Genomic DNA, 461087 nt, shown 5'->3' on the forward strand with positions numbered 1-461087 from the left:
TCGTGAAAATAGATTCAATTTATATTTCTATGTGTAATAAGTAACTGTGCGCTATATGGCACTGTCGATAAAGTGTTAAGAAAGTTGCATTCGAACATCACGAAAAAGGAAATCGTTTTCGAAGAACGAAAAAAGTGAGAACGGCACGTGTCGGTTTGGTACGTCGACGTTCCTAGTAATTTATTATTGTAACGAGATGCGAACGATACAACGCTCTATATATAGATCTATATATATATATATATATAATTATTCAATTTGTTTTTTTTTTTTTTTTTTTAAATAGTTATATCGCGATTTTTTTCACGGTAAAATAAAACAGCACGAACCGTGAACTTGCAGATAAAAACGAAAATTGTATTAGGGGTGTGCAAACATTTTCATTGCTTCTAATTAAATTTGCTTATTTCATTATTTTTTACCCCTATTTCTAATCATTGTATCGTATCATTAAAAGCTCGGATGTATTTTTATAAATTTTGGTTTTGCACACTCCTAATATTATATTATTATATTACTTTATATTACGAAAGAAAGAAAATATCTCTCGCCTCACATTTTCTTATTTTCCTTCTTTTCACAGGAGAGATTTTTCTTTTGACGTCCATGTTCGAATCTTGATCCAACACTGCATCAGTCACGGATAAATAAATCTTGTAAAATATTTAACGATGCGCGCGTTCCTCTTTTAATTTATTTTTCGTCGTTCCAGCGAAAACGAACGAAAGAATAGAGATACTATTGATGTTGATAATATTTTTTGTTTATTTAGTATCTTCTACTATGTAAGGATCATTCGCAGAGTGACTTAGGAAAAACTTTAGTTACTATTTCTCTCGTTTGAACCTTTTAGCCCCCCCTCATCCCTCGTTGTGTATTCGCTGCTTTATTTTGTAATAGCGCGTTTTGTAAAAAAGCAAAAAAGAAAAGAAAAGAAACTACATAAGTTCGGTTTGTATAAGCGCGAATTAAAGAGATACAAAGAGTTTAGGTTTTTTACTACAGTTTTATATTCTTTGGACAATGGAAGAAAAAGAAAATAGTACTTCGTTTTCTTCTCTTGACGATTTGTAACGTAGATAAGAGACACCTGTATGTTGATGTTCATGGATATTTAACCGAATACATTGTTACATTATTATTAAAAAAAAAAAGAAAAGAAAAAAAGGAAACAAAAAAATATGAAGTTTTAAAAATACATTCCATTTTTATTTGTTCTCTCAGCTCAGGTTTAACGTAACAACACAATATACCGTACATATATGTATATACGTACGTGTGTACTCGAAGAAAAGAAAAAAGACCAATATCCTTCTTAAGAGATATTTCTTAATTGCATAGTTGTTTATATAAACACGAAGAGCCACTAAAGGAAAAAATGAATTTATTTTTATCTTATCTACCGGGCAGGAACAGAGAGCAATCTTGTTATCTGTGCGTGTACATCGAATATCCGCTTTGATTCTCTGTCATTACGCGTGTAATCCCTTAATAAAGTGTTTCAATTTATAACTTATGAAAGAACTAAAGTTTTTCTGTTAACTCTGTTTAACGTATTCGTTGAAAATTGCTTGTTTCTCTTTACACGACGGTCTCTTTCCAGCTTCTTTGCTCTTCTATTTAACTTCGATCTGTTACACAGATTTTGTACATACGATACTTTGTTGACAAAATTCAAGGATATAATAGGAAAATTATAGCGTTTCGATGCACTGTGTATCCTTGTCTCGACCTGTCGAAAAAAAATGTATAAATTAAAAATCGAGAAAGAGCTATTTTATTTGATTCCACTGTTCTTCGTTGAATATTTTAGTTCTTTCTGGTGCGACAAGAGCGACAAGGGAGAGTCGACATGGAAATTAACGCGTTGACTGTCTTCAGGAGTCATCGGTGGTCATTCCAACGAACAACTTGATAATATGATTTATTACTTTCAATTTTTATTTACTGTTAAATTGTATAGCGATAAGATGTTAATAATTCATATTATCCTGATTCCATAATAGTAGCCAACGTGTTGAATCTTCGCGAACACTTGAAAATTAACCCCTTGATTCTTGCTGCTTCGATGACAATAAGATTCTCGTCGAAACAGCAATTAAAAACGAAACAAAGATTAAAATGTTCAACGAACATAACTTAAGTTTCATTCGATCTCTCTTTCTCTGTGTTTCATTCTATTTATTCCTATTGTTACGTTTGATTCGTTTCCTTTTCTTAGACGTAAGAACCTAATCCTCTTAACCAATTGCAGCATACTATACGAAATGAAAACTAAAGTTACGTATACACTTTCGCTCAAAAGTATTAGGACACTTGCTGAATTTCGTATGGATTTGAAGAAGAAAAATAATGAATGCTTAGAAATTTACATTCGTTTGAACGTAAAGTGTACAGATGATGAAAAGATAGTGAGGAAGGCAAATAAATTGACGTCAAACACCAGACTGTAGAACGCGAAAGAAAAGACTTTTCGTAATATCTTCAAGATCCCTACATTAACTGAAATTCGAAGAAAAGAAATGGCCGCCACTTCTTCCGCTTTATCTTTCACTACCGACAAATCCTTGTTGGAAACGATATCGTTGGACGGATAACAAAAGAAGGAAGTTCAGAGTCCCTCGTTGATCTATACGTGTGTTTATACGATATATTATATATATTTATACATGCGTACATATATATATATATTCTATATACATTATAATTGTACATACCATAAACTAACACACATGCAAGTACCAGCGTAAATGATAATAACCAAGGTCGAGGATCGGGAAGCCTTCGACGAGGAAAGCTCAATGTATAGACGTGTGTTGTACAGAGTATCATAGTTAAATGGTGATGCTGTGAGAATGTTTTCTAAGTACATGACATATAATATATACACAAGAGAGAAGATATGTACGTTTCTTAAAAAAAAGTTGGAATCTGCGCTTGTAGTATTCTCGAGTGTACGTTAAGCAGAGCAATATTCGTCCAATGGAATAGGTTTATCGATACTGAAACTGTAATTAAGATCCACGAGATCTTTCGTTTTCTACCCCCATCTATGTATATACATATGCATGTAAATATATATGTGTGTGTATATATACGAATCGGGATTACAGGTACTTGTCATCTGTAAAAGCGTATCATGGCTCCTTTTTGTACTGTACCGGCTTTCAACAGCGTCTAGACATTTCGCTCGAATGTCTTCTAGCGTCTGTGTGAAATGGATTTTGGATTTACATTATTCATTTTCTACTTTATATCTTCCCTCGTTCACACATTTTCGTTTTGACAGCTGGTTTGCGACACCGGTATTGCCCCTTCGTGACGGAATTGTATAGAAAAATAAACGAAATATTTAATAAACAATTTATGGATCATTCACGAGATTAATCGTTTTAACATGATTTGGCCGGAATGTACAGTTTTCTTAATTTCATAGCAACTTATGTCTTTCACACGAGATAGGAAGAATTAGAACAATTCCATATCCCATACCATCATTTTGTGTACTTCAATTAATATTGTTCGACGTAGGACGAACATATTTTATTTTATATTACATTTACTCACTTTTTATTTTAATACCAGAATTGCATTTTCGAATAAATTTGTGCTTCCAAGTATTATTCGGCCATTGCGCTTTAAAAAAATAAACATATCGTATATCAGTTTTTATTTTCATTAACTATGAGTTATTTTTCAATTCGTTCCTGTAATGTTTTTTCTTATTTTAATTCATAATTATTAACCTGTATTGTAAAGCCCAAGAATTTCTTTTCAGACATTTATACTGTACCTAACCTCGACCTAACCTATACTTGAGAACATTTTAATTGTTCAATACTTCCGTTATTTTATAAATCATATTAAATTTGCTATTATAACATTCGAAATATATGTGACATTTCTGTGTTTTCCATAGAAAGTCAACCCTTGACGAAACGAATATTATTGGTCATAAGAGAAAGCTACATAGGTTTAAATATCGATCGGTGTCTACCGCGTTAAGCATTGAATTGCAAATTGCTTGTCTGTCCTTCACTTATCTGCACCCATTAAGCCTCGTAATTGCCTGGGTTGTTGAGTTTCGAGTTTGAACAGCAATCGATAATTGTAACATAGATATCATCGATTCTTGAAATTACAACCAAAATTAATAAATTGTTCACTTAAGTATGTTTATATACATACTTCGTCCGTTTTTATTTAGCATACAAGTATGATTCAGTCACTGGCTAATCGAAATTTCTGGATCGTCGAGCGAGTCATAACCTGGATAACGTGAATAGTGATTTGCAGGAAAGCAATCGCTCGTAATTCGCTTTCAAACAGTATCGTACGAGGTTCAAAAGTCATTCGACAATACACAAATTTTCACAATTTACTTTTAATACTAACATCTAATTGTATATATGTACACGGTTAACTGATTTATCATAGACTCGTGCAGGAAATAGGGAATACATTAATATCGATGTTAAATCTTGCAGAATGTCATTGTTCACTCAGTTAGATTACAGAATTTCAATTGGAATACGCTGCTACCACTATTCATTCGGATCATATGATTTGATGCGTCATTACGATTCTTATGTTTAAAAGAAGTTTAAACAAATTTTCGTGTTACACACAACTTGGCTCTCAGAATGATTCAGAATTCGATGTAAAGAATGGTGCAACAGTAATCTGGACTTGTCAACAGATACAAGCAAAGAGAGAAGCATGTGTCAGCTACAACTACAACATGGCTTGGCACGCGTGGCCAAGATGGTGGTGGTAATGGAGGCACAACGACGATAGTTGGACGTCTCTGCGTGTCATCGTCTCGCTTCAGTATTCCTGTTTAATTCGTCGGTAGCTCCTCAGAGGGTGTTTGCGTTAATGATGGACGGTCGTAGTGGGAAGTTGCTAATGTATTAGTTGTGCATCATCAAGAGAAGAGATCGCTAGACGGTCGGTATATCTGTGAGATCGCTGCTGCGCCGTCCAAAAATAGATAAATGAACGACGAGCATGCTATCCTTATTGTCGGTGGTTCCACGCACTCTGTAACAATGCATGATTATTAAAAGGTTCGTGGCCAACGCCAGTGAGGAATGGAGGTGTTCAAAACCAGTCAGGAGATAGTGCATGAAGGGTGGCTCATTAAATCACCACCTACAAAACTCTGGCGAGCGGTTAGTAGTTTACAGAATGATGGCAAGATTTAAAGTTCTATTCCATCATTAACTTTTCATTGTTTACGTTTTCAAAGGCTTGTCAAAGTTACTGTATCTGTGTTTTTTTTCCAACTCTAATGAATTCTAACCTAAGACGATCATAATTGTTTCCCGAATAAGAAATATTTTGATATTTTTGTTCAAGAACAGTAGTATTTTAATAAGCATTTTATTACATTTTCAAGTTCAATGTTTGATATGTCATATTTGAATTTAATCAACAGCATGAATATATAAAGCATTTTCGCTAGAGTAGAACAATAATATAATTGATGTATTTTATTACTTAAATAATAATAGTTTTTTTTTTCAGCGATGGAGAAAACGTTGGTTTGCTCTTCGACATAGTGGAGAATTACCTGGACAATATTTTTTAGAATATTATACAGATAGACGTTGTAGGAAATTGAAAGGTCGTATTGATCTTGATCAATGTGAACAGGTAACTTTTCAGCATAATTTATTTTTTAATTTTATACTTCATCTGATATACATACATGAATTTACTCATTACCATTAATAGGTAGATGCAGGCCTAAGATTTGAAAATAGAAAGCAGAAATATCAATACATGTTCAATGTTAAAACACCGAAAAGGACATATTATCTAGTAGCAGAAAGCGAAGCTGATATGAACAAGTGGGTAGACGCAGTTTGTCAAGTTTGTGGTTTAAAGGCATACACTCAAGATGAGGATCAGCAATGTCAAAGTATAAATTATTACTATATAAATTTATCAAGGATTACCATATCCAATATTTTAAAATACTGACATTATTTTGCAGTGTTCCAATTTGAAACACAGGAATCCCCTCCAATTTCACCTAGTAGCACCATCTCTGGTCCTTACATTCCTATTAGCGAATGCATTTCTGGACGACGCTTAAACGATACTAGTTCTCTGAATTCAGCTTTGGGACAAGGACCAGAGCATTATGATGCTCCACGACGACTAGCTCCTTCTCCTCCTAGGTCTCCTACGACGACTGACGCAGAAAGTGTTTTTACCGACGATGAATGGACTGCTCCTGTGCCTAGCGTTAATTGGGAAACGTTTCCTTCTTCGGGTAAATATTTCCCAATGCTTGGTTTTATTTTACATGTGCTCTTAACTTAATTTAATATCTTATAATAGGTGAATCTAAACAACCGCCTAGCGATGCAGAAATTGGTTCTTGGAGCGTCAGAAAACGATTTGGAAAGTTGAGGATCGTTGATTCAGCTGTGCCGCCATCCGTAGACAAGTTACCAGCACCTCCTAGGCCACCAAAACCTCCTCACATGTTACCTGAAAATCCTGGACATAATTACCTAAATTTAGATGGTGCTACCGAAAGCTCAAAACCAACCACTCCAGCCACTCCTGCACCGTCTACACCGGCGACTGCAATTGTAACAGATGAATCATACGATTTTCCAAGATCTCATCAACCAGGTCAAGCGCCTGACATAAATCCAGCTGATCAGTCGTCTAAACATTTTTATTCGAATGCTGCTCCTAGTACTGTGGAAGATACGCGCGTATTCCGTTACGATTTTCAAGAAGAAGAACCATCGAGTCCTCGTTCCGAAAGCTCGGCAACCGCTACGTATTCAAATTTACCGAGTCCTCTTGTTCGAGATAATTCAACTACGATACCAACAACAGTGGCACCACCACCTCCGGTTGTTTATCGAGAATTAAAACCAGGAAGAAAAACTAGCGATTCTATGTCGATCATAAGCAACGAAGCTTCTCCGGGACCGATAGCTTCGGCTTTGGAAATGAGTTCTGCCGAACACTCTCCAGCTGAACCACCAAGTATTAATAGAAAACTGAAGCCTCCGTTAAATAAATCTCCTGTAGAAGGTACAGATATTTTTGGTACTTTTTGACAACAACCAGTGAATTTTAGTGGAAAATTTGAGGTAAAATTAAACCGTTTTACAGGGCCGTTACAATTAGCATCTCCACCTGGAAGAGGAAGAATTAGAGCAGCCCCCAGTCCTACGCCTCCAGTTCATGTTCATTTAAATCGGCATCAATCAACGTCGGATGAAGATAACAATATTTTTGACGATAAAGAAGAGGTATTTAAAAATACATTACTTTGCTTTATAGTACAACACGATGTTGATATTACGTTTAAATTTTGTAATGTATTCTTTTTCCAGATATACTATTATCAGGATCAAAATACATTTATTCCTGCTTCAAAGCGTCTTGTCGTTTTGCAATATTTAGATCTTGATTTGGAAGCAACAGAAAATTTCTCATCTTCCAGTTTACCACCAGCTCAGTCTCCGCCTAGTACAACAGTATATAAAACAGTAGATTTTTTGAAAACTGAGGCGTTTAATCGTACTCGCCAACGAGTTGAAGAGGAGAGAAAACAATGCACGGATGAACTGGCCTAGCTTTAAAACGTATATTTTAAACTGTTAAAATACAACGAAAAGGGGACAAGAAAAGTGAATTACAATTCTTAGGTAGAGTATAGTAATATTATTTACTAGCACTTCACGATATTATAAAACTGCGATACTTACGCAGTACTTAGCGATTTTTCAAGTGATTTAAAAACTTTTATGCTTATTATTAAATCGAAGATGTCTAAATATCTTCGTGATCAATGGCATATGATAGTTGAAGCCCGAAAAAGAGCAATATTCAATGGACCAAAAATGTAATGTTATAGTTAGAGAAAACGATAAAGAGACGAAAAGAGCAAAATTTTGCGAGACTTGTTAGATCAGAATCTGTTATAGAATTTTTAATTAGAAGGGTAAGTATTATTATATTTAGGTACGGTTACCGTTTTTACGTAGGTTTTACGCGCGTTCGATGCGGGAAAGGCATTTTTTTTATTATTAACCGTACAACGAATTAGGAATGTATGGTACCGCTGAATTTTTTAGATATTCTAATTTTAAGTATTAAACAAATAACATGTAATATATTTTCGAAGTGCCTGAATTTATTGTTTTTTTTTTTACTAAGATGATAAGTTATTTGTTATTGCATATCGAATTGCATGGACAGTGGAATATTGTATTTATGGTTGCAGATACGATGAGCGTACGAACATTGCAACTGCTTTTCCGAAAGTAGTATTTTACAAACTTGTTTTGTTTATCTGATGGATTCTAATGGTTTTTTTTTTTAACAAAAGCTGTTAAAGTAATTGTTTATATTTCACATTTTTAAAATTGAATTATATTTTTATTGTTTCCTATAAATTCTTTTCGTTTTTGTAAACATATTTATATTTAAATTATCGACAGTGTACTCGTTGTACCTGCTGACATGGATTATTAACATATTTGTATATAGTAATAAAAATTCTGCCCATAAAAATCACAATAAACGATGACGATATACACACATTCTTAACAGCTATTAAAGCACAGAACTGCATGCCATAATTAGATGTGTATACATATATACGCACGAAAAGTACGTGAAAAAAATATATTTTATGTATGTGTATAATAGATGCTAATATGGTATACCATTTTATTTTTATAATAATTGTATTATAATTTTTATACCAATGAAATTTTTTATGCTATCGAAAGTTGCCTTGTCATTTTTGTAATTAGACGAATTTTTTATTTCCGGAGGTACATTTCGGAGAAATTGAGAAATGAATAAGGTACAGATAAATACATGCGATGGTATCCCATAAAATGGAAAATTAATTTTTTAAGCTACACGAGCATAAATACATGTCATTTATATTTATGTATAGCAGGCATGATACATATCACAGAGAATGAAAAGAAGGGTAAACGAACGGATTATCAACATATCTAGGTGTATTGTTTGAAAACAAATTTATGTAATCAAAATAAGAATTAGCTATCAAATCGCATTATGTTTAAAGAACTTCTTTAATGTTAACCATTAGCACAAATTACCTAATTATAACAATGATTGGAAATGAAATCGTGTGTTTAGTGATGCGATTTAATAAAAACTTAATTTTTACTTCATTATTGAAACGTAACAAATGTTATTTAATTTGCGTTCGCTCAAATTCCGATGTCTTAAACAAAACCTTACAAATATAAAATAAGAAATTTAAAAACTATAACAAAATTTGCTGTCATTTAATGCTACCATATTTATACAATTCCACAGGATATTCATCAGTAATATTAACGGATAATAGGGATTTGAATACACAGCTGAAATTCGCTAATGCTAGCAATTATTATTAAATTAATAATAAATAATGATTATTTATGGTACATTTCGTATCGTTCGTCGATAAAGTACGCTACAGTATCGACTTTAGAGGAAAGGTCGTTCAAACCTTCACGCATATGCTGGCAGGTTATTGGCCTGCATGGTGGTTGGTGGGACCAGTAGAAAACAGAGCCTCATTCGCTCGCCAACTGTCGAGCGTGCGTTACTCGTTTCGTTTCGGAAGTTGCGTCCGTCGTCGTCTTCGTCCTTCGTCGTGGAACAAGATTGTTCGTGTATATGAATCATTTACGCGTCGCGATAAAGAATATTTAAAGTGTTCTTCCTTCTGTGTTAGATTTGTGAAACGTTCAATTTTTGTGTTTGATTACTTTAACCGATTTATCAAGAAGTGTGTTTAACTTTGTGTACACGGCTTATTTTGCATCCAGAACGAGACCGAAATTCAACGAACTGGAAGGCATCGAAAACAATTGTCGCGGCTATCCGAGTTTTGTTTCCAAGGTAAGTTTGCATGACTTTTGTACACGTTGTCAATAGTGTGTATTGGAATTTACGTTCCACGTGATGATCGATCCGTAGCCACTTGTTGGCTACACAGAAGCATGCATCGACTGACGTTGTAGGATTTTAACGTTGACGTAATTACGTGCCGTTTCTTTGTCTCCGTGTTAATATAATTTCGCGTTTTGTAATTCGTTAGCAATACAAGAATCCTTTTTCTCTTTTCGGATGCAACGTATGCGGATAACATATCTAACCGTATGACATATATATATGTATATTTATTGTACTGTATCGTGACGTCACGTAAAATTTCGAACATGCTACTACGACATCAGGGAGCACTTTCTCAGCTTTCGGAACCATTAAAGTCGAAAATTGATCCTAGGATTCTTTTACCACTTGTGACTTACGTATTAATTTATTTGATCATTTCTGATCTTTTCTTATTGTAACATAACGCGACGACGAATAGTATTCATTTGACATTTAAATCGGAGCGTCCTCGAAGTTCATTTACTCGACCAATGATTTCGACATTTTCGGAAAGAACGTTAAACCTCGTTAAGAAGGAATTGTCTCGAGAGCTTATTTTAAACCGAACCGTCTTATTCGACGTTACAAACGTTTCCTTCTTTACCGTGAATCGTCAACAAAAAATTTGTCTATAGACGACAGAGTTCCTTTCTCAAGCGCGTTTCGTCAGTCTAACAATGTTTACGGTTTCCCTTGTACATGCAACGCCAGCTCGTTATGTATCCACATTGTTGTTGCGTTATTGGCGGTTATTGCGAAGCTCGCCGGAGTAAGTGAGAAATTCTCATGCACAATAACGATCATTATCGGTAACGCTGTTTGGGCGAGCGTAATACGACGCGTGCATTCCTTTCATCGACTTTCGTAACACCGCCATCATGAAAAAAAAATCGAACATCGAGACATCATTTTCTGACGTATCAATTCGACTAGATTACTTTTTTTTTTAACTATTTCGATTCGTAAACCGCAGTTATGTTTAGGATATGTTATACAACGATTATTTCAATTTTCGCGTTTTATATTGCAAGATGATCCTTTTTTCGAAAGCTTCTGGCGGAATGTGAAGCGTTTCAAATCAATCGTAGTATACTATTTTTTACCCATCAAAGTTCGAAGCGAGGAGCAAATGGAGTGACTGTCAGGTATTTCTTAGACAAATAGTTGTGCTTGTACAGTACCGACCAAAGCATCGGGATACTTGCCACTTTTAACTAACCTCTGATATTTTATAAAAAGTTTCAGTCAACTTTATCATAAAATCACGTATTCTTAAACTATTGTTTACATGTGCATAAAATGTAGTAAATACTTGAAATCTTTTTGAACGGTAGTGTACAATTGGATCTTGGGGTTCGTTCAGTTCCTTTTTCTGTGAATTCTTCAACGACTAACTCGATTCTAACGATTGAAAGCTTTTCCGGTGCATTCCAACCGTTGTATCGCATTTTCTTAGGACCGGTTCGAGCGTGCCTTATAAGACTGCAGGTACATCATCTTGTAAAAATCACCACCCACGTTAAAAACAGGATTTATCTATGGCATTTACTCGCAGCATCCACGAAAGAGGGATTCCACGGCCATTTCGATCTGTCGCTTTAGCGGTAATTTCAATTTAAAGTTACTTGTTCAAATATTGACGCGAACGGAGTAAATAATTGTTGAGTCGACTTAGAGCGATTATCTTCGAAATTATTTTTCTTTCGATCGGTACTATCGAAATATCGAACGTGGCCATGAACGAAATGTTGAACAGAAATTAGATTTTCATCTTGTTTGGTGTTGCGTTCGGACAATGAGTTGCACAATTCCTCGCGTCGGAACGCATTAACGCCTCCTCTCTCTTGTTCCTTCGCGGCTCAACACGGCCACGTTCAAGCCAATGTGTTACGCATTACACGCGGTTAGACTAGTGTAACAACAGACAGGAAGCACGCCAACAAAATCTCGAGATCGCCCATTCTTAGTTATGGCGCGATTATAAAACGAAATTTCTTTTTAACTTACAAATATCGTAAATGGCGAAAGAGTGAAACAGGTTAAGCAACAGGAATCGGGCGCGGATTCGGTCTGTTCTCGGAGGGAAAAGCGACATTTTCATGAATTTCTGCCGCTTTATTACGCACATACGGTGACACGCGTGTGCAATTTACATCGCGCTAGGCAGCAGGAAACCAAGAGGGAAGAGTTACATATATCGCGTCGACCTGGTTTAGGCGCGCCCTACAGGCGCCTGCCTCGTATCCGAGAGAAAGAGAACCGACTGGCTTTGAAATGTCAGGGACCGAAAAGCTCTGGAGAACGGATACACGTTCGACGTCATAATGAAACTATCGATTACTTGGTTCGTCCGGACTTTACGAACATTTTCCTCGCAAAATTATCTTATGCATGATAGCACGGTGACTTGGACAACATCGTATAGACACGTAGCGGGAGAGTTAAATTTCCATTATCCACCGAAGGTGTTCAGAAAGAATTCGTAGTCGACCGACTAAGACTAAAATAGAAGATTCAGATAGAAAGAGTTATCGGTCGTAGTCGCGCGGATTGGACGATCCGCGAGCCTTCTCTCGGTATCCGCGCGTGCAATAACCGGTGCACGCGGACGTGTTCGTCTCCACGGCGAGTTTTCTCCGATCGAAACTGGTTCGCGGATAAGGTCTTTAACCTTCCCGGTCTTCGTAGTTGGATCGGTCTAGGAATGGGGCAAAAAGAAGGTCCGGTAACGAAGCCAGTCCTTCCTCGGAGAAAAGGGGCGCGAGGCTTTTGTCAGCTTCTTCGTCCTCGTCCTCGAACGCGAGCTTCCGTTTCTCTCGCTTTTGCATCGTGGGCGATGCTGAACTTCGATCAAACGACCTTGTTAAGCGTCTCTCCTGTATGGGATACTCTTCCGAATGGCCTCGATGGTCGACCGAGATGGTACTTGGCGGAAATGAAATGTTCATTTTAGAAAAGATATTCGATTTTCGAGCCTGTTCAGCGTTGCTTCGAGTTAACCGAACCTCGCTCATATTTCATCTCGAAATCTCGACGAATCTAATCTCTTATTTTCATTGCCTTATTTGGTTCTTTCTACTAGTCGTATCTTCTGCGGACGCTTAATACAGCGAATAATGTCAACTCGTAGGTGACAAGCTTCTGCAGAAATTCGTGCGTCATCGAGATACGAATGACGTGGCAGTCAGAGTGTTAATAGCAGACTCGCTGAAACTTTCTTCGATTATGCAGCATATTCTGGCGAAGCGTTTCGATAGAGACACCGATCGAGGACAGAGTAATCTTTCTCCTCGAAAACGTCCGACGATCGAACAATTTTGCGTCTATCGGCTGTTCTATTAACATCTTGCTTTCTATCGGTCTATCGAGAAATTACGAGTTATCTGGTCGTCGTTGTCGATTTAGAACGCGCGCACCTATACGTAAGTACATAGGCCTGAAAGGTGTGTTGCGTTCACGTGCAGGTCACTAGCCTAGAACGATTCCTCCGGTGGCTTCTGGAGTGACTCGACGCGTTTACTGCCGCAATCGGAGAAAGTTTCGAAACGTAGGATAGTCGGCAATGCCGGAAACGATAGTCTGGTACTCGGTTTCGAGAGATCAGTCTCCCCGTTTTCACTGGCACTGCTGGTTGGTAGACGCTCTCTGGTTCGAGTTAAGCGATAAACTGGTCCCGTTGTTGGTGAAAACGCGTTCGCTAGTTTGATATTTTGATCGTTTTACTTGCCGCGAGGGAAAACATCGTTTAGAGCAAGACCAGCAGAAAAAATTTCTTACTACAGTCACGTAAATGTTTTACAGGAGATGCGGAGTAGTCTGCATTTGAACTAGGCATTGCGGTAAATATTATTTCAGGCTTTTCGGAATAATCTTGTTAAAATGCTAAATTTGGTCTTAGGTCGTTTAAGTACTTCCTCAGGAAAATATCCTCGTCGGTTTGTTTGACATTGCAACTATTTTTATCGGGAGCCTTAGCTGGGATGTCTTCGTCGGTATTGCATCTGGCTTTGTCTCAGTTTGTTAGCATTACAACTAGCTTCGTACCCGATATATCGCTTTTGTGTCTTTCAATGCGCTGCCTCGGTACTTTCGTGCTATCGGTAGTTTACTGTTATTCGTTGCTAAAAATGTTCAGCCTAGTTTCATTTCGCATTGAATTCTGACTGTCAAACTCTTGCATACCAGCATTCCATAGAACAGTTTCCATAATTCAAGCTGGTGGTTACTTTCACGTTTGTTTCGATCGGTTTTTCTATTAATAGCAACTGCTACATTGTGCAGTAGAATTATCTGATACTTTGGTTTACGTTTCGGGCTTCTGTGACGGACGAGAACAATAGTTTTCTTTAACAACTGTTTGCTAAGACATCACGTGGAGAGGATGAAATTCAATGGAACGGGACGTTGCTCGAAATCGTTGCGTTTAACGAGAATATTTCAGTACACTGGCTAGTGATCATGATTCCGTGACGAGTTACCGATCGGCCTAAATGATAATACAACGGGTGTTCCGTTTTTATTTTTCCCGAACGTTTGTGGTGATCTATCATTGTAACGTAAGAGAGAAGCAGGTAAATACGCGATGGATAAGATCGTTGATGCTCGTTCAATGTGATTTATTATCGTATTCGTGTTCCAATTTCAATCGGTTGCCTGATGGAACCGAACGTAACGAGTACGGAAATTCGATTCAAGTATTCGATAGCGTTTAATAGAATATAAGACCTACTTAAGCATTAATTAATTTTTCGAACAGATAATTCTTCGAACCAGTATTATACGACACGATACTCTTTTAGCCTCGTTCAAATTAGTCGGTAGCTACGTTTGCGATGTCCGACGTTGTCGAACGAGAAATATGGGCTAATTAACTCTTTTCGGTGCAGTGACAGTGACGAGCTGTACAGGTGAAAGAGATTTCTTTAGACACGTAGATGCGTCGTGCGACAAAGTATCCTCGAATTTTTCATTGAAGCTCTCGGTATCACGATCGATTCGATAAGTTCGATCGTAGTTCGGTCGTCAGTAAACCGCGGCTCGAGTGTATTTCATTAGCGGATTTCATTAGGCTAATTAGGGCCTCTCGTTACCGGCTTGTCCGTAATTACGGTCGCGGAAACGCTTCACGGAATCCGTGCAAGCTAGAAAATCTATGTACACATACTGATCTCGTGCCACGTCGTTCGATGCTCGATGTTCCAATTCTTTTTCATTTCTTTTCGGTGGTGTTTCTTTCTCTAGTTCCCTTGGGGCCGTACTTTGTCGTTAGTCTTACGAGTTTTCTCGAAAATTTACATCGAGGACAGTACAGGCTACATAATTACCCCGTATTCTTTATCCTCTATGCATTTCTGGGATAAACAGTATATACGTAAATTTATTTAAACAAATGTACAAATTGAAACGTTGGAAAGTAAATTCTATTCGTTATACTCGTTACGCGTAATTTTATTGCTGGAAAATTTGCATCGCACGTTCGATTCGGGAAAAGCAATAAATCGTATCCCTTTTAATCTTCGTTTTACCATCAGGTCGGATTCGGTTAATTGGTTTCGAAGCGAAATGTTGGAAAGATCAGCGGTACTTCGTACAGATATTCGGGTGTTAAAAAGAACACAAAATGTCGCTATCTTTGGAATTATTCGATTATACTGTTATCGATTATCGAGCACGTTGAAGGCCGACTTAGCGCACACGGGTGCGCGCGAATAGTTGGATTACCGTAGCCATGGTATTTTCACCATGACTCGAGATTTCCCTCTCGCGGGCAAATAGGCTGAAAAGATAAGCGAGATAGATGAAGCCACGTTCCTAGCGTTCCTACGTGTCGGAGAACCTCTTAATTCCCGTGATTAACGGTGCAAGCTGGTCGAACTGTTTAATTAACACGTTGGTTGCGGTAAATGGGGGTCACTGGTGGCTGGCGTTACAAATTTCATTCAGTGAAAGATAATTACGAGGGAAGAAAAAGACTATTACAATTGTTAATTCATTTTACGAACGAGTCACAATGTTGGACTAATAATTAAATTGGTGGATAATTATTATTTTTAATCTTTAACGACGATGTAATAGTCCTAGGATATTAAACGCTCATCGACTCGTAAGATGATAGTCAAAGTGCTATGATAAACCAGATTATGGGAGATTATGCGAATTCGATCGTAGGACGGATTCGTTCAAGTTGTTTGATTTCGATTCGAACGATACGATCTCGTTGGCCAGTGTTTAGAAAGCGATTCGCGTATTCCCCTTCATTTTCTCCGTGATTGTAATTCGCTCCGGAGAGCCCTCCTCGCTCTCTATTCGACGAACATCCGATCGTGTTTCTCGGCCCGCGAAAATGCTACAGCAAACGCGCAATTTCTATTTAAATATCACTCGAAGCTCGTAGATAGAGAAGAGAATGGTAAATTCTGCTCATCGACCCTTTACTGGATTACGGAGACCGTAGCAATTCTCCAAATCTCTTAACTTATCGCTAGTATTGTCGAGACCTTCGATGTGCTTTGGATTAGATGCCTTAACTTTCGATGACTAACCAATTTCCTGTATTTAAGTTTACTATCGCGTTAACGCGATTTTCGAAACTACAAAGAATAATTTGGGTACGAACTCGACGAAACCAGCTTGTAAAACAAATCATATATCATCGGGAACGATACGAGCCAGTTAGAGGAGCGCTCTTCTCGTCTAGAAGAACCTGTTTATTTAAGTATATTCGTCGCTTCGGTAATAATTTGCGGGAACGAAAAGAAAACCCGGCACAATAAGATTACCAGTCGACAACGTCGCTTATTTTCATCGTGTTCGCGATCTGGAAAAGGACGAACCACCGAGGGAGAAAAAAAGTACGAGAGCGCGGGGAAAGACGAGGGCAAAGCGAGAGAAAGAGAAAAAGAGAGAAGAGAAGGTAGATGCATCGTAATGAGTCGTGTTTGCAAGGACAAGCAGAGCGTGGCCGAGCGGGCCAGTGCACATTGCATTCGTGTCCGCGATCTCCTCGATGTTTCTTCTTTACCACGAACGAATGTTAGAAAATATCCTACGAAAGCATGGTTTGTCACGTTAGAAAACAAAAAGTCTGGTATATTATCGAATAATCTTTCCTCGGATTTCTACACGTGGTTGCATAACGCCATTATATCGTTCAAGCACTATTTTATCGAATTTGCATCGCAGCGTCGAAAATTTTGAAAATACAACTGCACGAGTCGACGAATTCGGAGGCCACTGCGGTCTCCGTAACTCGATAGAAGAGTTTTTCAACTTTTTACGATACGGTAAAAGATACGTAAGAGATACGCGTTCTATAGAATCCATGCGTGTACCCGTAGAGTTGAAAGGGCCAAGGATCGCAAGAAAAGTGGCACAAGATATAAATATAAGCTGGAGGTGTCGAGGATTCCTGCAACCTGAAACCGCCCACATCCCTTCGGCGTTGCGTACTACCGGTTCCCACGTGCGTGCCAGCAGAAACGGTTCTAAAGGGTTACATCTTGCCGCCTAGTTTTGCTCAACTGGCTATTCGACGATGGTGTACAATAAATTTGTATCGACGATACGATTGAATTCATGGAAACAGATCCAGCAAGCGTCGTGTTCAGTTTGTCAACGATCGTTGCATCCGTGAACTGGAACACCGGTCTCGTCGATCGCGATTCGCGGTTTCGAGGTTCACCGCAAATTCGATCCAGGACAGATATCGTTTTTCATAAAAAAAAAACAAGCTGGTTACGAAAGAGTCTGGATGCATTCGACAAGACGAGTTAATATTCTGCACGGGACGGTGGGAAATGTTCAGTTTCTTTGGAATTTGATTGGAAAGTTAATTCGCGTAACGAGTGTGATCGTTGAATGCAACGAGACGGTCCAATAAATCGAACGTCCTTTTCTTCATCGATCCAGTCAATTTTCTTCCCTCTCGTTCGGCTGTATATTGCGCCGTTTCTTTTCTCAAAAGATCACGAACAACTCTCGGTCAAATTTCCCTGGAGAATCGACTGTGTTCGATCTAGAAGCTAGAAACGGTACCATAAAAAGCGCTGTCTATCTAATACATCCAAACGAGATACTGTCGCTCCTTTTTCATTCGAACGGGCTCTCTCTTCTTCGTCCCTTATAAATTGTGACGCGCATACGATCGTTAAACTGTAAGAAGAAACGGGTTTTGTCGGTCCGTAGGAGGAAGCCTGGTAGAGGCTTCCATTACCGTTGTAAGACTACGGTTCAGGGCCGTATTACGCAACGGAGGGTCCGACAAACTCCACGAAAAACCGTGTTCGTTGTGCCCCCATCGAATCCCGACGCGCGACCCCTTCTCTCCGCTCGACCGAGCTTCTCGGTTAACTACGAGAGAACGATACTCGAGCTAGAGTTTCGATATCCGATCGTTCGAACGACGACTATTCGAATCCCTGCTCGTCCAACTATAGTAATTATTATAAGTACATGTAATTATGATAATGAAGATCTCTCTGTGTCCTGTGTTGCAAAACTCTTCTCGAACACATAGAGATTGCTATGTTTATTCTACACGTTTTTTCAGTGGCATACAAGCTTGCAAAAAATGATTCGGTTACACCCCTTTTTCAAGAACGCAGTGAAAGTGTACGCAGCATCGAAATCGAGCAGACCACGAAGCGGCGATTACCGATTCGCTAATTCGAGGCTACTTTTCGTTGGCAATTTAGCATTAATGTTCTTTACACAAATTATCATAACGTAACGGGGTCACGATTAACGATACCATACGTCGTAACAGCGAACGGAAGACTCGCGATACACAGCAGGAACGAAGAAGAGACAGGCTCGAACAATCGTGTTGAAGAGAAAAAGGAAAACTAAGATAGTCGAAATCGAAGGAAAGAAAAAAAGTGAAGAGCTCGTGTATATCAGTTGGCAGTGTTCGTTTCCCGGACAGTGCAGTTTACATTTCCCTTTGCATATCCGGACGCCCACGGTCCATCCTGTCTCTGCGCGCATAGTTTTCCCCTACTTTTCGCCCTCGCCTTTTTCTCTTTTGTATACCGTTAATGTTTGCCAAGTACTCGACGTGTGCTTTTCGTAGCCACGTGTGCAAAGTTTCATCCCTTAGCGGGCATAAAGAATCGCAGGAACAATGCGCGAAAGATGTTAAACGCATCGCACTGTTCAGAACCTGGTTGCCGTTCTTCAACCCTCGTGTTTTTCAGGGTCGAAACTATCTAACTCGAAGGATTTATCTATCTATCGTGAACATACAAAGAGATATTTTTAACGATCGATATGCACATCCATAACAGATACGTGAATAGATAATAGATGGCCGGTTGTCAAGATATCATCGTACGATATAGTCCGATACGTGCGAGGTACGCATAGATCGGCTGTACGATTTCGAATAATTGGACAGAATTCATGGTAGCGCCTAGAAGAGTTCCCGCGTTATCGACTCGCGTGTACCTGGAAAGGACGACGACCTCGAAACACCGGCACGTTGGTGTTCACAAACGATCGATAGTTGTCTCGACGTCTACCGTTTTCCAAGCACCTGTGTCCACGTGCATATTTCCGGTATGAATGCAGAAATCGTTCGAGGGCATTGTTTTTCACCAGGACATCAACCCGAACTCTCCGGTATTCGCAGTATTCGATATCGTTTCTAGTTCTACCACTACCTCCTGTTGGAATTTTCGATCCGCGATGTTGGCGTGTAGAATCGCGTCGAGTTAAACACTACGGAATAGAAGTAAACTTTACTTCGGGTGAAGCGATCGAATTGTTTCGAACCGCTATCGGATATATTATTTTGTTTGTTTGAAAGGTTTCGAAGCACGTAGGATGTATCGTAAAGCCCTAAAATACAGCATCGGAGAAGCAAGATGAACGACTAGACCGGTCGGGTCTAGGCAATCGGTTATCGTTACCGACCGAAGTTGTATCGGTCTCTATTCGCAAGATAAAGGAGCTACGTAAACGTGGATTTGCGCTCGGGTTACAGAAGATGGAGAGGATCGGAGGTTACCGTTTTACACGGAGAACCGTAATGATCGTGGTCATGTAGGATGGATAGAGGACGATAGCGAAACTCGGTATTATCCAATCGTCGGGAGTGTTCGCGGATGGCGTTTACGGCGACCCCTAAGTCGTGACCGATCCTTCGGTGGGAATCCGCCCTGAGATCGACTCTCATACGCCTCGTAAAGGAGTTTCCACGTCTTTCTCGCTCGAATCTCCGTCCTTTCTCTTCGTGCTCTTCCTCTCTAGCTTTCTATCTCTTGGTCCACCGACCCTCGATTCCTGTCCCTTTCTCTTCCTCCACTCGATATCCCATCGCTCGATCCTCTATCGCTTAGGTCCCTGTTTCTCGCGATCTTCCTAGCCCACTAATGGCCAATCAGTGCTAAAGACGTCGCGGCGATCGTCGAGGCGCGCGCCACGGAATTCGTATTTGGAACACTTGTTCCGGCAAATGTTTGCTTAGTCGCTTCGATGTAGCTTTAACCTTTGAATCGATGCGTAGTAAGTGTCATTTCGAGATACTTCTGTGTCATGAAATCCAGTCAGACTCTCGTGTTTCGAAATCGATCGAAAACTGTACTTTCTGCAGTCGCGTATCTTCGATCGAAACGACGCATCGGTAGTTACCCTTTGCGCGGAAATGGAATTTTCTATTCGCGTCGCTTCACCCTAATGGCCTGTTTTCGCGTCGAGGCGTTGGCACGTTGCACCAATTCCCCGCGGAATTTCGACGAACAGACCCGTACGGAACGTTCCATTCCTTGTCTCTTGCTTCCTCGAAGTCCAGACGGATTCTCTGGGCCGTCTTTTCGACGGTCGGAACTTTCTTAAAATAACCGGCGGGTCACGACAAGCGGAAAAAGGAGGTGGAAACCGCGAGACTTTGATATCCTTTGCTCTGATCTTCTCGTGGCGCCAACAACTTGGCCTTAAATATTTAACAGCTCGACGCTCGACGCGCTTTAAAGGCCTTTCTCGTCGATACAACGCCGGAAAGCGACGAGACGCCGGCTAAACTCCGCGACACCGTTATCAACCGAGCCTCTTCATAACTCTTTTCACGTTTCGCGAGTGTACGCGCGGTTTCCTCTAAAAGAACGATATAGCTCGTTGAAAACCCACTTTCTCCTTCCTTTTCTGTTTTTTCTTTTCTTTTTCGTCATAGCTGGTCGATAAAGTTCATTGACCATTTGACAAATATCGTGGAGAAACTTTCGGGGAATTCATCGGCTATATTTAACGCGTTGATTATCGTAACCGAGTAATGTAGGAAATAAATACATAGGAGACAGAGGTGCATGAGTGTCGAGTGGAAGCTCGCAGCTGTTTCTATGGACGAGTTAGAGGGCTTTCGTTCCGGTAATCCCAGTCGTGTTACCTGCAGCATTAGTCGTTGACAGGTGAAGGAGGAATGGTCTATAGGGATAGGGGGTTGGGACGCTACATCGACGAGAGCAATTAACGTGCCAATTAGCCGACCGAAGGACCGAGGCGTTTGTGGCAATTAATTGGAAATTGAACGCGCTAGCGGTACCGGAAGTCTTGTCGATAGCCACCGAATGTTGATTCAGCCGAATTAAACGTATCGAAAACTATCGCAGATTTATTTTTATCAAAGTTTGCGCACCGGCGACTAATATAACATTCGATATCGAGAACTAACGAAGTAACCTTGACGCGACTATTCACGGCGAGAAGAATAAACTCAATAGCAATTATCTCGTGTCCCAAGTATTCGAGACCTTCCTTGTCGCGATCGACCTCCGGATGCTTACTCACTGGTAAACCTTCTAAATCGATTCGATCTTATATATCGGCCTTCGTAGAAATTTCTGTCTCTTCGACACCTACGAATGGAATTTTATCGAGAAATTAACGCGTTCACTGTTACGGGGATCAACGTTGAGCCTTAGAGGGTCAAGTGTCGTGTGGCTAAGCGTTAAAATCGATTATTTTAAACCGAACCGTGTATAAAGATATCATAAATCTTTATAACGCGAACCCAATGAATTCCAATCGCGACGAAACGATTGATTCGAGTGCCTGGTGGGTGGTGTAAAAGGCGTACCTGTCGATAATACCGGTCGTCGATTATCGTTCTACCGGTTTTCTGGATGACCATAGCTACGTAACGGTTCAGGCCGACGAAGAAGGTTTACAAGGTTCGGTCAGCAGGACCGGTTCGCCGTTTCTCGGTAACCCGTTCTCTAGTCGCTTTGTGGAACGAGGAGCAGGTGCAATAGACGATTTTCACACCGAATTTTCCTCGCCTGGTTATTCACCTTAGTCACCTTGTTAACTCAGAGTTTGATCAACGATGGAAAAAACATGACTCTTAGTTAGGTCGAGCATGCTTTCAGCTACGTCGTTCCGTAAACGGCGTATCCTTGAAACAACAGCGAACGACTTCTGTTACCTTGTCGTCGATTTTACAAGGTGTTTCATTTACAGCGATTTTATTTGTGATAATGAGTTTTTCAATCGTTTGCTACGAGGAATTTGCGATTCCAGTCTTAACGGTATGCCTCTTGGTGTGACTATTTTGAAATAATTCATATGGGCTGATCGCTCGAGAAACTTGGAAGTTGGCGAAGAACGATATGTTGAACTTGGAAGCACCAGTCCGTGGAAGAACTTTCGAGGTCGGCGAGCATTTCGTTCGGAAGATATTGCTCGCTCAACCCACATTTTATACGATTAACTTTGCTTCGTGTGTTCATGGTGCTCGGCTTGGACCGGAAAGTATCTTGAAAATTGATTTTGAACGAACGACGTTTACGAGCTTTGGTGTCTTTAGTTGAACCAACGATAAAACACGAATTACGTTCGCGAGTTAAGACGCGCGTAGATGTTTTGCGGAAGCTGAAAAATGTGGGAAATTGTCAAACTCACGAGCTGCGTAGTTAGAAGGTTTTGCCGACTTGAACTGTCAGCATTCCTCGTTAAAGATGGCAGACGGACGATCGTTTGTAGCAAACGAGCATAGAAAAGCCATTCGCGGAGCACGTATCGCGGACTAACCGACGACAGAATAATTTCATGTATTATTTATCGCGCATTCCGTGTACTTGTTCGGGCCTCTATTATATCGGGTGTGCATTCATTTATCTCTCAATAAATCTCTATAAATTGGGAGAACCGATTAGAACATCGAACAATTCCATGCTTCCGCAAATTTTCGATACTAGGTTTTAACAATTTTACAACTTTCCAAAGCATAGCTTTAGAAATTCGTAGAGGTTCGAACATTCGAAGCGGCTAGCGGTCCATAGTAGCGACTCGATTTTCTTCGAAGCGTCGTATTAGCTGTGATTGATTTGCAACAAAGTGGTCGTGGAATGATCGATGGACGAAATTACGGATCACCCGGTAGATGGTACGCACCAGCGAACAACTCGTTTCCATCGCGTGGGAATACAAACTTCCCAGTAGTCGTCGTCTACTCGAGGCCTCTCGTTCCGATGCACTTTGTTGACGGGCGAGAGTTGCAGCGGCAGTCAGAGAGACAGAAAAATCCGCTGACAGCCGAGATCCCTCGCAATAAAATATTTTAACGGTACTTTCTGGGCCGCCGACCGCGTTGTTTGAAGACTCGCTTGTACCCACGATCGATCTTGCTATGCCGTAAAAATGCTTTTCACAGTCATTTCCCTCTGTCGATGAACGTTCTTTTTGATTCGCTCGCTGCTCCGTTTTATCGCAGAATTGACGGTAAATGGAGCACCAACTTTCCCGTGTAACATCCTGTACGCGAGATTTCGTGTCTCGATTAAAAAGAACGTCGATAAACTTCGCTCAGACACCCATTTTTCACGAGATATTAAAGCGAAGAAAAATCCTCCGTAATATTTCAATGCGGAAAAGCGTCGAACGTCGTATATCGATTTTCGAGCTAACTTTTCGGTGAAAATTTTCATACGTCTAACGAGCGAAGTAAACGCGTCTCGATGTCGCTTTAACGAGTGTCATCGACCCGATGGAAAGGTCAGGAAGCAGAAGAGCCAGCTTTTTCGCGCAACACGTTACGCGACTCGTCGCTCAAGAAAAACTTGCAACTTCAGCAGTCTGTTTCTCGTCGTAATTTTCCGGGTTACACGTGACTTATCGTATGTCAAACATACCTTTGTCCGTGTATAATTTCACGATTCCCTTAAATACCACGAGTGTCCTGGCACGTTTCAGCTCTAGCGTATACCTGCTTTTGTTTAGCACGTTGCCGTGCGGAAGGGCTATCGATGGCCTTCTTAAATGCTACCGGCTATTGACCGACAAAGCAGTTAGTAGGCTTTTGATTAATGATTCGTTTATAACAGTGGTATACAGCTTGGAACTCTATTGGATCACTTGGTTTCTTTTGTTTTATTCGGAAACGAAAGTGAGTCACTCGTAGCATGCAGTCGACGCGTTCGATGCGTGCAGGGCTGCTCCGTAAGAGTCATTTTTGGAAATTAACCGTCGGTCCGTCCAGTAATACGACCCCTTAGGAGTTACCGAGGGAACGAAGGGCGTGTCACGATAACAGCAAATTAAATTAGACCCGTTATCGTCTTCGGACGAAGGAAAGCACTCGAAGGCGCTTTTGCCTTTATAGTGGAGTACGTTGACCCTTGATCGAACGACGCACCGCAAAGTATTATCTTCAGATTATTCTCGGCAAATGGAACGAGATCGAACACAGATCCTATTGGATTGAAATAAATTTAACCCGTTAAAACTTGATTCGGCCATATGGCTCCATGCTACCGATTACTTATCGCAAAGAACTAGGACAAATCGGCTGTCTAAAATTTCGCTTGGAAACCTAATTTCTATGCGTTGGTATCGAATCAATTAGATCTAATAACGTGTAGCGAAATCAATCGCATCAAAGCGCTCGATAAATAAGTAAGTTTATCGCTTGATTGTTTCTGTAACATCGACATCTGGACAGACACTCGTAACGTCGTCGAAAATCATGGAATTGAAAGTCAACCAAGACATTCTCTTTTCCATCAAGCAGCAAATGGATCGCCCACGTATCAAACGCACTTCTCAAGGATCCTGATTTTATGTAAATCGCCGTTACCGCCCACGTTTCGACGGATCATTTCAGTTTACCGAGAGTCCATTTCGAAAAGTCTAAATAATTGCTCGCGATGCCTTCTTTATAATCTGGTAAAAGAGTCGTAAAATACCGACTTCTTACCAGTAGCGGACTTCTACCGTAACGGAAAAATTCCGCTTCGTACGCGTTGAATCTGGGGTCAAACTAATTAACAGTCACCGTCTGAGTTTAGCGAGTAACTCGAGAGATCGCTTCTGAAACGGTTCAGCCGCGAATAAAGGAAACGACTGGTCGAGTTCGTGAGTCACGTTTATTGTTCATCGTTTAAGCAACCTACTGCGCGACGCCTTTCTCCGTCTGAATTAACGACACAGCTTTTCTCGTCGACCGCGAAACGTATAACGCACGGCGGTGTAACGCGCAACGATAAGAACGGAGCATATCTTCGCAACGATTCAATTTTATTAGTTTGCATGGTTGGTTTAGCTCGTTAAATCGTTTTCTCGAGAAGGTTCGCGTTCAAACCTCGGAATTTTCGTTGACTCGAACGGAATGACTCAGTGACATGTCACTTTGACCCCCGTATGGGCAGCGCTCGACAGTCGGGAGTGTCTCGAGTCCCGAGTTCCGAGTTATCGTCGCCGGCTACTCTACTTACGTCCTTTGTATCAATCAACGAAAATTAGATTCTCTTTCGCGCTACGCGTCGCCGATGCATCAATCCGGCTCAACTTTTCACGACTTAACGACAAAATCGTCTCGGAAATTGGATCGCTGTCTCGGGAAGCAGGCTAACGCGAAATTGCTTCCTCGCGACGTGCACGTAGCGTTTCAGCAATTTATTGACAAACGCGTATTTTCAGTTCGATATTTACGCGAAGAGCGGTCTCGAGGAATATCGTATCGTCGTCGTGGTACCACGCCCTACGCAAACAAAACGTTTCTCGTGTCGATAAGGCGAGCAGCGGCTATGCGTCTTTGCTTTTAACGAAAAGGAAAAACCGGAGGAAAACCGCATCTTCCGTTCCGTCCATTTATCAAAGACCATTAAAAGGAAACTGTTGTAGGTCACTTAACGAGGACGTCAATTATCTGTTCCATTTAGAAATCCATAACAGGCGAGAAATTTTTGTCCGTTCGGTTTCTCGGAATTTGTCTCGCATTCCAAAGAGGAGACCGACAATTCGCAAGTCAGCTCTTGGCCTGAGACGAGATGAAAATGGAAAACGAGGACTGAACGCGAAATTCTACGACGGTAGAGGAAAGTACGAGCTGGAATCGGCGCGATTTATATGCGAGTTGGTAAAAAACCGTGCAAGGTGTTAGGCGAAAGTGTTATAACGGTTGAACGAGCCAGACGAAACGAATAGAATGTAACTCTAGTACGGGGTGGTAGTACGTACTCGAGGAATATGGAAATTCCTAACTCACGATGTCTAACTGAGCCCTTAACTGACAGGACCGACAGGTATTGGCTACATAGTATTTAGCTGTAGCAAATATCTAGGGCCAACATACTTCAAAATAAATACGATAAAATTTCATTAATTCGCGAAAAGAAACTGTGTAAGTTACACGTGTATTTCGGATCTCAAAGGTGGCTTAACTCCTTTGGAGCTACGCTTCGAGTTTGTACAGTGTACGGTATTAAGATTTACGGTGATCCTTATCATTGAAAACGTACATCTTCGTTTAAAGCAATTATCGCACGTATTCGTTTCAACGAACAACGTAGGTCGTAAAAGTTAACTGTTGGTTACTGCTAGGTCAGATACGTAGAGGACGAATGAATAATCGTTTCGTGGCTTTTCATACCGTTAAAAGTAGCGTGTCGATCGCTTTGACGAAACAAGAGGAGGATGTAGGGAAGCGTATATACGCGAGGAGACTGGTATTATATGTACACCGTCTGCCAGTGGGTATTGCCTGTTCTTTTGTTTTCTTCCAGCGAATAATCACGAATACCGTGGAACAACCGGTCGCAATTGCTTCCTTCTTTCGATTCTTCTCATTTCCCGATGCGTTCTTTCCCGTTGGAACGGGATTAACTCTCGAGATTTGAATTCTCTCTTCTTTCTTCCTGATTCTTGTCTTCCTTTTTGATAATTACTCCGCTACGTATTGTTTCATCCGTTCTCTCGTCCAATTCGATACGTTCATTTCATTCGCTTTCCTCGAGAATGTTTAACGAGTCTGAAACGTGGTTTATTGAAAGCCAGAAGATTACTTTGGACCTGGATGCTCTTGTATTACTCGTTATCACGGTTTTACCGATAACGAGCAGGGCGTGGGTGGTGCACGGCAGAGGAGAATGAACTCGATAGACCGCGTAAAGATTTATAAGTGTCTTCTTCGTCCGCGCGAAGACCGTTACGAGCGCTGTCTTTACGATTTTATGAATTTCCGTGTTACGATCGATCTTTTTATACACCTGGTACCGCGTATCGAGGCAGTACGTATATCGACGGAACAGAGATACTGTTTGTTCGTCGCTTTAAAGCGGAAACTTGTCTTTAGAAAACGAAAGAACACGGAACAAGAAGAAACAAACTATTCTTCCTTGTTCGAATCGCGAGAGACGAGGAGAAAATAGAGACGAGATACGTCGATTCAAGTGTATCTCTCGCTTCGATCGAGAGGCACTCCGTCGAGAGAAGAGAAGCCGCAACTATTTTCTACGTTGCTTTCATACCGTCGAGACGAAAATACACCCGATGGTACTCGTTTCAGCGCAGACGTTTCTTAAATAAGCAGCTAGAGCCGGTCGGGAAAGTCACTTCGAAAAAGAGAAATGCACGGAACGAGTCACGCTTCTCTCTTCCGCTACTTCCGGGCCACTCATCGCTTATTGTCGTCCGTTTCCGTAGAGAAACAACGCTTTGAAAGCTCCGTTTCTGTACGCGTTAGATCGACTCTTTCGCTTAATTCCAAAACGATCTATTACGTCCGCAAAGAAATTGTACCTTAACATTATGTTCGAGGAGGAGAGCTTTCGCGATTTATATGCCTACCTATATTTTTCGTTTGATTAAGAGCAACGCGCAACTGAGACATTTATTGTCAGTCGCTAACACGAGAGTTATGCCGATGATCCTTCTTTTTTTTCGTTTAATGGCATCCATCCCAGAATTAACCGAATCAGCTTGATATACGCTCACGCACAAACGTTTTGACCCGATGCGTTTCGTGTCGGCTGCTTCCATGCCGTTCGTTCACTCTTTATAAATAGACGCTTGAAATTCTGTCGCGTCTGGGCGTGGCAGGCCAAAGATCTACAAGGATCCTAGATACGGAATAGATCATTCGTCGCGATCCATTCATTAACTAGGAAATATACTCGTTTCGTTTCGGCTGTTTTTACTTGTTCGTTTTTATCGATCGCTCTTTTCCTAACGAACGTTTCCACCACTTTTTTTAATCCTCTGTACAGCTCTTTTACAACATTGATTCAACGTACCGACTTGAAAATTTGTCGACGACCGCATACATCCTTTTTCAAACACCCTATATCGATCGTGTTCGATATTTAAATAATATTTATAGGTTTTTTGTGTTTTGTTTGCAGATATTCGGGGCACGGCAACACGAACCGTATCTATCATGTCGGTTCCTATTTAAAGTGAGTACTGTTCAGTTTCGTTTGTTCGTATTTTATCAACGTAGAACGATAATTCCGAAAACAGTCATGTTATTTTATCAAACACTGTCTTCATCGTCAAGGTTTTCCTGTTTTATTTAAACGTTTGTACAATTTTATTTTCGCCCAGAGAACTTGTCGATCGAAAAGGAAAAAGAAAAATGCAACGTGGTTAGTATTTCATCGTTGCTTAAAGCTATAAAAAGCATGGAAACTGGTGTTTTGAATCGAGTCGTCGTAGCTAGATATTTGAACGTCAAGAGAATAATCGATGCCTCGATATAGTCGGTTGCGCGGCTGTAATTGTTCGGTAGAACCGGAAGCGTGCAATTACGCCTCGATTTTCCAGCTCTCAGCCTCCATCGTGGTCGAACGATTCGCGAATCGTGAAAAATTATCTGTTGCGATTCGCCGATTTTGATTATAACCATTTTCGAAGAGACACGAGCGTTCGTTAAAAGCGAGAAGCAGTTCGAGGACTTCGATCTCAACAGCATCGATAAATAGAGTCGCGTTTCACTTTTCGATGTTTGACACAATAATTAAAGCTGCATCCTACGGTGAATCATACGTGCGCACTTTCTCTCTTATTCTCTGGAGGACGTTTCCAAAGTACTCATTTGTTAATCATGAAATGCGCGTTAACTTGTCATTACGCGCGCAACTTAATAACGCGTCCGCCGAAAGATCTTTCATAACATGCGAGAGTAAATTAATCTTAAATTGCAAACAGTTTATCGCGAAAGTGTCCCTTTCAAGCCAGAAGAAAATGTGAAGAGGACGATTATAAATATCTGGAAACCTTCGCGTTCTTAGGAAAGGGTTAAAGGTTAACGCAAAATAACAGCTGCGGTAATTCGAGGTCATGATAACATCCGCATAAATTGATTAGAGCATTCGTAAAATAAATTAGATAACGGATAGAAGAGATATTTTATACGATGGTCAGCCAACACGTGGCCGCAGAACACGCGAGGATCGAACGCGCAGCGACCGATAACGCTTGATCGTGGAACGCGCGCTGCTGCGAAATAAAGATGGCAATATAACGAGGGTTTATTGCATAACACGAGGCAATTGATCGGACGACTTTAGACGATGGCGATAGAGGAAGAGCAACTGGGGGATATTCGAAAGGTCATCCAGAGTGTAAAAGGTGTAACGCGATCTGTGAGGATACCTTAACGAGAACCGGCAGCGTTAATTTCGCTCGACAACCTTGCGCGTCCCGCGGTGCTGAACACGGACCAGACGTGCTCGTCAGCTGTGCGAAGGTCAGGGTCATCCGGCAGCAGCAGCAGCAGCAGAGGGTGCAATCGATGCATGGATACCGTCTCGTTTCAGCACCCCTCGCTCTCTCGCTGCAGTTACCATGGAGACCATCTCCTGACCCATTGCTACAGAGAGAACCCGTCGACACGGAGAGGTCGGAACGGCTGGTTCGTCTCTCGGTGAGCGTGTCGCAGACAAGGAACCTTCGCTCTACACGGACACGTACCCTCACGAGGGACACGCTCGCGTCCGAGCGTCTTTCTACTTCCGCGTGTAATACTTTCCTTCTTGGAAAAATTGTTCGCTCGAGTAAACGAACTTCTTTCGAATTATCCGACAGGTCGATTCGAATTACCGAGCGATTAGTTCGTGGAAGTAAGATCCAGTGACCTTGTAACTTGGAACCGACCGATGGAAACACGAAGAAGGAGGCACCGAGCGACGTTGAGCGTAATACTCTCGGCCTGTTTTTCTTTCGGCCTGAAGCGGTTCATTGCCGAAGAACATTCACGCGATACTATCGGATTCTCGTCGATACGCTTTTCGACGTATCTGTTCTAATTAACGAGTGATCAGTGAAAAGTGGCAGTCTCCGAGAAGAATTTCGAGATCAACGGTCAACGTTGCAAAGACCTAGCTGACCAGTTTTTATCGCGACAACGAAATTATATTTTGCTTATGCAAACGTTCTTTTCGAGTCTTCTTTCGCTCGCCACGCTTTTGTAACCCATTGTGTCGGTTTAAAGAGATACCAACGAGAAAGCGTACGTTTAATTCGAGCAACGAATTCAGCACCTAGTGTTCCCAGCGGAACCGGTCGTTGGGTACAAGGTCGGTGTGAACGGAGACTAAGGTCAGCTGGTACAGATCGATATCCTCGAATTGTCTGAGTATAGTTGGCGTGTTTCGTGCAACTATAGAAGGGGAATTGGTGGTCGTGATCGCGAAATCGCGACGCGAAAGAGATGGACGGTTGGAAGAGTTGGAAAAGAGCGGAGAATTCCTTTCTCACGGCATGGTATCAACGCGTCAGAGAGTCTTACGTCGCGGTCTGGTTCTTCGGGGTGTTTCAGAACAGCAGGATGTCGACGAGCACCGCCACCGGGGGCGGCGGTGGAGGTGGGGGTGGAGGTGGAGGAGGAGGTGGTGGAGTCGGTGGTGCCCTGACATTGATGGGCTGTGTCAGAGAGGCATCGCCTCCTCCTCAGAATCATCATCAGCAACATCATCGAAGTCTCGGTGTCGGAGAGTTCTCCGCGCAGAACAGCATCGATCCTCTTCCAAAAGGTTTGTACTTTGATACTGTTCGATGCTTTAATACTCGAATGCTCGATTATTCGAACGAACTTTGATTAAAATGTTTCGATGCTCGAAAACTTGAGTATTTCTCGATACTTGCACGCGATAATTTCCGCCTGTCTCCTGCTAATTTCCATAACAACTTTCGATAACAAATATCTCTAGGCTCGCTGAATTTCAAGCATTCGGTAAAGTATCTTTCGTGCATCTAATCGAAGTTTTACCGTGTCGATCGAAATATTCGAGCAGATTCGAAGACATCGCGACAGATGTTGGGAAGTAGCGAGAATAGATTAAAGTAATATCGCATGCCCACGGCAGCGGTCTAGACGTAGCCATTGGAAAACGACGTTTCGCTCGAGGATCGTATTTTCAAGGTCTCAGACGTGGATTACGTCGCTAGCAAACCAGGCGTGCTATGAAAAACGGATTTATGTAAACTGCACATTCTCCCTGGTTCGTGTCCGATCGATTCCGCAATTTTCAAACTAAGTATTCAAACGCGCGTTCCATCGAGCGAGGAAATATTTTATTTCGTTTCATTATTTTCCTTCTATTTTTTAACTCGTTCACCGGTTGTTCTGTCGATTACCTGTCGCGAAAGTTTGCGAGAACGAAAAAAAATGTCCAGTTTAATTATTATCGATCATAATCGTATAATCGTCGATCGCGTGTTAGGCATCTCCTGTTTTTCTCGTTTAGAAAACGCGTCAAAAGCTTTCTTCGAGAGTTCAGGAATTAAGGTGAAAGTTTCCGGTGTGATTGCCGATTTCGTTCTTCTCGTTGCTACATAGAATTTATTTGAAATTAATACAATAACCATGTGTTGGTTAAATTCCAAGATTCGTATCAGATTTATGAGTTAATAGTTCATTTTCAGATATACGTTTCTACGTTATTACTCGATAAATGTAACACGTATCCACAGCATTAATTGTTAAAAGTATTCGTTCAATATTCGAGATCGTTGCATCAAGCGCCTTATCGTTTTGTCACGGAGTGTAGACTCGCGGTTGCAACGAGTTATTAAAGGGTAATTCAGCAGAGTGCCCTTTATTTATTGTCGTCAGAGGAACGTGACTCTTCGTTACCCGTTACACGGGACGTTGCATTTCCGAGAGAGGGTCAACGACCTCTTTATTTTCATTAGCTTCTGGTAGTCTACAGCTAGATTAACTTGTTAACTAATATCTCAATCAGTTCTGACGATTAACTTGGAGTAAATCTTCGAGATATACTGCAGACTGTCTACGAAACTATAAGTGGTTCGTCCGTTTTGCGAAATTCTTCTTTAGCGTTTTAGAGGATCTGTCGTTGTTCCACGAACACGCGGTATTCAGCTTCTAAGCGTTTGAATTGCAAAACAGTCTCTGCAGCGCCGATTAAAATAGAACACGACGAATCTTTAGAACTCCAAGAGTGCGCCTTTCGAGAATCGAATGGATTTTCCGGTCGATTCTCGTTTGTACCGCATGTGGACTAACAAATGGTACGTCGGGGAAACAGGACGCGGCGTTAACCGTATAGTTTCCGATTATCCGGTCGATCTCGATGAAAATTAGGCAACCGGTGATTACGTAAATGTCTGTGCGATACAACGGGAGCTGGAGGTGGTTAAGTGTCGTCGTGAGCGTAGAGACAGATGTTTTTGTTACCTTTGGACGGATCTGCGTCGAACGATTGGCGCGTGACGATATTTTTCACGCTTCAGCGAGGTCGCCATTGCCGATGCGTGAAAAGCACACTCGTCGAGAGTGTCAAGTACACGGGAAACGATCTTTTCTTGTATTTTTTAGTTTCCTTTTTTTTCTGCGAACATTCTTTTTAAAACGTATTCTCTATTGTACAGCTGCGTTACCGAGCACCGCAAGTTTTCTGGCTTTAAAAAAGATCCGAAACCGAATTCGGAGAGAACGGTTTCTCCTTTACCGGCGCGAACCTTCGAGCTAAATAATCTACGAGTTTCTCTTCGATTACGCGACACTTCAATTTCGAGTTGTCCTTTTGTCACGCTTTCACGGATCGTTTTAATTTATTCCATCACGGAGCGAAGCACGAAACGCGTACAGAGATAGCATCTAAGCGGTAATTGGAAATCCTGTAATTCCTCGTAAGCTTTAGCGTGGAGTAAATACGAGTACGTTCGACTGGCCATTCATTTCACGATTGGCCATGGCCTAGTTTCGCGATTTCTGTAAATAACCGTGTGTTATTGCTCGGTAACGCGTGGGTAGCACCTTTCTTTACCGAATTTCGACTCGATCACGTCTTTCGTCAGAAATAATCTGTGAAGTGGTTGAGCGTCGACTTTTAAATCTTCCGAGATAGCATTTCGTTACTTCAGATCTCTGAAGTAAGAGATAAGTCGGACGATAAGGACGAAACGAAAATATCAGTAACGAGATTCACAGTTGCTATACGTTAACTTAAATTGGAACTGATCGGATCTTCTTTTTTTCGATATAGCTATCTTCGCCTCGAATTAGTTTGGCAAGGTAAATTCTTTGATCGTATTTACCTTCGTAAAATAGCATTCGCAGCATTCGATTAATCCTCCTCGATGAAAGGATTCGATCAATCGGATTAGAGAAAGAATAAAACAGTTGAAATCGGAAAACTACAAAGTTCAGCCTTAGTAAATAGTAACAATAGAATATATCTTATCGATGATAAATAATCTTCAATTTTATTGTTAATTTATCGATGTAAGATTAAATTCTTCGAACGAATATATACAGTATTAAACATATATCGAGATAATGCTCATTTGTTAAGCTTCCTTGCGTGTATAAATTACCAAAGATATAAATTACATTCGAAGCCGTGTTGTTAGCATTCGCGAAAAGAGAGAGAAAGGAAGAATTATATGCGATAGATTTCTTCCATATATGGTATGTGAATCGATACAGTTATCTCGTGTCAAACACGTAATCTTATCGACATCGTTTTCAGTGCGGTATCAAACACGGTAAAGTCAGTCGATTGCAAGGTGCTACACACGATTTCCCAGGATAATTGATTGGGATGCATCAATTATACGCGGAATTTGAGGATTTTTTTGGTAATTTAAATCTTACTTGCGCGTATCCTTCCTTTTTGCTTGCTCTTGTTTCTAATCGTCTATCGGTAGTGCAATTTTACAGAATTGCAATATTTTTCCCCAAGCGAGAAGAAACGAAGAAAAGTGTTAGCGCTTTTACGCGGTGCTTGTTGGCAGGGTGGAAAGTGTTAATCGTGACTAAGGAGGAAGGCGAAGGGTAGCATTCTACCCTCTGAGTTCCGCGCTCTTCACTTTCATTCTTCGTGCCTTTTCGACGATTGAAAAGGCGACGCTTTGCACCGTGGCACCCCTCGTTCCTTTGGCTCCTTTCTCCTTCGACCTCTTTGCTGCCACCCTTTTTCCATCGATACCCCGCAATTAAAAGGCAGTCGTGCGTTAACGAGAGCCACGTCGCTCTCTCGACCACTCGTATTATTTTTTGCTTAGCCCGCACACCCTTGTGTCGCGGTTGTTCCTTCGATAAGGTGCTATTGTTCTTTGGACGTGCTCGAACCGGGGACAAGTTGGAGTTCATGGTGTTTCGCGTAACGAGCGAACTTTCGCGATATACGCGAGGATAAATTGCTCTCGGAACCAAATAGTAATATTAAACTAGTTAATTGCTACGCCAATCATTATCGTATCGCGTGTTTTAAGCGTAAATAGTGCTCCATGAATCATGTTATTTCGCAATATTTCAAGTTGCGTTTGGCACGTTAATCACTCGTTAGAACAAGGGCGATATCTCTTTGAATTACTTGTATTCGAGTCGCGTTACAAGTTTGGACAATTCACCGAGAACAAGTTGGTGATTCGAGCTGCTGATATTCCTTGGATCAGTTACTAGAGCGATGTTAAAACGACAGGTCGAAACATTCGCTCGCTTCCCATCGCTAGTCGGTCGCGGTGACTCGGATATCTGCTCGAGCCTCGGCGCAAATATCGCGCTCGCGGCACGCGAGTTGCGCAATATCGAGAGAAAGTCGACGCGAGATCAAGCCAATCGACTAATTGGCCGTTTCTTTACGATCGCACGATCAGCGGAAAGCGATTGCACGTTTGACGGACGGGCCTGATTTCTGGCATTCGCAGAGCCGAAAAAGAGACGTTTCCACCCTCTTCGTGGCTTGAGGAAGATCTTCCGGCGTAAGAGCCGGGGCGCAGCCGATGTCCGATTGGTCGCCAGCCACGTCGACAGGGATGCGGAGCTCGCGCGACTCCCGAGGGAAGACATCACCGACAGACATCCTGCGGGACGTCCCGAGGAGGCTCGCAGCAGGAGTGCCAGCGAACTGCTCACGGACTCGTGCGATCGAGAAAGGTCAGTCGCCTTTTTCTTTCTTTTCTTCTCTTATCGCCTCCATTTCTTCTCTCTTCTTTCCCGACACACTTGCCTGTTGGATCACGCGAAACAACGTTTAACACTCGAACCTTTAACCTCTACCTTGTCGAACGCGAATTAACTCGTTACTCGAGATTACCCGTGAAACATAATTTAAATCCAGGCAGCTGAAATCTCGACTTTCGAATGATAAGCCATTACGGAGCGTAAATTAATAAAATGCAGTTATCAAATGTACAGTCGAACCTCGATAATTTTAAACCCGAGGATAGGACCAAAATCGGTCTCCCGAGTTATCGAGGTTCGATAACCATATGCTCTTGTAGAGAGATCGAAAATACGGTAGAAAAGATATACATGTATTATATTATGGTTTCAGCAGACAAAATACGCGCACGTCGAAAAGATACAAGCTGACGACGACTTCCAAGTCACGTCGTTCCTTCAAACAGTAAATATCTACGAGAAAGTACATGTTCCTTGCTAAATTGTATTTCCTCGAACTATTTTATCGGCGTTCCATGCCTTTATCGCTTGAACCTTATAACATAATTTTATAGAAGATATGCAAGCGTTCAACGACTAAAGTAATTTCCAAAAGTGGCAGGAATTTACTTGAATTCAATCGATACTTTTGCACGCATCTTGTATTTGACTCTTTACGATTTAAGTTAAACTCCAAAACGCGCAATGTGAATTACGAAACTATTTCTGAGTTGCGATCTCCATTCACGAGTTAAGCGTAAAGAAGGAAAAAATGTAATGCGAGACGCGATGCAATGTCAGTATCCTTGACCCAGTTTGATCGCTTGTTCAGCTTAACAGCTTTGTCGCGCGAAAAATCGCGAGTAGGCGCGCGTAAAGCGCACACGCACCAAGCTCGATACTTACCTGACCTACTGTCCTTTATCGCCGTAACTCGATTGCGACCGTTCGTTGATAAGTCGGTCATTTCACGCCGGATTAATTCGATGTCTATCGTGCGTGCACGATCGAGCCTTCGGTTCTCGGTCTGGTAAACGATTGCCATTCGCTGCTTTGCGTTAGCTAGATTATCTTGTATAAATTAAGTAAATAAAAAGAGAAATTGTATGGCTAGGACTCGAAGGAGAGTGTCGCTGTTCGAATGACGAATTTGTTCGCGTTTATTTTTCAGCGTATTCCTTAGGAGGACAGGCATAGAGGAGTCGTTCGCGAAACTACGGGGAGGAGCTGGAAAATTGTCCGTGTCGCACGACAGCGTTTTCCCCGGAGAGGTTCCTCATACTAGACCTCTCTCGTCTCTGGCTAGTCTGGCTACCCTCGAGGTTGGTACCTTCTTTTATTTACCGGTCGTTGTATCTATAAAACGCTGCTTAAAAATCTATGTGTTGGGCCGTCAATTTCCCGTCAACTTAAAAAATAAGTCGAATTTTTGACACGTTCGGTGTCGTTATCGGTGAACCGCTGCATTTGATTCGCGATGATCGATGTAATTCGCATGCTTCGGTGGAGAATGATAAATAGAAGCGCAGAGGAGACTATTCTCGTTATCCAATGAACGTAATGCCGAACGAAGTATGCTAAGCACGCGCGAATCGAGTTAAGGCGGTTACACATGTCCAGGATCGGTCGTGACTCGTCTTCCAATTTCTTTATCGCGCGATCTCACGTTCTGACTAATACTTTGTTCCCTTATGTTGCTAACTATTCGTTCTTTGAATTCTCTATGGCTCGTTACGTGACAATTTTCTAACTTAATTTACTGAATTTTGGTGCCAAAGTGGGTGACATAGTATTTCTAAAGTTGTTACTTCTTCTCGAATCCTATGACAGAACTAGAACCTTCGTCCATCGACTTTATGACCCAACGTATCATCAAGATACACGACGCTTGTCTTAGCAGCCGCGAAATATCGCTTGAAATTAGCGAACTAGCACTTTTTCTACGCGAGAACAAAGAATCGTAGCACCGTCGTAAATCCTCTCACATCGTTCATACTTTTCAGCAAATCGTTTTTAAATATAGACTCGCGAGATCGCGCGACTCGAAGAACAAATGATCCATTGTCACGGTGCACCGTTGATCGACCAAGATTCCACGGGCCGATATACAAAGCCCGGTGTGCTTTGTCCGTTAATTGTCGTCGCGTGCTCGCCTTTTCACGAATCGTGGAACTCGTTCAAGGAGAGTTTCTAGAGACGTTGATTCTTTCCGAGTCGTTTCTATTTCGTTGTCACGAACAGGGACGTTCGTGAGCTCGCGAAACAATTTTCATTCGACAGTAAGGAAACCTATCACCTGCGGATCCAGGTGTAAATCTACATATAACGAGTAGATTCGTATCTCCGTTCGAAAGCGAGGAGAGGATGTTTTACCGGCTAAATCGAAGCTTTGTAAAAACGTAGAAATTGTTCCAGTCGATCCTTTCTATTCGTCGGGAGAAAAAGCACACCGGATCGTTCCGTTCTGATACGCGAGGAAAGTCACGGATTGTTTTCACGTTCGCGGAAAACCGCGGGTCACAGGCAGACGGCACGGTGTTTCGTGACCATATCGTTCCATTTTCTTTTCTCTTTATTTTTCAGCGAAGGCAATCGAGAAAGAGCAACGAGATCGAGCACAAAGAATACAATCAGCACGTCGCGCAGAGGCACAGGATATCTCTCCGGGTAATTTTACCAGTGCTTTTTCGTTGCCCGATAACGTCCGTCTTACCATCCTGGAATTTAAGGTCTACGTACGAAGTTTCGAAACTGGATTCAAAAATTATATCATAGCATTTAAGTGTAGAAAGCTACGATTACGTGCTGCATTCGTTATGCTTTCGTTTCACTTTTACCCCATTTTATCTTAGATTAAATCGAAAAGTTTCTCGTTTAATTAAAGTTGTGTTTGTTGATCTACGATGGCACAGGTGGCACGAAACGTATTAGTCGGGAATTAATCTACTTCTCGTTTTTAACTCTTAATCGTTCAGATTAAAAGACTCGAGGGTCTAAATGCGTCCAAATTTGATAAGAGTTCGATCAAAATCTGAGGCAGCTGATAAAACGTTAATAGCATAATGTAGAGTCGACAATCGCACAGAATCAGTTCCCGACGAGGAACGCGTTAATAGGTACACTGTTGTATAATTTTGCCGGTAGAACGAACAACGAGACCGAAACAACGCGAGGAAAGAGAAAAGTCTGTAAATAGTTGTTTTAAAACGGAAGCGGTCGGCTTAGAAAAGGCTTTTTTTTCTTCGTTCTTACTATTACCGTTTTAATAAAGTCGTTACCGGTTGTAAAGCCCGTGAAATGTAGGACACGCGTGCTTTTCAGAAGCTATAATTAATGGTAACATTACGTGAATAATTGACAATAGTACATGCAATTCGTTTGCAGGTGCTGGAACAAATAAAGACGGTCATAGAAAATCGGAACCAGCTAGCTACGGCGACTTCCTCGGATACCACGAGTACCGTTCACGTGAGTACCGAGACGTCGAATTAAATCTTTATCGAGAGAAGAAAAATGTCGAGAGTTTTGCTCGTTCGTTGACCTGTCTCGAGGACAGTAATTTTTCTCCGAGCTTTTATCTCGATACGAAAGTAACACCGAAAAGAAAGTCGTCACGGTAAGAGGCTCTAGAACGAAAACGGAAAAGAAGAAAACTTTTCGGTCGCGTTTTTGAGCCGTGCCTCGTCGATGATACACGTTTCGCGTTACAAGACACGTAATATTTAGCTATTATTATTAAAGAATTTCTAAATAAAGATATTGGAGAAAAATGACGGATTAGATTCCACGCGTTAGCTTGCACATATTGTCAGATCTGATGTCATGTTTGGTTTTTGCGTTTCAGGCTGTCAGTGAACGTTATCAGCAGGAAACCGCCGAGGTAAGATAGCAACAATGAACTCTTTGCCATTCCTAATAATTGTTGTAGTCGCGTTCGTGCTGTCAGCTTGTCAGCATGCGTCGAATCTTTCGGTTTTCTTAGCGCGCGTTCACGGTGATTCATATTTAGCGTGGCATTGAAAGCACTAGAATTTCATTTACGATATTAATAAAATTGTGCGCGATATTTTATGTAATAAGATACCAGCTTATCGCTGCGTTAATATTCACGAATTGCGTAGTCCATATGCTCAAGGTTCCTGTCAGGAAAACGTTACGTATTTCGTACGTTCAACGGTACAATCGTTCGTCGAACAGTACAATCCGATCGTTATAAAATGTCTGACAGAAAAGGAAACGCGTTTCGAAAATTATGGTCTAAAGTTTTGGTGTTCACATCCATCAGCGCGAAATTTCGGAACGAGAGAGCAGGGGTAAGAAGGAAGTGTTCTTTCCGACCGTAAGAACTTTCTCCCTGCCATGAGATCCATTCTCTCACATCCGACGACTCGTTATCAACTACTTTCATTCGTTACGTCATTTATATTTACGATCTTGCCAATAGTACATGTAACTAACGTTCACGGTACGATCGATATCTATTATCCAGCCATTGCTGTCGAAGTTGCACTCATCTTTTCGAATTAACGTTCATAAGCATGCCCTGGCAATTTTCCATTCCTGTTTTAGACTCTACGATCATTTTGTTATTTGTTCTTTTCATTCGTAATATCGTCGAAGCGTTAATTTTGTTCGTTTTCGATTTTCAGAACCGTTTCGCCAGCTACGAGAAGCAGGAAATAAACGAAGAGGAGAATCAAGCGAAGGTAAGAGTACTATTAATCCGAAAAATCTCTATCGGTCCAGCCAGTCGTTTGAACGCGTTTCGGGTCGGGTAGTGAAAAACGACCCCGTAGACGTACCCCGGTAATAGCTAGTTCATAAATCAGTATCAAACGACGAGTTTCTGCAGGCAACAGGTGGCGAATAGTGACCGATAGAGACTCGTTAATTTTCTTCGTTTTACGTTATCCTGCGTCAACGACTCGGAAAAATGTTTCTGTCGATCGCATTCGATGCTCGTGGATATCTGCCGAACAAGAAAAATAAAACAATTTGTCACGCGAAACTTGTTTTTAGCGACGAAGACTCATACACGCGTTATCACCGTAACCCCATCTACGGTAGTCTCGTCTCGTTTTCTAATTGATCGGTTGATCAATTAAAATCTAATTGGCCAATCACCGAACAATTAATCATAGTGATCGTTTGATTAAAGAGTACATCATGCTGATTATAGTAATGACGAAATCACGCGTTAAACATCCACGCGTTGGATTACCGCACGTTGTTAAGAAGACAAGACAGCGATGCCTTCTCCCGCATACTTCATTCATGAATCCTCGATGTTCCGTCGTTGAAATTTTACCGGTTAAAATTTCTTCATCGTTTCTAACAATATTTATCGTCGCTTCTGCCCGCTCGTTTCGAACGGAACAAAATCGTTCCGGTGAAAGAAACTTCACCGCTGACAGCGCGTGTTTCACGCCCCTTTTACGGCGTTCTCGTTGTTCTGTTTCCCTCCGCGTAGCAAACCGCTATTATTTCCGCAATGTTCCATTACGAATCTACCTGTGTTTTTTTTATTGTTCGTCTCGCGACACAACAACCATTCGAACAATGCTCGTCGTCCCGTGTAAATCAAGAGCCGTCCGTCGTGCCCATTGGAAAACGCTTCCATGAAGGCGTGTTTCGCGTTCAACGAGTAAAAGAAAAAAACTGGGTTAAGCTTTATCTGATTCAGCCGTTTACTTTTACGCGTATTCGTGTTTGCTCGTAAAAGGTAGCCTATATCCGAAGAACCATTTAAACTGCGAACACGCGTTACGTTTGATGTACGCTGAAAAGGTTTCGTTTCGAAACACGAATGACAATTCGTTAACCAGTCAAAATCTAATTCTCGAATTCATCGTTCCTCCTTCGAATACTGTTACGTCGTTTCTCAATTTAATAACGCCATTTAAATTTTTCTTTCGATCATCCGGTCGCGTTAAATTAGTGGTACCGGTTCCCGATGACCCCCATACCGATAAACGCGTTAAACGTTAAATGCTCCGTTTCGTGTCAGTTTCATCCTAACGAAGCACGAGGTAAATTGTATGACACTCCGAGTAACTACGCTCGCAACGAAACGGTTAAACGGATTAGAGTTATGTTTAAAATGACTAGAATCATACTACTGCGAAATGATAAACAGTCAGCCGTTTAAAGCGGTAAAAAATGTTGGAGAGTGAGCGCACAATGAATAGGACAGTATATGTATAAGTGCGACACGAGATATGGCGTTTACCGTTACTTGGCCCGAACACTCGTTATAGCGAGGATCGCGTGGTCGAATACTTGGAGGCGGCTGTGAGTTAGCTCGCTTTCGATCCGATAGAAAAACAGAAAACACCAAGTTACTACTCTATCGCGGCTGATAAAACAGTGATTTCCTTCGAAGAAAACCTGTTCTTTCGTTATTTGCCGGTAAAACACGAGTTTCTTATTCTATCGGACACCCTGTATACAATGATGTAATAATCGAACTTAACGTAACCACCTGAAATTAGTACATCGTCATTAGCGAGTCAGTCGCCTTTTCTCCGCAAAGCAGGATTTCAAATGCTCGCCAACAATAGAATAATTATCGTGAACTCGTTTGGATGATTCATCGTTTAGAACATCGCGTGTCTTGTTAAGCATGACCGTTTCTACTGCGGCAGTGAAGGTGTCCTGTATTTCCGACGCCGGCTAAGTAGATACGGCTGGCAGTTGTCGGACAACCGCATCACCGATAGAGGGCTTTACCTCTACCTCGGGAGAGAATCTACTCACGGTACAACGTTTTCTTTAATACCGCGACTTTCTCGATAACAATGCTTTCTCGACATCGATTAATTAACTTACGATGCACTATTCCACTAATAAATTACAATTAATAATTAGCGGAATAGTCGATAAAGTAGAAACCTTCGTTCAGATAAATTCATGTAGAGTTTTGTAAACTAAAGTGGAGAGTGCCTTGTCGATAAAACAGGCCAGTAGTTTACAATTAGTTAGTATCTGTAACGTGACTCTATCATAAGCACGTGGCACTGTTCGTTAATACAATCGACACAGTTGACACAGCATTTAGTTGTAAACATTTTATACCATTGTAATGTAATGTTTGCAATACATAGTTCGATTCGAACGATCAGAAACATTAAAGTCCACGCAGACTCTCGATTATTAAATAGAATTTCGAGATAACGGGGTAAAAGAATCGCAGAGCTCATATCGGCATAAGACTTTTGACATTTGCACGCGATCGCCTAACGAACCGTTCGTAAGCCAGTTTGGTATTTGCGTGGCATTTATCGCGCTGCGTTGCTTTCGTCACGGAATGCCAGCAAGGCCAGAAGAATCCTTACAAATCCTTGCCGAGGACCGTGTGTCGATACCGTTAAGCTTTACCGCGAATCGAATCACCGCCTCTGTTTGTCGAATAAATTGGTACGCCTGGTCGCGTACACGTCGTAGCAAAGGTCGACGAGCACGTTTCTACCGGCCCTCTCGAATTTCTTCCGTTCGTTTTGCCCTCGGAAATTCTATCAGTCTACGTTTTACGAACGCTCGTCACGATCACCACCGTTGCGACAGGATATTCCGAAATTCGCCGCAATTTCACCGACTTGCTCTCCGAGATTACCACATTCGAAATCAGACTCTTTCTGTAAGAACGCCTTCAGAAATTGAAATTCCTTTCCACTTACATCGCATTCTTCTTCGCTCTCGTCTAGCCGGTTCGGTTGTTCATTGCGACTGGTAAAATTTCTGTCGCGTATAATAACGTACGGAATTCAGAAGTGTAATTAGGTAGAAGAGAATGATGGTATAGAGGTTCGGAGAAAGATCTGCTGGAGCACGCGTTTAGCGCTAGTCGGCGTTTTCCAGTCTGGCGTCGCGCGACGTACCGTTTCGATTACGAAAGGACGAAGGCGACGAGAAAGGAGCGGTTACGATAGGTCAGTGACGGATCGAAGCAACTCTCGTGAAACGTAAACGACGTATCCTGATCGAGCGCGAACGCGTTCCCGGAGACGAAAGGAGCGGTATTTAGAAAGCAACCGGTAAGGCGCGTTCCGAGCGAAAAAGGCCGTTGTTCTGCTACGTTTTCGCGGTGTCGAAACGTTTTGTCGGTAGCGAAGTGAATGTCTAGGTAAGAGGACAACGCGAACCGAAGAGCGAGGGAAAAGGGAAGACGGAGGTTCGGTGTCGGTGCTCGAGGCGAACAGCTGGCAAGCAGCAAGATTGGTAGCACCGTTAGCGCTGCTTGTCCGATTCCTCGTAGATCGGTCTTCCCGATCCGTACGTCGTCTCCCTTTTTCTCTTGCCAGGGGTCATTAGTCGCCACTGGCGTATTCTAACAGGATTCCTCTGCAGCATCCGTGTATCCTTCGAGCCCACGTTGCGATAGCTGTTATCGAATATACACGAAACATGAGAATTTAGCTCCGATCTTTGAACAACCAGATACAGCCGGTGATCCGAAAGATATTTGATACTTGGAAGCGTTTCGAAACTTTCGACGTCTTTAATACTTTCCACGGCCTCGAAGTTTTCGAGGATTTTACAGGTTGCAACATTCGCAACTTTTTACCAACTAACGTTTCAAACGATGTTTCGAATAATATCGGTGCGATTACTAGTTCGTTACTATTTGTGGCACTCGATCGTACGATTACGTCCCTGTCACCTGTGCTACCACCACGAGCGACAGTGCCACTTCTACCCGCCGAAACCCACCGAGCCGAGTAGGAAGACTCGCTCGCTCGCGACCAGTACTACGACGCGTTTTCCGCGCGCGACACGCGTTACACGCTTGCTCTCTTTCTTTCCACTATCAACCGCCGTTTCCTTTTCTCCTTTTGGCTTCACACGAAGGGCTTCGTTCGGTCGACCTACACTTTTCGATCGATCGCGTTCCACGAAGGTCGAAACCGTTCAGTCGAAGCCAGCGTTTCCACCGGACAACACGCGATTCCCTGTTTCTTTCTTCTTCGATCGATCGATCGATCCTTCCCGCGGACGACAAACATTATAAATATCACGAAATATCCCATAGTTCGATTACAGTGTTCTTCGATCGAAGAGTTTGACCTATGGGAAAATAGTGAAGCCGAAGTTTCGTGAAAAGTATTCTGATTGTGGTGTATCGCAACGAGTGAATAATATTTGAGGAAACGTGTATCGAATCTTGGGATACATCGCTTTCAATCGGTTATTGCGAATAGTGAGGTTCGCCGATTTCGTTTGCTTCGCTTCGTGAGTACTGCACGTGATAACGATAACGATAATTTTGTAATTTCAATTTTAACAAATATTTCTATCGTTTTATATAATCTAACATCTTGATCGTTTTAATCTAAAATGTTACGTAAATAGTTACTTTCGTTACATTGTCTAAAGGTTGTCGTTTAATATCTTTATCTAAAAATCGTCGAACGATAGTAAAAATTAATCTCCCAATGATATCGAAGTCATAATCCAAGAAAGATACGAGGGACTGCTACGGCAAAAGGCAAACTTTCTTTCTATTACGTCGTCACTGCTTCTACGTTTTAATAGTTCCAGCTAAAATATTTTTAATCAGGATCAGTCGACACGGTGAATGCTGCCACGTTCGAATAAAAAGAATGAAAAGGTGTTCGATACGTCTTACCATTTGTGTCTATTTCCACTGCAGTAGTGAACGCGTTGACCGCCACAGTAGAATAAGTCGTGTCTGGTATGTCGCGTATTAATACGGATCAGTAACACCTGGACTGGTCCGGTGGATAACCGCTATTATTTGACTAATAATGCGATGCATAATCACGCGGGTTGTAATTAGAGCGGTAGTAACGACTTGATTGTATTACAAATTCGGCGTAGATTTGTTAGATATCGTAGCTCTGGTTTCCACTCTTTTCAGCGTGGTCAGTCAACGTTAAAATAGAGTCGAGATCGATGAAATGTAAGAAACTTCGGTTCGGTGGGACAGAAAAGTTGGAGCGTTCGAGGGAGATTGCGTAGCAGGGTGTTAAAGGAAAAGATTGAACCCATCGAATAATCAGACCGTGTCGGTCGGTCAATTCCGAGACAGATAAACGACTCTCGATGTCGGTACGAGCCGACGATGGAAATTAGCATGCTTCCTCCATTCGTTGTACTTCCTCTTCCTTCGCTTCAGTAAACGTACGCACTCGACGGAACGGTTCTCGTATCGCTCTTCCTCCCTTTTTTTTCTTTCTTCTAACATCCGAGTACCCTCTGTTTCGCTCGAATACCATTCCAAGCCAATACGTTAACTCTTTGCTATCTCTTTTCGTTGATTTATATTTATGATCTCGTGACACAATGTCCAGTTAGTTTTTTGTTGTTTCGTTCGTTGCCTCGTTGCTCGACTGGCCGCGAGACGTAACCCTTCCGGGTCGAAGAGGAGGCCAAGAAATCGAACACGCCTCTCTTCGAATTAGCAATTGTTATTTGTTTAGCGGGTCTGGGACAATGCGTTACGTGGCTCCCGAAGGGGATCAACGACGTGCAAAATCGACGAAACGATCGTGTCGTTGACTCTCCGACGCGTTTTATCGGCTCTACGTGCCTCGAGCAGCCGCGATTTAAATATTTATAAGGCCAGAGGGAATACCGTGTTTGCTCGAGCTTGCGCGAAACCTTTGGAATAATAAAAAATCGCAAGAACCGTTGCAGAAATTTTCGGTGCAGTTTCTTGGAAGCTTGCCAACCAAAAGTTGAGCAAGTAGTAGTCAATCGCGGACGTCTCGTTTGACTTAACGACCCCTCGTACGATATAAAAGTCTTTGTAAAAGCGCCTTTTGTATTCGTTTCACTTGATTTCTCGCAATGAAATCGTCGACGCGAGTCTGAAAAACGAGACGACCGCTTGCTGAGGCCAGAAGTTGAAACATAAAACTGGTTGTACGATATATTTTTCTTATCCAGAAGAACCGTGACGAATCTCACGTTACCCCGTCTTTGTATCGCGCATACATCTTCGATCGATCGTTTCACTTTCTCGAAATGAAATTTAACTATAGTATAGCGATCGAATCGAAAAGATTCCTTCGTCGAGACGCGACACTCCAGATAAAGAGTATTTTTTTAAACGATTTCGATCGTCATCGGATGATCGATCGATACCGCAAATCTCTTCGTTACACTTTTCTATCGCGAAAAGATTATTTTATCGATATGGTAGACCGTTACGAAAGCAGGAAATCCTTTGTGAGTCTTCGAATTAATATTAAACAATGGGTCGTGTGAGAAATCGATGGTTGAATGGAGGATACGATTGGATTCGCTAAATCGTTAACCTCAATACGTCTGAAGGTGTATGAAATTTTGATTACGGTAAGCTTTTATTGCGTGAGTACCAATCGTAGGTTCGGAAAATTCTTTGTTAGATTAGATTGGCAAAAAGGTTCTTCCTTCGATCTTCCTACAAATACGATAGAATGCACGGCGATCTAATAGACGGTTATTTCTTCTTCCAATCAACGCGATAATTCGTTTTCCAGCTTTGAAATCGAATTAACCGACCGTGAAAGTGTTAATTGATGGTTGGCCGTATTCGCGATTCTTTGCAGGATACTCGGAAGCTCGCAGGTCGATTTCACGAGCGCTGAAAAGGGAAACGCAACGGGAAAAGTGGAAAATTTCGATCGGTGGCAGGCCGATGAAATCCGGTCGCGAGCCGCGTGCAATTAGCTGTCTCGAAATGACGAAACCCTCGCCGTGAGAACTAGGCAAAGCTTAAGTCGTATTTCACACTCGTACGTGCGCGTTCGTGTCACTTTGTCGGGGCGAGTTCTCTTTCGCTCGGAACGAGTTCTCGAGGATGCACTCGCGGCGTGACCGAGCTCTCGTAAGACGAAACAAAAGTATACGTACCGCGTAATCGTCCTCCTGGCGATAATGACTAACTTGTTCGCGAATTAGCTGCCGACTGCGTCTTCGCTACGAATTAGGATACGAAGGCGCGAGATCAACTTTCGAACCAGCGCCAGTGGATTCGATCTTTTGAAATCTGTTGCAAAGAGAAACGAAGCGAATTTAACTACGCTCCACCGAGCGCACGAACAAGAATTTAATTTCATTTCTCAACCGGTCTACGAACGAAAGCGAAAAACATCCTACTACGCGAACAAAGGCCTCGAAATAAAAAAAGAGTTTAAGATATGCATGAATCACTGGTATAATTAACGATCCAAGTTCCTTGTAATTTATTTGAGGAAAGATGCAAAGATGTAAAAAAAATATTCGTTCAGCGTATAGAGAGGTTAAAAGGTTCACAGCGCAATGCGTAACGTTTCTCATTCTCGATTCGTTGCGGTAGATGCATTTTCGCGCGAACCGCGTATCATTTTTGTCCCTCCCCCTTCTCGCCTCTCTTTCCGCGTATTTTTTTTTCTATTTTCCTCTCTCCATGTTTAACGACAATGCCACGGAAACGCGAGCACGCTGTTTGGCATGGCGTGCCAGATTTCTAGCATCCTGTTAACAGTCGAGTTCCACTACGTACTAACTTTAAATTCTTTGTATTTGGTTTAGAATTTTTTTACTACCCATAACTGGCTCTACTGTGCCGGTCAGTGTATTTAGCAGCGAAATCTGAACAGGATCATGTATTTCCGTAACAACTTATTAATTCTCCGACTCTACTCGTTAACTGTAAATTGACAGTCGTTCGATATATTAGGAAAGCAGAGTAAATAGTTGTCCCAGAAATGGAAAGTGAAACAGATCAACGAAAATAAAATTGTAACTGATATCTTTGCAATGATTCTGCAACAGAGTTTCATTAAACTCGAACACGCCGGTGATAAATTTCGCTTTCTATATGATTCAACTTTATTCTTTTTGCTTATTTTTAGAGAAAGAGTTTCGTGCTCGTTCTTTTCAAACTTGTTTATCAAACGTAACATGCTTTTAAATCATGCGTTCTCCTTACAAGAAGTTGTAAAATCATCTCTCGTTTAATCTTCCAGAGGCGGCTCGTATTCATCGTACCTGCGAAACGTTAATGAAATAAAAATTGTAGGTCATCTACGATAACTTTCCTTTCTTTTTCTTCGAATTAACAATAAACCTGATATATTGCCTTATGACAATGTCGTACGGAGAAAGAAGGAACTCCGAGAAAAAGCGAAACGCGCGTCGGTTATCGCGCGAACTCGCCTCGCGTGAGCAAAAGTAACGGTGCGCGGCAAGAACTCGGCCGAGCAATAAAACAAATTGGAGAATGATGGCACAATAAGATACACGCCGAACCGACTGGCCAACTGCCACGAGGAAAGACGGCAACGCGATGCAACGTTAACGTCGATCTCGATCAGATGTGGAGCACCGATGCGTCCACGAATCTTCCGATCTAATCTCTGCAACTTGTTCGCCGTTACCCCTTCGCGTTAAACGTTCGAACTGAACCTGGTTGTAAACCATCTTTTCGACGTAATCTGTGATCAGGAAACGCGAGAAATTACCCGAGAAACATTAGCAACGATTTCCATCGCGCCGGCGCTCCGAAAGTTTTGAGAATCGCGACAAAAATAGCGTGTTGAATCGAGAAAACTCATCGAGGTTTAAAGTTTGATCGATATCCTGATGCTTGCCTGCTATCGATCGACCCATTTAAAGGGGTTCCATGGCTAGAGGCAAAACCGGACGGTTGATTCATCGAGTTTACGGAAAAGGGTAACGCGCGGACTCGTTCGTTTTATCGGCTGATTCACCGACGGATTTTCATCCGATCGTCGATAATGTTCTTCGCTCGAACAAATCTTGTTCGCTGTTCGCCGATTGCTTTCAACCCTTGAGACGATTCCGGTTGAAACTCGTTACGGATGGCTGCCTTTTATCAACTGTTACGCAAGTAGTTCGAGTTTTCCTCGACACGGTGTCGACGTCACTTTCTCTTCTCTCGTGGAAAATTATTAGGTTCCGCAATTTCCGCCGGCAGTATACCTACGTGCATCCGGTTGGAATGCAAGCGGACAGATCGTGCAGGTGGTAGCATAGGTGTGACCGACTACAGAAACACTGTACGGTGATTTTGCAATAAACCGATCGAAGGTGTGTTATGAAGTCGTTAGGAACCGGCAACCTTACAAACATGTTCTGCCGTTGAAAAACTACGCTTATTCCTACGGCTTGTCCACTTGTCGCGATATTTATAAACCGATATTGGACAGGTTGATCCGGACCAGACTTCTGACCCATGCCCAACGACATTTTCGCTAAAATTGCATTAGTAATTTTTCATGACCAAACTAGTTTTAATCCATACCGGTTCAAATTTAACCGATATATTTCCCGGTCTCGTTTAATTTGCTATCTCGCGAGTAAGCTCGCCGCAACGGGAACGTCTGAGAATCGTTACCCGTGCACGATTCGATGAACAAGAGATTGTCGAGTAAATATCATGGGCGCCCGACGTGGGCTTTGGCCTATTTTTTACCGAACAAACAATCGCCACTAGAGCTTACGCAAAAATTATCGCGAAGACTAGTGAACGTTCAAAGTGCAAGCAGATTTCTCGTAAACTTGAAATTTTAAGTCAGGTCGTCTAAAGTCCGCACGGTATTCGGATCTTACTCAATTATTTCCACGAAGCTACGCGAAAGAACGCGTTTCTCGTACACCGGCACAATTGCGTGCGTGACTTTTCCAGCTGCTCGCTTATCTATTTCGTGTTCGCGTGATCGAAAATGGTCTGGGCAATGTCGTGGAGGATCTTGTTCTGGGGTAGAGGGACAGGATAGAAGGTCGCGTGGGAAGCGATCAGAATCTCGAGGATCTCCTAGCGGTCGAGGAAAGGAGGACAAGCTAGAAGCACGCGTGAAACTCTGAGAAAAACGATACATTAACCGCGAAAACGGTAGGTTGGTTAGCCATGATTTATTCGCGCGAATGGAAGCGTACGCGATTGTTCTTCGTGTCAGCTTCGTGAGCGTGTCCGATTAATAGACGGGTCGGTTCATCGATTTTTAATGGTCGAAATCTCTGGAACAAGAAACCTCGATCAATTTCGAAAGTTTGCCTACAAAAGTTTCTTCGATATCATTGCAAGATTGAATCTTTCGTTTGTAAGATGACTACCGCGCTACATACGCGCTTCTTTTGATTACGTTGCGTAAATCAAATGACCGATTTCAGAATGCATGTAGAAACTTCGACACCGTTCGACGACACAAGTACCGCGAAGTAAAACGTCGTCGTAAAACATCGATTGGAAGCTTAACTCGAATTTCCCTGTGAAACCTTTTAGAGTCTTCGCTACCGGTATCTTCCAGATACCGCCATCCTTATGACGTTTCATCCGCGAGTACCTCCAACTTCCCCTAGAAGCTGGAACTCGTTCGATCCTGGTCGCGCCTCGTAAAGATCGACCGATACTCGAGAATCGAGTTACGAATCACCAGCATGATGGTGGTGTCCCATCGAGAGGGCAGCATTTCGTCGAACATTCGGGCGATAATCGAACAGCTGAATTTAAACCCGGTGGAAAGAAGACGATTAATCGATCGAACGAAACAGGACAAGCCTACGGTGCTTAGTCTTCAACCTACGGCGAAGATTAGCATCGGGGTATACGGATGCAAGGAGAAGACGGTCGAATACGAGATACCAGGACCGATCAAACGCGTGTGCAAACTGGAGGATTCGTTCAGAGGGAAGTCGGAAACTGGACAAAGAAAGATCGTCGCGATTAAGAAAGAGGTTGCTACGACAGTCGAGGATCATGCGGTCGAGGTAAATCGATCAGGGTGAAATTAAATCGACTTTCGCCGACCAGTCTCCGTTCTCGTTGCGAACGGTTCGTTCGATTAGGTTTGCGAATCCGTGGGTGTACCTAAAGGCGAACTATTAATCATTTCATTTAAACGTACATACTAAGGAGAGCCTAATTAGGATGCGAACTTTGCCTAGGCTGTTCTTGGAATGTCTCTAAATACTCGCTATAAAGTACGCACGGATTAGCTAAACGTTATGAGCGTTAATTTAATAAAACGTTATGTGACTCTGAATACAAGGACAAGATCGAGACCAAGGGGGTTGCATCGATAAGATCGACGTACAAACTTGAAAATCGGCCAAGATCGAAACCGGAGAATAGACGAACGATCCTTCAAGCTAAAACAGAGCAATTCGTTCGAGCTGAAGACAGGATCGAGGTAATCGATCGAACCCCATATTCCGTTCTGAGACGAATTTTTAACCCTTTCGATACTTGATACCTCTCTGCTATTTATACATATACATATATATTTTTTAAACGATAGGGACAAAAAATATATGCGATCAACTGTTCATTGTGGTGTTTATCTGGTGCCCCAGTGGCAAAACAATCAATTTTTCCGAAAGATACAAAATTTCCTAAAGTACTTCCATTGCCCCACTTGTTGCAACTTACTGTTTACACGTACTATACGATTCAATGTTCGTCGACGAATGTAGGACAAAGCGGAGGACGAGTCGACGGGATCCGGAAAACCTTCGTGCAGGATCGAGGATCGACCACGCTCGAAGCCGGAAACGAGACAACGGATCCCGCCAATTATTAAAGACGCGAGCCCACGAATCGAGGAAACCTGTGAGGTAATTGATCGTGCGATCGAACTTCGCGATGCCGATAACCTAGTTACGATTACATAATTTCAGTGATTAGTTGTATCGGTGAGTCGAAAAGCGACTGATCAGCTGTTACGAATAATAATGAGTTCCGGTTGCGCGGGAGGAAAAAGGGTAACGCAAACGAAACCTTTTCACAACTTGCAAACGTGTTTCGACGAGACACTTGTAACCGGTTTCGAACGATCACGGTTAACTGGCCGTATTTGTTCGCCCCGACGATGGTTAATACCGTTATAGTCGGCGCGGTTGGTGCACCGAGCTGGAAGATCAGGAACAATGTAACGAATAATTCGTCTAGGCCAGGGGTGAGGGACCTGCGACCTTTCGAAGTCTTCCGCGTCACCTTTTTTCTTTAACATTTTACCTTATTTTCAAATTTATTTTCAACTCAAAATTAGAGAATAATCGATACCGGTTATTTCTGTTTCTGACAATGAGAGAAAATGGGACGAATTTGTATAATTTACCTCTATACATCGAGTTCGTATCAAGGTTACCTACCACTGCTTTAAATTAATCGATCCTTTTCCTTGAACCGAACGAGTCGTTGACGCGATATCATTACAACTTGACCTCAGGTGAAATTCCCTTTATACATTAGTAACTTTGTTTCCGTTGCTGTTCCAGAGTTCAAGATCGTCAAAGGACGCGATCGATCGAGTTATCCCTGTGGCCAAAGAAGACTTACGTAAGTATCGGATTTAGAATCGCAATCCAATTATTATCGAATCTAGCGAACAGACATTTGTGAAATGTCTTTTAAGTACTGTCATATGTTTTCTCTTATATAATTTTATCCTTTATAATGGATCTCGTTTCAATAGTTTCCTAATCTATTCCAAACTCTGTTTGTCTAACAGCGCAACTAGAAAGCGCGAGTCTGAACCATACAGCGGCTCATCATCGAATTTCTGTACGACCTAAAAACCGACGACCTCCGAGACGCACCGGTTCGCAAGCGACCAACACCTCCACGTCCACCATTACTACCATCGCGGAAGATTCGCTGGACAGTCTGGACCAACAGACGATAAACGCGAACAGCAATACGTCTTCGCCAACCGAACCCAAAACGGTATCTGTAACGAGGAAATCATCGAGCAGGTTATCTCGTACGTCGGACATTTTCGAAGAACTAGAAACCAAATTGCCGAGGAAACCATCGAGCGCAGCCTCGTTGTCTCCTGACAGTTTGGACGCCATTAGTCCAACGAGAACGAACGCGGAGACAAACGAAGAGCAGCCGGAAATCCGTTCGGTCGTCAGGAAGTCGTCGAGTCGAATAGCGAAGAACTCGGAAATCTTTGAAGAACTGGAATCCAAATTACCTCGAAGAAGATCCTCCAACAGACTGTCCAAATCTCCGGATAGTTTAGAGGTGGCCTCCTGTTGGTTCTCCAAATCGAGCGAAGGTTTCGACAAGCTAACAGAGTACGAGGAAGCGAAACCTGTCGTTAGAAGATCGTTGAATCCGATTTCGAAGTCGATCGACCGCGTGTCCAAGTCGTCGGACAGCCTGGAGGCCATCGAGGCACTCACCAGCGACGAGTCCATCGAACGTAGAAGGAGTAGCTTCGAGTTCCGTGCTCGTAGATCCTCCAAGAACATATCAAAGTCTTCGGAAAGCTTCGAGGTGTTGGAACAAACTCAGACTGGTTCGGACACTATGCAGGAGCTACAGAAGAGAAGCAGCATTTCGGACGTCAATCTAGCCAGAGGAAGGAGGTTGTCGAAAAGCATCTCAAAGTCTTCGGAGAGCTTTGAGAGGATCGAGATAAACGAGAGCAAGGACGAAGAAGAGAATGCCGGAGAAGATAGCTTTGGAAAATGTTGTAGAAGATCCTCGAAAAGGATGTCGTCCGAGAGTTCGGATAATTTGGAAATGGACGACAGATTGGAGAACAGGAGGATCAGGAGGACACCGAAGAGAATAGCCAGCTCTAGTTTCGTAGATATCGTTCCGACGGATGATCAAGAAGAGGAGAAGAGACCGATACCCGTCAGAAAGCCATCCAGGCTTCAGAAATCTTCGGAAAGCTCGGAACTTGGTAGCACGGATACCTTAGACTCTGAGAGGAGAAATAAATCCTCCGAGAGCACGGAGACTCTGGACAGTTTAGAGAGAGATTTGGATCAGAACAAAAAACAAGAGGATCTCGTCGATGCTATGGTGGATAATAAGCGCGAGAAAAACGTGAGTTATCTAATCCTTATATTTTCTATTCGCCTAGCTATAGTTAGTAAACAAGATCGTTTCTCTTTTCAGGACTGTTGGACCAACAAGAACGTAACGACGGATGAAATCTCGCCAGTTGCCGACGGTACAGAGGACTCAAAGTCCTTAATCTCGCCGGATAAGTTCTATTGGCGTCAGTCGTCGGAATCGAAGGAAAACATCGATATCCATCAGCTGTTAGCAATCACTATAGTTACCAGAATGGCCGACAATGGCAATAATCAACGAAGCTCTGTGATTTATCCTAAGAAAAAGCAACAAATCACCACTTCTCAGCCCACCTCTCCAGTCGCCAAACAAGAAGATAACAAGATGTTGTTCGACAATCTCCTTGTCAGTAAAAACGACGAGGACTTGCAAAACATGTTGAACGGAAATATATCAGAAGTGTCCACGGATACGAAAACCTTTAAGGAAAAGCTCATCATGTTCGAGAAACTTGGAAAATGAACTGCATATCGTGTATACAATGAATTAAGATTGATTTGATTGATTTTCGTCTGTCGATATGCTTTTACATCCGTTTAAGTGGAACATAAGAGGCTGTAACAAAGCTATTCAAAAGATTCGAGCTTCCGTTAAAGGACACGATGCCTGTTTTCTTACAAACGTCAATTTTATTTGTAGACTGAATAGACTGGAGAAGATAAGGATATATGTAAGAAAGAGAATTAAGAGGGACAATAACGTAACATTATTTCTTTAAATTTTGTATGTTTTCATAAAAGAATTTCTTTAATTCGAAAAGAGAAATTAACGCGTTGATTGCCTGATCATCGCTTCAGCGTAAAATTTCCATTGAAGTTATATGAAAGTCAATGCGTTAACCGCCGTGTTATTTAAATTCTTCCGTTGCTATCATTGTTTTTAATTCGTAATAAGAATCACGTATTGCATTAGGATTACCAGTCCTATCTGAACCCAGTATTAGCTGGTGCACGATATCGTAAACCGACCGCAATATTATCGTGCTTGCAAATTCTTTTCGTGTTAGGCACCCAGCGTTTCGTGAAACTTGTTGTATAGTAGTTTAGAGGAGGCGCAAATAGACGTCGCGTTTCGTTCCGTTGTGCAAGTACAAAAGAGAAGAAACAGAAAACCCCGTTACAGAGTTAGGCACGATCGTGAACGACAACATACGAATAAAGAAAAAAGGAGAAAAAAAGAACGGGTCGCGTTCTCAAAAAGAACAAGTTCAGTTAGAATGCGTTTAAACACAGGGTATCGTTAATAAACGAAAACATCGTGTGAAATAATTCATATCTACAAACGTTATGGTAATCTATTGGAAAATGCTGCCTTTCCATTACCAATTTAATATTTTCTATGTATATCGATGTTATTAAAACGCGCGACTGTAAATGATATTCTGTATATCCGTTCAATGTTCAATCTACTTTTCAAAGTTCGAAGAAACGTTAATACTTTTCGTTTGTTTTTTGTTTTCTTCGGATATTGTACGATACCTCGAAATACCTGTTTTTGATTTTCAATACAAATATATGTTCGAAATGATACATACTTTCACATTCAAGAGATCAAAACGAATCGTGATTTTTCGTTATGTACGTTTAAGGGGAGAAACTAGGATCATCGTGGGGTGAAAAAAGACCTTAAAGCAGATCTTTCCACGAGAGGAGCCACTGATCCTCTTTCGATTTCAATATTGACGCGACACGTTATCGATAGTAAACGTTAATAAGAAAGATAGAGTAAAGTATGTTGTTCGGCTCTGGAGATCATTCTTGGAAAGGTCTGTATTAAAGCGTATCGTTTCTATCGCGTGAATCACGTGAAAGATAGGATACTTCTTTTCAGTCTTTTTTTAAGTGCCTTAACGAAATAACGAGGAATCGACTGGACGAGTAAAACAACGCGTTGGATAAATTGCGGGGTAAACTTTTTGTCACCCCTCACCCCTACGCTCTCCTTTTAGTGTTCTAGTTGACTGTAAACGTCTCAGAGCCCAAAAGATACGTGTAGATTAAATAGATTAACGAGATAAATAGAAGATTAACCATCACTATAAACGTATAAAAACTTGCATAATTGAAAACATCTGAATATATATACACACACACACACACACACATGCGATGTATGTATGTATATGTATATTGTCTATATACATACGTATATAATTATCGAAAGTCGCCCGTTGTAATGTAAATAAAGCTGCCATCGTAATTACAGTTTGACAACAGAATCATTTCTTTTCTCTTTCTTTATTGAACCCGCATTTCTGATGCGTCGACACATGTGCGCACCTTTAAAAAATTACAAAATACTTTACTTAGTAATAATCGACACGCTAAATACGATATCTACGTTACGCGTGGCAGTTGAAAATTTCGAAAATGGTTCTCCTCTAAATTGTGATATTTCTTTTCCAGTTCATTTTGTTCGGTGAAAGTAGTTGTAGTTACGTAGATACTGACCGGCGAGGTATCCTAACGAAGCGTGAATGGAAAGTGTTTTCTATTATGTCGTTCTTGTAAGTCGCTTCGTAGAAATTTGTTTCGTAGAAAAAAGAGGAATGTACAATAGTCACACAATATTGATAATGACCGCGCAACAACGAGTTCCATTCGCGTATCGCGGATGTTAAGTGTCTCCCGACGAACTTTTCTACTGTTCAAAGCAAACCAAGTTCGGCTGATAATTCGTGGTCGTTGTTATCAGTCACGGAATCCGAGTGTTTAGTATCGACGCGAAACAACAAGGAATTTCTAATGCAAGGATCAATAACCAATCGCAAAGACGATGTTTCATGGAATTATCGTCAGGTGTCGCGCAAAGGTGTTGATTAGGCTGTTTACGAAGACTTATCAGTTACATTTATCTTTAAAAAAAAAAAAAAAAAAAAAAAAATGCAAATCATGGCCGATGTAAATTTTGTTTGATTTACGCTAATACATTAAACGCTCGTCAGAGGCTTGATATATTAAAGACCAACGCAGTCGTTATTTATCCTTGCAAATTTAAAACTTTAGATTTAAAAATTACACAAGTCGCGTGTATCGTGGTTTGACTTGTGCCGGTTTACACGCAACGAAATTTACAATTCGTCGTGCGTATCAGCAGGTTCCATGTTAGGGTTGCATAGTGCCGGTGTGACAAATTCCATGGAATACTCGCATCGGTTAGGTTCTGTTACCGATATCAGTTTATTCTCTTTACCACAGCTTAGATTAACTATAGTCGAACGCGCAGGTCCATTCCAACAGGTAAGGCCACGATCGTACTTCATCTTCGAATATTTATGGCCTTCTGGTCCAATCCAATCGTACCAATTACCTAAGTTGATATCGCTACCTCCGGACTTTAATCTTTGCGTCGCTTTTCCGAACATACACAACGTATAAACGTATTCTAAGTCCGTATATTCGAAACATTCTCCATGCAGTGGCGCAAATACTTGTTCGGTACCGTAATCACGATCTAGTTTCTCTTCAAGATCTCTAATTTCCGTCAGCAACTCGTTCACGGATTTTTCTATCGCCTGGAAATTTTCGCGAGCAACTGTTGCTTCGTCGATAAGAGCTTGAGTTTCCTCATCATACTGTACAGTATGTTCTTCAGTTTTTTCTTTTTCTTCACCCTGTGCATCTTCTGCCTCGTTGCCATCATCCTCCTCTTTATCCTGCTCTATTCCTTCTTCCATGGATTCTTGTGCTTCTTCTTCCTTATGGTCAGCTGCTTTAAATACACCTGAAATAAAGTATAGATTATGATATATGTAATTTAAATTGAAAACAAAAAACTAAATTTATTAACAATACCAACCCTGTTCTAACATTACAAAAGGTTTAATATTTGTCCAAGCTGAATCCATGAATTCTTGAAGATTTATTTCTTTCTGATTATTCAAGAAATATAATGCTTCTTCTTCGGTTATAACTCCGTCTCTGTCTTTGTCAAATGTTACTCTAGTTTGCAGCTCCGCAATTGTGACAGTACCGCTATTATCAGAATCTAATAGCTTAAAATAGTCCTCGGCATCCGATTCATGCAACTCTTCTTCCTCCTCTCCTTCCTCTGCTGCAGGCTGTTCTGATTCGGATGGTTTGTACTTCTCTAAAGCAGCACTTTCTCGTTCTTCTGCCTGTGTTTTTAATAGCTCTTTCTCTTTCTTCGTGAGCTCAGCTTCCCCATAATCTGCCCGCAATTTAACTAACCGTGCTTCGTAATCTGTCTTCAATTGTTTGCCCTTAGCAATCATCTCAATTCTTATTTTGTTACCCTCTCTGATTAATTCTTCTGCCTTTTGCTGTTCCAATCTAGCTTCTCTGCCCAATTCATTACAATTATTTGGGCATTGCTTACCTGAGTTATATTCATCGCTAGCATCGCAACAATCGCAAATACCATCGTTTACCCAAGTGGAAGGTATGTAGCGAGGCTTATGACCAGCATTCTCGCAATAAAATAAACCGTTAGCGCAGGCAGGCGTACCGGGTTCGTCACTGCCATCGGCACAATCGCAGTAATTATCGTTAACGTGCGAAAATGGTATTAACAGACTTCCGTCGAAACACTGAAAATCGCGATCCGGCGGGTAAAGTGAATTTTTCGCGATAGGTATACCACGAATTTGTAGCACCTTAGAACCGGCTACGTGGCCCAATAGAATCGACAAGTTGACTGATAGAAAAAGTAACAGGTAAGTTTCGCGATTGTTCATCGTTATTCCTTTCAGTTCTTTTGTCTATTATGCGAGAATGTTTTCACTTGCGATTAATGAGCAAAAGTTTCCGGCAAAAACGGCTAATTTTTGAGGTTCGAAACGAACACAAGCACATGCACAGCATGAAACGCACACTGGTGCACGTCTACTACGTCGACATGGTGCGCGTCTAGCAAGGTAGACAGACTACCAATGTCGGGAGTGATAACCTGTGGCGCTATATTTGTGCGCAAGTTAGCAAATCAACTTAACGCGGTTTATTCAGTTGTTTAGTCTTTTTTGATTGTTTCAGTAAACGTTCGACGAACATTGTTTGTTTATTGTTAGAAAGATGCACGTGGAAAATACGATAAAATTTCATTGGAAAGCTTAACTCATTATACATGTTAACATATTACATATAAGTTATTAAGAAACTAGCAGTGCTTATCTTTAATAATCAAACAATTCAAATAAATTAAAGCGTGTAACATATCAATCACAAATATATTGTACAAGGAAAAGGCGAGCAATTTGTTAAAAATTAATAAGTGTTTCGAATACTTTTTTTATTCATATATACTGTGAACGAACATATTTTTGCGTGGGTGATATATGCGATGCGCAATGCATACTTTCAAGGTTAAATGCATTTCGAAGTAACAGTAAGGTATTATGAGATAAGCTGTAGCACAGAGAGTTTTCTTGAATTTCAAAAGTTATCGCGCTACTGCGATCACATCGACCTGTTCGCCAATGAACAAGAATACTACTGCGTAAATAAACAGCAATACCTATACTCCTCGTCGATTTGACATGTGACCGGTTTAAAGTTTCACAGTGACTGTTGCGCATAATAATAATAATTCGTTTTCTGCCACTCTATCCGACAGTTTCGAGGCTACGCGCTTTAGGTTATGTTGTGTTTATATTACCGTTCGTACAGACAGATTCTTAGTTTTCATACGCTGTGGACAGCCATCCCAAAGTAAATTTCGGTACGAAAATTGTAGTACTAAGTATAAAAAAATATATATACAACTTATACATTGCATACTAATTAAAATACCATTTAACAATAACCCGTAGTTACACGCAATTGCACTAATTTAATAAACAAGGCAAGCTTTGTACATTTTAAATCATCGTACCCAACCCAATCACATATATACACAAACATTATATATATGTAATCATACACCTGCTTTGTATTTTCTCATTGTTGAAATTTCGTAATCTTGATAATTGAAATATTTTCTCAATGATTCCGCGTCCGTTATTCTTTTTGTATTCATTATTTTTTTTATATTGCATTTAATTGTCTTAAGGACAGGATTATTAAGCAGTTATTTTTTAGTAAATCTTTGATGTTGTTGTAGTTGTAGAACCTTGTACTATTTTTATGACCTCTCATATATATGTACATATATACATGTATCCTTATATAAAGTTGTATGGTCACTATATTTACATACATCTTATTCGTAAGTTATGCGATAACTCATATAATATGTACAATACATCATTGTTACTTTTATATGATAAAAGTCTGATAAAGTATTACTTTATAGGTGTGGTAAGGCAGGGTAATGAACGTGGAGCTATCCACATACGATGGTTCAGAGAAAGAGTCAACCTCTAACAATGGATTGGATAATGGAGGGGGTGCTACAAAGAAATTGGCTAGGGGTATATCTCGAGCAACAGAGAATGCAGCTATTGTCTCTCATGCTCGTTCCCAATTAGCCACTTTAGGTCCTTTGGACACCCCGGAATTCACATTCTCGCTTCCTGATTTAAGCGTATATCCAGGTATTTTATCTATACGATGGTTTCTTTAGTTGGTTGTTAATTAAATAACGCATTGTACACAGATTCATTTCGTCAATTTCTGGAAAAAGATCTGATTGAAAGAGGATGTTTAACTTCTTTGGAAGCTGCTGGTCGTTTAAACTGGTGGTGTGGAGGTAAAAATGGAAGCAATAGAGTTCTGTGGCCTTTGGCAACATCCGGAGATGGCAATTGTCTCTTACATGCTGCTTCTCTTGGCATGTGGGGCTTTCATGATAGACTTCTCACATTAAGGGAAGCATTGCATGATACTCTGGCTAAAGGAGAGTATAGACATGCTTTGTTTAGAAGGTGGAAATGGCGACAAATGGGCTTAAATGCAGCTGCAGGGTTGTCTTATACAGAAGCAGAATGGTTAACAGAATGGCAAACAATTGTTGATATGGCTTCTCCTATTTTTAGAAATCAAACTGCTACATCTTATCAGAGTCTTGAAGAAGTGTGTATTAAATTCTTATACGTGTTTATTTTAGAATTAAGTTTACTAAATGTTTCTAATGATAAAATATTACAGGTACACGTATTAGCATTGGCTCATGCTTTAAAAAGATCTATAATAGTTATAGCAGAAACAATGTTAAAAGATGCAGAAGGTGTAGCTTTAGCACCCATCCCATTTGGTGGAGTGTACTTACCATTGGAAGTACCTTCATCTCGATGTCATAGAACTCCATTGCTTTTGGCATATCATTCAGCTCACTTTTCCCCTCTTGTTACCGTGGATGGGGCAAATGATTTCAGGGAGGGTTGTAACGAAGGTGTTAGTATACCTCTTGTTGATCCAGATACAGGCCAGTTATTGCCTGTTTTATTTGCGGTCGATCCTGGTCCAGACTGGGATTGGGAAGAAGGTTCACGGGACTTGTTAACTTGCCAGCAAGATACGGTAATTGATTTTATAATATATTTATGTACATTGGACTAGCTTATTAAAGGACAATTGTATCGTATTTATGTTTAGTTGGAAATTTTATTGCGCGTATATTTGGATTGTGAATATCAAAATTTTATATCGGAAGAAATCGATAGATTATCCGATACGGACGGTTCACTTTCTAAAACAGCAAAACAGTTACTGGGTGTTGCAAAACAATTTGGATCGATTGGAAGATCCGTTAGTAAAAGACTATGGTCTATGGCAAAAAGACCAAAAAGCCCACCGACGACGACAGGAGGACTTTCTACCGAAGGTTTATTGTGCGTAAGAATCAGAAGTAGACGTCACCAATATGTAGATCAGATGCTTCAAAATTATCTGGAATGTGCTCATGCAAGGTGTTATATTCTTTTTCTTTTATTAGTATATTTGCTTTACTTCATTTATATCGTGCGTTATATCATCATCTTTATAACGTATAGATACCTGCAAGATCATAAAGTTGATGAAACACGTAGCGAAATGAATTATGGTGCTGGCAAATCTAAATTTTATGCTGCCAGCGATCAAGACAGCCATGCGAGTGTTAGCAAGTTATTACCCACAAATCCAAATAAAGATCGCACACTTTATCTTTCTAGGTACTTTATATTCCTGTATTTTTACTAACTATTATTAATGAAAAATGATTGTGAATCATTTTTTTATAGATCCACCTTTTACAATGACCAAACATCATCCGATAGACCGGGACCAGCGTTATGGAATAATAGCAACAGCTTAGGTGTACGTATTAAAATCTTTATTATAATATTAAAACTTTAATAATTTATGATTTTTTTTTTAGGCCGTAGTTAAAGAATGTCGTAGCGAACAATGTCAATTTTTTGGATCAGCAGAGAATGATTATTACTGCTCACAGTGTTGGGCAAATCGACGTTATCGCTGAGAAATTAATCTCGGTAGCATATGACAATAATAACTCCTCGATATTGTTCAAATTAAATCAAGTATAATCGAATTTAGAAGTATCACTAGGCACAGTTTAAAATATCGCTTGAAAGAAATAATGAATTTGCTAATTTTCTTCCTGCTATATTAATTTATTACGAATCACTGCATTTCATCATTTTTCTTTTAACTATTTATTGGTATTCATATCTTTCAAAAGCATATCAAATGTACAGGGTTCGACTCTCTCTTTAGCATATTATACATTAAAATGCCTTTTGCGTGTAGCTTATAAATTAGAATCGTCTTAAAGAAGAAATTTATATTTTCAATTAATAATAAATTTCTATTTTCACGAGATACAATCAATCCATAACTTTTTTGCACGTGCCTTCTGTCGCACACGATAAAAAAAGTGAAATATAAATATGATGATAATACTCGGTTTTCAGTGCTGCGGTGGAAAACCCATTTATTCTTGCAACTACCTCTACCGCTTTTAATACAATGCTTTGTACGAATGAATCGCGCTTTGCTCGCTTACATCTTAAGTGAGATTTCTTACAAAAGCGTGAATTTGATATGGTAAAGTGATATCAAATCGTTCATTATATTTAACCTTGCCTGTTGGCAACTGTTCATGTAAAGTTGTGTGAGGAATAAAACATATTTTTATACTTCTGCGTTTACGATTACCTTTTATATTTAATGAACACGATGGGTCAATAACTTTTAGTAAATGAATCATTGTTAAACTAAAAAGATACATAAAAAAAACTACAAAATATGTTAAACAATCTTTCAAAAAAGCCGCCACAAAAATTGTTAACAGCGCCATCTAACAACAAACTGCTCAACTATGATGAACACGTGCAAAGTACCGACCGGGTTCTGTCGGTAATTGATTGATTACAGTTCAACGGTAATATACCATCAGCGAAGTTTCTATTAGCAGTGATAGTTCCGCTTATCATTGCTAGATGGCGCTGCGGTGAACCTGCATAAGGGAGCGTTCAAATTAGGCAAGTGACTGTCAAAATAGTCTAATGTGAAAGACATTTAATTGAAGTTTCCCGTATCACTGTTAGATGGCGCTGCGTCGAACCTACATAAGGGGGCATTCCGATTAGGCCAATACCTGTTAAAATAGCCTAATGTGAACGACATTAAATACAGCCCAACACTTTCTACAACATCCTGTACTACAGCGTACACTATTATGTACATATTATTAAGATAATTCCGCTCTAGAATTAAGTGTTAATAATGTATCTATCTATTAATATATTAAGTCATTTGATGTACAAAAGTGTTTGAAAATAAATATGAATAAAAACAAATATTTGCATATTTACTTATTTATAAATCCCGTCATTCCGATCCTCAGAAATTGTCCCAAATTTTAAAAAATAAAAAATAAAAAACAAAATATTGAGAATTTATACCAGAAGAACATGCATTATGAGGAGGAATCCTTCGTATCACTTCCTGGAATTTTCATAACGTCAAATTCTAAAAATTCCCAGGCGTCATTTTTGAGAATTTGTATCAGGAGAACATAACGTATGAGGAGGTATTCTTCGTGCCACTTCTTGGAATTTTCATGACGTCAAATTCCAAGAATTCCCGGGGCGGAATTTTTAAAATTTCAGGGACCGATTTTGAAAATTTGTATCAGGAGAACATAAGTTGTGAGGAGGTATCCTTCGTGCCACTTCTTGGAATTTTGATGACGTCATTTCCAAGAATTCCCGAGGCGAAATTTTTAAAATTCCAGGGACCGATTTTGAGAATTTGTATCAGGAGAACATAAGTTGTGAGGAGGTATCCTTCGTGCCACTTCTTGGAATTTTCATGACGTCATTTCCAAGAATTCCCGAGGCGGAATTTTTAAAATTCCAGGGACCGATTTTGAAAATTTGTATCAGGAGAACATAAGCTGTGAGGAGGTATCCGTGCCACTTCTTGGAATTTTTGTGACGTCAAATTCCAGGAATTCCCGGGGCGGGATTTTTAAAATTCCAGGGACCGATTTTGAGAATTTGTATCAGGAGAACATAAATTGTGAGGAGGTATCCTTCGTGCCACTTCTTGGAATTTTGATGACGTCATTTCCAAGAATTCCCGGGGCGGGATTTTTAAAATTCCAGGGACCGATTTTGAGAATTTGTATCAGGAGAACATAAGTTGTGAGGAGGTATCCTTCGTGCCACTTCTTGGAATTTTGATGACGTCATTTCCAAGAATTCCCGGGGCGGGATTTTTAAAATTCCAGGGACCGATTTTGAGAATTTGTATCAGGAGAACATAAGTTGTGAGGAGGTATCCTTCGTGCCACTTCTTGGAATTTTCATGACGTCATTTCCAAGAATTCCCGAGGCGGAATTTTTAAAATTCCAGGGACCGATTTTGAAAATTTGTATCAGGAGAACATAAGCTGTGAGGAGGTATCCGTGCCACTTCTTGGAATTTTTGTGACGTCAAATTCCAGGAATTCCCGGGGCGGGATTTTTAAAATTCCAGGGACCGATTTTGAGAATTTGTATCAGGAGAACATAAGTTGTGAGGAGGTATCCGTGCCACTTCTTGGAATTTTTGTGACGTCAAATTCCAGGAATTCCCGGGGCGGGATTTTTAAAATTCCAGGGACCGATTTTGAGAATTTGTATCAGGAGAACATAAATTGTGAGGAGGTATCCTTCGTGCCACTTCTTGGAATTTTGATGACGTCATTTCCAAGAATTCCCGGGGCGGGATTTTTAAAATTCCAGGGACCGATTTTGAGAATTTGTATCAGGAGAACATAAGTTGTGAGGAGGTATCCTTCGTGCCACTTCTTGGAATTTTGATGACGTCATTTCCAAGAATTCCCGGGGCGGGATTTTTAAAATTCCAGGGACCGATTTTGAGAATTTGTATCAGGAGAACATAAGTTGTGAGGAGGTATCCTTCGTGCCACTTCTTGGAATTTTCATGACGTCATTTCCAAGAATTCCCGAGGCGGAATTTTTAAAATTCCAGGGACCGATTTTGAAAATTTGTATCAGGAGAACATAAGCTGTGAGGAGGTATCCGTGCCACTTCTTGGAATTTTTGTGACGTCAAATTCCAGGAATTCCCGGGGCGGGATTTTTAAAATTCCAGGGACCGATTTTGAGAATTTGTATCAGGAGAACATAAGCTGTGAGGAGGTATCCTTCGTGCCACTTCTTGGAATTTTCATGACGTCATTTCCAAGAATTCCCGAGGCGGAATTTTTAAAATTCCAGGGACCGATTTTGAAAATTTGTATCAGGAGAACATAAGCTGTGAGGAGGTATCCGTGCCACTTCTTGGAATTTTTGTGACGTCAAATTCCAGGAATTCCCGGGGCGGGATTTTTAAAATTCCAGGGACCGATTTTGAGAATTTGTATCAGGAGAACATAAGCTGTGAGGAGGTATCCTTCGTGCCACTTCTTGGAATTTTCATGACGTCATTTCCAAGAATTCCCGAGGCGGAATTTTTAAAATTCCAGGGACCGATTTTGAAAATTTGTATCAGGAGAACATAAGCTGTGAGGAGGTATCCGTGCCACTTCTTGGAATTTTTGTGACGTCAAATTCCAGGAATTCCCGGGGCGGGATTTTTAAAATTCCAGGGACTGATTTTGAGAATTTGTATCAGGAGAACATAAGTTGTGAGGAGGTATCCGTGCCACTTCTTGGAATTTTTGTGACGTCAAATTCCAGGAACTCTCGTGTTCTCGTGATACAAATTTTCTTTTTCAAATTCGTAAATTTTTATTCGTTTGGGTTTGTTAGGTAACAATAAATACACAATGATTGTTGTAAATTTTTCTTTATTTTCGCCACTTTTCATACAGTGCATAACTTAATTAAACTTATTGTTTAATCATTTAATTACTAACTTGCGGAACGCCCGCGCTATGCACCGGGAATTAATCGGTTAGCCTTGCCCTCCTGCGCAGTCCTAAACCGTAAAATATAGACATGCGCAGTAAATTTTTACAAAGAAAGTAATCAAAGAAAAAGTAGTCGGTGCACCCACAATGATGGCGACATGTTCCTGCGTTATATGATTTACAAATATTATAATAAATGGGACGCGTACTCTTGTATAATATATAATAAACGATTATGTACAGTACACTATTTACAATATGTTAACAAATTCTATTTTGTACATATTTCTGCATACTTGTTATGACTTGAATGTGACAGTCTTACAATATATGTACAAATTTAGGAACTAACAAATATAACCGAATGTAAAACGTATGATTAAAGATAAGATATAAATACTATATTAATACGAGAAATAAATAATAAATAAATATTAAAACTAATAAATGCTTGCAAAATAGGGTAAACATAATGGACTAAATTATTTTTGCGTAGAAACATTAGTAATCTACTATAAATTTCTTTCCTTCAGTAATTGGGTAATATTTGGAACAACAGATTGACACGAATTTAGTATTAATGAGCACTTAAAAATGTGATCATAACCAAGTTGTCCTGTTTTGTGAGTTGATTTCATCATATCCATATTTGAAATTAATCGTTCACAAATATACGTCGATCCAAACATGGATAATGTTCTAGCTACAAGATTATGTAAATGTGGAAATCGTATATACGAAAAAGCTTCGTAAAAATCTATCAAAGTACCTGCGTTAGCTTTTAACCTTCGGTCGCATCGTAAATCAATTAATTCTAATAGTACTTCTGCTGGGACAGTATTCACGTTGACTGAAAAAGGCATTGCAAATATGTTAAAATCTGTATCTAAATTTTGTATATCTCTAAATCTGGTTTCAAACTCCTCTAGAAGTATTTGTAAAATTGAACAATATTTTTTAATGCAATCCTCATTTACCGCTGCTAATTTCAGTTTTGGAAAGTGATAAGCATTTCCCATTTGTAACTGCCTTATCCATAGTTGTATTTTCATTTGAAATGCACGAACAGTATCGTATAATTCCACTATAATCTTTCCTTCTTCTTGCAATAATAGATTTAGCCTATTCATATGTTGTACTAAATCTGTTAAAAATGCTAAGTCGATTAGCCATTGGGTGTCTTTTAATTCTGGTACAGGATGCCCTGTTAGTTCCATAAAATCTCTTATTATTTCATGAATATTATAAAACTTTTCCAATATAGTTCCACGATTTAACCATTCTGTTTCGATATAATTAGGCAGCTCTGTTACTTTACTAGATTCATAATCCGAATCAAGTTCTTCCACAAGTGTATGAAATTCTTGTAATTTTATTTCATGGTTTCTAATATAATACACAATGCTCACAATGGTGGACATAACATTTAATATTACACTACTTTTTGCACATAAGTTTTGCGTGATCATTAGACTATGCACAGCAATTATCTTATTAGAACTACCTAATGTATTTAATTGCGAGTTCAAAAGACTCGTAAGGCCAATTTTATCATCGATTATCATAGAGGATCCATTAGTTGTTATAGACACAAGTTTCTCCCATTCTAAATTGTTACTTTCTATTGTTGCCTTCACATGAGAAAAAATGTTCTCTGCAGACATATTATCACCTAATGACACTAAATCTAATAGCTCCTCTGTAACATGTAAATTACTATTTACTCCACGAATAAAAATTGCCATGTACAGAGTACCTGATAAACATATATTCTGATTAATTGCTAATGAGTATGTTACAAATGTGGCACATATGTCACGCATCTGGTTCATAACATTGTCTACCATTAAATCAATGCAACGCATTATTGTCAGTTTAGATAAATTTATCGTATCGAGAACTTCGATTCGTGATGGACATATCTGTCCAGCTGTAATTATTAGGCACCTTTTGATGAATTCTCCGTCTGCACAATTGCATGTCGTTTTTGCAATTTCCAATGCAATTTCAAAACTTAATCGCGCTGCAAAATCGCTACACAAATTGTCCTGTAAAAATAACTATATACGTAAACATTTAGTACACTGTTTCAGAAAGAGATATTTCACATTTTTCACGATACTAACATCAAAATGGTTTACCTCATCTACTTCTTCTTTTATTAATTTTTCTTTTATCTGTGTCATTTAAATAGTCTTTACAGACAAAATTAAAATGAGTACTGCAATTTTTTAAGTCAATTTTTTGCCAACAGATAAACAGGTTGGAACACATCCGTAATTCATAAGAAAACAATCTATCTCCTATGACTATGGAGTTCATACAGAGACGACCAATGAAAACCAGATTTGCAGCTGAATGTACAAATACATACTTTGTGTATGTCACTATAGTTAAAAGTTATTAAATAAGTCGTGGTTGTTCATGGTAGATGGAGTTGATTCCTTATTAAACACGTGTTATCTGTGTGCGCAAGATAGGTTGTATCCAGTTGTGCATTAGTAACGTCAGTGTAAATGTTTTGTTAGGTGCTTTATAACTCTGTAAAGATTGTTAGAAAGTTTTTAATCATTTTTCATATGGATCACATAACTTAACAGGAAAAAAGTGTACATCGAAATGATTGAGTCTTGTACCAAAAAACGAATGTTAATTGGCATTACTTTGTTAGGAGGGTTAGTTTTGTTCTATATTTTAATATATGTAGTTTACACGATAATGTAATAATATATTCCTTCTCATTGCAGATTAACAGTCTTAGTATTAATTGTTGAAAGTCACTGGACAGATAGTCCTAATAAACTTTATCTGGAAAATTTTGAAAATAATACAACATGTATATCTGGAGAGGAATATGAAATAATTTCAGAATGCCATCCGTGTACTGCATTTGAAATAGCTAGTAAAAGCATTGATATATGTGTCCATGCAAGATACAAAGAAGTATTGAAATGTAAAAGTGGTGAAACTATAACAAGAAGGTAATTAACTTTATCTCCATGTTTATAGTATGTTCATAATAAATAATGATGAACGTATGATTTGAATAACATATTTTTCAGTTGTGATAGGGTAGCTTGGCTAGAAGAAAGGGCATTTTGGAAGTTTGAAATACTTATGTTTCTTCTGGCATTTATGTCCTGCATCAGTGTCTATTGGAGAGAAAACATTTTAAGACAAAGAATAATAAGAAAAGTAGCTAGGCAATTAAAGGCTGGTGTATAGTTTGCCTAGATGAATTAGTGTTTTTACTCCTTCCATTGAAACTTGTACGATTTCTTAGGCAGCTGAAAGAAATGGATGAAGCTTATTTGGAAGTATATTCTTTGGAAGAGTTGTGTTTAGCACCGATAGAAACAATAATAACATTGTTCACTGTAAAGTATTGCGAATCTAAAATCAATATTAAACTTATACTGAACAAAAAGAAGCCTCTTGAACGAGCATATATGATAAATATTTCCAATTTTGTATACGAAGTTATGGATACAAATAGAATCCCATATCATGCAAGTTCTTGCGAATTACCAATTATTATTGTAAATAAAACTAGCTGTGTTGCAGGGCTCTGCGCAATTTTACGGCAAATCGTTAAAGAAGTTACGGTAAAATACCCGGAGCATTACTGTAAGAAATTATTGGGATTCAAAGATTCGTGTTTAACAGCTTGTTCGGAAACGAGTGTATGGACGAAATTTTGCGAGGTAGATTTGATTCTAACGACAAAATTTGTACACGCAAACGACGAAATAAAGAATGAATTGCCTACCAGCATGGCAAGATTTGAATGTCACATGTCGCAACCCGTTAGACTACATAATTTGTATAAATATACCATGTCCAAGAAATTTTCCGACGACAGTTTGATTTCACCAGAAGGATTACGTTTATTAGAACATACGTACGCCGAGGGCTCGTATATAACACTAGCAGATATAATTATATTCGTTTGTATACATATTTTATTAACTGTATTTTCGAGTGAAACAACAATGAAGTTGCTTCCACTTACAGCCAAATGGTACAAAAAAATGATCGAGGATCAAACGATACTCGACTGTCTCGAATTCTTGCCGCTGTTGAAGAATCAAGACATAACGGAATTCCATTATACGCTTCCTCAAGTGGCGAATCAGAGTTTGTATAAAAGTGATTCAAAGAGATACAAACCAAGAAATCGCATTTACACGAGACAAGAAGATGTTGAAGATTCGTTACAATTGTTCAAAACGTTGAACATACAAACCAATCTTGACCTACAACCATTCGGTGCAGAATTAAATCTGGACTGGTCGTCGATACCGTATGACGCTACGCCGGAAGGCGGCTCTTTACCATCAACACGTTTGAAAAAGAAACACGAACAATTAGAAAACATGTGTAAGCCTGTAATAAAATTGGCAAAAGCGGGAGACGTCATCGTAGATTTTTGTTCCGGTAGTGGTCATTTGGGTATCCTGATTGCATATCTATTACCATATTGCACCGTTATACTGTTAGAAAATAAAGAAGAATCACTGAACAGAGCCAAAGAAAGAGTAAAAAAACTCGGATTAACGAACGTTAGATTTTACCAGTGCAACTTAGATTATTTTAAAGGGCACTTCGACATTGGTGTATCGTTACACGCGTGCGGAGTAGCAACTGATTTAGTTATACAACAATGCATCAGATTAAATTCTATTTTCGTCTGTTGCCCTTGTTGTTATGGATCGTTGCACGACTGTCACCATTTAACTTATCCAAGGAGCAATGTTTTCAAGAAACAAATGGAGCAAGATAAATACATAGTTCTTAGTCATGCTGCAGATCAAACTCATGACGAACAGAATGTTAAGACGAAGCAAGGTTACGAATGTATGGCGATTATCGATACCGACAGAAAGTTGCAAGCTGAACAATTTGGCTACAAAGTATATCTTTCTAAATTCATACCGAACACGTGCACGCCTAAAAATCATGTATTAATAGGGATTCCTAGAAAAGAAAATGCGTGTTCAGAATATATAAGTTGATCGCGTTTGTATTTTCACTGTTTTTATATATAATATATATATATATTCGCGAATACGAATGAACTTGAAAACTATTCTTGCTATTGAATCAACGAACTTCGAATAAAGCTATGTTCACTCACTTAATAGGCAAAGCGTTTCTACTTCAACTGTACATCTGTCTTAAACTATGAACGAAGTACGTGATCTTGTTGCGTTAATTTTATTAATAATTGTACGAAGAGATGTTTTTATTGGTATGTACAAAAGAAGGAGAAAAAGAATTATGTAGTATACAAATTATTAGCATCACCTTAGTGTCTTACACAGATTTTCGTCTATTATTTAAATAACTAGGGAGAACAAGAAACGAAACAAAAAGAACAGTTGTACAGAGTATGTCGAGGAACTAGGGAATATTTACTTTCTGTTATACCACTACAAGCGCTAAGTATGTTTTCCTTTAGACAATATTGAAATTTAAATATTCTTTTGCTTTTATTTTTACCATTTAACATTCTGTTGTTTCTTTTTTTTTTGTTTGTTTCAACACTTAATTTTGGTCTTTTAATAAAATGGCTAATGAAGAACGAATACAGAAGATACCATTTATACATTTTTATGTCTTTAAGAATTGGATTTCGTGTACTATTTACAATTTCAGTCATACGAGCACAGACACACTACCACAGAGTAGGTTAGCTGTATCTGGTATTTCTTTCACTTAAGTAATAAGTTTATTTCTTAATCGATTCCATCTATCAAGCTTTTTGTCCCCGTGTGAAAGATAATACTTAACACCAAGAGATCTTAATAATTGTATTAAGCTAAACTAACTTCGTGGGATGTAGCGCAATGCACGTAAGAGAAGTTCGTAAACGTATTTCAGTATTTTTTTTTAAAAAAGATTTAGTAATGCTATAATGACAAAAAATCGAAACTTACAGATAGTATCGTTCATAGTAAAAACTATATTTCTATACGTTTAAAAACCACGAACAAAAACAAACTGTCCAAAGACCTGCTATAAAATATCCCACCACAAAACAAAACGTTTTGTAAAGAAAAATTATAATATAAGATTCTATGGTAGTACTTAAACCTATGTAAATTCATGTGCATACAAAAAAGATGTGTTCCATCATCGAGTAGTAGAGTTCTGAACAGAAATAGAAACAAAAAAAACCCATTAAGATGTATATAAATTCTTCGAAACAGAATGGTACATCGAAGAATGTTCAACAGGTCTTTCATGGCAGTTTGTTTTACTTCTCGCTTACACGAATTGAATTCTTTTTCTCAACGTTTGGCTTTACAGCATAAATAATCACACGAAACGTCGAAATTTTTCATTTTATTCCATGTAAGTTTCATCGAAGATTCGAAAATGCAAGGATCAATTGATGTACCTACTAGATATAAATTTTAAGTATGACGCATGGATAAAAGGAGATTTGAGCCAGCCCAATCATTGTACTTTCCTTAGAAATTTATTTAATCGAACGCTGAATCACCGCTTTAGGTAAATCAATTGGTCCTTTTATCCTTTTTTTTTGCCTAGTTAAAAAGACCGACGTGCCAACCACAACACAACAAGCACAGTGCTCCTAACAGAGTACTTATGTTCATACCGTATATTGCTTAAGTTAAAGAGCTTATAAACGCGGCATTCTCGACAATTTTAGTATCCTCTAGAAAAAAATTGCTTTGCGTACAGAATTCCGATTTCTTTTACACTCTTTTTTTCTTTCGATCATTATGGTTTTAAGAGATTTCGTTCAACGATAGCGTACAAAACATTTGATTAGAACCGATTCAAGGATTTTCGTAATATTTATTATAGAACTTTTAATTAATATTGTCTAGAGGCACCTGCAACAGTAAAACGGCATTCATGATACAGATGTCGTCATCTTTAAAACATGTGTTTGCGAATCTACTTACAAAAACGAAAAGTACTCTAACAATGATTAAATGTTCTTCGAACGTGTACTTGAATTTAGGTGGCACGTCTGAAAGGAGAGAGCGTCCGGTTTAGAAGCCCGTTAATTTATTAATCTATACAGAACTGATAATAATTAGCGTTTTTTTTCCTTCTTCGAGTTTATTTTTGTCGTCCCTTAGGAAATGGATCACGACTCTCCGTTGCCACTATCGTCACCGTCTTCGTAATCGCTGGCACTCATTTGCTCGTCATCATCGTCGTCGTCCAGCTCGTACTCGTCATCGTAGAAATCCGTCATGTCTAATTGTTGCTCGGCTGGCCTCGCATGAGTCTTGATACAATAATCTTCCAGCGTTACCGGCACTACGATACCTTCTTTTTCAGCTTCCATTTTAGCCGCTTGCGCTTGTTTCCTGCAACGTGGGCAACATCTTGTATATTCTGGTACAATATAAACTTCTCTTGGTTAAAAGCAATCGTGAAAATAAACAAGTATCGATACAACTAAGATTTCTAACAGAAGTTGCATGCAGCCATACATAGACATTACTATTATTGATTAAGATTGAAAAAAAGAACAATTATAGAATTTGGGAATAAGTCAATATTATTATACCTTATGATATTTTCATATTCTTTGTCTTTACCCTTGGAGTCGCGCCAGCGCCTGTACATCACAGAAGCATCCACGTTGGCGGGGCTATACGTGTTGGGCTCGTTTAAGAGCGAAATCACCGAGAGGAGGATCGTCCTGTTCCAAAACCAGAATTCGTTTATCGTTTTTGCACCATATATAGCTCAAAGAATCTAATGATAATATGGTTAGACCCGAATAGTATAAATATTATTTAATACGTTCAACGATGTCCGTGTAATTTTCTTCATCAATCGCGCTCTCACCTGACATTCTGTGTTGGATTCCACCTCTCGCATGGTAGTTCGCCACTCTGTGGATCGTCTACGGGTGGATGCAAAATCGATATGCATAGGTCTCCATTCTATAAACAACGATAAAACAAATTTTATATATCAATCCTTTGCTATCCAAGTGTCCTTCTTTGTAAAGTTAAAAGCCAACAACGGATCTACTTCAAGACAAAAGAAACACAAAACTGTTGGAATCATAAATCTGAGAAAACGCGCGACCATCGGCGCGTTTAAACCCACAGTCAAGGGCAACGACCAACTTTGGCAAAGAAATAAGACTCGTTTGACCCGAGAAGATGGAAGGGAGTGGAGTTCCGCGTTAATCGTCCCTGAAGGCGCACTGCCCATCGTGGAAACGAGCTACGAAGGACAAAAGTCTCGCGGTATCTTTCGCGAAGCTTAAAACTCTTCTGTATATATAATGCACCATATTTGGAGATTGGGACATGTATCGGTGTATAAAGTATTTGCGTTGAAGAATACACGCGACACTATTCCGTTGAAATCACACCATGGTTCTTGTCTCTGCCCATGAAGAGAGGTCGAACGAGTCAGAATAAAACCGACTATAGGTTGTTTCAAAGATACGGCTAAGTCGCTTCAAGCTCGTTGAATATTATTATTTCGGTATATATTTTTCGATGAACAATTTCGAATATAATTGCGTGGGCACATTAAAACTGGACATCCTGTATAATCGTATGGTAAGGTTCGTTGTGGACAGAAAGCCGTAGCGTACCGCAATGCTGCTGGCTAATGGCCAGCATAGATGAGAACACGTTCTCTTGGTACCTTTAGCTTACTGTGATTCCCGAAAATTTGCGGCAGTTGCCGCTACGCCATCGCAGGATACAAACACGAACGGCATTAATAAATACCTTACAGTGGTATTTAATGTTTTATCTGCCGGAAGTTTATTATTAATAAAACTTGCGTTACGAGACCTAGTTTCGAATACTAATAACTTATCGTCTTTAGTTACTATTAACAAGGGCTCGTTGATTTCAGCTACGAAAAATAGGCAATGCGTTAACACGAGGAATTCGAAGAAAGTAATTTTAGAACGAAATACATATTACATTAAATGCGCTTGATTTTACACGATGAGCAACAGGTTTTACAATTTCTTGGTAAGTTCATGACATGGCCTGTCTTCTCGCGTGTTTCTTTACTACGCTACTCTCTATGCGTGGTTGTACGATGCAGGAAATAAAAATAAATCTCGACTTTGATGCCCAAAAATACTTGCTTTAATTATACGACGCAAATTTAAATATAATAAACAGCGCTCTTCTTTTCCTGCATCGATCATGCTCAAAATTAAATCGAAGAACTTACACCGCAGAGCTCAGGTTGACATCGCTCTGTGGTTCTTTTAAATAACATGCGATTAAACTATTTTCACGGTATCAAAGAGACGATAAATCATGTGGCGGGTACACGGTTTCATGTCGAAGAGTAACTCTGCTCCGATCGGGAAGCTTTACAAACGAACAACGTTTCTAAATATCTTCGCAGAATGTGTAGGCGTACTTGTCGTTTTCGAAATCCCCAACAAGCGCTTCGAGAAATTAAAAAGCTCGCGTACCGAAAAGGAAAGTGATCTCGAATTAAGCGGCTTCTACGAATTCTTCGGAAGACGTAACTATTACTGTGAATCATCTTTGGAGAAACGTTGAACTAGATATATTCGATGTTGTCTTGGTCGGTTCTCGCGCGACTACCGGTGATCTTGTCCCGTTAATCCGTTCGAGACGAGGTTCTTATTATAACGCGATCCGCAGGAGGCAGAATTATTTTTGTGTCAAGTCTCTCGTTATTTACCACGGTCTCGTGCGCGTATCTATATACTCAAACTTGAAACCAGTGTCATTTCTAATCTCTGAATATATTTTTTTTATCATTTTCACTTTTATGTGACCTTAACGGTTAGATATCGTTGGACAAATATGATGCGTCGTCGCTTATCGAAATCTTCTTTGGTAGTTTTTACACGTAGACTAAAAATATAATATACAGGGTCAGCTCCGACACCGTCAAGATAGTCGGGGGTTAATCGAGGTTCCGAGAGCGAGCTTACGCGAGATCATTTCCACCTTACACAGTCGAGTCGGTCGTAAACTCGTGGCAATACACGAGCCACCACACCTGAGACGCACCTTTGCACACAACCGAAGAGTATCGAGCACAAACGCGGACTCGAGAGCACACGAGTTGCACTGGGATCGAATGTACGTGTGTGTAAAGCGTAGACACACGCGTACTACCGCGCCGGTCAAACGTTTCACGGTTCGTCGAATCCTGAGGCGACGACCTCCTCGCGAGGGCAACGAAGCCTACAGATTTTCTAACGATTTTGCTCTTGCCACGACTGAACATCGGACGTACGATCATCCGTATACAGAGCGTTTAGTACGAGGATCATTTATCGAACGTCCTAGGCAAATATCGCTCGAATCGAACTCTGTCTCTTTTCGTTTCGCTCCTTAACGAAGAATCCATTATTCGGATTCCGACAAAGACGACTTTTAGCTCGTCATTCGACGAACGGTTCCGAAGAAACAATAGCGTTTTGCTCTTGTAGCGAGGAGGTAAGAAATTCGAGCAGAAAGAGATAGCTATTATTATCTGGTCGTGTCTCGTGTTTACAGCACGTCGTAAGATCCCCTGTGGAGCAAGAAATCTCTCATGCACGTGACTCACGTGGCCAGACGATTCCGGACAAAAGACTTTTCGCATGAAGTCATTCGGTTGTCATTGAACACGCTACGGTTAAGTAGAATTTGCTAGATTAGAATCGAATTACGCAAAATACCCTCAATATGTATAACCAGAACTTGTTTTCCAGCAATAATTTTCCTGCATGCACAACGCTAGGTATTAAATTAACTCGATGTTTGCTTAATGCAGGACCTCTAAGGAGCAACTTATTCGACGAAAGTTGTAACTACGAATTGTTTCCGACCCGACTTCGTTTACGAGATATCAACTGTCCTACGAGCTTTTTAAACTTTAGACGGAAAAGCCTCTGACTGACACGAAGGTCATCGATTACTTAGGCGTAGTAATTAATGAACGAAGAAGGCGATAAATAATTCGTAATATTTTTATGCGTAAAACAATTTCACCGATTGCTGGACTTTAAACGAATATCTCGCATACTTTGTTAGCGTCGAGCTCTAGCGGAGAATTAATCTTTTCAAGGAAAAAAGAAAAAATACACGCAGCTCGAGACGACGGCAGTAGGCGGAAGTGCATTGGCCTCTGTGCGAGTACGAGAAGTGTTCGCGTATGAAAAGTGATTCGTTGCACGGAAAATAGCATAGCGAATACAACGGTCGAGCATCGATATATTCGCACGATATAACGAAACGGAACCGCTGCTAGGAAACGTTGGATGAATTCGTGTTAACCACAGGTTACCATTTTTACCTCGTTTAATCGAGGATTTATCGGAGTAGGAACGAAAACAGTTGCTTTCCACGAATGTTGAAAACGAAATTGATCTTTCTCGGACAACTCATACCGCGAACACTCGTAAACGATCATGTTCGCTGCACCCATCAGGGATGTATAATTAATGCAGCAACCCGACGCATGAAATTTACGCGAGTTTATTCCCGTTAGCCATAACGTGTTCGCCTGTCTGATCCCTTCCAACGAGTGACTGGACACGGATGTCCAAGGAGCTTTGGACGGTCATTGACTCTTTGCTAGTTGCTGAAGGGTCACAGGAAGAGCACGCGAGAGACGCTTTAGGAAGGAGTAGCGTGTAATAAGATGCTTAAAAGATGGGGTCGTATGCGATCCATAATGAACTTTTCTTCTTTTCGATTCTTGGTTTATTACATGGTTCTTTGCCTCGTGAAATCGAATCATTCCGCTACGACAGTCATCGGATAAGTTTAAAATAATATTTTTCTCCTTTAAACTCGAGATTTTTCGATAGCAACGTTGCGTGCCAAAATGCGAGATCGTCGCGACGGTTTCGCGAGTCCTGCGGATAACGACGACGCAAATGCTGGTAGCAGAGGGTCGAAAGACAAAGAGAAAATCGTAGAAAGCGAAAGGGGACACGGAGGAAAGAGAGAGTGACGAGGAAGAACGAAGGGGTGGAGGATTCAGCGACAGCCATGAAGAGGCTGAAAAGGAACGATGGGGGCAGAGGAGGAAAGCAGAGAGGAAGGGGACAGAGAGACGTAACGAAGAGGGATGAAAAGCGGTATATACACGGAGGATCGATAATTCTCGTATTTACCCACCTCGTACACGTTCGGATGCCAAACTTTCGTCATAAACCGAATGCTTGGTGGACTGTATGGATAATCTGGCGGGAACTTCATGTGTGCCTGTAACAGAAAACAAAAGGAAGAAAGAATGAATGGACACGCGTTAAAAACGGTTGACTGGCAACGCGTCTCGATCGATAATCAGTTATGCAAATTATCAAAGGGTGACCACCGCACGTTTGTTCCGGGAATTATGTTCGAGTCATTTACGAATTGCTCAACGCGCTTTCAGGGAAACCGATCTGTTGTCCAGGGTTGAGAGAAGTAGTCGCGCATGCAGGCAAGCGAATTCGCCTGGAAAAACATCGAAGAAAAACACAGGGGTCTATGAAAAATTCGAACCGTTTTGCGTATCGAAGGGGTCGATGTACAGCCTGTTAATGAAACAAAAAGATGTTGAACGTTCCAACGGATAGTCTGCTCGTTGCCAATTTTCTCTACGCGTTTCCGATTTTCACGAAACTTTCTGGACCAACGAAACGACCAAAAATAACAGGTTCCGCAAAGTTTCGTTCGAACCGGAGCCAAACAATTTACGACCCTTGTCGATCCATTTCTTTCTCTTTTAACCGAGCTTGTCTAAGGGAATTGCTGAAATTTGATCGTGTAAATGCTTGCCTTAAAAAGTTTATCTTTAAGAATTAATTGCAGCGCGCGCAATCCACCACCAGTTTAGAAGTAATTCTGTCGGAGAAACGTAAACAGAGGCACGGATGGAAAGTAAGTTAATTCTAGGACGCGCTATCCCGGAGGACGGGCTTGGATATTTGGGCCATGACCAGGTTGCGATCAATATAGCGTCCCGTCGGCGAAGCATCGACGGAAGTCTACCAGCAACGTCGGGACGATCCTTGTTATACACTCTTCTGAAATTAACGCGACATGCAGCAGGTCTCGTTTCCGAAAAAAAAAAAAAAAATCGATCGCAATTAAATTAATTATTTAAACGTCGATACTATTCCAAGATCAACTAATACGAATACCGATCGTAGCAATAATTTCCATGGACGGGACGATTTCGTTTTGATTATAAAACGAAAAGAATAGAAGAGAAGCCTTAATAGAAGAGTAAGCGCGCCAACAGCGTGATCCAAGTTTCATAGCGATCGTTGCAAGAGAGGTGAAAGGATTGAACGGGCCAAAATCAAGGAGAAGGATGAGGGGATAGGTGCCTCGATAGTAGAAAAATGACACGAACGAACAACAGCGAAGACCCATTTTACCGTTGAAGCGAGTTCACCGTGTCTGACCTCTTTCGCGATAGACGCTTTTCCCCCGTGAAGAAAAATACGTCCCGTTCGTCCGAAGCGGAATGGGATTGGGTGAAAGTCGTTCAGGTGATTCAAGGGATGCCGTCCAAAGATAGATTCGAGACAATGCTCGGAAATGTTTCGTGTAACTTGCCAAATGTTTGATCGTTTCTTCAACTTCATCTGGGTCGATCGTGAATCCCGAAGGGACGAGAAGCGCCTAATTAATCATTTAGGACTCGAAGACCTAGTTTTGAGCAACACGTGCTCGCTTTCTAAGGGTGCTTAGTATACTTAGAAAATTCCTGCCGTTTCCCGCTAACAGTCGAATCCATTTTATATAGATAATAGATTTGTTTATGCTCATGATTTTCTATAATTTAAACCAAATCTCAAGTCGTAATCTCCGCTTGTAAATGACTAATCTCCTAAGAATAAAATTTAAAAGACCTACGTACATGCGACTCACGTGTACAGAACGATACTGATTCGCAAATAACGGTGTTGTTCCCGATGTATGATTGTGTGAGCGACCAGTTACACTGTGGGAAGATAGGTACGTACACTAGCGTTACGTGAATAAGCATTCGCAAATTTATAACAAACTTGTTTGAGTGGTTCAGAAAGCGGGCGCAAGCCTGCACGAAAAAAAGTTTGTATAACAGCTGTAAAGAAAGAATTCGTTTTTTGTTAGTACATAAATGCTAATTGTAGCAACTGTCGAAACAAACTAGATTTGTCTTCGAGAAGACGCGGACGCCGCGTGCCAGAATTCGCGGTAAAAATTTCGATACTATGGAGAAAGAGATCGAAATGACAACGCATCGATATATTCGAATAATGGATTATCGGTACGAGCAAAGAAATTCGATGGGAATGTTGAGTCGATCGTAGAACGCAATCGATTCGCCTACGCTGAGTAATCTTTAGTTTGCAGGATTACTCAATGCTGCTTGGTAGTCGTCGATTGTTTTGTATAACGTGTAAACAAAACTCGTTGAATCGTAACGGTTTGCAAAGCAGAACAAATAAACTTTCCTGTAATAAAATATTACAACGCCTATTATCGGCGAAATTCACCGATCGACGGGGTAAAAATGAACATTTGTGTCGCAATGTTTTTGGTTAGGGTAATCGGTAACGCTTTGGCGTGTCATCGCCGTATTTGTTTTTAAACAGAAACGCTAACGAATGCGTATTTCCTCGGGAGTATTTAAAGACACAAACGAACGGAAAGTTGCAGGTTTTAGAAATATGACCGCTGCACATTGGCAACTTGTCATTTCGCGATTCGAATTATCGCATAACGATTCTATGCGACGTAATTGTTATTCTGGAAAAGAGAAGTAAATGTCAACACGCGATTCGCGAAAAGAATACGCTATCGATATATAATATTTACAACCACGTTCGATAATGTAGCGTTCGAAGTGACATTATTAATTATTCGACGAAGAATATTTATATATTCGATAAACGCTGCATTCGTTGAAAGAGAAAGTTAGAAACATAACCAACAAAATGAAAAGTGCTAACGCGATAAAGCGATACCGAAATAAAGTAAATTTTATTTTTTGATCGACGGATTTTGCGGAACGATTAAACGTTCAAAATAATTGTGGTAAGTACCTTGAAATATCCTCCTTGGTAAAGCGTATCCGGAGGCCCGAAGATAGCCACTTCCCACTCAAACATGTTGTCCTCGTTAACGAGTTTCACGCGAAATCCTTCCACGGGTTCTTCTTGAAGACTTTTATATTCCAAGGCAAGGGCTCTAAGAGCGCTACTCGTTGTTTGTGCCATAATTATCTTCTGGAATTGGAGTTAAAGTCCGTTCCAGAAAACAGAACGTCCCAAACCTCCTGAAGTGGTAGCACAGAACACTACAGTCGGACGGACGCCTTTGTGAACACTGCTTCTCAAAAGGATCAATTTCCAACGGGTTTCCGTATAATTTCAGGCTTCTATTACGATTTCCTTAGCTATACTCGAACGCTTCGTGATCTTTCACTGCCGATAGGGCCTTTTTCACGGTGATTCTTCGATTCTGCACACCAAATAAACAAAGAAAATATGATCGGGCCTACAAACTGCGAAGTGCTCTGCAGTCAACAATACACCATTCCCAATGCACGCATCTCTAGCAAAACAGCTGACGTACTTCTGCGTCAGCGCTGCTTTCTACGCATGCGTAAAGTAATATTCCCTAGCTCTGTGCTGACCGTTGACCATTTTTGAGGTTAAAATAAAGTTAGAACAAAAGAATTGTTACGGTTGGATGGATAAAGCAGTTTGTTTTTTAAACTGTTTCAGTCGAACGTACAAAATTTCGAAGAATTTAACATTAAATTTAATACACTTTTACACTTCCTGTTTCTTGATTGGCAAGTATGTTTTCAATCACGTGACAAACGAAGAATTGTTATATCTTAGTTACTAGGATATCACTTACTAAACACGAACGTTCATTGGATACGTTTTCATTCAGCGACAAGAGCAATGACCAATAAATGTAAATTATCAAAACTGCGATGTAACCTTATTGGATTGCATTGGACAAGCATAAATAAGAAAACTTGGCTTCGATTAATAATTTACACAAATTTCATATGACGTCAAGAAATAAATGAAAATATATTTATGTTTCTATGTTTCATTAATTTGTAATTTATGTTTTTATATTGCTTTGTTTTAAATCTCATTATTATACCGATTTCGCGACTCATGATGACATTCAGTTTTTTACATTTCCGTGAAATAATTTTTTTTTATTATATTTTCAACGTGCGCTTATATATAAGAGTCGCGTGAGCCGGGTTCCTTCATCGAGTTTCAACGAATCGTGTGATTCTGCTAACATCGGTGAAATAAGTGATCGTCTGATTTATAAAATCGAAGATATACGATGTCTACTTCAACAATGCCACTTATAGATCCTGAGCTTTTCAAAATCTACTGTTTTTGGGGCAGTATACTTGCTTTAAAGCTCATAGTAATGGTACCGCTAACAGCACGTTATAGATTTACAAATATGGTATGTCTTAAAATAAGTAATTCTCCATTTTATGTTCTGTACATAAACGTGAAAAATATTGATTTCTATGTGTTTATTACAGGTATTTTCAAGTCCAGAAGATGCAGCTTTTAAGAAAGGTTCCAAAGTTGTTTACAATGACCCAGATGTTGAACGTGTACGCAGAGCACACTTAAATGATTTAGAAAATATTCCTTTGTGGTACATAATAACGTTTATTTGGCTCACTACTGGTCCATCCACATGGTTAGCCACAATTTTAATTAGAAGTTTCGTGATTGCTAGAATTATTCATACAGTATCGTATCTTGCTAAAAAGCAACCTCACAGAGCAATCGCATTTTTTGTAGGCCTCTTTGCTACCTTATACCAAACGATTAGTATTTTACTATATTATTTGTAATCTAAAAAATATTCTAAAACTATATTTTTGTTACTTAGTATATAAATAAGCTACTCGTTGTATAACAATGCTTTTGTTGATTTTAAATTTTATACCAATTTGTGCATTTCAAAGAGATATATATTACATATTGCGTGAATGTTGAAGGGACAATAAATACAACTATAAAAACTTATATAAGTCAAAAACAATTTGAATTCTTATATTAAGAAAGATAGGTCATACAATCAACAATAAAAAACCAATGTATTTCCTTTATCATACAAATTACTATACGATTATGTATTTTCTACTTTCTGTATTTACTTTAGTACTTCATAAGCATTTACTTTTGTATCAGTTTAATTATACATATATTTGATGTCACATGTTTGGTATGTACGAAACTTACATTCCAATTTTGCTTGTTCGAGATTCTAACATAATAAAGGTTACACTAATAGCAAGTTTTGTTTTTAATTTATTCATATAATACACAAATGAATGCGAATTCCTAAACGATGATTCATTTCAGGCACTTGAGCTATTTTTATTTCTAATTAGTATACATTATGCAATCTACGACTGAATATTTATAATTACAGTACCGAAACTTGTTATTTCTGGTAATTTGGAATATTAGTTCAATCTCAAAACACACGATTCGTTCATTATTTCGGAATGTAATATACGATTAAAGCTATTTTTATTATTCCGTAAATTACCGCGTTAAGGATGGTAGCACGTACAGGAAAGAAGCACGCGCAAACGTTGTTGTGCGCGGTCGTCGTGGCAACGCGACGACGCCAATGGGCGCGGGAACGTCAGACGTCGCGATGCATCTGTGAGGTGCAAACCGTCGTCGGTGTAACGGCGTCTCGCCGTTACCGAACATGCATCAGAAAATCGTTCGGTTATGTTAATAAAAAAAGTCATGTGTCGTATTGTTACGTCCTCCCGAACGACGAGCGTGGCATTGATCGAAAAATCGTTGCTGTTTCGCTCGAAACCAATGATCGATACGTCACGTAGAAACGGTGATAGAAAAACATAAGAGGTAAGTAATACTTTTGCTTACCGAAACTTTTTTATCTTTCTTATATGTTATATTTTATTTTTTATAACTTTGAGTTGATCGTTTCATTGTGCGTAATCTATCAAAATTATACGGTATCGCGTTTGTTTTTGCATGTCCCCATTCTTTCTTTTTCCACTGATATTTTAGTCACAGTTAAGTATTACAACAGATATTTATTTGTGGAAATTATAGATTAAAACTTTTTCTCGAGAAATCGAGTAATTATCGTCGCGCCTACTATGCACTACGCGCCTGATACCGCTGCTAGAACGGTTGCCGTCCTTTCAGGGGCTCTAGTTACGATATAATCTCTCGTAAGGCGTATCAGTTTCTTTTGAAGGTCGTTGCATTCGACGGAACATCGATCAGTTGTAATTACAAGCAATGAATTATATTATCGGTGGAAAGGCGATAAAAGAAGTAAAACTAATATTAATGCGCCAACGTCTGTACAGCAACCTCGTGTACTTGATTCTATTCTTGAATCGGATTACGTGGTGGCTTGAATGCAACGGCGTACATTCATACGACAATTGTGATCGATTTTCATCACAGTTTACTCCTACCATTCATTGTATTCTGAACGTACGCGATTCACTATCGGAGGAGTGGAAATTGTATCTGAATGATCAAGGAATTTAGATACAGTTGATTAAGCTGTTTGCAACGTAAATTAATTGAAAATTTACGATAGTCTTTTCGTATAATGATTCGACCACCTAATTTCAGCGTACGTATCATTTTACACGCTTCGTATCGCTGAATCATAATTGATTCTTCACAAAGTTATTACGTAAAGCAATACAACTTGAGATATGTACCGAAATAATTACACGATTTACATACCGCGATCATTTTAATTCTAATGAAATTCTGTTCAGAAATTGTAAATAACGCTGGCAGATAATTAGAAAATTAATCATTTTCTCGGTATCATTGCACTTTCTGTTGTTTCATCGATACTCTCTCTTTGGTAACCACATCCGCAGTGCCAGAGACATATACATCGTGCACTGGCACGACTTTGCTACGTTCCGTTGCTTCTTCATGAAATTCAGTACAAATAAGATAGGCCTCGCGTGCGTTCACGTTTACTCGATATATAGGCCAACAGGTCGATATCCTAGTTTCCCGAAAAACGTTAATATTAGCAGTTCGTCGATGCGATCATCCGTTAGCTGTACAGGATACACAGTTAATTACAATGCAATGGCCCCGTACGATAGATCCGTTTGAAATTTAAAGAACCGAACGAATAGCAGGTACGCGCGAACAAAAACGATGGTTAAATATTCGTTTAATTCGATCGTGTTTGAGAATGCGAATTGACAACCACTGTATATAAGTCGGTAATTTAGTGTCACGGTCGTATATGCGAAGAAACGCAGACTCTCGTCTACTTATGCACGTTGAGCTACATAAGTACTTATCTCGATGGACTTTGCAAACGCTCTCGGATATTTATCGCCGTATCGCGGATTATTCGTCGTTCTTATACGTAAGATGGTCAAACGAAACGATCCATGACATCACGGACTGCAAATGCATTCGTATCGTCCGTTTCTATTCCGTCGAGACCGATGGGTAAATTCGTATGTCCGTTTATGGGTCGTTTGCCTTCTCCCACTTCGAAATTCGAAGATGGTATTTTAATTGCTCGTTATTTCCTAAGAGCCCGATTCGCGTCGAGATCTCGTTTGAACGATGGAGCGTTGAACCAGGAACGAAAGGTCGACGCAACGTCTTTAAAAAACAGAATTACAAAAGTTCTCTCTTTAACGTTAATTAATAATATAAGGACAATGAAGTCGAAACGGTGCCTCGTTATCGCAGGATTCATTATTAAAAGTCTTTTGAAATTAGGCAAGAAGAGAAACTCGCAAGAGGATAGCCCGATTTACGCAAGGCGATTGATTTTAATTTTTCCTTCGAATACTTGCTTAACCCTGTTGACCATAAAGATCGAGCGTGCGCAGACCGTGAGAAACGATCGATCTCGATCGGTTGCAGGACAACTCGCGATGCATCGTGGTCTCGAAAACAGGCTGATTAAAGCGTCGCGACGTATCGCGAGCGATGGAATTCGATCACGACCTTCTTTGCGCGTAAACGCAAACGAATCATGCGAATTAATCGAACAAAGGTCGTTCGTTCTTTTTTTCCTTTTTCGCGTGGAATTCGATACAATTCTTTTGTCGCGATATTTTATTTCGCAACGGTTCTGTATTTTAAATCGCGACATAGTTCTGAAATTGGATCGGAAGCGACGTGGAAAGCGCTGCGACGCGAATCCAGGAAACGAAGGATACGCAACGACCGATCTTTCTCGTCGATGAACACGGTCAAGTAAAACAATTAAGCATAGGTGAATGTGCAACCTTTGAAAAGAGTGACTCATTCGATGGAGGTTCCACGTACGTGTGCTTCGTCGATAGAAGAAGAAGAAGAATCGTTGGAAGACGTTTGTACGCGAACGTAATGGTCGTCTCTATATCGGTTGGACCACGGATGACGCGGACGACCGGTTCGCCTACGGATTTCAACGCGTTCGCCAAATACGGAGCATCGAAGTTGCTCTCGGCTGGCAATACTTGCACGGTTCCTACCCACGCCATGACCCGACAACACTTTTTACGGGAAACGTGTGCACACGGGTGTGGTACTTTCGCTCCTTAATCGAGATCGTCTGGAATCGAGATCAATCGTATGCACTCTGCGTGTCCCCGATTTTTTTTTCTTTTCGGTGGTGGGCCTGCAACGGTGGATGATGAATTCGTGAAACGCGAACTTGTCCCGTCTCCTTATCCGGTCCTGTGTGTTTTTATTCATAACGCAAATATAGTCACAGTTCTTTTAAGGAACGAATAAAAATAGCCCGATTGTTCTTTATTTTTACCTACTGTCTCATTGATTCTTGGAAGACCGAGACCTTTATTTTTTAACGAAATCTACATATTACCGAACATGGTCTTTTGCCATAGTCTTAACGCGTACTTTCTTTACGTATAGATCATTGATGTCGATAATTTAGCGATCTCGTCGCGTCGATAAATCGTACGTTTCGCTTCGAAGGACACGCGTACGCGATAAACGCGGAATCAGAGTTACGTGGATCCTTCGAAGCTTCCTCGTGACCGTACGTCGCATTTCCTGTTATATCATCGACTCATTTTTCTACACCAAGCCCGTAAAAATTCTTACTCAATTCATGGAGTCTTCGACGATTACGAATCGACGATTTAAACGACGTGACAGGTGAAAATGATCGTCGTCGTTAAACAGGGTACTTTGTTTTCACCGACAGGTGTTTAATTACTTACCTAATATATGGCGGTGACAGACCATCCTACCTCCTATCTTTGAAAGTCAAATTATTTCCTTAGGTTTAATAGAATTACACCGCTAAACATTAATTACTTACTTCGTTGTCACCCTGTACATCCCATCGATGGCATGAGGGTTACGGCTGGCCAGCACGATTTTAGGAACCGCTGCAACGATGTTGGCAATAAGTCTTTCTTGGTGAGTCGCGATTTCTCGCGATAAATTTCATCGGTACGAGAGCCAAACTAACGATAATTCCTTCGAGTTTGCTGGCTCGTTAGCAGGATTGCCACTGGTGCAATCAGTCACCGTATCCATTCGAAAATACCAACTACCGGTTTAACTCTTTCGAGGTCGAATTAATATTTTCCAAAGACGATATAGCCAATCTGTTGGCAACTACATCTTCGTCAAACAGTGGCACGCGTCGAAATCGAATGTTTCGTCGTTCTTTTCACCGCGACAGTAAGTGCAGCAAAGCGAAACACAATCCTGTGTCCTGTCTGATTACGAAAGAACGCATCTACTCAACCTCGAAGCTCGAAAATTAAAACATAATTTCACATAATCTTAAGAACCGTTAAAATTGGAAAACTAAACGCATTTCGCACGGTTCTTCTCACTGTAGCATTCAACATCATAATACATTCGCTGTTTCGGCGAAAACAATCGCGTATAATGAAGTGCATGCTATAATCGTAATTATTCAGAATAACATTGTTTTCTATGTAAGCGTTTCGCTTCTCACTTTACGTAACTGCTATCATGCTAACTCGAACTTTACTTTTCATCGTTTCTCTTTCAATTATTCGATTACACTAAATTCATCGCGATGACTCTCGCGGCAGTTAACGCGTCAGTTAATTAGGATGATAAGGATGAATGTACTGTTTAATACATACGTGTATTATATGTATAGAAGATAAATTACGATACTTTAGGAGAGAACGATGTTGGTTGTCGCAGTTCTGTAGCCTACGTCATCGCTCGGTTTACATCGAGACATCACGAGAGACCGGTTCCTCGAAGGTATCCCCTCTTTGGTGCCCACTGTTCATTTTGTATTCGTCTTCTGTTGCGAGATCTTTTTCAAGAAAAGACGAAAAAAATGACTGTATTGCCATTGAACGAACAAGGGGAAAAGTATTTGTAGGAAAAAGACTTTCGGCCTAAAATGTGCGCATCGGCTAAAATTCCTCGTTTGAGTCATTGCAGATGAAAGGCTTTTAATTAACCAACACAAAATCTGATTCGTTAAAATTGACAAAATTTGTAAACGAGAAGAAACCCAACGAAGAACAATATTTGTTTTTCTGATATATTAGTACGTCATCGCATTTTTACGACGGAAAGCGAAAAGAGTAAATACGTAGCTCACGATGTTTCGTACATCTACGATTTTCTTTATAATATCGTTACAAGTAGCATCTTCTTCTCGTACGAGTTCCGCATAAACGCGTATCGCGATGTTCAAGCGAAAATGAAAAACTGTGCGTACATTACATTCGTTTGACTAAGAATGAGCGTTTATCTTCGCTTTGAGGAGGATCTTAACGCGATATATTATTCGCGACAAATAATATGGTAATTTTGGATGTAACGGGTAACCAATTTCTTTACAACCATGACCTATGAAATTAGCCATGGTATCAGATATTGGCGCGTTCGATTCAGAGGTTGGCCGATCGGATGGTTCTCCTCGTAGACAGGGGGAGGAGAAAAAAGTGAGAAATCGCATCTCCACCCACACGATCGGTGGTACATACGGCAAGAATCCACGTTGCGCGAACATTGAAACGAGTAATACGCGAGTCTCGGAAGAAAAAAGAAGGTAGGGAGATCCGATCGGTTCGTATGCCTATTTAATGGTAGCGAGCGAGAGCAAGCGAGTTCCCGTGTGGTCAACTAGGGCCAGCGAGTCGCCGTCGATGCCACATCGACACACGGTGCCGGACCGAGAGCATCGTTTCAATAAACCTTCTTTTGCTTGTTCGCGACGTGGACGTTCTGCACCGGGAGACGACGTTACTTAAACTCCCGCCGTAAACAGAAAGAGTGGGGAAGAGCGAATCGCGAGTATACATACGCGAGTCTTCAGGGACGAGGAGAAACGAGTTTGTAAACGGGGCCAGTCGCCGCGAAGCTTTAGTTCGGTCCGAGAGATCGACGTATAAACGTTGTGTGTTTCTTGTTTACCGCTTACCGATCGCAAACACCTTCCAGCAGATTTCTTGCTGTTCGCTTTTCGTTATATTTGTGCGCGAGTTACGTATTCGTATGAAAGAACGCGAGACCGTGAACGATCGAGTTTTCGAAAATGACTATACGCAAGAAAGCAACGAGTGGTACGAACGAGAAGATGAAAACGTCGAAAAAGGAAGTGGCAACCAGCTCGTCTAGCGACACGACCACTGTCGAAACGGTGGAAGTGGTGTCGTCGACGAGTTTCGTAGAGGAGGCGCGACAGGTGACTGAAAGCGAATCGAAGAGCAAGACGTTCGAGGTGACCAGTGCGAGTCGCGAAGTGATCATGGATTCTAAAGGGAACATCGTTAAGATAATCGAAACGGCGCCGCAGACAGTGGCTCAGAAGATGTCCACGCACAAAACGGGTAAAACATCGCAGGATTTTATCTCCCAAGAACAAGTACAGTCCGTTAAACAAGGTAAATCGATGCTGCCCGAAAAAGATTCGCGAGGCAAGGATTCGGAGGTTGGTTCCATATCGGAGCGGGTCACTAGTTCGTCGGAGATTCAAAGTCGCAGCGAATCGCGCGCCGAGAGCGTTCAGAAATCCATGTCTTCGAGCACGATCGTGGAGGATCGGGGTGAATCGTCCACGAGGATCGTCTGCGGCGGAAGCGCGAAAGAAGAGCAACGTGTACCAAGGGTACAGACGTCATCCAGATCGACGGAAAGCAGACAGTCGAGCAAGGAAACGTACGAGGATACGACGATCGACGGCCAAACAGTTTCGAGTACGACGAGAATCCACGAAACCGGCGAGAAAGTGGACGACAATGGACGAGTGACGGCTTCGCAGAGTCGCTTGGTGGACAACGAGACCACGGTCGTTCCTTCGAACACTGGTCGAGTTCAATTCTCCACCGACGTCAGGAGCATCGGCGACAAGGTCGTTCTTGACTCTTCTTCCGGCGAAAGCACCGTGAAGAGCGTCGCGAAGACCGACGTCTCGCGTTTCAACAAACCTGGTCAGTCTGCGTGGGACGGCACGTTTATCAGCGAAAGCACATCACCGGTTAAGGAGAAACAAACTACCAGAGTGGACAAAGGGAAAGTAGATAGTCTGGTTTCAAAAGCCGAGGTCACTGAACGTGTCTCCTCGTCGTCGACGGTGTTCGATTCGAAGATCGTCGTCGACGAAGCTCGCACGGACGTTTCTTCGACGTTTCGCGAACGAGTCTCCTCGAACACGATCGATATCGACGATAAAATTGGACAGAAACAGATAACGACCAGCGAGGTGCACTCGAAAGATTCGAACAGATACAACAGACTCAGCGATTCGACGTGGGACGGTACTTTCGTGCCGGAAAAAACTGCAGAACCTAGGAAAAGAAACGTTTCCGACGACTCAGTGTTTCGTCACCCTGGAGGAGATAACGTCACGGAGTCGACTCAGAGAACGGACTACAGGGAACGGAGTACAGATGGTTCTTACGAGAAGAAATCGTCGAACGTCGTTCACGCGGTACAAGGAGCTACGGAATCGTCGAGGTTCCTGTCCGAGGAACGCAGAGACGTTACCGAGGAGATTTACGTCGACGGTAAACCGACTCGGAGGATCACGAAACCCGGAGAGTCCACCTGGAATGGTCAGTTTGTACAGGAGAAACCGCAAAGACCGTTGACGGACAACACGGTGGTCAGGAGAAGCGAGAAACGACACGATTCCGTGGACGTTCAAGATGTCACGGAGGAACAACACATTTCCAGTACGTCGGAGTCCGTTTCGGCATCGTACGTAGTCGAGTACGCCTCCTCCAGCGACGAGAAAAAGAAAAGCGAAAAGGTGACTTCGGTCTCCGAGACGATCCTCGAGGAAGATTCCGGACAGTGCGGCGTTCCTCGTCGATCGACTCCCGAGAAGCTTACGCGCGGTAGTTCACCAGGTGGTTACAAACTTGGTCAGTCCACGTGGGATGGAAGCTTCGTACGCGAGAAGCAAGTTCCCGAACGTCGTCGAACACCCGACGCCAGGAGACCCACCGATACCGTGATCATCCGTGACGTATCGGAGGACAATTTCATCAACGAGGCAGAAATATCGACGAGTTCTTACGTCGTCGAGCACTCGTCCAGTCAGCAGAGCTTCACCGACGTAAGAGATTCCAGTCTATCTTCCGTCCACGAAGTGTACGACACGAAAGTGGACGGCACGTCCAGTAGGCCGGAAACGCCGAAAGGACGGCTGACTAAACCCGGTGCCTCGACCTGGGACGGGACGTTCGTGATCGAGAAATCGCCGGAAACCAGGAGACCACCTAGCAGGGAGTCCGTGCAAAGTCCTGTACCGACCTCGAGGAGACACGTTACGGACATCGCGTTGGATACTCGAGATAAGCGAGTGTCTGATTCCGAAATTTTCGACGACAACGTTGTCGTCGTGGAACAGTCGAGCACTCGCGAAAGTTACTCGGACTCCACGAACGTGAACTTTTCTTCTAGCTCCGTGGAAACGGTCATCGTTCGCGATCAACTGCCTACGACTACGTGGAAATCCACGACGATCGAGGGCCCTAAGGGTCACGAGAAACCCGCGGAACATCAGCCACGACCGGAACAGAAGCGTCCTAAAAGTTCCGATAAGGATGACAGATCCGTTAGACCTACGAAGCCAGGAGCCTCCACGTGGGATGGCTCGTTCGTGTACGAAAAGCCGACAAACCTTACGGATCATCCCGTAGAGAAATTAAGCGAAACGTCGCCCAGAAAACCGAACGAACCGTCGACCTATTTCACCGAAAAGACCATCTCTCTAACGGATACATCGAAGGATGTTAAGACGTCCGAGTTCGTCGCTTCTACCACCGTTGAACGCACGATCAAAGATTCCGATGTTACCACGACGCATTTTCTCGCAGTCGACGAACAGAAGGGCCCGGTTGAATCTAGACGCGAAGTTCCAAAGTCACCGACCGATCGACGACCCGAAGATGGCAAGAAAGAACCCTTCAAAGTTTCTACGACGCTTGTACCCGAGATCGATCGACAGAAGGGTCCGCTTGAACCCGGAGACGGGAAAAAGCCTCCCGAAAAACGTGCCAAGAGCCCCGAAAAATGGGACAGACCTATGAGACCAACGAAACCCGGTGAATCTACTTGGGACGGTTCGTTCGTGTACGAGAAACCGGAAGATCAAAGAAAGAGACCCACGGATGATGGAAAAAGACCGAAAGACGACAAACCAAGCAGTTTGGTTCCAAAGAAAGACGATGTTAGCAACGTTACGATCGTCAAACACGAGGTGACGGATGCGAGAGACGTTAAGGACGATAAGATCGACATAGAAGTGGTACAAAGCTCTTCTTACGTAATCGATCAATCGTCCAGTTTCACCTCGGTGCAGGACGTCCGCGACGTGATCGAGGAACGTGTCATCAGCGAATTTACAACGGACACGCGGGAGGACTTGGTAAGTAACGAGACAACCTATTAGTCAATCTTTTCATTCGCCGTGCTCAACGATGGAAACACGGTGCTTTAATGTTTCTTCTTCCTTGGACAACGCCTTGCCGTTCTCTCGTCGCGTCGTTTCTGTTCTCCGCTATCGCGCGTTTAAGATAATTTCGACGAATCACGCAGCATCGAATCATCGCGGCCCTGTTCGCGTTTCAACGAAAAGAACTTGTTCACGGTTCGATATAGCAGTACTATCGAACTTAAAGATAGTTGAAAATAGGTTATAAGAATAGTAATTTTTAAATAAATAAAATGTAAAGAGCAAATCTTAAGGGACAGTCTTTTAGGATAAACGATAGAGTCGTTTAAACAGCCTTTTTACTCGGCTGACAAATTAATCGACGCACCTTGCCGATGTAAAGGAAATAAAGCGATACACGTCGAGTTGCACACCTCGCGGAAGAGGCACGGTCTCGTTACTTTCACCGTAAAAGCAGGCTAAGGTCGTAAGGTTCTTTCGTGTTATTTACTTAGAAATAAAGTTGACGTAACGTTACAACGATCTTCGACAGGACGGCGAGAGAGAGAAGTATTCCATTTTCGTTTATCGCGAGCCATTATGACACGCGTTTCATAAGCCGGCTACAGCATTACCGTCAAAACAAAACAAAAAAGAAGAAAAAAAGTCGACTCTACGTTTCATTTACAATTACTGCGTGACTAATTATAGCGTCGCGTCACGAAGCGTTCTGGTCGATCGTGAAACACGTCGATTACGTTTACGTTTTTGACGATAAGCCCTGTTTACGTTCCAATTATCGTCGAGCGTGCGTGACACATATGTAATTTACGAGAATCAAGCAATTTCCATGCCGAGAGCGAAAAATAATAATGTAAAAAATCCGTTATACCTTCGGTGAAAATTCTGTATACAGAAGTCACCCTTGTAAACGATTTTCTTTCTCGAAAAGCGAATCTGGCGATCGAATGATCGAACGATGTGTACAAACAGATTTTAAGCTTTGCGATATAAATAGTTATTAACTTGAATCGGAATCAGTCGTGTACGGGAATAATAATAACGAGGTGCGATAAAATGGGTGCGATCGTCTGTTCGAGCCGACGGCTAATAAGAGTCAGAGGAATCCACGGTGGCTCGTGTCGTGTGCACGCAACTGCAATCACCTGCAATCGACTTCAATCGACCGTACGTAAAACGATAATAATTGCGTTCAACGTGACCATAGTTCGGTACCGATCTCGTCACGAATCACGAATTCTATTTGTTGTTTAACACGTTCGTTGCCGTTCGATCACGATTTTATGGCATGCCATAAAATAGGATTTACGATAGTTCCGATCAATTCGACTCTTAATACAAAATGGTTGATTCGGTTAATAACATTGACAAGAGCCGTTCCGTAGCGGATCACTCGCAATTGATTTTAATCGAATGCCCTCGACACCATGCGAACAATTACCGTAAAACATCGTAACAAAGTTTGAAAGTGATATCATGGGCCGCCTGTTCGATACGGAACCAATTGAATTTCATGCCACGATCGGCATGGTCTATCTTACTTGACCTCTGCATTATTGGTTCATCACGATTATTATCCCTGTTTCGCCTTATGCATGCTTTCGTAGTAATTCGTTCATATTCGAAACAGCTCGATCTCTCTGTCAAGGTGAACTATTAATGACCAAACTAGTGAATGATGTCATCGTTTGCAACGTTGCTATTATACTATACGATGGAAGTCGAATATCCATTCTTACGTCGGTATTCGAACTTTGTAATATTTTCATAACGTACGATTCTGCGAGTATCTGTACCATCTGCTTATATTAACTTTTATAATAATTTAATTATAACGTTTTTATTTATTTTTTTATTTATTTTTGCGGGAAGACTATAGGGATCTAAATCGTTCGACACCTTGGGCGGTTCTCAAAGACGAAACAGAATCTCCGTACGGTGGATGCAGAATGCGAAAGAGTCTCCGGTTATGCGATACGATGCAGGCGTGTGCATAAATGGCACCCGCGTCGATCTCGTATTACCTGCATTCCGTTCAGCTAAGCGTCGTCGTCGTTTTTAATCTAAGATACCTGCGATATTCATTATGCGTCGTATTTAGTGCCGATAATTGACGAAACGATGGTACAGGAAACGAGCTCGCGTTTGCGTCGTCGATTTTCCTCCGACGCGTTTAACCGATTAATCCTGTCGATACCATACGATGGTCGATACACTATTAACAGCGAAAACATTGCAGATACCGTTACAGTTGTTGACTAATTATTTTAGCGTTCGCCGAAGCAAAATTGTAAATTTCGAAATAACAGAATTTGCATCTCATTTTGTTAACGCTGGTTCAAACAGTGACTGGTCGATTTAAATGGAGAATCGCCGATGCGGGACGGAAGTCCGGACAAAAGATTACGTTTCCAGCGGATTCCAGTGATCTCTGCATTCGTGGTACGAGTCGAGTGTCGCGTTTCGAACGAGGAAGCTGCTATTGGCGTCGTGATTAATCGCGGTCGAAGAACGTGATTTTCTAAATACCAGCGAATTAATTGCATACTCTCGCGAACCGAGTCCATTCGACGAATTTTTATCTTGCCGCTAAAAGTGGCAGTGACGCGAAAGCATTCTTTTCTTTATTCCCCGTCATATATCCATTATTCTACTTACACATTCGTTCGTTTATTACAATTTATATAATCGTTTTATCGTGTTCGCAGAGAGATGTCACTAAATCAACGACCGAATTCATCGACAAACTCCAGGTGACTAGTATGGTAGCGCAGGATGTCGTTGACGACGTTCGGCACGAGAGATTCACCACCAGTACACCAGTCGATACCCCGCGAAAAAGCTCGCCAGAACGACCCGGATATCCTCGTGGGATCCCTGGACTCCGGGAAGACGATCGACCAAAACCGATACCGGCCGCTGGAAAACCAAGTCGACCTCCGCAACGCGAACCGAGTCCTGGAGATACGAAAAGGTATGCGTACCGAAGTAGATCGCGATAGAATTGGATCGTGAACGTTGCGTTTCGATTGTGCAGACCGTCTGGGACCAGGCCAAGATCACCGGAAAAGCCACGAGATTATGTTTCTCCTCCAAGGAAACCGGTGCCTGCTGCAGGTAAACCGAGTCGTCAGGAACCGAGCCCGATCGTTGAAAAACCGAGACGACCGGAGGACAAATCGGGAAGAGGAGACGATAAACCGAAGAGGGGAGATCAGACGCCTGATTCCTTGGACGAGGATAACGTCCAGCCTGGAAAGATACCCGACATACTGTCCAAGATTCCTTTGAAGGAGCAATGCATCTGCGAACTGTGTACTTGCGGGTACGAATTCTTTTTGAAATTTTTTAACGCTTTACATACTCTGCAGAAATTCGACTTTGGGTAAATTTAATCGGGGCGACGTTTCTTCTTGGATTTCTCATATGTTAAAGTGCTTCTCCCAAAGTAACAAGTTTTACAAGGAGCATGTAAAAGTTTCCGATTGCTCCCTAAACGACGGCTTAAGCACAAATCAATTTACCTTATCCGAGATACGTTCGTTTCGAGCGAATATCGCGACGCGACCCACTTTCGAACAGAGTTAACGAAGTTGGAATACAAAACGCGACTCGGTTAAAGATGTAAATTAACTGAATTACTATTCGACTTATCGTTCTTCTTTTTTTCACCAGTTCTTCTTCGCATCGTACCTTTAATCGTCCACGAATCCTCATACTAATTACTTTTTGTACTTTCTTTTCGTAGTTAATAGTGCGCTAAAATATCTTTCCTCTTACGATTCGCGTATATGAAAAGCTTACGTAATAATGATTCATGCCGTCGTTCTCTAAAGTCGATCTTTCCTCGTGAAACGTTCTGGAAAGGGAGTACGAAGGTATGCCTACGATCGAAAAAAGTGGGACACCAGACAAATCCTTTTAAGGGATGTTGTTCCTGTCCAATCACGATCGATCGTTCGTTCTTCTTCCTTATTCGAACTCGATGATACAGCTTCTCTCGGGGCAAGGTGATCACGATTTCGAATTTAAGGCGATCGCGGTTCGCCACGAAGGATAACCATTGTTCGGCCGAAAAATCAAGGATATCGAGATGGCACCGATAAGCAGTGCCCATCTCACCTTGTACGAAATCGCTCGAAGGTCGCTTCAACCCGATGACAATGAAAGCGATTCTTCGTCGATACGATCGATGTCTGATCAGGTCAAGGACGACGATTGATCAAAGAGGATAAAGATTTGCAAATTAGGTCGAGATTAACTCGTCGACACTCGGTGCCTGGTTCCTTGAAGAAAATAATATAATCGAATAGAGGGAAGACGTTTGCTCGGTACGTATTTCAATTACAGTTATCCAACAGCGTACGGTGTGCACGAAATGTAGCGAAGCGATCGTGAAAGGGGTAACACGCAACTTGTGTCGCTGGCAGAATGATCACGCGCGTGACTGCGGTGACGTTCACGACCGTAATCACCAGTACCAGTTTATCAATGGTTTAACGGTGGTAATCCACTATGGACGACGGCCATGAATATTCGCGAACGATCGTGGATGTAGACTTGACGTCCAATTAGGATTTTCGCGTGACATCGAATCCGTTGTTAAATTCGGATTGAAAAACCTGAACTAGATGGACGATTCTTGAAATTTTTTATCATTTTGTCGATTAAAGTGTTCATTCGCGAATAACTTTGAACGAAATTTTCAGGCGACATCGTTGCCCACACAATTTGCCCCAGGATCATTTGGACCTTCCACGGGACGAACCGATTCAAGCGGTAACATCTTATCGGGAAGAATTCGACGAGAAACGGGTCGACAGACAGACGCTATACCACCATGAGGATCACCTTCGCATGGAAGGTGATTTTATCGGGCAAAGACGAACCGATTACGTGGCAACGAGAGGAGAATCGGCTCCGGTGAAAAGACCGCAGGATAACTTGAAGCCGGAAGGTGAATTCGTTGGAAGACCCAGAGAAGAAGCTCCGAAATATGGAGATCGCGCACCGGTTAAGCGACCTCAGGACAATCTCCGACCCGAAGGAGAATTCGACAGTGAGTAGCGAAGAAACTGTTTCGTCGATCAATTTTTATAGCCTTTAGTACATACGATAGATACGTTACTGCAGCCATAAGCAATCTATAGCTACACGAAAACTATAGCGCAATTATAGTTAATCTATAAGAACAGCGCACTTTAGGAATTTAAATATCTTATAGAAACCTGTTACCATTTACGTAGGTACCACCACCACGGAGCTGGTGTTTACCGGAACACCCGGCGAACGACCAACTCCGATACGTCGCAACACTTACACGAAGGTCGAGGGTGAGTTTATCGACGAAACCACCGCGAGATCCGAGTATATCGATCATCGAACAGTACAGCGTGCCGAGATCATCAAACGAACGGATAACCTCACGGTGGGAGAGGGTGAATTCACGGTACTACACGTATTCATATCTTTTCAATTTAGTCGATCGCATTTAGTTACAATCTAATACGAATAAAAATTCTGAATTGCACAGGGGACCTCTCATGTTAAAGAGGATTTCCATAGCTACGATAACGTCGAGTGGCAGCCTCGGCAGCGACTCACCTACTCGGAAGAAGATGACAGGTTTTACAGCAAAACCGATACGATGGAGAACATTACGACCACGCAGGAAGAATATCGAAGTTTCGATCAAGTCGATTACAGAAGCACGGCCGTAATCAGAAGAGACGACAATTTGAAACCCGAAGGACCGTTCGAGGGTGTACCTCATACCAAGGATGACTACACGGTACCAGCTATCACAAGACGACCAGAACCACAGAGGCCCAAGGATAATCTACGACCAGAAGGACCTTTCGAGGGAAGACCTAAGGACGATTACGTGCCAACCAGAGGTGAAAGGGCAGACGTGAAACGACCGCAAGACAATCTGAAACCAGAAGGGCCTTTCGAAGGACGTCCTAAAGACGATTACTCGCCGAAACGTGGAGAACGGCCGGAGGTGAAACGACCAGAGGACAATTTGAGACCGGAAGGACCCTTCGAAGGTAGACCCAAGGACGATTACAAACCAACCAGAGGAGAGAGAGCTGACGTTAAACGACCACAAGACAATTTGAGACCAGAAGGACCTTTTGAAGGTAGGCCCAAGGACGATTACAAACCAACGAGGGGAGAAAGAGCTGACGTTAAACGACCAGAAGACAATTTGAGACCAGAAGGACCTTTCGAAGGACGACCAAAGGACGACTTTTCGCCTAAAAAAGCCGAACGCCCCGAAGTAAGGAAACCGCAAGATAATTTGAGACCCGAAGGACCTTTCGAAGGACGGCCAAAGGATGACTTCTCGCCGAAACGAGCAGAGAGACCGGAAGTTAAAAAACCGGAGGACAACTTGAAACCTGAAGGACCTTTCGAGGGTCGACCTAAGGACGATTACAAACCTACCAGAGGTGAACGTGCCGATGTCAAGCGTCCTGAAGATAACTTAAAACCAGAAGGACCATTCGAAGGTCGACCAAAGGATGACTATTCACCAAAACGCGGGGAACGTCCCGAGGTGAAGAAGCCGCAGGATAACTTAAGGCCGGAAGGACCTTTCGAAGGTCGGCCGAAAGACGACTACAAACCGACCAGAGGCGAAAGAGCCGATGTGAAACGGCCGGAAGACAACTTAAGACCCGAGGGTCCATTCGAAGGAAGACCAAAGGACGACTTCTCGCCTAAAAGGGCTGAACGACCCGAGGTGAAGAAGCCACAGGATAACTTGAAACCGGAAGGACCTTTTGAAGGTCGCCCGAAAGATGATTTTACGCCGAAAACTGCAGAACGTCCGGAGGTTAAGAGACCGAAAGACAATCTTCGACCAGAAGGAGAATTTGAAGATCATCCTAGGGATGTATACACTCCCGGTGAGAGACGTACTCCCATCAGACACCCGGATCATTTGTTTCCGGAAGGAGACTTCGAAAGGCCTATGCCTGCGCCGTATGGACCCGGTGAAAGAGCGTCGATCGTACGTCATCCGGATAACTTGTTCCCCGAAGGGGAGTTTCCAGATAGAGAACGCGTTCCATTCACACCGGCAGAAAGGAGAACGCCTATCAAACATTACGATAACCTTCGACCTGAAGGTCCTTTCGAGGGACGTCCAAAGGATGATTACAAACCAACGAAGGGTGAACGAGCTGACGTGAGACGTCCAGAGGATAACCTGAAGCCAGAGGGTCCTTTCGAAGGAAGACCGAAAGACGACTTTTCGCCTAAGCGGGCTGAACGTCCAGAGGTGAAGAGACCTCAAGACAATTTGAAACCCGAGGGCCCCTTCGAAGGTCGTCCAAAGGACGATTACAGACCAACGAGAGGCGAACGGGCCGACGTGAGACGTCCAGAGGACAACCTAAAACCGGAAGGTCCATTCGAAGGAAGGCCAAAGGATGATTTTTCTCCAAAGAGAGCAGAACGTCCAGAAGTTAAGAAGCCTCAAGACAATTTAAAACCGGAGGGCCCCTTCGAAGGACGTCCAAAGGACGATTACAAACCAACGAAGGGCGAACGGGCTGACGTGAGACGTCCAGAGGATAACTTGAAACCGGAAGGTCCATTCGAAGGCAGGCCAAAGGATGACTTTTCTCCTAAAAGGGCTGAACGTCCAGAGGTTAAGAGGCCTCAAGACAATTTGTATCCTGAAGGTCCTTTCGAAGGACGTCCAAAGGACGATTACAAACCAACGAAGGGCGAAAGGGCTGACGTGAGACGTCCAGAGGACAATCTGAAGCCGGAAGGTCCATTCGAAGGAAGGCCGAAGGATGACTTTTCTCCTAAGAGAGCTGAACGTCCAGAGGTTAAGAGGCCTCAAGACAATTTGTATCCTGAAGGTGAATTTGATAGACCGGAAAAGCCCTCGGTAGGTCCCGCAGAAAGACGGGTCCCTATTAGACATCCGGATAACCTTCGACCCGAAGGTGACTTCGAGCGTCCTGATCACGATGAGTATCGACCGGCCGAGAGGCCGGAGGTGAAGAAACCGAAGGATAACCTGAAACCGGAAGGGGAATTCGAGCGTCCTCGTCCCGAGAAGTTCGGACCAGCTGAAAAAAGAACGCCCATCAAACATCCGGATAATCTGAAACCAGAGGGCGAGTTCGTTGGCAAACCCAAAGACGATTTCACTCCTACCAAAGGGGAAAGAGCACCGGTTAAAAGACCCGAGGACAACTTGAAGCCCGAAGGTCCGTTCGAAGGACGACCCAAGGACGATTATCAACCTGTTCGCGGTGAGCGAGTCGAAATAGTGAAGCATACCGATAACCTGAGAATGGAAGGAGACATCGAAACCTACCGGTCCAGAGACGAGTACACGGACTTCTTGATTCGAGAAAGAACCGAAGTTACAAAGTATCAAGACAATCTGCGAATGGAGGGTGAATTTATCGATACAAGAACCAGGGACGACTTCAAGGTTGTGAGAGGAGAACGCGTCGATATCGTGAGACATCCCGATAATTTGAAGCCAGAAGGTCCGTTCGAAGGTCGTCCAAAGGACGATTACTCTCCCAAGAGAGCAGAAAGGCCAGAAATCAAGAAACCAGAAGACAATTTGAAACCGGAAGGAGATTTCGTTCGCAGGCCGAAGGAAGAAGCTCCGAAACAAGGCGAAAGGGCTCCGATCAAAAAGCCTCAGGACAATTTAAAACCTGAAGGCGAGTTCGAGATACCTGAAAAGAAACCGGTTGGACCGGCGGAGAGGAGGAGTCCTATCAAACACGCCGATCACTTAAAACCCGAAGGAGAATTCGAGAGGCCTAAGCCGGAAGAATTTAGACCCGCCGAGAGACCAATTGTCAAGAAGCCGCAAGACAATTTGAAGCCCGAAGGTAAATTTATTGGGCGTCCAAAAGAGGAGACGCCGACCAGAGGCGAACGAGCGGATGTCAGGAGGCCCGAAGACAACTTGAAACCGGAAGGCACCTTCGAGAGACCAGAGAGGCAACCTGTTGGCCCGGCGGAAAGGCGTTCACCGATCAAGCATCCAGATAACCTGAAACCAGAAGGCGAGTTCGAAAGACCGGAACACGAAGAATACAAACCAGCCGAGAGGCCCGAGATGAAAAAACCGAAAGATAATTTGAAGCCAGAAGGTGAATTTGTCGGAAGACCGAAGGAGGAAGCTCCGCGAAAGGGCGACAGAGCCGACGTGAAGAAACCGAAGGATAATCTTTATCCTGAAGGAGAGTTCGAGAAACCTCAGCCGAAGAAAATCGGTCCGGCAGAGAAGAGAACGCCTATCAAACATCCGGATAATCTGAAGCCGGAAGGCGAGTTTTTAGGACGACCGAAGGAAGAAGCTCCAAAACGTGGCGAACGGGCAGACGTGAAGAGACCTCAAGATAATCTACGTCCAGAGGGTGAGTTCGAGCGTCCAGAGAAGTCTCCCGTGAAACCTGCCGAGAAACGCACACCCATTAAGCGTCCCGATAACCTGAAACCGGAAGGAGAGTTTGTTGGTCGACCGAAAGACGATTATAAACCGACTAGAGGAGAACGCGCGGACGTAAAGAGACCAGAGGACAATCTGAAACCTGAAGGGCCGTTCGAAGGTAGACCCAAGGATGACTTTGTTCCCGTGCGCGGAGAACGAGTCGATGTTATAAAGCGAACCGATAATCTTCGCATGGAAGGCAACATCGAGACGTACAGATCAAGGGACGAGTACACCGACTTCTTGATTCGCGAGAGGGCAGAGGTGACCAAATATCAGGATAACTTACGAATGGAAGGCGAATTCACGGACATGAGAAGTAGAGACGATTTCAAGGTGGTGAAAGGCGAACGCGTGGAAGTGGTGAAACATCAGGACAATCTGAGACCCGAGGGTCCGTTCGAGGGTCGTCCGAAAGACGATTATTCGCCAAAGAGAGCCGAAAGGCCGGAAATCAAGAAGCCGAAAGATAATTTGAAACCAGAGGGAGATTTCGAGAAACCGGTAAAGAAACCCGTTGGACCAGCCGAGCGACGATCACCCATCAAGCACGAAGACAATCTGAAACCCGAGGGTGAATTTATCGGAAGACCCAAGGAACAGGCGCCAAAACGGGGCGAAAGAGCAGACGTGAAGAAACCGAAGGATAACTTGAAACCGGAAGGCACTTTCGAGAGGCCGGAGAAGACTCCGGTTGGTCCAGCGGAGAGAAGAACGCCGATACGTCACGAGGATCATCTTCACCCCGAAGGAGAGTTCGTGGGACGACCCAAGGATGATTTTACACCGAAGCGAGCCGAGAGACCGATTCAGAAGAAGCCTAAGGACAATCTGAAGCCCGAAGGTGAATTCATTGGCAAGCCTAAGGACGACTATAAACCGACCAAGGGTGAAAGAACCGAGATCGTTATTCACAGAGATAATTTGAAGATGGAAGGTGACATCGACGTTCGCCGGTCCAGCGACGACTATAAACGTATCACCAAGGTGGAGCGCGTCGACGTTGTCCGCCGAGAAGATAATTTGAAGATCGAGGGTGAATTCGTGGACATTCGAAGACGAGACGACTACAGAGTTACCCGCGGAGAACGCAGCGAAATCGTCAGACACGAGGATCACCTTCGTCCGGAGGGAGAGTTCGAGAAACCAGAAAAGTCTCCGGTTGGTCCCGCTGAGAGAAGGACACCGATTAAACATCCGGACAACCTGAAGCCGGAAGGACAGTTTGCTCAACGTCCCAAAGCGTCTACACCTACGAAGGGCGAGAGAGCACCGATTAAGAAACCAAAGGACAATTTGAAACCCGAAGGAGAGTTCGAGAGGCCGGCGAAGTCCCCGGTTGGTCCGGCAGAAAGGCGATCGCCCATCAAGCACCCTGATAATTTGCATCCAGAAGGAGAATTCGTTGGAAGACCTCGACAGGAGACCCCGACGAGAGGAGAACGCGCCGACGTTAAGAGGCCTAAGGATAATCTGCATCCGGAGGGCGAGTTTGCCAAACGAACGCCTCAAAAAGTTGGACCAGCTGAAAGGCGTACTCCGATTCGTCACGAGGATAACCTTCATCCAGAGGGCGACTTCTACATCGTGCCCAAGGATGACTACTCTCCCAAACGAGGCGAACGGGCGCCGGTGAAGAAACCTCAAGATAATCTGCGACCGGAAGGCGACATGGACGTCAGCCCCTCGTCCAAGGACGATTATAGACACGTCAACGGTGAACGTATGGAGATACGTCGTCACGAAGATCATCTGAAAATGGAAGGAGAGATCGACGTCCGTCGATCGAGGGACGACTATAAGAAGGTTAGCAGGATCGAGAGAGTGGATGTGCGGAAACGCGAGGACAATCTGAAAATCGAGGGCGAATTCATCGACGTGAGACGCAAGGACGATTACACGCATGCCGTGGTCGTTGAACGCACGCCAGGTAAGAAGCATCCTGATAATCTGCGTCCCGAAGGAGAGTTCGATCGGCCTCAGAAATCTCCGCAAGGGCCGGCGGAGAGAAGATCGCCCATCAAACACGCGGACAATCTGAAGCCGGAAGGAGATTTCGTAGGAAGACCTCGAGACGACTTCGTGCCAAGAAGGGCCGAAAAGGCAGAAGTGATCCGTCGCGAGGATAATCTGAAGATGACCGGTGATTTCCAAGACACCACCTCGCAGAGGTCCACTTACACGGTGATGCGTGGAGAACGCGCCGAAATTAAACGCCACGAAGATAACCTGAAGATCAGCACCGGCTCCATGGAAACAAAAACGACAAACAGAGACACCTTTACACCCACCAAGAAAGACGACTCTCCGACCGGCAGAACCGTCAGTCGCAGACATCACATGGAGTCCTCGATCAGCCTGGGCGACGATGTTTCCGCCGTGTCTACTAGCCATCAAAGAAACTTCAACACCTTCACGAAACGCACCGCTAAGGAAGTCGCGGCCAAGATCAGTAGCATGGAATCGGACAGCGATAGGCACGTGTCCACGGAGTCCAAGACTCTCGAAAACGGAACCACGGTCGTAACGGGCAGGAAGACCACTTCCGCGCAACTTGCCGAAAGAATATCCTCTCAAAACGTTCAACATCATACTCAGATTGATTCCAGAAACAGCCATCAGTACACGAACGAGCATCACCAGAGGGTACATTCGAGCGAATACCTGAGGTCGCAGAACGTGGCTCAAACTCGACGACAATTGGAGGACAAGACGATCACCGATGTCCAGAGTCATCGTGGTCACGCGGTGGATACTAGACACAGCGAACAACATCAAAAGCAGTTGGAACGACATCAGCAAGAAAGCAGTAAACGCGACTACGTGAACACTCAACACGTGGAGTCGCGACAAATGGCGACAAGGCACAAGCAGCAACACGACCAGCACACGATCTCCAGTCAAGCTCGCTACAACTCGAATCAAACGAGTAGCGCCGAGTTTAGACAAGCTATTAGCGGTCAATCGATGGAAAGATCGCAGCTGGACAGCACGTTCACGAAGACCAGCCACCACAGAAAGAACGTGATCTCGTCGTCGGCCGCGGACGTGACCAACGCGGTGCTTCACAGACGCGGAGTAACTTCGTCGACGGAGGCACTCCACACGATCTCCTCGACGGCCGCCGATCAGAAGAAGAGTATCTCGAACTTGGCCGAAAGCGGACAATACATCAGTAACTCGAGTCAGAGCAACGACAGACGAAGTTTCACCTCCCTTCATCGCAGCAATAAAGATGGTAACCCTTGGGCCTCGTCCACTTACGAGCGTCCACAGAGAATCGTGCGCCAGGATAATTTGACCGTCGGCGGGAAATTTTATTCGCACAGCGAGGCTAAAAGTTATGGAAACTTCAGCAACCAGAAGGTCGAACGAGTTCAGAGGCAGTCGAACGTGTCGCATATTAGTCTGGGTGACGGCAGTACGGTAACTTCGAGCATGTACAAAAAAGAGTTTGTGCCGAGACACAAGGGACCCTGTCCGGCGGCGCTCATAGAGGCAAAACAAGCTCCTTTCAAACATACCAGAGATACTCCGAAGCATAAGTTCTATATGCCGGTCGTTTCGAATTAGTTTGCCGACCGGGATTGTACGTGTTTGTAAGGGTAACGGATGAAGAATACTGATCGTCAAACGAATACTTTTATTTATTATAAAATACACTCGGCAGTGAAAACGGCTACGCTTTCGTTGCTGCGTGATAATCGCAAAAAAAAAGCATTTTAGTTATTAGTTTACACTGTTACGAATATAATAGCGATGCTATGCAAAAATATTGTACTCTTTTACTGTTATTTTTTATATTATTTCAGCATCTTGAATTCGTGGTGCTCGCATGGCAATCGATGCATGAAAAATTTTCGAGAGATTATATTTTTTGTTTATTATCAACAAAAATTGTTCGTTTGTTTAAAGTTATTCGCGTTCTACGAGTAAAGTGAATCGTGGGCTGTGACAAACCCGCATCGTTCGAACGATATCTGTCCATCTACGGTCATATTTGGAGACAGCTGGTATTTATAAGTAGAAACTGTATTGTATCGATCTTACAATCGGTTTAAAGACATCCTTCGTATACGGTTTTATCCTTGTACAGGATAAACAAAGATACGATATTAACACGTTGACTGCCACAATAAAAATTGACAATTTGTCACCGAAAGTATTTTCTTTTCTTCTATTTTATAAAACGTTCTACCGAATTATGTTCGAGGCACCGGTCACCGATGATTTCCACGGCAGTTAACGTATTAATCATACGCCATTTATCGTGAAAGAGTTCATTGAGATTTCTTTTCACTTTAAGCCACGTGTATTACAAAGCAATAACTAGAGCTTAAATCCGTGATACGTGGGCGAACTTGATCTTTGTATCAGATTCGATCGACACTTAGGCTATATATAGGCGTCGTCACGCGTAGCGTCTGCTTCGTTTTTTATATTTAATCGTTTCTTTTGTAGGCTACAGCCATGTTTCAGTCTTATCACCCTCTCCTATTTTTCCACTTAACGTTCTGTCAGTTACGATTAACCTCCGTGCTTTAATAAGTTTATTGTAACCGTTGCGACGTTGATTCCAGGTCTGCTCGAAAAGATCTGGTAATTTCATTGATCCTGTCGATGCTGCAACGCGTGTTCCATTCATCAAATGGATTATTATCTTTTGTTTCTTCGTTTTATTTTGGTTTATATATATTTTCGAACGAATAAAGACGTTTACAATTATTTTCTGATTTTTCTATTTGTTTTTATCTTTTCATTCCCTCGAGTATTAGGTAGAGACGAGAAGCTACGAGTTAAATTCTTTTTGGTTACTACCTAATTAAATAAAGTATCTAACTCCTTATTTTACGCGTGAATCATTCGACGAATTTAACAGTTCGCGCGAGGTCAAGGGCTGTTCGCAAATCGTGCGAACAAACTAGCTCCATAGACAGTGCAAAGTTTCGTGCATTAAATTTATCAAAACTCGAGTATGTATGCTGGGTTTACATAACATCGAGTGAAAGCGAAAGATTGAATTATATACACACTTGTTTATAAAATAGGAGACAGTCACAAAATTACTGTAAATATACATACATACATACATATATACATGTGTACGTACACATCGCGCGAAAACGAATCGTTTCTACATAGTCGAGTAACGTACCGGTTGTTGGTACGAAAATAGAAAATAATACTGAAATGTTTGTGTAACATTGCATTTTTAGAAAAACGTATCATCGCGACTCGAATCGTTGATAACAGCAAAGTTCAGTCTGTCTGTACATATCGCATTATATTAACGTGTGTAGCTGAACGAGGGTTATGAACAATAAAAAGAATTATTTTGTACACGCTGTAACTTATTCCTCGACGTACCCGATTCTATCGAGCACAACATCACGGTAAAAGATTTCAAATTGCCATGACTACATCGAGTCGATCGCAACAACACTAGTCTCGATCAAAATCGACTGGTAGTTGCTTCATTCATAGAGCACCGATATCGTCCGACATACGATTTATCTCTTCGAAAATAATCCAAATATGAAAGTATATCACCTGTTCGATAAAAAATAGTTTACGTCAAGATGTCTCCTGTGTAACAACATGAACGGACGATTCCGTTTAAACTGCATGTACATTCTTGTCCTGTCGATGTTGCTTCATTCGATTGTGTCTTATTGCCGTTCGGAATTCGTTAAGGACATCATCAGGTACGAAATGCATAAAAATTAGGTATTACGCTTGAAAGTATTCGGTACGATTCAAAATCTAAACGCTTCGATTATTCGAATTATATGATCGGTTCAACTAACCTTTAACTTACTTTCCAAATTCATTCTTCTAATTAGTAACACGGAAATTAGTAACTGTGCGACCGAGGAGCCACGCAACAAGATAGATCCCTCGATCGAGCAAATTTTCCGAGGACCGATTGAAAAGAAAAACGATGCGATCGATATCGAAAGCAAAAGCGTTCGAGTGAAACGAGAGAACAAGAAGGCTAACGAAAAGTCTCTAAACGAAGAGAAACGGTCGTTAAAATTTAAAAAAGCGGCATCAAAGTCACGATCTTCTCGAGATCTCCCGAAGCTTCCGAACAAACGATTCACCGATTACGACACTTCCGCTGATCAGGACGCGTCCGAATACGCCGACGAAGTCGAGGACGAGTCTGCGGCAACTTCGAAGAACAAAGAATCTGGGTACAGAAGCCGTCAGTTCCTCGTTGGCGAAAATTCGGACAGATTCATCGATCAGGAAGAACGATCCAGCCTTTACGATGATTTTGAAACGAAAGACGTGGCGAAAAGAGGCATCTCCGGAGCCGAAGACTACGAGGAACTCGACGAAGATTTCATCGAGTCCGAGGAAGACGCGGCAGTGGACGAACAAGAATCCGTTGACGACGAAATCGACAAGAAGAAGGTTCGCGGTGACTCCAGAGTAAAGAGAGAGCACGATGACTCGAAGGAATCGGAAGCACAACAGGTTTCTGCGAAAACCGAAGACGTCGCGAGTCCAAGCGACTTTGTCAATGACGCGAAAGTCGAGGATGTTTCTATGAACAGAGACATCGTCTCGGAAGGAAGAGGCAAGTCGTCGGATAGTCAGATTAACAAAGTCGACTCGAACGATCAGGAACATTTGAAGAGGGACGCTACTGAAAAGCAAGAAATCGATTCGAAGGTGAGTGCCGATCGGGAGGGTGATGCATCTAAGCAAACGTCGGCGCTAAACGAGCAGGCAGTAGCGAAGATCGACGAAAATCCGAAAACTTTGAGTCAAGAGACCCAGGAGGATTCTGCGGACCAAAAAGCACGAGAGGAAATCGGTTTGTCGAATGACAACAAAGCCGCTAACCAATTGGTCAGCGATTCGTCGGGTCTGAAAAGTTCCTCCAAAGTGGACGAATCGAAGGTTGCAGAAATTTCGAGGCCAGAAGCGACGAATGTCAACGGAGCTGCAGACACCTCTGCATCCAAGGACGTTGCTAAATTAGATTCTTCGAAGAATGTCGAGACGGTTCCGCAAGATCAAGACAGCGATTACGAGAAACGGGTCGAAGAGCGGATCCAGAGGAAGATCGACTCGATCAAAGAGGAGATCAAGAGAGAGATCGAGGAGAAACAACGTATCAGGGAGATCGAGGAGAATAACGCGAAATTCGACGAGTTACACGAGTTAGAGGACGAGGACGAAGAGCAAGCTTCTGAATCCGAGTCTCAGAAACGCGAGAATCTAGTTAAGAGGTCTACGCAGAACTCTAGGAAGTCCGGAGAGCACGAGAACGCCGACAAAAGGTCGACGAGACGGAAGAAGAGACAGAACGATGGTCAGGATAAAGTGCAAAGCAAAGAATCGGATCCGACTAAAAAATTAATCCGAGAAACGCCTAAGAAGCGTACTATTTTGAGGGAAACATCTCTACAGAAACGAGACAATCCAAGACAAGTGTTCCTGGTCAGGAACGCGGGTAAGAAGAGAAGAAGAAGGTCCAAGAGCTCGACGCTGGTTCATGCACAACGCAGCGCAGATTCCAGTTTGCACGGAGACGTTGACGACGAAAAGGTAATACGACTATGCAGTAATATCGATGCATCGTAAGAACGCGTAACCTACGCTTTTCAGAAGATGCTAGCGGAACAGGATTCTCTAGCGGAGAAAAAGTCTGGCTCCGTGGCCTCGTTGACGGGAAACGGCGAAGAACTCGGTCCATTGGCAACGGAATACGGAGAAGCGTTTGGTGGATTGCACGGTGAACCGGGCGTGGCTTTGGCTCGGTTTAAAAGGATCAAACGAGTACTTCGACCTTCGTCCTCGAAAACCTGAGCATACAGAACAATCATTTTCTTTTCGTACATACGCAATTGGCTCTAGATTCAAGTTGGAAGATTAATCGCGATCAACAGTAGATATAGTCTGTCACAAAAGCGTCCTCGCTTTTCTCCCTTTAAATCTTACTTTTAACGTTGTATAATTCCGATACAGAATACGGAAATAAGAATATAGATAATGATAGTACAGATGCACCGTTGATCCTTTCAGTCCGATTCTTCGTGGTCCTGGCGATATATTTCTGCAAGAAGCGTCGAATTAATAAACATGAGAATGAAAGGAGTAAACCTATGTAAGGCAAATAGAAAGACGCATTCGTAGACGTTCAAGATTTAATAACAAAGATACGATTAAACACGAAGAAGACACATAAGATCGTTAAACCCTCTTATTTTTTGTGCGCATACATTACGGGTGGAGACTTTCTTTTTTATTCTCGGCAATCGAGACCCGCCGTCTCCTACTGTCTCGTCGTCATCCATCTCTCCTCAATCATCGTTCTACTTTACAACAATATGAAACAATTATTTACACATCGACGGGCAGGAGGACCACGGTGTCGTGTGAAAAATGTCGAAGGTGACGTTCTTTTAGTCTTTTTTTATACGCGTGCGTCGTATCGCATCCACGATTCGCAGTGTAACCTTTTTTAAAATTGCCTTTTTGTCTTTTCCTTTTTTTTTTTAAATCGTTCTATCGTATAAAATTTACGAAGTCATCGTTCGCGTCCAAGGCAGCCTACGCGTTAACCTCCACAGGGATGGTAGGAACACCTGGTAATTGTGAAATGATCCAAGGTTTCCTAATTTGGACTTCAGGGATTGTTTATTCTGAATTTCCACGGTATATATCCGACTTCAATGTACGTTTTCTAAGGGTGAAATTAAAGGAAGGAATATACTGTTGTTTGCTACGCGTCGGTATCCCTGTGGTGTTAAACGCGTATGTTGAAATGTTTGCGGTAAGAAATGACTGGTACGCCTGAACATTAACGCGACACGTCGAACGCACGCGTTTCACGAAGCTCCTTCGTCGCGTCTCTGATCGTGGACACTGACTTAACGGGCGAATTGCTCGTGCTAATTGATCCTTAATTGGATAAACTAACGATAAGAGTGAACATCAGTCTGACGAAAAGGCTGGTCAACGAGACGTTTGGGCAGCGATCGTTAAATAAAAAAAAATTCACCACTTCTCGTTTCCGCTAAGAACGTTTTTCTTTTTCCGAAACGTTCGTTCTTATTCGATAACGAATTACACGATCTACTGCGACTAAGCGACGAACCTGTAAGTTCCAGTTAAAGAATTGACTTTTGTATAATCAAAGATTCTGAACCGATCGTTTCGTTATTTGTTCGCCTTGAAAGTCATTAAAGTGTCTTTTGTTTCGTTATATGATGGATCAATGGATTAGTAAAAAAAAAAAATGGCAACGTAAAGAGCGAGACGAGGCGAAAAAGCCACGGTTAAATGATAAAATCGAATCGACTCGAATTTTGGCGATGTACGGTGGATTTGCGACGGACACTCTGCTTGGTACTTAGTGCATATCGATAGAGACTTTGTTTTTATTTAAAAAAATCGATGTCTGAGAAATGGTGTTCACAATAATATGGTACAACAACGTAACGGTATTACAGACTTAATATATATATATATTATATATATATACATATACGTACACGTATATATGTATATATATGCGTAATATTTATAATAATATAAGGTAATTTCTTTACCACAATAACATGGCTATATACAAATATTACAATGTTTCCTTCCTTCCTTTCTTCTTTCCATTGTATGTTCTTTAAACTCATTCGATACGAGACCAACTGCTTTTCTATGTCCTTTGCCATTTGTTTCCTCTCTCTTTTCGTGACTTTGTCGAATTTACTCTTGAATCGGGGGCTGATTTCTTGTCGAACACAACAACGAACCGACGCGTTAATCGTTTACGAGACGCTTGCTTGACCGAGAAAGAGCGTGTGTGTGTATGTACGTGTGCGAGAGAGACGGAGACATATCAGAGAAAGAGGACAATATTACTTTTTCGAGCGACGCAAATTTTGGATCCATCTCTATTTATCACAACGATTACAAGACCAAGATGCACTCGCGTGCATGGTTTTTTTTCGGTGAAGGATGTAGGCACGTCCCACTACCGTGTTTCACTGTTGTTCCTTTAAGTACAGTCGCGTGCATAGATGCCTTCCTTAGGTTAAAAAGGTCTCCCACTACTCGTCTAAGCCATACGTGCTCTCGTTTAAGTACAACTGCGAGCATAGATGGCCTCTATCGCTCGTGTAACTTCTTCGAAGCTATCTATACACGCGAATGTACAGTGTACGAGTAACGAGGATCTCCTTTACCGAAGGAAGTCATCGTTGCTCGCGGCCGTATTCGTTTTAACACGTAACGCTACTTGTTCCCTACTTAGTTTCCACGAAAGTTCTTGGAGTTTACTATAGTTGAGGAATGCCGAGGAAGCAGTGAGAACGATACAATGCTACGAAGGGGCAATATTGTATTCGATAACTATTTAACCGTTTCGATTATTCTTTGATCCCTTCCAGATAGGAAATGTTTTGTAGAAACGAAATTAAGATCAACTTATAAAGTTCGCGATATAATCGAAATCGCGATCGCTCGATTTAAGTACCATTACAAAGCTACAGATTTACGAAAAGGGGACGATACACGCGTTCGATCGAAACTCTTATCGTTTGTAAACGAGTCAATCTGAAAGTTTTGAGAATCACAGCCGCAGAGTCGAAACTTTCGTTAGGTGGCACCACGCGATACGATAATTTCATACGAATTCTCAAAATTTCCAGCGTGAACCACGGCATTTATATCGTACATTCATTACGAATCGGTAGAATGATCTTATAATCTAGAACGACGATATCTACGCGTTTTGGCACCGTCTCGCGAGCAGATCAAACGAATCGGAGGGAAGAAAGTTCCATCTTAACACGTTAACTTTCTTACAGAGTTCCTTCTTTTCCTTCCGCGCGAGACACAGTTATCGAAGTCAACGTTAACGTTAGGGTATAAATACAACTGTATCTACTCGATTGATCGATGTTTCAAAATTGCCGTCGATCTCGCGCGCTTCTAATTAACTCTTGAAAATCGATTGAACATTGTGCTCAGGCACAATAGGCAGTACACTCGGTTATGTATAGCAGACTCGTCAGAACGTTAACAACAAACGCGGCGAGGCATAAACTTTCTTCATATTCTCAACAAACGTTTAGGTAACTCTGTGAAATGTCAATTCAATAAAACTCTATTAAAAACTTTTCGACGAAAAGCGACTAACCGTTTCGTGGCTGCGGATCCAGCACGGACACCAGGATTTATGCCTTTGATTTTTAAATTCATAACATAAATATTTTTATAATATCGCAAACGAAGTTACTCTAGACCGAGAGTAACTCGAGACTCTTTGAAACGTTCATTTCTAGAACCGGATGATACCGAGCTAGCAGACTTTGAACTAATATACATTACTTCGATGAAACAGTTTTTCGCTTCTCGTTCGATACAATAAAATCTCTGCGTACCAATAAAATTCTACGGGTATAAAAGATTTCTGTAATTCGTTATTCTTCTTAGCACCTTCGAATATACTGCGGCAATCTTTTAGATTATATTAATTTCCAATATATCGAAGTCTTTACTTCAAAAATTTAAGTGCCCAACTTTGGTCGAACTGCCGTTGTCTACACTTCTTAGACGTGCACCACGATCTACCCGGTAGACGTGACCACGTGATTTCCGTGCCTTTTTTTCTCGATTTTAGTCGAATTTAATTCTAACGTGCACGCGCCTAATTAATTCTTAATTATTCAACGTGTATACAAAGTATAGAATTTTACGTTACTTTCAAAAAACAATTGACGACCGCGTACACTCGTCTTCGCGGTTTTACACATCTTATTCTCTTACATATGTATATAATATATATATATGCGTGTGTGTATGTGTGTACATATATATATATATAGTTGTCTTTAACATTCTATCGTGCGGAACGACGCTGCAAACTGAACGGAGATCGCGTGCGTACAATCTTTGAAGAAATCAATCTTGTTACTTTTCCGATAGAACATGTAGAAGGGAAGCGTCGAATGACTTTTTCGAGTCTCGATCGAGCCAAAGATGCGCGACGAACGAAGGCGAGAATAATGTAAAATAAAAGCTTGAACACATTCTTTTTTTTCTCTTTTCGGAAAAATACCATCGAAAAAGAAGAAACGTGTCTCCATTTTCTCTCTCTCTCTCTCTCTCTCTCTCCCTCTCTCTCTCTCTCACACTCTCTCTTTCTCTCACTCTCTCACTCTTTCTCTCGTGTACGTGTCTTTACTGGTATCCCACGCTCTAGTTTCTTCCCTGTTTCGATGAACACGGAGCATGATCGACCCACGTCTGTGTATGTGTGTGTATGTTTTTATCTTTTTCCCTCTTTCTCTACACGTATAATTTCATCTAAATAGTAGTAGATTGTTATCTCACTAGGAATCGTATATGACAAAAGCATGTATAAATCAGTAGACATTTCGTTTTGTGCTTCTTAGAGATCATACATGATACAATGTACAAAGTAGTATAAAATAAAAAAAGGGTTAATAAAGATTTGTATTTACTTAATCTTCAATTAACGGTTTATCACGAACGAGACCGATTCGATCCGTTGGTCGATCTAACGCGTTTCCAACGACGATCGATTTCTCGCGTTTAATATCGTTCCTCCCATTCTTAAGACGAAACGAGAACGTCGATCGCGATCGTGAACGATCGATAAAAGGTATTTACTAGAAAACGACATCTCGTAGGAAAGGCGTCGGCGACCGCAGGAGCAAAACCTTTTTGTCTCATTTGTCAAAGTGTCCCAAGAATAAATCGCGACACCAGGACAGATAAGAAATTTGTATTCCTACGTAATATAGTCAGCGCGTAATCGAAAATGAGTAAAATGTCTCGCCTTAAAGTCGATCTAGCCTAAAATGGGCTTCTGCGCTGGGATCAGATATGACCATCGTCGGGTCGGTGAGCATTTGTAGACCATCCATGTCGATGGGATCGAGGCCTTGCCTCAAAGCGTCGTCCGATGGGAACAGATCGGGATCAAAGTCACCCATCATCGCCGTACCCAGATCTTTCACGAACTCTGGATTCGTCAGGTCGTCCGCGCCGGAGAAATCTGTGAATCAAAGAAAAAGAATCGGTCAATCTATATGAAATTCGATCGACGAAGTCGCGTTGCTTTTCAAGAAAGATCTAGACGAAAAGTCCACGAGGATATTAAATTTTGCGTGGTTAAAATCGTGATGAAAATGCGTTAATTCACCGGTGAGGATGATCGTTGGAGTGTTCGGCGTCTGAGGTGTGAGTTGTTGAGTGGTGGTAGTGGTGGTCGCGGTCGTGGTCGTAGGCTGGAACGGCATTTGCGGACTCGTGCTGAAATAACCAGCATCCCCGCTGCCCAATTCACCCCCGACATTTATCGTGTCGTTCTACAAAGAAATTATCAACGAATTAAACGTCGCTTATGCGAGAAGAACAGTCGACTCGTCGTTCGAAAGAGAGTTACTTACCTGCGCGTAATTGGTGGTGTGGTTCGGCGAACCTATGTAAGTTCCAATCATGTTGGTCGATCCGGGCGTGTCCATCTGAAGCGAAAAAGAAAAAAGGCATAGAAAAAAATATAGAGGAACGAGTCAGTATCGAGGTAGGATTATAATCATGGCGCGTGCGCTCTCCCGATAAAACGAATCGGGATCGGGAGAGAACGGTGGACAGCAAGCAACGAGGAGAGGCGATTTTCTGCTTTTAATAATATATCGCGAACACTGCTCCGTCCCCGCGTTCGATCAACGAGGAAAATCATGCTAGAACGAAGCGAAATAAAGAAGGGTCGAAGAAGACGACGAGGGAGAAGGGCAGGATAAAAGTAAAGCGGAAGGAACGAAGAACAAAAGATGGGTCGAATCGAAAGATAAACGCTTTCATTGACCGACCTGGTTAAGAGGGTACTACAACAGTTTCCGAATTCTTTCACCTTCGGTTATCTTGCCGTTGATAACTAGAAGTTGAGCAATAGGAATCCACTAAAACAGTCTACTGCTGACCGTAGGGATTCCTATCGTACAATGGAAATTAAGGACTCCTAAGTACGCTTTATACGCGAACGTAGGATTCGTGGAGAATCGGGAGCAGAAACCGATACATACTCGGTATCGATAATTAATCACGCTATGCACTTCACTACCGACACAGTCTACTCTCTCGTCCTCCCTTCCACGATTCTACTAATCGAATATAAGGAGCCCGAACCTACGGCGATAATCAAGTACTCCTGGCACGTATTACATCGTACGTACACGTGTACACGATCCGTGGAAAATAGGCATCGAGGGCACCGATTATCTACTAGAACCATCAGCGCACTGTCACCCCTACTTCCACCGATCTACTTACAGGATATAGATATAAAGCATTCGCGATTCGAAACGCGAAGAATGCGACAGTAGCAAGAGAGGCGTAAGCTCGAGTCGTCGAAGGGTGAAAGAGAAGAATGAGTTTGATATAGTTTGCTAAGGGCGTTATTTCACCTCTATCTGCGTGCTCCAGGTGCAACCAAGTTCCATGAGCTGCTGCGCGAATTTCGGCCAATCCTGACGGATGCGGGCAACAGATAAACATCAAGGCTTAACATTTCAATGTATCGCAGAACGAGAGAGAATTAGGATTTCGAGTGGTACGAGGATGTTAAGAAATCGTTCGGATCGAATCGGTGCTATAGTCGACCGAAACAAGCGTGCGTGATTCGAAGATGCAACGCGACCGCCGTTGTTGCGTTTATCGATCAGCGAGCACCGCGATGAAAAATTACTTGGACGATCAATGAGCACGATGAAACGTCGTTCCGTCGAGAAAAGAAAATTCTAGTAGATACGTCGTAAGCGATACGTCGAACAATTTTCGCCCAAAAAATAAATGTCTCTGGCGACGGTTCGTAAGCGGGCAAACGAGCAAGCAGCTGCGAGCCGTTCTTAAAACAAAGATCATCGGTCGATTATCGGTAAACGGTTAACAAGCGCACAATGCGAGCTCGGCTACCGACAGCTCATGGATTATTAACTCGCATAATTATTTACAACCTTTTTAAACGACGTCGAACCAAACACGGGAGATCGGTATGCCGAAAGCGACAGTGACGGCACTTGATTCCTGCTAACTCGTACGCGTAGAATAATTCATACGTTTCGAGCTTCGTTTTAGTCGACGAAGGCCAGTCACCGTCAAACAAAATGCGAAAGAAATCCATGAGCCGTGACTGAAAGAAAAAAGACCGTGCCTTAGTCCTAAGACAATTTAAAAAGAAGGGGAAAGAAAGAAAAATTACTGCGGCGGTCCAACTTCCAATAGAATCTTGATACGCGATCGTCGCGGTTCGATAAATCTATTTGATCGGAAACAAACGTGATCGCGTGATGTTCCTTGTAATTTATCGCGATTCGTAAACGCGCGTGAACGTAAGAACGCGTCTGAGAAGGCGTTGCTTGTCATGCACATCGAAAATCGTATGTTATTCGCACCTCTGTCTGTAGAAACAATTAAAATACATACCCAACAGCATCCGTACAACGAGATTACGAGAAAAAAAGAAACGAGTAGAATCGCTCGCGTACTTACCACTCCCTTTCGTGTGCACAAACAAATAATATCGATCCGATTAAAACACGATAATTCGTTCAGTTCGAATGGTTCGGTGTTCTCGCGCGTGGAGCCGCGAAATTTCGAATAATCGTGTATTCGAAATTTCTCAACGGTCCTACTTGAACAACGCTTACGGCACGTTTTGATACGTCGGTTATCGCGTCGATCGATGAAACAAAATCGGATCGTTGCCTGAGTAGAAAAGAAAGAGAGGCGCGATCCGGGATGCCGGAAACGGACGCCTTTACTAACCATCGTGAAGTGCGCGAAATCCTGTTGAAGCGCCGCTTGCGCTTGATTCAGGAAATAACTATTCTGATCGATGTTCTCCGACGTCAAATTCGGTGGACCCGGATGCCCCGTGGGACTAGGAGGCGCCGACGGATTGTTGCTGTAACTTAAGGGACTGCCCTGTAACCAACAAGTATACGAATCAATTTTTATTCTCCGTTACAAAAGGATCCCGACTATTTCCCGACGTCGATGCTTACCTGAACCGTTAGGCCAGGCGACGATTGCGGCGACGGCCTGTTCACCTGCTGCGAGGACCTGTACGAACCTAACGAGTTCAGTTGCTGTTGCTGCGATTGTGTTTGGGGTTGCGACGACTTCTGCGAACAAACACGATACAGAGAAATTTCCTTCGCGGCAACGATCAACGAGTTGTAATTCGTATAGAAAAGAAAAGCGTTTGTTGTTCGAAGGAAATCTGCGGCGGCGATTGACTCTCGCGTCATTCGTCAAGTTCGCGAGTAAAAGACAATGAATCTCTTTGGGCCGATTTAACCCGTTGTGACGGTCACGGTTTCTGATAACTATATATTCGCGTAAAAGGAGAGAACGACGTACATGGAATACACGTATACTAACTGGACTTTGCGGTGGCACAGGACTGTGCGGTTGCTGATAAATGTAGTGGCCAGCCGGACTGTGGGTCGTCGCCGTCGGTGGTGCGGGTACCGGTTGCTGCGAATAACTTTGAAGATCCTGTTGCGAAGTACTTGTGCTGTTTTCCAGCGCCACACCCTGTTTCATAGCCATCGATATTAACGATCGGTCTGTCCACGCTTTTATTCTCTTTACCCCGTTTTTTCTTTCTTTCTTTCTTTCGCGTAGCTAGTCTGAATAGTTTTATCGGCTCCGTTGATTTCGAGCGAAAACGGCACCCCGTCAAAGGCGATTCGTATTTGTTTCTCTCGAGCCGTTCGAGCATTTGTCATTCGAGAGGATTTCAACGTTTTATCGCGCATCGTTGAATAACTAAACTAGTGGGCGTCCTTCTATTTCGAATCGATGTAAAGTATATAAATTTGGCAACGCGTCAGGGGACAATTAATGTTCATCTAACCGTGTGACGGGCAAAAGTTCCGTTCTCTCAGAGACTTGAAGACTCGGTGTTCGCGAATGCCAAGAAAACGGAACTTTCAAACTGTTCGGTATGAAATTTCGAATCGACGTTTCGCCCTCGACGATTCCGCTTAAACGGATTGTTTCGTTTCAACATCGATTCGCGACACGTAAGCTATACAATTTTCATTTTGCAGGCTGTCGACGTTGCGACTCTATAAAACGCTACCGGGGATACAAGGGAAAAGAATCGACGAAAAAAAAAGAAAAGAAAGCAAAAGTAAAAAAGAACGCCGTTATCGGTTGCGAACAAAAATTAATAATCGGCTACTAACCTTGCACGTGTGAAGGAACCTAGAGTTAACAGGCACTGATAAATGGTTCTGCAAAATAACAAACACAAAACAAACACTACAACAAAGGCAAAATAAAAATAAAAACGAAATTAAAGGTACCACTAAGCGCGTAGGAGGATGGTTGTGTATATCGAAGAAGCGAAGAAAATTACTGATCGATAATGTCGCGAATAAAACTTTTCTTCTTGTCATTGATCAAAAATAATTAACGAGTATTTTGTAGAATCTAAGAAAGCGTGAATAGATAATCGCGGTTAAAAAGGCACGAAAGTTATCGTAAACAAACGTTTACATAATTAGTCGAGAACCGTTCGCGATTTTTTGCCAGATCGAGAAAATGTGTTTTACCATCCAGGATGTTGGATAAAATCGATATTGAACCGTGTCATGACTAATTCAGACAACGATTAATAAACCGTGGTCGATATTGCACCATCGAAGAATAGTAACGTCGGCCTATCGAAACTGCACGCGAGCAACGCGATAATTATCCTTCGAAGCAAAACATTTGAACGGTTCGATTCCAGTTCAGTTCCATAATCGTACGCCGGTGATTAAACGACGATCGAAAGTCGGGACAAAATTATCATAATAGTTTGTTACTTTTGAAAATCGCGATCAATTACGCGCGATTACGGAACGCGTTGATTCTTTGTGCCGCGGAACAACGCTACGGTGGGTTATGAAAGCGCAGAAAAGCACAAAATATTTGTCTCTTCTCATGCAGTAAAACTATGTACTAAAATTTATGGAAACGAGGCATCTGCTCGTCGTCGAAAGCGGAGGCGAGAAAAGTATCGTCGTAAACGGGCATCTGCGTAGATCGATTCAAGACTTAAGATACATCGATAATCGGTTATTAACGCGAGGGTTAAGCTACTTTTAGCAACTTTTGCATCGAACGTTTCCGTGCGTAATGCATAATTCAGAATTGACCGATTGTAATCGAGTTACGCGTCTCGTTCCGAATAAATAGAATCACAGAGCGTGAAACGAATGCCTCGATTCCACGATACCTCGAGTCTAATCTACTTCGAAGTAATCGAGTAGACTTTGTCTTTCCAATATCGCGAAAAATCCTGTCGAAACTTTTCATCGAACCTTATGCCTCGAATCAAGGAAATCTGTTCATCTCGAAGCAACGAACTATCAACACGGCGTCGAAAGACACGTCGCGTCGGTTACTCCTTTATTGTCTATGAACGCACGAATCCAACATACTGGCAGAGGGTCGCAAAGGATATTTACTTGGGCACTTGTCGGATTTTGATCCTGCGGAAAGGATAGCCCACCAGCTTGCTGCAAGCTGGTCGGCGACAGGTTTGTAGGACTGCTCGTTTGACGACTCTGGAATGCACCGGCAAGTACAATCATATCAGATAACGTGACAAAAAGTATACTATTGCTACAACTATTGCTACGTTTCTAACAAGATGTTACTTCTTTCTTCTTTGCGGTAACTGCGTAAAGAGTACGTATACGGTGCGTTTCTTTTAATCTCGTAAACGAAATGTTCCAAGTTTTCACGATTAAAGGAAACGCACCGTGTACAGCGGGGAGGAGTCGGTGGAAAGGAAAGAAACGGTAGAATCCGTTGAACTTACGTTGCTGAACGGTGTACTGCTCGAATGGTCCTCCTGATCTGACGGGAAATGGACCAGATCTGGTAACGACCGCGTGTTTCCTATGGAAATTTGCTGTCCCGGTGGTTGAGAGCTCGGGTCTATGCTGCAAGACAAACACGTGCCCTAATCAGAAAAAATCGATGCGGTTTACGAAGGCTACACTTCAACGCGTTATCGACAGCTTATTTTACGCGAATGTTAACGAGTTTCGTCGACTACGCGTGTATCTGTATATGTATCTGTACGATCGAACGAAATAATGGCCTACATCGCCGACGCATAAACAATTGATAATCGTGTAAGTCGACGAATACGCAAACACGAAAGTTGCTCGTATCGGTCACCGGTCAACAACGTATTGAAACAAACAACTTGCGCGTCGAGTAAGAAAGAAAGCGGACAGATAAAATTAAACAGCGATCGCGCGAAAATCGAAGGTCCCTTACAACAATTATATAAACTCCGCACACGAGCGCATTAGTATGTGCGATAGAATGCGTCGCGAATACAATGAAACTCCGGTACAATAGCCACGATGCATAAATAATGCACAGAACGGAGCACACGACAATAAACAGTGTCAACTTTATCGGGAGTAGGATACGTTCGCGAGATCCGAAAACTTCGGTCGAAGAAAGTTTTGCAAATCGAGGATATCCTTACTTGTTGCCAGGCACTCTAGGTATTTCACAGGACGATCTTGGCCGCTCGATAAATCCGTAATGAAGATTTCTGTTGTCGCTTCCGGATCCGCTCATCGTGTGTTGATCTGCGAAACGAACGCAAAAATCTATACTTTTGTCGGTAAAAAATGGACGCGTTACGCTTAATTAAACAAACGATTAATCAATGTCGGATCGACAGTTCCCGACGGCAAAACGAATTCCACGTTGCCCGTCGGCCACTCGTCGTACACTGACCAACTAATCTTTCTCACGGGAAACGGCGATGCAACAAAAGAGAATACTCGAGAATCGGGCCGCGTGACGCTTAATTTTTGCACGAGTTACTTCCCCTACGTCGGCATTTTCCCTCGGGAAATTTCAAGCGTTCGGCGGTATCCTCCTCCGAAACAACGATAGATGTATCCAAGGCAAGGCGTCCGATTTCGCGACGGCAACCTAACACTGTGTAATGCTGCTTACTAACGTTACGACGGAGTATAACGTTTCAAGTTCGGGTTCTCTTGCCGTTTTCTGCGAAATTAGTGTTCGAGCTTTTCAATAACTGAAAAGTCGTTCGAATGAAAAGCCTTAGAACTTTGACGAAATTTCGAATGAATTTTCGCGAGAGTAGAAGAATGATTTTTCGGCTCGAGCGCACAAATCGTTTATCATAGGAAACGTGGTAGACAAGAGAAATCCCAGGAACGATGCGCGGACGGACTTAATGATCGCGCGATTACGTCCCAGATTAGCTACGTTCCGCGCGAACGATCCAATTTTATTTACATCGTCTGTTACTACGCCTGCAGAAGACGAGGAAACGAGAAACGGCGAGACGCGTTCGAGACACGGAAAGTTTTGAAAATTCGGCAACTTTTCATTTGGAACGCGGTTGCGAGCAAATTTCGTACAATGAAACTTAACGGCTTATCTAATCGACGCACCGAGTTAATGGTCGGTCGTAACGCGTATTACGATACGCGTGCACTTTCACCGTAACAATAAACGTGTCAAGAACAACCGGTACAAGAAACAAGAAAGGTGAACGCTTGTACCTCGGCGATGGGGGATGGGGGTAGTCGTTTGACAGGCCTCGTTGGCGCTTTGATGAAGGGCCGAATCCGAGTTGGTTCTCCTCCAGGTATCCGGCGGGGGTGGTGAAAGGTAAGGGACACCGCTGTACGGCGACGTGTCGTGCCTCTTCTCCATGGGACGCGACCTCATTGGACCAACCCCCATGCTTCTACCCCTCTCGTTGTTGCGGTACGCCATGGAATTGTGCTGCATCTCCTCCAGATTGCTCAGCGCCGTCTGCAAACGCAAATCGCGACAGCTGCATCATTCTCGCCTTTTTTCTTTCCTTCGAATCTTCGCTCTCAATTATTTGCGTTTCATCGTATTTCATCGCGCCGAGAGAGCGCGCTTTCAACTTTAGCCTCGAGCCGGAGGATTCGTTTGACCCTGATTTAGAATTTAGATCGCGTCGTGTCCGTGGACATCCCGGAAACTCGACGTCGCCGTCTCGAAAACCTCGCGCGATCGGATAACCGCGAATCATGGTCCCGCGCTTTTCACGCGATTCGACTAATTTTGCCATGAAATTTCGGAAACGGACAATTCGAGGAGCGAACGATAGACGAAAATCGTTTGAGACGCCGACAATGATCGGCTTTTGTCTAACTACGAGAAACTAAGAACTACTACGAGGCGCGCGCGTGGCAAATTATTAATTATAACACGCCTAGTGGCGGACGGAGCGACTATAGCTGCGCAAAGTTCAAGGAAACCGGCATTCTCCCGTACGACGAAGAAGGCATGCTCCTATTTGTAAAATGTACACGCAACGAATCGTTCGTTTACGCTCGATTTTTTCAGCCTGTCGGTTTAGTCCGATCGAAAACTCGAAAAATCGTTTCTTTTTTTTTTTTCTACGATTTGGTCGGCTCGTGTCGGAAACCTGGCCGGGTCGTACCTATCCAATTTTAGCATGGCAAGAATTGTATGGCATAACGATATATTTTTAGTCGGTACACGGCATTGCGAAGAAACGTGTACACGACCGTAAGTGTCTCCTGTTCCGAGTTCGAGCGCCACGGTGCATAAACGCGAACTGGACGGGTCACGATTCTTGAACGACACGTGCTCGACATATGCCATGCCAGGTATACGTCTACGAGTCCATTCATCTGACCCCGATACCGATTAACGTCTCCTTGCACTCTCTAATCGTGCTACTCCGTTCAGCTTTCGAGGTGGATTACGATCTGGATTCTGATCTTTATTTTTCTTTGCACGCGGCCTCCTGTCCGAGAGCACTCCGTTTCGGGAATCTTACGATAGTTAAACGATAAAACCGATGTTCGTCGTAATATTGCAACGTTATCTATCGGCGCGTCGCGTGCCAAAAACTTCGGATATCCTCGCGAACGAAAATCCAGCGTACACGAGAGTTCAACGATCGAATAACCAGGTGTACTGGCCATCGGTCTATCGAAAAATTGTCTCGCCGATCAAGCGTGCCGAGACCGAACTATCGTGCACGAAGCAAATAAAAAGTCGATTTCGATTAAAACGTCCGCCAATGAGTCGTCGAAGATTTCCTCCTTAAAAAGTTCATGCATCGTTCGCCGGTTAATCTCTCGTTTAGAAAAACAGTGTTTACATAATAATCGGCAAGGTCGTGCACACGAGATATCGAGCCTCGCTTATGAACGGTCAAACGAAGAGGTCAGTTTGTCGAGAAATGACCGAACGAGAGAGAAACGGCCGTAACGCGGCAACAAGATGGGACATACGCTCGTACAGGCGTGTGTCGTGGCGGTGGGTTTATCGACGAAAAATCGTAACTCGGACCTCACAGAAACGGAATCTCGAGGTAGGCGTCGCGTCGCGAAAAGCGAATTTCCAACGAGAGAGAATAACGGGATGCAAGGCTAAAAATAACAATTTCATCGGTTGCACGGCTACGAAGAAGAAACTCGCTCGTAATTCGTCGGTCGAAAGTAACGTTTCCCGAGTTGGCACGCTTGCGGCCGGTCCGCACTGGCACACTTTGCGGGATTTCCTGTGGGAGAGAACGCCGAGATGCCTGAACAAATTCCTAACCGTCCCGTTCCTGCTCACCATGTGTCGCTCGAGCTTAGTTCGCACGGTTATTACCTAATATCTGATGAATTATGCGGTAAACAGAGAATATGTCCTCTCCCACGGTTCGCGCCGCGAACAAACGATCATTTCGAACACAAATGGCTAATTTTTAATTACCCTGAGCTTAACTTAACGTCATCGATATATCTTTATATCCGGCATTACCGAGTATAAGGATTCCGATCCTACGACGACAGGATCGAGTTCCCATTACGAATTAATCGTATTCGTCGATTCGTGGCAAACATGGACCAACGTTAAAGGCACCGGACGACAACTTCCAGTAACTAAAATCGACTCGACGTTGCGACGACTCTCGGTCCATGTAAAATGCAAAGCCGAGGAATCGCGCGAGAAAGATCACGTGCGGTGCCGCGATAATCCGTAAATTGTTTAGCGGCGACGATTGGACAACGTCCAACGGGATAATTTACGGCGCCTTACTCGCACGATCGTTACAACCGGAGAGAAATGTTACACTGGCTGGGATAGTCGTTTCTCGAAACAGTCGTGCGAAATAAGAAGAAAAAGGAAAAAAAAAGAGAAAGAAACGCGCGAAATACGAAGAATAACCTTGCACTTAATACGACGAAGAGTCGCGTGGTTAGGTCTGAGTTAGTCTGATCGTTGGTATCCGTCATCGATAGCGGAAGAAACAGGTATTCGATGTTTGTACGTAGACGAGTAGGTCAGGTTAGACTAGAAGCGCCTCTCGCAGGAGAACACGCAAATGTTACCGTGTAATTGTACGCGTAACATAATTATCGGTAATACGACGGTGCATTTAGCTTTCAATTAGGAAAAAGGAGAGGACGCGCACACGCGTGTAGGTTGAAGCTTGATCTGCTACAGTGTTACAACGCCTAGTACCGCGGACAAGATTACGAGGTAAATTATCAAGGGACACGGTAAATGCGTTCGAAGCGTTCTATGGCGTCGCGACGCCTACCTGAAACACGAGCGAATTATGTATCACGAGCATCGAAGCGGCACTTCGAGCTCGATGCTTCGATCTTCGTTCGTTATTAAGAAATGAAATATATTTCGCACGAACATTCGAGCGCAGCGATAACCGCCATACAGATTTCTTTCGTCGACTATTCGCGTACCGTTCAAGCAAATGTGTCCACCTCGGATAGAACAATTTTTACAAAACGTTATACGGAATCGTTTGTTCGGGATCTTACTCCGTTGGCATTTTGAAGAGGTTACCGGTTTCGATACCAGTCTTACTGGATCGGACTAACTATATATCGCTATTTACATACACTAATATGCAAAATGTATCGATAACCGGATGGTAACGATACGAGAATAGCTTCGATGCCATCTTTTTTTACACCGACGCGTCTCGAGTGTTTTGAAACGCGACGTTCTCCGAGGAACAGGGAAAATATTCCTTTCGATGAACGCGTCGACGTCGAAAAGGAAATTTTTTATAGCCTTTTCGTTTATCGTTCGACGTTTAAAAAGGACGCGCGTCCTGTAAATTGCGAGTCGTGCACGACGAAAGAAATTACAAGGCGTTTAAAAAGATACACGAACATCGAAGAAGAAGAAAAAGAAGATGAATTGTTTGCGTTGCTATCGACGGTAAAGCTGTCGAACGACACGATGCAATTCGTTTCAAGGTGGCTGATTATCGTGAATAAATAAGAAGAAAATCGAATGTAGTGAATGAAAAACAGGTTTTCCTTCGTCGTATAACTTTATTTTGCATATTCTCGTTAGTATTCAGGGAATTAAATCGAGACGTGGCTTGTTCATACCGCTGAAATTAATGAAACAGCCTGTAGATAGAGCCTCGAACGAACGACTCACGCGTGAACGAAAAAACTCGATCGATCCGATCGACATTCGTAAATCGTTTATTAATCGCTGACGACAAGGAATTATCCTTCGTTACGATCTATCGTCCCGAAATCTTTATCGATGACGAGTTGGTCGATTCCCGCTGGACGAATATTGACCTCGTATCTTAATCCTTTGAACTCCGATCAGTCTGGTCACCTCTATACGACCAGAGAGAGAATCCCTGATTATCGAATAGAGCGAAAACAACGAACGTAAAAGCTAACTCAACGAATGGAAGCGACTAGAGTATGTGCATGTCGAACGGGACTAAGTCGCCGGGTTTCCGGCGAACAAGCGAGAGGAGAAAATATTCTATGCTCGTCGAGTAAACGGTACGCACTTTTCGAGCTCAAATTGCTTGTACGTGTTTCGATTTTAAAAATCCTTCCTCGCTGCTCCTATCGACGGAGCAACTGTTCGCGATCCTTTAATTGGAAGAGTCGATAGCACGATTAGATAGATATTATCGCGAAAAAGTTGTCCTAATAACAATAATAAAAACGTCGTAATTAAGGAAAGTGTCGAGTCGTGAAACGTTCGAACAACGGGCCTCGGCAGGGACCGACATCGTTAATTAACGACGATGCTAACCGAAGGTGAGTCGTCGCGACGCGTACAGATTCGTTGATGCGTTTCACTCGCGAACCTGACATTGAGAAACTTCTCAATGAGATGGTCGTTGCCTCCTTTTTCTATCGCGTACTTGTACGCGTCCGGACTATTCGCGAAAACTCGCCGCTATCGTAACTTATCGAAATGGGTTGTTAAAGTTAAAGTCGATGAATTTTAATCGAGTGTTGCGCGAAACGTTCGCGACAGGATAGAAAACGCGCGTTATAACCGATATTTCTTCGGAGCGTCGACGCTTATGAGGTCAGGCGACGAAATAAAAGTCGACGGAACACGTGTACGACACGCACGCACTTTGCCTCTTCTTTTGCCTGCCGAGATATTCAACGTCTGGAAGATGTAATATACGAATAGAAAATAAGAAGACGAGGAGATCAGCGCGGTTCAGCAACGTTCACTAATAATGATATTAGATATTCAGCAGACCCAACAGCGGTGTCCTTCGATTTTTACAGATGATATTCAAGGACAGCGTGGCCGATCGAACGCCGATGACACTTTCCACTTTGTAATTTTATCCTCTTTTGACCCCTTATGCACATCGACCGCTCGATGAGTCGACAACGGTGCAGTGGAATGAGAAATTATAGGATGAGCCGCGCAGGCCAACGGCGTGCGACTTTCTCGGAGGAAAAACAACGACCTTCGACATTATTGGCCAACGTTACTTAACGTCCGCCGAGAAAATGTCTGCATACGCGTTTATTCGAGCGGTGAAAGTCACCGATTATTTTCTTTCTTCGAACCGAGTGGTTCCTTTCAAAAGCGAACGATCCTTGCAGAATTTATTTCGTTCGCGTTCTCCGATACTTGAATAGAGTCGGAGTACTCGAATCGCGATAGAAATAAAGAGAATGCAACGATATCGTTTAAACGTTATTCTCGGATACCGAATTACCGTAACTGCGTACATTCATGGGCCACCGCGAAACTATTAAGAATAATTTGTTCGTTTACCGCGTCGACTCTGTATCTGGAGGCGATTCGAACGTTTCTTTCTTTGTTTCGATTCGTTTTTCAATTATTTAGATCGTAGCCGTCGCGCGGTCGACGTATTAATACCTTCGCGAGTGGGTCGTGGCGCTTTGCATTGCCGAAAATGCCAAGAAACATGCATGTTGGCGAACGTATCGCGTGGAGGTTCCGCAGGTGGAAGGAAGAGTCGTGGGTCGAGTATGAATGGCCAGAAACGCGGAAGACGTTGGAGAGGTCAGGAACCGATCGACGACGAGCGTGAAACTCCCTCCTCGTCATTCCTTCAACCCTTCTGTCCCTCTTTCTCCTTCGCTTCTAGTCCTTTCAGAACGACTTTGCTCCACCCACGCAACGGCGTCTACTGTCTCCCCGACGCCGCTGACCCACCCACTTGCCAGAGGATACCCCTTGTGTCGTTCAAGGCTGCGCGATTCAACCTTACGCTCCACTTTTCCACGGAATCGTTCTTAACCCTTTACGGTTTCGCTTCGAACACCCTGCACACGCATAGTCACGAGTAGTCACGATCGAGTCATCGGCGACCAGTCACGAACAGCTGCGAAATAAAAATAGTAAAACGACGCTTTCTCCGGGAACGATGAATTTTCATCGTGACTCGAAGACGATGCGAGATAGAAGCAAAGAGAATCTCGAAACATCGAGACGACGGTCCATGGAGACGATGGAACACTGGAAATCACGATACATATAATCATTCACGGAGATGGACGACTTCCCTTTGAAAGTCGACGGACAGTGACCAACATAAGGCGCGTCGTTAATCGAGCTTCGAAGAGGAAAAGACGGGCCAAAAAACTTTGTGCCGACCGAGATCGAACTCGGCCGCGCGTGAATTATACATTAGACAAATCCAATTACATATTTCTTTGATAATCCCGAGAGATCGAAAGAGATATCGTAGAAAGTTGTACGTATATACTCATCGATCGTGTATTTATTATTATCGCAAAAATATTCGTTCCTAAGTGGCAGCAGTCTAAACGTATAAATTTATTCTTCTTCATTGAACCGATTCGAAAGAAAGGAAAACGTCGATAACTGCTCGACGAATTCGAGCCTGAAAATATTTCCACGCAGTTACGTAGCCTCGCGACGGCCGAAACCTTCGTCTCCGGCCACCTGTAGAATATAAATAACGAGCAATCAATTTCGAGATCGTGCCGGATCGAGATGTCATGCCGGATCGCTAGAGATCATGTAAAACGCGATAATCTGGTTGGCCAAGAAACTTGCGGACCGTCGTCGAATCATACGTTCTGAAAAGATCGAAAGATTTTTCTTTGCGCTTCTCCGATCGTTCGAAATAAAATGTCTATAGATGCCAATGGAGACACGAGAGGGTTAATAATTCATATTATTCTATGTATGTCTATTCCAATCGTAAGCTTTCGGCAATTATCAGTCGGCGTATAACGATTTTTTATCTCGATAAAGGTTAACGAGCATCTCGGCAAAACTGTAATCGTTTCTGCAACGCGAGACAAAAGATCAGGTTAGAGTTAAAAATGTAAAACAGAGGCGCTAGCGAACGAAGAGCCTTAAAATCCGAAGGAAATCGGATGGAGGTGCCGAGCAAGACACTCTATTCGTCGGCTCGAAGAAAAACAACGAAATCGGTCCGAAGGAAAATGTTTCTTCGCGGAGCTAGTCGAAACTGGGCGCAGTTGCAGTAGCCATCGACGCGCTGCTAACGAAACAGGCAAACGAGTACCTGCAGAACGCGATCAATACTCCGTGCACGAGTGCACACTGGTCGGAGAGCACGTGTTCCCGTTTGTTTTCCTCCTTTCCCCTGCAAAGCTCGCGCCGCGAGTTTGCGTTCACCGGTCTTCGTTTCCTCGTTCTTTCAGCCGTTCCTCGACGAGGAATTCGCTGAATGAACCAGAACGCGGATTACCTTCGGAAGGAAACGACAAGTTTCGTATCGTCCTCTGAATACGAACGATTCATTGACCGTTTAATTTCGGAAACAACAAATTTCTTTTTCTTTTTTTTCAGGCAACTTACAGATTTTAAAAACGCAACGGCGATTAGACAGGTTACGATAAAGTACAAGCGGATCCGATGGTCCTTCGGATGAGAAGGCCGAGGCAATATTTCCAACTGTTTAATCGACAGGCATAAATTAACGCGGTACATTAGGCGTTTAGCATGAAACTGTTCGTTCGGTTAGTCGACCGGATAATAGACACGAAGCATCGTCCGCACGAGCAACCTAATCGCAATTATACACCGAGGGTTAACTAACCGAAATGTCATGTACGTGCATCGAATCGCGGAACTTTCGATCGATCTTTCCCCTTTTCGCTCGGTCACTTACCGAACGAATCGGTCAGTTCCGAATCGTGATAAGTATCGTTTCGCTGGAACGTTTTCTATTCGAAACATTCCTTTCTAAGCTCCTTTCTAAACGAGCACTAGAAAATTCGGAATAGTCGCAGCGATCGTTACCGACGAATCAACCCGACGACAATCCCGACAGAGCGATTTTGTCGCGGGGAGATATCTGGAGCAACGATATCAATGTTCGACGGCACCCGTTGCCAGTCCAAGAGGTTAAAGCCGAGTTTGCACGACAACGTAAACTCGGGCGTCGCGCGGGCTGCAGGTGGGCCATTGCACGTGCGCGGCCAGCAGCAGAAATCCGGCGAAATTCGATCGATTCCGGCGAAAGGAGGAAGGAAGGTTCGACGAACACGACTCACAGATTCGAAGGGAGGGGTGGATGAAAGAAGGAACGTTAATCGAGGCAGAGGTACGGGGTTGAAGACGTTTGCACCGACCTAGAATCGAACCGAACCGTACTAAGAAACCGAGCGCTCTCTTGACCCCGATATCCCTCGAGGTGCGTTTCTTTGCCCGATCGAAACACCCGACCTTGGCTTCGAGACCGATGCGCCCGGGCTCGCGTTATCTACCCACCCTCGATTCTCGACCATCTTTAACCTCATTCCAATTTTTTCGTCCAAACGCTAATTCTCGTCACTCGCGCGTTCGGCAACGTTTCTTTTGCCTTTCTTTATCTCCTGACCCGCTATTAACCCTTCCATACTGGATTCGACGCGAGTTACATCTCTCTGCAAATCGCCGGAAAGATTCGCGCGTCGATAGGCCACCGACGTCGAGGTCACAAAGGTTAATTAACTCGCAATTCGTAGAGCCAATCGATCCGTAGGACGTTGCGTGAAATCGTATCGCCTCCGACAGCAACTGGAGCATGCACGAGAGACTCTTTGGCCGGTGCATATCGATTTCGTCCGGACGTTACGCCGGTCACTTCCGTGCGACTCGAAATTTAATTGATAAAACGAGAAGAACGCCGATCTAATGGCAAATTACGAACGTTGTTAACGAGATATCTGATCGGTCAAAGCGCGAATCTCGACGATATTTTTTGTCGAACGCGTACGGAAGATGTCGATTAATTAATCGTCGAATCGACAAAGGACGTTACCGACGCGATACAAGATCGCTGTTCTTCGATACCGGAACCGATAACGATCATTAAATTTGTCCACGACTCGGAAACATTTTCAATGTTTTGACCGGAAACGAGAAACGCGATTACGCAAGGAGCGTTTCATCGCGAAACAAGAATTATCGCGTACGAATATCGTCTTAACCACGACCCGTCGTAATTTCACGCGATCATTTTCAACTTCTAACCAACGGTTTTGCATTTTAATCAGAAAAATAGTGACCAACCCAGGTATAAGAACGAGTAATTAGGAAATTATAACGTAACGGGGACTGGTAATTTCAAAAGTTAGAAGTTCCGACGATTGCACGAACACGGCTGAACGTGTTATCTCGCGTTGCCGTATTTGTTATACATTGCCAAACGACAACGCTAGAACTTCTTTCTTGCCGGATTTCCAAATTTAGTTCGACAGCTGGCTTCCTCGGGTCATTCTCCGATTAAAAATATAACGATTTTATCGAGTCGATTCGTAAGCGCGCTCCGGTATAAAAACAAGGCGAGATAACGATTTAGTAAAATTTGTTGACGAGCGTCGGTAATCGCGCCAGTTAGTAATAGCTGGAAGAAACCTTCCAAATTACTTCCAGGCTCCTCCGAAATTCTAAAGTTCCTCCGAGAGAAAACGGAACGCAGGATGCGCTCAGGGTCACGGTCGCCAACTTGTACACGTAATCCAAAAGCCACTTCCGTTACACAGGTGAAAATTAACCGAGACAACAAGCACCGAGGACTTCAATCAACGAGCAAAGAATGCACGCCGCTAACCCTCCCTTACGCACGCCCACATCCCGTGCATCCCCACGATCGAAGCGGAGCGACGCGTTATAAAAACGCGACATCGCGGCTAAGTCGGCGCATTGTATCGTGTACGACGAACTCTCATCGATAGAAGTATTTTTTTTTTAATCGCGAAGAAAAATCAGGGAAGAACGATGGGTACCAAAGGGGGCTTGCTGTTACTCGCGATCGTGTACTTGCAGACGGTTCTCGTGCGTGCTGCGGTAAGCTTTCAAACTGCTCGCTGTTTCCGACGCGGCGAAAAGAGCGGGTGAAACGGGTCTGGCTGACAGGGTAGCAAACGCGGGAGAAAGTTGATCGTTTTCTATGCTTCTATCGAGTGTTCGATCATTTAACTTCGATCCGGTTCGATAATATTTTTATTCTTTTCATATGCCGTTTATTCTACGAGTGAAGTGCGGTAACACTTGTGAATTTAAATATTAAAACGTTCGAGTAGTTCGAAATAATAAAATAACAATTACCTCGTATTCGACTATTCGTATTAAAAATTTGTCGATCTCGATTCGAAGCGTAATATTGTTCGGAACATTTATTTCTATAGACGGAAATTTTCATTTGTCCGACGAAAAACAAGTTCCAACGGAATACTATAAAGGGCTACGCTATAGACTAGAGAGACAAAGAAAACACCGGGTCTAAGTTAACCATATCGATTCGTTGACCACGGATATATTCGAAACATCAACGAGTCAATAAGCGCGAAAATAACGAGACGAATGGCCGTGTGTAACCGGCTGATCGATACATCGAGACAATCGAATTCGAGATTAGAGGAAAAGCTTAATTGGAGCGTGCAAACTTTCTCTCGACGTAATTTCTATCAATTTTTTAGCCTGTCACGCGAACGCTTCTACTCGTTGCGAACACGTAAACATATCGAAATTGTAATTTAGTTAACGATACTCGAACGCGTAGATCGATCGAGATTCGATCGAGAAGGGCAAAGTACTTGACGATTATTTTCTATATCATTAATATTTGTCGAGCGAAGCAAAAACCGTTCATGTTCGGAATTGGCATCGAGGAAAAAATCGATTTGCCTGCTCGAACGATATTTGATTTGCTCTTTTTCGTAGCCGGATTGGATACCACCAGAAATATACGACATGATTGCCGACGACAAGAGTCGATGCATGAGCGAACACGGTACCAAACAAGGTTAGTATTTGTACACGGAACAACGATACTTCCATTCTTATACAAAAACATAACTATGAAATTAATATTCGGAAGTTTTTAAATAATTCGTTGTCTCCGAATGCAGAGGAAATAGACGAGGTATCTGCAGGGGTCATCAAAAACGAACCGTCGATCACCTGCTACATGTACTGCATGCTCGAAGCGTTTAGTTTGGTAAGTTTTCGGGACGATCGTCTCAGTTCGAGCTTGTCGCAGCGAAAATTATTTTGCTTTCAGGTGGACGATGAGGCACAATTAGAAACGGAAATGATGGTGGGTTTGTTGCCGGAAAGTCTTCAAGACAAGGCAAACAACGTGTTGAGCAAATGCACACCAACATGTACGTGAGCCATTTACGTCGAATTTCAAATATATTCCTGAATGTTTTTTTTTCTTTTGTCAAAAACATAATCTTTTTTTCGAGACGCGAAAGGGAAATTGAACGCGTTAACTCGGAAGAATATTTTCTTTTTTATGTATGTTTCTTAACGATAATTCGACTTTACAGCTGGCACCGATAACTGCAATAAGATATTCAACTTAGCTACCTGCGTACAACAGTCAGCTCCGGATGTAAGTTGTGTTCGATGTTGCAAAACACGATTAACAAGGACAGGTCACGAAACGACTCTAATGATTTTCCGTGTCCTTAGGTATGGTTCATGGTTTAACATCCTAAGAAAGAAGATTGTTTGACGGAGAGACGGAACGGCGATCATCGACGGACAAAAAGAAAACGATCTTATGAAATTCACAAGAAATCCCTACCCTACGTTGGAAAGGACAAGAAAAATCGCGCGGTCGAAGCAAGAAAATTTAAAAGAAGAAACGTAATAAGAAGGTGTAAACGTTTCGTTAGTTTCGCGACAAACGGCTCTAAAATCACCGCGTAAAACTAGCATATAATTGTAATTGTTCGAGAAACGTATATGTATATCGATAGTAAACGAAGGTAATCATGTGAAAGGTATAAAAATAAAATCGATTGGACGAGAGAAAAGAAAAGATCGAGGAAAGAATTTGATCGAAAACGATAAATCTGTTTAAAAAGGAAGGAAAGAGAAAAACAATAACGTATCGTGTACGTAGAGGTATTATATAACCGTTCAACGGCGTAGAATTCGCGAACCACTGATACTATAATTTGCACGACGATTTCATTCGTGAACGTCTTCGAAACCGACGTGATTGTATGTTTTCTTGTAACGCCTCCTACATGTTACGGGAAATGATACGCAGAATACACATCGGACAGCCATTAAAAACTGCTATCCTCAGTCGAGATAATTTTATAATGACATCATCCGACACGGTCACCATTATTATGCAATATGTATAGTATGTATATCGTTCGGAAGCGGTCGCTTCGCCTTTTTAAATTCGCTATCATTGCGAATCTTGATCGTTCATCGAGCGACACGTACGAGCAACAATTTCATTTTAATCGTTTAATAACGATTCAAGAAGAGGATCTTTCGTTACGACGAACAAACCAACGAATTACACGATCGTATCGCTGAATACATCACAGTGGCCCTGAATTTTGATATTACTATACCAATATTGCAGAAAAAAAGTAATTTATTACTTTCGGCTAACTAAGATAACGAAGATAATATAAAAGCATTATTAGAAAATTAAATAAAAAGATTACTTTCAATTTTAAATTCATTTTTTTTACGTTATCGATTATCTTAATTAACCCTATGTAATAAATTACCCACTAACTTCTTTATTTATTGGATTTTCAATTCCAAAAACACTGCACGTGGAACACGCAACAGCAATTATATATATCATTCGACATATGGCCGATTTTGAAACACCGAGGGATAACAGAACTCTACAATGACAAGACGTTTATAGTGCACGAATTTCAAGTTTAATGTTTAACGAATACAAGTGCATGAACATTTCATCGATATTATTTGTCGTTAGAGCAAATGACGAATCAATCGATGTACAACTCAAACTTGTCCTTTATCGACGGGAATTTTTATACAGTGATTCTCATCGGATCTTAAACTAATATACCACAAATACTATTTTGCGATGCGTTTACATATTGCTCTACGGTTACAACTTTCTAACATTAATCGCTACTAACGAGATATATAACTTTCATGCGTTATCGTGCAGGCAAGTCTCGTTAAAAAAGAAGAAAAAAAGAAAAGGAAAAAAGAAAAGAAGAGAGAGGTACATTGAACCTGTGAAGGGAGAGAGTCTTGACCGACTCGTGTGCGTGTCATCGATTCGTCCCTCCCAACAACGTCACCGTCGTGAGCTTGGTGCACGTGGTGTCGCTTAACCGAAGCGTATTCCTCGTTTTCAACTATCGACGACTGCTTCTTAATCGATCGAGACTCTTCGTCGACTTTCCGAACCTACGTTTACTCGTCTTTCAAACAAGAGTACCCACACGAAAGCTTGACCACGTATTTTTTCCTCGCCCCGTGTCTCGTTGCTCTCCAATGAAAACAACATCGAGCAATTGATTAGGAAACAGATTTCCAACGCGAACTTTCTTCTCTTTAAAACCATTAATATTTCGTAACTTTTCGTTGAACGATACATCGCGAGAAGTTTCGCGGTTGATGTTGTTTAGGTATAACAGAAAATCAATAGGAAACTCTGGAGGCAACACGATCCCTAATCGACTTCTCCGCGGTCTTTTATTTCAAATTGCCCATTACAATAGAGGACGTCGTCGAAACTTTTACATTAAATATATCTTCCGAACTGTCAACTATCCACGCTGAAAACCGTACACAGGCAAATTTATGAAATTTATAAAGTCGAAGAATACCGTTAGGTATCGTACGAGATCGCGGTCTAATTCGCGTTTAGTTCGCGAATCGAATCGAATCGAATCGAATCGAGGCATCGCGTTACGTGTTCTCCCGGCTACGGAGAAAAATCTTGAAACGTCTATTTTTACACGGTGACTGGAAATAGTCGGGTTTAATGAAAGGAGGCACGCGATCGCCCGGTCGTACGTTGCTCCAGTCATGAGTCACGCTTCGAACGCGAACTCGCAACAAGTAGAGAGGATCCTCTATGACTCTATGATGTCTGTCCGTGTATACATATAATTGATCGGACGAGCGACGATGCGGTGATTTCAATACCGTCACGAGGGTTACCGCGCATCCGTGATCCACCCGTAACGACCAACTTTTCTATCGAGTTAAAAGAATCTCCTCGAATCTCTCGCTCGGATAACGAACAAGTTATTACGCGTCGATAGATCGTATCGTTATCGATATTAACGTTACTAATCGCTGCTGTGGTTCATAATAAATATAGAGGCAAGAAGGTTCCCGTTACTTGCGTTCGATTTCGAAAGAACCCCGAGAGAGAACCCTGACAGAGCCTTCTATCTCTGCTCTCGACTAACGGAAACTTACGTTGCACCTGAATGTACAACTGATGTTGGGCACATCCAGCTGTCGAAAGTATTTACCACTTACAGGATTAAGTTCGTGCTATCTGCCTAAATGAAGGATAAACGTATACCTACATTTATCGATGTAACACGTAACATTTTATTGGCACACTGTGTAAGAAAATAATTTACAATTTTTCGAACGATGCAGTCAGGAGGGTGCGAACTGTAAGACACGTGACAAAGAAGAGGCAAAAAAAAACGGATGCAGCAACAGAAGAGATAAATTATAGTAATAGTAATCATCTAGTAAAAAAAAAACTAGACTGACTCGATTAGATGTCCATAGAGTACCTTAAGGTCGATCGAATGAATAGCAGCGGTGTGCGGCGAGGTGTGTTTTTTCGCGTCGGCGCCGCAGTTCGCATTGTTGTTTACATTCGGCAGAGAACCACCCGCCCTGAACTGATTTCCCAGGTTAATGTGCAGGTGTTTGCCGCTGGACTGCGGTGGGCTGGCGCCGGCACTCTTCACGGATAACGGGGTCTCCAGCACCCCGGACGATCCCGTGGGACTGGCGCACACCGAGCTGCTCGCCGAGGCGACCTAAGCAGGTCCATCGTTCATATGGTCACACCGACACGATTTTCTCCGGCTATCAAACACCTTTACACGGCACAAGACAACGCTAGTCATGCCTTTTTCGTTCGCTTCTATTCAGCTATTTTTTTTCTTCTCCGAACATAATGCGCTGTTCTCTATACCCCATCGAGTGTTTGGGTTATCGATTACGCTACACCGCGTTCCATTACCGTGATTCGAGTGAATCGGCTATTCCTTTAATCGTGTTGCGAAGCGGTAACAGTTACATAGTATGTATCTGCTTGAACCGCGAACGATGATTAACGCATTCGAAACCGATGACGCACCTTCGGTGTCTTACAAGTCTAACACGATTTCATGATATGAAAGTACTGCAAAACACTACTTACGACATATCGATTTAAATCTGGAAACTTGTTAGAAACGATCACGATATTTGAAATCGAAATTGACTGCTTCTTCGTCGAAATATACATACGAATCGGCCAATTTGCAACTTAGTACGTATCGCCGTCTAGCAAATATTCAATTTATAATCGTTACCAATTTATTCAAGAATCACAATATTTTATACTTTTTTCCCTTCCTTTCTTTCTCGCGCATCTTGGAATTTCTTTTTATAAGAGCCCGGTCTCGAATGCATTAAGGGCCTTTTTTTTCTGAACATCGTTTGCATCTTCTTCTTCGATCGCGATCGTTAAAAACCTACGCGGGTTAAATTTTACGCCAGGAACGTCGACATTCCTGTTCGACCACGATCCGATAAACAAGCTTCCTCTCCTCTCTCCTCTTCTTCCTACAAGCCGATCCCTTTTCCCATACACAGCTCTGTAGCTCGAATCTCGCTCGAGTCTCGACAAAAATTCAGTCGATTTGTAAGGAAATCTTTTTCTTCCTTATTTTCATTTCTGTTTCTTTTTCGACAACTCCGCGAGATATCGAGACGAGAACATCGAATTCGATGAACGACAGGAACGAACGAACAGAGGTCTACCGATAAAATTGTATTCGTAACTAGTCTGCAATGTCTCGAGACGAAATTACATAATTCCTCGCGGTGAAAGCAACTTCTCCAAATGCAACCTGTTTCGCGTTCACCGATCTCCCGAGTTAGAAACATTTTCCTAGCCTTTGCTCCGTTTATCGAACGCGTATCGAGAGATCTTTCGAAGAGAACTCAATTTATTGATATTATAATTGTCACAAGCGCTAAAGAGTACTATCATAAAAAGAAAATGAAACGATCGGATAGTGACAGAATAGAAATTTTCTCCCAAGAACATAAAACAATGAATATCGAGTAATTTATCGATGAAATTTTACGATATTGCCAACTTATCGATCGAATCTTAACTAAAGTAAATAAAATAAGTTCGTTTTCTCGTTTGAGCGGCAACGAATACCGCGCATGCGCATGGCACATCGAGTTCGAGCGATTAATCGTCACATTCGTAATCGTTATCGAAGCCGTTAACGGTAAAGCGATTCCAAAAGCGTGCACAGTTTAGTTCGTTCGATGAAAAGTCACGGTTCGGATCATAGGTACGAGTTCGATACGTAAGAAATCGAGCATAAGGACAAACCTTGGAAGAAGAAAGGATAAATGGTCGTGCGCGTGGATACGATGTTCGATACGATATACCGACAAACTCGAGTTATCGAAAACGATTAGCGTTACGTTAATTGACGCGATGTGTGCACGAGGTTATGTACATACACGCGATACGGACTCTTACTGCATGCCATCGAAAATTTCGTGAACCTAGCACACGCGAAATTTTCTCGAATTCGTGACTCTTCGTCTCATGATATCGATATCGGTATCGAAAACGAAAACATTCGTTGGTCGAATCGAAGAAATATCTACGAGCTTGAACGAGTTACTCGGACATTCCAACGTTCGCCAGATAATTCTGTGTGGTCGAGCACGCAAGAAAAATAAAGCGAACGCCGAACGCGCAAAGAATTCGACCGACACCTGAAAACGCGCCGAAACCGCTTCGAAAGTTAACCTCTTATGCGCCTAGATGCACGCGTTTACACATGCAGTGATCGAAACGCTGCCGAGTAATACGGCAATCGATACCAATTACAGAATTGGATATTCAAAGCGTTAAGCCTGCACTTAATTGCCATTCAACGTATAATCGTTTAATGATGACAGCATATACGTGCACATACGGCAGGCATTCGTTCACCGAAAGTATTTAGCAGTCGTGTAAAGGATTAAGTCGACGATACCGTAAATTTCGTGATATCGAGAAATCGAACGATACGCTTTAAAGTAACACCGCAGCTTCTGCATTTAGTACAATGCCGTTATTACGTAATCGTATGAACGATAATCGTACGAATACGAAAAACGCGCCAATTTCACACGATTCCTTCGCACAACGGTTTCCCCGTGAAATTCGAAAAGAGGGCGCTACGCACGGTTCGGAGCGAAAATTGTAATCGGTGTCTTCTGTTTTCCACGATCTGTATTTCTCGTAACACGCTGTTGTTCCAATAACACGAAGTTCCGGATAAACGAACCAAAGCATTCTCGCATTGCAACATCTTTAAATATTGTACGTAACCAACCGTAAACAGTCAACGAGACTCCGAACGAAAAGGTCCACTCCACGAGGTGACAAAATTTCGGCAATGAAAATTTGTAAATTATTTCGAAATAGCACTTGCTTCGAATTCGATGGAAAGATATTCACGGTAGATTTCTGCTTCGCATAATCGCGAATTAATTTCGCTTCACTCAATAACGGTTAAGTTTATCGATAATTCGAACGTATGACAAGGGATATCGTCGAACAATAACGCGAAACAAGACTAAATTTTATTTTCCCTTTTCAACGCGAAACAACTACATTCAGAATCGAACTTGGAATGACACGTGATTCTGGAAGACGATGTTGCGTTCGCGAACGTATTACAGAAAAAATGCACGATATTCACGAGAAAAGCGCATAAACGGCTCAGCGAGAATGAACGAATGAAAGCGGGTGCAGCACTTTCACGATCGTTAAATCTGCGAGAAAAACGAACATAGAATTTCTTCGATCTTGATCGATAATGAATAAAAGTAAATATACCATCGCGTAAATAAAAGCACAAACATGATTTGTCGACCGAATGATCGCGACGATTTTTCATTTCTTTCATAGGAAAAACGTGGAGAAAACGAACGGTTCTTTGATCGGACACTCGATCGCGTTATTTACGCGTCTCGGTGTAGATCACTCGAGTGAAAGAATCATGATTCTCTCGAAAAGTATTAACAACGTTTCGAACGAGTCAACAGGATGAATGCGATTGTCGATCGTACACGTATGCATTTATTAAGAACTTACAGAACGGATGATGGCAACAAGCACACACAGTACGTTCCGCATAGTATACCGGAGCATATACCCACTTCACACACATACGCGTATCCGTACACTCTCTCTCATAGGCGACCCGACGAAGAAGACCAATACACGTACCCGTCCATCCGCACACTACGACCACGAACAGAAAAGAGAAACAGAGGGCCAACGGGCGAGTACGATTGTAGTTGTGCACGTTTAACGTAAATACTGATAGTAGGCTAGCCAGATACCCGTACACACGCAGTAACGCGTGTAGCGAACCTAACCAACCACATTCACGTAACGACATATATGTATAACACACGCAAAGTCGACACAATACACGGTGCAATGAGGAGAGAGAACACTAGTTGTTTACGTTCTAACATCTCCAGTCGAAGAAGATGCACGAAGAGCGTTAAATGTATGTCCCTCAATGGTAAGGACCTATTGGAATTTTTCTTACTCTGCTCGTGACATCCGAAACCTCTCGCATGATCGCCTCGAACGCTGCTCTTTCCTGCGCTTCCTTCTGTTTGTGTAGCGCGATCTTGTCACTGAATTTCCGTGGATTCGCCATGATGGCTCGACACTCGGATCTCCCGACACTCGCGAGTATCGTGCACTCTACTAACGTGTGCACTCAACTCCGTCGCACGTTTCCTTTTTCACCGATCGCACCGATAGGGTCTCCCTAATATTTCACCACGTTAGAACCCGTAACCTACTGCCTTCTGGATGGTACTGCCGATCGCTGATACGCAAGATTATGCGGCGCAGCGCGCCACGCGCATCGCGCAGGAGCCGCTTTTCGCGGGCTCATTGGTCACACTGATACCCCACCACTGCGCGTATCGCACCCGCAATAAAAAACTGACGACACTTTTCCGGGCTGTTCCGAAAAACTGGCTTATTCAGGCTTATTGTTGCGATACACTGCGCGGTGGATAAAACAGGTTAATGTTGACAGTTTATTATCTCATACTTGAACGAGATTTTACTTCGATTCGTCCGCAGCTACATACACTTTTATACTAATTTCATATTCACTGTTTTACGTGTATAAATAAATGTATTCAAATATCTTCTCTACTTCTTTTCATATCTATCTATTTACGTACATATGTTCTGCAAGTTTTTCCAAGTTAACAAATTCTCGTGTAACACGTCGAATAATTGTTTCTCTTCGATCTTTATCCTTTAGTCGTAAAATGTGCATCATTTAATGAAATAAGTAACCTTTCAATTTTTTTACATCACGAGAAGTTTGATCAAAAGCTTGTGTAAACACCTGTGTTCCTGTCATATCGATTGAGACTAAAATGATTTTAATAATGTACGTTGACGTATTACAATGTTGCCTCGAGTTGTCATTGATTGCGACTTTGTACCCTCTTTTGCAAATATAAATGATATTTATAAAGCAAGAAGAAAACTATTTATTAAGGATCTAATGGACTAACGGATCAAGTCCGAATTGACTTTAAAGCCCTCGTACGGTAGGAATGAGAAGCTTTGGTGAATCTTATTTTTCCCGAATTACTCTCCATGGGAGGGACAAGGACGATAGTATCGGTATTGTTATTTCAACACTTTGAATCGAAGGAACAATGTTTCCTCATGGTTTCTCTTTTAAAATATTCTTTGCATAATTATACACGGTTTTGCATAGCTTGATTTTGCAATTTAACACTTTATAGTTTAAAGAGGGCAAATTACAAAATTTCGGGTCTTTTAAGTATCCCTATATGATTATACGAAGACTATTTTAAAACAAGAACATGAGAAAATATTGCTTTATCGTCTCAAATTCTTAAAACAACTGATGACAACAACGAAATCACTGATGTCCTTGCCCCTCCTTTACAATCAATGCAGGAAAAAACGATTTTATTAATATTAAATAGAACTGTTTCAGTTTGAAGTACAATCATATAATGTTTTTTAAAATATGTTTATAATGAAAATGGCATATTTTGATAAAGACACATTTATTGAATATTTACCAACAAATATATATAATGATTTGGTTAATGAATTAAATAAGAATTCGGCTTGGATGACATTGGCAAATCATGTAGCTGAATGGTTGGAATATCCATGGTGAGTACGGCAATAACTATTAAAAAGCAGCAAGGGATATTATCGAATGAAAATAATTTTTCTTTACAATTTTGAATGCAGTACTTTATGGGTACAATCTTTACAAAACACAAAACCACACGAGTCTCCAGGGGAAAAGCTTCTTTCTGAGTTAAATATTAAAATGTGTACTATTGAAGTTTTACGTGTGCTGTTAACAGAATGCAATCTTCTTAATATCCTTTCTATTATATCTGATCCAGGTATGATTATATTTTTTACGACTCTTTAGTTGATAAATTACGGTATTAAATATCATTTTTAGAACCGCTACATATTATTGTGCACCCAACAGAAGAATTAGGAACCGATACCTTAAAAATTTCATTTGGGCAACATCTTCGCTTGTGTTGTATGGCCATTGGAATGCCACCACCAAATTATGTATGGTATCATGGAGATACACAGTTGCAAGATTGTACTTCTAGTCAACTTGACATTATCATTACCAGGTATATATTTTGTACAAATGCGTGCTTCAGAATTTGTAGTTAATATTTCTAAATCCTTTATATTTCTTATTTTGTATGCTTAATCAGTGCATCTCAAACAGGAGACTATAAGTGTAAAGTAGTTCAGATAAAAAGTGATGGAACTTTATTATCAACTTTAATTTCTAAACATGTTACTGTACAAGTTTGTCCTATACCTGTTAAAATCGACAAACAACCACAAGCAGTAATCGAAATACAAGCTGGCGATAGTTTTGCAATTTCTTGTAAAGCTGATGGATACCCTGAACCACGTTATCAGTGGTTCCATGAAAATACTATCCTGGAAGGAGAAACTTGTAACACGTTGCATGTATGTAAACTGTTGTTCTTCTCTTTCTCCATATTGTTTAATGCTTTCAATTTCTCAAAATTACTTGTTGTTTTAGATAAAAAAATTTACTTCAAAATACGAAGGGAAATATTATTGTCATGTCTACAACGATATTAGCGAAGTTTATACAGAAAGGACCCACGTGATGGTAAAAGTGGAAAACATTTTCAATTAATACTCTGTTGCTACATAATTCTCAAATTACATTATGTAACAGATGAAACATCCAAGATTAAAAGCAGTCGCAAAAATAGCTTTAATCATTGCAAATGGAGAGTACGAACATCACAAGGATCTTCTAACTGTCAGGAATGATGCGGCTCTGGTAGCTAATCTTCTTAAAGAAATAAATTTTGAAGTAATTTGTCTGCTGAATTTAACAGTTGCTCAAATGAAAAGAGCGATACAATTATTCAGTGAAGCATTAGTCGACGGTGTATATGGTAAAGTATAAAAATGTGAAATAAAAAATATGAAACACTAAATAACTTACTGTTTTTATATAGGTTTATTCTATTTTGCTGGTCATGGTTTCAAGATACAAGAAAGTTACATGCTTGCAACAGATTCTCCAGAAACATATTTAAGGAAAGATGCAATATGTGAAAGCGAATTATTATCTGCATTTCTTAAAAATGATCCTGAATTATTAATTATTATTTTAGATATGTGTCAAACTCTTCCTTCAAAGTAAATATTTCGTAGTTTCTTATTTCTTTAATGTAAATCTATATTCGCATATAATTTGTGTATTCCTTTTTAGAGAATTTAATCCTGATATCTATCTTGAGCTGCCAACAGTGAATGAATATAAAAGTAAGAAGAATCTTCGAAATTTAATTCAAGCATATTCCACGTCTAGTCATCGACCGAGCTATGAAAAAGTAAATAGCAAGTACGGTTTATATGTGACTCACCTTAGCAAATTTATCGCCAAGGATATGATAGTTACAAAAATATTTGAAGAGTTAGGGAAATGTAAGTTTTCTGATTCTATACACTTTGTAAATTACATTTCAATTTTATGAAGTCTATATTTTATTGTGATCCGGTTTATAGCTTTTGATAATTGCTTCAAAGGCAAAGAACGCAATCAAATTCCAATGTTTGCTTCGTCTGTTACAAAGCCGTTTCGACTCACGGATGCTATCTATAAAAGTATTTAACTTCAATATTTTTTATCTGTACATTATTAATACTATTTTCGTTTTTTTTAATGCGATTATTAATTCGTTACAGAAGATCTTCCAGCTCCCATTTGTTATTTAAACAAAATAATAGCATTCTCGACACAAACACTAGATATAACTTTTAAACAAGTCAATATGAGTACTAAAGTTGTAATATCATTATTTATGGAACCCTACTTAAACTTAATAAATATCAAAGTACTCGATTTACAGAACATAGAAATCAATTACCTTAATTCTGTACCTGCAAAACGAAATAATTTATTCCACGATCAAAATACGAAAGAATGCTGGATTCACAATCCTCAGGTAAACGAGGTAGGTATTCGTTACTTTTAACGCGATTTTATTATTAAAGTTTTATGCGCGTCTTTAAATAATTAATTCTCGTATACGATCAAACTACTAATACGTTACAGGGACCACTAATTATCTGCATTTCTAAGGATGGAACTGCTATTGGTGCAACATTTCTACATATAAAAGATTACATACCTCAGTTATTAAGAAAAATGAACTGTTGAAATATGTATTTATATTTCTTTTATTTCATAATAAAAAAAGATATTATTGCATATGATCCGAGAAGTACATATAAATAAAATATTCAGACTTGATCTTTAACATTTACACACATTTTATTTGGCATCTTCTGTGACATTATAAAAGCAGACTAAAGAATTTCTTTCACCGAGTAATTTTTTTACTAGAGACGATGTTGCAAATATGTGTTCATATTTCCTGTGGTACAAAGAAAATAATTTATTTCAGAGTGTAAATTTTACTTAGTAATAATGAAAGTATGATAAACAATTGTTATTCTACTTTATGTACCATAGCTAATTAGTTTTGCCATCCATGGCCCTCCAGTACCATTTATGTATTTTCTTCGAAACACATATATATAAGTTAATGTATTTCTGCCAATATGTTTAATTGGTCCTTCCTCAAGCATACGTATTTTATCTTCTATGTAATCATTTCTTTTTTGCCATCCTGCTACTGTGATATCTAGAATTTTTTCACTTTCATCTAAAATAAGATCATACAAAATCAAAAAAATTAGAAAGATTACAAAGAAAGAAGGTTTCGCTTTTCCTGCAAAATTACCTTTACTCTCTCGTGTATTTACATCATAAATAAAGAAAGCTGGAATAGGATAGTTCTTACTGATATCTATAGCCAGCAATTTTCGTTGCTGCTCTGATAAGAGATCAACTCTGCGTTTTAAAAGTTTAAGAGTTCTTTCTTGTACCATCTTTTCTAGTACATCATAATTTTGGGTAGCTAATGCATTAGATATTACAGTTATCGCCTGAATGGGTATAAAATATATGTATTTTATATAAAACATATTTATTATTTAATATGCAGACAATATAAAATGTTAATACAAATATATAAAAAAAAACGAATAGGATGCGTAAAAAGATATCGTACCTGGCCTGCACCCTGTAGAAATTCAAACACTCTAAAGCTTGGATCAATATGTAAACGGATAGGTGCGTAGAAAAGAAATATTGCAAATAGTGTAAATTCAGCAGATGAACACCACATTAATCGTGGAATGGGAATTTTTTCACTTGCCGCGTTAGTAGAAACGTTTGAAAATTGTTTATAAACGATAAGATTCGAATTTTTTAAATACATGCATTTCAGTCCTCCCCAATAATGTAATCCTCTCATTTTCGTGAAATTTTCGTTACACATACTATGTGTGACTAGTTGACACATTCGTACTCGAAATGCACATTTTTTCAATGCAAACAGTAACATTTTATATTTACTTATCTTTCATTTCAACAAAAGTACAAAGAACCATGAAAGGTATTACCCTAACCTATATAAAGAGGAACGTAGATCTGTAGATTTTTTTTCCATTAATGTAATTTTAAGTTTAATAATTATTTATTCAATACAATTTTATAAAACAACAAATTTGTGTTTATATTTTTTATATGTGAATATTCATTAATATACGTACTATAAGTGTTCGATACGCTAGCTTTTCAAAAATAATGCCTACTTGAAATACCAAGCACTATCATCATTTAATTTGCACAATAATGAAACAAAATTTATTACTGTCGCGAATAATTTAATAAGCTGAAAACATTATACGAAAACGTTATATGCTTCTTTTTCATATTTCATCAATATGTACCATGAAAATGTAATAACTATCATTACCGCAATCTATGGATGAGCGGGTTAACGTAACAGGAAATTATTTTTTCTTCCTAAGAAAAACAACTATTACATCTTACCGAAATGAGAACTTTTTGTAGTTTTCATGTATCTCTATTAGTGGCAATATTGTGCGTTTAAATTGTTGAATTTGATAATTAAAATAATTGCATTTTATAAATAGACTTCGAAACCTCGATCATCTAGCGGGAGATCGCCAAAGCTAAGAAAATCTATGTAAAATTGAATACATATCCACTGAATAGCAACGAATGATCTATTCTACCCTTCGTCCGTGACATAAACAAGATTTGTCCAAATAGGTTCAGATGCTTACTTAACCAAATTTGATTGGAAGATTTTGTGGTGAAAAGCTTTAAAGTTTAAGTATAATTTATAATTACGAATAATGAGGTTGACAAGAACTTTATTTTCGAAAATGGGTGAATGGTCTAAAAAATATGCGAATTTACCGGAACGGTATATAAACCGTATTATGGAAAAGGTACCTTTTCGCTTCAAACGTACTCTATCTTTATTCTTTGTATTTTGAATATTATTGATTCTATTCCACTTGTATCATATAAAGCAGTTACAATTTATATTCTTAATGTAGGTGTATTGGAAACCACCTCCTGGGAAACCACAGTATCTTCCACGGAAAATAGTGGCTACCAAAAAGTTTCATTTTAGCATTCATAGACCATGGTCCACGATATTTCAGCTAGATAATTTTAGTAGACATCGCAGGGAATTTGTTCCGGTCGAACCCATCAAGAATTGGAGTTTCTTTCGCGGAGATCGTGTATGTTGCTTTTAAGCATTATACAAAGCGAATCGTAGCATAATATTAAAGTATTTTTAGGTGGAAGTGTTGGTTGGTCCTGATAAAGGTAAACAAGGAATCGTGAAAGATATAATTCAAGAAAGAAATTGGATTATTGTTCAAGGATTGAATGCAAAGAAAGTAGTATATGGAAAAACCAAGGATTTCCCTGGTATTTGCATGCTCGTAGAGCAACCATTATTAGTTACATCACAAGTTCATCTAGTGGATCCTTATGATTTGTAAGCATTATACAATCATTGTTCGAGGATAAAACTTGAAAGGCATAGCGATACATTTAATTTTATTTTAGAAAGGGAACTCCCATAGAATGGAGATATACAGAAGAAGGCAAAAAAGTAAGAGTATCGTCTAGAACCGGTAGAATTATTCCGATTCCTGTATCAAGCGAAGAAACTATAGATTATAAATCTCCCGAGTTGTATGTCGAACAGGCAAAAGATACCACCGCTGACTCCGTAACGGAAGTAACGTTCGAGGTACGTAACTACGCTAAAATCGTAAGATTATTTGTCCTAGACAGTTGTTTCCATTGATTTTATCGATATACAGGCTGAATTGAAAACATTCGAAATGGACATTATGGACAGGATGGGTATTAAGGAAGATCGTGTACCAAAGAAATATTACTGGTACTAGTTGTGGTAAATGTATTCGCAAAGCAGTCTGTTTTTAAATAAATATATTTTACGTTATTTTCCTTTTTCCTAAATTACTTTGAGATTTGTTCGAAAATATCGACAAAAGGAAATGACACACCAACGCTTTTGCAGTTTAATTGCATGATTTATTATTAATAAAAGTTAGATATTTTCTGTTCATGAAATGTATAGAAAATATTTATCGGAAGAAGGATATACGTAACGTTAAGCGATCGATCGAATATCTCACAGATACTTGTCAAAATGGAGTCCTGTTATCGTGCTTCTTTTTCTTCGGGTACTACTTATCGAGAAATTCGATGAAAATTCGCCGTCTCTATTAATGCTTATTACTTTTACACTAACACACATACATATCACAGCATGATTTTTAACGAACGCGAATCTAGAAACGAATGTCAGTCTACGTTTAAATACTTCAACACTAACGCGTTATATTAACAAATTCTTTTTTTATATTATATATACGTTTTTTCTATATCAATTGCATTTCGAACGTTCTCCCAATATCTTTATTTACAAATTATTTCATTTATTTCGTAAAATTGTATTTAACAAAATCATAAGACAAGCATGTCTGCAATAAAGGCTAATAGTGAATGATTAGGAAAAGCATTCTTTTCATTATCAGCAATTAGATACATTGGAACAGGTTGCAAAATGTTACGCGCTATTAGTCGAAAATATCGAAATAGTTTAACGGAAAGCGTTCCCAAAACGTTTATTTTCTATTTAAACGTAAATTCTCGCGACACAACGTGTTCTCATACACGAAAATCCCTAAGAGATCATCGACCACGTACACGCGATGTATCGTTCGATTAATTTATAATATAAATCGTCGTATTCGATTTTCGTTTTTCCGTTCCACTCGTTCGCGATCAGTGTCGTTTACTCAAAGCGTTGCTATTCATCGTACTTTTACCACTTCCACGCGACATACGTTTACGTTAATTGACTATCATTCACGAGGATTTAGTGGCAGGGTGTCTGACTAGGAGGTTCACTTCGCCGTCGTGTAGTTTCTTCATAAGGGACCACGCTTCGATCCTCGACATACGCGTAACATCGTATCCGTTCACTTCCAATAGTTGATCTCCTGCCTTTAAGGCACCCGTTTTTTCGGCAGCACCTCCTGCATAGAACCACACGTAAAATCAGTAATGTAAAGTAACTCGTAGAGAAAAAAAGTAACGCGTAGAAGAAACATTTGATCCGAAAATCGCGATCTCTCTGAAGATCAAACTCTCGTGGCTAATTTGTAATAAGGCGAAGCGTTGAAACTTATAAAATATACCGGTAAATATTTTCTTGATCAACAACGGTCTGTTTCCAAGAGGGCTGTCTCTGCCTCCCTCCAGACTGAATCCCAAACCAGCTCCATCTTTGTATACGGCTACAACCGAAGGCGGTCCCCACGCAGTATCCTCCGTGACATCGTTCGTCTCGAATCCTTTTAATGAAAAACAAATATATATTCTATCGTGCCGTGGTAAGTCAGTCGTCTCGAAACGATACTAAGAATGAGATATGTCGGTAATAATAGAGGCGACGAAAGGCCAAAGGGTTAGCAGATTAATCACCTTCGATAATAGTTTCGACGCTCGCTGCCCTTGATCTCAATTTACAACCTTCCTCGGTTCTCGCTCGAGAAACTACCAAGACGACTTCCGACCTAGGTTGTTTAAGCACCGCAATGCTCTCCCTGTGCGTGAGACCTTGCGTGCTTCTTCCGTTTATGCTTAAAATTCTGTCTCCCCTCTGCACACGTCCGTCCTTGTCGGCTATAGAATGCGCCAATACTCGATGAACCGTAATTTCTTTGATCTCGCAATCGCTTCCGCCAGCCAACGTGATTCCAACGCTACCGGCATGATTCTCTTTGTGCAGTAATACCACGATCACGTCATGAGCACCTCGAACCTCTTCCAGACTCGCTTCCTCTACTAACTGAGCCAGTTCCTGTTGCGAGATAAGGCTGGTACTACTGGCCAAAGAACTGATGCTACCGAATTGTTCGCTGCAGCACCTATCCGTGTCTACGTCCGTTCCAACAGGTGACACGTTCTCGTCTACGCTGCTGTCCAGACTCGGAAACCGATTATGAGCAGTCTGCTGCGTACCAGTCGTACAGTTCACCTCGGTCTTCTCTAGGGCTTTCTTCATGTCCGTGACGCTGGCGCTTCTTCGAGCAAGGCTCCTCGCGGTTGGGATCTTCGACAGCAATGACTTTGATCTTTCGATTTCCGTCGTTTCGTCGCCGCTGCTATCGTTTAGTCTCGACCTGTTCAACGTTGGTATCTTCGAAAGCGGCTTCTCCTCGTTCCATAGTTCGTTCGAGGTCGACGAGCTCCTCCTGACGCGTCGATTGTCCCTCGACTCCCACAGAGATCTGGTCTGAACAGCCGGAAGTACGGTGTTCTTCTCGATCTTGGAATCATTGGTCGGTGTACGCGGTAATTTTGGATCCGTTTTCGCGCTCAGAATATCCTCCAAACTCATTTGGCTCTTCGATCGTCCGAAACTTCCCTCGTCCACGTGTATCGCCGATCTGGATCTACTTTTGGTCGTGAGAATCGTCAGAAGATCGTTCTGATCGTCCAACAGATTCTTCGAGGTTAATACGTTCGAACCGCATCGTTGTTTCGAAGCTTCCGGCGATCCGGAGTTTTCGTTTCTCGCGTTCCTGTTCGTCGACGATGAATCAAGCCGTTGTTCCTCGATGCTGCTCGATCTGCTGTTCTTCAAAGGGTTATTTGCAGTAACGATATCGACCTCTTGAGATCTTTTCTCGATCTTGTTGTTCCTCTCTTCAGCCGATCTAGCCAACGCTTTCGCTTCCGTTCGAACCCACATTTTTAAGTCGTTGGACGGTTCTATCGTTTCGAATTTGGACGACCGCACGGTGGACGATACGACGCTTCTCTTCGAGGGCAATTTCGACTCGTTCGCCTCCTTCTGGAAAGACTCGGCTTCCCCGAACGAGTCCGTTACCTCGATGTACGCGATCTTTACGTCTTTCGCGGTCGCGTCCTTCGAACGATTCCTCTGGTAGTTATCGTCACCGTTTTCGACGATGGTCGCTCGACACTCGTCCTCCGGGAACTTTCGTTGAATCAACGGAGATCCGTTCAGGTCCCTGCCGCTTCGGCATCTGGCGCTCGCCAAAATGTTCTTCCGATTGATGGCTTCCACGCTCTGAGGCTTCAGTACTCTTCTCGACAGAGACTCCGCGCTCGCTTGAGAACCGGAAGTGAGAGTCGACGACGTGCTGCAGTTGGTCTCGGTACTGTTGGATCGCTTTAACTGTCTCTGAGGTATTTGAGAGTTTCTCGCGTTCGATTCGGTGATCGGCAACGGTGATCTGTGCTCGGAACCGCTGCTACTGGACGACGATCGGTCAGGCGCGAACGTTCTCTCCTCGAGAACGTTGGATTCTCTGCCGTAGCTTCTAGCTGGGCTGTCGACGATCAGAGCTCGTCGCGGATAGTTGTTCTCCGTGGAGACGTAGGATCGTTCGGAGGAAACGATGGAGCGTTCCGAAGGTACCGGGGACATAGGCGGGCTAAAGCCACGCGAAATGCTGCTTTGCGAACTGCTTACGGCGGAATCGTTGTCGGAATCGTCGTAATCCATTCGCGTCTTTCTCTGAACGGTTCTGAGCGGTCTGTTGCGCGAACCTTCGGGCGAACTGGCCGTCGACGCGAACTCGAAACTGTAATCGCTCCTCGTCGGACTGCAGATGCTCTCCAGACTCTTTGGGGGTTCGGAGATCGTCGGCGTGGATGTCGCGGTAGTCGTCGCTATCGGACTACTTTTCACCGCGGCGATACCGTACAACGAACAATTCGTCGAGGACGAACCGTACACTGTCAAGCTCTTTCTTTTGAAAGCTGGAGAGTATTTCGAGTGTATTTGAGGAGCTGGCATCTTGAAGGAGGTGGTTTTCACGGGCATACTGGCCGTGCTCGCGTTGCTTGCCAACGAACTTTGGGAGCCCCACTTGTCTTGGATATTGGCCTTCGATAGCTGTAACGAAAAACGATTTTATTTTCTTTCATTTTATTTCGTTGTCATCGAACAATTCGTCGCGGTACGCTTACCTGATGCAGTAGTATGGAGTCTCGAGATTTAATTTCAGGCAAATCGACGATAGGCGTATCGATAGGTATGCTCTCTTTTTCCGGAATAACCAGTCCCCTCAATTTCGATATCGATCGCCTTCTCTGTTCTATCAGTTGATTCAGGCTGTTTCTCCTGATATCCTCGTTGGGTTTCTTAAACGTCGACGCCAAAGAATTCGTTCTGGTGATCTGAGAGCTGTTCGACAATTCGTTCGTCGCCAAGGTTCGATCTTGACCGTAAGGGCTCGATCCGGAGAAGCTGGTAGCGCGAGACAACGCCGTGCTCGTAACGGGCTTCGACAATGGGGTTATCGCAGAGTTTTGACTGCCGGCGGAAGAGCAGTAGCTCTTCACCGGCGATTTGGATGTCGGTGACGTTTCGAAGGAGCTTATCAACGTTGGCGTCGACGCGGTCGGCTTCTGAGCAACGATCGGAAACGTCTTCGATGCGTGAATAGTCGGCGTAGCAAACGACGGACTCTGAGAAATACTGGGCGATCTTTGTCTGTACTTTTTCACCGATTCCTGATTCGCGTTTCGGCCCGAGTCCGTCAAATCGAAAGAGCTCTGCGTCCGATCCGCGAAAAACGAGACTCTCTCCTTCTGGCTAGAGCTCTTCTCGTCGTTGCACACGTCCTCGGAGGATTTGTACTTGGACAGCTTCCTGGCGTTACTCGTCGCGGTAGCGACGGTTATCGTGTTCGGAAACAGAGGTCCATCCAGGCTGCTCTGGGACGAGAACATCGCGATCTTGTCCCTGACGGATTTCTCGGACTTGTCGTCCTTCCTCCAGAGTTCGCCGTTCAACGAGAATTTCCTTGGCGAGGATTCCAGAACCGAGACGTTTCTCGCGTATGGACTGACGGGCTCCAATTTAGGCGGACCTGATAAGCGAACGATCGTTAAATCGAGTAAGTAAAAGCGCAACGCTGAAAGTCTCTTCTACGATATAAACCTGTGTTTACGATGCTTACCTGTGAGCGGAAGCGGCGGAGGCGTATCCAAAGCATCCTTCTCGTCCCGAAACTGTTCGATAACTGGCACGTCTTTGTGATAATATCCAGTGATTTCTATCTTCTTTTCCGAGACGATCACGTTACCGTTGCTTTGGTTTCCGTAGCTGGAATAGTTGGTCATGGACGCGGTCTTTTTTACGAAATCTTCCGAGACAAACGGTTTGGCGTCGTCCGCGCGAGACTCTCGTGTCAACGAGCTCGCGTCCTGGCAAACGTTCTCGATACTCGTCTTGCCGTTTATCTCGATGCTCGGTAAACCGATCTTGCCCACCTCCTGACAAACGTTTTCGACTCTGTCGTCGACCAGGATCGTGCTCGTCGCGTTCACCGCGTTGTTCTCGCGCTGTTTAAAACTCTCGTTAGCCAGGAACGACTCGTCCTCGTTACAGGCGAGTCTGCCGTTCGTCGTCATCACCGACGTCCTCGGGGCAGTAGCCGTCGCCGTCACGAATCGGTACTGCTGGTTACTGCCGCCAAACTCCTGATAGGCTGCTGGAAACTCGTCCCCGTCCGGGGGCAGGCGTTGACCGCCTCCACAGTTGTCCATTCTACCATTTACCGTGTCTAAAATCATACGTATCGTATTTCAAACGGTTCGTGTACGAACACAGGTAACGATCGCTAACGAGGAGTTCGATAGGTGGATGAGCGAATTTCGTTGCGCGAAGATCTACCAACAGCGGCCGAAATTACTCTAGGTCGATACGAAACGAGTCGACATCTGCCATACGCGAACCAGATAGGCGGGTGACGCGTCGCGTAAAGTCGAAGCTTTAAAGAAATTGTCGAAAGCCAAGGCCAAGAGGTCTCGGCACGCGAAAAGAAGTCTCGGTTATTTTAGCGGTTTACGCAATCGAATTAAGTGTACTTTCACGAGCGACGCGGAACGCGTTCGAAACGATCCGCGTTGTCCGTGCGACGAGTTAATTTAACCGAAGGAGTCGCGTGTACGGGAGCAGATCCGCGGTTTCTTCGTAGCCAACCTGATCGCGTTCGAGTCCAAGGATTTCTACATTCTAACACGCACCCACTGATAAAACCGTATTGCTCGTTTATCCGTCGGTTTGTCACGCTCTCCGACTCGAAATTCTAGCGAAACCGATTCAAATTTTATTCGATATCCGGACAAACGAATCTACCGTTCGACATTTTTCTGAAACTTTCGACGCGCTAACGGTGTCGCGAACGTTTCAACGCGAACCACTGCAATTTCGTCGCTAATAAACCGCGTCTTTCTAACTTCTCATTAACATTCCTGTTCGGTTGCCAGTCGATGAAACTAATCTTTCGATACACGAGCAAACCGGTGCTTGTTCCGATATCGCGACACGATGCATCGACCACGTGCCATCGGAAATTCCATTGACCGGTATCGAGGAACGCGCATTATATAATTCGTAGACGAATAGCGCCTACGAGTTTCCTGTTTCTTTCAGTCGCGTTCCGGCCATTTAACATAGAAACGAATTCCTGCGATGGCGTCCCGCTCTCAAAGTCTTTACTTTTCACCGATTTCTACAATTTGTATCGATTCACGAAGAGGTGATTCGTAATTTCTTGGTATCTCCAAAATTTCTCGCATTATTCGCGACGCGTGACGTTCCGCGTTCCAGAGTTGTCGACGCGCGACAACCGCTCGTCGCATCGTTTCACGTTTACGCGCGAACGAATAAACGCGCGCTCTTGCTCTCTCTGCTATCCCTGATATCGGTACAAATATGGTGCGATCGTTGCGACCATCATACCATTCGGAGAGCAAACGCGTAAACAGCTATCGTTTTATCATCGACTAGTGACTCGCAATTTGGAAGAAGTACAACGTATTATCGAGGTATTCGTAACGCTAAGGCGAAAATGGACGTGAAACATTCGATCGAATCACGTACGAATCAATATTATCGCGCATCGTGCCAAACACGTTAATCTTCTAAAAGTATTTTATTTTTTATTTTGAAAAATGCTTTAAACTAACGACGTTTGGGAGTACAAAATTCATTCGACGATTTGTAGTTTCGAGACGAGAGAACAGAAGGAATATTTTCATACCATTTCACATCCACTTATCGCCGTAACAAGTACTGACCTCGACTTCGTCGAAGAAAAAGGCTTCCTGTAGGAAGCTTCCAGCGTCAGGTTTCTCCGCGGCTGACATAATATTCTTTCGCACCGATTTATAAGTTCGTCGACGATCATTCGATACCGTGTAAGGTTCGGACGGGCGTCCAAGATCGGAGGTTTCCTCGAATAAGCAACTGGAAGCGGTCGGGTCGAAAAGCAGCGGCCACGCGAACGAACCACGACCCTGAAGGACCACGATTCGAAGAAAAAGCGGCACTACTCGCGCGGCAACGAGTAAAACAGCAGAGCAGAGAGAGAAAGAGAGAACGAGGACTCGTTCTTGCCGGTAAGAAGGCTCTCGTAAGACTGGACGACATTGCTCGTTCGAGGCCAGCTTCCGTGGTTAGCAGCCAGATCAAGCGTTATGCGTTCGCGCGAAAAAGTGGGGTGGTACGAGGTGTGGTTAGTAAACATTACGACAACCGATACTGTAACTTAATTTTAACGAAGAAACCTACATTTTAACTGCTTTCCCCTTCGATACACTCCCCCGTTTACAACCGAGCACGAGTCGTATACCGCGTCGAGCGCTATCTTTTCTGCCATACGTCTCTCGGAAAATTTCCCCTCTACTTTAATTTAGCATCTATCTCGAAACGATTTCAAGCGATTATCGAATCTCGTCACTGGATATTACCGATTCTTACGAAAACTTTGCACCGCTAAAAATTCATGTTTTTTCTTTTCGTTATCCTGCAGCGAACAGAGTTTATCCGTAACGAAAATATTCGCGGCGTTTCATTTTTGCCGCGATTTAAGTACAGGAGAAAGTATCCGGAGACTCGAGAAAGACACGAATATCGCGAGTTCAAGGATCGAACGTTCCTTCGTTCTCGACGAGAGAACCTTTTCTGGTTCGTCTAGCCGGTTAACCCAATTGCAACTGTAAATTACGTCATTTTGCGTACCGTTTCAATCACCGGATCATTTTCGACGCGATATAAAAATAAACGAAACCTAAATTTTTATGACTTTTTTTCTTTAAAATGCATACATCCGTGAAATATTGGGTCGTATAGTATCGAGTAGCCGATTTCGAAACGTAGAAAGTCTGGTACGATTCGGTGACATAAAAGTACCGCGAAATAGCACTTACGACGTATCAATTTCCCGCTGTTCATGGTTGTTAAATCAAATACGAGCACGCTGTCGTTCTCCAGAAAAAAAAGAATCGGTAAGAAAGGATAGAAAAGAAGAGGAGGAGACCGAAAGACGCTCTTGTCCTTGGCGGACAAAGATCGAAATCGCGTGAACGTGTGTCGGAACCTTGCAGCTAAATAATTGTTATTTTAATCTTTTGCCATTACGTCTTTTTGTTGCGCGAATTCGCGTCATCGCGCTGAAGTGATCGAGTCGAATTTCGAACGGCCATGGACCCTCAAATCGGTTCATCGACCATTAGATTTACGCGATACACGGCCAAGCTTTTATTTTCGACAAGAAATGAATCACCGAGGTAGGACACGTATACGACGGCGATAAGCAATCAGGGTTTTATAATGTACATCGACGGTTTGCTCAGCACTTTCGCGATCTATTAATCTGCCCGCCGAAAACATACGGTAGGAACGCGTGTCAAAGATAATTTCGTTATTCGACGCGTTCGAGAGCGGCTATCGCGTAAAAAATGGTGACGATCGTTACGTTAACGCGTTATGGGACGCGTACGATGCGTTGCCCGTATCGGACACGGTCAAACACTCCGAAGAGACGTTCGTGCGACTAAACACGGACCGCGGGGCCAGTAGCCGTGGAAGAAACAAGGTTTCGTGTCCTTAATTGCACAACGATTTCGATCCATTATCCCAGCCTCCGTCCGTTGATTTGTACATCGAAAAAGTCGATTGTCTTCTCCAGGATACTTAGGCCTAGAAAAGTAGGACGCAACTTAATACGTCGAACCGCGTTGAAGGGTTAATATCACGTTGCAGATCTGCGAATGACCTCGGATACGTCTGTAGGCACGTTTACGCTCGTTGCTCGGCTAAAACGTCCGTTTACGCGTACGATAATTATTGAACATCCTTCGAAACCTCCGATTCGCGAGAGAACCGAGTATCCGTGCGTCTTGGAGAATTAACCTTTTGATATGCCAATGCTGAAACGAGCTTCTTTCCGAAAAAGATAAATACGTTGATCCGATAGTTAATTAGTCGCTTACTAGGCTATGTGGCGCAATCGAATTTACCGATTCGGCGATGAATTAGAAAGGTTGATTTCGTGGCAGTGATCGTGGCCACCGTTACTTCGCTTTTGCACGCCTAGTTCACTCGCGATCGCGCGATTCCCACATTATCTCTTTCGTTCGACGCGCCGTTCGATTTCGACCAATTTTCGGTTAGTTTAACCTTCGATTCGACGATGATGTAGCATAACTATCGGAACCGAAATCATTCTGGGCTAATGTAAAATATCGATTTTAGTTCGTAGCAACGACTGACGACGAACACGAATCAGCAAAGACCGCGTATCCTTCTTCCGCGTATGTTTTCTCGATCGTCGGACGTCTCGACGATTCCCGTTTTCCAGCAACGGCTCACGAACAGTATCGTGACATTTTTATCGAGTCTGCCGGTTAGACAGTGAATATTCCATAATCAGAAATAAGGTCTCAGAATGCGGAAACATCGACGGCGAGTCGTACGTGCTTCGAGACGTCGATGACTCTCGCCGTCGTCGACTATGCTCGGTTCGATTCGTGGGAGCGGCTCTTGAAACGAGTAGGATGCGAATCACACCTCGAGAATCTTATCCAATTAATTTTTTTTAACGCGCGCCACCAGCAGGGTGCTCGAGAGGAAATAAACGAGACGTACACGACGAAAATAATACGATACGCGATCGACGAGCTTCGATATCTGCACGTTCGGTTTTTACTCGCGTTTCCTTCGATGCACGCTTCCCACATTCTTCTTATCTCCGTATCTCTTTTAATTGTATTTTCTTGGAAGTTAGGGGTTGCTTCTAGAGTCAACCGCATGTTTTTTTTTTACTATTACGTAACTATTTCTATCGATAATAGGATTCTTGCTTGTACGGGATATACCTGATAATCTAGCAAAGCCTGTTACGTTCGTTTTGAAACATCCTATACTACACAGGAATGAAACGTCGATGCTCGGACGAGTAAGAAATTATTATTGTCGTTGGATACTGTTCACGATAACGTTATTTTGTTGTTACGTACGTAGCAAAAAGTAGGTATTTATTTTGTTGGAAATTGAACGGGTAAATCAGAGAGTAAGTATCGAATGACCATCGCTAATCGTGGGTACAAACGTTCGATTAGTTCCGTGCGTGAAACAATACCGATCGATTGGACCTATCGCGATATTGCATCTATTTTCAATGGCCACGTAATACCTTATCTAAAGGTATTTCTGACGACGCTTTTAACCATCGACATCGGTCCGAACGCTGTTCTTCGATAACGGTCGGTCTTTCCTTCTTGTCGGAACAAAGAACTTTACGATGGAAACGATAGTTTCGAGACGAACAGTTTTCTTCTCGTAAGCTACCGCGAGGCGTTCATTACCGGTCCCGAACGGATTCGTGACACGACACGAAACGTATCAATGTGAAGTTCGCGGCACGATCGAGGGCGAATTCTTGCGGACTTTCACCGGCCATCGAAGGACGGGCCATCGTCGTAAGTCGTAAACCGTCTCGAGAGCTCGAGAGCATTTGCGGCTTTGACACCATCGCATTGTTGCGGCTCGCGGAACGAGCGTCGCGTCGATCACGTTGCTCGGTACGCTCGGCTTTGTAAAAATCCATTCCGGTCGCTCCCTTTGTAAGAGGAAGCGGTTCCAAGAACGGAGCCAACCGTTCGACGCCTTGGAAATCGAAGCGTACGATTCACGCTCCGCACCGGACAATTTTGCAACCTTTCTCGACATGCTCGAACCGTTTCTAAGCATATTTCGAAATACGCGATAGCAGAAATTCGATATTCTAGTCCGTCCAGCGGTATCTACGAAAGCTGCGAGTAGTCGTCCGAAGCGTTTTCTTACCTGCTTTTCGATCTGCGCCGATGGCCTCGGGGAATCTCGCGTTTCGAACAGTACTGTCTACCTCGTCATTCCGCTCTGCGAACAAATTAGAGGAAAACGAATCAAAGCTTCTCTCCGAGAAAAGAAAGAAAAATTTCCACGATTATTTCCAAGCTGCGATCGCGGCTGACAAATAGCGCGTCGTCGGTGTCGTTTCAATTAAGCGAAATTACCGGAAGACGGTCGCGAAACGAAAAGCTCTGTACGTACACAAACCAGTCCAGCGATAATGAGTCGAGGTAATGGTTGCTAGCTAGTGGACACAGCTGCACAGTTAACTCCATTTGACCCGGTGCTTATTAAACGCGCATCAGATACGTAGACGAGAAGTAGAAAACGCGTACGACACGCGCGTCTCTATTGTTCCTTGTCTCGATCAGACGTTGACATTTTGACAGCGTATCTTTTTATTGTTTATACTTATCGTGTCTCGTATGAACGATAACTACTTAGGCGGCAATTCGTTGACCGAATATCTGCGCGGAGAAACGAGCAAGATACGGAAGAACTTTGAAACGATCCGATAGATAAAAGAACGCGCAATTACGAGAGTCGTAGATTCCGTGAAACGCGCAGCTGTTTCTTTGTCGAACGAATCAAAAAGAAAACGCACTTATGTTTCCGTACGCGAGACCGCGTAACACGATGGCGCCATTCAGCAACCAACGGAATACGCGGAAGACTAAAAAACGGGCTACGAGAACTCGGTTGGTCTCTTGTTTCTAACGACCTTGATCGCTTAATGAACGTTGTTGCCCCGTAACCAGATCCGTATCTCGAGACGCGGCTCCTCCAATATTCCTCCTTCTACCAGTTAACGAACCTTTCAACTCGATCGCTATTAATTAATCTCGATTGTTGGCTCGGGTCTGCTTTCGGAACACGGTCCGAGCAGGAAAGTGAATTTAATCGTTATAATTCTGAAACGATACTCCAAATAGATTTTACGAGTTAACCGACGAAAGATGTCGAGTTCCTTTTCAAGGGGCGAGGACTTTTCGACGGCGATCGAACGGGAAGAAGCTCGACGAAACGGTCGACGGGAAGTTGACATTAAGAGTATCGAAGGGAGAAACCTGCGAAGATGGAAGATGGAGCAACAGAGGAAGAGTAAAAATAGAGAAGAAGAAGAAGAAGAAGCGATCTCGGCAGGAGACGAGGCGCAAGTAGACGAACGGGAGAAGGAGCGAGCAAGAGAGAATCGGAAGTCGAAGAGCGAACGAGACTCGAGAGGAGATGAAAAGAGAGGAAAGAGACCAAGGAAAAATAAGAAGAGTTGTTCTCCTCTCCGGTCTAAGAGGTTGGGAGAGGGTGGCCTTGAGCAGGTCATCACCTCCGGCTGCGGTGCTGATGCTGCTCGTGCTGGACCATCTTAACTTCTTCTTCTTCTTCTTCTTCCTCTTCTACTTGCTCCTTGAACCCTTCTTTACTTCTCTGGCCACTGGCTTATTCGCCAACCTCCTTTAACCTTCTCTTTCTGTCCTTAGCTGTTCCTCTTTTTGTCCTTTCGGCCGTCTCAGTTGCCCCTTCTTTTACTGTTCGTGCGCGTTCTTTACGCTTTTCCAGAGACCTCCATCGCGTTGCACGAAACAATCCGTACGAGCTAACTCTTCGAATTCGTCGGAGAACGTCCGTGACGCGTCGTATCCAAGGGATCTTTTCAGCCGAACGGGTAACGATATAACTTAGATAATAGCTGAACGTACGCGGTTAGTCGTAGGTCGTGGTTCGAGTCGGTAATTTCTATCGACCGATTGCTAACAAGAGAAAAAGAGGAAGCGAGATTTCGAGCGGTTGGATTAACACGAAGGGAATCACGCAAATCGAGTTTGACAAAGTGGATCGTCCGTGACGCCCCTCGAACGTAATGGTCGACGCGTGGCAGCGTCAGTGTCGGCTTTAGCAGGTACAATGCGAAATCGTTTCGGTAAAATCGGCCGGAGAACGCGATCGTAGGACCGGCTCCGTGAGTCGGTGCACCGGCTTAAGTGAATGAGAAAGATAAACATAATAATTACGGCAAATTGCGGGCTGCCGTTGAAAACGGCATCGCTGAACCGGCACACGATGGCAGAAGAAGAACTCGAACGCCGTTAAGTATCAACGATCTCCTCTACGATGACCAACGAAATCAAAGTATGTACCAACATCGCGTAACTTCGATGCTCGATTAAGCGCGCGTAGAATCGAGCAATTTTGCTTCCGAGTCGGGCACACGATTCGATCAGGAAAAATGCAAAATTATTTATACGAGAGGAGCGCAAAGTGTCATTCGGTTTCGTAGAATACGACTACGCAAACACTTTGTCGACGTGGTTGATTCTTCGTTGGACTCGCCGATCTGTGTATATCGGTTGACTCATCGTTGCTACCAACGAAAAATATTCAAGTCGATACGTCATAAGCGTTATTTCGTACTACTTTTATGTCATCGAATCACGTCACTTTTATTAACCGCGACTCGAAGAGACAACGATCGTGCGTAACAAGAAGATCGAATTTTCGATACCGGGAAAAGACCTCGAAGCTGAACGATTTACGACAATGTCGATCACGCGATGCGTCGACCTCGACCCAGTAACTTCCAGGCCACGCTTAGCTCGAAGGTTGCCGATCGAAACCATTTTCGATCGCGCGAATTCCGTCGGTTCAAACTATCAAAGACAAATCAAGAACACGAACGACCATAAATTTCGCTTATCCACGAGTCGATAATCGATCGATTAACATTTCAGCAGTTTTAATTATTCGATACGTCGTTCGTAGCTCATAGCTAAGCGGTGCACCGCACAGGAACGGTCAGTGTTTCTGAAATCCAGCTTCGAATTTGTTCTCGGCCGTCAGGTAATCATCGAGAATTACGTCTGCACGCGATACTAACACAGCCTTCATGACCCGCTGAAATAATAAACGATCTAACAGAGTGTATCTTGCGGGTTATAGCGACCCGAGAGCAGTTGGCGCCTGCCCGATAAACCAACCTCGTTTGTAACGAACACATCGGTGCGTGTCGTGCAGAAATTTAATACGATATGTATGTACAGGATCGTACGCGAGCACGCACGTGGAGATGCGTCCGATGAATGAGCTAATTGTGCCGTCAACGCCGCGAATTCCGTCTCCTTTTATTCCTCGCGCGCCTTCCTTTTCTCGGCCGTTTGCTTTTCATCGGCGATGGGCTAATGATCGTTTGAAAAATCACTTTCAACCGATACAAGGGTAAAATCAACACGAGATACATGTAGCGTGTAGAATAAAAATTGTTTTCCAAATGTTCAGCGGATGATACTGTTGCGCTTCTGCGAAGCTATAAGAATGATCAGGGTCAGGATTTTGTCGAAACGTAGGCGCGAGTGGGAATCGAGCGAGAAAAGGTAAAGAAGGATCGATCGATAGGGCTTCGTTGTACCGGCGATCGAGCGTGATTTCTTGGAGAAACAACGACGGAATGAGACGGTAAATAGTTGGTGGCAGGTGTAGCCCATCTGCGGTGTCAGCTGCCAGCAAACCGAAGCCCTTGTCACGGTCTCTACCCTCGAGATTCAAAAAATATCCTGCGAGCCGCAGCTGTTGCTCGTGCGCTTTTCTTGTGGGTGGCGAGTGAAAGTGCAGCCTCGAGGTCAACGTCGACGAATTCAATTTTTCTACCGACATCTTTCGACGAATCTTAAGAAAATTTTACTTCGCGATTACCGTTTCGAGATAAAGAACGTGTACGCGAAGACACGTTTTACCGAGAAACGTGTTCCGAGCGAGAAGATTGCTCGTCCGAAAGATTTTCTTTGCGTTCGAAGAACGAAAGCGACCATTTGCCGGATCTTTTCTCGTCTCGTGAGCTTTTTTCGACAGCCCACGGATCCGGAGGAGAATCTTTTTTTACCCACGGAGCTGCTGCACACTACATACACTCGTTAATGTTCCACATCCTGCCGTCGAAAGCGTACTCTCGTCTTCCCTACGACCGTCGTGGACGAGCGAATCGTAATTCACAGTGTCTCCCGTAATTGCTACGTAATCCTTCGCTCGGCAGCTCGAAAGCAAAGTTTTCCCTTTCGACCGAGTCTCGTTCGACACGGTAACGCGACGATGACGCGATCGATTCGTGAGTCAGATGCGAATCGATTTAATGATTCACTCCATCGCCCGAGATTACACCGGAATCGTCGAATTCGTACGAAACTTCCGACGATCCGATTCGACGTTAACGACCCAAAAGCGTCGGACGTTTTCTTTTTTTCTCACGGAATCGTATTCGATTTATTCGATCAGCACTGGTGCGCGAATTTTCAACGGCGATCGAAGCGAGTAAATACGCGAGAAGTCGGGACGCGGAAGAGATAAATATTGGAATACCTTTTCCAGTGACGGATCGAACGATTCCGAGGAAACATTCGGTAGTTGGTACGTCGTCGAGTCGTGTCGCGACTCCCTGGAACCACTCGGCTTTCGGTATCTCTCTTCGCTGGATCACGATTCCGAATCTCGTCCGAACACTTTGTAAACCGAGCGTATTCGAGCGAGAAAGAAGAATCGACGACGGTCAAAGATTTTCACCTCGTCTATTTCGTGTCAATATAGCGACGAATTACAACGGTCTGTTTACGAATCGATGATTTTCGATAACTGGTACGAGCAAGATTTCGCTCGTAGAAATTTGTCCGTTTTTTTCCCCTTTTCTTTTGTTCGTAAATTAAGCGGCAACGAACCGAGGAAACGCTTACACCGTTACGATGTGTTTCGCGACGAAGAATACGGAGAAAAGTAATATTTTGACAAGTGCAGAAAGAAACACGCGAGACCGAGAGCAGACGAGAAAGCTCTTGGAACGTTTTGACTCGGAGCGTCGAGAAGAGACTGGCGAACGCCTTTCTGCCTCTCTGCCTGAGACATCGTTGGCCATCCCTTTCCACCAATGACGAGGCTTCCTTTACTGGTCTCTCACGGAGAGACCGTGGTACCTTTACTCTTGATAGGTTACCTTCGAGTTAACTCGACAGGATCGTAAAACGTGCGCGTGCATACAAATCGGTGCTTCGATGCGTGAAAATCGCAAGGATTTTCGGTAACACCCGGAACAGCCAGGAAACCTGCCCCGTTTCGTCATCCGAGAATTTCTCTCGACACTCGAATGGTTAGGGACATGCTCGTACAATAAACTTCCTCGCGAGTAAATTTACATTGTTCGTTTCGTTTATTAGAGTTCAGAGTTGTTAGAAATACTTAGAAAAGAAGATATTCGAGTTCGAAAGCTGTGGTACCGAAATTCAAACGACGTATTAGGACCGCGAAACGCGCGAAACGTCCGCGAGGCTGGTCAGACGACCAATCGGACGTCGAAGATGTTGGATCGTAAGAGACGCAGCGGAGATGCGCGGTAGATATATCGATTCGCAACGATGCGTCGATCGTATGCGACAATTACTGTCAGTCAAGTTGGTCGCGCAATCTCTGTCACGGGTCAAAAGTACAACGAGGATCGGTTGGAAAAAACGTGGATATCGTGTATGCGCGCGAATCGTCGCGAACAAAAGGAGTCTGCTTTTTTTGTCGCGTTCGCGGTGTGTCGTTGTTCGAGAGATCGCGGATCGATAATATATTCGCAGCGACGATGACCACGCACGGTGCGACTTTTGTCGGCAGAAAAAAATCCGCGTCTCGAGTTTCGCGTACGCGTACACCTTCGATCGCGAGCGTTTTCTTCGTTCGTCGATACAACTCGACTTCTCCGATCGAACGTCGAACGTATCGCGTTGCTGTACGAATTTGGAGGGAACGGCCACTTAACCTTACCGAACGCGACGAGGAACCAGCAGCGCCCCGCGCATTCGCGTTTCGCGACGATTTCTCGTTGCAGATCTTCTTCCGCGATACAACGCGACTCGTCTTTGTCGTTTCGTCAGACGGTTTCGAAGAGAACGCTCGTTTAACCTTACCGAACTCGAACGACCAGCAGTCCGGTAACGTTCCACGTTTCTTCGAGAGGGTGTGTACGCGTCGCATGAAAATTTGACAGGGAACGGCCGATTAACCTAACCGAACGCGATACACGATGTTTTATAACGTTTCGCGAACGCTGTTTCGTCGAGTGGCGTGCGAGCAAACGAAACTAACAGACAGTTTCGCAAACGATAATCGCGCAACAGAATTTTCCTGCGGCGAAAACCCATCGTCGACGATGCATTATTCAACGATCGGCAATTCTTGACCACTCGAACGAGGAATTTCGAGGAAGCTACGCGTGCAACCTTGTTACCAGTCTAGCAACGCAACACGGAATGTTTTGGTACGTACGTACACATATGTATAAACAATACCTCGACGTTGCATGCGTCTCGAGTTATATTTTCGCGTTATCGATAGTCGGTTCATGCATGATTCATGACGGCTAGAATCCTACATAGAATCGTCCTGCGACTGCATTTCGGAAACGTACGAGCACCGGTAAACGACGATTAGCATAACGCGTCGATCGAAGCGGACTGACCGAGTACGCGGACGTTTTCCGTAAAACGATAATACGTATCCGAGTTTGCGAATCGGTCGTTAGATGTCACAATTAAACATCGACCTTTCCGAGGGAAATTATTTTCTCCTCGATGGTTACGAAAGAAAAAAAAACTGAGCTATTTCTGTCGAGATCGTTATGTAAGTTTCGGATGAAAGGACGGAGAGACCAAACGTCCGACGAGTTTACCGTCGAAGCGCGAATCACAGTTCGCGGTAGAATCTTGTTTTCGGAACGCGGTCGTTTTCATTTTTCGAACGTACGTATTCCCCGGAGGGCTTAAAAGGCGTTCGCGCAAAGTGACGAGGCGAACTCGTTCGATCGAGTTTCGAAGGTTATTCGGTAACTCGTAACTTGTACGAATTACCGCTAACCGAAGAGGCGCATTTTACATGCAAGACGCGTCGCGTGCTCCGATATCCCTGACAATGACGAACGTGACGCAAATGATGGATGCATACTTGTAAAGGCCGTCTCGTTGACACGCGACGCGTGTACCAAACTTAAAATTGTATCCAGAATTTTGTGGTTGTCGAACCGATCGACGTCTGGGTGGCACGCGACCCGGATCGCGATCGCTAACGGAATTCGCCGATATTAGAAAGTCCACGACATTATTTTTCGCCCATCTTTTTCTGAAACGCTGCGCGACGAATCGTTGTCGATAGAAAAATTGGTAGAAAGATCGAAAACGGCAGAGGGTTAACGACGGAGGAGAAGAAGAAGAAGAAAAGCGCGAGGTTCGGCGGCGGCTCAAAGGATAGTCACGCGTCGTTGATTAGTTAGCGCAAGAATGTTGACCGTGCAAAGTTGAGCGCGAACGCGTGGGAAAGCGGCGCGGAAGAACGCCGACGTCGCGTCGCGATGAAAAATCGGTGTCGCGTTTTATTCTATTCGCGGGCGACGAACGATCGGGTGACGAGAAAACGCTGAAAACGAAAGTCTCGCCGGTGTCGTTCCGACCGAAATCGTAAACTCGAAACTTTCGGAGTACGATCCCGTCGTGGATCTAATTGGTAGAGCTGGTCCGGCTCTCGCACCAGGAATTCGTGCAAGCCGTGCAGATTCTCGCATTCCAACGATACCAGAGGTCCGGCTTCTCTCCCTCTCTTTCTGCATTTATAGAGCTGCTCGCGCCAAGTTTGAACTCGCCCAGTCCTTCCTTCGCGAAACGGAAGATGCTCGACCGGTTTCTTTTTTTTTTCTGCCGGGCCGCGCGTTAGAACGCGACCACCGAGCAGCCGCTCGCTCGAGGAATCTTAAGCCGGGTTTACACGCTCGTGCAATATGCACGGACCGTAGTCGCGTTCGATCTTATTACGCTTTTCTCGAAGGATGGCGTTTCGAGAACATAGACACGGGACAAACGATTACCTGTATGCTCGTTTATCTCGGGTTTCGCGCTTTTCGACATCGCATCGAACGATTCGAACGCGATATCGTCGACGTCGTCGCCGCTGATTCGGTCTCGTTTCCGAGTTTAATTTAGTTTCGCGCGATACGAAACGCTTAGGTCGAGAGCTTCCAGCAGGTGGCACCACGAGATTCGACGGGCGGTCGCCCGCGATATTTCGTTTCGAGCACCGCGATTCTTAAAAGTTTCGGGGCGAGCCAAAACGAATATCGTTTACACCGTGATTTTATCCGAGGTCGCGATCAACGCGAGATATATCTCTCTCTCTCTCTCGCCGGTCTGGACAACTTTTTGACCGATTAAACGTTCGTCGTTGTCGCGCGTTCGAACCCGAAGGTTATCGATAACGACTGGTCGTCCTCGCGAACAGGATCGAAAGAAACCGATCTTTTACCGGTGTCTAACAAGCATTCGGACAATGTCGTCGCTCACAACGGAGTCGGAGGCATTCCGAAGGGATAAAAATCCGCGCTGATCACGCGCGGCAAGCTCGCTGCACGGATCTGGTCGCCGCTTGATGGGCTCGTGCTCGTTTTCTCGGCTGTGTTTTAGCGCCTCGCCTCGAGTCAACGAGGCCGAGTTACTGCCACGTCGACGATAAGTCAGTCGACGAACCGTGTACTCTCCTGTTTGGTCGAGCGTAACTGTAAAGGGACGTTTCCTGTCTCCTTTTGATCCGAGGCCGTCGCGGTAAAAGGCGGCTGTTGCTTTTAAAGCCGAAAATTTACGCGAACGCGTCCGCGGACCGCGACGATAAACTCGATGACGCACGAGCTTGTATCGCATGCGTGTATTTCGCGAGCAGCGGGAACTCGAAGCTTCGAACGCTGTTAGGTAGGCACGAAACGACGGAGGCTACGGCCACGCGGTAAATCGTCCGATACGACTTTCGGGAAACGGCAGCTTTCGATAATTTCCGATACTTTATTTCGATCGCTTCGATTATTCCGAGCGACAATTCACACGCGAGACACGCGACACTCGGAGTATGACTTATCGAAACTAATCGAATCGATGCCGGAGCGTCGAGCATCTTCCGGGTCGGCGCACAGGAATGTCGTCGTTTCGATCGGATATATCGGTTGCGCGTAGGCGCCGAGCAGATCCTTTCGGATTCCGTTCTCTATCGATAAACTATAACGAAAGGGTTGTCCATCCATGGTAAATATGTTTATGGCCGGCACGCGACGCACGATTACACATATAGGGAGTACCGAAAAATGCTGCGACGACGCGCATTTTCGTTGTCGAGATACGATCGGTCGTAAGCCTCGCGACAGAGTTCCGGGGTGGCCCGTTTAAACGGCGCAATCTTCCGTCGACGATCAGCGATCGTTTAGCCCCGTTGTTTCTCGAGCAACGTCGCTTCGAGGCATCTCCGGTGATTTAACATCGATAGTTTCTTCGAATGATCGATTCGGCTAATCATCGTTCGTGACCAGAGTTCCGTGGATGCGGACGGCGAGTTATCACGGTGATTTGCCTGGGTTAATGCACCGCGAACGTGCGCACCGCGGCGATACGTTAGAGGGCGGTCGATCCTTTCGTTTGTTCGTTCGTCGAACGACGTTTCCCACCGTCGATCTACTCGCCGCTAATCGTATTCGAGAACCGCCTGTCTCTCCGTGTCGCGGATCACGCGTAGCGAGATTATCGTCGTTTCCATCCGACGAGCGATCATCGACACCGGTTACGTAAGCCGGTAACCGGATAATCGGTGGAAATGATAAACGATCGGCGAGAAAAGAAGCTGGATACGTATTCGCGGGCGGTCGTGTCACCGCGTTCCATCGCTCGAGACTCGTACAGGCAGCGCTTCGGGTGAATAGTAGCTAGACGCGCGGAGGAAGGCACGAGAGACGGCGCGACGAGTGTGGGTGGTTGGTCAGGGTCTGTCGGGGTATATGCTAGTCACAACAATATGGCGATCGTAAGCGCATACCCGTGGCTCCGGCAGTGGAGCCGCGTCTGGACGAACACGCGCTGCGGTGGCTTGACCGCGCTCAAGGTCCTCCGTTCCCTCCTTGATCGCCTTCCTTTCCGAGATCTTTCACTTAGCTGCGCTCCCGATCCTACGAAAAATCCTCTTCTTTCGACCCGAGGATGCTTCGTTCCGCGTTGCTGGCAATCGGACCAATCCGTCGGTGCAACGCGACGCGTTACTGCTCGAACGAATCTGGTATGGCGCTTTCGAACGGCCATCTTACCCCGCCGACCGATCGTTTTAGTGCTTGCCCGTTTTATCGGGTCGCGATTAGACTTATTAAAGCACGAAGCACGAACGATTATCCGGTATTAGGCGAGCCTACCAAAACCTCTCGCAATTAGGCGAAAGTCTGCGAAAGTACCGTGTCAACGAGCACGGATACAAGGTCCGAGGATAAATATTTCGAGCGAGGTTCAATGGTATCTCTTGATTCGGTCAGCCGACAGGAAACAGATATTTTTAGCGCGCGGAACCGGGTGTCGCATCGTTTCGCCTTCGATTTCCCACGTAAGTCGCGATCCATCTTTGGCGGACAATGAGTAGCAACGGGCGCCTGTTCGGTCTCGGATGCCGGATAGGGGCGAGAAGGAATTCTTAGCGTCGAGGGTGCGCCGCAACACACCTTTGTCTCTCGTTCGAGAGATCTCTGCCTCCGTTTCGAAGGCTCGTTCGCTCGAAAGCAGAGAACGTTAACGGCCGCGCGTAACGCACCGAGATTAATGCGTAACCTTTATGAAGCGCGACGCGACGCGTGGGCGTGCGTTCCGCGCGCGTTCTCCGCTCCAGCGAATTCCTTCCACCTCAACGTCTAGAACCTTACCTACCGTTCGCTCTTTTAAACGCGACATTTTTCTCCTCCGACTTGTCACCTTCGTACCGCTGTCGCTTGTTCGCTTCGCTACCAGTTTCTTATCGGTACAGTCGTTTCTGGACCGCTACTTTCCTACTCGATATATAATACTCGATATCGTAGTTTAATCGCGACGCGATTTCTTTACGCGTCCGTTTCTCGTTAACGGGAAGAAATAGGTGTAAGTAAATGGAGTAACGAAGTCGTCAAGTTATCTACTTACCACTTGCGTCTTTCTTGCTCGGCGATTCCTGCCGTTCCGATTTCTCCGTCGCGTTACTTTCGCTGTCGCTCGACTCTTTGTTCCTGCAAAACAGCGAAAAGTTTCTTATTTTCGCGCCGTAAACCTGTCGTCGGATGCTTATCGATCAATTCTTTTTTTTAAACGTTTGTCAAACATTTAAGGTCCGTAAGGTGAACGTAAATCTCCTGTACGCGTCTACTTTACCTTCGCGTTCAGATTTTATACAAAATCACGTACGTAAACGTTTTATCGATGCAATGGATAACGGATGATTCTTTGTCGAAACAATCGACAAAAAGAATCACTTTATCGTCGAAGAGTCGAGAACAAACGATAAGATACCGACAAAACGTTCGCGTAGCCAAGACGGTAATGAGATTTTTTATGCCGTCGAACGACAAGTTGTTGAAAACGGTTAGGAAATTCGATAGATTCCTTTAGACATCGACGCGAGAGAAAACTTACGCGTTCGTGTATTCGAGAGAATTCGTTTCCTCTTCCTCGCCTATGGTGGCCAAATTACTTTGCCAATAGTAATCGCCGTCGTCGCTTTCCTCGCTCGTATCGTCATCTTCGACGCTTCCCTTTTCGTTCCCTGTTCCGTTCACGGTCGGTTCACGCGGACCGATATCGTTGCACGAACGATAAGAATCTTGGATCGATCGTCCATCGATCGACGACGAAACCGTATCGTCCGAACGATCCGTCGTCTCGCATTGAAAATCAATAGGCTCGTTAAATTTCGTGCTCATCTCGTGTTCCTCTTCCGAGTCTTCTTCGACTTCCGTCGAGATGGTTCTGCTTCTCGATTCCGGTTTCATTCTCTCATACGTTCGAACGTTCTCGCTATCGCCGTTAACTCGGTCGTTCTCGGCGCCCTTACCTTTGCTCTTGTCATCCTTAGAATTAGCGATCGTCGGCGAGAAAGCCTTCGCCTTCCTTATTTCGATTATCTCCAATACTTTATTCGTTCTTAGTCCCTCGTCCTCGTAAACGTTGTAGTTCTCCATCGATTCCGTATCGTCCGTCTCCTCGGTTCTCTCCTTTTCCGTAAAATCTTGCTTCTCGTTCCGAAAATTCTCTTCGGCAAGTTGTCCGTCGCGGTTGTTGCCGTTAACGTCGGCCTCCTCCGTGGTCGCGTCCTCTTCCGTTTTCGCGCGAGTAACTTCGATCGCGTTCGCGTCCGTTCTCGGCGGAACGGTAGGCGGCGGAGGCGGCGGTAGCGGCGGCGGCGGTGGAGGCGGTGGCCTCTTTCGTCGAATCTTCGCGTCTCTTCGGGGTAACGGTTTCGGCGGTAAAACGGGCGCTTCCGATCGGCCATCGACGGTTTCCGGACTCGATCGTTGTTGACGCTGTTCGACGACTCGATCGTTGCTCGTCTGATTGACGTTGATCCTGTTTACGTGATTCCTGACAGGCAAAGGAGGCGGTGTCCTGCTCGAGGATCCGCGTCCCTTCGATTTCTGCAACGTCGACGACGAGTCCAAAGCGTTCAGTTCCTCCTCGTCGTCCTCGTGTACGCTGTTAACGCGCTCGACGAGTTCCACGTCGTCTTGAATCGGTCGGAAATGCGTGGTCGAGTCGGCGGCCAGATCGGCCGTGTAGAAGAGATCCGGTCTGGGTTCGTGACCGTAACTCAACGGAGCGTCTTGGAAGCTCAACGGTGGCTGAAAAGTGATCGTCTCCTCGATCAGCACCGTGTTCGGTGCCACCACCGCTGTCACCTTCTCGACTTCTCCTCGAGACTCGACGTGGGTCACCGCCTCCGAACTGGCCAAACGGCGCAGCAGATAATCGGGCGGATCGGACGAATAATCGGTCTCCGGATCGTCGAACGGGCATATCGCTTTGGACAATTGCAGATCGCCGTTCGAGTCCTGATCGATTCGAGAAAATTCGCTAGGTTGCTCGGACGCGGTGGACGCGGTCGAGACGGTCGACACGGTCGATACTCGGTCGGACGTGGAGAATCGGTCGATCACCGTGGACATCGAACTTCCCGTGTCGTCCGAAGCGCTTCCGTGGGTCGATCCGCACTGAGACCTGGCGTCCACGTACACCATAGCTTCCGGGGGTTCCTACGGACATATCTTACATTAACCTCCAGATCGACGCTTTTCGATTCGGATACGCGATCGACACCCGATAACAACCTGTTTCGATTTCGCGAACTCCGGCGAATCCTTCGGACTCTCCTGAACCGATCCATCGAGGATCTTCGGCGAAGACTCGCAGCTCTCGAACGAAGTCGACTTGCTGTCGACGATGTTGCCGGTTTGCGAGCCAGGAGAACTGGTTTGCGAATCGCTCCGCGACCTGGATCCGTTCCAGGACTTCTTCACAGGACTCGGATTAGCTTCGCCGTCGGCCAAGCCTCGGGCTTGTCGCAGCTTTCGCGGCGGTACGGGGGGAGGTACCGATGGCAATTCTGGCGGCACTTTGCTCTTCTCCGGTGACGTTTTTTTCTCGGCGCTCACCACCTCGGGCCTGAGAGCTCCTCTGCACCTGACCACCAGCTTGATAACCAGCTGCGATTCCTTCAATCTCCTCACGCAATCTAATCGAGTCATGTGTGTCACTGGTACACCGTCTATCGAGAGTACCTGCAAAGAAAAGAAGAGAGCCAATGATGGGACCGTGTGCGCGTCGCGAGTCACGCGACGAGAGGCTCGTTTCTTATGTATGCCGCGAGCAAACCGCGCCCCGGTTCTCCTGGGAATCGTTACACGGAATTACACAGGGGGCACGTCGCGAATTACCAACTCCACGCTGAACGGTAGCCGTTCGAAAGAAAAGCATCGATTACCTCGTCGCCCTCTCCCAAGGTGCCCCACGAGCATTTAGCCCTGCTCGCCGGACTTTGTTCCGCGCAGCTCTGCACGAACAGCCTCCTGACCCGTTCGGAAGTCTTGTTGCCTCCTTCGAACTTCAAGCCGAATCCTAATCGTTCTCCGGGTAGTCGGAACACCTCGACTTCCTCCTCGAGAAGTCCATCGACGCCGTTCGCCTGGTTTTTCGTCGGGCTCGTAACCGCTTCGTCGTCCTTTTTCCCGTTTCCTATCGACAGCACCGTGACGAAGTTCTCTTTCGGCGGCGGTTGACTGTCGACGCTGACCACCGTCACGAAATCCTCCGTTGTACTCTTCACGACATCCATTTTCCGGATCGTGGTTAAACCGTTCCATTCATCGCGAACACCTCGTTGATCTTTACGGCTCCGGAATGTTGGCCACTCCCTGAAAACAGGTCCCTGCTATTGTAGACGATCGGTGTCGTAATCGACGGACAAGTTCTCCAACGGATTCGAGGTAAGTTCGTCCGTTTCGTCGGATCTCTTCGCGGTTCTCTCGTTTTCTAGTTTCGTATCGATGCTTCGAGCCGTCGATCGACGATTATCGCGACTTTCTCCGTTAATTTCATACGGCGCGATGAACCGGCTTCGAACGAGTCGCGAGCTCCTTTTATTTAGGTTTCGAGGATTATACGTTAGAGAGGTTCGTTGACGTTATCGGTTATAATTATTTCTTTCTTACCGTCGCGAGATAGAATTTGTCCGTTTTAATCGCGCTGTATTTCGTTCGTTTCGCGAATAAATTGTTTATCCGCGAACGAAAAAATACGGATCGACCGAGATCCGGCGAGTTAACGCGACGGTAAGCGAGATTTGCTCGGTCGAGGGAAATTGGAATGCGTGCACCGTTCGCCGCGCAGAAATCCGGTGAATTGTCATCGACGCGGCCAACAGCCGAACGAATAGACTGCGGTAAACTGTGTCACGTAGCGTCGGAGATCTTCTCGGACGGTCATTAAGCGTTCTTTAACTACGTGCCAGCGCGGCGTACTCGCGTGACCAACTTAACGCGGAACTTTCATGTTTCTCGTTCTATGTTACTGCTCGCTTCCCCGACTACCCATGGTACTGTTACAATACCATTAAGCCGCAAATTGCAAACAAATATGAACGCGCGTTTCCATGTAAATCGCCGTTCTTGATAATTCTTCTCGTTAAAGTGTGCCGTCGTTTTCACTGCAATAATCAACGCGTTAATTACGGAAAAAAAATGGTGACTATGCAAGATTCGTTATGCTTTCGTTTCCCTTTCGCCTTATGTTCTTCTTCGACCGAATCTTCCCGCTCGCTTGATCGATTTTTCTTCCACGAGCTCGCGCTCGGGAATCTGACTGTTCGAGAAAATATCTTTGCAAAGACCGGAGAAGACCGGTAGCGCCGCATCGGCCAATAAGTGTTCGGGGACGACTCTTTATTCACCGCCTCCGTCCGTTTTCACTCGTCAGCATCCCGATCCTCTAACGATACGTATATTCTCGTCGCGAGAAAGTATGTTCGTTTCCATCTAACCGAACACGCGGCACGTTTTCCCTTCCCTTCCCTTTTCGTCGCCGTTGCTTCTTTAGCCAACCGATTCCCGTAGAACGCGACAAATTAGAAAGTAGATTGACCCGGGGTCGCTGGTTCGCGATCAGCTGATCGCCGCCATTGAATCACGGTCATAATTTTTCATATTTTCACGGTCCTTTCCGAGCCTTTCTCGCGCTGTTCGACCGAATGGAAAGTCTCTTCCTCGGAGTCTCGTAAATCGGTCGGTGAAACATCGACACTCGCGGCTCGTCTAACGCGTATATCTTTAATAGACAACGGGATAACTCTGGCTTATTTTTATCGGACATTCGAGGAACGAACGCGAATCCGTTCGCGAATCATAAGACTGGTTGGAAGGTAAAAAATTGATTCGTGGACCGAGAAGGGCGCGGGGGAAGCCGAAGAACCATACAAGTGCTCGTAACGGAATTCGTAGCCGCAGGCCCGAGCTCCGCCACATTCTCGATTCGCCGGAGTACGCGCTCTCTCGGTTACACGGCACCCACCAAAGCACCTTGCGAAAATATCGCGAAACGCGCCCGATCGATTCCATCTGATGGCCCCGATACCGCTTCAAACTTGACACAGAAATCTTAAAATTTAGTTTCGCGCTCTTTTCGAACATTTAATTATCCTTTCGAACCGTCGACGGATCGAGCGAATAATCGTATTTAGTTACACCGACGATATATCGCCTGTATCGATCGCGAAAGAGGAAATTACGGGCGCGCGAGAGAGGAACCCTTCAACTGCTCATCCGCCTTGACATCCAAAACTATACCGCATCCTGATAAATGCACGGCTCGATTACGAGCAGGTAATCGGTTTGTCAAACAACCGGGACAGCTGAACCTGCTCCGAATTAATAAACCGCTCGAAACTGACCTACAACTCTCCCCCGTTCTCATCGCGAACAGACTTATTCTACTTTTCGGTCTGCTCCCTCCGCTCCGTATCTACTCTCGCGTCGCTCGTTCCGCTAAACGTTGAAACGCGTCCTACCGCTGCCAGCGCGAAGGTAGTTGGCCTTATTCGGAAGTAGGTATCGGCTGTTCCGCGCGGAAATGTTTACACTCGGTTAAGCGACGGTCTCTCCCGTGGAATTCTGCATTTTCCCAGCCCGTTAAACGACGGTACAATGCGGCAGAATTGCGTAACAAACTCGTTCTCCGTCACGCTTCAGGGATTTTGACGGTGTACTCCATTCATTATTACTCGAATCTTCGTGCATTCATCTCGGCGAGAAAAGCGTCGTAAAATTCGACACGTTTTTCTTTCTTTTGTCATTTCCTTCGGCCGTGTGCCAGAATCGCGAGAGACTCGTTTTCAAGATCCTTTCGTTGCCGCGACACGGAATCTTTCTTTCGAACAAAAGGTCGATACGATCGAGTCGCTTGGAAATTTCGCACGACTTTTCCTTTCGTTGGAACAACGACTCCAAACTTGACTCGATCAACGTTCGTCTACGATACCGCTTTACGTTAAAGCGATCGCGTAATACGACGCGTTCTTACCAACAGACGAGATTCTAAACCGTGTGTCATCCGACTATTCGTAACGCTCTAGGAATTCGCGTTGTAAATCCCTGCCAACTATTTATAGAGCGTGTTTCGCATCTGCTTCGGAACGAAGTAGAAAAGTGCGAAAAAGAAAAAAGGAGGACGAAAGAAGCGATGTTTACACGCGACGAGGCGATAAAAAAATAAGAGTTATTGCACGGAACAGCGTGTCGTTGGAGCGTTACGTGTGCGCTACGAAACACGAAACAGCGAAGAGATCGATGCGATGGTCGGTTTGTTTGGCAAGCGTCGACGCTTCCTACCTCGAAACTTTCACGAGGATCGAGAATAATAATTATCCTTGCGTCGCGTCGGCTCGATATACCTGGCAGCTAGAAAATCACGGCCTATCCGTTAGTCGACGTAAAGAAAAAGCGAAAGAAAAGGGGAAGAAAAACGCGAAATGCCATCGGCTTTCGAAGAGCCCGCTCGATGTCCTCTACGGCGGAAACTGGTTTCGCCAGAGATTTCTTGTCGATCAAAAGGAAACGTTGTCTCTCGTTATCGGCAATCGCTTCCTGCCAGCAGGCTCGACCCGGACGACGCGTCAATCCTCTCGAAGGTCGCAATTCGATTTTACGAAAGTTTCCTATTTAATCGCGAAAAAATGACAAACCTTCGCGACGTTTCGTATCGGTACGACATTCATCGAAGCCTTACTGGTCGCCCTTTAAGAGAGTTAAGGGGATCAAGCGAGCGTTCTTTCGATAGCGAACTGTCTGAATTGCGCGTACCGCGTGTAATATCCTCGACTTCCACCTGTCGCGATGCTCTTTTCGAATCTTTTCGACGCGTCGGACTAACGAGACCATTTAAAAGATAACGTTATCGCCTCTCGACAGGTTAACCGACTAATCGACGATCGCGCTAATCGCGAGAACGATAAACGACCAATTATATCACTTTCCTCTTTAACCGAGAGCACGCTACTTCGTTTTCGATATGGAAAATATTACTCCGTCGCGAGATGTTCGTTATTCTACGCTTTGCAACTTACGATCTGCCGATCGTTGGTTTCGAGTTCGACTGCCAACCAAGACTTCTCTCGCTCGTTCCTGATCCGCGTTACCCGGTTTCGCGGCACGGAACAACGCGAATCCCTCGCGATTTCTTCGTCACGGTGCCACTTCCCGCAACGATTATTCCCCTACTCACCGTTCAATCGTCGATCGTGTTCATCGCTAAGAGAACGCCGAACCAGCTGGCTCCCGATACCGATATCCGACACCGTTCTGCCCGCGTGATTTCCTTCGTTTTTCCACGGAATCGTCCGTTTATCGAACAACGACCCACTGCGCGTACCTGTCACGATCGTTCGACGCAACCGTCGATCAAAAGTTCGCGGGATTTATCTGTTATACGCGACGTCGGACCAAGATGGAAGAAGTTGGTTCGCGATCACGTGGCCACGACAGGCGGAAATCGATGGTTCGACGTGCATTCGGGACAACGCGCCGTGCCGGACTGGCTCGCCAGTAGGCTGACTTTCTTCCACGCCGCGCCGCGGATCGCCCCTTTGATTACAAACACGGTCTACCGTCTCTGTTCCCCTTTCACCGTTTCTCTTTCTCTTACCTACCGGCTACGTTGTTCCTTCTTTGTTTCTCTATCGCGTGCCGTGTACCGTGTGCGTTCGTCGTCCGCCAGAGTGCCCCGTTCACTCAACCTCCTTTGGTCGCAGAGCTAAGCGCCCATCCGTTTCTCCCGCCTGATGCCCATCCGAGAGTCCCCTTCCCGATGCTTTTTCATCAATTTCGTTCTACCGGCCATTTCGAACTTGACTAATGCTGGACTCGGCGTTTTTACAAGGAACGTACCAAACGTCGAGACGGTTTCGTTGCCGCGAACTTTCGGCGCTCGACACCGGCACGAGCGATCCAATTTAACCCGTAGCCGTCATAACGCGAGCTTACCTGCATTTTTTCCTCGGTATTCTCCGCGATATGGATCGGTGATCCGACACGGGTCATTACGGGCGTTTGAATTTTATTTGATATAACGCGTTTACGGTCTTTACCGGAGAATTACACGGCTTGGATCTCACGATCGTCGACGAGTGGCTCGCTTCGCCGATGCGGCCTGCCAGCCGATCCGATCTAACGAGATTCCTGCGGTGTACCCGTCTATTAGCCTTCGCTTCCAATGCCAACCTCGCTGTTTCGGGAAAGAACACGGATTTTCTTCTCCTCCGATGATATTTATAGATCGCTTCAGAATCGAAAAGATTGTTTTCCTAGAAAAAAAAAAAGAAAAATAAAGAGGAAGAGAAAAAGAGTAGTTAGACGCGTTCGTTTTTCTCGACTCGCGAGAGAACGCGTCGACTAGGACATTCTGCGGCGTACCGACGTTCCATATTACCCTCGGACTTTCCATAACGATTAACTCGAAAGAAAAGTGCCGGAGGCGTACTCTCTGCGCGTCTCTTCTTCGTAGCCGTGTTATTACGGTTCGCGGTCTGTCTCGAACGCGTTAGCGTGTCTAGTCGTCCATCGATTCGACGAAGCGCGACCGCTTCGAGGTCGAGTACGAAGCTGACGAAAGCTGCGGGTTCGAACAACGACGAACGATTGAGCACGATTCGCAAAAGTTTCGGAGCCTTCCGTCCGCGACGAATTATCGCGTTGGGAAACGGGATACTCGAGTTACGTCGAATCGATTCTCACCGATATAGAGCTCCCGAGTAATCCTGTCAGACGTGTCCGACATACCACTGGCCCCCTTTGCGAAACCACAAATCCAGTACTCGTTCGCGGTAGCCGACGACCCGTTCCGTCGACCATTGACGTTTATCTCCCACCAGCCGAGCAACCGCCGTTGATTATTTAGCATTAGAGGCACTTTCGCCTCGCGGCGAAACCGTGCCGCTCGCTGGATACGCGACCGGGCGAAAACGACCGGAATGCCGGAAACGGAATTATGCAAAAGCCGCAGCGATGCAACGGCGAGACGAAAGCGCGAGTTCGAAAGCGGCGATGGCCGTGAGAATGTCGTCGCCTTCGAAGAGATCGCCACCGATTTCGACACCCCCTTCGAGCCTTCTTAATGGGATCGAATTCTTAACGGGGTTCCTCGCGGATCGTTCGCGATCTCGCAAGCTCTCGATCGATCGACGAACGAGGGGAAGGAGTAAGAATATACTGGTGGCCGACGATTCGTCGAACGGGAGTAACGACTGCGGGCCCATGGCGAGTTTTAACGGTATATTTCCATCGCACACCGGAGATCTGGGTTGCTGGAGCGACCGGGATCGCGCAAGGTGCGCTTGCCGCGTTATCAATTAAATATTTTGCATTTCTCCGTAACCTCGTGAACGCGTTGCGCTCCTCTGCTTGCTTTTGCTCGATCTTCGTTCGTTCGGGACAAGCAGGATTTAATCGTTTTCTTCATAAACAGCTTCGCGATTTCTGCCACGAATACGCGCGTATGTTGTACATTCGTTTTGACGACGCGATACACATTTCCATGATTGTCCGAAGAACCGTTTAAGTCCGGAATCTATGGCGATATAGAGGCAGCGATCGACCAACAGTTCGAGCAACGGTGCAGCATCGTTGCGTGCCGAGAATTTTACCTCGCGATACGTTTCCTGTTACGCTATGGTACATAGTGGCAATTTCGCGTATTTCACTCGACGATTAGGTTCGTCGCGTTCGAGGAGAAATTGCTCGATCGGAAAATCGAGAAAAATTTCTGGTTTAACGCTCGACGCGAACAGAGAATGATGCGGGAAAACGAAAAGGCAGCGTGGACTTTCGTGAAAGCGAATCTTTTTTTCGCGGATCGTTTCTCTCTTCTGTCTCTCTCTCTCTTTGTCTGTCTCTCTACTCGTCGTTCCTTTCGGAGAAAGAGCGAAGGCTGCTGCCTCCGGCGACGGAGCAAAAGGTATGCGGCAGGTGACTTTCCGATCGGAGCTGGTAGGTGTTTCGCGCGCATATTCCGAACGAGGACAACGATCTCTGCGTGCCTCGGATCCAAATCACGGTACCCTGTTTCTCTCTCGGCATTTTGCTAACCGTTGATAATTCGACTATTTTAAACCGTCTTCTCCAAAAAGTTTCATAATGTTGGAAACGCTTGGAAATTTCGTCTTGCCAGAAGAGTCGTAGCGTCGAGCATCGGTAACCGTTATTAAAACACTAGCCTCTCTTTTCTCGGCTCGATTTCACCGCGAAGCGACGACTCGCGTCGTTCCTCGACGTGAGTGTCGAAAAAAGGTAGAACGATCGGGGAAAAAAAGAGACGATCGTTTCCCTGGGAAGGACGCGTTTTCGAGGGTTAACGACCCTGAAATTTCGCGGACCTCGAGAAGCAGGTACACGGTATGGCGTGGCAAAACTGGCTAAAGAAAGACGAAGAGAACGAAACGAAAAGAAAAGAGAAAGACGAAGTCGAGATGGGTTCTGCGAGAGAAGTTGTAGCCACTACCTTTTGAACGGAGATAAAACGGGAGATGCTTCGAGGAACAGGTAGTAACGGTATCCACGGGTTCAGGCCATCTCTTCGGCCGTCTAACTTTGAATATCGCTTTTTCGGCAATGTTCGGCTTTAATAGCCTCTTATCTTCTTCGAGACGAAACTCTTCTGCGATATTCCTCTTCCATTTTCGTCTCGTTCTGACGAGACCGTATCTAATTAAATTCTCGTTTCTTCGCGCCTACCGACTCTTTCGTCGTTGTACGATCTGTTCGATCAGTTTTTCGGTGAAACAACGTAAGATGCGTCGACAAGAATCGGACACGAGCCGAGCAAGTGGATCGAACGCGTTGATCGATCGATCATCGGCTCGTGATCCGTGCACTTCTTAGTGTTCCGAAGTCCGGCAAGTGGTCAGAAATCTGAGTATGTTCTCCGTTTAAGCTGATTTTTCTTGCTTAATCACGCGTTCGCCGCAATTCCTTAACCTCTTTTTCGACTCGATCGAAGACGCGATCGTCGATTAACTGTACGTAGAACGATACGTGAAAATCGATGGACGATCGTTCGTGATTGGAATTCGTGGCGTTCCAATGGTAAAATCGTCATCGTGAAACAAGAGGATCGCAAAGGTCGCGACGATTCCGAGTCGTGACGCGAAAAGGCACGTTCTTGAAACGTGGAATCGAGGTCAGTCTCTCGGTGAACGGACTGCAGTTGCATGTCCCGAACATCCACGTGTGGGTGCACGGCCGAGGAAAGCACGGGATGTAAAATGACTATTGCTCTCTCTCTTTTTCTCTCTTTCCTTCTCCCCGACAATCCAACGTCGATTCGAGTTTCCGAAACTTTGTCAGGATCAGCGACACACAGTGGAGCAAGATTCCGCATCTCCGCAAAAAAGTGTTTTATTAAGAAATCTCGTATTTAGCGAATAAAATCCTGTCTTCGATACCGAAGACTATCCAAGAATAGGAGGGTAATTTTAGCGTATTCGATCGATAAAGCGGAAGATCCCGCGACGAAGGATCGACGAAGCGATCGATCACGAGGCGACGGAAAGATCGAACGAGGGATGATAGTTGGGAAACGAACGCGCGTAACGGCGCTTTCTTTTCGTTGCATCGAGAACGATAGTGAAAGCGAGCTATTAACGTTTCGTGTAAAAGGAAAGAAAAAGGAAAAAATAAACGTTCCTTGAAAATATTTCGAATGATTCCCTGTTCGCTCTCGAATCCGAACGATTCGAAGCGAGCAAGCAGCTGTTCTCCGTTATCGTTAACGTCGTTTCGAATAAACGGTCACGAAATACCGTAAAACCGAGAGAGGTTTCCACTTCTTTTTCTTTTTTTTCGTCGTGTTTAAATTTCGAGCTCGAACAATCGGCATGGTTTTCGGCATGGTTCAGTCCGCGATTTAGATAGTTCGAAAAGCGCCGGTTCAGGCAACATGGAACGCGTTCGCGTTACATTCGACTCGGTCAACAGCGAGACCGATCGAATACGCGGAAGGTGTATAAAAGGCGTCAGATGATTAGACAATCTTGTATCCGCGTATCGCAAGCTCTTTATTGACAAATAAATAGGACAATAATGTATATACAAAAAATAAATAAATAATAGGAAAAAACGTTCACCCGTCTAACGAACAAATATATGTCGGTCACCTCGACAAAAGAGGCACGTGTACTTAATAAGGAAATAAAAGAAACGAAAAGGGAACGAGCCGAGTCTATCGATTTACCGGGGAAAAAGGTGATAAGAAAACGATGATCCTTTACAACGGAGAGTAGGTACATCCTTTGCGAGGATACGGGGTGAAATAACAGGCTTGCGGTTTTCTCAATATTTTTCTCACGGGCTTAACGTAACAATACTAAGAGTACGATCGTCCCTTAACAAGTCGGATTATTAACAATACGCGATACGGTTTTTCTTTAAAATATTCTCTCGACTCTTGTCCTTATGCAAAATACAGTTCAGCGTAGAAAAACTTCGCCTACAAGATCCCTATAAAAATTAGTTTGTCAACTCCGAGGAAGTCGGGCTTGGGTGGGTAGTCTCTCTGTCCGTTTTTCGTCCAGTAAGACAAACGTGCGCGTACGCACTGGAATCGCGGATACGAAATATGATCAGGAAGTAGAATGAAATCACGGGATTAAACGTGTCGATGGAAAGGGAGGCGGGTGAAACGGCGAGAGAAAATGAACGAGAAAATAAGGAAATTAGATTTCCTTAGCCATTCGATTTTAGTTGAATCTCTGTACGGAGCATGCATCAATGTTTCCCTGATCGGTTTCGCAATCTAATATCGGGCTTGAGCAATCTAATATTGAGCAGTCGCGTGAGGAATCGATCTTGGACAGAACCGAGAGGCAAACTTTGCGCGTCGTCGAAACGAACTAAAACAAGTAAGGAATATAAAGTATGAATTCTGATCCTCGAGGACGAAATCTCGAAAGAAAAATGTCGTCGAATTTCGCCCGACCGTCGAACGTATCTCTAATATACTTCGCTTAAACGTAAATTGTCGCAAAAAAAAAAAAAAAAAAAAAAAAAAAGAGAAAAAGAAAAAAATCTTAGGTTACTCGTGTTACATCTATGACTAACCGTACGTAAATCGCAGAGTTAAAAGAGTACAAAGAAGAAACGGATAATGAAACGATACGAAATAGGAACAAGAGGACAGTCCTCGACGTGTATCATACTTATCATAAGATCCGTAAAGAGATCCGTAACGAGTCGATCTCTTCTGTCAAGAAAGGAAAAAATGAAGTAAACGAAAATACAGACGTTACTCGCGACATCTAATCGTTAGGTAAAAACTAAAGATAAAAGCTTCCGAAAACGAAGTAGCATGCGTGAAATAAGTGTTTCGAGAGTGACCAGTGATTCAGGAAATCAGGAAATGTTTCGATGAATCGAGGAATGAAATGTTTGTAGTTTTGCCGAGAAATTCGATACACGGCACATCGTACTACGATCAACGAACACTGGAACGTAATGTTCGACGGACAAACGATCGTGATCGATCGATCGCGACGCGTCGTCGGATCGATTCTCGCGGCGACGCTCGAATCGCGCGCGCTTACTTGCCGGGCACGAATGACGCTCGAACGGAGGGCCTGTGTTCCTGTTTCGCTGCGATCGCTAGCGTCGGATTTCGCGTACACGCACTCGCTCACGCGTCTACACATACCTCGTCAGTCATTCGTTTAAAACGTTAATCGTACACGGACACGCGTTTCGTCGCGTTTTCGTTTCATTCTCACGCATACCTTGCGCACTCGTCTCGCGTAATTGTACGTGCACGTTTCCTCTCAGTGCCAGCATATTTCTCCTTGATATACATATATACACATATACGTATATGTGTATAAATATATGCATATATATATATGTATATGTATAATGTATACGTTATATTACACCATCTCAAAACTATATGTATATAGGCCTAAGAAATTTCCTTTTTTTTCTTTTATAGCCACGAGCCGCCTTTTGTACGATACAGAGAGAATTCGTCGCTGCGTAGGAAACATTTCCGATTAATCTTACAGCGTCGTCGGCGTACGCGGATTTGCGAATGCCCGGGCACAAAGTGCGGGCGCGACCTAAGCGTTAACTGGTTTCTTTCTTTTTATCCGTGTAACACTAAATACTTCGAAATACGAGCGAGGCTTCACGAAAGTTTATAATACAATGACCAGTCACGCATGACCGAATTCCATTCGATCGATGGATCGGTTCGCGTTCCGTTCCTCTTTCTTATTAACTCAAAGCGTTCAGCGAGCGTGAGCTGCTACGAAAAAGAAGAAAAAGAAAGACGGTAAAGCTTCCGCGCGACGTCGACTCTTCTCTCGTCGGCTCCCGCTTCTTGGCACTTTAGTCTCGACGAGAAGAGAACGAACGTAGAACAGAGGATTCGATCGCGACGCAACGAGCCGAGCCGAGTCGCGCGTGCTTCGACGAGAAAAGGGTATAGCCGGATAAGGTGGTCAAATGTGCCCTTGAGTCGAATTTGAGATCCAACTCGTCAGTCGGTAGCATATCCCAAAAAAACACCTCACACCAAGTTTCAACCCCCTATCTCATCCGTGGGGGTAGTAAAAGGGAAAAAACGAAATTCCGGTTTTTGGCCCTTTTTGCCTATTTAATTTCGTACAAAAATTCTGAAAAAATTCTAAAACATTGAGGTCCAGATAGCGCATCTTACAGAATTTTTTCAGATTTTTTGATCGCAAACTGTAGTCGTGAAAAATCAAAAACCGAAAAAAAATCCGAAAAAATGCGATTTTTTAGTGAAGATGTCGGAGCACTACTTTTATATTAATGTGGTAGTTAGGTATTAGTACAACTATTATTCTCTAATTTTTTCAGATTTTTCGGTGAGGTGCGCCGTAGTTAAAAAAATCAAAAACCGATTTTTTCGCGCGAAAAACTAACTTCTGCTTTGAATTTTTATGCCATTTTCCCATAAAAGATGCATTAAGTAATTTTAAGAGGATTCACGTTCACACAATTGATCTATGGATTACAACAATGCAATTAACGTAATTAATTAGTTTTATGGTACGTTCTTTATATACTTAAATGTTTGAAGGGCTTTCAACAACATCGGTGGCGCAGCGGTTATGGCGTCTGACTCATAAACCGCTGCATACTTTTTTTGACGCGGGTTCGATCCCACCCGACCTTACATTTTTTTTTCTTTTTTTTTTTTTCTTTAAATTGTTAATTTTTTAAATTCTAATTATAGAACAATGAGTGTTACTTATTTAAAAACATTTCTAACGCACTTTAGAAATATTTCAAGGTTTGCTTTTTTTTAACTTGAAAAACTTTGACAACTTTAAATTCATATAAAAATAATTGTGGAACATTTTGATTATATATCTTAATTGTGCTACAAGTTTATAAATTTTCAGTTGAGTGCATATATCAGTACAATTTTTAAATACTTCATTTCTGGTAACTAAGTAATAGAATTATGTCTATTACTTGTTGTTATAAGCATTTTGTTAATCTTGAATAGTTGAAGATTAGGTTTTTTCCTACTCAGGTATCCGACCATTGTACGTCGGGATGTTGTAAACTTGATGTTTGAAAAATGGTTAATTCAATTCATCCTTGAAATAATCACGATGTACAATATTAAGCAAAATATGTCAAACAGAGCAAGTGATACCTGTTACAAATGAAGGCAGCAATGACGACGGATACATTTGACATAGTATTTCTTCAACAATGGAAAGTGATAAGTTACGAAAAATAAAATGTTTAAAAATAAAAATATGTAAAATCGTAGCACAATTAAGACATGTAATCAAAATACTTACAATTATTTTTATTTCAACAGGTAGTTGGGGCTTTACTGGATAGTCTGCGATTAACGTAGGAGTCCCACGCTAGTCTAAGAACATATAGACTGTGCGTAAATAAATCCTTTTCCCCAATGAAAAAAAAAAACAAACCTTGAAATATATCTAAAGTGCGTTAGAAATGTTTTTAAATAAGTAACACTCATTGTTCTATAATTAGAATTTAAAAAATTAACAATTTAAAGAAAAAAAAAAAAAGAAAAAAAAATGTAAGGTCGGGTGGGATCGAACCCGCGTCAAAAAAAGTATGCAGCGGTTTATGAGTCAGACGCCATAACCGCTGCGCCACCGATGTTGTTGAAAGCCCTTCAAACATTTAAGTATATAAAGAACGTACCATAAAACTAATTAATTACGTTAATTGCATTGTTGTAATCCATAGATCAATTGTGTGAACGTGAATCCTCTTAAAATTACTTAATGCATCTTTTATGGGAAAATGGCATAAAAATTCAAAGCAGAAGTTAGTTTTTCGCGCGAAAAAATCGGTTTTTGATTTTTTTAACTACGGCGCACCTCACCGAAAAATCTGAAAAAATTAGAGAATAATAGTTGTACTAATACCTAACTACCACATTAATATAAAAGTAGTGCTCCGACATCTTCACTAAAAAATCGCATTTTTTCGGATTTTTTTTCGGTTTTTGATTTTTCACGACTACAGTTTGCGATCAAAAAATCTGAAAAAATTCTGTAAGATGCGCTATCTGGACCTCAATGTTTTAGAATTTTTTCAGAATTTTTGTACGAAATTAAATAGGCAAAAAGGGCCAAAAACCGGAATTTCGTTTTTTCCCTTTTACTACCCCCACGGATGAGATAGGGGGTTGAAACTTGGTGTGAGGTGTTTTTTTGGGATATGCTACCGACTGACGAGTTGGATCTCAAATTCGACTCAAGGGCACATTTGACCACCTTATCCGGCTATACCCTTTCTTGGAAAGAAGATCGACGTTGAACCGAGTCTAGATCGCGCTCTCCTTCGCGCGTTACGTGTTTTGTACGATTCTCGTTGCTTCGACCAAAACGTACGGCGATGCGTTCAAGCATGTTAATTAGAATAGATTAGGTATTTGGTATTAGGTCGTTGGTGCTCGAATCTTGTTATAGCGGTCAGGCTATACCGATCGTGCCGGCGGAAAAGAACGTTCCGCGAGGTCGATACCACCCTACGAACAACGAACACGGATGCCATCAATCCGCGGACGAATCGAATTTCATTTTTCTTGTCCGACACGTAAAAAAAAAAAAAAAAAAAAAATTCCTACTTTTCGTTTTCTTCTCGTTACTCGCGTGTTCCTACGAATCGTAACGATTCTTCGGGAGAAAGGTCGCATATCTTGTACGGACACTAGGATTACCGGTTCGAATATTCGCGGTCATCTCGCGAGTCAACGGTTCCGATGAACACTCGACGAGGCGTGAACCGAAGGTGAATAGAAAAAAGAAACGAACGAACGAAAGAAAAACAAAGGAGAATAGCCGTTGCGGAGAGACGAGAAAATACGTATATACATATACACGTGTATGGAACTTCTACCATTTCGTTCGATAACGTTTAACTTACTCAGCGAATACGGGCGTAATAAATGGGATTAGCTAATCAGTCTTCTGTATTAGAGGCTCGTTAACGTCTACATTCAACCGCGTATCGCGTTGCTCGCGATCGATTCTTTCCTCTTGGCTGCATCTAGGGGTTTTCGTCGACGTACGTACACTGTACACGTTCTCGCGAATCGAACGATCCCTCGTCCAATCAGAATTTCTATCGATACGTTTGCGGTAGTCGCACGGCAGGCACGAGAAAATTCGTACTCGTTCTTGCTCTTTTTCGCTTTCGATTCGCTCGCGTTAGCACCAATGAAGAAGAGCAAGAAAGATCGAGGACATACCGCGAACGATTCTATTGCACGATTTCGAGGAGTAAAATAGAGAGATTTTCGTTGAACGAATCGAGTCGCCAGAACGGGACGAGGTTCCTCGTGGCCAAACGGAAAAGAAAAAGCGACCGATAACTCCTGAATTCGAGCGATTCGGATCACGTCAAATCGAACGAGCGATCGAGAATCGCGACCAATCGTATATACACTATATGCTCTCCCCCAAACGAACATAATCTTAATCTATAATGTACGATAGCGTAAAAAGCCTATAACCGTACAAAATGGCAATTAAGCGCGTTCGATCGTAAAATAGTCGCTGCGTCGTCGCTTAATCGTCACTTTGGAAAATTCTCTAAGGCGGTGCGAACGAAAGGAAGCGAATGTTTTCCTCGTTGCTTGGTCGTCTCGAATCCGTCTCGTTTTCGGGTCGCGCCTTCTTCCGTTGTCGTAACAAAAAGGCAGTGTCTGCTGTTGCGAACGAGCATGGACGCGCGGAAAATCGGAGGTTTTCCGCGAAAGCGACAGGACACGATTACACCAGGAGACAGAGAGAGGAAGACGACGATTCGTCGATACGTGTTCCCGCGAAAACAGACCCGTTTACTCGGGGGATAAAAATATGAACGAAACATCGTCGCGTCCAAGAGTTTAAAAAGATACAACTTACGAATAATATATGTTCCGATTCTACAGGGCGTCAGAGCTCGTGCCCGAGTCTGTGCAGAACACGCCGCCCGTTCGAGATCGAGTTCTTTCTCCTTCTCGTCCTGGGAGATTTAAAAGGAAACATCGTTGCACAGACACTGCTTCTTTGAAACGTTCGATCGATCATGGAAATACGAAATATCGTGGTTCTCTGGGGAATTCGCTCCCGAAATCCTGCTGCCGTGAACGCGAGATTACGTGGTTGCACCTCCGATGTAACCATTATTTAAATTCTCTGATTTGTTCGTAAAGTCAGAATCGGAGAATGTTTCTTTCTTTTCGAGTCTATTGTCCACGTCAATGGCGTCCATAGAAGGGAAATCAACTCGTAATGGCATTGTTTCTCTCTTGTTGACGGCGGGCAGGATTTCGGGGCTACCGTTCTCATAGTCCGGAAGATTCGCTAGTCTGGATGAATTCGGGCTACTCAGAAAGCTTCGTTTGCCTGTGCTCTTCGGGCTGGCTGATCTGTTGCCGGTCGACAGTTGGCTTAGGTTGCTGCGCGACACGCTCTTGGCTGTCGCGAAAGGCGAACTCTTCACGGACTTGAAACTGTCCTCGACGAAGGGCAAGTTCAACGCGTCTTTCCCGGAAATGACCGAATCCGCGGAGACACCGTCGAAATCGTCGAAGACAGCCTTCAAAGGCACGTTCGAGGAATTGAAATCTTGGCAAGTGGCGGTCGCTTTCGAGTTTTCGCCGTAAGAGTCCGCTCTATAACGAGGACTGAAGCTGTTCTTCACGATGCTGGGCTCGAAGCTTGCGAAGTCTCCGAAATGTTGCCGTAACGGAGAGTCTTCCTCGTCTTCCGCGTCCTCGTCTTGAGAATCCTGTAACGCGGTCAATCCCAGGTGTCTGGAAATTTTCGAACGATCGGCTGTACGATACAAACACGATTTCCATGAGGTTTGACGAAATCCGTGGACGAAAAATATTATTACTCACTGATCAATTTGCGGCGACGTCGATCTGTTCTGGTTCCTAGCGTCGATTCCCTTCGAACTGTGGTAGAAACTGACCAGCTTGAAACTATCCGAATCGATGTGTTTCAGCAACATGGTCGCGATGTCCATGAACGTGGGTCGTTCGGCAGCTTTGTGCCTCCAGGTACGTTTCATCAGTTCGTACAACAACTCGGGGCAATTTTCCGGTCTTTCCATGACACCGCCCTCGATCACGTATCGCAAAACCTGTGAAAATTAAAACACCGGTCGAAAACAAAAATTGGACGGTTCTAAATAGATCTCGTTATCGTCACCGAGAAAGACAACGACGAGCGTACCTGATCGTTCGATAAACCTTGATAAGGCTGCGACGCGAAAGTCACCATCTCCCACAGCACGACCCCGTAACTCCACACGTCCGAACGGCTACTGAACATGCCATCTTTCAAGCTCTCCGGCGCCATCCATCTGACCGGCAGAAATCCTTTGCTTCCCTTCCGATAATAATCCGTCTCGTAGATGTCTCTGGTCATTCCGAAGTCGCCCACTTTCACGGTCAGATCCTCGGCGACCATGCAATTGCGAGCTGCCAGGTCTCTGTGCACGAACTTCTTGGTGGAAAGATAAGCCATGCCGTCGGCTATCTCTATCGCCATCTGCAGTATTCGGTCCAATTTCGGTGGCACGTTCGCGTTCTCGCAAGTGTCCGGTCTGTGACTTCTCAGATACGTTTTCAAATCACCGTTAACCATCAATTCCATGATGACCAAAGTCGGTTGACCGCGCGTTACCACGCCTAACAATTTCACCACGTGATGAGCGTCGAAACCCCTGCAAGAGAAAAAGACGATCAGCATTTTCGGCAACGCCGAAAACAACGCGGTTCTCGTTACGAGAACACCGGTTACGACTACTCACTTCATCACGGAGGCCTCGTTCAAGAACTCGATACGTTCCCGATCGGTCGCGTCCTTGTTCACCGTCTTCACGGCGCACCGTACTTCCGGTTTACCCTCTACGATGTCTCTGGCTATTCCCTCGTACACCATACCGAACGAACCGTTGCCCAACGACCGGAGCAGCTCTATCTTCTCCCTGGGCACCTCCCACTCGTCCAACACGTACGGGGGGCTAACGTATTCCGGATTCACCGTGGCGATCAGCGTCACGTTCGACGCGTTTCTCGCGTACTTTCGTTTGTACACGTAGAACGAGCCGAAACTGAGAAACATCACAGTCCCGCACAACAGCAGCCAGAAGATCAGCCAGAATACACCTATCGTGTTTCGTTCCTCGATGTAAAAATACTTGACCTGCGTATAGTCACCATAACCCGCCAAACTGGTAGCTCGAACCTTCACGGAATAGTTACCGGATGGCAATTCTTTCAGAACGTACGAATTGCCCTCTTTCGTGAAATCTCGTCTGGTGATGCAGACTACCGTTGGATTGTACTGCAACAGAAGTAAATGTCTTTCGCTCGTACTCGTTCCGTTTCGTCGTAAAAGACAAAAGAAAAAAGAAAAAAAGAAACGTCGATTTCCGACATCTCTTTCGACAATTTATCTGTAACTCACGGTTAAAATGTCGACTCTTTTGTATTCGATTTGATAGGTGATGATGAGACCGTTCGGTTGCGGCGGTTCGTCCCATTGAAGCGTGACCATCGTGAGACTGTTGTTCTCGCCGGATATACTCATCTTGAACGTATTCGGGGGAATATTATCAGCAGACTTCATCGGCAGCGTACGATAGGTTCTCATGCTCTTGGTCGAGCACTTCTTGTACGTGTCGTTCATTTCCTGCGCTCTACACGCCTGCACCTCGATGATGTAGGCGGCGAAGTGGCGCAGATTCTTCATCACGAACGAGAGATTCGTACTGGGCACTAGACGCTCGAACACCACGTACGTGCCGTTCTCCATCTTGTCCACGATGGGCTGAAGGAATTTCGAACAGATCGAAAATATGATATGCGAACGCTAAAGAAATTATCGAGAATAATCGCAGGAGCGTACTCTACCTGATCCGACGGTTTCGACGTTTTCGAAGACGAATACGATATTTGATCGAGCTCGCGTTTTCTTCTGCTGGACGACTTCCGCTTCACGTACACCTGATTGTGCAGCGCGTCCTCGAAAGCGATCGAACTGGACGCCTCCTTTTCGCGCAAAGACTGATCGGTTTCTCGATCCGCGCACTCGCACGTTCCCGTTTCCGGCGTCACGCTCTGCTCTTTCTCCTCCTCCATTCGCTTCCTTTCTTCTTCCGCGAGCGAGATCGCTTTTTTGTCCGGCAACAACATGGCTGAAACATCCGATTGTCGTACGTTAGTAAACGAGTTCTTCCAAGTCGAGCGTCGATATTATCGCGTGAAGCGTGAAAAATTTACTCACGTTCCTCGCAATAGTTTCTCTGGTCGATGAAGTTGGGATCGTCCGGTTCCCATCGGCCAAAGATTCGATAGTGCGTCAAATTTCCGTTCTTGTGGAGCGGCGGTAACCAAGACATGTGGAGTTCGTTGCTCGAATTACTCCATGTATTGAGAGATAACGGCGAGCTAGGAGCATCCGGCATCGTCCTGAAGTACGTCAACTTGCTCTGCGCACCCGACTTCTCCGTGGCGATGGAGTAAGTCTTGACGTAATAAGCGTACTGCGTGTAGGGCTTCAGTCGGGACAGGTAGTGCGCGTGTATGTTCCTCTTCTGTTGGCCGATCGACTTCGACCCGTTGATCGGCGGGCTGTCGGCGTTGCTGTTGGTGTTGCTGCCGGCGGGTACGTCGTCCACTTTCCATCCGTCGCCGCCGCACGCGTCCCGTCCGTCGTACATCGTGACATTTTGGTTCGGTGCCTCGATGAAGTAGACCACGTAACCCAGCAAGGATCTCACGTCGTGATGAACGAATGGCTCCCACTCGATCACCGCGCCATACGCCGACTTCTTTCCGACCCTGGTCTTTAGCTCGGTCACGTTGCAGGCCACCTTGTCGCCGTTGCTGTTCGGCGCCACCTCGTAGTCCGTGAAAGGAGCCACGCCCGCTTTTTCTCGCAGCATCTCGATCTTGTAAAGGCACAGCTTCGGATTCAAGTGGAAGAAAATCTTGCCAGGCCCGTCTTTCGAGAGTATCTTGATGTCCCGATGCCAGCTCCAGTCCCACAGTTCTTGGAGATTCTGATTGTCCATCACGAGCAAAGAGTATTTCGAGTTGTTGATTTCGTTGCCTCGTATCACCCGCAAGTTTTTCAGGAAATTCAACGATATCAGCGGAAAGCTACGCACGATCTTCAGATAACCGTCGATCTCCTCGATCGTACTCAGACTGTCTTCGAGCTCTTTCACGATATTTTTACCGCCGCGTATTTGGATCACGAGGCTGCCGGTTATGCGGGTGCAGCCACGAAGTTGCTGTGCCGTCGCGATGCTATCCACGAAGTCGCCGGCGCACTCTTTCTGACAAGGCCCTTCGCACTTTTTGCACGAACCTTTGCCGTTCGTCTCTTCGTCCATGTAGCCTGGCGGACATTCTATCACGCAGCTACCGTTAAATGGCTTGTACGGGTAATTCTTTATGTTGTACGCCGACTCGAGCGGTTTTCTCGTCCGAAGACACGTGTCCTCGTCGATGCATCGATAATCCATGAACTCGAGCGTGCCGTTCGGACAGTGTTCGCTGCATTCCTTGTTCCCGGTCAGCACGTCCTTGCACACGGCGCAATCGCGATTCGTTGGGCCGGTACACGTGCCCAGGCACGACTTGTGACAACATTTCCCCGTGTCGTCGCAAGCGTTGTTCTCGCATTTTCCATCGCAAGCTGAAATCGAAAAATCCATCGATCCGGTTAGACGAAAAATCTTTTCCCGTTTTTCACCGGTCTAACTTTCTACCCGATTGGACGTTATCGCGGATGATCGTGCTCTCTTCGAAAGGAAAGGCAAAATTATGAACGATCGCGCAAAAATATCGCGTTTCCAGATAAACGAGTTTACGTCGAGCGCGAGTAATTTATCGATATCTTCGATAAACGCGTCGATTCCGATCTATACGACGAATTATCCGAAAGACGAAAGCGAGCAAAATAATAGAAGGATCGTTACTTCGTTGGCAATGTTGCTGATTCCAACAGAGGAACTCGTCCGGATTCGTCGAACTTTGTGGACAGTGTTTCTCGCACACCGGGCAACCGTTCTTTGGATTGTTTCCCTGCAAACGGACAAAGTAGTTATGAATTTTTTTGAAAAACGATATCGACGATATCGTAATGTTCGTACGAGCATACATACGATTATAAAGGATAAATTAGAGGCTTGGCGCCAGACGGCCAAATTCTCGTCGTTAACCAAACAACACGGAAGTGAAAAATTCCTTAACTCCCGAATAGGCTTTAGAGTCGTACAGCTTCGGATCGATACGTCTGGCGCCTTCTATTATTTATTTTTATCCCCGCGTCCGACTATTTCCTTCGTCGCCTTAACGAAAACATTTATTTCCATACGTTCTCTTGTCCCCTTAGCTTTTCTTCTAGCCCTTAAGCTCGGGTTCCTTCTAATTTGCTTCTCGACGCCTTTCGTTGCACCGTACGAATTACCATTTCATCGCGCGAACAAACGAAATAATGACTGTTCGAAATGACGCGATTAAAAATCGTATCGCGCTTCTCTTTTTTTTTCGAACGAACAATAAGTAAGCCTCGACGCGTCGTTCTCGTCTCGTTAAAAAGCTCGAAACGCTCCGACGAACCCTCGACCCTCGACGCGTTCGAATTTTTTCCACCGCCAGCCGGTAACTAATTAACCCTTTGACCCGGTCACGTTTCATCGATCAGTTCTCGTGACCGTTCTTCCATCCAACTACTGCACAACGTGGCGAAATTTTTCGACGAATCTTTCACACCGTGTGCCTGCTACGACGATCCTCCGAATCGCATCGAATTCGTAACCCGTTGCTTTATTTTCTAAACTATGAAAAATGTCGATCGTTATTTGTTATTTCTTTCAACCCGTTTCAAGCGTATTACGGTATCGCGGCTTTGCCGACATTGCGATCAACGGTTCGTTCGATATATACGCGATTGCTTCGCGTCGATTAATCGATGGATTACGCGTTTGCAGAGAGACCGAACGGAAACATCGAACAGATTCGTCTCGCGGAAAAGCTACGAGTACACGCGACGTTGTAATACGGCGTAATACGCGTCGATGTCGGGGAAATCAATACAGGACCTCGATGTACGAGCTGGTCGCGCATGCAGATCGTGAACGAAACGGTCGCCCATTGCATTTCAATTAGCGAACGATCGAAATTTTAATAAAACTTTCCGATTAAAGGGGGGGCGGGGTGGTTTGCCGTTCAGCGCGACTCGTTCATCCGCGCTTTTTCATTAAATTCGCGAGTTCGTTCTCGCGCAGAAAATAATTCGGAACGTGAGTCGAGCGTAATTCCTCCGTTCTCGATACTTAACGCGTTGACGGTTCGTGGCTTCGAATCTCGAAACGTTAGATAGCATCCTATCGGAGCTGATCTCTTCGGAGAGATCCGGGTTCGACGCGGGTTCAGCGATTCGAACGAAAACGACGCGATCCACCTTGTTCGCGAACAACGCGACCACGATATTATTACCCTGCCACCGAGGACGGTCGGTCGGCCTACGCGCCAGAAATAGTCTGTCGCGATCGGAGCCAGCAGCGATTCACTCGGTTACGCTGGAACCGGCTGATATTATCGCTTTCTGCCGGTTCAAGTGGTCGCGTCGCGTCCGGAAGCGATCGGCCCTGAACGAAACGATAGTCGCAAAAAGCCGCATTTTCGACGTTTCTCGTGGACAGTGGAAACGTTCTCCAACTTGCGCGTTCGAAACGATCGGTGTCGCGATTATTTACCGTTGGCCAAATGGAATTGTTTACGGACACGAGGGGCTAGGCGTGGCGAGACGTCGCAACGATGCCAAGGAAACGGTTCGTTGCTCCTTCGCCGGAATAATAGAGCCATGTATAGGATAGAAGCTTTTTGCCAAGACGGTTACTCGATCGGTGCCAGAAGGAACCGTCGTTAACCGCGATCGCGATTTCTTACCGCGCTACGATGCTGCCAAAAGTGGACAGAATTGCTCCCTAAACGTCGTATCGCAGCGCGTTCTGCGCTGCTCGCTACAAATTTCTCGTTCGATCGATTCGTTTGATCCGTAAGAACGCGTACTTACCGAGATTACGTTCTCTCCTTTGCCAGCCTTAGCTATCAAGTCCCAGTCGATCGTGTCCACGTAACAAAGCGCAGGATTCTTTTCGAACCGAACCGAACCCCGCACGATGGTCGTCAGACTGTGAAGTCCGATTTCTTGCAAATTCATCATCTCGAACGCGACCAGGGCATAGTTGATGAACAAAGAATGGCCACGAATGACGGTCAGGTTAGGAAATAATCGACCGATGCTCCGCAATCCCTTTACTCTGCAACCAAACAGCACCGACAAAGGTCAAAAGTAAATACCTAAACGCTATGCCGTAAACCGTGAAAAGTAGCCAAGAAGGACCGTTCAGAGACGCTATTACTATCTTCCTTACCTTAGTAAAGCTTACCTGTACAACAACAAGTATCCGGTGATCTCCTTCAACTCCGGAAACGAAATGTTCACGAACTCCGACGGTTCGGCATTGTCAATTAGTAAAATTTGTACGAATCCTTCGACTAGTCGGCATCCCTTTAGTCTCGAGAAATGATGCACATAGTTTCTTATATCTATACTTTGGCACACTGTAACAAACGAAAAACGCGCGTTAACGAAACATCTTGTAAAATAGATCGAATCTTTTCGTTTCTTCTCGAACACGAACGCGAATCGTCGATTACGATTCGTTTAACGCCGCAGCGGCACGGGGAAACGAAACTCACCGCCTAAAGGCAAGGTCGAGCAACCTTGTCTTTTAACCCGACTAGATCGCTGATATCCGTATCGCGTACCCTTCCCTTCGTACTACTCTCTCTCTCTCTCTATCTCTCTCTGATCCGACGAAACCGAATCAATTTCAACGTACGAGTTATTAGAACGATTCCAAGGATCTCCGCGATTACGGGCCGCGTCTTAGAACGACTCGTTCGTCGCACGAATAGGCGATTATCCAACGAGTACACACGATTCGCGTGTAATCGTAATTTTCGTCGTAAAAGCGTATCTTCGAAACGATCGAGTCCTGATCCCGTGGCAAAGGCACGAGGTAACCCGAAGAGTTAGCCAGGAACGCCGAATCAGCCGAAGAATTAAGGAGCTTGGGAACGCTCGTGGAGGAATTATCGCGATTGGACGTCGTTGGAATGCGCGAAGAGAAGGAACGTGTTCGTCCACGTGCGGACGGACGGTATCGTTTGCCGGCCCCGACCGTGATAGACGTTCGTCGCTACTCGTTACGTCCTAACCTGGAACGAACCATCGTCCACTTCGAACCACGCTCGATCGTAACGGAACGAGCGCTAAAAATACCTACGCCAACGACGACTGGCATTGGGATAATAAACACGGATAGCCACGCGATCGTTATTGGTCACCCCGTGGTCCCGCGTTTACCGCGTTTACCGCGTTCATCGCGGATCCGCTCTGCTCAACGATAACGTTCCTTCTCCGGATATACTCGGTTCTTCCTATTCGCGCACGTTCTCCGCGTAAACAAGGCTAACGCGCTGATTCTTCGTTCGAAAGGTCGAAACTCTGTTCGATAAATCAACTATCGACTCGCGTGGACGCTTTCCTAATTACGAGACTTCCTCCGTCTCGTTCCCGATAACGAATAACTGCGTTGTTCGCGAAAAATCGAGGAAACGAATCGAAATACAGAAGCAGAAATCGACCGCGTGTGGCATTCCTGGACCACCCGAAAGAAGAATCGTATCGGACGGGCAAGTTTCGGCGTTGGCCGTAGCAACGCCCACGTGGACGCCCACTTAGCGTTTTCGTCATCGAACGATTCGCGATAATAATGCCCCTCGTTATAACGACCAACGAAAAATCCCGACCGTCGCGTTATCCGATTCTCTAGAGTCTAGAGAAACGCGAACGGTAGAATCTGAACGGAACTCGAACGTCGCGATCATTTGTCACGCTACGATCGATCGTGTGTTCATAATGAATCAGCGAATCGCTGCCACGCGCCGTCCTAGCTCGGCTTCGGTTATCGTCTCGCGATCCACCGATTGACCGATAAAAGAATAACGAAGGAATCGGTCGATCGACTATTAGATGCCGACCACGCGTCGATAACGCGACTTTCAAACGATTCGTACCCTTACGTACGTACCTCGGAGTCGCCTCGTGTCGCGATAAACAGCGTTATTGTTTTTATAGTTGAAATACCGTCGAGTTAACGAAAAGCAACGTATCGTATCGCGTCGATTCGCGGCACGCGATAGATTATTTTTCCTGGTGCGCGGCCAGAATTCGATTCCGTGCGAAAGACGACACCTCGAACGCGAGAAAACGAAGAAACGCGTCGAGGAAGCGCTTTGGATCGGATTTAGCGATTTCAGCTAGACGAAGGAGTCGCGTAACGTTAATCGCGACTCTTCCCTCCTGTACGGATTTTTCCTTTCGACCACGGTCTACATCAGCGCGGAATATACGTAACAGTTTTCGAAACGTTTCGCGACTTTCTAACGCGAAACGACCACTTACGCGAAATCGGACGACTAATCGATACGCGTTCGCGTAAAAAGGATATCTACGCGGATCGTGTTTCGCTCATCGAATCGAATTTTAACGAAACCGAATCTTGACGAGTCGAAATCTATCGAGAAATCTTCTCTCTTTGCCGCGCACGAATTAATCCGAAAATAAGTAAAAAACTACTTTCCAATCTACTACTTTCAAATGATTTAATACCGTGACACGAACTAACACGAGCAACCAGTTTTCCCAGATACTGTTATCAGAATTGCTAATGGCGAGCCGAAGTAAATAAAATTCCTTTTCTAGATTCGTATGTCGATTCGTTTTATCGATTCGGTCGGACGATAGGCCAAAATCGTGCATTTTATTCCCTTGCAGGAGAGTACCTTTCGATCTCTAAGGAACTATCGATTCCTGTAATTATCGTTTGTCAACGTAGTTTGATCGTGGGAAATCTACATGGCCCCAAATCGTTAATATCGTCGTTAAATCGTTCGGATCTTCCTTTCGGTTGGTCGAGATCAGGGAATAACTTTTATAGGGAATAATAACGGTGCACGGATCGAAATTGCCGTTAATATTACCAGCAATTACGCGCTATAAAATTCGCTAACACTGTACGCAATCAGCGATAAACCGGATACCTAACGGCGCCCAGAATTTAGCGTGGTAATACTTAATGCACGGCCTCGAGAACCTATCTGGCCGAATCCGGTTTGCCCTTCTTCCATTTTTCGCTGATTCTTTGCCGCGGCTCGAAACTCGGAAAAACTCCTTTCCGACTTTCTCGGAATCATCTCGTCGTCGTAAGTTGCTGTTGGAGGCACGGCTCGAATGTTTCACGGGGCTTTCGGTTGTCCAGATCCAGTGTGTAGAGGAAAAAGGGAGAAGAGAGAGAGAGAGCGGTTCGACAATTAAAACGCTTTGTCTTTTTTTTAATCCGTGGACAGTGATCGCAGCCAGGTTTTTTTATCGGCATCGCGATGTTCCTTCGATAGCCTCCACGAGGTTGTCGACTCCGCGAAACCTAACGAGTTTCTTTCTGTAGGGTCGGCTCTCGACTAATTGTGCCGGTGAGAAGGTTCGTTTGTACGCGGGCCACCGCGCAAACCGATCGCGAGAAATATCGAAACGCGATCGCTCTACGTCCAATTTTACGCTCGATGTTTCGATCACGCAAAACGTAGTCCGTTCGCGATATTTACGAGCAACCTCTCAAACCGAATGCAATAATTAAGACCAACGCAGATTCGACCAGAGACTATAAGATAATCGGCGTTACGGTTACCTTGGTTCCGTATTACATCGAGAATACGCTTACGGAAGGATTAACGAGCGGATTATACGGTGACCTATGATACGGTACTATTTAGAGTCGAGCAGGGTTAAAAATAAACGTAGTGGCATCGAGAAAGAGGCTCCCAATGGGGTCGATCGAATCGTTGACGCGATCTACTGAAACAGTAGCGACACTGCTACTATCGCGGACCTCTCTCTGGAGTCTATTTTAACAGCGTCTCTTCTCTCCAACCCCCCTTTACGATCGAGCAACACGGAGGTTAAACTCTACTTTTTGCGCGGTATTCTTTTATAAATAAACCACTTACGCGCACTCGTTACTTCGAACGGAAAAAAGGAGACCGTTGTACTTTCTTCGATCGAGTTCGTTTTAACGCTTTTTCGTCGGCCAATATCGCGTACGCGACCCCACCGAGCAGAGAATCGACGCCGTTCCTCGGCTGTCAAATAAACAGATCGCGCGTTTCCGTACAGTCCATCAACCTTTCGCGAAACGGAGACCGTGCGCGCGATCGCTAGCTCGATCGATTCGTCGTCGATCTCTCGAGGGTAACAACGCTTCGCGAAATTCTTTTCCGCGATCGTTTCGGATCGTTCGGTACCGTTTCTCTCTTTCTCTCCGCGCGTTACGAGAAGCCTCGACGTATTTACATTCTCCTTGATACACCGAAGCGGACGGCGGTTCTATTAACGGAGTCGTTAGCAGGTGTAAGCCAGTTAGAGAAGGGCGCACCGACAACTCGCTCTATCGGCACGCGCGAGTACAACGAAATCGTTGTCCGCCATATTGCAATTAACGGAGATATACGCCGGCTAGTGGGAGGAGATTGCCGTCGGTTAAAAATGAACAAAAGGCTCGCAATGGACTTACATCGCATTCCAGACGTTCTCTTCAAGGTTATCAACCGTTCACCCAAAGATCGAAGCTTACGCTTACGGTACAGTCCGAGCGCGAAATTCGCTTCGTGCCCTTCGTACGGGCTAATTCCTTAAGCGGGGGCTCTTAAACATCGTTGCCGAAACAACGATACAGGAATTTACGAATTCTGACCGGAACGGTAAGTACGTACGCTCGTGTTTCGCAAACTTCCCGTACGCGAAGGTAACTCGCTTCGAAACCCGATACAATGCGCGATACGCGATTCCACGGAGTTAGCTACAAAGTGGCTTCGACCGGCTGTTCGGTGCGGTTTCCGAGAACCCTTGCGAGCAGTCGATACCTAGCCGCCATTTTCTAGCCAGGAATTTTCTACAGCAGGCCCCGCGTACCGGTTCGTCGATGATTCAGCGTCCCTCGGCTTATTTGTTCGCGAGAAACACTCTCGTCGACCGGATAATTCTTCCGTTCGCGAATCGATTCTTCGATCCAACCTTTCGATCGGACGTTCTCGGATTATCCGACTTAGAGCGGCGTATCGTAACGAGGTTATCGTCCCAACTACGATTTTACCGTCGAAAAAGGAATTTCCGATCGTATTCTCGATACGGTTTCGTGCTCGGCGACTCGGGGCGAAATTTGTGCGAAGTCGCGCAGACATCGCGTCGCGCGACGTTTCTAGCTTTCGTGCGGCGCCCCGACGCTGCCTTCCGGTCTCTGTCACGATTTAACGAGCCGAAAGCACGAGAATGTAACACGGCTCTAATTTATACGGTCCCCTTTTTCGAGTCCGTTCTTCTGTCCCGAGATCCGACAGAATCGTCGACACGCGACCACGCCGCCGACTCGTCTCGCTCTTAAATTCCATCGGCCGAAAAGAATGCTATCGGCTTAATTTTTAATCGGAACCGTTCGAGCCTTACGATAGAATACGAGGGCCATTAGCGGGGAACGAGATCGATTCGGCAGCTCGCAACAGCAACGTATTAAATCGGATTTGCGCGCGGAGCACGGGAAGCGGCGTGTTCGCGCGAGCGAACCACAACACAAACGAGGTCGTCGACCTTGGCCAGCCGATGACCGTAGGGCCAGGTGGAGCGAGTCGATGGGGGTCTTCCACGAGCGTCTTCTGTTGGGCGTTTCAACGATACCGGAAGTTGCCGTCTAGACGTTGCCTTTTTTTCCCCTTCTTCCTTCGGTTACTACCATCGACTCCGTGGCCATCTTGCGTTTCGCCACTGAAATTTCTGCGACTCGTATCGCGATCGAGATACAAAGCGATCAAGATGAACGATCTCTATTTTTCTCGTAACGTTTCCTTTTCGTTCAACGTGTTCGTTCAACGTCGCGTCCGACGAGGAAAAAAAAAAGCGCGATGACGACGCTCGCGGAACACGCGGCTGATCGGATATTTCCTTTCGAGGGCGTTCGACTACGCTCCGTTACACCCTTTTGCTATGCCGATCGCCTGTATTTATTCGTCCGTCTTTCGTCGCGTTTTACGGCTGGCCGGAAATCATTAAATAATGTCACCGCACGACTTCCGTTGTCACTTACCGTAAATGGTCGCGACCACTTAATATGCAAGCTGACACGCCTTAATTACATCGTTCCCCTCCCACGCGAACCTCGTTTCTCGACTTTCTCTATAGCTTCGCGGCGTTCGGAGTTTAGGCTTTTCTCGAACGAGGAACCGACCGTTTTCTACGATCGAAGCGGTTTATAAGTTCGATAAAGCTTTAATACCGAGTCTATTATCCCGTCTACGTGCTTACTTACGTAGCCCGTCCTTCAACGGGTCCGAATAATCGGAGTTTCGCCGTAAAATTGTAGGTCTTTGCGATTCGTTTAACCTTTGCATTAACCTATTCCTATTACACGCGTTCTATTATACATACATATACCCGCGCTAAGCCGGTAAACGCGAAAAGGTTAGAATGGGGCGTCTTTTCCGCGTTTCGATCCGTGCCTCTGACAATTTTTCACGGTCGTACGCCGAGATCGATGCCCGTTTTCGCTTTCCGCGCTGGGAGAAGAACTCTCGGTTAACCTTCTCTCGAACGCGAACGCTCGTAAAAGTCTCGTGTGCGCGTTCTTACGTCACGTTCCTGGATTCTTTCATGGTTCAACACCGTTATTCGCGCCTTCGCCGCGATAACAGGATACTTACTCGATCAATTTCGCCGGCAAAAACGGTTACGTGGTCGAGCTCGCGTTAATTGTCGAACGCCACAGGTGGCGGTAATTCGAAAGAACAAAAAGAGTAAAAGTCTCTCGACGGTTTATCCTGTCGTTTACGACTTTCGACTCGCGGTAAAACGATTCGTAAATACAAAGTTCCTCGACGTCGGCGACCACGACGCGCGAACAACGATGTCGAGTCACAACTTCCACACATTTTACGAGCAAACGAACGTCGCTGACGTTTTGTCGGTGGTCCACGAACCTTTTCGAATTTCTTTCGAGAACGCTACGAAGAAAATGTTGGAAATGAAAACTGTTTAACGACGACGACCGAAGAATCTTTTGTACGCGCTGCATCGAACTGTACTCTATGGTCATCGTTTCCGCGTGTTTGGCTAGCCAACGAATCGTGCCAACGATCGATAGAGCGAAGAAGACGAAAAAAAGGTCATAGTTAGGAATTTGCCAGACGGGAAGTTTAATAGAGAAAATAGGGCGGTCAGATGGCAGCTTGATTATTCGACGGGGCAGGTCGCGTTGGATTCGTTCGAGACCTGTTCCATTTTCGGAGGCCAAGTTGGAGATGACTTACGACTTATCGATAAAGAACGGGACAAAAAGTGTTCCTTAACACGGACGGAAAAGTAATTGCGGAAAGGGAGAGCGAACAGTGTCGCGATACGAAAAATGCCAACAATCGTCTAGGCAACTGGACGCGTCATCCTCGAGGCTTTCGCGCGTATTCAAGAGCTGATGATGCGCATCGTTCCGGGTCAACGGGTTAAACAACGGCGAATCACGGATGATAATTAAATAGAAGATCGATTCGGCGCGACGATGCAAATCGGAACTGGAAACGGTCGACGATCGAAAATCGGGGAATTAAAGGGGATCGTTAACGAATGGAACACGTGGCGTGGCACGAAACCCGGGCAAACACGGCGCCGTGGGGCGTCGGTGCTCGCGACGAAGACGACTCTCGACTCGTTTCGAACCACATTCCGCAACGTGAATCGTTTACCAACGACCGACGCGACGCGGCTCTCGCACAGGTGATGGACAATAAAAAGGTACGCGCTTCGGATCGTTCGATACGTCGAAATTTTCTCCTCCTTCTTCTCGGTTTTGCTCCGCGAACACCGCATTTTCGTTATTCGTTTCTCGTCGTTTCCCACGACAATTTCGTGTCTCCCGTTCAATCAGACCGTCGACCTCGCGGTCGATTGACGCATTTAAACTCGTCTCGAACAGACCGCGGTGCCGTTAATTGTTTACTGCCCCTGATCCGTCGCTTCCGTCGCTAAAATTCCTACGGATAATAGCCGTTAAATCGAGTACGTTTTATTTTCGCGCTTCGAAACGAACCCGAAGATATTCCCCAGAGTTACGGACGATGGAAAGGAGAAAGAAAACAACTCGGACGGTTTTTAGTCTGGAAATAAATTGGTAGTAAACGGTATCCTGTTCCGCGTACGTATCGCCACGCGCTAGTACTCGATTTCCGCCGGAAGCATACCGTCGGAGAATCATCGCTCCGTGCCGATTCGACTTAATTCTCGCGTTGCTCTCGCCTTGTAAACCATCTACGAGGCATATGCAAGACGTCTACGAGGATCGCGAGAACGAGACAAGTTATTTTCTCCTCGACATACGCGACAAGCATGAACTTTTAGTCGAGCGTCGATAGAGTCGTTGTGACGCTCGATATCGAGGCTAGACGAAAGAAATTGTTCGAAAAGAACGAAAGGAAGGTAAAAAGGTCGTGACACGCGTCGAGAAACGATCGGATCGAAGGGAAGAGATATCGAGAGGGAAAGTAGGAATCCGTTGTCGCGACGCGGCTGCTCACGAAGGATGTCAATTAGATAAGCACCGATCGTAGCTCCATTCGCGCGTAACGAACTCGAGGCTGACCGATAGGCGTCGCGAAACTCGTCGCCAGAGAGGATTCGTTCTTTTTAAAAACAAGCACTGCAACCTATTAGCCGATACACCGTTTCGATCGGTTCGCGCACACTTCGTGGCCTCGAAATCGGAAATCCGCGGTTAGGTTTACTTAAAAGGAGGAAACGTTTCCTTTTCGTCTGTTCCCTTTATCCGTTAATTCGACGAGGCAGCGGGAAAAACGAGGGCGTCGGGTTAAATATTTCCAGGCCATTTACTTTCTCTCGGCGGCGACGTTCGACTCTGCTGCTCTCGGGAGTCGATTCGACGTTACGCGCGATTCGCTCCTGCTCGAAATCTCTCGAGCAGCTTCTCGTCGACCGTACCAAAATCGAATCGTGCCTCGATCGACGCAACAGTCAATTTTCTTCGAACCAATCTCGACTCTAATTTATCGTTGGCTGAGAATCGTTTTCATCGAATTCCATTGTATCTCGAAATCAGCGTTAACGCGCGTACTTTATTAACCGGATCGAAACGAAGCAGCGTTTAACTCGCGGAGCTAGAATCGAGGATGAAATCGCGTTAAAAAAGAAACGCCGTTGCACGCGAGACAGAAAAAAAACAGGGAAAAAGGACAGCCAATATCTATTCGATAGCCCGGGCAATTAATTAATATTTGCGTTCCCGAGGTAATAACGCGTTCGTCCGCTCGCAAAATGGAAACGAAAACACGGTCAATATTTTGGTACACGAAGGGAAATTCGTAAACGACGGGAGAAAGTTGGCTGTCGACGAATACGCCCGTGATATGATTGCTGTTATACGGTCGTATGCGAAGCAGGAATGTTTTCGTATGAAATTTTTCGTATAGGCAGATATCCGAAACGTATATGTATATCGTATGTACGGTTTAATCCCGCCGTAAACGGATGACCGAAGAAACCCTGAGATCCTCTTCAACGATTATTAACGATAGTTATTGTTCGCGAGACTCACCTCCGTCTTCTTTGGAGAGACTCCTTGACGTTTCCTTTTTGGGATCCGCGAGAGCAGGGAACACGAGTACCAGTAGGAACAAAAATGTCCAAAGCAGCGTTCGTCTGCTGTTCCAGCTCCATCGTACGACGCTCGACACGCTGTTCGACGAAGAGGAGGAGGAGGAGGAGGAGGAGGACAAGGTACGAGGATCGGTAACGCGGTTCGACGTCCCGCAGGAAGTCATGACGCGCGTATCCGCCGCTTCGAACTCCTCCGAATCGCGACGATCTCGACGATCTCGAAGACGATCGCAGATTGCGCAACTGGTCCATACGGGACGAATCGACGAGACGGGAAAGAGGCGGGGTCGGACGCGGTCGCGGGACGGATCGACGGCGTTCGGGCAACGGCACCGACGACCGACGGGGTTAACGTCGTCCGCGTCGTCGACGTTCGCTCCAGCCTCGACGGTCGGTGTCGTATCGTCTTCGGACACCGCGTTACCGAGCCTGCGCACGCACCACGTTGACTTCATTTTTCCGTGAACTTTACGCGAGTTTACGATCGCGCGTATCGACCAGAATTATCCTTCGACGATCTGCGCTCGACGAATCGATAGCCGAAATATATATCTTCAATTCATCCTCTTCCTGTTGTACCTTCCTCCGCGCTCGTTAGCGCGACCGCGATGATTCTTGCCAGAACGATCACGAGCCTCTTTCAACGCTTCGAGTTTTGCTCGGACTTTTCGTTCGTTCTCTACGATGGCTGACGATTTTGCTTCGAAAACGCGCGAAAAGGACGCGATCCTGTTCTCTTTCGTTCGTCGATGGAAAACTCGCGAGGTGTTCCGGTGCGGTCATCTCCTCGTGTCCGAGACGGTCCGCGAACCGAATATCAGTCGTTCGAGTCGCGAAATCGATATCGACCGATCGATGGCTCGAACGACTCCATCGACTTTCCCTTCGTGATTCGCGATTTCTCGCTCCGAGCGAACGAAGACTAGCGTCGAATATTCTTCGATGTCGGCACCGCGCGATCCGTGGCAGTTTTTTCTATCGTTCGTCTTCTTCTCGCCACGGTCGTGTCACGACCACGCGATAACGGATCGCGTCGTTATCTTCCTTCTCCCGTGTACCGATCTCGCGACTCACGGTGTTTCACCTCAGCCACGACATCGTATTCTTTCGATCGTCTAGCGGCGTCTTTTCTTAAACCGTTTGTGCTTTTCCGTCGGTTTCACGGTCATTTGCGAGACGAATCGATTCGCGAGACAGGGCGAACCGCAGACAGGACCAAGTTTCTTCGTACGTTAGGCTCTTCCGGTTCTGCGTCGTTCAGCGGGCATCCTGCAATCAAAAAAGCGCGTTTCTTCGATCATTCGATACACGATGTATTCGGCTACGATATCGAATCGACGACATATCAGAAATCTGGAACGAGGAGATCCCCCCTTGAAAATTCAATTCATCGGATTTTAAATTAACTTTAATTTTCGCGTTCAAGTGGTTGGTCTATGACGCGTTAACGAGCTTGGCCAGTGAACCAGCCACGTATATATCACGCTCTAAAAATAGACCAGGCATGCCTCGATGAACTCGTCATCTTTATCGATGACGTTCGTCATCGTCGTCGGCGTCGTCGTCGCGATGGAATTCGGAAATCCGTTCGCCTCCGTTACGATCCGTATATTATTATTTGGATACTTCGATTATACGTATTAGGTGTCTATCGTGGAGAACGAAAGCGAAAGCAACGAAAGGAAATAATTGCCTTATTTCTGGTATCGTCCCGTTTTACGTTGTAGAGTCGAAGCGAGAATCTAATATTAGTATCGTTAGTCCGTGAAGTCGCGACCCGTTTCGCCCAACGTCGTACCAAGAACAGACAAGACCGTCGTCGAACGTTTTCCTTCGGATCCCATCATTTCTATTCCCTTCGCAGAAAAGGAAACGTTATTCGCGTCGAGCAACGAGACAACCGCTCGGTTATCGTCTATACGATACTCTAGGATTAACGCGGAGAATAGAGCACCGTGGCAGTTTATCCAGTTCGAAAACGAAACATCCGATCGGGCGGACGCGTGCTCGCAACGTACCGTCGCGTCGTTCTGGTTACCATGACACTCGGGTTAAGTAACGTGATTCGATCGAAGGTGCATTTTTCTCCGTAACGAGCGATAATTGATTTATCGCGTATGAAGGGGTCACCGACGGGCCGTATACGCGGTAGCACGCGCCCTGGTACCGAGCGATCCGCTCGATTGAATCTCCGCGTGTCCCACTCTCTCCGCTCCGTTTCTCGCGTCGCGTCGCGACGATAACGACCAAACTACCAATTGTTCGCGTCAGACGAACTTTCCACTTGAAATCGATTCCGCTTGATCAACCTCGATGATCAGCTCTGGCGCCGAATCTTTCGATTCGCGACACGTCGCGAGAATCACCGGGCCTCGACGACTCCTCTCGACGACCGTTTACGTCGCTGGCGTGTCGATGCTTCTCCTCGAAACGGGAATCTCGACGTATTTCTTAGTTTCCTCGTTTCGTCCGAGTATCGAAGATTTACCTCGTGAAACGTTACTCGAGCTGGGTAACGGGAAGGTTAGGTATATTTTGTTGGAACGAAACGTAAGCGGAAACGGGCGATTTCTCGACCGTTTGATCCGTCGTGTCGTCGCGACGCGGCCTGTCTGCCGCGCGCGTCAATGAGCGAGCGAAACGTAGAAGGAGAAAGACGAATACGCGTATAGCGTGTGCGGCGGTGCGCGGTGGGACAGAGCGGAGGAGTTTAGGAAGGCGAAAGAAAGAGTGGGAGAAGCGGCGGTGGGTTGGAAAGAGAAGAGAGAAGGGACGATCGACTGGAATAGTAGAGCAAGAGCGGAGACGGGAGAGGTGGGGAGGTGACGTACGAACTGAAAGGGTTAGCCGGAGGGGTAGGGGTAGTAGGCCACAGGCTTCATTCACCACGCGGCTACGCGTTACTATCGAGTGTTTGTATTCGCGTTTGCCGGTCGGCCGACAGTGCCGACACCGACCTCCGTCCGGTTCTCCTGCTCGCTCTTTCGCAGCGCCGTTTCGCTCGCGACGAAGACGGAGCAGCGAGCCTATCACCTGTCGGCCGCTTCGTCGCGACGAATCGCTTACGATAATTCGCCGCGTTGCTCCGCTCCAAAGGAAAAAAAGCATCTTCTCGTGCTTCGTTGTTTTTCAACGTACTCGCACGACGCACGCACGAACTTCGACGACTTTCGCCTCGAAGGTCGTCCCGCAGGCAGATAGCCCAGAGGAAGAAAAAGGCGGGAATTCGAGACATCGAGTACGGCCAGACTAAATAAAAGAGAAACTGAAGCGTACTCGCGCGCCGCGTTCGAAGATAGAACCGCCGTGGCGGCTACAGACGATGAGACGATACGGATGACGAGAGTCGGAGCAGCGAGGAATGCGCGAATGCGGACTACGGCTCGAGTATCGCGTCGTGCGCGATGATCCTCGACGCCGATTGGTCGAACTCTCGACTCGATACTCGGAGGAGGAAAGGGGCCAACGCGCGAGAGTAAAGGATCTCGAGGAATGCGACGAGCGAAGCGGGGACGAACGAAAAACGCGGGGAAAAAGTATGGAGCATCTTCTCTCATTCACGAACAATATCTTTCTCGAAAAGCTGTACGATTACGCGCGCGCGTACGGCTCCTCTCTTCTCTAATAAAAATCCAAACTTTTCTCAACCTCGAGATCAAACGTTTCTCGAAGACGCACGCGGTGAGGACCTAATTCGAGCTTTCTCTTTGAACAGAAAGCACGAAACGCGCCGCGTACCGTTCCCTGCCACCCTCGTTCAATGAACTCCGGCCGGCGGCTCGTGGGCCACACCGCGTCCGAAACTTTCCTCGCGCGAGAACCACTGAATCCCGTGCGCGGTCGGCCAACATCGTCGGTTCTCGTTGGATTTCGGCGAATTTCGAGCCGCCGCTTCGCTTCGTTGCGGCAACAATTCGAACGCGTCGCGTCGCATTTCTCGCCGCGGAGCGTGAGAGCGCGCGCTGTGCTACGCGAGCGTACGAGTCAGCCGAACAGACGAACGAATAAATTAATCGCGCTTTATACGGTCACGCCGGATAGCCGACCGAGACCACGATGCAAATTCCGTACCTGTCCGAAACTTTAGCGAGCCGCGATTACTTTTAACGCGATTACGCGGATACTTACACGCTCGACTAGAAACCCGAGAGGAACGACGCTCTTCGCGATGCTATCTCGTCGAAAGGGGGAATCGCGTTTGAAATTCAAGGCTGGATAAGCGATTTTGCTTATATTCCGTGGCGAGAACACGCGTGACGCGTCCGTATCTTCCTCGATGCAAATATAAAAAAAAACCAACGAGAAATTAATACCGATAATAGCGTTAATTAATAGAAATTAGTTGTTACTTTCGAATCGGTTTCGAAAGTAGTCGCGCGCTTTCCTGCTCGATCCGTTCTGTCGCGACGACGTGCAGCGGATAGATTTCGTCGTCGGATCCAGGAATGAGAAGCACTGTCGCGTGTGTACGCGCGTGTAGGCGTGTAAGGGTGGTCGAGCGAACCAGGGCGTGGGTGGATTACGCAGGTGGTGGGAAAGCACGGGGCGCGGGAGAAGCAAGGAAGTACGATACTACGCCACGGTGTAAGGGCTGAGATCGATCGATGCCGACCAAAACATTGCCACATGCCTAGCCAGCTCTCGCAATCCCGTTCGCTAACCCAATTGTTCGACTAGAATAAGTTTTCTAAACGCGATTACGCGTCAGCGTGGCGGGCTCGTTTACAATTGCGGATCACGGTGTTAAGCGATGCCGTCGATACGCGCGAGACGCGAATCGCCTCGACTTTGCGGAACGACGCTTCGCTTGGCCGAAAAACTCGTTTCGACGTTACGCTCGTTCGCGCGAAAGGGATTCGACGGGAGGTTGGGCGCGATCGATTTCCAACGAAACGGGACAACCTGACTCGCCGAAAAAGCGAGCGCGATCGGATTCCGCGATCGAACGACAAAAACAGAACGGGACCGCGCCGATCGATACGGAATTATCGGCCACGCGAAACGTTTCATCGAAGCATCGGCACAGAGATGCCATTCCGAAACACGCGACCTCGTGAACGCTGCATCGGCGAGTATAGCTACGTTCCATCGATGAACCAGGCACGCGCACCAATAATCGGAATTGTTCGTTCCGCGCGTACTCCGACCGCTTCTCTTTCCTCCTCGAATCTCGTCGAATTATCTGTACGAGTGTCGCGATCGACTCTATTCCGATATCCGTTTCGAGAAGGATCGACCATCGTCCGTTTTTCGGACGAATACCGAATAATACGTTCGGCGTGTTCTATTTTCTCCAGTCGTTACGTAAATACGTTTTTACGGAGCACGGAGCACGTTGTAGCGAAAGCAAACTCCTTACGTAAGGAAACGTTACCATTCAAAGTCTGCGATGACCAGGAGAGATCAACGTACACGTGTCTCGACGACGAAACACATCGTGAGAAACCTTCCACCGAGTTACGCGTTCGTAAGACAGAAACAAACGCGATAAAAAGTGGCGTCGCGATTACTCGAGGCTGCAATTACGCGAGCTCCGAGGAACGTCGAAACGCGGACACGTGCGAATTATCCCTTTTCGTCGTTGCGAGAAGTAAGTCGATCGAGAAACAATTTGTTGGTCGCGCTTCTCGATGCAAAGAATTTCTTACGAACGCGTTCTTCCCGAACTGCCCTGTTCGATCTTACTCGTCCGATTACGTTATTCCACGAGCTACACCAGCGCTCGTTTCCGAATACCGAACACGTATTCTTGGACGCGTATTTATTAATGCGCATTGTTTCGTCGATGCAAAGTGGGGTGGAGATCGGGTTAGCGAAAGGGAAGAGGAGGTAGCTGGTTTTACGGGATGCGTCGCGAGGGATAACGGTGGAACTGGAAACTGAGAATCGGGATCGGGACGAGAGGTATCAGGACGAGAGAATGTCGTCGGCGGTCGAGGACGAGGGTGAAGGGGTCAATGCTCGCGCATCGTGGAGTCACTCGTACTCGAAACTCGAACGAGAACAAGAAGGAAGAGGAGGAAGAAGAGACGGACAGCAGAGGAGGGCAGCGGTAAACCGCGTTGCTGCTGCGCCTCGTCTCGATTCCACGCCGATTCACCGACTCAGCTTCCACATAATTGGATATTAACCGTCCCACTTTGCTTTTTCCGTTTTAGACGACGACACGTAGCCGTCGATAACGTCCACGCGTTCTGCCATTCCGCGAACATTTTTCGAAAACACTGCCTGTTTTCGAGAAACCCCTATGCGATAGACTTTTACGCGCTTGCCGACGATCACTGTCAATGGCCCGTTGAGTTAGTCGCCGACAAGAACGCGCGAAAAGCGCGCAACCGTAAAACTTATCGTACGAAGCGTCGAGCGCGACATTTTCATCGGAGCAACGAATTATCGAGTCGAAAGCGCTGGAAAAAGATCGAAGAAAAGGTTAGGTTCGTATACGTACGCGTGCGGTCGTGGCTTCGCAGGATGGAGACGCGCAAACGGTCCGTGTGTCCGGATATCCGCCTCGTGGACGCGAAGTAGAATTCGACGAGGACGATTCATCGAATGAACGGCACCGCGAAAACACTATGGACAGGGGAAGAGAGAGAGAGAGAGAGAGAGAGAGGAAAAGAAAGGGACGGTAGAAAGCGCATACGAGGAAGAAGAAAACACGTGCCGCCACCTTTTCCTACGAGCGATTCGTGTGTCCGCGAACGCTGACTCTGACGAGGGTCGAACGCTCGCCACCGGAGGGGTAAGAAAGTGCGCAGTAAGGAAAGGATGGGCCCCGCCCTCCGCAGCTTCCACCCTCGCTCGCACCCATCCCTACTACCCCGTAGCGCGACTCTGCCCGTTCACCTATCGCCGCAGCAAAGCCTCGCAAACAGACTTACTCTACCATCTGGAACCCTCCACGAACACCCGCGAGCATCCTTATTCCTGTACACCGAAAAGATACCTACGAGAATTTTTCGCCGTTACGTTTTCGCGCACACGTGTCTTTTGAAAAAATAGAAGCACCGTCGAACAATCGAAGAAATCCTTCGCTGCCCCTTCGAGTAATCGTATCTCCGGTATGCAGCGCAATTCCTGGATCGTCGTCGACCTGGAATTCCATCGCGCCGCCAGAGTCCAGTGAACCGTGGGAAAACGGAGACCCTCCGACACGCGCTTTCGACCGCGATCCCTCCAGATACGCCGCTACTTCGCGTATCGTTAATCCAACGATATCGTGATCGATGAAAATCGAACGGCACCGACATACCACGATATCGTAGGTGGCGCTGGAGACCGTTTACGATCTTTCACCGTGACATTCCTTCGTCGTTTGCCAGAGCCGGCAGTGGGATCGACTTTCTCACGAGTCTTCGTCGATTTGCTCGGAACGATATCGAACGAAGAATTTTAGCGGGTTTCCGCGCGCGAATACGTACACGTATCGGACGGCCGAGAGAGGACTCGCGAGAGAAAGTAGACACGGTATCGTGAATGATCCCTCTAACGGCGAACAGGAGAAGTACCGGTCACGTTCGAGGTCTGTTCCTAAAGGTGAGCGAGAATTTCGCGTCATTCAGCTCGGAGAAAAGCAGACGAAACGAGAGCAATAGGCGGCACGGTTAACGACGAGAAACGGTCAGGCGGGCGCGCGCGCGCGCGCGCGACCGAGACAAGACGGAAGAAAGAAAGAGAACGACGGAGTAAAGCTGCGAGAGTTTATTAGCGACGATAGGCAGACACTTAAAGCGCTCGCTCGACTCGAGTATTTACCCACGCCCAAACGACAGGGAAGAGAAGCAGCGAGTCGAGTTCTCTTCTCCGGCGTCGAAAGACGGAACGAGAAAGAACGCTAGACTCCGAGGGTAACGAAGGACGACGCGACGGAGAAGGGGAGAGCACAGAATGGAAAGGGATAAAAAAAGAAAAAACGCGGTAGCAGCCCGTTCCGAAGAAGGAGACGAGCAGAAAGAAGACGAATACGCGTAGAGTGGACCGGGAACGAAGAGGAAAGGAGACAGCCTTAGGCAACGTGCACACCGAACGACTACTCGACGCGTACACTCGCGGGCAACGATACCTTCCCTCTCGGTTACGAGGAGGCGCGAGAAAAGCCGACCTTTCACCGCTCGCGCACGATCCACGACCACTCGCTGTGCCTCGGCCAACCAATCGTAACCCTGATCCGAATGTCTGCGCGATCTGTTAGCTAACCCGATTCGGTGCATAGTTTCCATATTTAAACAAATGTTGCGTCGTAACGGTAACAGCTGTGCAATCGGTGCGCGCGACTAAAACTTTTATAAACTTCTCCGAACGTAACGTCGTTACGTTAGGCTCGAAACGATCCTTTTGGAACGAGACGTTTTCGCTGCTCAGGCAGCGCACGGATCCTTTCGTTGTTTAGCGCGATTGTCGAAAGAATTGGAAGACGAGCTGGTTAGGTAGGCGCGCGTGGCACTGGTCGTCGATGTACTCGCCCGATTAAGGGTTCGCGAACTTTTTCGATCGAACCGAACCGTTCGCAAAGTATCGTGTACGAACGAAGTATCGTTTCGGATACACGCGGTCTAACAGACACAGCCGACGAGGTAACCCAGCATACGGGATGGAGGGGACAACCAGAGGGATTCAAATATGGCGCAAGGTAGCAACGGAATGCGCTCGTTATATACTAGCGAGACATTTATTTTGCTCTCTTTGTCCGTGTCCGTTCGACTATTGTTGCTGCTTTTTTATCCTTCCTCCGCTTTGTTCCGTCTCTTTCGGACCTTTCTTCTCTTTCTGTTTCTCACGATCCACTCCCCCGTTGTTGGTCTCGCGGCACGGCAAAGCACGAACCGATTATTACGACGCTTCTTCTCGCCTCTTCTTCTTCGAACGACTAGCCGAGCCGCGATCTTTCAGGATCTTCGATATACCGTTTTATCCTGTTTCTTCTCATTTCTCGAGTTCGGCCGCTTTTCTGAACCTTCGGACCGAAGGTTGTCGCGTTAACCCCCGCAGCGGGTAGAATCGTCTCCGGTTCGTAGCCTTCTCGGCAACGGGCGAAAAAGTACAGCGGCAATTGAAAGCGCCGTCCGAGGCATCTCCATCGTTCCGTTCGACGAGAAGATCGCGACCACGAGGAGTATCGTAGAACGGCGCGCGTAGGTGGTAGATTGTTCTCGCGAACGAGTTAGCGAAACGAAGAGTCGAAATCTCGTCGCGAACGCGTAGCTGCGCGATAAACTGGGCCGCGGCGTTTCGATATCGCGTTTCTCCCGGCCGCGTCTCCACCTTCGATTCGACTCTCGACGGAAGAACGGTCGGTATTCCTTCCTCGAAATAACGAACGAACGCTTGACCAAATATCATAAAACATAAAAAAAAAGAAACGATCGAATTAACGAGCAGTTTTGTTCAAATTCCTCGCAGTCACGTGGCTGGTTTGGTGACTATGCAAATCGATCCGCGATTTTCTCCCTTTTCGTCGCTCGCACGGTTCGGTTAATCCGTTCGTCGCGTCGTTCGAGGAGCCGAAAACGGTAAAAGATGCGAGTGTCCGAAGAATCTGTCATCTTTTGGTCAGTCCGCGAAACGAGAAAGAATCGAATATAGAAAGAAGAGAGAATCGGACCGAATTTTTCTCGATCCGTAAACCCGTCCGTGTCGGAGCAGAGGCCGCGCGCATATGTGCCAAGGCTGTACGCGAGCGTGTAATAAGTACGTAGAGCGGAGCACGCGTCGAAAATCGTCCACCGCCTTTGCATTTCAGCTTTCGTCCAGAAAACATTCATCGCGTGAACAGGTGAACGTTTCGAAGAAACGACGAAAACGAAATTATAAAACGGAATATTCGTCTCTAGGTCACAGCCGAAACGACGTACTTTTCAGCTAACGAGAACAGGTTTTCGTTTTTACGTCCCCGTAACTCGAGTTGAAAACTCGACGAGGGTTCGCGTTTTCGTCAACGACCTCCCTTTGCCTGCAATAATGATTCGTTCTCGCGAAGCTACAACATTTTTGCCAGAAACTGGAAATAACATCGATTCCGTTAAATGGAACACTCGAATCGACCGATCGATCGGCCGAGAAACGGGTCGAGACGGGTTTTTTGGACGCCGCTGTATTTTCGACCGATTAATCCATACACCGACACACTTTCGTCTTTTTTCCACGATTTCGAACATCTACTATCGGAGAAACGGAGGACCGTTTAACGATCGAGCGTCGCTTCCGTTATTTCCTCGGAACTAATCCCATAATTTCGGCATATTATTTTTTCTATCGTAAATAATACTCGTTCGAATACCGGTAAATTTACAGGGTACGGAAAGAAAGTAGAAGCCTTCCGTTCGCGCATATTTTATCGGAAATTATACGGGATCAGGATCCGAAGATCCGATTAAAAAAATCGTGGAAACGAGGTTGAACAACGTAGTCGATTACGACATAGAAATTCCCAGTTTCTAATTTCCAGCGAACGAAGGTAAGTGTACGCGCGGTCGGGACCCGTGCTCCAATTACGCGCTCGATTATTCGAGTAAATCGATAAAAGTCTCTACTCGGAATTATCACGGAAGCTATCGGACGCGTTATCTAATTCCTTTCGAGATACCAATGACTTAATTAGACGCGTCAACGAATCGGTAATCGGTCAAAATATAGATTGTAAGAACATTAGTAACGTTCGTACGACATCCGTACCGGTCGATCGAAGCGATTCGTCGGCAAATTATCGGAAGTTTCGGCGCGTCCAACGCGTCACGGTGCTTTCGCGATGACGGCGCAAACGACGAGAAGCGTCTACGAAGAAATCGGCGAGAGCGTACCTTGAAGCGTGTTTCTTACGCAAGTCCGCGGTTCGGCGCGCGGAATATGTAAGGACGAGCGAGGAAACGAGCGAACGCGTCACAGCTACCGCTACCTCTGATCGACCTAACAAAAATTTTGTTTGCGACGCGTACGCGAACTCGTGATACCGCGGACGGGTTACGCAACCGCTCGAGCCACGTGCGACAGATAGAATAAAAAAATACGCGACGTCGTCGTCGTCGACGCGATTTCGTCGTAGTTCGTTTCCTTTCGAACATTCGGTCGTATCAGATTCGCGGTGCCGATCACCGGTAAGCCCATGGGCAATCGACGCGTTAAATGTCACGTCGCGATCAAACGGAACACGCCGTGATCGAAACGCCAACGCTCTATCTATCCATCTACTCGCGGTACGAGAGCACGCAAGGGGGTGGAACGGTATATTACCGAAATTACGGGACAAACGTTCGTAGCAACTTTTCTTCAAAGAAAATTACTCGCGATATTATGCCCTGTATTATTAATCGCGTCGACATGGATCTCTCGCTTCGTTCGATCAATATATTTTGCCGCGATCAAGGTCATCCAGTCGTAAACGCTATCGTGTCGCGTTTCGTGGCATAGATCGAAACGGTTACGATACATCGTTGCCTAATTGTTCGAACAAACAGCGACAAAGTAAGATTCACAAATTTTCGCGACATTTGTCCCGTTGTCTACGACACAAATCGAACATTTCTATCGGTAAGAGTCATCGACGACTTTGTCGGCTAGATGACGCGCTCTCTCTCTCTGTCTCTCTCGCGCGCGCGCGCGCGCGCGCGAGCCAGCGAGCGTTCTTTGCTCTCGGTTCCATATTTTACCCACGCGAATAAAAGAGATACTCGCGCGCGAAAGAATCGAAATCGCGGCGGAAACAATGAATCCGTAGAACGCGGCGGAAACGGGTCTCGTCGAAAGCCGATTCGCAAGAGTCGGTAATGGGCGAATCGATTCGTCTATGTTTACTTGTATCTCAGTAAACGAGTACGTTTACCTCTTTCTCTCTTTGTCTCTCTGGAAATACGGGAGGGGAACAAGGGACGTTCTTGTCGAGCCGTTTATAAATCCTTTGAAAACGCTTTATCCCGAATGAGTATGAAAGGAAAAGAGTAGGGAGAGAAGAAGAAAATAGGAGGTGAAAGAAGAGAGAGAAAGGGCGAGGGGGAGAAAGAGAGAGGAGAGTTTCGAGGAAGCTCTTCCGAGCGGGACGATGGAATATCTCGCTTGAGAGTGGTAAACAAGGAGGCGAGAGTGGCGACGAAACGAGGTTGGCCGAGCAACCGCGAGGTCAGTGACTAAAGAGAGAAATATCGTGGAATGCGATATAGCTACGCTGCTCTGCCTATTGACGTTCCGTGGACCTTTTACCAAGGAGGAGGTAGGCGGTGGCGACGATAGACAGCGACTCCGATCTTGCGCGCTCGTAATCTCTTCTCTCCTCGTGAAATTCAAACGCCAACGTACCACGTATATACACGTATATACATATATATCCAGAATGTATATATGTATACGCGCCCCCCCGTTTTATCTGTCCCCCGCTACACCACCGTACTTCCTATTCGTCCGTCTTTCTCTTTCCCCTTTAGTCCTGAACCATTTTTACACCCCGATTTCTCCCTACTCACCCCATAAAGATACACACTCACACTCGCGATCACAGTCACGCGACGCGTTCCAACTACGCACACGATTCTCCGAGGGAACATTGACATCGTTGTTTGGACGCGTACGCGAAACCACGCGGCGCGCACGTCGCTTCTACGAATCGATCTTTATCCGGTTCCGAAGGAAACCCGAGACCGGCGATATCCGTGATCGGTCGTATGTCACTGCGCGTTTCCTTTGTCATCCACCTACTAGTGTAGATATAGCGAGTACTTCGCCGTCGACTTTAACCGTCGTACGACGAGAAATGAAAGAGTATCGAAAAAGGTGTGGGTCATCGAAATTCTGACGGTAGACGATAACGTTTGAAGAGAAGAGGAATTCTCGATCGGCGTGCTCCATCGAGAACGCGCGTCCTTCGATTCCGCGCGCGGCGATTGTCGTCGCACGCTCACGTTGGCTCAACGACGGCCCATGCTCCGAAAATATACGCGACGCGTTCGCGACATCCTACCACACGACGCGACACAATGACAACGGACACACGCGTGTCTTCCTATCGAACAAAAATTCCACGAGATATCGACTCACCGTGTCGGCCCGTTGGCGGAACGACTCCCCGACTCCCGGATGTTCCTCCGTCGAAACGTCCAGAGACTCGAGGACGATCGAGACTCGATCGATGACACTGGAATATCGGTCAGTACCGCGACGACACTTGTTCCGCGTAAACACGAGTACTACGATCACCACACGAGTACACGTAAACGCACCAGAAAACGACACGAGGTGGTTCGCGGTCGAGTTCTAGAACCGCGATGAAACTTCGTTGACCCCGCTAGAAAAATTTCCACGAACGACGACGTTACCACCGTCGTCGTCGTCGTCGTCGGCGGCGTCGTCGGCGTTGTCGACGTCCTCACGAAAAGCACGCGTGAAATGCGTCCCGTTGCGCGGTACGACTCATTCTGAGCCACGGTACCGCGGCTCCTTCCGAAGAAAAATCACGATTACTCGGGACGCAGATTCCCCGCACGAGTCGCATACAAGTTGTTTACTAGAACGCGCACCACGCCATGCCCCGTGAACGGCCGTCCGCCTCCGTATCCCCCTCGCCCAACCGAGCAAAACAAGACTCTGCGCAGTAGCCTCGCGCGCACCTTCCGGGCCATGTTCGCACGAGCCGATGTGTGCGCCCTGTGCGCCGTTTGCGCCGCTTGTCGTCGTCGTTGCCTCGTACTCCACCAAGGCGCCTCCCCGCTCGTCTGCTTCTTTACCCGTTTCCCGCTCGCTCTCTTTCCTTCTCGCCCTTTCTATTTCGCTCTTTTTCTTCTTCCTTCTCTCTTTCTCCTGCTCCCGTTTCTTTCTCCTTCTTTCGTCCAGCGCGATCGACTCGCTCTCTCGCTCCTTCTTACTTCCCCTACTCTTTCGCGAACCTTGCCTCGCATATATCGTTATAGACCCGCGTGATAATCGTACTGTATCGTTCGTCGAGGCATAACGGCTAAACAGAATTCAACGGATCTTGTCTTACGTTCCTACGACGCAACCACGATTCGCCACGTAACGCGTAAATCGAGCAGGTCATCGTACTCTCGCGGCTACTACCGTGTTCGGTTGCTCAGCCGCGATCTCCGTTGGAAAATTCCGAGCATCGTATGCTAGTCGCGTTGCGACATCTATACGCGAACCTCGCGAAGCTTGCCGCTTGGTCGATCCAGTCGATTTCTCGAATATACCGTTTATCGTACGAGAAACCGCGAAAATTCGATTCCCCTCGTTTCTCTATCGAAAACGCTTCGTTTCTTTGGCCGCTAAAGTTTTATTCGAGCAACTTGCGGTACAAATTTTTCTACAAAAGTATAGACAAAAACATGGATGAGCCTTCGTTTATGCAACGATGCAGAGTCGTATGGCGGTGGTTAGGGAAGGCATCGCGATATCGAATACAATGCGACGATTCCCAGAGACATCGACAGAGCGCAAACCAGGGACAGAGTGTCTCTGTTGTAATTCGGGCAGAATTCCGGTTGCGTGCACCTTCTGAAATAAAATAATTTCGATGTAGTCGGTTATCGCGTTCGCTCGTCGATACTTGCTACGTTCTTACCGTTTTTCGATCAGAATCACGACCAATCCCGTGACAACTTTATCCAGAAACGTGACGATCGAATAAACGATCGCGCTACGCTCTGTTCGCGGGCCAATTATTTCCGCCGTCACGCTCAACGACGTGACCATCGTGATCGAACTCGCGCTACCGATTAGCACCGCGACGACGTATATGATCGCCGCAGAATTCCCAGCGAATTCCGTGACAACCGCGGATAATATTCCGATTAGGCTGCCCAACAAGTAACACGCCTAAACAGAAAAAACAACTATTCGGCAACTCTTTACCGCGAGAGAGAATTCGAACAATGTACCTTTGTACCGCATGATTTACTGATGTACTTTAAGGACAATGCGGCGACGAACGAGGATAAGTACGAAACCAAAGGAACCGTAGCCAGAGCTTCTTTTCCGTCGACGTCCGTTTCTTCGATGTACAAAGGTAAATACACCGTGGCTAGTGTTATAAACAGCCTACTAGCCACGTACAGCATAGCCACCCTTAGCAGAATCATGCTATTGACCCACGAGTTTCGATTGTTGCAGGGATTATCGACCAATCTCGTCGGTTCCTCGGCATTCTCTTTTCGTAGATCGTTTCCCTCCAAAAGATTTCCTTTCAAGAATAGGTGGAAGAGTATAGTGCTCGTCAAACCGATGCTCGTTACCGTCAGAACTATATTCTGCGAAAGAAAATTGTCGTTAATCCTTTTCACGGTCTTTGCAACAAATTTGTCTAATTCTATAAATCGTCCGAACCTATAAATGCGACGACCGACGCGAAAATAGAAGATTTCAGTTTACCGCTACGCGAAAGATTAACCCTCGAATACCGTAATTAAGCGTTTGCTCTTCCTGCTCGAAAATGAACACGAGTATACGATGTTCGTGTTTCTTTTCTTACTTTCTTTTTTTTTTCGCGCAAACGCGTTAATTGGTCTACTCACTCTAAATTTGTAACTATCCTGTTGGGCCAAACGAATTACCGCTTCCTCGTTTGTAGGTAAGACTATCCAGGTGACAACGAATACCACCACGGCAGCACCGACTTGAGCGGAATATCTGTTTCGAAAAGAGGAAGGACAAAAGTTGCCAGAACGATGCCAAGAAGGGTAGCCGTGACAAGGAGAATTCGTGTTACCGTATCGCGGTTAAATCTGCCCGTGCCAGGAGCGAGTTGGTCAACGCGGGTATCATCGACAAATGAGAGATCTGCACGGCTGCCCAACCGATCTGAAACACGGTGATGCTGACCACGTAGATGAACATAACGGCTGTATTTGACGGATCAGCGAAACCACCGAAGATCATCGGAAACGTCGTGGTAACCATCAACGAGCCAATAATGTGCCATGTCTTCTTTTTCAGGTATCGATCGACCAACAACCCGAATATAGGTGTCACGAACGCGTCCACGATTTGTCCTTAACAGCGAAACGCAAAATCTCCATGTAAGTATGCAGTACGGTAGAAATAGGTTTCGAATACTCGACTCACCTAGAAGCAACAGAGCCCCGGCAGTAATCGGTTCCAACAGTGCCACCCTTTGAAAATAGATAAGAGTGTAGGAGAACCACATGGCAGCTGTCAAATCGTTGAAAATATGTCCCAAGGCATACGCGGCTTTCGTCGAAAGGCTTAGTTTTCTCTCCAACAAAGGAGATCGTTCCTCCTCCTGATCCATTTTCCTGCCGAATTATCCGAACCACCGCGTTCAAGGCAAAAAATCAACTTTGCCTGTTCAAGATTCACGCGAATCCGCTAAGACCGCGTTGATTGTTCGCCAATTCTGACATTCTTCGTTCTGTCAAACGAAAACGATATAAAATCAATTCGACGTTTCTTTGCTGCTTAATTTGATCGCAAACGCGTTTGCAATTAACAGTTAGTTCTTATAGCGAAATTATAAATGAAAACGCGATCTTCTCTTCTGTACGCGCCTGCTACTTCTCGTTAATTCCTATTTTAACAGAGACAAGACGGAAAATCATCGTTTAAAATTACTTTAACGAGAATACAGACTGAGCCACGTAACGCGTGACGAATCCGAATACGTTAGCGATATACCAAGGATGTTATGGAAACGGTAAACATCGCGTTCGTAATACCAGGCGATGACGTTTTGAAAAAACGTCGATTACAAAGAGACGGAGACATTCATACCATCGAAGAACGAAGTAAAATTTTTAAAATGCCGCTTCAGTCCGAGCATAAATGACGTTACTTGTTGACGCGATGTATCTTGTCAGTTTCCGCCCCCCAAGCGTTACCGGAAACCTCACGACGCTCGCTCGAGATGTTACTCACCATATACCGTCGCGTCCCGTCGATTCGATTTGATTCGATTGATTCTGAAAAACGTTTCGATGGAGCAAAAATCGCGAGGAGACGATGTTCACGACGACCTGGTATTTTTAAGGAAACACGGTGAGACGCGTAGCCTTCCTTTCACTTGCGAATCAATTCGCGGTTGCAAGCGATTTCCGTTTAAGGCTGTACGGACGCGAAGCTTGTTAGTCGATCGATCGACCGCAAGAACTTGGAAACGTCGTGTCAGTTCTTCTATCTAGAGAATCGCGTCGCGATGTTAAGAAACACTGACAAAACGTCCTGTTCTCGTGTATCATCGTATCGACTTTCGTTTGGCTATGTTGATTGTTTTTCGCGAGTACATTCGCATATCGATCGCTCGTATCCGCGTTGAGTTTCGAATAACGATGTTACTCCAAATAACGGTGTTAAGATAGATTCCAATTTATGTTAAGCTCGTTAATGTTCGACTCGCGTAATTAAGTTAACTTTAAGTTTAGACTATCGAATTAGTTTCAGTTCGAGTTCATCGAGTTCAGTTTGTATATATGTACAGTAAACTAAGTTTCTCCGATAATTTACTTAAAAATCTTAGTTAATTCTTATCGAATCGAGCGTTCTTGTCCGAGCGTTCGATGTTTAATTTAAGTTGTCGAGTGAACGAACCTGTGCATTCCCGGTCAAAACTTCGTTATATTTCAACGGCTGAAATATTCGGTAATAACGTATACGTTTGCGAGCGAAACTTCCATGAAATATATTTGTCAAAAAAGTGTTTGAATCGCAAGTCAAGACGATCAGCGTTCGTATGCGCGCAACATGCTTTTCACGAGCGCGAACGAGGCACGCGGCTATCCGCGATCTGACCACCGGACAGACTGAACCTTCAAACGCTTCACGTTTTCCGCTTCGCGAACCCGAAATTAATTAATGTTAAATGGACAATTCGATTTTAATGTCATGGCACAATCGCCTACCGTCTCGATAACCTTAATCTTATCGGGTGCTGCACCTTCAAAATCTCGCGTTTACGCGCCTTTTAGATCCAGGCTTCTTACGAACCGTTGGAAACTTAATCTAGAATAAGGATAGAGTAAATACGCTTGATCGTTAACGCGTCGTAGCGCGTTAGGATACTCTCGATAACTTGTTACACGCGAGTATATTCGCTTCCGACGAGATGCGTTTTTCTTTTTTAAAGAGAAGCCAGATATCGCTTCGTAGTCGAAAGGCCACGATCGACAAAGGTCTGAGTTAACTGCGTCCCGATGTACAACCGTAATTAACGCGCACGCGGTATGTACTGGAATGTAAAGGTGTCCCATAGGTGGTAGAAACAGGAAAGGACTTGTAATCAGAGCCGACGAGAGAGAAACGCGAGCGAGAGAAATCGATACCGAACAAGTTCTTGTACGGTCTCTCAGTTAGGCGGTCTGGCAAACCATAGACATCCCGAGTTCGTTCACCGACGTCGCCACAGGCGACGCAAAACCAGGTGAGTCGAGCCACTGTTACATCAAACGCGATACAATTCATCCACGCAACTACGCTCGCTACGTTCCCTCGACTTAACGAATGTTCGATCGTCTCTTTGCACCAGAATATTTCTTACAAAATTACATTTATTTCGAACTAGTATACACAGAGATTTAGTTAATGATCCTATATCTTATCGATATTAATACGATCGCAACAGGCAAACATTATTTATTATCTCGTTTGACATTTTTAGTTTCAATTTTCGTTCACGAATCGAACGACTTTAATAACGCGAAACCTTCGCAAACATCGCGATAGAAAAGAAATAAACGTATCGTAAAAGTTTCATATTACATACATTATTAAAAAGTTCAGCATACTTGATATGTCGAGTATATTTGTTGAACGATTCGAGATTGCTATTATAATCTATAAGTATTAATACGTATTGCGTAACTGATAACAACACGAAAATCTTGTTGGCTCGTAATCAGGAAACGAGTAAAGGAACGCGCATACGTGGAATATGTGTCGGTACGACGACTTCGATATTTTGTTTTCTTTCGTCCTTTACCAGATCGCTACAACTTTGTCCTTTCGGAAGCAGCGTATTCGGTGCCCTCGAATTGTCTCAGGTGAATCTGCAAATTAAGCGTTGTTTCACAATTGGCGGTCGAACGAAATCATAATTATCGTCGATCCCATAGATAGCGATAAGTCAAGGATACCTGTAAATGCAAATTTACTTCTGGCGATCGGCTTAAATACGGGAAATTTCCGCCATTCTTTAGATGCGCCAGCTTAGCATTGGGATAACACTTGTACATCTCCTCCCTCACAGAATTAGACAGTGCGTACTCGTCGAATACATCGATGATCGTGATAGGCAGGTGACATATTTTTTGCGGCTGGACGTAACAATTCACGCAATTCATTGTTAATCGGGACGCCAATTCGGGTTGCGTTAAACTTTCCAGCTGCGAATAAAACTCGTTTCTTAAATGCTCGGCTGTTCGATTCGTTCGATATAAAAATAAACGAAAATATGCGATACCCTTTCAACCATGAAATCTATAGCTTCCACCATTTCCCCGTCGACCTTATCCGTCACGAAGTTTCCCATAAGCATCTTTTTCAATATCAACGACGGCAGAATCCAAAACCTACGAATTGATTAGAGGTTACACGCAGAACCGTTCACCGATAACGTATCACGTTTTCTATTACTCGCTCTCTTATCTCGAAACGAGTGAAAAACAAACGGTTAAACGTGACAAAATTCTGTCGATTTTATTACGTTCGGAAAATAACCCGCTTACACTGCGGCCGAATCGTTGTAATTGAACACCGACGTGTCCGTGAACGTGTTGCAGAGTACCAGTGATACTACTCGGGGACAATGAGCGTTAACCTCGGTAAATTTCTGCGCCAAGAATCCACCTGAAAATAAATCATAATTATGGACACGAGTTTCTTCTTTTTTTCCTCGATTGAAATACCGAATTTCGTTCGTACGTTCTGACCTAATGAAGCGCCGAACAGATGTACTTTATCCAGTTCCATGTAATCTAAAAGTTTTCTGAATCCATCGCACCACTCTTTCACGTTCCAGTATACCGGCGGTTCGGCCTGAAAAGGAAACAACATTTTTTCTTAGGTATAATTTTCGTTTCGATTTTAAAATGAAAAAATATATTAAACCAACCGATATAATCCTGTATCCTTTAGCCGCTAAGCCTAATATTTGTTTAAAGAACACGTCCGCTGTTCCACTTACTGGTGGAAGACATATCAGAGGGCACTTAATGGTTTTTGGACTGGAATCGTACACCTTCCATCCCTGAGATGGATTAAAAAAAAATTAAACCACGAATTTAATTAGTTTATTACGAGTTATGAAATATTTTGCGTATAAATGAACGCGAGCATTATCTAATTTGCGAGATAAAGATTAACATCGATCGCATTGTTCCGGTTTCGCTGTAAGAACCGGAAAACGAAAGTGTTCATGAAAGTTCACCGAAAGTACTTGCACTCGATACCTGGTTCGCTTTATTAAAAATATGCTGTCAATCATTTACATTCTTCAACATTAGAGATTCGATTACGACAATCACGATCAGGGAAAGGTCAACATCGCGGGTCTCGATCTCGAACCGAATCGATTATTGAACGCGCGATCAATGTTTTACCAATAAGAAGATTCGGAGAAAAATTACCTTGGTACCATCAGCATCGACCACGATTTTCCTGAGCGGAACGGAACTACGAAAGCTGAGATATTCGTGGGATCGTGACAGCTCACTGGAACACGACATTTTTTTTCCTCGCATGCACCGTCGTCGATTGCTCGTTTTGTCGTCACAAGATTTCTGATCGCTCAGGGGTTACCGATATCTAGGCACACAGACAAAGAGAGCTGAAATAGAACGCTAGATAGCGGTCCTGTACAAATTCGAAATCGTATACTTTATATTAATGTTAACAACAAGCAAGGATTCGTCGAAGGATTATCGTTAACGCAGAATTCGAATATTCAACGGCTAACATTTAGAACTGGATATCGTTGCAAAGTTAAACTTACCTCGAAATCAGGTTATGGGAGAACGATTCTTCGTGCGTGTATCGTTACCTTGCAGCAAGCATTTTTGCCTCTTGTAGGTCTGATTTTGAGGAACAATCGAGTTATCGAGCAACTTCAAAGGTCAAATCACGTTTACGATACTGGTTTGTGAAAGCACATCAACAGTGCCAATAAGTTTAAACCCCCTACCAAACATTGTCGTACTTTATTTTTCTCGGTGTCTACATGGGTTCCGATCCATTGTTGCTGTCTAGGGTATGATTGCGCTTGCGTCAAGATTATCCTTGTCTCGTCGGCAATGTCGCAACCCTGTTTTATACGTTTTTTTCAAAGTTAATATTCTTACTAATTACGAAATTCCTTCAAAGATCGAAACAAAATATCCTAATATCGTAATCTATCGAGTATATTTAAAAAATTCTGCATCGGCGTCATGCAAGATGATCAACAGCCTATTCGTGTCATTGTTCCTTGATGTTGTACAACATGAAAGACGAACAAATTCTGCAGAGAAAATATTATTTTCGATAGCTGTAATTGTACTTAATATATTTTTAAAGTATTTTAAACATCCCATTCCTTCCTGCTTCAGAAAATTCGTACATGAGCTGCCTATGTCAATTCTACTGCACATGCAAAGTGCAATATTTCAGCACTTTGACGACGTAGAATGGTTCCTGAGGCATTTAGAAACAAATTTCTATTAGGGTTTGATGCGTTTTGATGCCTAATAAAGCCAGGAAATCAATTTTTGTCGAATTCGGTCGAAAACGGTACAGGTGGCGCCATCTAGCGGCGAGCGGCGGAACTACGAAACACTAAAATTTCGATTTTCTCGAAAACTAGGGACTTTTCCGAAATTCTGAGATATACGAATTCTTCCTTGTCGCCTACGGAATCGAACGAATCCAATTATAGCCGGCTAGGACCATTATTAAAGAAAATAGAAAAATAGCCCATTTCATGGACTAAAAAATTGCCGTCCATCTAGCGGTGAAAGTTGGAACTACAAAAATAGAAAATCCCGATTTTCTCGAAACCTAGGGACTTTTCCAAAATTCAGAGATATACAAATTGTTCCTTGTGGCCTAAGGAATCGAACGAATCTAATTATAGCCTGCTAGGACCATTATTAAAGAAAATAGAAAAATAGCCCATTTCGTGGACTAAAAAATTGCCGTCCATCTAGCGGTGAAAGTTGGAACTACAAAAATAGAAAAATGCGATTTTCTCGAAAATTAGCGAACTTTGAGTACATCTGAGGGTCAGAAAGTGTTCTGTGATCGCATTCGAAGCAAAATAATGCAACAAAAGCTCCCTCAAGGCTTTAATAAAGAAAATAAAAAAAATGTCATTTTATGGAGAAAATTTGTGGCGCCATCTAGCGGCGAAACCGCGAACTAAATTGAAAAACCGTATGTCCGAACACGCAGTAAAGGGTCAAATAAAAATTGATTTTCTGGGCTTAATAGGCAAAAAAATGAATAACTTATTGAACAAAAATTGCTTTAGAAAGTCTAAAGAAGCATATTACGTCGTCAAAGTTGCGAAATGTTACTTTTTATATTTTTCCTTAACGCGTGTACGGACATACGGTTTTTCAGTTTAGTTCGCAGTTTCGCCGCTAGATGGCGCCACAAATTTTCTCCATAAAATGACATTTTTTTTATTTTCTTTATTAAAGCTTTCAGGAAACTTTTATTGCTTTATTTTGCTTCTAATGCGATCACATAACACTTTCTGAGCCTCACAAGTACTCAAAGTTCGCTAATTTTCGAGAAAATCGCATTTTTCTATTTTTGTAGTTCCAACTTTCACCGCTAGATGGACGGCAATTTTTTAGTCCACGAAATGGGCTATTTTTCTATTTTCTTTAATAATGGTCCTAGCAGGCTATAATTAGATTCGTTCGATTCCTTAGGCCGCAAGGAACAATTTGTATATCTCGGAATTTTGGAAAAGTCCCTACGTTTCGAGAAAATCGGGATTTTCTATTTTTGTAGTTCCAACTTTCACCGCTAGATGGACGGCAATTTTTTAGTCCATGAAATGGGCTATTTTTCTATTTTCTTTAATAATGGTCCTAGCCGGCTATAATTAGATTCGTTCGATTCCGTAGGCGACAAGGAAGAATTCGTATATCTCAGAATTTCGGAAAAGTTCCTAGTTTTCGAGAAAATCGAAATTTTAGTGTTTCGTAGTTCCGCCGCTCGCCGCTAGATGGCGCCACCTGTACCGTTTTCGACCGAATTCGACAGAAATTGATTTCCTGGCTTTATTAGGCATCAAAACGCATCAAACCCTAATAGAAATTTGTTTCTAAATGCCTCAGGAACCATACTACGTCGTCAAAGTGCCGAAATATTCATTTTTTTATTTTTCTGATATGCGTGTGCGGACCCTCACTTTTTATGATCAGTTTTTTCGGTGATTATTTCGAAAAAATCTATTTTTTCGAAAAACTAGATACTTTTGGACTTCAATACGATCATAAATGTAATCCACGATTAAAATATGATAAGAATAATGCCACAATATGTGCCTAAAAACGCTAGAACAGATAATTAAATTTTATCGCACTTTATGGACTTTTAAAACGCCGTCCATCTAGCGGTGAAAAGCAGGAACTACCGAACCCTGTGTTCGAGATGAGTGTAGTTCACCCTTTTCGCCGGACAGATGGCGCCACTATTTTGGTCCATGAAATGCAATTAAATTTAATTATCGATTCTGGGGCTTTTAGACGCTTATTATGACACTGTTCCTGTTGCATTCATTCGGTATATTCAATATTGATGTCTTAAAATTACTGTAAAAATATTTGAACGAAAATACTGAATATTATTAATCGTCCCAGATAACACAGGGGAACTGTGAATGCGAGTAAATATAATTTTATGATGTACACGTGCACTATGCAAATTTTTCGCTGTACAGTGGTAAGGAAATTGCATGTAGAGAAATAAGCCTTTTTGATTCGTATGGGTTACTGTCGTAGCCACCTCCACGCGGTGTGACCTGGTAATCGATGTCGTTCTGTAACAATTTTCGAAAGATGGTCCGTAAAAAACGATGTCGAGCTAAGTGCTACGATTCGCGTTGCATATCTCGTCGCATACTCAGAAACGCATAAAACCAATTGCTTTCCACGTCGAAATAATACATGTTCTCGTTCCCGATTTGTACGGGTAATCGCGAAAAAAAATATTTAGAAAAGCCGTAAACAGGAAATCGCTACTACCGACATGTTCAGGGGTGTGGCATCTATTTGCTCGTTAACGTAAGTATCGCGGTTCGATGGAATCTCTAAGAAGTCTGATCGTTTCAAAGATCGCAATTTTATCGAAGATAACTCGATATAAAGCGTTGCGGTTCCGATTTCTCGTACGATACTAGTTGGTTAGCTTCTTCCTAGAGAAGGGGCTAATTAAGTTTAGCCGGAATGTCCTCCTTGGAAGTTTGATTAAAAGAAGGGGACAAAACAAAGGAAAGAGAAACAAACACGTAGAAATATGTAGAAAGAGGCGTACGCTCGTATTCGTTCCTTAAATAAATCGGTCGAGTGACGGATCGGGGAAGAAGATTAACGAGCGACCGTGTGTCGTTCGATTCGATACGTCGAATTAACACGAGACAGGAACGGACCTCTCGGTATATCGGTTATTAATGACTTCGCGATGCCTCTGCCAATGCAAAACTTCTCGTTGGAGCGGATCGTGACTTTAGAGAGGTTCGATTAATCGCGATTGATAAATACCCGCGATGGATTACGTTATGACTCGATGAATCGCGGTTAATTATCGCAAACGTTGACTCGTCGCAACTTTCGACTATGTACAGATTTCACAGCGAAACGTTTCGTTCGGTGAAATCAATTTCGATTCGTAGAAACGATTACGAAACCGATCGAAACGAAGTGGATATTATCGAGAGAAATGGAAATTTTCGAAATATTCGGAAATCGTCGAATATCGGCACGTCCGCTTCTATTGCCGTAAGGTTAACTGCGCGAGGATTTTAGAGCACGGCTATAAATACCTGTAATAAAGCTTAGGATCATTAATCTTCGACGGTAATTTCGGTTTGCAGTGGCGACATTCGCCATCTCCTTTGCTCCTCGTTCCGCTCCCCCGACACCCTGCCATCTCTTTCCTTTCTCCCTTCTCTCCAACCCTCTGTCTCGCTCTCGCACAAACCCCGTACCCCCACGTATCCTGTTCGTTCTCGCGCTCTCCTAGGATAATTAATGATCCTAAAAGCGATCTACTCACGGTTGTCTCGTTTCGGGGCAATCCTTCTCCGTCTCGCTCACCACCGCCCCCGAACGAACCTCGCTGTTCGTCGCGAACTATCCGTTACACGCGGATTAAAACGATTTTTAACGCGGTCGCGTCAAAGATACGATATCGTGGTCGTTCGACGGCAAAGGATTATCGACGAAAGTTCGGTGAAAAGTAAAAAAAGAAGCAGCAAGGGGAACATGGAAGAATTAGCATAGACGGTCCAGGTGCCATGCGTCGTCTTGGGTTCGTCTTCGCAGCCGTCGATCTCTAATTACCTGGAAACAGGGAACATTCGGTATTCCCTCTCTCGGAGGCCGTATAATAAAACCAATATTTTCATGACAATCGAGCAACAGCGAGGAAGACCGGGAGACGTTCACCGGGCATTATCTCGCCTTGGCTAATTTCTTGGACGCAAAGTTGCTGGTTCAGCCTCTCGAACCGTTCACGGATCTCCTCTCTCTTCCGTTCAACCGAAGTGAATACGGAAGCGACGAAAGCTGGAATTTCCGGTTGATTCGGCACGCTAACGATGGGGTGGTTCAACACCCCGTAGGGACTACGAACGTTTTACGCGACGATCCCCCCATTGTCAACCTTTTGCCGCAATCTGCTCGTCGATTTGCACAATAATGGACACGCACCGACGAACAGCAAATTAGCGAACAGAAGCAGTTCGAATCTACGAGCGTCCGAGCTCGTCGACCATTTGTCGGCCACGCGGAGACGCGAACTTCTCCGTTCGTTTGAAAAACTACGGACCAAGTACTTATTTACCTCGGCAACTCGGATACTTTTCTGTCCGATTTGCGACCATTCGTGATTTTCCTTCGACAATACGCGTTAGAATCGAAGGATCGTTTGCTTTTTAATCGAAGCGAACACCTTTAAAATTAGCGGGAACGTTTTCGAAAGGAAATCGATAATTTCGAAAGTAATTCTGCAAACGACCCCTAATCGGACGTCACTGTCCTGGATTCCCTAGCGAAACGGTTCCGCGAACGGAAAAACTTTCCAGTCTGGATATCCGTCTCTTGCATCAATATTTAATCGCGGCTAACAACATGGCGGTGGTATGCACGCTACTCGGATGGGCTATAAATGCGCGAACAGGCCTCGTAATAGTTTTAACTTAACGTTCTTGGTACTTACGTCCTTACAAGGCGAGTGCGCGAGCATTCGTGTTTCGACGACGACGACGATGATGGCGACAACGACGACGATTTAGCGTCACGAAGATTCGCGTAAAAAGGAAACAGAGACGTCTTCGACGTTTCCGTAGGAGTGGAACGGAGAAAGGAAGAGCAAATAGTTGGAATTACGTGGGACTAGGCGCAGGCCTGAGAATTGTCAATCGAAGGTGCCAAGAAACGAGAGAACGCGTCCCGAGGCGCGGCTCCTCAAACATCCTTCCTTTGGACGGGGCCGCGAACGTTCCTTGGCCTCTTGTAATTACGACTTGTCGCGTTCAAGGAAATTCACAGAAAATTCAAGAAGAAACAAATCGATCAGTTAGTACGAATTAATTTACCGAGCCTTTTACTATACAATAATAATTCCAGTCTACTGCGAAGAAGCCTAGTACGAAAGTACGTTGTTCGCGACAAACAGGACAGAACCGGTAAACTTCTATAACGGAGAAGGTTTCGACGATTATCCTGCAGCTATTTACGGACATATTAATTTTCGGTAGATTCGGAAATCGAGATAACGCAAAATCGGTCGGTAACGAGAGGTATTCGAGAACGGACCGGAGGATAAACGAACAGAAACTTGGCCAAGGTTTAATTTCGGACAGTCGGGTTAATCTTCGAGTCCCTTTGGTAAATATGTATGGTTTAGGGATTCCATAATACGACGGAACTCGCTACCCTCGGCCACTTTTCGATCGCGTTCGAGCATACGGGCGGACATGCAGGAAACACGGGTGCATCGTGTCGCGACGAGTCGTAGTCTCACGCGTAACTCGTTTCTTGGCATAAATTATGCGCACTTAAGTGTCCGGTGCAACATCGACAACGCAAAATGTTCTCTCGAGTCGCTTTTGACCCTCGACGCCCCGTACGCGTTGCAGGGGCGGTTCGCAATTCGAGTAGAAACAAACGATATTCGAGAGACTCGAAACTTCCTAAATCTTCCTTTGTATATTTATAATTTTAAACGATGTTCGAAACCGATCGAAATTTCGGTTGCGTATACGTACTCGAGGCGATTCGAAGTAATTACTAACCCGTCACTAAGTGCTTCTAATAGACTGGGTGAACCTACCTAGCGAACGAAAGAGAGAGAGAGAGAGAGAGAGAGAGAGAGAGAGAGAAGAAGCAGGGATGCCCAGTAATTTCCGTTAGATGGAATTTAACTAGCGAAGCGAGATGACAATTATATTCGACGTAATTCATAAAACAACGAGGGGCGTAGGGAAATTAAACGAAAACGAACTTCTCGATTCCTTGTGAGGATTTTGTGGTTCTCCTATAAAATTTTCGAAATCGTAACGGTTTAAATTGGAACAAACGAAGCTTACGAAGGACTTTGGCCAGGTCTGATGACCTTCCAAGAAACACCGTAACGGACAATAAATACTTACCGAGTCGGAAATTCGACGGTCGATCGGTTTCCAGTTTACCCTGTAAACGTAAATCCCTGACCATCGTACATTTTAGTCGTTTGCCTTTTCGACTCGCGATAGTAATTCTCGGCTTATTTAGGAGTACAGAGCAAAAATTGTAAGGAAAGTAGGTTCCTGTTGGTTATGCATAGAATTCTAGACAACGATCGTAGCTTCCATATCGTAGAATTCCAGGTAAATCGAGAGAGATCTCGTGAAGGTTTTCAGGTAAACGGAGCGTCGATAGGCACGGTCGAACGATGCAACCGACAAACTTTCCTTTTCCGACCGGTCGATAGCGTATTTCCTCGACTCGTCGAAGGGAAGCGGAATCGTAAATCGCAGGAGTAAGTCGCAGACGGTTCCTGGCGTACAATTATCTTTCGCGGTCGGTCCGCGAGGTCACAAGGGCGGACGTTCGCCGCGGCTCGTCTCGTTCCTCGCGTAGATCCATATACCCTTATAAAGGATCGCGTTTGTAAATCATAAAATTCGCAGTTTCACACGCTCTCCGCTTTGGTTAGCCCCTCTCTTCCGTTTGCCCCTTTCGTCCTCCGTCGATGCCAGAAGGAGGAGAAAGAAGAGAAGGAGAGCCCTCTCCTCGGGCTGCAATTACCTGCAATTTGTACTACGGGTACCGTATACGCCATCTTGGCCGTACGCGTATGTGTGAGAGACGCCGCGGAGCACATGCAGATGCGCGCGAAACTGCGAGAGAAGCTGCGAGAACTCGAGCAACGAAGAGAGGAGAGAACTCGGAAAGAGTCGGCAAGGGGGTGGATGCTGCGAGCAGATATTGCCTCTCACCGATAAAAGATCGCGTTGCGTCGTTCGGAATAACGATGACCGACAGAACCCGAACAAAACCGTACATCGCAGGTAATTTTCGACTATCCAGGCAGCGGGTGCAACATAGATTTCGAGCTGTACGAAGACCCGTGGGGACCCGTTTACGGAGAAGATCGATCGTGGCCGTATCGGAAAGTTTGTTCGAAAAATAAAAAACACGGAGTTTCGTATCGCGGAAAAGATGAAGAGCACGAAGAACGAGCACGCGCGTAGAAATCGCGAAGAAACCGCCATTACGCTCGAACGATGTTTTTTCATAGTCGGCTGCTCTGGTCTAGGCTCTGCGCGGTTTTCGATATCGTCGCGAAACAAGGAGAAAGAGGAGAAAACGGAAATCCCTTGCGACCGTATCGAAAATCCGTGGAGTGTCCGCGTTCGGGTTCGCGGCGCGGAGGTCGTTATCCGATAGGGTGCGCGAAAGAGAAGGTAAGCGGAGCGGGAGGAAGAAACGGCGAGAGGAAAATAGGGAGCGCTCGGAGAGGGAAGAAGAGCACGGGAGAAGAAGGAGGCGTCCTTTACGGGCGTGCCCGACGGTCTACCGCCTACCGTAGCTCCGTGCGCGCGGCACGACGCGCGGCGTCGGCGTTCGCGTCTTCGGCCTCCGCCCACTGGATACCGTTTCGCCTGCCTGCTGATCCTGTCCGCCAGCGAACGTTCGAAGGCCTGGTATCGAGGCGTGGAAGAGTAGAGGGGATCGCGAACGCGAGCGAACATCCGAAGCGTCAGATCGCAAGCGGACGCGAGTGTGCGCGCGTCAGCTCCGTGTGTTTTCCTCTCTTCCGGAGTTTCTTTCCGTCCTCGTATCGCTCCGTTTTTCGCAACCGCGACGCCCGATTCCGCCACCGTTTCCTTTCGGTCCGTCCGATCGAGGATACGCGGTCCTCGAGCGACGATGCCGAACCGAATCGACTGCACGAGATCGTGCGCGTGATCGGTAGCCGCTTCGTCTTCGTCGCGCCCGCTTGTCCTCGGAAACACGCCCGATATCCGCTCGTATCCTGCTACCGTTCTCCCTTCCTCGCCCCTCCACCGGCAACGGCGAACCTTCCCTCTCCTCCTGCCTGCCTTCCTTCCTTCCTGCCTTCCTCTCGTCGCTTCCTTCCTTTCGTCTTCGAGTGTCAGTTCTTTTTCGCGTCGCGGTGTGCGCGCATTGTCGACGTACCGTGCACGACACGACAGCCACGTATACGCGCACGCGTGCGCGGCGTCTTTCGCTCGTAAACTTTCCGCGTTTTTTCTGCCGCGTCGCCTGCCAGTCCCCCGCGAGACGACCGTCATCCATCCAGCGAGACGCGCTCCTGCCGAACGACGATCAACATTTCGCGTGTGATTCCCGTACGTTGGTGACAGCGCGATCGCGACATCGGTGATAATCGAAACTGGAGTGCTGTGCGATCACCGAAACTGCGACGGTTCGCGTTTCGCTGGACAGAGGATCGGAACATGAACACGTACGCGCGTGCTCGCGATTACGGTGACCGGTAACGGCGCGACGCTTACCGACGGAGTCGACGGAGATCCGTCACTCGCGATTCGCCATCGACGCCAGTGCGTCGCGAAAAACGCCTAACCGAGAGCTCCTTTCTTCGCGCGACGATATTTCTTCCCGAGTAAACGCGAATCGTCGCGCGAATCCAACTCGATCGGTGAAATACGTCGAGAGCCGTGCGTTCCGCTCTCCCCGCGTCGTATTTTGGCAGCGTGTTTAGCTGCGGGGGTGTCTCTCGTGTTGTGGGCGACCGCATTGCGGTAAAACAGCCAAAATTCGGGTGAAGAACAGAGAACCGTTACCATCCTACGCGATGGAGATGAGCGACGAGTACCAAGACATGGGAAATCCTGGTGGAGGGGTCACGGTGGCCAATATACCCATGGCTCATCACCAACACACGCCCGACAGTCCATTGGTGAGTTTACTTACCTGTGTCGTATTCTTCTCTATTATTTCAATCTTTGCCGATTACGAAAACTACCCTATTTTCCCAAATTTGCGACGACGTTTCTTCGAGATGGATCTCGCGTAACTCCGAACAGAAAATTAACGAACGCGCGTTGTTTCGCGAAATAGTTGTACCTGCGAACTCGAATACGCCGCATCGGTGTGCCACGGCCGCGGCATATGGCTCCGTTTTGTTGGGACCACGTGATCCCGTATATCTACCCGCTTTCGCAACGAGCTCGCGTTATTTCATTAAAATTCTAACGTACGACGTTTGTCGAACGCGACCACAAAAAATATTTCGCGATAGCGAATCGTCTTGAGCGATCGAAAAACGGTACGCGTATAAGAAAGAACCGATCGCGTGTTCGCGACACGTATAGTTGAAAATACAGCGTAACGATACCGTGTGCCAAAAGGGCAAGCATAGTTTACAAACAGTGTCAGTTTGAATAGCTACGTTTTTTTTCTTTTTTATTTATCTCAGCCGCGAATTTTATTCACGTGGCCAGCATTCTTGATATAAAAGTCACGTTTCTAGGTTGTTTATAACCGTGATCGCGCTAGGAAACGACGATGAATCTAACGGTTTGTAAATAGCGCGTCTAATCGTTCGAGCATGATGCCCGCGAGAAACCGTAGAAATAGAGAGCTCGTCGAACAGGGAGTCGGTCGAAACGCTTTTTCGATGATCGATGTCGCAACAATTTCACGACTCTTCCTATCCCGATTGATATTTTTCAACGAAACTCGTGCCAAATTCGTCGTTATCGTTCTTGGTACGCGTTACTCTTGGACGATGCGTTTCCAATAGAATTTTGCACGTTCACGAGTATAACGTTCAATGACATAATTGCGATCGTATCTCTTCGCCGTAACTATAGTAACCGCGACCTAACGGAAATAATTACGAGAAAGTAATCGTTGCGTCGAGTCGGAGGTTGGCGTACGGACGAGTCGGCCTTAATTAATATTATCTCGTGACGTCATTGAAATTCGTAAGTCGCATCGTGACTAATGCGATGGTAGGAAACAGGTAGTCGTTTCTCTATTCGAGTTTACTCGGACTTTCCGGTCGGCCTTTGACACGTCACTTCGTAAACCTGTGAAATATCTAGCTATTTGCTCGATAACTTGAAACTTTGATCTCTGTTCCACGAACAGGGGACAAATCGCGATAGCTATATTCGCTTTCGTCGAGTCACTTATTTTCCGCGATAAAACGTACATCGGAGCGCATTGAAATTCGCATCGGCTCGCGACGTGTTCGATCTTTCCCGTGACCTCGATGACATCGCGATACGAATCGCTCGGTGACAGATTTAGAAAACGTCGCGTTCTTGATCGTTGCCTCGAAATATTCTATTTAAACGTATCGCGAACATTACGTACAGTCGATCGACCGACCAACTATTTTCTTTATTACACGAATTTAGGTTTCCGGCGGTAAGGCGATTAAAAATTCGCGTCGTAAGGTACGTCGTCGACGGTAAACCGGTTAAAGAGTCTTTTGTCCTAGGAAAAAGATATTAAAGGTGGAACGATGCGTTACCGGTTGTATCGTTGCGCCAAGAGAGAGATGTAAACGGGGCTCTGGACCCGTGTGAATGGTCACTCTCTAATGCATCCGAGTATTTGCACGCGCGAGGGTTGTAGCGTCGCGAAACGAAAGGCGCAGAGACACGCGCGCGCGCGCGCGCGCGTGTACGCGTAAAAGCGAGCCAAAGGAAAGAAAGATGTGTTGAGAAACGGTGAAAGAAAGGGAGCTCGATGAACGAGCGAAGGTAATAGAGAACGATATTGGAAAAGGAGAAAGAGAGAAAGAACGAGGGTTATGTCCGATGGAGGGGGTTAACGGAGTCGAAGATCGGGCAAACGGTGTGCAGAAGAGCGAGGCGCAAGGGCGGGGATTCACCTTTCGGCCAATCGGATCGAGTCGCGAGTGCGCTCGCTTACTCGCGGTTAGCCTCGCTGTTTCACCTGCAGACGCCATGTCGTGACGTCATGTTTCTCTCTCGTTACCACGGGACCAGGTAAAACATGTGCGACGGTACCAACGTCGCGATAGTGCTACGTTCGCCACCCTTCGACCATCTCGCGTTTTCGACCTTTTCCCCGATTCCACCAAAATACCTCTGTCTCTATTATTTACTCGATAAGATGGTCGATGTTCGCGCGAATGTCCACTTTTATGCTTCCATCTGCTCGAAAGGCATTCTATTCCGTCTTTCGAACATATTTTATCGATTTATCGCGCCTGTCTGTATTTATGGAACGGGAAGAGGTAGGGATACAACGACGATATGTTCCTTGAAAATATCATTGTGTAACACGGTTTCGATTTCGTTGCTCGATCGTTCGATACATGCACGAGAAAGATAATTATACCGACTAGCGATCGCGATTTGGCGTTCGGAAGAGCCAACTTTCTTGTAATGGATGCAACATTCTTGCCACCGAAGGTGTCGAGCCGAACTCGTGACGAACCTCGTAATTAGAACGAAACAACCTTCAATTTTATTGGAATCGATTTCAGTCGTAATTTGCATCGTATAGAATCATAAAAGATAAATTACTCGCGTACGATATGTTTCGTTTGGTTTTTGTTGGCCAGACATTGCAACGAAATAACGCGAAACTCGCAAGGTAACGTATCCTCGAAAGGACGTCTAACTACATACATCGTATCGAAGGTTCTAGTCTGTTTCTTTTTAGTAGACCCGCTCGCTGCTACATTCATTATCTTCGACCACGACTCCTGGTCCATCTTTCGAAGAGTTGCCAACTATTATTCGGCCGTTTTACGATAGCCCTATAAAAATCTCATAATTAGATTTTGAAGGTAGATAATATCCTGACGGAGGTTGGTCCTCGAACGGCTGACTCGTCGATTGGTCGAGTCGAAAATTCCGAACACCGATCTTTTTCTCCTTGTTTCATTTTTTACTCTTCTCTTTCGCTAACGTACACGCAGCGAATCAAGCGCGATGGACGAACAAACGATTTCTCGACTAGTTCCCGTCTACCGATATTCGTATCGGTAAAGGGATAATATTTGCATTCGCGGTCGCGACAAAATAAAAAAAAATAATTTAACGATCCAACGAGTCATCGTCGGTCGCACGTTGCGCTGCACGCGCCGAGTAGATATTCGAGAACTCGTCACGATAAGGTAACGATAACGATGGAAGGCTGTTTAACCTCTTCAAGGATATCGACGAGTACGTATAATACGTTCGATTTGTTCCTTAACGTATCGCGTATAATTCGGATATCTTCTTCTCGTTGGTTCCGATCGAATTTCTTCGATAGCTCTTTTAACCGCTCTTCGACCGTTGCATCCATTTCTCAAATATTCAGCATACGCTTTGAAACGGTTGGCGGAATCGGCGATGGCGTCGAAACGCGACGCAGTTAGGGAGGCGATTCGCGAGAACGCGCATGCATTCCTCGTTGCAACTTCAATGCGCGTGATCGCGATCCAACGCGATGAGCCTGGAGCACCGAGGGATCTCGATGGTGGGGAATCGCCGTGGTCACCGTACGAGGAAGGGGGAGAAAGAGTGAATGAAATAAAGAAGAAAAAAAATAAGAACGCGCCAAGAGCAGACTGAATCGCGATTGGTCCACGCTCGTGTCGCGGTCACGCCTGCCTTTTTATTTATGCATCGCTCGGTCTCGCTCGACTATCTTCGACTCCGAGTCGGTCGCTTCGATCTTCATTTTAATCTTACATTCGATTTTCCTTCCTTTTTTTCGTGGAAAATTCAATTACGACTATGCTTTAGAAACTGATCGATAAAAATTGACGATTAGCATCGAATCGTTAGACATTGACCTTGTAAAAAAATAACGATAGATGTTATTCCACGTGTCCATCGAGAGCAGAGCTTTTGCGATCTATTAAAATATCGATATCGAAGGAAAATTTTCGCGTACGGTTGAACGCGCGATACTCGAGAGGCAGAGTATGCTCGATCGTAGGCTGGTTAACGACGGTACAGCCTCTCGGATATCTCGCGTTCCACGAATGCAACTATCAATTACACGGTGTCTCGATCGCTTCTCGAAGCAGCTACCTCGTCTACCCGTGCCGAGAAATTCCTGTTCGCTCGACTTGGAAGCTCCAGCTTCTCCGTGCATTTTCCTATCCCTCGAATTACGAGCGAACAAAAGAAATAAAGTTCCGATAGTCTAGCTTACGTTTCGTCTCGACGAGAGCCTCCGCGAGCTTCATAAATTATCCTAGTAAAACGCCTACGGACACTGAATATTCCTATTAACTTTTTGGTCATTGCTCGCTCGCTCGTTCGACGTCGATTATCCTTTTAAATTGGTTTCGACGAAAGGGACGCGACTCGGTAACGAGAGCGGTGGACGAAAAATGCGTCGATAGTCCGATGATTAATTCGCTCGACAAGTACGCGAACTTTGTTTCTTCTTCGAGACGCACCTGTCGAGAAAAACTAGCGGCAGCCGGTGGAAAACAACGCGTAAAAGACTTTGGATCAGATTTTAAAAGGGAACGGCTGCCGTGTCGCTCGGGTTAGTTTGTTTGTTGTCCCGAATGAGTCAAGTGGGACTTTCTAAGGTTAGCACCCAATTGGCTATCACACCCCATTCCAGGCTGGAAGGGAAAAAGGTACGAGCGGGACCATTAGGCAAAGACTTATAAGGTGGCTACTGCCACCAAGGTGGTCGTGGGCTCCTCTTAGCTGGAAAAGACCCCATGCAGGTAATGGGCCCTGTGGCACGAGCCTACCGATATTCTTCCCTTCCGTCGAGACGCCACGCCGGTCTGTGCCGGCCGTAAACGCGCCGCTTCTACGCTTAAGCCGATTTCACGCGTGACGAGTTTTCACGAAACTGCAGTTTCTCGCAACGACGCGTCCCTTTTTGCTCGTTCCTTACCTACCGTTGCCTTAACCGAAATCAGAAATTTCCCTCCTATCGATCCGAGGCGACTCGTTCGATTCGATAGAACAAGTTCTCCTTGTTCTTCGGCGCCGATCGCCGGCAACCTGAAAAAAAGGGAAATCGTCGTGCACGTATTTTTGGGTATAGCCCGAAAAACCACTTTCCTCCGTTGGGATATGTAATTTGAGCCACCTCGTGTATCTCGCGCTCGCGCGGTCCTAAGTAAACTATGACTTCGAGATGGACTTCTCTCGCGGATGCTCCTCGGTGCTCGACACGGACGAAAGGTACGCGCGGATGAAAAAGGCGAAACGGGTTTCTCCGTGGAACTCGTGCAAACATCGAGAGCCAGAGACGCTCCACGACCGACCACGAACCCTCTTGTTGACTCTTCAACTTTACTCCGCGCCTTTTCGTTCTCTCTTGCTCCGATCGCGGTCCGCGTACCGAGTTCTTCGGGTCGGTCGGGTCGTCGACTTCTTCTTACCTGGCCGTTTCGTGGAACAAACGCGCGTGAAACGGAAAGAGACGTTTCATTTAATTTTCAGGCTCGTTCGAGCCGCAACGGCTGTCTCGACGAGATATTCTCTATCGTCGCCGAATATCGATTCCGATCGTCGCAAGATCGCGGTCCAACGATTCGACGAACGCTGCGATGCACGCTACGTGCAACTCCCTGCACTTATACCTAGTGCAATGGTAATTCGCGTAACCGAATGCACTTTGCGCCTTAATGGACACAAGACACACGGTGGTGCAACGAAGAAAGGCATAGCTCGTCGAATGCCGTAATTCGCCCCTTCGCGTATCATTATATCCGCACCGGTGCACGGATAACGTTGTTGCAATCGTTGCAATTATATTTTTACGATCTCAGCCAAGGCTTCTATTCCGTGACTATTAATGCATCCGAACGTTCTACAGCCTAGAATCGCCACGGTTTTTCATCCTGGATACCCCCTCCGCGGATTCTACCGGACGATTGTTTTTCTCGAAGGTTGTACCGTACCGATCGGAGCCCCGATTTCCAAGGAATGGCGGCGAAAAAAGAGCATGGCCGCAAAATGATTTTACTAACGGTAGCTTGGCCGTTGCGCGCTCTGCGAGCATGTAGTAGGACGCATCTTCGTACGACTCGAACCCTTCTCGAGTCCCGAATCTATCGGATTACCGATACAGGACACCCTCCGAGCTACAGGATTCGAGTACAGGAACCGAGATGAAAATAAAAACCGTTTACGAGTAGCTAATCGTAAAATGGCCCTTTTACGTACGCGAAGGCGATTAGTGTTCGATTTTTCAATTTGGAAAATATTTCCATTAAACGTACGGTCATACGGAATGGTGTCTCGAACGGTCGAGAAACGTCGAAGGGCAGAAGGATTAAGGGTCGAAGAAGAGGACCTTTTAACGTTATCTTAAGCGATCGACGTTCCTCGAAGCCATCGACGAGCCGAGTAGTCGCGTTCGTTTCAGCTTGCTTCCTTTTCTTCTCTCCTGTACAAACAATGGGAATAATTTCGTAGAAAGTGCCTGTCGCCTGGGTCAGGTCGGTGCTTGATGACTTTATAACTCCTGCAAGGACAGAAAAGTCTGTGCTCGGGTTCGTTACCTTTTTTCCTTCCCCCGTGACGTCACAACATTTTCATTTCGACCAAGCATTACCAGGTAGCCTCATAAAGCTTTGCCATTTCTTCGGGTCGAGTCCCGGCAAAATGCCGACCGTAATAACCTTTCTTCTCGCATTTTCACAATATTCGTCCTTGCTAAGTTCGTCAGATTTTTATTTTCCCTCGTTTTTATTGTCTCCCTCGAAGAATGCTCGTTTAAAGCGGTCGAAAGCGAAAGCTCGAGGACCGTTTGCGAAGCTTCGAAACGTCCGAATCGACTATTGGCTTCGACGTCGTCCGATCCGATTCGAGCAGCGACGGAACTTTTCGCGTTTCGAATTCGATTATTCGACGCGGTCGAATTTCGGTAGAAATAATAACACCCGTAAAAACACGGTGCGATCGTCACGTGTACGGTGGTCTTCACCGTATGTCGTGGCGCATCCATCGTTGCATTTAACCGCGTTGCAGCTTTTGTAATAATTATCCCCGCAGCGTGCAGCTGCGCCACGGTAAGCGAGGCGTATCATTATCGACGTTTATTACCCTCAATTGATTTTACCAAGCACAGATATAATAATCGTGTTTCGCAGCAAAACCGCGAACGAAACGAACGTACACGTATCGACTGGGTGATTTTACCGCGTTTCAAACTATGCACTTTACGCACGCCCTACTTTCGTCCGAATAAATCCGTCGATCGCTCGCTGGCTTTGATGTCTTCTGTAATGGGATAGTTGCGCTCGGCTACAGGATTACGTACAAGTGTATTTTCGCGTTCTTCCCGTTCGAACGAGGACACGACGTGTCTGTTTTCGCGACGACATCGCGTCGATTACGTCGGTTCGCGCGTACGCGAACGTTTTTCTCCAGCCAATCGGTAATCGAACGAACGTTCCGTTAGAATCGGAGTCAGAGTTTTCTACCCTCCGGTAGAAGAGAGGAAAGGAGGAGTTTCGAGTGGTCGTAGGTTGGTAGAACGACAAGTCGGTTTCCTACGATGGGCGGCAGGACAGGATCGCAGACCTATAGATGGACGAGCGCGATATCGATAGTCATTGTATATCGAGAGCCCTCGTATCTCTTTGGGATTATCGATCGAGAGACCCTCTCCGTGGGGGGTCTTAAGACGGTCCTGGAACCCCGTTATATTCCTCTTCCTCTCCCTCTTGTTTCTATCGCGAGCAAAATTTTCATTCGCTTCTCGATAACGTCGCTGATTTTCTCCGGTATCTTCGACATCGAAGATCGGAAGGAAGATACGTTTCGCGCTACCTGGTGTTTTCTGCTACCTAATCGGAAGAGATACGAAAAACGAACACGATAGATTAGAAAACTTTCGCCGTACAGCGTGTTTGAGCAAGATATTCGAAGAAAAGATGAGAATCACTGGAGTTCGAAAAAGAATTTGGAGGGTAAGGCCGCACGTGCCGACCGCATGTTGTCGAAGCGTTCCTTCTCGAACGTTTTCTACGTAGAACCAGGACCTTTCCAATTTCCGTTTTAGTAGGTCCTGTCGCCTGGCATCCGACGCGTTCAAGCTAGATCCAGTTCGTCTCTTCCATCGTATTAGAATTTTCATAGCAGGCGTTTTCTTCGAGATGTTCCACCGGGAAGAATGGACCGCTTAGAAAGTCGAGAAAGCTCTTAGATATACACGGAGAAAGGTCGTCAATATTTTCGCGGAAATATTCATCCGTATTTATAAAAGATCCTTGAAAGCTGTCCCGACAACGATAACAACGCGATGAATTTTACTTGGTAATTTTTCACGCGCGTCACTCACGAAAATCATGCGAATACGCGGTACTCGATATCTTCTTTGTATTTTTATTTTATTTCCGTTCGTCGCGTGCTGCTCGCGTCGAACAATCGCGCCAACAAACGGTACACTCTTCGTACAAGCATTGTGTCCAAGTTAGAAGACGCCGTCGTTGTTGTTGTTGTCGTCGTCGTCGTCGTCGTCGTCGTCGTCGTTTGTTCGTTTCGCGGCAAACGATTGCAATTCCGTGGAGCGAGCGTTAAGGCATCATTGTCGCCCGCGGAATACAATTAGCAGTAAATTAGCATACGCCATCGGGGACCGATAATAAAATCCTGCATATTATAACGATTGCATCGGATCTTCACAATGCCCGTTGTCGACCACAAATTATTAATTTAATGGCCGAGAACTCGAACGCGCGAGGGAATTACGAGCGAGGAACGCGACGAGACGAGACGAGGACCGATGGAAATTCTTCGCGAGCGTCGTATTGCCGTTCAAAACGAAGAAAAAAATCACCGCGTCCGCTACATTCACGACGACTTTGTAACAATTGCGTCGCAATTGCCGTCGACCGGTTTGCGATTCTTCGTCGTCTTCTTCTTCTCTTTCTGTTGAAATCTCGCGAGCGCGCGAGTTAGCCGGAGATTTGTATTCGTCGCCGTAGAGGAAACGACGTTTCTCGTTAGAGACACCTGTTGTACCGTTGACATAACGTTGTTGGCAACCGCGAACCTAGAAACTCTTCGCTTTCCCTGACAGGGAGGGGTTAGAAAACTCGATACATCGATACAACGCGTAACGAACGCTTATTCGTATCACGATCCATTAGGTTCTCCCTTCGCATCGCCTATTTCCTCCCGTTTCCTGCTATGTACGATAATAGCAATCGACAATTTCTCGTTTACAATAACGTTGCGTCGTAAATTGGCTCCTCGATAGGATCTTGTAGATAAGAGGAGACGCCGCTGGCTGACACGAGAAAGAAGAAGAAGGGGAGGGGCAGGAGGGTGTTCGAGAAGGAACGAAAAGGAAGGGAGGATATTTTGGAGGTTACGCTCGGGGCCCGTGTCGTGCCATCAAACTTCGAAACCGGGGGTTCGCCTCTTGACGTCTGGCGCGAGTTGCATTTGCTCGTAAAGGCGTCTCGTAACTCGAGGCGTTATAGACATCGTCGGGGGTATATAAACGTCTCGTCCTATGTACTTATCGGCGTTTCCTCTCTCCGCCCTGCCGCCCCGTTGCTTATGTACCGCGTTTTGCTTCGTACTTACATGCCGTTGTAACTCGCCAGGAATTGTCCGGTATGCGTTCCAACTTGAAAAAAACAAAATACAAAGTTCTTTCTATAAAACACGCGTTACGTTCACCACGCGTTTCGTCCTCGGTGTTTCGATAAATTTCCGATTATCTCTGTTCGAAAGCTCCGAAACGAGTCTGTATGGGAGATCCGGTGGACTCGCGAGTCCTCCTATCGTCGCAAAGACGCTGGTAGACTCGTTACGAGTTTCTTACGCGTTCGAACGTCGCGTTACGGAATGCAGCGGTAACGTACTTACATACCCGTAACTGGAAAAACGTTACGGCTACTATGGCAACTATTCTCGAGGCTCGGTGTAATGGCGTGCCGTGTAATTGCCAGGGATTTAGTCGAGAGAGTTACGCGTTCCATTGGATGTCTTCATAACCACGCGAGCCAGCACCGACCGAATTGCGAATATTATCGGTCGAAACGTTTCATGGATCGTCTTTTTCTTTCTCTCCAGAAGCTTCTTGTTAGCGATCTTGTACATTGTACAGGATGTACCATAATTTGCGCATAAATAACGAAAATTGTTCCGATAAACGTTTCTCCTGTTCGATCATTTTTTCCTAGCTAAGATATTTTCCATCCGTCTTTAGGTCGTCTCTCTGATCCGTTCGGGATGACGCTGTCAAAATGTACGAACGTTATACATATATCCAGTGTCGGAAAGACCAACGACGATCGAGTTTACACAGAAACGGATAAATTGACGGATTTCAACCGCTGGAGGTTACGTACTTTGCTCGCGTGTTCTCTCTACGGCTACGGAGTGAGAGATTTTTTTAACGAAACCGAATCGTGGTTTTCAAATTAATCTATCTCGCCGGAAGCGGTTCTTTCCATGAGAACCATCGGCGATAATACCTCTGTCGGATCAGGTTCGGAATAATACCGTTTATCGAAGAATATTGAAAGGACGATATCGAGGAGAAAAAGAGAATACCGTAAGAAGAATTATGCGATAAAATACGTTGTTCGTTCCGTTTTGCTTCGTTTTCGAAAGCGTGAGAAATCGTGGCTCGACCGTTCCGTGGATCGAATGTGCAGAATTATAGAACGAATTTCCATGGAATCGACGGAAACGAACGCGTTCGAAAGGAAACGCGTCTAACCAGATTCGATGTTGGCGTAAATAGTATAAATCTTCGTGACCGACCCCTTTCTCGGAAAGCGAAGTGCAATCTTGGAAATCTCGCGTAACATATTTTAGCCTGGGGGACAAGACGGTTCATCCGACAAATCCTCGTTGCATTCTGTTCTTCCTACGTACTGAATATTTGCAACGTCCGTGAACACCGTGCATGGAATTCCGATACTCGTAGCGTTGGAATAAACATTCTGTTCTACACTGTATCGAAGACACATTTAATACAATAATACGAAGGAAGAGCCTCTGTCAAGAAGAAACTTTACATAACGGATGTTCGGAACGACTTAATAGAGAAGGACGGAAGACGAAATCCGCGATCGAACCGTAACGCACCACCAGGAGATCGAGAATTCAGGATTCGAGCACGGTTTCGTTTTCCTGGCACGTTTCTCGGAAGCTCAGGACATCCGCAGCAGTCAGGAAGAAAACAACTCCCTCCGTAAAGGATCGGCGTAATCGTTATAATTAGAGATCGTAAAGCGTCGAAGAGGGTCATCTAACGTTTCGATGAGAGAGCAGCAAGGCGAAGGAAGAAGAAGCATGCCGCGAGAAGGAAACTTTGTACAACGTCGATAACTATAATTTCGACGCGATACACCGTGCTCGATTGCAAAGTAAATTCAAAGTTGGACTTTCGAGGGAGCACGCTACCTTTCCTCCTCTTCCCTTGTGTCTCGTCTAACGAAGAACGACTTTTCGTTGGAGGGTCTGGTCTGCACCCCGGGACACCTGTGCCGAATATACGTATACGAGACCATAAACGTGAGCGTTTTAACGCACGCTCGCAGACAACGCGAGACCAGACGAATTTTATAGGCTGTTCGGGGTTTCGGCTTAATAACCGAATTCCAGGCGTGCTCCGTACCGCAAACCTCGCAGCGGAAACTATAAGACGATAAGTATCGTCCGACTACGTCGGATCCCTATTGTTTCTTCGTACGTTTCGCGCACGACGCGTTATCGCTCCATTACGAACGTTATCCAACGTTTCGCGCGAGTTTCGTTTTTACGAGGTCGAAAACGACCTAAACGGTTTAGACAGCGAACGCGTCTATACAAAACGGAGTTTTTCCGTCAAGAAACCGACAGAATTTATGAACGCGATCGTAGCTGGACGGTTGCAATCGCGTCGCAATCGTTGCTCGAGCTGAGCTCGTATAAAGCTGCATATCAGCTTAAGGGGGGTAGAGCTAACTCGATTAGTCGCATTATTGGTATCGGATAATATGCAGCGCAGGGGTTCCTACGCTGGCGGGACATATTAGTAACAGAATCCGTACAAGGCTGGCTCGTTTGATATTACCTACCTTACCGCGAGCGAGACGGGCTCTTGGCTGGTCTACGCGTTCTCTTGCGAGTAAACGCTGCACGCACGATCGACCGCCTCCCAAGACGACCGTCTTTCCCTATCTGCTCTACCTACACGTATACCTCGTAAATCGAACGTAAATTACGTCCGGAAGTAAGGAACAATTAGAATCGTGGAGTACGACGATCGATAGCAGAAGTCACGGTTTAAAGTCTTTAAGACAGTTTCTACGATCGTTTCATCGGGCTGCCGTTTCTTGCGCGAAAGTCGAAGATCGACGATGCACGCGATTAAAAGCAGATGTACTCGACCAGTTGGAACGCTCGCGAAAGTATTCGAAGGAACGTCGCAACGTAGTCGACGAAAGGGTCGCGTTTATCGGGAAAGTCTTCTCTTAAAAATAGAATCTTTCCTCGAGATCATCGAACAAGATGGAAGACCACGTGCGGCGTGTGCAATAGGGAGACAGGATCAACTTCGAAATGGTTTATTTCCGGCGGATGTGGGGACAGGGACGCGTCGGGTTCTTCTCCAGTTCGAACCTTCGAAGCTTCGGATTCTTCGATGACGAATCTCGGACGCGTAAGGGGTATTCGATACTTTCCGAATCGGCGAGATCAGGAGGCGTTTGTACGTAGGCGAGGTCGCGTGGCTGCTCGCACCGACAACCTCCCCAACGAACAGACCTTAAGTCCGTGGCGAGAAGCCCTGTGTTTACGGTATCCCGTTTCTTTCTCGTTTACCTTCTTGTTCGCGCTCCGTACGCGAATTTGCCCCGTGCTCCGCATCGACGCCCGTCTAGCCAACCCCTTCCCTCCACCGCTCTCAGAATCCTATTCTCGATTACCAGGACCTCTGCATCGTTGCCTTTCCGTTCCGCGATCTTTTTAACACACCCTGTATGTCGTCTCGCGTATCGATCACGTTCTCTTTCTGCGGGTTTAGCGCATTCAATTCGTCACGACGCGACGCGACGGAGCGGTTTACGAACGATGGCTAATTGTTTTCTTTACGCTAGCTACCAATTTTCAAGAAGGACTTCTTCTTGAACACGAAAGATGGAGATAAAAGAAAAGTTGTTGCGCGTTTGACGTTCTTCGAATAGTCGATAATTGGTGAAAAAAAAAAAATCAATTCGGTGACGAAAGGGTTAAAATAGAAACGTACTTAAATACGTCCGCGCGGCACGGTGTTTGACACGGCGACGTCAACAACACCCCCGGGAGCTTTTACAGGCCAATATGTCACCTCTCTCTCGCTTTCTCACACATCTCGCGAACACAGTTTACAAACTCGTATAGCGACTGCGCTCCACTGGCGTACTTTATTATAAACACGCGTTTACGCGCCGCGGTCTTCTCGAAAGCCGCTACTAAGGTTCTTTGGGTTGGAAGGACCACCTCGGTGGCTCCGGCAGTCGCGATTCAACGCGGTGCTTGGCGATTTATGTGCCGGTGTTCCGTTTCGTTCGATCTCGAAAAAACAACTTCGTTTCAACGGGGAAAGGTCGTGCTTCCCTCGACAGAAAAATATTTATAAACAAATTTTACGATTCGTACACGCTCGTTCGTTGTTATCGAGCGGAATTTCGAACAGATTACACAGGTATCGCAGCCGGACAGAAAAAAGGCTTATTAATCCAATTATCGGGAACGTAACATTCTAAACACGAGATCAAAGATGATCCTCGTGTGTGGGTTATTATATACTGCCTCTGCTATACCAAACGTTTCAGGAATATTAGTAGTCACGCAATGTCCCGATCAAATTCGTGGAATAACTTGATACGCCGATCTTTGGCCTCGCGTTTATTCCGTGAGAGAATATTAACGACGATCACTGTACAGGATCGACATCAGACTAATAGGTTCCCTTTTCTTAATTATTCCGACGAACTCGTCGATAGAAATTTTCCTTCGTAGCCTAATCGTTCGAGCAACGAATCGATAGAAGGCGCGAGAGAAGTTGTTTCGAGAAATCTCATCGATGTCCGTAGACATCGCGAACAAGGGGGAGAAAAAAGAAAGAAGGAGAGGGACCCACAGGCTTGACGGCAAAACTGGCGTTCGAGGCTTTTCGACTAACGCAATAAAGGCGCGCGATAATATTGCGAATAATAAATATCGGGATGTAAATCCGTTGGCAAAGGTAACGTCGGGCATAAATCAAGGATGGCGGGAGAGGCGGGAGGGTGACGGGGCCCCGTACGTCCGTTTCGTACCCTCGTAGAATCGCGTCGTAAACTCGTCAAACTCGCCTCACGAAATAGCATTAACTACCGGGATAATACAATCGTTGTTCGCGCGGGTAGGAAAGCTAGAAGGAGATCGCGCTCCCGAGAGCGAGGAAAAAACGGACGATGCAAAGAGAGGGAGGAAGTTGACCCAGTCCACGATCGGTACGCCTCGATGATCGAAAAACTTCTATTGCCCTATATTTTCGTAAAAACTACGGAGGCTGTTCCGAACGAAAAAATCGTTCGATATTTTTGGTAGATCGTTCGTCGAACAAGGAGCGATTTCAAGCTCGCGCGAAATGCTCGTTTTGTCGAGGTTCCTCTGTATCATTAAATTAACGTTTAAATAAATGGTTAGGTGGAGGCGTAATTTCGAGCCTGGCTGAGATTTCCGTGTGTATCCCGTGCACGAACTGCGGACCGATTATTCATTCAAGCGGCCAAAAGAGCCACTGTCGGCTCCCGTTCTTCTCGGGACGGACACGCGATCAGCCATCGTCATCGTCGCGTCGTTTCTCCGTTTCTCGTCCTTTTCGTTCTTTTCTTTTTCTCCCTCTCGATGACCTTGGATCACGCCAACCACTTCGCACCCCGTCTTCCTATCGTCTTTTTCGATCGAACGCGGCTCGTTTCGTCTGGTCGCGTCCTCCCATACTCAATTCGCGTTTGGTCCAGTTACTTTCGACTAAACGTAAATTGGAAACGATGGGCCGGATAATCGACGGAAGTAGCAAACTCGTCGAATCGCGCAACTTCCGTGATCGATCGAAAGAAAGTTGCTCAGCTGTCATTCGATCGATCGATGGATCGAGCAGCACCGAAGCGAAAGAAACCGCTCGCACTACCGGAAGGGTATTGAAAGTTAACCGCAGTGGAAGTCGCTTCCGATCCTCTTTCGACGAAACGAACAATTTCTCTGTCCCTTTTGTCGTATTATCGCTCTCGAGAATTTTGAACGGTCGAGCATAGATAAACGCTCGAGTAGGCACGCGCTGCTTCTCTACTCCAGCGTGTTCCAAGGTCAAGGCTACTTCCTTTTACGAGCATCTGGTGTTTTCTCCTGCTCCGATGTTCTTGAAAAATCCTACGGAACGTCGAGCGTATTCGAGAGTATCGATTCTTCTACCGATAATCTTAGCTATTGGCTGTCGACGAAACAATTTCCGACGAATCGAGTCGATTTTTGGCGACGATATCGCTGGTTATTTTCGTATCGGTTCGGTGGAATCGTAGAACGAGAAAACGTGACCGAACCCAGGGGTGGTAATCTGGCCTGGCTGCTGGCGAGATGTTTTCCGGTGAGTCGAGTGGAAAATGTTGCTTGTCGACGATGTCCTCTCTTATCTGAGAATGTGTCTCAGATAAGGAGGAAAAACTACGGCGGGACCGCTTAAGACTGGACAGACTGTCTTACGAATTTGCTCCTTCTCGTTCGGTTTCTTCCGCGATGCGTCGACTCGTACGCGATGACGGTAACGCGAGTGCGATCACGAGTTTTAATAGAAAACTCGGTTATCGAAAAATGCTGGGCTAAGTTTAGGCGAACTTCTTTGTTCGAAACATCGCGATCTATGCGTTCGGTTCGAAGCGAAAAACCGTTTGGACGTAAATCACGTGGGTGTTCGTTAAAAATTCCACCGATATCCGATGTCGTTGGCATTATTTCAGAACGCGAGTGGTCCTGCTCGTCTTCTCGGGGGTCGACGCGGCAATCGATCTTACTTTCTGCTCGACGATGTTTTTTATTTTATTTTCGTACCGATGATAAATGTGTGGATTACGCGTTCGGTGCCTGACCGTCGTGGCGTATCATCGGTAAATTGCTTTCGTCGAACGTTGTTTTATTTTCTTTGCTGCTAGACTAGTCGTAACACGTGTATTTACACGCTGTTCTCGATTAGAATATATCCTCTAGCTGCACCACGCACCAAAAGAGGAATTTCTCGACTATTAAACTAGAGAACTAAGTAGTCAGTCGGAAAGAAATACTGTTGCGTCGATCGAGTCCCGACAATAAGTCAGTATCCATTTTCAAACTTTCCGAATTCCAAACGAGCGTCGTTCCGTTCGAGAAAACGAATGCACGAGTTGGTATTTGCGTGGGGTACGGTGCGATGGAAGCTCGAAAACAATAGGCAAATCCGATACGCTCGACGGCGGAGTAAAGCTCGTTAAGTTCCTCGAACGGTTTTCAAACGATTCGTTCTATTCTTACGAGTACCGCCTAAGGAGTCCGCAAGCATCTTGGTTATTCTAGGTTATGGTCTAAGACAGTGACGGTTTCGCGGAAGGAAAATCGGGGATTAGGACAGAGCGAAGACGGACCAGAAGGAGGAAGGAGAGGTAAGGAGAAACTGGAAGCGATCATGTGGTCGACAGATGGTGGGCCTCCCGGTTCGTTGACAATAGATTTTCGGGATTTCCCGGTTTATTCGAACCTAAGGACAGTTTCTACGATTTCGGTGCGTTTAACATTTCTTCTTAATTATCGCCTGTCCGTATTTGCTCTCTTAATCCTTTAATCTTTTATACTCGTTTCCGACCGTTCTACCGTCCACCGTCTACGCATCGGATTCTACGCTTATATCCGATCGATTTCGTATCTTTCTCTTAAGCGGTGTTTCTTTTCTAAGACCCTCTTTTTCCTTCGCGACAACATTCCTAGATAAATCGAAATTCACGAAATTTCTATGCGTTTCTATGACGTATACACGGACTTTCCTACCACCCTCGTAATCGGCAATACGCGATACACGCAAACACGCGGCTCACCCAGATAAGACAATGCTTCGTGTTCTAATGGACATTCCGTGCATACTCTCCACCGAGAATCCTTCGGCCCTTGTGTTTCCAGTTTCCGGCCTTTCGTCGCTAAAACAAACAACGCTTCTTCCAATCGCGCGATTTTTCGATAAACCGGGTTAGGTAGAGTACATCCGAGGGAAAAACATCGGCATCGTAAGAAGGGAGAGCTCTTCCGGCACGGCACGGTACAGCAAAGCACAGTACAGCGGGCGTGAGTCATCGTTTTGGGCATACTAGGAACCGCTAGACCCTACAGCGTAATTAGTCTTTCAGGTAGCCAAGGGTCTCTCGAGGATTCTCGAAAATCTCAAGGTCTACCGATCGGTCTATTATCGGTATGCTATCGATCGATCGGTCGTTGCGAACCTTACGATTTACGCTAGCGGTAGAAACGATCGCGAATCAACTGTATCGATTCTAATCGGCAAAGTACGTTGTCGAGGTAACAGGTGAACGAGTCTCGTGGCACGAAACACGCGGTGATCGTTAAAATTCCGTCAGCAGCTTTCCAACCGAGCCGAGACAATTTGAAACACAGTTGCAAAAGCAATTATAATAATCGCGTACCCTGTTCAAGCGGAGAGAGTCGCAACGGAAATCTGGTCGGACGAATACGCGCGACGACGAGACGGAACGACGAGACAACGAGCACAAAGGACGTCGTTGCGAACAGCCTAGAGCCAGTAATTGTCATCTAAATCCAAGAGACGACGAGGTACACGCGAATTCTTAGTTTGTAAGAAAAGGAGCAACGGGGGTAAGAGGCAAGATTTCGAAGGGGGCGGGTGTGTGCCGCGTTGGCCGCCAAGGGGGAGGGTATAGAGCAATATTAATAGCGTGGGTGGTGGCGGAGCGTCGGTGGAAGATATTGTTAGAACTCGGGGGGCTGTGTTACCGTGGTCCAGAGGGGAGCTCCTCGCTAATGGGGTTTTAATGACGGCCAGCTGTCCGTCCGTCACACACTTTTAGACAACTATTCGGTATTTCTGTATCGCCATCTCTCGATCCGATTTTCTCGCGGACAAACTACCACGAGCGAGAGATCAGTCTCTCTCTCCCACGCGTCAGATCCGAGTGAAAACTTTTTCGAAGGCTCGGATGGAGCCTAGAGGATATTTAACATCGAACGACGTCGACCGATTAATTCGAATTTACGATTCGTGCATCGAAAACTGTACCGATCGTTGCTCGACGCGTCGAATTTTCTACAGCATTCTCGGAACTCTCGTTTCTTTTCGTTTCGCTGTTCGACGGTGGATTAAAAGCGGATTAAAAAACATCGATAGACGGATAAATAACGCGTGCGACCATTTACGTACGACCCTGGCACAGAAATAAATCTCGCGCGCGTACCGCGGGTCAGTCCTGCGGATAATTCCGCGCAAAATTAACGCGCGTTCCATTCGACGACCCTGATCGATCAATCTGCTTCTTTCGACACCTGTACCAACGAAAAACAGAGGAAAGAAAAGAAACAAAATTTGGAACGGTTCGTCGGCTGAAATTAAACGTTTCGCGTCGACGTTTCCTTCGTTACGGAAAGATGAAAATATGGGTCAAGCTCCGAATTAGGCGTTGATTAGAAAAATTTCAACGAAGATTCAACGAAGAAGAAATTGTACATGTAGTCCTCGAGACTAGGACCACGTTTCAGCGATCGTTTTACAATGTATCGAGCACCTCGATGAATCGTAAAGAGGAAGTTGACTCGAATTTCGCAATTTGTCGCGTAGAAGGTCCAAGTGGGAGGCAGAGGAATTGGCCGTGTAATGAAACGGTTAAAGGGCCGAGAGACTTTGCATGGCGCTCCAACGATAAAAGAGAGAACGAGCAGAGGTTGCCCTTTCGCGCGTTTACTCGCTTCAAGACCGAAATAAACGTTGCCTTTGGCCCTCTTGCTTCTTTCGACGAGCTTTCGGTGACGTTGCGTGGCTAGCAGCAACAGCACGAGAGAAACAGAAGAAGCAGAAGGAGGAGGAGGAGGAGGAGGAGAAGAAGAAAGAGAAGAAGAAGAAGAAGAAGAAGAAGACGAAACAAGAGAGAAAGAGAGAGATTCGTGGGTTGCGTTCGGTCTTTGTAGCGGCAGATCAAACTCGGCGGGTCATTAATTAAATCTGGCGGAGCCAGGCATCGTCCGTCCGTCTTTCCACCGCGTCTCCGATTTACTTTACACGAAATACGCCACGGTTATAAATATGGCTCTCGCGATGGGGACCCTTTTCCCCGAACTTGATCTTGCGGACCGCCCTCGGAGCCAGGGGGACACGTATAAGCTCTCTCTCTCGTCGTGACGTGGCCGCCGATCGAGACAGCTTTTCTCGCGGCCCGCAAAGCTTTACGCCGACGACGCCTGTCTACGCTTGAAAACAATCGACCGCGGACTCGTGTCCGCGTCGCTTCGTTCGTCATCCCCTTTTAGTACGGGTTGTTCTTGTCTGGGATAAATCTAACGTCCGACGTATACGCGATTTTGAAGCGTCTTTAATCGATGATATACGTCGCTGCTAACATCGACTTCCCCAAATGATTCGATGGAACGATATCGAGTCGCTGGTAGAACGGAACGATTGGCCTGTCTCGGAGGCACACCCCCTGCCAAGGGAAACAGAGGTTGCATAAGAGAAGATCGATAAAAATAATTCGTGCTTGCGGCGAGAGGTTCGAGAGATCTCGAATCTGGCAAACACGTGGAAGCCGAGGTTGTGGCGCGCAGAAGGCGAGCCGTAGCGCGGCTCCACGGTTTTACGAGTCGATCCTAGTTGTTAGAGCCTGTTCGACCAATTTCTCCAAACGTTCTTCGTAAATAAAAATCTCCTCGCCGATAAGGGAAATTCGTATTCGGATACGAAAGGGTTAAATAACCCTGCGGCGCAGGGTTCACGACGAAGCGGACGAAGGTGTCCCGTAGGAAGCTTCTCTTAAATAGACAAGTCTGATCGATGCGCCTTCCCGGCGATATTGATAAATAAAGGCGATTACAGCGATGACGATTCCGATGGTCAATGAATTTATATACCTGACAAAAGTTCTGGCCCGGCCGATAAATCAGCTCGTTCCTCTCCGTTCGGGCCCCGCGTTTCCTCTTCATCCCCACGACACGACGGTGACCGGCAGGGGTAATCTCTCAATCTAAATCGATCGATCTGCCAAAACGACTTCGATTCGGAGCTGTTTATCATCGGCCACTTATGAATTTATTTCACCAACGTTCGACTACACGCAGTCGCGCGTAGAAGGCGTACGTAAGAAGAGAGAAAAGATCCTGGTGATGAAGCCGTGATCTCTACGTGGGAGCACCGCGGGGGGTCTCCACGGAACTCCTGTAGATACTTAAACTTTCGTTTTTATTGCGTTTGCTCGATGAACGAACCGTCGAGATCATTCATTAAATCGTTGCGCCTCCAACTCGTTTTTCGCCCGGAATTCCTTGATTCCATTCCGCGACAAGGTACAATCTAGTTCACGTTACAATTGAAATTCCGCTGGGGTAACGAATTTCGACGTGTACTTTCTTACTCTTTTAACGTCTTCTACTAACGTCGCTACTCTTTAGCGTATTCTTCGCGATACGAGACGATATTTACATTTATTTTTTCCTCATCGAACGATTAATCATCGAGTTAATTTCCGCCGGTTCTCGCTATCAAGCCGGTATCGCTCGCACCGTGTAACGTCCATCTATTTTATACGAGATAACGTTGACGATCGTTCGATGGAAATTCTGTTCGAACCCAGAGAAAAGGAGAGACGGTTACGTTGCTACGATAACGCGCGAAGCAATTACTGAAAACCCGTTTCACGTGTTACCGACTTAGGAAATGAGCTCCGATAACATTGCCGATAACGCGTTGCACATCCTTTACGCGTTTCAATTTGCCACTCGCACGACCAATACGCATTTTTTCATGTTTCGCGACAATAAAGGCTCGTTTTATTTCTCCTTTAACACCGACAGTTCTCGACTCGAACGCGTTTCGGTACAATGCGAATTAACAGAGCTCATTTTTGAGCGCTAGAACGATCGAGATACTCTATAACCAGGATTTATAACGGGAAGGCGCGAGTTTTGGAAGACGATTAAAAGAAGAAGAGGAGGACGAAAGCGAGAGACAAAGTTTCGTTCGGTGACGAGAAACGCGTTCGGGCGTTTTACGAGCGATAACTTAAGCGAAGGGACGCGTTGCCGAAATCATCGAGGCGGCAGCGTTTGAATAATCGACGAATCTCGCGACGCGATGTTTTAAACCGCGCGCGATATATCTCGCGAACGCCTCGCGCCCGAGGTGGCCTGAAATTAATCGTCCGTGTAATATGCCTGGAATCGCGGTGTTTGCTCATTTTTCCGCTCCTCGCCGCTCGCAGAAGCTTATACTTGGCACTTTATCGCGATACAACCACGCAAAGGGATCGTTTAATTCCGAAGAACGAATCGTTCAAGTCGCGTCGTTCTTCGTAACGGCAAGAATAGTCTTTCGCTTTTAATTAACCCACAAACTGTTAAATGTCGCGCTCGATTAAGATATTAAGATATTATTGTTGTGACAGGTGACTTCGTAACGCGATAAAAAATCGGAGCCAGAGGATAGCCTAGTTAAGCCTGTTAATCGAAACGGTAGCGATCGAATCCGACATCGGCGCACCGCGGCTAACAAACATTCTATCGAATCGCATCCGCGACTTCATGAAGACATTTTAACGACACAATAGCTAAATTTACCAGAAGATGGTCCGCGACGCGCTATCCCTCACGAGCCACGGCAGATAACCGGAGTGTCGGTTGATTTATCGCCGCGTCCGTCGTCCCTAGTGTACGATTGTTTTGTTGTTTATATCTTATAGTTTGCACGCTTCGCGGGTGTAGCCATGGTCTGGGTAACAAAGACCCACACGTGCGACCATGTTCATGCGACTAGTAAATCATCGCCTAAACGCTCGAGGCGCTGTCACGGTCGACTTGTCTAGAAATATTCTAATTATTGTCACGCTATCGCGCCAGTTCTAAACCGTTCATATTTCTCATCTTATAATTTTCCGTCTTTCTATTTTTTCTTTCCACGCAACTTTATCGAAATTTGATCTCGCACAAAAGTAATCGGCCAATTCACCAAACTCGTGATCACGTTACGATCGGATGTAAAAATCTCATTTACGAGTGTTTTTTTTTAACCGTCCCGAGTCGAAAATAACCGTCACGGCGGAACGATAATTGAACGTTCGGTAAAGTCGACGTCATTCGCTGGTTCGCAACTTTTGCTCGAACAAAGGAGATTATCCGTTCGATTCGATAGAGGTGTACGAGCGAAATCTCTTTGACTCGATTGACCGGCTGGAAATCGATGGTTGGGTCGAACGTGTTTTCGGTAGGCGAACCTCCGAATTATGCGAGGACAGACTCGCATTCCGCTCCGGGTATCTTCCGGTGACAGAAACGTGGGAGTGATTTCGTTCGGTCAAAAGCCGCGCCCACTTGTTTGGCCAGGATAACAGTCTTTCCCGAAGCTCTGGCTGGTGCAGCTTAGAAAGGAACAGTAAGTTTCTTCGTTCTCGACGCTCTCGTTCTTCGTCGACGTATTCCGTTCGTCGCTAACTAGCGTCCTCGGTAGAGCAAAACTTTTAAAGATATCTTCGAAATGTACGACGTAGTCAATCGTTACAGCGAATAATTTGATGGGTAGTCAGAGCTTTGACAGCGGCATCCGAATTCGCGTAGAATATGTACGTAGGAAGTAAATTTTGAAGAAAAGGAGGTGACAAGGCGAAACGACTGCGCGGCGGTTAACGTTAATCCTCGCGTCTGTATTCTGGTCGCGCAACAGGCTACAAATCATATCATTGAAGAGGTGCTAGGATGCTATCTCGGGGACTGGGTCGTCATTACGATAATCACGGTAGAGGCGTCCTCGGACTGCTATTGTTTTAACTCGAACCGGCTGTTCGCACGTAGGTGTTCGAATTCGTCTAAAAAGGATCTCCTAGTCGGGCGAACCCGGCCGTACGATTCTGAAACTCGTTCGCCGAATCGTCGAACGTTTTAAAGAATCTTCGAAATTCCGTGCAGGACGGCCGACACTGGATCGCGGAGTAATAACGGAGCGAAAAGGCAATTGTCCCATTAGTCGAACGGATTGGAAATTCCAAGGGTGAAGTTGTTCCGTGTTTGATTAGGATTCCATAGGGGGGACCGTAGGAGGGGAACGACGCGTCCATCGTTGACCACCTCGAAGGGTCAATATTATCACACGTGCTCGAAACGCCGACAGAGGGACCGTCGTTGTATCTGCTCGTTCCTTTTTCTCGATCATGATTCCGTTTTTAGATCAGGACCATTCGCTGGTCGGTACACCCTGCGCGCGGCACCTGCGCTTCGATAGGCATATATTTATCCAAGTCCGCCCTTTTCAGGTAGACCCTCGCCGCGCCATTTGAATACGCTCGAAAAATTCGACGAATCTATTTGCATGTTCTCGTAGATAAAGGGAGGAAGGCACACCTTCGGCGAAGCAGCGAACGCCCTTCGAATTTTGTTTCCTCGGATCGTTGGACGGTGTACCCGTTCGAACGGCCGGACAAGCTATCGAGAAGTAGGTGTAAGGCAACGAAACGACAGAAACGAAATTCGGAGTCGTGACTCTGTATTCGTTTCCGTGAAATCGTCTAACAGGCATCGAGGCGAAATACAACGAGCGTATCGTAGAAACAGTGTTTTCAGAGTCGTGACCGTGTTGTCTGGTAACGTAATCTCAGCAGGAGCGTGTTCGTCTGACCCGCAGAAAATGGCGGCAACTAATAACCCGTGCCGATACGATCGTGAGAAAGCGGTTGTCCGATAACGTCGATTCTGAAACGAAAGTACCAGCTGGTAAAACTATTCCAGGGAGAGACTATACTTGGAAATTTGAAATTTACCGCGCACTCGCGAAAAGGAAAAGAATCGTCTTCCTTCGAAGGAAATTGTTCGTAAAGTCGTTTGGTAGCCACCGCTCGAGACGATCGCGACGAGGAATCGATTCGCGACAAAAGCAACGGAACATCCGTTTTTTCCACGCTTTTTACGACGGTTCATTTCCGTTCACGGTGTAATGTCACTTTGTGTACAGTTTTATCTCGACACCGGTACAACGGGCACAGCCGTAAAACACTTATGACACCCGTAGCATAATAATGCCTGACCGATAGTCGTTATCTCGTCGTATATAACCGCGTAGCATTCGCCATTTTCCTAATTAATGTTTAATGCCTTCGATATCTGCCCTCCTTACTCACGATTGTACCTGTTCGCTCGATATCGCCTTATCGACTCAACCCGGAGTTTCCTTTTTCGAGCGGAATCGCGTTGAAATTTGCTCGACTGTTACGACGTCGTTCGACGAATAAATATTGTTAATCGCGAATACCGAGAAAACGCGTAAAAAAATTCTTTCATTTATCGGCAAAACACGCGGAGTCTTTTCCTTCGACGCGTCGAGCGTCGCGACGTAGCCGTGGAAAAATTTGTTTCAAACGGTTTCGCATTTTCGCGATATTCGGCGAAAGTAAAAACTAGTAGCCAAACGTGCGTTGAACGATACCGAAGGAAAAGCCGATCGAAACGTAAACGGTCGTTACGAAATCGTATACGCGATAAATCCGATACGAGCGATTCAATCGTCTAACCAGAATCGTTACTTTGTTTTCAGTCGCATCAGGAGGAGGATTTGTCGGATCCAGACCTGCAGGACGAGGAGAGCGGAGAAGAGTTACCTCAGCAACCACTTCAGGGTAACACGCACTCCTCGTCGGATAATGCATCCGTGCCGACTGGTACACCTACTCCATTAACACACTTGAACAGTCTGATGGGCACCCACCATCCACATTTTCTGGCTAAACTGAAAATGGAGGTCAGTGAAAAGGCTTTTTGCACGATTCGAGTTCGTTCGTTTGCTCGCTCGACGATCGGAACGGGAACGTAAATACTCTTTTATTAACCCCTCGTCGTCGCGTCGTGTCGCGAATACGTTGCATAAAACGATACGCCACCAAGTTCTCGTATCTCGACGGACGTAAGCGAACCGCATATTTCATTATCGACGGAGCTAAAAGGAATAGCGAAAAAAGCAAATGTTCGTTGCATAGAAAGGAACAAATAGCGGTGGCACGCGGTTTTGAAAATCGCGCGAGACCGTTGCAACAATCGCGTGGCTATTAACGCTCGTCGTAACAGCGGCGCCTACTTGGCGGCCTGTTCCTTTTTTTCTTTCGTTGCGCGAGCAAAGAACGAGAGCATTTTTTACGATGGTTGCTTTCAACTCGTCAACCAAGCGCGTACATTCACGATTTCCTATTCAAATCCGATCGAACGAATCGACCGCGAACTTCCGTTTTTCTTTGAATTTTTTTTTTTTCACCGAAAAAACGTCGCGTTAAACGAAACTTTTTTCTTTTCGATTGTTGCGCAGCAAACCGAAGTGGACGCGTTGAACAACAAAAGTGGACTGGAAGCGCTTCAAGCCGCGATGGGTAGCGGTGGCTTCAATTTGCCGTTTTCGTTTCCGCCACCGGCAGCGTTTCTAACGCCTCAACAACAACAACATTCGCAAAACAGTCACTCGCAGCCAGTAGCGACAACCGGAGTCGGAAGCGGTATACTAGGAAGTCAGATAACGTCCTCGGCTAGCTCGCATTCCAGCGAATCGTCGCAAGGCAGCGCCAGGAACGGTGGCGAGCCACGAGAGGGTAGTAGTCTTTCGCAGAACAACGCGACAGGAACGAATCATCAGCAACAGACCAGCTGGAGTTTCGAAGAGCAGTTCAAACAGGTGCGTCAGGCAAGTACCTACCTGTCTTATACAGTATGTTTGTTTCTTCGTATGCTAATTACGACGAAATTCGTTGGTTGTTCTTGTTTTTTTTCCAACAACCATGCTCAAAATCCTTATAAACCTCGATTGAATCGATTCTCTTATGTACGAGCGCGAAAGCAATTAACGTCGTTCGCGTAATCGCCGTTGAATCTGATCGATGAGCGTAGAAATGGCGAACGTAGGAAAGCATCGAAGACCGAACGAGTTTCGAAGACGATTCTCGCGATGGATCGTGTTCCCGGAGGTGTTCGCGCGAGCGACGTGGGCGTGTAAAGCGGTTGCCCTTTGTGGGACAGTGGTTAGTGGCATAAGGGACGCGTAATTATGGGCGGCGAGAGCGTTCGCGCGAGAGAAAGAGGCGAAAAGGAAACCGTCCACGGAGTGGGGGCTTTAATTAATGCAACGATGGGAGCTAATTATTATTTTTACACGACCGAGAGATAATTACCCTCGGACCGTTCGTCCCCCGAACACGGACTCGTTTCGTGGCGTTCGCGAGACAAGAAGGGGCCGCGCGACGTAAGAGAGCGCGTGTACGAAGGGAGAACGAGGGTGAACGATAGAGAAAGGAAGATAGGCCGAAAGACGCGAAAATACTGGTATACGAAATAGAGAGGAGTTGGTAGGCCGGGATGGACGTTAGTCATAGAATTAGTTGGACATCCTTGTTAACGCTTTTTGTCTCGTCTCGTCTCGTCTCGTCTCGTCTCGTCTCGTCTTCTCCGGGATATTTTTGTTTGGTCCACGGTGCTTCGGCCTATCCTACGACCCGCGTGCTTTTCAGTTTTTGCAAAGAGGGTGTGGTGTTGGATTACCATTTAGATTGTTGTTCAGACGCGCGAGCCACCGTTCTCTCTTCGTTGTTCGCGAATCGAATCGACTCTCTTACAGCGATTCCTCCACCCTTTCGACGTCGAAGTCGCGAGCGCGTCGGTTAGGGGTTCGACGCGGAGGGTGATCGCGTTCTCGCAGGGAGTTTGCGCGCGACGTTTGCGCCGATTAAACCTTACGAACGCGAGAAAACGCGAACGTACCGCTAGGAGGGAGACGATGGAGCAAGCGTAGGAATGAAAATGGAAGTCTCCACCTACTCGAAGAGCGGCGCCCGCGTCTCACGGATCGCATCCATCATTCCGGTGGGGGCGTACTTGCAGGGTCTTTAATCTTTCTTCTTAACGGAGACGGTGGTTCCTTCCCTTCTCCCTCCGTGACCTATGAGAATCTTTTCCCTTTCTCGCGAGCTGTCTCCGACTCTCGATCACTCGCGCACCAAATTTAACCTCTGCCCGCGAACTCGTTCCCGTCCCTCGATCGATTTTCGACGAACCTCGGCATCGGTTAAAACGACACCGATGGAACGGAGTTGTCCCGTTTCGAAGTTATTCGAACTCGCTGCGAATAACTTGAATAGAAATTATCGTTCTTCTTATCGCGCTAAATAACAATAAATAATACACGTATTATTTTTAATAGTTAGAGGAACCGTTGACTGCGAACGCGTATCTAAGAGCTTAGAAATTGTCCGACAATTATTTTGCTCGAAAAGTAGCAAAAGGATTAACACTAACTATCGCGACGTCTTATTGGTCGCGTTTTATCGTCGACGATATAGGAATATATGTAGAACGATGCAAGTTATATTTCGCGATGATAAATGCTCGCTTTATCGCGATTCCTTTGTCGAAGAATACCTATATTTTATTTCAATTCCGTCGCGCAGTCGCGTTCCCCGAAGGCGAGGATATTAAACATTTACGATTTTTCGTTTCCCGTAACACCGTCGCGATCTCAGAAATCCGTTCGTCTAACGATCGTTTAACCAATAAAACGAAACGTTGCGATCGTTAGACGACCGTAAAAATTCGAGGTTGTTTGTTTCTCGCGGTGAATTAGTAAGTTCATTACGAAATCGGCTGATTCGACGATCGTTTCGATCAACGAAAAGTCGAACGGCGTTTTACGCGACTGCGAAAAAGAAACTCGGTCGATCGGTCAATTTCCTTAAACGATCTCGCCAAGTCCTCGTTTCCAAAGTACACGCGTGTCCCTCTGTATTATACGTTGTTTCGATTGAAACAGAAGTTCGTCTTTCGCTACGTACACCTACGCGTATCCTTGCATCGTTCCTGCATCCTTGCTCGTACCATCGTTCACTGACCGTACGCTACCACGACCAGTATAATACCGTACCACTATACTTTGCAGCCATTGTGAAATAACTCGTAAACCTGCAAATTGCCGGGTATTTCGCTGCCATATACGCGCGTACACCGGTTCTTTACACCGTTTCGTGGCTGTCTTAGTGGGCGCATCCGACGCGTACGATGTACGACCACGTTCGATTTCGAACTTGTTCGCGTTTTCGCGTGCACCTTGCTCGGCTTGGACTCGAAGCGAATCCTCCGGTGAATTTGCCTCGAGTTACCGTCGCGATTATGCAAACGCGTTATCGCGGTCGCGTTGCTAGCCGAATTTTTAAAGGAAGCGCGACTCTAGGAGCGTCTGGACTGACCCCTTTCGTTCGACACGAGGACTCTGCTCGTCAATTAATGTCCCCTTTTACGGATTCTTCATTTTCCTCCTTTTTTTCTTCCAGTCGCCGACATTCCCCTGTCGGTCATTATCTCCGTATACTCGCTTATCGATCAATTAGGAGGGCCGTGCATGCAGAAGCGCAATTACAGCACGGTGCAACGAGATGATCATTGAACGGAGTCGTGGTCGCTCACAGGGAATTGTCCGAGCGTTTGTTCCGCCGTAAAAGACCCTTCGTTTTCCGCGATGTTGCGGTGCGTAATGATTTGTTCGTTTCTCCTGCTAATTCGGAAAGGATCGAGTTAGATGCTTCGAAAGACTCGAAAGAAATCGTTCGCGGAGCCGCGTATGTGGGTCACTCTGAAAGCTTCCGAACGTTCGTTCATATTTTTCGATGAACGACTTTAGAACGCGCGATAGCCAGAAAAATTCTCGTTATCCGTGCAACGAGAAGCTCTACTCTCGGTAGAGCTTCCTTCTAGAATCCTAACCGCGTAGCTAGCTAGAAAATACGAGCCATGGAACAAAAAACGGCAAAATTGCGAGCAACAGTGTTGCGCTCGAGAAACCGCGGCGAACCAACTAATCTACTTACTTACTTCGGTGCGTAACACCTGCATCGCTTACCCGTAAACGATCAGCTTTTTCTTGGTCGCAAAAAAAAGAGGAGAAGAAAACGATATATTGACCCGTGGATTCTTCGTGTTTACCCAATAATTGGATGAGGCTGTAAATATGGCTATTAAGCTACCTACGCTTTTCGCGCTCGTTAGAAGCGAGGTATCGCGAGCACCGAGGCGCATTCCCTCTCTCTCGCTCTCGCTCATCCTGCAAGGACTTGACTCGGTTGGCTGGGAACGATTTAACTCGAGCTTATTTTCTCTGGACGAAAAGCAAAATGGAGGGTATTCCGGAAGCGTGTTCGTTCGTAAGCGTAATCTCGCGTTCGCGAAGCAACACGACCGACGCGATCGGGGCCGATCGGAGGCGAAGAATTCTCGAAAGAGGTGTCTTTCGAACAAGACGTCAGAAACGCGGCGTCGTTATCTCGGCGTCGAATCGCGTGCGCCTCGTGCAAAACGATGTTTAACTTTGTTGCTCACGTGACCATGGGTACTCATCGTTGGCAGTAATTTCGCGGAGATACGAATCAGGAAGGAGAGGGCGCGCGATGATGGAGGTCCGCGATATTTCCGGGTTAGGTGACGGGCAAATTGGTTCGTTACGCCGTGCAACGCGGTTCAGCCATACGAAAACAAAGATTTCCCCGACATCCTCCCCGACAGGATGTGACGAGCTGCTACCCCTCGTCCCGAGAACCGTGCAATTTTCCTTTTTTCTCGCTTCCTTCTCCGATCAGATAAGACGGAGGTACGAACTTGGAGTTTTCGAAAAGGAACCGCCTACAAAGTTTGCGCCGTACGATCGTTTCGCCCAGTCTTTCTCCGGGGATTCGTTACCCACTACGAAAACTACGGTACAATCGGTTTGTCGTATCACCGAAGGTATCCTTGGAACGCGAGATCGATGACGACGATGGTAATAAGCGCGTTTCTTATCGCGTACCAATCCTTCGTCGCACGCCATCGGAACAGGCTGCGGCAATAAAGTCATCTTCCGCTTTTCTCACGGTCCGCTTAAATAAGGCTTAAATAAGATTGACGACACGACGGTGGTGCAGGTTTATCGGGAAGCGTGACTAGTTTTCGCGCGCTAATCGAACTTGCGCTAGATCCAGAGGACGACGAAGCTTTCTCTAGCCCCTGAATCGTCGTCGATCGGAAGGATGGACGCGAAGGAAGGAAACGGACACGAGTGGAATCCGTCGAGTCAACGAGGAAGAAATCTCCGCATCGCGGCGCGGGGTGGCGCGAGGCGGCGTCGCGAGCGTTATATTTTGACCCCGGTTAGCATACCAAAGCTGCATTATATTACACGAGGCCTGGTGTGTGACTCGCTATTATAATGAATATCTTTGCATTGGCCTATAAGCATATATGTAAAGCACGCGCGTTTTCATGGGGTGTCAGTCAGGCCTCAGACAACACGAACACCAGAAACGATATCGTCGATGTCTGTCGGACGCAGACTGGTCCAGGAGGGTCGTCTTCGTCGTCGGCGGCGAGATATTATTTGAATTTCAATGAATCATGTGGGTGCAAGTGTCGCCCGTATTCATTCACGTTTTATACCTCGTTCGTATACGCGCATCGGTGTGTGCCATGGGTGTACACTAACGTTCAAAAGTCTTCGAACAGTTATCGCTTTTTCTAGGATACGACGATATCGCGACACAAAATATTTTATCTTTCCGTGTAATTTCAAGTATTATCTTAATTTATACGTTTTCGATATTTTGCATACTTCGAGTAACTCGTTTAGTTCTCGTACTCGCGCCGTACAGTTGCCGTTTCGTAAACGCGCAAACGCGTGCAATTCGATCACGCGATTGTCGAAATTATTACGGATCGGGATCGAAACGAACCGTCTCGTTACGATCTCGATAGCGTCGTTTAACGTCTCTACGATTCTCGAGCCTACCGACTCAACTTTTGGCCAATAGTGTATGCTCGAACGCGTTCGTACGCATGTAAAATATCGTCTCCGTTCATACCCCCTTTCGTCTGGTCGAGTCGCGTCGGTCGCCTTTGCGACATCCGCGTAGAAAGAGGAGACAAATGCACGGAATCCTCACGGGTTCTTTTTCATTTTTTTTCCATGGTGCATTCAGGGTCCCGTGTTCGAGACCAGTCACAAAAAGTGTCTCGCGATTCAAGCCGCGCCTGACAAAAGGAGATTATCTCCGATCGTTCTTTGTCGACCGATTTTCCCCGTACGTATCTCTTATGCGCCACTTTGCCTCTCCCGGTCGTCATAGTAGCCGTATCAAACCCCCCGTAATTTTTCTTGCCGCGAACCGTGAATAGAGAGTCTCTCGATGGAAGACGCTGGCGATGACCCTTTTACGTACTTTCGTCACGTGGACGAGTCACCGTCCGTGTGGAATGCGAACCGAAAGAAAGCCATGAATCCGTCGAGTTCGCGTCGATTCATCGTCTGGCAAAGATTTTTCGGATTCCAGCGTGTTTCGGTTCATTTTAATTTCTCGTCGCGAGACACCGCGATACAATGGAACCTCTTTATCGACCGACCAAAGAGTCGCTTATGCTAACTACGCGAACAGTGCCGGCTGACGCGGTCGAACAAATTTTCAAGAGACACGCTCGCTCACGGAGCAGCAATCTATGCACGTTCTATAACGCTTCGGCCTCTCCGGCGTTCACCACGACTCATTACCTCGGCCTGCCGGCCAATTATCCACGCTCCGTTCTCGAACGAGTTCAGAATCGAATTGTTGGCGAATTGTCGAAGAATTTCAACGATTTCTCTTAAAAAACGGTGTTACGTAATCCGCCAGGATCACGATAGCGCGAAGTATCGACTCATCTAGTAAAGGGAAAAGACGATAGTTGGTTCGTTCAAAGACGGGATCTTAAACCGTCGGTGAAAAGAACGACAGTCGGACAGACGGTGTATCTTCCCTCGTTTTGTTCATTCGCGCATTCTCGAATTCTCCTTAATCGGCGCGCGTCGCGGCTGCACGCGTGGTCGAATAATGCGACCGAGCGTCCCGTGAATAGCGCAATTAAGCAAATGAAGCGTCCCACGCGTGCCTCCGTCTCCTCTTAACCTTCTCCTCTGTTCGTTCGGCCCGCGACCCACGCCCCTCTCCTCTTTTCGCTTTCGCTCGAGCGTTCGCGCCTTCTCGTCGAAATTAATCTCGCGTTCGAGCGCGAGTCGGTCGCGGAGACAGGCCGGAATAATTCAATAAACGCCACCGACGACGCCGAGTCGCGGCTCGTTTACGGTCTTCCAGCCTTCCTCGACGCGACAGAACACCCTTGGACGAGAGCCCGTGCGAAAAACGGACTGGACGATTCGACGAAGGATCGCCAGCAACGAGGGCAAACACGCGAAACGCGACGGTATTTAACCGTCATTTTTTCGACAGCTGCTCACGGCCACGCTCATCACCATGGTCATTACGTGTAATTTTCGCGAAGGAACCGAAGATGTCACGTGCCGCGTCAATTTCACTCAATTTCACGCGGGAAAAAGGCCAATTACGTACTCTCTTTTTACCGGGACTCAAACACCTTTCTTTCGTTTGCTTTTCCACGACAAAGGATATACCCTTTACCGACAGCTGCAATCACGGAACCGACTGTTCACCCGTCGCAGAAAGATCGACGCTCGATAACGATACGAGTTTGAAAAATCGTGCCAATATCGATCGCGACGTTGGATCGTCGAACATTCGACGAGCTTATAACGAGAAGCCTGGGCCGAGAACGCGAAAGCTCGAACGAGCCGAACGATCGGAGCACGGAAAACGATGTCGTTCGAGATATTTACGGAACGTTTGAAAGCGGAGAACGGAAAATGGGAAGCAGAGATCGAGTGGCGCGAGAAACGGGATGTTGTCGAGCAGCAACATCGGCGTATGGAAGGACCAGAAGAAAGAGAAAGAGAAACAGAAAGGAACCAGGGCGGGAGGGTGAATCGTCGAAGAAGCGAGAAAACGAACGGGAGGGGGACGGTGCGTTGCCTTTTGACACGACATGTGTCGGTCGTCTCTCGCAGCGAGATCTAAGACTGGACGGGCTTCCGCTAATCCGAGAATCGGGCCTTTTAATGCGAGACGAGTTTCGCGATTATAAATATCAGAGATACCGGGAACCCGACCACGGGGACGTCTAGACTCTAAATTCTAAATGAAACCTCCGGGGGTGCGCGTCGTCGAGCGCCGAGAGACTTCTCTCCACGATTCGTCCGATACGTTTCAACGTTTTTATGCTATATCGGCAACAACGATGCTCTAATCTTCTTCTAAGATCCCTCTGCTGCGTAGCTCGACACCGATCACTCGATACATCTCGAAAAGAGAACTAGCTTCACGAAACGTACCACGAAGCGTAAACCAGCTGGTAGAAACTCGTGGCGTACTGTAGGTCGCGAACGCGTCGTCGAAGTCGTTCGTTTTCCGTGCCCGTACCGGGGGCAAAAGTACGTTTTAAATTACCGCCCTCTCGCGTAGAAGAGTTACGAGCCTGCAGCAGCTGCGAATGGTCCTACTCGTACGAGACGAACAGACGAACGAGAAAGAAGAGATCGAACGAAGAACGAAACAGAGGGACCATAGGAAAGGTTTCCCGATGACGGCACGCGACCCTTACTGGATACGCGTTCACGAGTCTTACGAAGATCCTAGGATAATTTTAGGATAACCGGAACCTCGAAGCTCTCCACACGCATCGTTGCAGCTTGTTACGGTATTGTCGCTTGGATAATTTTAGAAGAAACTCGTACTTTTCGATACTGATTCGAAGCGGTTCGAATCTCCGAGTAAAAGGATCGTTTCCCGAAATATTACCGAGCGTTATCTCGTCCGTTGAAAGAAAGAAATCAAAGATTCGGCAGATTTTTCGAGACGATCGTTTAATAGCGTCGCTGCTCGAAAGACGTCGAGAGGAACGTCCACCGTGGGTAAAAGGTGTTATTCGTCGCGACCGCGGGAGGCTGTTATTATAGGTCGACGAGACGAGCGAACGGAAGGCGAAGACGCGAAGAACGAGAAGATGTCGCAGTCCAATGATCGCTTTCGCGCTCGCGTAACTTCCCGTTTAGGCGAAAAACACGGTGTTCGAGGAAATTGCTCGACTGACGAACCACGGTTCGACGCACTCGTCGTCGAGCCGTTTATCCGGCAAACCGCGTGCACAAAGCAAGTGGCACGTGTTACTCGGAGGGATGCCGGCCGCACACCCCAGGGAAAGAGCGCACGCTCGATTAAACTCGATCTCGAAGCCGATCCGACAAGCGCTGACCGTCTTCGTCGATTCTTTCTCTCCGTATTCTATGTTCTACGACGATGTAGGATCTCGTTGCTCTACGATTCATCGACGAAGTAGATCGTTTTTCTCGCGGAACGACCTGTAAAACCCGAGAGGACCAAAGAATTATCGGTGAAAGTATCGGCAGGAATCGACTTTTTACACGGTTTTTATCTTCTCCGAAGAACAAGGAGCCCCCGGTATCTTAAGTGCCAGCCCAACGCAAGAATGTACGCCGGTAACGCGGTGCTTCGTATAATCGGTAACCTACCGAAGTGATTTCGACGTTTGAAGGATTTCCCTGAAACGAGGAGACGGTAGTATCGAGGGAAGGAGTCCCTCGGAGAAACCATCGTGGGGTTGATAAGATCGTGCGTCGTAAACCGTTAAGCGTCGAGCAGCGAGTAAGAGCGAAGCTGACCAAGCAGGAGAAGACGGGAGCGTGGGACGGAAGCGGATGTAGCGGCTGTAACTTCCTCGCGAAGATGCGTTTTACCGTTCGTTGTTTCGCAGCCTGGACCGCGAGGTAGATTCGACGGTATAATTCCTTGCATTCTCCGAGAGAGAGAGAGAGCAGCGTTAATTGGCTCGTTCGAATCGCGGATCAAACGCGTGGTAATTAACTATGGATGAAAATCGCGAACGACGACGAAAGAGGAACGAAGACGCAGCGAGTGCAACGGTGGCGCGCAACGTCTCACCGTTCATCATTTTTCATCGTCGGATCGCATTAATTACCATTGTAAGATACTTCGATCGCTCGGCTACGGTCGTTAAAGGGATCGATTAAAAAAGGGGGAAGAAAAGGTCACACTCGACGACTGTTAATAGCATACGGTGCGCGTACCTACTTACGTTTAGCGCGATCGATTAAAGATACCTTAATGATTCTCTCCCCGAACAGTATCGTCTCATTTATCATTACGGCATCGCACGCGAAACCTTTTGGAAAATTCGTCGACGACCTCGGCCTCGATCGCGGATCCGAATCGAACACGGATTTACCGATACTCGCGCCTCGACGAAACGCGGAATTCTTCTAGCTTCTCGCTACCGCGGTGTTTCATAAAAAATCGTAAACGCTGCCTGTTGATCGCCGGTAATTATCGAGCACGAAACCAGTTAACCCGGTATGCACGCGCGAGTAAAAGGGAATCGAATCGTCGGACGTTCCAAAGATCGTTCGTAATGGTGCGGAGAACAAATGATCAACATTTGTCAACGCGGAAGCAGAAGAATCGAAAAATGGAGGGACACGCGAAGGCAAAAAGATTTCGTTCCGCGTATACGTATACGTAAGAGATTCATTGGACGTGTCACGTAGGAGTGACACACGGAACAGAGGAGAAGAAAAGAGAAGAGAAGAGAAGAGACGAAACGAGAAGAGAGCCGGTTGAAAGCAAGCAACTCCGACAGTGGCATTCTTGTGGCCCCGATGACGGACGAACGGAACGAATTCATGCAGATGCGGAGTGCCGTTTGATTTTTCACCTTCGGTTACACCGAAGAAAAGGCCTCTTTCTTCGCCGTGGAACCGTATTACGGATTCACCGAACGATCTCGGACTTCGTTATCGGCTCCGCTAATCATATACGGCGTTCAATCACGGCACAAAAGCCAGCGAATAGGTAGCGCGGGAGCCGCTCAATGGCCAGCGAAGGATTTTCAATTTGTCTCGATCGTTGCGACGCGAATATTTAATGTCGCGCGACCAACTGTTTCAGTCTCGACCGTTCGTTGCGCTGGAAAAAGATCGATAATGTTGCTTCGCATTTTCGATCGAAATTCCTATTACGTGGCTACGAGATTTTTTGTCGCGGCTTCGAGATCGCACGCCATTCGAGCAGTTAAAAACCGATCGTGTCCGATGGAACGTCTCTTAACCGTTGTAATTTTCTGCCGCTGTATTTTGTCGATGCTTATCTCCCCGTTCGGGACACACCTTTCGATCTCGCGTGATCGCGCAACGACAAATTTCACGAATTTTTCACGAAATTATTTCCGAAATCGAGCACGATCTCGAGATCGTTAAGACGCGTTTTGGTCGAGCCGAGACACGGCGCGTCGTTGTTCCCACGAGCTTGATTCATCGTCGATCGAGCGGAGCCGGCTGGGCTCGCGGTGACCGATGATCAGGCTTCGTTAGCCCCGAATTGCCCGAACATTCGTTTTCAACGTTACGCTTCCTCTCTTTCTCCGTAATCGTCCAATTTGTCGATCCAGAGAGAACGCGGCACGAATCGTTTACTCGTCGACACGACATTCTCTAACGTCGCCTTCTCCCGACAATATTGTCGCTCAACATATCGTCGACCACGGTGCAATCGGCGCGATTTATCCATCGCGAGCGTTCGCGAACGTGGTGATTTCGATTATCGAACGATAAGGCGAATCTATGGTCTCGCGACGCGGTCCATTCTACGTGTTCCGTGAAAAAAATAAAAGGAAAGGAACCAAGGACGAAAGGGAAGCGAGAACGACGCGCGAAAGGCCTGGCAGTCGAGAGAAGAAAAAGGCCCGACAGGAAACACCGCGGGAGGCGAAAGGGCACGGTTTAACGCGATATCGCGTTACACGGCGACACGAGTCACGAGATTGCCAATCACCGTATTACCGAAGCGAAGTCGAGTTTCCGCTTCGTGACGCGTGCGTCCAACGTTCGACGCTCGCGTGAATTCAGCTCGGTCGCGTGCCGCACCTGCGCTCGCTTCGACATTTTTCCCCGTTAATCGACGTCGAGTCGCGGCTATTAGGAAACCCGTTACTCTTCCGGAAAACGCGTCAAGGTGTAATCTTGTCCGTTGCGCGGATCGTTATCGTTTTCGTCGGCGTCGTTGTCGTAGCTGCAGCGAATCGTTAACCATGTTCATCCCGGTGCTATTTTCACCGTTGAAAGTCGGCGACAGATTTCGACGTCGTCGCGTACAATTGGCCCGTTGATTCGAGCATTCGTCGAGGAACTTTGTATAGGCGGGAAACAGGGACGGGCGTACAGTGGTGGCGCGATAAATATCCTGGCGGAGAAAACACATCTTGGTTCGTGAGCAACGGATCGTGCTCGAAACAAAACAACGAAACGCGCTCGAACAACTCGTTAACGCCACACGGCGAGCATTGTTTCGAGCACGAATCTTCGCGGCCCATTTCGCGTCTCTCTAAACACCGGCTCGCAAAAATCTCGGTTAACTCCGCGAGAAAGCGTTCGCGGTTCTTCGTTCGCGACGAACCGTGACGATCGCGACAAGAGTCGTACAAAGTCGGTCGAGTACGAATCGAACCCCGAACGAGACGGGAAGGAAATAAAAAAGCTCGAGGTTATCGCGAGACGAACGAGCGGCGAAGAGCGGTCGGTTGGTTCTCGAAGCGAGCTGTATGGGAGCGGGTAACGCGTTAACATTGTTTGAAAGCCGCGTCTTTGATCCGAGCCCGGTTGGCGTACATCAGTCGGGTTTTATGTCTACCGAGAATTCGCGGCCCCTCCACCACCGCGTAAACATTTGGACGTTGGTACCGTTCAACGATTTGGTAGGGTCCTCGAGCGGCGCGAACTCGCGGTTTAGCTGGATGACCATTCGATACTGTCTCGCAAATTTACGAACGATTCGATCGGTGTAGAATTTTCGCTTCTCTTCGACGATACTCGAAACTCTCGAACGGACAAGAGTTTCTCTGCTCGAGAAGTCTAAACAGTCTCGACAGGCGTCGTTGTACCACAAGCATTTTCGTCTCTTATATTTCAATTATACTCGCGTACGTAAACGCGTGTCTGATCCTACCACGCTTTCGCGGAAAAGAAAAGAAACGTTCCTACTTCCGGCCGGTACGTTACCTTCCGTTCGCGTTCGCGATAATGAAAAATACCGATCAACCAGCGTGCATTCATCCTCGTGAAAGCCACGGGACAATATCCCGTTTTTTTTTCTTTTGCAGCCGACCCGCGAGCGCAAAAGACCCCTTAATGAAAGGCTACGGCCGAGCATAATGCGCGGGGCGGACTTTGGCGCCTCCCTAATCAATTAATCAGCGAATCTCGCTTTTATCTGCGCCGTGTAACCACGTAATTTTCTCCTTCTCGGTTTATTAGGAGCCGATTAAGAGGGGCTCCGTTGCCCTCGAACCGAAAGATTCCCACCCTCTACGCTGCTCTGCCCTACTCTGTATCCTCGGAGAATAAACTCCGACGATTCGACGAGGGACTTAATTGCGAACAATACCGAGCGTTCTTTGGACGGGAAGTGGCTTGTTCGTGGGACGAGCGTGTCTCGTATATCGCTTTATCGATCGAGCTTTTACGCGTATTATCCGTGGCTCGATCTGGTTAGTGAGAGAACCCGGTCGGTTACAGTTGGCGCCTTCGGTATAACGACGATATAAACGCGGCATTTGTCGTCGATTACGGATAATCGTCTAGAAGGGTTCGAGGCGATGCGGCAGGAAATAGCTGTCGCGAGATCTTAATCGGTACAAATATCAATTAGGATCAAACCTCTAATCTTTGGAGCAACGTTATCTGGACAGCTATCTCTCCGCGTAACGAGCACGCGTTCGTTATCATCGAATTAACGAGCTTTTTCGTGTTGGATCCGAAGAAAAGCTTGCTCGAGAATCACTGGAGAAGGGAGAAAGAAAGGGAGGGAGAGCGAGAAGGAGGCAGAGAAAGGGTGAACGCGAAGAGAAGAACCGCAAAACAATAACTCGCCGAGTCGATCCGCAGAGAGATCGCTTACGCCTGGAAGAGAAACGCGGGAGAGAAGTCGAAGAAGAGGGGGGAGACGAAAGAGCGAGAAAGAGAGAGATCATCCCCGTGGTCCGCTGCTCGTCCGTTAATGCGTTGCCACGAAGATCTATGGACTGCCCGTAGTTTATATGCTAATCCGTAAAGAGTGTTAAATACTCGATCATTTATCACGCCATCGCTTCTCCTCCTCTTTCTTCTCCTCTTTTGCCTCCTCCTTCGGTTCCTCCTTCTTCCCTCTGGCCCGGCATTTGTCGGTCGACCGTTCGAGTAGCTTCGAACTCGGTGCTCGAACCTTCTTCTTCTTTCTCTCGTTGCTTTAGCTAAAGTTTAGCGCCTTCGAGGTTGCGTCCTTTCACCCCCGCAACGAGTCGACCGACAACGAGTAATTATTATCGTTCAACCCCTTCGACGGACAGTCGGCCCCTTTTTTGCGTCCCGATGCACTCGGACGAGTGGGAAACGGAGAAAAAGGGACAAGGGTGCGATTGTCCGGTCGGACAAACCGTGTTTTCGCGCATTCGAAAAACGACGGGGCGTTTATATGGGCCACGTATCGGCGAGTTACCGAAAGATTTACGATTCGTGTCGGATAATCCAATAAGCCGCGAACGATCGAACATGGGCGGAAATGATGGAAGTCCGCCAACTGGTACTCGCCGCACCGCGCCGACTCGAGCGGAACGTGCGCTATCATCCGCGTTGTCTGCGCGCGATAAAACATCGATCGTCGAATTCGAGTCCAGCGAATGATAAATCACGCGCGAGACGCGGGATCGTATCGGCGCGCGGTGCGGCGCGGCTGTCCGCTCGTGGAAACTTTGCCGACCAATAAATCTTCGCAGCGCCAGATAAAAATATCTAGTTCGCCGTTCACCGGGCCGCGATTATCGACGAAATAGCATTCTGCGGTAGTCGTTCGGTTAACGCCGTTTCCCGTTTACGATTCGGGGATGTATCGCAATTTCTTCGATAGGTAACAACGGCTGCCCCTCGACGATAGAACGTTAACGCGACGAGAATACATTACTCGGTGCTTGGTCGGAAAGAGGGGGCACCCGATCACCGATTTTTCGCGCTTATCCGTTCGAAGCGGTATCGCTTGACCCGCCTTTAAGTCGCACTCGCCGAATACTCGAGACTCGCTCCGCGAACAAACAGGAAAAGAAAGAAAGAATATGGCGAAAAGGAGGCGAGAAAGAGCGTGGCGCGTATTCTAAAATTAAGCACGACCGCGTCTGACACGCATCTACCAAGAATCACTTCGGTGTCTTCGGTAACTTCGGTATACAGCTCCTCCCTTTGGTACGGGACAACCTCCTCGAATGACTGGAAATAAAGATCGTTCGGTTTCTTCGCGATTCGATGCCATTTCGAATCGAACGATTAGAGCGTTACGCTTTCGGAGTAACAGCTCTCGGATCGATGGTCTTTTCCGAACTAAACACTCGACGACGTGGCGCTATTAGATCGTCCGTTCGTAGAACGTCCATTCGGTACGAGCTCATTAGACCGCATTTGAGCTTGATTAATTACATTCTGGACGAGGGCCGTCGTCCCTTCGTTCGAAGACTGGCCCCAAAGGTGCTGGTTAATCCGGCCTCTAGCTTGGGACTGCTCGTCCGGTATCGGCGATTTTAGAACAATGTTAAGATTCAGAAGCAATAAATTATGTTGGAAACGGCACCCGATGGGTCAGGTAGGATAATTCCCGGAGCAAGAGGCCTCTTAACCAGGGATTAGGAAATCCGTCAGGTATACGGGGACACGCGGGAGGATGCGCTTTTACTTTTCCACGACCGTTTTTCCTGTTTTCCGTTAGAGTCGTCGGCACGCCGTATTCGCGTATCTTTGCGAACAATCCACGAGCAAACTACCGATCGAACAAAAACATTCGCGATCAAGACGTTGAAAAAATGAACGTTGTCGACGATTACTACCGGACAACGTTAAGAAAAGGCTAGAGCACGATTTTTCGGCTCTGTCGAGATAAAACAGAGGGTGGTAAAGTCGTGGTGGGGATGCGTTTCGAAGGAACTGCCCCGTACGAAGCTAGGAAGAACAGGAACGAAAAGGGAAGACGTCGAGGAAGGGCAGGAGAAGCGCCAGGGGCTAGGTTTTAGGAAAGCCAGTTTTCAATGGGCGGCCTCGCGACAAGCCCGCATTTTCCTCTGGCACCTCGCTTTTTCTCGAGGAATACCGTTGTCTTTTAGCTGATTATAGCTGTAAGTTTATAGCGCGCGTGTTCGTTTACTTGTACGCCGATGGGATTGAAGGGTCTCGAACGAGCTGGCTTGTTCGAGGACATTCTGAAGCGAAGAACGTTTACCGCCTCTATGAAGGATTACAAAGAAAGTTGCACGAACATGCTACACAAGGTGAGGTCTTTTTTATGACAATTCAACGAGTTCTTTCGACGTACGCACAGGGCTAACGGGTAGCCAACGAGATACGCGATGATATTTAGTCGAATTTAGAGTTCGGTTAATTAACTCGAGAATGAATTTACTCCGATTCGTAACTCGGTTGAACGAACACGAAGTAACGATTTTCAATACCGGTCATTTTTCATTTCCTCTTTAACCTTCGAAATTTATCCGACGAAGCGCGTATAAGTAATTTGTAACCCGACAAGATCTCCCATAAAATGCGTCCTAATTGTTTTCTCGACGATGTCCAATCTATATCACGGTTATTAATTTTGCCGACGAAACGAACGAAAAATAAAAAGAAAAGACGGCGCGTATTTAAACGGCACACGAAAAGAGCAAAGATCATCGTGATCTCGTTTCGTCGCACAAACTTGCTCGTGAAAAGAAGCCGAAATAGAATTCTCGGTCCGGGGGAGCAGCCCGTAAATGACCGAGTCCTGGCAAGGGGTGCAGAGGGAGAGAAGTCGAGCAGCCAGATAATCGCGTGCGTTAAACTTTTATAGGCCTGATTTTCATTTATATGTTAAACTCGTCATAACTCGAACAGGGGACGAAGGGGTTGGAATGTCCAGGGTGAGAAGAGAGACGGAGACGGAGAAAAGCTGTGCGTACGACTTTTTTTAAACTCGTGTGGGTCCGTTTCGCGCAGGTGTGCGTCTCTGGATCGCAGGTAGGGAGAGAGTTTTTTATTTTTCTAACAAATGAGCGGCAGGTATGACGATATAATATAAAAAGATCGGGCTAGAAAGAGAGAGAAGGAAGCGGACACCTGATTAATCGTCTTTTTATGGCTGGTAAAATATCACCGTGCGTAACGACGCGAGGAAAGGATACATAGAAAACTTTTGGCTGACAGATATGATTTTCGGTGAATCCCTCCATCGCGTCGCGTCGGTCTCCCTCCTCCGGTTATTGAAATATTCAAGCATCTTTTTTTTTGTCCCGACGGATCTCGTTTCACCTTCGGAACCGATCTTTTTTAATCCTTTGAATGGCACGTAGCCAGTCGTGACCACGTTGTTCTTGTTCAAAGTCGAAAAGCGCTGTCTTATTACTTCGGTTGAATTAATTGACGGCGTTGTTCTCTTTTTCTGTTTAGCAGTTAACACATCTACCGGTCACGGATATTATGTACTCGATAATAAATTCAAATTTGAAAGGTTCATTCGTCGAAGATTGATTCATCAACTTTTTCTTCGATATTCCACTTTTTCTCCGACCGAATAACTGAATAAATTATCGGATTTACGATCGAAGCTCTATCTATGAAATTCATTTGCAGTCAGTAGTCGTTGTCCGATCGGGCTATTAAAATAACTAATTGCTCGAACGGAAAAAACTCGATAAAAAATATCTATAAATAACGAGGCAAAACACGAGCTCGCGCGTTACGCGGAAAATAGTTGATACGCGGTAAGGTAAGGGATTACAAGGTTGCTGCGCTAAGCTCGGTACATATATTCTATTGCCGAGCTGCTCCAGATTTCTAACGAATCGTGCGGAGAAAAGCCGCGCCGCGATATCCGATCGTGAATTTTCTTCTCGTATCGTTCCACGCTCTTCTTCGGCACTGAATACTTTTTTCTTTTTTTTTTTTTCCTTTTTTTTCGAGTCGCCGCCGTGAACATATTCCACGTGTGTTGCTCGCGTGCTCTTTTCAACCGGCTCGACAATGTGTCGTCTCGAAATCCCTTTCGGTACGAGAACGAGTGTCGTCTCGACTGGTTCGACGAGCTCGCGTGACAAATGAAGGCGATGGAATACATTACGCGGCCACTTATCCCTGAAAAAAAAATATAGACTAATAGGTATACGGAACGTATAAATGAGGAGAAGAAGAAGAGAGGCGTCGAGGCGCTCGGACGAAAGAAAACGGGCGAGGTTCGTTGGTCCGGCATTGAAATCAAAAGGTTACGGTGAATCGGTCGTTTTTCAAGTAGCTACCAGCTCCTTGTGAATTCTCGACGAATCCGTGGTATCGATAATAAATTCGGTCTGCTAAGATGTTTGAAAGAAAGGCTCGAAAGAGAAGTCTCGAGCTTGGCGCGGCGCGGCGCGTCGTGAAAGAAGCTCCGTGAAATTTGTCACGCTCGTTCGTCGTCTTACTATCGGGTCGTTTCACGGTTTTGTTCTACGAGAGGAACGCTTTTCGAGCAATCGGTTCAAAAACGCTCGTACGTTGCGTCGATAACCGCGATCGTATCTGTCGGGCGTTTCTAAATTCTGTTTCGCCTGTTAATTGTCGAATTATACTCGACGATTCGCGCTTCAACATGGAATATGTTTTTCGCAAACCTAACGCGAGTTTGCCTTTATTAATTTTCGTCCCTCTCAACGAGCAGTTAGGAAACGAGCCAGGTCGACGACAGCCAGCAATCGAGGTATCGATAAAAGGTTTAAACGACCCTCGAAACGGTCTTCGTTACGGTAATCGTTTAATCATCGACCGCGATACGCGGTTCCTGTGGTGAAACGCGACTGGTCCTTTCGCTTGTAAAACTCGTCTAAAACCTCGTAAACGTGCTCGGTAGGCCTTCTAATATCGATGGATATGGTCGATGAATGTCCAGCGGGTATCTTTTCTCGAGAAAGGCGGGCCGCGAGTGAAGTTTAGCTAGAACCTCCGGCCGAAACATACAAAAGTGGCAAACCGGTGGCTTTTACGAGGAACCAACGGCAAAGACGCAGTAAAATCATTAATAAAAACGTTCTCATCGGCCTGTCGACCCTGTAAACATTGCTTTTTAGATGTCGTATTCGGATCGTAAAAGGGCTGCTCGGCCGGGTAAGTCTTCGAGAGCCTACGACGTTCGACCAGATCGAATCGACTTTGCTCGTTTACGAGGTTAATTCGAGGTACAGTTCGCGAAAAGGGAGAATAATGTCCCTGCGAGGTGTGCGTGGTTTCGCGCGCAACGGCTCCGATCGAAAGACGTCCAGTCGATATCGTAACAATTTCTTCGGACAGCCGGACAGATCGGGATTCGTTTTTTATCGCGTAATTTCGTTATCGAAACCGTTTCGTTATTGACCGTTTGGTCAAGAAACTTTTACGCTTTATTCGTCGAACAGGATTAAATGTTTCGGTCGCGTCGCTTCTTCAAACCGTTCGTTCTTATCCTCGCTCGTTAACGAACAAGAATCTCGAGATATCGAGACGAGGGAACGGCTCCCGGATAATTGGTCGCATTTAAATATCAATCTTCTTCGGTCTCGTGGACCCCACGGTGTTAACTCGGTCTACTGGACCGAGGGTTATTATACTACGCGTTCGAGGGTCGGGGGTCCAGGCGCGGTGCGGCGCGGCGGTTCGAAAGAAGATAGAAAGCCGGAGAAAAGAGAGGATCGACGAAGAGGAGAACGTTGACGCGAGATAGAAAGAGACGCGACGAGGTGTTCGGACAAATAGAAACGTTCGCTTCGCTCGGCTCGAGAGACTGTTCTGTGAGGTCGCCGGCTACATAGCGCTGTCGTGTAAACACGCGCTAACTGCCTCCTCTTGCCGACGCCGGCCGTCGTCTCTACTCTCCTCCTCTCTCCTATCACCGACTCGTTTCGACGCACCTCGATCATCGTCCGTCCGTGTGCCGTACACCCGCGACTTTTTCGTCGCGACTACTTTTTCGCCGATTCGATTTCGACGTCGTTTTCCCGCGAACTCCTAACGCTTCCGTCGTTGCTCGCTAGGTGGCTCCGTTCGCGAACCGTTCATCCCTCGAAGCTTCGAACGCGTTCTTTTCCCGTTGCTACTTTGCACGGTATCCCCCTGCCTGTTTACGAGCGGCTCGATCGGACCGCGATCCAGCAAAATACGGTTAACGGTTTTATAACCGATCAAAGGAGCAAGAGAGATTCTTCGACGTTTCATCGAAGGAGAGAAACACCTTTCACGGTTCGATAGATTCCCATCGGCGAAGAATCGCGGAGGCACTGGAACAAAGATGGCCGTTGATACCGCGGCCAGGAACGACGCGCGTTCTGTGTATTCGTTCGATTAGCACGGTGGTGCGAGTTGTTTCGCTTCCTCGTTAATAAGAGAGCCTCCCCTCCGTGTTTCGTTTCTTGTCCGACCGTAGATCCCTCTGCTCTCCTATACTGTGTCCTGCCCTGCCTTGCCCTGCCCTGCCCTGCCCTGCCCTGCCCTGCCCTACTCTGTTCTTTCTCTTTCTTTCTTTCCTTGCTCTTCTCTTACCGATACGTAATTCGAAGCAGTCGCATAATCTTCCCATGGTTGAGTCCAGATAATGCCGTGACTGCACTAGACAATGCCGTTGCTGTCTCCTTGCGTGGGACTACGACTTCCTTGGTCGCACACCGACAAACGAAGGATGACGATCTTCTATCGGGAACAAGAAAAAGGAAAGCTAACGATCGCGATACGATTTATCCGGAAAATATACGTTTCTTCGTCGAAATGGCTAGATAATTACAAAGTAAACGTTCGAAGAGGGACGGTCGCGCAAAATCTTACTCGTAATCTAGTCATTTATCGAGAAAAATCGTCGTAAAGCTCGAGCACTCTTGTCTGTCGTAGATATTAATCCCATTACACGGTCCATTGAAATAAATTACGATATAAAATCAAACTCGTTCCAGCAGGGTGACGTAGAGAGATCTCGTTCCCTCGGGTTATGAAACATTAATCGCCGTTGCAAGGTCTTCGCGTTCGTTGCACACGACCACGAAGAACATCGTTGCTGCGAGCGGGCCAAGAAGGATTCGATTGCAGCCGTGTGTTTTCTCCGTCCTCCTTTATCTACCTGTTAGCTTTCGGACCCATCCGTTCCTTCAATTATTTACGTCTTGATTTATTATAATCGAAGTTCAGCTCCGTTTGATCCACACCGAGGTGGGCTCATTTTCTCTTTCTTTCGCCTCTCTCTCTGTCTCTCTCGCGCTCTCTCTTCGCCACGGTTTCGCGCGTTTTCATCGCGAGAGAGGAACTCGAAGCACCGTTCGGAAGGGTACAAGTTCCGGACCATAGAATCGTCGACCTTACTTTTTCCACAAATAGAGTTAAAAGAGTATTACTTAAAATGGTGATCGTAGGCTACGATCGTTTCCTCTGCTCTTGTTCCCTCTTCCCCGCGTTCAAACGTGGATGTGACCGAAGCAACCCGAAGCTTGGCTTTATCGCGATATCGCGATCAAATTGGACGAGCTACCGAATTAAATTTCGCGCTCGTAAATCTCGAGCGTGGGCATCTCGTTACCTCGACTGGATTCGCCTCGACAGAGAAAATAAAAGTACCAACAGATCGTTCATGGACAAAGTTATTCGCCGATTTAACCGGACACCGTTGATAAAGGAGCTGCAGCGACCAAAGGATTAACGCGTTGGTTCACGCGTGTTTGCACCGTGTCTCTGTACTCTCGGCTCGAACTTTAATAGAGCGAATAAAATTAATCGAGCCGAACTCCTTTGTTTTTCTTAGTTTTCTGTCCGTTGATCGTAGTATGGTGACGAGTCGAATAAAATATTCGCGAATACCTGAACACGACCACCAACGATCGTTCTCGAAAGGGTTGAAAGGCCACGGGCAACGCGTTGAACGTTTAAAAAGTGTCCCAAGCGAGACGGCACGACGAAAAGGCTCGTGGCGCGGCTGAGAAAAGGAGAAAACGGACCACAGAGATTATTAAGCGGCCGACATAAAACGTGCTTAGGTGCGATTTAATATTTCCAGCTACGGGCATAAAATCCAAGTGTATCAGGAACTCCTCGAATGGAACGGAGAACAAGAGAGAGAGAGAGGAAGAAGAGAAGGTTGAAGAACGCAAAGGGACGACGAAGTTCGCTCTTTGTGACGCCGACATCTGGCGTCATCGAACGTCAACCTCCTTCTCGTTCCTTATATTTTATACGGCGTGTCTCGTAAAAAAGCTCTCTCGACCTCCTTCGTCGAAAAGCGTTCAACGGATACTCACCCTCAGTATTTGCACTGACCCGCTTTCGTGCATCGTGACTCGACGCTCGAGGTGCATCGCTCGGTTCACCATTTAACCCGTTTCGAGCCAGGAAAGTATCGTAATTGGATGATAATCGCGATTTTTCGACATATTTTCTGCGACGCTGTTGTCCTTACCACTAGGAAACGATCCTCGATGTACAGGGTTATCGCGAACGGTGGAACCACCGCTACCACGAACGTAAATTCGTTCGAGTTCCGTGTCTTCGTTGGCACAGGATCAACTTCCGATTGTAAGGGCTTTTATAAGGACGCGTTCGTACTGTTATTTCTTTCGTTATCGAAAAAGAGTACAAAACGATCGAGAAAAATCGATCAGCGAATCGAGAATCGATAAATAATAACTCAAAGCGAGAGCAAAATACGCCTCTTCCGTTTCGTTGATTTACGACTAACCGGCCCGCTATATTTGCCACTGGTGCATTTATGTCCATGCGTTGCGTTCAACGCGGAAGCGATACTGCTTTCGGCTCTCATACTTTGTTTCGACTTTGCCGTTTTATCGTTGGTAAAATAAATCGTTCAAGATGTCCGCAACGCCTAGTCGTAACGAAACCGCGTTTGTCTGTAGGATAGCTTCGCGATTAACAGTCTGGCTACCGATAGAACACAACGACGACGACGTGACGGTCAAATGAATTTTTCCCCTTTTCGCGGAACAACGCAACCGATTTTTCGAAGGCGTTACCGGGACGAACGCGAAGAAGAAAAGCGAAAGAGACGCACGATCCACGGATACCCATTATTCCGAAGCAAATCAATCGGCTTTATTCCAGCGATATCGAATCCGGGGAGAAAGAAGAGGCTTACCCTTCTCTCGGTTCCCGGTCAACCCCTAATCCGAACGAGCTTTTCCACGCGTTCGTTCGGCGTCCTTTGAACGAGCCAGAGCTTCCAGGAGGAATAGTTGACGTTCTTCGAGCGATTTCGCCTTCACCCCTGCCCCCTTCCTGGCTCGTTCGCCAAAGAATCTTCTTCGAAAGTACCTCATCCCCTCGCGCGGCGATTGCTCGACTATTACGTGTTATCCCGAAACGAAGTATTCTCGTCACCTTCGGGAAACAGCTTCGGTTTCGTTCTTTGTCCCGTCTAGAGGAAATCCATCCGGATAGCGAACGATTCGTTCTAGATAGCCCCGCGAACGGTATCGCGGAGATCGATGCCAGAATCGAAATCAACGAGGTTGGCAAACGCGGAAGGCGTCGAAACTCGCCGACACGACACCTCGATCGATGAATCGCTCCAACTGATTAATCGATCGAACGATCGCTGCAACTTTTCAACGAGCGACGCGACGACGGTATACTAACGATGGTTAATCGTTCGAACGATAAAACGTTGCAACCGTATCGCGTGTAAGACGCGAAACGTAGATCTCGGAGGACGAGGAGGAGGACGCGGAGAACGCGAGTGCATCGATCATCCGGAACGGATCGTCGCGTCCCTCCTCTGCTCGCAGGGACGAAAGTAACCCGATCAACGTCGGCCGTATCAAGAATTATTATTCACCGGGGCCCGTCAGTCGACGAGAAGAAGAGGGCGGGGCCCGCGAAGCATGCATCATCCAGAGCAAATTCCGTTCGTCTCTCTCTTTATTTTACGAACGGATAGGGGAAAAAGATACGAAAGCAAAAAGAGGAGGCGACTAGAGAAAGGAAAGAGAGGAAACGAGAAGAAGACCAAAGCCGTTTTCTTACCAGATCTTCACGTGGCTGCCGTCAGTCCGCTTAACTGTAGATCAATCAATATACGCTGGTTGAACCCTCGGACTCTCGGACTTTATTCTCTCCTCGTTGCTCCGCGGTGTTCCTCGGTCAGTCCTTCTTTCTCCGACCTTTTACCTCCGTCCTCTTCCTCCGGCGTGCCCCTAACGAGCTCATCGCTCGTATAGGCAAAGAAAAAACACGAGAAAGTGGTACAAAATGACCCTTGAGAAATGCCGTTCATCCGTTCGTTTGTCCAGTCGCCCGTTCCACTCGGTTCGAAACCGTGCAAGGGTGGATGAGATCGAGCTAGGGCGTTGCCATGAAAACGGAACGAATAACCGAGCCGTGATAGCGGCCATTTCGGTGAACGATTACGCTTCTCGAACGAGATTATTCCTCGATCGTTTGCGGCCAGGATTAACTCCTTTCACCGTCGGACGTCTTAACCTTTCGGGGACCGACCGCTCCGTAATCTAACGTAATCTAACGAAATCTGCGCGATTTCCGTCGTAAATCCTTTGTATCGCGAAGCGAGAAAGTAGCGAGGAAGAAGAAAAAGCCGCTCGCACGATAGGAAAACGAGAACGAGAACGAGAACGAGAACGAAGAGAAAAAGGGCCACGGTGAAAGGTAGAGGGTAAAAAAGAAAGGGCTGGTATTATAAAAGCAATTAGACGCTCTCGGATTAGATATAGCACATCGTACATAACAAATATGATAATACGGTCGGCTAGCCCGAAGGGAGTTTGGCTTTGGTCGATTGGTGGGGGAATGGGGTTTCGGGTTATGAGCCAGGTTAAACGGAATCATTAATAATCGGAGCTAACTAATCTGCCTGTCGCTATGAGCACACTTGTTTCACTCCTGTTTTTATTAGACCCCCATCTCCCTCTACCAACAACCCTGAATAACATTTTATTCGCGATGCACCGCGCCGGTGAAAAACAAAACGCTTCTTCGCTTATCCATACGCTCCTGACGTTTCCTTTTTTACTTCTTCCTGTTACAGCTGTACGAGATCAACGACGACCCGAAGCGGAAAGAGTTCCTCGACGACTTGTTCAGTTACATGCAAAAACGAGGTAAGCATTCTTTTCTTTTCTTTTCTTTTCGTTTCGTTTCGTTTCACTTACCGATTGTTCGAGCGCGCAAAGTTTTAGGAACCGGTCATCGGTCACTATTCTATGCTAGTCGACGCGTCGTACGAGAAAAAGGTATCGTTCCGCTAAGAAAACATTCGCGAGCGGTCGTATATTATCGTTCGATCGACGATTCGTCCGAGGGAATTAATTCCGCAAATATTGATCGCTCGGTTCGACGTCCAAGGCCGGATTCGAAGACGAGAATTCCTCCTCGTACGGGAGAACGACTTTTCGATTTGTCTCCATCGTCGAGGAGAAGACGTATCGCGATATTTCTTGGCACGTTGTCGCGTTCCAAGCGGAGCCAGGATTTTCTCGTAATTCGTACGCCCCGCGAGACCGTCTGCGAATCTTGAAAATGAATTTCCAAATTTAACTCACTGGACCACCTACTACTTTCTTTCGATGCGGATCATCGGCGTCGAGGTTCGCGGAGCTTAACTCGAGGGCTGCCTTCGAGGAGCCCGGACATGCGTCGCGGCATCTCGTTCTCGCGAGAATCGAACCTGGACGCGAACGAAAAAGTCAGTCGGCGTTTCGTTCGCGTGGAAACGAATACCTGTCGTCTATATTTAGCCGCACACCTGTCGACAGCCGCTGCATTGTCGGACGACGCTATTTGCATGGTCGCGAGCGAACTTTGGAAACTGTGCCAAGGTATTTAGAATTAGGTGAACACTCGCGGTCGCGTCCTCATCGCGATTTCTATCTGTTCGCGGGGCACAACGAACCCTCCAATCGATTCCTTTCATTTCCTTTCTCGTTCTTTTCAGTTGCAACCTTTTTTAAAATTGATCATCTCCAAAGTTTTAATCGTCCTTTTTTTCGAACGATCGGACACTCTTTACGTAACACGGTACACGGTTTTTGTGAAAAAGAAAAGATGCTTTTTCGATCGAACGTTTTAGCGTTTCTAAACGGTATTCCAAGCAGCGACACTCGACAACCGGCGCGGCGAATCGATTTTCTACGTTACGAAACGATATGCGACAATTAGTTTCCCTATATACGCGAATGTACGCCAGAACACGTGTCCTAAGCGTAATCGTGGTGACGAGGAAGTCAGCAACGATCGAAACCGCGTTCGACGAAGGGTGCGTTCGTTGTTTCGTCGTTGCGAAAATTACAAAGTATTATTCACGCTGTCCGCGAGAACGACGGTTAAAAGACGGCGCACACGTGCGACCCGCATCTCGTTTCCTGCACACGTGGATTCTCGGGACGTTTCGCGCCCATAGCCGCGGCCGAGCGCCTCGTAAACGTCCACGTGGGTTAGAGGTTCGATAACGCGTTGCATCCGCCAACGTTAAAACGGACCGAAATTAGATCTCGAACCACAGCGCATCTTCGCGTTTCGCGTCAAATCGTCGACGAATCGACGCCTTCCAATTACTTTAGCGTTGTCGTAAAGATCGCATCCTCGTCAACGAAAACGTTCGCGTAGACATTCTTCGTACGAATTGACCAGCTATTGGTCGGAACAAACGAATCGAGCAATTTAAAGGTGAGCATTGTCCAACGCGACGCGAAGCGTCGATAACAAACACCTATCGTCGATGAACCCGACTAATGTGGCCGAATGTGATGAATGGTCTTGCACGTCCTAGGACGTGGCCAAGGTGTTATGAATCGCGTTAACGTCGAATCATTGTTCGCCTCGACGGAATAACGAGCTCCGCGGGGGGTTGCTTCCCCGTCTTTTTTCCTTTCGAGCTTCTTCCCTTCGATACGCTCCTTTATTCTCCGATACGTTCCCCTTAGTCTTTTTCTCCTTCGAAAGATTTTAATCGATCCTCGTAAAGACCGCATCGTCGAGCGAGCGATCGATTCGACGTTGATCGCAAATCGCGTACCACCTGCGACTTTCAATTTTCAAACTATGATCCGGCTTAATTTCTGTCCTCGAATATTTTCTATATTCGAGGTCCTTGTCATCCCGTATAAATTCGAATCGTACAGGGGTAAATTTCGTACGATCGTTGGACGTTTTCCCATCGAAACGCCGCTCGACGAGCAACGACGATTCGATGTTTTCCAACATTCGTCGAATCGATTCGACGAAGAAAGGAGAAGTAGACGGGAAGAAGAGTCATTTCCAGTGTCTATTCGAGAGAGAGGCAACAGTTCTTTTATTTATTGCGCGTATTACTAGCACCTCTTCGACTCCGACCTGGGCGTTATAAATCTCGAGCCATTTAATATGCAAATCCCTGCACCTCCGACAGCCCGAGGACTCCCCTTGGTCGACGGTTTTTTTTTCATCGCGAACGAGTTTCAATCGCCGATGTAATTCATACTGCGGCGGACGACTGCTCGCCAGAGCAATGCCATTCTCTGTCGAATACGTTATTATCTTACTCCTCTTGAGGCTCCACCTCTTCTTCTCGTCTTGGTCGTCGTTTCGCTTCGTCCCTCGATGTTCACGGGCGGCCAGTTGCTCTCGCGCGAGCCTCTACACGCTTAACGATATCCGCTCAATTTCATCGAACACCGATAAGGCGCTCTCGCGATACGATATCTCGCCCTGCTACTCTACCTTCGAGATCTTATTTCTCCTTTTCCTCTTTCTTCTTCTTTCTCTTCGACGCCGTTCCGGCTAATTATTCCACCTCTCGTTTGCAAAAACGAAAGGCGAACGACAACGGTAGTCACGCGAGTATCGCTAAAGTGACAAACATTCGTAAGAAGAAGCCGAGAGGTTGGTTAATCGATTCGACGGAAACGGAATTTGTCGGGTTCCGCGAAAACTCACGACGGATGCCCCGATGCTTGTGCTCGGTGTAAGAGGGTGAGCGGGCAGGCTAAAGGTGCATTGAACCGGGCATGGTCGAGCGTCGCGTTACGACTTCTTCGAGAAAAATACCTTTTTACCCAGCCGGGGGTAACGCATTAGCGGTGAGAACACGTGTTCGGCACGAACACTTTTCGTTACACACTTGTGAACAGGCACGTCGTGCGTGCCGTCTGCGTACACAACGGGTTACATAGGTTACTCGCCTCTTTGCGGCTCTTCTCGCGCGTTGCTCTTTTCTTCGCGATAAAACTCGATACTTTGTGGCCGTTCGTCAGCTATCACGATCTTACGGAGTTTACGTGGTCGTTCGAGAAATAGAAGAAGCACGAAGCGTTTAGCCTTTACGCGACGCGTGCTCGTCGGAATCGTTTTCTGAGCCTTAAGATTAGTGTCGTCTTTGGTTGCCGCCGTTATTCGACGCAACCGAATAACAAAAAGGATCTCGTTTTACGGTTATACCTATAGCTACCCTTTATTTTCTAATAACGGTTACGTCCGCATCCCCCTCATTAGCTCTCGTTAGATCTCGATCGTACCAGGCAGCACCGGATTTCCATTAAAAATCGGTTTAAGGTTATCGTGATGAGCAACCGTTAGTTCTCGCGTTATACGAACACTCGTTTCTCCTCCATCGACTCGACTCGCGACAACATGCACATTTAACTGCTTACGAGTCCCTCGTTGCATTTCCATTCCGCAACGCGAACGAGCCGAAAACGCGATTCGTCGACTCGCGATTTCTTTTCTCCTCCATCTCCGCATTCTGTTTTTTTTTTCCTCTTTTTATTATTATTATTCGGTATTTAGTGCCGGGAGCACGTTCGTACTTAACGGCGTTCCCCGATAACTGCACCTCGTCACGACACGCTGCAACAAATTCGAATACGTTCGCTACGCGTTGCGACAACAACAACAATAACAACGGCGACAACGACAATATTCGTGTTTTCCGTGTTTTACAAGAATCTTAACTTTTCTATTCGTATTTCGATCGACGACTACGAAAGTTTTTCGAAAGTCAACGTTTGCAAATAAGAATTAAGGACAAGACGAAACAGAGGAACGATATGTGCTCTCGCTCTCGCTCTCTCTCTCTCTCTATCCCTCGGACGCTTTATTACGTAATAAATATTAAAATTCATACGGGTTGCACCTCTACCGAGAATCGATCTTCGAACGGTCGAAAGGGACGGCTATAAAAGTTCTGGAAGAAGAGAGAGACGCTTCTCTGTGCCGAAAGGCAGTTTCTCTCGTACACGACGCTATTTTACTTTTATTCGAGCAGATCCATTCCAGGGACGGTTTACGATCCGCTACAGTACCATCTTGCCGAGCTTCTTTGTGAGACGGCAGACTTACGAGAAAGTAGGCCGCGGCTCGGCCGGTTCGTTTCTTCCCCTCGGAAATCCCTGACTGGATTAATTAACACTTTGCACCTTGAAATCGTCTCTGACCAAGTTCCGATATTTATTCTCAGCCAGGCCCTGTTTGATCTCCTTTTGATTAGAGCTACCGCAGTGAAAGGGTTAATGACTAACTAGCCGATGCTTGGTCTCTGGAATTAATCTGGAGGGTAGTTTTCGACTCGTCCATTTGTTTTCGTACGCGACGATCTAGCGCGATAGAATCGAAAGAGAACGATCGCTCAGATCAGAAGAGAAAAATGTCCGTTTTCTTTCGAAGCAATTCGGTTTTTAGCTTTATTTGTATCCCCGGTTCGCCGTCGTTTTATCGCGTTTACGACCTTGTCGAGCAAATGTACGAGCCATCGTGGACGTTCGACGACGACAGACAAAGTCAATTCAGCTTGTCCATAAACACCCATCCACGGTTACCTCCATAAAACGAAATAAAGTCCTAGCGCAGCGGCGCATCGTCGAGTCCCGGACGATGGGCGGACTCACCCTGTTCCCGCGAGTGATGGATTTCCTCTTTGACGGATCGCTCGTAAACCTCGTCTAAATGTTTTCTCGGAAACGGCCAGACTTCGAGGGGGAACGAGAGAGAAGCAATACGAATTTTCAGGTTACCTTTCCGTTTGCTCGGCTACCCACCCTTCGTCCTTGTTCGATCACGGATCAGGCTGCTTAAAGGCCACCCGCTGTTTTTAGAGGGTCTTAAATCGGGATTATGTCGGGATTACAGGATCCTGCGCACGGTGCGTCCTCTATTCTGGTAGCGGTTAAAGGATTGCACCGATCTTATGGCCATTCTATGGACTAGCACCGCAAAATTTTTTCTCTCTTTCGAACGTTTTACTTTCATTTTCGTGCGATCGATGCTCTATTCCGTCGAGAGGAATTATCGTGGCGCGTTTTGATCGAAAGCCGTAATAAGTGATCGGTAAGCCGCGAAATAGTATTCGGCTCGGATCCGAACCGGATTCAATTTAAAAATCATCGGAAGCTCGAACGAGCGGCACGTGTCGGTACGAGTGATGAGGAGCGGTGTCGTGCACTTCCGGTATTATTTGATTGGTCACGGCAGAAGGCAAGAGAACGACGAGCGAATCGGCGGGAACGCGTACCATCGCGCCGTTTCGCGAAGAATTTGCAAATTGAAAAACCGGTAAGTTCTCCTCCTTTCTCCTCGGCGTTTCTACGCTGCTTCCGTTCCTTTAATCGTTTCTCGCGGCCTACCCGTTTTTCGCGTCGATCATTCGCCATTCGTCGATCGTTGGCCATTCGCAAATCGAAGAAACGCCGCCGATCGTCCTGCTCGCGTTTCCAAGAAGTTTCGTGATAAGATTTGATTAGTGGTTCCACGGTGAATCCGTGGCTCCTCGTTTGGCTACGAGGAACAACAGGGATGGTCAATCATCGGCAATTATTCGGAATCCCAGAATATAACGACGTGGCCCCCGCTCTGATGATTGATGCCCCGAAGGGATGCCGATTTCGCGTTTTCGCGTGCAGAAGAACACGAAATTCCGTCGACATTAATTATTATACATGCGAATACGATGAAGATCTGACCGTGCCGCAGACGTTCCGAGACCCGGTAGCCGATTCCCTAGCCTCGCAACGTCGTTTCCGTGCCACGCAAACGGACCCTCGTAAATCGTGTCATTTCTCGAAAGATTAACCGAGAGAATTCCAACTAACCGCAACGTCTTCGAAATTGCTCCAGTTTCGTAACCAAATAGTACCCATCAATTTTCCGCGGTTACGATTAAACGTGGAAACGAATCTCGACGGTATTATCGATAATGTCCTCTATCGTCGCGCGATCTCGAACAATTTAGAACGCCGATGGAAATTGAACGTTTCTCGCGACCTAACGAAAACGACGAGTTACGAGGAACAAAGCAAGAGTAGCAGCGACGTCGCGTTACACCTGTCCAATTAGTTCTCCGCTCGTGCTCGAATTCGACCTACATTTTCCAGCGGCGGACAAGTGACCGGGTAGCTTCCAGCATCCGAGACCGAGAGACGGAGAAAGGAAAAGAAAGAGAGAGAGGGAGAGAGAGAAAGAGAGTCAGCACGACTCTCTGGCACGTTCCAGTGCTATAGATAGCTCGCGCACGCGAGCCGAGCGAGCTCCGTGCCGAGCGAAAAGCATTTAGCAGGATGACGTTCGCACATTCTAGACGTCTCGACGCCGCTCGTTCTCGCCGATCATCCGTTACGTTCCCGTGACGTAATTGACGAATTCTTGCTCCGACAGTCTGCCTCCGTTTCCCCCTTCTCTCTGTCTCTCCATCTCCCTTTCGTCTTCTCTTTTCTCCCGCGACGACTAGAATCGAGAATCTCCCGAGGCTTTCCCGCGACTCCTCCTACGCGCGCTTTCACCAACAGCGACAATAATTATCGTCTGCCGCGCGACGATCGATCAACCTTTTATCGATCCAAGTTCACGGTGACGCTCGAAACATCGATTCGGTCGCACTTTTGCCCGATTATCGAAACGAAGAATGGACTTTCATGGTCCGCGCTTTCGTCTCGTCGTCGCGTCACATCGGTTCGATGCGAATCGAAGTCGGGCAAACGTGCGAGAAGCGCGTTAAACTCGTGGAAGAAGGAAGGGTAGAAGGTGGAAGAAATCGGAGAACGGGTTCCGCGTTCTGGCGGCCCGAACGCAGTCCAGGCGTGGGAAGTGAAATACGAGCGTTGTAGACGGCCAACGGCCATTTCCATCCTGCCGGTTTAGTATTGGCGGGCCACTAAGTCTGAACTAATTTGCTTATTAATATTTCACAACAGCGCCGATCGCTCTGGGGGTTCTTGATATATCGCTTGACTCACCCTCGCCTCTCTATTCCCTCTCCCTCTCTCTCTCTCTCTCTTTCTCCCTCTCTCGAAATCGTGTCTCGCGTTATACTCACAGGGATCATCGGTGTTTCTTACCTTTCGCCTCTTCTTCCAAAGGAATTATACGGTGGTTCGAATCGATCAACCGGAGAGAGTCGTTGATCCTTTTTCGTCGTTTCGTTTACGATTAACGATTTTTCTTTCGCGACGAAGACGGTGCGCGTTTGCTCTTACTAAGAACAATATTTGACAGGACGCTACGAAATTTCGAACGGCGAATCCCGAAAAGCTTTCGCGACATCGGAGTTCGGTTTAACGAGTTTTCTTTCAAAGATACACGACGGTCGAGTTATGCGAGGTAATTACCGAGCGACGAGCTGACTCGCCGCGATTAACGTCGTTAAAGTTCGCAGCCGTGTCGTTGCGTTTACGATCCCTGACGAATTCGCGTTGCGGCCATGGAACCCGTGGTGATATTTGGGTCGTGACGGTGGCTGTCGCTACGACGAACTTAAACCCTTATATTCTGGCAGAATGACAAACTCGAATCGAAAGTTATTTCTGCGAGGCCGATACGAGGCTTGATTTACGCCTGGCATCGGACAACAACGCTCTAGTGGCCGTTTTATCGCGCATTTTATAACCCACCGACACACCGCGAACGATATCGCTTTCGCTTCGAGCTCGATGTTTTAATAACAAGGACGATAGAAATAAAGAAATTCCTAATTGCTGTTCGATTTCCGACGTGCACGGTCAACTTTATCGCGTCTCCAAACGTATCGGAATCAACGACGCGGGGATACAACCCTCGAACAGAATCTCACGACCTACCGGTTAACGTGCCATTTTACGTCGCATTTTTCGCAACATTGTCAGCAAGTGGCTGGCAGTTGTCCCAGTCGCGACCAACGACCGCGTTAGCGGCCGTCTTTCGACGCGCCTCTTTTTCCTTTTCTTCGTCCGCTAGCTTATCGAAACACGCCAGTCGCGGCCGAATTTGTCCGAAATGGAAAATCTTCGATCGCTCGATCTCGAAAAACTATACCGAAACTAAATATTATCAGGTATATGGAATGCCATGGAAATAGCGAGAATGACGATTTATATAGTTCATGGCCCACCCAAGTCGTCGGTTCTCGACGATGAAAGAACAGGCGGACGAAGAACGACGACCGCGTAAAGGAACCACCGGACGAAGACGGACGAGTCTCGGATGGAATTATTCCGTGCCACGCCCTTGTCTGTGCTGGTGTTTTGTCTATCTTTCGGTGCACGCTTCAGATCGGTGTCATCCGGAAACATCGTAGCGGAATAAAGGTACTTCGGTACTCGAGCCCGTGTTCGTTCGAGAATATCTACACCTATCACCGGTTACTCTCGAGAATCAAATTTATCAGCGTCCTGTGTCTATACAAGTCGTTAAGAGCGCTCGTAAAACTCTCGGAAAACGAGTAGCTACGACGTTGTTGCGAATCAAATAAACGATTTCGAAACGTGCAAAGTCTAACACGATTTCATGACAGAAGGCATCGTAAAATAATACCTGCATATACGTGGCATGTCCATTTCGGAGTCAAAGATCAACGAAAATGACTACGTAAACGTTTCGTCGATATTCATCGTACGAATTGTAGAAAAATTTTTTGTACGAATATCGAAAATACGTCGAGAATCGTATGGCGGAGTTAAAACGCGCAATCGGAACATTTCAGTAGAAAGTATACGTATTCCATCGGACACGAGTAGCAACTACTCTCTACTTATCTTTTTTCCTTCCAATTTCGGCTCGGTTAACATCTAGAATAAACTAAAAATAGCGAATCGACGAGACAAAGGGAAAAACTCAAGGGGTCGTTTTACATTTCTGGATTAGGGGAACGGGACACGGAGACAAGAAAGTAGAGATACCACCCACGAATTATAAGCCACTCCCGAGGGTCGTCCCAGGGGGTTGCCACCGACCGAGATACAATTATTTGATCGTCGAGCAACAAGTGGCTACGGAGTGTTTCGCGGGGGATCTATTCTGGTCGAGGAGATTTCGATGCCTCGATAGACGGACGTCTACCACTTAGAGGATCGCCCCACGAGTCGATAATCCTATTCGAGTTCGCGTTATATCAGGATTCCCTCGTAACGAGCTCTGCGTCGAATCTAGAGAAAATATTTTTCACGTGTCGATTTTACACGTCCGATCTCTTATGTTATGAAGGAAATTGAAAATTACACCTGTTCAAATTCTTTACCGATCGCGACACTCGAAAGTGACCGAAATTCGACCAACGAGAGAGCAACGATGGAAAGAGACACGGTGCAACCCTCTCGGACGATCTCGACGTTCCATCGCGACTCCCTCGACAGTTAACGTTCGCTAACACGGATCGTAAATTACGCCAATATTTCCGCGAAATCCTAACAAGATTATAAAGCAGATTGTAGCAACGTTCGTCCGTGGTCGACGCGTATCTCACTCGATCCCGCGACTTCGATCGAACGACTCGCGTACTCGGCGAACCAAGGAAGAGGAGGGAAAATGCTTGGTACAAAGAATGGTACACGGTGCAAGAGGAAAGGACAAAGAAAGAGACCTATTTATAATACGTTTCGCGTCTTTGCAGGGGCTCCGAGCCGGTAAAGGCAGTAAACGTCGCGTGTATTTCATACGAAACTCCACCCTCTCCTTCCCTCTCTCGCGGTTGTTCCTCGCAATGCCAATCTTGGGCTCTTTCGTTCGTCCGATAATACTCGACCGCTAACAAAGTTAACTCGTCAGCTTCCATCTTTGCTACTTCGTTTTTTCTGTTTTTCTTTTTCCTCCGCCGCGTTACCATCCTTCTCTCGTTTGTCTGCTCGAATATTTTATCGAGTTAACCATTTGACATCGTTGTACGACGGTTGATTTTTCTACCAGAGATTCAACACCTCTCGAATAGGCAACTATTCGATCTCGTCATCGAACATCGGCGCAAACCGTAAGACCGCAAATTAGCTCGTAAACGCGAGCGCTGAAAGTGGCGTAGCGAGTTTGACCGGAAACTTGCTCGGTCGGTTTGCTCGAACGATCGCGAAGAGTACAGGCGAGCGTGAATCGCGTTTTTCGGCTGGTTAATTAAAAAAACAAATCCTGTTTCTCGGAGAAAATGGATCGATTGTTAGTCGTTTCGCGAAGAAAGAAAAGCAGTTGAAGTTATCGGTAGCACCGTGTATCGAATCGAGGATCGTACGTCGAGGGTGCAGGATACCGCGTCGCAGAAGTTATTATTACGTTAGCGGTTCATCGAATATATTCCAGGGCCGTCACGCGAGATTCCGGGAAAAGTCGTTTCGCGCGCGTCCTGAAGGCTTTAAAAGCGACCGAGCAGAGTCGACCCACGATGGGTCGCAGTTTCAGCTACGTCGGTTAATAAAGGCCTCCGACATGGTCGATCGTTATTAGATCGGGCACTCCTTCGGCCCGTCGACCCTACCCGCCCAATATGCCTCGCAATAACCCATAAAATGCAACATTTTGTTTCGTATACCAATTACCCCCACTTCTGGTTGCACCGACCGAACGGTTGTACTATCCGAAGGAATCTTTTGGTCAAATCGTCTTTCCCAAGAACACAAGACGGACGAAGAAAGAAGCTCGATACCCTACCTCTGCCACAGTGGAAGCGCACACGCGTAATCAGACGCATCGAAAAAAATTATTCGAGATTCTTTTCAGTAGATACAAGGATTTTCAGAGGAAAGCAAAAGTCGTTTTTTTCCTCGAACGACATCCGTCAGAAATTGACGAGCAAGAAAGGTTAATAGGCTCGGTTCGTGCATCTCGATTCTTGACTGATCCGCATGAAATTATGTACAACGATGGTACATAACGCTTGCACGGTCATCGAATAGCTACTTTGGCTGGTAACGCTCGAAACGAACGTACAGCGGCCACCATTGCGGCTCGAATACTCCACGGTGTGATGTAGCACGGTGGTGGTGGTGGTGGTGGTGGTGGTGGTGTCGGCGGCGGCGGCGGCGACGGCGGCGGCAGCGGCCATTATAAAAATAACTGCTGATTGGACACCCTACCAAGAAAAGTCGTAATCGCATCCTGAAATACCTCTTCTCTTTTCTTTCCGCTTACTTCGCCATTTCTTTTCTCCTTATCTTGCCATCTTCCTCTCAGTCTACCTTCTTTACTCACGGATTTCCACTCGCTAACGCACCTTTTCCTTTCCCCTCTTCTTCTTTCTCTTCTCCTTTGATCCCGCGTTATCTTAGTTACATCGTATCTCTCACGTACTACGATTCGTACTACGATTCGTACAACGAAATAATATACCGCTTCGTTCGCGTTTCTCTTGAATCTGAAATGCTCGAAAAACAATTTTGGCACTGCTCTAAAATCACGTATTTACCAATTTTTTCAAGCGATAACGTTTGCCATAAAAAGAAAAAATACAAATGGTCGAATAGCAAAGGAGTTTCGAAAGCTTTCAATCTTGGTAAAACTAAAAGGACGAGAAGAATCGGCCGCCATTTTGCGAACACAACTTTTATCGCCGCGCCCTATATAGGAACATTATGCCCTGGGTTGCTGGGTTGCGCGTATATCAACAATAATTGCAGGGCCAATAATAAAGCCGGAGAGACCACGCTCGATAGCCCGAAATTGCTGGTTCCCCTACTCTGGCCTGCAACGTTTTATTGCCTACGCTCTGCAGAAAGGGAGAAAGGGAGAAAAGAAGCAGACAAGAATGGCGGACAGCACCCTTCGTCCTTCTCGATGGCGGATAAACGATCCTGCGATACGATGCTCTAGCGATGGCCACTCGCGCACGAGTTCGCGAACAAAACTTCGCTTCGTCGATGATTAAAATTCGTGTACGCGTTTAAGTCGCGAACGCTTAAATTTGGAAAGTGATCGATCGTATCGAAGCGTTTTAAAAATTCTTTGCAATTCTATAAATCAAACGAAGTAAGAATCGTTCGAATTTTAAAAAATGTCTACAAATCGTCGAAAGATCGATAAATCGTCCAAGTTACGTGGCTCGCTTCGTACCCTCGAGCTATCCGAGCCTAGTTACCAGTTAGTCGCTGTTATTATTCCAGATACTACTTGCTCGCGTTATTGTTCCTTTTGCCGCTGCACTTCGTAGCATCGTCTTCGTCCTTGTTGTCGTTGTTGGTCTTGTTGTTGTTGGTCGCGCAGCAAGGTGTTTCGTAGCCGAAGAATCGTTGGCAAGCTCGTAAAGAGCCGCAAAGGAGAGGCTCGCACGCGCGATAGTCACGAGTATTGCCCTTGTTAACGCCCCGTTAACTCGAACCTCTGGACAAACTCGTAAAATTTACCGGCTTCGAGCCGGTACACGGCTGCTGCCGGTGAATTTTCGCGTGACTTTAAATCGGCTCGGAATTATGTGTTTAGTGCAAACGTCGGCCGAGCCATCGCGGTTGTACAATCATCTTCCCTTGTCCATGCTTTTGATTTTTCATTTTTCTTTTATTATTGCCCCATCCCCTTTTTTATTCCGTTCTTTTTAATTAGTGACAGTGAATACTCTGATAGTAAAACCTTGTTAACGGTTCGCTGATACGAATCTCGAAGCTCGTAACACTGAAAAACGGTATCGCCGCTACCCTGTCTCTTCGGATGCGTTGACGAAAGCTCGTCGAGTTATCGAAACGAGGTGATAATGACCGTGGCTGCGTTAACGTGAACATTTAACTCGTGTACGTATTAAAAACACGGTATTTCTAGCGTAACGTTCGTTAGTAACGTCTCTGTGGTCGAACGTTAACGCGTCGTTCGACGCAGTAGAAATAACCGTGACTAGTAAGACGCGCACGACGAGCTTGACGTAACCAAAAGGGATCGAAGCTCCTCTTATTTTATCTTTTTCCTACAAGATTGCTCGACGTTGCGCGAAACGTTCGCTCCTCGATCGAAATAAAATAATTTCCATCGATTCAGTTCCCTTTCGTGATCGTCTCTTTCCCATATTCCATTCCATCGGTGGTGTTCTTTTCCCGTTGTTCTGTTTGCTATACTGGAGGCGTACGATACAGGTAAGGAGATCGTAAAAGCCGCGGTGCTCGCGTGATCGTTACGAATTCGTTATTGTTCTTGTTAACGCCCCTCGCTGGAAGCCTTGGACAAACCTCGTAAAGTTTCAACGGTGCACCCCGCGTGTGTACCATCGTCGAAAACCGATCACGTAACGGATAAGGGGAAGAGTCTCGCGAACCTCGATCTTATCCTTTCTCACTCGCCCCGCTGTTCTTTTTTATTTTCTAGTTTGATCTCGTCAAGTTAAAGACGATCTCGTTTGATTTCAGGGACACCGATCAATCGGCTACCGATCATGGCGAAGTCGGTGCTGGATCTGTACGAGCTGTACAATTTGGTGATCGCTAGGGGCGGCCTAGTCGACGTAATCAACAAGAAACTGTGGCAGGAAATCATCAAAGGCCTCCACCTGCCATCGAGCATCACTTCCGCCGCGTTCACTCTGCGCACCCAGTAAGTAGATCGTGAAGTTTCTCATCCGGGACCCAGTTCCGGCTATGTGCCCGTTCGCTGCTAATTCGTATACAACGAGCTATCCGGCCCCGTGCTCAACTAAAGCTCGTCCGAGCATGAAATCTGCATCGATGACTAACAACACCCGTCCTTTCGTGCTTCTTCTCCCGAGGAAGTTGCTCTTACCAGTTGCTACTCCCTTCAACATCGTTTCTTTTCTCTTCCGTTTAGACTCGACGCGACACATCGTCGATCGTTCCCGCTTCTAAACCGTAGATCTTATCCGCGTTTCGCGCGAACTCTGAGTAATATTAAAACCACGAAAATAACCGTAAGCGGGCCGTGAGAGGGCGGTGTCTTCGTCGAATCGTTCGGCTAAAATTTGAAATAGATCTTCGGGGCGTTCGTTGTTCGTGCCGTCATTCGCGTACGTTTATGGCCAATTTGAAACGGAGCAAAAACTCTCGATAGAAGAGCGAAAGAATCGAAGGGACGCGCAGAAGGAGAGGGTGGATGGGGACATCAAAGCACACTCGACGCCTTCCGGACAGCCGTTGTTTGTAAAACGCTATCATCATTACCACTGGTGAACGCGAACGCCAAGAAGGACTGTTTGTATGCTTAAGATGGCGGCTTGTATCAGCGAACGGCGTGTTCTCCGGGAAACAAAAATATACGAAACGGCGGCCGGCACAAAAGAAGCTCGGTTAGGGGAGCAGACAATATTAACGTTCCTGAGCCGTGCTGCGAACACTCAAAACCGTGGAAAGGCTGGAGAGCGGTGGCTCGTGCCAGGTTAAGCCCCCATTCGTCACCTGCCAGAGAAAGAGTAGCCGACAGATTTGCCTGTTACTTCGATGAAATTATTTTAACGCGGTTTACCAACAGCCATTCGTTCCCAAATCTACGCATAGAAATTGAATTTTACAAACGTTAAGGAGCATTCGAAAAGTATCGAGTTATACGAGAATTAACGTTTTCTTTTCTCCTTTCCTTCGGTCGAGCCACAATTCCCTGCCATGATTCTTCTCTTGGACGCGTTAGAGCTTCGCCGCTTCGACAAACAGAGCCGGTATTTATGCGAACGGAACGAGAGATCGCGAACCTGGAAACATCGCGCGATGACGATTAAACGCGTTCGCGAAAGGAAGCAGCTGTTACGCCCGCTTCTGGCCTCCCACGATCGTCAGGAAAGTTGCCGCGCAAAACGGTTCCTTTGTCGAGACAAATCTACGAGTCTTAATTAATATCATGCACCTCCAGTACGGACCAACAGACGCGTAGCGAATTGGTGGACGAAAATACTCGTGGTCGTGGATAAATCGGCCGTCAAATTCGTATTAACTATCCGCTTGGAACTTGGCTCGCTCACAAACACTCGTAGAGATTCCATCTTTACTATTATCGAAGCCGCCGATTTTTGGAGCGGATCGTTTCGCGATTTCGAGCCGAATCACGAGAATGACCAACGACAAGTACATTCGTCTTCTAGAAGTCGAAACGCGATCGTTGCGATTCTTGGAACTTTGAGCGTTATTCGTAAAGATGCATTACACACGGGATTTCGAGACATTTCAGCACACCTGGACAAGACGTTTGATCGGGCGCGTACGACGCGCGATGGAAGTAACCGGTGAAACCGTACGGTCAGTCAACGTTTTGTAGGTTGGCTCGATAAAAAAAGAACCGGGTTCAAGAAAGAGAAACGAAGGGAACAGAAGTAAAGAAAGAGAAGAAAGTGGGCCGAAGGGCTAGTTTCGGCCGCAGTCTGGCAGACAATCGTAAAAGCTGAACGATCCCCGCGCGAATTATAGACCACGCGGTTCTCTTGCGAGAATATGTCTATTCACGAGCGGCGTATAAGAACAACGGTCGCTTCTTTCGAAACGATAGCACGTCCAAATAAACGATATTTATAAATTACTCGCTTTTCGTCCTCCGTTGCTCCGGCATCCCTCCGTCGACAAAATCGATTTCGCGTTGCGGTTTTAGATACGTTTTAGGACGCTTGCTCCGTTTCACGAAACGGACCTTTTAAACAAACATTTTACGAGTTTTGTAGCAGTGTCCTCGTTTTCTAATCGTATTCGTTGATCATTCCGGTACATATCGGATTCGATCGCGAACAACGCAGCCAAGTCGAAGCGACAAAGTTGGTGCAACGATTAAATTAAGCGACGGATCACGCCGCCGTCCAGATCTCCGCGTTGCCAATTTCGAGTTCGGCGAGCCGCAACCGTGTCTTCCGTCCGTGCGACGCGCGACGGACAATGCCTGCTGCAATCCCGTCGCGATGTGAATTAATAACGTGCACCCGCTCGCATACGTTCTTGTCTCGTCGCGTTATCCAACCGTGCTGCTCGTTGTTGAACGTTAACGAGCGTCGTTGTAAATTATAGAGAACCGCTGTGCTTTCTTCCGAGACGCAACCAGAATCTTTTCTCCTACCAGTATTTTCCAAGAGAAACGCATTCGTTCGAGAGAATTCGTATTCGATTTTAAAAGCAATATCCTTTCCGACGTTAGAATATCAGCGCGTTATTAGCTTTTCGTTGTTTTGTTTTGTTGCCAGGTACATGAAATACCTGTATCCATACGAGTGCGAGAAGAAACGGCTGTCGACACCGACGGAATTACAGGCGGCGATCGACGGAAATCGACGAGAAGGACGACGAAGCAGTTACGGAGCGTACGCGGGCGGTGGCGGCGCGGCAGGTGAGAGCCTGGTGCAAAGGAATCCCCACACGCCGAACTCGCTCGCGTTGCACGCCCAAATGTCTCCGTTGTCGTTAGTGACGGCGGTGGCAGCCGGTGGTCAACATCACGGGCCACAATCTCTGGTGAACGGAAGCGCCGCGCACACGCCGTTACCCCACCATCCGCACCACCCGCAACACCCGCAAGGATCGCTTGGACAGCCACCAAACGCCGGTCAGTGGAAAACTCTTGCTTTTGATAGTTCTCTCTTTCCGTTATGCGTACGCGTAATCGATATACGCGATTTCGTTTTTCGAAAGGTTTCGAATTTAAAACGTGAAAGATAAAAACGTGCAAGAAGGGATGAACATTGAAATAGACCGGAAACGAGAGAATCGGAGCAAAGAGCGACTAGGGTCCGGATGAAAAGTTAGCGGTACGTTAGGAGACAAATACGAACGAAGAAAAGAGAGAACCTCGGGAACGTAGTGGAAGAGCCACGAGTTTATTTTAAATCGGTAGTTAGGGTTCCAGGCCTCCCCGGAGATGATGATGCGAGAGCGAAGGAGGCGTAATTGATTGTACGATCCTCCGGGAGACAGGCGTTAACGGATGACTCTCGCTAACGAGCATTCCTACTTCCCTATCCCATTCTTCCTCCATCTCGCCCCTTTACCCACCACCGTCACCGCTATTGCTTCGCCCCTTTCGTCCTCTTTCGCCACCCTCTAACCAATTTCGTTGCCACGTTCTGGCACCCTTTCTCGTTCCTCGTTCGCACCGCCCCTCGAATTTGCGTTTGCGTCGAACATGTTCGATACCTTTCCCCTTTCCTATTTTCCCTCCTCGCTTTCGCGTTTTCCCTCCAACAAGCAATTTTTTTGGGAAAGATCGTAGGCCAAAACCGATAGGACCGTATTATAAATATTGCAACGACTATTAAGCATTAACGAAGACAATTTTCTTCGTAAAAATTAGCCGGTTATACGCGATTCACCCGACTAAGATAACCGATTGCAGGACCTATTCCCGGAATGGCGCCGTCCGAATTTGAAGCACGGATGGTCGAGTACGTAAAGTTGTTGAATAAGGAGCTAAGAAGCGCCGGGGCTGGCACACCACCGCCGATGATCCATCGACAAGGAAGCGCCTCGCCACCGTCCTCCACTCCACCCAGAGACGCGGGTTTCAGTGCCCTAGAAATGTCTAGACTGACCCTATGGAACATGTACAATAATAACACTTTGTATCCGGGTGTTGGTCACCAACCACCGTTGTCTCCTCAAGCCTCGCATTCGCCGGTACCTCCAGCTTCCAGTCCAGAACCTCAAAGAGAAGCTCTCGATCTCGGTCTCAGGTACGTAACGTGATTTTATAAAAAGGAACGCTTCGAGCTTTTTATACGATAATCTTATAGAGCAGAACATTATTTTCATACGGGACGTTCGCGAAACGACTTTGTTTCAGGTCCTCGCCGGTGTCTTCGTCGCCTGCCAGACAAAGCTCGCCTTCGTCGGGTGGTAGCGTGCAGGTGAAAAGAGATCCGGAAATGATCGGTACTCCTGGACCACCGCCAGCTAAACGATTACTTTCGGATGACGACAGCCCTATGGAAAAGAACGCCACCGCCTCTATAGGCACGCACATTAAAATCTCTAATCGAGGTGAAGAAAAGGATTTGATCTTTAACCGTTTTATCGTGTACGATAATAAAAACAACTACATGCTACGATTTCCGATAACAGGGGACGGAAGAAACGGTGACAATTCCCTAGTAGTCAGTATGGAGTTGAACGGAGTGATGTACCAAGGTGTTCTTTTCGCCCAAAGCGATACCAGGACTACGGCCAGTACAGCGACAACTAATAACAATAGCAACAGCAATAATCACAGTAAAGCGTCGCGAAGCATGGTCTCGTGAATGACCAATTTCGAAACAAACCGCGCTCTCCCCACGATACATTATATTATAATTAATCATCATAGCGAAATCGGCCTCCCTTCCGACATTTTATATATATAAAGCATTTTAAATCAGCACCTGTACATTTCTTTTTATTGCGACTAATTAATCTCGATCGACGATCACCATCGGGACTTCTCTATCGCGATTATAGAGTAATTGTATCTAACACGCGTATCGTTCGACGCTAAAACGTTTATCCCGATAATGAGAAAACGAATAAGATGAATTTTTCGAACGCCGAGGAAAATCGAGAATGAAGTATCCTCTTAGTCATAGTCGTTAAAATGCGAAACATTAGCAAAAGACAAGATAATTAGTATATACATATAGTACTCGCGACGGTAAATGGTATATAAATAGCAAATTGGGAAGAATATTTGCAACCTACTTCTGATCTCGAAGAATTTAGATTGTCAGAAAGCGGATGAAACGCGACAGTTTCGATGATCTTTCGAATCCGCCAATCGACGAAGATACGCGTGATGGGGGATGAAATTGTTTTTATTGTTCATAGCTCGAAGGTTAGCCAAAAAGACTGTTACATAGGACGAATATTATATATTACGGTAGAAATAACTTCTTATTATTGGTTATTAAAGAACGATATTAATGTCATCGTCAGTATATACATATATATATATATATATATATATATATATATATGTATATATATATATATGTGTCTGTGTGTGTATATATATATATGATATGACATGACTATATTACTGCTATTCCTATGATTACTATTAGTATTATCGCAGCTATTTACTATTATCACCTTGTTACGACGAGATATAGCGAGTAACGGTTCTAATAATCGTAAGGAAAAAAAGAAAAACGTTAAAAAAAAAAGGAATGAAAATTCAAGTGAAAGGATTCCCTGTCGGTCTCCCGTTTTCTCGCTAAGCTAAGCTCGTAAGTCGTTCTTAATCAGGACGTTTAAGGATAAAAGTAATTCCATGAAAATCTCCGGGAATTAACAACGTTTATACACAGTTTGCTTTTCAGTCAGCTGATCGATATTTTCTATGCGAGTGGTGCTAAGTTTGTTCTTTTTTTTCTTCTTTTCTTCCTTGATCGATCATGAAACGCAAAATTTATATGAGCAAAAATTTAGTAGAAAGAAGATATAGGTAACGTTATTATCAAAGATGTAACAAGTTATTAAATAAAATTCGGATTAGATTTTCGTCGCGTTCAATTGTAATTTTGGTAGCTTATGAGACAATCGATAATGTTTAGTGAATCACGCGTTAACATTACCATTGTAGGTATTAATAATTTCTTGATCAATACCGAAACAAAGGTGCACCACATTTACAAGCATAATATTGTAATAATTATTATAAATGTTGTATATATTAATACATGATATTATTGAAGAAAACACAAAACACGGAGACACGCGACTATTATAGTGTCCATAAGTAGCAATTTAGTTATCTGTAAATCCATGTAAACGAATTCACGAGTATCATAACGAATAAAATCGGCATTACTTTTATATCCATGGTCCTGCTACCTCGTTAAGGATCCATGTAACACGCACTATTTGATTTTTTATTTAAGCATCTCTTGTCGCAGTTGTAATAGTTATTGTTCAGTTTGCAACATTTTTATTTTCCAATTTGACCAAATGCTTTTGTAAGCCTTAAACTTTTATAATTTTCTATACACCTGATATATCCCTAACATAAATTCTCAAGTTTACCGATACCGGCTCTTTTATTTCTTTAAATACGTAATATTCAAACCTTAATTTATAACATCGCGTACATTACGATCAAATATTTCAATCTTCGATGATAAAATGTTTTTTTCTTCTGATGTCGCAAATGCATACTGCACAGACGACATACAGAGATTCACGAGATCTTTGCGCGACAGAGCAAACGTTGTACCAGCTATTTCGTATTCTCGCGATAAAGACGTACGAAAAACGCCTTTATCATCTGTCTGAAAAAAAGATCACAAAAGGCTGTACTTAAAGTACAACTTGCTTTATATATTAATCAAATGTGTAAACAAATAATGAAAACTTTACTCACACAAAGACAAACAGGATGTCCAGCTTCGTACAAATATTTGAACTGATGGAACGCATAAGATGGTACTGTTTTACACTGAACGTTTGATGTTAAACATAACTCTAAATAAAAGACAATCAAACATCGAATGTACGTAAGTTAACTAGTAAATGTTTAGAGCTCCATCATTCTTACCTACAGGAATTTTTGAATTAAGAAGCATATCGAACAGTCGAACTGATCCTTGTAAATCTGGATGAATACAAGTACAATGTCCTAATCTATCTGGCTTAAATTCAAGAATATCCACCGTTTCTGTTTCGTTTGAAATCTATACCAATAAAATGAATGGACATTGTTTTAGAAATTTCAGCAAATGGTATTTAAACGTTTGTAATAAATTTTACCTCTGCACAATGAGCCGAAACTTTTAAACCAGCTGTTCTAGCTTTTTCTAATAATTCTAAAAATGGATCACCTGTCATTGGATCTCCGCTAAGATCAAGTCCTACAATGTATCTGGGATATTTCTTAAAATACTCTATAGCCAATTCTACATTTTCTTTCGCAATTTCATACCCTTGTTTACGATTAACAGATATCAGTAACTTTACAAGTATGCTTGGAAAATCTACTTCGCATTTCCTTAAATTATAAGAGAACTCAAATTAAAATTTATTCCTTATGTTAATTTTTTAGAATCAAAATATCGTTACTAAATTATGTTTACCGAAATGCTTCTATAATAGATTCCACGTATTCTCGTTTTGTCATTTGCCCATTGATAGCACGAGGTGTACTTCTAAGTTCTAAATATATTACATTTTCTTCTTTGAATTCCTTAATCGTTTCATAAGTAGAACAAAACACAGCTTTCGGTGTTACTGTTAATGAATGTGCTATATCAAATACTTTAAAACACCTATAAAAAAAAATGATTATCTTTGATATAATGTAAGATAATATAATATATAAAAATAAATAAAATAAGACTTGAAAATATATCATCATACTCGCTTAATGATGAGAAATTATCAATATTCATAACTACATTTTTATCTTCTTCTAAATTAGGATTTTGCATTTTATATAATTTTTCTAAAGTATTTGTACTCATTGATCCATTCAGATGAGCATGAAGTTCCTGTTAGATGTATACAAAAGTCTTCATTTCTTTTTAATTATGTACATGTAAATAATTAAAAAGCTACATATGGTATATGTAAAAAGTTAAAAAATTCTGCATACCAGTTTTGGTAAGGACTGACAAAAAGCTTCTAAATTCATTGTTGAACAAAAAAGATTTTCAATGAAAATACTTCTTTAATTTAATTGTATCTACCACCTGTTTCAGACTGATTGCAGCACTAACAAAAATACATATATATATATATATATATAGACCTAACCTAGAAATATGATAAGAAGGGATGAAGCTCGTAGCAATGACTAGTTATATCCTTAGTCAATGCTTGTTGCGAACTTCAAAATCTATTTATATTTTATATATCAGTCAATAACACATATACATACACGCGTATAAATTCATATAAGTATCCAATCAGATTATTATTATTACCAATAATTTATTTATTTTTACCAATTTAATAACATTAAAAAAATACAGAAATATAGATACAGCCTTTCAGATTATTTAATACATTTTTAAACAATGTAAAATGCATAATCTATACATAAGTGCATTGGTATTAAAATAATATTGAATACTTCAAGGTAATATGATAGTATCAGGCTTTTTATACATATAATTGACATATTGTTCTCTGTACAATAAAATTGAAAATATAGTATAAAAACATATATATTGTGGACATTTTTTTTCTTTTTTAAATATTAGCTATTACTCTCAATTGTTTGCAAAATACATTTTTTAATTTTTAACATTTTACATAACAAGGAAAGACACGGAAGTACCGCTCCTATCGTAATGAAACTTCGTACGTTTGTTATGCAAACAAAAAATAAGGGACACGTATTCATTTTGTTATCGGCTGATATGCAACTTTAAGGGATGGACCACCCTTCAAAGTAGCGACCTACAAATACTATCACGAAAACCAACGAAAATATACGAGAATCTCTTAACGGGAAAGTTTTATTGTCTTTTATGTACAGTAACAAGAAATCGACGCGATACTGTATCGAAACATATCGCAGTCAACGTCATTTATAAGCATGAGTGAGAGACAACTATTTTTATAACGTATAATTATCAACTATATTAAATTATTTTATCTCATTGTACAAAATACTTAATGTCGCGTTTCAGCCAATAAAAAAAAGTACGTATTCCTTATTTTTGCTTGTTGAACAAGAGTATAAAGTTTCATAAAAATGGGAGAGCGACACTTCCATGTTTTACCTTACCAATCATAAACAATAAAGCATATTAGATTCACTATTTTATCAAGAAACAAATATATAAGTTAAGTATTCAGATTTATGCCATCAATCAATTTTGGCCATCTTTATTATGTATCTGTGTTAGGAATGTTTTGTATATATGTTGTAACTAAATTTTTGTAACATTTACATAGCACGTTTAAATTTCAAATTTGGCATCAAAAATTTGTATAAGCTGCCAAAAACCGGCAAGAGTAATTTCAACAAAATACCAGTCTATTTTATATTTTGAGATTGAATACCATGCCCAGGAACTGTTCATAGTGAATTGTAATAACACCATCTAAATCTGTATCCAACTGTCTAAAAGCAGCAGTAAGAGTCTGAAAAATAATAGAAACACTTCAGCTTTTAAACTATAAACCATAGTTACATTAATATATAACAAATTACATGTAAATTCATACTTACATATAACACTACACAACACTGGATAAAATCATCAAAATATATAGTCCCATGCCCAGCTCTGTCGTATTTACGTATAAGAGTATTTATAATTTGATCTGATAATCGATATCCAAAATTTGTAAGAGCTGTTTTTAGTTCATCTCTATCAATATTTCCACTGTTATCTCGATCAAACGATCGGAAGCAATTTTGCCAATCTGTTACATATTTCCACAAGGCTCCAAACTCTTCAAAATTGACTGTTCCATTTTGATTTTTATCAAACATACCTGAAGAATCAGGATCATTTTTGTCAATGTCAAACATACCTGCATCAATAAAATGAACTAAACATGAATTATAAAAAATAAAGGACCATGCCAATCTACTAAAGAATTGTAAAAATGCACGCACATATCTACGAATAAGATCTTGCATTAATAAGCATATTTTCTTCTTCTTTGCAGCTAAATAATATAATTTATTTTTATGTTTCAAATAATTTACATGGTCATTTAAAATCTACAAACAAAATAATTACCAATCATTAAACGAACAGTTTCCGGATTAAATGGTGTCCAAGTTCCATTTGAAAGAGCCTGCTGCAATTCATCTGCACTAATTGCCCCAGATCTATCTTTATCCACTCTAAAACACATAATTTGACAGATGTAAACATAAGTTCATATTTATGCTATTTTTAAACAAAGAATACTAAAGATTTGAGAAAATTCATCATTAATTAGGTGACGTATACTTAAAGATAACCAATACGATACAGCATATTTGTTAGAAAATTCTCGAATGCAAACGTCTACATGTGCACTACATTAATTACTATATTAATCACTATATTAATTATATTAATTACCTTTGAAATACATCCCACAAAAATTCACGACTTGGCATAGGTGATACAAAAGACATTTTCAAAGTTAATTGTCACGAAATACAAGATTAACAATAGCTGTTTTAACTGTGTAGATAGGTATATTATTTGATGTTACTTCGTAATCAAAGTATAAACACGATTCAATGAATAGAATGATTCAAATAAACGTTTTGCTAAAAGTTTCCTAGAAATGTAATCAATGTCACAGATACGTCACAGTTTGAGGAAACTTTAACTCGACCACGATCTACCAGATCTGACGTCTAGACAGAACGGTAAAATCCAACTTCTCTGAGGAAAATGGCAGCCAAGAAGAGCAAAACTCGTCACGCGCAATAAAATTGATACGCATTATATCTCGTTTACAACAGGCATTTTCAAACTGATAAATAATACAATTTTGCGCAAGTAAACGAAACTTTACGTTTCAAAAATGAAATACTAGCAATTAGGTCAGAAATTTTTCCTAACTAAATTTTATATCAATGTTTACATTTATAACGGAAGTACTACGATGATTTAATATTCCTGAAGGTATGACAGTAGATTATTATAAAGAAATAAATTTTCAAAGTTGAAAGCATTTTGGAAACCTCATTTTTACATGTATTTCAAAATTAATATTTTCACGCGCGCTATTCGAAAACATCATTGCTAATGCCATATAGCGGTCAAATGTAGAACTATCGAAATAAAAAAATTGTGTTTTTCTGAAAAGCCAAATTGATAACAATTTGACAAAGTTAAAACATTCTGAAGTTAATTAGTCTTGCACTCCGATATAATTTGACGCATATTGTAGTAAATTAAACCAATAAAATCAATGTTATTTGAAGTTTCACGAAAATGGAACAAGTGGCGCCATCTCTTTGGCGAACATGGTGAACTACACGTTCTTAAAAATGCAGTTTCGTTAGTTCCTACACACTGCCGCTAGATGGCTCCACCTGTATCGTTTTCTGTTCACTTCAATTAATATGGTTGATTTTATTAGATTAGTGAATATAATATGAATCGAATTATATCAGAGAACAAGATCAATTAACTTCGAATTGTTTAGACTTTACCAAACTATTATCAATTTTTTACCATTCTTAGGTTAATTCTAATTAGTGTTTCTGCCTTATGTGACTCCATCTAGTGATACAAGGTAGGAACTAATTAAACTACAGTTTCAAAAGTGTGTAGTTCACCCTGTTCGTAGGAGAGATGGCGCCGCCTTTTTCATTTTTTAAATTGTATTAACATTGATTTTATTGATTAATATGCTATATATTTGTTCATATTGATTTCATGCTGTTTGCAATATATTTCGTGGATTCAAAGATGCAAATTATGTGTACAAGGCAGCTCGCACACTACACTGGGCCTCGTCGGTAATATAGAGAATAGCATTGGAATAGTACAAATTTTTCGTTCGAGTCGTCAAAAATCGTTTCCACAATTGTTGCTTTTCTCAGAAAGGAGCTTATTTGCAAAATTTGACGTGATTTAGAATAGGACGGTTTTCCGAAGAACAACCCCGCTATTATATTACAGCGCTTTTGGTGGTGGGAATTAAAATTATATCAAAGTGTTTGAAACTCTTAGCGATTTTGATTGATGTGGAGAAATGCAACACAAAGATATTACGGACGATCTATAATCCCTTCTTAAATTGTATAAAAAATTCTTTGTTTTAACAACTTATATGCAGATATTCAATATTTGTTTGATTACTTTTAGAATATATTATTCTACTCATTATTTTTACTTATTTTGAACGTTTTAAATAAACTGTTTGATATTTCAAAAAATGGTTGTAAAGTTTTGTAAATAATTGTTAGATAAGTTATTTAAATTTATTTTGAAAGGTATTATGTTTTGTATTCACATACATATAACATATATGTATGTATGTATTTCTTATATCATGTAAATATCACAAAATCCAATAATAGCACATTTATGTGTATACATATAAATGCATAAAGTACTGTCTTGATTTACCGTATCAAATAATATTTGGAATAAAAAACATGCCAAAGTTTACATTTCTTTGTTAGAATAATTAAATAGTATTACTAAAATAATAAATTTCAACTAAAAAGTAATTCGGTAAAAGTGTATACTTACGCACGAACCAATCCTTATCTTTGTAGTTTAATAAATACGTAACGTTCCCAACATTTTATATATGTATTCATTGGCGTAGCGTATTGTGGTATAGGACATGTCAAAAATTTGTGATGGCGACGATGTTAAAGGTTAGTTGTCATTAAATAATGAAATTTGTGTTTAATGTCAGTTTGTATTAAACAACACTTCACACACTAATTTTTAAACATTTTATACATTTCTGCTGCATTATTCTGTTTTCCTTAGTAATATATGAATTTTGATAACCTATACAATGTTTGAACTATCAGAAAACGTTTTAAAATTTACTGTACAAAAATATGTATACAATCTTGTATTAAATGTATATGAAAATATCCGTATAATAGTAATATCATTACAATTGATCAGTAATTAACATAAATTGTAGTTATATTTTTTAACAATTGCATACCAATTTTCATTGATATTCCTTTTTAAATTCATTGATGAACTGTTACCAAATAAAACTAATTGAATAAACAGTATTTTTTTTACATATTCTATTTATTTGTATTCAAGTACAAATAGATAATGTAAATATTATTTAATTATTTTCAATATTTTTAAAGTTATTGCAAAATCCAATGCCATATGATATGTTATTAGCAGCTGGTATAATTACTAATTCCTGGTATAATAAATAAAAATTTTACCAAATAAATGTGAAATCTAATTTATTTTATCTAGTATATTATATGTTTAGGATCAGAATCAAGTGACGTTTGAAGATAAATGGCCATGTATGCGACCAATTATTTTGAAACTAATCAAACAAGAACCTGTAACTCAAACAGAGTGGCAAGATTTGTTTTATTCTATTCATTTAGTATGTGTATGGGATGAAAAGGGTCCTCCTAAGTTAAGAGATGCGTTAAAAGAGAATATAATGGATTTTATAAAACAAGCTCAACAGGTAGAAAATCCTTTAATATATATTACTAAATATTGCTAATTATGGAAAAGAAAAATTCTTGCTTCATATACATTATAGAGAGTCTTGGCCCATCAAGAGGAACAAGCTTTGTTAAAAGCATATATAGCAGAATGGAGAAAGTTTTTTGCTCAGTGTAATTATTTACCAACACCGTTTAGACAATTAGAAACATCTCTTGCTGGAAAAACAACTTCCAGTGTTCAGAAAAAAAATCAGCCTGATGACATTGTCAGAAAAGTAAGAATTTTGTTGCAAATTCCTTAATGTATGATCTTGTAATGTGTTGCTCTTTTTATAGTTAATGTTAGATAGTTGGAATCAAAGTATATTTGGGGAAATAAAGCAAAGACTTCAAGATTCGGCTATGAGACTTGTTCGTGCTGAAAGAAATGGAGAAGCATTTGATTCACAGCTTGTTATAGGTGTTAGAGAATCTTATGGTAATAAATTTTTTAATGATATACAAAATATTTTAACATTTTATTAAACCTTTGGAATTATATTACAAATTACAGTAAATTTATGTTCAAACACAACGGATAAGCTTCAAATCTACAGAGATAATTTTGAAGCAGCATACATAGAAGCAACGGAAGCATTCTATTGGGTTAAAGCACCTGAACAATTATCGTTACATGGGGTAGAAAATTATATGCGTTATGCAGATGCAAAACTAAGGGAAGAAGAGCTTCGTGCTCAAAAATATTTAGAACCAAACAGTGCTAGTGTACAGCTTTTAACTGAGTGTTGTGTACGTGTATTAGTGGCAACTTTTAAACCAGCTATATTAGCAGAATGTCCAAGAATGATTCAACATTGTCAAACTGACAGTAAGCGTGTTTTTATTTGCATTATAATATTTTAATAATGCTTTTGTAACAATAACATTAAATAAATTATAATTATAGAACTTAGGCTAATGCTGAAACTAATGGATAGAGTACCCGAAGGGGTTGGTCCAATGTTAAGAAATTTAGAAGAACACATAGCAAGTGCAGGTTTAGCAGACATGATGTCAGTTGTAGATGTCATCACCCAAGATTCGGAAAAATATGTTGAAAGATTATTAGACCTTTTTCGTCGATTTTCCATTCTTGTTAAAGAAGCATTTGACGATGATCCTCGATTCTTAACCGCTCGAGATAAAGCCTACAAATTAGTTGTAAATGATGCAACGGTATTTAGGCTAGAATTACCTGCTCGTCAAAGTGCCGGTATTGGTACAACGATTTTGAATAACAAACCTAATAACAATAATAATGGTCAACCAGAATCAAAATGTCCAGAACTTCTTGCTAACTACTGTGATATGTTACTTAGGAAAACACCTCTCAGTAAAAAATTAACTTCGGATGAAATTGAAAGTAAATTAAAAGATGTAGTAAGTATATTTTTATTTACATCTTTAGTGTGTTTCTAACATTTAATTACTTTATTTCATATTTACCATGCATTAATTTCATTTTAGTTATTAGTATTAAAATACGTTCAAAATAAGGATGTATTTATGCGCTATCATAAAGCTCATTTAACAAGGCGCTTAATATTAGATACATCTGCGGATTCTGAAAAGGAAGAGAATATGGTAGAATGGCTTCGTGAAGTTGGAATGCCTGCTGATTATGTTAATAAATTAGCTCGAATGTTTCAAGATATTAAGGTATCGCAAGATCTCAATCAACAATTTAAAGAACAGTGTAGAGCTGCTATTGCAGATAGCATAAATATTAAGGTACTGGTTAATAACAACTAAAGTATGTAATGTCTATGTTATCAAATGTACATTGAAGTCAATCAAATATTCTACAGATATTAAATGCAGGCGCATGGGCTAGAGGCAGTGAACGTGTTACTGTAAGTTTACCACTACAATTAGAAGATTATATTCCTGAAGTAGAAGAATTTTATAGAAAAAAACACAGCGGAAGAAAATTACAGTGGTATCATCACATGTCAAATGGCACGGTAAGAAAGAAAATAAAATATTAAAATAAATGTTTATTATTCAGTTAAAATAAACGTTTATTCAAGTTCTTATGAGTTAAACAATGGATTTTTATTTAAAAACTATTGAAAATTTAATTGAAAACTGTCTTTTATTAAAACAGAACAAGATAAATTTTTCTGATGCAGTAAACGTGGGTACAGGGTAGAACTTTTCAAAAAATTCAGTATCTCGGTTCTAATTTTCAGCTTCACCTTGCAACCAATTTGGATGGTGTTGCAGATAACATTTTCCAACCAAGTGGGACGCTTCGATGTGGACGTAACAACTTTTCAAATGGCAGTTTTATTTGCTTGGAATCAACGTCCGTTTGAGAGGATATCATACGAAAATTTACGCTTGGCTACTGAACTTCCTGATCCTGAGCTAAGACGAACATTATGGTCCTTGTGTGCCTTTCCGAAACTCAAACGTCAACTTCTTTTAGTAGAACCTCATGCACACAGTCCAAAAGATTTTGCAAACGATACAAGGTTTTGGGTAAACCAAGAATTTGCTATTATGTTAGTAATATATTCTTAAATATTAAACGGCAATTGATTTATTACAAAAACAATAATTATACTTTGTTTTTCATCTTTAGAAAAAATGGAAAATTACAGAAACGGGGTAAAATTAATTTAATAGGTCGATTGCAATTGTCAACTGAGCGAAGTAAAGAAGAAGATAACCAATCTATTGTACAACTTAGAATATTAAGGGTTCAGGTATGTCTTTCATCAGAATAAATAATTCTCTTTTTTACTATTAAGTAATAATTCTAATTTAAATATTTCTTTTTCAATAGGAAGCAATTATCAAGATATTAAAAATGCGCAAGAAGATTAACAATGCTCAGTTACAAACTGAATTAATTGATATATTAAAGAATATGTTTCTACCAAGTAAAAAGATGATAAAGGAACAAATCGAATGGCTCATCGAGCATAAATACATACGCAGACACGACGATGATATTAATACATTTGTGTATATGGCATAAGTCAAGATTATACATACATATACTGTTCAAATTCTTATAATTAATATTATATTTTTATAAAAATTCAGTTCTTGTTTATGAAAGTGTATGCTCAAAGATCCTAATATAATTGAAAAATATTAATGTTGTTTGCAACATGTTCGTGTTCATGTTTGCAACATGAACAACATTTAACTAAAAAAAATTAATACTGACATACAGAGTCATATCGTTTATAAATTTACGATTAAATATAGTACAGTCACTGATTAGGATATTATGCATTGTTAAGTAAACATATAACTGTAATATTTCAGTGCATTCAACGACAAAATTTATTATAAACTTTTTTATAAGAAACTGCAAGACCTACGGAGAAACGTACACATTTTTAAACCTTTTGCGTGGATATATTTCGACATCAATAATTTACACTTTCAGAAGATTGTACTACTTCCTTTATAAGTAACTTAATTTCGTTAATAACAAATAGATTAATGTTTTTCTGAAACTTCTGTGATTTTAAGATAATTCAATAGTTTTATCCAATTAAAATAATTAACACAGAAAACTATATCAAATGTTCAAAAAAGTTATAAAAGCTCTAAAAAGTTTGGCATGAGTTTAGATCAAAATTTTCGCAAATCTTATATTTGTTGAATAATTACATACATACATGTACATATGTACTGTATGTATGTATATTACATAATTGATGTATCCAACATAAACGGTGTAAACGCGTGAGTATGTTCATTTCTTGTATATGTACATATTTTTCAAGTGTAGCTAATTTTTATTAACTTTGGATTGCAGAAAATTTACAAGCTATTGTTCTTTTTGCACTGTGTTTTATATTAATTATATCACAACTCTTAAATTTAAATAAATGTATATTTTTAATTGCAAAGATTAGAATTTGAGGAAAATGCAATGGGAGGATTATATCAAATGGCCTATAACATGTAAATGTACCATTAAAAAAAAACCATATTCATTTTATTAAATTAAAAAAACAATGTATAATCTCTGTACTGAAAAGGTTTCATACAATTATGTATGTCATGAATCATAAACTCGTGACTTAATACTATTATTACCGTCTGTGTGTATAAAGCTTTTATATTATTTCAGTAAGCTAATAATAAGTGTAAAAGCGAACAATTTCAGAATTAAAAGGACAATTTTTTATAATTTTCGATGCATCTTATTATATTTTTCCCAGAAATAGTTTTATGAGAAACATTCCATTAAAATGAACGATTTTTCATTAATATCACTCTTTCAAACATTACTATACAATAATTTCAAGATAAGCTTTACCATATTTTATTTTGTTTGCGTAACATTCACTCACAAAAGGCAAACTTTGAATAACATATTTATTCACACAAAAGTAATTTATTATAACATATTTATAAATTTTCAACAGTTCTATGTTAGATTCTACACTAGATTAAATTTTACATCAATATGAAACACATTTCATGTGAGTAAGAACATTATATACATTTACGTACACGTATATGTAAATATTACTGTTACAGTAGAGTAGTAACACTAATACACTGTGAACAATATGCAGTACTTGTAATTACAATCAATGTTTTCCAAATGAAATAACATTATTAAATGTTTATTTACCATTGTGTATATTTTGCAAAAATTTATAATATTAAAAAAGAAAAGCAAAATTATTAATTTTTCAACTCTAATATTAATTAATTAAACTATAATCGAGAGTAGTTACAATGGTAATTTTTGTTTACGTGTTACACTTTCATATTAACATATATGTATGTACATTAAATATACATCAAGGTTTATAATTGCCCTTAAATTTAGCGCACATATACCTATTTGCTTATAAATCTGTATTTTCAAGTTAATTGTTCCTTAAATTTCAAAATAATCATTAGACCGAGAAATTAATTCTATTTATTTCTTCTACAATCGTACAATTCATTTATTTTCTTTAAGAGCATTTGACATCAATTTGAAATAGATTCAATATTGCTAACTTCAATACCTTTTATTCTTGACACTTTATTGTTAATTTTATTAATTTTCAAATGTCGAATAAGCATCTAATATTTTCGATCACATTTTCAAATCGAAAAAATATTGAAATCACTATAAAGTTTATGAAACTATTCTGAAATTATTTTTCTAATATTTTATTTGTACATTATTTAGTATTCGATGATTTTTACGTTATGTCAAGTTATATCACGTTTTTGACAATATATTTTTATTTGCAATACCAGCATGAGATAACATTATTCATCTGAAAACAAATATAATTTTTTTACAAGGTCTGTGTTACAACTATGTCTATTTTATTATTTTAATATAATACTCACATATATTTGTATTTGAGCAAAAAACATTTACAAATCATTTCCTGTGATAATTGTTATCACAAATTAATGAAATATCAATTTTGCAATATGACAATAACAAATTTTTAAATGTTGAATATCATTGTCTGTAATGCATCTAATTGCTTGCTGGATGGATAAATAATTCATTGTCATAGGATGGCAATATTTCTAGTAAAATTGCTTATGAATGTTCTGGACAACGCGTGTGTTGAATACGTGGAACATTTTTCATAGGATTTGTTGTTTCACAAACATGAACTACTATACCTGGTTGTCCCGAACCTCCAGGATGTAATTCATGACTGCCTCCTGCAAAATTACTTATATAATTTACATAATATTAAACATGGAAGAAATACATCATGAATTGTTTAATCAAAACCTGCAGATAAATTGGCTATAGCTGCTAATAAATCATGATTAACTAAAGGTTCATTCTCTTCTTTAGGTTCCCATCCAATAGGTGGTGAAGCAGGTGGCGAAATTAGGAACTGTTTAGTAAGAGCTGGTGGTTGAAGATGTTGATCTTCTATATCTGTAAATTGTATTATTTTTAATCGCTAATAGAATTATATTAGACTTGTAACTTTGTCATATAAAATCTGTTCTTACAAACCTATTGGAGTAACAGGTTGTGCAAAATAACAATTGATATTGGTCTCACCAAAGTGAGTTTGATGTAGCTGTATTCTGGCATTTGCTGCTGCATTTGGAGAACTATAATTTACTCTCATTCTTCTAAATGATCTAAAATATTGAAATGTAGCATCTTCTCCAAATTTTTTAAAGAGATTCTCTATTTCTTGCTATAAAAATAAAAGAAATATTGAAAGGAATATATCTACGTTTGTTATGTTCACTTTTACCATATCTTTTTGTCACCTTTAATTCATCGCTTTTGAAAACCCGAGGATCAACATTGGTAACAATGACTGAAGTGGGCAAATCTTCATCGTGCACTAAATCTTCGACAGACCTTGTACTTATATCATTATGATCTTTCTGCACATCAAACTCAAATCCTAATTGTTGGTAATTAGGATGTAAATTTGGTAACCCATCAACTTCGTTTATTATTATATTTTCTGATTCTTCTAATTCCTCATCCTCCACTATGTTTGAATCATGTTTTTCTTCCATGCTTACTTTTTGCAATGTATAAAAACATTAAATTATAGCATTTAAGTATGTAAAAGGCACAGTTTTTAAAAAGAAAGGTAAAAATGAAATTGTTTTGTTTCCAAATCAATAATATGTAGCCTCAAATTATATATATTTTTCAAATAAAACAAAATACGCAGCATGAAATTATTGAAAGTACATACAAACAAATATAACTGGGTTACTCATGATTAAAAATTCATTGCTGTAAGTACTTTGAAAAGACTTCTTTAATTTATTTTAAAATTTTTTTAACCATGACAAGAAACTGCAATGTTTTATTACAAATGTAATGTTATTTTTCAAGCTAATAGCGATCATCGCTCATGCTAGCATTGTCAATTAATATCTGTTTATTATTGGAAGTTAAATGATAATTAAATATTAGTTAAAATAACATAATATAGCATTTATATAGTTGTTTGTAGATATATACTAGAATACAATCGTATCATAATACTTTTTTATTTAAAAAAATGTCACGTCCTCATTACAAAATATATATTATGTTATTGTCAACAATGAATTTTATAAACTATAAATCATTAAAAATGATTCCATTAATTCATCAAAATCCATGTATATTTACGAAACACATATTAACCTTATTTACCAACTATAAATCTATTTGTCACTGTTTTGATTTTCATCGAATAATTACAATTACTACTACACCAACGACATGCATAATATTTAATGAGAAAGTAATTAATCAGCTGACCGAACACAGATAATACTTGCCTAACTTTTCTTAAGCGGCTAAATTGAATGTATAACACCTTTCTTTTCTTAATACTTATCCGTATCGAGAATAATTTCTTTACTTATTTACTTATTTATTTACGTACTTATCTATTTACGTATAACATTTGTCATTGTATTAACGTAATCTTCACCATTTATTCCTCTTTCGATATTGCACACTGTATTTACTATTTTATTATTATTGTAGTGCAATCTTTCACAACCGTAGACTGTATGAAGTAACTAGAAAGATAACGAATCAGTTTTATATCATATAATAAATGTGCAATGTTTTCAGAGCAATATCATGTTTTGAACAATATAACTGTAAATTAATAGAAAAACAATATAGTACTCATTAAATTTTTTAAGAATATAGGAACCATCTGAAACTTCATTTATGCCAATCTTCTTATCGAGCTACCTTTCTATACATTCATACAAAACCTGTATATACGTACGTGTACATACTATGTATGTAACATAAATGCACGTAAATGCGTCATATGTGTGTATTGTGTGTATTGTGTGTATATCACGAATAACAGTAAGCAACAAATAATAATGTCGATGATGGAAGGTTCACTTAGCAAATGGACAAACGTTGTTAACGGATGGCAATATCGCTGGTTTGTTTTGGACGATAATGCTGGGCTTTTGTCATATTACACGGTAACAATTGTCAAATAGTATAATTATATTTAATATTCACTTACGGTGTGTCATTAATAGGTTACATCTTACGTTCTATTTAAAAATTTAATTAATCCTTACTCGAGTCAATAGCTACAGTTTAGCATACATTCTTTATAATGTTCATAATTGATTTATTTGTAAATTATTTTTTGTACATTATTTATATTTCTCAGATGTATCTTATATAATATGTATTAAGTGTATCTTATCAGATGCATCTGTCATAGTCAGCTGATATCTACATTTTAAAGTACCCAGTTCTATTTAAAGAAATCATTACGAGTTTTATATTACAAATATAAACTGTGGTTTAAGGAAAGATCTATTAGTATTTTCAAGATGCATCGTTTATGTCATAACTATCACTCGTTGAAATAAAAATCTATGCCTGGTATTTATATTTTATTATGGGAGATACATTAACATTGAAATAATATCTTAATTTGGTATCATTTATATTTTAGAGTAAAGAGAAAATGATGAGAGGAGCACGTAGAGGATGTGTTCGTTTAAGAGGTGCTATCATAGGTATTGATGATGAAGACGATAGTACATTTACAATTACTACATCATCGTACAAAGATGATCCAAAAACATTTCATTTTCAAACAAGGAATGCAGAAGAACGAGAACGGTGGATTCGTGCTTTAGAAGATACTATATTACGGCATTCACATGCTGTACAATTATTTATTTATAAGATTTCCTTTATATTTATGTAATAATTGTAAAATAATATTCATACCATTGTTTTAGAGATGGGATCCTAAAAAGTCTCCTCCTAAGCAAGACTTTGATCGCAAAGTTGCAGAAGCAGATGCATATCTACAATTATTGATAGATCAAATAAAATTAATTGAAACAAAACAAAGAAATGTTGCAGCGGAAGATGAAGAAACACAACAAAAGTATGGAGCAATTTTAACACAAGCAAATGCAATGCTTAATTCTGTAAAACATACAATTGTACAATTGCAAATTGCAAAGGTAAAAATACATGGAATATACAAATACAAATACAATGAAATAAATGCTTATTCCACTTAACTGAAGTGACCATAATGAATTATAATAATTTTAGAATACAGCTATACCTGTAAATGGAATATATAGGGGACCAACAGATCCAATACACGTTTCATTGCCTCTATCTCATAGTAAGTGTTTAAATGTATAAGTATAAAGTAACTAGTAAACATATTTTTAGTAGGAGGTTTCTAATATAATAAGCTTTAGTTGCTGCTAGAGAACCAGAGACAGCTGTACAAACTGGAATTGAATTAGGTTCTGAATGTATAGAACCAAGAGTACCTATATTATCAAATGGTAATTTGTTTGTCACTATTTACATATACCAATTTAGAAATGAATATGAGATATATGTGTTAAAATATATTTTAAAAAATAAACGTATAAATTTAACAGAGAAGATGGAGCAAAATATACGTTGATATCTTTTACTTATAAAGCTGTTGTAGATAGGGATCTCCCTGTACCACAGTTCTCTTATTCATCTTCGGATGAAGATGAGGATTATTATGATGCAGCAGATGAAATATCTCCTCCTTCTGTAGTACAAAATCATATCACCGTGTAAGTATTTATCAAGCGTTATAAGATTTAAAATTCAAAAATTGATAATGATTAATTAATTTAGTAAAAGACGAGACAGCGAACGCTCGCAGTCGCACATGGACGTTACTTCAAACGAAAATCGAAAACAACCACCATTGCCTCCTACGAAAGGCGATGGATCAGTTGATTATGATGGTAAGTAGATTAAAGATTTACTTAGATGTCTAAAAGTTACGAGTTTTTATACTATTTCCCTCTGTATTGATTTTCATTTAAAATACATTGTTTACTTTCCATATTTATTTAATGCATATTAGCATGTAGCAGATGTTTGTAATTTAAAATTAAGTAAGGCATTTAAATACAAAATTTGAAAGTTAAAAAAAGATAAGTATATAAATATTTATATACAATGTAACATTAAGTAAACATAATCATATAAAATAATTGAATAATGCAAGTATTGGAAGTTGTTAATAAAATAACATACATTCGTTATTATCGATAATGCAGATTTGTACCAGTCGACTTTATCCACAGCTACAATTATTGATTTTAAAGAGTATCCTGCATGACACGTGAATTATCGTGTTGTCGTAACATTGCCGTAAAGTAGTTGCTAAATTTATATTCTAAATCAAACGTGAACGTTCGGTAGTATGTCTAATTTAGAAAAAGAAAGATTTAAACAAATACTCATACTTTTTCCTATTCTGAGAATTTTATTTCTTAGAAAAAGACATTTATGTTGTGTATAGTTTGATTTGATACTATGAGAATATTTAGGAATGGATATTAGCTGGTATTTCTTAAAAAGACAATATGCTGGGTGCAGATTCAAATAGTAAGTGTTTTTATAATAGTAGAGTACTCTTAATAAGTATTGTAAATTTAGAGAATTTCTCAAAATTTGTATATGTTTCATCAAATTTTGTAATAAATAAATGATTCTTTTAAATATTACAATTTTTCTTATCAGATATATAAATATATTCATAACTATTATTAATCTGAAGAAAAAATATAATATAAATTATGGTAATAATTATTTTCTTTGTTTTACTGTCACAAAACTATATTGTATGTTGCAGCCCTTTACGAAGAGGAAAGCGAAACAGAAAGTTAGTAATCATTGTACTAATAAATTTCTAAATTTCTAAATTAATTAATTATACATTGCTTTTTAGTGGATTCCATGGAATCTCATGGATCTGTTGTAACTCATCTTTTATCGCAAGTAAAAATTGGTATGGATCTAACGAAGGTAGCATTGCCTACATTTATTTTGGAGCGCAGGTCACTCCTTGAAATGTATGCTGATTACTTTACTCATCCAGATCAGTTCGTAAGGTATTTTATCAAATAGATAGTTGTTAAAAATTATTAGATTTATCAAAACTTTTACTATATTATAATACATATTTTAGAATAGCGGATATGCCTTCCGCCAAAGATAGAATGATACAAGTAGTTCGATGGTATTTATGTAGTTTCCATGCTGGTCGAAAATCAGGAGTAGCAAAAAAACCATATAATCCCATATTAGGTGAAATTTTTCGGTGTCATTGGGATATACCTAATGATAATGTAGATAGTTCAATTGATTCAAATTTAGTTAATGAGGGTCCTGTACCATGGTGTAAAGAGAACCAGCTCTCATTCATTGCTGAACAGGTTTCTCATCATCCCCCTAGTAAGTACTTAATTTATAAAATACTTTACAGATTTTTTAAATAAAATATTATCATTTATATTACAGTAAGTGCATTTTATGCTGAACATTATGCAAAAAAAATTAGTTTTGGAGCACATGTTTGGACAAAGAGTAAATTCCTTGGTCTCAGTATAGGAGTACATAATGTTGGAAAGGGTTGGGTAAATGTGTTAGAACATGGTGAAGAATATGTATTAACTTTTCCAAATGGTTATGGTAGATCTATCCTTACTGTACCTTGGATAGAATTAGGAGGAACTGCAACTATACATTGCACACAAACTGGATTTCATGCAACTGTGGAATTTTTAACGAAACCTTTTTATGGTGGTAAGCGTAATCGGATCACGTGTCAAATTACTCAGCCAGGAGATAAAAAACCATTCCTTATCATAAATGGAGAATGGAGTGGAGCTATGGAAGCAAAATGGGCCGATGGAGTAAGCATGAAAAATACGAATGCGTTGTAATTACATCTGTGATATATATTAATGTAAATTTTATTTTTATAGAGAACTGAAATGTTTGCGGATGTTAAAGAACTGCATACTCAAAGAAAATTAGTAAAGCCAGTTTGTGAACAAGAAGAACATGAATCGCGAAAAGTTTGGCGTGATGTAACCGTAGGATTAAGAATTAACGATATGGAAAAGGCAACTGCAGCTAAATGCACAATTGAGCAAAAACAGCGAGACGAAGCACGTATAAGAAAAGAACATAATATCAATTGGCAAACAAAGGTATATTTTCTTTCAGTTCTACATGTCTCTATTTTTGTGTATTTTACATATAATACTTTTTTTAATTTAATAGCTATTTAAAGAAACCAAAGATGGTGGCTGGATTTACATAAAACCTCTTGCAGATAGATTACATTCTTGTTCTAACCAAGTGAGTGCAGTATGAATTTATAAAATATTTTATCGAAGTTTTATGTATTGCACAGTAGAGATTTAAGGCCTAATACATATGATCTATACCATATACACATATATATAATTTTTAAGTCTAATGACTCTGTGCTATGAAAACAAAATAACTATTATCACAAATTCTTTTTTACTTCTTCTTCTTATTACTTCTTTTTCACATAAACCTGGTTAAGTACAATAGCAAACAATAAAATGGCAAGCATAGCATAACATTTTGTTCAAAAATATACAAGTATTTTAATAGTAGGTAAATTATTTTTTTAAAATGTTGCCTACTGATAGCTACTATATATTAAAGAAGAAACAGATTCCAATAGTATTGTGCCATGTATTATATGTAGACATTAACGTACAAGCTAATATACTATTAAGATAAATATATAGATACAGAAATAATATTCATGACACTAAAATCTTTGGTATCACAAAATTAAAACACAACTTAATATAAATATAAAGCAAATTTAATTAAATACTGGTTACATTAAATGTAGAGTATATTTTTTTATGTGTTTAATTTTTTTGTTACAGTAAATACTTTTAAATACTTTCACTGAAAAAAAAACTTTCTATTATACAATTATAAAAAAAATTCATTCCAAAATTATTATAAATTATAGTTATAGTCCTTTTAAAAAATTATTTAATTTTAGAATGACGATCTCTAAAATAATTTAACTAACAAATATACAATAATTGTATCCATCATTGTAAAAATAATATAGGATATGTACATTACATATATATGTACATAACTATATTTTTTTAAATTGTATTAGATATAAACGAATTGAATTTACACAATGTAAATAGTTCTAAATAATTTCCAAAATATTTTTTTGTATAAATTTTGTTCGTGTCTATTCATAGTTTATTTAAACAAAAAGTATTACATCTTCATGAGATTAATTAAATCTAATAGTACCTAATATGTTTACACGAATACAAATAAAATCGGTATTTATAATTTTTTATTTAAATTTTATTACAAAGGATACTAATAAATAATCATTATTGTAAAATACTCCCATGCAGCAAAAAATGTAATATACTAATAAATATGTAAATTTCTGATAAAATAAAATTTATTTGTGCATCTGAATATATACACCTTTAGTTTAAATTACAGTTGTAGAACAATTTGCGCTTTCACTTCGAAATAAACATAAATCATTTGTACTAAAATTAGAAAAGTAAAGATAATATTTCATAAGTAAAAATCAAGAAAAATTAAATTTTATTTATGGTTATCCAAACATATGTGTCCAATATAATAATCGGATACTGTTCTATGAGGTTGTGGAAATCGGTTTGTTGATGTTAATAAATGCTCTAAACCTGATTTTATTACTAAATATCCCACTTCACAATATGTTTTATTTACAAAATCTATTGCGCTTTTACTAATATCATATTTGTACAACACTTTGACAACAGATATGTTTTGCAAGCTTACAACATGATTATTTGATATTGTTTTAGATTCAGTTATTAAATTTAGGTGCCAATCCATTGGTTTTAGTATAAGAGAATGAATCTTTTTTCCAACAAAAGATTGCAAAGTAATTTCCTCACCAAACACACCAGTCATTGTAATTTTAATAGCTATTAAAAAATCAATAAAAGGATCCGTTGTTAAGGGCCTTTCTATCTTAGAGTGAGCTACAAAATTGTAATCAACAGAACAACTCCATAATTTAAAGGTACTATTTGTATAAATTTTACCTATGTACTGTAAGCATCTATTACAAAAAACGGTATTCTCCTCTATTTTTAAATTGTTAAATAAACTTTTACAAACAATAATGAAAAGAGATCCATAAAAAATATCCGATTCCAATGGTATTAAATTTTGACTAACAGAAATATAATTATGTTTACAACAAAACCAATCATTTAAATCATAGTTCATATCTGGTATAGGTAATACTCTTTTAATAAATATTCTTCTAGAAAGAATGTTTTTGCAGCATGCGCATAATATGTTACAATTATGATTCTTCAATACTTTTATGTTTTCTATAGAATCTCTTAAAACAGTAATGTTCGGTGTTAAATTAGTAACCATTTCAGTTTGAAAACAGCCAAAAGCAGAATCAGACTTTATTTGTGTTCGAAAACAGATCCAATTATTTGTTATATTTAATGCTGATAATGAATGTGGTATTAATTTTAAACATTTTGTTAAAAGTTTTATTATATTATCATCTATTGTTATTTCTATACTTTCTTCTAAAAGTTTTATTCTAATTTTCATTAAATTTATTTCATTTTGTAAACAAATAAAAGTATTACATATCTGAAGCCTTGGTCGTAATTCCAATGTAATACTTTTTATCATAGTAAATAATAACAATGTTAAAAAACTGTTACTAATTATGTTCTGTTATGCTTCAAGTTCAGACAAATTTATGCAACTTGAAGATTCTTCAAAAGATTGATTAGTAAACATATCATGGTGGATCTAAAATATACAATTTTTAAATATACTTATTAATTACTTATATTCATAATTTACATAGCTCAGTGTCAAAAAAGATACCCATGATCTTACCTTCAAAATTGTAAATTTAGTATATAACTAATAACATTCAATCTAAATTAAATAAGTTGTAAATGTAACTTTTGTAAATGTAACTCCTTGCATAGCAAATTTATTCTGTACATTTTCCAATATTATATTCCATATATGTTCCTAAAAAATTATTTTACATAAATTAATAATAGGATATCGTAAAATTACATAAAATTTTATTTATAATCATACAGAATTTTAAATCAAAAATGTAAATACCCACATACCTCTGCTTTATTTTACCATGGTTTATATATCTCATGGATCATAACATAAAAATTTACATTGAGTGACTAGTCTATTCTATATTTGGTCTGTGATTGTCTGCGCATAATGCAGGATTTAGATTGGTCGGATAAAAGAGCGAATAGAGTACGTATAAGAAGCAAGGAAGATAGCAGATATCTATCTTTTCTCACGCTAGAGCTGCACGACTATATTCTTCATCCTGCATATAAACCGCAGATTAAACAGAATCATAAAGAAAAATCCTGAACTACAGTGTAACCTAATATTTATTGCGCATCGAAAAGTTATAATTACTGTTTAAACATGGTTATTTTGTCGAGAATTTTACCTCATAAAGTATTATCAAATTTTTATTGTAAAGTACTAAGTAAGTTTCATTGTATTTTTATAAGCACTGTATATTTACAATTTCTGATAGTTTTATATATTGTTTACATTACCTATTGTACCAATATTATGTTTATATAATTGTAGCTTACTTTGATATATAGAACACGGTTATCTTAATTATCTGTTTATGTAGATACTATTATATTATTTTTAGGTAAAGATGTAAAATTTTTCTCAACCATGGCACAAACAAAACATGAAAATGAACATGACAATGATAATTTTAACAAAGAAACTGTTAAAAAATCCATAGATTCAACAACTTTTACAAATTATAGATTCCTTTATCCAGAATTTTTACCATGTCCAAATCCTTTATATCGTAATAGTCTAAGAGAAAAATTAGAACGTATAGATATGTTAGCTAGAAGATCCGTAGTAACTATTCCTGAATTTTATGTTGGATCTATATTAGCAGTTACTTATTCCGAGCCACATGCAACTGGAAAAGTAAATAGATTTGTTGGTATATGTATTTTAAGAGAAGGTGCTGGATTACGTGCTTCATTTATTTTAAGAAATGTAGTAAATGGGGAAGGTGTAGAGGTACGTTATAATTTATATGATCCTGCTATTCAGAAAGTTGATTGTTTGAAGTAAGTATAAATTTATATAAATTTGATTTAAATATAGTTTAAATGAAAAGTATTAAACATTATAATATTTATAGATTAGAGAAAAGATTGGATAATGAATTACTTTACCTCAGAGATGCACCATTAGAATATAGTACATTTCCATTTGACATGGAACCAGAATTAATTTCTCAAGAATCTATTCCAGTGAATAAAATTAAGGTCCCACTTAAGCCACAACCATGGTCAGAAAAGTGGGAACTTAAAAATTTGAATGGAGTTACAGGTGTTGTTGTTAGCGAAAAACGTCAAAGAAAGGCAGCAGCTTCTGCTAAACCATGGGAGAAATACGACTTAATGAAAATTTATAGGTAAATTTCATTAAACTTATATTATAAGTTTACTTATATATTTACTTATACATTAACACTTCTTATTTACTATTTTCGAGCATATTTATTTAAACATCCATTTTTTAATATTTTATTAGGGAGACTATTCCGGAAGAAGAACAAGTTGAAATATTTTCAGATTTACACAAAGACCTTCGTCAGCTGGACGTAAGAAAGGATATATTAAAACGTCAGCGGGTACTACACAGGCCAAAGAAATCTGTATAAATTTAATTCTAAGTATTGTAAGATTTATTGTTCCCAATTATATATATTTTGTATATTAAGAAATTATTTTAAGTTTTCTTCAAATATCTTCTACAAACTGTAAAAATATAAATAATTTAAACATTTAATTTACAAGAATATATAATATAATTTTACTATAAATAGAATTACATTTAAAGGTGTTTCCTACTATATTAACATTGATTTGTTTTATGCAATACATACAATTAAAAACTTTCAATAATGATAAATTTCTTTGTTTTATTAGGAAGTGAAAAATATACAATAGATATTATAAAATTTTCATGACTACATCATTTTTAAAACATTTTTATCTGATGTATGAGGGAACAATTATTTTTTTTTATATTAAGTTGTCCAAATTAACAGAGAGAAGATAAATACGTGAATACGAAATTAACTAGTTAATAATGCCACATTAATTTCTTTAACCATTTTAATACGATATAACATTTTTATAAGATGTTCTTTAGCCAGTGGAGATGTCGAATACCATACTGGACTGTCTGGTACACAACTTCTTTCAGGTAGTAAATAAAACACATCATTTCGAGTTTTAACACTTTCAGGACTAAAAAAATCATATAAATACTTTAGAATCTTATAATTTTGTATGTAGATTTTTTTAAATAAATAAACTTACCATTTAGATAAATAGAATTCGTATAATTTTACTGGACATCTCAAAGGATTTTCTTCATTTTCTTGTTGTTCATATACCTTTTTCTTACGTGAATTGCCTTCTAAAGAAATTAAAAAAGAGTTTATTATTTTGCAATGCTTTCAATATACAGATTACCAAATACTAACCTAATGCTGATTGGGGTGGATAAAAACGAAGAAGAACATTCCTAGAACCCGGAACTTTTCCTGTTGTTGCAGCCGGTTGTGCAGCAGGATTACGTTTCCAATGTTTCATAATATGAGAAAATGATAACTGCATATGCTCTTCGACTGTCTAAAAAATTTTATGTATGTGTTCAGTTGCATAATTATCGTTTTTTTTTTCATACAATATTCCTAATAACTTGTATACAAATATTAACATTGAAATAAAACTAAACGGATACATACCACAAGATTAAAATGTTTCGTGTTAAAAAACATTAGAGTACTTAAAAGTACATGTGGAGAATGAGCGCCTAATTGTTTGCACTCCCATAAATGTTCTTCTTCAACCCTTGTAACAATGTATTCTACAAAGAATAATAAATACTTTACTTTAGTAACTTTTCTAAATCGAGTTTAAAAAAAACTTACGTGCATCGTTATAAAGAACGGAAAACTTTTTTGCAACTTCATTCAGAGAATCCGTAAATTTCTCATAATATGAATCTGTGAAAATATTATCTATTCTATTATTTTCAAATAAATACTGCTGTATTCCTGCAACATAAAATTGTAGTAATAGTATATACTAAAATCTTTTTGATCGATAAAAAGTAACTTGTTAATTTTTAATTTAAGAATTAATGCTTTTACCTAAACAAAGATAATATATTGTGTCAGGAGCATACTCTGCTCCATTTGGTTTTCTAACTTCTTTTACAAAAAGACACAATGAATAATTTAATTCATCCGCTGTGAGTTGCAAAAGATCTGTTTTGAATAATTTCATTTTCCTTAATGGTGTACTTTGCTTTTCTAGTTCAGCATTTTTTGTAACTACCTATTTTTAGTGAAATAATTTTTAATATTTGTTTTTATGTTAAGAATATGAAATTATAATATGCAGAAGTTACCCATTGCCTCCATGCATTTACTCCAAAGGTATATTTAAGTGCCATATTCGCATCTGGCTTTTCTATAGGTTCTATAACACGTGGTTGAGGTGGAGGTTGAACTTCAGGAGGAGGCATCAAAGGTATATCGTTTGCTCCAGAAGCACGTCTTCCCCTTTTGTTTGGAGTAGATCGTGGCTTATACGGGACCATTCGTTTTCTTCCGCGGGAAGAAATAATTAGCCGCTCTGATTGAACTAAAGATTAAACAAAAATTTAATTACTATAGAATATTTAAACTAATATACAGTATAAATTTGTTGTTGTTACCATCATTTTCTATAGTTGTATCAGCTTGTGCTGATGCTTGTGTAGCGGTAATTGTATTTGGAGTTAAAGCAGCTTCCAAATCAACAGCTGGTTCATCTAACTCGCCAGTTGCCATTTTTAAAGCCATTTGTAACATATCATCACCGAACGTATTACTGGAATCAACTCCTTCTGGGCTAAAACCTCCGCTATGCGAATGATCACGATCGCCATTATCTTCATCTCTATAAAAAGAAAGAAACAGAAAAGAAAAAAAAAGGAATAATTTTTAAAAGCTATCGGTTACAAATTTACCTATCATCTGCAGAATCTGAATCGCTCTCATTAGTTTTCTTTTCGGTTGCGACCATCTCTGCCATCATAAGAAGTTCAGCTTCGAAAGGATCTGCTGGTATTTTTTCTTGTATTCTTTTAATATCTTTAAATATTCCCTTAGCGCTATTTCTCGTTGTAGGTATAAAAATAGGAACAGGGATTGGTAATGGAAAGGGCATTGGAACTGGAAAAGGCATACTAAACATATGTACTGGATATGGAACATAAATTGGAACCGGAATCGGTATAACTGCTTGTTGAATTCCATCCGTTTGTGTAGCTTTTGTACAAGGGCGTGGACGAACTGATACTCCCTTTGTATGTACAACAGGCTTACACTGAGTTGTTTTATTATGAACTTGAATCGGACTCGGTGGCCTTGTTATAATGTGTTGCTTAAAAATTACTTGGGACGTTTGATTTTGACTGATAGTAACCGAAGGCACCATCATACTATTTACGTTATTTTGTTGAGTAGTTGGACTAGATTGTCCATTTCCTATCGCTAAACTTGTAACAGATGAAATTACTGGCATGTTTTTTTTATTTTGCATATCGTTGGTTTTTTGATTACTGGAATTAGCGTTTCTCTGTGGTACCACTGTTCTTTTAGGCATACCAGTAGGTACAGGATCATCACCTGCTGGTATCGTAATTGGCGATTTAGTGTACTGAGCTTGAAAATTCATTACACAGTGGTAAGAACAAAAATTTCGTATCGTTGCATCTGACATTGTTAAATGATACTGGGCCTGTGAGTATTCTCTACAAAAATCACAGTTTATTCGTTTCGCCGAAACTGCATTAATAGATACCTGCATGTAATTAAATATTAATGGATTTAATTTTAATTTTACTTTATATTAATAAAATGTGATTAGTCTATACCTGATACAGTGTTAAGCAGTTTAAGCTGCACATCATCATCACCTGTCCTGTTTTTAGTTCTTTTTTAATCATATCAAAATTGTACTTTTTCACTTTACACCAATTGCATGGAACGATTTTTCTATTCGTAATAATAAATATATTCAAACAAGTTTTAGAACAAAACATATGAGCCTCATTTTCATAAAATACGACCGAACTTTTCTTGTTAGGTAATTCAAAAAATTTTTTGCAGGTGGAACATTGATCAGGATCAACTTTTTTGACAAATTTGAATGCTGCAAAGCATGGTTCACTGCAAATAGCTACTGGTTCAGATCTGTCTATTTGAACCTCGCAATGCACAACTTTTTCCTGTTATAAAGAATACTTTAATTTATACAATTTTTATTTTATGCTAGAAATATAATCATTATAAACTATTAAAATATTTCCAGTTTATATTGAAAATACAAATATAAATAATGCAGATAATTTCTTACTTCTTCACAGACACTGCAACATTTTTTTTCCAGTATTGGAGGCTCAACAGAACTCATTTTTGAATACTTTTCCATACATTCTTGAGTACAGAAATCTTTAAATTGTCCTCTGTCCCCAACTGGTGCTAGAAAACCTTCTGTACCAGAACTTATATCTTTTTGACAAAAGCTACATACTTTTAGTCCTTTTTTGAATTCTTCTAAACATGTAGAGCAACAAAACTGTCTAACATCATAGCCAAAACGTACACAATATTTGCCTAAACTTACTGCTTGTACCGAACCATTGCAATTTCTACAATAACTGCCATATTTTGTTTGAAATTTGCCTAAACATTCTTCGTTACAAAATTCCATTGTTTCCCAAGAAAGATTGCGTTCATCATTAGGTTCAACTATTAATAAACAATTTGCGCATCGTTTTTCCCGTTTAGAATTAACTCCATCACTAGGTATGTCCATAGCTCTGTTATTAGCAGCTTTGAATAAGGCTTTACAAGTTTTTGAACATACACTATAAGTATCAAAACCAATCTTTACTTTAATCTTACATGACCTTTCTTCATTACATTGTTTACAAATTTCTTTAGTCGTGATTTCTTCGATTTCAGAATTTTTTGATTCTTCATCAATATTAATAACATCTGCAGTTGGAGCTGTAACTTTGGCATGTGAATCTTTTGCTTTTTGGACACTTTCTGTATCTTTTGGATTGGATTCAGTTATATTTGATTCCTTTGAATTTTGTTTCGAACTTTTGTTTGTTCCAGTTTGTAAGTCATTATCTTGACTGCTTTGTTTAATTTCATTATGTTTATGACTACCTCCAGGTAAAGATTCTTCCTTATTATTAGAATCTGACTTTTCTGTTTGTCCAGGAATTATTACTTTCATGCTGTCTGGAATAATACATAATTCATCATCTTGTCCTGGTAAAACATTAGATTGCTCTTCAGTGTCCATTGGTGTTATTTCACTAAGAGTTTCCTTTTTTTTACTATTACACTTTTCAGTTGGACCTGCAACTTCTGTATTTACGTTTTCACTTTCTTCCATCTCAACTGAATTGTCGTTACAAGTTTTGTCAGTACTTATTATATCTGAAGAATGTAAAATATCAGATGAAATATCTTTATTCTCTTTGTTACTTTTTTTCTTAGCATTAAAACTGTTTTCTCTACTATTTACAATATCTTGCAGATTATCTGTTTGACTACATAATTTAGGAAATTCTACATCAGTTTCATTAAGATCATCTGTGTCCATTGATTCAACATTTTCTGTTGTAAAATTATCCCCTCCAAAAGGATCTTCAGCATCCATGGACTGATTTTCAATTTGTACGTCTCCATGTTTTTCTTGAGAAAATTGTACAAATTCTGTATTTTCTGGTTCAACATTTCCCTTTGTCACATTCCTTTCACAATCTTCTAGTGTTTCATCTGATTCAGTCAATTTAGTATTTAAACTACCTTTATCACTAGTAGATAGTTGTGTTTTTTCTGTTTCAGAATCATCTTTTTCTAAGTTCAAATTACATATATCATCTGCATCAGCAGTTTCTGAGCTCTTGTTTTCCATTTCCTCTGGTGTATTCTTTGCGGTTTGAAATTCTAAACATTTTGTGGTATTTCTATTATCTGATGAAATATCTGTGCTTTCTGTGACAGATGTTATTGGTGTTATTTTTGTGCTTTCTTCCTGTGAAACAGTTTCTGTAGTATTTTCATGTAAAGTTGCATCCTGTATGTCATTACACTCGGTACCTGTTATATTACTTTCTTGTAAAGTTAATGTATTCATTCGCAAATTACCTTCTTGTAATGTATTTTCTTGATAAGATGCAATATTTGATACTACTGTACTTTCTGAGCTTTGATCAGACTTTTTTTGATGAATTTCGTGTAACTCGTTAATTAACTTTTCATTCGCTTGACTTTCATCTGCAGTATTTTTATTTGAATCAAAAATTAATGATCCTTGTATTACTTCATCCGTATTAGTATTTATGTCATTATTATGTTCAATTAAATTTTCATTTTCTTTTTCATTGTCCATGTGTGAAATCTTAGTTTGATCACTTGATAATTCTATATCAATTTCAGAATCCATACTTATTTATATGAATAAATATCTGAAATAACGGTATAAAATAAATATTATCAAATATATAAAAACAAATTACCTTCTAAAAAGATACAATTAAAATATACCAAAATATTTCAATTATATTTAAAATGTGAAAAGAAATTTTCACAGAACAAGAAAACCTGTAGCTATTCAATAGTATATGAGTAAATATCTTATTTGTTTAACACAATATAACTTATGCACATTCATTTTTAATATCATAAACAAATAACAAAACAAGCATAATGAAATTAAATTTTAAAACATGAAAAGTAATTATAATTTTTAAAAATTTGAAACACAGAAAAGATAAATAAATAAATGTTTCCCGAAAATAATGGATATTAAATTTTTTCTCTCACTGTAAGAAGTTATATTACGAAAAATTGAGGTTATTATGAAAAGTAGCTTTGCTTCGCCATGTTGTATTTTATACTTGTGATTTAATAGACTGTGACAGTAACGGCAAAACACAAATAAAAGCAAACGAAAAAGATTTTATTTTTATTCATTATCAATTAATATTACCTTATAAATGAATAAAACATAACGAATATACTTTATTATGATCTTCCAATCGAAATATTGTATACAAAATTTTAAGGTTTTATATCAGTTAAAAATATGAAATTGCATTTGAAAACTAAGAATGTTTTTAGAGTTTTAGGTGCCGAAAAATGAATATTACCTTCAGTTTCAATGCTAAATAGCACTTTGTCTCGCAATATTTACTTAAAAATATAAATCCATACTCATTGTCGAAATACAATAGCCGTGGCGGTAATCCGTCTACACTACCAACATATGATCGTAATCTTATTTGGATCAAACCAAATGAAGCCGCGTTCTCATAATTATATTATTATTCTTTTGTTCTTCGGTATTTTTAACCACGTAAGAGAAAATATATTAAGATAAATTGGGATAATTATAATAACATTTGCCATATGATAGTTAGCTTCACAATACAATTTATTCGTATCCTCTATTACTTCGATGTCCGCTTATTAAAGCAACGACATAAAAACATACTTTTATGATTTTATAAAATAAACTTATAGGTATTGGATAATTAAAAGTAATATAGTCTTTAACAAAACCTTATATTCATGTTAATTCATTGAAATATATATAACAGGCGTTTATCAATGAATAATGATCTTTTTAATAATTGAGTTTTGTAACATTAATAAATATGATACCTATATTCTTATAAAAATAAAAATTAATATAAAGTATTATATTAAATTATTACAATTGGTACAATCTTTTTCATTTATATTGTGATTAATGTAAAAAAGATTTCCTTCGCATATCTGGATCTTAAAAATTTTTTGAACGGATGAATCTTATTAGCGCATGCTCTAACTTATGTATTATAACGGTCAAATGTGAATTTGCCTGTTGTTAGTTTAATCGTGACTGATCGTGACGTATATGTGTACTCTCATGCAGAATCGATGAGTTACAGTACACGTTAAATATTTATCGATAGTGAACAACAACGGAGAGTATACATATACAGATTACTAAATTTAACAAGAAAACGCGAAGAAATAATACAAATAAAAAAGGAAATAATAAAAAAAACCGAAAAAAAAAAAGGAAATTGATGTGTACGAGGTGTTTTTTTTATATGATTTTGAAGAAACTGTGAATAAGTCGTTAAATAAAATTAAGGATATAGTATGAAATATATTTCAGCCTTGAAGACAGATTTATTTCGATAAGTTCATACTATATTTCATATTGCTTTGTATAAAAAGATCTCACGCGATCCTGTGAGGACGCGTTGTCGATTATTGTTAAAGTGGAAGCTTTAGAAAATGGCCGACAATTGGACACAGAGCGTTGTTTGCCGGTAAGAAATTGACCTGTTACCGCTTTTTAACAGTTTTCGCTGGTAATACATAAATCACAAAATAACAGCATATATTTCTTTATATATACGGATGTACTATAACATGTCAACAAGTTGAACCATGTAAATATTGATATTTTCCAAGTTGCTTTTACTTTTTTTTTCTTAATATATTTTTGTTTTATTTACTAATTTTATTGATTTGTCAGTATATTATACTTATTTATCGATCAAAAGAATTTTGTATACGTTAATAATTCATTTATTAGTTTATTTTTTATAAATAGTTATGTATTCTTTAAATTCTTGCAATATAATTGGTTATATCAAATTAATATAATGTTTATGATATTTATTATTGTGTACGCATTTGTGAATATTAAATACTAAATAATTTAATGTTACTTTTTTTTGGGTGCTGTAATAAAATGTAAACCAATATAATGTGAAAATAAACAGTTAAAGATAATTTTGAATGTATAGTGATAAGTTCATATAGTGATACATTGTATAGGGATTGTATAGTAATAAGAAAGACATATATTTTTTAACAAATAATGATATTCTTTCTTCTAACTTCTTTTTTTATTGCAGTTATTTCAAAAATGGTATATGCCGTGAAGGGAGTAATTGCAGATATCGTCATACTCAAGAGATTGGAAATGATGGGAATACCAATGAAACAGTAATTTCTTCTGTTCCATCTTTTAGCAGTGTATGTCGTTTCTTTAAACATGGTGTTTGTAAATTTGGGAACCAGTGCCATTTTCGTCATAATCCTGAAATTGATGATAATAATTTGGTAAATGCAAATTCGGTAGAAAATTCTTCATCTGGACAACAGACTTCAAACACATCAGCTTCGACAACAATAAAGAATGTGTATGTTGTCGTCAGATGACATTATAGTACAGCAAGATTTAAGTTGTAATACCATTTGCATATCACATAGTACATTGTAATATGGTATATAAAAATATGCGATTATATGTATATATATATATATATATATTTATGTACATAATCATTATATTGATAAAAAATGTAATGTATTAAATTATATTAATGCTTTTCTAGCAAAGAAAATGCTCATGCAGCCGAAGAATGGGTGAAAGCCCCAGAATTTGTGCCTTCGTCTGTAGCTGGTTCATCTTCAGCAGATGAAGCTTCTAATACTTTAGAAACATCTGCGAGTTCTTCACTGCCATTATCCTATGCTCAAGCTTTGAATCCATCTGGTCAAGCATCCAATCCATCCTTAGAACCTTTATGTCCATATGCAGAGGCAACTGGAATTTGTAGGAAACGTAATTGTACATATTTGCATGGAGATATTTGTGAACTATGTAATCGTGCTGCACTTCATCCAAATAATGAAGAACTTAGAAAAAAACATACAAATGTAATTATATATATATATATATATATATATATTACATTACTTTTTACATTAATATAATTCAAGATTTGTATTTATTACTGAAATTTATATTTTAGGCATGTGTTAAACAACATGAAGTAGATATGGAACTTTCATTTGCTATTCAGCGTAGCAAAGACAAATCTTGTGGAGTTTGCTTTGAAGTTATAATGGAAAAAACATCTGGAGAACAGAGATTCGGAATTTTACCAAACTGTAATCATTGTTTCTGTTTAAGTTGTATTAGAAAGTGGAGACAAGCTAAACAATTTGACAATAAAATTATAAGAGCTTGTCCAGAATGTCGGGTCACCTCAGACTTTGTATGTCCAAGTATGTATTGGGTAGATACAAAAGAAGAGAAAGAAAAATTAATAATGGACTACAAATATGCACTGAGGTAAGAAAATATATACAATAATAATATTTGATTATATGTTACACTATTTATTTATTACAGTATCAAAGATTGTAAGTATTTCAATAAAGGACGTGGTAAATGTCCATTTGGCAATAAATGCTTTTATCTCCATGCACTTCCTGATGGCACTAAAACAGACGTTGGTCCACCTGTTCGTCAACGACGTAATACTGATGCAGATATTGATATTATACATGTAAGTTTGAAATTTAATGAGATTATGATGTTTTGTAACTCTTTATTTATTTATTATTCATATTGCATCTATTCCATGGATAAACAAAAACACTATAATGATTTTTACAGCAATTAATCTTGTGGGACTTTTTTGAAGAGAGAGATAACCGTTGGCTATATGGTGGAAATATTGAAGATATTCTACCTTTTTCATCAGATTCTGAAGAATCAGAATGGTCTGAATATGAATTTTAGTGTGGAATGATTTAAATTTTTTGTTAACTCAATATTCTTTTTTGCTGCTGTTGCTGTTAACTGTATTATCTATTCCATTTACCATTTATATGTGGTTCAGTGGCTGAATAGACAAGTAGTTTACGAATTTTGTAAATCATAATAATTTCGAAATATCTGGGCTAAATTAATACAAATACCTACGTACTTTGTTTGGTGTTATTTACATGAAATTTATGTAAATTACATCAAAGTGATAATAACAGTAACAGTAACGATAACAGGGAGGTTAGAGTCGCATGTATGATGACAAGTTTTTTAATAATATATTGTCACTTTATAATGGGTTCTTTTCATATATTTTAACCACTATTATTGTAACTAATACTCAGTCGTACGAAATGTATATCAAATTATTTGCACTCCAAATTCAGTTAATAGTATATAGACCAACATTTATAGTACTATTTTTTCAATATAAACGTACACAATATTATTTCTACTGCTGTCTGATCATTGGGCTATTTTTTTTTTTCTTTTTAATGAAGAAAATTAATTGTTAGTATAGTACACTAATAATAATTACTTCATACATTTTAAAAAATAAATTTGATTCACTTCTTTGTCAAATGAAGCAAGTGTACTATTATAATTTAATCTTTCAAATATCATAGTTTTGTAAACATTATTATATCCCTGTTAGTTCTTGGCTCGAAACTTAACATTTGATTAAGAAATCGGTAAATAAAGTTAAAACAATATTAATTTATTATTTCTTTTTACAATATACGTTTAGTGTTTTAGAAGTAATTTTAACTTCAGTTTGGTACTTACTCTATGCAAAGAAAACCAATATCAGGTTTTATTACATTCATTTCTTACTGCACTTAAGGAATACAAGTTTTATAGAAAGCAAGAAATTAGCTTACACGTTATAAGAGATAATGAATAAATACAAATTTGTTATTTACAATAATTGGTACTTTATATATATTTGATTATTTATGATACACAATTAATTGTCCTACCTCCTGTTATATATCACTGTGAACATCTAACAAATTTCTTTAAATTATTCAACTGTATAGCGTTAATGTTTAATTAATAGTTTTAAGATATCCGTGATAAATTGCGCAAATCGAATGTACCGTAAGTAAGTGTGTGTCTGTGTAGTAATATGAAAATTTGGTTGAATGTGTATACTGTTAAATGTAATAAGAGGAAACGATTTTTGGCGAATATGCACAAACTGATTCCAGATTTAAAGGAAAAAGCAAATAAAAATTATTTTCTAAATGATACATGAATTCAAAGCTATTTGAAAACTTTATTATTTTATCTATGATTCATTATTTATTAAATTTGAATATTTCATAGGTATCTTCCTTTTTTTCAATGAACTGTATGGTTCTATAAATGTAATAAATAATTTATCGAAGAATAAAGGCAATCAGCTTTTTAAGCAAAAATAAAGGCCAAAGAATATAACAATCTTTTTGTTGTTGGATAAGCCATTTTATAGAAGCAGTTTTCTAAGTTGTTTAAGAAGTTGCTATAGACAAGTATTATATTCTTAAATCGTTTCGAAATATTTTATGTATGTAAAATTCATTTACTATGATTCATAGTTATAAGATATGCATTTTTATTGGAGACTCATCAGTGTCGTTTTTAGTGAACATTATAATTATGTTGTTCGTCATTACAAATGATGTAGTATGATTTTTTAGTAGATAACTCTTCCATAGCATAGTGTACGAATTGTTTATATTTCTTATACGATTCCTGTGCTGTTAATTTTATGGAGAATAACAATTAAATTTTTGTTGTTATTGTTAACGCTGTTTATGAAAATATTAAAACTACGTTAAGCATTATTTTTTATTGCGTGAATACTTTCTGGATTTTGTTGTAATAGTTAATCATTAATGAGTAAATATTGAAAAAAAGAATTACTATATTCATATGTTAACAATACAGATAATAATAATATTATGGGCTATATATTATGAATTTAAAATCATACTGTTTATTTTGGATCTTACAAAAACAATATAGATATAGAGTGCCAATGGATCTGACCAAGTCCAATATTAGTTTATTTTGTGAAGTGCAGTTGTAAAATATAAAATGAAATAATTTGTTCATGAAACAAATTTCGCGTATATACATGTATTTGCAATTGCACTATATGTCTATATAACATTAGAACTTTTATATAATTTGTGAGTGATTGAATTATATATAAAATTTTACGATAAAATTGCTTAATCAATATTAGATGTATAATACGCGTTTTAAATGTAACTGATTTTGACCATTGCTTCCTACCATATTAATTAATATTTTAGATTGGACGTTTACTACGTTTATTATAATTCAAGATTTAATTTCCATTTTAATATTGTTACATGAACAATAGATATAAATACATTTTTCATCTTATCTACTCCACAAATACGTATTCAAATTTGAATCTTTCTCTGAACAAGAGATAATAAATCAATTTTTATAGTAAAATAAGTCAATAAATATGAGACTCGGAGCTTAACAAATTTTTATAAGTATTTGTTAATTGTAAAAAATATAACTGTTTTAAATATTTATTGGTAGGATGTAATGGATCTTAACAATTCATAAAACAATTATATAAAATATATTGTGTAATAGTTTTGTTTTTATTGTATTATAATTCTTGCTATTGCATAGTTTATCAAAACAAATATATTATATAGATCATAGTTTTAAAAGATTACATGTAACTAACAATTTAATTGGAAACATTAGGTGCTATTGATAATGACAATATGATTTTTTGTTATGATTCCATAATAGCATAAATATAAAATTAAAAAATTTTTTTTATTAACATCTCATAGTAAAAGAAAAATATCAGTTTTTTAATATAAAAATGTGTTTTTATTAATAAAACGTAAAATTCATTTATTTTATAATAGAAATATTAATATGATGGCAAAGATAAAATTAAGTGATGTGAATAATTTATTACTCAATGGATTAAATCGAACATTTATTTAGTTTTAACGTTTTACATTGTAACGTTATAAAAGAGAACATATTTAATAATAGGCATTAACTAAAGCGTGAATCATTTATTTTTGTTATAAGTTCATAGGGTTGACATAAAGTATAAATTAATCATTAACTTTAATATACATTACTTCTAGTTCTTGAAAATAAAGTTTAATCGAAATGGATGTTCAGCTTAAAATAAAATTAGTGAAATTAAGATGAATGTACATTCATGAACATATCATAGAACTAAATATAATTTCATTATACTGTTCGAAACATAAATTCTATTTAAATAAATACAACACATTTTTAACCAAATCATCACAAAACATCATTCGAATCTTTGGCGTTCAAAGCCAAAGATGTTGAAATTAATGGAAGTTAACATATCCTTATGATCTACTACTTCAGATAGTACAAAATAGTAAAAAAACTATTTCCATGAATATACAATATATTAAAATATATGATCTAAAGAAATATTCCATACTATTACTATTTAATCAATATATGTTTTGTAATTTTAGCAACTCCATTTTTTCGTTTCAAATGTGCTTTCAATTCTGTACGTTATTTTAAAAGCAATCTATTCTATAAATATTCTATAAAATCAGTTATAAAAATATCCATTTTCTATAATACGAATCAAAGCAATTAGTTAAATAAAATACAATCACTTTGATATATTCTGCTACATATTCTATCAGGCCATGACTATATAATATATACAAAGCTTAAGCAGCTTGGATTAAAAAGAAATTCCAAGTTACTCCTGCAATGTCATATTTTTAATAATTAATTTCTTATATATCTACTGTTCATTTACATTAAGTTGATAAATATTTTTGTATAAGTTTAATAACAATTTTGTGTCAGAATAAGGCACTAGTAAAATTTCAACGCTAAATTGATATTTAAGCAATGTTCACAATTATCACCCAATTAAATTTTCTAAAAGTTGCAACATTTTACTTAATGTGTATAAGAGCACACGTTTCTTTAACCACAGAAGTACTGAAACTATTTAGTAATACTGAATTAATCATTTTGTTAAGAAGACCAAGAAGTAAGAGGAAAGCAATTTCTTACGATCATATTACAATATTCTTTTCATCATGTCAACTGCTATAATAGAAATTACTTCTATTAGTATATCATATTTCAGTCTATTACAAATGAAAAAATACATTATAAATATTTTTTTTAGACAGGTCCAGCCTATCCGACCTGGCTCACTCTACTTGTTTAAATTTGCCATCATCTATAAACGAATAAAAAATTATCTCAATGACGCAAGATAAGGCTGACATGTCATTCGTTGAACAGGCTGATAAATTCTTTTTTGAACTGAACCAGCAACTGATCCATTATGCATGATATTTGAAGCATCAAGTTCTGGATCATTTGTTTCCCGAGAATCATCTTGAGTTTCATTCGAAGCATTCTGTCCATTCATCTCGTTTCTTTTGCGGAATTTAGTAGAATATTTATAAAAATCTGACATTTCAAAAGGTTTTGTAACTTCTCTATATGGTTGATATTTTCCCGCTTGAACAATTGTACAATTCTGAGCTGATCCCAATATTATGGCTTCTTCGCTTGTTTCTTGAAGTGGTTTTGATTCGGCTGGAATTTCAAGCACTTTCTTCCGCGTTGATTCATAACGGGGCGACAATGGTTGTAAATGCTGATCATTTTCAGTAATTAATATATCAGTTTTACGGTGATTAATTGTAGGTACATAATTATTTCTTCCATCGTCACTGTTGTTGCTCATAGATGTTTTAGAACATACAGGAAGAGCAGATGGATAGTGAATGTTCTTATGCGATGATATTAAATTAGTATCTAATCCTGGACTTGTACGCGAATCTAAGGAAGTTTCATACCATTCTTTTTCTTTTCCTTTGCGACTAACATTATCTGTTGCATCCTTACTATCGGGCAATTCATGTAAATGATTTGGGTGCCATTTTTCTACGCTGCCCAAAGATTGTGTGCGAAGCAACATCTTGTTCGTTGACGGTTGCTCTGACAAAGGAAGCAAATGAACAGAGGCATTTTGATGAGATACGATATAAGGAGAATTTTTAGTGCATCCTACAGATACTGTACGATATCGGGGTTGGATATCAGTTCCAATACTGTTAGTATGTTGTACAGCATTACGTTTCCTTCGATCTAGACTACCGAATCTATCTGAAGCAGATTGTTCATCAGGGCACCAAACAATTTCATCATCGCATCGCATCCAATAACCCGAAGGTAGTTGTGGCTCACTAGGTAAATCTATGTATCGTACATTTTTATTTCCACTAGAATCACGATCTCGTCTAAGTAAAGATTGTAATTGAGAATTATTTTTATGATATACCGGAAATTCTGGTAGATGTGCATGATGTAATGTGCGAAAATCTCTTTCGTAATATTCTTGACTCGATCTTCGTTGAACATCATTATCCAAATGTTTATAATCAGAATACTGCTGATAATTATGTACATGATCTTGTAGCTGCTGTTGTTGAAACTGACGATATCGTAATTGTCGTTCATTTTCAGTATATGTATTTGGTACAGGACGATATATTCGCTCATTATCCTGATAATGATTTTGATTTCGTGAACCACCGCTTCCATGCGAATACGTTCGTGTACGATATTGGTCAGGTAATATGTAAACATTTTGATTATCATTGTGGTCATGTTCTATTATTTTAATATTTTGCCTCTGATCAGAGAATGTAGAGCAATAAGCACTAATATGATTATGATTATAAGTATTAGATATCAACGATTGATCATCATATCCATGACCAGGATAAGTGTTGCATTTGTCTTCTGATCCTACTGGACTTAAGCTTATGCCACCTTCCTGAAGCAATCCTCTTGTTACCTTCATATTCATGTCATTTACTATGAAAAAAGGCATATGATTTAACGTCAAATTAAAAAAACATCATTTTTTATTGTTGAAGCATGTAATATCTTAATATTATACCTGTGTTATCTAGCGGTGGACGAGGTTTTTTTGTTCTATGCTTTACATTGGTATGCAAATATGATTGGGTATTACAAATGCTGGAGTGTTGAGATTGTGTTGAATTATGTGTTTTACTACGACTCTGTCTTATAAAATTCAGTCGTGCTTCTAATTCTTGAAGTCTACGTTGACTCTGTTGATAGATAAGTCTATGCTTACGACGAACTGCTTTACTTTCTCTAGGATCATTTACAATCCCTAATGCAGCTTCCACTATACCAATCTGAACTTGTCGTTCTAATTCTAGAGCAGATTCTTCCTACAAAGATGAACATAACAAATTTTGTGTATTTAATTTCCACCTATCTATATAAATAAATTAATTTTAACTATTCATTTTGATCTAAGTATTAATTTGTTAAAAACATACGACTTCATTTGTCTTTAGCTTATTAATTAAATTTTGTGGGTATGTAAATGCGGTTCCAACTCTTTTACGAAATAGTGGTGGACTTTCTCCAGGTTCTAATGGAATCTCTGGTGGTAAGACACCAGTTAATTCGGCTTCCTCTACACACAGATTTTTCAGTTCCGTATTTTTTTGAGCTAACTTTTCTTGTAATGCTTCTCGGCGTTGACGAAGCCATTGTAATCTTGTAGACAGTGAATCTTCTGCTAAAGATCCAGAGGTGTTATCGTTCCCTGCCATCACTTAAAATAGAGATTCATCAATAGCAAGTACAACTAAACTTTTATCGAATAATGTAATACATTTCTTTACAAAATACCGTAATGAACTTCACCCTCTTACCCATATTATTAGCGAAATATGACGATAATGACTGGAACACGTATTTTAAATGGAATGTTTTATGTAACCGCGATGTATCTTAGACGTTTAAAAATATCAATGTTGACAAATTTCATAAGTTACACGTAAAGCAATGCATCATTTACATCTTACTCATTTCCCTTCAATAAGCTTTTTCTAAAATGATATTTTATATCATTTTCAAACAATTTCACGTTACAAACTCCATAAAACTTAATAGGAATTATCGATAGGTTAATTATTAACGTTATATATTCATTATTATAATTGTGGTAACTGTATCTAGAACTAAGTGCACCAATTTACATAAAATCAGCTTTTACAAAGAAATTTTTACATTGTACGAGCACTACAGTACACATATATCTCTCAGAAATACAAAAAATACAATTGATGAAATAAGTCTGTATTTATATAAGAACATATATATATATATATTCACGTTCATATACGTGTGTACAAGTGGGTATATCAGGTCATTTCTCTACAGTTGCCATTATATATACAAGTGGCGTCATCTGTCCGGCGAACAGGGTGAACTACACTCCGTTTGTACCGTTTACATAGGAATTGTCTTCTTATATTTTAATAATCAATAAATTAATAACTTTGCAAAATAATTGATTTTATTGGACTTGATTCTGAATTTGATTTTAACACGTGTTCTTGAATTAAGGTTTGATTACAGAATGAATAGCGAACGATTTTGTTTTTTAAATAAAATTGAATACAATTAAACGACGATAGCTTTAAAAATTAATTATTTGTTCACAAGTACAAATATTCTTCTTGATCGACGACTTTGATAACAGAACTCATCTTGACCGATGACCGTGATGATCACCATAGGGTGTAGGAATGATTGAAAATGATTCGCATATAAATACATCAAGAAAAAGAGAAACAATCTTTTAAAAAAACCGCAAAAAAAAATGTCGATAGCTGCGTCATCTAACAACAAACGACTGAACTAACGGGCCCCATTGTAGTTCAGCTCACCACTGATAGATGGCGCTGCGCCGAACCTACATAAGGGTGCGTTCAGATTAAGCAAGTAGCGGTCACAATAGCCTAATGTGAATGACATTTAATGAAAATTCCGCGTATCGCTGCTAGATGGCTCTGCATCGAATTTACATAAGGGGGTGTTCAAAGGTAGGACAAAGGTATATTTAGTCTTGTTATATCTGTAGTCAATTAATATACTATATCTACTTTGTTGTCTGCATATTTACATATTCGTTTGACATCTTTTGCATTTCAGAATTCATATTCAATTTACTGAACAGGTTGGAAATTTCGGATATGTTATTATAAAAAGTAACAATTGCACTGTTATTAATGTTATTAATTATAAAGTTTAGTAATATTTATTAATCATTATTAATAATATTTTTGTAATACACGAATTACGATTTATAAATTTAATTCATATGCAGAGAAATGTGATTTTGTTTATATAAATATTTATTAATCATCATGGTGAATAATTTAAAACCCGAATGTTCTTTTGCATCATGGTATCCTCAATTTCGTAAAGATTCTTTAAATGCTACTATTTTTAATATTCCTGAAGAAGTACTTACGTACTTGGAACATGATGCATTTATACTACCTGTAGAAGCAACAAATTCTGCGTTGCAAAACACTGAGTGGTTGGATGGATCTCCAATAGAAGACGAACAGGTAATTTTGATACACGCATAAACATTAATTTTAAAATATTGTTTTATACACATGAAGTTTAAATTATTATTTTTCTTAGCACTCTCTAGATTTTCAACCAACATTCCCAGAATTTAGTAAAAGAATTCAAGATACGATAGACGAATATAATGCAGTTTTCATTAAAAGTAATTGGAGTTCACCTTTGGTAAATAATTTTTGTTAATTTTTATTCCAACAACAGATATTTAAACTTTTCAATATTTACTTCTAGGATGCAACTTGGGTTGCTCCGACCAAAACTCTCAAATGCAAAACATTAGAAGAAGTATATTTACTGTTAAAAAGTTCAGACAGAATCGCAAAAGATTTGAGTAATGTTAAGTGTTATTCAAATTGCGAAAATTCATTGACACCGTGTCTAGTAATAAAGAAATGGCAGGATATTAATCCTTGTACAGAATTTCGATGCTTCGTAGTAGACAATGAACTAATAGGTAGCAAATTTTTGTTGAACTATCTTACTGTATGTAGTTGTAATTTATTTATTCAATTAAATTAGTAGTTGAATTTTGTATAGGAATTAGCCAACGAGATATATCGCAGTACTATACCTACAATGATTCAGAAAAGTATAACATTCAGACAGATATCAAAAGTTTGTTTATGGAACGTATTAAAGGCAGATTTCCATTGAATCACTGTGAGTAATTGAACAATCTTATTTCAATCGTGACGAACGATTAAACATATGAATTTTTTTTATTATAGATTCATTCGATGTTATTCGTTTTAAAAAGGAGAAGGTAAAAATAGTTGACTTTGGTCCATTAGATGAGTCTGCTACCAAAGGAACCCTTTTTACATACGATGAATTACAAAATCAAATAAAACATACACCAGAATTTCGATTTATTGGCGAAGAAGTTGGTATACAACCGAAAGCTTCAAATCATTTTTGTATTCCACAAGAAATAAATGATTTTTTTAATTCTAACGAAAGTTCCACCTTATTAGACATTATTCAACGAGTAAGCGCATCATTCGTCTTCTTCGATTCCAATAACGTGGAATTATTATATCGAATTAACTCTATTGTTTTTATTTCAGGAGGTAGAAAATCAGCAGAAAGACTCGGAGAGCGACACTTGATGTATGTCATAGAAAAGTTGTACGTGTGTATGTTGATACGATTATACAAAGGATTTAAATAAAATAATGTATTGCTTGATACTTCAATTTAGTATCGTTATTTAACTTTTGTGAAAAAGGAAAATATATTTATATAAAAAAAATTCAGCGTACGATAAATAACGAAATAAATAAACGTACACCTTGGGAACATTTTTAAATACAGAACTTTCACTTTTATTCTGTCAGACCCTCTTCTATCATTACATTACATAAAACGATTAAAGGCTATCCTACCGCTTAAAAGAATTATCGTAATATTGCAATATTTTTCGAGCCATCGGCTTTACCGAGCGACGTCCCTTATATAGAAAATATGTCTTGTTTATGTACAATATGTAATCCTTAATACCCCAATTTGAAAAAGGATTCTCGATATATGTACCTCCGGACAAATTAATGCGCTGTACAGTCATATCCACGGAGTATTCTTATTTTTTTCGTCTTTTTTTCTCTTCTTTTATTTATGTGACAAAAGTTAACGAGATCAAGCGATTACAACATCAGTTGTTTCTTATTAACATTTCTAATTTTGTTTTTTCGTGATAGATTTTCAAATACGAAAACACTTAATGATAGCTTTTAGCAACTCTGAATAGAATCGACTCTTTTTCACTTTTTTCTGTATTAGCAGTTTCGTCCGTATCAGGATATACCTCGAGATTATCGGTATACCGAGTCTTGCATCTAATTACTGATAAGTATTCGACAATGATGATATTTATAAGTGAACCAAGAATTCGTCTACACGATAGTCGAGCATGTTCAATTATGTAAGATGCGATAACAATACCTATTTTGTCACAGTTATTTTATAATTGGTATTAATCATTAAAAAAAAAACAAGAATTCTGCAGATACATTAACACTAGAATCACCAATGATTAACGTATACCCGTGACTAAGCCTCGGTATATCTACGTATATCGAATAAAAGAATATGAATAGATCAATTTAATTATGTACATATCGGAATGAAAATCTAAGGAAAATCTTGAAAAATTCATTGAAATTCGAATAACTCTTCTATAAAAATGATAAATCCGTCGATTGTGTTTTGGTAGTTTTAGCGTTAAAATATCTGATTAAAGAATATTTGTACTTGAAATCGCCGCAATAGACGTAAGATAATTTGATCATTGAATTAACATTTCAAATATTCGATATATATTCGCAAATGAAAATAGCGATTTTTTTACTCGCTTTACGACTCGTGTCTAGATCGTACGAAATTCGATTGAATACGGAAAACGAGGATACCTTGAATCAGAAATATAACGTACAGCGAGTCGACATTAATTTTGGCATTTGGTCGTGAAGAGGTCTACAGTATTTTCTGAAAAAGTATATATTCGTTTACTCGGAACTAGGAGACACACATTCCAGAAATTTGTTAACGTTATTTCATCTGCGTCTGTTCGTCTGTAAGTACGTTTTAAACGAAAGTGATATTGTTTTGTAATTTAACTTGAAAATTATTTAAATAATTTCAATCGTATCATTTATAAAATTCAGTTGATTCGTTTATCGATGGTGTTGTCATTTATCAGTAGAATGCCGTGTGCAGTACTACGAATGGAAAACTTCTGTCTTCGATGAACCGAGTGAAATCCATCGAACTGGTCATCCCGGAATACTGTAAATTACTATTAGATCAGAATAGTTTTTAGCCAAGACAAAATACATGTTGTCAAAACGCAGGAAAATAACGAGACCTATACCGCTTATCGAAGTTATAACGAAATGATAATAATAATTAATAATAATGTAAATAATAATAATTAATAATAATAGTAATAACCACGATAATAGTAATAATCATAATAATAATGATAATGATGATAATAATAGTACGTATCACACGGAGACAACTATTAGAAATTTGCACAGTTCGTATGCATGCTATTTTTCTGTTTTTTATTTTCTCATTTTTCTATACTTAACGCTTGTCAAATATTTACATATAAATTGCCGGTGTGTGGTGTATTCACATGTAAACATCGATCCTACGTCAGATATACGACACGTTGAAATAGAATCGTAGCCATCATCGAAGAAACATCTTCAGACTGATCGTGTATCTCGAAAATATGTATTATTAATGTTTATTATTAGCTTTTTTTCTGTTTGTTCGTTCGTTAATAATTACAGTACATATGTATAATGTTTAGAAAAGAAATGTTCCCTTCATTCGTGTGTTTTCTTCACCGATTCATTTAAACGTATATACAGAGAAGTAGATCTTTCCTTTCTTATTCTTTTCTTCGGACATGACTGTACTCTGGTGACTATTAGTTTCACTTTTTCTCTTTTTCTTAAACAACTCCGTCCTCGGTTTATTCGGCTACTCTTGCTTTCCGTTTATCGGTCTTTCTCTATCGGTTTATTTGATTTGTGCTAAACGACAATACGTATATTAAACAATGTACGTTTTGCAGTGCACGGCCGTTTCCTACTTTTTTTCCTTTTTTTTTTTTTACGTATTATTCTTTATTTCTTCTTTCTTTCTCTCATTCCCTCTCTCTCACTCTCTCTCTCTTTTTCTCTCGTCCTCTTTCACTCTCACTCTCTCTCTCTCTCTCGTTCTCTCTCCTGTCCCTTTCGTTCTTCTCTACTGTACTAAATTCTTTCTTTTACATTCTTTTATTTGCAGCTTCCTTGTGATTTTCTTTTCTTTTCAACATTATTTACTTCTTCTCGTTTTTCTTGTTCACAGATATTAAAGCGTCGCGACACAATTGTCCTCTCGAATACTGGTAGTAGTAAGGGGCATTTTTTGGATTCAGAAAAAAACAGTAGCCTTAACAAACATACGATACAAAATCTCTTAAGTTAATTGCTTCCTTAACGACCAGTGTAAAGCGGTTTGTTCATTTTCTATACATTTTCATTTTTTTCGGCATTTAATTAATGTTTCGTTTCGCCTCTATCTTTCTTTGTCTTTAAGTACCTGAACAGCTTTCTCGATTTTCGAAAACTTTGCCCTTAATTCTTAAGTTTTTCATTTAGCTTTTCACCGTTTCTTCTTACTTAAATCCATTCACAAGTTCTTTGCTTTTTTTACGAAGACTACAGTTACCCTTCTATTATAAATGCGGTTGGTACGACTAAAGGTGGCGAAAAAGGCCAGACTATCACTGACGATCAAATTTTCTCTCTTCCTTCTCCTCCTCCCTCTGTCTCTTACTTCCATCATTCACACACGCACATGCATGCTCTCCCTTTTACTCTCGTTTTTTTCTTCTAACTTGTATAAGCTACGTGTAACGTTGCCTTTTCATTCCATCAAAAAATACGTATCATTTTGCTGCGACATTCTTCCAAAAATGTACATCTACGCACAGATGCATTTCTCTAAATGTCTCCTTCTATGTATGCTTCCAAATTTTCCTTCTTTCGCTCCCTTCGTTCAGCGAAGATAATTCTTTTATCTCTACATCGATTTTTATCTGTACAGGAAGATAAGAGCATATGTTTAATAACATTAACTCGGTGTATCTCTTGAGGTCGATTCGCGACTCGTCGGAATGTTACGATGAAACGATTTTCGAACGAGTTGAAAAAAATGGGGACTCGACGAATTTCGAATATATGTTACTTACTAAAAAAAATAAGCGAATACGTTGGAAGTACTTGAAGCTTTAAATTTCTCTTTTTAATTATTGCTAACTGTATAAGTTGATCAAGACTCGAATTTTGATATTCGTAGCACCGATTATACAGAATACGGCAAACTTAAAAATGGTACATCGGCGAACAACGATGCCCTTGTCCGATAAGAAGAACCCTGGGAGATAGCGACTCTCCTTCTCGTTAGTCCGACTCCCGTGCTTCTTAACTCATCTTCTTTTAATCGTAGCAATCTTTTACGGTGTGAATTATTCATAGGATACGCTTCGATTTATAAGTATGTTACGAATTCGAAGGTAGGAAAACTAGCTAGGAAGCAGGGAGGACGCTACTTTCTTCCCGATTTCCTTTTCTAACGGAAGCCTTTATCGCACACGCGTTGCGATACGAATTTTGCCATACACTGTATAAATTTTCAAATAATTACCTTTCATCTCGTTCGTAAACCCAAGCGAAAAATCGATCGAGTAACAGCGAGCGAATTCATTCGACGATTACAAGCCCCAGAGATTGTTTAACACGTTGACTGATACGACAGAAACAATCATAGCACCGTAATTCACGATAATGCGAATTATTGAAAACCTTCAATTAAATCTTAATTCCTCGATTTACTATTTCGATTTATCAGCAGAATTTCATCAATGTTCGGAATTTAATTGCTCGTTTAAATTAAATTAGCAGTCAATGCGTTAAAATAATCGTGACAACTTGTAAAAAGAAATAATCGACGCGTGCCACGAGGTAGAGTTCGTTAATCGTCGATAGAAACGGATAAAAAGAAGATATCTGGATCTTACGATAAAATACGTTCGAAATGAAACGAACTATAATAATTACAAAGACGATAAATTTTACTCGTTTATACTTATTTTCCTTTTGTATTTTTTTTTTCACAGTCGCTTTACTTTTTTCTTCCTCTCTACTTTTCTTTTCAGTTTTCTTTTCCTTTTCTTCGAATGCATTTAAAACGGAGTCACTTTGGTTCGTATCACGAAAGGAGACTTATTCACAGGAACATTACTTTTCAACATTCTTAAACTCTTAGTTTCTGCGCCAGAGATAATATTATTAATATACACCTCGACTAACGAATATTCTAGCCTTTTTTTTTTATACGCCAGATACGACGTGATCGAGGCGTAACACGAGACGCGTACGCGAATTGATCAGTGTTTCTGTAGCTTTAATTACACAACCTTTACAAGAGTGTCCCTTTTTCATTTTACAGTTTAGAATAAATTGCAGGCATTCACGCGTCCACGACAGCACACCGAATGATGATATAAACTTGTCATTCTGAAACAAGGTGAAGCGATTTTGTACTAAAGTGCAGCGATATAATGTTATACTTTTAATGAATTATCTACGTAATGTACAGTTTGCTTTTTTTTTTTGGTAATTCTTGTTTTTTTCCTTTTCTTATTTCCGTTTCTTTACACGCATCGTGACAAGTATGGTCGGCTCGTACGACGTACAAGTTTTGCTTTTATGTATATACATATATATATATATATATATATATATATTTATCATATATATAAATATACACACACATATATATATATTTCCCCGTATTTTCTTTCTTTTCGATACCTTCCAATTTCGTCGCTTTTATTTGGTTTTCGTCGATTTTCTTTCCCGATCTTTCTCTTAACTGTTCCCTGCATGCTACACAATTGAACAAGGATCGTACGTGTATCGATTACAAAGTTAAGACTTCTAACGTTACCGAGAAGCGTTTACGCGAAAAAGGCAAAAGTTCAATGCACGTTTTGCTACCGTTAATTTTCACCAAACGAGATCTCTAATAGAATAGTATTACTCCTCTACTCAGTCGGACCACATCGTGTAAGAAACGTGGGACAGTATCATCGCGACAAATATACATACGAGTAGACAGAACGATTAATTTCAGGCTTTTTTCTTTTTCCATTTATAAATTCTTTAATCTGCGAAGGATCTATCGACGATCGGATACATTTCTTCGCTAGTTACGCCTCCTTAATTTTTTCGCATCTGTTTCTCATTCATGCATTCTCATTCGTTCTTACTCTCTCAGCCTTTCACGAGCGCGCCTAATCATCGCCACAAACCTTATCTTTTGACTAGATTGCGTCTCTAATATTCTTAACGATTTAATCTATGCCATTCATTATAATCTGCGTCTCTTACATCTAATATCGTAGTAACATCTAGTGGTAAAAGGATAATCTATTCTCGAAGAAACGGCAATTGTTCGTTTCTTTTTTTTGTTTCGCTCATCGACAAAACCGAATGGAACGTTAATTAACGCTTATTTTGCCTATACAGGAGGATAGGCACACGCCAAATAACGAGAAATCGCGAGTGTCTCTAGAAATTCCTGTGTATTTGCTACTATATGTACAATGCTCGTAATTTCTATAAGTAATCGTTCGATCCAAGCAAAATATTTCACGTAAAATCGAATCCATCGACGTATATTCCACTGTTCTAGTTCTAGCTTTGTCTTCGCTTCGGTGGAAACTACAAGAACACGTCCAAGCGTATGGAAACTTCCCCTCTTCTTTCTTCTCTACTTTTTTCGCTTCTTCTTCTTCTTCATATTCTTCCTTCTCGATTTCTTGTTGCTTCGTCAGCTTTTTCGTTACGATAAACAACACGATGCTCCATCGACGAGTCTTGGAACGCTAGGACTACCTTTTCTTGCTGGCCTGTTTCGACGACAGTCGTTTTTTCAATCTCGAATGATCCGTCTTGACGGACTTCTTCTTCGGTCTTTCCGGAGATCCGTTGCAGCAGGCGCATCCCTTTTTCACGTGTCCTCGTAAACTGGATCGTCGGGCACGGCAATCGGGTTCTACCATGGCTATGTTACCCGTCTCGTCGTCGGAAGGTTCGGAAGCCTTATCACTGGAGACCATCACTGACTCTTGGATCGATTCGTTCGCCTTGATACGTTTCGACAAGCTACCCTTGTGATCCGTTCGATTCAACACTACCCTCGCGTTCACCTGTAGCTTGTCCTTTTTCTTGAAATAACTGCAACGACGTTCGCTCGATAACGACTTGAGACTGTGCACGCTGTCGTCGAGACCGTTGCTCAGAGCGTTCTCCTCCGGCTGACTACCTATCGATTCGCTCACGCTCGAGTCTTCCTCGTCGCTGCTCGATCTCGTCCTCTCGGACATCGGACTGCCCCAGGACAAATAATCCATTCTCGTTACCTTCGACGCGATGCGTTTCTTGTTGGTGTAGGTATACTTGTGCGTCGAAAGCATCGGACCAGCGATGGGCGAGAGTGGCGAGGGTATGGTCACGTCGGCGGTAGTGCCGCTAAGCAAGGTTAAACTTTCGTCCCCCGAACTGGCGGCCGACGCGTTGTTCACGTTGATACTGGGAGGTAACGATTCCGAATCTAGATCAATGTCTAATTTCATGTTAGACGGAATACTGGATACGCTGCTAGGCGAACCTTCCTTCGATCCGTTCCTCGAGATGATCTTTACCCTAGTGGCATCCTTCAACGAGTCGCTTTCCAAAGATCCTAGATTCGCCGGTGATAACCTCGAAATATCGGACGTACTATTCGACGCCTCGTCCTGACTTAAATTATCCAGAGTTAAACGCATGTGTTTCGCCGGATTCTCCAAGTGCAACTCTTCCACCGCCTTGTCTCTTTTCGATCTCTTCGAGGAAGAATCTTTCGAACTTCTCGTTCGTTGGCCGCTGTTCTTTTTGCGCTCGTTCGCTTTGAAATCGGCCACTGGACTGGCATCTCTGCTACCGCTCGACGAATCTAAAGAACGAAAGTAGGAACCACTGTACGATTTCATACCCAGAGGCTGGCTACAGGACGCGTCCTGGGAAGAATGATCGAAAGACGGCGAATGATTCGTGTCGAACAATAGATCCGCTTCGGGAAACAGATCGCTGGTGCTCGGCTCGTCTACGCCTAAATCTTCGCATTCCTCGGATAAACTTTTTTGCAGCCTCATCTCGCGTTCCATCGCGGCTGCTTTTCTTTCCATTTTTTGTTGCAACAATTCTCTATCTAATCTAGGATTCAACGGCATTTTCATCGCGTTACTTTTATTCGAATACTGTTGGAATGGTTCTAAAGTATGATTCATGAAATATTTCTTCGTATTCGTTTGATAAATTTGTCCGCTCGCCATCTCGATACCTTGGCCTTTGTTGATTATTTGCAGAACGCTTTGAACATTTTCCGAATTGTCGACGTATCGCGAGTTCAAAGGTTCGATGTTCAAAGAGTTGGTGGACGTAGGTACGTATCGCCACGGTGTATCCGGCGATACTTTGCCTTCGGGTTCCCATGCTTCTTGCAGTCTCGCGTTTCCATACAATAAACCGTTGCCAACTTTACACGATACCTCGATACCCTCGCCAGTCTGTTGCACGGCCGACTCTTGACTGTCGGAACTACTCGGACCACCGGTCACCAAAAATTGTGCCGCGTTATCGATTCCTCCTGCTGCTTGTTTGCTCGCGACCGTTATCGTGGACATGGAATCTGCAAATAGAAACATACGCTCGATATTATTCGAACGTTTCCACGAGGGAAGGTTATTATGCGTGGTTCGAAATTACCTTACGACGTCAACTACTTAATAGTCGCGATAATAATATTTCGACAATCACGGACTATAACACCATACGTGTACGTAAGATGCCTTTACGAATTTCTAGCCGGAAGTAATACCTAAAGATCATTCTACGCATAAACGCCGACAAATTATCGATAATAATAACTGTTCGGACTACTAAAATTATTTTCAAATATATGCTACTTTCGAATATAGCGGTATCGCTCGAAGGAACGACGTAGCTAAAAGTAATCAAGAATTTCGGAACGTTAATCGACATACCCATTGCATCATCGATTTTTCTTTTCACCGTCTTCGGAGAGATGATCTTAGCACCAGGAATTAATTCCGTGGATATTTCTTTTGTATCTTTTTGTTGTTGCTGTTGTTGTTGATGTTGCTGCTGCTGCTGCTGCTGCTGCTGCTGTTGTTGTTGTTGTTGTTGTTGCTGCTGCTGCTGCTGCTGCGGTTGCTGCTGCTGTTGTTGAGCATCGTTCAGCATAGACACGTCCGACTGAGTGGCGAAAGCAAGAGCAATCGTTGCACCAGGCTGAATGGAAACTGGTTTCTCGCTATGACACTGGCTCTCCTGCGACGATTTTTTGTCAGCTGTGTGCGTAATCGTTGCCGCAGGTGTTAGACACACTACGTTGTCCGATTTTAAAGTGGGCGTTGACAATTTGTGTATAGAAGAGTTGAACAGTCTCGTGCCCTGAAGAGTCAAATTTGGATTGCTCGTGATAACACCGCATATCTGTTGATTCTCCGTGGGTTCGTTTAGATTACGCTGAATCAAACCGATCGTGGAATTGCTTTTGTTTACGACGATGGTGTTCGTCGCTGATTCGACGCCAACCCCACCGGCTGCGGGATCAGATTTCGCCATGGCTAAGTCACCGATAATATTGTTTTTCTCCGTTGCAGAATCTCCGGCGAATTGGCTACCGTTTCCGGTCTGTGGAATCACTACCGAGGCGTTCTGTACATTCTGAGCGGCAGCTAGAGTTTGATTGCCCGATAAAGTTTGCAAAGTTGGTATCTTAACCTGTTTGACCTGTGCCGGTTGCGAGATGATTTTCCCGGCTTGATTCAGAAAGGACTGCAGCACTAGAGTGTTCGAGACTCCGGTGTTTCCGGTGGTTCGTACCGTAGCTGGCACGGTAGCGAGAAGCTTCGATCCGCTGGACACTATCGTGAACTGTTGTCCCCCTTTCATAAGGTTCATCGGTAAGATGTAGTTGGTGCCTGGAACTAGAACAGCGGTGCTTCCCATCTTCCCCGTGACAGAAGCCAAAGCTTCGCTAACGCTGACGGAACTGGTTTGCACAGCTTCTTGAACGATCACGGCTCTAGGCTGACCCGAACCGGGCTCAGCGAAGATCAGATTTCGTCTTTTCACGTTCAATTCTACGCCATCGTTTGAATCGTTGGTCAGATTTCGAACCTCGGCGGACGCGTCCGTCACGTTCCCAATGTTATTCGTGGGTTCCTCCGGCGCCGAGAAGCCTGCTGGGCTATCTTGCACGTGTACAACGCCACTCGACGAATCTTCGCTACCCATGGTTCTACCGAGATCGTCCGTGCTCGGACTCAGTTCCGAATTTTGCTGTCCAACCGGTTTCGTCTTATTAGCGTTCGACTTCTTTCTTTTCGACGATTGACTAGGATTCGTCGGTGGATTCGACCTTCGTCTTGGAGCTGGTTTGTTATTAAGATCCGGAGAATTACGAAGCTGTTCCGCGTACTCGTCCAAAATAGCGTAGATCCTTTGAGCGGTTTGCTCGTCTTCTTGCGGTTTCTGTTGCGGTTTCGGAATCGGCGACGCCTTCGATGTGTTCGTCGCGCTGGTCTTGACAGTTTTGGGTGCCGATTTTTTCACCGTCTTCGAGGACGGTGGAGTGGGCGGTGTTTTCCCAGGTATAGGCGCTGGTGCTGGAGTGACACAAGGACTGGAAGAGCTTTGCGACGTAACGCTTAAAGCAGGAGAAGCCGCAGGTTGACAGTAACTCGTCACCACGACGACGGGCGTCGAATTTGGCGTTTTAGGAGCGGCGGCGGCGACAGCGGCAGTAGCGGTTCCTGTATTCTGATTCGCGTACGTCAAAGAAACTTTTTGAGAGAACACGTCCTGTTGAAAATTGACAGCGTTACCGTTGCTCGCGAAGTCGCTGTTACCGGTTTGTTGCGTAGGCATTAGAAGCTGTTGAGCTAAGGCGCTCACGGATACCTGTTGTTGTTTACTGGCTTGTGATTGCTGAGTTGTAGTTTGCGTTTGCACGGTAGTCGTTACCGCTGTGGATATCATTTGATGCGATTGCGGTTGAATCGTGCTTCTTTCTTTCACCTGTTCTAGAACGCTTTCGAATTCTCTCAATTGTTCCAACGTGGTCGAACTAACTTGATTCGGTACCTCTATTGGAGAACCGAGCAAACTGTCCGTTCGAACGGACGGTGGTTGTTGTTGCTGCTGCTGCTGCTGCTGCTGTTGTTGTTGTTGTTGCTGCTGCTGCTGCTGCTGCTGCTGCTGTTGTTGTTGCGTAGGTTGCTGTTGTTGTTGCTGTTGCAATCTGGGTGTAGTCAAAACTGCCTGAATAGCGCCGGTAATGTTTTGTTGCCTCAAGGGAGCACGAATGATATTTAATTTGACTACCGGCGTTCTACCACTTGGTATGGAATTTGCGTGCGAAATAGTCGGTATAATGTTTAACTGACTCGGATTCGTGGTGGATATCGTGACAGGAATTTTGTGCGTGTAAATCACACCAGGTGAGGCATTCTGAACGCTTTGTACCAGTTGCGTAAGCGTTTGGTTAGCATTCGGACTGGTTGCCACGTTCGCATTATTTCCAGAATTCTGAACGATATTCAATATTTGTCTGCTGGTAGATAACTGCAAGGTATTCGGAATGTTCGCGATGGACTGTACGTTAATTCCCGCGGATGGATTTGTTTGTTGCGCGTTAGGCACGGACGTTTGGACCGCCTTCGAAAGATTGGTCGTCTTCTGCGGCGATACCGATTGAACCAACGGCTCCGAAGTACCGCTCGTCGACGTGTCCGTCGACAGGGTGTATATAGTTTTACCAAAAGCTTGCTGAAATTTTGGTAAACCAGTATTTTGAGCAGTTTGCGAGGTGGATTTGGTGGACGAGGATGTCAATCTGTCGTACGTGGATCTGGTGGAGTTGCCGTTATCCGCGATGCGTTGCGTTTGTCGAGAAAACGTACCGATATTTCCATCCTCGATATTTTGTAAATTAAGGATATTTCTCTGATTCGACACAATGTTCGGATTGACGGAAGCCAGCTGGTACGTACCATCCGGTTTACAAACAATTTGCAATTGTTCCGAGGTGATAGCCGAAGAAGAACCTCCGGAACCGGCGGTGGTGGTGGTTGTGACGGCGGAACAGGGAGAAGGAGACTTTTTAGGCGATTGATTCGGTTGATTCCGCCGGATCGGCACCGTTCTGGGACTCGTGTCCGGTTCGAGTTGATTGGAAACGTTAGTCGTAGTCGAAGACGTCGGCGAGCTATCCGGCGGTTGATTCGCTTCTTCGCCCACGTCCGGAAGAGTCGACGATCTGGAAGGTGGGGTTTGACCGGCAGGGCTCATGCCAACGCCGCTGTCGTGTCCCCCGGAAGAGGGTGTACCCGGTAATTGAATATTGCCAGCGATGCTAGGAGTTCTGTTTGGCCTCGGCGGCGTATTGCCGCTATTAACGGAGCCCGAATTTGGACTTTGTGGAATGTTTCTAGAGAGTTGTACAACGTTTACCGTAGGGCGCATTCTTGGTGGTACCATCATGTCCAAGGAATTTAAACCTGGCACGTTCTTCGCCAGGATATCCGAATCCCTGACAGCTTTTGCGAGAATGTCGAATTTCCGTTTGCCTAAATTCGATTTGCAATTCAAGTCTCGCCTATCAGCGGAAGCGAGATCCGTTTTACCGGTGATCGCACCACCGGTCCCTTTCTGCTTCTGATAGGTCGATATCGAGTTCTTATTCGGAGAGAATGGCATGTTTTTCTGAATATTCATTAACTCGCTGGTAATATCGCCGCTACTTAAACGTTGCTGCTTCTTCGCACGTATCAACCTTCTATCGACTTCGTCAGCTCTAGTCAACACGATCTTCGGATTCAAATTCAGAGTGCTAAGCATAGGCGCAAACTTCGCCACGCTGTTCGCGTTATTCTCCAAATTATTATTGTCCTTACTCTTGTTCAACAGATTCTTTTGCAATATCTGAGAGATCCTGGTAGGTTTCTTGGAGTTTTGTGGCCTAAACATTCTCAAGGATTTCAGTACAGCCGGATCGCTTCTTCTTTCGGTGATTATCAGAGGAGCAGCCGCCGTATATGCCGAACCTTTTATCGTTTCTCGCTTGTTCTCGTCCATATCAGCCGAAAACAGAGTTATGATATCGTTGCTGCTCACGTCGGAACCGCTCGCGTCCTCGTTCGTGTTCGCGTGTCTAACGTTTTCGTTGATGAGCATGTGGAAGTGCGACATCGATTCGGCGGTCAATTTCGATGCCTTGGAACGTTTCTTGTTCGTCTCTTTACCGGTCAATTTCATCGATTTTTTCTTCGTATCCAATCGATAACCACCGCTGCCGAGACTGTCGGCTTGACTATCCTGCGTATTACTATCGGTGTCCGAAACCGAGCTAACTCTGTTCCTGAAGTGTTTCGGTTTACGTTCTATGCTGTCGTACTCGCTTTCGGATGATTCCAGTCTATGAATCTTTCTTTGTTTTCCTGACCGCCTGATACGCAGAATACTTCCGCTATCCGAATCGGTAGTGGTGGTGTCGTCGAGGCTTCTTCTGGCGGTAGCTCTCTTGTAACTGTTCGCCGGTTGGAAACTACCAAACTGTTCCGAATTGTCTGAAGGTAGATCGACCCATTGTTCGTATCCCTTTTCGATACCGAAGAAAATATCCTTGGTTTCGTCTTCGGAAGGCCAATCCTTGAACTGCGAATAATCGATGTTAAGATATTTCAACTCTTTATTTGTATTTCTCATCTCCTCCGCGTTCTCCAGATATCTTTCGCACAGACCGTTCAACTCTTTCCAGTCCAGAACCCAGCTAAGCATGTGATAACGAGGACTGCTCAATACCACGGCTAAATCGTCGCAAAGCTGCGGAGAAAGGCCGAGTTTCTCCGCATCGAGTACTTGATTAGGCACGGATTTCTCGTCGTAATTCGCGGAACCCGTCACAGCGTCCCCTTTGATCAAAATTAAAGCGTCCAGTGATCGTTCGACGTTCTTAGACATCGTTTCGTTCGATTCCGGGGATTTACTTTTGGATACGTCGTTCCCGGTAAATTCGCCGCAATTGAAACAAAGCTCGCCTAAAGTTTCGTTGACCAGCGAATCCCTCTTCGGGTGCAGGGGACATCTGTCGTTAGCCGAAATCGTGGAATCCGTTTTTTTCGAGGTACTTAAAAGACTTTTCAGCAGTTGATCCGTTCGTTCGAAACTCTTGCTCACTTGACCATTTTGAAAATCCATGTTTTTCTTAGTAACTACAGACGAGGAAACGGCGAGTAACGAAGAACCGCACAAAGAAGAGGCCGTTTCTACGTTCGCGGCTTTCATTCCTTCGTTCTTATCACCGATATTGTTGTCCGGTTTCTTGAATCCTGTGCTCGAGTGATTGTTCTCCAATACGTGCTTGAATTTGTCGGTGACGATGTTACTTTCGTTGGAAGCTCCATCTTCTTTCGTCTTTCCGCATGCCACGGCGATTTCCTTGATCCGGTCGTAACAAGCTCTCGTGGGATGCAACGAGAATGCCGTAAGAACACATTCCCTCGCGATACCGATGTTGTTGCCAACCACATCGGCCAGCTTCAAGAATTGCGTGCTTAAACGTTTCGCGGTTTCGCGAACCTTTTCCGTGTCAGATTTTGTTTTCTGACTCTCCAACTCGTTCATATCCGTCGTTAACGCCCTGATGTACAGTTCGATCACCAAAGGCTTTATACTATCGCCAAACTGTAATTCAAGATCAACAGGATTTTTAACGTTTTTACGTATACTCTCGCGGAAAAACGTATCGTTAAGTCGTTGCACGCGAATTTCCTCTTAATCATAGTTCGACGAACTCTGGTTCGAATATTAGTTCGAACGAAAATCACGATAATCGGAAATATTGCAAATATACGCGAAAAATTTCATTTGCAACGACCTAACGGTATTGTTAATCGTACATATCACGCGTACGGATAGATATATTTTACGTATAAATAATGCTCACGTGTTTCGCAAGTACTGCACAAAATATATAAATGTGCTGTGCACTTTCGGCAGGTTCAATCAATTTTCGTATCATCCCGGGCAACGTGGGCGCAACGTCTTTCAGCTTCGAATGCAACAATGCCCATGAGTTTAAAATTTGTTCCAAAATATTCGCGCCCGTTTCTGGTACAGGTCGTACCATTCCAGCCGTAACGAGATATTGCGCAACCAATTCGGCAGCTTTTATCGAATTCCTCCAAACCCGTGCAGTTCCATACTTTGTCGGTCTTTCACCGCTGAGTCTTTGGACCAGTTCCAGTCCGTCACTGAGATCCATTAATTTTAACTGTAAAAGAGACAGAGAGCAATGAGACGATATTTTTTATTATTCGTCCTTGCGATAAAACAGTGAAACGTTTATATCTACGAGACGAATCGGTTGAAATCAGTGCGTTTTATCGTCGATAATAAAAACAAATCAAGCGGTTCGATCTCTCGTTACGGAAGGATACTTACTTGAGCGAATATATCTTGCGTGCGTTTCAATTTATACAAGAGGACAATATAAACATCGATCATATATTGAACGTGATGAGAATCCGAGAGCGAACGCAATCGATCGCTCCTTCGGAGAGAACGTACGCAGGCAGCGGCGAGGTTCACCGCAATATCCTCGCAGCGGTCCTCGCAAAGTATTTTTAACCTCATTGTCAGCAGTTCGCCTTTCTCCGAACAACAGAATTCTGTTAATCGAAAATACAAACAATTACTACAGATGACAAAGTTTAAATCTGGATAATCGTTTGTGACCAGAAGCTGAGATATTTCGCGTCTTATCAAACGGATTTCGTTTTCGAACCGTATACGAAGCTCGTGATCGTCGAGGGTTTAACTAATCATAATGAAAGGACAAAAGAAACTCGGGCGGCACGATACCCTCTTCATGTTCGGAATCCGGTTGGCCGTTAAGTATGCTGTCGAGAGCGGGATGAGTCCATGGATTGTGCACCAGAGCTATCAGGGCAGTACACCTTGGTGCAGCGGGGTGTTGCACCAGGTGAGAGGCGCACCTCTGTAACGTTACACTGAGGTGCGTCTTCGTCGCGGGTGACAACTTTGGCCACTCCCCGCGCAGTACCAGTTTCAACGTGTGTCTGTAACAAGAGCGATACAAAGTTAGCGGAATTTCGAGTATCGCAAATTTGTCGCGTAGAAAGTAAGAATTCGCAAAAACGATTAACACCTTTTCATCGCGGTGCATCGCAAAGAGAAGGAAGAAGAAGGAGAAGCAAGAGACGAAACAGCGCGCACGCAACATCGTTAGTTTCACAGGTGAAGAATGACGAGAAGAGAATCACGAACGAGCGGAATCACGACGATGGATAATTGCGAGCGTTTCGACGAATATAGAAAGAACGATTGACGCGAATACTCACTTGTGAGCCCATTCTATGAGAGACTGGGTGGCCTCTGGCGTTGCCCCAGGAATGAAATTGGTGACATGCTCCCAGGCGGACAGAAGTGCATTCACCTTGTCGCCGTACTTCTTTTTGCTGTCACTCAATGTCGCTTCAAGCCCCTGCAACTCGATAAATCAGCAATCGATTAAAATACAAACAAAACAACATGCCGTTCGATGACTTATTCCTGATGGCAGCGGAGGAATCGGAGGAATAGGAGGTGGATGGAGCCGTACTCGACTAATTAACCCTTTGAAACAGCGTCCGAGCCTCGACAAAGCTTGCTCTCTCTCTCTCTCGCTCTCTCCCTCTCTTTCTCTCGTTCTCGTGTATTTGATCCTCGCGAATAAATAACGATTCTCTGCCGAGATAAAACGATATCGTGACAAAAGCATCGAACATCGTATTTCCGTTTTCGAAACGACGAGAGTTTATCCAGAAAAGAAACGGTAAAAGGAAACGTGGAAAATCGTTTCTTCGTCGACCATCGAGAAAACTTTGAGAAAGCGATTCGATACGCGTCGAACGTAATATTGGGCCGAAGAAAAAAAAAGCGCGCCTTCCACGGCTAATCCTAGTTTCGTTCGATTCGATGGAGAAGTTCAGCGAAAGTTGGACGATTAACTAGCCGTTTCGAACGTCTCGTTCGACGATATCGTTTCCGAGACGGAGATTCTGATATCGGTTATCAGAGAATACACTCTCCGTAACGATGTAACGGGTAACCGTTAATTACGGGGAATGGAAATTTTATTAATCGAAAAGCAATAGGGGATCATCGAGAGCAACTCCGAACAACGTAAAAGAGGTATTTCCCTGTAAAACCGCAAATATCGAGCAAACAGGAGGAGAACTATCTAACGAAATCTCCGTTATCGCGCAACACACCGAAGCGACTAATCGAAATTCGAGGGAATCGAGCGAAAATTAACCAGAAACGCGACGATTTCGATCGTCCAATTTTATCTTTTCCCTGTCAAATTCGGAAAAGAGGACAAAGAAGGAAACCAACGGAAAAAAAGCAAAACAGAAAAGAAGAAAGGAAGAAAAAAATAATCGCTCAGCCATTTAAATCTGCAACGATAAAACACCGTGAGTTGTACTTATTTGCTCGCGAATCGGGAGAAGAACGAGGCGACGGCGAAAGGTTAGAGCTAGAATATTTGAAAAATTCAGCAAACTTTCTATCGCTAAAAAGAGTTCGTTTCGAAAGCATCCCTCGCGAACTCGACCATCGGTTACTTACGGAAAACTCTCCCCGATCTTACTTTCGCGTAACTTTCCCCATTTGCAACTTCCATGCTCCCGTTCACGAGTTACCCACGCGTCGTCGCACGGAAATCTCCCTCGTCTTTCCCTCGGTCCTTTCGCTTCTTTATTTCCTCGTGCTTCCGTCCCTCGACGAATCTTGCCCCTAATTTTACACCTGCGAGGCGTCGCATAAAATCTCTCATTTATCCGTAAAAATTAAACGAATTACTTTGTTGCGCGATATTACTCGATTCGTTATCTTTCTTTCTCTGCTGATCGAAAAGGAAGCTATTTTCGGTATTTCTTTCGTTCGTTCGGTGCTCGTACGATGTTCTTTCTCGTTCTCTCTATCTACGAATCAGACATACAGCCACGATCGTGCTTGTATCGAAAGCTGCCAGATTTCCAATACAAACTTTAACATTCCAACGTTTCGACAATGCGACTCTGCACGGCGTACGACGCGTCAGCAACCTTTCGCGAAATTCTGTCAATTTTCTTCCGATATTAAATCGAATTTCGTCGATCGTACAGCGATACTCGCTGCTGTCTCGTAGATTTTTAAACGTTCCCACCCAACCTTAAGGTCCACGTTTTTTCGATTTTGTCGAAAGGAAACTTCGAATTACGGACCTCTCGAGTTACGAACTCGCCTCGTCTTTTATACCACTGTATGATGTCTGCCGAAAAGTTCGATGATTCAAAATAACGCGTTTCCAAACGTTTGCCAGTTTTCCAAAAGCAGAAGTAAATTCAGTTTTCTTCTCTTTGACCATCGGTCGGCTCGGACTGACTGCTTTCTAGATAAAAGTCGTTACACCGAAACAACGACCACCTTCCACCGACCTCGTTTCTCCGGCCGGCATAACGAGCCAGACCGCTTCTCGAGAAACGCTCGAGTCGCGTGCTTGGTCAAACGTCGCGCGTCGCGTATCCTTTTCAAGATTTCGCGCCGTTATCTGCTTCGCGTTCGCTCGCCTTTGACTTCTCGGAAGATAAATTTTTCTCGCAGCGAGAAACGGCGAAAGGAGTATCTCGTCGTTACGAACAAGGTAATGCCGCGTTCGTAAAATGAACTCGTAACGAAGAATAGAAGATTCGAACGGATACATATACGGAGAACGGAGAGAGAACGGAGAGAAGGACGGAGAATGGAGCGAAAAAATAACGTATAAAAACGGGGAAGTGAACCTGTGTCCTCACCACGCACGACTTTTGGATGTGCGAAGACATTCAGAGGGGTAGTCAAGCTGATCGGCGGTACAGCAGCAGTGGTACTGAAGTTCCGAACGAGAGGACGCGTGATGCTCGATCAGACTCGTAAAAAATATCTCTTCTTCTTCTTCTTCTTCGTCGTCGATCGAGGCCTAGGGTAACGAGCGACGCGATATTCCTCGACGTGGTTGCCAGCGAGGGTGCGCTTCCTCCGGTATGTTCCGGTGACGGTGAGCTGGCAGGGGTAGGGGCAGGGCTCGTAGCGGACATCAGCGACCTTCGCAACCGCCAAGGTTCGAACCTGAATTAAGGGAAGATGCCCTTCCGCGAGACCAGTTTTTTCTCTCTTTTCGCTTCCTCCTTTCTTTCTCTTTCCCTCTCTCTCTGCCTCTTCCACTTCCGCTTCCTCTCCCTCTTCCTTTACCCTTACCCTTCCCCTTCCCCTTCACCTTCCCCTTCACGCTGCCTACTTTCTTCCTCTCTTTCCTCCACTTTATCACCGCCAGTCTCCGTTTCTTCTCCTCCACTTCTTCTTCTTTTTCTTCTTCTTCTTCTTCTTCCTTTTCCTCTTCTTCTTTTTGCTCCTCTTCCTCTTCTTCCTATCTTCTCGCGTCTTCTTCGAAAGATGCACGGAACGCTTTTCTCCGACCGGCTGCTGGTCTCCGAGACACGCGCCGCTACCAATCAAACGTCGACGCCTGCTCTATCGCTACCATCTGCAATGCAAAATAACGAAACCAATGAAATCGCGTCTTCGATTGCTCGAGTACGAGAATCTTTATTATAAAAAAAGTGAATACGCGCTTTCGAATTCGGACTAAAGCTCCGAAAAAAAATCTTTTTAATCGTTCCGAATAGTTTCGATTGGCTTCGAACGGCTAATCGACAAGGTATATATTTTTCTCGAAGCTTCGTTCCTATATCTTTTTTCTTTTTTTTTTTTTCCTAGATCCGCCGAGATACCGGCACTCGAAAGAGTATCCTTCGAGCAACCGATAGAAACGTTGTAAAACTTTGAGAAGGTTCTCCTCGGAATTCATGAATTTCGCATGGACTAGCTCGTCGGTGAATTTCGAAATACGATAACGATTCGTCGAGAAAGTTTTATAAGCCCTTTTTCACGGTGCCGTAACGAACCAATGGAATTTTAACGATTCGTGACCCGATTAAGCGCCGTTCGCTAAAATTAAAAGCATCACCGTGAGAAAGGTTCGTTTTACGGACGAATCGGCGGATAAAGCCGTTTCTTCGTTTTTTTTCCTCCCAATACGAATCGAAATAAACAGCGTTCGTTCCAGTCGAATTTCCGCTCTTCCTCCCTACGGACATAACGATAGTCCGAGAAAAGAAACGCGCGTAACGTTGCACCGGAAGAGCGTGTGCAATGCATTTTGTTTCGCTCGCGATACGAGAAGAAGACGCGCGCCCGTTCATCGAGGTCGAATATCTCGATACCGTCCGAACGAGATCGATCCTCTCGCTTGGAAAGTTAGTCTTTTATTCGAGAAGAATAACGGCTCCTCTGTTCGCATCCTTCTCTCGTTCGCAACCTCGTTCTACAACGATCGTAAAGCATTTGGTCTTTCGGAAGGAGAAAAACATTTATCTCGGACATTCTATCGCGAGCCGCGGTAATCGAAGGACGTTCGAGCGAAGCAAAAATGAAATTGGCCAAAACTTGACTCGACGATTAAGGGCGTTAACGATTTCATTGATCAGGATTCGTATCGAGTTCCGCGAATTCTCTACAACGTTCTTACGCGTATCGAACGAAAGGAAAAATTGAATTCCTGGAAACGCGATGTAGGATAGAAGACGGTGCGCGATAGTGGATGCACGGTGTAATCGGCAGTCGGTCAGTTTATATTCGACAGATCGATGAAAGGATTAGATCCCGATTCGATGGCAAGAGGCTACACGCTTCTTCTTCGCGTTTTGCGTAAGATCAATCGGTGCGCGTGCGATCGTTTCTCTCGGAGGCTTGCACCGGTTCGTGACGAATAGCTATTATTCTCCCTTCACCGTCTGCCGACGAAACCAGAGCCCGGCCCAAAGCAGAAACTTATCTATCGATTACACGATTCTGCTGCCTTCTGTCTACCTTGCACACGGTACATTGCACATGGCACACCGCACACGGGGTTACGCGCTTCGTTTCTCGCGTGATCGAGCTTTGCTTTCTGCGTGGAATCGCGCGTCCTGAACGGAACTTTTCCCCCGCTGAATCGACCACTCGATTTACCGAGATACGGAAAGAACGAGCAATTACGTATTCCGACTTAATCGGATCGGTTCTGTTCGTCTAGAGACTAACAACCTCGCCAACGGATACGTCCGACGTCCCGAATCTAATATCTCTGTTCCCGGAACAAAAGTTCACGAACGCGTTCCCGCAGCCAATCGGTTCTTCGTCTTCGAAATTACGCTTTCGTCGATTAATCGAGGAGACTTTTACTTGACCGGAAGACGGAAACGTTCCTGCCGAAGGACGAACCTTTCTTCTCCGAACAGGAACGAAATAGAAAGAAAAAGAAAAATGATTCCGCGCGAAAGAATAAGTTCAAGTTATACTAACCTACAATTTCTTTTATCAGCTTAAAAACCGTTGAAAGCGTAATTTCGGTAATCGGCATAATTATTATTCGTGTACTCGGAGCGATATCTTGTTCTCGTCGAAAGTAGAATATACGAGAAAATCAGTTAACGAATGAACTGGCAAATTTCGATACAGGCGTGGCTTTTCCCTTCCGTTTTACTTTCTTTCTTTCTTGAAAGAGAGAGAAAGAGAGAAAGAGAGTAAGAGAAAAAAGAAAAGTAGAGAACTCGATTCAGAACCGAGCTGAAACCTCGTTAAAAAAAAGGATACGATTTTTTCGTCCATTTCGACAAAGGACCACCTGTTGCCATATAACAGCTGACGCATCGACGTTGGATCGGCCAGGCGATTACCTTAATTTTCATTAAGCGCATTTTTCCTCATATTTTCCGTCGGCACTAAATCCACCGAGTACATCTAGTCGTTGTCTACGTGTTAGCGCATAAGAACAGAGGCGAGTCCTCCAGTTGTTAATCTCCGAATAGACGCCACGCGACTCGAGGGACGTATTTCGCGATACTTTTCGGTCATCGAATGAAAAATCGATCCGTCTATAATTAGCGATCGAAATCGCGAGGACAAACGGAATCGAAAAATTGATCGAGTTCGCGAAGAAAGGGACGATCGGATCGAAACTCGCGGACGTCGTCTGTTCTTTTTCTAGACTTTTTCGACAATAGCAACGGTTCCGTGCTCCCTACGGTGTCTCTCGTCTACCGTGTTTCCAACTCTACCATTACGATATTCGCGTATCTCGTCTCGGATTTCGTTTTGTCCCCGAAAATCCCCAACGGAAACGTTCCTCGACGCGATATTTAACGGCACAATGTCTCTACTTTTAACCCCGCGTACAGCGACGCGCGCGCATCGCTTCGCTTTATTTTCTTGTCCGTTTTTTTCCTCTCGTTTCGTTCCTTTTAAGGGAGGCAGCGCGAGAAGGCGGTATCTTTCTCGTTCGAGGTTTTCTTGCTCGTCCAATGCATCGGTCTCTCCTTTCCAACGGATAACGCGTAACAGTATCGTCAATTAATTCTCGCGAAAAATTACGATCTAGATTTTCGATGCGTCGCGAGCGAAGGTTGTTCGCGTTAAAATGCAAGAATATCGATAAAAATTGCGTGTTTCGCGAAACACGTTACGCTTACGGATGTAACTTGTTTCAACGCTTGTTCCTTTTACACGATAAGTCACGATTCTTCGACAACCGTTAAGCAAACGCTGACATCTATATTTAATTATTACCGGTGCTCGTTCCGCGAACCTATAGATACCTCGGTGGTAACCTAAAAGCGCGTCTAACGGACTTTTTCACGTTCTAGACTCTGCGCTTCGAAGCTATAGAATTGTTTCCCGCGTAGCCAATTCCGAGAATCGGTGGATAAAGAATTTTGCCATATTACAAAGTTGTTTGGAAGTAAGCGAGAATCCCGCGTAAGTTCGGTGTACGATCGAAAAGGAGCGAGTAAAGGGAAGATGAGTACTCGAATAATGCGTTTAGTCTCTCGGAGCCTCGAAAGCTCGTTACCGGCTACGATCGTCTAATCTTGGCTAAACGAGCAGAAGAAGGTACTCCTAGTACTTCGGGGTTAAACGTAGGCGCTCTGGTTAGGCTCGTTCGAGTTTCAACGACCAGAAAGAACAAATAGTTGGACGAGTAACGTTTAAGCGGATGAAAAAAACGAGATCTTATTAGGCGAGATACCGGCTCGATCGGGGCGAAAACGACGTCTTCGAAATCAGCAAAATTTACAGGCTCGCTTTACTTTTATTCGATTCGGTTCGTAATATATGGTACGCGCGATGTTGTTCGATTCGAGAAGTAAACATGAACCGGGTTTCGCGTTCGCGTCCCGGAAAGATTTAAACGGGCCGTTGCTGTCTCGCGTTAGGCGACGAAACACATTTTTCAATTCCACGGGAAAATGGGTTAGCGAAGGTAGCCGTGGTCGAGAAAGCGGAGGAACGGGACTCGAAAGAAGAAGGCTCGGCCGGTGACAAAGCGAAAGAGCTTTTCGTCCACTGGCATAGCTTTGTTCGCTTTGTAGGATATTCGAGCATTAGTTATCTCGAGTTTTTCTCTTTTCTAAATAGTCGCCTACCGAATAATCGATTCCAAAATATATCGAGTCATTTTCATCGGAGTCATTTTCAAACGAATTCTCTGGCCGGACATCAAAAGCTCGAAATTACATTTCCATTTCGACAAAACACAGGGATCGCGTTAGAACGAGGTTTAATTAAATTCCGCGCTAAGAATATGACGCAAGCCACGTAATTTCAATTTCGTCCACGAGTTTCTTACGGAAGGATCGAAACGTTCGTCTAGCGCAATCCGTTCACCCGAGTCTTCGAACGATTAATCGACTGTTAGGGAGGGAAAGATCGAAAAGCCTGAAGAAAAAATGTTGTTACAAGAAAGTATGCAAATATCGCGAGAAAGGGTACACCTACGATCGCAATTGCCGGAGTCGATCGAGCTTATGACCGGCCTTAATACCTTACGATGTAAGGCTTACTTCGAGCAACGTACGTTCCTTCGGCATGTAAGCGTAAACATAAACGTAAACGTAAACTTGAACCAACCATCGATCACGAAGAACGAAGGTAAATTTGAAAGATCCGCCACTTGAATCGAAAACGTTATTCGCTCGCTCCGGAACGTGGTTCCCTTATCGCGTTTATTTTCTTCGCGCGTCAAAATTAAAAGCCGTTTTTCATCGTTTCTCTTTTTTCGCCGAAGAGTCAATAACGTCAATAGCGAACGCTTCTCGCTTGTTCGATCATGCTCGATAAGCAAGACTATCGTTTGTAAAAATCTTGTTTCGAACGATAAGATTCACGAATTAACGCCAACGCGTTTCGATTTCGATTTGATAAGAACTCCCGAGGTAAGAAGGAAGCCGATACTTTCGCTCGTTTCTCGTTCGAAAACGTTTTCTCCTTGCGATGAACAAAAAGAAAGGAAAGATGCATGAATACTCCGTTTAAAAGTTGATCGACCATGCGAACAGCTGATCGGAGAGAAACAGGTAACGTTCAGGGCTCAGGGTCGTTCGTCGGATAATATCTTACCATGGATATTCGTTGGACTGGCTGCGCGTCAGGAACACGAAGTCTAATGAAAACGAAAGAAAGAAGAAAAGCTTACGTCGGAAGCGTAATCTTCGAAAAACTATGAAAGTTGGTTAGAAGTAGAATCGTTTAGCTGGAAGCGCATAGTGTACTGGTTCTGGTGCGAACGCGTGGCATATTTTTCCGTTTTCTAACCCTTAAAGGGGACCGAGGTCGTAAACCGTACGCTTCGGATAGGGACACGTAAGCCTCGTAATCTCGATAGCGATCTAATCCCTGAACGGTAGGCTAGAAGAGTAGGCTGTCGGATGACGCGGACGCGTAGAAAATACGAGGAAAAAATGATATCTTTTAAGCGAACCGAGTCGCTTGGACGATACGGAAATGTTTTCGAGCGAAACAACGACGAATCGAAAGCGAGACGCGCAAAGTTCGGAAATGGAACGCGTTGCATATGCTCGATCACGAAGCGCGACGACGAACCATGTGCTTCCAGCTGGATTAGGCGGAGGGTTCCGTAGGGTCGCTACACGTAGGGTGCACGTAATGTTTTGGGTTTGCGGGGTTTCGCGTGACGAAGAAAGGGACGATCGAGGATGGTCGGTATCCGAAGCACCGGTCGTGGTCACTCGATTTCCCGCACGAATCAACCTTTGCGTTCCGCGCTCTACGCCTACGCGTATCCGAGTCCTTGGAACGCGCGAGGCAAATGGAATCTCTTCGCGTTTTCGACGCAAAGTCTGTCCCGTTTTAATCCACCCACGCGATTTCGTTCGATATCGCGACGAAAATTTTCGACTTTATTTCGCCGCGTTAACTCGAGACAGACGCGCACTCGTATTCGGGGATCTGTCCAAGGATAAAAAACGGAACGACGCTTAATCGTGCTTCAAGACGGATCGATATCGCGCGTGTTATTCTTTCGCTGAAACTCCCGTCCCTTCTATTAAATATTTCATTCGACGGAACGTTTGTTTTTCCACGCGACGCGTAACTCGTTGTTTCGCGATTGCGAGGTTAGTCTAATCCAGAAAGTTTCTCTCCGTTCTTCTTTGTCTTTCTTGTTAAAATACGTTTTCTCTGTAATCATCGTTTCGGAGAGGCATCGCTCGAAACTGCATTTACCTCGCGCAAAAACTATTGACGCAAACGTGACACGAGTAGAAATAGATTCAGACCAATACAGAGTTACGGATGAAATTCCTGTCAAATAAATCGCATTAAATTTCTGGTATAATTAAACTGTCGCGGCGACGAGACTCGTGCTAACCGTGTTTTCGTTTGTCCAACTTGAACGTTCCAATTACGCCTCTCTGTCCGATTTTCGTTCGCCTCCTAGAAAACTCTAGGAAACGTGTTCGAAAAGCAAACGGAAAGTTTCGAACGAAAGTACGAACCCGATCCGAAAGAAACGCGATAAAAAGATAGATTTTTCGAAATCGTAGAGGTCCAACGTTTCGTATCGAGATAACGTTCAAGTGCTTCGACTAAAGTCCTACGCGGAGAAGTTATCGATCTCGATCGAAGATATTCGTCGCAATTTTCATTTTCGCCGAGAATTTTCTTCCCTCCGATCGCGTTCGAAATTGTAAATTCTTCCTCGGTGTTCGTCTCCTTCGGGACATCCTCTATAACGCGTTATTCGGTGTGTAGGGTACAGAACGAGCGCGCAGGAAAGCGTGGAGCGTCGTTGAGCGATCGGAAAAAATAGCACAGTCGTGTGTCGCGTGTCGCGAACGACGAACGCATTTTTGTTTGACCGTCGCGTAACTAGTATAGGCGTTCAGGTCTTTCTCAGTCGTTCGCCTGTACGTTGTTATGCGTGGGGTCGCTCGTGACCGAACGATCGAACACGATTAATTCTCTTATGCTCGAAGACAGGAAGAAAATAAGCAGGTCGAGCTAACTATCCGAAGAGTTCGATCAAAAAGTTGATCCATGTTATAGTTAGTAATTTCCTACGTTATCGCTTGTCGCACAAATATTTCCACCGTCTGCTCATCGTACTTTCCTTGCTTCGGATAAACGTCCGTTTCGCTTTATCCAGATAATCTGAATCGAGCGGAATTACGCGGAGTTAGAGAGTCGATTAAGTCTGATTTTATAGCATTTACCAAACGCTCGAAAGCGCGTTAACCTCTCGTGAATCTCTCGTGGATCTCTCGTGGATCGAACGAGAAGAAAGCGAGTCGCGTCTTTCAAACGCGAGCGTAGTCTTGCGCGAAACGTTTTAATAGATTCCGTAAGTGTGGAGGAATTTAGCGAAACTCGAGAATATTCGTTTCGAAGGAACCCTTTCGTGCTCGACACGGTATTTCGTAACAACGTTTATTTGCATTTTGCTTCGGTCAGGAAGCAAAGATTCGAATATCGTACTCCGAGTGCAGGGGAACTCTTCAACGTCAACAGAGTCACCACTTGTACGAGAAACGCGTGCAATGACGTATTTACGGGTTCGCCGGTTCACTAAAAAGGCATTTCAGGGCATTTCGAGCTTCCGCTTTCGAAACATTTTCCCCTCCAAGTGTCGCGGCTCGCCTCTCTCTCGCTTCTCCGGCGAATTGCTCTCATTTTTTACCGCGCCAGATACACCGAAACTTTATTCTATCTATCAAATTGGCCAACGCGACAGAAGATACAACTGGGAAATAAACGAACCGTCCAAAACTCCGTATCGCGTAAAAGACTAACGTCTTCTTCTACGACGATTCTATGGGAAATTTATTCCGAATCGATTCTACGCTCGTTATCTAACGCAACGAAATTTCTACGTAAAGCGAACAAACGGAATTTGAAACGCGAAGGAAATAATTCGTACAATTTTTTCAACGCCTCGCGTACGTTGCGAATGTAAAAGTGCAAACGCTTGTAAGACGAATCTTATACGGTTCATATTGTCGCAGTCGCAGAGATACGCTGAAGAACTCTCCAGGGAACTCGAGTCGTGGAAAGTGGCGAGAGAACACGGAACGGTGACGTTCCTACGTATAGACAAGAAAAGCAACCTGTGCGTTGAATTGCAACGATGTTTTCGCGAACATGTATGTATATATTATACATATAAACGATAGCAACGTTTGTTTCTATCGTAAATATCCTGTATGTCAATCACAACTGTCAGCAAGAATTGTGCGTAATAAAGCTTCGATCATTTGCCTGTACCGGGTATTCTCGAGCTTAGAAATGTCAAGACTTTCGTTTTCGACATACGAACAATTAAAGTTTCACCTCCGACGTGCTCCGTATAAACGTTGACCGACCGAACAGCTGATCGCGCGACACTATCGAACTTTGTCAGATTATTTATATTCGCGTTTACGCCGGATTATATGCGCGAACACCATGAACGAACCACTTCCGAAATCCGAAACTCGATACTTTGATCGTTTATGTCTCCAAAACGAAGTCACAAATTGAAAAATGTTAAAGAAGGATTTGTGCGTACACCTTTGGTTAAAGAATTTATGGCTTCCGCGATGTACATGGTTTTCTTTCTTTTTCAAAAATATTTTGTAGTATTGGATCATCTTTACGAGAAGCGATGCAAACAAGAAATGCTCTGAAAATTACTTTGCTCGCTTCTTATTTTATTTAGCTCGTTTGTAGCTAGAATCGAGACAGATTAACATAATAAAATAGTTTCCCTCGACGAATCCAGTATCGCTGGATTTTATAACGTTATAACGATGCTCGTGCATTTATTGCGCGGCAAAGATTAAAGCATTATGATAAGATAAAAGAAAAAGCAACCGGTAATCGGTAAAAAGAGTCTGTAAGCGGTAACGAATTCTGACGAATCGTTCGATATTGCACTATCGTTGTACCCTTTAGGCGCGTTAATAAACGCGAAGAGATAGGTCCAAGTACCAATCTTCGAACAACCAACGTTCCAATCTACTCGAATTTAAATTAAATTACGTTGCAAAATTGATAAAAGGAATTTATTCGCGATCTATCATGACGTTACTTTAATAATAAATTACGATTATAAATATTTTTGATACATCTGAATATAACGCGTTGATTACCACCAACCAATGTGATCGTTGTCCAGCGCTGCGCGTTTAAAACGAAAGGATAACTGCGCGTCAATTACAATTTATGCGAGTTGTTGCTCCAAAATATTAGATTCGGTAAGAGCTCTAAAACATTAATTCTTCTAGTCAATTATTCGGCTAAATTGAAAGAAAAACAATTGGTCCTTGGTTAAGATCGAGAACTTGATTGGTCGATTCTACGAGAAAATATGAAACGTGGCTCGCAAAAAAACGGTCCGGTTACTCGAAAGATAAATTAGAAATGCTTTCGCTATTCCTTGCCTTTCCTGCACTCGTCAGATCCAATACCTTCCGAGGGAAAACTACTTTCCCTTCGTCTTTCCTTCTCCTCGAGTATTACCACTAAAAAAAACTCCAAATACTTCAGAGGATTATTAAATACTGTAATAATCATTAATTATTCGTTCATAATATTATTACAATTTATAATTATTATTAATTCATTACGAAATACTTTAATAATCCTCTTCTCATCGTTTTCGTGCGGAATGATTCGAAAGACAATTGTTCATTTTTATTTATTCGTTTATAAATACTTATAACGATTCGATCAATTATATCGTTGATATTATGTTCCAACCGAAATGCGGTTCAACACATCAATGACCAAACGCTACGAACCTATCGTTAGCTAAAAAGATATTATCTCGTGTCTTACTAGACACGGCTGTTTCTACTGTGGTAATCAACGCGCTAACTACTTTAACAAATACTACTTTTCATTGTTCGCTCCAAAAATATACGAAAAATGGCTCGAATGGGATAATCATACATTCTCCCACAGAAAGAGAAGTTTAGTAGCGTTGTTAACAGTGACAAAAATGTCGCACGGGTAGCATCGTAACGGCACTACTGCTACGAAATACCAAGTACACTCGACCGCCTTTGAAACCGGTATAAAAAAGTCAAGCGACAGGCCACTGGAACACGCTATTAAATAGGCCGAGCTACTACGAGGAAAACGATTAACCGCGGCAAAACCGTTTTTTCATTCTAAAAATTACTCGCATATCGAATGCGATCAATTGATTTTCTACAACGTAATTCTAACATGGATAAACAAAAAGAAATTAGTCTTTCTTTCACCCTTCTTTTTTCATAACCTCAATCCTTCTTCGATACTACTTCAAAAGAACAAATATTCTCTAACCTTAAAACATCTATTTCTATTATTTCTATTTTAGACAAATAATGCTGTTAGCAAAGATATCAAGAATCAACGAATCAAAACTTTGATGTCGAAACAGTAAATATTAGCAAAAATAGGATCGCTTGTTTTTATTATGTTACTAGTTATGCATTATGAAAGATAGTAGTTCTATAAATTAATACAATTACAGAAATAATTTGTAAACGATTATTAATATCCGAAACGTTTATGAAATAAATATTTCAAATATTGCAAACGTACATATGAAATTCTGACCGTCTTTTGTATGCTGCTATTTCAAGACAAGCTTACGTCTTTACTTGCTGGTATTGTCTCTGTATTTTCAACAATGTTGCTGGACTTTATCCGATAAGACTGTCTTATGCACATTCTTTTATATTATATTATTTAATTATCATTGTAATAAATCTTATCTATAATTTCTGTGGTGGCTTAATAACAACAATGAAACGTATATTTTGAAAGAACTTTCATTCGTAGCTACGCAACCCTCTATTTACCTTCTCAAAGTATACGACTAACGAACAATTAACACTTGACAAAATAAGAAGCGAACGCTTCTAAACCAGATCCAAATTTTTTATATTCTATACACGCGTTGTTCCAAAGAACAAATTATCGGTTAACCGTCATAGAAAGTATACAATATTACTATGCGTTATTGTTTAAAACATAATTCTTTACAAATTGCTAATACAAATTTATCATAATATTTTCCTCTTAAATACACAATATTTCTTCAGAAATGAACACATCTGTTCCAATGTTTCGGTTAAATAGCATATAGGGTTGTAAACATGAAAAAGATAAGAAAAAAAATGTATCCGGTACACTTACTCTGTGGGTAGTACAGAGTTTAGGAAGGGTGGTACTGTTGGCAAAGTGGGTAGACACGATGCGATGGTGGAGAACCGCGGTAAGTTGTATCTGTGCGATGCACGAACATCAAACGACACAGAACTCATGTACTGACCGTCGTTTTTACCGCTCGTACACACGGGTGCAACCGTTCACGTACTACGAATTACGTACAATCATTTGAGAAAATCTAAAGCTACGTTACGCGTACATCCAAGTGATCGAGAATCGTATCATACATACGACACAATACGGTACAGCAAAGCAAGGCACGGCACGACACGACACGACACGGCACGACACGACACGACACGGCACGGCACGGCACGACACGACACGATATGACACGAAACAATACGTCACGGCAGGGTGAGAACACGATGCAACACGGTATACACGCTAAAAAAGTGATGAAGATCGTAAAACTAGAGGCACTACCTCGAGGAAGTAAGATTTTTCGAATACGTATGACGGCGGGGGCTACGGATTAATATGGCCGTCCCTCGTTGACACAAAGTTTCGAGTCACGCATAAAACGCGACTCTCGGAAAATACGAAAAACAGACTAATCTGAATATTGTTGGCAAGAGAAAAGCTTGTTCGTATACGACGCGCACGCATTTGTTTCACTCGCGGCACCACACACCACCCGTGATTCTATCTACCACTCACTTCCGTATCACCCTGTTGTATTCTCCACGCGCTCTCTGGCTTTTCTTCTTTCCTTCCTTCTTACCTCCGCTCTTCGATAAATAATTTGTCCATTTCTTTCTCTGTCCCATATGATTCCCTTTAACCCCGTACCGTACACGTTCCTTGCTTGATCTCCCTCTCTTCTTTCTCCTCTCTCCCGATCGTCGTTTTCCTCAAGCACTACGAGAGGGATCCTGCGAATACCGCACTCGCGTTTCAAATTACCAACAACTTTCTTGCTGTATCGTGTTCTCGTATTAACGCACCACGAGAACCGTGGAAACATTCGAATGATCGCGTTCCTTTCACGCTTTTCGCAGACGTAACGCGGCCTTGTTGCGAACGACGTCAACATCACCACCGTACGCTTTCATGGCGGCCATCTTTTCGGGATACGCGAACGCGAATCGCGAAACGGAAAACGCACACGCGTGTATATCTCGCACACCAACATACGCGTGCAACCGATCTTGTATGTATACGCAATGGCCGTCGTATGTGCTACCACTACCTACGCGTCGAGGACGGGGAGCGAGAGAGACACTTGCGCGGACGCATGCATATACCATTTAACCGTGCCAGCCTGGATATTTGGATACCGAACAGCAAACCAGACACCGGAGCGAAGAACGGGAAATGGTTGACGTTTCTCGTTTAACAGGGAAATGTGGCGCTGCTGTCTCTTCTCGTTTTCTATCTTCTTCTTATTCCCTCTTTCTATACAGCTAATACCAGCCTCTCGACCAATCACATCTTGATTCTCACTGTAACTGCTCTGAAAATCTAGGGATACTTCTAGTTCTTATTTTTGACTATGTTAGTTTTATAAAGTTCCGACTTCCTTTCTTCATATTCTGCGCGCAACTTTTGATCTTCTTTCTTCGTAACTTTAAATATAATAACTTTTCCGAATGTTTATTCATACTCGATACACCGTTTCGCACCGTACGTTTAGGCTCCGCAGGTAGGTACAGATAAAATCAATTCGAAATTCTTTTTGCAAACGTATCTATTTTCTTACAATACGATAGTTTTAGAAACATCTCGTATCTACAAATGGTATGTGTATCAAATATTCGTACAAAATTAGATCTTGGTGTACAAAGATTCGTTACAAATTCTCGGTATAATATATCCTGTCTTTAAAACGTACATGTAAAAATATGTTTGAATACATATTTTCTGTACAACTTTATATATTACATAAATATATGCAAACCAAATTCTTTTGCACTGACGCGCACGTTGAATGTACAAAAACGGCTTGGAATGGATTAGTTCTTCGTGTATTTATACCGTAAACATAATTCCGTGTATATTCTGATATGGCAGTACGTCCTGCGTATAAATCAATCGCTTGTTATTACACTACCCGTAATTTTATATAACCGGAAAAATTATAACTTTAAAACTTCTTGAACAGCAGCCACAATTTTCTGCGAGCTGATTCCATACTTCTCCAATAACGTAGACGGAGGACCAGAGCGTGGAACTTCCAATACAGCTAACTTTTTAACTACGACATTCTTTTCCGTAGCCAATGCTGAAAGAACCGCGTCTCCCAAGCCACCTTCCGCATAATGATCTTCGACGGTGACTACTTTTCCGCCAACTTCTTTAGCGTTCTTTACGATTAATTGAGAATCGAGTGGTTTGATCGTAAACGGATCGATCACTCGTACGTTTACTCCTACTTTAGACAATTCGTCCGCAGCTTTGCGCGCCTCGTACAAGGTTACACCAGCTCCGATCACGAGAACTTGATCTTTCGGGGTGGACTTAATTACCTTACCCTTGCCAACGGCAAACACTTCATCGTTTTTGTACAAAACTGCTGTAGCGGGACGAGAAGTACGTACGAAACAGATACCCTTGGTATTAGCCGCTAATTCGACAGCTCGCTCTGTTGAAACGGCATCGCTAGGGTAAAAAACAGTAGAACCAGGAATCGTACGGAACATGGCTATATCTTCTAGACCCATCTGCGACGGACCATCTTCACCGATGGAAACACCGCAATGAGATCCAACGAAATTAACGTTCGTTTGCGAAATGGCACCCATACGAATCTATAAAATTTATTAATATCGGTATACACATTAATCGAATAAAATTTACCAAGTAAATAATAAGTTTAGTGCCAAAATTTATTCGTCAATCTTTCTTCTAATGGAAGCGAAGATGCTTTTACCTGATCAAAGGCACGAGTGAAGAATGTGGCAAATGCAGACACAAATGCAACAGTTCGATCTCTGCAGGTTGCACCAATCGCAACTCCTACAAGGTTTTGTTCGGCGATAAAACCCTCGATAAATCTAGCTGGGTCAACGACCTTAATTTTTTCGGCAAACGTAGAATTTTTCGTGTCGCCGTCTAAAGCGATTACGCGAGGATTATTTTTTGCCAACTGAAACAAGACAAAATAAAGTATACGAGAACAATCGTGGATATTGTATGCTTGATTGTTCGTAAAAAAAAATACAAACCTTGGCTAAAGCAGTACCATAAGCCAATCGAGTAGCTACTTGCTCTCCTAATTTATAACTCGGCGGTGATGCTAATTTAATGTTACTAATATCGACTACCGGAGCGTCGTCAACTAACGGTTTCTGGGGATGCAATGCTAGAGGACCAGAATTTTTCAACATCCCAGTTAAGTGCTGCAATCAAATGACAAATTATAGGTCTTTTTTGCACAACATTCATTATTTTATGATGTGCGACATATTTTCGTTCTTACTTGAATCACTTCGTTTGCTTTATTACCAAGGGGTTTTCCATGCCAATTTTCTAAATCTTCGATATTAGGAAAGTACTTTCCTTTAAACGTTTTTGCTAGAATAGCAGTAGGACGTCCTTTTGTGTTTTGTGCTTCATGGAAAGCCTAATAACAAGAATTTTATTAAAAATCTTCTATGTTTACAACAAATTTCTATTTGTATATCTACAAACGTACTTTGGCCAATTCTTCAACGTCATGACCATCGACGACTAAAGCATTGAAACCGAAAGCTTCAAGTCTCTTACGATATACTTCCATGTTATGTTGAAGAGAAGTTGGCTCGCTTTGACCTAAACGATTTATGTCGAAAATTGCACATAGATTGTCCAACTTGTAATAAGATGAAAAATGAAGTGCTTCCCATATTGATCCTTCTGCTGCTTCTCCATCACCGACCAGACAATACACTCTAGATTACATAAACGAATGAGAATTTTGTTTATTTAAAACAATTTAAAATATAAATAATATATATACCGATAATTGGCTTTGTCGTAATTTTTGCCAACGTAGGCCATTCCTGCAGCAACCGACAAACCCTGTCCCAAAGACCCGGTTCCAACATCGACGAAATTCAATCTTGGAGTTGGATGTCCTTCTAAATCGCTATCGATCTTCCGCAAATTTAACAATTCACTTGCGGGGAATAGACCCGCCTCGGCCCATGCTACAAAAATACAAAAAAATTTTAGTATTATAAGATTTTATGATCTTTCGTAACGCGCGTTCAATTAAAATATGAACATTTAAAAAGAAATACCTGCATAAAGAATTGGAGCTGCATGACCTTTGCTCAGAACAAATCTGTCGCTGCTTGGATCACGCGGTGCTGATACTTTGTAGCGCATCGTGTGGAAAAATAAAACAGACATAATTTCTGCCATGGACGAACATGATGTAGGGTGTCTAAAAACCAAGTGGAAAACTTGTTTTATTTAAATAATATAGGTGATAATTAATTAATTTGAAAATATACAACAAATTGCATAATACAATAAAAACCGTGTGATTCTGTCTACACGTATATTTCACAATTATAATCGAAATGTTATCTTTAGAGGTCAAAAGGTCGATGATCTCGATCATACGATATCGAAAGTTGAAAACGGTCAAAATCGTAATCGTTATGTAATCTATAATCTATACGATTAATTGTAATTTTTGCCGGCAAACTTTACCGGCTAATGAAGTGAAATTTTCTGCATAAAACTTCTGCTATCTTACGCCAAAATCAAATATTTAACGAAAGTTACTTCAGCGTATTCGTTGGATAGAAAAATATTCATTAAAATATACACTGAAATGTTATTTAATAATAGGCGCAATAGACCTACGTAACAAATAAAATTCCTTTTCATTTTCAATTAAGCCTGCTCCTTATATAATTTGTATATGTACATGACTGAATTATTTAAATGCGATGCAAATCTCGTATCTGCTGATCGCATAAATTACCATGCGTGTTCATATATTTGGACATAATTAAAATATCACTGACCAGAATCGATGAATATTTATATTTGACGATCCAAACAACGAAATATTGCATGACATTCTTTTAGTTAAAATATTATTATTACAAAGTATTTGAACTAGAACCGTTAGACACGTTGAAAAAAATTTCTACCCTACAACACAATATAATGCGAAAGGTAATAGAGTATTCGTAACGTGAAAATAATTTAAATATCAGATATTTCCGAGATTTTGATCTTATATCCTACCCGCTTTTCGATGCTTCGGTAGCCTGAATAGACAATATGCGGAGTCTATTCGCAACGTCTTGAAGTTTTTCCATATTCGTATCGCGCACCATTCTCTATTATATGAATCCTCTTTCGGAAATCGTTTCGCGGCAAGCGTTCAATAACAACTGAAGAACTGAACGTTCCACGAGTAACTGCGCGCTGGATCTTCCCCCACTTTACTTTATCCAGACGTTGTACAACACACTTTAACGTGTTCATGTTTCATACGTGTGGAAACCTACTGGACTTCCTCCTGATATTATATACCACTACTACAATCGTCGCTATATTTTTACAGATCATACCGTGCTAAGAAAAAAATTGTACATTTACACAGCTAGTTAGATAATAGATACTTTATCACCAACAATTTCATAACAGATTTTAGAAATGCTGTATTCTAGTGGATTCATTTTTAAATTAACTCGTTATATTTTCGTTAGTATCGAAAAACTTGTTTCATTTTACAGATTTAAATTCAACCAGAGTAATGCTTGTTTAGAAAAGGTAACTTTTCTTTCATCGCATTCATTGTAAAAAAATGATTAATAATAGTTTCGATAAAAATGTTACCGTTCATATATCTATGTATACTTGATCATCCAGTCTTATCGTACGCACATTATGTAACGACTTTGTAGCGTGCATTAATCTAACGTGCACGTGGTAAACGCTATGTGAAAAATCTTATGAAAAAACATGTACATACTTATAGGCCTACTTTATTTTAAGTTTTGTTACGGCTTTATTTTTGTCTTAAATCCTAAAATTGTTATTGTAATTTTAATCGTTCATCAATATAGAATTTATCCTTAAATCACTGCTTTTAATAATCCCGAATATAACTCACGACAACAATTTAAAATCTAGTAACGAAATAAATTCAGACGAGTACATTTGGACAAATACTTGTTCCGATCAATAACAAATCCACTGAAAAGGCGTAGATAGTATTTAAAATGTATTATTTGATGCATCATTTTTTCAGGTTAGAATGAGTAGAATATTAATGCACACGCGCGATAACCCTTCCATTATAGGTACTGATTAACGAGAAAGAACAATAATTATAAGTAATTATTTCGACGAAAAAAAATTTTCAATTTTCATAATAATATTATCCCGGTTGCTGTTAAATGCATAAGCATGAAATGCAATTATAATATTACCTTGAACTGTATGTTACGATATAACCGGTTAAAAAAGTGCTCCGTGTAGTATTAAATTGGTAAAGGTTTTTAAAATCGGATTAACACCGTTAGTGTTCAACAAATTTTTGAGATTATAATACCTACGATGAAAAGAGAAGGAAGAAAAATATACCGGTACGGTTAATTATAGTCAAATAATTACACCCAAAAAGTAAAGCGAATGCATTTATGTCGCTAGAAGCGACATAACTTTCGCGCGCAATTTTACTAACTTTTGATACTTATTCGCAGATCATAGCATATTTCAGCACAACTAAATATATTATATATCGATGTATATTCATAGGAGGAAAAAATGTTAAATAAATGAATCATTGATCAATTTGCTATTACAAAGTATAATATTAGTGCACATACCCAGATTTGCTGGCTTGTGTTGCATTAATTGAATGAATTCTCAGCTTAGTGGCAATGTCTTTTAATTCCTGAATGGTTTTCGATTCTGGTTTATGGTAGTTCGCCATTTTTTTACGATGAAAATACAATGATCTTTTACAATTTTAATGGCTTGTTAAGGAAGCTTAAGAAAAATGCTGAACACGAGACGAGTGCTGGTGCAACAAGTAGAATTCGCGCAAGCACGATGTCAGCCACATATAGAGAGGGATACAGTGAATAATACTACGCTATCATTGTTTCTAGATGGCTCTGTTTTCGGATGTATCGCTATCTATGTCATAAATTATAGATTGTATAGAACCGAACTCAATCGACATGCGGAGAAAGAACGAAACCTCGTCGTCCAATTACATTATACCTTCACTTGGGGAACGAAGTATACGTAACCTTCCTTAAATAAAGTTTTTAAACTGCAATACTTGCATAACTTATTCGTCGATACAAGTAAGCGATTAACTTAATAATTTCAAACTATTATATTATTTAGGAAACTTAATAACTAACGTTCATATTTTTTATTCCATATATAAATGTGCATTTTGAAAATAATATCGAAGCGCTTTCTGGTGGCCAACGTAGGTAGTGCTATTATTTTCCGAACGCGCATTAATACAAAAGTAAAACTTGGCAGCACAATCCTTTCAATTTAATAAATAAATTATAAATAAATTAATATTAATATTTTAGTCACGAATGTAATCTTTAAGACAAAAGATGGTGATTAATTCAATCGAATTGTGAAAATTATCTTAATAACAAATTTATTTTACGCTTAGGAACAGGATTCATGGTGTTGTATTTATATTACTGGTATCCAAATATTTACGGTTTAGTATACAACCAATAATAAACTATAGAAATACATGTTAGTATTAAAATACCAAAAATAATCTTGATTCACAAAAATTTATATTATAAGTACAACCAAATTACAAGTTATGCTGCAAAATGAACATCTATGAGATTGATCCCTCACTGCAGTGATTACTTCTAATAAAACAATTACTTTTAAGGGATTTGTAATAACGTTATTTTCCCAAAATTAAAAAAAGAAAATATTCGCAGTAAGGGATATGATTAAGCAATATTAATAATTGCATTCATAAAAATATTTGTATACTATTACCATTGATTTGTAAGAATAAATTACTGTAATAAACAATTAAACGCTGTATTGTAACTAATTCTAGAATTATACTTTATCGACTCATACGTATATACATTTTAGCGATACGTTATTCTCGTAACGAAATCCGTACTTTAATACTCAGTACGATCGTTATCGACGACAGTTCAACAATATCGTACTTAATTATTCGCACTCTTTGTTTTTCAATTAGTTTTCGTCCAATTAGCTTTATTCTAGTCTTATAATTAAGCTTTCGAACAAATACTTAGCAGTACGTAACTGTGCGAAATTCGCGATTCGATTGATCAATTCTATTATGAAACCTAAGAGTATCTCTATTTCATCTGGCAGAGTAACAGGTAACGTGAAAGTTAGATACCAATGTAGTTCATTTTTTTCAACAACCGCCAAAATTTGCCAAACTTATTGAAATAAAGTCTTTCATTTTAATACACTTATATAAACATAAGTATAGTTAATATGTATAAGCTTTAATCGTATATATATGTATATATATATATATACGATATACACTTACATATTTATGTATACTTATTATACATATGCATAACGTGCAATTGGTTCCCATATTTCTTTGAATTTCATATACATATATATTATGCGTGTCGATATGATAATTTAAATTATCAGTAGCTTTATCACATATAGTTTGTTCTATATACAGTAACTTTTCACGTACATCTGGAATGTCTATATGCGGTGACAGTAACATAAGGATCACGTTTCGACGGAAAACATTTCAATTCCGGAACATTTATTTATTACGCTACATTATTCTCATAATAAATTGGATCTATCGAATATTTTTGCACCTTATACACAATTTCCTTTTTCCCTGTTTTATATCAAATTTGTAGGATTTTAAATTCGATCGCGTTCAAAGCTTATACGATTTTAGTTCTGTTCGAACGTACCGCTTTTAGTCAATTTCGTTTACGTTTAAAGTTTCGTTTACACATATGTGACTCGTCACATTTTTACCTTCATATGTATTTCGTCCAAGTCAATTTCTAAATATAAATTATGTAAATTAATATTTCCTGTTATAAATTTTAATAAATGACACTCAAAATATTATGTTTTTTTTAAAGAAACGTAAAAAGTATTTACAACTTTATGCGTTATTTATGAACCTACTATGCAACAATGTAATGGATCTATATATTCCTAAAACCTTAACTCTTTTTCTTGAATAAATTCGTCTATTTCAGCATCGGTAAAAAAGAGGATGAGATTGCGCAATTTTATTCTATTATTTTGCACCTGTTGTTATCGTATACCAACTACTTTCGTGTTCCCGTGTGTATTGCTGATACAACTGTTTTAATACTTTATCTTCATAAAACTGAAAATTATCGACCTTTGACTCCATACTATCAATTACTACTAATCCTTGTAATTTGCAACGAGTAATCAATATGTATAATGCAAAGTATTTCACAGCTAAATAATCGCAATTTTTGCCCGTCCATTTTCAACCAAATCGAACAATAATCGATAACTAACTATTTACTTTTGATACATCCGTTCTTTTAAGATTTAAAACAACACGGAGAACATTACATACAAAAAAATCAATTACACAGTAACATAGTATAAAATAAATCTAATATGTTTCTAAATCGATAAGAAAAAGCAAATTTATTACAAAACAAACTCATTTAAAAGCTATAATTATGAACAAATTAAGAGGTGATAATAAATATGCGAGCATATGAAGTTCCAAATGAGAATAAATAATGACAGATGTATGCTTAATACAATCAATTCAATTATTATACAGTAAACAATTACGTATAAAGGAATTTTTTAGGCATGCGCTTTGAATTTTTGTTTACAATATCATGACTGTATGTGAATAAATGGTGCTTAATGTTTTGACGATAGTTGTACTTCTTTTTATAAAATATAACGTTATTCCCCTAAAAAATATTACCTTATATTAGAAAGAATCGAAATTAGGGAAAAAAACTGCTTTTCGTAAAAAACATTAATTCGATAAGAAATGACTAAAAGATTGTAACAGCAGTGTGCAATAGGTGTCAGGTACTTTTTGGAATCGATGTTTTACTCAGTGTCAAAGCTTTAAAGTCATTGTAAGTATACTAAAAGGTTGTTTATTGTTTTCGTGTTATAACGTTAATATCACATACAAGTACACTTTAAAGCTTTTAAAGAAAAGTCCTGTAACTGAGCATTTGATTGCCGTGCTTCGTCAACACGTTCCAAACATTTCCTAACATCCATATTGCTAATATCTATTTGTGGTAACGTAAAAAAATGCTATATAAACACGAGCAATTCTCAGTACAAAGACCTGATTATGATCTAAAAACTGCTCTATACAGTTGAAAGATTTCACACTGCTTTTTCCAGTTTTCCTCATGCCATAGAAATTGTAACATTAATTCCTAAATTCCCATTATCGGCAAATAGTTGCGCGATAGAGGTGTCAAATACAAGGCAGTCTGAATTTAAAATTGCAGATGAAACGCCCTCATGAATAGAACGTGGCATAGCCTCCCATGTTAAGCGTCTTTTATGCCCATTCAATTCTAGTCTGTCGAGCATAAGTATTTACGTTAAATTTGATCCCACTTTCTTATCATAGAGTATATATTTACCTGTACGCAAAATTTTCTGCCTGTTTTCTCGAACCGATCAATTGAACAATTGCAAAAAATTGTTGATGTCCATCATATTTTTCTTGTTTTTCAAGTACTAACATGAAGTGATGACCAAAACAAGACTGCATCATTACCCAATCCACTGCACCAGGAAGATTAATATCAGTTGCTAAAAAAACAATATCTTCCCCTGCAATATAAACAATGTGTTATTTTACTAATTAGAAGAGATACAATTACATGAACTACTTAACAAAACTACCTTGAAGAGTTGTAATACTTTTGTGACTCATAACTAGATGTGGCATTACTTGCTCGAGGGATCCTTGCCATTTGCAAGAAGCACCTGGACAAGGACAACTGTATGGACGGAATTCACATGCATCTTCATGATCTGCCTTTTCGGTATGCACTAAAGAAACAGTGCATCCACTTGTCGAATATTTGCAAGGAAACATTACATTACCCGCCACTTTTTCCATAGCCAAGTTACGAATATTACCTATGTTGAATTAACATGTCAAAATGATATACAAAATAAAATGTTTACAATTTGTTATGATACAATTGAATTTATAGTATGTGGCACAAAAAAACAACAGGCTTTTTATTTTTTGTAGATTAACATCCAATATATTGAATTACGTACCTAATGGACCTCTACACGTAGGACAACAATTAAGCTTTGGTCGGCAATTGCTACAAACAAGGTGTCCGCTTTGACATTGTAAAATTGGTGGAAGAACATAATCAAAACAAACTGGACATTCAAAGAGGCTTGCTAAGTCAGTTGAGCTGCTCAAAGATGACACAGTAGATGCAGAAGAGCTTGCAACACTCCTCCCTCTCTTTCCTGTACTGATACTTAATTGGGACATCTTTCCTTTTTGTTCTATGTTTTAAAGAAGAAGTCACTTTGCTGTTTTGACGACAAAGAAGGTCTGGTTAACTCGAAGATGTCTAATAAATGCGATACATTCTGGAATGAATCATCCACCTCATCATATCTGTAAATTATTATAATTTCTATGATGTCATAAAGTACTTTGTATATACAATTTAATGCTATAGAATATTTAATGTGCAAAGAATTTTTTTACACTGAGCAACTATACCTTTGTAATGTATGAAATTGATTTGAATACGTTTAAAAGATATTAATTATATACATATATCTAACGATCTTGTCATGGATACACTATGAAATGATCACACATAAATATAGTTTAGAAAATTGCAAAAACAGATTGTATCTGGTCAAATTCTCATCTTGGTTTACCTGTGCTAGTTAACAAATTTTTGTTATGACTATTTCAAATGATTTTATGTGTTTACATATTAATAGAACAATATATAACTCTTGTGTGTACTTTCAATTTTCAGTTATCTCGATAATTTTATATGGATACAATATTATTAGTTTACTATCATGAACGGATAATTCGTGTTTTTTTAATAAATTAAATAAATAAGTAAAAACATAAAAATACAGAACAATTCTTCTGAGCTGTAACACCAGCAAATACTTAATAGAAAATCTAATTATTTTGCAATTAATTTCTAAAAAAACTCTTACAAGAAAAAATGTTGTTCGTGATTTTGTATGGATAAAATGACACAAATAACGAAGATTATATATGTTACATTGATCGTACGACCATTCATCAGAAGCGCATCAATTATCATTATTTCTCAACAAATTTTCCTCGAAAAACTCGACATATTTAAGAAGAAATGTACTGTTGGATCGTTCATGCTAAATAACAAATGAAAAAAAAGAGAAAATAAAAGAAAAAAGAAAATACAGCGAGTGAGGAAAAGATAGTATAAAATAATGTCATGAAACAAATCACGAGTCACATCGCGACGAACGAACGATCAACATATAAACAATGCATGAGAAAAAAAGAGAGCGAACGATTCTCTCGTGGAAAATTCCATTTAATAAACATGAGAAGAATATATAAGGTTACAACATTAAATAAAGCATGTATATAAACTTACCGGAATTAGGATTGACAAAAATATTAGTGTGTCATTCGATGCATATGACAGTTTTCGCGCGATTCAAATTGGGAAATAGTCAAAAGTATAAGAGAGGGAGAGAGAGAAAAGGCACTTGAGAACGGTGACAACAGAGATACGACCGAGAATGAAAATATCGAGAATAACGACAGAAGATGACACCACGATAGACAAACGTTGTTACAAAAACAGCAACAACAGGAGATTTCATGCGACTTGACTTCGAAAATGTTGCACGAAATGCTCCCGATACTCCTCGGTACATCGATGAGGAATAAACGCGAACGCGATGAAATCGACTGTGGGAGAGGCTACATCGCGAATTCTCTTGGCCAAGAAGGCAACATTAATTGTAACGTGACTTTTGATAGTTTTCGCTGAGACATAGTAGCAATTCGCTCCTTTTCGAACGTCCAACACTTGCAGCTCGTTCTGTACAATACGACGCACAGCAAGATGATGACACTGCAGCTGTCTATCCGACTGTACGTACACCCGTCCGTTTACACCCATGCAATGCATGCAACTGCCATTAACGAGCATTAGGTCCCATTTCTAACGCATTTTAAGATAGCTTCAAACTCATTTTCATCACGACGATAGAAATCAAAAATATATATATATATATATTTTCCACGTTTAAATATTTTTATGAATTCGTATTTACTAATTATATAAAAACATACTACAAATATGCTCGATAATTTCGATGTCCTGACTTATCCTTGTTATCATAGTTTCCATATTAATTACGTTCATTAATGTGCGAAATTAATTAACTATATAATTTAAAAAAAAATTTATTAATGGAAAATATAAAATAAAATTATTATTTCTACTAATAAAGAATTTTACTGGAAATAACTTATGACTGAAAAATTAACTCATTATTATCGAATTCGTTTGGACGCGACACAATTTTTCATATTAATTTAGTGAAATAAATATATATAAAAATTACAAAACTGAAAATTTCTGTTAAAATACTAAGGGGAAACAAAATAATAGTGTTAGTCATAGTTACAATTAAAATTTACCAAATTCTCTTTTATTTAATGTATCTTGATCTAGGACATGAAAGTTTTAATATAAACGAATATTTTTTTTATAATGTAAATATGCATCTTACACACACATATATTTTTACATACATAGATTTCTATTTCTTTCCAAGTTAAAAAAAGAATGTTACAAAGTGCTTTTCAAGTAATGAATATTTTATTTTTTGTTATAATTAAAATATACACTGTGTCATGGGTGAAACAGGCGAATAGTAATCAATAGTAACAAAATATTTGTGTTATTTCCTTTAATTTCACAATCTGTTCTTTTTTTTTTCTTCATATATATATATACAGATATATATATGTATATATATTTTCCACACGCAGCAAATATGGTATACACAGTATACAGATTTAACTTCAAAAGCACAATTAGCTTGGCTTAAAATCTCTTTTAAGAGAATGATTTATTTTCTGTTCGCACACAATATCATGAAATATATTTAAGCCAAACTTCCAATACTTTTGTAACATCTGAGAGAAACTCGAATGTTTAAAGCCTTATCAGCCTTGCGTGTAATACAATTTCGATGTACTTATAGATAGTTCCATAATACCATATCTACATTTGCTATAATGCTGTCATTTCCAAAGAATTTTGTCCAGATAACCACAAGATCTATTAGCTGTCAAATTTTCTACAATTTCATATCATATCAAATGATATTCTATTTGTTAACAGTCTTCTTGCGATATGAAGAGCAGTCTTTGTACACCAGACAGGAACTGCTGTACGATGCAAATGCAAAAGAAGGTCATAATAGTCTAAATTACAATGATTTATATTTTCACTTTAAACATTCTGTTGATTCAGTGCATACAAAACATTTGTTTCAATGTAATAAACCATGATCATCTTTGCCATATTTTTATATATCTTCCACATAACACAGGAGTACACGAGTGTAACGCTTTAGAATGAATCGCTTCATCGCGTAAATCAAGTTTGTTAAACCGTAACAATCGTTGCAATATGAATACAGGAAAAGAGAAAAACGGCATTAAAGGCGTAATAATAAAACTATAAAATCATGATGATGATACTTTTGCGTAAATTACAGCATACTTATTGCTCTTTTTATACAACTCTCAGATATTTTAGAATATTTTGTAACCATCTTCTACCACTCGCGCACTCTTCGCGTATCTACCCAGGACGTTCATATTTTAATTATATTCATTTTCAAATATTTTTATCTTTCTCTTAATTTCTACTTTATTTATATACTAATCCGCACACGTGTACAATACTTATGTGTACACGTATATACATATAACATACGAAGATGCGTATGTATCCTATGGTACCTTACAACTCATATAAGTTACAAGACTTAGTTTAGATTATAAACAAATAGATGATAATAGATAATACGTATAGGTTATAAATTTACGAGGAAGAAGTATGTTTAATTAGGAGTACGAACCATTGGTCCATGAATGGTATTTTATTTTATATCTATCGATTACCTCTAACCGACGAGTGCTTTCCGAACTGAAATTGTTTATCGACATAACGTCCTATTGTATAAACGACACAGTGTTGCATTTCTCGTAATAACACCAAGCATATAATGAACAATACTTTAGTAATGCAACTTAAGATACTAAAGAATAATTAGAGTATTAAATTATAAGATATACATGTTAGTATTATGAATCATGAATAACAAGAAAAATAGGAGTAAATCAATTATTCACTTTTTACTTTATCTATGGCTTATACGTAAGATAAAGGCTGCTGTACGTATGAAAAATTTAATTTCAATAGAGTAGTCTCTTAATTTAATAGTTTTCATTTTAATAGTCACGTTAATGATCATATCGTGTGATAAACGATAAAATGTGCACGGACAGAAAAGGACATGATTTTTCTTTTGACTGGTTAGATTACACCAATTGCGTACGACTGAAAAATTCATTTGTTTTTTAACAAATGTACATAGACTATCTAGTATTTTACAGACTCGACGTACAAAGATCAGAGAATTTGGGGCTTTAGTAGGAGTTTGACACGAGACCCCGGAAGTTTGCGTATCCCAATTTTCTCTATCTCAGTCTCAGACTGCATTCAAATAAAGTTGGTCTACTCCTTACTATATTCTTGCCGTATCACCAAGTTCTGAGTACGTAAGATTTATACACCCTTCTCTTTAATATGGTTGATGTCTTTGAAACTGACGTGGTCCCTGACCATTTCCTCTCGGCTTACCTTGAGCCCCGTATCCCATGTTATCGTATCCATCATAACCAGCGTAATCATAGTTCGCGTACATGTCATCGTATCCTCCTTGATAACCGTTACAATATTCAGGAATGTAGCCATAACCTCCACCATATCCATATCCATAGCCTGGACCCCAAAATCCTTGATTCCTTGGATCCGGATTAACTTTGACTTTTTTGACATCCACTTCTTTTCCATTTATCGTTTGTTTGGGCGTTTTCAGTAGCTTATATACAACTTCTTTCGAGTCAAAAGTTATGAAGCAAAATCCCTTTCTCTGGTTCTTTACCTTATCAAACGGAGCTTGTAATTCAACGATGGTACCGTATTGTCCAAAATATGATTTGATATCTTCGTCAGTGATTTCGGGAGTAAGGCCACCTACAAAAATTTTACCATGCTGGGGCTTTTTACTCACCCGTTTTGGATCCACCTAAGCCAAAATAAGATGATTGCGTGTTAAACATGAAAATTGTGAGGGATAAGCAAAAAAAAGTAAGTTAAACGATAGGCGTTCGATTTTGAATTTAGTAATAAAATAAGACGAACCTTTCGTTTGTTGATATAATGCTCGCCAGACGCCAAAAGTTTGTCAATAGTTTTAGGATTGGTAAAAACCATAAACGCGAAACCTCGCGAAATACCAGTATATGGATCGATTTTAACGGAAATACTCTCGATCTCTCCAAATTTGCCAAAATGATCTCGCAATTCCTTGTCCGTGGTATTACGCGATAAACCGCCAACGAAAAGTTTGCGTTCATCGTCCTTGCCTGGAATTCCGGCGGTAGCTTGTTGCTGTTGAGGCTGGTGTTGCTGTGATTGTTGTTGCTGTTGAGTTTGTGACTGTTGGCCGGTACCTTCGTTCTGGGCTTGATTCTGGTAACAGTCTACCGCCGCCATCGCGTAACGTTTAGAGCTTACCACGTTAAAATCACAGTAGAAAATACAAAGAGGATTGGTCGAACCGACGAGATCGGTAAAAGCAACGGTGTACTGCGCACGAGAGTAATTTCAGGGCAGTTGGCACGCGTCACAGTCGGTTCTTATGGTGAACCGGTGCCGGCTTATGACCGAAAGAAAGAGAGTCAGCAACAGTTTCCGATTCCCTCTGAGCCTCTATTAACATCACGCTATTCGTTCTTTCTAGTGAGACGCAATTCGTGTCTCCAATCACAACGATAGATCCAACAGACGACGCCGGAAATTCCAGTTTATTTCCGGTGATCGTTTCATTACTAACTATAATGAATTTTTTAATAAGACGACAAATTAACGCGTTCACGTATTCGTTTGGTATTTAAATTTACGGGTTATTTTTTGAACGCTCCCTTATTCGCGTAATAAACGATTATGAAAAGTCCTTGAAAATCGTTGAACATGAACAATACGCGAATACCTTTGTTCGTAACGGTGGGACGGTGAGATCCAAATCTCGCGTTCATTGAAGATCTTATATGTATTTCTAATTCGTTTCACAGCATCGACGCTGTAACGTTACTCGTACACGAATGACCTTTTTCTTTGTTCTTTGCATAACAATCGATTTAGGTTAGGTTAACGTTCGAGTTGTCAAAATGAAAAGATCGAAGATTTAAAGAGGATACCGTCGCCACGGCGTATCCGTAGATTATCGTGATACGCATAATCAAAAATCATTGCTACGTATACGATCGAAATCGCGTCATACATCATTGAGGTGCGATAAACGAACCGATCGCAATGTAGCAACGTAAACGGTTTAATTAGATAGTTTCGGTAAGCGTTGTGCTCGATTGTTCGTATTTGCACACGAAATGAACGGAAAAGCGTAGAACTACTCGAAACGAAATAGTTACAAGTAAATTCACGATAGAATACGAATGTCGTGTGTTAATTGCACGAGGAGATTGCGTGTTGGGTCATTTAATCGAGAACTTTCAATCGTAAAAGTTGAAAAATGACTTATTTTAAATATTTTCTTAGAAATTCGAAGGCACGTGCTGTTCTTACTTATTTTTGCACTGTTTAAAGTCGTTGCTTTCTCGGTACATATATAAATATAGTCAGACAGAGAAGGTTGTATAAATAAAACACAGGCCCTCGGCAACCCCGGCTTATCTTTTCTTCGGTCGAACAGTTTAAGAATAGAATAAGGTTCAACGGGTAGACTGACGTGTTGTTAATAATAGAGCACACTCACTTATACCTATAAAAAAGTATAGTACAAATGTTCTCATGCAGAATTTGTTACTATAAAACGATGCGCATGAAATCCGAGGCTACTGCAAAACTAAATCGTTGGTTAATATTCTTTTATACGTGCTGTGCACGTCGGAAGATGCTCATCGTCGAACTGTTTTATCGTCGTTTCGCTTAGCAAAGCAAATGCCGTTAAGCTCGCGCGATGGCGCCACCAGTTTGCTAACTCGAGAAACGATTCTATCGAACTTGTACGCCAGAGTAACTCGATTTCGTAAAATTTAAATATCAGTAAGTATATGTATAGCTTTGAGAAATTTCTATTTGAAACGTAACGCGCCGAGAGGTCGAATCGATGCGTCGTTTTGTTCAAGCATACATTTCTTGGGTTCGCATAATAATAAATTGGGTTAGCGTTAACGCTATTAAATCTCGATTATATTTCATCGTAACAATGATATTTTTGCTGGTACATTTGTCGCGCATCGCGAAATATATTTCGATATTTTGTAGTACGCTATTAAAATAGCAAGAATTTTGTAAGTAACGAATCGTATAAATAGGCGTGTACATCATGCATCGCAGGATGCAAGGTAGATACGTGTATACACGATTCATTCGATATTTTTTCCTAACGATATTAGCGTTGTTCGTTTCGTTCACGAAGCCGGGATTAGATAAACTTTTTTTCTTAAATGAAAACATTAGCGACGCACTTGATCATTGTACACCGTGTCCAGTCATCAGACACGTTCCTCTGTGTTCATGTATGGATCTCGTTCGATGATGGTCACCGAAAGGTGTCAACTATAGAGACGCGACGTGTCGTGGCCGATGCCACGCTCGTTGAACGAGCTTTCTTGTAAAAGGGTTTGTAACGGTTGGGGGTTGAGGGAGGCGGGGCGTCGCGACGCTAGGCGTCGCTGGCGTCGAACCGGCAGCATATCGTCGAGTCGAACGTGTCGTGTGCTGTCGCTCTATCGCCGCCTTCGTCGTCGTCGTCGTCGTCGTCGTCGTCGCGATCGTTGTTACTGTTTTGCTTTAAACCAGTTTTTTAAATCGCTCGTGTCAGCGAACCTCGACTTTTTTCTAATTTTTCTAAGCTTAATCCGAATTTTTGTAAAAAGGGAGGATACACGTATTTCGGTTGGTTGTTCGCGTCCACTCGTTCGTTAATTCGTTCGGTCGACGCCTGACCTCCCGGTCGTGGAAGGACCGCGATAAGGAAGTTCGTTAATAGGACGAGTCAGGGTTGTGCTCGACGTTGCATTCGGGGTTGCGGTAACCTTTGTGTACGAACTCGACTGACCGGGGGAGTAAAACGCGTAATGTATCGCGGGTGAAAGAGGGTGGGAGGGAGAAAGCGAAAGAGCGAGGGAGGAGACAGAACGAGGGGAGAAAGAAGGAAAAGAGCGAGTGATTCGAGAGCGAGAGAAGAAAAAGGAAGAGCCGATAACGAAGGTCCTGGAGTATCCGTCAACGGTGGCACGAGACAAGGAATCGAGGGATCGCTCGTTCGAAACGGAAGATCACCGAGAAGATTCGCGAAAGTGCGAACTGGACGATAATCGTAGCATGAGAGAAGAGCAGCACGCAGCGAGAAGGTAAGGGTAGTCGATTGATTCGCTGTCGACGTAGACGACGCCTCTATTCTGCCTACTTGTATGATCCGTTCTCGACGTATCTCCTACACGTCAGTAACAGGGAGAAAGATTCGATCGTATGACGGAACCGGAAGATCTCGAACGCGTTCGAGGGGTAAAGAAAACTCGGTCGTATGCGTGTGCGCGCGCGTGTGAACGCGTAGCTACGTAAGTAGGTGCATCGCGAATAATACGCTCGCGCAATTACTGCGTTCGTGGAAGCGCGAGGATGTAAAAACGTGCACGCGCTTACGTTAAATCTACGCTCGTCCACACGAACGTCCATCCGCGTACATATAAATATAATCGAACGCACCCAGATATCTATTTATAAATTTAAACACAAGGCAAGAAGAAGACGAAGAAGAGGTAGAGAAGAAGAAGAAGAAGAAGAAGAAGAAGAAGAAGAAGAAGATCAAGAAGAGGAGGAAGAAGTAGAAGAGAAAGAAGAAGAAGAAGAAGGAGCAAAAGGAAAAATAGGAGCGGTGGAAATTCGTAGCGGTGGTGTAGCCGATACTCGGTCTTTGGTAGATACGTAGGTGTGCGTGCCGCGAGTTTTCGTTGGTAGTGGTGCTCTCTGCCAGTGGTCTCTCGCGACGATGTTGCTGCTCGTGCGACGACAATGATTCTGGCGATGCTGGTGGTAGCAAAAGCGTGCCAGTTAAACCGAGTACGGGAAAGAGGTGAAAAGAAAATCATCGCGCACGCCGGACGTTTCGCGTAGAAAAGAAACTAGGAAAGAGAACGAAAGTTAAGGAATGGATTAAAGGTACCGGAAGGCGGTGAAAGAAGAGGAAACACAGAGCGATAGAAGTACCGGAAGGATCGCGATCGCGAGTGCGTCAACGCGGATATGACGAGCGGATACGCCCGACTCACGTGACACGCGACATCGTTTTTAACTGTTTCATTTTTGTATTGCAAGATATGCGGTAAGTGACAAGCAGAGACGTTTTCGATTTGGAGATCCTTCTTTCTCGAACTGGCCCTATGCTCCCCTACTTAGCTCGAGTACCGGAGAGACCGTGTTTCGTTTCCTCGTTGTTGTTTCTCGCGTGGAGAAGTCGGTTCACGGTTGCTCCAGGCGAACAGCTTTCGTGCTCGGAGTAATATTATTTTCGCGGTAAATTGTAATCCTTCTAAAATCATTTTGAAAGAAAATTGAAGCGCGCGTTGCAATGAAAATTTGTAAGCGTCGCGACACGAAAATGGGAAACAAACGATAAAATAGAAATCGATAGAACACGTGTACGAGACATCTTCGACGCAGTTGACTCGCGAGATATAGAACGTTCGAGAAACGTGATATCAAAGTAAGGGGTTAACGGTACTCGCGCGATTCTTCCTTTCGGTGTTCGATGATTTATTTTTTCGAAAGTTTGCCGATCTTGACGATAACTTTACTGTCGCGTCATGGTATTCATAAAAATTCACGGGAACCGATGTTCCAATTATCGCGAAAGTTGGACCATTAATTCCAGTGATAAAAGGGTAATATCTAAATGTCAGTAAAAGGGTAACGCGTTATTTCATTAATATCGTTGCTCTATTATCTGTTGAAATTTTGCCTGAACCGTTAGCTCCGGGTCGCGTACGAACGAATAACCCAAAGATTCTGGTTTTTGTCTCGACTACTTGCCTCGTTTACGCGTTGACGACGCATGTAGCTTATATGTATAGCGGACCTAATTCGTGTCAAGTTCGTCGGAAACGTTTGGATCGAACGCGTGTCTTTTCGTTACGTATCCGCGCGATTGGTTAGCCGAAAATACCAATGACACGGGTATCGTTCAGTCCGTACTGGAATTTCGTCGACTTAGCGTCGTAAAGATTAGTCCATCGTTACTGGAATCTCGACAACGATCGCGAAGATGGTTCTCGTTAATCCGCGAGTCTGTTGGTCGAGATAACGTCACGTTCCTTGGAGAAGTTGTCACCTCGATCGACCTGTTTCTCCATGGGCCAAAATCTCGGAGTAATCCCAAGGAAATTCGGGTCGATGCATAACGAGGTTCTACCCCGGACTCCCAGTCGACATTCCAAGGCATTCCGCCAGGAATGTTGCCTTTTCGAAACGTAGATTACCTATTATTTAATGGGTAACCGTGTTACCGTTCGAGATCGGCTATTACCAATCGTATCAGCTGTTTGGTTGGCCAACTAATCGTAAGAAATCGAGATCGATCGATTCCTTTCGCGTACAATCGGTATTTGATCGAATAGCGGCTGAAGGTCAGCTTCGAAACGAGAACAACGAGACTCGTTTTGCGAGTCGGAGAGAAAACATTGAAAAGGTTGAGCATAGTCGTTTGAATGGATTCGCGTCGACGTCGCGTCGTCGACGATGCTCGTATCCATTATTAGGAGGCTGGCGCCAGCGAGCAGGAGGGAATCAGGGTATAGAATTTACGAGTCGCGAGGACGCGGAGCTCGTCGACGAACGCAACGCGTCCTATGATCTCCGCGAGGAAAAACAAAAGTTCTAGGTTCGGGTGTGTTCGCTCGATATTCAGGCTAATGATATTCGGTATCAGGGCTGTGGGAGAACTAGTCACGCGAGCGTCACACGACGATGGACAAAGGGAGATCGACTTTGATTTTCCTTGAACCGTCACCCCTTCTTGCTTTCTCATTTACCTAACGAATATCGTTGCGTTACTTTGGTCAACCGTTAAGAAACTTTGCGACGATGGAAGCTCGATGATCATAATTATCCTCGATAACGCCAGCCGATATTATACGCCCGGTAATCGAAAGTTCGAGTAAAATCTCTTTGATGTCACTTTTCGTGCCTTAGCGTGTCTACTATACGTTTAATGCATATGATATCATTTCGTAACCGATATAGTTTCATAAATGCATGCGAGATAGGATGCCCCCTAATAAAGGAAACGACGGTGTTTAATACGACGACAAAACGCGTGCTTCGTGCGGGCATTGCCATAGCGAAAATGGACTCGCGTGGCAAAACCTATCGGAAGTCGAAATATTATACTATTAAATAATAAAGCTTACAAATAGTTATTTCGATAAACACGACGGCAAGCACCGATAAGAAGTAGCCGAAGAAATTCGGTTCGATAACGTTCGAACGCAATTCCGTCGGGTTTCCGTTTCACGACGCTTCCGACGACGGATCGCTTTAGCGGCAAGGAAACATCGTTTCCTTTTCCATCCAGAGCCTAGGTTGCAAGTACCTGGTTATCGCGAAACGTTCAAAGTTTCGCCTCGACTGTATCGATCGACTATAATGTAGGAAACGTTTTTTTTTTCTTTTTTTTTTCGACTTCCGCGGGATCGAATCCACTTTAGTTTTGTTGGTTGACAGTAGAAAGGAAATTTTCATGAATTTGGTTGGCGAGAAATTCCAACCGTTGAAATTGTTACGCGTTAACTGATCGAATCGAAATTGGTGAGAAAAAGGTCGTGGGTATCGTCCAGCCGAGTCGAGCGTGTGTGTAGGTTTCGAGCGTCATTCGCTCGGGACGCGAGAACGCAAGAGGTAGAGGGCGAGCCATCGACGTGTTACAAGCATCTCTTTGACGAAAGAAGCGTCAATTCTGCAGATTCGTGGTTAGGATATCGTCCCAATGTTCTCGGCTTCGTGACCTAGAGTACCAACTATTTTTAAAACTCTCGTTTTTCCGTCCGTATATTCGTCGAATCAGCGACCACGACTTTTCATTCCTGACTCTGTTATTCTGTTTCTCTCTATTTTTTTTTTGTTTGCGTCTACTTGTTACGTTACGACGCGTTTAATGAATCATTCGGTTTATATTTTACCTGGACGTTACTTGCCCTACTTTCGTCTTTAACGCTTCGGAAACTTGAACTTGTCGGACGTTGACGATATTTCTTGCGATTTCGTTATCCCGTTACCTCGTCGTATTCGCGCAAACGAAAGAAAAATATTGAAAACGAATCAAGTTGGAAGACAATCCGAGATTGTTCTATTTTAAATAATAGATAAGAGAAGTTCGACGATCTTGACGGCTGCCCGGACATGTGTCTAGGAGTAAAAATATCTCGAGTACAGCTTCGGGAAGAAGCTCCGATTTTGCTCGTACCACCGCTGCGTTCTTACGAATTGCTCCAACTCGAAAAATATCCTCGGTAGAATCGTGCTCGATATTTTTACGGCGATGCTCGGTTTACTTCGACGAGAATTTGATTTTTTGTAAAAATCGAGAATGTTCGCGGCGACATTCAGGATTTTCGAACGATTCGCTAGGCGCAAAGAATAAATAAAAAATGATAATCGACGCGACCCGACGCGACCCGACGCGACCCGACGCGACGTCTGAATTTCAGCGAGCCGATTATCATTGAAATGCAATGAATTTCATCGGGAAACGGTCGTTGGTTGATTCAAATTCAACCAGGCGCGTTCCAGATGCGCGCATTGTATCGTATTAGCGAATCGACGGTTAATTAATGGAGATCGAGCGATCTCTACCCATCGTTTCTTGCGATGCTCCAATTCCCGGTTGTCCCTGCCGGCCACGATATAATCCGAACGTTTAATTGAAACATCCGACGTTATCTTAACGAAGTGGAACAAGTGTTTGCATCGGCCAACTATCGATACAGTTTTCAGCGGTTGTCGAAAAAAGAAAAGAAAAGAAAAGAAAAGAAAAGAAAAATATTAACAACACGATTTTCTCTGATATCCGAAAGACTTGATCGTTCGCGAATACCGTAGGTAACGAGCAGTCGTACGAGTTGCGGCGGTCCACGGTTCTCGATGCATCGTTTATTTCGAATAGTCGGAGAAAGACGAAAACAAGGAAACAGGAAGGAAAGGTCGAGTGAAAAGGGGAGCGGAGGCTGCATATTTCACGAACGATCGACCTTCTTTCACGAAGTCGAGAAACGACTTTGTGACGCTGAAATATTGATATCAAGCTGGAAAACTCGGCTCGAGTTAACGGACAATAGAATTACGTGGGACGCATTGCGCCGGAAACGATGCTCTTTTCTTCTCGCGTCTTCCCTCTTGCTCGCCATTTTTCCTTTCTTCCTTTGTTTATTGTTTTTCTAAATTTCAATTTTCCGTGTTTTCCACCGATCCTATAACCTTTGCGGGAATATTATTTTTGAACGGTACATCGTAATACACCGTGTTTTCTCAATATTTTTTGCTATTCGCCGCGTAAATATTCTTATCGATTTACGATGATCAGCGATATTTTAATAACGAGACGCGCTGTCGGGCGCATCGTTTGGTTACAATTTGTTTGTCCGTTGCTTCGAATGGAATTAAAACGAATTTCATAGAGTTAAACTCGACGATCGCGTGGATAAAAAAAAAATTGAATTTACGACGACTATTTTACGATCGCATTTTAGAAACGGTACTTATCGTCGAGCTAAACGTCCCGGAAGATCAATTTCTGGATCGTTAACCCACAAAGTTGTAATTAACGGAAGCCAAATGGCTTCGACCGTGAGATTCCTTGTTGGAAGCAGTTAGCGATCAACTTCGCTGATAATCCGAGTATCGATCAGGCAATATTCTCGATCGACAGGATCGTTCCGCGGCTACCGAATTATCGCGTCGATTAGAGGGAGACGGTGATCGATGATCGGCGCCGCAAATTCAACGTAGTTAATTTTATTTAATTCGATGTGCATATATTCGGGTGGTCAGTGTTTGCCGGAATCGATCGAAAACCGCGTCGCTGTTTTGATCGTGTACGAAGGTACGAGGAGAGCCAGAGGGCGGTGCATCGATAGGAAAAGGGCTCCCGAGGATCGAGCAGAGCGCATGCCAGAAGGTAAACGGGTAAGCGGCCCAGCTTGCTCGATGCTTCCGTGGGAGCAAAGTAGCGAACTAAATTTAACTCGTTAGCACCAGTCGGTGACCATCTTACGAACGTAACCCGTAAATCGTCTTCGCGTTCTTTCGACGCGACGCAAAGCGACAGACGCGCAAGCTGCGTCAACGGTTACCGATTATTACCGTTGCTACGAACGAACAGACGAATTCCGAATTACGCGAAAACCGCTACAGCGATCCGAAACGACGAACGAAAGAATCGGACGGAACTGATTGTATCTCGAACACGATCGCGTGCCGTATCTATCGTGCCGAGTTCGTAGATCTCGTTGATCGATGCTTTTCCTCAAAATCTATATCGGAGCATTAACGAGGCCAGATTCGAACGAAGGACGGTGTATGGCGCGTACGCGGGAATCAATGAGTCGATACCGTTCGTCGATTTCGAAGTGGTTCGCCGCGCGACACGATCGAGCGGAAACGAGCGAACGCGCACGCGAGAAACTTGCACGTTGGTAAAGCTTTCTAGTATTTAGGCTCACTAAATATAGCGCGAGTCCGCTATAAATCCCAGACTCCCGGACTTGCCGAAATCTAAGCGGTAGCTCGTTTCGCCTCCTCTTTTCCTAGATCGCTTGTTGTCAGATTTTTAGCGATCGGCGCATCGGCTACGCCATCGAGCGCGCATTCCACTTTGCAAAAGACGACGTCTCTTTCCAGACTCTCTCGTATCGTCCAAGCGATACGAAAGCGGGGGAATGGGTTCGACGGTCGCGCGAAAGAAAAGAAATTTGATCTTTCCTAGAAAAATATTTCTCGCTTCCGGTGCGAACTCCGGCGAACGTCTTCGTTATTTAGAGGTACGAGGTCGTGGCACGAGAAATGTCAAAGCTCCGGATAAATAGGGCAACTCGTAGGTGGACGATAACGTTCGCGTCGAAAACATCGAAAACGGATTGATCGATGCGAAGGCCGGAAGCGAGAGGAGACGAGGCGAGGCGAAGCAAAGTTAAGATAAAAGAAGGCTAATAAAGGTGTGTATAAAATGTTTAGGTCACGGAGGGAGGTTCGAAAGAGCTTAGTGCCGTAGCATGCCGGCGAGCTGCAGCGGGTGGTGGGGCGTCTCTGAGAGAGCGCGTCGATCGGCGTCGTCGGGCGTCTACTCGAGCGTCTGCGTGGTCAGGCAGGGTCCAGAGAAGCGTGTCTACGCGTGTATAGCGGGACCCGGAGGAGGAGGAGGGGGCAGTGAAGGAGAAGGAGGAGGCGGCGGAGGCGGAGGACGAAGCAAGCGGAAGCGAAGGCGAAGAGGCAGAAGAAGAAGAAGAAGAGAGAGTCGAAGCGGAGTAAGCCTGGAGTTGATCGACGCGAGGAGTAGCGACCGATGAGCGCGGGGGGGGATGGGGGCTCGGGGTTGGGCCCCCCTGAGCTGCCGGGGGCCCAGCCGACTGCCGCGACCCCCCCCATCCTCGGGCAGCACCGGAACCCGCAAACTGCCCAGGACGGACAGCCAGCTACCGCGCAGTCGCAAACGGGCCAGACGTTCGGGACCAGTACCGGTGCCGCCAAATCGGCAACCAAGAGGCCGGCTCGAAGGGGTGGTAAACCTCCGCCCGACAGGCCTGTCAGGGCCCTTTTCTGTCTAACCCTCAAGAATCCCGTGCGAAAAATGTGCATCGACGTCGTCGAATGGAAGTATCCTTTTTTCTCTTTTCTAAGGTTTCGCCACCGACCGGAACAGCTGCTCGACTTGGAAATTTTACGCGGAACTGCCCGTCAGTCATCGTTCATCGATCTCGATACGATTCTCTTCTATTCCCAATTCCCAATTCCGTCACTATTTCGGTCTCTTACGTAAAACGTTTAAAACACTTATCGAAGTATTCGATACAAAAGCTAGGAACTATTCTTCCGTCTTTTTCCATCCGGTAAAATTCCGTCAGCCACGAGAGAAGTTTTCGGATTTTATATTCGAAAGCTTTTAAGGCGCCGAAAAGTCGGTTCCAAGTTATTTTCATTTTCCTTAGCTAGACCCGCGATCGACTCTTCAGACCTTTCGAGTGGCTTATTCTTATGACGATATTCGCGAACTGCGTTGCCCTGGCAGTCTACACACCATACCCGTTCGGTGATTCTAATTTGACCAACCAGTATTTGGTAAGTATCTTTTTTCTTTTCACTTCGATAATATTTTCTTCGTCGTTATTTAACATTTCCGCGGCTGTTCACCTTTACGTTCTTGTTAGGCACAAATCGATTCGACGTCCGATATACGCGCCGTTATCCTGCGCCACGAGCAAAGACAACCTTTCGGTATTTTCAATTTTCTCCTTTAAAAATTGAACGCGATCGAAGAAACGAAACATCGACGATCGCTTTGGATGTCAGGTATCTTGATCCGAGCAACAACTTTCGATCAAGCTAATAATAGAGAAGATAATAGAAATATCTGTTCCGTTCATCGAACCGCGTGAACCGGCCAGGTTATCGGTAAATAAAAGCCATGTTCAAGAGATAGGGTTGATGGCATGAAACTTATTCGAGGTGAAACATCGATAATTGCTCGATCTTGCTGACAATCAGGGTGCACTGTTCCCTACTATTATCGGAAAACATAATTCGCGCGTAGACCCAGTTTTTCGTCCAACAAACCGCACCTATTTTTCTTCGAACGCCTGCTATTTTCGCGGTTGCGTTTGTCGGCGCATTCGTCACATTTCAATTAGAATAATTAAGTCTTAATACATACACGTAAAGCGACGTGCCGTTTAACGTAAAGCGATAACGGCAGCGGCATCTTTCTACGGGTTTATAGTTTACCTTCTAAACTCGTGTCACGATATTCGTGTCACCGCGAACAACGGAAATCGGTGAGAAGCGATCGATATACATATAAAGGACGTGTACCGGAAGGTTGGACGACATCCTTTCGAGGATGGATTCAGGACACGCGACGTTCATTGTTGTATTCCGTTACTATCGAGTGTTCGGTATGCAACAGTTTACGCAGCTTCTCCATGGTCGTCCGTCGCGTCGAACGGACAAGTGGTCGCGAATGGTCTTGATCAGCCATCGATAAACTACGCGGACTTTAAGCGGTATAAATGTTTAGGGAAGTTGCTAGTAAGCGTGCACGGATACGATGAATCATTGATCGCGGCCCGAGTGTCTGCAACGCGTTCTTCTCTATTTTTCCGAAAACGGCAACATTTTCACTCATCGTCGACGATAAAGCTTCTTCCAAATATTCGCTCGGCCTGTATCGCGTCTGTTCGTTAAACCCGTCGCGCTCGCGAACGTAAGCAGCTTTTCGAAAATTCGAGCATCTGGTTTATTTCTCGAAAAGAAGTTCGAATTCGCACCCTTCTCGTTTTCTGGCCACGTATCAGCGATCGTATCAGCGATCGTATCAGCGATCGTCGTCTATTAGGTTTACCGTTTAGCAGGACGATGGAATGGAAGAACGTAACATTGAAATATCGTAAACGGTTATGTTTCAGGAAAAAATAGAGTATATATTTCTTGTGATTTTTACGGTCGAGTGCGTGATGAAGATCATCGCTTACGGTTTCGTCGCTCATCCTGGAGCTTATCTTCGGAACGGATGGAACATGTTAGATTTTTCGATAGTAGTCATAGGGTGAGTATACCGTTACGAACAATCGCTTCGATGCTCGTTCGAAAGGAGACTCCTTATTCGATCGTTGCCGCGAAATGGATATCATTTAACCTCTGTACCGTTTCTTTACAGAATGGTGAGCACGGTGTTGTCGATACTAATGAAAGAAGGTTTCGACGTGAAAGCGCTGAGGGCTTTTCGAGTGTTGCGACCTCTTAGGCTGGTTTCTGGAGTACCGAGTAAGATTTCCATGTCAAAGCGATTATTTAAACGCGAATCGATTCGACTATTCCCGTTGCTCGCACGCGGTTGCATCCTTTTATCGTTTTTCGAACGGTTGCATCGCTTCGTTTCGTTTCGTTTCGTTGCGATGGATACTCGAAGAAAGGCAGCGAATAACGATATGTCCCCGTCGATATGTGCAGGTCTTCAAGTGGTCTTAAACTCTATTTTGAGAGCGATGATACCCCTTCTACATATCGCTCTACTCGTTCTCTTCGTCATCATTATTTACGCTATCATCGGCCTCGAGCTGTTCTCTGGCAAAATGCATAAAACTTGCAGGCATAACGTAACCGGTAAGTATCCTCGCTAAATAATGCTTTCTATGATTACGATTCGTTGGGAAAGGTATTTGGCAAGATTGCTCGACACGATTCCACCCGTATCGACGAGTTACGCGAGCGAAAATTCGTCGATTCTCGTGAATCAGACGTTTACCGTGAGACACGCGGCTCACGGTCCGCGCGCTAAGAATAATTAGACGCGTTAGTTTCGCCGTGGCTGAATCATATCTAAAATAGCGATGCGTGTTTCGGGGTTAAGCCGGGGAAACTCCTTCGACCCCGAAATCTGCCAACTATTTGTCGATATTCCATTGGCATGCTTTTCTTTTATTGGCTTATTAGCTAAACGTTTATTAGCGGACGATGTTTTCGGACAAGAAACGATCGCTCCGACTTCTAACTTATTCCAATTTGGATAGCGAATAAGGATAACGTGTTCGCAGACGCGATAATGGAAGGCCCAGTTCCTTGCGGACCCGGTGGCTTCCAATGCGAGAAGGTCGGGCCCGAATATCACTGTAGCAAACGGTTTTGGGAGGGCCCGAACTGGGGTATCACGAATTTCGACAACTTTGGCCTTGCCATGTTGACGGTCTTCCAATGCGTCACGCTCGAGGGTTGGACGGACGTACTGTACAGCGTAAGATTCATTTCGTACTTGCTCGAATTGTCGATTAAACTTATCGATCTGTTTTAACACCGTCCGGCTTTCTTCGTCTTTGACGGGGATGTTTAGATCGAAGACGCGATGGGAAGTTCGTGGCAATGGATCTATTTCATTTCTATGGTCATACTTGGAGCTTTCTTCGTGATGAATCTGATTCTCGGTGTGTTGTCCGGGTAAGTATAACGGATCCAACGAGATCGATGTATTATTTTCAACGAAATCACGTTCCTGACAATTAACGCGTTGACTATCGTCGATAAAAATGGGACGCCTTATACTTCACGCATCCCCTATTTACGCGCGCCGGGGTATGGCAAAATGTGTTTTCAAAGTATTATAGAACGCGGGACACGGAAGTACGAGTCTCGTGACGGTGATTTCGAAGTTTCTGTTGCACGCGGAAATTTCTCGATTTCCGTTTCACTCGCGAACCTTTCAATTACGCTCGAGTCTGGCTTTCTCTGATCGCGTCACGATATCGTGTTCCTTTGCTCGATGCAGCGAGTTCTCTAAGGAGAGAGAGAAAGCGAAAGCGAGAGGCGACTTCCACAAACTCAGGGAGAAGCAACAAATCGAAGACGATCTGAGGGGGTATCTGGATTGGATCACGCAAGCCGAGGACATCGAGCCGGAAACGGACGAGCCGAAAATGCAGGACGGGAAATGTACGTGACCAGTTTGCTCGTTCACCCTGCTTCTTTCGTGTCTTAGCTCCCGTAATTTTAGCTCGGCCGTTCTTCACCGTTCAATCGAACTGGAATATTTTTATGTTCGCGCACCCCTATCAGGACCGTGTACGTTTCTCTTAATTAAGCGCGTTCGTCTAGAAATAAACCAGTCCGAAATATAGAATTATTTATTCGGTTTATCAAGAGTAACGCGATAAACCCGCAAGTATAACCGGAGTCGATTAAGCGATCGGACTAATTAATGCTTTCCAACCGTTCCGTCGCGTCGTTTCTTTCATTCTATATTTTTCAAACGTTAACGTTCGTTACATCGTTTCTCGTAACATCGTATTCGTGAACGAATCTTGAAATTCGTACTGTGCCGTCGTTCGCGTACCAAACGGATCCGTCCAAGTTTCCACCCCGAAAGTAACGTTCGTTGTCGATAGAAAATTGGAAAAAATGTTCGTCGAACGTTGTTAAAACGATTGTTACAGCGAAACAGCAAAGCGAGATGGAGAGCACGGATCAATTGGAGGGTGACGAGGAAGGGGTTCAACAAGAGTCCGTGTGGAGAAGAAAAAAGCGCGACTTCGACAGGTAAGAATATTATCGTTTGTTCGCTGAACGAGCCAGTCAATCGACCTATCGAACGTTTCTCTTAATCCCAACGTTATAACAGTAAATTTCTACGCGAGGACTTTTCTTCGATATTTCGTTCGAACAACACGATCAGCGCTTATGTTCGTATAATACTAAAGGTACGAAACGAGACTGTTCGAGAGGTTGTTCGCATCGTCGAGCGTTTATCGCGTTCGCTTTGATCGAACGACAGTTTGCAACGAAAATTTTCAGAGTGAACAGGAGAATGAGGAGGGCCTGTAGAAAAGCCGTCAAGTCGCAGGTTTTCTACTGGTTGATCATAGTATTGGTTTTTTTGAACACCGGAGTTCTGGCGACCGAGCATTACAATCAGCCGCATTGGTTGGACGACTTTCAAGGTAGGTCGTGTCGGTAACGATAAACTAGCCAATTCCGCTGTCAAACGAGTGTCGCAACGTTCGATAGGTGATTTTTCATCGAATTTTTCTGCGTCGAGTAGAAAAATTGAGCGGAGAAACGCTTATCGAAACGGATGTTACCCGTCGGACAGCAGCGTCGTTTTACCTTATTTTCTCGTCTGAAGATACAATTCTTTTCTACACGCAGAAATCACAAACATGTTTTTTATCGCGCTCTTCTCCATGGAGATGATGTTGAAGATGTACAGTTTAGGATTTCAAGTAAGTTGCACGCGTATAATTTGTTGTTTCTTCAACGAGGCGTTTTTTCAACGAGCAATCTGTTCGTAGGGTTACTTTGTCTCGCTGTTTAATCGTTTCGATTGCTTCGTGGTGATCGGCTCGATCACCGAGATGATCCTCACGAACACGCAGGTGATGCCGCCTCTGGGCGTCTCCGTACTTCGTTGCGTCCGGTTACTCAGGGTATTCAAAGTGACGAAGTAAGTGCCATCGTCGTCGTAACGTTCTTTGTCGCGCGTTTTTCCGCTTATCGAGAATAGAAAATAACGTTCGGACGTGGATTTTCAGATATTGGAAGTCGCTGTCGAATCTGGTGGCTTCTCTCCTGAACTCGATACAATCGATCGCGTCGTTGTTGCTTCTACTCTTCCTGTTTATCGTGATTTTTGCCCTGCTAGGCATGCAGGTACGTTTCTCTTTCGCTCGAGAAGTTGAACTCGGAACACGTCGTTGAATCGCTTTGTAACCTTAACGTTCTCGCAGGTGTTCGGTGGAAAGTTCAATTTTAGCGAGTTACAGGACAAGCCTCGTCACAATTTCGACAGTTTCTGGCAAAGTTTGTTGACCGTGTTTCAAGTAAGTTCGCTGTTGCGCTCACTGGCGCTTACGTCCGTTTACGCGAATCGATCACGCGTCTCACCGATTCCATAACGTATTTCGTTGAAGCGAGAACCACCTTGAAAATCATCGACACGAAATTGATCGAATTATCAGGGTTTTCTATGATCCTGATATACGTGACCGATACGCGTAAATCGAAGCCGATATATATATATATATAATCCGAAAGCTAAGCGATTTCTATCGTAAAGCGAGCGTGCGTTTTCTTCGCGTTTAATTTCGCGTTTAATCGAAGACTTTTACCGATAGATACTGACAGGCGAGGATTGGAACGCCGTGATGTACGACGGTATCAGAGCTTACGGAGGTGTAGCCAGCTTCGGCATGCTTGCTTGTTTTTATTTCATCATTCTTTTTATATGCGGTAACTGTATCCTTTTTTCCGGCGAAAATATTCGCGGTCGAGTTCGTCGGAGAATAAACGCCGCGTTCGCGACGAACAACGTTTCCGATAAACGAATTCGAACAAAATCCACTCGAGCACAAGGACGCGATCCTCGGTGTTCGAGCTATAAATGATCCTTGACGAAAGAAGTATCGCAGATATTCTACTGAACGTCTTCTTGGCCATCGCCGTCGATAACCTCGCGGACGCCGAGTCGTTGACTGCCATCGAAAAGGAAGCCGAAGAAGAGGTGAGTTTCTTCCTACAGTTTTTCTATCGTTTCGCATAGACGTTAATTGTCCGTCGAACAAAGAGAAAAGTTCGATCCGTTCGACGAGGCTTCTCGAAGAAGAGAAGAAGGAGACGTGGAAAGAACGCGTTGCTCGTCGAATAAACGTTTCCTCGTCGCGTTTACTCGGTTCCCAAGGACGAGGAAAATTATAATGCCGGGCGTTTTAATGTTCGTCAAAGAAGGTAGGAAGAGGGGAAGGCTCGTTTGACATTTCTCCTAATGACGGACGTCGTGTCTAAGGCTGACGCCAACGACGCTGGCGCTGACGCCGACACCGACGCCGACGCTGACGCCGAAGCTCTTTATTGCACGTTACGCTCCCTCGAGTTCGAATCTTGCAAATATTTGACGCGTCGCAATTAAGCGAATCTGGGTCGTCTACGAATACGGGTTAGATCGGCGATCGATTTCTACGCACGTACTACGACCGTTTTAGCTACGCGAAACGCGATAAATAGGCCCTCTAACTGACCGATACCGATTCCCGAGTAATCCTGGTGCCGTCAAAAAAAATTGTGTCACCTTTAATCGTCGGTACGCTTCGATACTCGAGCTGGAGGCGACGGTAGGAAGCACGCACGCGGAATCGAGGTCGCCGCAATCGAATACCGATACTCTAGAATTAAAACCGTTATCGAGAAACATTCGCTGTTTATCGCGCGCGCGAGAGTGGAATACGTGGTAGTACAACCACTCAGCGAGAAAATATCGAGTTCGTTTCGCGCTATTCATCGTTCAGTCATTTTCGAAACTGTTGCTCGCTGTCCAAAGCGTTTATCGCTACGCGTTCATAGTCTGCCACCTACGTTTCTCTTACCGTTCAGTCGATTGCTCCAGGACAACCAACGGCACCCTCGGATCTCGCGACGAGAGTATCCTAAGTAGTTCCCTTATCGCCGCTTTCGATCGTTTCGCACGGATTTTTATCTAACGATATTTCGTAACGAGGGAACTGTATAAATACGCGAAGCAACTCGAGCGCGAAGCTCGTAGTAAGGGTGGAGAAAAGAGGCCGTCATCGAACAAAATCGCGTCGCTTCTTCTGGTTGAACGTTCGAAGCTTAATCGTTCGTGAGTTTTCGATAAGCTAATGAAAAATCGATATTTAACCCGTCGAGCATTCACCCAGCGAGGTTTCAGCTTCGCCATCGTTTCGCGATGCTTCATGAAATTCGACGAGTTCTACGGAGCATAGTTTCTTGCGCTTTAAACGGGAATTAATTACTTCTTCGGATCGATCTTCTCTAGCACTAGACACGTCGCGATACGAATTGTATTTTTCTTATTTTCGGTCGTTCGTTTAGGCCAAAAAGAATAAATCTCACAGCGCGTCGCCGGCCAGGGACGAAGAGAGCGGAGAACAGGGCGATGGTGGCGAAGGCACAGGCGGAGAAGACGAAGGTGGTGGCACGGATTTGGAACACGATCCGAACGAGACGATGGAAGATTACGAGGCAGCTTTGGACACGGAAACGTGAGTAAAAGTATAGCTGCTTCTAGCTCGATCGCGATCCGAAGAAAGGGGAACTAACGTTCGAATAAATCGGCCAGGTCGGAAAAGAGCGAAGATACGAATACTCACGCGAAAGTGCGGCTGAACATAGACGAGTCCGACGAAGAGGTGGAGGAAGAGGAGGAAGTCGAACAAAACGAGATGCACGGTAATATTTCGGCTGTTCGATTCGTATCGACTATCTTCGAATAAATATGTATGTACATACTTCCGTTTAGACGACGGCACGGAACAAGGGGTGTCGGCTAGACCACGAAGAATGTCGGAGTTTAACATGGCCACGAAGAAACAACCGATTCCCCCTGCTTCGGCTTTTTTCATTTTCTCCCAAACGAACAGGTACCGTAGACGTTTATTTTTACTCGGCGATTTTCCGTCGTAACCTTTTCTTTCCGCGTATTTTTTCATCCTCGCTGCGTCTTTCAGAGTTCGAGTGTTTTGTCACTGGCTCTGCAATCATAGCTATTTCGGCAACGTGATTCTCGTGTGCATCATGATATCGTCGGCCATGTTAGCCGCCGAAGATCCATTGAGGGCTTCGTCTTATAGGAATCAGGTACGATAAGCCATTATTCCGTGCTCGTTTACGATTTATGGAACATCGAGAACGTTTGAAATCCAACCAACGAACCCTTTCTACGTTCTTGCAGATATTATTGAATTTCGACTATTTTTTCACCACAGTGTTTACGATCGAGATCTGGCTGAAAATGATCTCGTACGGTTTTATCATACACGACGGCGCTTTCTGTCGATCGGCGTTTAATTTGCTCGACCTGTTGGTCGTTTGTTCTTCTCTCATTTCTATGTCTTTCAGGTAAGAATTTTCGAATCTCTCGTCAACATTCACCAATCATCGTGCATTTCAATTTCACTTGTTTTCCAGCTCCGGTGCATTTTCCGTGGTAAAAGTGCTTCGAGTGTTGCGCGTCCTGAGGCCTCTGCGCGCCATCAATCGTGCCAAGGGATTAAAGGTATCTTTCCTCGCTTATTATCCACAAAACTGTACCGCAACTTTGTCAGATTCTGTCCCAGGATCTAGTACGAGCGTCGAACAAGACGCGTCGCGTTCGGAGACCAGTGTAATTTCCTTTCGTCATTTAGATCGAGTCAAATCAGATTTTTCGCCGATAAACACTTTTCGCGAATTGCATTTGAACAATGGACGCTAATAGCGTCGAATTCCAGATTGCACAGGAAGAAATGTTTCACAAAAAAAAAAAAATATATATATATATTTTCCGATTGTTTGTTTTCTCAAGAGCTTTTACGAGAACGACGTTTCTCGGTTATCGAGAAATCTTTTTCCTGTGCGATCCGCTAACGGTAGCGTACGAAAATAAATGAGAAAAAAAAGAACAAAGAGAATAAAAGAAAAGCTAAACGGTAAAAACAGAAATAAGAAGCAAGAGAATAATTAAGAAAAGAAAGGTATAACCGACGCAATAAATTAGTCGGCACACGTAATATCCCGTTTGTAAGAGAACGGATTTACATTATAATTAATGTTGAACCCAGCACGTAGTACAGTGCGTCATCGTAGCGGTAAAGACTATCGGAAACATAGTCCTCGTCACCAGCCTCCTGCAGTTCGTGTTCGCCGTCATTGGCGTACAACTGTTCAAGGTAGGATTGCCAGGCCCCGCACACTAAAAACGGTCCTGGGAACATTCCTTCGAACCTCTCGTAGTACACTAGAGTGGCATAATATATAATACGACCAAACCTTCAAATACCCTGGCCCCCCCTCTCTCTCTCTCTGTCTCTCACACACACTCTGTCGACCCATCAGACCTTTCTTATGATCCGGTAAACGTATACATATTATCGTCATTCTCGTTTATTCGTTACTTCATGTACGTTCGATGCAACGCCCCAGTAATTCACCGTCACCAAAATTCACGATCTATCAGTTCGTTTACCACCTCGGTACGCCTTTGCTCGACGTCCCGACAAACTTCTTCCCGACGATTATTCGCGGTAATTTGAAAAATCGAAAGTTTCCGCTTACTTAAAAGTCCGACGATAGGTCGGAGAGAACGGCGAAAGATCCGGCGGAAGAACCCGATGGTTTTTCGTATTAATACCAAAATGGCGTTGTGTGTGATCTCCCCACCCCCACCCCCCGTTAGTAAAACTGCAGCTTAAAAACATCGGGTTTCCCTCTGGATCGTGCATGGCAATTTGTTCGCGAAATAATCGTCGAGAGGCGCGGGCACGAAGCAGACGTTGTTTTTTTCCGACAGATGCACCTCTGGGTATCTTCCCTGTGACAAAACCAGCTGTTTACCGTTTGATTTAATCATTGGGTTTCTTGTCTCGACACTCTCTCCCCGAAACCTCTCACTCGAACTCTGCCTCGCTTTCTTTTCTTCCTCGAACGTTTTTCTTTCGATCCGCGAAAAATACGCGCGCGTTCTCGACGTTCGCCACTGCCAGCCCCGATTCGAAACCGTTTCACGCTGGCGTTATATGTACCTACGCGCTTCGAAACGATCGTGACAACATAGAAGCAACGATATCGTGATAGAAGCTCGTCGAGAGACGGCTGATTTCTTTCGCTTTCTACGATCTTTTTCGTTTCGAGTAAGAATAACGCTTATACTTGATACAGAATATTTCGAAATTCTAACCGATTAAAGTTTATCCGCGAAGGGATTCGAGTTACTCGATGTTCGATTCTTAGCGACTCGCGATATTTCTGCCTGTTCGTCGTTCGTAGAACACTCTCGCACGACCGGAATAATCAAAATTCTGAAGCATCTTGTCTTACGTAAATATCGTTGTCTCGTTAACGTTATAGACGAGGGACCGGGGGGAGATGAGACGGTAGCTCAAAGTAGATAGAAACAGAACATAAATATCAATTACCACGTTTCATACATACATACATACATACATACATAAATAAATACATAGACACATACATACATACGTACATTCACATACGTATATTTGTACGTGTGTATGTCTCTTTCGAAGAAGAAAGCGACTGTAGGAAAAACTGCTTTCTCGCAAGGTCTATCTACATATAGTCTTTGATCCGTCGACTTTAGCTTTCGTATCTTCGTTTATTTCTCCTTTGTCTGAATACCTGACGACTTTCTGTGTCTCTTTCTTTTCCTCTCTTTCTCTTTCCCCGTTTTATCTGTCTGTTTATATACGTACACACTTTTTCTAATCTCTCTTCCGTCTTTTCCCACTGTGTCTTTTTCACCTTCACTTCGCTGCTCGAGACTTTATAGTTGGAAAACTAAGTATCAGACACGCGACACTCGAACACATCTGGCACAAAAACGCGATTAATCCTTTGGTTAACCAACTAAATGAATAATTAACGATTAAATGAAATTATTGGTCGTATCTCGCGTTGGCGTTGGAGAAGGGAAACCGAAGGGTTAATTCGCCATGGAAAGAATACGCGGGTGTCGTACGCGAAACGGGACACGCTAACTATCGTCGATCGCGATGCTTCGAAAGTATCGGAAGAGTACATTTCCGGACCAAGAAAAACGTCGAAAGGACATTGCGAACGACGATCGTCGATAGAGTCCGTTCCCGTGCTCCAAACGTTACACGACGCGTCGCGTTAACGATTCGACATTCTTCGACAACCAAATTTCACGATACTCACAAAGACATCCATACAGGTTGCGTGATCGAAACTGATAGTAGAGGATTGTTTGAAAATTGCATGCTTGTGCCGGCTGAGCGTTGCAGTGGTGTGTCGCTATATTAACACGAGAGAAAGGAAAGGAAAAGAAAGGAAAGGGAAAGAAAGAAGGAAAGAAACGGCAGTTACGCGAATTTTCCTCGAATCCGATAAATTTCGTATAACGATTAGGTTCGAAACGGAACGTGAAATATGAACGCGCGTTTTATCGTTTTTATCGTGAACGATGGAAGGATAGAAGATAGATTCTCCGGAGGTTTTTACGCGACATTTCGAGCGATCTGGACCGATACGAGAAACTCGACGAGTTAATATTATTTGATCTCGCGTCAAAAGGAAAGCTGACCTTTAGGAAAATTAAAAAGAAAAAACATGTAACTAATTTTCTCGGTACTGTTAACGAGTTTCGAAGAGCACGAGTTATCCCGTACCTGGATCAAAGGCTTCCGGATGTAAGTCGTGCCCCAAAGGACGAATATGCCAGCGTTTCGTAGCGACGCAGCGAGGAAATTGATCATCACGGTTTACGTCCGGAACTATCGACGAGCCATAATAACGTAGAAGTCTCCGTACTTTTCGTGTTTCGACCTCGACTACCTTTATCGACGTCTCGTCGATCAAATTTACATGTATAATTTCGATCCGAGCGATAACTTCGATATAAACGTTGACGGAACAATGTTCCCCATCGATGTCTAGCGTACGTTAGCCAACGTAGAATCCACTTGAAATGCTCTATCGCATTCGCGAAAAGTAACGTTCGTCGTCGAGAGAAATTTAGAGTTAACTCGTAGTTATAGTTACACGTTTGTTGCTTCGTTTCGATTAGTTTTAGAGAGAAGCGGATTAACCGTTGTAGCGTCTAGTCGAACGCGTATCGATCGTTATCGTTAGTCGTTAGACCGAGATAGATGCTTCCTTTCGGCCGATGAAACGTCTACGTAATCGCGACTAGTGGCCGATCTCTTCCTGCCCAAATTGTACTTCGATCGATCGTTGTCCAAACTATCGTAGCAATTGGATGCGATACTTACAAATCTTGTCCTTAACACTTACCGTACACGTAGCACTCGACCATACACGCTCGCGTTTAACGCGTTTAACTCCTTTCCGTGAAATTTTTCTTTCGTATCGCTCGAAACGTTGTTAGCTACTAGTTATTACGAAACTATGCGTTTGGGTGAAAGAGAATTTCGTAACGAACGAAAAACGTGTTAAACGAACGTTTCGAAGATCGGACCCGACGAGAAAACGCGCACTCGCGAAAGGCCCATAGGTGCATTGCCGAGAAAAAACATCGAGCACTGGTGGGTTGGATGGATGGCGAGGGCTTAGTTCACGATTTAACGGAAACGAAGGACAAACCAAAGCCGAACGGATCGCGCCAATTTCTTTATTCGACGTAAATTTATTAAATCACGAGCACGAACACCGAATGGTACGCTCGCAAGAGAGTGAAAAAAGAGTACGAACGGCGAGACAACGAAGAAAGCGAAGCAACGAAACGCGACGTCGTTAGCTTCCCACATTCCCCGGACCCAATGCCACTGACGAACGATCAGAATAAAAAAAAAGAAAAGAAAAGAAAAGAAAAGAAAAGAAAAGAAAAGAAAAGAAAAAGAAAGGAAAGAAAGGTGAAAAACAAAAAACTAGCCGTACCCCCCCTCGATTAATGCTACTTTGTATTTTTTTGTTTTCTCTTTCTGTCTGTCCGTCTCACGATCCCGTGTTCCCCGCTGTGCTCGCTCGCCCTGCTCACCTGCCCTGAACCAACTACGTAAAAAAGTACGTAGTGAAGTGTGTGATTGTCGCCATTAAAACGATCGGCAACATTATGTTGGTCACCTATCTCCTTCAGTTCATGTTCGCTGTTATCGGGGTACAGCTGTTTAAGGTAAAACCAATCACCACAACTTTAGAAAGTTTAAACTAAGCCAACGACGAACTCCTCTCTTCTTTTTCTTCCGTTTCTACTTCTTCTACTTCTTCTACCGCTACATCTGTCTCTCTACTTTTTTCGTTTCTGTACTCGTTCGGTCGACGTTTCGTTTTTTCATTCTTCTTTTTCGCTATTCTCATTTTGTCTGGTTTCTTTTCTTCGTCGTTGCTGTACGTCGCGATCGTCGTCGAACGATAGATCTATCGTCGCGATCGAAAGCGTCGAAACCCGTGGATCGGATCTCGGTCCGGAAATTCGAATTTCCTTGGCGAAACACGGGGAAGCGGCATCGCGCGAATCTTCTCGATCGTCTTTGATCGTTGTTCGTTTAATCGAGTTCGCTTCCCCGAATTTCGCGAAACGCTGCACGCACCGTTGCACGGTCGCAACGCTCAGGAAGATTCTTGCACGGCTCTAGAAAGGACAATATCGGCAATCAACGGATCGAACCGACGACGAAGAACCGTGTAGCGAATCTTTATCGATCGATTTTCGGAGAAATGGTACGAAATTGAGACATCGATCGATCGCGAAGCTGCTCCGGTTGTTGCCCATATTATCCTTTGCGAAGATCGTTTGCGTGCACGACGAGCGATAACGCACCGTCGAGAGTAACCTCTAGACTCGGTGACGCGAATCGCGTTGTCCGCGATCCAGTTGTTCGCTTCGGCGAGAAAATAAGGCGGAGATAGATCGTCGAGCGAGACTCGTTACACGATTCAACGAACGCGTCGTAGCCGTCGTACTCGAGATAGAAACACTTTCAACGAAATAGACGCATGCTAATTTCGCTGTGTACGAGAGAATGTTGCTTTGATCGTAGTGCATGGCTCCGTAGCGTAGGTCGTTCGAGTGCACCGAAACCACGAAGCGTCGTTTATTATTCGAGTCGTTAGCATCGAAACTCGTCGAAATAAAAACTCGACGAACGAAATCGTAAAGCGTCTCGTGGTTGCGGTTCGCACGGTTAAAGAACGAACGTTGCATGAAACTCGTTCCCCGTTGTGTTCCGATCGTAATTCTGTAACCGTACTAACGGTGAACGTTGTTCCGATCGTTAACGAACCAGAGAACACGCATTCCTTCACCTACGCACACGAAATCCAACCCTTTGACAGGGAAACGAAAAAAAGGGATTACCAAGAAACCCACGTTGCACTCGGTGTTTTTTTTCGTTAATTAGTCGACAAATCGAGACGAGAATGTAACCGGCGCGAAACCGATTTCGTTCTCTTTCGTTTCGAAGAAGAAAAGAGCAAAAGAAAACGTCGACAAACAGGCCTTTCCGTACATGCGTACGGTGTTCCTACAATAGTTTCGTAACACTCCAGATAAATAATTGTGCGTTTACCACTCCTCGAAGCTCGAACCATCTCTCTCTTTCGTCCGCGATCGTTTAACTTTCGGATCAGAACAGACTCTCGCGAGTAAAATTGCACGAAGGAATTCCGTAACGCTTCGACGAGACAAATTTCTTCTCTCGACGAGCTTTATCGTCGATTCGACAAAACCGTAAACGCGACGCGAGAGAAATATCGCCGAAGCGCATTTTCCGGACTTTCGATTCGAGGGTCGCGTTTGGTAGGCTAAACGCGAGATGCCTGCGCCACGCTCTCACCTTTTTCTTTCTATGTACATATTATACATATACAAACATATCATACGTATTATAAATATCATACGTGCACGTTAAACGGAATGTTTTATTTCTCTATCGTTTCTCAATTTGTTTCTTTGATCTTTCCTTTACTTTGCTCGATATCACTCGCTGCTATTCACTTCGCTCGAAATTCTAGAATGGCCAATTAACTATACGCTATTTTTCGTTATTTTTCATCGATGAACGTTGTCGACACCCTTCGAATTCGATGCGGAGAGAGTTTGCCCGCAAACGATCGGGATCGGAGTAGAGTATCGATTCGCGAAATCGGAAGAAGAACGGTGTCGATAGGTTCAACGGCGTTTGAAACGTTACGCGAAGCATTAAATTGCACGGTGATTTGCCGCGAGTTAACGAAATTTTTGTGTTACACAGGGTAAATTTTTCTCTTGTTCCGATGCATCGAAAATGACGAAGGACGAATGTCAGTAAGTTAAAAATTTGCGAATACGTCGAGTTATCGGATGCGTGAAAATGGGCGACGGTTGATCGTAACGTCTTACGTTACCGCTTTCAGGGGTACCTACCTAGAATTCGAAAACGGTAATATCAATAAGCCGGTGATGAAGGAGAGAACTTGGGGCCAGAATCGTTTCCATTTCGACGACGTGGCGAAGGCGATGCTCACGCTTTTCACCGTATCCACGTTCGAAGGCTGGCCTTCGTAAGTAAAATCTTCGAATTTTATTTCTTATCCGGTACGTATCGCCGTGATGTCCGAGCAATATTACACGCGTTCGTAAGCGCGTGTCAAGGAAAATAGCGGCTCGTCGAACACTGGATATAGAGTTTTCTCTCTCGACAGATTGCTAGACGTGTCGATCGACTCTAACAAGGAGGATCACGGACCAATTCATAATTTTCGACCGATAGTGGCCGCGTACTACATCATTTACATCATTATCATAGCATTCTTCATGGTGAACATCTTCGTTGGTTTCGTTATTGTCACTTTCCAGAACGAGGGTGAGCAAGAGTACAAAAACTGCGAGCTCGATAAAAATCAGGTAAGCGAGGCTAATTTCGAAATTTTTTTCGTAAGAGTTGCTCGCGATTCGTGAGGCGTGTCAGTAAGAAGAATCGTAATTTCCGTAGCGGAACTGCATCGAGTTCGCGTTAAAGGCTAAACCGGTGAGACGATACATACCGAAGCATCGAATACAGTACAAAGTGTGGTGGTTCGTCACCTCGCAGCCGTTCGAGTATACGATTTTCACCCTGATCATGATCAATACCGTCACGTTAGCGATGAAGTTTTACCGGCAACCGGAAATCTACACGGAAGCGTTGGACGTTCTCAACATGATCTTCACCGCGGTCTTTGCCCTCGAGTTTATCTTCAAGCTAGCGGCGTTTCGATTCAAGGTACTTAACTCGGATAACTCGGATAAAACGCGGAAAAGTTTAACGCGAACGTTTCCCGTAGAATTACTTCGGCGATGCTTGGAACGTGTTCGACTTCATAATCGTGCTCGGAAGTTTCATCGACATCGTCTATTCGGAAGTGAACGTGAGTTCCCCTTAAGATTCGTAACCTTTCCGCTTGTTGCTAGTACGGTTGATCGAACGAAAAGCGAAATTTTCAGCCCGGCTCGACCATCATTTCCATCAACTTTTTTCGGCTGTTCCGCGTAATGAGATTGGTCAAGTTGCTAAGCAGAGGGGAAGGTATCAGAACGCTTCTCTGGACATTCATAAAATCGTTTCAAGCTCTGCCGTACGTAGCCCTACTCATCATAATGTTGTTCTTCATTTACGCCGTGATAGGAATGCAGGTAAGCGATCTTGAACGTTTTCGATAAGCGCGTTTATATTTCACTTCGATATTCGTGTCCACAGGTGTTTGGAAAAATCGCTATCGACGACGAGACATCGATAAACCGGAACAATAATTTCCAGTCGTTCCCGCAAGCGGTATTGGTCTTGTTTCGATCGGCTACAGGTAAGCAAGATCGTCGAAATCGTCGAAATCGTCGAAATCGTCGAAATCGTCGAAATCGTCGAAATCGTCGAGCAGAACGATCGGTAACGTTAATCGATGTTACGCAGGAGAGGCTTGGCAAGAGATCATGATGGACTGCTCGGCGCAACCGGGCGTAGTGAAGTGCGATCCGAAGAGCGACGAAGAATCCAATCAGAATGGCTGTGGATCCGACATTGCATTTCCCTACTTTATATCTTTCTACGTTTTATGCTCTTTCCTCGTAAGCGAAACTAATTCGATTGGACATAATTCGACGCGATACGAACTGTCCCTTCTTTTCAGATCATCAATCTCTTCGTCGCCGTGATCATGGACAATTTCGATTACTTGACGAGGGATTGGTCCATCCTGGGTCCGCACCATTTGGACGAGTTCATTCGCCTCTGGTCAGAGTACGATCCCGACGCGAAAGGCCGTATCAAGCATCTGGACGTGGTCACTCTTCTCCGAAAGATATCACCGCCCCTAGGTTTCGGTAAACTCTGTCCTCACCGAGTCGCGTGCAAAGTTAGTATCTCTTAGTCGATCAAAGTTAGTTAAGATTACATATTTTTACGCGGATCTCGATCGTCTTCAGAGGCTGGTCTCCATGAACATGCCGTTGAACAGCGACGGCACGGTTTTGTTCAACGCGACTCTGTTCGCCGTGGTGAGAACTTCGCTGCGAATCAAGACCGAGGGAAATATCGACGACGCGAACGCCGAGCTCAGAGAAGTGATCAAGAAGATCTGGAAAAGGACTAGTCCGAAACTGTTGGATCAAGTAGTGCCGCCACCAGGAGGTACTTGTCGCTTAAAATTTACCCGACCGATTACGATCTTTCGAAATATCGCGCGAAACGCTGACCACAACTTGTACGACAACTTTTAGGCGACGACGAAGTAACCGTCGGTAAATTCTACGCCACTTTCCTCATTCAGGACTACTTCCGAAGGTTCAAAAAACGCAAAGAACAAGAGATGAAAGACGGAGATAAAGAATGCCACAATACCGTAACGCTACAGGTAACTAGCTGTCTCGAAACAAGCGATCAAAGCGCGTTTACGGATTCGCCTAACCATCCGCGTTCCTTTAAAGGCCGGTCTTCGAACCTTGCACGAAGCTGGACCCGAGCTGAAGAGAGCCATCTCCGGTAACCTGGAGGAACTTTTGGACGACAATCCGGAACCTATGCACAGGGTATCGTAAATCGAGACGCCTGGCCACTCGATAATATTTCATCTCTTCTTTTTTTTTCTTTTTTATAGAGAAATCATTCGCTGTTCGGAAGCGTCTGGTCGAGCATGAGAAAAGGACATCACGGTTTCAATCGAGCCAGGTCGCTGAAAGTAAACTCGACGACTAAGGTAACGATTTATCTCACGAAACGGTCTCGAACGAACTGATTCGATGATCCGAAACGTTTCGCGTTACGTTTTCTAGGCATCTCCGACGAATTCCATCGATTTCCTGCCATACTCGTCGCTTCAGAGAACCGTCGGTCCCGATGCACCGAATCAGATAACCGCGAGGTCGCATCAAGTCGTGCCAAACGTAGCAGGGTTAGTTTCCGTTCTCGAAATCGATCGATCGAACGACAACGCTCGACGAAATTCGACGTAACTGACCGTAATCGAAAACGTGCGTACGTGTTTTAGTGGTTTGAGCGACAGCGCGATGAATCAGATGGGTATCGACGCGAAACTCACCGGTATCGAGGAGAGCATTCCTCTGAGACCATTGGCCGCGTTCGGAAATCCCGTCCAGCAACAATCAACCTATCATCCATCTTACAAAATGGTCGAGTAAGTACTCTTCTAGCGGTGGTCTGAAGAGTTTCTCGTCGTCGGAAATCGCGTCGTAACGCGCTTTATCCGCGAGATTGACCGTTAGAGGACCGCGTAGAGCGTAAAGGATCGCGTCGGGGGATAGAAGATAATTTTTTACGATAGAGATCCGCCCGCGAATTTCTGCACCCTCCCTTGGTAGCAATTTTTTACGGTTTTCTGTTTACTCTCGTACGTTTCAGCGGTCCAGGTAGCGGTAATTATCTTCATCCGAATAACGAATACGGTAAGAAAAGTTAGGGATGTATGGGACTCGATAGTCTGCTTTTACTTGATCTACGTCTGACGACGTAGCATTATTTTTCGCTTGCGTGCTTGCATGCGTATCACTAACCGAACCGTACCAAACAACAGCAAAAACGGAGACTTTCGACTCGATCGCGAGAGTCCTTAACGTCGCGAGAACCTTGAGAATCGACGAGGAATCGGCGAGGTTTCGAACGAACGATTGCATGCCGTTCGTTTTCCTTTATTCTTTCTCTCTCTCTCTTTCTGTCTATCTCTGTCTCTACCTCTGTTCCTCTCCCTGTCTATTTCTGTTCCTGGCTATGGGTAGGATTTCTGGCTTGCGCCTCGGACGCTTCTCGATGCCGCGATTTCGTCGAGCGCCTGGAGCGCGCGATTCGCTCGAGGTTCTCGAGGACGCGACGACGGTTCCGTGCGTATCGTGTTTCGCTAACAAACTAAGAGAGTGGTTTTTTGCCCGTTCTTTTTTATCCCCCGCGTCGCGTGGTGCGTCGACGTCGACGTCGTCGCGGCTGCTATCGAAGCAGTGTTCAGGACGGAATCGAGCGGCGGCAGCTGACCCCACCGACACCACCGCCACGAAGGAATCCAGCCTCGTCCGTCGCACCGGTCACTGCAACGGCCATCGTGCAACTCTCGTCCAGCAAGTCAGCCAGCGCAACGCCGTCGATCGCCACGTGCACGAACACCTCGACCGCCACGACCAGCCCGAGCTCCAACGGGACCTCTTCCTCCAACGGGACCCGTTGCTATTATTCCTACGCGACTCGGCCATGCTGCGTCGATTGTGCCGTCTGGAGTAATCACGGTACGATCTATATTCTTCTCTTTCTCTCTGTCTACCTATCTCTTCTGTCGCTTCGCTCTCTATCCTTCTTCCGCGAGACATCCTCGTAATCCCCCTTTTTCGTCTTTCTCGCACGGACATATTCTCGTCTTCGAATCGATCGATTCGACGAAAAGAAGGAAGCGATTAACCCGAGTATCGTCTGAATACGCAGCCGCCATAGATCACGAGGATGGGAATTCGTCGACGGGAAGCGAGTTCAGCGAGTCGGATGAGTCGGCAGGGTCGGAAGGATCGGAAGAAGCAGGTTCGGAAGGGGGCGAAGAGGATGGAACGGATAACGGAAAGGCAGGAGCAGGGCCAGGGATCGGCGGCGGGGAGGCGGGCGGTACAGGAGGAGGCGGAGGAGGAGATGGAGGAAGGAAAGGAGGAGACGACTCGGGAGAGTCTAGCAGTTGGAGCGACTCGGAAAAGTGTGGACGTCGAGGAGGATCGTTGAGGCTGGAGTTCGGCGTGGCGTCTCGGTCTCGTGCTCGTGGCCGACGCGGGCCGAGCTCGTTGGTCGGCAAATCGGCGCCGTCCAGTTTCCGAAAACGCGACGCCAACAACGGCGGTGGTCGATCGAGCAGTTCGACTACGTCCGCGAGTACCGGATTCGCGCAGAGCGTCGCCAACGGGCTGAAACTCGCTCGAACACGGGCAATCGCAGTTGCCGGCTTCCTCGCCGACGTCGACGACTCGCGCCACGATCGCGTCTGCGCCTCCTGTCTGTCGCATCGGGCTTACCAAGGCAGAGGTGACTAATCCTCGATTAATACTCGATCGCGCGTTCCTCGATCGATTTTCGACTCGATCCGAATCGTGCTCCGATGTTCTTTGGAGCTCTTCCTATGCGCGGAGTCTTCCTTGCCGGAAAATTTTCTTCTTCGATTTGGATCGAAACGAAATAAAGACAAGGAAATAATCTTTGTTCTTTCATCGTTTCGTCGTCGTTTGATTTGTCGCGCGCACCGGTATCGTACTTCGCACCACGCGAATCTCGTTCCTCGTTTGCCGCACGATCATCGCACTATCATCGCACTATCATCGCACTATCATCGCACTACCATCGCACGATAACGCACAGAGCACCGAGAGAGAACGGACGGGGTAAAAAGGATGCGCGCGTGTTTTTGGGTTTGCACATTGCATGGCGTTCCTGTAACTCGAAGCATGCGTTCTGCCAACTGCGGTCGGTCGCGAGTTCCTTTTTCTCTGTACGCGGTACGCGTGTGTCGCTTAACGCAACTAACCATGCAACCGACTCGATGCGGCGCGCGATGCGATAATCGTTGCTGCGTCGAGAACGTAGAGGCAGAGCGTAACGCGGCGAGGTTAAAATTCCTTCACGGCTCTCCTCGTTCGTCAGTGTCCTGGGCCGGAGAGAGTAACGGAAGCATCGGCGCAGAGCGCCTGTCCCACAGTTTGCCGGGCAGTCCCGCGGACCGGAAGCCCAACTTCGAGGTGATCGGAAGCGCCGAGAGTTTGGTTGGTCGGGTAAGCGAACAAATCGTCGAAATATTTTCCCTTTCGGTTATAGTTGACGAGGTTCGATCTATCGGAACGACGCGTTTCGCAGGTTCTCGTGGAACAAGGACTTGGTAAATACTGCGACCCGGAGTTCGTCAGATACACGTCGCGAGAGATGCAAGAAGCGCTCGACATGACGCGCGAGGAGATGGATCGCGCGGCTCATCAGTTGCTTCTTCAAGAACGCCGAGGTCAACCGCTCAGCTACCAGTTACAGCAAGGCGCGGACCAACCGTGGACGCTACCGGGTTATCAACAGATGCCGCAGCCGACGGGTATCGGCTATCAACCGCTGCAAGAGCAACAGCCTACCGGTCCACGACAGTACCGAACGTATTATCGAGGCACAGGTAGCGGCCAAGACCCGTCGCCGGACGCGTCCGGACAACACCACCAACCGCCGCCGTCTTAACGACGCGACGATCATCTCGTCGATCGTGTTTCCAGCACGTTCGTCTAGCGTCGATCGCGCGAGAACGAGCTTCGTCCTCGCTGATTCTTCGATCGAACCGAACGAACGAAGTTACGAGCACCGCACGAACGGCCGCAGGAAACGCGGCGAGATGACGGGTCCACGCAAGCAATAAAGCGACGAGAGCAACGACGAGCTCGAAATCTCGCTACTTCGCCGGAAAATTATCGGTCTAGCGAGACGCGTTTCGAGTTTCGTCGCGCTTCTCCGCGCGATCGTTCGAACGAATCACCGTAACGCGAGGGAGGACGGCGGAAAATTCGCGGCAAGCGGAAGCGCGGACGATCAATTCTTGCATTGCTCTCGTTCGTATCGTAAACACTTATTCCTTCGATTACAGTTCTTTAGGATAATTGAACTCATTATTATTACTCTTCGTACGACGGATTCTAGACGAGATAACAAGTGCCTAAGTATCTGTAACTTCTTTCGGACCAGAGAAGACTTTTATCAACTTAGACGAAGTACCATTGTCGCGAATTACCGAACAAGCTGCGTGTCGAATGTGTACGCTACTACATTGTAACTATACATATACATATACTTGTACATACATATGTATGTTTCTATGTATGTATGTATGTATGTATGTATGTATGTATATTATTGCTCGTATAATATAACTGTACATATACGTTGCGGATATAAGAGGTTGATGCGAGAGAATGAATGGCCGATAAACGCGGATGCCACAAGGTTCGTTTGTACGTACAGACGATGGTAGCGTATGACCGATCGATCAAACACGATTATCCTTTTCGTTGCGACAAAGGTCCCTTCACCCAAGGATGGACGAAATTACCGTTACGAATTACGATTTTACGTAAGACGAAGGAGAAATTACGAATAAAAAATGTCACGCGGAAAATCAGTTATTTACAAAGGATGAAATTTTTTGCGACGAACGCGTTAACCGTGACGATCGAACGACGCTACCGTAAATGTCACTGCTATTCCTACGTATTCCTCTACAAATTTTTACGTATTCCTTCGAAACGATGGATCGAGTATTCTCTCTTTGGTACTCTATACACTGTTTCTGTACCTTTACGAGACGTCTAGCGCGAATTACTTAATCGCTGCGTACGTATAGTATCAGCTCTCCGAGGGACGCGAGCTCGAGACCTTTTTTAACCTCCTTTTAATTCGCTCGTAACAGAGACACGTTGTTTTTCGGAAATTTTCAGAAATTTTATGAAAGGTTCATGGAATTTTCTCCGTTCCTTTCTTATCCCGTTTCAAAATCGAATGTCCCGAATTGCGCCTCTAGGAAATTTCCATTGGTATATCGTTGTAGCCGCGAATGCGTATGTGTGCGCAAGAGAAAAAGAGAGAGAGAGAGCGAGAATGATGAAAAGAAAGAGAGAGAAGAGCACGCACAAGAATGTACGTTGTACGCAAGAAGCAGATCTCGATTTCGATCGCGATACGCTCGACGATCGAATCGGCGAGAAATCGTTCCTTTCCACGCACAAATTTTATTCGCGACAGGAACGAGAATGCTTCCCGATGCGAAGCTGATCGCGCGATCCTCTTGTTCGATCACCGACTCGAACATCCGCATCGAATACGCGACGCGTGATCGGAAGAAAAGGTGACAAACATTCGATTGCCCGATTTTGTGAATGTTCCCTCGATCGAATCAGTTTATTCGGTCCGAAGAAAAGCGAAAACATTTTTGACACGTTTTTCTTGTACGTCGAGGCTCTAGGAATTCGAGTTTGCTCTCTGGGCGATCGGCGATCGCGAGAAATAAGAAGAAAAAAAAGAACTCGTTCGAGAACGATGGACATACTATGTTTCGATAAACGCGAGATATTTCCGAAGACGCGCAATCAGCTTCCGCCGTTCTTTCTTTCGAAGCGTGTGCAATGTGTCATGGATAAATACGATTATCGAGAGCGCGGAGTATTTTTTGGAGAAAGTCCGAAACAATCAACAGCGTGAAATTTTTCGTGTACCTAGAAACGACGTCGACAATAATTTTCATCGATGACATTTACAGAACCACGTTTCTCCGAAACTCCTCTCGGCGCTTTCTCCGTTTTCGACGCGTCCACTATCGCGTTTATCTTTTACTCGACCGATTAATCGAATAGGATAGCCGGTGCTGGGAGCGAAGTACACCGACCGATCATCTACCCTGATCTCTATCGGGAGTCTCGATCGATCGAATTCCCAGAGCTTCTTTCGATTAGTTCTACTTTGTCCTGAGCGCGCAGCTACGATTCAAGATGGACGACACCGATCTTTTTAGCCGTATGTGTAGTAGTACGTGGCGTACGTGTACGCATTCTCGCAAAAGCGTAAGAATGCCGTTCGGAGAGCCGCGGTCGACGCGAGTCCTTCGCCACCAAGGGAACCAAAGCGAACTAAACGATATTTCGAAGAAACGAACAAATCGACGGATGCGTCTTTGAACATTTTCTCTTAGAGGTACGGATAATATAGGTAGAGGTGGTGTGTGTGAGGAGCCGGCACGACGATGGTTGCGAGACGCGAGTAGCGAGTAGCGAGTAGCCGCTTGATCGAGTCGAATCGAGAAGGAAACGGATCGACCGAACGGAAAGAGAAACAAAAGTTTTGTACAAAACTAAAATCTAACGATGCATCTGCCGATAAGTGGCGCACGAGGTATTAACGATATTCGCGTACGCGCGTGTATACATAGTCGACCTTTCGTATTCGTTTTTTCCAGCGTCTTTTTAATAATTATGTATTTGTCTATAGCGATCTTTTTATACTGTTGTAAAGTGGCATTTACACCGATCCGTAGAATATACGCGTAGAGGGGACGTTCTTACCTATCTTTAAATCGTGATGCGTCGCATCGCAGACGGTGCACGAGACATCGATGCCACCCAAATAGTTTTAAACGAACGCGTTTAGGAAGACCAAAATTTTCTACGTTACGAGACTGATGATTACCGTTGCGCGTATGACCGATCGCCGCATGCACCGAACGAAACCGACTACGCGAAACTCGCGAACAACCGATCCCTTCGATGCCTTCCTTCGACCTCGATAGAGGTATAGCCTGTCCGTCGAGATGCACTCGTCGCTCGTGCCACCACTCGTAAATACTTTTTACGATATCGGCGATTCTCAACCACCGAAAAACGCTCGATGTGCAACAATCATTATTTCGAATCGGTTTTTACGATCGCGTCGACGATTGTGTCGTTCGCCGATCGACGCCGCGTCAAATGTCAAGCGTCCCGTGCGCTATCGAACAACAACAAATAAATAAAACGAACGTACTTCGACTGGAAAAAAAAATTGAAAAATCTTGCTCGACGATGCGTTTTTATTCGAGCCATCAAATTTTTGCCACAGCACTTGGCACTCACACACGCTACTCGCGCCGTTTATTTTTATTAAGACGTTCTTATATCGACACGGTAATAGAACGATGTTCGCGCGAACATTATCATCGTTTTTTAGAAAACATATTCGTTAATACACTTCGATGACGACTCTCGAACCATCGATTTCGCATGATCGGAAAGTCGCACGATTCCCCTCTTTTTTCCTTCCCTTTTATTTCGATTATTACATTTTCGATACCGGTCAACTCCGATCACGCGTTCGAAACGCGATCGAACCTTTGATATTTCGGACCTGAAATTTATCGAATATACGAACAGTAATTGGAGAGCGGTATTTGCGCGATACCGATCAAAAAATAATCTACAGTTCTAGAGAGTTCCCAAAAGATACATTCGGGGAAACGTGCTCCTTTCCATTCTACGCGACGCATATATCTCGTTGACGAAGATAAATAAATGAAAAAAAAAAAAAAAAGAAAAAAAAACAGAACGAGTAGAGTCGCACCGGTTACGACGCTCGTTGGTCCATTAGAAACTTTACAGAGCTAAGATCCAGAAACCTTGATATGCACAACCGACAGACACGCACACGATATACTGCCGTTTTTCTTTTCGACTTCTGCCTCCTCTTCGCTTCCGATTCGTCGAAAATCTTCGACGCGTTTTCACGCGGAACTATCGACGATCGATCGTCGATCCGGGAAGACGAGTTTACGAGCATCGAACTTTAACCCTTTAGCTAATACGTTTTTCCAATCGAACACATATTTTCGAACAAAATGTTGCTATCTACGATCGCTTCGATTTAAACGACTTTCTTCTCGAATCAAATTTCCTTCGTTTATTTCCAATATCGTTTCGTCTCGATGTCATGATTTTCTACCGATATACACGAATATTGAACTGCACGATGCGAAGCAATGTCTCGAATTCGAAACGAATCTGGTAGTACTAATCGTGGCTAAAGGGTCGATGCCGTTGCTCTGAACCCGTTTTTCTACATCTATTTATCGAAACGGAAATATTTCATACGGATCGTGTACAATTTCTCGGTACGTTTTGACGGTACCCTCAATTTCTATTGCACACCGTTCAACTGGTTCCTTGTTCGAGAAAAAGAAAACGCGACAATCGCGTTACCGCATTCCTCGCGAGACCAACAGCGAACCTTCTTCGTTACACGAGCGAACGAAACAAAGAGTAAAGGTAACTGGAATCCATATCTCGCCTCTCCATATTTATCTCTCTTTCGAATGAAGCGCGACAACCGCGACAGTCGAAAATTCGAAATTGCCTGATGGACCGTTAAGTTTAAACGGCGATTGTTGAATGTTCATTTTGTCGTCTCTCGATCGAAGCGATTGATCGATCCGAGCGATCTTACGTTTCACCGATTAACGAACGCTTCTCTAGATTAACGGTAACCGTAGGCGCCTAGAAGAATAGAATTTTTCACCGGCCAAGCACTCGACGGCTGGTAATTATCTATGTATTCGTGCACCCACGGTTGCCGTTAAACCGAGACGAACTTTCGCGCGCGAATACTACACAATTCCAAACAATCAGCGTTTTACGAAATAAAATCATGTACTCTCCGCTGTAACCCGGTTGCGCTCGTCGATCGATCAATCGATTAAATCGATCGCGCGAAATTCGTATTTAACGATAAACCTACGCTCGATACTTTGCTTATTTGCTTCGTTTATCGAAACTAGTCGATTGTTCATTTTTGATCATTCGATGCAATTTTGAAGAAAAAAAAAAAAATGTTCACTGGAATCCCGAAAATATTTGTGATTCAGAAAAACCGTCAAACGCGAAGAAACGTTCGTACGTTACGAACACGTGCATGCGGTTCCAAGATTACGCGGACGATACCCGATCGCGAAACGGATCGAACGAACTGCATGGACAACACCGAGCTGAAATTAGAAAGAAAACTAACTCGAAAGAATTGTTGTTGTTAATGTTGTCAGAAATGTGTCAAATTAAAATATAAGGATTTCAAACATCTGATATCGGACACTGTCTTGTCGCTTTTCACCCCGAACGTGGACGAATTAATAGACGTTTTCCAAAGATCATACGTATCTTTATTTATAGAAAGTATGCACGCTTTATTTCGAACGGGCCACACTGTTCTAACAATGCCGTATGTTACATTACTTACAACAGACGTTTCCAAGAGCCGTTTACAATACACATCCCCCGTTCGACCTTCGTTTTCACGGTGTTGGAACGTCGACCGACGTCGCGATAAACGTGAACGCTAGACGAAAACAACTGCCATGAAAACGAAACAACGATAACCATCGTAATTTCCTTTCGAAGCGATGCATCGAGTCGATGTGACTATAAAGAAAAATACGCGGTGGAGGATGAGAACGCGAAAGTGGCTCACCCGTGGAAAACGACCGATTTACGATTGAATTATCAGGATCGATCGCCGCCGAAGACGATACAATGCCACGAGAAAAAGATTTCATTTCTAGAAAGAACTCGTTAATTCGAGCATCGGGAATATGGATTTTCGTCTCATGCAGTTTTAACAATTGCGATTAAACGTACAATCACTAAGCGCGATCGTTCTGTTGCGTGCAAATGACACGATAATTTCTAGAACCGTTGCAAACCGTGCGCGTACAAGCTAAAACAAGGCACAGGTATAATACAACAGGCAACATTCGATGAAACCAAAATTAGAATTCGTTTTCCCAAATTTCAATGAACCACTTCGCTTCCCTAATGGATTTCATTCACGAGGTCGTTCGTATCGGAATTCAATAAGTTAAGAAGAATGTTCGCTTTAAAAACAACCTATTATTATTTCATTACTTGTGCCGCCTTCTTTGCCTTAACCAGTTCGACCAGCTCCTGTAAAAGATACAAAATTTTCACGATCATTGCATCGGATCTATGTACGCGCGAGTATCGGCGCATTTCGCCATCAAAACTTACCTTATACCTCTTCATACACTCTTTTTTCGTTCTAGTTGGTATACACGCTGCTATCTGATCCCACCTATCGGGCACGCTAGTGGGATAAGTTTTCAACGCTTGTTCCAACAGCTTCTGCTCCGCCGGTGTCCACGGTTGAGACTCCTTTTTCGCGTCCTTTTGCTCACCACCGACGCCGTTCGAAATAGGATGATCCAAACGTTCCGTAACGGCTGGCATACGATCCTCGACCGATTCCTTCGCTTTCTTTTCGGCGATGAAATTGTCGAAAGCTTTCTTGTTCGCTTGCTCCTTTAGACTCGATTTACTAAAATCTGTCGACTGCAAGTCTTTCGCTTTAGCGAGAACTTCCTTAGCGTCGCGCGTTACGCGGCTAGACGAGCTGCTATGCTGATTAATAAAGTTAGCGACCACTTCCCAGCGTTGATTCGTACCAGCTGGGAACAGATTTACTGCTTTTATCAAAAGCTGCAAGTCGTTTTCGTTCCACGGAGCCGTATAAGATTTCACTTGTTTTTCCGGAGTGTTTCGCGTGTCGACGGACACAACGGCAGCTCTACGCTCAGCTTCGATTTTCTTTTCGGTTTCTTCCACGATAGCGAGAAACGCTGATCTACCCTCAGCTTGTAGCTTTCTCATGGCTTCCTCCAGTTGAACGAGCTTGAAAAGTTCGCAGATTTTCTCTATGCTTTCCATGTGTTTGATACTTTCGGCCGAGTTCTCTGCAAAATAATTATTGGCTTTGCAAAAATCTCTCAGTGCTTTTCTTTCTTTACGAAGCGCTTTCTTTTGCGCTTCCTTTTCTTGCTTCAGCGCGTCCAGTTTCGCTTTCTCCTCGATCTCTCGCTTCTCCTTTTCTAATCTTTCCTTTTCCGCAGCGTTTCTCGCTATTCTCTCCTCTTCTTGCTGCCTCGCTTTCGCAGCTTCTTGCTTCGCTTTCTTCGCAGCTGTCTTCTTATCCTTATCCTCCTGCTGAAACTTTTTTATTCTAGGATCCATATTGTAAGCCATATCGACCAAAGACCGTATACGTGCCATTTCTTCCTTCTTCCGTTTCGCTCGCGCAGCTTTGTTTCTTTTCTCGATCCATTTGCGCATATCTCGACTAAACGAATAGATGATTATGATAAAAACGTGTCGGCCTGTGTACGAACAACGGCAGAAATTCTACAGAAATATACTTACTCTTTTCCATTTTCTTTGTCTTCTTCGTCCAAGTAAGAATATTCGCGCCACGAATCGAAATCGTACCAGAACGAGTAAAACTTTTCCACCTTTTGCCTGGGTGTGTCTGGTCCACCTAAACGTGGCACCGGCTTTTTCACCGACCATCTAGCATTTTCCTTAAACGCTTTACCCATTGCCACGTAAAAGTTATTTTTGCAGTCTTTCTCGTCCGGTAATTCGTCGTTAAAATACGGGTCTACGCTGTCGTAGCTTCTCCTCTTTGCAGGGTTGCCCAGAATTTCCCATGCCCGTGTTATGCAGGTAAAATAATCGTCGTCTGCCCGGATTTCCTCTCCCATGGCCTTACGTTTATCGGGATGATGTTTAAGGATTTTTTGCTTATCTGTAATTCACGCATCAAATACTCCTCAAACGCGTTAATCATTGTATCGAGAAAAATAGTGAACGATATATAACACCTACATTCCTTTACAGAGTATACTTTGAACTTTCTCTACGTACAAGCCCTTTTTATAAGATCTTCGGTTGCTCTGTGTCTGAGCTTTTTCAAGCCCAATACCGCGTAATGATCTTGATCTTTCCACTCCTTTGGATCCAACGACCTAAGGTACTCAAGATCATCTTCGAACCGATACTGAGAAAAATCTTCTTCGTCTGACGATTCTGATACCCTGGTACATGTAAGGCTGCGATGAAATTGAGCTGCCCATGCTTGCGCGGTTGAATACAAAACAAGGGGTCCCGCTGTACACGTTTCCATCGTAGATGAGTCTAAGGATAAAATTTTGAAAACGTCAAAACTTATTTTTTCATAATGTTTAATCTGAATTTCTTTAAAATAATCCGTTATGCGCGTGTATGCAACATAGTATTATAATTTGCGATAGGACATTTAAATGTTGGCAAATTTAAGGTCACCTCTACTATTTTCAAAAAAAAAAAAGAATTGAAAAAAAAAGAGAAAACTAAGAAACATTTCGATACAAATACTGCTCAATTTTTACGTGTTCCCTAATATTTCAAATATCGTGAGATTTTACAAAATCGCTTCGCACTCTCAAAAAAAAAAGAAAGAGCTAATGTGCTTCGACTAATCTAACCTCGTATGGCCGGTGTCAATAAAAAAGGAGACGTTTACAAAAATTTTAAAGCTTACCAGAGACCGCATTGAACCTACTAGAATTTTCCTCGCTTGTAACGTTTGTCATCGTTAATAATTAGTAAATTACACTTTCTCTAACAAAAATAACTAAGAAAATCGCTGCAAACGAGTAAATGAACTTCACTATCGCATTACGAACATCTCGATAGAAGACGAGAAGGTTACTTCGAATTTTGAGGATACGTTAGTACGAATAACGACTATACAACCTACAAACATCGATCACGCGATAACGTGCATCACACTTTACATACATATATAATTCAAAACTAAACATTTTTGATAATCAAAACTTATTCGTTTAAAGACTGCATATATATACACTTTTTTAATTGCAACAAACACATATGAACAGAAGGAAATTTACATATTTGGTGTATCAAGGGTAAAATGGTGTAAAAGCAATTTTTTTTTCTTTTTTAAATATATTTGTGAAAACATTATACATAAGGTACGAAGAAATTCTCGTGTAAACATTCAAAAATATAAATATTATAGTAATTGTTCTTATTGGGACCATACTTTGGACGGAAATGTCATATCTTGGATTAACGATAACGCTTTCTTTTGGGAAGACTAGGGGAGTATTTAAATCTGTTGATACGAACAGTAGTACCTTTTCTTTAACTCTTAAAATATACGAAACGACACGTGATAAAATTCTTTGTTAAAGCGACAACAAAATCGTATAATTCAACAGAAGTTTATACACTTTAAAAGGCAATATTATCGAAAAGTCGGATGAAAATTATATAAAATTCTAAATTATTAGTCGGAAATAAATTAAAACGCGTGGACTACAAAATGTACGGGATCATCCACAAAAACAGTCGAATATGTAAAAAAAAAAAAAAGAAAACGAAAGAAACGATGCACGGGATTATGCAATTATCATTAATTATGCTGAATAACGTAATTAACTTGAACGTCGGAAAACGTGAAAACGGAAGAGCATTTAATTATCTACTGATGCCCGGGTGATGACAAACGTCTCTGTGACTGGTAGGGGTTTTGCAGCAAGCGCGGTGAGCATTCAATTACTCGCAACAACAACGCGTCTATATAATCTTCCAAGTCATTTAGGCGTTTCTTCTTCTCCGTTACTTCCGCTTGGAGTTGCAGCGCTAATTCTATGAGATCCTGCATTCGCGAAATGATGATCGATTATTACGCAATGTCATAAATATCGATTTGTAAATAAAGATAATAGAATGTATAAAATCTATTTTTACCTCTCTCGATTTTCCTTCAAATTGGGTAAGAACTTCGTGCGGCAGATGACTCTTGATTAGCGTAGTATTCTTAATCGCATCTTCACCTCCGATGATAATTCTTTCCGAAGATAGATTATTAACTTCGTTCAACTCTTTTAGTTTATTTTCTTTCTCTTTCTTTCTGTCCTTTCTCAATTGCTTTTCATCCTTAGGACTCCAACGACTGTATTTGTCCTCTTTTTTCTCCTTCGACTTTTCCTCCTTCGCAGACTTTTCTTTGTTGGACATATATTTTTCATCCCTGTTCTTGTTCTGCGCAATTTCACGCGGTGCTGGACTAGGAGGTTCCGGAGTTTCTTGAAATTTCAAATTCGAGTTGGGCGTATTTATGGGCGAATTGTCACGATGTTCGTCCTTTGGTTCGTCTACTATGATCTTTGGACTTTGCTTGTTTTCCCACCTTCAAAAAGCACATTGAAATTTCAAATAAGAGCTTCCATTCAACGAGCATATTTGTCCTAGAAAAAATTGTACCTTTTAACAGAGTTATTCGCTTGTTTTCCATAAAGCTTAAGACCCCACTCGTCATCTTTTATATTATCGACCTTAGATAAAGAAGTGGTGGAAGAGCTCATAGAATAACGTGGCGGTTTACTAGGGGCTGCATTCGTTGGTACAGATGGTACGTGATGCGTATCGGTAAAATTGTTACCGGAAGAAGCACTCGATGTCACCGAACCTACGCTGTTGTGATTACCGCCAACTATCGGAGCGTTCAAAGACGATGCCGAACTCTTGTGAGACAAATCGTCAAACTGAAACGAACACCGATTCTAATTACAATTCGCGACATTTAGACGCATCGGCGCGTTCGTTACACGGATATAAATTGTACCGTAAATTCGTCCTCGTCCTCGCTGATTACACCAGGGTCAGCTTCGCCAGGTTCCTGCCGTGTAGTTCTGAATCTGTGTTCCTCCCTTTCGTCGAGATCCTCTTTTTTGTCCAAATTATGTTTGCTTTTCCCCTTCACACGATTTCCGATCGACTTTGCTAATTTTTTCAATCCTTTACGCTTCTCGAAGCTACCTATGCTGAGTAAACTGCCGCCAATCGAATGAGCAGCCGTAGATAACTGACCGAGGGAACTCTTGTGGCGTTCTTTGTGACTCAGATCGGTTAAACTACCAGCTTTCACGATGAAACTTATTTTTACTTCGAGTTCGCCTCTTTCTTTCGTATTCTCTTTGCCTGGTTTACTTCCAAGGGTGTACCTGGAAAAAAATTCAATATTTTCAGACATTGAACGATTATCGGTTTGATCCGACTATTCACGGAAACTAATGGATTTTGTATCGCTTCGAGATGCAGGGAGGAGCGGCGATATATCGACCATACCATCTGTTCCTCGGTCTCTCGTACACGTCGAAGCTGGAAAGAGGTATGCTGACTGTGCCAAGGAACTCGTCGACTCCCAAGAAATTACGATGAAGAGCGGTAAGCACGATTTCAGCGGTGTTTCCTTGTTCCGGGATAAGTAATTCGCATTCCTCGTGCCATTCTACGTCTTTCGAGGCCTTTTCCTTCACGGACGTTTGATATTTTTCTTTCCCAAGGGCAATCGTCACGAAACAGTCGTTGGTCTCTGCGTTACATACACGAACATATATTATGTAGGTTAAATCGAACAAGTATTTAACGTGGGAGGAGATGGTCAACCACAAAGGTTAGCGTTAACAAGCCACGTAACGAGCATTTAAATCTCGCAGGAGAGAAGTTCTATTGTCTACTTATTGTTCGCATGAATTACCTTCGCACGATTCGTAGCATTTTTCCAAGACAGTGCTAATTTCTCGTTTTTTCATTAAATTTCGAATTCTTTACATATCATCTAACCAGTACATAATGGAAATGTCCAACATATTTTTTTTTATTCGCTTCTTCGTTTATCGCATCAATATGGAGGTATATATGCAAGTAGGTTATTCTGTTACGCGATCTGTGCGGATTACGCGTATAAAATATGTGCGCGTTTGCATATGCCGCGAAATTCGATTCGAATGTAGTGACAGTATGACGCAATGTTGGTAACGTTCGTAAAACAATTCGTTTTCCATTGTTTTGAAATTAGACTCGCCCGAACGAGCAAAAGAACCGACACGAACGAATCGTCGTTTCGCGACGACCTTTCCAGTCGAGAGGCCCTAACGCGTACTCTAAACTGGGCTAAAACGAGCAGAATTTCCATTGCATTTATATCCCATTATATAAATCTTGTATCGCTAATGTAGTAACCGTTAATCGAGATACTTACTATGTTTTCCTTTGGTTAACAAGTTTTTTGCTCTCTGAACTGTGAACAGAAAAAAAGGATTTGGTTAAAAATTGTATATTTTAAAAAGAAAAAGAGAAGGAAAAGGGGAGAGAGAATGTTATTTATTGCACAAAATATTCTTAGTCATTTTCAAAATTTTATTTCAATCACGGACATTGTTTTCAATCGATCGAATTTTCTTCGATTTCAAGTTCGAGATAAAGAGCAATAATAGGCTTAGCCAAAAACATCTTTGGTACATGTGTCAGCGCAGATAAAATATAACACAAGTTGAAATACAGTTTAAGCGCGATTAAATTTCGATATGCTATTAGGTTAACGCTTCGTGGCTCGTTTTTATTCGACCAAGTTTCTCTTTGCTTTGAAAGTAATTTTCATTGTTCCAGTGTTCGTGATAACATTTTGCAAAAACGCGTCATGGATAACGAACACGACACTCACCTTCCTATCATATGTATCATGGTAAAAGCGCCGAACATATCGATACTCGTTTATAATTCGTAACATCCAAAAACAAATTCGATATATTTTTTATCTTTTATTATATTCGATTCGTTATGATCGATAAATGGTTTTTGCAGAGATTCCCGTGTAACGATCGCTAAATTTCGCTCAACTTTGCTTGCGGTGAGATTGATCGCAGAATACTATGAAAATGCATCGTTTTCCTGATTTCTCGTCGAACAAAGTCGACCAGTTGAGAAAATCGACGCTCTCGCTGCGTTCTTCCACGAGTCCGAAGAGCATTCACCACAGCTGCAGCCGAATACCGTTTACTCGGGAAGGAACATTCTTAGCGGTTCAAGATTCCGACTACCGAACTAATTAAGTCGAGGTACTTTCGTTTTTTACGGGCAAAAATCGTTTGGCGATTCATCGCGCGAAACAAAATAAAATGAATGTTGTCGAAACCCCAAAGATAGCGTTTATACGCGATTTCAGAAGCTCGAGCCAAAGAAACGAAATATGTATTTAAAAATTGTTAGCAGTCTACGAACTATTAACTGCGTCAACTACACGGCAGAGTGACAGGGTTTGCAAGTATACAACTACGATCCTGGGCAGAAGACAGGTACGCGAATAAAAAAGGGGGACATCAGCTGCTTCTACATATGCTTTCACGCTGCCTGGTTTGCATCGGAACGAAAACGTTAAAAGTTCAGTTTACGCGTAAACGTATTATCAGATAGAATTAATAAAGAACACAAACAAAATGTTTAAATATAATTGTATTTAAGTAAAAACAATTTTAAAATAATATTTTCACAACTTTTGCATTTTCAATGCCTGTACTCGTATATAGCTCATCGACCAAAAACAAGCGAACTAGTTTACCAGTCGTTGACTCATCGAATATTTAGGCCGTGGATGATCGCGCGCGTTTTAAATACATCGTCCTTCTTCTTTGGCGCGTATCAAAAACATCGTAAGGTCTACATACATAACCGTATCACGATCTTGACAAAAGACAGCTTCGTAAAGTAAAAACACGTACAGATTTGCATATCTTTCAAACGAAATACCGAAACGCGCAAATTCATATTGTGCGTGCATATGGAGAAAAAATGCGCCAATGCATACGCGAGATCGTTATCTTCTCGATTTAAGTATGTTCAAGTCTTTAAGGTATTCCAGTTTTCACCGCTTCTTCGCAATCTTTTTATCGCGTTACGGAAGGTTGCACTTGAACGCGATTAAAATTTCTATCGACGATTGCTTCTTCCAACTTTTCGAGTAAAAATCATTCGAAACAAAAATTCCTTCAAACGACTTAACGCATTCGCGTCGAGAGATAATAGTGACATGTCGGGATCTTTCGGACATGACATTCGCTGTTCATAACATATGAAAACAAATCTAAAAATCATCGTGTATCGTTAAATAATTGAACGCATAGTCGTCCCAGTGGTTTGTTGCCAAGTAAATCTTTGCCGACAAAATCGTAAAGTGTCGATCCTGTACATTCAACGAGCGATACGTAACCTAGTTCACACATAAGCGGTAGTTTTACGTTACATTTCTTCCGGTTCAAACTACGTGCTGTATGTGTCGCATCCCATGTACCAAATTTACACGGGTTCAGCGTTTTTCTACGCTTACCTGTCACTTGAACATGCGTCGGGCTCCACATTTTGTTAGATTTAGTCACGCCGTTCGATTACAAATATTCATCTGTTCCACCTACAACGAACCGATCTACGTAACCACGAGTGTCGTGATACCAAATGCTGGCATTACGCGCCGTAGCTTTTGCAACTCGATGTGCCACGCCACGGAAACAAACAACGCCAACAACAAACTACTCGCGACGCAATCTATTAACAGCAGCTATACTTGACTGATGTTCGAACAACCGCTACGTACGTCTTGCGCATCGCGCACCATTACGGTAACTACTGCGCATTCAATTTTGCGCATCCACCACGCTCACGGCTCAGGAGCGAACGATAGTCTTCGATCGCCCTGTTCTATTCTAATCGACTGGATATCTAACGACGTATCAACTCGTTTTACGACCTTGTATAATTAGCATTACGCGTCGAATAAAATACATCCGATAATCATATTCGGTGTTTTTTTTCCCAACTGTACCCACAGACGTACCCGATTTTTTATCGTTAATAAGAATAATTAATTTTTACGTAGTTCTTTGATATTTTAAGCGAGATTACTCGATCAAACATTCGCACGAATGACACTCGTAAAACGATACAACCATAGATTAGATAATCGTAGTGATTCGTTATCGATAATACACGACAATAGACAAATAACAATTACGCTATCGGGCACGTAAACATTTGATATTTGTATATAGAATTTTGTGAGGAGACGAGCAGATAACCCGACACACTATGTTAATTACACATTAATTTTATACATAACACGCTACATTAAATAACATAATAAATATATGTGTAGTATGTATCTATAATACGATAATAAGAAACTGACAAGTTTTAGATTTAAACAAAGTGTCTCCTTAAGTATCGTAGAAACCATATAAGCATTGTACGCTACGATTTATGTAACTTGCCTGTGTTCAATGTTTTTCGTTGTCAGATTTTAATAAGGTTACATACGACATTTGTTAGATTATTAACGGCCATTAATCGTATGTTTTGATCGAAAATGTTTTTTAAAAAAAGAAATGGGTAAATCGAATTATTTTAGACTGACTCATTTAATCGATCGATGTCACAGAGATTACTTTGTTACGTCACGATGTCTCAGCATGATATATTTAATTATTGTTTCAGTGATTCATACGATTCATACGATTTCGCGCATTCGTAGTCGGACGTATCTTTTTACCGATCGAAAATAATTTGTAGCCCGTACAATAATCGTTAATCGTTTTCGTTTATAGTGAACAATATTTTTTTTTGTATGACTGGTGAACCACGGCGAATAATGATGATTTATTTTATGCACGCGCGTGCATAGTCCTAAATCATTGACTCACACTTGCAACAGGTGTTTCGCTCGTTGTCCTCTTCACAAGGTAAACGCGATAAATAAGGATAATCGAATAGTGGGAAATATCTTGTTTATATAAATTTATGTCACGATTGTACAATCATAGTCGGTTCCGTAACGCGTAAGTATATACACGTTGAGTGGTAAAGAAAAAATTTCGTTAATTTGTTAAACGTTTCATAGGATACGTAAATGCTATGTATCCACTTCGTAATTTGGTGAGAAGGTAGTCGAATCGATGCAACGGCAGGTGGCGCGCATCGGTTGCCGCTTATACGATAATATTGTTTCGTCTCCGATTCCCCACTGCCCACTACGTTAGCGCAGTCAGCGTGCAGCGTTCACCTTCGTTCTCCTTGTTTCTCCCCTCCGTTTCGCCGTTTCGACGTTTCACCATCGCGCTATCTTCGTCGTTCTGGATCTTTATGTTTCTCCCTCTCTGTCGCGTTCGGTTCCTAGCTGAAGTCAGCGACAGCGTCTCGCACGGATTCCTTCGATTCCGTGTCCAAGAACGCGTCGCTTTCGATCGGCTACACCTAGATCCGCGATATTCCTAAAGATTCTAGTTGGTAATTTAGTCGTGTCGGTTGGTGCACGTGACCCCGTGTACGCGTGAACCGACCTTTAAGTTTCCAATTCCCCCACGTTGTTGCTCACTTGCCTACCGATTCAAGTCGATTCAGGATTTTCAGGACGGTGCATACCGCCAGTCGGTTCGAATAATCGCCTCGTGGCAGGTGAAGAGGAAAATCGGCGAAGCCGAGCCTGCCAACCGCATCAATCGCTACACGAGGGACGAACGGATAATAATCGCATTTCGATCGTCGATCGCCGAACACCGATCCTGGACGATCAATTATCGATCGTAGTGCCGCCAACGACGCCAACGCCGACGCAACGTGCAACGTATCTGACAGCCATCCGCGCAACGCGTAATTCTTCGTTTTCTTTCGAACAATTATCGGCCTCGACTCGTCCCGTTCACTTTTCGTTTCATTTCGTGCGCGACGTTACGACGGTGAGACATGTCTTCCCTGAAAGGTGATAAGATCCCGTGTGCACGACTATGCCACATCGTCAAGTGGGACGATTTCGACGGTTACGGATTTAATTTACACGCGGAGAAAGGCAAAAAAGGGAAAAATGGCCAATACATCGGTAAGGTGGACGATGGTTCTCCTAGTCAGGCCGCTGGCTTGCGACAAGGTGATCGAATCATCGAGGTTAACGAAATCAACATCGCGAACGAGACCCATCAACAGGTCGTCGAACGCATCAAAGCTTTCCCTAACGAGACGAAGCTACTGGTGGTCGATCAAGAAGCCGACGAATATTTCAGGGCCAACAACATTGTTATCAAGGGCACCATGGCGAACGTCAAGGTGATCAAGACCCCGGAGAAGAACCCGAACAGTGTCGAGCAAGAAGAATTTAACGGCAGCAATGTTTCTATCGATGGGGTACGTGTATTCTTTGTATTCGTTATCGAGTTACTCTTTTTAGTCGCGTCACCCGGTGCAAGACATTAATAACGCGTCGAAAGATTCGCTTTCGAATCGTCGAGTGTCCACCTGTTGCGTTGCATCTGTATCTCCGTCTCTTCCGTTTTCGTTGCTCGCTCGTTTCGAATTCTCGCGTCAGCTACTATTTCTTTCCGAAATAGCGATTCGAAAAATGCATCGAGAAATCTATGGTACATTAAAATAGGTAAGCAACTTCGAATAAAATTTTCGATCGGAAATAATCTGAAAATATGTACGTTTCCTTCGGTGAATAATTAACACGTAAATATTGTAATGAAAAACTCGCGAAGACTATTATCTTCGATTATATCTTTAGGCATGACTCACGCGTTAACGCGTCAGTTTGGTCTGAATAATAAATCATATGTTTTCTTATCGTAAGAAGAGTGTACGGTGTTATTAGTATCTCTACGAATTCGCGCTACATAACGTTATAGGCGTACGATCGTACTTGTGCCAACAAGAATTCTAATTTTACAAATAACTATGATTCAATAACCATACCTTGATTCGTTTTCTGAATGTAAACGCATTATTTCTTAAATGGTCGCCTTTATCGTACTTACGTACGGAGATAAACGCGAAAACGTTTCGCCAGACTTAGCGCTGTTAAACATCTGTGTTTACCCCAGTTGGCTAGTAGCAACGAGCGAAGAAGAAAAAAGTGAACGCGCCATACGTGGAGCGTCGCTTCGTCGTACGCGAACGGTCGAACGAATAAGTAAGAAACGGAGAGTCTCGATGCATTCGTTTTTCTTTTTCATCGATAAAAAAGAATGACGAATCACGCGAGATACGGCACGTTTTTTTATCGAACGACGATGCTGATGGAAATACGAATATTATCCGTGTCGCGAGATGCTTCTCTCGGTGTTTTCTTTTATCGGTAGGAAAGAATGAAACAAGATATTCGTCTGCTCGTTTCCGGCGAGACTCTGCCGAACGATAATGCGTACAACCGATTCGTTATCGTTATCGCAGCCTCCGCGAGCAGCACTCGCTCGCCTCACGAAACGTTCTAGTTTCTACCGTCTCTTTTGAACCGATACAAATTTTCTTTTAGCTGTTTTATCTAATCGCGGAAAGTAAATTATTCTATCAATCTTATCGGCTCGATACATATTTTCCATGGCGCATTATAGTGGCCGATTCGCTTGAAATTTAATAGCGTATGTATGGATTTACTCGATCGTATCGCGCACGTTCCACAATGATCTCAACATGGTACGAAGCAAACTCAAACGCTTGAAAATTTTTTTTCTCAAGGTCTTGGAATCGTGTACACTTCACAGTCCTCGTAACTCGAATGTAATTCTTTATCTCGGTCCGAGAATCGAAGTTTCTAGAAAAAGTAATTTTCCTCTTACGATTGTCCGCGAGAGCCGACGTCGATAGAGGAAGGTGAGCGCGAGCATTCGCGAGCGTTCGCGAGTAGCCAAGTGCCGGGTATCGAGTGAGTCATCTTCGCTCGCGAACGATAAGACACGCGTAAGGAATCGGTGGCGCAAGGATACGAGCGATTTTTTTACGAGCGATTCGTATTCTTGTTCGTAATCGAAGGCAGCTCGTTATCGATCGATCGATGGAACAACAGGTGGATATGCGGCGTTTCGTCGTTTTACGACTTTTTACGCTTTACGCATCGTTCCGTTTAAATCGGAAGAAATGTTGTTTCGGTTAAACGATATCGTCCTAAGCATTCTCGGATGTAACGAATTACGGCGTTAATCGGCGGAAGTTCCTCCTTTACGAAACAACGCGTCACTGGCCTTAATTCGTCTTCGTGGGATCCTCGTTCGATCGTCTTCTCGCGATACGCGTTCATATCCCACGATGCACGAATTCAATCGCGCGCGAGTTATCTCGCGATCGGAAGGAAGATTCGTCCTCGGTCGATAGAATTTGCCGGATTTCCGGTCATTTTTGCGCCGTAAAATTACGTAAATTTCGCGTGGTCGTGTTCCGTCGACGGTGCGCGCCACGTAATCGAAAACACGCACCTGTGATCGAGTGTGACGTCCTTAGGTTCTTGCGTACGATTAATGGGGTGAAGTACAGAAATAAAAATAATTTATTTTCTTTACTCGGATTACATCTTGTTTTTCTTTCATGTTGCATGAACGCTGTACACGTATTCGTAGCGTGCGCTCGATAACTCGCAGAGCAAATAATTAATCTTTCCTGCAAACTGGACAATTTCCTGACACCGTTTTTGATTGCGCAATCGAACAAACGAGTGGCGTACGCGCGTGCGCAAACAACAGGGAAACGACCATTCGATGTCGATGAAACGACCCTTGAAATTTTTCATCAACGCTTAAACACCAAAAGGGAAATTACTCGATATGTTACGCATCGATTTTTACGAAATTTTACTCGTCCCGATTTATCGATAAGCACTAAGTACGATATTCGGTTGCTCTCGTAAAAATTGGGGAAGCTTTTGTTAGAAGGTTAACTATGCTACGGTAAAGTCGGTGAAATTCTGTCGTAGGAACGACTAACCTTAAAAATCCGTTACCTGTTCTTATTCGATTTTCGAAGAAAGCGTGCCAAAAAGCCAAGCTGAATACCTATGCAGCTAACGGAAATTTCCATCGCGGGAAGAATCGGAACAAGCGAGCGTTGCATCGTGTCTCTTTATGCTCGAAAACATTTAAATATACTCTTGATCAAACAATCGCGTTCTAATTTTTTTCACGCGACGCGTTCAAAGCGCAGCATTTAAAACCGATTGTCCAGTAATCCTTTACGTTCGTCAAAATTTATTTATCACCGATAAGGTTATTTTCGTTTAATTACGTGTTCATTTTTTGGCAAGAAATAATTTTTTAACCGGTATAATCGTTCTAACAAAGCTGGTAATGTACCACAATTACGATTGTCCCTGGAACATTCCGCATTCGAATATATTCAACGTGTTTCGTTCTCGTCGTTGGTTGGAAAATAATTGAATTGCAGAAACGGCGCAACAATGCCGCGACATAGATTCTCGAAGTTTTATGGAAGTCCATTACCTCATCTCGATGCATAAACACCATGTTTGCATGCGACTGTCGTTTTTCGGTCGGTGTGTTGGTAATCGATAGCGTTAGTGGTTACGCGTCAACACACCGCCGTTATTAATTAGTTTCTCGATTCTTGATGTCACTGACATCTTTTCGACGTGGCTCTCGAACGCGTTATTATTCGACGAAAGGTTGCGGCGACGCGTCGCGTTCTCTACGATCGAAAAAGTTTAGCGAATACGGCAAAAAGTTTTTTCTTTTTAATCCCGGACACGATAGAGATGGACCGACCAACGTTATTTAGAAGAGATTTAAACGGTTCATGGCTTTGGAACCGGTTCTCCCGTCGTCGCGCGCTTGCCTTTAGTCGATGGAATTTCTTTAAGTACCGTTCGGAATATTGCATCAGGAGCCAAGGTCGTTAGACGTTTCTTCGACAAATTTCTGCCCCGTTTTTCATTAATGGACCCCTCTGCCCCGTTCGTTTCTTTCGTTTCAAGTTCGTTTCAAGTTCGTTTCAAGTTCGTTTCTTTCGAACGGTAAGGAAGCAACGGCGCGACACAAACCGTTGTTAATTACCGCGTCCACGCTTTTACTTTCTATCGGCGAGCGTTAAAGCGAAACGTTTCTCGTTGTGTAACGCGGCCAGAAAATCGAAGCGTGTCTCGCTCGAGTACGCCGTTAACAGCGTATTCGGCTACGAAGCGTACGAAAGCATATACTCGTCGTCGTTGGAAACAATGTTTGTTTCCTCGACTCGACTCGACTCTGGACGTTTGGAAGCGCGTATTTAGAAGGAAAAAAGTATTATTCTTGACCTTGATACGTGACGCGCATCTGTTTCGTTCATACGGTTTTCCAATACCGATATCGACATTCGATGTTGGTATCTAGTAGAAAAATTTCGACTAAACGTCGGGAAGTTGAACGACGCGACGTTGCGTTTACTCGATAGTTAATATATGTATGTATGTACGGGTAAAAAGAATGCAAATAAAATGTGACGTTTGTTTTCAGAACGCGCAGAAGTCGAGCGGTTCGAACGACACGTCGCGCAGCGAGAGCAGCACGGTATCGGCAGGTGCGACGAGGAGCTCGTCGAAAAGCGAGAACGAGAGCGAACGCGAGGAGGAAACTGGTCGAGAAAACGGGAACGGCGTCAGAAACGAAAGGAACGAGAGGAACGAGATGGGTCACGTGCACGAGAGTACCGGGAACGGGAGCGTCGGTGGAAACGAGTCGCCACGACAGAGTCTGAATTTGAAGATGAGCGCCAAAGAGCTGCGGGCTCAGCTGGCTGCGCGCAAAAAGTACGACCCGAAGAAGGAATCGATCGGCTTCAAGGACAAGTTCGACATCGTGCAAAAGTTATAATCGCGACCGAGCGATTTTCGTCATCGGATTCTCGATGATCTCGTCGACTCATGCGGCGCGGTGCTTCTTTTCAGGGTCGGAATCCGTGCGCGCTTTCACCGTTCTACTATTTCCGTTGAACCGTGCGCTTACCAGATACGGTCGTCTATCTCGTACGACTCGAAAAGCGTTCGAACCGATCGTACGCTTACCAACTTGCTTATTTTCCTTGTTAGACTAGACGCGCGTACTTACGACGACGATCGCGCGCGATCGCAAGGACGATCACGACGACGCGGGAGAAAGTAGACGCGTCGTGACGCGACGCGCGTCATTCTTGATTTCTGTAACCCGTTATCGAATTCAGGACACTGGCCATTCTCTCCGATCGCGTTAATCGTTCGAGAGTTTATCAACCGCGATCCACGTACAAACGCGTGATCGGTAAAATAGTCATTCCCTCGGAAGAAAGTTTCGAAAAGAACGATCGCGATATTTAACGAAACGACGGTAGCGGATTTCATTCACCGGAGTCGAAATGACTTTACGTAACGCGAGAGATACGGTAACAGCGTGCAAAAGTACGGCGATACAATAGTGAGAAGATTCGTGCGAGTTTCCACGTTCGTTTCGGTACAAAGTAAACGATGAACCGCGACGAGTCACAGGACTCGCAGGAAATCTGGTTGCTATCTAACCCAACATTGTTAAATATTACGACAACAACCTGTTGTGCAACCTTCAATTATCGTCGTCGTGATCCTTTTGCGTCGTACTTCACGCGAATACGTACACAAGTTGTTTCGTTTTTCCTTTTTCGCACGCGTCTCGTTTCGCGACGACTCGCGCGACGTTCCAAGATTCGAGAAACATTTGCGCCGCGTGATTTTCACATTTCGTCGATCGCTTTCGCCAAAACACTTTGGTCGCGCGATCGACTACGCGTTGCATTTAATACTCGATCGATAAAGCGATTTCGTGCCACATTCTTTATGTTCTAACGTAAATACGAATTTCTACGTATTCAGCGTCACGAACAAGACACGCTCTTCTCGAATTATACTCTGTACATGTGTTTAATATTCGAGATAGACTCGACGAGATCTGGCGTTTTCGTAACATCGATCGCAACAATATGTTACGTTCGAAACCCGAAGAAGATGACCGTTCGATCGAATTCCTTCTAAATTCGAAAAAAAAAAAAAAACTTTCAAACGCTTCTGATAATAAGCCTCGAATCGAAAAACAATATCCGTCGTTTTTTGATCGAGAGTCGAATCGAACCTAGACCGATCGTGTTTTCTCGATCAAAGAAAGGAGGTCGGTGGAATCGTAACGCGTTCTACGAGGCTCCGCATTTAGCGTGCTATGTAAATTCTTTGTTTTCCTTTTTCGTTTTGTTGCAATACGTTTCTTTTCTTCGGATCCACTGTATAACGAAATATTCGTTTTTGTAAATATATAAGATCTTCGTATCTCGAGGTTGATGCAACGATCAGAAGAAACGATTAAATTGGCAGTCGGTAAAGCGAAAAAAAGAGAAAAAAAAGCGATCGTCGCGATGTTTTAATACCTAAACATTATTGTCCATGTACCTCGATAAATTGTTATCGAGACGAAAACCAACGATATCATCGTATCATTAATCCGAAACGAAAACAGTGAATTTAATCTCGATACGTTGAATGTATCGCTTTAAAATTTCGAAAGTTTTTCTCGCGAAACGTTGCATCGATATCTTGGTATTATATGTATATAAATATTTCGAGTATGACATAAATACGTACACACGTTACGATTATCGCACGCATTCAACATAATTTGTAAGTGTAACTTTAAGCCTTACGTTTGACGATAAGACTTAGTTGTACGTGGCGCATAAAATTACGTTTATTTGCGTACGTTTGTGTATAAATAGTACTGTATGTATATAGTTGTTGTCGTTTTATGTCCTTCCCTCTGTTATTCCTTTTCTTAAATGCTTTATTGAGCGAAACTTTTATACTTAATCTTCCAACTTCTTTGCCCGCGTTTTTCTTTTGCACCACTCAACCAATTCTCATCAAATTTTGCATGCACATGCGCACGTACATCCAGATGAACATAGAAAAAAAAGTTTTAAGTCAGACTTGCCACGGAGGAATAATTACCGAAAAAACTGAACCTCATAGACTTCAATGTAAAAATTGAATTCGCTCACGTTACAAATAGTGCAGTTTATGGACTAAAAAATTGGCGTCCATCTAGCGGTGAAACGGGTGAACTAAATCTAAAAAGTGGGGGTCCGAACACGCATATATAGAAAATAAAAAAATGAATATTTCGGCACTTTGACGACGTAGTATGGTTCCTGAGGCATTTAGAAACAAATTTCTATTAGGGTTTGATGCGTTTTGATGCCTAATAAAGCCAGAAAATCAATTTTTGTCGAATTCGGTCCAAAACGGTACAGGTGGCGCCATCTAGCGGCGAGCGGCGGAACTACGAAACACTAAAATTTCGATTTTCTCGAAAACTAGGGACTTTTCCGAAATTCTGAGATATACAAATTCTTCCTTGTCGCCTACGGAATCGAACGAATCTAATTATAGCCGGCTAGGACCATTATTAAAGAAAATAGAAAAATAGCCCATTTCGTGGACTAAAAAATTGCCGTCCATCTAGCGGTGAAAGTTGGAACTACAAAAATAGAAAAATGCGATTTTCCCGAAAATTAGCGAACATTGAGTACTTCTGAGGGTCAGAAAGTGTTATGTGATCACATTAGAACCTAAATAAAGCAATAAAAGTTTCCTGAAAGCTTTAATAAAGAAAATGAAAAATATGTCATTTTATGGAGAAAATTTGTGGCGCCATCTAGCGGCGAAACAGCGAACTAAACTGAAAAAACGTATGTCCGTACACGCGTTAAGGAAAAATATAAAAAGTAATATTTCGCAACTTTGACGACGTAGTATGCTTCTTTCGACATTTTGAAGCGATTTTTGTTGAATAAGTTATTCATTTGTTGCCTATTAATCCCAGAAAATCAATTTTTATTTAACCCCTTGACGCGTGTACGGACATACGGTTTTTCAGTTTAGTTCGCAGTTTCGCCGCTAGATGGCGCCACAAATTTTCTCCATAAAATGACATATTTTTCATTTTCTTTATTAAAGCTTTCAGGAAACTTTTATTGCTTTATTTAGGTTCTAATGTGATCACATAACACTTTCTGACCCTCAGAAGTACTCAATGTTCGCTAATTTTCGGGAAAATCGCATTTTTCTATTTTTGTAGTTCCAACTTTCACCGCTAGATGGACGGCAATTTTTTAGTCCACGAAATGGGCTATTTTTCTATTTTCTTTAATAATGGTCCTAGCCGGCTATAATTAGATTCGTTCGATTCCGTAGGCGACAAGGAAGAATTTGTATATCTCAGAATTTCGGAAAAGTTTCTAGTTTTCGAGAAAATCGAAATTTTAGTGTTTCGTAGTTCCGCCGCTCGCCGCTAGATGGCGCCACCTGTACCGTTTTGGACCGAATTCGACAAAAATTGATTTTCTGGCTTTATTAGGCATCAAAACGCATCAAACCCTAATAGAAATTTGTTTCTAAATGCCTCAGGAACCATACTACGTCGTCAAAGTGCCGAAATATTCATTTTTTTATTTTCTATATATGTGAAAATGTTTTCGACATTCCTGTATGCAGCGTAATGTATGTTCTTTTATAGGCTATCGCGCGTTGATACACGAAACAAATATCTCGTCTATGGGTAGGAACATATGTTCTCTAGCAAGTGGCGCCACGTAGTCGCGATTATCTTGTTCGAATTTATCGATCGAAGGTACAATTTTTTCACGAGAATTGATATTTTGTTATCTAATTCTGCACGACACTATCGTTGTCACGATTTCGTCTTGTTTTAAGAGACAAAAATTATCGCATCGCTCCAACTGTTAATTTATAAACGATAAAATTGCAAACAACATACGAAAGCAGTCCGTATCGATCTCTCTAAACTCTAAACGAACCATCGTATATGTACGTATATCGTCGTTTCGACTATCGATATTACATTACGATGCACTCTGTGTTTCGCGCGTCGATCAACCTTGCGAAGCGTCATTGAATTTCCATGATTTTCGTAAGAAATTTAAATCGGTACCAAGAATAATCGATATGAAATTTGTTGATCAACGATTCACGCGAGCTGGAAGATGATTCGTTATACGTATAAGAATGTAATGTTTACGACAGGAATGATCGATGGACGAAGAGTACGGACAAGTAGGTATTTTCGAAGTTGTGCAACGGCATATATCGCGTCGGTGGCTGCAGAGAGCAAAACGAAAGCGCGAAAGACGTTACGCGAGAGAGAAATAGACGAGAAGTAAATTACCGGTAAATTAACAGCATCAAGGAGGGTTGGCGATACGACGAAAAAGTGGTTCAAGTGTTTGGTAATTGGGCAGATTGTTTGGTCGGTAGGTAAGAGCGAGAAGGCGTGATGGGATCGCGAGAGACGCGAGCGAGAGAGAGAGCGAGAGGCGGACATATATGGTCGCGGGGTCCGAGAAGCTCTCAGGTTACGCCGACGGCGCTAACCGTTTTCACGATGATGTTCACCCTCCTCGTTCCTTCTTCTACTCCCCCTCTCGTTCTCTCTCTCGCTCTATCTCCGTCTTTCTCTTTCCCTCGCTATCTTCCTTCCTTTCCCGTAGCTCTCGCGTATCTTTGCTTTTTCGACTCTAACTTCTCTCCGGTCTTTCTCTCGTCGATTCGTCGAAGCTGTATCTCGCTCGTACGCGCACTCTCGACGATCGCGTTCTCTTCGTCGTGCCACGACCAAAAATACCGGCGGTCGTGTAGCCATGGGTGAGAAGGAGAGAGTACGAGGACGGCGTAGCGCGTTCGAGAAAGACGAGAACGCGAAGCGTGGCGCGTCTTCGCGATACCGCGAGAGAAGGACCGAGGTTCTCGTTATTTCGAGATTATCGGGGATTGCCTGCTTTTTGGATTCGTGCCGATCGTCTCGTCTACTCTCGATATCGAATCAGCTTCCTAACTCTCTCTTTCTCTCTGTCTCTCTTTCCTTGTATTTCGCTCGCGTGCAACAAATTACCCTATTCTACGCGCGCGTATAAACATTGAACCCAACTCATCGATGAAACAGTTCGGAATAACTTCAAACGCTTATCGCCGTCTAATTGATCCTTACTTGTAGAGAAATAATTACATAGATTCTACCTGGAAAAGTTGCGAAACGCGATAATCGACGCGTTAATAGCCTGATCAGTGTCTGCAGATTTATTAACAGGTTCGGAAGAGTAGCATTATTTTTATATTCGCTCCTGTACCGTAAGTCGGTAATCAATTCTGTTTACTAATCTGGCTTCTCGCGATAGGATTGTCTGTCAAGTTGGACATACAGAGGTTCGGTAAATAATACGAGTCTGGGACATTGAGTAACCGCGTAGGAGTTTGGTGGTCCAAGAATAGAAGGACAAGAATTGCAGGATGATAGAATTTTGATCTTCGAGTCGATCATTTCTGTGCACACTGGTACATACGAACCAGCAAAAATTTCATCCTTTCGGCTGATCTCCGGAGAAAGAATACGGTTCTGCGAAAAGTTTATTTCTCGAAAACGATCGGAGTAGCAAGCGAAACGACCGTGACGAGATCGACTGAAACTTTGAATTTTCTTCAAACACCGCGATTCTCACGTTTCTCGTTCTTTTCTCTTTCCCGTTTCGCGAATAGGTAATTCGATAACTTCGTTTTTATAGTTCGCTATTCGCGTAAAAATACTACACGGAGCTCTTATATGATGCACCGCGGCAAGAACGTAAATAATATTTACGATTACGATACCTCCGAATACCTTCGGTGGTGTCTTCGACTTTATTTCAAGGCAGGATGATTCGTTGTTGACGGCACGACTTTTCAACTTTTAATTTCTCTCGAAATAGACGGAGCTTTCTAAATGGATCTTTTGATACACGCAACAAACATTTTGGCTACGTTTTGGTACCGCGGTCGCATAGTTTTAGCGTGGAACTTTCGTCGGTAGCAGTTTCGCGTGTATTTTAGAATCAGGCGCCCCGTTACATTGTATTATTAACACCAAATCGACCGGAAGAGTATTAATAGATCTCTTAGTCCCAGCGGTTATTGACTGAGATTGAATCAACGAGACAACGAATTCGCCGTCCGCGATTAATTAACGTATAAACTTATTTTTATGGAAAGTCGGATTTCTTTGTTTTCAATTCGTAAAAATGCTCCTACTGTAATGTTGCATTTGCGTACACGCGTCGTGGTTAATCGAGCGTCGCTTGATTTCGTGGTGTAATAAAGCAAAAATATTTTCTGAAAACAGAAATAATCATCGTGTTAAGATTTATTAGCAATCGATCAGCAGAGTAAACGCACCGCTAGCTTTACTCGCGTTTACTAAATGGCATGAATGAACAACTCGGGCATACGCGTAATTTTCTCGACCGTTTAGCAAGTTAGACGTATTTGTGAAAAGAAGAAAGAGAAGGAGAAGAAGGACGTTTCGTAAACTATAAGATCTCATGGTGTTAAAGCGGAAGAAGGGAGGGGGGTTGAATCGTTGATGATACGTGGTCGTACGCATAATAGGGGCCGGTGGTATCTTGTCCTGTCCTCGCACTCATAACATCTATTTCCAGAACCGACCAACGACTAAGTTTAGATCGACTGTTCCATATACTCGAGCCATTCGCCCACTCGGGTCTACTCGCACGAAGAAAACTTGATAAACGAACAAATAAGCGATCCAAGCTCTCGCTGTCCTTCCCGATTTCTTGTTTCCGCCTTCACTCGAACGTTATCTCTTTCTACCGATAATGTCGCGAGTATCGGTAGCGTTCGATTATGGATAAATAAACGAGCGACACACCCTTTCGTAATTCGATGTTTCTTCGTCTATGTTCCAGGCGTTATACCACGATCGAAGCGTAAACGTTACCGATAACTTAAACCTTTGGCGTTGGATGGTTCATGATCGAGCAAAATCAACGTCGTTGGATCGATTGGATAACTAATTCGCGATAATAAACGTGGTCGACGATCGCTTACTATTGGCGAGGTAAGTATACAGAGACGAGATAAACACGGTTCTGCGCGCGAATTACCGGTGATACTGTATTTAGGTCGGTCAAGAGAGTGCAGCTCGTTTTCGTGCAGGATAAACATTTCTCTGATTTCCGATCTTTCCCATCTATTTGAATATTTACGACGTATCTCGAATCGCCACCTATATATAGAACGTTTCGTAATTTACGTCACTGTTCTTCGATCAAAAACAAACCTAAATGACAGGCAATAATTTGATTTCATCTAGAAAATACGTTGTTTTAAGGGTCGAAATGAAGCCGCGAAATAAAAAATTGGAGAAATAGCGGTCGTAAAAGCGGTTAGCGTTACAAAACAATCAACTCGGAGAAAAACGGCGATCATTTTTGTTTTCTCGTGTTTCGAGTTAAAAGTATCACTTTACTAAAAATATTTCAAGCATACGGCGCGAGAAATTTTAGCGATGTGGTTCATTGGTAACGAACGCATGACGCACAGTCTTCTTCTGCTTTTCCCTCTTCTTCTGGATTCTACGTCATACTTGGAATGCTGCGTGTCACACTCAGCGAAAACTGCACCGGAACATCTAACTTTGGTACGAACGCGAAGTAAGAAGCTATGGAACCGAAACGATTCGATAAGCGAAGAATGTTGCGTTTTGTAAATGAGCGCCACGGGAAAAGCTGTCGATGTTTTGAATTCTCGAGAGAAACATGCCGCTTACGAAAAACAATATTCATCACGATTACGAAATTCGACGTTCGCGAGTGGAAAGCGCGTAGCGATACTTGGTCGGAATTGGTGCGAAAAACTGATGGAATTTGAGCTACTTACGAAATTAGAGCGTTGCTTATTGTTAGTATAAGATGAACTTCGAAGTTCACGCTAATCATTTTTCGTGTTTTTTCACCTTTGCTGGCGTGTTTTCGTTACCGTGAAAAAGTCAAGATTTATTCAAGACCGTGACTCTGCTCGCGTGGTCGTCGTTGCGATCCCTCATCGATATTCTGTGTCTAGGTTCTTTAATCGATTTTCGTTGAACAGCAACCACTATTTTTTCGCTCTATCGAACAGAGAACACGCGATCGTATCCTCGTCGCGTATACATACAAGAGTATCCGCGCCTACAATTCATTTCCGTGACTTTAATAAGACGCTTATACGCGTTCGCAGCATCCAGAGGTAAAGCTCGACGAATGCGCGTTATAGTCCATTCGAGACGATAAGATGAAAGGTGGTCGGTGTCGTATCGAAAGAGCTTGACTAATTGCGAAATAATGTCGCTTTCATAGAGATTCGCGACACGACATCGCGTAAGCGCGAG

The 461087-nt window shown here is 42.8% G+C and overlaps 39 protein-coding genes and 2 long non-coding RNA genes across 128 annotated transcripts; 20 read left to right on the forward strand and 21 right to left on the reverse strand.

Moving 5' to 3' along the window:
* Positions 1 to 257: 257 nt before the first annotated feature.
* Positions 258 to 4284, reverse strand: LOC105661981 (uncharacterized). 2 transcript variants are annotated; one of them, XR_001095327.2, is made up of 3 exons: positions 4189 to 4284; positions 3568 to 4131; positions 258 to 3314 (listed from the first exon to the last, which is right to left on the reverse strand). It is a non-coding gene; the product is annotated as an uncharacterized LOC105661981 (long non-coding RNA). The 2 variants fall into 2 exon arrangements; XR_013040079.1 differs by having other exon boundaries at positions 3568 to 4271.
* Positions 4285 to 4813: 529 nt separating this feature from the next.
* LOC100883689 (daughter of sevenless) lies at positions 4814 to 9297 on the forward strand. 5 transcript variants are annotated; one of them, XM_012281171.2, is made up of 8 exons: positions 4814 to 4950; positions 5070 to 5174; positions 5517 to 5658; positions 5740 to 5926; positions 6002 to 6283; positions 6352 to 7065; positions 7147 to 7286; positions 7371 to 9297. In XM_012281171.2, the coding sequence occupies exons 2-8, from the start codon at positions 5128 to 5130 to the stop codon at positions 7611 to 7613; spliced, it is 1755 nt and encodes a 584-aa protein (XP_012136561.1). In that variant the 5' UTR covers positions 4814 to 4950; positions 5070 to 5127; the 3' UTR covers positions 7614 to 9297. The 5 variants fall into 5 exon arrangements, 2 of the variants coding, with proteins under 2 accessions (XP_012136561.1, XP_012136559.1); XM_012281169.2 differs by having other exon boundaries at positions 4815 to 4950; positions 5530 to 5658; XR_001095331.2 differs by having other exon boundaries at positions 4835 to 5174; positions 5530 to 5658; positions 7371 to 7685; positions 8264 to 9297.
* A 484-nt stretch (positions 9298 to 9781) lies between these two features.
* Positions 9782 to 56607, forward strand: LOC100880594 (uncharacterized). The gene is made up of 14 exons (XM_076537879.1): positions 9782 to 9909; positions 28535 to 28610; positions 30974 to 31187; positions 35332 to 35560; positions 35961 to 36032; positions 36738 to 36888; positions 38150 to 38233; positions 38951 to 39034; positions 39411 to 39446; positions 40216 to 40272; positions 51989 to 52129; positions 52793 to 52853; positions 53026 to 54359; positions 54432 to 56607. The coding sequence occupies exons 3-14, from the start codon at positions 30983 to 30985 to the stop codon at positions 54849 to 54851; spliced, it is 2874 nt and encodes a 957-aa protein (XP_076393994.1). The 5' UTR covers positions 9782 to 9909; positions 28535 to 28610; positions 30974 to 30982; the 3' UTR covers positions 54852 to 56607.
* On the reverse strand, positions 56589 to 59245 carry GCS2beta (glucosidase 2 subunit beta). Its single transcript, XM_003701409.3, has 2 exons — positions 58188 to 59245; positions 56589 to 58112 (listed from the first exon to the last, which is right to left on the reverse strand). Exons 1-2 carry the CDS (start codon positions 59083 to 59085, stop codon positions 57460 to 57462), a joined length of 1551 nt encoding a protein of 516 aa, XP_003701457.1. The 5' UTR covers positions 59086 to 59245; the 3' UTR covers positions 56589 to 57459.
* On the forward strand, positions 58925 to 63423 carry LOC100880370 (OTU domain-containing protein 7B). 4 transcript variants are annotated; one of them, XM_012281164.2, is made up of 8 exons: positions 58925 to 59064; positions 60639 to 60879; positions 60942 to 61357; positions 61433 to 61804; positions 61880 to 62193; positions 62278 to 62436; positions 62506 to 62581; positions 62643 to 63423. In XM_012281164.2, exons 2-8 carry the CDS (start codon positions 60657 to 60659, stop codon positions 62742 to 62744), a joined length of 1662 nt encoding a protein of 553 aa, XP_012136554.1. In that variant the 5' UTR covers positions 58925 to 59064; positions 60639 to 60656; the 3' UTR covers positions 62745 to 63423. The 4 variants fall into 4 exon arrangements, with proteins under 4 accessions (XP_012136554.1, XP_012136556.1, XP_003701456.1 ...); XM_003701408.3 differs by lacking the exon at positions 58925 to 59064 and adding an exon at positions 59799 to 60065; XM_012281165.2 differs by lacking the exon at positions 58925 to 59064 and adding an exon at positions 60427 to 60551.
* Positions 63424 to 66570: 3147 nt separating this feature from the next.
* LOC105661980 (general transcription factor II-I repeat domain-containing protein 2A-like) lies at positions 66571 to 68975 on the reverse strand. 5 transcript variants are annotated; one of them, XM_076537741.1, is made up of 3 exons: positions 68777 to 68975; positions 67420 to 68710; positions 66571 to 67353 (listed from the first exon to the last, which is right to left on the reverse strand). In XM_076537741.1, the coding sequence occupies exons 1-3, from the start codon at positions 68834 to 68836 to the stop codon at positions 67163 to 67165; spliced, it is 1542 nt and encodes a 513-aa protein (XP_076393856.1). In that variant the 5' UTR covers positions 68837 to 68975; the 3' UTR covers positions 66571 to 67162. The 5 variants fall into 5 exon arrangements, with proteins under 5 accessions (XP_076393856.1, XP_012136551.2, XP_012136550.2 ...); XM_012281161.2 differs by having other exon boundaries at positions 66571 to 68698; positions 68792 to 68975; XM_012281160.2 differs by having other exon boundaries at positions 66571 to 68710; positions 68792 to 68975.
* Positions 68976 to 69124: 149 nt separating this feature from the next.
* On the forward strand, positions 69125 to 69875 carry JTBR (jumping translocation breakpoint protein JTBR). Its single transcript, XM_003701513.3, has 3 exons — positions 69125 to 69325; positions 69398 to 69631; positions 69713 to 69875. The coding sequence occupies exons 1-3, from the start codon at positions 69270 to 69272 to the stop codon at positions 69873 to 69875; spliced, it is 453 nt and encodes a 150-aa protein (XP_003701561.1). The 5' UTR covers positions 69125 to 69269.
* Positions 69876 to 69946: 71 nt separating this feature from the next.
* On the forward strand, positions 69947 to 71791 carry Gstcd (glutathione S-transferase, C-terminal domain containing). The gene has a single exon (XM_003701512.3). It carries the CDS (start codon positions 69947 to 69949, stop codon positions 71663 to 71665), a length of 1719 nt encoding a protein of 572 aa, XP_003701560.1. The 3' UTR covers positions 71666 to 71791.
* A 60-nt stretch (positions 71792 to 71851) lies between these two features.
* LOC100880256 (ubiquitin-conjugating enzyme E2 R2) lies at positions 71852 to 82473 on the reverse strand. 2 transcript variants are annotated; one of them, XM_003701407.3, is made up of 5 exons: positions 81685 to 82473; positions 78779 to 78865; positions 74490 to 74587; positions 74206 to 74340; positions 71852 to 74002 (listed from the first exon to the last, which is right to left on the reverse strand). In XM_003701407.3, exons 1-5 carry the CDS (start codon positions 81856 to 81858, stop codon positions 73777 to 73779), a joined length of 720 nt encoding a protein of 239 aa, XP_003701455.1. In that variant the 5' UTR covers positions 81859 to 82473; the 3' UTR covers positions 71852 to 73776. The 2 variants fall into 2 exon arrangements, with proteins under 2 accessions (XP_003701455.1, XP_076393858.1); XM_076537743.1 differs by lacking the exon at positions 81685 to 82473 and adding an exon at positions 80514 to 80657.
* Positions 82474 to 82759: 286 nt separating this feature from the next.
* Positions 82760 to 83938, forward strand: LOC100880140 (microsomal glutathione S-transferase 1). The gene is made up of 2 exons (XM_003701406.3): positions 82760 to 83089; positions 83172 to 83938. The coding sequence occupies exons 1-2, from the start codon at positions 82961 to 82963 to the stop codon at positions 83490 to 83492; spliced, it is 450 nt and encodes a 149-aa protein (XP_003701454.1). The 5' UTR covers positions 82760 to 82960; the 3' UTR covers positions 83493 to 83938.
* Positions 83939 to 89769: 5831 nt separating this feature from the next.
* Sdb (SAXO downstream of blistered) lies at positions 89770 to 107765 on the forward strand. The gene is made up of 6 exons (XM_012281143.2): positions 89770 to 93529; positions 96265 to 96530; positions 96594 to 96881; positions 98266 to 98615; positions 98803 to 99005; positions 99090 to 107765. The coding sequence occupies exons 1-6, from the start codon at positions 90191 to 90193 to the stop codon at positions 106611 to 106613; spliced, it is 11970 nt and encodes a 3989-aa protein (XP_012136533.2). The 5' UTR covers positions 89770 to 90190; the 3' UTR covers positions 106614 to 107765.
* A 152-nt stretch (positions 107766 to 107917) lies between these two features.
* LOC105661979 (uncharacterized) lies at positions 107918 to 111058 on the forward strand. Its single transcript, XM_012281144.2, has 3 exons — positions 107918 to 108745; positions 108884 to 110603; positions 110664 to 111058. Exons 1-3 carry the CDS (start codon positions 108639 to 108641, stop codon positions 110862 to 110864), a joined length of 2028 nt encoding a protein of 675 aa, XP_012136534.1. The 5' UTR covers positions 107918 to 108638; the 3' UTR covers positions 110865 to 111058.
* A 130-nt stretch (positions 111059 to 111188) lies between these two features.
* Crtc (CREB-regulated transcription coactivator) lies at positions 111189 to 142802 on the reverse strand. 7 transcript variants are annotated; one of them, XM_012281152.2, is made up of 15 exons: positions 142484 to 142802; positions 138422 to 138673; positions 123650 to 123905; positions 122593 to 122698; positions 121909 to 122032; positions 121553 to 121651; positions 120284 to 120331; positions 119472 to 119627; positions 119093 to 119212; positions 118854 to 119012; positions 118578 to 118583; positions 117494 to 117556; positions 116477 to 116551; positions 116230 to 116395; positions 111189 to 116082 (listed from the first exon to the last, which is right to left on the reverse strand). In XM_012281152.2, the coding sequence occupies exons 1-15, from the start codon at positions 142595 to 142597 to the stop codon at positions 115865 to 115867; spliced, it is 1962 nt and encodes a 653-aa protein (XP_012136542.1). In that variant the 5' UTR covers positions 142598 to 142802; the 3' UTR covers positions 111189 to 115864. The 7 variants fall into 7 exon arrangements, with proteins under 7 accessions (XP_012136542.1, XP_076393852.1, XP_076393851.1 ...); XM_076537737.1 differs by lacking the exons at positions 117494 to 117556; positions 118578 to 118583; positions 120284 to 120331 and having other exon boundaries at positions 119093 to 119209; positions 142484 to 142799; XM_076537736.1 differs by lacking the exons at positions 117494 to 117556; positions 118578 to 118583; positions 120284 to 120331 and having other exon boundaries at positions 142484 to 142792.
* Positions 133545 to 135953, forward strand: Obp1 (odorant binding protein 1). Its single transcript, XM_003701405.3, has 6 exons — positions 133545 to 133703; positions 134580 to 134661; positions 134768 to 134856; positions 134920 to 135022; positions 135191 to 135255; positions 135336 to 135953. Exons 1-6 carry the CDS (start codon positions 133635 to 133637, stop codon positions 135351 to 135353), a joined length of 426 nt encoding a protein of 141 aa, XP_003701453.1. The 5' UTR covers positions 133545 to 133634; the 3' UTR covers positions 135354 to 135953.
* On the forward strand, positions 142327 to 146754 carry LOC100883132 (mucosa-associated lymphoid tissue lymphoma translocation protein 1). Of its 7 annotated transcripts, none has more exons than XM_076537733.1 (12): positions 142327 to 142456; positions 143936 to 144120; positions 144202 to 144362; positions 144425 to 144611; positions 144699 to 144963; positions 145040 to 145132; positions 145202 to 145427; positions 145491 to 145674; positions 145748 to 145962; positions 146044 to 146142; positions 146224 to 146492; positions 146594 to 146754. In XM_076537733.1, exons 2-12 carry the CDS (start codon positions 143969 to 143971, stop codon positions 146696 to 146698), a joined length of 1956 nt encoding a protein of 651 aa, XP_076393848.1. In that variant the 5' UTR covers positions 142327 to 142456; positions 143936 to 143968; the 3' UTR covers positions 146699 to 146754. The 7 variants fall into 7 exon arrangements, with proteins under 7 accessions (XP_076393848.1, XP_012136544.2, XP_076393849.1 ...); XM_012281154.2 differs by having other exon boundaries at positions 142440 to 142456; positions 143925 to 144120; XM_076537734.1 differs by lacking the exon at positions 142327 to 142456 and adding an exon at positions 142891 to 142973.
* Positions 146701 to 148581, reverse strand: LOC100883021 (m-AAA protease-interacting protein 1, mitochondrial). Of its 3 annotated transcripts, none has more exons than XM_012281139.2 (5): positions 148442 to 148581; positions 147615 to 148014; positions 147285 to 147489; positions 147009 to 147206; positions 146701 to 146915 (listed from the first exon to the last, which is right to left on the reverse strand). In XM_012281139.2, the coding sequence occupies exons 2-5, from the start codon at positions 147948 to 147950 to the stop codon at positions 146881 to 146883; spliced, it is 774 nt and encodes a 257-aa protein (XP_012136529.1). In that variant the 5' UTR covers positions 147951 to 148014; positions 148442 to 148581; the 3' UTR covers positions 146701 to 146880. The 3 variants fall into 3 exon arrangements, with proteins under 3 accessions (XP_012136529.1, XP_012136531.1, XP_003701558.1); XM_012281141.2 differs by having other exon boundaries at positions 147615 to 147626; positions 148442 to 148572; XM_003701510.3 differs by lacking the exon at positions 148442 to 148581 and adding an exon at positions 148159 to 148358.
* A 50-nt stretch (positions 148582 to 148631) lies between these two features.
* mRpL24 (mitochondrial ribosomal protein L24) lies at positions 148632 to 149903 on the forward strand. The gene is made up of 5 exons (XM_003701403.3): positions 148632 to 148866; positions 148978 to 149166; positions 149227 to 149429; positions 149501 to 149687; positions 149761 to 149903. Exons 1-5 carry the CDS (start codon positions 148771 to 148773, stop codon positions 149845 to 149847), a joined length of 762 nt encoding a protein of 253 aa, XP_003701451.1. The 5' UTR covers positions 148632 to 148770; the 3' UTR covers positions 149848 to 149903.
* Positions 149904 to 149973: 70 nt separating this feature from the next.
* Positions 149974 to 179970, reverse strand: bbg (PDZ domain-containing protein big bang). Of its 4 annotated transcripts, none has more exons than XM_076537725.1 (11): positions 179700 to 179970; positions 174987 to 175416; positions 174334 to 174783; positions 172646 to 174258; positions 172160 to 172242; positions 161142 to 161216; positions 154969 to 155574; positions 153974 to 154878; positions 151454 to 153899; positions 151168 to 151323; positions 149974 to 151005 (listed from the first exon to the last, which is right to left on the reverse strand). In XM_076537725.1, the coding sequence occupies exons 2-11, from the start codon at positions 175335 to 175337 to the stop codon at positions 150836 to 150838; spliced, it is 6855 nt and encodes a 2284-aa protein (XP_076393840.1). In that variant the 5' UTR covers positions 175338 to 175416; positions 179700 to 179970; the 3' UTR covers positions 149974 to 150835. The 4 variants fall into 4 exon arrangements, with proteins under 4 accessions (XP_076393840.1, XP_012136511.2, XP_076393839.1 ...); XM_012281121.2 differs by lacking the exon at positions 179700 to 179970 and adding an exon at positions 179276 to 179597; XM_076537724.1 differs by lacking the exon at positions 179700 to 179970 and adding an exon at positions 179118 to 179263.
* Positions 179971 to 184076: 4106 nt separating this feature from the next.
* InR-2 (insulin-like receptor-like) lies at positions 184077 to 220987 on the reverse strand. 7 transcript variants are annotated; one of them, XM_076537727.1, is made up of 12 exons: positions 220425 to 220987; positions 207343 to 208673; positions 198022 to 198196; positions 197646 to 197892; positions 195544 to 195649; positions 193842 to 195260; positions 193469 to 193752; positions 193023 to 193385; positions 192364 to 192899; positions 191784 to 192276; positions 191447 to 191691; positions 184077 to 191356 (listed from the first exon to the last, which is right to left on the reverse strand). In XM_076537727.1, exons 2-12 carry the CDS (start codon positions 207857 to 207859, stop codon positions 190696 to 190698), a joined length of 5046 nt encoding a protein of 1681 aa, XP_076393842.1. In that variant the 5' UTR covers positions 207860 to 208673; positions 220425 to 220987; the 3' UTR covers positions 184077 to 190695. The 7 variants fall into 7 exon arrangements, with proteins under 7 accessions (XP_076393842.1, XP_076393844.1, XP_076393843.1 ...); XM_076537729.1 differs by lacking the exon at positions 220425 to 220987 and adding an exon at positions 219854 to 220405; XM_076537728.1 differs by lacking the exon at positions 220425 to 220987 and adding an exon at positions 213853 to 219817.
* A 648-nt stretch (positions 220988 to 221635) lies between these two features.
* Positions 221636 to 225368, reverse strand: LOC100882580 (major facilitator superfamily domain-containing protein 12). Of its 4 annotated transcripts, none has more exons than XM_076537742.1 (7): positions 225233 to 225368; positions 223443 to 223749; positions 223087 to 223369; positions 222893 to 223007; positions 222260 to 222628; positions 221944 to 222197; positions 221636 to 221876 (listed from the first exon to the last, which is right to left on the reverse strand). In XM_076537742.1, the coding sequence occupies exons 2-7, from the start codon at positions 223627 to 223629 to the stop codon at positions 221756 to 221758; spliced, it is 1329 nt and encodes a 442-aa protein (XP_076393857.1). In that variant the 5' UTR covers positions 223630 to 223749; positions 225233 to 225368; the 3' UTR covers positions 221636 to 221755. The 4 variants fall into 4 exon arrangements, with proteins under 4 accessions (XP_076393857.1, XP_003701555.1, XP_012136525.1 ...); XM_003701507.3 differs by lacking the exon at positions 225233 to 225368 and adding an exon at positions 224922 to 225056; XM_012281135.2 differs by lacking the exon at positions 225233 to 225368 and adding an exon at positions 224253 to 224393.
* LOC143265466 (uncharacterized) lies at positions 223305 to 227447 on the forward strand. Its single transcript, XR_013040048.1, has 2 exons — positions 223305 to 223396; positions 223918 to 227447. It is a non-coding gene; the product is annotated as an uncharacterized LOC143265466 (long non-coding RNA).
* Positions 225860 to 228572, reverse strand: LOC100879697 (maspardin). Of its 2 annotated transcripts, none has more exons than XM_003701402.3 (8): positions 228319 to 228572; positions 227954 to 228131; positions 227440 to 227574; positions 227258 to 227363; positions 227054 to 227174; positions 226789 to 226897; positions 226463 to 226711; positions 225860 to 226375 (listed from the first exon to the last, which is right to left on the reverse strand). In XM_003701402.3, the coding sequence occupies exons 2-8, from the start codon at positions 228065 to 228067 to the stop codon at positions 226316 to 226318; spliced, it is 894 nt and encodes a 297-aa protein (XP_003701450.2). In that variant the 5' UTR covers positions 228068 to 228131; positions 228319 to 228572; the 3' UTR covers positions 225860 to 226315. The 2 variants fall into 2 exon arrangements, with proteins under 2 accessions (XP_003701450.2, XP_012136527.1); XM_012281137.2 differs by having other exon boundaries at positions 227954 to 228153.
* Positions 228573 to 236728: 8156 nt separating this feature from the next.
* Positions 236729 to 308064, forward strand: retn (retained). Of its 3 annotated transcripts, none has more exons than XM_076538242.1 (9): positions 236729 to 237965; positions 262772 to 262975; positions 263534 to 263902; positions 288219 to 288291; positions 301714 to 301897; positions 304470 to 304828; positions 305615 to 305951; positions 306062 to 306258; positions 306340 to 308064. In XM_076538242.1, the coding sequence occupies exons 1-9, from the start codon at positions 237861 to 237863 to the stop codon at positions 306513 to 306515; spliced, it is 2004 nt and encodes a 667-aa protein (XP_076394357.1). In that variant the 5' UTR covers positions 236729 to 237860; the 3' UTR covers positions 306516 to 308064. The 3 variants fall into 3 exon arrangements, with proteins under 3 accessions (XP_076394357.1, XP_076394358.1, XP_076394359.1); XM_076538243.1 differs by having other exon boundaries at positions 236730 to 237965; positions 263534 to 263893; XM_076538244.1 differs by lacking the exon at positions 236729 to 237965 and adding an exon at positions 254548 to 254633.
* A 202-nt stretch (positions 308065 to 308266) lies between these two features.
* Ada (adenosine deaminase-like protein) lies at positions 308267 to 310885 on the reverse strand. Of its 3 annotated transcripts, none has more exons than XM_012281115.2 (7): positions 309836 to 310885; positions 309601 to 309731; positions 309318 to 309509; positions 308995 to 309232; positions 308783 to 308918; positions 308609 to 308709; positions 308267 to 308512 (listed from the first exon to the last, which is right to left on the reverse strand). In XM_012281115.2, exons 1-7 carry the CDS (start codon positions 309872 to 309874, stop codon positions 308465 to 308467), a joined length of 885 nt encoding a protein of 294 aa, XP_012136505.1. In that variant the 5' UTR covers positions 309875 to 310885; the 3' UTR covers positions 308267 to 308464. The 3 variants fall into 3 exon arrangements, with proteins under 3 accessions (XP_012136505.1, XP_003701554.1, XP_012136506.1); XM_003701506.3 differs by having other exon boundaries at positions 308267 to 308516; XM_012281116.2 differs by having other exon boundaries at positions 308267 to 308516; positions 309639 to 310885.
* Positions 310886 to 311041: 156 nt separating this feature from the next.
* On the reverse strand, positions 311042 to 314498 carry Alg-2 (Apoptosis-linked gene-2). Of its 4 annotated transcripts, none has more exons than XM_076538252.1 (4): positions 314409 to 314498; positions 311943 to 312049; positions 311423 to 311748; positions 311042 to 311334 (listed from the first exon to the last, which is right to left on the reverse strand). In XM_076538252.1, exons 2-4 carry the CDS (start codon positions 311947 to 311949, stop codon positions 311233 to 311235), a joined length of 435 nt encoding a protein of 144 aa, XP_076394367.1. In that variant the 5' UTR covers positions 311950 to 312049; positions 314409 to 314498; the 3' UTR covers positions 311042 to 311232. The 4 variants fall into 4 exon arrangements, with proteins under 4 accessions (XP_076394367.1, XP_076394366.1, XP_003701447.1 ...); XM_076538251.1 differs by lacking the exon at positions 314409 to 314498 and adding an exon at positions 312273 to 312655; XM_003701399.3 differs by lacking the exon at positions 314409 to 314498 and adding an exon at positions 312273 to 312649 and having other exon boundaries at positions 311423 to 311730.
* On the forward strand, positions 314401 to 318420 carry Cul5 (cullin 5). 2 transcript variants are annotated; one of them, XM_003701505.3, is made up of 11 exons: positions 314401 to 314539; positions 315136 to 315345; positions 315424 to 315603; positions 315665 to 315806; positions 315882 to 316196; positions 316275 to 316747; positions 316835 to 317098; positions 317176 to 317331; positions 317594 to 317874; positions 317955 to 318078; positions 318159 to 318420. In XM_003701505.3, exons 1-11 carry the CDS (start codon positions 314522 to 314524, stop codon positions 318351 to 318353), a joined length of 2358 nt encoding a protein of 785 aa, XP_003701553.1. In that variant the 5' UTR covers positions 314401 to 314521; the 3' UTR covers positions 318354 to 318420. The 2 variants fall into 2 exon arrangements, with proteins under 2 accessions (XP_003701553.1, XP_076394346.1); XM_076538231.1 differs by lacking the exon at positions 314401 to 314539 and adding an exon at positions 315040 to 315063.
* Positions 318421 to 319309: 889 nt separating this feature from the next.
* Positions 319310 to 322995, reverse strand: sra (RRM_RCAN_like domain containing protein Sra). 7 transcript variants are annotated; one of them, XM_076538247.1, is made up of 7 exons: positions 322977 to 322995; positions 322726 to 322864; positions 321599 to 321861; positions 321333 to 321522; positions 321099 to 321251; positions 320696 to 321025; positions 319310 to 320619 (listed from the first exon to the last, which is right to left on the reverse strand). In XM_076538247.1, exons 3-6 carry the CDS (start codon positions 321854 to 321856, stop codon positions 320898 to 320900), a joined length of 729 nt encoding a protein of 242 aa, XP_076394362.1. In that variant the 5' UTR covers positions 321857 to 321861; positions 322726 to 322864; positions 322977 to 322995; the 3' UTR covers positions 319310 to 320619; positions 320696 to 320897. The 7 variants fall into 7 exon arrangements, with proteins under 7 accessions (XP_076394362.1, XP_076394365.1, XP_076394364.1 ...); XM_076538250.1 differs by lacking the exon at positions 322977 to 322995 and having other exon boundaries at positions 321599 to 321857; XM_076538249.1 differs by lacking the exon at positions 322977 to 322995 and having other exon boundaries at positions 321599 to 321857; positions 322619 to 322864.
* Positions 322996 to 323046: 51 nt separating this feature from the next.
* On the forward strand, positions 323047 to 331047 carry LOC100882246 (oxysterol-binding protein-related protein 9). Of its 8 annotated transcripts, none has more exons than XM_076538239.1 (15): positions 323156 to 323293; positions 323491 to 323708; positions 323782 to 323997; positions 324074 to 324304; positions 324399 to 324474; positions 324548 to 324643; positions 324787 to 324910; positions 324975 to 325087; positions 325984 to 326013; positions 326080 to 326242; positions 326320 to 326585; positions 326652 to 327046; positions 327119 to 327346; positions 327420 to 327497; positions 329021 to 330723. In XM_076538239.1, the coding sequence occupies exons 3-15, from the start codon at positions 323794 to 323796 to the stop codon at positions 329063 to 329065; spliced, it is 2049 nt and encodes a 682-aa protein (XP_076394354.1). In that variant the 5' UTR covers positions 323156 to 323293; positions 323491 to 323708; positions 323782 to 323793; the 3' UTR covers positions 329066 to 330723. The 8 variants fall into 8 exon arrangements, with proteins under 8 accessions (XP_076394350.1, XP_076394348.1, XP_076394349.1 ...); XM_076538240.1 differs by having other exon boundaries at positions 323161 to 323293; positions 323530 to 323708; XM_076538235.1 differs by lacking the exons at positions 323491 to 323708; positions 329021 to 330723 and adding an exon at positions 330907 to 331047 and having other exon boundaries at positions 323047 to 323293.
* Positions 328606 to 329879, reverse strand: LOC143265531 (uncharacterized). Its single transcript, XM_076538245.1, has one exon. It carries the CDS (start codon positions 329877 to 329879, stop codon positions 328776 to 328778), a length of 1104 nt encoding a protein of 367 aa, XP_076394360.1. The 3' UTR covers positions 328606 to 328775.
* Positions 330592 to 332075, forward strand: mRpL19 (mitochondrial ribosomal protein L19). The gene is made up of 4 exons (XM_003701503.3): positions 330592 to 330729; positions 330907 to 331348; positions 331423 to 331698; positions 331818 to 332075. The coding sequence occupies exons 1-4, from the start codon at positions 330666 to 330668 to the stop codon at positions 331945 to 331947; spliced, it is 912 nt and encodes a 303-aa protein (XP_003701551.1). The 5' UTR covers positions 330592 to 330665; the 3' UTR covers positions 331948 to 332075.
* Positions 332076 to 332188: 113 nt separating this feature from the next.
* Positions 332189 to 338672, reverse strand: woc (zinc finger protein without children). 2 transcript variants are annotated; one of them, XM_003701502.3, is made up of 12 exons: positions 338523 to 338672; positions 335705 to 337838; positions 335223 to 335576; positions 334314 to 335149; positions 334020 to 334243; positions 333711 to 333946; positions 333451 to 333637; positions 333229 to 333354; positions 333043 to 333164; positions 332779 to 332926; positions 332612 to 332711; positions 332189 to 332539 (listed from the first exon to the last, which is right to left on the reverse strand). In XM_003701502.3, the coding sequence occupies exons 2-12, from the start codon at positions 337814 to 337816 to the stop codon at positions 332365 to 332367; spliced, it is 4620 nt and encodes a 1539-aa protein (XP_003701550.2). In that variant the 5' UTR covers positions 337817 to 337838; positions 338523 to 338672; the 3' UTR covers positions 332189 to 332364. The 2 variants fall into 2 exon arrangements, with proteins under 2 accessions (XP_003701550.2, XP_076394345.1); XM_076538230.1 differs by lacking the exon at positions 338523 to 338672 and adding an exon at positions 338197 to 338215.
* A 548-nt stretch (positions 338673 to 339220) lies between these two features.
* LOC100879106 (putative E3 ubiquitin-protein ligase makorin-1) lies at positions 339221 to 343246 on the forward strand. Its single transcript, XM_003701396.3, has 6 exons — positions 339221 to 339695; positions 340290 to 340577; positions 340773 to 341097; positions 341193 to 341515; positions 341576 to 341732; positions 341843 to 343246. Exons 1-6 carry the CDS (start codon positions 339661 to 339663, stop codon positions 341966 to 341968), a joined length of 1254 nt encoding a protein of 417 aa, XP_003701444.1. The 5' UTR covers positions 339221 to 339660; the 3' UTR covers positions 341969 to 343246.
* On the reverse strand, positions 342693 to 349281 carry sstn (stepping stone). The gene is made up of 4 exons (XM_003701395.3): positions 348775 to 349281; positions 348394 to 348674; positions 347982 to 348282; positions 342693 to 347896 (listed from the first exon to the last, which is right to left on the reverse strand). Exons 1-4 carry the CDS (start codon positions 348776 to 348778, stop codon positions 346263 to 346265), a joined length of 2220 nt encoding a protein of 739 aa, XP_003701443.2. The 5' UTR covers positions 348779 to 349281; the 3' UTR covers positions 342693 to 346262.
* Positions 349282 to 349974: 693 nt separating this feature from the next.
* Positions 349975 to 351699, forward strand: LOC100881921 (translation initiation factor eIF2 assembly protein). 2 transcript variants are annotated; one of them, XM_012281108.2, is made up of 6 exons: positions 349975 to 350481; positions 350561 to 350668; positions 350735 to 350957; positions 351026 to 351163; positions 351232 to 351491; positions 351571 to 351699. In XM_012281108.2, the coding sequence occupies exons 1-6, from the start codon at positions 350275 to 350277 to the stop codon at positions 351610 to 351612; spliced, it is 978 nt and encodes a 325-aa protein (XP_012136498.1). In that variant the 5' UTR covers positions 349975 to 350274; the 3' UTR covers positions 351613 to 351699. The 2 variants fall into 2 exon arrangements, with proteins under 2 accessions (XP_012136498.1, XP_003701549.2); XM_003701501.3 differs by having other exon boundaries at positions 349985 to 350481; positions 351041 to 351163.
* Positions 351700 to 356165: 4466 nt separating this feature from the next.
* LOC100881813 (uncharacterized) lies at positions 356166 to 383337 on the reverse strand. Of its 5 annotated transcripts, none has more exons than XM_076537768.1 (8): positions 383064 to 383337; positions 370026 to 370765; positions 367560 to 367702; positions 367060 to 367277; positions 366640 to 366866; positions 366143 to 366469; positions 360153 to 365880; positions 356166 to 359797 (listed from the first exon to the last, which is right to left on the reverse strand). In XM_076537768.1, the coding sequence occupies exons 2-8, from the start codon at positions 370065 to 370067 to the stop codon at positions 357960 to 357962; spliced, it is 8523 nt and encodes a 2840-aa protein (XP_076393883.1). In that variant the 5' UTR covers positions 370068 to 370765; positions 383064 to 383337; the 3' UTR covers positions 356166 to 357959. The 5 variants fall into 5 exon arrangements, with proteins under 5 accessions (XP_076393883.1, XP_076393882.1, XP_076393881.1 ...); XM_076537767.1 differs by lacking the exon at positions 383064 to 383337 and adding an exon at positions 382477 to 383057; XM_076537766.1 differs by lacking the exon at positions 383064 to 383337 and adding an exon at positions 382243 to 383057.
* A 151-nt stretch (positions 383338 to 383488) lies between these two features.
* Positions 383489 to 394974, reverse strand: LOC100881194 (transketolase-like protein 2). 5 transcript variants are annotated; one of them, XM_076537788.1, is made up of 11 exons: positions 394419 to 394974; positions 393064 to 393421; positions 392695 to 392916; positions 392412 to 392604; positions 386040 to 386185; positions 385757 to 385946; positions 385454 to 385688; positions 385238 to 385381; positions 384984 to 385157; positions 384689 to 384904; positions 383489 to 384566 (listed from the first exon to the last, which is right to left on the reverse strand). In XM_076537788.1, exons 2-11 carry the CDS (start codon positions 393290 to 393292, stop codon positions 383895 to 383897), a joined length of 2421 nt encoding a protein of 806 aa, XP_076393903.1. In that variant the 5' UTR covers positions 393293 to 393421; positions 394419 to 394974; the 3' UTR covers positions 383489 to 383894. The 5 variants fall into 5 exon arrangements, with proteins under 5 accessions (XP_076393903.1, XP_012136487.1, XP_012136486.1 ...); XM_012281097.2 differs by having other exon boundaries at positions 392677 to 392916; positions 394419 to 394973; XM_012281096.2 differs by lacking the exon at positions 394419 to 394974 and adding an exon at positions 393530 to 393626 and having other exon boundaries at positions 392677 to 392916.
* Positions 394975 to 395459: 485 nt separating this feature from the next.
* On the reverse strand, positions 395460 to 399992 carry LOC100881704 (RNA-binding protein squid). Its single transcript, XM_012281095.2, has 2 exons — positions 398280 to 399992; positions 395460 to 398163 (listed from the first exon to the last, which is right to left on the reverse strand). Exons 1-2 carry the CDS (start codon positions 398631 to 398633, stop codon positions 397657 to 397659), a joined length of 861 nt encoding a protein of 286 aa, XP_012136485.1. The 5' UTR covers positions 398634 to 399992; the 3' UTR covers positions 395460 to 397656.
* An 833-nt stretch (positions 399993 to 400825) lies between these two features.
* Positions 400826 to 436467, forward strand: Ca-alpha1D (Ca[2+]-channel protein alpha[[1]] subunit D). Of its 16 annotated transcripts, XM_076537772.1 has the most exons (45): positions 401533 to 401669; positions 401902 to 402486; positions 408387 to 409025; positions 409382 to 409487; positions 410831 to 410970; positions 411082 to 411188; positions 411375 to 411527; positions 411959 to 412155; positions 412252 to 412355; positions 412684 to 412847; positions 413348 to 413450; positions 413706 to 413851; positions 414060 to 414133; positions 414203 to 414354; positions 414443 to 414560; positions 414638 to 414730; positions 415025 to 415145; positions 415319 to 415410; positions 416757 to 416926; positions 417004 to 417113; positions 417184 to 417304; positions 417392 to 417521; positions 417616 to 417782; positions 417852 to 417939; positions 418484 to 418591; positions 422425 to 422532; positions 424613 to 424665; positions 424755 to 424901; positions 425043 to 425244; positions 425333 to 425602; positions 425664 to 425747; positions 425824 to 426012; positions 426077 to 426179; positions 426287 to 426441; positions 426504 to 426728; positions 426799 to 427003; positions 427093 to 427226; positions 427300 to 427401; positions 427470 to 427568; positions 427645 to 427763; positions 427860 to 428006; positions 428819 to 429102; positions 429296 to 429877; positions 430490 to 430617; positions 430700 to 436467. In XM_076537772.1, the coding sequence occupies exons 3-45, from the start codon at positions 408715 to 408717 to the stop codon at positions 431060 to 431062; spliced, it is 6774 nt and encodes a 2257-aa protein (XP_076393887.1). In that variant the 5' UTR covers positions 401533 to 401669; positions 401902 to 402486; positions 408387 to 408714; the 3' UTR covers positions 431063 to 436467. The 16 variants fall into 16 exon arrangements, with proteins under 16 accessions (XP_076393891.1, XP_076393885.1, XP_076393890.1 ...); XM_076537776.1 differs by lacking the exons at positions 401533 to 401669; positions 401902 to 402486 and adding an exon at positions 400826 to 401515 and having other exon boundaries at positions 430529 to 430617; XM_076537770.1 differs by lacking the exons at positions 401533 to 401669; positions 401902 to 402486 and adding an exon at positions 400827 to 401515.
* Positions 436468 to 436521: 54 nt separating this feature from the next.
* Positions 436522 to 439939, reverse strand: LOC100881486 (dnaJ homolog subfamily C member 2). 2 transcript variants are annotated; one of them, XM_003701499.3, is made up of 5 exons: positions 439754 to 439939; positions 439099 to 439368; positions 438595 to 438979; positions 437410 to 438514; positions 436522 to 437325 (listed from the first exon to the last, which is right to left on the reverse strand). In XM_003701499.3, the coding sequence occupies exons 1-5, from the start codon at positions 439803 to 439805 to the stop codon at positions 437275 to 437277; spliced, it is 1863 nt and encodes a 620-aa protein (XP_003701547.1). In that variant the 5' UTR covers positions 439806 to 439939; the 3' UTR covers positions 436522 to 437274. The 2 variants fall into 2 exon arrangements, with proteins under 2 accessions (XP_003701547.1, XP_012136481.1); XM_012281091.2 differs by lacking the exon at positions 439754 to 439939 and having other exon boundaries at positions 439060 to 439199.
* Positions 439940 to 440419: 480 nt separating this feature from the next.
* Positions 440420 to 445952, reverse strand: Rip11 (Rab11 interacting protein). Its single transcript, XM_003701571.3, has 7 exons — positions 445409 to 445952; positions 443288 to 443326; positions 442372 to 442618; positions 441869 to 442247; positions 441508 to 441788; positions 440992 to 441433; positions 440420 to 440899 (listed from the first exon to the last, which is right to left on the reverse strand). The coding sequence occupies exons 1-7, from the start codon at positions 445437 to 445439 to the stop codon at positions 440723 to 440725; spliced, it is 1596 nt and encodes a 531-aa protein (XP_003701619.2). The 5' UTR covers positions 445440 to 445952; the 3' UTR covers positions 440420 to 440722.
* Positions 445953 to 447101: 1149 nt separating this feature from the next.
* LOC100880747 (uncharacterized) lies at positions 447102 to 454601 on the forward strand. The gene is made up of 2 exons (XM_003701573.3): positions 447102 to 448248; positions 452337 to 454601. Exons 1-2 carry the CDS (start codon positions 447814 to 447816, stop codon positions 452691 to 452693), a joined length of 792 nt encoding a protein of 263 aa, XP_003701621.1. The 5' UTR covers positions 447102 to 447813; the 3' UTR covers positions 452694 to 454601.
* The last annotated feature ends 6486 nt before the right edge of the window (positions 454602 to 461087 follow it).

This window comes from Megachile rotundata, chromosome 12 (genome assembly GCF_050947335.1).
Source record: "Megachile rotundata isolate GNS110a chromosome 12, iyMegRotu1, whole genome shotgun sequence".
Classification (NCBI taxonomy): domain Eukaryota; kingdom Metazoa; phylum Arthropoda; class Insecta; order Hymenoptera; family Megachilidae; genus Megachile; species Megachile rotundata.

What these genes read in the sequence shown, in the direction of transcription:
- woc (XM_003701502.3), bottom strand. Translation starts at nt 337,816, where the DNA reads ATGGATTCTGAAATTGATATAGAATTATCAAGTGATCAAACTAAGATT. An exon ending in TAAATGCATGGAGGCAATGG is followed by an intron (nt 333,638 to 333,710) that starts GTAACTTCTGCA and finishes CACTAAAAATAG; the next exon opens with GTAGTTACAAAAAATGCTGA. An exon ending in CGTTCTTTATAACGATGCAC is followed by an intron (nt 333,165 to 333,228) that starts GTAAGTTTTTTT and finishes TATTCTTTGTAG; the next exon opens with AATACATTGTTACAAGGGTT.
- LOC100881486 (XM_003701499.3), bottom strand. Translation starts at nt 439,805, where the DNA reads ATGACAAACGTTACAAGCGAGGAAAATTCTAGTAGGTTCAATGCGGTC. An exon ending in TAGGTTCAATGCGGTCTCTG is followed by an intron (nt 439,369 to 439,753) that starts GTAAGCTTTAAA and finishes TTTTATCCTTAG; the next exon opens with ACTCATCTACGATGGAAACG. An exon ending in AGTGTATGAAGAGGTATAAG is followed by an intron (nt 437,326 to 437,409) that starts GTAAGTTTTGAT and finishes TATCTTTTACAG; the next exon opens with GAGCTGGTCGAACTGGTTAA.
- LOC100880594 (XM_076537879.1), top strand. Translation starts at nt 30,983, where the DNA reads ATGTCGACGAGCACCGCCACCGGGGGCGGCGGTGGAGGTGGGGGTGGA. An exon ending in CTAGTCTGGCTACCCTCGAG is followed by an intron (nt 36,889 to 38,149) that starts GTTGGTACCTTC and finishes TTTATTTTTCAG; the next exon opens with CGAAGGCAATCGAGAAAGAG. An exon ending in ATACCACGAGTACCGTTCAC is followed by an intron (nt 39,035 to 39,410) that starts GTGAGTACCGAG and finishes TTTGCGTTTCAG; the next exon opens with GCTGTCAGTGAACGTTATCA.
- LOC100883021 (XM_012281139.2), bottom strand. Translation starts at nt 147,950, where the DNA reads ATGTTACTGTTTGCATTGAAAAAATGTGCATTTCGAGTACGAATGTGT. An exon ending in TTCTACAGGGTGCAGGCCAG is followed by an intron (nt 147,490 to 147,614) that starts GTACGATATCTT and finishes ATACCCATTCAG; the next exon opens with GCGATAACTGTAATATCTAA. An exon ending in AAATACACGAGAGAGTAAAG is followed by an intron (nt 147,207 to 147,284) that starts GTAATTTTGCAG and finishes ATCTTATTTTAG; the next exon opens with ATGAAAGTGAAAAAATTCTA.
- LOC100883132 (XM_076537733.1), top strand. Translation starts at nt 143,969, where the DNA reads ATGTTTATAATGAAAATGGCATATTTTGATAAAGACACATTTATTGAA. An exon ending in ATTAGTCGACGGTGTATATG is followed by an intron (nt 145,428 to 145,490) that starts GTAAAGTATAAA and finishes GTTTTTATATAG; the next exon opens with GTTTATTCTATTTTGCTGGT. An exon ending in ATTTGAAGAGTTAGGGAAAT is followed by an intron (nt 145,963 to 146,043) that starts GTAAGTTTTCTG and finishes TCCGGTTTATAG; the next exon opens with CTTTTGATAATTGCTTCAAA.
- LOC100881813 (XM_076537768.1), bottom strand. Translation starts at nt 370,067, where the DNA reads ATGTCTTCGCACATCCAAAAGTCGTGCGTGGTGAGGACACAG. An exon ending in GGATTCCGAACATGAAGAGG is followed by an intron (nt 366,867 to 367,059) that starts GTATCGTGCCGC and finishes TTCGATTAACAG; the next exon opens with AATTCTGTTGTTCGGAGAAA. An exon ending in GTGCAGTACTTGCGAAACAC is followed by an intron (nt 365,881 to 366,142) that starts GTGAGCATTATT and finishes CTTGAATTACAG; the next exon opens with TTTGGCGATAGTATAAAGCC.
- LOC100880370 (XM_012281164.2), top strand. Translation starts at nt 60,657, where the DNA reads ATGAACGTGGAGCTATCCACATACGATGGTTCAGAGAAAGAGTCAACC. An exon ending in TGATTTAAGCGTATATCCAG is followed by an intron (nt 60,880 to 60,941) that starts GTATTTTATCTA and finishes CATTGTACACAG; the next exon opens with ATTCATTTCGTCAATTTCTG. An exon ending in CTGGAATGTGCTCATGCAAG is followed by an intron (nt 62,194 to 62,277) that starts GTGTTATATTCT and finishes TATAACGTATAG; the next exon opens with ATACCTGCAAGATCATAAAG.
- GCS2beta (XM_003701409.3), bottom strand. Translation starts at nt 59,085, where the DNA reads ATGAACAATCGCGAAACTTACCTGTTACTTTTTCTATCAGTCAACTTG. An exon ending in TTTTGTAATGTTAGAACAGG is followed by an intron (nt 58,113 to 58,187) that starts GTTGGTATTGTT and finishes ACTTTATTTCAG; the next exon opens with GTGTATTTAAAGCAGCTGAC.
- InR-2 (XM_076537727.1), bottom strand. Translation starts at nt 207,859, where the DNA reads ATGAAGTCAACGTGGTGCGTGCGCAGGCTCGGTAACGCGGTGTCCGAA. An exon ending in TCTCTCCAAAGAAGACGGAG is followed by an intron (nt 198,197 to 207,342) that starts GTGAGTCTCGCG and finishes CGTTTGTTACAG; the next exon opens with TGTGCCAAAGTATAGATATA. An exon ending in ACGTCGCCGCAAATTGATCA is followed by an intron (nt 191,357 to 191,446) that starts GTGAGTAATAAT and finishes GAAAATTTCCAG; the next exon opens with ACACCTGGGATTGACCGCGT.
- sstn (XM_003701395.3), bottom strand. An exon ending in AGCTAAAGACAAATGAAGTC is followed by an intron (nt 348,283 to 348,393) that starts GTATGTTTTTAA and finishes TCATCTTTGTAG; the next exon opens with GAAGAATCTGCTCTAGAATT. An exon ending in TCCACCGCTAGATAACACAG is followed by an intron (nt 347,897 to 347,981) that starts GTATAATATTAA and finishes CTTTTTTCATAG; the next exon opens with TAAATGACATGAATATGAAG.
- Rip11 (XM_003701571.3), bottom strand. Translation starts at nt 445,439, where the DNA reads ATGTGGAGCCCGACGCATGTTCAAGTGACAG. An exon ending in GTTAACCAAAGGAAAACATA is followed by an intron (nt 442,619 to 443,287) that starts GTAAGTATCTCG and finishes TATGTAACGCAG; the next exon opens with AGACCAACGACTGTTTCGTG. An exon ending in GAGAGACCGAGGAACAGATG is followed by an intron (nt 442,248 to 442,371) that starts GTATGGTCGATA and finishes ATTTTTTTCCAG; the next exon opens with GTACACCCTTGGAAGTAAAC.
- mRpL19 (XM_003701503.3), top strand. Translation starts at nt 330,666, where the DNA reads ATGGTTATTTTGTCGAGAATTTTACCTCATAAAGTATTATCAAATTTT. An exon ending in TTTTTATTGTAAAGTACTAA is followed by an intron (nt 330,730 to 330,906) that starts GTAAGTTTCATT and finishes TATTATTTTTAG; the next exon opens with GTAAAGATGTAAAATTTTTC. An exon ending in CAGAAAGTTGATTGTTTGAA is followed by an intron (nt 331,349 to 331,422) that starts GTAAGTATAAAT and finishes TAATATTTATAG; the next exon opens with ATTAGAGAAAAGATTGGATA.
- LOC100880747 (XM_003701573.3), top strand. Translation starts at nt 447,814, where the DNA reads ATGTCTTCCCTGAAAGGTGATAAGATCCCGTGTGCACGACTATGCCAC. An exon ending in GCAATGTTTCTATCGATGGG is followed by an intron (nt 448,249 to 452,336) that starts GTACGTGTATTC and finishes GTTTGTTTTCAG; the next exon opens with AACGCGCAGAAGTCGAGCGG.
- LOC105661980 (XM_012281158.2), bottom strand. Translation starts at nt 68,836, where the DNA reads ATGACACAGATAAAAGAAAAATTAATAAAAGAAGAAGTAGATGAGGTA. An exon ending in ATGAGGTAAACCATTTTGAT is followed by an intron (nt 68,711 to 68,776) that starts GTTAGTATCGTG and finishes TTACGTATATAG; the next exon opens with TTATTTTTACAGGACAATTT.
- Ca-alpha1D (XM_076537770.1), top strand. Translation starts at nt 408,715, where the DNA reads ATGAGCGCGGGGGGGGATGGGGGCTCGGGGTTGGGCCCCCCTGAGCTG. An exon ending in ATCGACGTCGTCGAATGGAA is followed by an intron (nt 409,026 to 409,381) that starts GTATCCTTTTTT and finishes TCGACTCTTCAG; the next exon opens with ACCTTTCGAGTGGCTTATTC. An exon ending in ACGTTTTATGCTCTTTCCTC is followed by an intron (nt 426,442 to 426,503) that starts GTAAGCGAAACT and finishes CCTTCTTTTCAG; the next exon opens with ATCATCAATCTCTTCGTCGC.
- Ada (XM_003701506.3), bottom strand. Translation starts at nt 309,874, where the DNA reads ATGAATTTAGAAGCTTTTTGTCAGTCCTTACCAAAACTG. An exon ending in TCTATTATAGAAGCATTTCG is followed by an intron (nt 309,233 to 309,317) that starts GTAAACATAATT and finishes TTATAATTTAAG; the next exon opens with GAAATGCGAAGTAGATTTTC. An exon ending in TAATTCAAAAATTCCTGTAG is followed by an intron (nt 308,710 to 308,782) that starts GTAAGAATGATG and finishes TCTTTTATTTAG; the next exon opens with AGTTATGTTTAACATCAAAC.
- mRpL24 (XM_003701403.3), top strand. Translation starts at nt 148,771, where the DNA reads ATGAGGTTGACAAGAACTTTATTTTCGAAAATGGGTGAATGGTCTAAA. An exon ending in GTTTCTTTCGCGGAGATCGT is followed by an intron (nt 149,167 to 149,226) that starts GTATGTTGCTTT and finishes AAGTATTTTTAG; the next exon opens with GTGGAAGTGTTGGTTGGTCC. An exon ending in CTAGTGGATCCTTATGATTT is followed by an intron (nt 149,430 to 149,500) that starts GTAAGCATTATA and finishes ATTTTATTTTAG; the next exon opens with AAAGGGAACTCCCATAGAAT.
- LOC100881704 (XM_012281095.2), bottom strand. Translation starts at nt 398,633, where the DNA reads ATGGCGGCGGTAGACTGTTACCAGAATCAAGCCCAGAACGAAGGTACC. An exon ending in ATTATATCAACAAACGAAAG is followed by an intron (nt 398,164 to 398,279) that starts GTTCGTCTTATT and finishes ATTTTGGCTTAG; the next exon opens with GTGGATCCAAAACGGGTGAG.
- bbg (XM_076537725.1), bottom strand. Translation starts at nt 175,337, where the DNA reads ATGGATGTCGTGAAGAGTACAACGGAGGATTTCGTGACGGTGGTCAGC. An exon ending in GAGCAAGAAAGACGCAAGTG is followed by an intron (nt 161,217 to 172,159) that starts GTAAGTAGATAA and finishes ATTTGTTCGCAG; the next exon opens with AGCGGAATGACGAGGTAGAC. An exon ending in ACTCCATACTACTGCATCAG is followed by an intron (nt 153,900 to 153,973) that starts GTAAGCGTACCG and finishes TTTTCGTTACAG; the next exon opens with CTATCGAAGGCCAATATCCA.
- Alg-2 (XM_076538251.1), bottom strand. Translation starts at nt 312,328, where the DNA reads ATGTCTTTTGTATCACCTATGCCAAGTCGTGAATTTTTGTGGGATGTA. An exon ending in AACTGTTCGTTTAATGATTG is followed by an intron (nt 311,749 to 311,942) that starts GTAATTATTTTG and finishes ATTCATGTTTAG; the next exon opens with TTCATTTTATTGATGCAGGT. An exon ending in AGTGTTGTGTAGTGTTATAT is followed by an intron (nt 311,335 to 311,422) that starts GTAAGTATGAAT and finishes ATTATTTTTCAG; the next exon opens with ACTCTTACTGCTGCTTTTAG.
- retn (XM_076538242.1), top strand. Translation starts at nt 237,861, where the DNA reads ATGGAGATGAGCGACGAGTACCAAGACATGGGAAATCCTGGTGGAGGG. An exon ending in TGGCTAAACTGAAAATGGAG is followed by an intron (nt 262,976 to 263,533) that starts GTCAGTGAAAAG and finishes ATTGTTGCGCAG; the next exon opens with CAAACCGAAGTGGACGCGTT. An exon ending in GCGTTCACTCTGCGCACCCA is followed by an intron (nt 301,898 to 304,469) that starts GTAAGTAGATCG and finishes TTTTGTTGCCAG; the next exon opens with GTACATGAAATACCTGTATC.
- LOC100881921 (XM_012281108.2), top strand. Translation starts at nt 350,275, where the DNA reads ATGGTGAATAATTTAAAACCCGAATGTTCTTTTGCATCATGGTATCCT. An exon ending in CTCCAATAGAAGACGAACAG is followed by an intron (nt 350,482 to 350,560) that starts GTAATTTTGATA and finishes TATTTTTCTTAG; the next exon opens with CACTCTCTAGATTTTCAACC. An exon ending in AGTAGACAATGAACTAATAG is followed by an intron (nt 350,958 to 351,025) that starts GTAGCAAATTTT and finishes TTAAATTAGTAG; the next exon opens with TTGAATTTTGTATAGGAATT.
- LOC100882246 (XM_076538233.1), top strand. Translation starts at nt 323,186, where the DNA reads ATGTCGATGATGGAAGGTTCACTTAGCAAATGGACAAACGTTGTTAAC. An exon ending in TGGATCAGTTGATTATGATG is followed by an intron (nt 325,088 to 325,983) that starts GTAAGTAGATTA and finishes TGTATGTTGCAG; the next exon opens with CCCTTTACGAAGAGGAAAGC. An exon ending in CATCCAGATCAGTTCGTAAG is followed by an intron (nt 326,243 to 326,319) that starts GTATTTTATCAA and finishes TACATATTTTAG; the next exon opens with AATAGCGGATATGCCTTCCG.
- LOC100880256 (XM_003701407.3), bottom strand. Translation starts at nt 81,858, where the DNA reads ATGGCACAAACAACGAGTAGCGCTCTTAGAGCCCTTGCCTTGGAATAT. An exon ending in AATCCAACACAGAATGTCAG is followed by an intron (nt 74,341 to 74,489) that starts GTGAGAGCGCGA and finishes GTTTTGGAACAG; the next exon opens with GACGATCCTCCTCTCGGTGA. An exon ending in GAATATGAAAATATCATAAG is followed by an intron (nt 74,003 to 74,205) that starts GTATAATAATAT and finishes CCCACGTTGCAG; the next exon opens with GAAACAAGCGCAAGCGGCTA.
- LOC100879697 (XM_003701402.3), bottom strand. Translation starts at nt 228,067, where the DNA reads ATGCGAGGAAAAAAAATGTCGTGTTCCAGTGAGCTGTCACGATCCCAC. An exon ending in TCGATGCTGATGGTACCAAG is followed by an intron (nt 227,575 to 227,953) that starts GTAATTTTTCTC and finishes AATCCATCTCAG; the next exon opens with GGATGGAAGGTGTACGATTC. An exon ending in AAGGATACAGGATTATATCG is followed by an intron (nt 227,364 to 227,439) that starts GTTGGTTTAATA and finishes TTTCCTTTTCAG; the next exon opens with GCCGAACCGCCGGTATACTG.
- LOC100879106 (XM_003701396.3), top strand. Translation starts at nt 339,661, where the DNA reads ATGGCCGACAATTGGACACAGAGCGTTGTTTGCCG. An exon ending in TTAGAAAAAAACATACAAAT is followed by an intron (nt 341,098 to 341,192) that starts GTAATTATATAT and finishes TTTATATTTTAG; the next exon opens with GCATGTGTTAAACAACATGA. An exon ending in GACTACAAATATGCACTGAG is followed by an intron (nt 341,516 to 341,575) that starts GTAAGAAAATAT and finishes TATTTATTACAG; the next exon opens with TATCAAAGATTGTAAGTATT.
- Obp1 (XM_003701405.3), top strand. Translation starts at nt 133,635, where the DNA reads ATGGGTACCAAAGGGGGCTTGCTGTTACTCGCGATCGTGTACTTGCAG. An exon ending in TGCTCGAAGCGTTTAGTTTG is followed by an intron (nt 134,857 to 134,919) that starts GTAAGTTTTCGG and finishes TTTTGCTTTCAG; the next exon opens with GTGGACGATGAGGCACAATT. An exon ending in GAGCAAATGCACACCAACAT is followed by an intron (nt 135,023 to 135,190) that starts GTACGTGAGCCA and finishes TCGACTTTACAG; the next exon opens with CTGGCACCGATAACTGCAAT.
- Cul5 (XM_003701505.3), top strand. An exon ending in AGGTGTTAGAGAATCTTATG is followed by an intron (nt 315,807 to 315,881) that starts GTAATAAATTTT and finishes TACAAATTACAG; the next exon opens with TAAATTTATGTTCAAACACA. An exon ending in TTAGAATATTAAGGGTTCAG is followed by an intron (nt 318,079 to 318,158) that starts GTATGTCTTTCA and finishes CTTTTTCAATAG; the next exon opens with GAAGCAATTATCAAGATATT.
- Gstcd (XM_003701512.3), top strand. Translation starts at nt 69,947, where the DNA reads ATGGATGAAGCTTATTTGGAAGTATATTCTTTGGAAGAGTTGTGTTTA.
- LOC105661979 (XM_012281144.2), top strand. Translation starts at nt 108,639, where the DNA reads ATGAACGGACGATTCCGTTTAAACTGCATGTACATTCTTGTCCTGTCG. An exon ending in TTCGTTAAGGACATCATCAG is followed by an intron (nt 108,746 to 108,883) that starts GTACGAAATGCA and finishes TCTTCTAATTAG; the next exon opens with TAACACGGAAATTAGTAACT. An exon ending in GAGACGTTGACGACGAAAAG is followed by an intron (nt 110,604 to 110,663) that starts GTAATACGACTA and finishes TACGCTTTTCAG; the next exon opens with AAGATGCTAGCGGAACAGGA.
- LOC143265531 (XM_076538245.1), bottom strand. Translation starts at nt 329,879, where the DNA reads ATGATAAAAAGTATTACATTGGAATTACGACCAAGGCTTCAGATATGT.
- Crtc (XM_012281152.2), bottom strand. Translation starts at nt 142,597, where the DNA reads ATGGCGAATCCACGGAAATTCAGTGACAAGATCGCGCTACACAAACAG. An exon ending in AAAATCCGACAAGTGCCCAA is followed by an intron (nt 120,332 to 121,552) that starts GTAAATATCCTT and finishes GTTATTTTGCAG; the next exon opens with AACCATTTATCAGTGCCTGT. An exon ending in CTGTGCCACCGCAAAGTCCA is followed by an intron (nt 119,213 to 119,471) that starts GTTAGTATACGT and finishes GTTTGTTCGCAG; the next exon opens with AAGTCGTCGCAACCCCAAAC.
- LOC100880140 (XM_003701406.3), top strand. Translation starts at nt 82,961, where the DNA reads ATGTCTACTTCAACAATGCCACTTATAGATCCTGAGCTTTTCAAAATC. An exon ending in GTTATAGATTTACAAATATG is followed by an intron (nt 83,090 to 83,171) that starts GTATGTCTTAAA and finishes TGTTTATTACAG; the next exon opens with GTATTTTCAAGTCCAGAAGA.
- sra (XM_003701397.3), bottom strand. Translation starts at nt 322,527, where the DNA reads ATGAAAATCAAAACAGTGACAAATAGATTTATAGTTG. An exon ending in TCAAAAGCGATGAATTAAAG is followed by an intron (nt 321,523 to 321,598) that starts GTGACAAAAAGA and finishes TTATTTTTATAG; the next exon opens with CAAGAAATAGAGAATCTCTT. An exon ending in TATAGCCAATTTATCTGCAG is followed by an intron (nt 321,026 to 321,098) that starts GTTTTGATTAAA and finishes GTAATTTTGCAG; the next exon opens with GAGGCAGTCATGAATTACAT.
- JTBR (XM_003701513.3), top strand. Translation starts at nt 69,270, where the DNA reads ATGATTGAGTCTTGTACCAAAAAACGAATGTTAATTGGCATTACTTTG. An exon ending in GGCATTACTTTGTTAGGAGG is followed by an intron (nt 69,326 to 69,397) that starts GTTAGTTTTGTT and finishes TTCTCATTGCAG; the next exon opens with ATTAACAGTCTTAGTATTAA. An exon ending in GGTGAAACTATAACAAGAAG is followed by an intron (nt 69,632 to 69,712) that starts GTAATTAACTTT and finishes CATATTTTTCAG; the next exon opens with TTGTGATAGGGTAGCTTGGC.
- LOC100883689 (XM_012281169.2), top strand. Translation starts at nt 5,094, where the DNA reads ATGGAGGTGTTCAAAACCAGTCAGGAGATAGTGCATGAAGGGTGGCTC. An exon ending in CTACAAAACTCTGGCGAGCG is followed by an intron (nt 5,175 to 5,529) that starts GTTAGTAGTTTA and finishes TTTTTTTTTCAG; the next exon opens with CGATGGAGAAAACGTTGGTT. An exon ending in TTTTTGACGATAAAGAAGAG is followed by an intron (nt 7,287 to 7,370) that starts GTATTTAAAAAT and finishes TTCTTTTTCCAG; the next exon opens with ATATACTATTATCAGGATCA.
- LOC100882580 (XM_076537742.1), bottom strand. Translation starts at nt 223,629, where the DNA reads ATGGATCAGGAGGAGGAACGATCTCCTTTGTTGGAGAGAAAACTAAGC. An exon ending in GTAAATCATGCGGTACAAAG is followed by an intron (nt 222,198 to 222,259) that starts GTACATTGTTCG and finishes TTTTCTGTTTAG; the next exon opens with GCGTGTTACTTGTTGGGCAG. An exon ending in GTGATTCTGATCGAAAAACG is followed by an intron (nt 221,877 to 221,943) that starts GTAAGAACGTAG and finishes ATTTTATTTCAG; the next exon opens with AAGGTGCACGCAACCGGAAT.
- LOC100881194 (XM_012281097.2), bottom strand. Translation starts at nt 393,292, where the DNA reads ATGTCCCAATTAAGTATCAGTACAGGAAAGAGAGGGAGGAGTGTTGCA. An exon ending in GCAGAAAATTTTGCGTACAG is followed by an intron (nt 386,186 to 392,411) that starts GTAAATATATAC and finishes CTTGGTTTTTAG; the next exon opens with ACACCCTACATCATGTTCGT. An exon ending in TCACTCGTGCCTTTGATCAG is followed by an intron (nt 384,567 to 384,688) that starts GTAAAAGCATCT and finishes TAAATTTTATAG; the next exon opens with ATTCGTATGGGTGCCATTTC.
- Sdb (XM_012281143.2), top strand. Translation starts at nt 90,191, where the DNA reads ATGACTATACGCAAGAAAGCAACGAGTGGTACGAACGAGAAGATGAAA. An exon ending in AGTCCTGGAGATACGAAAAG is followed by an intron (nt 96,531 to 96,593) that starts GTATGCGTACCG and finishes TCGATTGTGCAG; the next exon opens with ACCGTCTGGGACCAGGCCAA. An exon ending in TGGGAGAGGGTGAATTCACG is followed by an intron (nt 99,006 to 99,089) that starts GTACTACACGTA and finishes TGAATTGCACAG; the next exon opens with GGGACCTCTCATGTTAAAGA.